Source organism: Antechinus flavipes, chromosome 6 (assembly GCF_016432865.1).
Source record: "Antechinus flavipes isolate AdamAnt ecotype Samford, QLD, Australia chromosome 6, AdamAnt_v2, whole genome shotgun sequence".
Lineage (NCBI taxonomy): Eukaryota > Metazoa > Chordata > Mammalia > Dasyuromorphia > Dasyuridae > Antechinus > Antechinus flavipes.
In genome coordinates, this window is record NC_067403.1 from 15998145 (window position 1) to 16574860 (window position 576716).

General features: G+C 40.2%; 9 protein-coding genes, 2 long non-coding RNA genes and 1 pseudogene across 15 annotated transcripts; 9 read left to right on the forward strand and 3 right to left on the reverse strand.

The window, feature by feature from the left end:
• Positions 1 to 32990: 32990 nt before the first annotated feature.
• On the forward strand, positions 32991 to 238650 carry LOC127540922 (sodium-dependent phosphate transport protein 2B-like). Of its 5 annotated transcripts, none has more exons than XR_007948315.1 (14): positions 32991 to 33108; positions 38246 to 38354; positions 38456 to 38590; positions 43142 to 43270; positions 44660 to 44803; positions 45492 to 45603; positions 47753 to 47948; positions 49429 to 49524; positions 50002 to 50122; positions 51125 to 51292; positions 51903 to 52019; positions 52139 to 52263; positions 56040 to 58754; positions 238105 to 238650. XR_007948315.1 is itself a non-coding variant. In XM_051965905.1 (13 exons), the coding sequence occupies exons 2-13, from the start codon at positions 38249 to 38251 to the stop codon at positions 56673 to 56675; spliced, it is 2085 nt and encodes a 694-aa protein (XP_051821865.1). In that variant the 5' UTR covers positions 32991 to 33108; positions 38246 to 38248; the 3' UTR covers positions 56676 to 59503. The 5 variants fall into 5 exon arrangements, 1 of the variants encoding a protein (XP_051821865.1); XR_007948317.1 differs by lacking the exon at positions 238105 to 238650 and adding an exon at positions 236688 to 236741 and having other exon boundaries at positions 56040 to 57305; XR_007948316.1 differs by lacking the exon at positions 238105 to 238650 and adding an exon at positions 194197 to 194694 and having other exon boundaries at positions 56040 to 57963.
• LOC127540923 (sodium-dependent phosphate transport protein 2B-like) lies at positions 74254 to 84317 on the forward strand. Its single transcript, XM_051965906.1, has 12 exons — positions 74254 to 74408; positions 74496 to 74645; positions 75163 to 75291; positions 76164 to 76307; positions 76809 to 76920; positions 77766 to 77961; positions 78688 to 78783; positions 79247 to 79367; positions 79669 to 79836; positions 80876 to 80992; positions 81118 to 81242; positions 83469 to 84317. The coding sequence occupies exons 1-12, from the start codon at positions 74297 to 74299 to the stop codon at positions 83991 to 83993; spliced, it is 1995 nt and encodes a 664-aa protein (XP_051821866.1). The 5' UTR covers positions 74254 to 74296; the 3' UTR covers positions 83994 to 84317.
• On the forward strand, positions 94745 to 108929 carry LOC127540924 (sodium-dependent phosphate transport protein 2B-like). The gene is made up of 11 exons (XM_051965907.1): positions 94745 to 94755; positions 99283 to 99407; positions 100565 to 100708; positions 101214 to 101325; positions 102193 to 102388; positions 103058 to 103153; positions 103633 to 103753; positions 104004 to 104171; positions 105353 to 105469; positions 105595 to 105719; positions 107930 to 108929. The coding sequence occupies exons 1-11, from the start codon at positions 94745 to 94747 to the stop codon at positions 108695 to 108697; spliced, it is 1983 nt and encodes a 660-aa protein (XP_051821867.1). The 3' UTR covers positions 108698 to 108929.
• LOC127540756 (sodium-dependent phosphate transport protein 2B-like) lies at positions 118371 to 131918 on the forward strand. Its single transcript, XM_051965595.1, has 13 exons — positions 118371 to 118482; positions 118575 to 118724; positions 119281 to 119409; positions 120585 to 120728; positions 121232 to 121343; positions 122207 to 122402; positions 123068 to 123163; positions 123643 to 123763; positions 124076 to 124243; positions 125423 to 125539; positions 125665 to 125789; positions 128895 to 129414; positions 131908 to 131918. The coding sequence occupies exons 1-13, from the start codon at positions 118371 to 118373 to the stop codon at positions 131916 to 131918; spliced, it is 2001 nt and encodes a 666-aa protein (XP_051821555.1).
• Positions 131918 to 133504, forward strand: LOC127540758 (sodium-dependent phosphate transport protein 2B-like; annotated as a pseudogene).
• On the forward strand, positions 134380 to 137280 carry LOC127540759 (sodium-dependent phosphate transport protein 2B-like). Its single transcript, XM_051965596.1, has 3 exons — positions 134380 to 134686; positions 134781 to 134938; positions 136840 to 137280. Exons 1-3 carry the CDS (start codon positions 134515 to 134517, stop codon positions 137278 to 137280), a joined length of 771 nt encoding a protein of 256 aa, XP_051821556.1. The 5' UTR covers positions 134380 to 134514.
• LOC127540928 (uncharacterized) lies at positions 149959 to 151070 on the reverse strand. The gene is made up of 2 exons (XR_007948321.1): positions 150825 to 151070; positions 149959 to 150231 (listed from the first exon to the last, which is right to left on the reverse strand). It is a non-coding gene; the product is annotated as an uncharacterized LOC127540928 (long non-coding RNA).
• LOC127540760 (sodium-dependent phosphate transport protein 2B-like) lies at positions 159248 to 193314 on the forward strand. The gene is made up of 11 exons (XM_051965597.1): positions 159248 to 159287; positions 160301 to 160429; positions 160686 to 160829; positions 163654 to 163765; positions 178984 to 179179; positions 179933 to 180028; positions 180278 to 180398; positions 187068 to 187235; positions 188385 to 188501; positions 188594 to 188715; positions 192340 to 193314. Exons 1-11 carry the CDS (start codon positions 159248 to 159250, stop codon positions 192916 to 192918), a joined length of 1824 nt encoding a protein of 607 aa, XP_051821557.1. The 3' UTR covers positions 192919 to 193314.
• Positions 202722 to 204395, reverse strand: LOC127540927 (uncharacterized). The gene is made up of 2 exons (XR_007948320.1): positions 203587 to 204395; positions 202722 to 202995 (listed from the first exon to the last, which is right to left on the reverse strand). It is a non-coding gene; the product is annotated as an uncharacterized LOC127540927 (long non-coding RNA).
• On the forward strand, positions 211594 to 236593 carry LOC127540761 (sodium-dependent phosphate transport protein 2B-like). Its single transcript, XM_051965598.1, has 11 exons — positions 211594 to 211630; positions 213207 to 213335; positions 213600 to 213743; positions 214825 to 214936; positions 221837 to 222032; positions 222750 to 222859; positions 223103 to 223215; positions 230833 to 231000; positions 232158 to 232274; positions 232367 to 232491; positions 235535 to 236593. Exons 1-11 carry the CDS (start codon positions 211594 to 211596, stop codon positions 236081 to 236083), a joined length of 1800 nt encoding a protein of 599 aa, XP_051821558.1. The 3' UTR covers positions 236084 to 236593.
• Positions 238651 to 254656: 16006 nt separating the features above from the next.
• Positions 254657 to 365575, reverse strand: SEL1L3 (SEL1L family member 3). The gene is made up of 24 exons (XM_051967383.1): positions 365229 to 365575; positions 349576 to 350143; positions 334838 to 334964; positions 331706 to 331827; positions 331299 to 331414; positions 327622 to 327680; positions 322824 to 322956; positions 317650 to 317782; positions 314620 to 314760; positions 305195 to 305406; positions 303527 to 303706; positions 298512 to 298631; positions 296092 to 296232; positions 291518 to 291580; positions 277093 to 277269; positions 275839 to 275966; positions 274949 to 275032; positions 267382 to 267472; positions 267191 to 267275; positions 266401 to 266510; positions 261674 to 261801; positions 260942 to 261044; positions 260780 to 260852; positions 254657 to 255877 (listed from the first exon to the last, which is right to left on the reverse strand). The coding sequence occupies exons 1-24, from the start codon at positions 365361 to 365363 to the stop codon at positions 255750 to 255752; spliced, it is 3357 nt and encodes a 1118-aa protein (XP_051823343.1). The 5' UTR covers positions 365364 to 365575; the 3' UTR covers positions 254657 to 255749.
• A 50209-nt stretch (positions 365576 to 415784) lies between these two features.
• SMIM20 (small integral membrane protein 20) lies at positions 415785 to 424576 on the forward strand. Its single transcript, XM_051964537.1, has 3 exons — positions 415785 to 415977; positions 422914 to 422970; positions 423739 to 424576. The coding sequence occupies exons 1-3, from the start codon at positions 415869 to 415871 to the stop codon at positions 423774 to 423776; spliced, it is 204 nt and encodes a 67-aa protein (XP_051820497.1). The 5' UTR covers positions 415785 to 415868; the 3' UTR covers positions 423777 to 424576.
• The last annotated feature ends 152140 nt before the right edge of the window (positions 424577 to 576716 follow it).

Genomic DNA, 576716 nt, shown 5'->3' on the forward strand with positions numbered 1-576716 from the left:
TCCATCTGATAGATATGAGGTAGTACCTCAGAGTAGTTTTGTTTTGCATTTCTCTAATAGTTTTTTAAGAGCATTTTCATATGACTAGAGAGCTTTAATTTCTTCATCTAAATACTGCCTGTTTATGTCCTTCTGCCATTTATCAATTGGGCAATAATATGTATTCTTATACATTTGACTCAATTCTCTATATTTTTAGAAATGAAGCCTTTATCGGAGATACTGACTAAAAAATTGTTTCCTAGCTTTCTGTTTCCCTTCTAATCTTTGTTACATTGGTTTTGCTTGTGCAAAAATTATTTAAATTAATGTAATCAAAATTATTTGTCTTGCATTTTGTAATATTCTTTCTCCTGTTTGGTCATAAATTCTTCCCTTCTCCATAGATCTGACAGAAACTATTCCTTGCTTTTCTAATTTGCTTATGATATTACTTTTTATGTCTAAATCATGTATTCATTTTGAGCTTACCTTGGTATAGGGTGTGAAATGTTGATAATATCCAGTTTCTGCCAAACTGCTCTACAATTTCCCCAGCAATTTTTGTCAAATAGTGAGTTCTTATCCCAAAAGTTGGAGTCTTTGTGTTTATCAAACATTAGATTACTATAGTCCCTGGCTACTGTATCTTGTGAACCTAACCTATTTCACAGATCCACCCATTTCTTAGTTAGCACCAATTAGTTTGATTACTATCACTTTTTAATATAATTTTACATTTTGGTTTAGTTAGGCCACCGTCCTTTGCATCCCCCTTTAATTTTATTAATATTCTTGATCTTTTGTTCTTGTAGATGAATGTTGTTATTATTTTTCTAGTTCTATAAATAATGTTTGGCAGTTTGGTATGACACTGAATGAATAAATATTTAAGTAGAATTGTCATTTTATCATGTTATTTTATTGTATTTGCTTGGCAATGGATATTTTTTTCAATTATTTTGATATGACTTTATTTGTGTGAAAAGCATTCTGTAATTGTGTTCATGTAGTTCCTGGGTTTGTCTTGACAAATAGATTCCCAAATCTTTTATGTTATCTATCATTATTTTACATAGACTTTCTCTATCTCTTGTTGCTGGGCTTTGCTGGTTAATATATAGAAATGCTGATGATTTATGTGATTTTATTTTCTATCTTGCAAGTTTGCTAAAGTTATTAATTGTTTAAGTAGTTTTTAATTGATTCTCTAAATATACCATGATATCAGCTGCAATGAATGATAGTTTTATTTCTTCATTGCCTGCTCTAATTTTTTCAATTTCTTTATTTTCTCATTGATAAAGCCAACATTTCTAGTACTATATTGAATAATAGTTGTGATAATGGTTACCTTTGCTTCATCCCTGATTTTTTTGGAAAGGCTTCTAGCTAATCCTCATTATATATAATGCTTGCTTATGGTTTTAGATAGATACTGTTTATCATTTTAAGAAAAAACTCTATTTATTCTTATACTTGCTAGTGTTTTTAATAGGAACGAGTGCTTTTTATTCAGAGTCTGTTAGGATTTCTTTCCTGAAACAAAGGGGTGTTCATGGTGGTGGATATCAAAAGTGAGGACCCCTTTGTTTTCATTATTTAGTAATTTTTAATAGCAACTTAGTTGAAGTTCCATAACCAACCACAAAGACTCCTCTTTGCCACATGTCTATTGGACTTGAACCAATGACTAAATGTTTTCATATGCTTCAAAGTTTACCTGGGAATTGCATCATCTGTGTACATTTTGTATGTTCATGAGGAAGAATCCTATTGGCCAATTCCAGGCTCCATTTTCATTGTATTATACTGAGTGAGTCATTGAAATCTCCTGAGCCTCAGGCTCATCTATGAAATAGAGGGTTAGAGTAAATGATCTGAAAGCTTCTTTTCAACTCTAAATCCTATGATCTCAAAGTGAGGTGAACTCCAGCTCTTAAATTGTTTGATTCTTTACATATGGGTTGGGTCATTGGAGTGGCTAGTATTGTCACACCTTCTAGGATACCTTGTGGGTTGCTGTTCTTACTATTATAAGTCATAAACCCCACCATCAGCCAGCAGACAAAATTAGCTCTTAGCAAAGATTTTATTAATATGACATACTAAAAATAGCAACTATAAACATTGCATCCTTGTAGTTTTTGCATTCTTGACCGAGACCATTGTTCCTAAGTGAAATGCCCTTCCCATGTTTTTCCACTCATCTTAATCTTACCAAATCAAAGATAATTCATGTCAAAGAAAAGCCTTAAGTGTTACACAAATATAAAATATAATTACTTTTATTTATTCATTCATACATAATATTTTTCAAGGTTACTACTTCCTGTCTCTCTCTCTCTCTTTCTCTGTCTCTGTCTCTGCCTCTGTCTCTCTCTCTTTGTCTCTGTCTCTGTCTCTATCTCTCTTTCTATATATATGTTTTGTTTACATTGCTGTTACTTTTCAATGACCTCCCAAATTTCCTCCCCATATAATTTTATCTTGTAGCAAAAAATGCAATTACACTAGGATTGTAAATGCAACACACTAGGATTGTCTGATAACATGTACCTCATTCCATCCCTCTAGCTCACAACCTTTCTGCCAAGAAGTTCAAGGCTTTACCATTAGTCTGCTAAAATAATTAATATTTGGTCACTGCATTGATTGGGATTTTGAAGTCTTTCAATGTAATTTCTCTCTATACCATTAGTGTTTAGTGTATTAGTTGTTTTCCTGGTTATATACTTTGTTCTGCATAAGTTCTTATGAGGTCTTCTCAACCCTTTCTGAATTATTTGTACTTATCATTTCTTTTGGGATAATCATATTCCATTACATTGCTATTCCACAATCTGTTCAGTTAGCTTTTTCAAGTCTTTACTATGACAGAGTACATTTCATTTCTAGGCCAAGGAACCCGAGGCTAGAGCTAGAAGGCTCTGAAAATGGGCCGGGCTGATTCCACGTCATTGCCAGTCAGGTTCCAGGTTTTGCATTGAGCTGTAGCTAGCTTGTTAAATTTTCAGTGTGTGTTTATACCTTGGCAAGCAGAAAGTCTTGATTTATTGTTTTGTTGATTGTCTAGACTTTAAAAAAGGGAGGGAGAAAAATGCTAATAATGCCAATTAGATTTAAAAGCATGTCTTAGGTACATTTTCTTCTTCTTCTTAGAGAGCCAATTGTTAAACATTTACCAGGAGGTTTATGGGAAAAGAATTCATTCAGATGGTACAAAGTTGGGAGAGATATTTCATATCCTCAGAGACAGAATCAGGATGCAAAGAGGCAATGGCATTTTAAGACAAACAACTTGAAATCACCCAGGGATAAATGTAAAGTTTTTCTCTTGGGTTCAGAAAACCAGTTGAAAAAATATAAGATGGCAAAGATGTGGCTACAAAGCATTTGCTGTGGAAAAGATCTAAGGACTCTAGGAACTGCAAATGCAGTATGATTAAGCTGTTTGACATGTGAGTCAAAAAGGCTAATGTGACCTTGGACTGCAGTGATTAATGGATTACAGGCATTGCTCATTTTATTGTGCTTTGCAGATATTATTTATTATTATTACCAACAAACTGAAGGTTTGTGGCAATCCTATGTTGAGCAAGTCTGCCGGTGCCATTTTTCCAATAACATGTGCTCACATTGTATCTCTATGTCACAGTTTGGTAATTCTTGCAATATTTCAAACTTTTCCAGCATATTATATCTAGTATGGTGATCTGTGATCAGTGATCTTTGATATTACTATTTTAATCATTTTGGGATGTCCCAAACTGAGCCTAAATAAGACTGAACTTAATTGATAAATGTTTGTAATCATACTGCTCCATTAACTTACCTGTTCCTCACTTCATTCCCTCTCTATTTCCTGAGACATGACAGTATTGACATATATTATTTAAACTTAATTGATAAAGCACTTTGAAATTGATTTAGACTTTGAAAGAAGTTCTACTATGGATAAAATGCCATCGAACAACATCAGAGAAATCTTTCATGAAAGTAAGAGTCACTCAAAATGGCAAACTTCATTGTGGTCTTCTTTAATGAAATTGCCACAGCCATACCACCCTTCAGCAATCATCATCCTGAGCAGTCAGCAGCACACATTGTCACTGAGGCAAGACCTTCCACAAAAAGATTAGGACTCGCTGAAAGCTCAGATGATGGTTAGCATATTTTTAGCAATAAAATTTTTAAAATTAAGGTATGTACATTTTTTAGACAATATCATTGCACATTTAATAGATTACCTTATAGTATAAACGTAACTTTTATATGCACTAGGAAACAAAAAAAATGTGTGACTTGCTTTATTGCAAGATTTATTTTATTGTGATGAGCTGGAACTGAATCCCCATCTCTAAAGTATGCTTGTATTTCCAATCAAGACAGATTAGAATCTTGCACTCTGTTCTGCTCAGATCAGCTATACAGTATTGTGTCCCAATACCATATTTTAGGGTAAACATTGACAAGCTAGACAGTATCCCTAAAAAAGTTACCAAGATAATGTAGATCGTGGGTGGGGAGGAAGGAGAACAAAACCAATACAAACCCATGCTATTCAAGGATGCTAGAAGACTTCAAATATTTGAACTGTTATTCAGAATAATGGTTTATATTCTGTAGAAATAGAAGAGGGTTTACATTTGCACTCTTTAGCCCCAGAAGTCAGATCTAGGATAGATGAGAAGTCATAAAATGGCAGATTCTAAGTTATCTTAAGGGGAAAAGAAGCATTTTTTTTAGTTCCAAATTTCCTTTTTCCCTCCCACCCTCTCCCTCACCCACTGAGAAGGCAAGCAACATGATATCAATTATATGTGTGAAATCATGCAAAACAAATTCCCGTATTAGCTATATTTTTTTAAAGCAGAAAAAATAAAGCAAAAAAATTAAGCTTCAATTTGTATTCACTCAGCTCTTTCTTTTTTCATCATGAGTTCTTTGGAATTCTGTTGGATCATTGTATTGATCAGAATAGCTGAGCCTTTCCCAGGTGGCGTTCCTGTGCACAATTAAGGAGAGCCAGAGCCATTTCAATTTAAGGTAAGGTCCTTTAGAAGAAATCTAGCCCATAAACTTCAAAATCTTGGGAGGTTTCAGAGATCAAAATTTACATTCCATTTGGCAGAGTACCAGCAGATAAATATATGATATCCTATGTAGACATGGGGAAGAGAAGGGAAAGAATAAAGAAAAGAAAAAATAGGAAAGGAGAAGAGAGGACAAGAAAAAGGAAAAGAGAGGACAAGGAAAAGGAATGGAGAGGAAAAGGAAAGGGGGAAAAAAGGGCTGTGTTTCCCAACTGGCTAGTTCCAGTTGGGTTTCCAGTGGGGCAGCTTCTACTACTTCTCACAGAAGTTGTTGTTTGTCCTTTGTTTTCCAAGGACCATGACATCAGGAAGGTGAAGCAATGACATGGAAGTTTGGGCCCTGATTGGTTCAGAGTGAATGTATATGGAAATTATTTCTATTTTGTCCAGAAATCCTGAGGGTCTTCCCCAGACACACATACCCATATGCATTCATCTATCTATCTGTCTGTCTGTCTATCTATCTATCTGATTAGATAAAAAGGCCATTATCTGTCTTATTTCTTACTTTGCCTTAATGACTGATTGGGTGTTGCCTCAGTCAAAACTATTAAAGACCTTAGCTTACAAAGACCAAAGTCTCCCACTGCAATCAGGATCATCTGCAGTCATCTTGATTTGCACCTTGTCAGTGGACTCAGATGGCTCTGGAGGAGAAAGTGAGGCTGGTAACCTTGCACAGCCCTCCTTCACTCAAATTCAATTAATTTGCATGTCATAAACCTCTTCGAGAACAAAGGACAAATCACTATAATAATCCTATGCACAATGAGCTCCCAATTTTCCTTACTTCCCTTTGCATCAGTTCATATAGGTCTTGCCATGTTTTATTTTTAGTAATAACATTTTATTTTTCCAAATACACACAAAGATAGTTTCCAAAACTTGCCTTTGCAAAAGCTTGTTTTCCATTTTTTTCTCCCCTAAACAGCAAGCAATCTGATATGGGTTAAACATGTGCAATTCTTCTAAACATATTTCCACATTTGTCATGCTGCACACACACACACACACACACACACACACACAAATCAGATCAAAAGGGAAAAAAAGGAAGAAAAAAACCCCAAGCAAACAAATAACTGCCAAAAAATAAAAAAGGTGAAAATATTATTCTTTGATCTACATTCAGTCTCCATAGTTCTTTGTCTCGATGTGGATGAACTTTCCATCACAAATATATTGGAATTTCTTGGCATCTTTTTACAATTACAATTTTGAGTTCCAAATTCTCCTCTCTACCCCTCTCTTGAGAAGGCAAGCATTTTGATATTAATTATATATGAGCAGTCATGCAAAACATATTTGCATATTAGTCATATTGTGATAGAAGATACAGACAAAAAAACAAGAAAAACCATTTGCATTTAGATTCAGTCAGTTCTTTTTCTGGAGGTGGAAAACATTTTTCATCATAGCTTCTTCAGAATTATTTTAGATCTAATGACAAATGTTGAAGGGGATGTGGGAAAACTGGGACACTGATACATTGTTGGTGGAACTGCGAATGGATCCAACCATTCTGGAGCGCAATTCGGAACTAAGTGGCAAAATCAATATTATAGGATAATCAATTCTGATGGACATGGCTCTTTCCAACAATGAGATGACTGAGGCCAGTTCCAATGATCTCATGATAAAGAGAGAGCCATCTACAGCCAGAGAGAGAACTATGGGAACTGAGTATGGATCACAACTTAACATTCTCACTCTTTTTTTTGTTGTTCAACAACATTTTGTTTTCTTACTCATTCTCTTTCCTTTTTGATCTGATTTTTTTTGTGCGGCAAGAAAATTGTATAAATACATTTATACATATTGGATTTAACATATATTTTAACATGTATAACATATATTGGATTGCTTGCCATCTAGGGGAGGAGATGGGGGGAAAGAGGGGAAAATCTGAAACACAAGGGTATGCTAGGGTCAATGTTGAAAAATTATTCATGCATGTTTTGAAAATAAAAAGCTTTAAAAATAAAAAAAAGAATTATCTTAGATCTTTGGATTGCTGAGAATATTTAGGTTATTCCCAAGTGATCATTGTACAATTTTGCTGTTACTGCGAATAATGTTTTCCTGGTTCTGCTCATTTAATTTTGTATCAGTTCATGTAAGTCTTTCTGAGTTTTTCTGGAAGCATGCTGCTTATTATTTCTTATGGCACAATAGTATTTCATCACAATCATATACCACTGTTTGTTTAACAATGTTCCAATTGATGAGTATCTCCTCAATTTCCAATTCTTTGTCACCACAAAAAGAGATGCTATAAATGGTTTTGCACATAAAGATACTTTCCCCTTTTTTTCTTTAAAAAATTTTTAAAATTTCTTTGGGATATAGACCTAGTAGTGCTATTCCTGGCCAAAGGTATATACAGTTTTATAGCCCTTTGGCATGGTTCTAAATTGCTTTCCAGAATGATTGGGTCAATTTACAACTCCATCAAAACTTCATTAGTGTTCCAATTTTCCCACGTCCTTTCAAACATTTATCATTTTCCTTTTTTTGTTATATTAGCCAGTCTGATGAGTGTGGGGTGGTACCTCAGAGTTGTTTTAATTTGCATTCCTTCAATCAATAGTGACTTAGAGTATTTTCCCCCATATGACTATAGATAGTCATTTCTTCTTCTGAAAACTGCCTATTTGCATACTTTGACCATGGATCTTTTATGAAGTTGATTTAGTTGTAGACTCAGCATATATTAGAAAAGTGAGGCCTTTATCATAGAAACTGCTTACAAATGTTTGATATTACTTCATTGTCTATGGTACCTTTAGCATAAAATAGTTTCCCTGATTATCTCTTTTAATTAGGTCTATTTTTGCTTTTGCTTTGTCTGAGACCATGACTACTACCACTGCACACTCCCTTCCCTCTCCTCCCCCCCCCGCCCTTAAACTTCAGTTAAAGCACAGCTCTTTATTTTAACTTTGTGTGTGTGTTTGTGTTTCAAGTGTCTCTCTTTAAAACAACATATTGTTAGATTCTGGTTTCTAATCCATTCTGCTATTTCATTTTTATGAATGAGCTCATCTCATTGACATTCACTGTTATACTCACTAACTATGTATTTTTCTTCATCTCATTTTCTTCTGTTTCTTCCTCTCCTTTTTTTTACCTTGTCCCTTCTCAAAAGTCTTTTGTTGTTGTTGTTGTTCTAACCATTACCTTTTTAATTTGCTCTTTTATTATCATCCCCCTCTCTTAAACTTTCTCTTGTCAAATTCCCCACCTATTTCCTATCAGGTAAATTATATTTCTCTAAATTATATTTCTATATACTATTAAGTGTGTGTGTGTGTGTGTGTGTGTGTGTGTGTATTTTTTTTCTATTCTTCCCTCCTGGAGCCAATTCTAGAGTGAGATTCAAATATAATTCTACTCTACCTCCTTTAATTTCCCCCTATATTATAAAAGTTCTTCCTTATTCAGCTCTTTTATGTGAAAAAATACATTTCACCTCTCCCTTCTCCCAGTGCATTCCTTTTTCTCATTTTTGGGAGATCATTCTAACGTAATAGATCCACACCCATGCCCTCTGTCTAGTAAACTCTTTCTAACTATCCTAATAATGATTAGGTTCTTAGAACTTACAATTATCATTTTCCCATTTAGGAATGGAAAGAGTTTAACTTTATTGAATCCTTTATCATTTCTCTTTCCTGTGACCTTTTTATTCTTCCCTTGAATCTTGTATTTGAAAATCAAATTTTCTATTGAGCTCTGGTCTTTTCATCAGGAAAAAACTTAAAAGTCCTCTATTTCTTCACGTATCATTTTTCCCCCTGAAGGCTTATATTTAATTTTTCTAAGAGGTATTTCTTGACGTAATCTTAACTCATTTTGTCCTCCAGAATATTTCAAGTCTTTCTCTTCTTTAACATGGAAGCCACTAAATTTTGTGTGACCCTTACTGTGGATCCACAATATTTGAATTGTTTTTTTTTTTTTTTTCTGGCTGCTTTCAGTATTTTTTCTTTGACCTGGGAATTGTGAAATTTGGCTGTAATATTCCTGGGACTTTCCATTTGGGGATCTCTTTCATGAGATAATTAACGGAGTCTTTCAATTCCTATTTCACTCTCTGGCTTCAAGATAACAAGGCAATTTTCCTTGATAATATCTTGAAATATGATGTATAGACTCTTCCTTTGATCATGGCCTTCATGATCAGGTAGTTCTATAATTCTTAAATTGTTTCTCCTCAATCTATTGTCCAGCTTTTTTTTTTCTGATGAGATAGTTCACATTTTCTTTTATTTGTTAATTCTTTTGACTTTATTTTATTGCTTCTTGGTGTTTCATGGAGTCACTAGTTTCTACTTCTTTAATTCCCATTTTTAAGGAATTTTTTTTCATTAGTGAGATTTTGTACCTCTTTTTCCATTTCACCAATTCTAAGGAGTTTGTCTCTTTAGTAGATTTTTATGCCTCTTTTACCATTTGACCAATTCTGTCTTTTAAGGTGTTATTTTTCTGGAGTATGTACCTCTTTTTTCAAGCTGCTAATTCTGTTTTCATAATTTTCTTGCATCATACACATCCTCCCTCCCTAAATTTTTCCTGCTCTCTTATCTTTTCCTTTAATTCTTCTAAAATTTTTGCTTAGGCTTAGTTTCAATTAGCATTTTTATTTGAGATTTTTTTGATAACTGTTTTCACATTTTTGTCTTTTTTCAGAGTTTATTCTTGGTTTTCTTTGTCACCCTTATAGCTTTTTATTGTCAATTTTTTTTATTATTGTTGTTGTTTGTTTTTCCAGCATATTTTTTTTTACTTTGAATTTTGTGAAAAGTTGGATCTTGCTCATTTGAGGTGTGGAGATACTGTCCCAAGCTTCAGGCATTTTTTTGGCTGCTATTTTCAGAGCTAGTTTTTTTTTTTGGGGGGGGTGGAGATGGGGCTATATGAAAAGTGTGGTGCTTCCAATGTGCTCTGATCCTTAGAGAGGTATTTTCCTGGTCTGCATTCTGTTCTTTATTTAGATAGGGCCTCTGCTACCCCAACAGCCTCCAGCACTAAAGCTTTCTTTTCCTTGGAATTGTGACCATAGCCCCTATGCTCTTGTAAGCAATTCCTACTCCTCTCTGCTCTGGAACTCTGATTCAGAACCCATATGGACAACATAGTAGCCAATCAGCATATGCTGTATTCAGTGCCAACAAAGGGTCCCTTGCCATTTTTTTTTGACTGCTTATCCATGTGTGGGCTCCAGACAGACCTCCCAGACTTCACCTACTCTTAAGTTTTCTTAGACTGGGAAAATCTTAATCTGATCTTTGGTTGGCTCTATCACTCCAAAACTTGATTTGAAGTGTATTTAAAAATTTTTAACTCAGGAAGACAAATCTTCCCGACTACAGGCCCAGCTTTCTATCCATGAAGCCATCTAGCTATTATGACTAATAGTAATCAATTTTGAGATTCAGGAATTATTTACTATTGATTTGATGCTTTTTAAAATATCCAATTTAGACTTCTATGGTGATATTATTGAAACATATTTCCTCAAAGTGTTATATGTTGCTCTACCAGGTTGGTGATAAGTTTAATTGTTTATTCTTTCATTGTATTTATTGAGCAACCACTATGTACAAAGTATTGTAGTAGATATTATACAATGTATACTATTATATAGTACAAAGCTCTTGCCCTTAAGAGCTTACAATCTATTATTAGGTGTGTCTATAAATACTTGTAATACCTGTCATAATGATGGATGCCATATTGATGTCACAAATGAAGTGTCATAGAACAGCAGGGAAAGAATGGGTCATTTATGTTGAGGAGGACAAAGGATTATATTGTAAAAGGTAACATTTAAATTGAACTTTGAAAGGGAAAAAAATTAACAGGAGAAGATACTAATAATAATGATGATTATAACTATTATAACTTATATAGTTCTTACTCTGTGTGCTACATAGTGACTGCACTGTTCTAAGTGCTTTAGAATTATTATCTCAACAACCCTGGGAGATAGGTTCTATTATTATTCTCATTTTATAGATGAAGAAACCAAAGTAAATAGAGGTGAAATCACTTGCCTAGAAATAAAAGGGAGAAAGAAATTCTAGGGTAGGAGATATTGATTTGGAAATCAATCTACTATGAAGGTGACAGTTGAAGTTCTGAGAGTGAGATCTCCAAGAGAGACAGTGAAGACTGAGGAGAAAATAGGAACAATGAAGAATTTTGGAAAACATTTGTATTTAGGATACTGGAGGGAAAAGGAGAGGCAGAAAAGGACACAGACAAGCTGTCAAAGAAATAGCATGAGCAAGACAGGGCCATGCTGAGGAAGCCAAGGGAGAAGAGAATTTCAGGAAAGAGGAGGTAGTAGACAATTAAATCCTGTAGAGAGTGTAGGAGGATGGAAACCAGGAAAAGATGAGAAATGATTTGGATTATAAAAGCTTGATTTCCCATCTCTATGATAGTCTGTATCTAAACTGCAGTTCCTTTGAGAATGAACAAGTAAGTGAATATCTAAGTTGTGAAGTTGAAAGTTGTTGTCTTCTAGGATTTAATTCAATCTATTAGATCTGAATATTATTATGCTATGGTCAGAGAAGGAGGAAGAGCTCTCCATATAGGCAACAACACCATCATTGTAGTCAGTGTGACACAGACCAGCCCCTCTGAACTACTTCTCTTAATTGCTCAAGCAATTGACCATCTGATTGATTATATTCCCCTTAGGATTCCATGATCAGATAACAATGAAAGGTGGTTCTTCATATCTCCCTACCTGCCTCGTTGTCCCAATGTGAACCAAACAGTTGATGTAATTACAAAGGTGATTATAGAAAAAGGTAAACATTGCAAAAAACACCCTCCTAAAGTAGCACTGTATTCTCTTTTTTCCAATAATTTTTTTGTTTTTATTAAAGCTTTTTATTTTCAAAACATTTGCATGGATAATTTTTTAACATTGATCCTTTTCTTAATTAAAGTTTTTAATTTACAAAATATATGCAATATCTGTTCCAAATTTTCCCCTCCTCCCCACCTCCCCACTCCCTCCTCTAGCTGGCAGGTAGTCCAATACATGTTAAATATGTTGAAATATATGTTAAATCCAATAAATGTATACATAGTTATATAGTTATCTTGCTGTACAAGAAAAATCAGATCAAGAAGTGAAAAAAACTGAGAAAGAAAACAAAATGCAAGCAAACAATAATAGAAAGAGTGAGAACACTATATTGTGATCCTCACTCAGCTCTCACAGTCCTCTCTCTGAGTATATATGGCTCTCTTCATCACCAAACAAGTGGAACTGATTTAAATCATTTCATTGTTGAAGAGAGCCATATCCATCAGAATTGATCATCTTATAGTCTTGTTGCCGTTTATCATTGATCCTTGCAAAACCTTGTGTTCCAAATTCTCCCCTTCCTCCTACCCACTTCCCTATATAGCAAGTAATCCAATATATGCTAAACATGTCAAAATATATGTTAAATCCAATATATACATATTTATACAATTATCGTGGAGCACAAGAAAAATCAGGCCAAAAAGGAAAAAAATGAGAAAGAAAACAAAATTCAAGTAAACAACAACAAAAGAGTGAGGATGCTATGTTGTGATCCATACTCAGTTCCTGTTTCTTTGGGTGTAGATGTCTCTCTTCATCATCAGGTCACTATCAGATGATCTGAATCATCTCATTGTTGAAAAGAGCCATATCCATCAGAATTGATCATCGTATAATCTTCTTGTGGCCATTAGACTCTCTTCTATACACACTGGGTCCCTGTGGAGCATGGGTTCTAATTTAGAGCAAAAACATGGGAAGGCACCTATGTAGGAAACATATGGAACTGAGATGCATCTTAGCACTCCTAGCCCTGCAAGACTTTTTTTCCTCTCATTGAGCCGTCTCTGCCAAGCTTTCTCCAGGCACCGTCAAGCATGAGTTGCTCCCTTGCTCAGCTAACTGAATCCAACTAATTGTTGGGATCCATTGGATATCCTGGCTCTGGTTGCACACTCAAGTCTGGCTTAGTTGCCAGCTAAAAAAGACTTCCTCACTCTATGGTGCCTTACAGCTAAAAGCTGGCTCCTCATGCAGCTTCCTCAGTAGAGATAGTTCATTTGATGACTGTGTGGGTTTAAAACAAAAAAAGTCAAACGAATCAGAAAGTTCTCTCTGCTCTAGAGCCACTTGCAAAGTTGGTTCTAGGTGCTGAATAAAAGCCACATAGAGAAAGGGTTCCTTCCATCATGCATGTTCAAAAGTAAGACCCTCTCAAGTTTCTATGCACTTGCCTGCAATGCTGGTCGAGACCTGGCAGGGAGCAAGGGAAGGAGAGAAACATGCATTTATTAAGTGCCTACTATGTTCCAGGCTCTATACTAAGCAATATTGTCTTGTTTGATCCTCACAATAACACCTTGATGGGAGTGTTATTATTATTCACATTTTACAGTCGGGAAAACTGAGGCTGGCAGAGATTAAGTGATTTACCCAGTATCACTGTCTGAAAGTCTCTGAAGCTGCATTTGAATTCAAATTTTCCTGACTCCACTCCCAGTCCTTGAGGTACTAGCCACCTAATTGCTTATACTAGTCCTGTCACAGAGAGTCATTGAGGATGAGCTATTTGTATGATGTAGAGTATAAGTGGAGGAACCTTCCAATATAGCCATGCTAACTACTATTGAGCTAAAAATTGTTTTAGACTACAATTTTTTAGAGCAGGAACAGGAAATTCCTATCCATTGCTCATATCTGCCTTTCAACTTAATTTTATTTGGTTCAGCGGACAAGTACAAAGAAGTAAACCCATTTTTGTAAAGAATGAATGCATCATATCTCTAAAAGCCATCAAAATCCTAAAAGGCCACAAATGATGGTCAACAAGAACACCTTGTATTTGTCCAGTAAATTATAGTTTGCAAAAAAAAAAATTCACATATACGATCTCATTTGATTTTCACCAAAACCCTCTCTGTAATTCAGAGCAAATATTGCTATCACTATTTTGCAAGTGAGAAAACTAAGACCCAGTTATGTAACAGGTTATGTTACATAGACCCAAGACCCAGTTATGTCCAAAGGCACCTGCCTAGTCAGTGGTAAAGTTCACTTGGGAAGAACTTGGGTCTCTTGTTTTCTAGCTTGCTATTCATTTTCATTTCACTGTGAAGTTTTATTAAGTCATCTTTTCCTCTATAAAATAAGATGTGATACTTGCTATTTTTCTAGAAGATAAATTTAAGGTTTTCCTACTGAAAACCAGGAAGAGAAAGAAAGTTTTGAGATTCCTGAACCTACAAATTTATGAAAATTTTGGATAGGAATGGAAAATCTTTGTTATAAAAATAATTAGGCAGCATATAATACTTTAATTTTTTTTAAAAGAGTAAGCTTAGTAACCATTAGGCCTTTATTATTATTCCTGGATCCCCTACTCTTCTTTATGTGTATACTTTTATTTGCCTGTGTACTTTTGTATATATGTCCAAGTGTGTGTGTGTGTGCGTGCATTTTTTTACCCTCCCTTTATGTTCTTTTCCTGTGGTTTTCTCTCTCAATCTCTTCTCTTTCCTTCCCTCTCTCCTCTTCCTCTCTCTCTCTCTCTCTCTCTCTCTCTCTCTCTCTCTCTCTCTCTCTGTCTCCACATATCTTTATCCTCCCTTAATGTTCTTTTCCTTCGGTTTTCTCTCTCTAGTATTTCTTTATATCTTCTATCTACCTCTTCTTCTCATGTTTTTTTCCCTCTCCAATTTACTTCCCTTCTGTTCTTCATCTCTCTTTTACTAGTAAGTGTATGTATACAATTATAATATAAAGTCTGACTGTGTTTTTTATATTTCTTGCTTAATGACCTTCTGATGCATGTATATACATCAACTGCTTGCTCTAATAGTGGAGGAGGTTGGGGAGCGATGGTGTGTAACAAAATATTTTGGAAGGATATGTGTGGACATTCTATAACTGGTTTGGGCTGCTCACAAGTTGAAGAGACTATTTGATTAACTCTGGAACCATTCAAAAAGACTTCCTTTGGTGACTTTTGCTCACAGTCTCCAGTGGGAACTACTGTGGCCACATGGTCCAAAGAATGGGCCTCAGTCCTTGGGTTTTCCATTTATTCTTGGCTAGCTCTAAGAGATCTTCATGACACAATAGGTTTGAGAGGTCACCACGAGGGTGTTTTGATGATTTGGTATTCCAAACTGAGCGTTAGCTAGTATCAGTGTCCCATAGAGCAAGGAGTGATCCTCACCTAGTAGCAAAAGCTCAAACAAGGGACTCAGCTGGCACTAATCTTGCCTTTGGATGTGAATGAGGTGAGACAAACATTATGTGCCCAAGTTCAGTGGAGTCTATTGTTCCCCCAGAGATGGAGGTGGTAAGGGAGAGCATACTCCTGAAATGTTCGGGGTTGTGTTGGGAAATGTTTTTATTTTGCTCTTGCTATGCTTTCCAAATAAATAATTCTTTGTAGACATTATTTTATGTCAAGTGTAATGGAACTGGGTGCCAGTCACAAATCCTTAACAATTGTGGGAACACAGCTAATGGGAGTCAAGCCTGTGGCAGTAGACAAGGGATGCTCTCAAATCCTCAGGGCAGCCTAAAACCCTGCAGTGGGAATGCTTAGCTCTAGGATGGAGGGCTAGAGAACTCATGCAACTCCTAAAAAGACTTGTAAAATTTCTATTTTAAAATTTAAAACCAGGGAAGCATTTTTATTTCTCTCTGCAACCAAACCAAACCAAACCAAGACATTACTTTTTACTGCTTTTTAAGGATAAGGCCTTTGTTTCATTCTATTTCCTAGGATCTGATGATTCTCAATCACAATAGAAAAAGGTTTCTTACTCCTCTCCTGTAAATAAGTCACTTTTATACAGTGTTGTATTTTTTAGAGCTTGCAAAGTACTTTCTTCATAACAGTGCTATGTGTTAGTGTAGCATGATTATCCCCATTTTCCCTAAGATTGAGTGACTTGCCTCAAGTAATAGAGCTAATAAGCGATGGAGCTGTAATTTGTACTCAGTTTTCCTCAGTTGAAGTTCAATGCCTTTTCCATTATACCATGTGAATACAGCATACAACAGACTTATAAACTAAGGGTAACTAGGTAGCACGAAAGTGACTAGATAGATAGTGTGCTCTGCTTAGAATTAAGAAGATTCATTTTCCTGAGTTCAAATATGGCCTCAGACACTTAGCTGTATGACTTGGGGAAAGTCTCTTAATCCTGTTAACCTCACTTTTCTCATCTGTAAAATGAGCTTAAGAAGGAAATGGAAAACCCATATCTTTGTCAAGAAAATCCCAAATGGGTTCACAGAGAGATAGACACTACTGAAAAATGACTAAACAAACAACAAACAAAGACTCATAAATGAGGTGAACTAAAGTTGATTATTTACCAAAATGTTTCTTTGATTTTCAAAAGGCTCATTCCTTGGAATTCTCTTAAATAATGACTTCCTCAAGTTCTTAAAAATATCTACTGCCAAATTTACATTGAGTGATCACTCAAAAGATGAGGCACAGATCTGGGTGAATTGGGGAAAGAGATATAGAGATATACAAGACATCTGGTCTTTAGAAAGTTGGCAATCTTGATCAGGAAATAAGATAGGAAAGTGCCAATGAGGAATTGAATTAAGAAGAATAAATTTGATCAGCCCATACTTCTCCAGGAAAGGATCTCTCCTGTGTGAAGTGGTGAACATAATTCACTTGCTTTACATAGTTCATAGCTTAGTGTCTTGTAAATATTATTTCTTGTTGACCCAGATTCTCCAAGTATGTACATTGTTCCCTGAGAATAGGAAGCTGGATTTGTTCTAGTAGGCCATTAAGGTTTGGCTCTGTGCTTGAAATAAGTAAAATGGTTATCAAGTTTATTTTACTTTGGTACATGAGAGCCAAAAGAATGGTCCAGATAATAAGTTCACCTGACTTCTAAGTGACTAATTTGAGGAATATTTGTGTATTTTTAATGGTTGATAGCTTTTAGTTTTGGGGTCATGAAATCAAACTCCCATAATCCTTTCTGATCAAAGTGCACTTTACAAGTTACCTCCTGTTAAATTCACTATCATCAGATGGTGCCATGTATTTCTAACCCTTTGTCCTTCAGGATAGAACCAAACAGTGGACACCCCAACCAGTCAGGCATTTTGCACTGTACATTATATATAATCATAAGCAATGATATTGTACGATTAATATACCTATGGAAACAAATGCAGTTTAGGTTTAATTAGTCACTCAGTAAAACTTTCTTAAGTGCCTACTATGTTTCAGGCACTATGGGAATACTAAAAGAGACAAAAGACAATCCCTGTCCTCAATGAATTTATAATTTAATTGGGGAGACAATGTGCAAATAAATATCCATGAAGCAAAGTAGAAAGAAAAAATAATAGAAGGAAGGCATTAGAATTAAGACTGGTTAGAGAGGGCTTCCTATAGAAGGTAGGATTTTTAGATGGACTTAAAGAAAAGGATTTAAAGGAAGACACTTAAAGGAGGTTAATAGTTAGCGTGGAGGAGGGAGAATATTTCAGCCAGAGAAAGAGCTGGGAACCTAGAGATCAAGAATCTTCCTTGTGGAGAGATCAGTGTCCTTGGAAAACAGAACACATACTGGGGAGTAAAGTGGAAGAAGACTGAAAATGTAGGAGGGAATTAGAGGGTAAAGATCGTTGAATGCCACAGAATTTTGTATTTGCTCAAATATCTACTCTCCTATTTATTATCTCTATCAAGCTCAGGCAAGTCACTTAACATATTTTCCCTTCTGTTTCCTCAGTGAGGGAACTGGACTGTGATTCTAAGAGTTCTTTCAACTCAAATCTATGATCCCATGGCATTAGGAGCTATCGTTTGTTGGTTGTAGGTACTCCTTTCACCATCACAGACAAGATCCTCTCTGCAATTTGGTTTTTGAGGATTGTTATGGTTGAAATATCTATCATCCAGTGGCTGACTTAGTTACAAGTCTGTGCTGAAGTTTTTCTAACCTCATAGTGCCCACTAGAACTCTGTGTTCAAGATCTCAGGGTCACCATCATACTGTGGTGAGAAATTGGAATAGGATGGCAGTCAAATTTATTCAATCAAAATTAAATATTGAAATAATTTCTTAAACACCATATAGATACCATAATCCCACGGGCTAATCAAAATAATAAAATCCGACAATAATCTTCTGGGCTACTCAGTTCCCCTGGAAATAAAGGATCGTCAGGTTGTTTAGTTAAACTAAGTGATTTATAATGCCCCTTGCATTTCCCAAAATGCAAAAAATCTTTTTAAACATTAATTTCAGATAACCTGAAAATATAAGAGGCAGGTCCACAGACAAAAGTCAGTATAGATATATAGACAGTCATGGTCATAGACAGAAATTATGGCCTTTAGAGAGGTGGGAGAGATGATGGTGTTTTTGAGGGATTTGGGGAGCATGGGGGCAACATCTCTTGGGGTATCTGGGATATCACAGAAGTTTGCTAGATGGGAAGGACTTTGAAGGCAGGGACTGTATTTCATCCTTCTGTGTACAGAGGACACCCTGTTTCTAACTCCCAGCAACAGCCTGGTGAGTATGGATGGACTGCATTTTCAGTAAACCTCAGTCTAACTTAATGGAAACTAGTACAGTATTGTGGAACAGGAAGGAACCTGAGTTTGGAGCCCAATTCTGCCACTTTAAATTTAAAAACTAAAAAAAAAGAGAGATATTATTTTAATCTCTTTAGGCCCGGTCTTGCTCTTCTGTACAATGAGGAAACATGAGTAGACAGTTTCTAAGGTCCAAATCTGCTTTTCTTTTATAACCCAGCAGAATTTTGAAGCTGGGTAGAAGTGTAGCCTGATGAAGGGTTGGAGAGGGTGTGTTATAGCTAAGGGGATTGGTATGTGCAATGATCCAGAAACAGGAGAAGTCTTCTTCCTGAAGTGAGGTGTTACTGAAATGTGATTATGTTTGCCCCATTGTCTCTCTTTAACTAGCGTTTCCCGACATGTCACGGTCAAATCCTCAGCACCCCCTCACTCCAGTGTTCTAGAACATGAAACAACACAAAAGTTAAAGATTGTCAGGTTTCAGCAGACCTTTCTCAGGGGTTATAAAGCCACCAGCAAAAAAGGAAAGAGATTACAATTTTATGGGCTTGTTTTGAACACAATGGGCCTGTGTTTCTTGGTTTACCCAGAAGCTCCAGTCTGTAGCCAGTAGCAACCCTCCAGTGCAGGGTACCAGTAAATCAGATCCTTCTCCCATGCCAGTCAAAGGCATATTTTCTGTCCCTCCTTTTCCTGTGCCTGACAAAAGTGCTAAGTGCTGAGACCCTGCCCAATTTAACGACCCAGCACACAGTATTTATCCAGAAACTGAGCCCAGCACGGAGGGTTCGGACAAAAATGAACAAAATACCTGCCCTCGAGGAGTTTAAATGCTATTGGAAATGAGGGCTTGTTACCTGTATGCCTGTATACACATGATTTTGAAGGGGAGAGGAATAGGAAAGGCTTCATACAGTTAGTATTTGAGCTGAGCTTTGAAGGAAGCTAAGGATTCTGGGAGGAGAGGGAGCTAAGGCATTCCAGATATGCAGAATAGGAGACAGAAGATTAAATGTTTCCTCAACTGTAAAATGGGAATAATAATAGCACCTATTTTGTAGTATTGTGATGATCAAATGAAATAATATAAAGCTCTTAGCCCCATTATATAGAGATATATAGTATATATCAATCCTATATATGTAGTATCTATCTATGTGGTATAATATAGATACTATTTTTCTGTATATAGTAGATAGTTATATAAATGATACATAAATATAATAAATATTTATCAATATGTATAGTATTTGTAAATAAATAAATATAAAAGACCAGTTTGACTGATTTAGAGCATGCATAAAGAGGAGTAACACAAAATAAAACCAGAAAGAGAGATGGGGCCACAACTGTGGAGGGCTTTGAATAATAGATTGAGGAGTTTGTATTTTATCCTAGAGGCAATTAGGGGACACTGAAGATTTTTAAGTAGAGGAATGAAATGGTCAAGATCTTTATTTTATAAATATCAATTTGGCCATAATGTAGAAGTGGAGGGGGAAAATTGGAGGCAGGGAGACAAATGAACAGATTATTAATGATACCAAAGATTGGGGAAGTAGAATCAACAAGACTTAGCAAGTGATTAGTTGTCAGGGTTAAGGGCAATATTGTGGATGACTATAAGGTGGTAAACCTGGGTAGCTGGGATCGGTATTAGTACTATCAAAAGAAATGGGCAAGTTTGGAGGAGGAATGGGTTTGGGAGAAAATATTATATTTCTTTCTGGACATGTTGAGTTTGAGATGCCTTTGGGGTATCCAAGGGGATATGTCCATTAGGTATTAGGCAATATACAGGCCTGTAGTTAAAACTTTCTTTCAGTTATAATAAGAAATTGTCTTTTTCTTTTGCTTCATCAATGGCCAATTCACCAATTTTCTCAAAATAATCTGTAAGGCTGGTACTACAAGTATGTAATATCTCCAAAGAAGAGAAAATTGAGACTTAAGAGATTGTGGTATATAACCAGAAATTGGTATACTCTTTGGGAAATAATGGTTCAGTTTATAGATGCTTTCGAGCTTTTCTCTTCCCTCTTTACTTGATTAGACTACCCTGTTAGGCACTGAGCTCTCTGTTACTATAGATGTTCAAGCAGAAGCTGGCTAATTATTTGTGGGGATGTCATAGAGATGATTTATACTTTCAGGAAAGGGTTGACCCAGATGAATCCTGAAGTCCCTCCCACTTCTATAATTCTATGACATCTGCAGCCTGCAACTTTTAGAACCTTCAATCTCTTTGTAAAAAGAAAGCTAAGATTCATAATAAATAGTAGTATTAGGTCCAGAGAGAGCTGTTCCTACTGAGTTTGGACTCCCTACTTGGGGTTATGTTTCCTAGAAGTAAACTCTGATGAACACCATGCTCTGGAATGACTTTGGAATCAAAAAATCCTTAAATGGTAGGAGTTCAAGCTGAAAGAGAACATCTGACCTAACCTTTCATTTTACAGCTGAGGAGCCTGAGAGTGATGGGGTATCTTGTCCAGGGTCACACAGGTAGCAAGGGGGTAGAGTAGTGCAGTGGAAAGAGAACTAGGATTGGAGTAAGGAAGGTGTGGTTTAAATTTTGCCTCAGGCATTTATTAGCTAGATCACATCAAAAGAGAATTCGGCTTGATCTCTTAAGATCATTGCCAGCTTTAAATCTATAATCTTCTGAACCTAGACTCTTTTGAATTTAAATTGCCCTCCTCTTTATCCAATATTCACAGATAGTTCTCAACTCTACAGTGTCAAAAACATAGCCCCACATCCCTCTGTAGTGCTGCCCAAATGAGATTAAAATATATTGAGGAAATATTGGACAACATAGTAAAGAAAATAATAGGTGATAGGTAGTGTTAACATGTGGTTTTTAAGGAGAAATCCCATTCAAAATAACTGTATACAACATACAATATTTGGGAGTCTATCTGCCAAGACAAAGCCAGGAACTAGATTAACACAATTATAAAGCACTTTTCACACAATCAAGTTAGATTCAATCAATTAGAAGAATATTAAGTGTTCAAGGAAAGGCTGAGCATATAAAGATGATAATATTCCCTAAACTAATCTATTTATTTAGTGCTATACCAATCAAACTCCCAAGAAACTATCTTACTTAGAAAAAAATTTTAAAAATTCATCTGGAAGAAAAAATGGTAAAAAATTTCAAGGGAATTAATGGGAAAAAAAAGATGCAAAGGAAGGTGCCCTAGCTTTATCAGATCTAAAACTATAGTATAAAGCAATGGTTATCAAAACTATTTGATACTGGCTAAGAAACAGAGTAGTAGATCAGTGAAATAGGTTAAGTTCACAAGATGTAACAATCAATGACTATATTAATCATGTGCTTGATAAATGCAAAGACTTTCCAGGATATTTGACAAAAATTGCTGGGAAACTGGAAAACAATATGACAGAAACTAGGCAATGAATACCTAATGACCAAAATAAAGTCAAAATGGGTTCATGATTTAGCTATAAAGGTGATATTATAAGCAAATTAGGAGAACTTAGGATAGTCTACTTATCAGGTCTGTAGAGAAGGGAGGAATTTATAACCAAAGAACAATGAGAGAATATTATGAAATGTTAAATTGATAATTTTGATTATGTTAAATTAAAAAGATTTTGTACAAACAAAACCAATGCAGCCAGAATTAGAAGGAAAGCAGAAAGCTTCTTTTTAATTTTTTTATCTAAAATTTTTTATTTTAATATCCAGTGTTTTTGATAAAGACCTCATTTATAAAATATATAGAGAATTGACTCAAATTGTATAAGAATACAAGTTATTCCCCAATTGATAAATAGTCAAAGCATATGAAGAGAAAATTTTCAGATGAAGAAATCTATATCATATGAAAAAATGCTGTAAATCACTATTGTTCAGAGAAATGCAAATTACAACAACTCTTACTTACTATTACATACTTCTCAGATTGGCCAAGATGACAGGAAAAGATAATAACGAATGTTGGAGGCGATGTGGGAAAACTGGAATACATTGTTGGTGGAACTGTGAACCGAATCCAACCATTCTGGGGAGCAATTTGGAACCAAGCCCAAATGACTATCAAATTGTGCATATTCTTTGATTCAGCAATATCTCTACTGGGTCTGTATCCCTAAGAGATCATAAAAAAGCAGAGAAGGACCCATATGTACAAAAATGTGGCAGCCCTTTTTTGTAGTGTCAAAGAACTGGAAATTGAGTGGCCCATCATCAGTTAGAGAATGCTGATTACTTTATGGTATTTGAATGTGATGGAATATTATTGTTCTAAAAGAAACAATCAGCAGGATGATTTCAGAAAGGCCTGGAGCAACTTACATGAACTGATGCTGAGTGAAGTGAGCAGAACTAAGAGAACATTGTACAAAGCAACAAGATGGTGCTTTTCAACAATGAGGTGATTTAAGGCAATTCCAATAGACTTGAGTTGGAGAGAGCCATCTGCATCTAGGAAGAGACCGTGGAGACTGAATGTGGATCAAAACATAGGATTTTCACCTTTAGGAATGTTGTTTGCTTGTTTTTTTTTTTTTTTTCTTTTTGTTATTTTATTTTATTTTTTGGTGGAGAGAGGTGGGCAAAAGGGTAGGGAGAAGTACCCTATAAATCTTGAAGTCTAAACAAATATCAATCTTTAGTATTAATCCCCTCTGAACCTGATCAACCACCAGACAGCTTTGTGGTCTCCAAATATGCTACTTCTGACTATAAAAGGGAGAAAAAAGACTGTCACTCAGGGATTAAATGCACAAAGAGATATGTATAGTTATATACACACATGCACGTGTGTGTATAGGCATTCTGGATATCCCTGCTGTGTCTCCTTCTATAATTAAATTAATTTATCTCATGACTGGACTAATTATAATATATTAGAGAGCCCAGAAACCTTCATGAATGTGACTCATTGTTGAGAAACGTTCTGGCAATTTTTACAGGCATGTAGATTGAAGTACAAAATATTGGAAACAAGAGTACTACACTTAGATGTAGAGGACCTGGCCTCTGATACTACCTGGATGAAGATGAATCAATCTCTGCTTCTCTGGGTTTCATTCCTCCTCTCCAAAATGGCAGTTAGAGGTTTGGACTCCAAATCTCTGGTCCTGGGCTCCCATGGAGGCTCAAGGGACTTGCCTTCGGGTAGCACAAGAAGGAAAATCCAGACTTTGTAGCGATCCTGCTGCTGTGCAGGGAAGCTGGTTTGGAATGAATCATCCAGTCCTCTACATAAATGACTTGGCTCCCTTTGTGACCTCCAACCTGCTTCTATTCAATCAGTCAGCAATACTGGGTACTTGCATTGTGCTGAGCTCTAAGAAAATGGGAGGTAGTAAAGAGATAAGGAAGGTAGATAAGAAATAGTCTTTGGCTTTTAAGAATTTATAGCTGAATGAAAGACACTAACTAGATTGTGTATATGCATTTAACCTGGGGTATGTGTATAGGGGTGTGTATGTTAAGTGTGTGTGTGTGTGTGTGTGTGTGTGTGTGTAAGGGGAAGGAAGAAAAGGAAGCAGCAGGGAGGCAGAAAAGGAGGGAGGGAAGGGAAAAAAAAAGGGAGAAAGTAAGAACCCCTGGAGAAAAATTAGTGGAGAAAATGAGGTTACTTTCAGTGAAGGAATAGAAAAGCTTAGTTTTTTTAAAGTCAAAATTCATAGCAGAATTTTTGTAGAAAGTAAACTCATTGAGGGAAGGCTTTTTTTACTTTCACTTTTTGTTTTCCCAATGTCTAATACAGAACTTTGCACATAGCTGGGGCTTAGTAACTCTTTGTTGAATTGAAACCAATTAATGGTAACATGTATAAACCTGGAGAACACTTTCATTTCTTTGTTGGGGCTTGTGCTAATTTTTAAGAGATCCAAAGTATGGATGGATCCTTCCTTCCTTTATTCATTCAACTAATCTCTGTCAAGCATCTACTGTGTGCTAACCTACCATGAGCCCTGTAAGTAACTGAGGCATCAGACAAAGCAGGGTTACATCACTACTGGAATTTTAGAATTTCAGAGCTGGGAGAACCATTCATTACAAGTCATCTGGCCCTTGCAAGAATCTCTTCTTTAACAGCCTTGAAAGGTGTTCATCTAGCCTTTGCTTGAGTATTTTTGGTAACGGGAAACTCACCGCTTTATAAAGCAGACCATTTCTTTTGTGTATACCTTTAGTTGTTAGAAAATTCATCTTTATACTGAACCAGTTTCTCCCTATAGCTTAGATTCATTGATTCTATTGTTTTCTAGAAGAGTACATTAAAAATTCCATTTTTTCCTAGATGCTAGCCTTTCCAATAGGTACACAACAGCTAGTTTGAGGAATAGGTAAATTGCTAGCCTTGGATCCAGGACTTCTTGAGTTCAAATCCTGTCTCAAATACTGACTTAGCTGTATGATCCCGGATTAATGCTTTACAGTTATTACATTATTATCTCACGGATGCTCACCATATGGGAGGAAGATGGAAGGTAAAGGACTTGCCAGAATGAAACAGATAGTGTCTGAAACTGAATTTGAACTTGGTTCTTCCTAGCTCCAATGCAGAACTCCATGTACTGTGCAAACTAGGTGCCCTCCTCTGTAGGTTACTTTCCATTTCAGCTCATGGCCCTCTTGTTGGAAGATAGGATATATCTATCATTTTTCACTCCTGGGTTTTCCTTTGCTCCACAATGGAGAGTTTTGCATCAGCTACTTTTCTCCAGAAAAGCTTGGATGGAAAAGTCTAGTGCCGTGCTTCTGAATTTATCTACTTTATTTTGTTTTTACTTTTTATTTATTTTTATTTTGTTTTTAATTTATTTAAGCGTTTCCTTAATTTGAGTGAGACTTTACAACTGGGGAAAGAAAGCAGACCCTGTGTCTCCGGCAATCCCAGGAGTCCCTCACCAAGGACTCTGTTTCCTGTCAAGGCAGATGGCCTCCATGGAGAATATTCTCTTTTCCCTCTCAGAGTCTCCGATAATCCCGTTTCATTTATGCCCTATTCTGTCTGGGAATAAAGCGGTAAATAAATTAACGAAAACTAAAAAAGGTCTCAGAAGGACAAGAGAATAGACACTGATATGGTGATCAAGCCCTAAGACCAGCTAACAAAATGTTTCCATTCTCTAGGGGCAGCTGGATAGTGCAGTGGATAGAGCTCAGTCAGTCCACAGACATTTCTTGAGCTGTAACTATAACCAGAGTTCTGGGGTCTGAGAACTTCCTTTTAAAATATTTTGGTAATAGAATTTTAGTGTAATTGATTATATCTTTGAATTCTATTCATTTTATATTTTTCATTTGAAAACATTGTCCTGAGAAGGGCTCCCTCGGCTTCACCAGAATGCCAAAGGGGACTTAAGTCATTAAAAAAAAGCTCCAGATTTGCAAAGGGTGCAAAGGGTGAAGGAGACACAAAGTCTGTGGGACCTTACACAAGTCCCACATTCATATATGAAGTATGCATCTTATTTCATTGACTCCGTTCTCCTAGTGGATTCTCATTAGTCTTTAAGATTTGTAGAAGATTGCGTTTTTATACCATAGGTACATTTAGAGCCTAGCCTTCCAGCCTGTCCCAAGCCAGAAGTTCCTGGAATTAATTTCCCAAGAAATGACTTACCTGTAAGTAAACTACTATTTTCATTGGCCAGATCCAGACTCTGAACTGCCTTGTGGGTAATATAGTACATGAAATTGCCAAAGTTTTCTGCTAGGATCCAATAAATACTGGGCTGGATCTCTGTGCTCCTGAGAGTGACAAAGAACCTACAATCCTAGGGGCCTCAGAGGTCATTTTACAGATGAGACTGACCCCGGAGAAGCTGCATGACGCGTCCAGTCCCATAGGCAGCAAGTGTGCCCTTTACTTGGGGGCTCTCTAAGGACCCAACAACAGGAGCAATGGGGGGGCAGTGCAGGAGATGAATTTAGGCTTGATACCCCGAATTTCCTAACGCTTTGGCAGAATGTAACTGGCTGCCTGAGGTGAGAGGACATCATCCAAGCAGAGTTAGAAACGCTGGCTGGAGCTTTCCTTGCAGATGGGGATAGGGCTGGATGGCTTCTAGAGTGCCTTCCTTCCTGAAACCCTGGGATTCTGGGACTTCTAAGTTCCCTGCCAGCTCCAAATCTGCTCTCACACTACCCTTCCATCATTAAAATGCACCTGCCAGCTAAGGGAATCTGCTCTCCTGGGTTATTTCCAGGGTGTTTTCCTTTCCAGGTAACTTGTGTTCCAGCCCTAAGAAGTAATTTCTATAGGAGGAGCTTAAGTTCCCTGAGACCTCTCAGGGAGTCTGGGAGTCCCCTCCTAGTCTTGCAGAGCCAAGCCCAGAAAGAAGCTAGAACGAGGGAAGCCCCACACTTGCTGGCTGTCTTCTGGGCCCACACTTAAATCCACTTTGTCCCTCTTTTAAGTAATAAGTGAAGAATTTGATTGAGCAGAGTCACACAATCTGATTTCAGACCTCTTGCTGAGAACCCTAAATCCCCGTGGTTAAAGATTTTTTAAAGCAAAAACAAAAAGCCACATATTTCACACTTTCACCCTCCCAAGTATTGAAATGGTTGGAGCTTTTTTTTTTTTTTTCCCCTTAAAAAATGGCAATTTCCGGGAGGTAGAAGCTTCAGGGGAGAAAATGTACAGAGTTTTTTTGTTTTTGTTTTTGTTTTTTCTTTTAAACTTTTCCTTTTGACATCAGAGGGAAAAAGCAGAGATGGGGAAGTCTGGTGTTTCTGGGCCTCAGGCCTAGAGTGTCAGTGCACTCTTGCTGAAAGGAGCCCCTCAGCTGGAGAAGTGGCAGGGACCATGGAGCAGAATGATCAAGTACCACTTTGATGCCATAGCCTCCTATCCAGACTCTCTAAGTTGTAAAATCCTTCAAAGACCTCATACATGACTAAAAGTCCCCCCTAAGAACCTAAGACCGAGCTTCCAGCCTTTGCTTGCTTTTGGGGCTGCTTCTACTTTCAGAAAGCTGTAATGGAGCCTGGAAATCCTATTACACAGAGGGAGGAAGGGCTGCAGGGGAGGATGCCGGGTCTGCCAGTGAGGAGGAGAGGGACATGGGAATGGGACCTGTCGATCTTACCTGCGGGTCTCATTTCCTACTGGCATTTCCAGCGGAGCTTTTGGATGTGGGGAGGGAGCTCGGAGCAGAGCTGGGTGGAGAGGAGCAGTGGGCACTGTGTGGCAGAGTGGATGGGCCCTGGGCCGGGAGCTCCAAGCCAGCCTTCTATGCTTATCAGGGTGTCTTGTCCCAGGCCCAGTTACCAAGCGCAGGAGGCCAGATTTGAAGTCAGGCCTCCCCGGGTTCAGGTCCTGCCCCGAGCTCTGCCCACTGCACTCCCCGGCTGCCCCTGGACAACAGCTGCCCGTGGGGAACAGACCCTGCTCCTCGGGGGCGAATGAAGGAAGTATCTGTTTTCAGCAATCGCTGAACATTAAGTCCCTCCTAAAGCCCCGGTTAGGGGAGCTCCTGCTTGGCTTACGCCGGCCGGGGGAGACGCCCCGCGAGTCAAGAAGTAAGCAGAGGGGCAAAGTTCCTTCTTGGTAAGGACAGGCATTTATTAAACACCTCCTGTGTGCCAGGTACTCTGCTAAGCGCTTTACAAATTTTATTTAAAATCCCCACACAGCCCTGGGCGGCGGGTGCTGTTACTTCCCCATTTTACACAGGAGAAAATATAACCATATAAATACTGCAAGGTCCATGGGGTGGAGGGAGAAGCGGGGGAAGAGGGGACCAGGGAGGCTTCATATTGAAAGCGGTGCCGGAGCAAAGCTTTGAAGGAAATTGGGGATTGATTCCGTGTGTCAGAGGGAGCAGAGAGTCCATTTCCAGGGCGGGAAACGGCCCGTGCAAAGGCGAGGAGCTGGGAGGCTCGAGTCCCCTTGGGCCGGAGCTGGGGTGCGCAAGATAAGGACGTGATGGGTGCGCTCCTCTTGCGCCTTGTGCGCGTCTGAAGGTTGTGTGAGGAGAAAGGATCCCGGGCAAAAAGCAAAATCAAATGCAGCATGCTTCTGCCGGGCTGGAGCCGGGGCTTCCCTTATCCTTGGGTGGTGGGGTGGTTTGAACTTGAACTTGGACGGCTGGGACAGCCTTTGAATCTTCATCTTTTTCTTCACTGTGTGACTCTGGGCAAGTCACTGCCCTGAACCCTCAGAAAGAAAGGGATAAGATTCAAACCAACCTTTGCCTTCCATCCAATGGCCTTGAGTGAGCTTCTGTGCTCGAGTCAAAGTGGGAAATGGCTGTGGGGGAAATCACGCGCGGGGCAGCAAATCCCAGTAGGAACTTCTTGGAGGCTGGGACTAACTGGTCCGCTTGGGTCTGCGGAGCCCTAGTGCCCAGGGCGAGGCAGAGGCTTTGAGAAAGGGGGCAAGCATTTATTAAACACCTTCTGTATGCCAGGCACTGTGCTAAGCACTTTGCAAACATCATCTGATTTATCATTCTCACCACAACCCTAGGTGGTGGGTGCTATTATCCCATTTTACAGATGAGAAAATCAAAGCAGACAGGTTAAGTGACTTGCTCAGGGTCACACACCCAGTAAGTGTGAGCAGACAGGTTTTCCTCTGCTAGCTCCTTCTGTGTAATTAATGGTTGCGTATTGTCCCTCTGACTTTGGCCTTCACCCTCCACCTTTGATGCCCTTCTCCCGTGGATGAGTTCTTTTCAGGATTTCTATCTTAAGGAAGGTTCCAGGCCAGATATTATTCACTCTCAGAATGGTCCCACCGTCAATCAATGTACCCCAACACCCCATCCGCCTCCTTCCTGCGCCCTGCTCTCTTCAGTTCTTTCCCCCACTGGAATGGAAGCTCCTTGGGGTAAAAGCTATCTTTTTTTTTTTTTTTTGGAGGGGCCTTAGTATTTTTATCCCCAGGGTTTAGCGGAGCATCCAACGGAGAAGTGCTTAATAAATTACTCTTGACTTGATTAATGACTAGGAAAAAGTGTTACCTCATAATCAAAATGAGAATGTAATCTTCAAGAGAAGGGCTTTTCCTTTTGTCTTTTGTGTTCCACAAGCCTAAAAGACTAAGGGCTGTGATGAATGGCGATTGATGAATTGACCCATAAAGTCAACCGAGCTCCCCCACCCCCACCACATACACACAACCACCAATTTTTCTTTGCTGTTAAAGTTTCAAGGATAAGGCCTAATTCCAAGGCAACATATCCTCCAATTGAACACTAAGAGGATTCAGATTCTCTCTTTAATTTTATACCAAGACGATTCCTACCTATCTACCTACCTACCTATGTATCTCTATCTATCTATCTATCTATCTATCTATCTATCTATCTATCTATCTATCTATCTATCTATCTATCTATCTATCTATCTATCTATCCATCTATCCAATACTCCAGGTCTATTCCTGGCCTGGCAATGGTTTGGAAGCTCCAGCAAGCACCTGCAGCGCCGCGGAGTGTGTGGCTTCTCCCTGGGTAAGCATCCGCTCCTGGCTGGGGGTAAACACCCTTTGTTTGGAAAGGCTTTGTGCGGGGATGTCTCCCCAGCTTGCCTTTTTGATCCGATTCTCCCGCCTTTGCTTTTAAGTTGGCCCATAAATGCCGATCTCCAGAGATTAAGCGCGAAGGAGCGTGGGGAGCCGTGTTTTCCCGGCGGCTTCTGGAGAAGAAACTTTCCGGAGCGCAGAAGCAGCCTCGGGGTGTCCCCCGTCCCCTCCCCTCTCCCCCTCCCCCTTCACCCCCGCGGCCAGAGTCTCTGGAGTTGGGGGTGGCCGGGCCTGGCTTCTCGGCTCCTGTCTCGGGGGAATGGCCCGCACGAGAGAGAACCCCTGGGTGCAAGAGCCCAGAGCGCGAGAGCAGCCGGGCGGCCGTCCCGCGGCCCGAGTCCCCGCGCGCCCGGCAGGGGAGGCCGGGGCCTCTGAGGGGTGGGAAGCGCAGTGGGCGCCGCGGGCGGGCGCCGGCCCGAGCTTTGCGCAACCCCTCCCTCTATATAAGGGCGGCCCGGGCAGGGCCTCGGGTCATTGCTCCCAGGTCCTCAGCCGGGACAGCAGGCGCACAGGTGAGTGTGGGTGGGCGGGCCGGAGCCGGGCCAGGGGCCGCCTCCCCATCCCTCCCGAGCTGGCTCCTGCGCCTCGGCTCCGGCAGCTCCGGCAGGGCGGGGAAGGGGCCGGGCCCACGGGGCATCCCGAGCAGCTGAGGGGGAGCTGCCGGGAAACTCCTCACCGCCGCCCAAACTTTCGGCTCCTTACTCATCTCGGCTTTGGACACTGAAGAAGTCCGGGCTCCCAGACCCCCGGAAGGGTTTCTGACGCGCCCCAGCCCCCGCCCCTCCCCTCGAGATTTCAGAGGGTTACCCGCCAGGAAAGGAGGGACCACCGAGGGCTGGCTGCCCGCTCCCCCGGGAGGGGGGTTTGCTCCGAGGTGGAGAGCGGAGGGACCCGGAGCTGGCACTTAGCAGCTGCGGGACAGAGATGGGGGGTCAGAGGCGGGCTTGGGGGAGGCAGGTTTTATGGGGGAACGTGCCCACGGGAAGGGTTGATCCACCTGGCTGTCAGAGCAGCAGCTTCTGGGAGCGCAGGAGGTGAGGGCAGCAGGCTCATTTATGCCACAGGGAAAGTGATCCAAAGTTTTAAGGCAGTTGATGGCAAGGATGGCCAGAGGGAGCAGAAGTTAGGAGTAGAAAGACTGTGGAGGCAAGAGGATCTGCTACTTCCCACCTGCTCCCGGGACTCCTCCCTAAGCAGCCTCAGTTCTCTCATCTATAAAATAATATTAATCTAGGTGATTTTTAAGGTTCCTCTCTTTAAATCCTGGGTATTCTTTGCTTAACACTAGTGCTGGAGTGGAACTCTGGGATAAATTCTGAATAACATCCCCGATTGAGTGAGCCTCAGCTTCCTTCTCTGTAAAATGGGGGATAAGGTTGTGATGAAAATATTTTGCCAATTCTGTAAGATCTAAAGAGATCATAAACTCAAGAGCAGGAAGGGCTTTTTGTCCAGACCGGACCTTTCGGAGAAACTGCCAGGGAAGTTCGGTAAGCTGGCGCACAAGCTGCCGCCCGGCTAGTGTAGACTGAAGAATTTGAGTTCCTTACCAGTGTTCTTTCTGCTGTGGCTTTACCTGTTTGCATCTCATCTCCCGTTTAAAAGAAAAACCAAAAGCAGTTCCGCTCCTGATCTTTGGCAGGTCGATCCATTTGGTGGCGTCTCGGGTTAGCTGTGTGTTTGTCCATTGTCTGAGCCCTTCCAGAAATGCTCTTCTCTCCCTCCCCTCCCCCACGTTTAGTCACTTCTCTCTTAGGTTTCTTTAGCGAAGTCGAGGTGACCAAGAACACCATTCTATTGTTTCACATCAATAGATTGTTATCTCCTTCACTGTGCCAACTATACGCTGAATGAAGATTTTTTTTTTTAAGTTTAGTATTTGGGGCAAAGAAAGGTGGGTTTTGCCATGTTGTTTGAAAATCGAAAATAATGGAATTTTTCTTTGCTCTCTTACTTCATTGTAATATGTGCTTAGTAGTGTTACTATGAAGCTGTCATTGCTTTAAAAAGCCAACAATACGCCATTCATTTAATTTAATGGCGAGAGAGCTGTAGCTCTGAACCCCTGTATATTGCTGAAATTTGAAATGCTATATGATTTTCTTTTTTCTTTTTTTTTTTCTTTTTTTTTTTTTTTTTTGCCAAACGAAAAAAAAATAAAAAAAAAATCAGATGAAATTAGAGACCTTTGACCTATAATTTAGGAGGGAAGATTTGAAAAAAAGTGTATCGTACTTGTGATTCAGTGAAAAGTCTTGGTGATTTTTCTATTTCATCTGCATCTTCCTCTCTGATACCTATGTTATCATAATTCATTCTCTCTATGTCTGGCTCATTTTGTTTGAACAATCATATGTTGCTCTTTCTCCTAGAGGGAGCGATGCCCTCACTGTTGGTCAGGCTAGAATCAATCATGGAACCCCATTCTCTGATCTTCCAGAGAGACCTGCTCTTTCTCTATTTTATGATAGAAAAGTTCCATGGGAATCTACATCAAATCATATGTGTAAAATGCTATAAATGTTAACAATTATGAGTCTGTCTACCTTTCCTCATGACTTAAGTAGGGTAAAGATTTTTCTTTCTCTTTGACAAACATAAAAACTGACTCAGAAGGAAGATACTTGCCTAGGGCCACGTGGCTAGCCAGTAAGGGTTGGATCTGGGCCCAGGTCTTTTAACAATTGTCCAGAACAGTTTTCAGCAGGAGAACAAGAATAGTTAGAATTCAAATCATTATGAAACTTAGTCTTGCTCCTCTCCTTTCCTGGCAGACCTATTTCTTGGAACTGTAAACCAGTTTTGAATTAGAGCTGGAAAGGACTCCAGTGGTCAAGTGTAATCCTGTCATTTTACAGCTGACAAGCCTGAGACCCAGGGGTGGTAAGTGATTCTCCCAAGATGATCAACAGAAGAATTAGGGTCTCCTGTCTCCAGAAGTTACATTCTTTCCGCTGTTCCCACACTGCTTCTTCTTTCCTTTTTCTCTCTATTCAGTGCTTAGTGAGAAAAGTTGCCAGTTATGGAGTGACTGAAAAGGGCTGAGGAAAGGTGGGGATTACTTCCTGCCCAACTTGGGGTTTACCTGGCCATTTTAGAATGAAGGCAGGTCTGTGCCTTGGGAAAGTAAGAGAAACAAGAGTGTGAGAAATCCTGAGGGAGGGGAACATGTCAGAAGAATCAGCATTTATTAAAGAGGAAATCTCATTGTACTGAAAATACCCAGCAAGATTTACCCTATTTTTCTGACACTTCTGGATTGTTCCAAAAAGTCCAGTCTGGGTCATTTAGCATCCCATCCATCCCACAGTGTAGACAATTTGCTAATCAATCAATCAATCAGTCATTATTTATTAAAGATTCACCTACTAAATAGGAGGTAACTAGGTGGTTCAGTGGATAGAGCACCTAGCCTGTTACCAGGAAGATCTGAGTTCAAGACTGGACTCAGGCACTTGCCAGATGAGTGACTTTGGGTACATCACTTATGCTCTCTTTGCCTTAATCCCCTGGAGAAGGAAATGGCAAATCACTCCAGTATCTTTGCCAAGAAAAAACCCATGACTAGTATTGGTGTTCTGTGATTTCACAAGGTCAGAGAGAGTTGGAAATGACTGACCAACTGGAAAATAACAAAACACTTCCTAGAAAGTTTACAGGCAAGGTTCCTAGTTTGCCTTAATTATTCAAAAGGTTGGAAATGCAACAACACACACTATTAACGCTTTCCTGGAATTTCAAGCATTCTAACTGACTAGTACCATTCACACCAAACATTTACCACCTCCCCCATCGCAGCCACACCTCATGGTTGCCATCTTTGAACTCTTTTAGCTTTTCCCTGAAATGAAGCTAATTCTACCCTGAAACACAGTTGGGGAGTTTAAGAGATTCCCTCATCCCTACATCCCTTGTGTTCATATTCTTGCTGTTAGATGGCAGCCCTGAGCCCTGGGCTATCCTGAGACTGACTCAATAACTCCTAAATAACTGGGATTTTATTCTAGCTTTCCCATTCAAGTTTTATCTGAGCCAAGCAGAGAATAAATGTAGTAACTGGAACTTCCAACATGGTTGGATTCTGCAACCCTCACTTGGATTGGATGAATGGATTTCTGTATGTCTATCTGGAAAAGAGTTTTGATTGGTTAGGTGCCAGTATCCTTCCCTTCCCTTCAGGTGCCCTACTTTATCACCTGGCTCTCTCTTCCACAGGAGCTTCTTTGGCTCTGGGGGTGGAGAATGCCAGAAAAGGTGAAAGGGAGTGGCTTAAAAAACCAAAGCAAATGTTTGCTAGGTAGCTTAACCTGCTCTTCTGGCTCATGAGTATTCAATGGCCAGGTCCCATCGGTACTGAAGCCTGCCTAAATCTCAACCTACTTAGCAGTGCATGGGATTCCTGCATGGTGTTCTGGGGTTTCTCTGGAACTACTTCAAGCAAAAGCTAAAATGTTGCTGAAATAAATTCCACTGGGCTCTTTCTTCTGAACACTGGAAAAGCATTTTGGCATCCTAAAAAAAGAGAGTGACCTTGAATTTCTGCTCTTTTTGCCAGTTGCCCCAGTTAAATCACTGACCAAATTCATGAGTGAAAAAGGCCATGAAGATGAAATCTCTCGCAAAGCTAGACTTACTCTGACCTTATTTTCAGGGGGAAAAGGGAGAAGTTGGTTAAATGTTGTTTTTCACTAAATGGATAACCAAGTGGGAAGGAAAGTGAAATCTCCCCAACTGATCATCTCCCACTTACTGATAGAAAAGGGTAGCAAATATTTTGTTCTTCTTTTAAACCATCAATGACTAACAAGTGACTTGGTTAGGTGCCATTTGTTCATTCTTCAGAAAAAAAAATTTTTGAGACATTTCCCTCAGCATTTGTATCAGAAAGAAATCTTTTGTTGAGCAGCTTCTATTTTCTCCCAAGTTCTTTGTTTTGTTCTTTTCCTGGCTAGGAAAGTCCTCTCCAGAAGCAATAGTAGAAGACTCTAAATTTTGAGTTGGTTTTTAATAGGAAGTTAATAGGAAGTATGCTCCCTGAGGTGATGGTGGCTCCAGAGCTGGACAGATCACTGTGATGCGAAGGTCCCTGGTTTTTTGTTTGTTAGTTTTGTTTTGTTTTGCCATATAGCATTCTGATGCTATTTATTACTGGTCTTATACAAGAAGAATTTAGAGGTAGAAGGGATCTTCTAGTCTAATCTCCCAACTTTATAGTTAAGGAAATGGATGCCCAAAGCCTGGGCACTGGGAATGAAACCAGGTCTCTAGATTGTCAACTCAATTCATTGACTAATTGCTTCTCTACTTGAAAGGGGAGATGGGTGGGAACTCTGATTGAAGTAGTCAGGCTGGCTGTATTTAATGCCTTCAAACTTTTGTGAGGCACCAAAGATGTGATTGTGCTGTGCCAGGCCAGAGGGGCAGTGTGGTGGGCCCAAGGGGACAGAGCCAGGCTTGGAGTCAGGAACATTTGGATTCCTGGCCTGCCTCAGACTCACTCTAAGTTTGTGACTCTGGACAAATCACTTAGCCTTTCAGCATCCTAGACTGAGTTAGACGGAAATGGATTGTCATGGAGGGAAGAGTCCCCCTTACTAGGATGAAATCAAAACAGTGTCTAGAATAGTCTCTAAATAAGACAGTATCCTGTGGCAATCACTGAGTAGGATTAGTGAAATGTATACACTCGTGGTTTCTGTAAAGAATATGCAAACTGTAGGTGTGAGCACAATGTGCTCAGGGATCAGATCAGAGATTGCTTCCAGGAGAGGCTTAGTTCAGGAGAAAGCAGCTGAGATGGGCTTAGAGTGATGGGGAGATTACCTGGAGATGGAGCTCGGGAAAGAGCTGATGAGGAAAGCCTTGGTGATGTGGGAAGGCTCAGTTGGATAGAAGGTTGAGCATCCAAGGGAGCATACATCAGGAAAGTAGCTGCTTTTCTAGCTTCTGATGGGTTGAAAATCACAGTTCTGAATGGGATTGTTCTATTTTTTCCCCCTTAACCTGGTTTAACCTACCAAGTAGCCAGTGAACTTATAGAATGTAAAGGGATCCCACCTTCCTTGGCATTTGTGTTTTAAAATATCCTGTGGTATAGACGGGAGTGAATGAATGAGTGAGTGAATGAATGAATGAACCCAGAAACCATGGGAATGAACCAGCTGAGAAAATCTAAAGTACAGCTTCTCACCAAGGCTCCTGGTGAATGAATTATACACCAGTAGTGATTAATATGAACAGAAGAGGTGGGAGACTGGGGGACAGAACATTATTGTATCATTTTAGAAAGGGCTGTGGGAGGGCCAGAATCATGCTGATGGAAGTGGAAGGGAAAGGGATAGGATGGTCATGAGGAACACGTGAGAGATAACTTGAGAGGACTTGATGACTGATTAGCTATAAAATAAGGAAAGGGAGGAGGAAAACTCATTTATGTTCAGTTTTGGGAGAGTGTAGGGAGGGAGAGAGAATGCTGACAGAGGGAGTTAAGTTGAAGATGGCTGCATGGTTACAGGGAGAGACGCCGAGTCCAATTGTAGATCTGTTGAGTCCAGTCATTTATATCTGAATGAAAAAGTGTAAGTTATTGTAACTGCAGGACATTCAGATAAAAATATACAGCAGGTCATTGAAGGCAGGAAGCTATAGACCATGATATATAAATTTGTCAGCTACCAATTATTAAGCACCTACCTACTATATGTCTGGCACTTTGGAAGTCTCCCAAAATTAACACACTGAGCTGAAACTCCATCTCTCTCTCTTTCTCTTTCTCCCATCTGTTTCTCTCTCTCCTTTTCTCTCTTTCTTTCTGTTTCTGTCTCTGTCTCTCTTTGTCTTTGTCTCTTTCTTTCTCTGTCTCTCTGTGTGCCCTGTCTCTCTCTCTTCTCTTATTTTCTCTTGAACTGGTTCCTTGGTCACACACATCCTGGGAATACTAGGTTCACATTGCAACCCCTTTGATTGTCAGATATAAATAAAAGGATCTTTCCTTGGATTCACCTGAAGAATAAATACGACACGACAAGTTAGGGCCATTGCCTGAGACATTCATTCCAGGAAACAATAAGAGAAAAGGGTACATGGATTGTTAATAGCAAAACATTCAAAATGCCAGGATTATCCCCAAGGTCTTGTGTCCTAACAAGGAAGTAAGAAAAGAAAACTCTGATTTAACATCAGCTGTGCAAGAGATTAATGTCATTATCCTCATTATCCCTATCTCAAATAGTATTTCATGGGTTATGTCAAGCAGGCTCTGCATTGTTTAGTTGCTCAAAATCCATGTTCCCTGCACACTTACAACACAAGTCCCAAGAGCTGGTGATTTTAGACTTTGAGCCAAAAGAGGAGCATGTTTACATAAGAAAGGAACAAATGAATGTATAGTCAACGTTTCTCCCACTTTGCGATTTAGTTGGGATGTAGCTTCTGACCCATGGATGGCATAATGTGTCAGTAGTAGTGCCCTTCATCTCTGGGATAGTGGATAATCAGGAAGTCTTTAAAGGAGGCTGGAGAGCTTACTTTTCATAGATGAACATGATTCAGTTTAAGGAATCTGGAAATAGCATGGAAGGAGAAGACCAAAAATAGTGTCCGGTAGGGAGAGTGAAGCTAGGAATTAAAGGAGATGAAAGTAATTGATAAGTTTGAAGTAGATAATGTGTGGAGGAGGAGTTCTTACCGAAGAGAAAGTTGACATTTATTGAGCTGGTGACTAGGACAGGTGATCTGGATAGTTTAGGCCAATGAGGAGGGGGAGAGAATGAATCTCAGAAGAAGGGACATGACTTGAAGAGGCTGGATGTGTGGTTGGGAAAGTCAAGATTGAAGGTGAAAAAGTGATCCCATGATGTCACACTTAGAAGAAAGAAATTGTGTTTTTTTTTTTTTTTAAATGAAATTTAGAACCATTGACTGATTTTGCTTTTTGTCGGTGCTATTGTTGTATACTTCATCTTTCTGGGGTTGTTGATATAAAATCCAGTTTAAATTTTTAAAATTTCATTATTCACAGACCATGGCTCCTTGGCCTGAATTGGGTAACTCCCACTCTGATCCTAAAAAGTTCATTGAAGAGGCTACCATCCAACAATCCACTGAAAAAGATAAAGGAAGCTCCAGCAGTAAGTACCATTCTCTCATTCATCTTGAAGTAACACGATGCTGCCATTTTCCACTCCTTCCCAAGAAAAATGGGTTTTTACCTTTTTTTTTTTTTTGGTAGATAATGCCCATTCTCCTGTAAGCAAAATAGAACTTCTGCCATCTTACTCGACTATTGCATTGATTGAAGAACCAGCAGCTAAGCAAGACCCATGGGACATGCCTAACGTGGAAGATACTGAGATCAAGTGGTCAGGTAACCTCATTCAGGAGAATATATGACCTATTGCTACTTCTGTGGTTTGCTTTATTTCTGGTAATCATTTCCTTCTTCAGCATTACATAAGGAAGGGTGTGTGTGTGTGTGTGTGTGTGTGTGTGTGTGTGTGTGTGAGAGAGAGAGAGAGAGAGAGAGAGAGAGAAATGGAGAGAGGGAGAGAGAGAATATAGGTCTCTGTGTGTTTCTCTTTGTGGAAAGGGGTAGCACCTTGTCATTTCCAGGTAATGCAATATAGTGGAAAGAGCCCTGAATTTGTAGTTTAAAAATCAGGTTTGTGTTGCTTTTGACACTTCCTAAAGGAGTGACCTTGGATTTAGAAATCTTATATTTGGACTCTCTACCTCACAAGGTTGTTGTGAAAACATGGAGTTCATCTTAAAGCCCTGCGGAAATGCTGGCTGGTATCATTTTTCTGCTTTCTCCAAGCTTGTAGTTAGAGCTGTATTTCTGCCACTTCTACAGGAGTTGAAGACTTTAAGGCCTTGTGAACGTTTCTTATTATAGGATATCTCTCAATGTGGATTATTATTGGGCTGCTTGAACTCAATTTATGCCTTCGTTCAGGACTCCATTGTATTATTCCCTATGACATCTCTGGGTTCCCATTCTTCCTTGAACAATGGCCAGTGGGAACCATTGGATTCTCCTTACCTCCTTTATCCAAATCCCATGAATGTGCTTCCCACAGACATTAAGATTCATACTGTTCTATAGTATACTAACATATGATGGGGAAGACTTGGCGTTATAGCAGACCATATTTTTTTTTTAATTTTTATTTAATGATTACTTTATATTGACAACATTATCCCTTGCACTCGTTTCTTTTCCGATTTTTTCCCCTTCCTCCCTCCACTCCCTCCCCTAGATGGCAAGCAGTCCTTTATATGTTGGATATGTTGCAGTATATCCTAGATACAATATATGTTTGCAGAACCGAACAGTTCTCTTGTTGCATAGGGAGAATTGGATTCAGAAGGTATAAATAACCTGGGAAGAAAAACAAAGATGCAGATAGTTCACATTTGTTTCCCAGTGTTCTTTCTTTGGGTGTAGCTGGCGTTATAGCAAACCATATTTAAAAAGTTCATCTTAATAAGAACCAAGAGAAGGACATTTCTGTCTCATTGATTCATTTTTAAAATGGAGGTAATCTATTTTTGGTTAATCTGATTTCCTTGCTGTAGCAAACTCAGTATAGGAATTTCCTCTGCTGATACAGATTGGCAATTCACCTCTAACTTACAGTTTTAGAAAGTTGCCTGGGGGTACTGAGAGGAAAATGCTTTGTCCACTATCATTCAATTGGTATTGGGAGAACAGGATTTGTACTGAGGTCTTAGTGCCTCCAAGGGCTACCTCACCCTGCCTCTTTATGCTAGACTGCATTCATAGAAGAAGGCTGTCCGATTCATGGTAAGTGTTTTCATTGGTCAGAGCGCACCTGAAGTGGAATGTCCAGTCCTGCGGGGCTGCAGTGAAGCAGTTCGGGGACTTGGATGGGATAGAAAGAGATAAGAAGGCTTCTCCCAGAGGGCAGGCGGGCTGGTGGTATTGCAGTGAAGGAGCAAGGAAGGCTTAGAGGAAAAGAAATGTTTGGATCTATGCAGGGATGTCCTGTGGAAGAAGGTGAATTGGTCTTGTGAGAAATTATATGGAGGTTCCAGAAGAAAGATGAGGCAGCTAATTAAAACCAAGAAATGTCCAGAAGTGGAATGAGCTCCCATTAGAGCAAATATACAATCAGATCTGAATGACTGGGGGTGTGGGGTAAGAAAGTCTTGGAAAGAATTAGAAGGGAAGACTAGATGATGGGAGATTTCTTCCTACAATTACATTATGATTCATTTCCTAAATATTTTTTAGAGGCCTACTATGTTCAAGAAAGAAGTATAGATTTGGGGATATACAAAAATGGTCAATAGCTTGGATCCTGCATAAGACAGAATTCCCTCTCTTCCCATTGGTCGTCAGTGCTTCTGGTTCTGGCCATCTGGGCCTCCTTGGCTTAGCTTTAGGAGCCAGCAGCGGCCTGTGCCAGTGCTGGGTCACATTTTGTCATTGGCTGTCTGCCACTACACTGTTACACTCCTGGGCACCCTTGGTGGCTTAAAGATGAATTTCATCATCACCATCATCAACACTAAATACAATTAATTAAGTGTATCTGTGCTTATGACTGTGTGCTCAGGCTGCTCCAGAGCAAGTGAGAATGAGGTGAATCTTATCCTGGGGACCATGGCAGCTCCACAAAGTCAGTAGGGAAGAGGCAAGACAGTGGGCAAATGCATAACGTGGGAGTGTCAGATGGGCCGACCTTCTGGTGAATGGTGGGAACCCAGAGCTCCGTCTTGCACTCTGGGACGAGCTCGTGAATTTCTGGGGATCATCATTTCCGAAGCAGGGAGTGAGGAATATACAGACATCCCTGAGAGATAGTACAAGTTCGGTTTCAGATCATCCCAGTAAAGTGAATTTGCAATAAAGTGAATTACATGAGGTTTCTCAGTACATATAAAAATTCTATTTACACTATACTGCAGTCTATTAAGTGTGCAATAGCATTATATTTAAATAAAACTGTATACTTAATTAAAGGCAATTGTATTATGTTTAAAAAATATAAATGTAATTTGAAATATTTTATTGCTTAAAAATGCTAACCACCACTAAGCCTTAAGTCATAATATTTTTGCTGATGGAGCCTCCACACTGATGGCCGCTGATTGATCAAGATGGTGCTTGCTGAAGGGTGGGATGGAAATTTTTTAATATAAGTCAATGTAAAGATTGCCCTATCTGTTGACTCCTTTTCCCTTGAACAGTTAGAGCCTATGGTAAGATTAGTAAATGGCCGGATTTCCGTTTTGTTGTATCTCAGGGAAAGAGGGAGGCCCAAGTAGAGGGAGAGAATGAGAAAGGGAGAAAGAACTGCGGGGAGATGGAATAGTCAGAACACACACAATATTCATTAAGTTCCCCATTTTATGTGGGCTCCTTTTGTGAGGCCCCCCAAACAATTACAATCATGACATCATAATGACATATATAATAATAATGAAAAAGTTTGCAGTTTTGTGAGAATTACACCACTCTATGACCACATGCTGTGGGAAAAATGGTGCTGATGGACTTAAATCATGTCTGCAAAGCCCAATAAAATGAGGTACGCCTGTAAGCTCCGTCACTCCTTCTCCCTCCATGCGCACACAAGGTGTACCCTAGATGGCTCACGGATAGAACCCTAGAAGCTAGATCTGGAGTCACAAACACCCACATCTGAATAGACCTCAGACACTTCCTAGCTCGGTCAGTCAGGTGCTCGCAGCCTCAGTTTCCTTAGCTGTAAAATGAATAATAGCAGCACTTGTCTCACAAGGTTCATGTGAGGATGAAAAGAGAAGGAAAATGTGAAATGTTCTGCCAGTTTCAAAGCACACTGGGCACTTTGGCTCTTCCAGTACTTCTTCCTTTTCTCCTTCCATTCTCTTCCTCTCATGGTCCTGTGCAGCATTTCCCATTTGGGCATATTTTTCATCCCATTAGATCACAGCGTGTGAGGGCGAGGAACACATCTGGGTTGTCTCTACAGGTCCCCAGCCCTGGGACGGTGCTTTCTGCCCAGCTGGCTCATAAAAAAGTGGTTATTGGTTAAATAAATGAATGAATGATTATCTCCCCTGGTGCTGAACTGGGTCTGTGGAAGACAAGTGTGGCTTATGGACAAGGAAGGAAGGCAGAAAGTGGATACTGGGAGCAGGGATACTGGATGAAAGGGGCCATCCAGCATGGAGCCTGGGGCCAGGGAGAAGGGGCAGGTGCTCTGAATCTCCATGAGGTGGGCTGGGCTGTGGGGAGGGGCTGGGGCGGGACTAACAGCCCCTCAGGGCTAATCCTCTAGGCTGGCCAGCCTCATTAGGAAGATTTGGGGCCAAAAGAGTTTTTATAAAAGCAAGACTGTCATTTTTACTGTGAAGCCCAAGACCCCAGTGAGCCCTAATGCCCTCTACGTGCTCTGGCTGGTCATTATCTGGGACTCTCTACCTGGAACTGACTGGTCCTATTTTATGCTCCACTTAGCAAGCCAATGGGTCAGCCTGGTTTGCTTATGGCTCCCCCTCATTTCTTTCAGACCTCAATTTCTCTGATGTCCAAAAGCTTCTCCACAAATGTGGCTTTTTTAATGAAAAGAGGGCCACATTTAGGGACCATTTACCGGGGGGTTCAAATAAATGGCTGCTACTTCAAATGCAGTTTCCAATGCATCCCTGAAGCTGGCAACCCCAGCCTGCCTTCTCCTGGCTAGAAAGAGATGGGACATGATTGCACAAGATGCCAGATCATCTGTGTGTGTGAGTGTGTGTGAGTGTGTGTGTGTGTGTGTGTGTGTTTGTGTGTGCATCTGCATGGGGGCGAGCTATACACACCTGCATAAACTAAATAAGGCAATATTTGCATAGCCCTTAGCACAGGTCCTGGCACACAGTAGGTATTTAATAAAGGCTTATTCACTTCCTCTTTTTGCAGAGAGAGGCACCACAGAGAAAGTAACTGCTGTCTTCAGAGGGTTCGGAAAAGTGATTCTCCTCCTGGTATTTCTCTACTTCTTTGTATGTTCCTTGGACGTTCTCAGCAGCGCTTTCCAGTTGGTTGGAGGTACGAGAAATGACATCAGATAGTCAGAGGTTTATGGGTAGCTTTTTTTCTTTTAATCGATTTGGTTCAGCATATAGCCAATCAAGAAGCAATATCCCTTTTTAAAAACTATTCTTTGAGAGATCTCACCTTTTCATCCATTCAAAAGAAGAGGATGCTTCTTGATTCTTACTTTTCCCCCTTCTCTCCTGACCCTTCTCCAGCACCTGACCTATTCTATTTAGCCTCTATCTAGTCTTTGGAAACAAGACACTGTAGGATTGGGTTTCAGAAATTTTTATGAGAAGAATGTGTGATGGGTCCATTTCTGTGCGTGTGTGTGTGTGTGTGCGCGCACGCACAAACATGCATTGATCTGCATTTGTGTGAGGAGGACCCTTTGTGCTTTGATCCCTCTTTCTCAAACATAAGCTCTAGTTTCAGAGACTGGGATCTGGCTAAGAGCCGTGTGTTTGTTTTGTGTTTTGTTGGACTGGGCGAAGTGAAACAGGTCAGATTTACACTAAGGAAGTGAAGAAGAGGGTTCGGGTAACTTTGCCCAAGCCTTCCCCATTTACTCTTCTCCATTCTCTCCACAAACTCTTCCAGTTGTATCTCAAAACAGTTTGTGCCTGTGTGCATCCATGTCGATGTGTGTTTATGTGTGTGTGAGCATGTTTAACCCCCAGCCTGGACTCCTGAGCTTTCCATAATGTTGACCTGAGTTGGCATGGTGGACCGACCGTCTTGTGGGTTTGGTTCCAACCACTGAGACTACTAACTTTGTCAGCAAGCTGCCTCAGAGCTCTAATAAAGGTGCTTGGGAAAGGGCAGAGTTGGGTGGAAAAATTTTAAAGGAAGAGAGTGTCCCTCAACTCCAACAGAAGGAGGAGGAGGGACCTTTCTAATTCTCCCAGAGCCCAGGAACATGGAACTCTGTGTGAAGAACATGGAATTCTGTGTGAGGAACATGGAAGTCTGTGTGAGGAACATGGAACTCTCTGTGTAAGGAGCATGGAACTCTGTAGGAGGAACATGGAACTCTATGTGAGGAACAGACAGGGGATTTGTTCTCTTTCCAGCAGAGATTCTAACTGGAGTGAGAAGGTGGTGAGATTCAAGGCAAATGATGAAAATACCTGGCACTTTTCTGGCATTGTGAAATTTGTGTAGAAGACTCAGGTGCCTTGTTTATGTCACAGAATGAGACAGAAGCAGGATCTGACTCACGGCTTCCTAAAACCCCATTGGACCCTGGCTGCCCCCTGCCACGTTGCCCACCTCGGCAGCCAGAGATTCCTTCTCACTCCTCCTCCCTACACAGTGGCCTCTAGCCTTTGGATTGCACTCACAACAGACTCAACCAACAATTATATATGTTATTTTTTTTTTAAATCATTATCATTGCAGGAAAAATGGCTGGGGAGATTTTCCGAGATGGTTCAGTATTGAGCAATCCCATTGCTGGCCTGGTGATCGGTGTCCTGGTGACCATCATGGTGCAGAGTTCCAGCACATCCTCGTCCATCATTGTCAGCATGGTGTCCTCTTCGTGTGAGTTACCTCTCCTATACACACACACACACGCACACACACACACACACACACACACTCACACTGAGAGAGACAGAGACAAAAAAAAGAGGGGGGAGAGAGAGAGAGACAGAGAGGGAGAGAGTGAGAGAGAGAGAGAGACAGAGAGAGAGAGACAGAGAGAGACAGAGAGACAGAGCGAGAGACAGAGAGAAAGAGAGAGAGACAGAGAGAGAGACACAGAGAGAGCCTCATTAGTTAGGAAAACCCAGATCCATTTAAAGAGTCTTATTCAAAATTTTAGAATTATGTATTTATTCATACTGTTGGCTGATCTTTAATTTCTATCTTCCTACTTTTCTGTCCTTCCAATCTTGGGACAAAACTTGTTACAGACACATTGGAGCAGTGACCACACTTCCCACTTCCCACTTACCAGTGGCCTCCAAATTTTTTGTCCTTTCCTGCCCTAGTTACAGTCCTAGGCACTTGGTTGTAGCTGTAGTGAGTTGTTCTCCACACAGATCTTCAGGCAAAGGTTGAATGACTGGTCGAGGATCTTGTAGAAAGGATTCCTATTCCTCATCATAATTGGACTCCACCTTCCCAACTTTTTTTAAAATACTGATTCCTTAACTTGTTTGAGCTTTATTTTTTTCCTGTGAAGTTCCTTATTTTTTCTTCCTCATTTACCTTTTTCCTTTGACAGTGCTGACAGTAAAGGCAGCAATTCCCATTATCATGGGAGCCAATATTGGGACTTCAATCACCAATACTGTCGTGGCTCTCATGCAGGCTGCAGACAGGGATGAATTTCGAAGGTAGGAAGTTTGTCTCGCTTGTTTGCTGGCCTGTTCTCTCCTTCACTGCCATAACCACCTTTGATTAATAAAGTAGAGAATCTTCACGCAGTTCCACAGATCTCTCCCCAGCTCTTACAATCGACCTTCTTCTAGTGCAGATTGTGGGTTGAACAGTTCAAAAGACTCAGCTTGGTCATAAATGATTATTGGTAGACGATGATTTCATTTTTGGTACAATGCATTATCTTTTATATTTTTTCTTCCAGATTCATTAAAAAAAGAAAAACACGTCTAGAAATAGGATCTAGAAAGAGATAAAAGATGGTCAGGGCTGATACTAGTCCTGAATAACACAAAGGGAATCTGTGTTTCCATTGTGAAGGGAATATCATCAGAATTTCATTTTCTGAACTGGTTTTCAGGTGTTACTGACTCCCAGGAAGAGATCAGAGAAAATTAGACTTTCAAGAACTTGTAGCAAGTGATGATCACATCATTTCTGCCTTTCTCCTTTCATGCAATCAGGGCCAGAGAGGGAAACCACAGTAGGACTTTGTGTTGAGAAACTTATAATAAGAAATATGATAAGAGAATATAATACTAATTATTATAATAATATAATAAGTAATATAATGAGAAATCTGACAATAAATGGCATCCCTTGCCCTTTAGCCAATAGAAGCAAGTCCTAACTGGACATTTCCTAGCCGTCCTGTGCCAATGGGCCCATCCACATTTAGCTCTCACTGCTGCTTGTAAATGCAATTTGGCCTCAGTCTGTGAATCACCAGCACTGCAAGACCTAGTAGTGATCCTGCAGGGTAAATGTCCAGTAAATCATTAAGTAAATATGATCACAACTGCTTTGTCTATTCCAATAGACATAAGTTGATCACAGGGGGCACACTTTTAACTGAAATAAAGTGCATTTTTGTGATGTGCCCCTTTATAGTAGGAAGCTTCCATATAGCTCCCATGCTTCATCATAGTAGTTTGTGAATGGCATGAATATTTATTAAACACTTAATATGTATCAGGCATTGTGCTAGCAATTCATTTTACACACGTGTCTCATTTGATTCTTGCAACAAAACTGTGAGAAATTCTCTTATTATCCCCTTTTTTATAGATGAGTAAACCAAGGCAGACATGAGTTAAGTTGGTCATTGTTGCATAGCTAGAAAGTATCTAGGGCTGGATTCCAAGTCAGGTCTTCCTGACTCCAGCCCAGCATACTATATTCATTGTCACTTAGCAACTCTCTTTATAATAGTTATGTGTTGGAATCTTTACAAACTGCTAACTCATTAGAGTTGATAGATTATTGATCTGATCTTACAAGAAGATGTTTTGGGCCAGAACCTGAAACAAGGTACTAAGTAGAACTAATTGATACAATGTTTGTGTTCATACCTTTACTCATTGGAGTTCATAAGTATGGGAGATTCACAAAGTTAACTGTGTAACTTTGTGAATTCACATCTCTCTTGAGTTATCACCTTGTTTCAAGTTGAGTTAACACTAGGATTCCAACAGTTATGTGTTCTGTAATATGTAAAATTCCATATAATAATAGCCAGGATTTATGTAGAGGTTTACAATCTATAAAGCATTTTATAAACATTATCTGGTTTGATCCTCAAAACAACCCTGAGACAGGTGCTATTGTTATCCACTTTTAGAGATGAGATATAGAATTTGGGTCAGGAAGTTTAAGTGACTTGGCCAGGATCATCCAGCCTGCTGGTTTCTGAGGTTGGAAGGAACTCCTGCATCCCTGATTCCAGATACAGTATCCTATTGATCCCGGCACCATGGCAAAGTCACTCAGCTGGTACTGTGGAGATTGTGTGTGGATAGCATAGCTTTCTCTCGCCCGGCTCTGCCCAGTTTGGGGGAACAACTGGATCAGTAGTTCTACTGATGAGAGGAAGTTTCCAATATGAAGCTAATTGGGCAATTCCAGCAGTGTTCTGGGTCACTGCAAGTGTTAAATGACTTATTCTGTCCATGGTCCTATCAGCAGAAGGAGACCTGAAACAGATCTTTCTGATTTCCTAAGCAGGTCTTTCATACCATCCCTTCTCATTCTGCACACAGTAGGCTTTTAATGAGTGACAAGACAGTACCATCACATTAATTGCTTTGGGTTTTCTCCTTGCTCTAGGGCTTTTGCAGGAGCGACCGTCCACGATTTCTTTAACTGGTTGTCAGTCCTGGTGCTGCTGCCCGTGGAAGTGATCACAAACTACCTCTATTACCTCACTGATGCCATCGTGAAAAGCTTTAATATCAAGAGTGGAGAAAATGCCCCTAAACTCCTGAAAGTCATCACAGATCCCTTCACAAAACTCATTATCCAGGTGGGCATCAAGACTCCCCCTGATTTTAAATTTAAGGTGAACTATTAGACATGAATACCAAAAGAAAATTTTTTTTAAAAAGCCTATATATACCAGAAATATTCATGGTGCCACTCTTCTCAGAGCAAAGAAAAATTAGAAAGTGAGGGGATGCTCATCAATTGGGGAATGACTCAATAAACTGTGGTATGAGTTTGTTATGGAATATTATTATCTTATGGGAAATGATGAGCAGGATGCTCTCAGGAAAAAAAAAAACAACAACCTTGGATGTCCTCCATGAACTCAAGCCAAGTGAAATGTATTGTATACAGAGTCATAGCAGTGTTCTGAGATGACCAGCTGTAAATGACTTGGCTATTTTCAGCAGTACAATCATCCACGACTGCTCTGAAGGATGTATGATGAAAAAATCCTATCCATACCCAGAAAAGGAACTGATTGTGTTTGAATACAGATTGAAGCATTGAAGCATTCTCTCTCTCTCTCTCTCTCTCTCTCTCTCTCTCTCTCTTTCTCTCTTTCTCTCTCTCTTTCTCTCTGTTCCTCTCTCCCTTTCTCCCTCTCTCCCTCTCTCCCTCTCTCCCTCCCCTTAACTTTTCTTGAGAGTTTTTATTTTCATTAGGGATGGAAATGGTTTGCATAACGTCACATGTGGTTTCCTAATTATTGGTGGGGATAAGAGAGAAAACCTACAACTCAAAAATCTTAAAAATAAATGTAAAAAATCTTTGTTTTGCATGTAAATGGGGGAGATATTAAATATATAAAATTATAAAAAAAATTAAATTTAAGGTGAAATAGAGCTTGTGATAACCTAGATTCCCTTAGAAGCAGAGCTCAAAATTTCCTCCCTCAATCTGTAGTGCTATTTAGATATTTCTTTCCCTTGCCATGACTCCCACATTTTATTTGAGGGAGTGAAGCTAAGGAGCTTGCTTGGCCTTCCACATTGGCAGTTGTATTCTTCAGCACCCCCATTCTGCCATTTGGGGCCCGATGACTATTTTGTTGGGCAATGTGTTATCTTTTACCCTTTCGATCAATATGATGTGCCTGTCTCCAGCAAAACCATTTTGCTTCTTCCTATGCTTTGCTATTCTTCTGATCAAAGTGGAGCTCTTTCTCAAGAGATGCCTCATGACCAAAAAGCATTTATTAATCCCCTACTATGGACCAGGCACTGGGGCATATGATGACCATATGGGAGGTCCTTCAAGGCTTCAAGGAGCTGGTGGTACTGGGCCCCCTAGAAAAGGGCAAAAGGCCTGATCTAGTCAAGCTTAGATGAGGCAAAGTCACCTGTGCAGGTGGAAGTGAGGTCCTCGGGGAAACGAGACCAATCTATGTCTCTCTTTCACACACATCCTGGTTTTCTTTTCTGTACACTGGAGCCCTTAGGAAAGTAATTAACTTTTCACTCACAAATCTCAGGTGAGGAACAGGCTAACTCTTTTCCTCATGTTTGTTACTTTCTCAGCTGGATGAAGAAGTCATAAATGAAATTGCCATAGGAAATGAGGCAGCCAAAAACAAGAGCCTGATAAAGACTTGGTGTACAACATTTAAAAATGAGGTAAGAATCAGAAAATGATTCAGAGGATATAGACTGTAGAGTAAGAATTCTTGGTTTCCCCTGTGACATCGAGGGACTACAAATGCTACTGGATTTCTATGAATTTAGTGCCCTATAACAAAGCTCTAGTCACCCTGCCTTAGTTCTACCTCAGATTATGGGACAGAAGACTGCTCCAATACAGAGCTAAAACAATTGATGCTCAGGTCCCCATTTCAGGGTAACAGTGCTCAGTCTGAGGGCAGCTCCGCTGGCCTCCAGAAGTAACCCAGATTCTGGAGTTTAGCTGTTCTATGGTCCATGGACCAAGCACAAAGGCTAAAGGTCTTTTCTAAGGATTATGGGGAAGGTGGGAGAAAGAGGGGGAAAGTGGGGATTCATTGGCCAGTGGGGCATGTCTTCATTGCAGCAAAATCCAATTTCCCAAAATACCATTTTCTATAAAAAGTTTTTTTCCCCCTGTATTATGTCTTTTAGACGTTAAGCAACGTTACCGTTCCCTCACCAGAAAATTGTACCTCTCCCAGCTTCTGCTGGACCAATGGGAACATGACCTGGACCCTCATGAACATGACATATGAAGAGAACATTGCAAAGTGTGAGTAGGAAACCTGCAAAGTCTGCTGAGTGAAGGAGGCCTTTCTAACCCCACTCTCCATTCGGCTCTCTCATCTAATGGGATCCTCCTCATCTAATTATATTGTGGAGAGAGCCCTGGACCTAGTAGTCTATAGTAACCTCCTATCTCTCCCAACTAAGTGTCTATAATTTACTACCAGGAGCTAAGTCAGAAATTGAAGCTCAAACATCAGTTCTAACAACATTCTCATAATGGTCTAGTGCTCTGGAGAGATTCAGGCATATCTGGTCTAAATCCAGCTTCTGAGATTGAGTAACCCTGAGTAAGTCACCCACTTGCTGTCTGCCTGACTTTCCTTACTTACATCCCAGAGTTGTTTTGAGGAATACATATAATATTTGTAAAGCTCTTTACAAACTTTTAAACCCAAATCAATGTTATTGTTGTTATCATTACATTTGTATAGTACAAATATACTACAAAACATTTCATTATATTTTTTGTATGTCAAGCCGAAGTGATCAGTATGTAATTCAAAGTCAGAGAAATCTCTTCTTGGGAAGGGAGACCTGCCCCTTGCAACAGAGATAGCAAAGAGCTGAGTCAATATTCAAACCCAGGACTTTCAACTGTAAACCAGTATTCCTTCTGATTGTGCTACCGGGTATACAGCGACTTAAGTGTCAGTACAGCTTCCCACACTCTATCTTCCCATCCAGTGCACAGAAACTTAACTGGCAGTTAACCCCACACCCTCACATTTCAAGGTTTTCTAGGAAGCAAAATGATTTCTTGTAAAAACACTGGGAATCCTTACTGTAAAGTAGAGTCTCGGGGCTAAATGGTATTTGTATTTAAACTAATATCTTTTGTGATCCTTTTTTGGGGGATCATATAAACCTCTGATGAATTACAATTACTTTCTGTAAGACCCAGTGCTGTGTAGAATGCCCTGTATCCAGGTTAAGTGATGAAAAGGAAGCTAAAGATGATGACAAGTGGTTTCTCTGGTTCCCGCAGGCAAACACGCATTTGTGGATGTCAATCTCTCTGATCTGGGCATCGGACTCATTCTTCTGGCCCTCTCCTTGCTGGTCCTGTGCACTTGTTTGATCCTGATTGTCAAGGTCCTGAACTCTGTGCTCAAGGGGCAAGTTGCTGCAGTGATTAAGAAGACCATCAATACAGGTAGAACTTCCACCCTCCTTGGGTCTTTCTGTGGGCAAAGTCCTTGTGAAAAAAGACACCTGCTAGCTCTCCTCCCATTGTGCTCCCTGAGGTCCACATCTGGCCCGTGGGTCTGGAGACCAGAGCTCCAGAGGACTGTTGCCTCCACTTGGGGTCTCTCCTTTCCCATCAGAAATCTTGGCAACCTGTGTGGTCTCTTTGGTTCTGGATTTGCATTATCAAACCAGTCTTGGGGAGCCCCCAAACCTCTGGACAACTCTTTAAGGATATGAGTTACAGAGACTCTGCCAGCCTGCATAGGAAAGTGAGTTCCCTCACTTTAGGGATTTGTATAATAATCTACTATTTGCTAGATATTGTGCTTGGAGCTTTTTACAAGTATTTTCTTGTTTGAGCAAAGAAGAGCCTAAAAGGAGTTTTTAAGATGTTGGCAGGAAGGAAACTCCTTGCTGACTGCTTTTAATTGCCTTAGGAACTATCAGGTTTTGAAATGAGTTTAGTTACATGATCATTTTCAAATTGCCCTTAGAGTGAGTGATCTATTGCTTTGAATATGAAATACTGGCCAGGACAATTGTAAAAACTGCCTTTTTCCTCTTCTCTTCCTCAGATTTCCCCTTCCCCTTTGCCTGGCTGACGGGCTACCTCGCCATTCTTGTTGGAGCCGGAATGACCTTTATTGTGCAAAGTAGCTCTGTGTTCACATCTGCCATCACTCCTCTGGTTGGTGAGTCCTCTCCTTCCTTCCCCTTTCACATGTCCCATGTCTCCATTTTTATAGTTGATCTTGCCATGCTCAATTATTCCCAGTCAGGACTGAACCTGTGTCTTTTTTCTCTTTCTTAGGCATTGGAGTGATCAGCCTGGAGAGAGCGTACCCCCTGACCCTGGGCTCCAACATCGGCACCACCACCACAGCCATCCTGGCTGCGCTGGCCAGCCCTGGAAGCACTTTACACAATTCACTCCAGGTCAGAACAGTTATGACTTACTACCTCTTTCCTTTAAGCTCTGTTTTCCTAGCTTACCACTAAATCCTTCCAATTAACACTCTGGTTTCTTTCCCCAAAGGTCAGAATGGTGAATTGTGGGATAGAAAACTGGCTGTAGCCGTTGTTCTTAGAAGCTGAATTTCTTTAGTAGTGACCAATATCTAAATAAAAAAGAGATAGAGAGCAAAGTTAAGTGTAAAAGGGGTAATTTTGATTACATTAAATCAAAAAGTTTTGTGCAAATGAAATAAATGTAGCCAATATCAGAAGGAAAGCAGAAAATTGGGAAAACATTTTTATAGAGAAATTTCTCAGATAAAGTTCTCATATTTCAAATATATAAAGAACATTGTGAAATCTTTAAGAATAAGAATCATTCCCCAATTGATAAATGGTCAAAGGAGATGAAAAGGCAGTATTTTTCATTAGAAGAAATGAAAATAATCTAAAGTTGCATTTAAAAATGAGCTAAATCACTATGGATTAGAGAAATGTAAATTAAAACTTGCTAGTTATCTGGTATAGATCCAAGCTTTGTGTTTAAGGGAGGGAGAAGTGATAGTTTCATGGTGGGGGGAGAGAGGGATTCTGAAGATCAGTTTGGTCAAAGGTCTAAAGGAAAATTATTCTGAGACAAGAAAGGATGGGAATAAAGATCCCAGAAATATGTCAAATGAAGAAGCATCTTCACAAAACGAGTTTCAGTGGAATGTATGATAATGGAAGGGCTAGTGATAACAGTCATCATTATAATGGGATTTTTAAACACTGTTTCCTTTAAGCAAAAGGAAGAAATGCTGGAAAAAGTCAAGGGGCTTGTACCAAGAGAGCATGATACATGGCAACAACAAGATTATGTGAGATCAACACTGAGGGATATGGCTCTTCTTGACAATTAAGTGGTTCGAGGGAATTCTTATAGACTCGTGATGGAGAGAGTCATCCACATCCACAGAGAGAACTATGGAAACTGAATTTGGATCACAGTTTGGTCAAAGGTCTAAAGGAAAATTATTCTGAGACAAGAAAGGATGGGAATAAAGATCCCAGAAATATGTCAAATGAAGACGCATCTTCACAAAACCAGTTTCAGTGGAATGTATGATAATGGAAGGGCCAGTGATAAGAGTCATCATTATAATGGGATTTTTAAACACTGTTTCCTTTAAGCAAAAGGAAGAAAGTTCTAGTGGGCCCTGACAGCTGAACCAAGGATTTTTAAAAAACCCTTCCTATATTGGGAAGGCAATAGGCATTAGAATTATGGGTAGGATGTCATTAGAGTTTTGATTTAGGAAACATGTGTCTATAGGATGTATTCAAGCTAAGAAACCAGCCAGGAGAAAGCTTCTGGAATAGCCTAGGGAAATAGATCTAGAGATAAAAGAACTTTCAGAAACCATCTAGTCCAGTATCGCCACATTTGATAGATAAGAAAATTGAGATTAAATGATTTTCCTAAGGTCAACAAATAGTATGGTTTTTCTTTTCTTTTTTTCAATAATATTTTATTTTTTAAAATACATGCAAAAATAGTTTTCATCATTCACCTTTGCAAAACCTTGTGTTCCAAATTTTTCTCCCTTCCTTCCCTTCTCTCCCCTCCCCAAGACTGTGAGCAATCCAATATAAGTTAAATGTGAAATTCTTCTAAGCATAGTTCCATGTTTCTCATGCTGTGCAAGAAAAATCAGATCATAAAAAGGAAAACACCATGAGAAAGGAAAAAAAAAAACAGATGAGCAAATAAACAGCAACAACAACAAAAAAGGTGAAAATACTATGCTGTGATCCAAATTCAGTTTCTATAGTTCTCTCTGTGGATGTGGATGGCTCTCTCCATCACGAGTCTATAAGAATTCCCTCGAACCACTTAATTGTCAAGAAGAGCCATATCCCTCAGTGTTGATCATCACATAATCTTGTTGTTGCCATGTACCATGCTCTCTTGGTTCTACTCACTTGACTCAGCAGCGGTTCATGGGAGGCTTTCCAGGCTTTTCTGAAATCAGTCTGCTCATCATTCCTTACAGAACAATAATATTCCATAACATTCATATACCATAACTTATTCAACCAATGGGCATCCATTCAGTTTCCAGTTCCTTGTCCCAAAAAAGAGCTGCTACAAATGTTTTGCACATGTGGATCCTTTCCCCTCTTTTATGATCTCTTTGGGATACAGACCTTGTAGAAATCCTACTGGATCAAAGGGTATACAACACTTTGATAGCTCTTTGGGCATAGTTCCAAAATCCTCTTTAGGATGATTAGATCAGTTTACAACTTCACCAATAGTGTATTAGTATCCCAGTTTTCCTACCTCCCCTTCCACATTTATTATGACCTTACCAATTATCATTGTCATTATCACTGTGGTCAATCTGAGAGGTGTGAAGTGGTACATCAGAGTACACAATAGTATTTACCAGAGGAAAGGCAGCATTATTTTGCAGCTCACAAAAAATGAAAATTTCATGATGTCATTAGGAATGGATAGGAGGGGATGAACACAAGAGATCCTGAAGAAGGACTCAGAGAGTGATGCCATGAAAGCCAAGGGGAAAGAGGGGTCAAGGTTGAGCTTTGCAGCCCAGACACAGCAGGCTGGAGGTGCCCTTAGCAGTCTCCAGGGTAAATATTGCCTCACTCTCCTTCTCCTTTCCTGGCAAGGGAGGCCAGTGGCACCTGCTGGTGTGCAGGCAGGCCAGGGGATGTCTGGGTAGGAGAAAGGTGACAAGGGAGTGAAGGGGGAGGGGGAGGAGAGAGTCAAAACATCATAAGACAATGGAATTCATTTTGTAAAAGAATGAATTCCAAAACTGATTTTGAAAACAATTACAATAAAAGTCTCATTGGTTCTGGAATGCAATTTTTTTTTTATTAAATCCATTGCTTTTTAACTCATTGGTACTTAATTTGATTTGGAGCAACATTTTAATTATCTAAATTGTTTTTGAAATCACTGTTTGGAACTCAGAGAAAGTGGTTTAAATTGTCAATTTTGATTTGTTTTTAGTTGGGACTCAAGCTCTTCCTCGCATTTTGGTCCTTGCTGCATGACCCTTTGCAAAAAGGCCCATTTTCATAGGCTTTAAGGTTGGAAGGATCTTTGAGATCATCTGGGTCTCCTTTTGTAGACAGGACAAGAGTTTGCTGAAGGCAGGACTTCAGAAGAGCAGAATGAAAGCTGATTGTGGGCAGGAGCTTTTCCTCTGCATGACGCTTTGCATCCAGAAGGCATTTAATCAATGCCTGTTGACTTAGAGTGTAGCTAGATCTTCAGATGCCCATTTGGATGGCTTGTTCTTTCTACAAGACCACAATAGGACTCTTACTTGTAGGGTGAATGAAAGGTTCCAAAGCTCTTGACACCATGATCTCATTGGATCCACAGTAACCCAGGGAATGAAGGCTCCATTGCTGACTTCAGATGACCATAGTTAGGGTGAGAGAGGTTTCCACCCCAAGTCTCCCTGGCTCTGGGTCCGATGCTCTCTGGGTCACAACCCTCATAACATCCAGCCATATTCTTGCAAAACTGAATAGAGTAGCCCAGCTGACTGCTGTTCTCCATCCTGGCTCTTAAATCAATGAGCCCACAGTGAAAATAGTCATGGATAATTTCTGTGGCGTCTCTGATCTTTCCCATCCCTTCTCCCCATCACCTGCCTCCTGATTTCCTTTCCTCCTCTATGATTGGCTTCCAGTGTGTCTCCAGGAGCTTTCATCTTGTTTACTCTGTTTGATTTCAGATTGCCCTGTGCCATTTCTTCTTCAATGTCTCTGGGATCCTTCTGTGGTACCCAATCCCATTCACGCGCCTGCCAATCCGTCTTGCCAGGGGCCTGGGGAATATCACGGCCACCTACCGTTGGTTTGCCATCTTCTACCTCATCTTCTTCTTTTTATTGATTCCATTGGCCGTGTTCGGCCTCTCCCTGGCAGGTTGGCCCGTCTTGGTGGGTGTAGGGAGCCCCATCATAGTGGTGCTGTTTATGTTCCTGATAATGAGGGTCATTCAAGCTCACTGCCCTCAAATTCTCCCTAAAAAGTTGCAAACCTGGGACTTCTTGCCCTTGTGGATGCGCTCCCTCAAGCCTTGGGATGGGCTGGTGTCTCTCATCACAGGCAATTGTTGCCAGCTACCATGCTGCTGCTGTTGCCGTGTCTGCTGCCGGGTGTGCTGCCTGCTGTGTGGATGCCCCCGGTGCTGCCGCTGCAGTAAGTGCTGTGACCTGCTGGAAGATGAAGAAAAGGTCAACGAAATCCCCATCAAGGTTCCCGAGGTCTATGAGAACACGGCAGTCATAGTGGAGGAGACCCAGCCCGTGTCCAAGACTCAGGAGCCTCAAGACGTAAAGACCGTCTCTAACTGCACAGCTTTATAGTAGGACAGGGCTTTGAGAGGAGGAGAAAAGATGGATTATTTCTTGTTCTACATGCCCTTCTTTCCCCCCAAATGTGGGAAGGGTAGGGGGGTAGATGGTTAGCTATCTATTGGAAAATGGAACCACGGACATTTGCTACCCCTACCCTTCACCCCAGAATCCAACACATTGGCAGGTAGGGCTGGCTCAGCATTGGCAGAAATTGTGATCAAAGCTCCGTCCTTCCCAGGGCCCCAGTTATCCCTCACATGATTTCTGGCTCCCTAAGAGCCCTGGGACAAGAACCACAAGATGAATTCTGACTGGGCCAGTTATTTACTCTCTCTCTAGAAACTAGGGCTACTGACCAACAGGACTTGTTTTAAAGACCTGAAAACTTTTTTTTAGAAGGAAGAAGCTTAAGGAAAGATTTCATTGCTCAAGAAAACCTAGTTAGACTTTTATTTTTAAATAAGTGAGTTTGGTTTCTGAGAAGACCTGACTGTAAGTAGGAAATCAGTCCTTCTATGGCCCCACAAGGCTGGCAGGTAGGGCAGATCTGGCTGGAGAAGCTTCCAGCTAGTGACTTATCCCTCGGCCCAGGCTTACAAAGCCTCATCATCATCCCTGGGGACTTGCAGCAAGGGGAAGGTTGAGGATTGAGTTTGAGCTCCAGCAAGCTATGTGGACCCCCGTCCCTGCTCATGAGAGAGTGCTGCTGGTCAGCAGCATGTGCCGGGATGGCTTCTAGAAGGGCTGGGCCACCCTCCTGGCTGATGGCCATCCTCCAGGGTATGGCCACCATCCTCCGGGCTAATGGCTGCCACCCTCCAGGCTAAAGACCAGCCATTCTTTGGGCTGATGGCCATCCTCCAGGCTGATGGCCATCCTTCAGTCTCATGGCCATATGGCCCAGTTCCAAAGACCAGTTCCAGAGAGGCGGCTCAGTGTATGTCCCCGTGCCCCCCATTTCCTGATCTTCCCCCCTCATAGTCTCCACAGCTTCTCCTGGGCAGTCTACACAAGTTGGCCAGAGCCAGGCAATTTCCAGAAAATCAAAAAGCTACTTCTGAGGGATGGTGATTTAGTGAAAAAGCACACAGAGTTCCACATGTGCTTCTAGATCTCTTGCCCTTGGAGGGAAATTAAGGGTGTAGTGTCCCCAGGACAGTTAGCACAGCAGCTTAGGCTGCGGCCACGGGCCGTCCACAACTGGGAGTGTTCCAGAAATCCAGATTCGTCGAGGGCAATGCTGAGAGCTGATGCTAACTCCCAGATGGTCTGAGTGCCTCATGCTATGTATGGGAAGGTTGGGCAGGAGATGGTGAAGTCTTTAGGAGCAGGGGAGAGCAGCAACTCCATCCATCCTGGGGGCCTGTCGGCCGCTCATCCTGGCCGTAGGAGAGGACCTCAAGATTCTGAGCTAAACTTTGCTTCCTGTCGGCCTCAATTGGGGGTTTGTGAGTCAGGCCATGAAGTTCAGTTTGCCCTCACTCCGAGGGGGAGCAGAATAAACTGAGCTGGCCGCAGGATCAGACCGAAGGTCCTTCCCATCTTGGACCTTCCCTGAGACCCAGAGTGCCTTGGGATCTGTGTCTTGTCTGAGCAGAGGGATTAGCTGGGTGGAGCGGCCCCCTAGCTCATTAGAATGTGGATGGTCCTTGAAGGATTAGGAAGTGACTGGGCTTGCTGGGAGCCCTTCTTTCTGGGTCTTTGCCTCTCTGTGCCCCTTTCACAGGAAGCCAAACCTGCCAGGCCTGCTGAGGGGAGCTTGAGTGGCTGGTGGCCATGTTCTGGGCAAAATGTGGATGTTGAAAGCATGACCCTCCTCAGACAGCTGTAGCTAGGATTTTCTGCATCCTAGAAGGGTGGCAGTCTGCCTGGACACGAAGCACCTTATCCTCCGGTAGCTTTAGGATGACCTGTTAAAGACTAATCTGGAACTGGAAATTTTCCTCCACCTGCCAGGGATGAGCTCTGTCCCGACCCTTAAACTCCTGCCTCTTAAAAGAGGCTCATTGGTGAGCCTGTGATTGGACAGAGTCCACATTCCCAGAGGTCATCCAGGAGTTTGGGCTGCCCAGCCAGCCTTGGTCCCCAGTCCCCTCCTGATATACAAGCTCGTGCATGTGGGTGGGGTGAGGGAGCCTGTGTATTCTGGCAATCCCGGGGTTCTCTCTTTGCCTTTTGTGGGTCCTTCTAAGGGACAACAATCTGCACTTACCTCTCCTCCAGCCATGTTTGTTCCCTCCAACACATCTCCAATATACTCATTTCATCTCACTTAAGTAGGCTTTTCCAACAATTTCCCAGCTCCAAAAGGTGAAAGTTGAGGGAAATTTAGGTTGCCAGAGTATAATAGGAAAGGGAAGTACAAGTTGAAGAAGCACAAGTAGCCCATTCCTCACGTCCTATGTCCCCCCATTTGGGGACATATGGATCCTTACCCTGATATCCACTATATGCATAACCCTTCATAAACAGATACCGATATAGTCTCTATGTATAGTCACTTCATTAATAGTTTTTTCATGAATTAGATTGAATATAACCTGTATGATTCTGGTTTTATATTGTTCACCTTTGAAAATAAGAATGTATTTATCTATGAAATACATACATATAAGTATACATATAAAAAGCCAACATAAGCAAAAACATTTGTATATTTTGTAATATCTTTTAAACTTGTCTACTGCACACTGTAAATACATACGTTATGTATCTTGTAGTCCCACTTGCATTCAGTATGCTTTTTTCTCATGTGGATTATTCATGTGATCTGTGTACATGGTATGATTTTCATATTTTTGGAAAGAACAAAACAATAAAATATATTCAAACCCAAAGGGGATGCATTTTTGAAGGATTGGGAATAAATTTCTTTGATTTACTTCTTCATTTTCTCCATATCCTTAATAACTCTTCAACATGCTTTTTGTTCATATGAGATCTTACTCTTTCCCCCCAACCCCGATTAGCAAAAATAAGTTTCAGATCAGATCTCTTGCCCAGATTGTCATCAAGAATTTTAAGACTAAAGTTAAAGTCTACCCTGTGAGATATTTATTTATTTATTTTTAATTCTAGTTCTTGGGTCTGTAAGCTTGAAATGAATTTATATAATTACTGTAGAAGATTATTTCTTATATCTTTCTTGCTAATTGAACATTTCCAGGTTAAGGAGTTAGGTCAGAAAGTGCCATCAGCACAGAGCCAGAAAGCATGGGGATGCCATTTAATTAAGCAGTACCCTGACAAAGCATCATATGACCAATTTCAAAATGGCGGCATGATCTGACAGATAATGGGCCAGAAGCTGCCAAGGGCTGGAATGCAAATGAAAACCAAGCCTTTTGGAAACTCTTCTAATTATCCTGTTCTTCTGGCTGGTAATTAATACAGTAGAACACTTTATTAAGTATCAACTTTGCCATCAGAAGATCATAGTTTGTGAATAAGTCACGTTCCCCACCACGTCAGCCTGAGCGGCTGGCTCTTGGATATTAGGGACATACCTTATGCTGTCAGGACCAAAAATATTAAGCCCTCTCATTCGACTGGGCTTGATCAAAGAGGCTCCGAGGTTCTCCAGTGTTGGTTCTGTTGTGCTTGAGATTGGAGCACTTTTTCTCCTCCCTGGCAGAGGGCATCTCTCCTTTCCCCAACTCCATTCTTCTGTGGCCCACTCAGCCATGGGGTGTAGAAAGTGTTGAACTTGAACCTGGGAAACACTCCGTATTTCCCCTCCTCTCTTCCCAGGCTTATCTTAAGAAATGAGGAAGGGCTTCCCCAAGTCTTTAAAATGCTATGTCAGTAATGATTGGCAAATGTTATGTATCTAGGGTCTCTCCTCCCAGAGGCTTAGTGAGATGGGGCACAGAGTAGTCAGGTGGGGTTAGCAATACTCAGCCATGTGAGGGAAGGACAGAGACTTTAGGAGGAGATGACCTGAGGAAGTACAGGAACTTCGAGAGGGGAGCTCTAAGGACTCTTTTAAAATTGGCTGGAGATTGTGAAAGCCAAGGAGATAGACCTGGTCATCAGAGAATGCTGGGTTGGCTAACATGGCTACTCCTTTGAGAGTCTACCTTTTTCTCAGCTTGTCCTGGATACAAGACCTTTAAGTCCAGGCTGTCTGAACAAAGGCTGGGAAAGGCCACCCTCTTATATCAGGAGCCACGTTGGCCCTGTCTTACTTTTAAGTGTGTTTCCTCAGAGGTGGTTTGGGACTTCAGAACCAAGTTTTCAGGTCACCAGCAGTTGTGGTACCAGGGCGGACAGGATGATACCTTTCCAAAGTAACTAGGCAAAGGTTTGTCCCTGAGCAATTTGTAGCTTCAAGAAAGACACCAAACTTGTCAAAGGACACACGGGACAGCAGAAAAAGGGAAGATTTCAAAGAAGGGAAGGGAAAAATCTGTAGCTCAGAATAGGGAGAAGTCAGGGAGGTTTTTGTAGGACTCCCTTGAAAAGGCTAGATAATCTGATTAGTTAGAAACACCTGGGAGTTAGAGGGGACCAATAGGCTTTTAAAACCAATCTCACAGGCTTTGAGTCACATGGAGCAAAAGCCAGGGTGATGAGATTAGAGAATTGCTCCCTCTAATCTTGAATGGGAAGAGTGAGGGAGACACTGGGGAGATACAAAGGGGATTGTGATGAATGATTTCTTTGTTATTTACCTGCAGTTCAAATTCCTCCAGTGCCCCAAACCACAAAGAGCTGCTTGTCCAAGGTGCTGTGGGCCAGGCCTCTTGGTCGATATTATTGACAACCTCCATGCAGAATTTGTCTGTAGTGTACTCAGAGCAGTTTATATGAGTGTGTCAGCTTTCTCTGGGGTCCTGAATCTCACCTTAAAGAAGTAAGAAATATGAGACATAGCACATTCCCAAAGAACTAAAGTGCAAAGTAGAGGACAAAGAGTGCATCCTAAAGAATTCCTTTGAGGAGTTCTGATCTTACCCCAAACATTCACCAAAAACCTTGGAAATAATAGCTGGTCTTGGGGCAGCTAGTGTACTGGGGATGGAGTAGCTTGTGTCAAGAGTATCTGAGTCAAATCTGCCTTCAGATACTTACTGGCAAGTCATTTAACCCCAATACCCTCAAAAATTTATTATTATTATTATTTTTTTATTAAAGCTTTTTATTTACAAAGCATATGCATGGATAATTTTTCAACACTGACCCTTGCAAAACCTTCTGTTCCAAATTTTCCCCTCCTTTCCCTCATTCCCTCCCCTAGATGGCAGGTAGTCCAATACATGTTAAATATGTTAAAATATATGTTAAATCCAATATATGTATACACATATATACAATTATCTTGCTGCACAAAAAAAATCAGATCAAGAAAGAAGGAAAAAAAAAAGACAAAGAAAACAAAATGCAAGCAAATAACAACAGAGGGTGACAATGCTACATTGTGATCCATACTCAGTTCCCACAGTCCTCTCTGGATTAGATGGCTCTCTTCATCACTGAACAAGTGGCACTGGTTTGAATCATCTCATTGTTGAAGAGAGCCACGTCCATCAGAATTGATCATCGTATAATATTGATGTTGCTGTGCACAATGATCTCCTGGTTCCACTCATTTCACTCAGCATGAAATCATCCTGTTGGTTGTTTCTTATAAAACAATAATATTCCATAATATTCATATCTTGTAACTTATTCAGGTATTCTCCAGTTGATGGAGTTTCCAATTTCTAGCCACCACAAAAAGGGCTGCCATAAACATTTTTGCACATGTGGGTCCCTTTCCCTCCTTTAAGAGCTCTTTGGGATATAAGCCCAGTAGAAACCCTGCTGGGTCAAAGGGTATGCACAGTTTGATAACTTTGCCTCAAAAATTGTTTAATAAAAGTCTATTTTCTTAAGAACAATAATCTTACAGAGATCATATGGCTTCAGAGAACAGACTCCTGTAAAATTTTCAAGAAAACAAATTTTCAGCTCATCTCAATGATAGTAGAACTGGACATGACAAGTGTGAATGGGCTGAAATATATTACCAACAAAGAAATGTTCCATTGAGATCCACACAAATTTCAAGAGATCTAGAGGAAGTCTCTTAACAAGTTGAAGGAATGAGGGAGTTATGGGAGGACATAGAAAAGAGCTGGACAAAATGAAAATGCATGGATGAGATCCAGTCTTCTCCCCTGGAGGAAGTACCTACAGCAATGTGATCACATCCATTGAAATAAAAATATTAGCCATCAAAACAACAATAAGAGATCATCTAGTACTACCCTTTGGTTTTCCAGAAGAAATTGAACAATAGAGATATGAAGTTACTTGTATACTTACAATATAGTCAGGTCGAGAATCTTCAGTCTCTTTCTTTCTAGGGACAGCTCTTTATACAACCTATCTGCAATTCTGGATTCTTAAAAATTAAATATACAGCCTTGATTTTTGCTTGATTGGGCTTAATTACCGTTAAGGTCCCTTATACTGCTAAATCCTAGCTAGAACATTATAGTTTTCACAGTGGTTCCTATTTATTACCTCATTTGGTAATCACAATTGGTCTTTGAAAAAAGTACTACAGGCTTGATCAGCCACATATCCCGGGTGGGGAAGATAAAATTCAAAGAAGTTAGGTGACTATGGTCATGAAACTATTGTCAGTAGAGGATTTGAATCCACTTCTTGAATCTGAGTTCATTGCTCTATCCTTCCAAGTTTTCCATCTCAATTTCCCTCCCAATTCTGGGATTCTGTGCTTTCAACTGAATTCAATCAACAAACAGTTATTAAGTGGCTACTCTACAAGGACAAAAAAGAAATTACTTTCATTATCTTGAGAGTAGACAAGAAGATAGAAAATATGAGGTTATTTGGTGGTAAGCACTATCATGAGGGGAAGAACTCTTTAGTTCTTCCTATAGAAGCCTCTATAGGAATTGCCATTTGAACTGAGCTTTGAAGGAAACTTTAATGTTGTCAAGAAGTTTCAATTACTATGGCTCTTGGTGATCCCATATGGGCTTTTCTCGGCAAAGATACTAGAATGGTTTGACATTTCCTTCTCCAGATTCTTTTACACATGAGGAAACTGAGGCAAATGAGATTAAGTGATTTGACTACAATCATACAGCTGGTCATTATCTGAGGCTGGATTTGCACTCAGTTCTTCCTGGCATCAGTCCCAGCAGGGTATCTGCTTAGCTGCCTGGTTGCCTGCTTAGCTACTTAGCTGCCTAGTTGAACCAGGGATACTAAAATGGAGGTACCAGCCGCCTAGTCCCACTTAATAAGTGTTTGTTGTTTGATAGATGGATTCCTCCTCCTCAATATACTAATCTGAACTGGTCTTCTCTTTAGTTTCCTTCCTCCTTCACCTCCCCCCACTCCCACCTCTAAATACTCAATCCAATTCTAGACTCTGGGGTTCAATTTTTATTGTTTTTCTGTTTTTTGAATTGGTTGAATAGGATGCCTCTTTCACTTCAGGAAATTCATATTCTTCATGATTTTTCTCAACCACAGGTTGACTAACAATCCATTCTCATTTATCATAGCTCCCCCTTTGGCAAGTTGTTCCTAATATGCCAAACAACTTTCTTCAAGTTAGAGAAATGGGTTGGCATTGGATCTTGGGTACAGAGCCTCTTCCTGTGTGGAAAGACAAACTGGAATTCAAATGGAGTTATCTGACTTCAAATCCAAATAACTCTGGCTTTCACTGACTGGCCAATAATAGGTCTCCACCCAAACCTCCCTTACTCATTGTTTGGGTGTTGATGGCTCTTAGTGAGTGTAAATAGCTATTGATTCTGTTCTGGTCAGAAACTCTGAGCATCTTCCCCTCCCAGATTGATTGTTTTGGGAAGTCAAACTAAGCTATCTTTTTGCCTCAGTTCTTTCCTAGTCTGTAATCACTGAATGGCAACCTGTGGTTGCCTCAAACACACTTGGGAAAGACCTTAGCTTAAAAACATCAGGGTTACCCACGGCTTCCCGGGCCCTTTCAGCCATGTTGCCTTATGCCTTGTCCCTGGACGTTAAAGACTTTGGAGAAGAATGAGGCTGATGACTTTGTGCAGTCCTGTTTCACTTAAATGCAAATCTGCTTGCAAGTCAAAATGTCACCCTCTTTATGTCACTGGTCTTTTTCAAGAAGGAAGGACAAATAAATGTTCCGTATTCAGTGGGTTGAAATTATATGTATGGGGACTAGAAAGGATCTAAATCCTTATTGTTCCTCTCTTTCATTTATTCCCTTCCCTTCCTATTTCCCTATTGAGTAAGAGAAATTTCTATACTTAGCTGAGTGTGTACTTTGAACCTCTTTGAACCAATTCTGGTGAGAATGAGATTCAAGAATAGCCTGCCACTCCTCCCTATTTTTCTCTTCATTCTAAAAGCTCTTCCTTATGTGCCTCTTTTAGGTGAGATAATTTCCCCCATTCTACCTCTCCCTTTCCCCTTCTCCCAATGTATCCCTCTTTCTCATTCCTCTTTTTTATTTGAGATCATCCCAGCATAATCAACACAATCCCCCCCCACACACACACACCCCTTTTTTGTCTATGTACATTCCTTCTAATTGTTCTCATAATGACAAAGTTTTTAGGAGTTACATGTATCATCTTCCCATGTAGCAATGTAACAATTTAACTTTATTGAGTCCCTTATGATTGTTTTTTGTGTGTGTGTGTGTGTGTGTTTAACTTTTTGTGTTTGTGTTGAATCTTGTGTTTGAATGTAAAAGTTTAGTTTTAGTCTTTTCATCAGTAATCCTTGAAAGCATTCTATTTCATTAAATGATCATTGCTTCCCCTCTTCATCTTCCTCCAAACAATTATTCTCATGTTTGCTGGCTAGGTTATGCTATAAGTGTGTGTATGTGTGTGTGTGTGTGTGTGTGTGTGTGTTTGTATGTGTACATACATACATATATACATACATTTATTCTTCCCTCTTTGAACCAATACTGATGAGTGTGGTTCAAGTATCTTATCCACATTTACCTCCCCATTGTAAAAACTTTTCCTCATTCACTTCCTTAATGAAGAAATTTTCCCAGCCTGCTTCTCCCATCTCCTCATGCATTCCTCTTCCTCACACCTTCATATTTTTTTAGCTCAACACAATCAATTCATACCCATGTCCTCTATGTATATTTTTTCTAACTGCCAAAATTATAAATTCTTAGGAGCTACATGTATCATCTTCCCATGTAACAATGTAAAAACTTTAACTTTATTTAGTCCCTTTTGATTTCTTTTTCATGTTTATTTTTTTATGTTCCTTTTGAGTCTTGTATTTGAATATCAGAGTCTCTAGTTTTGGTCTTTATCAAGAATCCCTATGTGAAATATCTAATTGGAAAAAACAACTGACCTGGAAAATGGATTAAGGAGAAAAAATTTAGGAATTATTGAACACCAGAAAACCACGATCAATCAGATATTTCACATTCTTTTACTTTTTTTCATTCTTTTAACTTTGTTTTATTATTTCTTGATGTCTTATGAAGTCATTACATTCCACTTACCCAATTGTTTTCAGTGAGCTTTTATACTTGTTTTTCCATTTGGCCAATCCTATTTATTAAGGAGTTCTTTTTTTTCCCATTTCTTTGGTACCTCCATTTTGTCTATTCTGTTTTTTATGCTTTCTTTTTTAAAAATTAGTTTGATATTTTCCCCCTAATTACCTATTAAAACAATTCTAGACATTCTTTTTAAAAATCTGAGTTCAAAATTTTCTGTCTTTCCTTCTCTTACCCCTTTACTGAGAAAGCAAGCATTTTGAAAGAGATTATATATGTTCAATCATGCAAAACATATTTCCATGTTTGTCATATTGTTAAACATAATAAACATAAAACTAAGCAAACCAAGAAAAATGAAGAAAAAATATGCTTCAATCAACATTCAGATACCATCAATTCCTTCTCTGGAGATGGGTAGTATTTTTCAACATAAGTCCTTTGAAATTGTTGTGGATCATTTTCTTGCTGGAATAACCAAGTCATTCACAGTTGATCATTATACAATATTGTTTTTCATGTTAATGTTCTCAAAGTTCTACTTAATTTATTTTGCATCAGTTAATATAAGTCTTTTGGAGCTTGTCATTTCATATAGCATAATAGCATTCCATCACAATCATATACAACTTGTTCAGATATTTCCCAACTGATGTACATCTCCTCTCTTTCCAATTCTTTGCCATCATAAAAAGACTCTTTTACCATCTCTAGGCTAAGAGCTCTGGGAAATGCTGCTATTGCTATCAAGACCAGCCCCAAAGCCCACTACTAATGTTGCCTCTGTTATGTTACATATGGCCTTTAATTTGGTTTCAGTCTTTTCCTTCTCTCCAAATTGATTTTAGATTGGAAAGATGTCTTGTGGGGATCTTTTATTGGCTTTACCACACCAAAATTTGATTCAAGATGTTAAAATTGTTTGGAGGGAAATATTGGGAGAGCCTGTCTGGGTGGCTACCTCTACTCTGCTATCTTAGCTCCTTTCTAAGAGTTGCTATGAAATGGTTACATTTTATAAATGTCATAAAAATGGTTACAAAATGATATCCAAAGATAAGCTATTATTGTGTGTCATTTTTTACCATATACAGAATGTCCCAAAAGTCTTAGTGTAGTTTCAAATTTTAATATCTTAAAATCAAAAGTGACCAGTAAAGCTAAAATCACACTAAGACTTTTGGGACAACCTATATTTTATGCCCAGGAAAGAGCAATTTCACGAGTGTTTGCTCATATCGGTACAAAAATGGCAATAAGCTTTGGGATTCCAAAGCCTTTTCAAGATGATGAGAACATCTTTCTATCTTTAGTCCTTAAAGGCACCCAATCTACCATTAAATCCATGGTAGAATCATTAATATCAAATCCCATGGGTAGTAAGTTATTTTATGAGACTTACAGCAAAGTATTGGTAATGGGGCAATGTATCAAACTAAATAGTTGCAGAAGCTTGAAAATATCATTCTATGTTCATGGGTACCATAAAATGGTTTTACTTGAAGGTTTATTCCACAGTCCTTTCCAGTCCTGTCATTTTCTCTGAGACAGAATTTTTTTCAAGTGAGTGAGTACATGGGAAGAGAATAAGCTCTTAACAGCTTTGTGATCTTGGATCAGAAAATAATTTGAATGGGGTGACTTTGCCCTGGCCCACTGAATGTACAGGGCACTACATTCAGAGGCTATGAAACCATTTGCAATTCTCTAGCCCACAGAAACAACAGAGCTTAGCATCTCCTTAGAAAGGATCATTAGTCAAAATAGAAAGCTATAAAATGGTGGGTTCTGCTTTCAGTGACATCCTTATACTTGGTGTTCCAGGAATTTCAGCCTCCACATCATAGCATAGTATTCTCAGTTCCCAGACAATACTCCCTACCTGCTACAAAAATTATATGTTATATATTGTATCTAGGATATACTGCAACATATCTAACATATATATAGGACTGCTTGCCATCTAGGGGAGGGGGTGGAGGGAGGGAGGGGAAAAATCGGAACAGAAGCGAGTGCAAGGGATAATGTTGTAAAAAAATTACCCTGGCATGGATTTTGTCAATATAAAGTTATTATAAAATAAAATAAAATATTTAAAAAAGGGAAAAAATAAGAAAGAAAACAAAGTGCAAGCAAAGAACATCAAAAAAAAAATTATATGTTAGGACTCTGCCTTTGATAAATCACTCTTCTCTGTAGACTTGTTCCCTAATCTATTAAATGAGGAATCGGGATAGACTCTAAATTTCTTTGCAGTTGTAACATTCTAGAGTGAATATTATTTACACATAAATATGTATGTATAATAGTCATGTGGCCCAAGGTCCCACAAGGAGTTAATAGCAAAGAATTAGAAACGGGTTTTCCTGACTTCTAGCTCACTGTTCTGTTCACACCCCAAGCTTTCACCCTTATTCTTTGAACTTATTTCAGAGAACAACTGCTTATTCTTAGGTCTGGCTAATGTTCAACTAAAAATAAAGATTTTTATTTGAAACTTTTTAAAAAGATAAGTGCCAACGGAAAGCTGCATTTTTGACAGGATCCTCTAATTAAAGTTAAGATAACACATAGTTTATTACTCTAGTCTCTGGGTTCACAGAAAGATATTATACTAAATAATGAAATACTGTCAAATTCTAATTCTTAGGGACCTTTGGCACATAACTCAGCAGTATTCATCTTGTTTCCATTTGTCTACTCTTACTCCTAAAGAAGTAGGGCTAAAAAGAAAATGTAACCTTCAGAAGAGGAAATAGGACTTGATCAATCAATTAGGATGTATAGCTTGTAACCTTGTCCTGGCTCTCTAATATCTCATAGACAAATCAGTGAGGCAAGAAATCAATCTTGAAAAAACAGTTTTTAAAAGGCAAGAGCATGTATAATTATTTGCTAAATTTTGTAGCATTGAAGATGGAGATTGGTGTGGGAAGAAGTATGAGTTAAGGTCAATAACATTGGGCCCAAGTTCTGTGACACTAGGTATATGAAAGTGGGCCAGTCACAACATCTTTTTTGTGTGTTTTTCTTTCCTATTTCGACAATTTTGAAAATTGAAAAGATAGAAAAACTAAAACCAAATATGAAATTTACACACTGTGGAAATACTAAGTAAGCCATCTATCAAGAAAAAAAAATTTCCCCCAGGTAAAAGATGCAATTCTCAGAATCTAATTTTCATAGGACTGATAGGAGTACCTTGGAATGATTGTTAGCTGGAAAGGTTAGTCAATAGAAATAAAGATTTTGCTAATCACCTGGCCTAGAAATAAGGTTAAAAAACCCCATTTTCACGAGGAAAAGTGCTTAAGAAGGGATTTCTGAGTTGATTGGAGCCATCTTCACTCCCCATTGCTGGTAGTTTGGCCATCATCATCAGTTCTCTCCAGCTTGGACTCTGCCTCTGGATTTCTGGACTCTGATAGAAGCGCTTAACCTTACCAAGCCAGAACCCAGTTGGTTTTTATGTCAGTTCCTAGACATCTCCAAGCTGTCACTATGCTCAGCTTTATCACCCTTCTTCCTTGCTCCAATTTATGTTTTGTGTCTTCTAATTGGAACATAAGCTTTTGGAAGACAGTGATTATATTTCTGTTTCTTTGTTTATATTTATACCCTGAATGTTTAGCACAGAGTCTGGCACATAGTAAGAACTTGATAAATGTTTTATTTAGCTGTATAGGAAAATAACTCTTTCCCTGAATCACCATTTACTCTCAAGAACAGGTTTTTTATTCTTCTCTGACCTATTCCATACTTCCTTTGGACTTAAAAAAGTGAAAAGAACTGGAAAAGTCCTGTTCATCCTCACCTAAGAGTCTCTGTCCCTTCTGAAAGTGAAGATAAGTGACCCAAGTTTGATAGGGGAAGACAGTAGTGAGCAGAGAAGCAGCCTTACTTAGTAGAGGCTCTAGGAATTGGGAGTAAGATCTAGAATATCTTCACCAAAAGTTCTACAAAAGTTTGCCACTTTAACTTGAAAAATACTTATTTGTTAAGTGGGCCTGGAGAGGGATAAAGCTTGTTAATTATTGTAGAGGGATATTAGCCCTAATCCCAAGGCAGAAACAAAGTTAACATTTCCTGTTTTTTGCCCACTTTTACTCTGCCAATAATATTGTTGTTTGTACAGTCATGTCCAACTCTTTATAATTCCATGTGGGGTTTTCTTGGTAAAGATCCTAGAGTGGTTTGCCATTTCCTCCTCCAGCTCATTTTATAGATAAAGAACTGATGAAATCAGGATCCCAACTATTATGTGTCTGAGATAAAGAACTGATGAAATCAGGATCCCAACTATTATGTGTCTGAGATTAGATTTGAACTCAGGAAGATAAGTCTTCCTCATTCCAAGCCTATCATTATATCCAGTGCACTACCTAGATTTTCCTTTGTACCTTGTTAGAGATTCATGTCTGGGGGAGGTAGAGATGGAGGGAGGGGACACACACACACACACACACACACATACACACACACACACACAGAGAGAGACAGACAGAGACAGAGAGACACACAGAGAGAAAGATAGAGACAGAGATACAGAGAGAAAGTTCAGGAAAAGCTTCAAGTAAAAGGCCATTTTGATTTGAGTTTTGAAGGACTTTCATGAATAGAAAATAGCATATCCACAATCCTTAGTTAACTTAGTTAACACACAGTGCTGAAAGAATGATAATTGATTAATAAATGGGGAAAAAAATGTTTCCCATCTGAAAAGGATGGTGTTTAAAGAATAAAGGTTGTTAATTGATTAGTTGATTAGTTCACTTCACATACTCATCATTTCTCCTCAATTTCTTTCTGAAATTGTTGTTGAAGTGTTAAGACAAGTACTAGATAATTACTAGAAGTCAAGTCTTCCAATAGAACAATAATAGGACTCAATCAAATTCTCTCCTCAATCTCAAAGTATGATCTACAATTTGCTGGATAGGTTCTCTTCACTAATTGAGCCAATGTCACCACTGTCCATTTGAATGTTGGAGTCTATATTTCCTGGTCTGGAGTAACAATCTGGAAACACAGTGGGTGCAGATCAGCCCCAATGAAGTCTCTCTGGTTTATCACTGGGGATTCCCTCCAGGATTGGAAGATGATAGATTGGTCCTGCAACTCCTTGAGGAGAAGGGAATCCTCCCTTGGCCATAAGAGTTTGGTTCTTTCAGACTTGTGGCCTGAAATAAAAGAGGAATTGGCCTGTTAGTCATAGATAGTGCCAGCAGTCCCAGCAGCAGCTCAGATCTGGGAAGTTGGTGGGTAGGGAATTAGTACATATAAAAGAAATCCCCTAGAAGCTAGGAAGATACTTCTGTTGCAACTCTTGATTCCCTCTCCAACTCCTTTCTCCCACATAGAATTTTATTTTTTCCAAAGACAATTTTCAACATTCACTTTTATAAGATTTTGTGCTACACATTTTTCTCCCTCCCTCCCCTCCAATATGACAAGCAATCTGATATAGTTTGCTATCTAGGTCCAGCATTTCTTTTCCTAGTCTGTTTTTGTTTTGTTTGTTCGGAAGGCTATTTTGGGGACTAGACCTATGAACTCATCAATATAGGGAATTGAGGAGGAAGGTCTTGCCAACCAATGCTAGTTGACACCTCCTCAACTTGGATAGTTAGAGAATGATCTAGGCCACTAGGAAGTTCAATGATGTGCCCTGAGTTAAAAAGATACCAAAGTGAAGGGTGAACCAAGTAATCAGCCAAAAGTCTTGAATTGATTGATTGAAACCCACATAAAGACCAATGGATCCTCATTACAAATAAACCTTTTAATCTACTGGACTCCCCTGATCTGCTTCTCTCTAGTTGGCATTTATTTCTGCAAAATGAACTAGAACCGGAGGAAAACGTTCACTTGGCAATGCGCTGATTGTTGGTGTGAGGTTCTCCGAAGTGAGAACATGAGCCTGAGGAGTAAACACTCTTGGCTTTTCTTTGGATGGCTTTTGTCGAGGCCCCTAATTAGCCAGCCTTCCCACCCATTCCTTTTCGAATCGGCCAATAAAAAGTGGCCCTCCAAGTGGATTAGGCCAGAGCAGCAGAAGAAGCTTCCTTGGAGTCGCTTTTCCTTCTTCCGAAGGAACGTTCCTGGACCTCCGTGGAGACTCGGGAAGCCCCGAAGCGCACCGAGGTCTCCACAGCTCTCAGTGGCCTGAATCGGGCTCACGGCTCCTCTGGTCCGGCTAAGTATTGGAAAGAGAAGGGACTCTAGTGTCCGAGAACGAGGGCGTGAGAGCCCGTAGGCCCCGTTCCTGGGCTGCCGGTCCGCGCTGCCCGCCCTGCCCTTCCCTGCGCCGTCCAGCCCGCGAAGCCCACTCCCTTCCCAACGCACATCGGGACCGCTTTAAGCACCGTGGACAGAGATCCCGCCGACCGCAGGTAAGCTTGGGCTGGGAGGCCTGGGCCCGAGCGGCCGGATTTGGCGCTCTCCTTTCACCGACCCCAGCCTGCCTCGGCCATACCCGCTGGCCTTTGGCCGGGGAAAAAGGAAAGGAGCGATTACTACAGGAGACCTGGGGGTGTAGGACAAAGCTTTTCTTTCTTTAACAATTATCCCAAAGTTTCTTCTACTTTTTTTCTTCTCTATTAAGCTCTATCTCTTGGAAAGGTCCAGCAGGCTGAGGATTTAGGTGATATCCTCGCATTTCTGGGGAGCACAAAAGGTTTAAAAAATTTTAGCCCAGTCGTTTTCTGTTATATCTGACGCCTTTTTCACCTCATTTGTGAGTTTTGTGGAAGAATCTTACAGAGTGGTGAAGCATTTTCCTTTCCAGCTCAATTTACCGATGAGGAAACTGAGGCAAACAGGATTAAGTGACTTGCCCAGGGTCACAAAGCTAGTGTTTGAGCTACATTTGAATTCAGGAAGTTGGCTTCCTGACTCCAGGCCTAGCATTCAATCCACTGTGTCACCTGCCTACCTTCTTTTTTAATCACTAGATTTCTTTTTTCTCCCTGAGGCAATTGGGGTTTTCACTAATCAAGTTTCACTAATCAGTTTTCACTAATTAGATTTCACTAATCACTAAATTTCAGCTTTTGATTCTTAGATCTTGAGATTAAAGAAGTTCAGGCTATTAAACACCTAAATAATTCTCTCTGCAGTCTATTAGGCAGACTGTGCCCACACCCAGATCCACAAGGATTTCAAAAAGTTATCCTGAGTGGGGCTCAGAGTGCTTGTGGAGAAGGGATGGTTGGCTATTCGCTCTCCCTGGAAGGAGGGTTTTTTCTGAATTGAAGAATGGAAGAATGGCAGCCAGGAGGCTCAGTGGATAGAGCACCAGCCCTGAAGTCAAGACCACCTGTGTTCAAATCTGACCTCTGACACTTAACACTTCCTATCTGTGTGACCCTAGGCCTAGTCCCAATTGCCTCTGAGAGAAAAAAAATGGAGAGTCATAGAGCTGTCACTTTTCAGTAGCTATGGGGCAATGATGGGGGCCAGAAGTCAGGTTTGTGGGGAGGCAGTTTTTATAGGAGAATACGCACATGGGAAGGGTTGATACCTTTGGCTGTTAGAAGGATGCAGAAGCTCCAGGCTTCTGGAGGTGAGGGCAGTAGGCTAATTTGTGCCAACAGAGAAAGTGATCCAAAATTTTAAGGCAGTGTTGATGGCAAGGATGGCCAGAGGGAGCAGAAGTTAGGAGTAGGAATGGGGTTGGCTGTGGAGGCAGAAGATCTGCTGTTTCCCATCTGAAAGACATTGGGCCTCCTTGAGCAGCCTCAAAGTTCCTTCTTCTGTAAAATGATAATTGAATGAGACACCTACAATTTAGAGATTAATGAGGAAGAGTAGAGAAATCCAGGAGGGCAATGACTAAGACCAGGATTAGCGATTTATTATGAAGTTGGGGCAGGAGGAGAGAAAGAATGAATCTATGGAGAAGGGATAGGATATAATAACAAGCCAGATGTATGGATGAAAATAAAAGTTTGAAATTTACAAAATGGCCCCATGAGTTCACCCTTTGTTTGTTTGTTTTTAATGAGTTCTAGAACTTATTATATTTTTGTTTTGTTGGTGCTTTGTTGTGTGACTAATTATCCCGAGTTCAATGGTGATGTAAAATGTAGTTGATGCATATTTTGTTTAAAATTTCATTATTCAGACTATGGCAACTCCACCTCTATCTCAGTTGGAAAACACCCCCTCTGATCCTAAGAAGAATACTGAAGATTCAATATATCTGGAAAACATACAGGAAGATAAAGGAAGCCCCAGCAGTAAGTTCTCTCATGACATTGCCATCTTCCACTCCTCTCCTGGGGAAATGGACCTTATTCTTCATGGTTTTTTACTTTCTTTGGCAGATGATGCCCGTTCTCCTATAAGTAAGATAGAACGTCTGTCATCTTTTTGTGAAATTTCATTGATGGAAGGGCCAGAGACTGAAGACCCAGTGGTGGAGCAAGAGCTGCAGAATGTTCCCGAATTTAGGGACTCGGGGATCAAGTGGTCAGGTAACGCCAGCTCCCCTTCTGTTATTGTTCAGTTCTTCCTGCAGTTTTCCCCTCAGAGAGAGTAGAATGCTTTGCCATTTTCTTCTGTTGTGACCCTGTTTATAGATAAGGAAATGAGGCAAGAATTGACTTGCTCAGGGTCATACAACTAGTAAGTCTCTGAAATCTGATTTGAACTCAGGAAGATAAGGCAGGTATTATTGTTGGGCTATAGAGAAGAGCTGGGGCAGAACTAATAGCAGCTAAGGGCTGAACCTTCCTGGGCTGGCTAGCATCATTGGGAACAATTGGGGGCCAAAAGATTCTCTTTACAAAAGGAAAACCCTAGCCTGCCTTCTCCTGGTAAGAGAGATGGGACAGGATTCCAGAAAATGCCAGACCGTGTGTGTGTGTGTGTGTGTGTGTGTGTGTGTACACACACAATAACTAAAGTAATATTTGTATAGCCCTTAGCACAGGGACTGGCATATAGTAGGTGTTTAATAAAAGCTTATTCCCTTCCTCTTTGTTTTTGCAGAGAGAGACACCACAGGGAAAATAATTGCTGTCTTCAGAGGGTTCGGAAAAGGGATCCTCCTCCTGGGATTTCTCTACTTCTTTGTATGCTCCTTGGATGTTCTCGGCAGCGCTTTCCAGCTGGTTGGAGGTATGAGAAGCAATATCAGAATGGATCAAAAGTTTCTGGGATGGGTTTTGTCACTTTAGAGTTGATTTTGTTTCAGCATATAGCCAAACACCTGGCCAACTCAACCCAAGTAATCTCCCCTTTCTTAAACTATTCCTAGCCAAGATGTCTCATCTTTTCATCCACTGCAGAGACATGCATGCTCCTCCATTCTTTCTCCCCTTCTCTCTTCTCTCTTTCCTATTTACACTCTAGTCTTTGGAAGAAAGGCAGTTTAGGGATTAGGGATCAAAAATTTTTGTGAAGGAATCTGATGATAGATAAGAACCTTAGGTCATCAGATTAAAGTTTTGCGTTGAGGGGGATCCTCTGTATCCCTCTATTGATGTCTGAAACTTTGGTTTCAGAGACTAGCATCTGTGTTAGATGCATATGTGGATGTTAGATGTTGTGTTGTTAACAGAGGTGGTTTCAGGTTTCAAGGAAAGTGCAAATCAAATTTGCACCAGGAAAGCAAAGAGAAAAATAGAGGTCATTCTTAACCAAATCGGCCTGCCTTAAACCTTCCTTATCCCACTCTTCCCTATATTCTCTCCACAGATTCTTCCTATTCAATATAAAAGCAACCTGTGCTTGAATGTTTGAATGCAAAAACCCTCTCTCTCTCCTCTAATAAGCCATACCAGGAAAGGGAATACACATTTATAGATCATTTATGTGTCAAACACTGCTCTAAGCAAATTCAGCCCTCACTGCCCTCTGCCACATTGCTTTCTCAGTAGCCAGTGACTCTTCTTCACTCCTCCTTCCCACACAGTGGCTTCTAACTTGGTCTGTGCCCAGCAGTCCCAAAATAACCATATATAATTTTAAATTTTCCATTATCTTTGCAGGAAAAATGGCTGGGAAGATTTTCCATGATGGTTCAGTGTTGAACAACCCCGTGGCTGGCTTGATGATTGGCGTGCTGGTGACAGTGCTGGTGCAGAGTTCCAGCACATCTACGTCCATCGTTGTCAGCCTAGTATCCTCTTCATGTGAGTCAGCAGGTTTCCCTCTCCCCCAATGCCCCAGTGCCTGTGCCAACCTGGATCTCTTGAAAGAATTTCATTCCAAATTTTAGAATCGTGAAATTGTTCCCTATGTGCCCTGCAGTCGTCATCTCCCTAATTTTCCATCCTCCCAATTTTGGGACGGAGCTGTTCTTACAGCCATTATCAGAGCAATTCCCACATATCTCAACATTGCTGCCAGTGGTCTAGCTTTCTTGCTATGGGGAAAGCTCCAGTTGCCCTGCACCACTTAATGTTGTGGGCACCTGGTTGCAGCTATAGTGACTTGTTCTTCACCACACAGATCTTCAGGCAAAGATTGGATGACTGACTGGTTGGAAACTTTGTAGAAAGAATTCCTCTTCTTGGTCATGGTTGGACCTCATAGCTTTCCTAACTTTTTATTAAGCTGATCCCTTAGTTTGTTGAAGCTTTTTTCCTGTGAATTTCCCTAATTTTTTTTCATTTCCCTTTTTCCTTTGACAGTGTTGACAGTAAAGGCAGCCATTCCCATTATCATGGGAGCCAATATTGGGACTTCAGTGACCAATACTATCGTGGCCCTCATGGAGGCTGGAGACAGAAATGAATTCCGAAGGTAGGAAGCTTTTTTACTTGTTTGCTAGTCATATTTTTTTTATCACTACAGTAACTATATTTAATAAAGTTTACTCTGCTCTAGATACTGATCTAGCTCTTCCAATGGTTCTTTTAGAGTGTGGAATAACTATGTACTCAGAGCAGTTGAAATAATTCAGCTGAGTCATAATCTTAAATTGATAATGATTTCATTTTGCTGCAATACTACAATGCTAGGATTAGGAAGAATAGTTAAAATCTGGCCTCAGACACTATGTTTGATGGAATACTATTATGCCATAAGAAAGGATGTGGGGGGGGGAGGAGCGGTAATTTCAGAGTTAAAAAAAAAACCTATGGCAAGGTCCTCATTAATTAATCCAAAGTGAAATAAGAACTGGGAGTTCATTGTGTACAGTTACAACAATGCTGTAAGGATAATTAATCGTGAAAGACTTTGCTACTGTGATCAATACAATGATTCAAGACAATGTTCCCTTTGGACAGTTCCAGAGGACTCATGATGAAAAATGCTGTCCATGGCCAGAAAATGAACTGGTGAATCTGAGTACAGATCAAAGTATTTTTCCCACTCCCCTTCCCCCATATGGTGGGGAAATTACCACTGTGGGAACCCATCAGTGTTGAAGCTGTTTGGGCAACTCTACAAATGGGTTGGGAAAGTATTAAGTGACTTGCTCATGGACCTATCACTAGGAGACTTGAAACAGATTTTCCTAACTTTCAAACAAATCTTTCTCATGTCCACACGATGCTTTCTCTTTGTACACATAGTAGGCTGTTAATGAGAAAAAGAAGATAATGTCACCACATAAATTGCTTTTGGTTTTCTCCCTACTTTAGGGCTTTTGCTGGAGCAACTGTCCATGACTTCTTTAACTGGTTGTCAGTGCTGGTGCTGCTGCCCATGGAGGTGATCACAGGCTATCTCTATTACCTCTCCGATGCTATCGTCAAAACCTTTAATATCAAGAGTGGGGAAAATGCCCCTGAACTCCTGAAAGTCATCACAAATCCCTTCACAAAACTCATTGTCCAGGTGGGCATCAAGAGTTACTTTGATTTTAAATTGAGGCTGAAATGTTATCAGTGGTGGACTGGGTTCCCTTGGAAGCAGAGCTCTAAGTTTCTTCCCCCAATCTCTAGTGCTAGTTAGACATTACTTTGCTTGCTGTGATTCCCCCATTTTATTTGAGGGAGTGGAGCTAAGGACCTTGCTTAGCCCTCCGCATTGGCAGTTGTGTTCTTCAGTACCCACTTTCATTTGGGGTCCAATGACTGTTTTGTTGGCCGACATGTGATCTTTTACCCTTTCGATCAGTGTGATGTGCCTGTCTCCAGGAAAACCATTTTGCTTCTTCCTATGCTTTGCTATTCTTCTGGCCAAAGTGGAGCTCTTTCCCAAGGAATGCCTCATGACCAAAAAGCATTTATTAATCCCCTACTGGGGACCAGGCACTGGGGCATATGATGACCAAATGGGAGCCCCTTCAAGACTTCAAGGAGCTGGTGGTATTGGGCCCCCTAGAATAGGGCAAAAAGGTCTATCTGTCCTGATGCCTGTCAAGCTAAGATGAGGCAAAGTCACCTGTGCAAGTGGAAATGAGGTCCTCGGGAACTGAGAGCAATCTGTGTCTCCCTTTTACACACATCCTGGTTTTCTCTTCTGTACACTGGAGCCCCTAGGAGAGTAAGTAACTTTTCAGTCACAAATTATAGCTGAGGAACAGGCTAACTCTTTTCCTCATGTCTGTTGCTTTTCCAGCTGGATAAAAAAGTCATAAGTGAAATTGCTACAGGAAATGAGGCAGCACAAAACAGGAGCCTGATAAAGACTTGGTGTAAAACATTAAAATATGTGGTAAGTATCAGAAAATTATTCAATGGAAATAGGTGGAGGAGTAAGAATCCTCAATTTCCCCTATGATATTGAAGGAGTACAAATGCTATTGGTTTTCTATAAATTTAGTGCCCTTTAGCAAAGCTCTAGTCACTGCCTTAGTTCCACCTCAGACTTTAAGGGGCAGAATGCTACTATAAGACAGAGCTAAAATAATTGATGCTCAGGTCCGCATTCCAGGGTAACAGTGCTCAGTCTGAGGGCAGCTCAGCTGGCCTCCAGAAGTAGCCCCGATTCTGGAGTTTTAGTACATGGCCCAAAGACCAAACACAAAGGCTTTTTTCTAAGTCTTTTCTAAGGATTATGGGGAAGGTGGGAGAGAGAAGAGGGAGAAAGTAGGGTTTCATTGGCCAGTGGGGCATGTCTTCAGTGTAGTAAAATCCAACAGTAACAAGCTTTTCCACCCCTTTATTGTGTCTTTTAGACATTAAGCAACGTTACCGTTCCCTCACCAGAAAATTGTACCTCTCCCAGCTTCTGCTGGACCAATGGGAACACGACCTGGACCCTCATGAACATAACCTATAAACAGAACATTGCAAAATGTGAGTAGCAAATCTTCTGACACTTAACCCTCATACCCTCACATTTTATGCCTTTTTAGGTATCACACATGGCTTTTATAAAATCTGTTTGGGATCCTTGCTCTAAAGCAAGGTCCCAGGGCTTAATGGTATTTGTATTTAATTTAAATATCTTCTGAGATATATTTGGGTGGACTGTATAAACCTCTGAATGACAACCACTTTCTGTAAGAGCTAGTGCTGTGTAGAACTCTCTGTATCTGGGTTGAGTGATGCAGAGGAAGAGAAAGATGATGATGGTTGGCTGCTCTGGTTCCCACAGGCAAACACACATTTGTGGATGTCAATCTCTCAGATGTGAGCATTGGGCTCATTCTTCTGACCCTCTCCTTGCTGGTCCTGTGCATCTGTTTGATCCTGATTGTCAAGGTTCTGAACTCTATGCTCAAGGGACAAATTGCTGCAATGATTAAGAAGACCATCAATACAGGTAGAACTTCCCCCCTCCTGGGCCTTTCTCTGGTCCTCCACTTTTCTGTATCTAAGTTTGAATATTCTATGATCTGATAAAACAAATTTCTAAATAAAAAAATCATCCATAAGGTCAGTGTAAATACCAATGGGCTCTAGAAATGTCACTGTCCTCAGTAGTTGGCCAGGGAAGATAGTCCCAAGCTGCTCCATCTCCCTCCTGCCTTATACACAAATACAGAAGAAAAATGAGCAAGGAAAAGGAAACAAGTTAGCAGAGCATGGCTCTCATGGCCATCTCTATACACAGTGGGCCTAGAGTCAGGACTATGAATTCAACTTCCACGAGGAAGTCACTTTATTTCTGTTTTCCTCAGTTTCCTCAACTGTTAGGATAAGGATAGAATCTATCTCCCAGAATTTTTTTGGGCAAGGATCAAATAGAGATTTGTCAAATCTGTAGCCTTATAATACCTGGTCCATAGTAAGAGTTTGACAAATGTAGATATCCTTTGTCTCTCTCTTAACACAAACAAAATATTGAAAGCCCTTAGCCTGCAGAAAACAATTAGTCCTGATTGAACCCCTTCCCGAACTAGGTTGTCACGAATTAAAACACTGATGAAGGTTGAAGACTTCTTCCAGTCTCCCTTCTACTCCCCTCATTAATCAATACAATTGAGGCACAGACCTGGGCATTTTGGGTAGATCTGGGAGCCAGCTGTGGGAACTATGGAAGAAAGAGAAAAGCATTTTTCTAGCTTGCTGGTTACTGGGCTCAGCACTTTTTATGAACATCCGATTTCTTCCAAGAAGAGCATGAACATAGTTTTTCGGATGCTGGCTGGGAATTCCCAAGGCACCCTCCTCTTCCCCAGGAACCTCCTGCTGACGGCTGTTTAGTTACCCTTTGAACTGTGTCTGCTAGAAGATTTAGAAGGAGTTTTTAGTAAAAGGACTGTTTCAGGATTGCTCTTTAGAGGGATCTGTTGCATCAAATATGAAATGCTAGCCAGGACAAGTGGACAAACGGAGCCTTTTCTTCTGCTTTTCCCCAGATTTTCCTTTTCCTTTTGCCTGGCTGACGGGCTACCTCGCCATTCTTGTTGGAGCTGGAATTACGTTTCTCGTGCAGAGCAGCTCTGTGTTCACGTCTGCCATCACTCCTCTAGTTGGTGAGTCCTCCCTTCCTCCCCCATTTCCCCTTTCACATGTCCCATGTCTCTATTTGTACAGTTGGTCTTGCCATGCTGAGTCATTCCCAGCTAGGACTGAACCTGTGTCTTTCCCCCCCTCTTAGGCATCGGAGTGATCAGCCTGGAGAGAGCGTACCCCCTGACCCTGGGCTCCAACATCGGCACCACCACCACGGCCATCCTGGCTGCTCTGGCCAGTTCTGGAAGCACTTTGGAAGATTCCCTTCAGGTCAGAATGCCCAGTTGGGACCTTCTGCTCTTTCCTCAGCTTACCACTCCTTCCTTCCAATAAGCACCCCGGTGTCTTTCTTGAAAGATGCTCCATATCCCAAAGAGACGCTGGTTACTGCCGAGGTCTCAGCTGCCTCCGAATGATCACCTGGAGGCTAGAGAACCGTCCTTAGCTCTTATTCTCAGAAGCTGAATTTTCTAAGTAATGACCAGAGATCTTCAGCTTGTGTCTTAATAAACAAATGAGGATGGTGAAGTTTCATCGCCCATCTCGTCGTCCCCTGTCCCCCACATAGAATGGTATGGATAACTTCCCCCCTTTGCCCACCTATGAGTCAGAAAAGGTGGAAAGAATGTCTGACTTTGTTTGAAGATGTGAGTTTGAATCTCAGCTGTTACTTGCTAGGTGACTGGCACAGATCCAAGCTTTGTGTGCAGGGGAGGGAGAGGTGACCTTTGCTTTCATTAGGGCAGAGAAGCTTTGAGGGATTCTGAGGATCTGTTTGGGCAGAAAGCTGGAGGGAAAGCATTCTGAAAGGAGGAAGTTGGAGAACAAAGGCGTGGGAATATGGCAAGTGAACGAGCATCTTTGAAAATTCCAGTCAACCTGGAGTGCTGATGATGGCAGGGATGTGATAATATGAACGAGGATGGGATTGTTAGATGCTACATTGTTAGAAGCAGCTGCACATGATGGTAAAACAAAAAAAAAAAAAAAAGCAGGCGAGAGGGATCAGGTTCTAGAGGGCCCTGAAAGCTGAACCAAGGATTTTGGTTTTATCCTTCCTGCATTAGGAATGCAACAGGTATCGGATTTAAAGGTAGGACTGCACTGGAAGTGTGATTTAGGAAAAGTGTACATGCAGGATGTATTTGAGCCAAGGACCAGCCAAGATGGGCTTCATTTTGCAGGTCACAAAAAATGAAAAGCTGGTGACATCATTAGGAAGAGATAGGAGGGAATAAACACAAGAGATCTTGCAGAAGGACTCAGGGAGTGATCCCATGAAAACCAATGGGAGAGAGGGGTCAAGGTGGAGCTTTGCAGCCCAGACATGGCAGCATGAAGATGCCCTTAGCATTCTCCAGGGTGAATATTGCCTCACTAAGTAGCTCTTTCCTTTTTTCTCTTGGAAAGGGAGGCCAGTGCACCTGCTGGTGGGGAGGCAGGCGAGGGCATGTCTGGGTAGGAGAAAGGTGACAAGGGAGTGGAAGGAGGGCAGGGGGTGTAGAGTCAAAGCATCATAAGACAATGGAATTCATTTTGTAAAAGAATGAATTCCAAAACTGATTTTGAAAACAATTACAATAAAAGTCTCATTGGTTCTGGAATGCAATATTTTTTTTTATTAAATTCATTGCTTTTTAACTCACTGGTAGTTAATTCGATTTGGAGCAATGTGTTAATTATCTAAATTGTTTTTGAAATCACTCTTTTGGAACTCAGCAAAAGTGGCTTAAATTGTCAACTTTGTTTCATTTATAGTCAGGGACTCAAAAGTTTTCCTTGCATTTTGGTCCTTAGTGCATGGCCCTTTGCAAAAAGGCCCATTTTCATAGGATTTAAGGGTTAGAAGGATCTTTGAGATCATCTGGTTCTTTTGTAGATAGACAAGGGTTTTGCTGCAGGTCAAGGTACGAGTTTAGAAGAGCAGAATGTAAGCTGATTGTGGGCAGGAGCTTTCCCTTTGCATGGGGCTTTGCATCCAGGAGGCACTTAATCAATTCCTGTTGACTTAGCTTGTAGCTTCAGACTCCCATTTAGATGGCTTGTTCTTTGCACAAGACCACAATAGGACTCTTGCCTGTAGGGCGTGTGAAAGGTTCCAAAGCTCTTGACACAATGATCACATTGGATGTCCACAGTAACCCAGGAAATGAAGGCTCCATTGATGACTTCAGATGAGCATAGTTAGGGTGAGAGAGGCTTCCACCCCAACTCTTCCTGACTTTGGGTCCGATGCTCTCTGGGTCACAGATTCCATAACATCCAGCCATATTCTTGCAAAACTGAATAAGACTGTTCCAGCTGACTGCTGCTCTCCCTCCTGCTCCTAAATCGATGAGCCCACAATGACAATATTCATGGATAATTTCTGTGGCGCCTCTAATCTTTCCCATCCATTCTCCCCACCCCCTGCCTCCTGATTTCCCTTCCCTCTCCCCAATTGGCTCCCAGTATGTCTCCATGAGATTTCATCATGTTTACTCCTTTTGATTTCAGATTGCCCTGTGCCATTTCTTCTTCAACTTGTCTGGAGTTCTTCTGTGGTACCCAGTCCCGTTCATGCGCCTGCCGATCCGTCTTGCCAGGGGCCTGGGGAATATCACGGCCACCTACCGTTGGTTCGCCGTCTTCTACCTGATCATCTGCTTTTTCCTAGCCCCAGTGACAGTGCTTGGGCTTTCCCTGGCAGGTTGGACTGTGCTGGTGGGCGTAGGGGCACCCATCCTATTTCTGTTGCTGGTGATCTTTGTGATTTGTGTCCTCCAAGCCCGCTGCCCCCACGTTCTCCCTGACATGCTGAAAACCTGGGAGTTCTTGCCCTTGTGGATGCGCTCCCTTAAGCCCTGGGATGGGCTGGTGTCCCTCCTGACATGCAGCTGCTGCCGATCCAACTGGTCCCAGATGTTCAGCTGCTGCTGGTCATGCTGCAGGCTGACCAGATGCTGCAGGACATGCAGGAAATGTCCAGAATTGGATGAAGATCAGGAAAAGAGAAATAAAATCCCCCTCCGGAGCCTCTGAGGGACATAAGGAAACTGCAGTAACAAATATGGAATTCCAAGCCAGGCATCCAGACACAGGAGTAAAGCTAAAAAAACCAGGAAGCATGGGGGGGAACCCTTGAGTTATCCTGGCAGCTCAGAAGCCTTTGTTTCGGCTCTACATGAGGAAGACCACTTTTTACATTCATTTTACCAAGTACATACCTTTTTTCCCCTTTGATTCCCACTCATTCCCTCCCACCTAATTCCAGCTAACTGGTCTTTCCCAACAATTTCCCATTTCCAAAGAATATGTAGGAAAGGGGCTCCTGGGCTGAGGAAGAACAAGCAGCCCATTCCTAAAATCCCATGTCAGCCTATTTGAGATCATATGGAGTCTTATCCTGATCTTTCACTCTATAATTCTCCTAAACAGATGTATAGTTAGCAAATTGTATAGTTTTTCATAAGGTAAATAACCTGTATGATTCTGGTTTTATATTGCTCACTTTTGGAAAGAAATATTTAATTATAAAATATCTTTATCTAAACCTGTAGTCAATATAAACAAGAACATCTGTAGTATGTATTGCCAATTTTTTCATGTTTACAATAATTTTATTAAAAAAAATTCAGCAATCACTACCATTCATTCTTTTTGCTTAGTAGAATCTGCCACATAGGAAATGTCCTTAGCCAACTCTTTTTCTTTCTTTTTTGTTTACATGTATAATACTTCCAAATATATTTTCGTATTTGTAACAGTACAGTACAGTAAAAATCAGACACAGAAAAAAAAATATGAAAAAGAAAAGGTAAAGTGATAAATAAAAATGTGGAAATACTATGCTTCAATCCACATTCCGTGTCCATGGTTGTTTGTCTAGATATGGATGACATTTATTTCATTTGTTTAGGTGTTCTTGTAATTGAAATATTTTGAATAAATACGTTTTTCTAAAAAAAAATTTCAACAATATGAGAAACATCTATGTTGTAAGATAGAATAAAAATGTGTTCTTTTTTATTAATCATCTTTATTGACGAAATTGTATCATACATATTCTAAATATATATATTTCAAGCTTCTGGATTACAAAAATAATGTATGTTATAAAAACTTATTACACAAAGTGTAAAAATTAAATCTCAACCTATCTGATGGTCAAAAGGAGATAAATTATATCACAACTTTATATACAAAAATATTCAAGTATTTAAATAATTATGTCTCAATATTGCACCATGAATATATTCTTAAATAATTGATAAACATATATGGAACCTCTTATAGGATAAAATATCAATGAAAAAGTATTAACTTTACTAATAAAATTTAAAGAAAACTACCAATCAAATTCTGGCTAAACAATATGAAATACCTATTTTGTTACAGTGTCTTTTCAATTTTGTCCCAACTCTCCATGACTCCATGTGGGATTTTCTTGGCAGAGATATTGGAGTGGTTTTCCATTTTCTTCAGTTCATTTTTTGTAGTATCTTTTAAACTTGTCCATAACCATACTATAAATACAGAAACTAAGTACCTCATTGATCTCCTTTACACTTTGTATGTCTTTTCCCATTTGGATTGTTCACGTGATCTGTGTATGTGGTGCACATATTTTCGGAAAGACAGATTATTCTTGAACTAATTCAAAAAGACTGGATCGAAGAGGTTATTTGACTTTTTTCCCCTTAGACTTCCATGATCACATAACTCTGAAGGACTGTAATTTTTGGCATACATTAGTTTAATTTAATGCAGTTTTGAAGGTGCACAGACATCGACATTTAGAGGAAATAGGAAGTTCTTTTCCTTAGTAGGAAAAATGTCATGCGATCAAGAAAGAGGCGAGTAACACATTTTAAATCCAAAAAGGAGTTGAAGTAAGAGAATTATCAAGCTCTTCTCATGAGGAATAGCACTCCTAAATTGTTAGAGGGGAGAGGAACTGGCTGTATTTGTTGGTTGACCTGTATAATCCTTGCTCCTAGGGAGCTGAGGCTGGTGGATGCTTGGAGCCCTGAAGTTCTAAAGTGTTACAAAGCTAATGAGCCCATCAGGTGTCTCCATTAAGCCTGGTATCAATAGGATGAGCCTCCAGAAGTGGGAAACCACTAGGCTGCCCAAGGTGGGCCAACAGGCTCAAGTGAACAGTGAGTGGCTGTTATACTTCCAATATGAGTGAGATAGGATAACTCACTGGCATGGAGGAAGGAAGACAGGAAAGGACAAAAGAAAAAAGGAACTTCACAGATGATATAGTACTAATCTTCCTTTTTTTTTCACTTACTATTTTGATCAGGACTTATCTTTTATTATAGATGAACACAGGAATTCAGACATCTCTATTTCAGTCAACAGATGTCCAAAGCTGGAGAGATTAAACTCTGACATATCTTTACTTTTTAAAGTTTATTTATTTTTAATACACATTGTTTTATGAATTATGTTGAGAGAAAAAAAAGAAGAAAAAAGGGAGAGACAGAGATAGAAGGAAGGAAGGGTCTTTACAGATGATCCAGTCTACTCCTAAAAGAAAGAAAAAAGAAACATGGAAGGAAGGAAAGAAAGGAAGGAAGGAGGAGCTTCATAGATCTTGTCCAGTCCTCTGATTTTATAGATGAAGGAACTCAGCACCACAGATGAAAAAACTTCATGAGGTCCCATGGTATGTAGCAGCTAAAATCAGAATTCTGTTCTGCCTTTTAGTCTAGTGTCTTTCTCCAACAATATCCTACCTAGAATTATGATTCTTTTGTTTGTTTTGGGTATTTTGGGGGAAATAGGGGGCAACTGAATTGCCCTTGACTTCCTCAGCATGGCCCGTGTCCTACTTCTCGGACACCTATTTGGTTTCCTCTTCTGTCTCTCCTTTTTTTCCTTTAGCATTCTAGATAAGGTTTGAACTCATGTTCTCTTCACTGTACTTTGTCACCTTGCTTCCCCTTAAATTAGCCATTCTTAATTTTTTTTTATGGACCTTTTGGGCAATCTATGGATTCTTGCTCCCAATAATATTTGTAAATATATACAATAGAACACATAGGATTCCAAAAGAAATCAATTACATTGAAAGGCAGTAAGCCAATAATTTATTTTGTTTTTAAAATTCACAGACCCAAAGTAAGATCTGCTGGAGAAAAATTAGTGGAGAAACATCAGGCTACTTTCAGTGAAAAAATAGAAAAGTTTTTTTTTTTTTAAGTCAAGTTCATAGCAGAATTTCAGTAGAATGTAAGCTCATTGAAGGAAGGTCTTTTTAACTTTCATTTCATTTTACTTTCATTTCTTTTCACTTTCCATTTTACTTTCATTTTCCCAGTGTTTAATAGAGTGCTTTGCACACAGTTGGTGCTTAGTAACTCTTTGTTGAATTGAAATCAATTAAAGGTAACCTATATAAACTTGTGAGAACGCTTTCATTTCTTTGTTGGAGCAGGTGCTAAATCTGAAGAGATCCAGGGTATGGATGAATCCTTCCTTTCTTTATTCATTCAACTAATAGTTGTCAAGCACCTACAATATGCTAACCTACTGTGAGCCCTGTAAGTTACTGAGGCATCAGACAAAGCAGGGTTACATCACTACTAGAGTCATAGAATTTCAGAACTGAGATGAACACCATAAATCATCTAGTCCCTGCAAGAATCCCCTTTTAAAAAATATGAAGTATGCCCAAAGGGCTATAAAATCATGTATATATCGTTTGACTTATCAACACTACTACTAGGCATGAATCCTGAATGAAAGTTTTTAAGAAAGAAAAAGACCCCATAGATCTTACAAAAATATTTTTATCAGCTTGTAAAGGGCAGGAACTTTGGCGAAATAGACTTAAGGCTCAGTTTGATTGATTTAATCCTACAAGGTGTCAACTTGTAGAACTATACTAAGTACATGTAAACTAGATAACTCCACTGAGTTAACACCTGGCTTGTAGTATACTTCTCCAAAGTTTTGGCTCTCATTTTTGGCGTTCTCACCTCCCTGAGATGTCAGGGACTGCATGACTACCTATGTTCAAAAATAAAAGAGGGGGAGATATAGAGAGCGGAATCTTTTGAGAAAAACCTGGAAAGTCATCCACAAATTCAAGCAAAGTGAAATGCACTGAAGTAATAGAAAATTTCTAGGATGATCAGATGTGAATGACGTTGTCATTCCCAGCCTACAAATGATTCACAACTACTCTGAAGGATTTATGTTAAAAAATATATCTGTACCCAGAAAAAGAAGTGATTGTGTCTGAAGAGCGATTGAAGCATATTCTCTCTCTATCTCTCAAACTTTATTTTTGTTGAGCATTTTTTCCAGATGGGGGAGAAATGTATGTTTTCTCTCACAACATGACTTTTATGGAAATGTTTTGCATAATTTCTTATACTTTCTTAATGGGGATCAGGGATGAGGATAAAGGAGAGAATCTAGAATTCAAAGTTTTAAAAACAAATGTGAAAAATTATTTTAAATGTTAATTGGAAAAAAATAAAAATATTAAATAACTTTTAAAACTATATTAAATGTGTGTATGACAAAATAAAATAAAATTAAGAACATCCTTGCTCCTCCAGAAAAGTATCCCTTTTTTAACCTCTCTAAAAGTTGCTCTTTAAGCCTTTGATTGAATACTTGTGATAATGGGAAAATCATTATTTTATAAAGCAGGCCATTTTTTGGTGCATACTTATAATTGTTACAAAAAGCATTTTAAAGGGCTGCTAGGGTGCACATCGGAGAGAGCACCAGCTCTGAAGTTAAGCAGACCTGAGTTCAAATCTAGCCTCAGACACGTAACACTCCCTAGCTGTTTGAATCTGAGCAAGTCACTTAACCCTAATTGCCTCAGCAAGAAAAAGAAAATTTATTTTTATACTAAAGCAAAGACTTTCTCCTTATAGCTTAGATTTGCTGATTCTATTGTTTTCTAGAAGAATATTTGAAAAGGTTACATTCTCCCCTTGATGCTAGTCTTTCCAATAGGTACACAAGAGCTGGGTTGAGGAATAAGAATGCTAGACTTGGATTCAGGAATTCCTGAGTTCAAATCCTTTCTTAGATACTTACTTAGCTATATGACCCTAGGCTGGTCACTTAACCCATTTCAGCCTCAGTTTCTTTATTTGTAAAGTTTATATAATATGAGCAACTATTACTTGAGGTTGTTGGGAGAATTAAATGAGATTATACATGTCTGAAAGTGCTTCAGAAATCTTACAGGGCTACATAAATTGAGGGTAATAATAATAATAATAATCTCTTTGGGTCTCATTTTTCCTAACTATAAATAGGAATAATTATACCCACGGTACCTACCTCAATGGGTCATTATGAAGTCAAATCAGAGAATGCATGAAAAGTGCTTTGAGGAAAATTCAGTTCCACATTTAGGAAACACACCTACTACTTGGTGCAGAAGGCGAGGAAATGCTTAGATAAGACAGACATCTCATAATCATGTGCAGACCTAGCAGAACTGACAACTTTGCCCTATTTTCCAAAATTTATTATAAAAATGAGAGGCAGGGTGACATAAAAGCCGATGAGTTGGCCAGGAAATCCTAAGTTCAACTGCTGCTTTTGATCCATCTTGACTGCATTACTTGATGAATCAGCTAAGTTTCTAAGAACCAAAGTTTCAGAGAAGTTGCTGACCCAGATTGATTCCTCAATGGGAGCTCCCATACCAAAGAAATCATAATCCCTACTTCTCTTAGAAGACACTCCTTTCAAGGAAGGTCATTTTCGAGTTATTTATAAGTGGCCCTTTTTCATCTCTGTCATTTGACATTTTACTGAACCTTCAATAAAAGCTGAGGTGGAGAGAGATGGGCCTGAACAACTCAAGCAAATAAAGACAATGAAGGCCTGCATGGATCTCTCTGCATGCATGAAAGGGGCATTTCATAGATGGCAAATATGGTCACATTGTCACAAAACTGATAGAGAGCCATTAGTGATAATAGAAATCCTCTAGTCCAAATTCTTCCTTTTTACTGATTAGGAAACTGAGACTCAGGGATTAAGTGACTTCTCCTAATTTGACAGCTAGGTGGTGTAATGGATAAGGCATCATGCTTGGAATCCAAATCCTACCTAAGATATTTTTTAGTTATGTAAATCTGGGCAAATCTCTTAGTCTAAGTTTCCTTGTGTGTAAAATGAGAATAATAATAGCATCCACCAATGAGATAATGTTTGTAAAGTGGTTATCAGTTTCTGGAACATAGTAAATGCTGTATACCTGTTAGCTGTAACTGTTCCCCAAAGTCACAAAGTCAGGATCAAGTGCTCTAACTTTAGATCCAGTGTTCATTCTACCATTTCACAGGAAACCTCAAAGTTCATATGACCCGTCCACCGGGCCATCAAAGTGCGGGTCCCGAGACTGGAATTTGTCTGTAAGGCTATGCCTGAAACGTAATGGGGTTAGAAATGAGGAGGGAGACCAGTTGGGGTGAAAACAAAGTCTCAGTTTAATGAGTGAAGAGGGTCTAGTTAAATACATTTCTGAATGGGGGGTAGCAAAGTAAAGAATGTCACACCAGATGTGTGGCGGACATCCTGGAGCCTAATTGTTATCTTGCACCTGGGCTGATAGGGCCAATTTTCTGGGACACACATCATCTTGTCTCAGGAGTTTAGGGTGTATAGTTTGTTTACGATAAGGTTGTAGCTTCAGAATTTATGTGCAGGCGATTACATTCTTCTTTAGCTCTTTGATTCCAAGGACATGGTCTCTGGCATGTCCCCCAAGGACATGGTCTCTGGCATGTCCCCCCCTTTTTTTATTTATGCACGGGTGGGAGGCCTGACTTAGGCTATGTGACCGGCCTCCGGTTGTGGGGAGCGAGCGTTGATACACAACCAATGTTACAATGTCTTAGTATCGCCAATCATTGGAAAGGAGGATGCCAATCATTGGTGCATGCCACCAAATGCTGTCTTAGGTCATCGGGGTCAGCCATACCAACTCGGGGGTACGCCATGCCGAACCCTGTCTTAAGTGGGTGGCCTGACCTCTCGAGGTTGCCCGTCATGGCACTTGCGTGGTCTTACTGCCATGGCTCCAAAATTAAAAAAATAATAAGTCAACCTCAAAGCATCCACCATCTGGGGTTACACTAATCCCGTCATTGGCTAGACCACTGCCTGCTGAAAGGGGGGGCATAGCCTAGACCTGACCCGTCGGTACCAAGGCTCTTCTAACAACTGGTCATTAAATCTCAGTGAGCCTTCGATGGGCTCTTTGATGTTGAGGTTTTAACAAAATAAGGGATTCTAAGACTAAAGCATCCAAATTCAATCTGAACTAGTGAGATAGGGGGTGGGGCAAAAGTGCTTAAGGCAAAGTGAATAGAAGCTGGGCGTTCCCATTCTTTCAGGTATTTTGAAAAAATATATACCAGTTTCTCCAATGTTCTACCTCTTCCTTCCCCCCCCCCTTTTTTTTTTTCATGGAAAGGAATTATCGAATGACCATTGCCCATATAAATCCCAAGAGTGAATCAAAATCCCTATACATAACAGACTAGTACAGTAGCATTTCCTAAAAATCCCTCAAACATAACAGCAATAATTACACAGTTTTAACAAATCCCATCCCAAATCTTAAGCACACAGTAATAGATGATCCAGGCAAGGTTTAACAGTCAGTCATCAACCATTCCCAAAGTCTCTTATGTCAGTCCAGAGTACACTCGATGCAGAGTCCAGTCCATGGTCTCATGTACAAACTGCTGCTTCAGGCTGTGAAGTGATAGGAGGCTCTCATTCCTTGCAGAGTGGATGTGTGCCGTGGTGACAATCAAAGCTGATCAAAGCTGAACCAGGTTCCAGAAGCAGGCCAATATCTATAATTTGACCAAAATCTAGAGCAAAAACACAAATCTAGCATATAGATTAGATCAGTCTCAGATAGAAAGACACAGTTCATCAGGTTGCTGCAAAACATGAGGAGGCCAAAGTGAATTGTTCCCTATGTGAAGAAATGAGTTTGCTTTACAGGCCAAGCAAACGGGTGCAGTCTTACAAACCATTATTAATTGTCCTCTTATGTAGAAACCTTAAAGAAATAAAACACAAATATCCAGTAACAGACAGATGACCAGGCAAAATACTCATTTGCCCAAGCATTTAGGATACAATGATTACATATAACCAGACTGAAAATAGCAAGGCATAACATAATTGAATTGCATTAACAGTTTCTATTGACCATTGCTCTGATCAGAGAGATCAGTTACAGAAGGAAAAATGCAAGAACATAATCGAATTTTAACTGCTTATCAATTGTCCCAGTAATTGTCACAGGGTGGAGCTGTAAAACTCCCAAATAGCATTAACTAATTAATTCTAAGCCCAAAAATTTTTTTACCTCCAATAACAGATGTCATTAATCAAATTTCTGATAACTCTTAAACAATTATTTATCATAACCTTGTAGTAATAACAGAAAGAAATTTTGTCTCAGTAAGTTCACAACTTTAGAACAATTATCATATCTGGGTAGATGTTACATAAGTGAACATTATACATACAAATCATTTTCCTTTTAAAATACCCAATACATAGAAAAATAATCCCAAATTGCATATTGTCCATAACAGAAACATTTTCAAAAGGACAAAGAAAAAACTATTATGTTCAGAGGTCCTTTAAATAACCTCAGGATGACCCAATACAATCAATTTAAACTTATACAAAAGACCCAATTCCACATAAAAGAATTCAAGAAGGTTTTTTTTTTTTTAACATAGCAATTAAACTTTTAGAAATGCTCGGACCAAAGTATGGATCATATTTATGACCATATTCCTCAACCAAGAAAATATTTATGTATCAAGAAACAAATATTCAATCAATTTAACCTAAAAGTATGTCCTTAAAAATCAGTTTGCTGAACTGGCTGTAATCAGATAAGAAAAAAAAAAAGCGGCAGGAACATACTCAGGGGGGTGAGGGGAGGAGAGGATTCCACATGGCCACCCTTCCCCCACTCCTGCCCCCTGGAAAAAAAAAAAACTTCCCTCAGGTTCCCATTCAAATTACCTAATGGGGATTCTTTTCAAGATTTAACCCATCAGTTTCCCAATATCAGGTTTCTTCCCAAATCTATCCATTTCCAACTTTCTCTTTCTCCCTGGCTACATATTTGAACAATCTCCTTAAAGAACTTTCCTATCAGATGCTCCTTTGGTAAAGTAGCAGAAGGCAGTGGGAGTGGGTGGCTCCCTCCCCCATCTCTTTACCTACTCTCAAAAGATTTTCACCTTCCTTAAATCATGCAAACCTCTAATTGCCCCTACTAATCAGTCTTTCCTAAATCACCTGCATTCCTCTTTCCTTTTCCCTTCAAAAACCTGTAAGATACATAGTATAGTGAATAATCCAAACCCACACATGTCCAGCAGAGGTTTTAAAGTATAACTTATGTTAACAAATAACTCAATATATTTCAGAAGGTAACAAACTGAATCAAACTAATACAGCTGTTTTTTAAAGTTTTTTTTTTCTTCTTTTACCACATTCCTACTAACAGATATTAGCATCTTATCTCCAAAGCTTTTTATTTCCCAGGCCAGGGTAAGCTTGAATTTTATTGCTCTTTACTCTAGTAAGCTTTGTTTCAAGGGAGAAAAACCTTTTCTGTCCGTTTAAAATAGCTAAATCTCATGTACTTACAAAGTTAGTACAACAGGTTAAAAGTTTTAAAATCACAAGCAAATTTTCAAACAACCAATTCCCAAATTTCTTAATCATTGTTCTTAAACTTGACAAAGCTTTTAAATCAGCAAAAACAGGTTAGGGGCTGTATTTTAACTTTCCGAAATTCCAAATCCCTATCAGTCCTTTCTCTCACTTTTCTCCCTTTGTCTCACAGGCTGCTGCAGTCAGCCAGAGACAGAGAGAGGGAGAGAGAAAGATTTTTCAAGCTTCTAGATATTTGCTAAGCCTGCACACAGAGGCTGAATCCTTATCTCTTACAAGTTTGGTACCTTTTAACACAGACACACACAGACAGACATGGAGCTCCGTTTTAGTAAGCATAGTTGCAACGATGTTCTTAAAAATTTTTCCAACCAATAAAACAGACAAATCACACAGAACATAGAACACACATCACACAGACTACACAGTTACAACATTAAACAAACATATAACACATAATATTCTTCAAGGGTCTCACCGTTTTGGGTAATTAATTATCGGGGCAGTAAGAAAGGGCAAGGTGTGAGGAGGTGGAATATACCCTACAGCCTCGCTTTCTGAGGCACTAAGGGCATTCTGAGTTTTTACAGGGAGTTTAGGTTGGGGGGGCGGGGAAGACGGGGTATGCGAGATTGCTCTCTGTGGGGGGAGTCCCTACTTTGGGAAGCGGGGGGTAGATAGACTTGACAGGGGGGGGGAGATCTCAAAGATCCCTGACGGGGAATTTTTACTCCTCTTTCTCTAAGGCCACTCTTAAAGGCCTGTTCTTTAGATAAACTAGTCCCCATGAATGCGGCAGATTATGTACTCACTTTTCAGTTGCGTGGCTCTCTGTAGAGCGATCTGCGTGGCTCTCTGTGGAGCGAGCGATCTGCGGGGCTCTCTGTGGAGCGAGTGTGCGGGGCTCTCTGCGGTAGAGCGACTTCTTAGGGGTCCGGCCGGACGAGCTTCTTCTTACCTCTTCTTAATCTGCCGGGCAAATGTCCAGTCTTGGGGCCCCACGTTTGGGCGCCAATTGACCCGTCCACCGGGCCATCAAAGTGCGGGTCCCGAGACTGGAATTTGTCTGAAAGGCTATGCCTGAAACGTAATGGGGTTAGAAATGAGGAGGGAGACCAGTTGGGGTGAAAACAAAGTCTCAGTTTAATGAGTGAAGAGGGTCTAGTTAAATACATTTCTGAATGGGGGGTAGCAAAGTAAAGAATGTCACACCAGATGTGTGGCGGACATCCTGGAGCCTAATTGTTATCTTGCACCTGGGCTGATAGGGCCAATTTTCTGGGACACACATCATCTTGTCTCAGGAGTTTAGGGTGTATAGTTTGTTTACGATAAGGTTGTAGCTTCAGAATTTATGTGCAGGCGATTACATTCTTCTTTAGCTCTTTGATTCCAAGGACATGGTCTCTGGCATGTCCCCCAAGGACATGGTCTCTGGCATTCATATTTCCTTTTACTCTGCCAATAATATTGTTTCTGTACAGTCATGCCCACCACTTTATAACTCGATCTGGGATTTCCTTGGTAAAGATCCTAGAATGGTTTGCCATTTCCTTCTCCAGCTCATTTTATAGATAAGGAACTGAGGAACTCAGAATCCTAAGCTATTATGTGTCTGAGGTTAGATTTGAGCTCGGAAAGATAATCTTCCTTACTCCAAGCCTACATTATATGCGGTGCACCACCTAGATTTTCCTAATAATAGTATTTGTACCTTGTTAGAGATTCATGTCTGGGAGAGATAGAGAGGGAGGGAGGGGAGAGAGAGAGAGAGAGAGAGAGAGAGAGAGAGAGAGAGAGAGAGAGAGAGAGAGAGAGAGAGAGAGAGAGAGAGAGAAAATTCAAGAAAAGCTTCCAGTAAAAGACCATTTTGAACTGAGCTTTCAAAGACTTTGTACAAGAATAAAAAACAGCACATCTATATTCCTTAGTTTAACTTAATTAGCATACAGTACTAAAAGAATGATAATTGATTGATAAATGAAGAAAAATGATTTCCCATCTGAAAAGGATGGTGTTTAAAGGAAAGGTTGTTGATTGATTAGTTAGTTGACACTTCACCTCACATACTCATCCTTCCTTCCCCTCAATTTCTGTCTGAAATTTTTGCTGAATTGTTAAGACAAGTATTAGATAATTACTAGAAGTCAAGTCTTCCAATAGAACAATAATAGGACTCAATCAAATTCTCTCCTCAATCTCAAACTATGATCTACAATTTGCTGGATAGGTTCTTTTCACTAATTGAGCCAATGTCACCACTGTCCATTTGAACGTTGGAGTCTATATTTCCTGGTCTGGAGTAACAATCTGGAAAGACAGTGGGTGCAGATCTGGCCCAATGAAGTCTCTCTGGTTTATCACTGGGGATTCCCTCCAGGATTGGAAGATGATAGATTGGTCCTGCAACTCCTTGAAGAGAAGGGAATCCTCTCCTGGCCATGAGAGTTTGGTCCTTTCAGACTTGTGGCTTGAAGTAAAAGAGGAATTGGCCTGTTAGTCATAGATAATGCCAGCAATCCCAGCAGCAGCTCTGAGCTGGGAAGTCGGTGGGTAGGGAATTAGTACGTATAAAAGAAGTCCCCTAGAAGCTAGGAAGATATTTCTGTTGCAACTCTTGATTCCCTCTCCAACCCTCTTCTCCCCCATAGTATTTTATTTTTTTCAACGACATGTAGAAATAATTTTCGACATTCACTTTTATAAGATTTTGTGCTACACATTTCTCTCCCTCCCCCTTCTCCAAAATGACAAGCAATCTGATATAGTTTGCTATCTAGGGCCAGCATTTCTTTTCCTAGTCTGTTTTTGTTTTGTTTGTTCGGAAAGCTATTTTGGGGACTAGACCTGTGAACTCATCAATAAAGGGAATTGAGGATGAAGGACTTGCCAACCAATGCTAGTTGACACCTCCTCAACTTGGATAGTTAGAGAATGGTCTAGGCCACAAGGAAGTTCAATGATGTGCCCTGAGTTAAAAAGATACCAAAGTGAAGGGTGAACCAAGTAATCAGCCAAAAGTTTTCAAATGATAGATTGAAATCCACATAAAGACCAATGGAACCTCATTACAAATAAACTTTTAAATCTACTGGACCCTACTGATCTGCTTCTCTCCAGTTTGCATTTATTTCTGCAAAATGAATCAGAACCGGAGGAAAACGTTCACTTGGCAATGCGCTGATTGTTGGTCTGAAGTTCTCCGAGGTGAGAACACGAGCCTGAGGCGGTAAACAGTCTTGGCTTTTGTCCAGAGGGCCCTAATTAGCCAGCTCTCCCACCCATTCCTTTCCGAATCGGGCTATAAAAAGTGGCCCTCCAAGTGGATCAGGCCAGAGCAGCAGAAGAAGCTCCCTTGGAGTCGCTTTTCCTTCTTCCGAAGGAACGTTCCTGGACCTCCGTGGAGAGTCGGGAGGCCACGAAGCGCACCGAGGTCTCCACAGCTCTCAGTGGCCTGATCGGGCTCACGACTCCGCTGGTCGGGCTAAGCATTGGAAAGAGAAGGGACCCTGGTGTCCGAGAACGAGAACGAGAGCGTGAGAGCCCGTGGGCCCCTTCCCTGGGTTGCCGGTCCACACTGCCCGCCCTACCCTGCGCGAAGCCCGCTCCCTTCCCAGCGCACATCGGATCCGCTTTAAGCACCGTGGACAGAGATCCCACCGACCGCAGGTAAGCTTGGGCTGGGAGGCCTGAGCCCGAGCGGCCGGATTTGGCGCTCTCCTTCCGCTGACCCCAGCCAGCCTCGACCATACCTGCAGGCCTTTGGCCGGGCAGAAAGGATAGGACCGATTACTACGGGAGACCGGGGGTGTAGGACCAAGCTTTTCTTTCTTTAACAGTTATCCCAAACGTTCTTTCTGCTTTTTTTCTTCTCTATTAAGCTCTATCTCTTGGAAAGGTCCTGCAGGCCGAGGATGTAGGGGGTATCTTCGCATTTCTGGGGAATACAAAGGAAGGTTTAAAAATTTTAGCTCAGTCGTTTCCTGTCATATCTGATCCTTTTTTCCATCCCATTTGTGGATCTTGTGGAAAAACACTTCAGGGCGGGGTACTATTTCTTTTTTCTAGCTCAATTTACTGATGAGGAAACTGAGACAAACAGGATTAAGTGACTTGCCTAGAGTCACAAAGCTAGTGTCTGAGCTACATTTGAATTCAGGAAGTTGGCTTCCTGACTCCAGGCTTAATATTCAATCCACTAGGTCACTTACCTACCTCCTTTTTTAAATCTCTAGCTTTCTTTTTTCCCCCTGAGGCAATTGGGGTTTTCACTAATCAATTTTCACTAATCAGTTTTCACTAATTAGATTTCACTAATCGCTAAATTTCAGCTTTTGATTCTTAGTTCTTGACATTGGGCCTGACTCCTGGCCCACATCATTACCCCATAGCTACTGAAAAGTGACAGCTCTATGACTCTCCATTTTTTCCCTCACTGAGGCAATTGGGACTGAGGCTAGGGTCACACAAATAGGAAGTGTTAAGTGTCAGAGGTCAGATTTGAACACAGGTGGTCTTGACTTCAGGGCTAGTGCTCTCTCCACTGAGCCTCCTGGCTGCCATTCTCATTAATTGTTGTTTTTTAATGAGTTCTAGAACTTATTTTTTGGTTTTGGTTTTGTTGGTGCTATTGTTGTGTGACTAATTATCCCGAGTTCAATAGTGATGTAAAATCTAGTTGATGCATATTTTGTTTTAAATTTCATTATTCAGACTATGGCAACTCCACCTCTATCTCAGTTGGAAAACTCCCCCTTTGATCCTAAGAAAAGCACTGAAGATTCACTATATCTGGACAAAATACAGGAAGATAAAGGAAGCCCCAGCAGTAAGTACTATTCTCTCATGGCATTGCCATCTTCCACTCCTCTCCTGGGGAAATGGACCTTATTCCTGATGGTTTTTTACTTTCTTTGGCAGATGATGCCCGTTCTCCTATAAGTAAGATAGAACGTCTGTCATCTTTTTGTGAAATTGCATTGATGGAAGGGCCAGAGACTGAAGACCCAGTGGTGGAGCAAGAGCTGCAGAATGTTCCCGAATTTAGGGACTCGGGGATCAAGTGGTCAGGTAACGCCAGCTCCCCTTCTGTTATTGTTCAGTTCTCTCTGCAGTTTTCCCCTCAGAGAGACTAGAATGCTTTGCCCTTTTCTTCTGTTGTGACCCTGTTTATAGATAAGGAAATGAGGCAAGAATTGATTTGCCCAGGGTCATACAACTAGTAAGCATCTGAGATTTGATTTGAACTCAGGAAGATGAGGCAGGTACCATTGTTGGGCTATAGAGAAGAGCTGGGGCAGGACTAACGGCAGCTAAGGGCTGAACCTTCCAGGGCTGAACTTTCCAGGGAACATTTGGGGGCCAAAAAATTCTTTACCTAAGCAAAACTCCAGCCTGCCTTCTCCCGGCTAGAAACAGATCAGACACAATTCCAGAAAATGCCAGATCCTGTGTGTGTGTGTGTGTGTGTGTGTGTGTGCACCTGCACAAGAGCAAGCTATACATACATGCATACAATAAATAAAGCAACATTTGTATAGCCCTTAGCACAGGGGATGGCACATAGAAGGTGTTTAATAAAGGCTTATTCACTTGCTCTTTGTTTTGCAGAGAGAGACACCACAGGGAAAATAATTGCTGTCTTCAGAGGGTTCGGAAAAGGGATCCTCCTCCTGGGATTTCTCTACTTCTTTGTATGTTCCTTGGATGTTCTCGGCAGTGCTTTCCAGCTGGTTGGAGGTATGCGAAGCAATATCAGAAGGGATCAAAAGCTTCTGGATGGGTTTTGTCGCTTTAGAATTGATTTTGTTTCAGCGTCTAGCCAACCAACTGGCCAACTCAACCCAAGTAATCTCCCCTTTCTTAAACTATTCCTAGCCAAGATGTTTCATCTTTTCATCCACTCCAGAGACATGCATACTCCTCAATTCTTTCTTCCCTTCTCTCCTCTCTCTTCCCTATTTACACTCTAGTCTTTGGAAGAGAGACAGTTTAGGGATTAGGGATCAAAAATTTTTGTGAAGAAATCTGATGATAGATAAGAACCTTAGGTCATCAGATTAAAGTTTTGTGTTGAGGAGGACCCTCTGTATCCCTCTATTGATGTCTGAAACTTTGGCTTCAGAGACTAGCATCTGTGTTAGATGCATATGTGGATGTTAGATGTTGTGTTGGAAACAGAAGTGGTTTCAAAGGGGTAAAGTGAGAAGTTAAATTTGCACCAGGAAAGCAAAGAGGAAAAAGGAGGTCATTCTTGTCCAAATCGGCCTGCCTTGGAGCTTCCTTATCCCACTCTTCCCTACATTCTCTCCACAGATTTTCCCATTTAATCTAAAAACAAAAGGTGCTTGTTTGTTTGAATGAAAAAACCCTGGTGTTTGTGCATGTTTGTGCATGTGTGTGTGTTTGTGTGTAATCTCTAACCTGGCTTAGTAAGTTCTCTAAATTGTTGTCATTAGTGGATCGATGTGCAATTTGTGTTTTATTATTCCAACAATCTAAACAATTGACTTTATTCTCTATCCCATGGGTAGGCTGTATTACTTCTGTGTTCTGGGATAGGAAGGGAGCATAAGGGAAATGCAAGACCCATTTCAAATCTCAGGAAGTTTACTGGGAGGACATAACATGCCTCCCCCCTTCAAAAGAAAAAGGACTTCAGATCTTATAATACATATGGTTTAAATGAGTCATATTGGGAAAGCGAATAAGCATTTATAGATCATTTGTATGTCAAACAAATTCAGTCCTCACTGTCCTCTGCCACATTGCCTTTCTCAGCAGCCAATGACTGTTCTTTACTCCTCCTTCCCACACAGTGGCCTCTGCCTTTGGTCTGTTGCTCAGCAGTCCCACAATGGCCATTCATAATTTTAAATTTTCCATTGTCTTTGCAGGAAAAATGGCTGGGAAGATTTTCCATGAGGGTTCAGTGTTGAACAACCCTGTGGCTGGCTTGATGATTGGCGTGCTTGTGACAGTCCTGGTCCAGAGTTCCAGCACATCTACGTCCATCGTTGTCAGCCTGGTATCCTCTTCATGTGAGTCATCAGGTTCCTTCTCCCCCAATGCCCCAGTGTCTGTGTCAACCTGGATCTCTTGAGAGAACTTCATTCCAAGTTTTAGAATCGTGAAATTGTTCCTTATGTGTCCTGGGGTCATCATCTCTCTGATTTTTCCATCCTTCCAATCTTGGGATGGAGCTGTTGCTACAGCTACCATCAGAGCAATGCCCACACAGCCCAATATTGCTGCCAGTGGTCTAGCTTCCTTGCTATGGGGAAAGCTCTAGTTGCCCTGCCCCACTTAGAGTTGTGGGCACCTGGTTGCAGCTGTAGTGACTTGTTCTTCCCCACTCAGATCTTCAGACAAAGCTTGGATGACTGACTGGTTGGAAACCTTGTAGAAAGGATTCCTCTTCTTGGTCATGGTTGGACTTCATAGCTTTCCTAACTTTTTATTAAGCTGATCCCTTAGTTTGTTGAAGCTTTTTTCCTGTGAATTTCCCTAATTTTTTTTTTTTCATTTCCCTTTTTCCTTTGACAGTGTTGACAGTAAAGGCAGCCATTCCCATTATCATGGGAGCCAATATTGGGACTTCAGTGACCAATACTATCGTGGCCTTCATGCAGGCTGGAGACAGAAATGAATTCCGAAGGTAGGAAGCTTTTTTACTTGTTTGCTAGTCATATTTTTTTCATCACTACAGTAACTATATTTAATAAAGTTTACTTTGCTCTAGATACTGATCTAGCTCTTCCAATGGTTCTTTTAGAGTGTGGAATAACTATGTACTCAGAGCGGTTCAAATAATTCAGCTGAGTCATAAATAATCTTAAATTGATAATGATCTCATTTTGCTGCAATACTACAATGCTAGGACTAGGAAGAATAATTAAAATCTCGCCTCAGACACTATGTTTGATGGAATACTATTATGCCATAAGAAAGGATGGGAGGTGGGTAATTTCAATGTGAAAAAAAAAAAAACACAACAAAAACAAAACCTATGGAAAGTCCTTCGTGAGTTAATCTAAAGTGAAATAAGAACTGAGAGATCATTGTGTACAGTTACAACAATGCCATAAGGATAATTAATCATGAAAGACTTTGCTAGTGTGATCAGTACCATGATTCAAGACAATGCCCCTTTGGACAGTTCCAGAGGACTCATGATGAAAAATGTTGTCCATGGCCAGAAAATGAACTGGTAAACTCTGAGTACAGATCAAAGTCTATTTTTTTCCACTTCCCCCCATTTGATGGGGAAATTACCACTGTGGGAACCCACCAGTGTTGAAGCTGTTTGGGCAACTCTACAAGTGGGTTGGGTCACTGAAAGTATTAAGTGACTTTCTCATGGACCTATCACTAGGAGACCCGAAACAGATCTTCCTAACTTTCAAGCAAGTCTTTCTCATTATATCCACACCATGCTTTCTCATTGTGCACATAGTAGGGTCTTAATGAGAGTGAGAAGACAATACCATCACATTAATTGCTTTGGGTTTTCTCCCTATTTTAGGGCTTTTGCTGGAGCGACCGTCCATGATTTCTTTAACTGGTTGTCAGTGCTGGTGCTGCTGCCCATGGAGGTGATCACAGGCTACCTCTACCACCTCACCGATGCCATCGTGAAAACCTTTAATATCAAGAGTGGGGAAAATGCCCCTAAACTCCTGAAAGTCATCACAGATCCCTTCACGAAACTCATTGTCCAGGTGGGCATCAAGACTTCCTCCGATTTTTAAATTGAGGCTGAAAGTGTACCAGTGGTGGACTGGGTTCCCTTGGAAGCAGAATTCGAAGTCTCTTCCTCCAATCTGTAGTGCTAGTTAGACATTCCTTTCCTTGCTGTGACTTCATTTTATTTGAGGGAATGTAAGGAGCTAAGGAGCTTGGTTGGCCCTCCACGTTGGCAGATGTGTTCTTCAGCATGCCCTTTCTGCCATTGGGGCCTGATGACTGTTTTGTTGGCCGATGTGTTATCTTTTGCTATTCTTCTGGCCAAAGTGGAGCTTTTCCTCAAGGGAGGCCTCCTGACCAAAAAGCATTTATTAATCCCCTACCAAGGAACAGGCACTGGGAGATATGATGACCAAATGGAAGCCCCTTCAAGGCTTCAAGGAGCTGGTAGAACTGGGTCCCCTAGAATAGGGGAAAAGGGTCTATCTGGCCTGATGCTGGTCAAGCTAAGATGAGGCAAAGACACCTGTGCAAGTGGAAGTGAGGTCCTCGGGGAAACGCGACCAATCTGTGTCTCCCTTTTACACACATCCTGGTTTTCTATTCCATATACAGGAGCCCCTAGGAGAGTAATTAGCTTTTCAGTCACAAATTATTGGTGAGGAACAGGCTAACTCTTTTCCTCATTTCTGTTGCTTTTCCAGCTGGATAAAAAAATCATAAATGAAATTGCTACAGGAAATGAAGTAGCCCAAAACAGGAGCTTGATAAAGACTTGGTGCAAAACATTAAAATATGTGGTAAGTATCAGGAAATTATTCAAAGGCAATAGGTGGAGGAGTGAGAATCCTTGGTTTCCCTTGTGATGCTGAAGGACTGCAAATGCTATTGCTTTTCTATAAATTTAGCACCGTATGCCAAAGCTCTAGTTACCCTGGGTTAGTTCTACCTCAGATTCTCTGAGGCAGAATGCTACTCTAAGACAGAGCTAAAACAATTGATGTTCAGGTCCCCATTTCAGGCTAACAGCGCTCAGTCTGAGGCAGCTCAGCTGTCCTCCAGAAGTAGCCCCGATTCTGAGTTTTAGTACATGGTCCATGGACCAAGCACAAAAACTGAAGGTTTTTTCTAAGGATTGTGGGGAAGGTGGGGGAGAGAAGAGGGAGAAAGTGGGGATTCATTGGCCAGTGGGGCATGTCTTCAGTGCAGTAAAATCCAATTTCTCAAAATACCATTTTCAGTAACAAGGTTTTTTTTTTTCCTTTATTGTGTCTTTTAGACGTTAAGCAACGTCACCGTTCCCTCACCAGAAAATTGTACCTCTCCCAGCTTCTGCTGGACCAATGGGAACACGACCTGGACCCTCATGAACACAACCTATAAACAGAACATTGCAAAGTGTGAGTAGGAAATCTTCTGGCAGTTAACCCTCATACCCTCACCTTTTAAGCCTTTTTAGGAATCAAAAATGGCTTTTATAAAATCTGTTTGGCACCTTTGCTCTAAAGCAAGGTCCCAGGACTGCATGCTATATGTATTTAATTTAAATATCTCCCGAAGAGCTAATGCCATGTAGAACGCTCTGTATCTGGGTTATGTGATGAAGAGGAATGGAAAGATATTGACAGGTGGCTGCTCTGGTTCCCGCAGGCAAACACGCATTTGTGGATGTCAGTCTCTCTGATCTGAGCATTGGGCTCATTCTTCTGGCCCTCTCCTTGCTGGTCCTGTGCACCTGTTTGATCCTGATTGTCAAGGTCCTGAACTCTATGCTCAAGGGACAAATTGCTGCAGTGATTAAGAAGACCATCAATACAGGTAGAATTTCTCCCCTCCCTGGGCCTTTCACTGGTCCTCCACTTTTCTGTGTTTAAGCTTGAAGATTCTATGATCTGATAAAAAATAGAAAAAATTTGTAAACAAAAAAAACCATCCATATATTGTTTCTGATAAGGACATTGTAAATACTAAAGGGTTGTAGATATTTCACTGTTCTAAACACTTGGCCAGGGAAGATACTCCCAAACTGCTCCATCGCCCACCTGTTTTATACAGAAACAGAAGAAAAATGTCAAGGAAAAGGAAACTAGTGGGCAGAGAATGCCTCTCGTGGCCATCTCTGCTCAGCAAAAACAATCAGTTATTCTCATTAAAATCCTAAAAATAATCAAAGTAATTAATAAAATTATGGAAGAGTTATTATTAGCGAAGAAGATATGGGCTGACTATACAAGATAACACAGTGGTTAGAATGCTCGGCTTAGAGTCAGGAATATGAATTCAAAACCCACAGGGAAATTAATTTACTTCAGTTTACCTCACTTTCCTCAATTGTTAGGATGAAGATAGAATCTACCTCCACAATTTTTTTTTTTGGTATAGATCAAATAGAGATTTGTCAAATCTGTAGCCTTATAATATCTGGTCCATAGTTGGAGTTTGGCAAATGCAGAAATCCTTCATCTCTCTCTTAATGCAAACAAAATATTGAGAGCCCCTAGCCTGCAGAAAACAATTAGTCCTGATTGAACCCCTTCCCAAGCTGGGTTGTCATGAGTTAAGACACTGATGAAGGTTGAAGACTTCTTCTAATCTCCCTTCTACTCCCCTTATTAATCAACACAATTGAGGCACAGACCTGGGCATTTGGGTGGATCTGGGTGCCAGCTGTGGCAACAATGGAGGAACGAAAAGCATTTTTCTAGTGTGGTAGGCACTAGGCTCAGCACTTTTTATGAACATCCGATTTCTTCCAAGAAGAGCATGAACATAGTTTTTCGGATGCTGGCTGAGAACTCCCAAGACCTCCTCCTCTTCCCCGGGTACCTCCTGCTGACGGCTTTTTAGTTACCTTTTGAACTGTGTCTGCTAGAAGATTTAGAAGGAGTTTTTAGTAAAAGGACTATTTCAGGATTGTTCTTTAGAGGGATCTATTGCATCAGATATGAAATGTTGGCCAGGACAAGTGGGCAAACGGAGCCTTTTCTTCTTTCCCCCAGATTTTCCTTTTCCTTTTGCCTGGCTGACGGGCTACCTCGCCATTCTTGTTGGAGCTGGGATGACCTTTATTGTGCAGAGCAGCTCTGTGTTCACGTCTGCCATCACTCCTCTGGTTGGTGAGTCCTCCCTTCCTCCCCCATTTCCCCTTTCACATGTCCCATGTCTCCATTTGTACAGTTGGTCTTGCCATGCTGAGTCATTCCCAGCCAGGATTGAACCTGTGTCTTTCCCCCCCTCTTAGGCATCGGAGTGATCAGCCTGGAGAGAGCGTACCCCCTGACCCTGGGCTCCAACATCGGCACCACCACCACGGCCATCCTGGCTGCTCTGGCCAGCTCTGGAAGCACTTTGGAAGATTCCCTTCAGGTCAGAATGCCCAGTTGGGACCTTCTGCTCTTTCCTCAGCTTACCACTCCTTCCTTCCAATAAGCACCCCGGTGTCTTTCTTGAAAGATGCTCTTTATCCCAAAGGGATGCTGGTTACTGCCAAGGTCTGAGCTGCCTCTGAACAGTGACTTGGGGGCTAGAGAACCATCCTTAGCTCTTGTTCTCAGAAGCTGAATTTCCTAAGTAATGACCAGAGATCTTCAGCTTGTGTCTTAATAAACAGATGAGGATGGTGAAGTTTCATCACCCATCTCCTCGTCCCCTGTCCCCCACATAGAATAGTATGGATAACTTTCCCCCTTTGTCCACCTACGAGTCAGAAAAGGTGGAAATAACATTTGACTTTGTTTGAAGATGTGAGTTTTAATCTCAGCTCTGTTACTTGCTAGGTGACTGGTACAGATCCAAGCTTTGTGAGCAGGGGAGGGAGAGGCAACCTTTGATTTCATGGGGGCAGAGAAGCTTTGAGGGTTTCTGAGGATCCGTTTGGTCAGAAAGTTGGAGGGAAAGCATTCTGAGAGGAGGACGTGGGGAACAAGGTCCCGGGAATATGGCAAGTGAACAAGCATCCAGTGAACCTGGAGTGGAGTGGAATGGCAGGGATGTGATAATATGAATGATGAGGATGGGATTGTTAGAAGCAGCTGAAGGTGATGCTTAAAAGGCAGGTGAGGATCAGATTCTAGAGGGCCCTGAAAGCTGAACCAAGGATTTTGGTTTTATCCTTCCTCCATTAGGAATGCAACAGGTGTCGGATTTAAAATTAGGACTGCACTGGAGGTTTGATTTAGGAAAAGTGGACACGGAGGATGCATTTGATGGAGGATGCATAGATTTGGAGATGGAAGAGCTTTCAGAAATGATCCCGTCTAACCTCTTGGAAATTGCATTAAAGTGACTTGCTCACCATCATCCAAATTGTATTTACCAGAGGAAAGGCAGCATTATTTTACAAGTCACCAAAAAATCGAAATCTGGTGATGTCATTAGGAATGGATAGGAGGGGATGAACACAAGAGATCCTGCAGAAGGACACAGGGAGTGATCCCATGAAAACCAAGGGGAAAGAGGGGCCAAAGTGGAGTTTTGCAGCCCAGACATGGCAGGATGGAGGAGCCCTTAGCATTCTCCAGGGTGAATATTGCCTCACCAGGTAGCTGTCTCCCCTTCTCCCCTCCACTCCTGGCAAGGGAGGCCAGTGGCACCTGCTGGTGTGCAGGCAGGCCAGGGAATGTCTGGGTAGGAGAAAGGTAACAAAGAAGTGAGGGGAGGGGAAGGGGAGGAGTAGAGTCAAAGCATCATAAGACAGTAGAGTTCGTTTTGTAAAAGAATGAAATCCAAATCTGATTTTGAAAATAATTAGAAGAAAAGTCTCATTGGTTCTGGAATGCAAATTTTTTTTTATTAAATTCATTGCTTTTTAACTCACTGGTAGCTAATCCGTTTTAATTATCTAAATTGTTTTTGAAATCACCCTTTTGGAACTGGGCAAAAGTGGTTTAAATTTTTAGTTTAGTTTGATTTGTAAGTTGGGACTCAAGCCCTTCTTGCATTTTGGTCCTTGCTGCATGACCCTTTGCAAAAGGCCCATTTTCAGAGGTTTTAGGACTTCCAAGAGTAGAATGTAAGCTGAGATGGGGCGGAACTTTTTCTTTACATGGTGCTTTGTATCCAGGAGGCACTTAATCAATTCCTGTTGACTTAGCTTGTAGCTTTAGACTCGCATTTAGATGACTTGTTCTTTCCACAAGACCACAATAGGACCCTTACCTGTAGGGTGCATGAAAGGTTCCAAAGCTCTTGACACCATGATCTCATTGGATGTCCACAGTAACCCAGGGAACGAAGGCTCTATTGATGACTTCAGATGACCATAGTTAGGGTGAGAGAGGCTTCCACCTCAAGTCTTCCTGGCTTCGGGTCCAATGCTCTCTGGGTCATAGCCCCCATAACATCCAGCCATATTCTTGCAAAACTGAATAAACTGGTCCAGCTGACTGCTGCTGTCCCTCCTGGCTCCTAAATCAATGAGCCCACAGTGACAATAGTCATGGATAATTTCTGTGGGGCCTCTGATCTTTCCCATCCCTTCTCCCCACCCCCTGCCTCCTGATTTCCCTTCCCTCTCCCCGATTGGCTCCCAGTATGTCTCCATGAGATTTCATCATGTTTACTCCTTTTGATTTCAGATTGCCCTGTGCCATTTCTTCTTCAACTTGTCTGGAGTTCTTCTGTGGTACCCAGTCCCGTTCATGCGCCTGCCGATCCGTCTTGCCAGGGGCCTGGGGAATATCACGGCCACCTACCGTTGGTTCGCCATCTTCTATCTGATCATCTGCTTTTTCCTAGCCCCAGTGACAGTGCTTGGGCTTTCCCTGGCAGGTTGGACTGTGCTGGTGGGCATAGGGGCACCCATCCTATTTCTGTTGCTGGTGATCTTGGTGATTTGTGTCCTCCAAGCTCGCTGCCCTCAAGTTCTCCCTGACACGCTGAAAACCTGGGACTTCTTGCCCTTGTGGATGCGCTCCCTTAAGCCCTGGGATGGGCTGGTGTCCCTCCTGACATGCAGCTGCTGCCGATCCAACTGGTCCCAGATGTTCAGCTGCTGCTGCTATTGCATCGCTGGCTGCTGGTCATGCTGCAGGCTGACCAGATGCTGCAGGAGATGCAGGGAATATCCAGAAATGGATGAAGATCAGGAAAACTCAAGTAAAATCCCCCTCCGGGTCCATGAGAGACACGAGGAAACCACAGAAACAACTATGGAATTCCAAGCCAGGGATCCGGACACAGGAGGAAAGCTAAGAAGACCAGGAAGGATGGGGGAACCCTTGCATTATTCTGGCAGCTCAGAAGTCTTCGATTTGCCTCTTTATAAGGGAGACCGCTCTTTACATTCAGTATGCCAAATACATGCCTTTCTTCTCCCTGATTCCTACTCATTCCCTCCCATCTAATTCCAGCTAACTGGTCTCTCCCAACAATTTCCCATTTCCAAAGAATATGTAGGAAAGAGCCTTATCCTATCTTTCACTGTATGTAACTCTTCCTAAACAGATGTATAGTCAGAGAATTGTATAGTTTTTCATAAGGTAGATAATAAATAACCTGTATGATTCTGGTTTTATATTGCTCACCTTTGGAAAGAAATATTTAATTATAAAATATCTTTATCTAAATCTATAGTCAATATAAGCAAGTGCATCTGTATTATATATTGTAAAGTTTTTCATGTTTGCAGTAATTTTATTAAAAGTTTTTTTCACCAATCACTGCCATTCATTCATTTTGCTTAGTAGAATGTGCCACTTAGGAAAAATCCTTAGCCAACTCCTTTTTTCTTTCTTTTTTATTTACATGTATAATACTTCCAAATATATCTCCATATTTGTAACATTATACAGTAAAAATCAGACACAGAAAAAAAAATCATGAAAAAGAAAAAGCAAAGAGACAAACAAAAATGTGAAAATACTATACTTCTATCCACATTTAGTATCTATGGTTGTTTCTCTAGATATGGATGGCATTTACTTACTCTTTTTTTTAAGATCTTTTTCTTGTAATCGAAATAATTTGAAAAAATGAGTTTTTCTAGAAATAATTTTTTAAGGATCCTTTTTCATAAGGATCCTGTGTTGTAGGATAGAGTAAAATGTGTGGGTTTTTAAAAAAATCAATCATCTTTATTGATAAAATTACATAGTACATATTTTAAATATATATTTTAAGCTTTGGGATTACAAAAATAATGTATGTTATGAAAACTTATTACATGAAATGAAACTCCAGAAAACTTTAAAATATCTGATGGTCAAAAGGAGATAAATATACACATTATTCAAGCATTAAAGAAAATAGCTACCTCAATATTGTACCATGTATATAATCTTAAACAATTGATAAACATATATGGAACCTCTTATAGGACAGACCACCAATGAAAAAGTATTATAAACAACTTTACTAATAAAATTTGAAGAAAACTCCCAATTCAATTGTGGGGTAAACAATATAAAACACCCATTTTGTTGCTGTGACTTTTTCAGTTGTGTCCCAACTCTCCATGACTCCATTTGGAATTTTCTTGTCAGAGATATTGGAGTGGTTTGCCATTTCTTTCTCCAATTCATTTTTTATGCTATCTTTTAAACTTGTCCAGAATCACACTATAAATACAGAAACTAAGTACCTCATCGATTTCCTTTACACTTTGTATGTCTTTTTCCATTTGGATTATTCATGTGATCTGTATACATGGTGTGCTTTTACATATTTTCTGAAAGACAGATTGTTCTTGAACTAATTCAAAAAGACTGGATCAAAGAGATCATTTGACTATTTTTTTCCCCTTAAGAGTTCCGTGATCACATAACTCTGAAGGACTGTAATTTTTGGCATGTTATCTCAATGTGGTATTTATGTAGTTTTAAAGGTGCACAGATATTGACATTTAAAGGAAATCAGAAGTTCTCTTCCTCAGTATGAAAAATAATGTCATGCGATCAAGAAAGAGGCGAGTAAGACATATTTAGATCCAAAAAGGAGTTGAAGAGAGATAATTATCAAGCTCTTCTCATGAGGAATAGCACTCCTAGATTGTTAGAGGGGAGAGGAACTGGCTGTATTTGTTGGTTGACTTGTGTAATCCTTGCTCCTAGGGAGCTGAGGCTGGTGGATGCTTGGAGCCCTGAAGTTCTAAGGTGTTACAAAGCTAATGAGCCCCTCAGGTGTCTCCATTAAGTCTGGCATCAATAGGATGAGCCTCTAGAAGTGGGAAACCACCAGGCTGCCCAAGGAGGGCTAACAGGCTCAGGTAAACAGTGAGTGGCTGTTACACTTCCAATATGAGTGAGATAGGATAACTCACTGGCATGGAGGAAGGAAGACAGGAAAGGAAAAAAGAAGAAAGGAACTTCAGAGATGATATAGTATCTTCCTTTTTTTTTTTTTTCATTTACTATTTTGATCAGGACTTACTCTTTATTATAGATGAACACAGGAATTCAAACATTTCCATTTCAGCCAAAGCTGGAGTGATAAAACTTTGACATAGCTTTACTTTTAAAAGTTTATTTATTTTTAATACACATTGTTTTATGACTTATGTTGAGAGAAAAAAAGAAGAAGAAAAAGAAAGGGAGAGACCAAGACAGAAGGAAGGAAGGGGCTTTACAGATGATCCAGTCTACTCCTAAAAGAAAGAAAAAAAAAAGAGAGAGAGAGACATGGAAGGAAGGAAGGAAAGGAAAGGAAAAGAAAGGAAGGGAGGGAGGGGCTTCATAGAACTTGTCCAGTCCTCTGATTTTATAGATGAAGAAACTGAGCACCACAGATGAAAAAATGCATGAGGTCCCATGGTATGTAGCAGAACTAAAATCCGAATTCTGTTCTTCTGCCTTCTAGTCTGGTCTAGTGTCTTTCTCCAAAAATATCCTACCTAGAATTGTGATTCATTTTTGTTTGTTTGTTTTGGGGGGGCAATAGGGGGTAAGTGAATTGCCCTTGCCTTCCTCAGCATGGCCCTTGTCCTACTTCTTGGATACCTACTTAGTTTCCTCTTCTGTCTCTCCTTTTTTCCCTTTAGCATTCTAAGAATTATCTGAGATAAGATTTGAACTCATGTCCTCTTGACTGTACTTTGCCACCTCGCTTCCACTTAGAGTAGCCATTCTTAATCTTTTTGTGTTTTATGGACTTTTTGGGCAATCTATGGGTTCTTTCTCTGAATAATATTTGTAAATATATTAAAAAAACACATAGGATTACAAAAGAAATCAATTCCATTAAAAGGCAGTGAGCCAATAATTTATTTTGTTTTAAAAATGCACAGACCCAGAGTAAGAACCACTGGAGAAAAATTTAGTAGTGAAACATGAGCCTACTTTCAGGGAAGGAATAGAAAAGCTTTTTTTTTTTTAAGTCAAAATTCATAGCAGAATTTCAGTAGAATGTAAGCTCATTTAGGGAAGGCCTTTTTTACTTTCATTTCATTTTACTTTCAGTTACTTTCATTTTTCATCTCCCCAGTGTCTAATAGAGGGCTTTGCACATAGTTGGTGCTTAGTAACTCTTTGTTGAATTGAAGTTCATATGGTAATTGAAGTAAATTAAAGGTAACATATAACCTGTGACAACACTGTCATTTCTTTGTTGGGGCCAGTGCTAAATCTGAAGAGATCCAAGGTATGGATGGATCCTTCCTTTCTTTATTCATTCAACTAATATTTGTCAAGCACCTACAATGTGCTAACCTACTGTGAGCACTGTGAGTAACTGAGTCATCAGACAACGCAGGGTTACATCACTATTAGAATCATAGAATATCAGGTCTTGGGTAAGTCCCTGCAAGAATCCCCTTTTAAAAACTATGAAGTATTCAAAAAGGGCTATAAAATCATGTATATATCCTTTGACCTAACAATAATCACTACTAGGCATGAATCCTGAACGAAATTTTTTAAGAAAGAAAAAGGATCCCTAGGTCCTACAAAAATATGTTTTATCTGCTTGTAAAGGGCAGGAACTTTGGAGAAATATACTTAAAGCTCATTATGATTGGTTTAATCCTACAAGGTGTCAACTTGTAGAATTATACTAAGTACATGTAAACTAGATAACTCTACTGAGTTAACACCTTGTTTCAAGTATACTCCAAACTTTTGGCTCTCATTTTTGGGGTTCTCACCTCCCTGAGATGTCAGGGAGGGCGTGCCTTCCTATTTTCAAAAACAAAAGAAAAGGGGAGATGTAGAGAGCCAGAACTTTGGAGAAGTATAATCGAAACAAGGTGTTAATGAAGTGGAATTGATAAGACAATGGGTATCTAGTTTATTTAACCCTAATGGCCTCAGCCAGAAAAATGAAATTTATTTTTATACTAAACCAAAGCGTTTCTCTCTTTAGCTTAAATTTACTGATCTTATTGTTTTCTAGCAGAGTACATTAAAAGGCAACACATTCCTCTAGATGCTAGTCTTTCCAATAGGTACACAAGAGCTGGGTTGAGGAATAAGAATGCTAGACTTGGATTCAGGAATTCCTGAGTTCAAATACTGTCTTAGATACTTACTTAGCTATGTGACCCTAGGTTGGTCACTTGACCTATTTCAGCCTCAGTGTCTTCATTTGTATAGTAGACATAACAAGAGCAACCATTACTTGAGATTGTTGGGAGAATCAAATGAGATCATACATGTCTGTAAAGTGCTTCAGAAATCTTATAGGGCTACATCAATTGAGGCTAATAATAATAATAATCTCTCTGGGTCTCATTTTTCCTAACTATAAATAGGGATAATTATACCCATGCTAACTACCTCGATGCTTCATTATGAAGTCAAATTAGAGAATGCATGAAAAATACTTTGAGGGAAATTCAGTTCCACATTTAGGAAACACACCTACTGCTTGGTGCAGAAGGAGAGGAAATGCTTAGATAAGATAGACATTTCATAATCATGTGCAGATCTGGCAGAACTGACAACTTTACCCTATTTTCCAAAATTTATTATAAAAATGAGAAGCAGGGTGACATAAAAGCCAATGAGTTGGCCAGGAAATTCTGAGTTTAACTGTTGCTTTTGACCCATCCTGACTGCATTACTTGATGAATCAGCTAAGTTTCTAAGATCCAAAGTTTCAGAGAAGTTGCTGACCCAGATTGATTCCTCAATAGGAGCTCCCATACCAAAGAAATCATAATCCCTACTTCTCTTAGAAGACACTCCTTTCAAGGAAGGTCATTTTCGAGTTATTTATAAGTGGACCTTTTTCATCTCTGTCATTTGACATTTTACTGAACCTTCAATAAAAGCTGAGGTGGAGAGAGATGGGCCTGAACAGCTCAAGCAAATAAAGACAATGAAGGCCTGCATGGTACTCCCTGCATGCATAAAAGGGGCATTTCATAGGTGGCAGCTATGGTCACAATGTCACAAAACTGATGGAGAGCCCATTTCCAAAATATATAGAGAATTGGCTCTAATCTATGAGAAATCAAACCATTCTCCAATTGATAAATGGTCAAAGGATATGAACAGACAATTCTCAGACGTAGACATTGAAACTATTTATAGACATATAAAAATATGCTCCAAATCATTATTAATCAGAGAAATGCAAATTAAGGCAACTCTGAGATACCACTACACACATGTCAGATTGGCTAGAATGACAGGGAAAGATAATGGGGAATGTTGGAGGGGATGTGGGAAAACAGGGACACTGATACATTGTTGGTGGAATTGTGAACACATCCAGCCATTCTGGAGAGCAATTTGGAACTATGCTCAAAAAGTTATCAAACTGTGCATCCCCTTTGATTCAGCAATGTTTCTACTGGGCTTATACCCCAAAGAGATACTAAAGAAAGGAAAGGGACCTGTATGTGCCAAAATGTTTGTGGCAGCCCTGTTTGTAGTGGCTAAAAACTGGAAAATAAAAGGATGTCCATCAATTGGAGAATGGTTGAGTAAATTGTGGTATATGAATGTTATGGAATATTATTGTTCTGTAAGGAATGATCAGCAGGATGAATACAGAGAGGACTGGCGAGACTTACATGAACTGATGCTGAGTGAAATAAGCAGAACCAGGAGATCATTATATACCTCAACAACGATATGTTTGAGGATGTATTCTGATGGAAGTGGATCTCTTCGATAAAGAGAGCCTTAATTGATCAAAGATGGACAGAAGCAGCTACACCCAGAGAAAGAACACTGGGAAATGAATATAAACTGCTTGCATTTTTGTTTTTCTTCCCGGGTTATTTTTACCTTCTGAATTCAATTCTCCCTGTGCAACAAGAAAACTGTTCGGTTCTGCACACATATATTGTATCTAGGATATACTGCAACCCATTCAACATGTAAAGGACTGCTTGCCATCTGGGGGAAGGGGTGGAGGGAGGGAGGGGAAAAATCGGAACAGAAGTGAATGCAAGGGATAATGCTGTAAAAATTTACCCTGGCATGCGTTCTATCAATAAAAACTTATTTTAAAAAAAACTGATGGAGAGCCATTAGTGATATCAGAAATCCTCTAGTCCAAATTCTTCCTTTTTTACCGATTAGGAAACTGAGACTCAGGGATTAAGTGACCTCCTAATTTGACAGCTAGGTGGTGTAATGGATAAGGCATCATGCTTGGAATCCAAATCCTACCTAAGATATTTTTTAGTTATGTAAATCTGGGCAAATCTCTTAGTCTAAGTTTCCTTGTGTGTAAAATGAGAATAATAATAGCATCCACCAATGAGATAATGTTTGTAAAGTGGTTATCAGTTTCTGGAACATAGTAAATGCTGTATACCTGTTAGCTGTAACTGTTCCCCAAAGTCACAAAGTTAGGATCAAGTGCTCTAACTTTAGATCCAGTGTTCATTCTACCATTTCACAGGGAACCTCAAAGTTCATATTTCCTTTTACTCTGCCAATAATATTGTTTCTGTACAGTCATGCCCAACACTTTATAACTCGATCTGGGGTTTCCTTGGTAAAGATCCTAGAATGGTTTGCCATTTCCTTCTCCAGCTCATTTTATAGATAAGGAACTGAGGAAATCAGAATCCTAAGCTATTATGTGTCTGAGGTTAGATTTGAGCTCGGAAAGATAATCTTCCTTACTCCAAGCCTACATTATATATGGTGCACCACCTAGATTTTCCTAATAATAGTATTTGTACCTTGTTAGAGATTCATGTCTGGGAGAGATAGAGATGGAGGGAGGGGAGAGAGAGAGAGAAGCTTTTCAAGAAAAGCTTCCAGTAAAAGACCATTTTGAACTGAGCTTTCAAAGACTTTGTACAAGAATAAAAAACAGCACATCTATATTCCTTAGTTTAACTTAGTTAACATACAGTACTAAAAGAATGATAATTGATTGATAAATGAAGAAAAATGATTTCCCATCTGAAAAGGATGGTGTTTAAAGGAAAGGTTGTTGATTGATTAGTTAGTTGACACTTCACCTCACATACTCATCCTTCCTTCCCCTCAATTTCTGTCTGAAATTTTTGCTGAATTGTTAAGACAAGTATTAGATAATTACTAGAAGTCAAGTCTTCCAATAGAACAATAATAGGACTCAATCAAATTCTCTCCTCAATCTCAAACTATGATCTACAATTTGCTGGATAGGTTCTTTTCACTAATTGAGCCAATGTCACCACTGTCCATTTGATCGTTGGAGTCTATATTTCCTGGTCTGGAGTAACAATCTGGAAAGACAGTGGGTGCAGATCTGGCCCAATGAAGTCTCTCTGGTTTATCACTGGGGATTCCCTCCAGGATTGGAAGATGATAGATTGGTCCTGCAACTCCTTGAAGAGAAGGGAATCCTCTCCTGGCCATGAGAGTTTGGTCCTTTCAGACTTGTGGCCTGAAGTAAAAGAGGAATTGGCCTGTTAGTCATAGATAATGCCAGCAATCCCAGCAGCAGCTCTGAGCTGGGAAGTCGGTGGGTAGGGAATTAGTACATATAAAAGAAGTCCCCTAGAAGCTAGGAAGATATTTCTGTTGCAACTCTTGATTCCCTCTCCAACCCTCTTCTCCCCCATAGTATTTTATTTTTTTCAACGACATGTAGAAATAATTTTCGACATTCACTTTTATAAGATTTTGTGCTACACATTTCTCTCCCTCCCCCTTCTCCAAAATGACAAGCAATCTGATATAGTTTGCTATCTAGGTCCAGCATTTCTTTTCCTAGTCTGTTTTTGTTTTGTTTGTTCGGAAAGCTATTTTGGGGACTAGACCTGTGAACTCATCAATAAAGGGAATTGAGGATGAAGGACTTGCCAACCAATGCTAGTTGACACCTCCTCAACTTGGATAGTTAGAGAATGGTCTAGGCCACAAGGAAGTTCAATGATGTGCCCTGAGTTAAAAAGATACCAAAGTGAAGGGTGAACCAAGTAATCAGCCAAAAGTTTTCAAATGATAGATTGAAATCCACATAAAGACCAATGGAACCTCATTACAAATAAACTTTTAAATCTACTGGACCCTACTGATCTGCTTCTCTCCAGTTTGCATTTATTTCTGCAAAATGAATCAGAACCGGAGGAAAACGTTCACTTGGCAATGCGCTGATTGTTGGTCTGAAGTTCTCCGAGGTGAGAACACGAGCCTGAGGCGGTAAACAGTCTTGGCTTTTGTCCAGAGGGCCCTAATTAGCCAGCTCTCCCACCCATTCCTTTCCGAATCGGGCTATAAAAAGTGGCCCTCCAAGTGGATCAGGCCAGAGCAGCAGAAGAAGCTCCCTTGGAGTCGCTTTTCCTTCTTCCGAAGGAACGTTCCTGGACCTCCGTGGAGAGTCGGGAGGCCACGAAGCGCACCGAGGTCTCCACAGCTCTCAGTGGCCTGATCGGGCTCACGACTCCGCTGGTCGGGCTAAGCATTGGAAAGAGAAGGGACCCTGGTGTCCGAGAACGAGAACGAGAGCGTGAGAGCCCGTGGGCCCCTTCCCTGGGTTGCCGGTCCACACTGCCCGCCCTACCCTGCGCGAAGCCCGCTCCCTTCCCAGCGCACATCGGATCCGCTTTAAGCACCGTGGACAGAGATCCCACCGACCGCAGGTAAGCTTGGGCTGGGAGGCCTGAGCCCGAACGGGCCGGATTTGGCGCTCTCCTTCCGCTGACCCCAGCCAGCCTCGACCATACCTGCAGGCCTTTGGCCGGGCAGAAAGGATAGGACCGATTACTACGGGAGACCGGGGGTGTAGGACCAAGCTTTTCTTTCTTTAACAGTTATCCCAAACGTTCTTTCTGCTTTTTTTCTTCTCTATTAAGCTCTATCTCTTGGAAAGGTCCTGCAGGCCGAGGATGTAGGGGGTATCTTCGCATTTCTGGGGAATACAAAGGAAGGTTTAAAAATTTTAGCTCAGTCGTTTCCTGTCATATCTGATCCTTTTTTTCCATCCCATTTGTGGATCTTGTGGAAAAACACTTCAGGGCGGGGTACTATTTCTTTTTTCTAGCTCAATTTACTGATGAGGAAACTGAGACAAACAGGATTAAGTGACTTGCCTAGAGTCACAAAGCTAGTGTCTGAGCTACATTTGAATTCAGGAAGTTGGCTTCCTGACTCCAGGCTTAATATTCAATCCACTAGGTCACTTACCTACCTCCTTTTTTAAATCACTAGCTTTCTTTTTTTCCCCTGAGGCAATTGGGGTTTTCACTAATCAATTTTCACTAATCAGTTTTCACTAATTAGATTTCACTAATCGCTAAATTTCAGCTTTTGATTCTTAGGTCTTGACATTGGGCCTGACTCCTGGCCCACATCATTACCCCATAGCTACTGAAAAGTGACAGCTCTATGACTCTCCATTTTTTCCCTCACTGAGGCAATTGGGACTGAGGCTAGGGTCACACAAATAGGAAGTGTTAAGTGTCAGAGGTCAGATTTGAACACAGGTGGTCTTGACTTCAGGGCTAGTGCTCTATCCACTGAGCCTCCTGGCTGCCATTCTCACTAATTGTTGTTTTTTAATGAGTTCTAAAACTTATTTTTTGGTTTTGGTTTTGTTGGTGCTATTGTTGTGTGAATAATTATCCCGAGTTCAATAGTGATGTAAAATCTAGTTGATGCATATTTTGTTTTAAATTTCATTATTCAGACTATGGCAACTCCACCTCTATCTCAGTTGGAAAACTCCCCCTTTGATCCTAAGAAAAGCACTGAAGATTCACTATATCTGGACAAAATACAGGAAGATAAAGGAAGCCCCAGCAGTAAGTACTGTTCTCTCATGGCATTGCCATCTTCCACTCCTCTCCTGGGGAAATGGACCTTATTCCTGATGGTTTTTTACTTTCTTTGGCAGATGATGCCCGTTCTCCTATAAGTAAGATAGAACGTCTGTCATCTTTTTGTGAAATTGCGTTGATGGAAGGGCCAGAGACTGAAGACTCAGTGATAGAGCAAGAGCTGCAGAATGTTCCCGAATTTAGGGACTCGGGGATCAAGTGGTCAGGTAACGCCAGCTCCCCTTCTGTTATTGTTCAGTTCTCTCTGCAGTTTTCCCCTCAGAGAGACTAGAATGCTTTGCCCTTTTCTTCTGTTGTGACCCTGTTTATAGATAAGGAAATGAGGCAAGAATTGATTTGCCCAGGGTCATACAACTAGTAAGCATCTGAGATTTGATTTGAACTCAGGAAGATGAGGCAGGTACCATTGTTGGGCTATAGAGAAGAGCTGGGGCAGGACTAACGGCAGCTAAGGGCTGAACCTTCCAGGGCTGAACCTTCCAGGGCTGGCTAGCGTCATTGGGAACATTTGGGGGCCAAAAGATTCTTTACCTAAGCAAAACCCCAGCCTGCCTTCTCCCGGCTAGAAACAGATCAGACACAATTCCAGAAAATGCCAGATCCTATGTGTGTGTGTGTGTGTGTGTGTGTGCACCTGCACAAGAGCAAGCTATACATACATGCATACAATAAATAAAGCAATATTTGTATAGCCCTTAGCACAGGGGATGGCACATAGAAGGTGTTTAATAAAGGCTTATTCACTTGCTCTTTGTTTTGCAGAGAGAGACACCACAGGGAAAATAATTGCTGTCTTCAGAGGGTTCGGAAAAGGGATCCTCCTCCTGGGATTTCTCTACTTCTTTGTATGTTCTTTGGATGTTCTCGGCAGCGCTTTCCAGCTGGTTGGAGGTATGCGAAGCAATATCAGAAGGGATCAAAAGCTTCTGGATGGGTTTTGTCGCTTCAGAGTTGATTTTGTTTCAGCGTCTAGCCAATCAACTGGCCAACTCAACCCAAGTAATCTCCCCTTTCTTAAACTATTCCTAGCCAAGATGTTTCATCTTTTCATCCACTCCAGAGACATGCATACTCCTCCATTCTTTCTTCCCTTCTCTCCTCTCTCTTCCCTATTTACACTCTAGTCTTTGGAAGAGAGACAGTTTAGGGATTAGGGATCAAAAATTTTTGTGAAGGAATCTGATGGTAGATAAGAACCTTAGGTCATCAGATTAAAGTTTTGTGTTGAGGGGGACCCTCTGTATCCCTCTATTGATGTCTGAAACTTTGGCTTCAGAGACTAGCATCTGTGTTAGATGCATATGTGGATGTTAGATGTTGTGTTGGAAACAGAAGTGGTTTCAAATGGGTAAAGTGAGAAGTTAAATTTGCACCAGGAAAGCAAAGAGGAAAAAGGAGGTCATTCTTGTCCAAATCGGCCTGCCTTGGAGCTTCCTTATCCCACTCTTCCCTACATTCTCTCCACAGATTTTCCCATTTAATCTAAAAACAAAAGGTGCTTGTTTGTTTGAATGAAAAAACCGTGCTGTTTGTGCATGTTTGTGCATGTGTGTGTGTGTGTGTGTGTGTGTGTGTTTGTGTGTAATCTCTAACCTGGCTTAGTATGTTCTCTAAATTGTTGTCATTAGTGGGTCGATGTGCAATTTGTGTTTTATTATTCCAACAATCTAAACAATTGACTTTATTCTCTATTCCATGGGTAGGCTGTATTACTTCTGTGTTCTGGGATAGGAAGGGAGCATAAGGGAAATGCAAGACCCATTTCAAATCTCAGGAAGTTTACTGGGAGGACATAACATGCCTCCCCCCTTCAAAAGAAAAAGGACTTCAGATCTTATAATACATATGGTTTAAATGAGCCATATTGGGAAAGCGAATAAGCATTTATAGATCATTTGTATGTCAAACAAATTCAGTCCTCACTGTCCTCTGCCACATTGCCTTTCTCAGCAGCCAATGACTGTTCTTTACTCCTCCTTCCCACACAGTGGCCTCTGCCTTTGGTCTGTTGCTCAGCAGTCCCACAATGGCCATTCATAATTTTAAATTTTCCATTGTCTTTGCAGGAAAAATGGCTGGGAAGATTTTCCATGAGGGTTCAGTGTTGAACAACCCTGTGGCTGGCTTGATGATTGGCGTGCTTGTGACAGTCCTGGTCCAGAGTTCCAGCACATCTACGTCCATCGTTGTCAGCCTGGTATCCTCTTCATGTGAGTCATCAGGTTCCTTCTCCCCCAATGCCCCAGTGTCTGTGTCAACCTGGATCTCTTGAGAGAACTTCATTCCAAGTTTTAGAATCGTGAAATTGTTCCTTATGTGTCCTGGGGTCATCATCTCTCTGATTTTTCCATCCTTCCAATCTTGGGATGGAGCTGTTGCTACCGCTACCATCAGAGCAATGCCCACACAGCCCAATATTGCTGCCAGTGGTCTAGCTTCCTTGCTATGGGGAAAGCTCTAGTTGCCCTGCCCCACTTAGAGTTGTGGGCACCTGGTTGCAGCTGTAGTGACTTGTTCTTCCCCACTCAGATCTTCAGACAAAGCTTGGATGACTGACTGGTTGGAAACCTTGTAGAAAGGATTCCTCTTCTTGGTCATGGTTGGACTTCATAGCTTTCCTAACTTTTTATTAAGCTGATCCCTTAGTTTGTTGAAGCTTTTTTCCTGTGAATTTCCCTAATTTTTTTTTTCATTTCCCTTTTTCCTTTGACAGTGTTGACAGTAAAGGCAGCCATTCCCATTATCATGGGAGCCAATATTGGGACTTCAGTGACCAATACTATCGTGGCCTTCATGCAGGCTGGAGACAGAAATGAATTCCGAAGGTAGGAAGCTTTTTTACTTGTTTGCTAGTCATATTTTTTCATCACTACAGTAACTATATTTAATAAAGTTTACTTTGCTCTAGATACTGATCTAGCTCTTCCAATGGTTCTTTTAGAGTGTGGAATAACTATGTACTCAGAGCAGTTCAAATAATTCAGCTGAGTCATAAATAATCTTAAATTGATAATGATCTCATTTTGCTGCAATACTACAATGCTAGGACTAGGAAGAATAATTAAAATCTGGCCTCAGACACTATGTTTGATGGAATACTATTATGCCATAAGAAAGGATGGGAGGTGGGTAATTTCAATGTGAAAAAAAAAACACAACAAAAACAAAACCTATGGAAAGTCCTTCGTGAGTTAATCTAAAGTGAAATAAGAACTGAGAGATCATTGTGTACAGTTACAACAATGCCATAAGGATAATTAACCATGAAAGACTTTGCTAGTGTGATCAGTACCATGATTCAAGACAATGCCCCTTTGGACAGTTCCAGAGGACTCATGATGAAAAATGTTGTCCATGGCCAGAAAATGAACTGGTAAACTCTGAGTACAGATCAAAGTCTATTTTTTTCCACTTCCCCCCATTTGATGGGGAAATTACCACTATGGGAACCCACCAGTGTTGAAGCTGTTTGGGCAACTCTACAAGTGGGTTGGGTCACTGAAAGTATTAAGTGACTTGCTCATGGACCTATCACTAGGAGACCCGAAACAGATCTTCCTAACTTTCAAGCAAGTCTTTCTCATTATATCCACACCATGCTTTCTCATTGTGCACATAGTAGGGTCTTAATGAGAGTGAGAAGACAATACCATCACATTAATTGCTTTGGGTTTTCTCCCTATTTTAGGGCTTTTGCTGGAGCGACCGTCCACGATTTCTTTAACTGGTTGTCAGTGCTGGTGCTGCTGCCCATGGAGGTGATCACAGGCTACCTCTACCACCTCACCGATGCCATCGTGAAAACCTTTAATATCAAGAGTGGGGAAAATGCCCCTAAACTCCTGAAAGTCATCACAGATCCCTTCACGAAACTCATTGTCCAGGTGGGCATCAAGACTTCCTCCGATTTTTAAATTGAGGCTGAAAGTGTACCAGTGGTGGACTGGGTTCCCTTGGAAGCAGAATTCAAAGTCTCTTTCTCCAATCTGTAGTGCTAGTTAGACATTCCTTTCCTTGCTGTGACTTCATTTTATTTGAGGGAATGTAAGGAGCTAAGGAGCTTGCTTGGCCCTCCATGTTGGCAGATGTGTTCTTCAGCATGCCCTGGCATTGGGGCCTGATGACTGTTTTGTTGGCCGATGTGTTATCTTTTGCTATTCTTCTGGCCAAAGTGGAGCTTTTCCCCAAGGGAGGCCTCCTGACCAAAAAGCATTTATTAATCCCCTACCAAGGAACAGGCACTGGGAGATATGATGACCAAATGGAAGCCCCTTCAAGGCTTCAAGGAGCTGGTAGAACTGGGTCCCCTAGAATAGGGGAAAAGGGTCTATCTGGCCTGATGCTGGTCAAGCTAAGATGAGGCAAAGTCACCTGTGCAAGTGGAAGTGAGGTCCTCGGGGAAACGAGACCGATCTGTGTCTCCCTTTTACACACATCCTGGTTTTCTCTTCTATATACAGGAGCCCCTAGGAGAGTAATTAGCTTTTCAGTCACAAATTATTGGTGAGGAACAGGCTAACTCTTTTCCTCATTTCTGTTGCTTTTCCAGCTGGATAAAAAAATCATAAATGAAATTGCTACAGGAAATGAAGTAGCCCAAAACAGGAGCTTGATAAAGACTTGGTGCAAAACATTAAAATATGTGGTAAGTATCAGAAAATTATTCAAAGGCAATAGGTGGAGGAGTGAGAATCCTTAGTTTCCCTTGTGATGCTGAAGGACTGCAAATGCTATTGCTTTTCTATAAATTTAGCACCGTATGCCAAAGCTCTAGTCACCCTGGATTAGTTCTACCTCAGACTCTCTGAGGCAGAATGCTACTCTAAGACAGAGCTAAAACAATTGATGCTCAGGTCCCCATTTCAGGCTAACAGCGCTCAGTCTGAGGCAGCTCAACTGGCCTCCAGAAGTAGCCCCTATTCTGAGTTTTAGTACATGGTCCATGGACCAAGCACAAAAACTGAAGGTTTTTTCTAAGGATTGTGGGGAAGGTGGGGAAGAGAAGAGGGAGAAAGTGGGGATTCATTGGCCAGTGGGGCATGTCTTCAGTGCAGTAAAATCCAATTTCTCAAAATACCATTTTCAGTAACAAGGTTTTTTTTTTTCCTTTATTGTGTCTTTTAGACGTTAAGCAACGTCACCGTTCCCTCACCAGAAAATTGTACCTCTCCCAGCTTCTGCTGGACCAATGGGAACACGACCTGGACCCTCATGAACACAACCTATAAACAGAACATTGCAAAGTGTGAGTAGGAAATCTTCTGGCAGTTAACCCTCATACCCTCATCTTATAAGCCTTTTTAGGAATCAAAAATGGCTTTTATAAAATCTGTTTGGCACCTTTGCTCTAAAGCAAGGTCCCAGGACTACATGCTATATGTATTTAATTTAAATATCTCCCGAGATCTTTTTTCGGCTGGGGGGCGGGGGATGTATTAACCTCTGAATAACAAACACTTTCTGTAAGAGCTAATGCCATGTAGAACGCTCTGTATCTGGGTTACGTGATGAAGAGGAATGGAAAGATATTGACAGGTGGCTGCTCTGGTTCCCGCAGGCAAACACGCATTTGTGGATGTCAGTCTCTCTGATCTGAGCATTGGGCTCATTCTTCTGGCCCTCTCCTTGCTGGTGCTGTGCACCTGTTTGATCCTGATTGTCAAGGTCCTGAACTCTATGCTCAAGGGACAAATTGCTGCAGTGATTAAGAAGACCATCAATACAGGTAGAATTTCTCCCCTCCCTGGGCCTTTCACTGGTCCTCCACTTTTCTGTGTTTAAGCTTGAAGATTCTATGATCTGATAAAAAATAGAAAAAATTTGTAAACAAAAAAAACCATCCATATATTGTTTCTGATAAGGACATTGTAAATACTAAAGGGTTGTAGATATTTCACTGTTCTAAACACTTGGCCAGGGAAGATACTCCCAAACTGCTCCATCGCCCACCTGTTTTATACAGACACAGAAGAAAAATGTCAAGGAAAAGGAAACTAGTGGGCAGAGAATGCCTCTCGTGGCCATCTCTGCTCAGCAAAAACAATCAGTTATTCTCATTAAAATCCTAAAAATAATCAAAGTAATTAATAAAATTATGGAAGAGTTATTATTAGCGAAGAAGATATAGGCTGACTATACAAGATAACACAGTGGTTAGAATGCTCGGCTTAGAGTCAGGAATATGAATTCAAAACCCACAGGGAAATTAATTTACTTCAGTTTACCTCACTTTCCTCAATTGTTAGGATGAAGATAGAATCTACCTCCACAATTTTTTTTTGGTATAGATCAAATAGAGATTTGTCAAATCTGTAGCCTTATAATATCTGGTCCATAGTTGGAGTTTGGCAAATGCAGAAATCCTTCATCTCTCTCTTAATGCAAACAAAATATTGAGAGCCCCTAGCCTGCAGAAAACAATTAGTCCTGATTGAACCCCTTCCCAAGCTGGGTTGTCATGAGTTAAGACACTGATGAAGGTTGAAGACTTCTTCTAATCTCCCTTCTACTCCCCTTATTAATCAACACAATTGAGGCACAGACCTGGGCATTTGGGTGGATCTGGGTGCCAGCTGTGGCAACAATGGAGGAAAGAAAAGCATTTTTCTAGTGTGGTAGGCACTAGGCTCAGCACTTTTTACGAACATCCGATTTTTTCCAAGAAGAGCATGAACATAGTTTTTCGGATGCTGGCTGAGAACTCCCAAGACATCCTCCTCTTCCCCGGGTACCTCCTGCTGACGGCTTTTTAGTTACCTTTTGAACTGTGTCTGCTAGAAGATTTAGAAGGAGTTTTTAGTAAAAGGACTATTTCAGGATTGTTCTTTAGAGGGATCTATTGCATCAGATATGAAATGTTGGCCAGGACAAGTGGGCAAACGGAGCCTTTTCTTCTTTCCCCCAGATTTTCCTTTTCCTTTTGCCTGGCTGACGGGCTACCTCGCCATTCTTGTTGGAGCTGGGATGACCTTTATTGTGCAGAGCAGCTCTGTGTTCACGTCTGCCATCACTCCTCTGGTTGGTGAGTCCTCCCTTCCTCCCCCATTTCCCCTTTCACATATCCCATGTCTCCATTTGTACAGTTGGTCTTGCCATGCTGAGTCATTCCCAGCCAGGACTGAACCTTTGTCTTCCCCTTCTTCTTAGGCATCGGAGTGATCAGCCTGGAGAGAGCGTACCCCCTGACCCTGGGCTCTAACATCGGCACCACCACCACAGCCATCCTGGCTGCTCTGGCCAGCCCTGGAAGCACTTTGGAAGATTCCCTCCAGGTCAGAATGCCCAGTTGGGACCTTCTGCTCTTTCCTCAGCTTACCACTCCTTCCTTCCAATAAGCACCCCAGTGTCATTCTTGAAAGATGTCCAAAGGGACATTGGTTACTGCCGAGGTCTCAGCTGCCTCCGAATGGTGACTTGGGGGCTAGAGAACCGTCCCTTTCCTAAGTACTGACCAGAGATCTTCAGCTTGTGTCTTAATAAAAAAAATGGGGATAGTGAAGTTTCATCCCCCATCTCTTCCTCATCCCCTGTCCTCTACATAAAATGGTATGGATAACTTCCCCCCTTTGCCCACCTATGAGTCAGAAAAGGAGAAAATAATTCTGACTTTGAAGATTTGAATTTGAATCTCAGCTGTTACTTGCTAGGTGACTGGTCTAGATCCAAGCTTTGTGTGCAGGGGAAGAGAGGCGACCTTTTGTTTCATGTAGGCAGAGAAGCTTTGAGTGATTCTGAGGATCCGTTTGGGCAGAAAGCTGGAGGAAAAGCATTCTGAAAGTGTAGGGTTCCAGCCACTGCAGGGGATCCTGGGAGCTGAGTAGGAGGAACAGGATTGGCGTCAAAGGAATATAGGAGTCATGGGGTAATTTGAGTGAGGAACTGATGGAAGTGATGTTTCCACTTCTCTCAGACTCCTTCAGGCATTATTTTTATACTCTATCATGATCACATGCTTTTCTTTCGGTCAACATAGTCTCCAGACATGTGTCCCACTTATTGACCTTTATATGTTACTATATTTGACATTTAATATTTGAGTAAGTTTTTTATGGTTAAGTGTTAATTATTGATTATATTGCACGAAGCCAATAATGAAAGGTAAATGCTATACAAGGTTAAATGTCAGTGAATTTTGTTATTTTACTTATGTCCTCTGTCAATTCTATGGATGGTTTGATTCCTCTGTTTCCCTGACTGGGAGCCATACATAGGCATTTAGGGCAATTCTAGTTATACTTTAGCCATCTTTTGGTTCCTAGATATACTGATCTTTTCTGAGTCTAAAGAGGTAAACACCATTATTTCCTGGACCTTTGGATTCTCTCCCATAGTGACAATGCTTTCCATAGTGTTCTCTCCTTTATCATTTGTCTCAGTGAGAGATTAGTTTTATCAGGACAGAAATATGCATGCGGAATCAGTTCTAGTTAACTTGCCCAAATTCCCCTTGGCACCAGATTTTTTTTAGATAATGTTTAGTGCTGTAATCAAGCTAATCATAAATAACATAAGAAATAGTCATCCACTAATCAGAAACATAGAAGGAAATGTTGGTCCTGCATGAATGCTGTGCACATCTGATCTCAGTGGTGGGCTTTGCCAATCCGCATAGAGATTGTGGCTCCCAACATGAGAGGAGGAAGTTGGGGAATAAAGGTCCTGGGAATATGGCAAGTAAATGAGCATCTTTGGAGATTCCAGTGAACGTGGAGTAGTGATAATATGAATGATGTGGATGGGATTGTTAGATACTAGATGGTTAGAAGCAACTGGAGATGATGCTTAAAAAGGCAGGTGAGGATCAGGTTCTAGAGGGCCCTGAAAGCTGAACCAAGAATTTTGGTTTTATCCTTCCTGCATCAGGAAGGCAACAGGTATTGAATTTAAAGGTAAGACCGCAGTGGAGGTGCATTTGATGGAGGATGCAGAGATCTGGAGATGGAAGAGCTTTCAGAAACGAGCCTGTCCAGCCTCCCCTCATTTTGTAAATAAGAAAATTTGAGATTAAGTGACTTGCCCACCATCACCCAAATTGTATTTACCAGAGGAAAAGCAGCATTATTTTGCAGATCACAAAAAAACAAAAATCTGGTGATGTCATTAGGAATGGATAGGAGGGGATGAACACAAGAGATCCTGCAGAAGGACTCAGGGAGTGATCCCATGAAAACCAAGGGGAAAGGGGTCAAGGTAGAACTTTGCAGCCCAGACATGCAGGATGGAGGAGCCCTTAGCATTCTCCAGGGTGAATATTGCCTTACTAGGTAGCTGTCTCCCCTTCTCCCCTCCTCTCCTGGCAAGGGAGGCCAGCGGCACCTGCTGGTGTGCAGGCAGGCCAGGGAATGTCTGGGTAGGAGAAGGTGACAAAAGAAGAGGGAGGGTAACAAAAGAGTAGAATCAAAACATCATAACACAGTGGAATTCATTTTGTAAAAGAATGAAATCCAAAACTGATTTTGAAAACAATTAGAAGAAAAGTCTCCTTGGTTCTGAAATGCAATATTTTTTTTTTTTATTAAATTCATTGCTTTTTAACTCACTGGTAATTAATTCAATTTAATTATCTAAATTGTTTTTGAAATCACTCTTTTGGAACTCAACAAAAGTGACTGAAATTGTCAACTTGATTTGATTTGTAAGCTGGGACTCAAGCTCTTCCTTGCATTTTGGTTTTAGCTGCATGGCCCTTTGCAAAAGGCCCATTTCCAGAGGTCTTAAAGGTTGGAAGGGTCTTTGAGTTCATCTGGTTCTCCTTTTGTAGATAGCACAAGGGTTTTGCTGAAGGTCAAAGTCATGTATGTAGGACTTCCAAGAGCAGAATGTAAGCTGATTTGAGGCAGGAGCTTTTTCTTTACATGGTGCTTTGCATCCAAGAAGCACTTAATCAATGCTTGTTGACTTAGATTGTAGCTAGATCTTCAGACTTGTTCTTTCCACAAGACCACAATAGGACTCTTACCTGTAGGGTGCATGAAAGGTTCCAAAGCTCTTGACACTATGATCTCATTGGATGTCCACAGTAACCCAGGGAATGAAGGCTCTATTGATGACTTCAGATGACCATGGTTAGGGTGAGAGAGGCTTCCACCTCAAGTCTTCCTGGCTTCGGGTCCAATACTCTCTGGGTCACAGCCCCCATAACATCCAGCCATATTCTTGCAAAACTGAATAAACTGGTCCAGCTGACTGCTGCTGTCCCTCCTGGCTCCTAAATCAATGAGCCCACAGTGACAATAGTCATGGATAATTTCTGTGGGGCCTCTGATCTTTCCCATCCCTTCTCCCCACCCCCTGCCTCCTGATTTCCCTTCCCTCTCCCTTATTGGCTCCCAGTATGTCTCCATGGATTTCATCGTGTTTACTCCTTTTGATTTCAGATTGCCCTGTGCCATTTCTTCTTCAACTTGTCTGGAGTTCTTCTGTGGTACCCAGTCCCGTTCATGCGCCTGCCGATCCGTCTTGCCAGGGGCCTGGGGAATATCACGGCCACCTACCGTTGGTTCGCCATCTTCTACCTGATCATCTGCTTTTTCCTAGCCCCAGTGACAGTGCTTGGCCTTTCTCTGGCAGGTTGGACTGTGCTGGTGGGCATAGGGGCACCCATCCTATTTCTGTTGGTGGTGATCTTGGTGATTTGTGTCCTCCAAGCTCACTGCCCTCAAGTTCTCCCTGACACGCTGAAAACCTGGGACTTCTTGCCCTTGTGGATGCGCTCCCTTAAGCCCTGGGATGGGCTGGTGTCCCTCCTGACATGCAGCTGCTGCCGATTCAACTGGTCCCAGATGTTCAGCTGCTGCTGCTATTGCATCGCTGGCTGCTGGTCATGCTGCAGGCTGACCAGATGCTGCAGGAGATGCAAGGAATATCCAGAAATGGATGAAGATCAGGAAAACTCAAGTAAAATCCCCCTCCGGGTCCATGAGAGACACGAGGAAACCACAGAAACAACTATGGAATTCCAAGCCAGGGATCCGGACACAGGAGGAAAGCTAAGAAGACCAGGAAGGATGGGGGAACCCTTGCATTATTCTGGCAGCTCAGAAGTCTTCGATTTGCCTCTTTATAAGGGAGACCACTCTTTACATTCAGTATGCCAAATACATGCCTTTCTTCTCCCTGATTCCTACTCATTCCCTCCCATCTAATTCCAGCTAACTGGTCTCTCCCAACAATTTCCCATTTCCAAAGAATATGTAGAAAAGAGGCACCTGGACTGAGGAAGAACAAGTAGCCTGTTCTTCAAATCCCATGTCACCCCATTTGAGTTCATACAGTGTCTTATCCTGATCTTCCGCTGTATATAAATCTCCCTTAACAGATGTATAGTCAGCGAATTGTACAGTTTTTTACTGAATAACCTGTATGATTCTGATTTTGTATTGTTAACCTTTGGAAAGAAATATTTAATTATAAAATATCTTTATCTAAATCTGTAGTCAATATAAGCAAGAACACCTGTATTATATATTATAAATTTTTTCATGTTTACAGTAATTTTATTAAAAAATTTTTTTCAGCAATCACTGCCATCATTCTTTTTGTTTAGTAGAATGTGTCACATGGGAAAAGTCCTTAGCCAACTCTTTCTTTCTTTCTTTCTTTTTTGTTTACATTATAATACTGCCAAATATATTTTTATATTTGTAACATTGTACAAAAAATATCACACAGAGAGAAAAAACCATGAAAAGGAAAAGGCAAAGAAACAAACAAAAATGTGAAAATAATATGAAAAAATTCAATCCAAATACAGTGTCCATGGTTGTTTCTCTGGATATGGATGACATTTACTTACTCCACTTTTTTTAGGCTTCCTTCTTGTAATCGAGCTATTTTGAATAAATAAAAATTTCTAGAAAAATTTTCAAGATTATGAGAAACACCTGTGTTATAGTATAGAATAAAACTGTGTTCTTTTTTTTATCATTCATCTTTATTGATAAAATTATATAGTATATATTCTAAATATACACTTCAAGCTTTTGGATTCCAAAAATAATATATGTTATGAAAATTTATTACATGAAATGAAACTCCAGAAAACTTTAAAATTATATTTCAAACACAATGTGTCTGATGATCAAGAGGAGATAAAGTAAATCACAACTTTATATACACAAATATTCAAGCATTTAAAAAATAGCTGCCTCAATATTGCACCATGTATATATTCTTAAACAATTGATAAACATGTGGAACCTTTTATAGGACAGACAACCAATAAAAAAATTACAAAAAACTTTACTAATAAAGTTTGAACAAAACTACCAATAAAGGAATGAAGCTTGCAAATTATTGTAGAGACGTATTAAAGCAGAAACAAAGTCCATGTTTTCTGGATAACCATTTACAATGAGTTTTTGCTTTGTGTGTATGTGTGACAGAGAACCTATGTGCAAGAAGAAAAATAGTGGTAGAAGATCTAATATCTTGCCTCAAAATAAAATAGCTGGCTACTTTACTTTTCATATGATTGGCTTATTGTGACTAGTAATAATTACAAGATTCATGGATTATTTACTATTTGATGCTTTTTTCCCCCTGAGGCAATTGGGGTTAAGTGACTTGCCCTGGATCACATAGCTAAGAAGTGTTAAGTGTTTGAGAGCACTTAACCTGACTTCAAATCCAGGTCCTTCTGACTTCAGGGCTGGGGCTCTATCCACCATGCCACACAGTTGCCCCTTGATGCTCTTTTTTATATCTACTTTAGATGCTTGTGATGAAGTTCTTGAAACACATTTCCTCAAAGTGATATATACTGTCCTTCTAGGTGGGGATTAGTTCGATCATTCATTTAGTCTTCATTATAATTACTGAGCAGCTCCTATGTACAAAGATCTCTGCTATGTGTTTTGCAGTATATCAAAGGCTGTTACCATTAAGGAACTTACAATCTAGTGTGGGAGGTTATAAATATAGTGTGAGAGATCTATAGATATCTGTACAGGTGTTCAGGGAAGTCAAGTACCTCTGTTGTGAGGATACTGAACTCTTTTCAGGTCTGTTTTTGACCTTTGGAGCAGTAGATGGGTGTCCCAGTAGCTAGACCTCTGGCCTCAGACACTTTCTAGTTGAATAGTCATTTGGGCGAATCATTTAACCATTTTTGTCTTAGTAAAATCTGTGAGATGAGCTGGACCGGGAAATGGAAAGCTACTCCAATGTCTTTGCCAAGAAAACCCCAAATGGGCTCGTAAAGAGTTGGACAACTGAATGACAATAAATTCCGTGTTTGGTGTCCATCGGATTCATCTAACTCATCTGTGGCTCCAAGAAGCTCCAGCCTGCTCAGTGACCACGCCCCAGTAGACCATTTAAGCAAATGGGTTAAACTAAGTTGAGGGTATCTGAGGGATCTTTCTTTTTTCTTTTTTTCTCCATCTCAAGGCTTTTGGTGATGGAGAAGGAGGAGCTGGTGCTACTGCCCATGGAGGTGATCAAAGGCTACCTTTACCACCTCACCAATATCATTGTAAAAACCTTTAATATCAAGAGTGGGGAAAATGCCCCTGAACTCCTGAAAGTCATCACAAATCCTTTCACAAAACTCATTGTCCAGGTGGGCATCAAGCCTCACCCTGATTTTAAATTCAGGCTGAAATGGTACCAGTAGTGGACTAGGTTCCCATGGAAACAGAGTTTCAAGTTTCTTCCCCCAATCTGAAGCGCTACTTAGACATTTCTTTCCTTGGTGTGACTCCATTTTATTTGAGGGAGCTAAGGAGCTTGCTTGGCCCTCCACATTGGCAGGTGTGTTCTTCAATACCCCCTTTCTGCCATTTGGGGCCCAATGCCTGTTTTGTTGGCCGATGTGTTATCTTTACCCTTTCGATCAGTGTGATGTGCCTGTCTCCAGCAAAACCATTTTGATTCCTCATATGTTTTGCTATTCTTCTGGCCAAAGTGGAGCCCTTTCTCAAGGGATGCCTTTTGACCAAAAAGCATTTATTAATTCCCTACTGTGGACCAGGCACTGGGGGATATGATGATCAAATGGGAGTACCTTCAAGGCTTCAAGGAGCTGGTGGAACTGGGTCCCCTAGAATAGGGCAAAAAGATCTATCTGGCCTGATCTTGGTCAAGCATATGAGGCAAAATCAGCCATGGAAGTAGAAAGGAGGTCCTTGGGATATGAGATCAATCTGTGTCTCCCTTTTACACACATCCGGGTTTTCTCTTCTGTACAGTGGAGCCCCTAGGAGAGTAACTAATTAGCTTTTCAGTCACAAATTATTGGTGAGGAACAGGCTAACTCTTTTCCTCATTTCTGTTGCTTTTCCAGCTGGATAAAAAAATCATAAATGTAATTGCTACAGGAAATAAGGCAGCAAAAAAACAAAGAGCCTGATAAAGACTTGGTGTAAAACATTAAAATATGTGGTAAGTATCAGAAAGTTATTCAAAGGAAATAGGTGGAGGAGAGAGAATCCTTGATTTCCCCCTGTGATGTTGAGGGACTGCAAGTGCTATTGGTTTTCTACAAATTTAGTGCCATATACCAAAGCTCTAGTCACCCTGCCTTAGTTCTATCTCAGACTCTATGGGGCAGAATGCTACTCTAAGACAGAGCTAAAACAATTGATGCTCAGGTCCTCATTCCAGGGTAACAGTGCTCAGTCTGAGGGCAGCTGAGCTGGCCTCCAGAAGTAACTGAGGTTTTGGAGTTTTAGTACATGGTCCGTGGACCAAGCACAAAGACTGAAGGTCTTTTCTAAGGATTGTGGGGAAGGTGGGGGAGAGAAGAGGGAGAAAGTGGGGATTCATTGGCCAGTGGGGCATGTCTTCAGTGCAGTAAAATCCAGTTTTCCAAAATACCATTTTCAGTTACAAGGTTTTTTTCTTTATTGTGTTTTTTAGACATTAAGCAACATTACTGTTCCCTCACCAGAACAGCTTCTCTCCCAGCTTCTGCTGGACCAATGGGAACATGACCTGGACCCTCATGAACATAACCTATAAACAGAACATTGCAAAGTGTGAGTAGGAAATCTTCTGGCAGTTAACCCTCATACCCTCACCTTTTAAGCCTTTTTAGGAATCAAAAATGGCTTTTTATAAAATCTTTTGGGACCCTTGCTCTAAAGCAAGGTCCTAGGGCTAAATGTTATTTGTATTTAACTTATCTCTTCAGATATTTCTTGGGAGAATTTTATAAACCTCTGAAATACAACCACTTTCTGTAAGACCTAGTGTTGTGTAGAACGGTCTATATCTGAGTTAAGTGATGAAGAGGAAGAGAAATATGATGACAGGTGGCTGCTCTGGGAACTCCTGTGATCTCTTTGGTTCTGAATTTGTATTAGCACATCGGTCTTAGAGGGTCCCCACAGCTCTGGACATCTCTAAATTTATGAATTAGAGAAAAATCTTCCATCTTGCATTGGGAAAGGGAGTTTTTTTCAATCTAAAGAGTTCCCATAGCAAAGAAATCACAGCACACATTCCTTCCCCTGTCCCCTAGAAAACATAGAGCAAATGTAGAAATCCTTCCCTTCTCTCTCCCAACCCAACCGAAAAATGAAGCGCTCCTAGCCTGCAGAAAACAATTAGTCCTGATTGAACCTTTTTCCTAACTAGGTTGTCACGAATTAAGACACTGATGAAGGTTGAAGACTTCTTCCAATCTCCCTTCTACTCCCCTCATTAAGAAACACAATTGAGGTGCAGACCTGGGCTTTTTGGGTGGATCTGGGAGCCAGCTGTGGGAACAATGGAGGAAAGAGAAAAGCAGTTTTCTAGCGTGCTGGGCACTGGGCTCAGCACTTTTTACGAACATCCGATTTCTTCCAAGAAGACCATGAACATAGTTTTTGGGATGCTGGCTGGGAACTCCCAAGACACCCTCCTCTTTCCCAGGAACCTCCAGCTGATGGCTTTTTAGTTACCCTTTGAACTGTGTCTGCTAGAAGTTTTAGAATGATTGAGTAAATTTAGTAAATTTTAGTAAAAGGACTGTTTCAGGATTGCCCTTTAGAGGGATCTGTTGCATCAGATATGAAATGCTGGTTAGGACAAGTGGACAAATGGGGCCTTTTCTTCTTTCCCCCAGATTTTCCTTTTCCTTTTGCCTGGCTGACGGGCTACCTCGCCATTCTTGTTGGAGCTGGGATTACATTTCTTGTGCAGAGCAGCTCTGTGTTCACGTCTGCCATCACTCCTCTGGTTGGTGAGTCTTCCCTTCCTCCCCTATTTCCCCTTTAATATATCCCATGTCTCCATTTGTACAGTTGGTCTTGCCATGCTCAGTCATTCCCAGCAAGGACTGAACCTGTGTCTTTCCCCCATCCCTTTGGGCATCGGAGTGATCAGCCTGGAGATAGCATACCCCCTGACCCTGGGCTCCAACATCGGCACCACCACCACAGCCATCCTAGCTGTGATGGCCAGCCCTGGAAGCACTTTGGATGATTCTCTCCAGGTCAGAATGCCCAGTTGGGACCTTCTGCTCTTTCTTCAGTTTACCACTTCTTCCTTCCAATAAGCACCCCAGTGTCTTTCTTGAAAGATGCTCCGTATCTCAAAGGGACTCTAGTCACTCCCGAGGTCTCAGCTGCCTCTGAATGGTGACCTCTGGGGGCTAGAGAACTGTCCCTTTCCTAAGTAATGACCAAAGATCTTCAGCTTGTGTCTTAATTAAAAAACAAGGATGGTGAAGTTTCATCCCCCATCTCCTCCTCATCCCCTGTCCCCCACATAGAATGGTATGGATAATTTCCCCCCTTTGTCCATCTATGAGTCAGAAAAGGTGGAAATAAGTCTGACTTTGAAGATGTGAGTTTGAATCTCAGCTGTTACTTGTTAGGTGACTGGTACAGATCCAAGCTTTGTGTGCAGGGAAGGGAGAGGCAAAATTTGGTTTCATTGGGGCAGAGAAGCTTTGAGTGATTCTGAGGATCTGTTTGGACAGAAAGCTGGAGGAAAAGCATAGAGAGGAAGAAGTTGGGGAAGAAGGTCCCAGGAATATGGCAAGTGTGTGATAATATGAATGAGCATGGGATTGTTAGATGCTAGATGGTTAGAAGCAGCTGGAGGTGATGCTTAAAAAGGCAGGGGAGGTTCAGGTTCTAGAGGGCCCTGAAAGCTGAACCAAGGATTTTGGTTTTATCCTTCACGCATCAAGAAGGCAACAGGTATTGGATCAAAAAGTAGGAAGGCACTGGAGGTTTGATTTTAGGAAAAGTGTATTGCCTCACCAGGTGGCTGTCTCCCCTTCTCCCTCCTCTCCTGGCAAGGGAGGCCAGTGGCACCTGCTGGTGTGCAGGTAGATATCTGGGTAGGAGAAAGACGACTAAGGAGTGGGGGGGGGCAAGGCAGGGGGAGGAGTAGAGTCAAAGCATCATAAGACAATGGAATTCATTTTGTAAAAGAATGAATTCCCAAACTGATTTTGAAAACAATTACAATAAAAGTCTCATTGGTTCTGGAATGCAATATTTTTTTTATTAAATTCATTGCTTTTTAACTCACTGGTACTTAATTCAATTTGGAGCAATGTGTTAATTATCTAAATTGTTTTTTAAATCACTCTTTTGGAACTCAGCAAAAGTGTCTTAAATTTTCAACTTTGTTTCATTTGTAAGCTGGGACTCAAGCTCTTCATTGCATTTTGGTCCTTGCTGCATGGCCCTTTGCAAAAAGGCCCATTTTCATAGGATTTAAGGGTTAGAAGGATCTTTGAGATCATCTGGTTCTTCTTTTGTAGATAGACAAGGGTTTTGCTGCAGGTCAAGGTACGAGTTTAGAAGAGCAGAATGTAAGCTGATTGTGGGCAGGAGCTTTCCCTTTGCATGGGGCTTTGCATCCAGGAGGCACTTAATCAATTCCTGTTGACTTAGCTTGTAGCTTCAGACTCCCATTTAGATGGCTTGTTCTTTGCACAAGACCACAATAGGACTCTTGCCTGTAGGGCATGTGAAAGGTTCCAAAGCTCTTGACACAATGATCACATTGGATGTCCACAGTAACCCAGGAAATGAAGGCTCCATTGATGACTTCAGATGAGCATAGTTAGGGTGAGAGAGGCTTCCACCCCAACTCTTCCTGACTTTGGGTCCGATGCTCTCTGGGTCACAGATTCCATAACATCCAGCCATATTCTTGCAAAACTGAATAAGACTGGCTCAGCTGACTGCTGCTCTCCCTCCTGCTCCTAAATCGATGAGCCCACAATGACAATATTCATGGATAATTTCTGTGGCGCCTCTAATCTTTCCCATCCATTCTCCCCACCACCTGCTTCCTGATTTCCCTTCCCTCTGCCCAATTGGCTCCCAGTATGTCTCCATGAGATTTCATCATATTTATTCCCTTTGATTTCAGATTGCCCTGTGCCATTTCTTCTTCAACTTGTCTGGAGTTCTTCTGTGGTACCCAGTCCCGTTCATGCGCCTGCCGATACGTCTTGCCAGGGGTCTGGGACATATCACGGCCACCTACCGTTGGTTCGCCGTCTTCTACCTGATCATCTGCTTTTTCCTAGCCCCAGTGACAGTGCTTAGGCTTTCCCTGGCAGGTTGGACTGTGCTGGTGGGCGTAGGGGCACCCATCCTATTTCTGTTGGTGGTGATCTTGGTGATTTGTGTCCTCCAAGCCCGCTGCCCCCATGTTCTCCCTGACACACTGAAAACCTGGGACTTCTTGCCCTTGTGGATGCACTCTCTTAAGCCCTGGGATGGGCTGGTGTCCCTCCTGACATGCAGCTGCTGCCGATCCAACTGGTCCCAGATGTTCAGCTGCTGCTGCTATTGCATCGTTGGCTGATGGTCATGTTGCAGGCTGACCAGATGCTGCAGAGATGCAGGAAATGTCCAGAATTGGATGAAGAACAGGAAAAGGCAAGTAAAATCCCCCTCTTGGTCCGTGAGGGACATTAGGAAACTGGAGGAACAACTATGGAATTTCATAGGAAGAAAGCTAAGAAGACCAGGAAGGGTGGGGGAATCCTTGTATTATTCTGGCAGCTCAGAAGTCTTCACTTTGTCTCTTTATAAGGGAGACCACTTTTTACATTCATTTAACCAAGTACATACCTTTTTTCCCCTCTGATTCCCTCTGATTCCCTCCAACCTAATTCCAGCTAACTGGTCTTTTCCAACAATTTCTCATTTCCAAAGAGTATGTAGGAAAGGGGTACCTGGACTGAGGAAGAACAAGAACAAGAACCTCAAATCCCATGTCAGCCTATTTGAGGTCATATGAAGTCTTATCCTATCTTCCACTGTATATAAGTCTTCCTTATACACAGATGTATAGTCAGTGAATTATATACTTTTTCATTGGATAGTAAATAACCTGTATGATTCTGGTTTTATATTGCTCACCTTTGGAAAAAATATTTAATTTTAAAATATCTTTATCTAAATCTATAGTCAATATAAGCAAGTGTATCTGTATATATTGTAAATTTTTTTCATGTTTACAGTAATTTTATTTTAAAAAATTCAGCTTTCATTACCATTCATTCTTTTTTTTTTTACATCAAAGAGCAAGTTTATTATAAAGAGAATGGCTGAATAGACTTTGAGAATGTAAAAAATAAGAGTTAAAAAATTTATTTCTTAATTAATTATAACTTTTTATTGACAGAGCCCATGCCTGGGTAATGTTTGACAACATTATCCCTTGCACTCACTTCTGTTCCGACTTTTCCCCTCCCTCCCTCCATTCCCTCCCCCAGATGGCAAGCAGTCCTATACATGTTAAATATGTCACAGTATATCCTAGATACAATTTATGTGTGCAGAACCAAACAGTTCTGTTGTTGCACAGGAAGAATCGGATTCAGAAGACTACCATTCATTCTTTTTGCTTATTAGAGTCTGCCTCATAGGAAAAGTCCTTAGACAACTCTTTTTCTTTCTTTCTTTCTTTTTTGTTTACATGTTAATACTTCCAAATATATTTTTATATTTGTAACATTGTACAATAAAAATCGAAGAGAAAAAAACCATGAAAAAGAAAAGGCAAAGAGACAAACAAAAATGTGGAAATACTATGCTTCAATCCACATTCAGTGTCCATGGTTGTTTCTCTGGATATGGATGACTTTTACTTACTCCGATTTTTTTAGGCCCCCTTTTAGTCGAAATATTTTGAATAAATAAGCTTTTCTAGGAATAACTTTTCAAGCATATGAGTAACACCTGTGTTGTAGGATAGAGTAAAAATGTGTTCTTTTTTATCAGTCATCTTTACTGATAAAATTATATAGTGCATATTCTAAAAATATATATTTCAACGATTACAAAAATAATGTATGTTATGAAAACTTGTTACACAAAATGAAACGCCAGAAAACTTTAAAATTCAACCTCAAACACAATATATCTAATGGTCAAGAGGAGATAAATCACAACTTTATATACAAAAATATTCAAGCATTTAAAAAACTAGCTGCCTCAATATTGTACCATGTATATATTCTTAAACAATTGATAAACATACATGGAACCTCTTATAAGACAGACCACAAATGAAAAAGTATTATATACAACTTTTCTAATAAAATTTGAAGAAAACTACCAATGTGGAGTGAACAATGTAAAACACTCATTTTGTTCCCAACTCTCCATGATTCCATTTGGGATTTTCTTGGCAGAGATATTGGAATAGTTTGCCATTTCCTTCTCCAGTTCATTTTTTGTACTATCTTTTAAACCTGTCCATAACCACACTATAAATACAGAAACCAAGTACTTCATTGATCTCCACTGTGTATGCCTTTTTCCATTTGGATTATCCATGTGATCTGTGTACATGCTGTGCTTTTATGTATTTTTGGAAAGACAGAAACCAAGATATTTAAACCTAAAGTGCATGAACTTTTGAAAGCTCAGGAATGAGTTGCTTTTAATACTTTCACAATTTCTCATCCTTAACAATTCAATCAAGATGCGTCCACCCATCACCTCTCTCCCCAGTTAGCAAAAATAAGTATCAGATCAGGTGTCCTGCCTTGAATCTTATCAAGAATCTAAAAGCTAGAGCATGGGATCCATTACCTTTCAAGATCCTTAAGGTTCTTGTTCCATTGTTTTCACTTCCATCCCACTATTCAATGACCTCATTTGCTGTTTCCTTGGCAAAGATAGCAAAATGGTTTACTCCTTCTCCTTCTCCAGCTGATTTTATGGATGAGGAAACAAAATGAGGCAATCTGGGCCAGAACGCTGTACTTAAATCAAGGATTCTTACAAGGTGCTAACTCAGTGGAATTGATGAGACAATGGTTATCTAGTTTAGCATGGTGATTAATAGTTCTCTAAATTCAATATGATTGATTTAATCTTACAACAAATAATGGTTTCCTAGTGATATAATGATTGGTTTATACTCAGTGTAGAGCATATAAGCTGGGACAAACTCATCCAGGGTCAGAGCCAGATTCATTTATCCCATCTCCCACCACCGTGGTGGCAGGCTCTCCTCCTTTGCTTCTCCACTGAAACCAAGACTCAGGAGGTTTCAAGAAAGCTAGCTGAGCCCCAGGCAAAGAAACTAGATTGTGAATGAGATAATAAAGGATTTGGACTTTAACATCTGATTATTCTTGTGGTAATTATTCAATTGAAATAAAGGCTGCTCTAAGAACTCCAGAAAACAAACCAAGAACATTTCAGCAAACCACATTAGGTGACTTGTCCAAGATTGCACATCTAGAGTCTGAGGCTGCATTTGAACTCACTGAGTCTTCCTGACTCCAGAACCAGTACTCTATCCAGTATGCCCACCTAGCTGCCCTTTCTTAAAGTAGGAGAGACCAATAAAGCATATCAGTTTTTTTCTTATTCCAGTTCCTGGGTCTCTAAGTCTAAAATAATCTAAATAATTGTAGAAGGTACCATTTCCTGTATCTTTTCTAATTGAACAGTTCCGAATTAAAGAGTCAGGCCAGAGAGCTGCCATCAGTGTGAAAAGTGAAAGCATGGGGATGCTACCTAATTAGTCGGTACCCTGAGAAACATCATATGACCCATTTCAAAATGGAGGTGGAGTCTGACAGATAATGGATCAGAAGATGCAAATGAAAACCTAGCCCCTTGGAAACTCTCCTAATTGGCTTGCATGAGCAGGCAGCTCTTTTGCAATCCCCATTAATTAACATAGTGGAGCGTGTTATTAAACATCAACTTTGCATTAGAAGATAATAGTTTGTGAATAAGTCACACTTGCGCACCTAGCTTGGCTGGCTGGCTCTTATACAGCAGTAGGGGCGTACATTATGAGTGTCAGGACCTAAATTATGCTTTATCATTTGGCTGGGGTTAATCAAAGAAGCTCAAAGGGTCTCTGATAGCAGCTCTGTATTGAGATTAGAGGATTCTTCATACTCCCTTGGACATAGAATGGCACAGTGGACAGAGTCAGGAAAACTTATCTTCTTTAGTTCAAATCTACCTTCAGACACTATGTGAACACTTAACCCTGTTTGCCATTATAAAATGAGATGGGAAGGGAAAGCACTCCAGTATCTCTACCAAGAAAACTCCCAATTAGTGTCATGAAGAGTGGAACACAAATGAAAACAAGTGAACAATGTTCTTCCTTGACAAAGGCATCTTTCCAAGGAAGCATTTCCTCATAGCTACTTAACAGTGGAGTGGTTGAAAGTGCTGAACTTGGAACCAGGAAACAACCCAAATAAGAAGGGGCTTCCCAAGCCTTTAAAACATGATGTAAATAACTCTGGAAATGCTACAAAACCAAGGCACTCTCCTGGTGACACAGGGCACGTAGAGTTGTGGTTGTTGTTCATCAAATGAGATCATTTTAAAGCCCTTTGAACAATGCCTGACACAGTGTTATTAAATGTTTGCTATTATTATCGTTCATCTTCACAAGGAGGAAAGAAAAAAAATAAACATTTATTAAGTACCTACAACTCTGGCAGGTAGGTGCTATTATTATCCTTATTTTACAACTGGGAAAACTGAGGCAGATAGTGGCTAAGTGACTTTCTTAAGGTCAAATAGCTTGTGTCTGAGGCTATATTTGAACTTGGGTCTTTCTGACTCCATGTCAAGCCCTGGTATCCTCCCTCTAACTCTTCTCATTTGGTTCAAGAAACAATTTTTGTGAACTTAAAAAAATCTTTCAATTAATAAGCAATCACTTTGTCCCATTTCCACCTCATTCCTCTCTCCTGTGTGCTCTGTTTGTTTCCCTCTCTCTGTCTCTCTGTCTGTCTGTCTGTCTCTTACACACACACACACACACACACACACACACACACACACACACAATAAAAGCCTTGGAAAAAATATGAATAGGCAAGCCAAACCCATTCTATCACTAATCATGTCCAACGACATTCATGTCTCAATCTGCATCCTAAGGTTATCAGTTTCTCTGTCAAGAATTGAGTGCCCTGCTTCACCTTCAGTCCTGTCTTCATCCGTTGTTCAATAAACATCTAATTACTTAATAAATACATTCTCCTATTCTTATTAGATAACAAATCAAATAGTTCTTGACTTTGAGGAGCTTACTTTAAAAATTTTTTATTAAAGCTTTTTATTTTTCAAAACATATGCATGAATAATTCTTTGACATTAACCCTTGCAAAATCTTTTGTTCCAATTTCCCCCCTTCCCCCATGCCCTTCCCTAGATGGCAAGTAGTCCAATATATGTTTTTTTTTTTTTTTTGGTATTAAATTTTTTTTATTATAGCTTTTTATTTACAAAACATATGCATGGATAATTTTTCAACAATGACCCTTGCAAAACCTTCTGTTCCAACTTCCCCTCCTTTCTCCCACCCCCTTCCCTAGATGGCAAGTAGTCCCATACATGTTAAAGTATATGATAAATACATATATATATATATATATATATACACACATACACACATTTATACAGTTAATTTGCTGCACAAGAAACACCACAGTCCAACATATGTTAAACATGGCAGAAATATATGTTCATTCCAATATATTCATATTTATTTATACAGTTATCGTGCTGCACAAGAAAATCAAACTGGATAAAAAATGAGAAAGAAAATAAAATGCAAGCAAACACAACAAAAAGAGTGAAAATGCTATGTTGTGAACCACACTCAGTTCCCACAGTGCTCTCTCTGTGGATATAGATGGCTCTGTTCATCACAAGATCATTGAAACTTGTTGAAAGAGTCACATCCATCAGAATTGATCATCATATAATCTTGTTGTTGCCATGTACAATGATCTCCTGGTTCTGCTCATTTTACTCAGCATCAGTTCATGTAGGTCTCTCCAAGCCTTTCTGAAATCATCCTGCTGATCATTCCTTACGGAACAATAAATAATATTCATATACCATAATTTATTCAGCCATTCCCCAGTTGATGGGCATCCACTCAGTTTCCAGTTTCTTGCCACTATGAAAAGGGCTGCCACAAACATTTCTGCACATGTGGGTACCTTTCCTGACGAGCTTACTTATACTAACAAGATGCAGCAGGGACATAAGTAAAGACAATTTAAATACGAATAACATATGGTAATTTAAAGAGGGAAAGAAGGAAATAAGCATTTATATGGCACTTACTATGTGTCAGACACTGTACTAAGCACAATATATGTCTCATTTGGTTCTCACAATAACCCTGGCAGGTACCTGTTTTTGCTATCCCCACTTTATAATTAAGGAAACAGGCAAAATAGAAGTTAGATTATTTGCTTAGGGGCACCCAGGGCTCTATCCACTGCAGCTATCAGCTGTCTCCAAGTGAGACAGTTAATAATTAGAATAGGAGAGAAGGAAAGGGAGCTGGTCAGGAAAGTATTTATACAAGAGTTGTTACTTTCCTTTGCTTTGAAAGGAAGCCAGAGATTCTACAAAGGAAAACTGGGGAGAGAGTATATCACAGACTTAGAAGATCATGTATATCAAAGCAGGGGGATATTGAATGCCATGTATGGCCAATAATTAACAAATCAGTTCAACTGAATCAGACAGTAAGCAGAGGGGTGGATTATGAAATAACTAGCTAAGGAAAGCAAATTCTTGAAAGGCATCAAAATTGAGAATTCATAATTAATATCAATTCAAAAGGGCTCCTTTGAAGATTTTTAAGTGGTGTGGGAGTATCAAATTAAATGCTTTAACAACAAAAAAAAAGCATTTTAGTAGCTTTTTAAAATCACCTACATTTCCCATTGCATCCATCATCCTCTCCCAACCAGTCAATGAACATTAAAGTGAAAAAAATCTGCTATTTATTATATTCAGCATTCTATACCCAAAGTTCCTCATCTCTACAAAGACTTGGGGGAAGTGTTTTCCTGTCTAGATTCTGTGTAGCCAAGTTATTTACTAGAATGATGCACTTTTGCATTTTGATTATTTTGTTGCTGTTCTTCCCATTTACATTGTTGCAATCGTCAGATATATTATTTCCTTATTTTAATTTATTTTACACCAATTCATCCAGGTTTTCCAATGCCTCTCTGTATTCATCATTTTCTTTGCTCTGATATCAACATATTATTCCTTAAATGCTTTTCAACAAATCCTGCACAACATGATCTTGTTTTTTTTTTTCTTCCCTGAACTGTTTAGTTGATTTTGTGACTATAAAGGTCAGCTGTAGAAAATTATCTATAAAAAGCTATCTAAAGATGGTGGAGTAAGGGCAGAGACTCACTTGAGCTATCCAAAATTTCTCTCCAGATGATGTTAAAATAATGCCTGAAAATGAATTCTGAAGTGACAGATCCAATAATAGGGCAGGCTGAAACAATTTTGTAGCCAAAGACTATTTAGGATGGCAGGAAAAATTTGTCTTACTGGGGTAAGAGGAGAGCACAGACCAGAACAAGCCATTCCAGGCCAGCAGCAGGCTTCAGAAGTGATTGAAGTAGCAATAGCAGTTTTCCAGACAAGGTGGGGTCAGACAAGTATCTAGAAGGAGATAGCAGCAGTTTCTTCACTGGCCTTCGGAGAGGAGAGGAGAGGAGAGGAGAGGAGAGGAGAGAGAGAGAGAATGAATGAGAAAAACTTCAAGGCTTATAATGACCTGGCTAATGTCTGGGCTAACTCTCTAGGGGGAGAAGTGAAGGAGGCAGGTAAGCTGCCACAAGGCTTGACAAAGATGTATCCTGGATTCCGGAGTCTGGAGTCTCCAGCCTTTCTCCTCCTAGTGCCACCAAGTGATCTTGACCTCTCTCCCTCAGCCCTCCAAACCTTGCCTACAATTACCTCACCACCCATTCAGCAAGCGACCAACCTAGGGTCACATAGCTAAGTAAGTATCTAAGACAGGATTTGAACTCAGGAATTCCTGAATCCAAGTCTCGCATTCTTATTCCTTAAACCAGCTGTTGCACTTATTGGAAAGACTAGCAGCAAGGGGAGAACGGAGCCTTTTAATGTACTCTTCTAGAAAACAATAGGATCGGTAAATCTAAGCTATAGGGGAAAGGACTTTGGTTTAGTAAAAAAAGTGAAATTTCTCTTTCTCTGAGGATTAATTGACTTGCTCAGGGTCCCACAGCTAGGAAATGTTAAGTGTCTAAGGCCAGATTTGAACTCAGGTCCTCCTGACTTCAGGGCTGGTGCTCTATCCACTGCGCCACCTAACTGACCCTCAAAAATGAATTTTCTAACAATTAAAGGTGTGCACAAAAGAAATGGCCTGCTTTATACAATAGTGACTTTCCCTTTATCACAAGTATTCAATCAAAGGCTCAAAGAGCAACTTTCAAAGATGTTAAAGAAGGGCTACTTTTCTGGAGGAAGAAGGATGTTCTTGGTTTTATTTTTGTCATAGGTACCTTTAATATGATTTTAAAATTAATTTAATATTTTTTTCAGTTACATTGAAAACGATTTTTTACATTTGTTTTTAAAAATCTGGAGGAGAAAGCGAGGCTGGTTACTTTGCCCGGCCCACCCTCTCTCCGATGCGATTCACTTGGGTGTCACGCGCCACCTTGCTGAGGTCGTCGTGGTCCTTTTAGAGAAAGAAGGACAAAGAGTAACAGTCCTAGGCCTGGGCAGAGCTGGAGTTGGGGGTGGCCGGGCCTGGCTTCTCGGCTCCTGTCTCGGGGGAATGGCCCGCACGAGAGAGAACCCCCGGGTCCGAGAGCCCAGAGCGCGAGAGCAGCCGGGCGGCCGTCCCGCGGCCCGAGCCCCCGCGCGCCCGGCAGGGGAGGCCGGGGCCGCTGAGGGGTGGGAAGCGCAGGGGGCGCCGCGGGCGGGCGCCGGCCCGAGCTTTGCGCAACCCCTCCCTCTATATAAGGGCGGCCCGGGCAGGGCCGCAGGTCATTGCTCCCAGGTCCTCAGCCGGGACAGCAGGCGCACAGGTGAGTGTGGGTGGGCGGGCCGGAGCCGGGCCCGGGGCCGCCTCCCCATCCCTCCCGAGCTGGCTCCTGAGCCCCTGATCCGGCAGGTCCGGCTGTGGGGAAGGGCCGGGCCCACGGGGCATCCCGAGCAGCTACGGTTCGGAAGGGAGGGCAGCCGGGAAGCTCGTCACCGCGGCCCAAACTTTCGGCTCCTTACTCATTTCGGATCTGGGCACTGAAGAAGTCCGGGCTCCCAGACCCCCGGAAGGGTTTCTGACGGACTGTGCCCGCGCCCCAGGGCCCCCGAGATTTCAGAGGGTTACCCGCCAGAAAAGGAGGGACCTCCGAGGGCTGGCTGCCCGCTTCCCCGGGAGGGGGGTTTGCTCCGAGGTGGAGAGCAGAGAGACCCGGAGCTGGCACTTGTCAGCAGCTGCGGGACAGAGATGGGGGGCCAGGAGGCGGGCTTGGGGGAGGCAGGTTTTGTGGGGTAACGTGACCGTGGGAAGGGTTGGTCCGCCTGGATGTCAGAGCAGCAGCTTCTGGGAGCACAGGAGGTTGTGGGTACAGGAGGTGAGGAGGTGAACACAGATGTGAAACTGCCAGAAAAATTAGATAAGCTGCTGCACAGGTAGTGTAGTCTGAACCCATTGTGATTCCTTTTCCAGTATTCTTTTATTTGTTGAAGGTGCTTCTCCTAGAAGAAGAAACTTCCTAATTGCTGCTGGAACAAGAGTGACGGAGCTCTGCTCTTGGATCTGCAACAGTTGGGTAGAATTGGAAGAAAAAAAACCTGCTGTTTCTGTATTTTATAATAAAAAAAGAACCTGCCTCAATTCACATGTATAAAGTGCTGTAAATTTTAACAATTATGTGTCTACTTTTCCTCAAGATCTAAAGAGGATAAAGAGGATAAAGATGTCTTCTTTTTCCATGAAAACATGGCTACTGACTGGAAGGAAAGAGACTCGCCAAGGACCATGTGGCCAGTGGGGGTTGGAGCTGGGCTTTTGACAATTATCCAGAATAATTTTGGGAGAACAACAAGAATAGTTAGAATTCAGAGAGGAAGAAAAGGTAGCAACTTGCCAGAGCTGTCTACAAAATCCCTCCAAACACCTTTAAATAATGCCATAAAATAATCCCTGGAGCAGGAGACTCCACAAAAGGTTGGGGTGAGGCAATGTTCCAGCTCAAGATAACTTAGAAAAGTCAGCCGAAAAGGGTGAGAGTGAAGAACAGTCCAGCTCAGCAAACCAGGAGTGGGCCTTGCCAGCCACTGAATCGGCAGCAACAGTAGTAGCAGCCTATTCCTGAGCTCTCAATCCACAGCCATCAAAGTGGTTAGGAGGAGATTGCAGGGGTCTCTTTGCTAGTCCTAAAGCAGGACTCTGAGGCTTTGTCCATACTCAGATTCCGGTCCCAGTCCTAGGTCGCAGTCAAGGAGGAGATCTCACACACTAGCATCTACAGCCATAGTGAAGATGGGACCCTTCTCACAGTTTCAGAGTAGAAAAGAGTGCTTGGGGTCACGCATAGATCAAAATACAGGCTAAGAGGGGAGTAAACACACCTCTCTTTAGATCATACCACCTTGGAAGAACTGAAAACTTACAAGTCCCTGGAGTATCTTTGAAAACAGTTCCACAAAACCCTTGAAGCTTGGGACAGTATACCCTCCACCCTGGGAACAGAGCCCCACTTTAACAGGGCTAAAGGTCAAGTTAATAGGCTAGGAAAATGAGCAAATAGAAAAATATTCTGACCATAAGAAGTTACTATGATGACAAGAAAGAGCAAAACGTACACTCAGAAGAAAATAAAAAAGTCAAAGCCTTTATATCGAAAGCCTCCAAGAAAAATATAATTTGGTCTTAGGCCATGGAAGAGCTCAAAAAGGATTTTGAAAATAATGTAAGAGGGATAGAAGCAAACTTGAGAAATGAGATTGATTCAAGAAAATCATGAAAAACAATTCAACAGTTTGGTAAAGGGCACACACACAAAAAAATCAAGAAAAATAATACATTAAAAAAAGATTAGATCTAATGATAAAAGAGGTACAAAAAAATGAGAAGAGTGCCTTAAAAAGCAGGGTTGGATCAAATAAAGGAGGTACAAAAACTCACTGAAAAAAAATCCTTAAAAATCAAAATTGAGCAAATAGAACCTATTGACTTTATGAGAAAGCAAGAAACAATAAAACAAAATGGCAAGAATAAAAAAAGATAATATGTAATCTCATTGGAAAAACAACAGACCTGAAAAATAAATCTGGGTGAGATAATTTAAAAATTATTGAACAACTTAAAATTCATGGTTAAAAAAGAGTGTAGTCATCATCTTTGAATATATTATCAAGGGAAAATACCTTGATATTCTAGAACCAGAAAGTAAATAGAAATTGAAAGAATCCACTGATCACTTCGTGAAAGAGATCCCAAAATGAAAACTCCCAGAAATAGTGTAGCCAAATTCCAGAGCTCCCAAGTCAAGGAGGAAATATTGCAAGCAGCCAGAAGGAAACCATTTAAACATCATGGAATCATAGGACTAAATTTATGGATTTAGGATAGGACAAGATTTAGCAGTTTCTACATTAAAGGATTGGAGGACTTGGAATAAAATATGTCAGAGAGCAATGGAGCTAGGATTACAATTAAGAATCCCCAAAATGCAAAATTGAATATCCGTCAGGGTGGAAGGGGAGGGAGGAGAAATGGGCATTCAGTGAAACAGAAGGTGTTCAATATTTTTGAAGAAAAGGTTACAGTTGAATCGAGAATTTGATTTTCAAATGCAAGATTCAAGAGAAGCACAAAAATATCAACAGGAAAGGAAATTGTAAAGAACTTATTAATGTTAAACTGCTTATATTTCAAAATGGGAAGATGATATTTGTAACTCAAGAACTTTTTCATTATTAGGACAGTTAGAAGGACTCATCCATACATCTTGTGATGATGAGAGCCAGATGCACCCAGAGAGAGGACTGTGGGAACTGAGTCTGGATCACAACCTAATATTTTCACTCGTTTTGTTATGGTTTGCTTGAATTTTATTTTCTCTCTCTCTTTTTTTACTTTTTGATCTGATTTTTCTTGTGCAGCAAGATAATTGTATAAATATATGTGCCTATATTGAATTTAACATATATTTTGTGGTGAGCTTTTTCTTCTCAAAACGCAGCCAGGTGATAAAAGTTCAGATCTTTTATTATCTCCAATATATCCCGGTTAGCTTAGAGGTCTATTTCTCTGCTTGGTTCCAAGAGCTCCCTCCGAATGTCGCCAAATCCAAAGGTTCTGTCCTTCAGCCTCTGCCTCTGCTTTCTTCTGCCTCCAACCAGCACAGAGATGGAATGAATCTCTTGTTTCCTTCACTTGGGGCTCGGCTAGCTTTCTGGTGAGTCTTTCAGACCAGCTTGGTCTCAGTGGGGGGCGTGCAGGAGCCCAGCCACCTACCACAGTGATGTGAGATGAAGATGAATCTGGTTGTCCACTGAACTCTCGACTTGTAGCTTCTTCCTCTGAAAATTCTTCTTCTGCCACCAGCCAGCCAAGTGGAAAATATTCTGCCTTGCCTCGGAGAGTGGGCTTCTGGCATAATTCCGCTGAAATCTCGACTTGTAGCTTCTTCACTCTGAAAAACTTCTTTGACTGGCCCATTGAAGCTCTATTTATGCTCCTTCAAGAGAGGGATTATGGCTCTCTGGCCCAAAGAGCTTCAAGGGAGGTGTGAACTCATAAAGTTACAAAGTTTACTTTGTGAAACTCCCATACTTGTGAACTCCAATGAGTAAAGGTGTGAACACAAGCCTTGTATTAATTAGTTCTACTTAGTACCTTGTTTCAGGTTCTGGCCCAAAACATCTTCTTGTAAGATTAGATCAACTCTAATTAGTTAGCAGTTTGTAAAGATTCCAACATATTTTATCATGTTTAACATATATTGGATTACATGCCATCTAGGGTAGGGGATGAATTGAAGCGGGGGAATTGGAACAGAAGGTTTTTTCAAGAGTTAATGTTAAAAAATTATACTTGCATATGGTTTAAAAATAAAAGTCAATAAAAAAGTTTAAAAAGTAATAGCAAAAAAAGAATGTTAAAAATTGTTTTTACATGTAATAGGGAAAATATTAAATAAAAAATTTTAAATCCACCAACAAATCTTGCTCATCTCCTTTACTGGCAGAACTTTTCTCTGGAACTGCAAATCACTTCTGAGTTAAGAGCTGGTAAAAATCCCAGAAGTCAAGTCTAATCCCCTCCTTTTACAGTTGACAAGCCTGATATTGATCGTGATTAAGTGATTCTCTCAAGATGAGCCTGATGATCAACATAAGAGGGAAGATTTGAATTAGGGTATCCTGTCTTCCACAGGTATGTTCTTTTCATTGTCTCCACACTGCTTCCTCTTTCTTTCTGGTCCTCTATTCATGCCTATGGAAGAAGTTTCAAGTTATAAAGTGTCTTAAAGGGAGTGGGCTAGGGGAAAGTGTGGATTACTGTCTTCCTGACTTGGGACTCACCTGGCCATTTTAGGAATGAAGACAGCTCTGTGCCTTGGGAAGGTAAGGGAGACAAGAGTGTGAGAAATACTGAGGGAGGGGAACATGTCAGAAAAACCAGGATTTATTAAAGGGCAGATCTCCTAGCACTGAAAATGTTTACCCTATTCTTCTGACACTTCTGACCATGCCAAAGAGTATTCTACACCATAGTGGAAGCAATTTGCTGGCCTCTGAATCAATCAGTCATCATTTATGTATAACTCACCAACTAAGTGCCTTAGGTCCTGGAGATAGAAAATATTAAAACCAAGGAAAGAGGAGAACTATTAGAAGATGAACAAAGATGATATTTATCTATTTAAAGAGTTTAGGAGCAAGATCATTAGTTTGCCTTAAAAAAAATTAGGAATGAGAGAGCATATATTGTTACTTCTTTTCTAGGATTTCTAGCAATCTAAATTGGCCATTAATAACTTGCAACACTAATACCCAAACATTCCTCCTTTCCCATCCCAGTCACACCTCATAGCTCCATCTTTGAACTCTTGTCTCTTCTTGAAGGGGAAGATAATTCTGTCCTGAAGCAGTTGTAGAGTTTGAGATTCCCTCATCCCTGTATCCCCTGCACTCATCTTCTTGCTGGTAGATGACAATCCTGAGCAGCTTGAGCTACCTTAAAACTAGCTCAGCAATCTCTGGGTAACTGGGATTTTAGTTATCTGTTGGAGCTAGATGGAAGTGGGGTAGATTTAGAAACTGGAGGTTCTAAAACAGTTGGATTCCACAAAAGTCTGTTGGATTGAGTGAAGGGTTTCTGAACATTGGCCTGGAAAAGGGTATTGATTGGTTTGGTGGCAACATCCTTCACTTACCTTTTATTCTGAAGATGCCAGGTTTCCTACTTATCACTTATTTATAAGTAGCCTATAATTGATAAGTTTAAAGTAGAGATTAAGCTCAAAAAGGAATAGAGAACCATCAGAGGAAGAGCCAACACTGAGCAAAAAGACATTTTCTAAGCTGGTGATGAATATAAAAGGGTTTGGATAGTAGAATGAGACATTTAAATTTAGAAGGCAATGAGAAAGAGATGAAAGAAATCTAGTAAAACAATGACCAAGACCAGGATTAGTGATTTAATTATGAACTTGGGATTGGGAATGTAGGGGAGGAAAAGTGAATCCAGAAAGAAAAGGAATGATTTGATAATAAGTTGCATATGTAAGGTTTGGAAAGTAAAGTGAAAGTTTAAAATTTTACCCTAAGATGCCAGTAGAAGATAGAAATATGTATATTTTAAAATAGCTTTAGAATAAATGACTTTTTTTGTTGATGCTATTGTTGTGTATCTGAACTTCCTGTGTTCCATATTGGTATAAAATTCAACTGATGTTCATTTTTTGTAATTATTCATTCATTTCACATAGATCGTTAGTTTTACTAGTTTATAATTGGGCAAAGTGACTAGTAATTATTGGTCATGCATTTACCCTTTTCATTTCTGATACTAGTCATCTGATTCTCTTTTTAAAAAAGTTAAATTACCCAGTGGTTAATCAATTTTATTGTTTTTCCATAAAATCAATTACTAGTTTTATTATTTTATTTTTAAAACTTTCAGTTTAATTAATCTTTCCTTTGATTTTCAGGATTTCCACTTCATTTCTTAATTGGGTATGTGGAATGTCTTCTTTTTCCTAGTAGTTTTAACTATGCCCAATTCATTGATCTGCTCTTTTTTTTTTTAAAAAAAAAAAAATTAACATATGCATTTAGAGAGATAAATCTTCCCCTAAATACTGCTTTGGCTGCATCCCACAAATTTTGGAATGTTATTTTGTTGTTGTCACTCTTGTTTTTTTCTTTTGAAAACTTGGGATATTTATTGAAAGGGAAGAGTTCCAAATATTGCTGATGAAAAGCCTAGAGCTTCATTGATGCTTCAAAATGTAAACACAGGATTCAGCAGAAGGCAGCCCAAGCTCTCAGGTGGAAGTTTGTCTAAATCCACCACTAGAGCTAAAAGCCTATCAGTGAGCCACTCAGAAACACCATCATGCCAACATAAAGACATAAGCATATGGTGGAAGATGAACCACAACAAATGGAAAGGGATGGATTCTGCTGCTCCCAAGGGCTTTCGCCTGGGCTGATGGGAGACCTCAATCTAAGGATAAAGCCTGGGGAGATAGACAAAATCTTTAGAGAAGGGAGAAGAGTTTTCTTAACTTTTATGGGCACAGCCAATCCAACAAGCATTTATTAAGTTGCTGCTGTGTATGTGCCAGATCATTTCTTTCACTCTGAAACTGTCTAAAGCAGGGGTCCTCAAACTTTTTAAATAGGGGGCCAGTTCACTGTCCCTCAGAGTGTTGGAGGGCTGGACTATAGTAAAAACAAAAAGTTTGTTTTGTGGGCCTTTAAATAAAGAAACTTCATAGCCCTGGGTGAGGGGGATAATCGTCCTCAGCTGCTGCATCTGGCCCGCGACCCATAGTTTGAGGACCCCTGGAAAGTCTTGAAGAAATTGTACCCTGATGCTATCCTTCTATGAACAATGAAAACCTACTCAGTTCTTCCTTTCCCCCTTCCCTCCATCATCCTTCCCTTCACCAGAAGCTCAAAGTCTCACTCTACAGCTACCCACCCCTTCCACTGTGCCTTCTGGCTCCCTAAGTAACAAACTTAATTTCACCTTAAATGTTTCCCTTTCCCATTGTGAGATCTACCTCTTTTCCCCTTGATGACAAAGCTTCCCTGGCCTTTCTTTTAATCACTGGCTGCACTTTCACTCATTCAACCCTTTCACTAATTAAGGTGGGAAAGTCAGAATACTCCTTGCTTTCCATTGTCACTTCCAGGCTTTCCTTCCCTGTCACTCAGTAACTTCTCTGAGATTTATTTGGTCCATATCTACCACTCCATCCACAATCCAGTAGCTGTTATCCACAGACCTCTAGGACTCCCTTGTTTCCTTAATGAGTTCAGGGTCTGGCTCACAGGCTTTGTCTTCTCCCAACTCCTGCCCTCATATTAAGGGATTTCAACATACATGATGATAGTCTCTCCAACACCCTAACCTTATAGATTTCCTCAGTTTACTCATTTCAAACGATCTGCTACTCTACCACACGTAAAGGTCATAGCTTTGATCTTGCCCTCATCCACAAATAAAGCACTTCCACATTCAAGAACTCTGCAGTGCCATCATTCTCTCTCTCCCTTTGCCTTGAAGTCAAACTCATCACAACCCCCAATCTCCCCACCCCTCAGTTCTTTCCTAAGTGATCACTCATGCACTAGCTACCCTCTACTTCCTTCTCCATCTTGGCCTCTGATGAACTAAACTTGAATTTGAACTTGAAAAACTCAACTGTCCTCTCCTCTCATGATCAGCCAAGCACCTGCCTTGGACCATTCCCGCCATCTGCTTCCTTCATTCTTTCACATATGCTGTTTGCGTAAAGCTGGAGAAAAAACTAGGAAATGATGATTGTCACCCTTTAATGAAATTATTGGTTATTTCTGTGATTAGTTGTTTTATTCATTCATTAGAAGTAGATTATTTAGCTTTCTATTAGCTTGTAATCTGTCCTTCCATGGCCCTATATTAAACGGAGGTTTTATTGCATTATGGTCCGAAAAGGGTGCATTTATTTTTTCTGTTTTTCTACATTATGCCCCAATACATGGTTAATTTTTGTCTAGCTGACAAAAAAGGCTTATCCCTGTCAAGTCCCATTCTAAATTTTCTCCTGAGTTCTTATCAGATTTAGCTTTTTTAGGATTCTAATTTATTTCCTTGACTTTTTTATTATTTAATTTTATATTTAGTTTTATTCAGCTCAGAAGCAGGAAATTAGAGGTATAGTCGAGTTTTTCTATTTCCTCCTGTAATTCATTTAACTTTTTCTTTAAGAATTTGGATGCTATGCCATTTGATACATATAAATTTATACTTCATTGTCTATGGTTCCTTTAAAAAAAAAGCAAAATGTAGTTGCTTATCCCTTTTAAATATATTTGGTTTGGCTTTGGCTTTGACTGAGATCATAATTGCTATCCCTGCCATTTTTACTTCAACTGAACCATAATAGATTCAGCTTCAAAACCATATTTTAACACCGTGTCTCTCTGTTTTGAGTGTTTGCTGTATACTACACATTGATGGGTTCTGATTTCTAGTTTTCATTCTGCTATTCACCTCTGATTTATGGGTGAGTTCATCCCATTCACATTCACAGTTAACGATTGCTGACTGCTTTTCTTTCTATCTTATATTCTTCTGTTTATGCTTCTCTCTTTTTATTCTCTCCCTTCTCTAAAGTCTGTTTTGCTTCAGACCACTGATTTCATCTGTCTTCACTTTTATCACCTTTCTCTTTCCTTTTTTCCTTTTCCTCCTGCTTTCTTGTTGGGTAAGATAGATGTCTATTGCCAAATGTGTGTGTGTGTGTGTGTGTGTGTGTGTGTGTGTGCGTGTTTCCCTTTTAAAATAATTTAAATGTGAGATTTAAGCATTGCCTGTGCTTCTTCACTATTTTCTCTTCACTGTGAAAACTCTTCCTTGGCTGTCTCTCTGATGTGAGGTAATTTACCCCACTCTTGCTTTTCCTTCCCCTTTCTCCCAACGTATCCCACTTTCTTGTCTATCCTTTTTTTTTAATACCATGTCAACATAATAGACTCAACTCTGTCTTCCTTTCTATGCAGAATCCTTCGAACTGCCCTAATAATGATAAAATTCTTAGATGATATATGTATCATCTTCCCCTATAGAAATGTATATAGGTTAACTTTTTGAGTTCCTTATGATTTCTCTCTTATGTTTACCTTTTTACGTGTCTCCTGAGTCTTGTATTTGAAAGTCAAATTTTTTTCCAAGACAATCCCAATAAACTTTGAATAGAAAACACCATCTACATCCAGAAAAAGAACCTTGGAGATTGAATATAAATCAATACATGCTATCTTCACTTTTTTTTGTTTGTTTTTTTCCCCTCTCCTAACACGATTCATAAAGAAATGTATATTTTAAAATTAATATACGTGTATAAGCAGAAAAAAAACAATTAAAAAGAAGGAACATCTAGATGTGCTCTATTAGACAAGAAACAAATACAGAAATACTTTGTCTCCACTTATTATAAATCTATATCAACAAATTATCATCAATTTAAAAAAAATTAGCTCTAGCCTCATCCGAAATATTTTCAAGTCTTCTATTTTATTAAATATATATTTTTCCCTTGAAGTATTATACTCAATATCTCTGCATAGATTATTCTTAGTTGGAATCCCAGGTCTTTTGTCTTCCAAAATATCATATTCTAAGCCCTTTGCTCCTTTAATGTAATAGCTACTAAATCTTGTGTGATCCTAACTATGGTTCCTGGGAGTTTGGGAATTTAAGTACAATAGTCTTAGGAGTTTTCATTTGGGAATATCTTTCAGATGGGTTTTAATTTTGTTTGTTAGTCTCTGCTCTTTTTGCACTTTATTTTTAACATTCATTTTTTAAAAATAAGTTCCAAATTCTCTTCCTCTCTGTCCTCCTCCATCCTTGACAAGCAAGGAATTTGATGTAAATTATATATGTACAGTCACCAAACATATTTCCAAATTAGCCATGTTGCAAAAGAAAACAGATTTTAAAACGCACAAGAAAAATGTTTTAAAATATATATTAAAGATTTTTATTTTTAAAACACATGCATGGATAATTTTTTCAACATTACCCTTTGCAAAACCTTGTGTTCCAATTCCCCCTCTCCCTCCACCCCCTCTCGCAGATGATGAGTAAAACAATATATGTTAAACATGGTAAAAATATATGTTAAATCCAATATAGGCATACATATTAATACAATTATCTCGCTGCACAAGAAAAATCAAAAAGGAAAAAAATGCAAAAGAAAATAAAATGCAAGCAAACAACAAAAAGAATGAAAATGCCATTTTGTGATCCACACTCAGTTCCCACAGTCTGGGTAGTAGATGACTCTCTTCTTCACAAGATCATTGGAACTGGCCTAAATCATCTCATTATTGGAAAGAGCCACATCCATCAGAGTTCATCATTGTATAATCTTGTTGCCGTGTACAACAATCTCCTGGTTCTGCTCATTTAACTTAGCATCAGTTCATGTAAGTCTCTCCAGGCCTCTCTATATTCATCCTGCTGATCGTTTCTTACAGAATAATAATATTCCATAACATTCATACACCATCACTTATTCAGACAGAACAATAATATTCCCTAACATTCATACACCATAACTTATTCAGCCATTCTCCAATTAATGGGCATCCACTCAGTTTCCAGTTTCTTGCCACTACAAAAATGGCTTCCACAAATATTTTTGCACATGTGGCTCACATTCTCTCCTTTAAGATCTCTTTGGGATATAAGCCCAGTAGAAACATTGCTGTTTCAAAAGGTATGCACAGTTTGATAGCCTGTACCATTGCAGGGCTAGAGGATTTCTTAGCTAAGACCTTTCTTTCTTCTTCTGTCTCTCAGTAAGGATTGTTGTTGATCTTGAATTCAATTTTTGCCTTGGTCTAAAACTCTGAGGTAACATTCTTCATAGCTTTCTATCTCCTTTTTCCAGTTGTCTCTAGTTTCCCATTCTTTCTTGGACAATGATCAATGAGAATTCTTCCTCCTATATCCAAATCCCATGTAATTTCATTCTTAGACAGTTCATACTGTTTTACAGTATAATTAATTAGTCTTGATGAAGACTTGAAAACATTATAATAGTCTATGTAAAAGAGTTGATCTTAACAGAAACCAAAGGTATAGTATTTCTGCCTCCTTAACTTATTTTAAAATGAAGTTAATGTTTTTATTTTTGGTTCAAATCTGATTTCAGAGGTACAGCAAACTCTTGGTATAGATATTTCCTCTGTTGATACAAATTAACAATTCATCTATGACTTATTATTTTAGAGAGATATCTGGGATACTGAGAGGAAAATGTGGAAAAGCAGAATTTGAACTGAGATTTTAGTGATAGCAAAGTGAGCCTTCTCCTTGTTACATTACCCTGCTTCTTCTCTTTCTGCTTCCTTTTAAAATTTATTATTTATTTTTACAGCATTCTTTTTAAATGTTGATTTCCAGATTTTCTTATTCCTTTCTGTTCCCTTCCTGACCCACTGGGAAGGCAAGTAATATATCAAATATACTTCAGAAATCATGCAAAACACATTTCTATATTATCCATATTTCCAAAAAACCCAAGACAAATAAAGTGCAAAAAAAATATACTTCAAGTTGCACTCAGAGTTCATCAAATCTTTCTCTGGAGGTGGACTACATTTTTTCATCATTACTCCTTTGAGTTATCTTGGATCATTGTAATCATCAGAGTAGCCAAGTCATGGATCATCATTACAATATTGCTGTTACTATACACAATTATCTCTCAGTCCTTCTCATTTCACATTGCATCAGCTTATATAGGTCTTGCCGTGCATATTTTTCTTAATGCCTCTCCTGCTACCCTGCACTATCTGTTTTTGAAATCTGGTAACACTCCACTGACACTAATACATTGTTGGTGGAGTTGTAAATTGACCAAACCATTCTGGAAAGCAATTTGGAACTGTGCCCAAAGGGCTATAAAACTGTGCGTATAAATTGATCTAACAATACCATTACTAGTTCTGTATCCCAAAGATTTTTTTTAAGGGAAAAAGATGTGTTCCATATTTTTTTCTTCACTTTCCTCCCCATTCCCCAAGACAGCAAGCAGTCTGATCTAAATTATACATGTACAATCATGTTAAATATATTTGTCATGTTATGAAAGAAAAATCAGAACAAAAAAGAAAAACACAAGGAAAAAAAAACAAAAAAAGAAAATATTATGCTTCAATCTGCATTTAGGCTCCACAGTTATTTCCTGGACAAGGGTAGAATTTTCCATTGTGAATCTTTTGGAATTGTCTTGGATCCTTGTTATTAACTGAGAAGAGCTAAGTCAATCACAGCTGATCATCACGCAATGTTGCCATTACTCTGCACAATGATCTCCTGGTTTTGTTCACTTTACTCAGCGTCAGTTCATACATGTCTTTCCAGGTTTTTCTGAAACCTGTCTGCTCATCATTTCTCAGAGCAAAATCATATTCCATTCCATTCATATATCACAATTTGTTCAGCCATTCCCCAGGTGATGTGCATCCCTTCAATTTCCAATTCTGTCCCACTACAAAAAGAACTGCGATTACTATTTTTGCATACGTGACTCCTTTTCCCTTTTTAGTGATCTCTTTGAGATACAGATCTAGTCGTGGTATATGGCCAGTTTTATAGCCTTTGGGGCATACTTCCAAATTGTAGTGGCTTAAAGATGAATTTCATTATCACCATCACCACCATCAAATATGATTGATTAATTGTATCTGTGCTTATGACTGTGTGCTCCGGATGCTCCAAAGCAAATGAGAGTGAGATGAATCTTATCCTGGGGACCATGGAAGCTCCACAAATTCAGTAGGGAAAGGCAAGACAGTGGACAAATGCATAGCTTGGGAGTGTCAGAGGGGCCCATCTTCTGGCAAATGGTCAGAACCCAAGAGCTCCATCTTGCACTCTGGGATGAGCTCATGAATTTCTGGGGATCATCATATCTGATGGAATCACAAATACCTGGGTTTGAATAGACCTCGGACACTTCTTAGCTCAGTCAATCAGGTGCTTTCAGCCTCAGTTTCCTTAGCTGTAAAATGAATAATAGCAGCACTTGTCTCCCATGGTTCATGTGAGGATGAAAAGAGAAGGAAGATGTGAAATGTTCTGCCAATTTCAAAGCATACTGGGCACTTTGGCTCTTCCAGTACTTCTTCCTTCTCTCCTTCCATTCTCTTCCTCTCATATTCCTGCGCAGCGTTTCCAATTTGGGCATATTTTTCATTCCGTTTTTCATCACACAATGTGTGAGGGCGAGGAACATGTCTGGGTTGTCTCTACAGGTCCCCAGCCCCTGGGACCGTGCTTTCTGCCCAGCTGGCTCATAAAAAAGTGGTTAGTGGTTAAATAAATGAATGAATGATTATCTCCCTTGGCTGCTGAACTGGGTCTGTGGAAGACAAGTGTGGCATATGGACAAGGAAGGAAGGCAGAAAGGTGGAAACTGAAAGCAGGGATACTGGATGAAAGGGGCCATCCAGCATGGACCCTGGGGCCAGGGAGAAGGGGCAGGTGCTCTGAATCTCCATGAGGTGGGCTGGGCTGTGGGGAGGGGCTGGGGCGGGACTAACAGCCCCTACAGGCTAATCCTCTAGGCTGGCCAGCCTCATTAGGAAGATTTAGGGCCAAAAGAGTCTTTACAAAAGCAAAACTGTCATTTTTACTGTGAAGCCCAAGACCCCAGTGAGCCCTAATTCCCCCTGGAGAGCACTAAGTGCTCTGGCTGGTCATCTGAGACTCCTCTACCTGAAACTGACTGGTCCTATTTTCTGCTCCACTTAGCGAGCCAATGGTTCAGCCTGGTTTGCTTATGGCTCCTCATCCCCTCCAGACCTCAATTTTTTTTGGTGCCAAAAAGCTTCTCCACCAATGTGACTTTTTTAAAGAAAGGGGTGGGGCAAATTTGGAGACCACTTCAAGTTAATGGCTGCTTCTTCAAATGCAGTTTCTGATGCATTCCCTCAAGCTGGCAATCCCAGCCTGCCTTCTCCTGGCTAGAAAGGGATGGGACATGATTGCACAAGATGCCAGATCTTCTCTGTGTGTGAGTGTATGAGTGGGAGAGAGAGAGAAAAAGAGAGAGAGAGAGAGAGAGAGAGAGAGAGAGAGAGAGAGAGAGAGAGAGAGAGTGAGTGTATGTGTGTGTATGTGTACCTGCCTAGGGGAAGCCATACACACATGCCTACAATAAATGAGGCAATATTTGTATAATATTTAGCCCAGGGACTGCTGTTTAATAACACAGCTGTTTAATAACAATAAATGCTTTTTCCCCTTCCCAATCTTTTTTCCCCAGAGACAGAAGCTACAGAGAAAATAATAAGTATCTGTAAAGGGATCTTAAAATTGATTTTACTACTGCTATTTCTCTACCTATTTGTATGTTCCTTGGACATTCTCAGCAGCGCTTTCCAGCTGGTTGGAGGTATGAGAAGCAACATCAGAAAGGTTTAATTGATCTGGTTCAGCATATAGCCAATCAACAAAAAATCTCCCTTCTTTTAAATTATGAGGGGTTTCACCTTTTCATCCATTCCAGAAACATGGATGTCTCTTGATTCATACTTTCCCTCCTTCCCTTATCTCCCCTCCCCAGCACCATTGCTTATTTATTTATTTATTTTACAATTTATATTATTTATTTTGTTTTTAAAAATAAATATGCTTCTGTATCTTTGTAGGGAAAGCTGCTGGGATGTTTTTCCATAGTGGTTCAATAATTTACAACCCCGTAGCTGGCCTGATGATCGGTGTCCTGGTGACGGTCATGGTGCAAAGTTCCAGTACTTCTACATCCATCCTTGTCAGCATGGTGTCCTCTTCACGTGAGTTAGCCCTGATCCCTCCGTCCTCCAGCCTTGTTAGTTAGGCGAGCCTGGGTGCATTCAAAGGATTTCTTTCCAAATTATAGACTCATGCCTTTATTCAGACCCTGCTCTGGCTTTTAATCTTTGTCTTCCTGATTTTTTCATGGTTCCATCAGGTTGAATCTGTCTCTGATACCCATCCTATGTCCGTACTTATTCTCATAGTAGAGTTAGAAAATTTGGCCCTAGCACAGTAGGGCTGCATGTCCTTGGCTGAAATCTTTAATACTCCTAGCTGGAATTGAAGAGTGCTAATCTTAGAGCAGATCTGTTTTAAGAGAAGACAGGTCAGTGAAGACTCCTTTCTCTTCTTTTTTTCCCCAGTCTGATATTTAACTCAGATGAGTCTGAGCCAATATCTTCGATGTGCAGTTTGAGTGCATTTATTTTTCTAACAGAGATAATTCAGACCAGATCCTTTTAAATCACTTCTTTGTTTTTTCAAATGGACTTGAATTGGAGCAAATCTCTCCAGATCCCAGGACTGGCTCATCCCCTGCCCCCATTTTTTTTTGGGGGGGATGAACACATGCCAATTTTCTTTCTAGTTCAATGGACAGATGTGGACAGATGTGAGGTCATAAAGTAAGCTTCTCTGGAGTATGTCTATGCAGGAGAGAGGACGATGAATAATTCCCCTAGAACACAGAATTCTAAGTTGCTGAAATAAAAAGAGGCAATCTGGGGAGAGAGCTGTTGCCTCAGCCACCATTAAAGAGTGATTACCTCTCTCCCTCCCCTCAAGCATTGCTACCAGTGGTCTAATTTTCTTGTTATGGGAAAAGCCCCAGTTGCTCTGCCTTGGTTATACTTTGGGGCACTTGGTCTCAGGTGTTCCTTGCACACAGGAGATCTTCAGGTAAAGACTGGATAATTGACTGGTTGGGGGCCTTGTTGAAAGTATTCCTATTGGACTTCTGGCCAAGATGGCGGAGAGGAGGCACACAGCTTTGTAAGCTCCGTCTTTTCTCTCACTATCCATTTCATTACAAGCCTCTGAATTAATGCTTTACCAAAAAAAACTCTACAAATAGTTACCAAGAGAAGACATCCTTGAAACTCGCCAAGAAAGGTCTGTTTTTGCTCGAGGGTGGGGACAGTTTTAGATCGGGCGCAGGCTGAGGGCAGTGGCAGTGAGAGCATGGGAGCAGTCTGGAGAGGGGGTGGGGTTAGATCACAGCTGTCTCTGCGGGGAGAGCTTTGCTACAGGATTGGATACTTTGCCCTGGCAGCAAATCAGCAGCCCAGCAGAGAAGCTAAAAACACCAGAGGTGAAGATACAAGCCCAAACAGGTCTCTCGGGACCTGGCCTCCCCCCCCCCCCCACCCCAGTGACTCAGCATGTTCTGGGATCTCAGAGCGCAGGCGCAGCACAGTCGGGCTAGTGCCTCACTGCTGCCCCTGCAGTCTGTAGAGGAAGCTCAGTAACACCACCCAGCCCCTCGCTCCAAAAAAGCAGACTCCAGTTAGGGTTTTTTTCTTTGCTAGTTTGTCTTTGATTCTTTGACAAAATGAGCAAAAAATCGAAGAGGACTTTAACCCTTTCCAGCTTCTATACGGATAGAGAGCAGACTCTAAATCCTGAGGAGACTAAAAACAGATTGTCTCCAGGTGAATCCCCAAAGAAGGAGATCATCTGTTCTTCAGCACAGATGAATCTCATGGAGGAAATTAAAAAGACTCTCACAAGAGAGCTAGAAGAAAAATGCGAAAAGGAGAGGGAGGCTTGGCAAAAAAGTCTGGAGAAGTCATCCCACTCATTTAAAGAGAGAGTGGATAAAGAAATAAAATCCTTGAAAAATAGGATTAGTGAATTGGAAACAGAAAACAGCTCTCTAAAAAACAAAATTGGCGAAATGCAAAAAAATTCCATAGAACAAAAGAACTCAATTGGACAATTAGAAAAAGATTTTTAAAAAGTGAGTGAAGAAAATACTTCACTGAAAATCAGAATTGAACAAGTGGAATTGAATGACTCGAGGAGACAAGAAGAATCAGTCAAGCAAATCCAAAAAAATCAAACAATGGAAAAGAATGTGAAATACCTTCTGGGGAAAACAACAGACCTGGAAAACAGATCTAGGAGAGACAATCTGAGGATCATCGGACTCCCAGAAAAGTATGATGAAAAAAAGAGCCTGGACACTATTTTCCAGGAAATTATCAAAGAGAACTGCCCAGAAGTCATAGAAACAGAGGGTAAAATAGACATTGAAAGAATTCATCGATCACCTACTGAAAGGGATCCTAAAATCAAAACACCAAGAAATATAGTGGCCAAATGCCAGAACCCTCAGACGAAGGAAAAAATACTGCAAGCGGCTAGAAAAACCCAATTCAAGTATCGAGGAGCCACAATAAGAATTACCCAGGATCTAGCAGCATCCACATTAAAGGAATGAAGGGCCTGGAATATAATATTCCGAAAGGCTAAGGAACTTGGTATGCAACCATTAAAGAGTGATCACCTCTCTCCCTCCCCTCAAGCATTGCTATCAGCGGTCCAATTTTCTTGTTATGGGAAAAGCCCCAGTTGCTCTGCCATGGTTATAGTTTAGGGCACTTGGTCTCAGGTGTTCCTTGCACACAGGAGATCTTCAGGTAAAGACTGGATAATTGACTGGTTGGGGGCCTTATAGAAAGTATTCCTATTCTTGGTCCTGGTTGACTCTATAACCTTCCCATATTTTAATATATATATACTCTTTGACTTGTTTAAGCATTTTTTTCCCCGTGAATTTCCATATTCTTTCTTCTTCATTTACTTTTTTCCCTTTGACAGTGTTGTCAGTAAAAGCAGCAATTCCAATTGTCATGGGAGCCAATGTTGGGACTTCAATCACCAATACAATGGTGGCCTTCCTGCAGGCTGGAGACAGAGAAAATTTTCGAAGGTAGGAAGCTTGTTTCGCTTGTTTGCTAGCCATGTTCTCTCCATCACTGTCATGACCATCTTTGATTTAAAGGAGAAAATCTTCACATGGCTCCACAGATCTCTTCTCCCTTTTCCAATGGACCTTGTTCAAGTGCAGATTAATTCAGCTTAGTCATAAATCATTATCAGTTGACAATGGTTTTATTTTTAGTACAATGCATTCTCTTTTAACATTTCGTTCTTCTAGACTCATAAAAAGCAAAACATATTCTAGGACTCTGTTCTGGTCTGGAAATAGGTAACAGGTCATTGTGGGTGGTAATAGTGCTGAATAACAAAGGGAATCTTTGTTTCTCTTGTGAAGGGAATATCATCAATATTTACTTTTCTGAACTGGTTTTCAGGTGGTGCTAACTCATACATATATACAAGGGAATCAGAGTAAGTTAGAAAACTTGTAAAAAGTAACGATCACATCATTTTTGCCTTTCATCCTTAGAATCAGGAATTGGCCTCAGTTAAACTGAGACCTGTTAAAGATCTTAGCTTAAAATGGCTTAAAAAAAACCAGACTATCTCCAGGCATCCTGATCTATAGCTGACCATAGGACCCAGGCTCTGGAGGGGAAAGTGAGGCAGGTGATCTGGTATGGCCTTCCCTCACTTCAATCCACTTCACTTGCATGTCATGGCATCATCTCCCTGATATCATGGTCTTTTTTGAGAACAAAGAACAACCAACAATTGTAATTAGGAACGACATGGAGACAGAGTCTGGATATTTACATCATTCACAACCCATGTAAAATTATCAACTTAAAAACTCAAGCAGTGGGAGGGTATTGCACCTAGTTTTCAGCTCATCATCTGCTTGCATTTGCTTTGCCAGGGCCAGACCAAATAATTTCCCAAATCTTATTTCGCCCCTGGACTGGTCTTATGTGAATTTAGGAAAGGTTCGGATTCGCTCCTATAAATGACTCTTTCTTACCCAGTTTAAGCAAAAGTAAAATTTAATTGTACAATAATACATGGAATAGATTGCCTACAATAACAACCAACACAGTAAATAATACATAAAAGACAAAGAAAAAAGAAGAAATATGATTAAGACATAGACCATCACCATTCGAAGAAGTACTTCTCTAAGTTGCAATTCTTAAGTTGCAGCTTGGTTGGGGACCTCGAATGAACAGCCGTTGAGTTCTGAACGGGAGAGATTCCAGATAGGTGAGGTTCCGACTATAATTAAAACTGGCCTGAATTTATAGTGCTTGAAAAACAAAGTCAGCTCAGGGCCAACTTGCTTACATATAGAAAGTTAGGTATAGGAGAAGGAAATGCCAGATGGGCTTCCAAGATATGACTTGATAAATGTAGATGTCCGGGAGGGGGCCAACTCTCCCTGACATCCATTGTGTCCCACAGAGTGGCTAGTTCCTGGGATTGTGGAAGTGAAGCAAAACACATGTGGCATGTTCCCGGTCTCATAGGGTTAAAGAAAGATTAGGTTCCCAGGGAGAGAGTCACGTTCTTGAAATGGTTTGAAATGAACTTACTAATAAGAAGGCATTTCTTATTCATTTGGCCTTAAGTTCATGAGAAGCATAAGAGGACATGACTAGGGGGGTGAAATTAGAATAAATGTCTTTCATTTTAGAATACATATAACAGTTACATAGACACAGGGATAATAAAAAGATTGACAGTACTAATATGGGAATAGCTAAACTATTAAAATATGAGGTAGCACTTTTAGATTTAAATAAGAAATCATACCAATGATGATTAGTATTAGAAGTAACTAAATGTGAGGCCTTGAGCAGCTGTCCTGCAACTATATGAGTCTGAATTTGATGTTCATTCAAGGCGCGCTGATTAGACTGTAATAGTCGCTTCAGGACATGAGATTGATTCAGAATATTAATTAAAGGTTGTAAAGACAAAGAAGTATGGGGGAGAGGTAACAATGTGGGTACCCAAGTCAAATTCTGTATCACATCAATGTCAGGGGAAAAATAGAAATCATCACCCTGCCAGTGTAAGAAAGAAACATTAGTTAGACATCCAGAATAAGGAGGAATCTGAGAGACAGAGGCTAGATCAGTAGCATTATTAGACACAACACATATGTATTGGGCAGAAACTTCATACAGCATAGAAAAATTGTTTAAAGGATATAGAGTTAGATCACAAAGATTAGAAGAATGTGGGAGAAGGCAGGGCTCCACCTGCCGAGTCATCATCCCACATACTCTGCCCTTATCAGTCAGTACACAGTCAGCGAAGGTGTGAGTTACATTATTATGATCTATATAATTACTTTGCATATGAGATAGTACAAAATAATCATGTAGTATAAAAGGAATAACATGAAATTGGCACATAACAGTCCAAACATGTACTTGGTAACATACAATCGTTCCGGTGCACCAGTAAGGGATACACTGTGTATTTTCAGGTTTAAGCTTTTTCCACATGTCAGCATGTAGGGAAAATATTTGATCCCATATATAAGTGTCTCCTTCTTGTAGGAGATGTTGTGCATTCTCCTTTTGGATCAAGGTATACATATTTTGGAGAGAACATTTAGTCCAACTGAATATTTGGTAACATTGTTAGCCAAGCGTAAATTGGCTAAAGTACTATCATCGAATACATGTAGAAATTGGCCTTGGTAATTTAAAGTATTTTGGTGTGGTAAGATCATTGTGGGTAACCATTGTGCATTAACAGTTAAAGCTCGAGATACACCCTGTCCAGCACTGCACAGTCTGCTGGCCAAGGTCTCAAGATCTACGGAATAAACTATACCCAAACCAGTTCCTGCCCTACCAAGCAAAGTATCATGCCAAGCTCTTCTTTTTCTGTGGCATAAGGACAAGGGAGGAAAAGTAACATTATAGTGGAATACTATTTTGCGTTGTGAAATGGAAGTATTGGTACAAGTTTTAGGAACTCTTACAATGGATGGAGGATGTTTTTCAGGTTCTTTATCCCATACCATTTTCATAAAATTCCAATATGATTCTCCAGTCCTTCCTTTAGAAATATAAATTATAGATCCATTTTGACACATAAAATATTGATTGTAATGTGTTGGGAAGGAATAATTGAAATATGTACTTTGAGTAACAGTAATATTACATGACATCATAGCAGATGCAACAGTACTTTATGTGTAGGAAAAGTAGTAAAATTGAGATAAGAAAAACAACATAATAGTGTTATGTTAGCCTTAGGTGTAACTGTAATAGTCCCATTGGTTTGATTAGATCTAAAGATTCTAAACACAGGTCTCAAGGTCACCCAAAAGGAAGATCCATCAGGTAAAGTCCAGGTTCCTATTTGACACAGGAGTGTATTGGGACACATAAATCCATCTTGAAACCTCTGAGTTTTGTTATTCCAATATAAGGGTATCGAAGTGTTGTATGGAGAGTCAGGTAGGTCATCAGCAGTCCAATCCCTGGGCGAATGTTTGCGAGGATGCATCAACATTCCTGAGGTCCATGCCCATGCAGTCCACCAGCCAATAACAACTAGAAGATACTTAATTTCATAAAAACATTTGTGTTAATGGAACATGATACCATTTATCATCACCTGGATAGACAACAATAACAGTATTTGTATTCCCTTGGGCAATTAATTCAGCTTGTCTAGGTTTATCACTTGGGTGTTTTTTCATCCACACTTTAGTTCCTGGTATTATTTTTTCAGGGGTCCAATAAATGTCATTGGAACTGCCAAATCCTTGCTCTCCTTTGTCTGTAACATCAGGGGATTGATTCATTTGAATCCATTGACCCTTCAAATAAGGCAATATTACTAATTGACATATTCTTTCTCCTGCTTTACAAGAGTAAGTTTCGCTGATATGTGAATTATGTAAACATACTTTAATTTCTCCCCTGTAATCATTATCAATAACACCACCTAAAACATGTACTTGATGCTTTAAAGCTAGACCAGAGCTGGAAAATAATTGTCCATAATGTCCAGGGGGTAATTTAATACCAAATTCAGTATGACATAATTGTTGGCCTTGAGGAGAAATATTCACATCATGAATTACATATAAATCATATCCTGCTAATCCTAACGAAGCTCGTCAAGTTTGCCTAGCATTCTTATTTAGAATCCACCATTGAATAGTGGGAAGAGATGATACCTTTCTTATTTGTAAATTAGGAGTCATCATCCTGGAGAGAGGAGCACCTTCTCCATCAGCTAGAGGTCTATTATTTAGTTGTTTTAGAGCTTCAAATAGATTTTCTTTCCATTTTCTCAAATCATTATTATCACTTAATTTCTTTAATTTTTCCTTCAATAATCCATTCATTCTTTCTATAAGTCCTGCTGCTTGAGGATAATAAGGAATATGATAAATCCATTCAATATTATTATAATTACAATATAGTTCAATTTCTTTTCCTTTAAAATGAGTGCCATTATCACTCTGGATTTGCATGGGGGTGCCATAATACAATGAAACAATGTCTAAAGTTTTACAAATGTTCTTTTGTGTAGCTTTCTTATATGGACAAGCAATAAGTATCCCAGAGTAGGTATCCACACAAGTACAGGCATATTGGCATCCTTAATTCATAGGCAATGGGCCTATATAATCAATTTGCCAGATTTGAGCAGGTAGTGTTCCCCGAGCCAGTTCTCCAGTCACCCTCCTGGGTGCTGACTAAAGAGCTGACACTGGGGACACTCTTGAGATATTTGTTTAAATAAGTCAAAAGGAAGATTAATTCCCCTATCTAATGCCCACCCGTAAGAAGCAAGTGTGCCAAGATGTCCTGCAGCAGTGTAGATCCATTTGCCTAACATTAGGTCATCATCCTTAGTGGGGATCACTTGCAGTGCCTTTCCTTGTATTTTGGATAGTTCATCTGCTCGCGCATTATACTCACATTCCACGGAATCCGTCTTTACATGAGCATCTACATGAAACACAGACACATTAGTATTCTGATACCAATTCCATATTTGTAACCACAATTTCTTGCCCCAGACCTCCTTATCCCTTATTTTCCAATCGTGCTCTTTCCACATGGGCATCCAGACCATTAGTCCATTAGCCGCAGCCCATGAGTCAGTAAACAAATGACACTGATTTCCTTTTTCACTCTGTATTGCTTGATAAGCAGCCATTAATTCAGCCTACTGGCTACTTTGGCCTTCTCCTGTAGCCTCCAGAACAGTATTTTTTACTGGATTATATGCTATTGCTTTCCAGTATCTTTTGGAGCCTGTATACTTGGCTGAACCGTCAGTAAACCAGGCATGGTCTTTTTGCTCTTTGGTTAAAGAATCATAACCTTGATTCCAAGATACTGAGGACTGCTCATATAATCTGGGTGTTTTCACATATTGTTTGGAAGTTCTAAAACCTTCTCATGCAGAGCAGACACTCCCTGCCTCATAGTTTTTACTCTATTTTGTAAATACCACTTCCATTTAATTATGGAAGATTCTTGAGCATGCCCAATTTTGTGGGAAGCAGGTGTCCCCAAAATCCAGCTCATTATGGGTATAGCTGGCCTTAAAATTACTTCATGATTTAAAGTTAAACGCTCAGTTTCCACCAATGCCCAATATGCTACTAATAATTGTTGTTCAAAAGGAGTATAATTTTGTCCTGCAGGGGGCAATTTTTGGGACCAAAACCCTAGGGGAACATTCTTCGCCCGCTGTCTTTGCCATAAATTCCAATCTGCATATCCATTTAAAACAGATATCTGTAATTCTACAGGCCCTTCCTTCACAGGCCATAAATCTAGGGCAGTCTGGATAGCGGCTTTAGCTTCCTCAAAGGCCTGTATCTCCTTATCCCCATTCAAATTCATATTTCTTTCTGGTGACCTTATACAAAGGTTGCAAGATCTGGCTTAAATAGGGAATATGATTCCTCCAAAATCCAAATAAACCTATAAATTTTTGTGCTTCTTTCTTATCCCGGGGAGGAGAAAAGTCCAAAATTTTCTGCCTGGCCTTTGGTAATATTTCTCTGTGGCTTTTATTCCAAATTATCCCAAAAAACTTTACACTCTGGTCAGGTCCTTGTATCTTATCAGGATTGATTTCCCATCCTTTCCCTTTCATATGTTCTATAAGCTGCGCCAGTCGTTGTTCAGTGCTCTGAACAGTAGTGGCTTGTATCATAATATCATCAATATAATGGGTTAATCTCACATCAGACCAATTAAGTTCATCCAAGTGTTCAGCCACTATCCGATGACAGATAGTGGGACTATGTAGATAACCTCGGGGAAGTCTAGTAAAGGTATACTGCCTGCCCTGCCAGGTAAATGCAAATTGGTCCCACTGCTTAGGTTCTATAGAAATAGTAAAAAATGCATTAGCTAAGTCTATTACTGCATACCAAGAACCAGGATATGGCTGCACAGCTTCTATTAGAGTAATAGTATCTGGGACAGCTGCATATAAGGGAGGGGTGACTCTATTCAACTGTCTATAATCTACTGTCATTCTCCAGGATCCATCAGATTTTCTTACAGGCCAAACTGGATTAATCCAGGCAGTAGTTGTAGGGATTAACACTCCAGCCTGCACATATTCCTTTATAGTTTGAGTAATCTCTTCTGTCCCTCCTGGTATCCTATATTGCTTTTGACTAACAATTCTTGAGGGAACAGGGACAGAGACTGGAGGCATTAATAATTTTCCAACTACTACAGCTATTTGCAAAGTCTTTATAGCAAATCGATATTGTCCATCAGGTAAATGTAATGTCATCCCTTTTAATATATCAATTCCCATTATATACTCAGGAATGGGTACAATTAGTACTCTGTATTCCTTTTTAGGGAATGTTCCAATCTTCATATTCAAAGATACTTGTCTAGCCCTAACTTCGAGTCCACCCAGCCCTGAAATAGTTATTGGAATTCCATTTCTAAATTAAGTAGGATTCCCATAAATCAATGTGGCCTCCGCCCCCATGTCCACCAAAGCATGGGTTTTAGTAGTAGATCCATTTTTCCAAAATATTACTAAAGGCACATGAGGTCTATGATCAGTATGTAAACTATGGACACGTAAGGCTTGACCTTTACCCTATTCCCCTTTTAGATGATCTAGAGAAGGATAAAGGGAGATAGGTGGTGCAGCAGAAGTCACATTTAAAGCAGATACTTGTCCTTTATTCCCCACCTTCTTTTTATATAGCTAATACATATCAGAGGTAGTAATCCCATTTATCTCTTCTCTTTTTACTCCTGCCTTTAAAAGAGCAGAAAACATTTCCTTTCTAGACATTCTATTGTTAGAATTAGACCCAGTCTTCGGTTTATTCCATTCTCTGGGAGCAGATTTGCCTACATCTTTAAATTCTCCCAGATCTCCCAATTGAGATAACTTATCTATCACTTGTCCCAGAGATTCCCTGGTGGCTGCCACTAGGAGAGTCAAGATTAATTGTTTATAGGCAGGAGGGGCTGATTTTATGATGGGAGCTCTATGTAAGGCTATTACTGGGGTGTCAGTGTATGAGTCAGCATCTCCCACTAAGACTGCAGTTTTCATGACTTCCTCTTTCAGTCTTTGAATTCCATCTCTCAAAGTATACCAAGGGCGAGCAGCATTAGGCCACATGGAGGTGTCAGGATACTGATTCCTCAAAGCCGAAGCAACTAATCCTAAAAGAGTGGTATTGCTACCATTCTGATTAAGCCCAATTTGACTCTGATCTCTAATGGCCTGTTGCACAAAAGGATTTGAAGTTAAACTAACAAATTTTAAACAATCCTGAGGATCCAGCCAAATTCCACCAGCTCCTCCATCACTTAATCTAACTAGCCATGAGATAGCTGGTTCCCCTGTTCTCTGAGAAAATCTACTAAGTAAATCACTAACTTTCCTCTGTTAAAAATCCTCAGTAATCTCAGTGACTTTGGGCTGGTTATTGCCTTCTCTTTCAGCCCTTCGTCTAATGATGGGTCTAGCCTCTTCCTCTGCATGAGGAATTTTGCCTCTATTATTTCTTCCCTTCTTTCATCATCCTCATCCCATATATCTCCATCCCATTTGTCAGGATCCCAATCCATTTTTGCAGAGGCTATTACAGCATGCACTTTCTTTTTACTAACTTTCCCTCTCCTGTTCCTATATTTATATTGAGCTATTCGTACAGCCGCTTTTTTGGCAATGCTCTGGTAATTACGAGCTTGATCTCCCAAAATAAAATTTTGGCATTGTAACATTGACATTCGTCCCTGTAATTCAGACATTTCTTTTTCCATCTGAATTCTTTCCTCTTCTTTCTTTTCTAATTCTTGACACACCTTTCTATATGCTGTTAACAGAGCCCATCCTCTCCAACAGATACCATTCATTTACTTCCCTTTCTCTATTGGAATGTTAGTTAAACATTCAGCTAAGTGAGCCGGTTTACCGTTTCTAATACGAGCATTCCAATCCTCGCACATTCCAGAGATCTGTGCCCAGACCTTTGCTAAGGGAGAAAAGGACATGTCCTCCCAACCCGGAACTTCAACGGGTGTGGGGGAATCGCGATTTCTCTTAAAGAAAGGCATTTATAGCGAATCCTGCCGACTACGCCAATTTTTGTTATGTGAATTTAGGAAAGGTTCGGATTCGCTCCTATAAATGACGCTTTCTTACTCAGTTTAAGCAAAAGTAAAATTTAATTATACAATACATGGAATAGACTGCCTACAATAACAACCAACACAGTAAATAATACATAAAAGACAAAGAAAAAGAAGAAATATGATTAAGACATAGACCATCACCGTTCGAAGAAGTACTTCTCTAAGTTGCAATTCTTAAGTTGCAGCTTGGCTGAGGACCTCGAATGAATAGCCGTTGAGTTCCAAATGGGAGAGATTCCAGATAGGTGAGGTTCCGACTATGATTAAAACTGGCCTGAATATATAGTGCTTGAAAAACAAAGTCAGCACAGGGCCAACTTGCTTACATATAGAAAGTTAGGTATAGGAGAAGGAAATGCCAGATGGGCTTCCAAGATATGACTTGATAAATGTAGATGTCCGGGAGGGGGCCAACCCTCCCTGACATCCATTGTGTCCCACGGAGTGGCTAGTTCCTGGGATTGTGGAAGTGAAGCAAAATACATGTGGCATGTTCCCAGTCTCATAGGGTTAAAGAAAGGTTAGGTTCCCAGGGAGAGAGTCATGTTCTTGAAATGGTTTGAAATGAACTTACCAATAAGAAGGCATTTCTTATTAAACTGGACATTTCTCACCCTGCAATAGACTCACGTTGTGAGTCTATTAATTGGAATCAAGAAAATTTCTATGAGATGCCTTGTATTAGTATGTCACTTCCATATAACTCCCACATTTTATCAAAAATAAATGGAAGTTAATGCCTCTATCAGATATCAAGAAAATAATAAAACAAGACATATAATGAAATGGAGGTATAGTTAAGATGTTGGACTGAAGGGTTAAAATGGCCAAATTTTCCCTGAAAACTCTTCTACAAACTAGCCATAGAAAACATATCAAATTGTATCTAGTAGAAAAGCTGACAAAATCATAATGAGTCATTGTTCCAGGCTAGGAAAGCTTGAAATAAAAAAGAGAATGAGAGTTCTATGACAGTACGGTGGGAGCTGGCTGGGAGAATGAAGCATCACTGACTGTAGGCCTTCTAGGTGATAGCAATACTAGGAGCTGTCATAACCCAGGCATGGTAAATGGAATGAGCATCTTATCAGAAAGAGAGTCTAGGGGACCCCTTTGCTAGCACTGGGCACAGCATCTAGTTGAATTGGGAGTTTTGTCTCCCATTACCCAATTCCAGGTTTCAATTCAAGGACAGAAAGGAATAATCTCAGTCATTATACCTGGGACCAGAATGCAGACTAAGCGACATGACCAGATTTCTCTCCGTCATACCACTTTGGAAACCTACAAACCCTAGATAGAGCTTTAGAAATCCCTCTGTCCCCCTGTCATCCCTCTCCCATTGAAGTCTGCAGAGCCTAATTTTAAGGTCCAAGGTGAAGAAACAGGCTGAAAAAATAAGCAAATAACAACTAAAAAATGTGACTATCAAAAAGTAATGTTATAGGTGAGGACTCTGGGAAGATGGCAGAGTGGGTCAGTAAATTTCAAGCTCTTCAGATATCTCGCATAAACAGAACTAATACACAATTTAGGGTGAACATACTCCAATTGGGAATGGTTTCAATAGGCAATACTACATATATATTATGAAGTATAGCACTCTCCAAAATTTATAAAATAAAAGGGAAGGAGGGATGGGGGAAAAGGAGATGCAAGGGGTGGGGTGAGAAGATAAGGAGGATCTATGGGTGGGGGGAGACAAAGTTATAGAAAGGCAAGGTAAGGAGCAGAATTAAAGTAGAACAGTTAGAGAAAGAAGAGATATACACAAATACTACAACAAGGATCAGGCATAGACTTTATTAGAAAAAAAGTATGGCTAATAATCATTGATTTTAGACAAAGTCAGACTTACAGATTCAAGCAAGAGAGTAATCTACATTATATGTCAGCCAGATTAATATTGTTTTTGATGCATGTTTATGTATGGGTAAATGCATATGTGTGTGTGTGTGTGTGTGTGTGTGTATGTTTCTGAGTATATATGTAGATATGCATGCATGTTGTTCTATGTATGTGCAAATATAGATATATGTATAAGTGTGTGGGTCTGTGGATAACTATGAATATATGTGTGTGTGTTTGGGAATGTGAGTGTGTTCTTGTGTGTATATATATATAATATATCTGTGCTTAACTATAAGTTATATAAATATAACTGTGCTTGGGGGAAGTGGGAGGGATGAGAGAGGAAAAAAAAAGTAAAAAAAATGCATGCAGAGAACAAAAGAATATCTACAAGGAAACAAAGAAAAGATAGACACTCTACTATTACACATACATTTTGTGTGTGTGTGTGTATAAAATTTTTTAAAAAACTTTTATTGTGGCAGGGTAGCTCAAAAGACTTAAAAGAAGGCAATCATTTGAAAAAAAATTACAAGTAATGCCTTAAAATGCAAATTAAACAGAAGCCCAACAAGAATTTATAGAAGCATTAAAGCAATTTTTAAAAGTGAAAAATAATTTCAAAAACCAATTAAAGGAGGCACAGTAAAAATTGGGAAATGAAAAGAAGAGCAATACAAGAAAATATGGAAAGAGAATGATTTGGTTAAAAGGTTTATAAAAACCTCACTGAAAAAAATGTTTTTAAAAATGAGAATGGATCAGATGAAAGCTGATGCCTTTATGAGATATCAAGAAAATAATAAAACATGGAACATAAAGATAAGGAATATTATTGTTCTATAAAAATGATGAACAACTGATTTTAGAAAGATCTAGAAAGATTTACATGTACTGATGCTAAGTGAAACAAACAGAATCAGGAATACATTATACACAATAACATTGAACACAAAAACAGTTAAGCACAGATACACACACACATACACACACATAGATGTGTGTGTGTGTGTGTGTGTGTGTGTGTGTGTATACATACAGGAACACACCCATATCCCCAATGATCAACTATGAAAGACTTGGTTCTTCTTAGTGGTTCAGTGATCCAAGACAATCCTAATAGACTTTGGATAGAAAATGCCATCTGAATGCAGAAAAAGAAGTATGGAGATTGAATGTAAATCAACACAAGCTATGTTCATGTCTTTTTTTCTGTTTTTTTTCCCCTCTCCCAAGGTTTTCCCCATTTGTTCTGATTTTTCTCTCCCCACATGATTCATAAAGCATTATGCATTAAAAATAAATGAGAAAAAATAAGAAAGCAGTAAAACAAACAAAAGAATGAAAAAATAGAAGAAAATGAAATGTCTCAAAGGAAAAACACTTGTGTTGTTTGAGGAAAGATAATTTAAGATAAATAATTTTGTAAAATTAGCAAAAGTGACCAACAGACTCACAATTTCTAGTAAATTGAGGTCAGAATGGGGATATATGATTAAGACATAAAGGGTAATATCGTAAGCAAATTAAAGGAGCATATAAAATTTTGCTTGTCAGATCAATGCATAAGGGGAGAATTTATGGTCAAAAAAGAGATGAGATAGGATCATGGAATGTATAATAAATACTTTTGATTTTTCCCCCACAAACACTACCAGAATTAGAAGGAAAGCAGGAAACTGTTGACAGAAAGTTTCTTTGATACAGATTTCATTTCTCAAATATATAGGGCATTGAGCCACATTTATAAAAATAAGCTATTCCCCAAATGATAAATGATCATAAGATAGGAATATGCAGATTTCAGAACAAGAAATCAAAGCTATCGATAATCTTGTGAAAATGTTTTAAGTCATTATTGATTAGAGATATACAAATGGAAACAATTCTCACTCATGGGAGAGATGCATATGACAGAAAAGTAAAATTGAAGTTAATGAAAGGGATTTGGAAAAGCAGGGATACTAATGGTACACCTGTGAACTGCTCTATTCTGAAGAGCAATTTGTAAGTACACCCCAAAGATTATAAAAATTATGTATTCTCTTTGACCTAAACTCCAGAGATAAAAGAAAAAGGAAGAGTACTTATACATAAAAAACTAAAGTAGCTCTTTTTGTGGTGGTAAAGAATTGAAAAATTGAGTAGATGCCTATCAGTTGGGGAATAGTTGAATAATTATGGCGTTTGAAAGTAATAGAATATTATTGTTCTATAAAAATTGGATGGAGGCTGATTTTAGAAAGGCCTGGAAAGAGTTATATGAACTGATGCTGATCGAAACAAGCAGAATCGGGAAAATATTGTACATCAACTATGAAAGACTTGGCTCTAATCAGTGGTTCAGTGTTCCAAGCATCCCAATAAACTTTGGATGGAAAATGTTATCCACATCTAGAAAAAGAACTATGGAGATTGAATGTAAATCATCATATTCCATATTCACTTTTTTTGTCTTTTTCTCTTTTTTTTCTCTCTCATTGTTTTTCCCTTTTGTTCTGATCTTTCACCCCCAATATGATTCGTAAGGAAATATGTAAAAACAAAAGATAGTACATGTGTAACCCTTTCCCCCAAATATTGTTTTTACCTGTACCTCGGGGAAAATAAAAATAAAAAAAAAAACTAATGTGCCATTGGTAGAATTGTGAATTGACCCAACTGTTCTGAAGAACAGTTTGCAACTATGCAAAAAGGACTATAAAAATTGCATACCCTTTGACCCAGCAACGATGCTTCTATATACCTAAATCTCAAAGAGAATACAGAAAAAAGGGAAAAGACTCATAAGATACAAAAATATTTATAGTAGCTCTTTTTAGTGTGCCAATAATTGGAAACTGAAGGGATGCCCATCTGTTGGGAATCAGCTGAACAAGTTGTGACATGTGATTATAATGGAATACTTTTGGAGTATAAAAAATCAGGAAACAATTTCAGAAAAATCTGGGAAGACATATGAATCTATGTAAAATGAAGTGAAAAGAATCAACAAAATGTACATAGTAGCAACAATATTGTCATGATGAGTAACTGTGAAAGACTTAGTTATTCTGGTCAATTTTGTGATTCATGATGATCAGCAGGCTGAGTTCAGAAAGGCCTGGAGAGTTACATGAACTGAAAGTGAAGTTTCTAGAACCAAGAAAACATTGTACATAGCAAAAAGATTATGTAATGATCAATGGTGATGGACCTGGCTCTTTTCAACAATGAGCTGATTGGAGCCAGTTCTAACAGACTTGGGATAGAGAGAGCCTATGAGGACTGAACATAATATTTTCATCTTTGTTGTTGTTGATGATGTTTGCTGGCTTGTTTTTTCTTTCTCATTTTTCCCATTTTTGATCTGATTTTTCTTGTGCAGCATAATAAATGTGGAAATAAGTTTAGAAGAACTGCAGATGTTTAACCTATCTGTACTGTATCACTTGCTGTCTAAGTGGGGAGGGAGGGAGAAAAATTTGGAACACAAGGTTTTGCAAGGGTGAATGTTGAAACCTATTTTTGCATGTATTTTGAAAAATAAAAAGCTATTATAAAAGAAACCACATATTATAAAACAACCACAAAACAAATTATGATTCATAACAATTCTAAAAGATTCATGATGAAAAAATGCAATCCACCTTTAGAGCGAGCACTGTTGTATTCTAAGAACAAATTGAAGAATATTTCCTTCCTTTTTTTCTTCTTTGTTGTTGCTGTTACACAATATGGCAAATGTAGAAATACATTTTGCATGACTGCATATGCATAATGGTTACTATTATTTCTTGTCTTCTTAATTCATGAGGTAGAGGAAAGAGAAAAAAGAATTTGGAAATAAAAATTTTATTATTTTATTTATTTATTTTTATTATTATTATATCTTTTTATTTACAAAACATAAGCATGGGTAATTTTTCAACATTGGCCCTTGCAAAACCTTCTGTTCCAACTTTTCTCATCCTTGCCCCTACCCCTCCCCTAGATGGCAGGTAGACCAATACATGTTAAATATGTTAAGGTATATGTTAAATACAATATATGTATACATATTTGTACAATTATCTTGCTACACAAGAAAAATCAGATCTAGAAAGAAAGAAAAAAAAACCTGAGAAGGAAAACAAAAATGGAAACAAACAATAACAGAAAGAGTGGAAAGTCTATGTTGTGGTCCACATTCATTTCCCATAGTTCTCTCTCTGGGCGTAGATGATTTTCTTCTTTACTGAACAATTGGAACTGGTTTGAATCATCTCATTGTTGAAGAGAGCCACATCCATCAGGGTTGATCATCGTATAATCTTGTTGCAGGGTATAATGATCTCCTGGTTCTGCTTAGGAAATGAAAATTTTTTTTAAATAGTTAAACCAGTAGTATTGGGTGAAACATGAAACTGAATTAAACTTCAAAATGTAAACCAAAATGATCATGAAAGAGTAGAAGGAACAAGCATTTATTAAGCACCTACTATGGTGCTTAATTTGCAAGTGTTATCTCATTAGAGCCCCCAACAGTCCTGTGAGACTGTGATTATTATTCTAATCTTTTACAGCTGAGGAAACTGAAGTTAATTGACTTGAGATAGTCCCAGAAACAGGAGGTGTCTAAGACTATGTTTAAACTCAGATCTTCTTAACTCTAGATCGAGAACCCTCTACCGCATCACTCTTTCTATAATAGCTATATGACATTCTAGAGTAACTGTCTTGTCCTTTTCTCTTTCTTTGGGTTTTCTCCTTGCTCCAGGGCTTTTGCAGGAGCTACTGTCCACGACTTCTTTAACTGGCTGTCGGTGCTGGTGCTGCTGCCCCTGGAGGAGGCCACAGGCTACCTCCTCAGTATCACTCGTATCATTATTGACTACGTTTTTATCATCCGTGAAGAAGATGCTCCAGAACTGCTGAAAGTCATCACCAAACCCTTAACAAACCTCATCATCCAGGTGGGCATCAAGATTCCCTGATTTTAAGTCTGAGTCAGTAAGAGGGTAAAAAATCAGTAAATGTGATAAACCTGGTTCTCTTGGAAGTGGAGTTAACAGTTGTCTCCTTTCCTAAGCTGTTGGTCCTAATAGGGTGCTTCTCACCCTTGTGTCTTTCTCATTTCATTGTGTACGTGAATGGATCTAAGAAGCAAGCACTAGGTTGCTTCAGGCACCAAGTTTTGTTTCTTATCATCATTCTGGCCAAAGGAGAGACTCAACTGGTCTGCTATTTTGTACCCGATGATTCTGTTTTTTTTTTTTTTTATCTTGACCCAACAGTATTGGCTTTCAGTAGGTCAATATTTGGGTAGATAGACCCTGAAATTAGGTCAAACTATTTTCCAAGGTATGCCTCCTGCCAGCAGCAATCAACCAAAAAGCATTTATTAAATCCTTACCATGGGCCAGGTACTAAAGGAAATGAAGACAAAATAAAAGATGCCCACTGATAAGCTGGTGGTATACTGGGCCCTCTAGAATGGGGCAAAATAGTCTATCGGGCTAAGATGAGGAAAGATCACGTGTAAGTGTGGTCTTCTGAAAATAAGACCTTTTTTTTTTTTTTTTTTTTTTTTTTTTTTTTTTTTTTTTTTTTTTTTTTTTTGGTTTTCTTATATATTGGAGCCTCTAGAAGAGTAACTAATTTTTCAGTCACAAATCATAGCTGAGGAACAGGCTAACTCTTTTTTTCATATCTGTTGTTTTTCTTAGCTCGATAAAAAAGTCATACTTGAAATTGCTACAGGACATGTGCAAGCAGAAATCAAAAGCATGGTAAAGATTTGGTGTAAAACTTCAAAATATGTGGTAAGTATCAGAAAATAATTCAAAGGACATAGGTGGGGCCTGAGAATCTTCTGTTCCTTCTGTGATGTTGAGGGATTGTAAATGCTATTGGTGTTCTATAAATTTAGGGAAAGTGAGGTAAAGAAGAGGGTAAAAGTGGGGATGCAATGGCCAGTGGGGACGTGTCTTCAGTGCTGTAAATTGTATCTTCACATAGAAAACCACCCTTATTAAGAGGTATTCTTTTTCTTTCTGTGTGGTGTCATGTAGTCTTTAAGCAACATTACTGTAGCCTCCCGAGAAAATTGTTCCTCTCCCACTTTATGCTGGACCGAAGGGAACTTGACCTGGACACTCTACAACATAACACATAAAGAGAACATTGAAAAATGTGAGTAGAAAATTGATTGTAAATGAATCTTTCCTGAATTTATAACTTCATGCTCCTTTTTTGGTAGAAGGACAAGTGCAGGACAAGAGAAGTCTTGAGTAAATAAGTCCGGTGAAATAGAGCTATAGGAGGCCGGGGAAGATTTAACAGTCATCAGCATAGTTCAGACTGCTCACTCTCTGTATTTACTCCTCTTCCTCCATCAGTGATTGATAGCAAGATAGTCCTTGATGTGACAACTGACTGCCAGACCAAAAAGACAGCTCTGTAAAAGGAGTATTGAAAGTAGTATCCTTGGGGAGGAGAAGGTGGCTAGGACTACTCTAAGGAATGACTAATCTTCTATTTAACTGATGCAAATGAACACTTAATGTACGGGTGATACAGGAGGCAGGGCAAAGAACTCAAAAAAAAAATCCTCATTACATTTGTCTGCTCTTCTCTGTACACTGGTCCAGACTGGCCTCTGAGGCATTTGGAAGTTCTGACCCAAGTCTAAAACAAATCAGACAGCTCTTAGGAATATAGGTTGGAGGCAGAGAAAAGTCAGCTTTCACATGGACTTCTTATGTACACTCGATTCATTTAGACAATGGCCTCTGAGACCCAGGCCATCTTTGTTCATATGGATCCCAAATATTTGCAGGACATTGTTCTGACTTTCTGACAATCCTGCCGTTCAAAGGGCCCTGAGAATTCATCTATCCAATACTTTAGCTCCTTGCATGGGTGTATTAACTTGCTTGCCTCGAGGGAAATGTTATTATCCCCATTTTATAAAACATGGTTCTCAAAATGCAGTCCAGAAAGTCCTGGGGGTCTTTGAAATCCTTTCGGAGGGTCTACAAATTTATTTTGAATGTGGTAAATATCTCTAAACATAAACAAAAGTCTTTGGGCAGCTCCTCCATTGTTTTTAATGGCATGAAGATACTGAGCACAGAAGCTTGACAATCACTGTTATAAAAGCAAAATGAGATCCATAAGGTCACCTCACTAGTTAATGGCAGACTAGTTGCTAGGATGTTCTTTGCATCATACCCCACTGGCTCCTAGATACCATTCCTAGCTTGAGTGACATGTATGAAGACTAGTGCAGTTCCTTCTAGTATCAAATTCTGACATTCACTGGCTTTTCTTCTCCCAGGGAGTTAGCTCTCCATTGCTGAATTTATTTTAGACTCTGAATAGGGGATATTTTAGGGAGTTTCATTAACTCTTTGGTCTTGCTAGGATAAAATCCATAAAATTTCCCTCATTCCAAGTTTAATCAATTGCTTAAGCATATTTTGGGACATTCTATTTCATGGAAATGGGGGAGATTTATTAAAGACTGTAACTGAGTCTTGGTCCTTAGGGTACAAAAGATTTTTTCTTGAGAGGCAGGATCAGTAAACATATCCATGTGCATGATAGAAATAGAAAAAGACCGATTTGAATTTCAGATTCCATAATACAGTGGAAAGAGCCTGAATTTTAAAAGTCAGAGGAACCTAAATTCAATTTTCAACTCTGTTGCCTGGTGTACATGTGACTGTGGGCAAGTCTCTTAAACTCTTCCTGGGTCTTGATTTTCTTATCTGTAAAATGAGTGGGCTGGAGGTGGCCTCTCTTGTCTCTTCCAGCAATAAAATTCTGCTTCTATAGGTTCAAGAGTTAAATTTAAAAATATTCTGCTATGTACTAAAATGTCTAGTTTACTGCTAGGGAGTAATTTAGGAATTGGGGCTCAAACATAGGTCCATCAATTTGAACAGTGTTCTCCTCATAGTGGATGGTGCTCTGGGCCCAGAATTTTGAATTAGTGTCGGAATTTTTTGCATAAATATAAATTTATATGTAAAATTATATAATTATATATAATATAATATATAAAATACAAATTTATACATAAATATAAATTTTGAAAGTAAAATAATTGTCCTTTTCTGTCATATTAGCCAATCTAATAGATATGCGGTGGCACCATTTAAGAATGGTTTTAATTTGCATTGTTCTAATCAATAGTGATTTGGAGCATTTTTTCATATGACTATAGGTAGATTTGATTTCTTTATCCAAAAGTGGCCTGTTTATATCCTTTTGACCATTTATCAATTGGGGAAAGTTCTTTATGTATTTTAGAACTGAGTTATTTATCAGAAACACTGGCTGTAAAACTTTTTTTTCTCCAACTTTCTACTTCCCTTTTAATCTTGCCTACATTGGTTTGTGCAAAAGCTTTTTAATTTAATGTAATCAAAGTTGTCCATTTTGCATGTCATAATGTTCTCTAGTCCTTTTTTGGACATAAATTCTTCCCTTATAAATCTTAAGTTTTTTATATATTTGGGAAATGAAGCCTGTTTCAAAGATTTTTACTTTAAATGTTCTGCCCCCCCCCCCCATTTCTATTTTTCTTCTAATTTTGGTTGCATTAGTTTTGCTTGTGCAAAACCTTTTAAATTTAATATAATCAAATTTATCCATTTGACATTAATTTTCTCTATTTTTCATTGGTTTGAAATTCTTCCTTTCTCCATAGATTGAAGAGGTAAACTATTCCTTCTCTCCTGATTTGCTTATAGTATCACCCTTGATGTCTAAATCATGTACCTATTTAACCATATCTTGGTTTATGGTGTGAGAGAATGCTTTATATACCTAGTTTCTGCCATAATATTTTCCCAGTTTTTCCATCAGTTTTTCTCAAATAATGCGTTTTTATCCCAGAAACTAGGGTTTATAGATTGTGACCTGTATGAAAACTAGCTGTTCAAACACTAGATTACTCTGGATGTTTATTATGGTGTATCATGTACCTAATTTATTCCACTTATCTGCCATTTTATTTATTAGCTGTTACCAGATTATTTTGATGATTAGTGCTATATAATATAGTAAATATTTAGTATTGATAGGCCATATTCCTTCATATATTTTTATTCATTTTCTTGATATTTTTTACCTTTTTTCCCCAGATGAATTTTGTTGTTTTTTTTTCCTTAGCTCTATAAAATACTTTTTCAGAGTTTGGTATGACATTGGATAAACAAATTAATTTAGGTAGAATTGTTATTTTAATTATATTGACTCAGCTCACCAATCCATACATCCATCCCTTTCTGAAATATGTGAAGAAGTACCTAGAAGAGTAGTTTTAAGTTGCATTTCCTAATCAATAGTGATTTAGAGCATATTTTAAGACTACAGATGATTTTAAATTCTTCATTCTAAAATTGTCTGCTATATTCTTTGACCATTTCTCAATTGGGTAATGGCTTGCATTCTTATAAATTTGACTGAGTTCTTTATATATTTTAGAAATGAGTTATTTATCAGAAACACTGGTTGTAAAAAAATTTTTTTTCTCCAGCTTTCTGTTTCCCTTTTAATCTTGGCTATGTTGGTCTTGTTTTGTGCAAAACGTTTTTAATTTAATGTAATCAAAGTTGTCCATCTGACATTTCATAATGTTCTCTAGTGCTTCTTTGGCCATAAATCCTTCTCTTATCCAAAAATCTGATTTTAAACTATCCCTTACTCTTCTAATTTGCTTATCATATCTGAGAATGTAAGACATTTAATATATCTGCCTTTCTATACTTCATTGTGAGGTTTTTAATGCCCAATATATTTTCAATTTTTGTGAAGGTGCCATGTACCACGGTGAAAAAATTATTAGGTACCTATTTGATCTTATTTTGGTATGGAATGAAAGATGCAGGTCTATGCTAAGTTTCTGATATATTATTTTCCAGTTTTCCCATAAATTTTTGTGAAATAGGGAGTTCTTATCCCAGAAGATGGGATTTGGGGATTTATCAAACACTAGATTACTATAATCATTGATTATTGCATCATGTATATCTAACCTATTCCTCTGATCCATCAATCTATTTCTTAGCCAGTACCATATGGTTTTGAAGACTGTTACTTTTTTAATAGTTTTAGGTCTGGGACTGCTAGGCCATGTCCTTTGCATTTTTTCCCTTTAATTCCCTTGATACTTTGTATTTTTGCATCTTGTAATTGTCATCATATAGTTCCTGGACTTGTCTTGGCAGGTAGACTCCCACTTATTATTTCCAGTACAATATTGAATAATAATATTGATAATAGGGTATTCTTGCTTTACCCCTGATTTTATTGTGAAAACTTCTAGCTTATCTACATTACAGATAATTCTTGATGGTGGTATTAGATAGATACCACTTATTGTTTTAAGGAATAAATGGAGTTTTCCATTTTTCCAGATAGCTTATATAATATTAGAATTAGCTATTCTTTAAATGTTTGATAGAATTAACACATGAAACTACCTGATCCTCTTAGGGAATGAATTCATGACTTGTTCCATTTTATGATTTATCATGCTGCACAAGAAAAATCAGATCAAAAAGGAAAAAAATGAGAAAGAAAATAAAATGCAAGTGAACACAACAAAAAAGTGAAAATATTATTCTGTGATCCACATTCACTCCCACAATCCTCTCTCTGGGTGCAGAAGGTCCTCTTGATCACAAGACCATTGGAACTGGCCTGAATCACCTTGCTGTTGAAAAGAGCCATGTCCATCAGAATTGATCATCATATAATCTTGTTGCTATGTACAATGTGTCCTTAGTTCTACTCACTTCACTCAGCATCAGTCCATGTAAATCTTTCCAAGCCTTTCTGAAACTATTCTGCTGCTCATTTCTTACAGAACAATAATATTCCATAATTTATTCAGCCATTCCCCAACTGATGGGCATCCTCTCAGGTTCCAGTCCCTTGCTCTTAATTGATTTTGTAAATCCTCTTTTGGGTGTTTGCGAGAATTCTTTTTGGACGTGAGATGAATTGACATTTTTCTTTGAGCTTTTGTTTGTAGTCCTCTTCTGTGTGTATTTTAATGTTCCCTGTCACCACGACAACTTTTATGATGCCTTATAGTTAGCTTCATTATTTTGTTTTTTACTTACTTTTCCCCAATCCATTTCACTGGTTGGACTCTGCTTCTGGGGTGGAGAGACCACTGTCCCAAGCTTCTTGTGCCAGGGCTTGAAGACTCTATTTGTTTGCCTAGGACTGCTCTGGAGTTTCAGAGCATTCTCCTAGTGCTGTGCCAGGACCCACAGTGAATAGTGGATAACTCACTGATCTGTCAATGACCTGTGTTGGGGCTCAGCAACTCTTTCTGGCTTGTTTGACCTGCCCTGGCTTGTGCTCCCCTTTTACCTGAGTGAGACCTTCAAATTTGCCTTGAGCACAAAAATTGTTTCATCCCATCTTTTTGTTGTTGTTTTTTGCCATTTCAGTGTTATTTCATAGTTGTTTGGAGAAGAATTTGGGAGAGTTAAGGTGATATTTTGTGTTTCATTTTGCTATCTTGACCCCACGAGGTCAAGGGTATTTTTGTACTTTATAGATCTCAAAGCACTATATAAATGTTAACCTATTTACTTGAATTGCCATATTTTCAAGAAACATTTGACTCATAGTATAGAGGAGGCCCCGAATGAACCAATGATAAAGCCCCTCCACCCCAATGAACTGACATAATTTGTAATTCTCAACCTTAAGTCAACTCTCAGTAAGCTCTTAAAGCTAAGTCATCTACAAGACAGGTGACAAGATGGTCTGCACCAGACTGATAAATTATGCAGCTGGGACCTTTCAGATAAGCAAAGACATGCTACTTTCATGATCTAGCAGTTCCCAAAGAAGGGATGGGGTCTGCACCTCTTGCTCCCCCTCTTTTATTGTCTCTTCCCATGTCTTCTTCCATTTGGGGGGAGGATTGTCCTTTTTCTCCTCTCCTGTAACCTCCCCTTTTCACCATAATCCTAAAATACCTGATTGCATTGTTGGGTTCCTTTGTACACTGTGTAGAGAATACCCAACAAATATTCTCCTATGTCTTCTAAGAAAATAAGTTATTGGAGTAGTGAGTAAAAGTTGGTGATTGTTATTGTTATTCTATTACATAGCATTTTCAGTTTACAAACTATTTTATTATTTGTATATTATCTGTATTCAGTATACAAAGCACTCTTATCATATATTGTATTTCCAATACAAGTAAACTAAACTGGCAAATAAATAATATAAACTCAGGCAATGGATATTCCTGGGAAGGGGCAAAGGCCATCTTTGATGCAAAGATCATAAAATGTTAGAGCAGGAAACCTGACATTCAGATAGGGGAAGAAATAACACCAGAGCGCAGAAACAAGATTCCAACCCAGAATTCAATCTTCCAATCCACTGCTCTTTCCACTATGTTATAATGGATATACAGAAACCTAGCTGTCATTTAACTCCCACATCTTCACTTCTCAAGGCATTTTAGGGAATCAAAATTGCCTTCTTACAAAATGGTGAGGAACTCTTACTCTAAATCCAAGTTTCAGGGTTAAATGTTATTTGAATGTAATTTCTTACTACTTCCATTAGTAAGATTTCTCTTGAATCTATCATCTTTTGCTGAATTAGAATCATTTTATATAAGGCACAGTGCTTTATATGACACCATGTACCCAGTTCAGGTGAGGAGGAGGAGGAGGAAGAAAAAGATAATTGGGTTATGAGGAAATGCTTAGGGAGAGAAACACAGCTAAGCCCTGGAAAAGAAAATGGCAACTTCAAGGAAGGTTCTCATGAATCTGAACTTTTCTTGATAAGTGGTGGTTCTGGTTCCTGCAGGTAAACATTTATTTGTGAATATCCAACTGTCAGATTCAGGCATTGGACTCGTCCTTCTTTTCCATTCCTTGCTGGTCCTGTGCATCTGTTTGCTATTGATTGTGAAGATCCTGAACTCTATGTTCAAGGGACATGTTGCAGCAGTGATTCAGAAGACTATCAATAAAGGTAATCACTTCAGTCTCCCTGGGCCTTTCTATGGGCACAGCCCTTTTTCACCTGCTGCTTCTCCTCCCATGGTGTCCCTGAGGTTCACGTGGAGCCCATCTATCTAGAGGCAAGAACTCTAGATGACTCGGTCCCTGCTTGGATTTTCTTCTGATTGACAGCTAGAAATGCATATCATTGTCTTTATTTTGAATTTGTATTATTGTGCTAGAAATATTCCTGAGCCCAACACAAGGCTCATGGCGGTGATGCTATGTCCTGAATAAGAAAGAGCTGACCTGGAGAGTCTGGTGTAGCTGTCCAGAGAGACTGAGGAAAAAAGGAATTAGCCTTTACCATATTTCTCACACTGAGACTCTGCAAGACAATTCCCTTTGGGAGGCTAAAATAGTAATGAAGAGAGGAAGCACGATACGGTAGATAAAAAGCTGACCTACAAGGCAGGAAAATCTTGAGTTCAAGTCCTATTTTTGATCTATACTGACTGTGTGACCAAGTCCCTCAATCTTTTAAGCATTCTAGACACTTCTTTAGGACCATGTGACAGACAATTTGCCGACTTGCACTGGTGAGAGTTTCCCCACCTGAGAGTCCCCTACCACAAAGAAATCACAGCACACATCCCTTTCCCTATCCTCTAGTAAACCAGAGAGCTCTAAAGTTGGCAGATTCCTTACAGACATCAACTCCTTCAGTCCTGTGAGGCGGCCACATGAACACTAGTATTCCCATTTGAAAGATGTTCGATGATTTTCCATGCTTATGGGAGCCAAGGAGGATTGGCCCTTAGGTCATTCTCACGCCCAAGTCCATCGTTCTTGGTCAGACACTCATTAGCTGTGTAATGTCGGACAAATCATTGACGCATATGAACCTTGGAGTACAATAGAAAAATAGAGCTCTATCACCTAGCTGCCCCATAAAAGTCATTTTTAGAACATTGGCTGCGAGCTCCTGAGGACTCCTCTCCCAGAAACCTCCTTCCAGATAGCTTGAGAACTGTTTCTGCTAGAAGTTTTAGAATGGGTTGGTAATAAAAGGACTGTTTCTGGATGGATACTGGAGTGATCTATTGCATGAGACAGGAAATTCTCCTGTTGACCAGAATGATTACACAAACGATGCCGTTTTTGTCTCCTCTTCCCCCAGATTTCCCCTTCCCCTTTACCTGGCTGGCAGGCTACTTGGCCATCCTTGCTGGAGCTGGGCTGACCTTTCTTGTGCAGAGCAGCTCTGTGTTCACTTCGATAATCACTCCTCTGGTCGGTGAGTTTTTTTCTTTTCTCTCCATTCACATGCTGTTGCTTCCATTTTTGCACGTGGTTCTGCCACGCTCATTCGTTCCTTTTTTCCCTTAGGCATCGGAGCGATCAGCCTGGAGAGAGCGTACCCCCTGACCTTGGGCGCCAACCTCGGCACCACCACGGCCATCCTGGCTGCACTGGCCAGCTCTGGAAGCACTTTGGATGATGCCCTCCAGGTCAGAATGCCCAGTTGGGACCTTCTGCTCTTTCCTCATCTTACCACTCCATCCTTCCAATAAGCACCCAGGTGTGCTTCTTGAAAGATGCTCTATATCCCAAAGAGACGCTGGTCACTCCTGAGGTCTCAGCTGAATGGTGACCTGGGTGCTTGAGAACCATCCCTACCTCTTGTTCTCAGAAGCTGAATTTCCTAAGTAATGAACAGATATCTTCAGCTTGTGTCTCCAATAAACAAATGAGAATGATGAAGTATAGAGAGCCAGAACTTTGGAGAAGTATACTTGAAACAAGGTGTTAGCTCAGTGGAATTGCTAAGACAATGGTTATCTAAACTAGATAATCTAGATAAACTAGATGTCAATTATCTAGTTTAGCATGGTGATTAATAGTTCTCTAAATTCAGTAAGATTGATGTAATCCTACAAGAAGGTGTTAACTCAGTGGAATTAAGATAATGATTCTCTAGTTTACATGTACTTAGTATTTATTATAGTTCTACAAGTTAACACCTTGTTTCAAGTATACTTCTCCAAAGTTCTGGCTCCCTACAGAGAAGTTTCATCGCCCATCTCCTATGCGTCCCCTGTCCCCCACATAAAATGGTACAGATAACTTCCCTTCTTTTGCCCACCTATGAGTCAGAAAAGGTGGAAATAGCATCTGACTCTGTTTGAAGATGTGAGTTTGAATCTCAGTTCTGTTACTTGATAGGTGACTGGTATAGATCCAAGCTTTGTGTGCAGGAGAGATAGAGGCCACCTTTGGTTTCATGGGGGAGAGATGCTTTGAGGGATTCTGAGAATCCGTTTGGTCAGAAAGCTGGAGGGAAAGCAAGGAGGAAGTTGGGGAACAAGGTTCTGGGAATATGGCAAATGAAGGAGCATCTGTAATGGCCTGAGGCTTGAGTTAATGCCCTGAGGTCCCAAGCACATGAGGCTAAATAGTAATTGGACCATATTCTATTAATATATAAGCTTGGAGAAAGAATGGCCCCCGCCCACTTTTTGTGCAAGTCCTGATGTATTGTATAGGAAATGACGATTTTGGTGGGTGGAGGCAGGGGAGTGGAAAAGGAAGGAGAAGGAGAGACTGCTTGCATTGCCTTTGTGACGAGCTTTCAGCTCAGATCCCTCTCTGTTAGCTGGCTTCCTGTCGCAGCGGCCCATATTGCTATCGCAATCTTTCTTGCCCATATTGCTATCGCAATCCTTATTCACTTCTTCACTTCAATAAAGATTGAAGATTTTCCCCTTAACCTGAATTCCTGACTCCGGCTGATTTTAAATACGCGGTCATTACAAGCATCTATGAAGATTCCAGTGAACCTGGAGTGGTGATGATGGCAGGGCTGTGATAATATGAATGATGAGGATGGGATTGTTAGAAGCAGCTGGAGATGATGCTTAAAAGGCAGGTGAGGATCAGGTTCTAGAAAGCTGAACCAAAGATTTTGGTTTTATCCTTCATGCATCAGGAAAGCAACGGGTATCGGATTTAAAGTTAGGACTGCACTGGAGGTTTGATTTAGGAAAAGTGGACATGGAGAATGCATTTGATGGAGGATGCATAGATCTGGAGATGGAAGAGCTTTCAGAAATGATCCTGTCCAACCTCCCCTCATTTTGTAAATAAGAAAATTTGAGATTAAGTGACTTGCCCACCATCACCCAAATTGTATTTACCAGAGGAAAAGCAGCATTATTTTGCAGGTCACAGAAAATGAAAATCTGGTGATGTCATTAGGAATGGATAGGAGGGGATGAACACAAGAGAACCTGCTGAAGTTCGACTCAGGGAGTGATCCCATGACAACCAATGGGAGAGAGGGGTCAAGGGGGAGTTTTGCAGCCCAGACATGGCAGGATGGAGGAGCCCTTAGCATTCCCCAGGGTAAATATTGCCTCAGTAGGTAACTGTCTCCCCTTCTCCCCTCCTCTCCTGGTAAGGGAGGCCAGTGGCACCTCCTGGTGTGCAGGCAGGCCAGGGAATGTCTGGGTAGGAGAAAGGTGACAAGGGAGTGGGGGGAGGGCAGGGGGAGGAAAGAGTCAAAGCATCATAAGACAATGGAATTCATTTTGTAAAAGAATGAATTCCAAAACTGATTTTGAAAACAATTACAATAAAAGTCTCTTGGTTCTGGAATGCAATTTTTTTTTTATTTATTAAATTCATTGCTTTTTAACTCACTGGTAGTTAATTCGATTTGGAGCAATGTGTTAATTATCTAAATTGTTTTTGAAATCACTCTTTTGGAACTCAGCAAAAGTGGCTTAAATTCTCAACTTGGTTTGGTTTGTAAGCTGGGACTCAAGCTATTCCTTGCATTTTGGTCCTCACTTCATGGCCCTTTGCAAAAAGGCCCATTTTCATAGGATTTTATTTATTTATTTTTCCATGGATGTGATAGTTTATTTTTTCCTCAGAACATTACATAACTGTTAGCAATTGCTAAAATTTTGATATAAGTGAGCTTCCATGTGTGTATACACTATCAGGGGTATATAATTCCCTTTCAGCTCTATAAAGTGTCTACCTGGGCAGAAGTACAAGTAACAAAACAAAATATTGACAACCACATTTACATTCTCACTAAAGTTCTCAAGGGGACAGAGGGCGAGTAGGAATTCTATATATTTGGAAATGGATAGAAAGTCATTTAATGACAAATAAATAAATAAATAAAATGGATATGAAGGAATTTACAATAGGTATGTCCAGAATGGACCATGAATTTTGCTTATGTATCTGAAAATAAATTATTGCACAGAAATAGTTCACCAAGGGAGAAAAATACCATAATAGCAACAATAATGGAGACGATACACACATCATGACATTTTTCACTGAGCAAACCAAGAAGTATTCCTACTGACCCCTTCTGTCATCCACCCACAGCACTTAATAGTATTGACTAGAGTTTATTGTTAAATTCTCCCTTTAAAATATTTCATAGGATTTGAGGTTTGGAAGGACCTTTGAGATCATCTGGTTCTCCTTTTATAGCTAGGACAAGGGTTTTGCTGAAGATCAAGGTCATGAGGTAGGACTTCAGAAGAGCAGAATGTAAGCTGATTGTGGGCAGGAGCTTTCCCTTTGCATGGGGCTTTGCATCCAGGAGACACTTAATCAATGCCTGTTGACTTAGCTTGTAGCTTCAGACTCCCATTTAGATGGCTTGTTCTTTGCACAAGACCACAATCCCACTCTTACTTGTAGGGTGCATAAAGGTTCCAAAGCTCTTGACACCATGATCTCATTGGACGTCCACAGTACCAGGGAATGAAGGCTCCATTGCTGACTTCAGATGAGCAAAGTGAGGCTGAGAGAGGCTTCCACCCCAAGTCTCCCTGGCTCTGAGTCCGATGCTGTCTGGGTCACAGCCCCCATAACAGCCAGTCATATTCTTGTAAAACTGAATAAAACTGGCCCAGCTGACTGCTGCTCTCCCTCCTGGCTCTTAAATAGATGAGCCCACAGTGACAATAGTCATGGATAATTTCTGTGGCGCCTCTGATCTTTCCATCCCTTTTCCCCACCACCTGCCTCCTGATTTCTCTTCCCTCTCCGGCTCCCAATGTGTCTCCATGAGCTTTCATCTTGTTTACTCCGTTTCATTTCAGATTGCCCTGTGCCATTTCTTCTTCAACTTGACTGGAGTTCTTCTGTGGTACCCAATCCCATTCATGCGCCTGCCGCTACGTCTTGCCAGGGGCCTGGGGAAGATCACGGCCACCTACCCTTGGTTCGCCATGTTCTACATGATTGTCAGCTTTATTGTCATCCCCCTGGTTGTGTTTGGCCTCTCGATGGCAGGTCGGACTGTGCTGTTGAGTGTCACGATCCTCGTCGTCCTGGCGCTGCTATTCACAACGTACTTTTGGACCATGGAGGCCCACTACATGTTACCCCTGTGGATGCGTTCCCTAGAGCCCTGGGACGAGATCGTAATGCTCCTCGGAGAACAATGCCGCCAGCAACGCTGCTGCTATTTTTTTGGTGTTTGCTGCAAAGTGGTGTTCCTGCCCTGGAAATGGGGACTAAAGAGGCAGTGGGGAAATATTAAGTTAGTGTCCTCCAAGGCCTCTAGGAGTTTCAATGACACTGGATCCATAACGAAAGAGGAGAAAAGTCCAGACTTGAAGGTCTCCAGCAGCAAAGTGTCCTTAGAGAGGTCAGGGGATGAGATGGGAAGTGAATAGATGGATTATTTCTTGTTCTATTACGTCCTTTCTCCCCTGAATGTGGGAAGGGTAGAGGCTGATGATTAATTATTCAATGGAAAAATGAACCATGGACATTTGCTACCCCTATTCTCCACCCCAGAATCCAACATTGGCAGGTAGGACTGGCTCAGCATTAGGAGAAACTGTGATCAAACCCTCATCCTTCCCAGGGCCCTAGTAATCCCTCACATGATTTCTGGCTCCCTAAGAGCCCTGGGACAAGAACCACAGGGACTGTACAAGATGAATCCTGACTGGGCCAATTACTTACTCTCTCTCCAGAAACACTGGGGCAACAGGACTTGAAACATTTTTAGAATGAAAGGATTCTTTTTCTTAAATAAATATAGTTAGACTTATTTTTAAAAATAAGTGAGTTTAGTTTCTGAGAAGACCTGACTGTAAATAGATAATCGGTCCTTCTATGTCCCCAAAAGGCTGACAGGCAGGGCAAATCTGGCTGGAAAAGATGCCAGCTAGTGACTTAGCCCCTCAGCCCAGGCTTACAAAGCCTCCTCTCCATCCCTGGGGACTTGCAGCAAGGGGAAGGTTGAGGATTTGAGTTTGAGCTCCAGCAAGCTATGTGGACCCCCTTCCCTGCTCAGGAGAAAGTGCTGCTGGTCAGCAGCATGTACCGGGATGGCTTCTGGAAAGGCTAGGGAAGTAGCTGGGCTGCCCTCTGGGCTGATGGCCGACCTCTGGGCTCAAGACCACCACCCTCCAGGCTCATGACCAGCCAGCCTCTGGGCTGATGGCCACCCTTCAGGCTCATGGCCATGTACCCCAGTACCAAGACCAGTTCCAGAGAGGTGGCTCAGTGCATGTCCCCGTGCCCCCCATTTCCTGATCTTCCCCCCTCATAGTCTCCACAGCTTCTCAGAGAGGTGGCTCAGTGTATGTCCCCGTGCCCCCCATTTCCTGATCTTCCCCCCTCATAGTCTGCACAGCTTCTCCTGAGCAGTCTACACAAGCTGGCCAGGTCCAGGCAATTTCCAGAACATCGAAAAGCTACTTCTGAGGGATGGCGATTTAGTGAAGAAGCACACAGAGTTGCACGTGTGCTTCTGGATCTCTTGCCCTTGGAGGGAAATTAAGGGCGTAGTGTCCCCAGGACAATTAGCACAGCAGCTTAGGCTACGGCCACGGGCCATCCACAACTGAGAGTGTTCCAGAAATCCGGATTCATCGAGGGCAATGCTGAGAGCTGATGCTAATTCCCAGATGGTCTGAGTGCCTCATGCTATGTATGGGGAGGTTGGGCAGGAGATGGCGAAGTCTTTAGGAGCAGGGGAGAGCAGCAACTCCATCCATCCTGGGGGCCTGCCGGCCGCTCATCCTGGCCGTAGGAGAGGACCACGAGATTCTGAGCTAAACTTTGCTTCCTGTCGGCCTCAGTTAGGGGCTTGTGAGTCAGGCCATGAAGCTCGGTTCGCCCTCACTCGGAGGGGGAGCAGAATAAACTGAGCTGGCCGCAGGATCAGACCGAAGGTCCTTCCCATCTTGGACCTTCCCTGAGACCCAGAGTGCCTTGGGATCTGTGTCTTGTCTGAGCAGAGGGATTAGCTGGTGGAGCGGCCCCCTAGCTCATTAGAATGTGGATGGTTCTTGAAGGATTCGGAAGTGACCGGGCTTGCTGGGAGCCCTTCTTTCTGGGTCTTTGCCTCTCTGTGCCCCTTTCACAGGAAGCCAACCCTGCCAGGCCTGCTGAGGGGAGCTTGAGTGGCAGGTGGCCATATCCTAGGCAAAATGTGCATGTTGAAAACATGACCCTCCTCAGACAGCTGTAGCTAGGATTTTCTGCATCCTCGAAGGGGGACAGTCTACCTGGACATGAAGCACCTTGTACTCTTGTAGCTTTAGGATGACCTACTAAAGACCAGTCTGGAACTGGAAATTTTCCTCCACCTGCCAGGGATGAGCTCTGTCCAGACCCTTAAACTCCTGCCTCTTAAAAGAGGCTCATTGGTGAGCCTGTGATTGGACAGAGTCCACATTCCCAGAGGTCACCCAGGAGTTTGGGTTGCCCAGCCAGCCTTGGCCCCCAATCCCCTCCTGATGTACGAGTTCGTGCATGTGGGTGGGGTGAGAGAGCCTGTGTATTCTGGCTGTCCCGGGCTCCTCTCTTTGCCTTTTTTTGTGGGTCCTTCTAAGGGACAACAATCTGCACTTGTCTCTTTGCCAGCCATGTTTGTTCCCTCCAACACTCCTCCAATAAACTCATTTCATCTCACTTAAGTAGGCTTTTCCAACAATTTCCCAGCTCCAAAAGGTGATGATCTTGTTTTTGTTTTGTTTTTTTCCCCCTGAACTGTTTAATTGATTTTGTGACTATAAAGGCCAGCTGTAGAAATTTATCTATAAAAAGCTATCCTAAAGATGATGGAGTAAGGGCAGAGACTCACTTGAGCTATCCAAAATTTCTCTCCAGATGACGTTAAAATACTGCCTGAAAATGAATTCTGGAGTGACAGAACCAATAAAAGGGCAGGCTGAAACAATTTTGTAGCCAAAGACTATTTAGGATGGCAGGAAAGGTTTGTCTTGCTGGGGTAAGAGTAGAGCACAGACCAGAACAAGCCATTCCAGGGCAGCAGCAGGCTTCGGGGGTGACCGAAGTAGCAAGAGCAGTTTTCCAGACAAGGTGGGGTCAGACAAGTATCTAGAAGGAGATAGCAGCAGTTTCTTCACTGGCCTTCGGAGCAGGATGCTGCCCATACAGCCTTCCAGGTCACAGTCCCACAGTCACAGGAGGAGTCCTAGCAGGCTTGGGGATCCTGATTACAGTTCCAAGGTGAAAAGAATGCTTAAGCAATGCCCACAACTCTGCTTAGGTCATACCATCTTGGAAGAACTGAAAACTGACAACTGCCCCAAACTAGCTCTGAACAGAAGTGCACAATAACCCTAACGCTTAGGACAGTGCCTCCTCCATCCCAGAGCAGAACACAATTTTAACATAATGTTAAAAGTCAAGAAATAGGCTTAAGAGGAGCAAATAATAAATTAAAAAAAAAACTCCATAGGAAGTTACTGTGGTGACAGGGAAGATCAAAACACATATGAGTTATGATGGGATGATGTTTAAAAAAATAGAAGAATAAAAAAAAGGAAAGAGGAATAAAAAAAAAAAAGGATGCACCTGGGAGAAGGAGTAAAGGCAACATGGCATGCAGCAAATTATCCCATCTAAAAGAGTTATGGAAGAGTTTTTACCATGAAGGGAACAAGATGGGGAAAAGAGGAGGGAGAATTAGCAGGCAATACTTGAACCTTATTCTCATCAAAGGGAAGAAGAAAGAGAGAGAGAGAGAGAGAGAGAGAGAGAGAGAGAGAGAGAGAGAGAGAGAGAGAGAGAGAGAGAGAGAGAGAGAGAGAGAATGAATGAGAAAAACTTCAAGGCTTATAATGACCTGGCTAATGTCTGGGCTAACTCTCTGGAGGGCCTTAGGATCAGTCAAAGTCAGGATCAATCAAAGTCCTTGGTCTCTAGGGGGAGAAGTGAAGGAGGCAGGTAAGCTGCCACAAGGCTTGACAAAGATGTATCCTGGATTCCGGAGTCCGGAGTCTCCAGCCTCTCTCCTCCTAGTGCCACCAAGTGACCTTGACCTCTCTCCCTCAGCCCTCCAAACCTTGCCTACAATTACCTCACCACCCATTCAGCAAGTGACCAACCTAGGGTCACATAGCTAAGTAAGTATCTAAGACAGGATTTGAACTCAGGAATTCCTGAATCCAAGTCTCACATTCTTATTCCTTAAACCAGCTGTTGCACCTATTGGAAAGACTAGCAGCAAGGGGAGAACGTAGCCTTTTAATGTACTCTTCTAGAAAACAATAGGATCAGTAAATCTAAGCTATAGGGGAAAGGACTTTGGTTTAGTAAAAAAAGTGAAATTTCTCTTTCTCTGAGGATTAATTGACTTGCTCAGGGTCCCACAGCTAGGAAATGTTAAGTGTCTAAGGCCAGATTTGAACTCAGGTCCTCCTGACTTCAGGGCTGGTGCTCTATCCACTGAGCCACCTAACTGACCCTCAAAAATGAATTTTTTAAAATTTTTAAAAAATTTTTATTTAATAATTACTTTATATTGACACTCGTTTCTGTTCCGATTTTTTTCCCTCCCTCCCTCCACCCCCTCCCCTAGATGGCAAGAAGTCCTTTATATGTTGGATACATTGCAGTATATCCTAGATACAATATATGTTTGCAGAACAGAACAGTTCTCTTGTTGCATAGGGAGAATTGGATTCAGAAGGTATAAATAACCCAGGAAGAAAAACAAAAATGCAGATAGTTCACATTCGTTTCCCAGTGTTCTTTCTTTGGGTGTAGCTGCTTTTGTCCGTCATTTATCAATTGAAACTCAGGTCTCTTTGTCAAAGAAATCCACTTCCATCAAAATATGTCCTCATACAATATCGTTGTCGAAGTGTATAATGATCTCCTGGTCCTGCTCATTTCACTCAGCATCAGTTCATGTAAGTCTCGACAGTCCTCTCTGTATTCATCCTGCTGGTCATTTCTTACAGAACAATAATATTCCATAACATTCATATACCACAATTTACCCAGCCATTCTCCAATTGATGGGCATCCATTCATTTTCCAGTTTCTAGCCACTACAAACAGGGCTGCTACAAACATTTTGGCACATACAGGTCCCTTTCCCTTCTTTAGTATTTCTTTGGGATATAAGCCCAATAGAAACACTGCTGGATCAAAGGGTATGCACAATTTGATAATTTTTGAGGCATAATTCCAGATTACTCTCCAGAATGGTTGGATTCGTTCACAACTCCACCAACAATGCATTAGTGTCCCAGTTTTCCCGCATCCCCTCCAACATTCATCATTATTTTTTCCTGTCATCTTAGCCAGTCTGACAGGTGTGTAGTGGTATCTCAGAGTTGTCTTAATTTGCATTTCTCTGATCAATAATGATTTGGAACACTCTTTCATATGAGTGGTAATAGTTTCAATTTCATCCTCTGAAAATTGTCTGTTCATATCCTTTGACCATTTATCAATTGGAGAATGGCTTGATTTCTCCACACAAATAAAGTCAGACTAAATAATTGGAAAAATATTAAGTGCTCTTGGATCGGCCGAGCGAACATAATAAAGATGACAATACTCCCTAAACTCATCTATTTATTTAGTGCTATACCAATCAGACTTCCAAGAAAATATTTTATTGATCTAGAAAAAATAACAACAAAATTCATATGGAACAATAAAAAGTCGAGAATCTCAAGGGAATTAATGAAAAAAAAAATCAAATGAAGGTGGCCTAGCTGTACCTGATCTAAAATTATATTATAAAGCAGCAGTCACCAAAACCATTTGGTATTGGCTAAGAAATAGATTAGTGGATCAGTGGAAAAGGCTAGGCTCACAAGACAGAATAGTCAACTATAGCAATCTAGTGTTTGACAAACCCAAAGCCCCTAACTTCTGGGAAAAGAATTCAATATTTGATAAAAACTGCTGGGATAATTGGAAATTAGTGTGGCAGAAATTAGGCATGGACCCACACTTAACACCATATACCAAGATAAGATCAAAATGGGTCTATGACCTAGGCATAAAGAACGAGATTATAAATAAATTAGAGGAACATAGAATAGTTTATCTCTCAGACTTGTGGAGGAGAAAGAAATTTGTGACCAAAGATGAACTAGAGACCATTACTGATCACAGAATAGAAAAATGAATTTTCTAACAATTAAAGGTGTGCACAAAAGAAATGGCCTGCTTTATACAATAGTGACTTTCCCATTATCACAAGTATTCAATCAAAGACTCAAAGAGCAACTTTCAAAGATGTTAAAGAAGGGCTACTTTTCTGGAGGAAGAAGGATGTTCTTGGTTTTATTTTTGTCATAGGCACCTTTAATATGGTTTTAAAATTAATTTAATTTTTTTTCCAGTTACATTGAAAACGATTTTTTACATTTGTTTTTAAAAATCTGGAGGAGAAAGCGAGGCTGGTTACTTTGCCCGGCCCACCCTCTCTCCGATGCGATTCACTTGGGTGTCACGCGCCACCTTGCTGAGGTCGTCGTGGTCCTCTTAGAGAAGGAAGGACAAAGAGTAACAGTCCTAGGCCTGGGCAGAGCTGGAGTTGGGGGTGGCCGGGCCTGGCTTCTCGGCTCCTCTCTCGGGGGAATGGCCCGCACGAGAGAGAACCCCCGGGTCCGAGAGCCCAGAGCGCGAGAGCAGCCGGGCGGCCGTCCCGCGGCCCGAGCCCCCGCGCGCCCGGCAGGGGAGGGCGGGGCCGCTGAGGGGTGGGAAGCGCAGGGGGCGCCGCGGGCGGGCGCCGGCCCGAGCTTTGCGCAACCCCTCCCTCTATATAAGGGCGGCCCGGGCAGGGCCGCGGCTCATTGCTCCCAGGTCCTCAGCCGGGACAGCAGGCGCACAGGTGAGTGTGGGTGGGCGGGCCCGAGCCGGGCCCGGGGCCGCCTCCCCATCCCTCCCGAGCTGGCTCCTGAGCCCCTGATCCGGCAGCTCCGGCTGTGGGGAAGGGGCCGGGCCCACGGGGCATCCCGAGCAGCTGCGGGGAAAGGGGGGCGGCCAAGAAGCTCCTCACCGCTGCCCAAACTTTCGGCTCCTTACTCATCACGGCTCTGGGCACTGAAGAAGTCCGGGCTCCCAGACCTCCCGAAAGGTTTCTGACGGACTGTGCCCGCGCCCCAGGGCCCCCGAGATTTCAGAGGGTTACCCGCCAGGAAAGGAGGGACCTCCGAGGGCTGGCTGCCCGCTTCCCCGGGAGGAGGGTTTGCTCCGAGGTGGAGAGCAGAGAGACCCGGAGCTGGCACTTGTCAGCAGCTGCGGGACAGAGATGGGGGGGCCAGGAGGCGGGCTTGGGGGAGGCAGGTTTTATGGGGGAACGTGACCGTGGGAAGGGTTGATCCGCCTGGATGTCAGAGCAGCAGCTTCTGGGAGCACAGGAGGTTGTGGGCACAGGAGGTGAGGAGGTGAGCAAAGATGTAGAAACTGCCAGAAAAATTAGATAAGCTGCTGCACAGGTAGTGTAGTCTGAACCCATTGTGATTCCTTTTCCAGTATTCTTTTATTTGCTGAAGGTGCTTCTCCTAGAAGAAATTTCCTAACTGCTGCTGGAACAAGATGATGGAGCTCTGCTCTTGGATCTGCAACAGTTGGGTAGAATTGGAGAGAAAAAACCTGCTGTTTCTGTATTTTATAATAAAAAAAGTACCTGCCTCAATTCATGTGTATAAAATGCTGTAAATTTTAACAATTATGTGTCTACTTTTCCTCAAGTTCTAAAGAGGATAAAGAGAATAAAGATGTCTTCTTTTTACATGAAAACATGGCTACTGACTGGAAGGAAAGAGACTCGCCAAGGACCATGTGGCCAGTGGGGGTTGGAGCTGGGCTTTTGACAATTATCCAGAATAATTTTAGGAGAACAACAACAATAGTTAGAATTCAGAAGAAAAGGTAGCAACTTGCCAGAGCTGTCTACAAAATCCCTCCAAACACCTTTAAATAATGCCATAAAATAATCCCTAGAGCAAGAGAATCCACAAAAGGTTGGGGTGAGGCAATGTTCCAGCTCAAGATAACTTAAGAAAAGTCAGCCGAAAAGGGTGAGAGTGAAGAACAGTCCAGCTCAGCAAACCAGGAGTGGGCCTTGCCAGCCACTGAATCGGCAGCAACAGTAGTAGCAGCATATTCCTGAGCTGTCAATCCACAGCCATCAAAGTGGTTAGGAGGAGATTGCAGGGGTCTCTTTGCTAGTCCTAAAGCAGGACTCTGAGGCTTTGTCCATATTCAGATCTGGGTTGCAGTCCCAGGGCAAGGAGGAGATCTCACACACTAGCATCTACAGCCATAGTGAAGTTGGGACCCTTCTCACAGTTTCAGAGTAGAAAAGAGTGCTTGGGGTCATGCATAGATCAAAATACAGGCTAAGAGGGGAGTAAACACACCTCTCTTTAGATCATACCACCTTGGAAGAACTGAAAACTTACAAGTCCCTGGAGTATCTTTGAAAACAGTTCCACAAAACCCTTGAAGCTTGGGACAGTATACCCTCCACCCTGGGAACAGAGATCCACTTTAACAGGGCTAAAGGTCAAGTTAATAGGCTAGGAAAATGAGCAAATAGAAAAATATTCTGACCATAAGAAGTTACTATGATGACAAGAAAGAGCAAAACGTACACTCAGAAGAAAATAAAAAAGTCAAAGCCTTTATATCAAAAGGCTCCAAGAAAAATATAATTTGGTCTTAGGCCATGGAAGAGCTCAAAAAGGATTTTGAAAATAATGTAAGAGGGATAGAAGCAAACTTGGGAAGAGAAATGAGATTGATTCAAGAAAATCATGAAAAACAATTCAACAGTTTGGTAAAGGGCACACACATACACAAAAAAAAAATCAAGAAAAATAATACATTAAAAAACAGACTAGATCTAATGGTAAAAGAGGTACAAAAAAAATGAGAAGTGTGCCTTAAAAAGCAGGGTTGGGTCAAATAAAGGAAGTACAAAAATTCACTGAAAAAAATCCTTAAAAATCAAAATTGAGCGAATAGAACTTATAGACTTTATGAGAAAGCAAGAAACAATAAAACAAAATTGCAAGAATAAAAAAAGATAATATGTAATCTCATTGGAAAAACAACAGACCTGAAAAATAAATCTGGGTGAGATAATTTAAAAATTATTGAACAACTTGAAATTCATGGTAAAAAAAAGAGCCTAGTCTTCATCTTTGAATATATTATCAAGGGAAAATATCTTGATATTCTAGAACCAGAAAGTAAATAGAAATTGAAAAAATCCACTGATCACTTCCTGAAAGAGATCCCAAAATGAAAACTCCCAGAAATAGTACAGCCAAATTCCAGAGCTCCTGAGTCAAGGAGAAAATATTGCAAGCAGCCAGAAAGAAACCATTCAAATATCATGAAGTCAAAGTCAGGATAGCACAGGATTTAGCAATTTCTACATTAAAGGATTGGAGGGCTTGGAATACAATATCCCAGAGAGCAATGGAGCTAGGATTACAATTAAGAATCCCCAAAATGCAAAATTGAATATCCATCAAGGTGGAAGGGGAGGGAGGAGAAATGGGCATTCCGTGAAACAGAGGGCATTCAATATTTTTGAAGAAAAGATTACAGTTGAATAGAAAATTTGATTTTCAAATGCAAGATTCAAGAGAAGCACAAAAATATCAACAGGAAAGGGAATTGTAAAGAACTTATTAATGTTAAACTGTTTATATTCCAAAATGGGAAGATGATATTTGTAACGCAAGAACTTGTTCATTATTAGGACAGTTAGAAGGACTCATCTATCCATCTTGTGATGATGAGAGCCATCTGCACCCAGAAAGAGGACTGTGGGAACTGAGTCTGGATCACAACATAGTATTTTCACTCTTTTTGTTATGATTTACTTGAATTTTATTTTCTCTCTCTTTTTACTTTTTGATCTGATTTTTCTTGTGCAGCAAGATAATTGTATAAATATATGTGCCTATATTGGATTTAACATATATTTTATCACGTTTAACATATATTGGATTACATGCCATCTAGGGGAGAGGATGAGTTGAAGCGGAGGAATTGGAACAGAAGGTTTTTTCAAGAGTTAATGTTAAAAAATTATACTTGCATATGGTTTAAAAATAAAAAAACTTCAATCAAAAAGTTTAAAAATAGCAAAAAAAGAATGTTAAAAATTGTTTTTGCACGTAATAGGGAAAATAAATATTAAATAAAAAATTTTAAATCCACCAACAAATCTTGCTCATCTCCTTTATTGGCAGAACTTTTCTCTGGAACTGCACATCAGTTCTGAGTTAAGAGCTGGTAAAAATCCCAGAAGTCAAGTCTAATCCCCTCCTTTTACAGTTGACAAGCCTGATATTGATCGTGATTAAGTGATTCTCTCAAGATGAGCCTGATGATCAACATAAGAGGGAAGATTTTAAATTAGGGTCTCCTGTCTTCCACAGATATGTTCTTTCCATTGTCTCCACACTGCTTCCTTTTTCTTTCTGGTTCTCTATTCATGCCTATGGAAGAAGTTTCAAGTTATAAAGTGTCTTAAAGAGAGTGGGCTAGGGGAAAGTGTGGATTACTGTCTTCCTGACTTGGGACTCACCTGGCCATTTTAGGAATGAAGACAGCTCTGTGCCTTGGGAAGGTAAGGGAGACAAGAGTGTGAGAAATACTGAGGGAGGGGAACATGTCAGAACAACCAGGATTTATTAAAGGGCAGATCTCCTAGCACTGGAAATGTTTCCCTATTCTTCTGACACTTCTGACCATACCAAAGAGTATTCTACGCCATAGTGGAAGCAATTTGCTAGCCTCTGAATTAATCAGTCATCATTTATGTATAACTCACCAACTAAGTGCCTTAGGTCCTGGAGATAGAAAATATTAAAACCAAGGAAAGAGGAGAACTATTAGAAGATGAACAAAGATAACAATTGTCTATTTAAAGAGTTTAGGAGCAAGATCATTAGTTTGCCTTAAAAAAATTAGGAATGAGACAGCACATACTGTTACTTCTTTTCTAAGATTTCTAGCAATCTAAGTTGGCCATTAATAACTTGCAACACTAATACCCAAACATTCCTCCTTTCCCATCCCAGGCACACCTCATAGCTCCATCTTTGAACTCTTGTCTCTTCTTGAAGGGGAAGATAATTCTGTCCTGAAGCAGTTGTAGAGTTTGAGATTCCCTCATCCCTGTATCCCCTGCACTCATCCTCTTGCTGGTAGATGACAATCTTGAGTAGCTTGAGCTACTTTAAAACTAGCTCAGCAATCTTTGGGTAACTGGGATTTTAGTTATCTGTTGGAGCTAAATGGAAGTGGGGTATATTTAGAAACTGGAGGTTCTAAAGCAGTTGGATTCCACAAAAGTCTGTTGGATTGAGTGAAGGGTTTCTGAACATTGGCCTGGAAAAGGGTATTGATTGGTTTGGTGGCAACATCCTTCACTTACCTTTTGTTCTGAAGATGCCAGGTGTCCTACTTATCACTTATTTATAAGTAGCTTATATTTGATAAATTTAAAGTAGAGATTAATCTTGAAAAGGGACAGAGAACCATCAGAGGAAGAGCCAACACTGAGCAAAAAGACATTTTCTAAGCTGGTGATGAATATAAAAGGGTTTGGATAGTGGAATGAGACATTTAAATTTAGAAGGCAATGAGAAAGAGATGAAAGAAATCCAGTAAAACAATGACCAAGACCAGGATTAGTGATTTAATTATGAACTTGGGATTGGGAATGTAGGGGAGGAAAAGTGAATCCAGAAAGAAAAGGAATGATTTGATAATAAGTTGCATATGTAAGGTTTGGAAAGTAAAGTGAAAATTTAAAAATTTAACCTAAGATACCACACATAGAAGATAGAAATATGTATATTTTAAAATAGCTTTAGAGTAAATGTTTTTTTTGTTGTTGTTGTTGTTGGTGGTGCTATTGGTGTGTATCTGAACTTCCTGTGTTCCATATTGGTATAAAATTCAGCTGATGGGCATTTTTTTGTAATTATTTATTCATTTCACGTAGATCGTTAGTTTTACTAGTTTATAATTGGGCAAAGTGACTAGTAATTATTGGTCATGCATTTACCCTTTTCATTTCTGATACTAGTAATCTGATTCTCTTTTTTAAAAAATCAAATTACTCAGTGGTTAATCAATTTTATTGTTTTTCTGTAAAATCAATTACTAGTTTTATTATTTTATTTTTAAAACTTTCAGTTTAATTAATCTTTCCTTTGATTTTCAGGATTTCCTCTTCATTTCTTAATTGGGTATGTGGAATGTGTTCTTTTTCCTAGTAGTTTTAACTATGCCCAATTCATTGTTCTGCTCTTTTATAAAAAAAAATTAACATATGCATTTAGAGAGATAAATTTTTTCCTAAATACTGCTTTGGCTGCATCCCACAAATTTTGGAATGTTATTTTGTTTTTGTCACTCTCGTTTTTTTCTTTTGAAAACTTGGGATATTTATTGAAAGGGAAGAGTTCCAAATATTGCTGATGAAAAGCCTAGAGCTTCACTGATGCTTCAAAGTGTAAACACAGGATTCAGCAGAAGGCAGCCCAAGCTCCCAGGTGGAAGTTTGTCTAAATCCACCTCGAGAGCTAAAAGCCTATCAGTGAGCCACTCAGAAACACCATCATGCCAACATAAAGACATAAGCATATGGTGGAAGATGACCCACAACCGATGGAAAGGGATGGATTCTGCTGCTCCCAAGGGCTTTCGCCTGGGCTGATGGGAGACCTCAATCTAAGGATAAAGCCTGGGGAGATAGACAAAATCTTTAGAGAAGGAAGAAGAGTTTTCTTAACTTTTATGGGCACAGCCAATCCAACAAGCATTTATTAAGTTCCTGCTGTGTATATGCCAGATCATTTCTTTCACTCTGAAACTGTCTAAAGCAGGGGTCCTCAAACTTTTTAAATAGGGGGCCAGTTCACTGTCCCTCAGACTGTTGGAGGGCCAGACTACAATGAAAACAAAAACTTTGTTTTGTGGGCCTTTAAATAAAGAAACTTCATAACCCTGGGTGAGGGGGATAATCGTCCTCAGCTGCCGCATCTGGCCCGCGACCCATAGTTTGAGGACCCCTGGAAAGTCTTGAAGAAATTGTACCCTGATGCTATCCTTCTATGAACAATGAAAACCTACTCAGTTCTTCCTTTCCCCCTTCCCTCCATCATCCTTCCCTTCACCAGAAGCTCAAAGTCTCACTCTAAAGCTACCCACCCCTTCCACTGTGCCTTCTGGCTCCCTAAGTAACAAACTTAATTTCACCTTAAATTTTTCCCTTTCCCATTGTGAGATCTACCTCTTTTCCCCTTGATGACAAAGCTTCCCTGGCCTTTCTTTTAATCACTGGCTGCACTTTCACTCATTCAACCCTTTCACTAATTAAGGTGGGAAAGTCAGAATACTCCTTGCTTTCCATTGTCACTTCCAGGCTTTCCTTCCCTGTCACTCAATAACTTCTCTGAGGTTTATTTGGTCCATATCTACCACTCCATCCACAATCCAGTAGCTGTTATCCACAGACCTCTAGGACTCCCTTGTTTCCTTAATGAGTTCAGGGTCTGGCTCACAGTCTTTATACTCTCCCAACTCCTGCCCTCATATTAAGGGATTTCAACATACATGATGATAGTCTCTCCAACACCCTAACCTTATAGATTTCCTCAGTTTACTCATTTCAAACGATCTGCTACTCTACCACACGTAAAGGTCATAGCTTTGATCTTGCCCTCATCCACAAATAAAGCACTTCCACATTCAAGAACTCTGCAATGCCATCATTCTCTCTCTCCCTTTGCCTTGAAGTCAAACTCATCACAACCCCCAATCTCCCCACCCCTCAGTTCTTTCCTAGGTGATCACTCATGCACTAGCTACCCTCTACTTCCTTCTCCATCTTGGCCTCTGATGAACTAAACTTGAATTTGAACTTGAAAAACTCAACTGTCCTCTCCTCTCATGATCAGCCAAGCACCTGCCTTGGACCATTCCCGCCATCTGCTTCCTTCATTCTTTCACATATGCTGTTTGCGTAAAGCTGGAGGAAATCAGGAAATGATGATTGTCACTCTTTAATGAAATTATTGGTTATTTCTGTGATTGGTTGTTTTATTCATTCATTAGAAGTAGATTATTTAGCTTTCTATTAGCTTGTAATCTGTCCTTCTATGGCCCTATATTAAACAGAGGTTTTATTGCATTATGGACCGAAAAGGGTGCATTTATTTTTTCTGCTTTTCTACATTATGCCCCAATACATGGTTAATTTTTGTCTAGCTGACAAAAAAGGCTTATCCCTATCCAGTCCCATTCTAAATTTTCTCCTGAGTTCTTATCATGTTTAGCTTTTTTAGGATTCTAATTTATTTCCTTGACTTTTTTATTATTTAATTTTATATATAGATTTATTCAGCTCAGAAGCAGGAAATTAGAGGTATAGTAGAGTTTTTCTATTTCCTCCTGTAATTCATTTAACTTTTTCTTTAAGAATTTGGATGCTATGCCATTTGATGCATATAAATTTATACTTCATTGTCTATGGTTCCTTTAAAAAAAAAAGCAAAATGTAGTTGCTTATCCCTTTTAAATATATTTGGTTTGGCTTTGGCTTTGACTGAGATCATGATTGCTATCCCTGCCATTTTTACTTCAACTGAAACATAATAGATTCAGCTTCAAACCCATATTTTAACACTGTGTCTCTCTGTTTTGAGTGTTTGCTGTATACTACACATTGATGGGTTCTGATTTCTAGTTTTCATTCTGCTATTCACCTCTGATTTATGGGTGAGTTCATCCCATTCACATTCACAGTTAACGGTTGCTGAATGCTTTTCTTTCTATCTTATATTCTTCTGTTTATGCTTCTCTCTTTTTATTCTCTCCCTTTTCTAAAGTCTGTTTTGCTTCAGATCACTGCTTTCATCTGTCTTCCCTTTTATCACCTTCCTCTTTCCTTTTTTCCTTTCCCTCCTGCTTTCTTGTTGGGTAAGGTAGATGTCTATTGCCAATTGTGTGTGTGTGTGTGTGTGTGTGTGTGTGTGTGTGTGTGTGTGTTTCCCTTTTAAAATAATTTAAATGTGAGATTCAAGCATTGCCTGTGCTTCTTCACTATTTTCTCTTCACTGTGAAAACTCTTCCTTGGCTGTCTCTCTGATGTGAGGTAATTTCCCCCACTCTTGCTTTTCCTTCCCCTTTCTCCCAACGTATCCCACTTTCTTGTCTATCCTTTTTTTTTTTTATACCATATCAACATAATAGACTCAACTCTGTCTTCCTTTCTATGCAGAATCCTTCGAACTGCCCTAATAATGATAAAATTCTTAGATGATATATGTATTATCTTCCCCTATAGAAATGTGTATAGGTTAACCTTTTTGAGTTCCTTATAATTTCTCTTTTATGTTTACCTTCTTATGTGTCTTCTGAGTCTTGTATTTGAAAGTCAAATTTTTTCCCAAGACAATCCCAATAAACTTTGGATAGAAAACACCATCTACATCCAGAAAAAGAACTATGGAGATTGAATATAAATCAACACATGCTATGTTCACTTTTTTTGTTTGTTTTGTTTTTTTTTTCCCTCTCCTAACACGATTCATAAAGAAATGTATATTTTAAAATTAACATGCGTGTATAAGCAGAAAAAAAATTAAAAAGAAGGAACATGTAGATGTGCTCTATTAGACAAGAAACAAATACAGAAATACTTTGTCTCCACTTATTATAAATCTGTATCAACAAATTATCATCAATTTTTAAAAAATTAGCTCTGGCCTCATCAGAAATATTTTCAAGTCTTCTATTTTATTAAATATCTATTTTTCCCTTGAAGTATTATACTCAATATCTCTGCATAGATTATTCTAAGTTGGAATCCCAGATCTTTTGTCTTCCAGAATATCATATTCTATGCCCTTTGCTCCTTTAATGTAATAGCTACTAAATCTTGTGTGATCCTAACTATGGTTCCTGGGAGTTTGGGAATTTAAGTACAATAGTCTTAGGAGTTTTCATTTGGGAATATCTTTCAGATGGGTTTTAATTTTGTTTGTTAGTCTCTGCTCTTTTTGCACTTTATTTTTAACATTCATTTTTAAAAAATGAGTTCCAAATTCTCTTCCTCTCTGTCCTCCTCCATCCTTGACAAGAAAGGAATTTGATGTAAATTATATATGTACAGTCACCAAACATGTTTCCAAATTAGCCATGTTGCCAAAGAAAACAGATTTTAAAACCCGCAAAAAAACGTTTTAAAATGTATATTAAAGATTTTTATTTTTAAAACACATGCATGGATAATTTTTTCAACATTACCCTTTGCAAAACCTTGTGTTCCAATTCCCCCTCTCCCTCCAGCCCCTCTCGCAGATGATGAGTAAAACAATATATGTTAAACAGGGTAAAAATATATGTCAAATCCAATATAGGCATATATATTAATACAATTATCTTGCTGCACAAGAAAAATCAAAAAGGAAAAAAATGCAAAAGAAAATAAAATGCAAGCAAACAACATAAAGAATGAAAATGCCATTTTGTGATCCACACTCAGTTCCCACAGTCTGGGTAGTAGATGACTCTCTTCATCACAAGATCATTGGAACTGGCCTAAATCATCTCATTATTGGAAAGAGCCACATCCATCAGAGTTCATCATTGTATAATCTTGTTGCCGAGTACAACAATCTCCTGGTTCTGCTCATTTAACTCAGCATCAGTTCATGTAAATCTCTCCAGGCCTCTCTATATTCATCCTGCTGATCGTTTCTTACAGAATAATAATATTCCATAACATTCATACACCATCACTTATTCAGACAGAACAATAATATTCCCTAACATTCATACACCATAACTTATTTAGCCATTCTCCAATTACTGGGCATCCATTCAGTTTCCAGTTTCTTACCACTACAAAAAGGGCTGCCACAAACATTTTTGCACATGTGGCTCACATTCTCTCCTTTAAGATCTCTTTGGGATATAAGCCCAGTAGAAACATTGCCGTTTCAAAGGGTATGCACAGTTTGATAGCCTGTACCATTGCAGGGCTAGAGGATTTCTTAGCTAAGACCTTTCTTTCTTCTTCTATCTCTCAGTAAGGATTGTTGTTGATCTTGAATTCAATTTTTGCCTTGGTCTAAAACTCTGAGGTAACACTCTTCGTAGCTTTCTATTTCCTTTTTCCAGTTGTCTCTAGTTTCCCATTCTTTCTTGGACAATGATCAATGAGAACCATTGGATTCTTCCTCCTTTATCCAAATCCCATGTAATTTCATTCTTAGACAGTTCATATTGTTTTACAGTATATTTAACTAGTCTTGATGAAGACTTGAAAACATTATAATAGTCTATGTAAAAGAGTTGATCTTAACAGAAACCAAAGGTATAGTATTTCTGTCTCATTAACTTATTTTAAAGTGAAGTTATTGTTTTTATTTTTGGTTCAAATCTGATTTCAGAGGTACAGCAAACTCTTGGTATAGATATTTCCTCTGTTGATACAAATTAACAATTCATCTATGACTTATTATTTTAGAGAGATATCTGGGATACTGAGAGGAAAATGTGGAAAGGCAGAATTTGAACTGAGATTTTAGTGATAGCAAAGTGAGCCTTCTCCGTGTTACATTACCCTGCTTCTTCCCTTTCTGCTTCCTTTTAAAATTTATTATTTATTTTTACAGCATTCTTTTTAAATGTTGATTTCCAGATTTTCTTATTCCTTTCTGTTCCCTTTCTGACCCACTGGGAAGGCAAGTAATATATCAAATATACTTCTGAAATCATGCAAACACATTTCTATGTTATCCATATTTCCAAAAAACCCAAGACAAAGTGCAAAAAAATTATACTTCAAGTTGCACTCAGATTTCATCAAATCTTTCTCTGGAGGTGGACTACATTTTTTCATCATTACTCCTTTGAGTTATCTTGGATCATTGTAATCATCAGAGTAGCAAAGTCATGGATCATCATTACAATATTGCTGTTATTATACACAATTATCTCTCAGTCCTTCTCATTTCACATTGCATCAGCTTATATAGGTCTTGCCGTGCATATTTTTCTTAATGCCTCTCCTGCTACCCTTCACCATCCATTTTTGAAATCTGGTAACACTCCACTGACACTAATACATTGTTGGTGGAGTTGTAAATTGACCAAACCATTCTGGAAAGCAATTTGGAACTATGCCCAAAGGGCTATAAAACTGTGAGGATAATTTGATCCAACTATACCATTACTAGTTCTGTATCCCAAAGATTTTTTTTAATGGAAAAAGATATGTTTTTTTCCGCTTTTCCACTCCACTTAAGAGTTTATTTCTTTCCAATTGCATGTAAATATAATTTTAAACATTCACTTTGATAAGATTGTGTGTTCCATATTTTTTCCCTCACTTTCCTCCCCATTCCCCAAGACAGCAAGCAGTCTGATCTAAATTATACATGTACAATCATGTTAAATATATTTGTCATGTTATGAAAAAAAAATCAGAACAAAAAAGAAAAACACAAGGAAAAAAAAAAGAAAATATTATGCTTCAATCTGCGTTCAGGCTCCACAGTTCTTTCCTGGACAAGGGTAGAATTTTCCATTGTGAATCTTTTGGAATTGTCTTGGATCCCTGTTATTAACTGAGAAGAATTAAGTCAATCACAGCTGATCATCACGCAATGTTGCCATTACTCTGCACAATGATCTCCTGGTTTTGTTCACTTCACTCAGCGTCAGTTCATACATGTCTTTCCAGGTTTTTCTGAAACCTGTCTGCTCATCATTTCTCAAAGCAAAATCATATTCCATTCCATTCATATATCACAATTTGTTCAGACATTCCCCAGGTGATGTTCCTCCCTTCAAATTCCAATTCTGTCCCACTACAAAAAGAACTGCGATTACTATTTTTGCATACGTGACTCCTTTTCCCTTTTTAGTGATCTCTTTGAGATACAGATCTAGTCGTGGTATATGGCCAGTTTTATAGCCTTTGGGGCATACTTCCAAATTGTAGTGGCTTAAAGATGAATTTCATTATCACCATCACCAACATCAAATATGATTGATTAATTGTATCTGTGGTTATGACTGTGTGCTCAGGATGCTCCAAAGCAAATGAGAGTGAGATGAATCTTATTCTGGGGACCGTGGCAGCTCCACAAATTCAGTAGGGAAAGGCAAGACAGTGGACAAATGCATAGCTTGGGAGTGTCAGAGGGGCCCATCTTCTGGCAAATGGTCAGAACCCAAGAGCTCCGTCTTGCACTCTGGGATGAGCTCATGAATTTCTGGGGAACATCATATCTGATGGAATCACAAATACCTGAGTTTGAATAGACCTCGGACACTTCTTAGTTCAGTCAATTAGGTGCTCGCAGCCTCAGTTTCCTTAGCTGTAAAATGAATAATAGCAGCACTTGTCTCCCATGGTTCATGTGAGGATGAAAAGAGAAGGAAGATGTGAAATGTCTTGCCAGTTTCAAAGCACACTGGGCACTTTGGCTCTTCCAGTACTTCTTCCTTCTCTCCTTCCATTCTCTTCCTCTCATGGTCCTGCGCAGTGTTTCCCATTTGGGCATATTTTTCATCCCATTAGATCACAACGTGTGAGGGCGAAGAACATGTCTGGGTTGTCTCTACAAGTCCCCAGCCCCTGGGATGGTGTTTTATGTCCAGCTGGCTCATAAAAAAATGATTATTGGTTAAATAAATGAATGAATGATTATCTCCCCTGGCTGCTGAACTGGGTCTGTGGAAGGCAAGTGTGGCTTATGGACAAGGAAGGAAGACAGAAAGGTGGAAACTGAAAGCAGGGATACTGGATGAAAGGGGCCATCCAGCATGGAGCCTGGGGCCAGGGAGAAGGGGCAGGTGCTCTGAATCTCCATGAGGTGGGCTGGGCTCTGGGGAGGGGCTGGGGTGGGATTAACAGCCCCTAACGACTAATCCTTTAGGCGGGCCAGCCTCATTAGGAAGATTTAGGGCCAAAAGAGTCTTTACAAAAGCAAAACTGTCATTTTTATTGTGAAGCCCAAGACCCCAGTGAGCCCCAATGCCCCCTGGAGAGCACTAAGTGCTCTGGCTGGTCATCTGGGATTCCTCTACCTGGAACTGACTGGTCCTATTTTCTGCTCCACTTAGCAAGCCAATGGTTCAGCCTGGTTTGCTTATGGCTCCTCTTCCCCTCCAGACCTCAATTTTTTTTGGTGCTAAAAAGCTTTTCCACCAATGTGACTTTTTAAAATAAAGGGGTGGGGCAAATTTGGAGACCACTTCAAGTTAATGGCTGCTTCTTCAAATGCAGTTTCTGATGCAACTCTCAAGCTGGCAATCCCAGCCTGCCTTCTCCTGGCTAGAAAGAGATGGGACATGATTGCACAAGATGCCAGATCCTCTCTGTGTGTGAGTGTATGAGTGTGTGTGTGTGTGTGTGTGTGTGTGTGTGTGTGTGTGTGTGTGAGAGAGAGAGAGAGAGAGAGAGAGAGAGAGAGAGAGAGAGACAGACAGAGAGAGAGAGAGAGAGAGAGAGAGAGAGAGAGAGTATGTGGGTGTATATGTGTACCTAATGGGAAGCCATACACACATGCCTACAATAAATGAGGCAATATTTGTATAATGTTTAGCCCAGGACTGCTGTTTAATAACATAGTAAGTATTCAATAAATGCTTTTTCCTCTTCCCAATCTTTTTTCCCCAGAGACAGAAGGTACAGAGAAAATAAATACTACCTGTAAAGGGATCTTAAAATTGATTTTACTACTGCTATTACTCTACCTATTTGTATGTTCCTTGGACATTCTCATCAGCGCTTTCCAGCTGGTTGCAGGTATGAGAAGCAACATCAGAAAGGTTTAATTGATCTGGTTCAGCATATAGCCAATCAACAAGAAATCTCCCTTCTTTTAAATTATGAGGGGTCTCACCTTTTCATCCATTCCAGAAACATGGATGTCTCTTGATTCATACTTTCCCTCCTTCCCTCATCTCCCCTCCCCAGCACTAGTGCTTATTTATTTATTTATTTATTTATTTTACAATTTATATTATTTATTGTGTTTTTAAAAATAAATACGCTTTGGTATCTATGTAGGGAAAGCTGCTGGGATGCTTTTCCATGGTGGTTCAATAATTTACAACCCCGTAGCTGGCCTGATGATCGGTATCCTGCTGACGGTCATGGTGCAAAGTTCCAGTACTTCTACATCCATCATTGTCATCATGGTGTCCTCTTCACGTGAGTTAGCCCTGATCCCTCCGTCCTCCAACCTTGTTAGTTAGGCGAGCCTGGGTGCATTCAAAGCATTTCATTCCAAATTATAGACTCATGCCATTATTCAGACCCTGCTCTGGCTTTTAATCTTTGTCTTCCTGATTTTTTCATGGTTCCATCAGGTTGAATCTGTCTCTGATACCCATCCTATGTCCCATACTTATTCTCATAGTAGAGTTAGAAAATTTGGCCCTAGCACAGTAGGGCTGCATGTCCTTGGCTGAAATCTTTAATACTCCTTGCTGGAATTGAAGAGTGCCAATCTTAGAGCAGATCTGTTTTAAGAGAAGGCAGGTCAGTGAAGACTCCTTTCTCTTCTTTTTTCCCCAGTCTGATATTTAACTCAGATGAGTCTGAGTCAATGTCTTGGATGTACAGTTTGAGTGCATTTCTTGATAATTCAGACCAGATCCTTTTAAATCACTTCTTTGTTTTTTCAAATGGGCTTCAATTGGAGCAGATCTCTCCAGATCCCAAGACTGGCTCATCCCCTGCCCCCATTTTTTTTGGGGGGGATGAACACATGCCAATTTTTTCTCTAGTTCAAGGGACAGATGTGGACAGATGTGAGGTCACAAAGTAAGCTTCTCTGGAGTATGTCTATGCAGGAGAGAAGACTAGAACACAAAATTATAAGTTGCTGAAATAAAAAGAGGCAATCTGGGGAGAGAGCTGTTGCCTCAGCCACTATTAAAGAGTGATCACCTCTCTCCCTCCCCTCAAGCATTGCTATTAGTGGTCTAATTTTCTTGTTATGGGAAAAGCCCCAGTTGCTCTGCCATGGTTATAGTTTGGGGCACTTGGTCTCAGGTGTTCCTTGCACACAGGAGATCTTCAGGTAAAGACTGGATAACTGACTGGTTGGGGGCCTCGTTGAAAGTATTCCTATTCTTGGTCCTGGTTGACTCCATAACCTTCCTGTATCTTAATATATATTAATTTAATTAATTAATTATATATATATATACTCTTTGACTTGTTTAAGCATTTTTCCCTTGAATTTCCATATTCTTTCTTCTTCATTTACTTTTTTCCCATTTGACAGTGTTGTCAGTAAAAGCAGCAATTCCAATTGTCATGGGAGCCAATGTTGGGACTTCAATTACCAATACAATGGTGGCCTTCATGCAGGCTGGAGACAGAGATAATTTTCAAAGGTAGGAAGCTTGTCTCACTTGTTTGCTAGCCATGTTCTCTCCATCAATGTCATGACCATCTTTGATTTAAAGGAGAAAATCTTCACATGGCTCCACAGATCTCTTCTCCCTGTTCCAATGGACCTTGTTCAAGTGCAGATTAATTAAGCTTAGTCATTTCATTATCAGTTGACAATGGTTTTATTTTTAGTACAATGCATTCTCTTTTAACATTTCGTTCTTCTAGACTCATAAAAAGCAAAACATATTCTAGGACTCTGGTCTGGTCTGGAAATAGGTAACAGGTCATTGGGGTGGTAATAGTGCTGAATAACAAAGGGAATCTTTGTTTCTCTTGTGAAGGGAATATCATCAATATTTACTTTTCTGAACTGGTTTTCAGGTGGTGCTAACTCATACATATATACAAGGGAATCAGAGTAAGTTAGAAAACTTGTAAGAAGTAACGATCACATCATTTTTGCCTTTCATCTTTAGAATCAGGAATTGGCCTTAGTTAAACTGAGACCTGTTGAAGATCTTAGCTTAAAACAGCTTAAAAAAAACCGGACTATCTCCAGGCATCCTGATCTATATCTGACCACAGGACCCAGGCTCTGGAGGGGAAAGTGAGGCAGGTGATCTTGTATGGCCTTCCCTCACTTCAATCCACTTCACTTGCATGTCATGGCATCATCTCCCTGATATCATGGTCTTTTTTGAGAACAAAGAACAACCAACAATTATAATTAGGAATGACATGGAGACAGAGTCTGGATATCTACATCATTCACAACCCATGTAAAATTATCAACTTAAAAACTCAAGCAGTGGGAGGGTATTGCACCTAGTTTTCAGCTCATCATCTGCTTGCATTTGCTTTGCCAGGGCCAGACCAAATAATTTCCCAAATCTTATTTTGCCCCTGGACTGAACATTTCTCACCCTGCTTAATTGGAATTAATTGGAATCAAGAAAATTTCTATGAGATGCCTTGCATTAGTATGTCACTTCCATATAGCTCCCATATTTTATCAAAATCAAATGGAAGTTAATGCCTCTCTCAGATATCAAAAAAATAATAAAACAAGGCATATAATGAAATGGAGGTATAGTTAAGATGTTGGACTGAAGGGTTAAAATGGCCAAATTTTCCCTGAAAACTTTTCTACAAACTAGCCATAGAAAACACATCAAATTGTATCTAGTAGAAAAGCTGACAAAATCATAATGAGTCATTGTTCCAGGCTAGGAAAGCTTGAAATAAAAAAGAGAATGGAAGATCTATGACACTGCGGTGGGAGTTGGCTGGGAGAATGAGGCATCACTGACTGTAGGCCTTCTAGGTGATAGCAATACTAGGAGCTGTCATAACCCAGGCATGGTAAAAGGAATGAGCATCTGATCAGAAAGAGAGTCTAGGGGACCCCTTTGCTAGCACTGGGTACAGCATCTAGTTCCATTGGGAGTTTTGTCTCCCATTACCCAATTCCAGGTTTCAATTCAAGGACAGAAAGGAATAATCTCAGTCACTATACCTGGGACCAGAATGCAGACTAAGCGACATGACCAGATTTCTCTCTGTCATATCACTTTGGAAACCTACAAACCCTAAATAGAGCTTTAGAAATCGCTCTGTCCCCCTGTCATCCCTCTCCCATTGAAGTCAGCAGAGCCTAATTCTAAGGTCCAAGGTGAAGAAACAGGCTGAAAAAATAAGCAAATAATAACTTAAAAATGTGACTATCAAAAACTAATGTTATAGGTGAGGACTCTGGGAAGATGGGAGAGTGGGTCAGTAAATTTCAAGCTCTTCAGATATCTCCCATAAACAGAACTAATACACACTTTAGGGTGAACATACTCCAATTGGGAATGGTTTAAATAGGTAATACTACATATATATTATGAAGTATCGTACCTTCCAAAATTTATAAAATAAAAGGGAAGGAGGGATGGATAAAAGGCGATGCAAGGGGTGGGGTGAGAAGATAAGGAGGATCTATGGGTGGGGGGAGACAAAGTTATAGAAAGGCAAGGTAAAGAGCAGAATTAAAGTAGAACAGTTGGAGAAAGAAGAGATATACATAAATACTACAACAAGGATCAGGCATAGACTTTATTAGAAAAAAAGTATGACTAATAATCATTGATTTTAGACAAAGTCAGACTTACAGATTCAAGCAAGAGAGTAATCTACATTATATGTCAGCCATATTAATATTGTTTTTGATGCATGTTTATGTATGGGTAAATGCATGTGTGTGTGTGTGTGTGTATGTTTCTGAGCATATATGTAGATATGCATGCATCTTGTTCTATGTATGTGCAAATATAGATATATGTATAAGTGTGTGGGTCTGTGGATAACTGTGAATATATGTGTGTGTGTTTGGGAATGTGAGTGTGTTCTTGTGTATATATATATATACTTAACTTATAAGTATAACTATAAGTTAACTTAACTTAACTTAACTATAAGTTGTGCTTAACTATAAGTTGTATAAATATAACTGTGCTTGGGGGAATTGGGAGGGATGAGAGAGGAAAAAAAAAGTAAAAAAATGCATGCAGAGAACAAAAGAATACAAGGAAACAAAGAAAAGATAGACACTCTACTATTACACATACATTTTGTGTGTGTGTGCGTGTCTGTATATAAAATTTTTAAAAAAACTTTTACTGTGGCAGGGTAGCTCAAAAGACTTAAAAGAAGGCAATCATTTGAAAAAAATTTACAAGTAATGCCTTAAAAATGCGAATGAAACAGAAGCCCAACAAGAATTTATAGAAGCATTAAAGCAATTTTTAAAAGTGAAAAATAATTTCAAAAACCAATTAAAGGAGGCACAGTAAAAATTGGGAAATGAAAAGAAGAGCAATACAAGAAAATATGGAAAGAGAATGATTTGGTTAAAAGGTTTATAAAAACCTCACTGAAAAAAATGTTTTTAAAAATGAGAATGGATCAGATGAAAGCTGATGCCTTTATGAGATATCAAGAAAATAATAAAACATGGAACATAAAGATAATGGAATATTATTGTTCTATAAAAATGATGAACAACTGATTTTAGAAAGATCTAGAAAGATTTACATGTACTGATGCTAAGTGAAACAAGCAGAATCAGGAATACATTGTACACAATAACATTGAACACAAAAACAGTTAAGCACAGATATATTATATATATATGTATATATATGTGTATATATATATATACATATATATATATATATACACACACACACATACACACATATATGTGTGTGTGCGTGTGTATACATACAGGAACACACCCATATCCCCAATGATCAACTATGAAAGACCTGGTTCTTCTTAGTGGTTCAGTGATCCAAGACAATCCTAATAGACTTTGGATAGAAAATGCCATCTGTATGCAGAAAAAGAAGTATGGAGATTGAATGTAAATCAACACAAGCTATGTTCATGTCTTTTTTCTGTTTTTTTTCCCCTCTCCCAAGGTTTTCCCCATTTGTTCTAATTTTTCTCTCCCCACATGATTCATAAAGCATTATGCATTAAAAATAAATGAGAAAAAATAAGAAAGCAGTAAAACAAACAAAAGAATGAAAAAATAGAAGAAAATGAAATGTCTCAAAGGAAAAACACTTGTGTTGTTTGAGGAAAGATAATTTAAGATAAATAATTTTGTAAAATTAGCAAAAGTGACCAACAGACTCACAATTTCTAGTAAATTGAGGTCAGAATGGGGATATATGATTTAGACATAAAAGGTAATATCATAAGCAAATTAAGGGAGCACATAAAAATTTGCTTGTCAGATCTATGCATAAGGGAAGAATTTATGATCAAAAAAGAAATGAGATAGGATCATGGAATGTATAATAAATACTTTTGATTTTCCCCCCACAAACACTACCTGAATTAGAAGGAAAGCAGGAAACTGTTGACAGAAAGTTTCTTTGATACAGATTTTATTTCTCAAATATATAGGGTATTGAGCCACATTTATAAAAATAAGCTATTCCCCAAATGATAAACGATCATAAGATAGGAACATGCAGATTTCAGAACAAGAAATCAAAGCTATCGATAATCTTGTGAAAATGTTTTAAGTTATTATTGATTAGAGATATACAAATGGAAAGAATTCTCACTCATGGGAGAGATGCATATGACAGAAAAGTAAAATTGAAGTTATTGAAAGGGATTTGGAATAGCAGGGATACTAATGGTACAGCTGTGAAATGCTCTAACTATTCTGAAGAATAATTTATAAGTACACCCCAAAGATTATAAAAATTATGTATTCTCTTTGACCTAAACTCCAGAGATAAAAGAAAAAGGAAGAGTACTTATACATAAAAAACTAAAGTAGCTCTTTTTGTGGTGGTAAAGAATTGAAAAATTGAGTAGATGCCTATCAGTTGGGGAATAGTTGAATAATTATGGCATATGAAAGTAATGGAATATTATTGTTCTATAAAAATTGGATGGAGGCTGATTTTAGAAAGGCCTGGAAAGAGTTATATGAACTGATGCTGATCGAAACAAGCAGAATCGGGAAAACATTGTACATCAATTATGAAAAACTTGGTTCTAATCAGTGGTTCAGTGTTCCAAGGATCCCAATAAACTTTGGATGGAAAATGCTATCCACATCTAGAAAAAGAACTGTGGAGATTGAATGTAAATCATCATATTCTATATTCACTTTTTTTTCTCTTTTTCTCTTTTTTTTTTCTCATTGTTTTTCCCTTTTGTTCTGATCTTTCTCCCCCAATATGACTCGTAAGGTAATATATAAAAACAAAAGATAGTACATGTATAACCCTTTCCCCCAAATATTGTTTTTACCTGTACCTGGGGAAAATAAAAATTAAAAAAAAAAAACCTAATGTGCCATTGGTAGAATTGTGAATTGACCTAACTGTTCTGAAGAACAGTTTGCAACTATGCAAAAAGGACTATAAAAATCGCATACCCTTTGACCAAGCAACGATGCCTCTATATACCTAAATCTCAAAGAGAATACAGAAAAAAGGAAAAAGACTCATAAGATACAAAAATATTTATAGTAGCTCTTTTTAGTGTGCCAATAATTGGAAACTGAAGGGATGCCCATCCGTTGGGAATCAGCTGAACAAGTTGTGACATGTGATTATAATGGAATACTTTTGGAATATAAAAAATCAGGAGACAATTTCAGAAAAATCTGGGAAGACATATGAATCGATGTAAAATGAAGTGAAAAGAATCAACAAAATGTACATAGTAGCAAACAATATTGTCATGATTAGTAACTGTGAAAGACTTAGTTATTCTGGCCTGGAGAGTTACATGAACTGAAAGTGAAGTGACTAGAACCAAGAAAACATTGTACGTAGCAAAAAGATTATGTGATGATCAATGCTGATGGACCTGGCTCTTTTCAACAATGAGCTGATTGGGGCCAGTTCTAATAGACTTGTGATGGAGAGACCCTAGGAGTATTGAACATAATATTTTCATCTTTGTTGTTGTTGATGATGTTTGCTGGCTTGTTTTTTCTTTCTCATTTTTCCCATTTTTGATCTGATTTTTCTTGTACAGCATGATAAATGTGGAAATAAGTTTAGAAGAACTGCACATGTTTAACCTATCTGTACTGGATCACTTGCTGTCTAAGTGGGGAGGGAGAAAAATTTGGAACCCAAGGTTTTGCAAGGGTGAATGTTGAAAACTATTTTTGCATGTATTTTGAAAAATAAAAAGCTATTGTAAAAGAAATCACATATTGTAAAACAACCACAAAACAAATTATGATTCATAACAATTCTAAAAGATTCATGATGAAATAATGCAATCCACCTTTAGAGAGAGCACTGTTGTATTCTAAGAACAAATTGAAGAATATTTCCTTCCTCCTTCTTTGTTGTTGCTGTTACACAATATGGCAAATGTAGAAATACATTTTGCATGACTGCATATGCATAATGGTTACTATTGTTCCTTGTCTTTTTAATTCATGAGGTAGAAGAAAGAGAAAAAAGAATTTGGAAATAAAAATTTTATTATTTATTTTTATTATTATTATATCTTTTTATTTACAAAACATAAGCATGGGTAATTTTTCAACATTGGCCCTTGCAAAACCTTCTGTTCCAACTTTTCTCCTCCTTCCCCCCACCCCTCCCCTAGATGGCAGGTAGACCAATACATGTTAAATATGTTAAGGTATATGTTAAATACAATATATGTATACATATTTGTACAATTATCTTGCTACACAAGAAAAATCAGATCTAGAAAGAAAGAAAAAATCTGAGAAGGAAAAAAAATGCAAACAAACAATAACAGAAAGAGTGGAAAGTCTATGTTGTGGTCCACATTCATTTCCCATAGTTCTCTCTCTGGGCATAGATTTCTTCTTTACTGAACAATTGGAACTGGTTTGAATCATCTCATTGTTGCAGAGAGCCACATCCATCAGGGTTGATCATCGTATAATCTTGTTGCAGGGTATAATGATCTCCTGGTTCTGCTTAGGAAATGAATTTTTTTTTAAATAGTTAAAATAATAGTATTGAGTGAAACATGAAACTGAATTAAACTTCAAAATGTAAACCAAAATGAGCATGAAAGAGTAGAAGGAACAAGCATTTATTAAGCACCTACTATGGTGCTTAATTTGCAAGTGTTATCTCATTAGAGCCCCTAACAGTCCTGTGAGACTGTGATTATTATTCTAATCTTTTACAGCTGAGGAAACTGAAGTTAATTGACTTGAGATAGTCCCAGAACCAGGAGGTGTCTAAGACTATGTTTAAACTCAGATCTTCTTAACTCTAGATGGAGAACCCTCTACCGCATCACTCTTTCTATAATAGCTATATGACATTCTAGAGTAACTGTCTTGTCCTTTTCTCTTTCTTTGGGTTTTTTCCTTGTTCCAGGGCTTTTGCAGGAGCTACTGTCCACGACTTCTTTAACTGGCTGTCGGTGCTGGTGCTGCTGCCCCTGGAGGTGGTCACAGGTTACCTCCTCAGTATCACTCATATCATTATTGACTACTTTAATATCAACAGTGGAGAAGATGCTCCAGAACTGCTGAAAATCCTCACCAAACCCTTAACAAAACTCATCATCCAGGTGGGCATCAAGATTCCCTGATTTTAAGTCTGAGTAAGAGGGTAAAAAATCAGTAAATGTGATAAACCTGGTTCTCTTAGAAGTGGAGTTAACAGTTGTCTCCTTTCCTAAGCTGTTGGTCCTAATAGGGTGCTTCTCACCCTTGTGTCTTTCTCATTTCATTGTGTACGTGAATGGATCTAAGAAGCAACCACTAGGTTGCTTCAGGCACTGAGTTTTGTTTCTTACCATCATTCTGGCCAAAGGAGAGACTCAACTGGTCTGCTGTTTTGTACCCGATGATTCTGTTTTTTTTTTTATCTTGACCCAACAGTATTGGCTTTCAGTAGGCCAATATTTGGGTAGATAGACCCTCAAATCAGGTCAAACTATTTTCCAAGGTATGCCTCCTGCCAGCCAGCAATCAACCAAAAAGCATTTATTAAATCCTTACCATGGGCCAGGTACTAAAGGAAACGAAGACAAAATAAAAGATCCCCACTGATAAGCTGGTGGTATACTGGGCCCTCTAGAATGTGGCAAAAGAGTCTATAGGACTAAGATGAGGAAAGATCACGTGTAAGTGTGGTCTTCTGAAAATAAGACCTGGTTTTTTGGGTTTTTTTTTTTTGGTTTTCTTATATATTGGAGCCTCTAGAAGAGTAACTAATTTTTCAGTCACAAATCATAGCTGAGGAACAGGCTAACTCTGTTTTTCATATCTGTTGTTTTTCTTAGTTGGACAAAAAAGTCATATTTGAAATTGCTACAGGAAATGTGGAAGCAAAAATCAAAAGCCTGGTAAAGATTTGGTGTAAAACTTCAAAATATGTGGTAAGTATCAGAAAATGATTCAAAGGACATAGGTGGGGCCTGAGAATCTTCTGTTCCTTCTGTGATGTTGAGGGATTGTAAATGCTATTGGTGTTCTATAAATTTAGGGAAAGTGAGGTAAAGAAGAGGGTAAAAGTGGGGATGCAATGGCCAGTGGGGATGTGTCTTCAGTGCTGTAAATTATATCTTCACATAGAAAACCACCCTTATTAAGAGGTATTATTTTTCCTTCTGTGTGGTGTCATGTAGTCTTTAACCAACATTACTGTAGCCTTCCCAGAAAATTGTTCCTCTACCACTTTATGCTGGACCGAAGGGAACTTGACCTGGACACTCTACAACACAACACATAAAGAGAACATTGAAAAATGTGAGTAGAAAATTGATTGGAAATTTATCTTTCTTGAATTTATAACTTCATGCTCCTTTTTTGCTAGAAGGACAAGTGCAGGACAAGAGAAGTCTTGAGTAAATAAGTTGGGTGAATTAGAGCTATAGGAGGCCAGGGAAGATTTAACAGTCATCAGCATAGTTCAGACTGCTCACTCTCTGTATTTACTCCTCTTCCTCCATCAGTGATTGATAGCAAGATAGTCCTTGATGTGACAACTCACTGCCAGACCAAAAAGACAGCTCTGTAAAAGGAGTATTGAAAGTAGTATCCTTGGGGAGGAGAAGGTGGCTAGGACTACTCTAAGGAATAACTAATCTTCTATTTAACTTATGCAAATGAACACTTAATGTACGGGTGATACAGGAGGCAGGGCAAAGAACTCAAAAAAAATCCTCATTACATTTGTCTGCTCTTCTCTGTACACTGGTCCAGACTGGCCTCTGAGGCATTTGGAAGTTCTGACCCAAGTCTAAAACAAGTCAGACAGCTCTTAGGAATATAGGTTGGAGGCAGAGAAAAGTCAGCTTTCACATGGAGTTCTTATGTACACTCGAGTCATTTAGGCAATGGCCTCTGAGACCCAGGCCATCTTTGTTCATATGGATCCCAAATATTTGCAGGACATTGTTCTGACTTTCTGACAATCCTGACATTCAAAGGGCCCTGAGAGTTCATCTACCCAATACTTTAACTCCTTGCATGGGTGTATTAACTTGCTTGCCTCGAGGGAAATGTTATTATCCCCATTTTATAAAACATGGTTCTCAAAATGCAATCCAGAAAGTCCTGGGGGTCTTTGAAATCCTTTTGGAGCATCTACAAATTTATTTTGAATGTGGTAAATATCTCTAAATAGAACCCACAGAAACAAAAAGTCTTTGGGCAGTTCCTCCATTGTTTTTAATGGCATGAAGATACTGAGCACAGAAGCTTGAGAATCACTGTTATAAAAGCAAAATGAGATCCATAAGGTCACCTCACTAGTTAATGGCAGACTAGTTGCTAGGATGTTCTTTGCATCATACCCCACTGGCTCCTAGATACCATTCCTAGCTTGAGTGACATGTATGAAGACTAGTGCGCTTCCTTCTACTATTAAATTCTGACATTCACTGGCTTTTCTTCTCCCAGGGAGTTAGCTCTCCATTGCTGAATTTATTTTAGACTCTGAATAGGGGATACTCTAGGGAGTTTCATTAACTCTTTGGTCTTGCTAGGATAAAATCCATAAAAATTTCCTTCATTCCAAGTTTAATCAATTGCTTAAGCATATTTTGGGACACTCCATTTCATGGAAATGGAGGAGATTTATTAAAGACTGTAACTGAGTCTTGGTCCTTAGGGTACAAAAGATTTTTTCTTGAGAGGCAGGATCAGGAAGCATATCCATGTGCATGATAGAAATAGAAAAAGACCGATTTGAATTTCAGATTCCATATTACAATGAAAAGAGCCTGAATTTTAAAAGTCAGAGGAACCTAAATTCAATTTTCAACTTTGTTGTCTGATGTACATGTGACTGTGAGGAAGTCTCTTAAACTCTTCCTGGGTCTTGATTTTCTTATCTGTAAAATGAGTGGGCTGGAGGTGGCCTCTCTTGTCTCTTCCAGCAATAAAATTCTGCTTCTATAGGTTCAAGAGTTAAATTTAAAAATATGCTTCTATGTACTAAAATGTCTAGTTTACTGCTAGGGAATAATTTAGGAATTGGGGCTCAAACATAGGTCCATCAATTTGAACAATGTTCTCCTCGTAGTGGATGGTGCTCTGGACTCAGAATTTTGCATTAGTGTCCCAATTTTTTGCATAAATATAAATATAAATTTATATGTAAAATTATATAATTATATATAATATAATATATAAAATACAAATTTATACATAAATATAAAATTTGAAAGTAAAATAATTTTCCTTTTCTGTCATATTAGCCAATCTAATAGATATGCGGTGGCACCTCAAGAATGGTTTTGATTTGCATTGTTCTAATCAATAGTGATATCGAGCATTTTTTCATATGACTATAGGTAGATTTGATTTCTTTATCCAAAAGTGGCCTGTTTATATCCTTTTAACCATTTATCAATTGGGGAAAGTTCTTTATGTAATTTAGAACTGAGTTATTTATCAGAAACACTAGTTGTAAAAATGTTTTTTTCTCCAACTTTCTATTTCCCTTTTATTCTTGGCTACATTGGTATGTGCAAAAGCTTTTTAATTTAATGTAATCAAAGTTGTCCATTTTGCATTTCATAATGTTCTCTGGTGCTTTTTTGGACATAAATTCTTCCCTTATAAATCTAAGTTTTTTATATATTTGGGAAATGAAGCCTGTTTCAAAGATTTTTACTTTAAATGTTCTGCCCCCCCCCCATTTCTATTTTTCTTCTAATTTTGGTTGCATTAGTTTTGCTTGTGCAAAACCTTTTAAATTTAATATAATCAAATTTATCCATTTGACATTAATTTTCTCTATTTTTCATTGGTTTGACATTCTTCTTTCTCCATAGATTGAAGAGGTAAACTATTCCTTCTCTCCTGATTTGCTTATAGTATCACCCTTGATGTCTAAATCATGTACCTATTTAACCATATCTTGGTTTATGGTGTGAGAGAATGCTTTATATACCTAGTTTCTGCCATACTATTTTCCCAGTTTTTCCATCAGTTTTTCTCAAATAATGCATTTTTATCCCAGAAACTATGGTTTATAGATTGTGACCTGTATGAAAACTAGCTGTTCAAACACTAGATTACTCTGGTCATTTATTATGGTGTATCATGTACCTAATTTATTTCACTTATCTGCCATTTTATTTATTAGCTGTTACCAGATTGTTTTGATGATTAGTGCTATATAATATAGTAAATATTTAGTATTGATAGGCCAAATTCCTTCATATATTTTCATTCATTTTCTTGATATTTTTTACCTTTTTTTCCCCAGATGAATTTTGTTGTTTTTTTTTTTCCTTAGCTCTATAAAATACTTTTTCAGAGTTTGGTATGACATTGGATAAACAAATTAATTTAGGTAGAATTGTTATTTTAATTATATTGACTCAGCTCACCAATCCATACATCCATCCCTTTCTGAAATGTGTGAAGAAGTACCTAGAAGAGTAGTTTTAAGCTGCATTTCCTAATCAATAGTGATTTAGAGCATATTTTATGACTACGGATGATTTTAATTTCTTCATTCTAAAATTGTCTGCTATATTCTTTGACCATTTCTCAATTGGGTAATGACTTGTATTCTTATAAATTTGACTCAGTTCTTTATATATTTTAGAAATGGGTTATTTATCAGAAACACTGGTTGTAAAAAAATTTTTTTCCTCCAGCTTTCTGTTTCCCTTTTAATCTTGGCTATGTTGGTCTTGTTTTGTGCAAAACCTTTTTAATTTAATGTAATCAAAGTTGTCCATCTGGCATTTCATAATGTTCTCTAGTGCTTCTTTGGCCATAAATTCTTCCCTTCTCCAAAAATCTGATAGCAAACTATCCCTTACTCTTCTAATTTGCTTATCATATCTGAGAATGTAAGACATTTAATATATCTGCCTTTCTATACTTCATTGTGAGGTTTTTAATGCCCAATATATTTTCAATTTTTGTGAAGGTGCCATGTACCACGGAGAAAAAATTATTATGTACCTATTTGATCTTATTATGGAATGAAAGATGCAGATCTATGCTAAGTTTCTGATATATTATTTTCCAGTTTTCCCATAAATTTTTGTGAAATAGGGAGTTCTTATCCCAGAAGATGGAGTTTGGGGATTTATCAAACCCTAGATTACTATAATCATTGATTATTGTGTCATGTATATCTAATCTATTCCACTGATCCATCACTCTATTTCTTAGCCAGTACCATATGGTTTTGAAGACTGTTGCTTTTTAATAGTTTTAGGTCTGGGACTGCTAGGACACTGTCCTTTGCATTTTTTCCCCCATTAATTCCCTTGATACTTTATTTGTGTTTTTGCATCTTGTAATTGTCATCATATAGTTCCTGGACTTGTCTTGGCAGGTAGACTCCCACTTAATATTTCCAGTACAATACTGAATAATAATATTGATAATGGAGTATCCTTGCTTTATCCCTGATTTTATTGTGAAAACTTCTAGCTTATCTACATTACAGATAATTCTTGATGGTGGCATTAGATAGATACCACTTAATGTTTCATGGAATAAGTGGAGTTTTCCATTTTTCCAGATAATTTATATAATATTAGAATTAGCTGTTCTTTAAATGTTTGATAGAATTAACACATGAAACTATCTGATCCTCTTAGGGAATGAATTGATGACTTGTTCGATTTTATGATTTATCATGCTGCACAAGAAAAATCAGATCAAAAAGGAAAAAAAATGAGAAAGAAAACAAAATGCAAGTGAACACAACAAAAAAAGTGAAAATATTATTCTGTGATCCACATTCACTCCCACAATTCTCTCTCTGGGTGCAGAAGGTCCTCTTCATCACAAGACCATCGGAACTGGCCTAAATCACCTTGCTGTTGAAAAGAGCCATGTCCATCAGAATTGATCATCATATAATCTTGTTGCTATGTACAATCTTTCCTTGGTTCTACTCACTTCACTCAGCATCAGTCCATGTAAATCTTTCCAAGCCTTTCTGAAACTATCCTGCTGAGCATTTCTTACAGAACAATAATATTCCATAATTTATTCAGCCATCCCCCAACTAATGGGCATCCTCTCAGGTTCCAGTCCCTTGCTCTTAATTGATTTTGTAAATCCTCTTTTGGGTGTTTGCGAGAATTCTTTTTGGACGTGAGATGAATTGACATTTTTCTTTGAGCTTTTGTTAGTAGTCCTCTTCTGTGTGTATTTTAATGTTCCCTGTCACCACGACAACTTTTATGATGCTTTATAGTTAGCTTCATTATTTTGTTTTTTACTTACTTTTCCCCAATCCATTTCACTGGTTGGACTCTGCTTCTGGGGTGGAGAGACCACTGTCCCAAGCTTCTTGTGCCAGGGCTTGAAGACTCTTCTTGTTTGCCTAGTACTGCTCTGGAGTTTCAGAGCATTCTCCTAGGACCCACAGTGAATAGTGGACAACTCACTGATCTGTCAATGACCTGTGTTGGGGCTCAGCAACTCTTTCTGGCTTGTTTGACCTGCCTGGCCTGTGCTCCCTTTTTACTTGAGTGAGACCTTCAAAGTTGCCTTGGGCTGAAAAATTATTTCATCCCATCTTTTTGTTGTGTTTTTTTTTGCCATTCCAGAATTCATTTTGAGGTGTTATTTCATAGTTATTTAGAGAAGAATTTGGGAGAGAGAAGGTGATTTTGTGCTTCATTTTGCTATCTTGACTCCCAGAGATCAAGGGTATTTCTGTACTTTGTCGATCTCAAAGCATTATATAAATGTTAACCTATTTACTTGAACTGTCGTATTTTCAAAAAAACATTTGACTCAATGTATAGAGGCCCCGAATAAGCCAATGATAAAGCCCCTCCACCCCAATGAATTGACATAATTTGTAATTCTCAACCTAAAGTCAACTCTCAGTACGCTCTTAAAGCTAAGTCATCTACAAGACAGATGACAAGACAGATTGGCTAAGATGACAGGAAAAAATAATGATGAATGTTGGAGGGGATGCGGGAAAACTGGGATACTGATGCATCGTTGTTGGAGTTGTGAACGAATCCAACCATTCTGGAGAGCAATCTGGAATTATGCCCAAAAAGTTATCAAACTGTGCATACCCTTTGATCCAGCAGTGCTACTACTAGGCTTATACCCCAAAGAGATACTAAAGAAGGGAAAGGGACCTGTATGTGCCAAAATGTTTGTGGCAGCCCTGTTTGTAGTGGCTAGAAGCTGGAAAATGAAAGGATGTCCATCCATTGGAGAATGGCTGGGTAAATTGTGGTATATGAATGTTATGGAATATTATTGTTCTGTAAGAAATGACCAGCAGGATAAATACAGAGAAGACTGGCGAGACTTACATGAGCTGATGCTAAGTGAAATGAGCAGAACCAGGAGATCATTATACACTTCAACAACGATATTGTATGAGGATTTATTCTGATGGAAGTGGATTTCTTTGACAAAGAGACCTAACTCAGTTTCAATTGATAAATGATGGACAGAAGCAGCTACACCCAAAGAAAGAATACTGGGAAATGAATGTGAACTATTTGCATGTTTGTTTTTCTTCCCGGGTTATTTATACCTTCTGAATCCAATTCTTCCTGTGCAACAAGAGAACTGTTCAGTTCTGCAAACATATATTGTATCTAGGATATACTGCAACATATCTAACATATATAGGACTGCTTGCCATCTAGGGGAGGGGGTGGAGGAAGGGAGGGGAAAAATCGGAACAAAAACGAGTGCAAGGGATAATGATGTAAAAAAAAATTACCCTGGCATAGATTCTGTCGATATAAAGTTATTATTAAATAAAATAAAATAAAATATTTTTTTAAAAAGACAGATGACAAGATAGTCTGCACCAGACTGATAAATTATGCAGCTGAGACCTTTCAGATAAGCAAAGACATCCTACTTTCATGATCTAGCAGTTCCCAAAGAAGGGACGGGATCTGTACCTCCTCCTCCCTCTTGCTTCCCCTCTTTTATTGTCTCTTCCCATGTCTTCTTTTATTTGGGGGAGGATTGTCCTTTTTCTCCTCTCCTGTAACCTCCCCTTTTCACCATAATCCTAAAATACCTGATTGCATTGTTGAGTCCCTTTATATACTGTGTAGAGAATACCCAACAAGTGTTGTCCTATGTCTTCTAAGAAAATAAGTTATTGGAGTAGTGAGTAAAAGTAGGTGATTGTTATTGTTATTCTATTACATAGCATTTTCAGTTTACAAACTATTTTATTATTTGTATATTATCTGTATTCAGTATACAAAGCACTCTTATCATATATTGTATTTCCAATACAAGTTAACTAAACTGGCAAATAATATAAATTCAGGCAATGGATATTCCTGGGAAGGGGCAAATGCCATCTATGATGCAAAGATCATAAAATGTTAGAGCAGGAAACGTGACATTCAGATAGGGGAAGAAACCTGCCCCTGTCAACAGAAATAACACCAGAGCGCAGAAACAAGATTCCACCCCAGAATTCAATCTTCCAATCCACTGCTCTTTCCACTACGTTATAATGGGTATACAGAAACCTAGTTGTCATTTAACTCCCACACCCTCACTTCTCAAGGCATGTTAGGGAATCAAAATTGCCTTCTTACAAAAGAGTGGGGAACTCTTACTCTAAATCTGAGTTTCAGGGTTGAATGGTATTTGAATTTATTTTCTTACTACTTCCATTAGTAAGATTTCTCTTGAATCTATCATCTTTTTCTGAATTAGAATCATTTTATATAAGGCACAGTGCTTTATATGACACCATGTACCCAGTTCAAGTAAGGAGGAGGAGGAGGAGGAAGAAAAAGATAATTGGGTTATGAGGAAATGCTTAGGGAGAGAAACACAGCTAAACCCTGGAAAAGAAAATGGCAACTTCAAGGAAGGTTCTCATGAGTCTGAACTTTTCTTGATAAGTGGTGGTTCTTGTTCCTGCAGGTAAACATTTATTTGTGAATGTCCAACTGTCAGATTCAGGCATTGGACTCATCCTTCTTTTCCTCTCCTTGCTGGTCCTGTGCATCTGTTTGATATTGATTGTCAAGATCCTGAACTCTATGCTCAAGGGACAAGTTGCTGCAGTGATTCAGAAGACTATCAATACAGGTAATCACTTCAGTCTCCCTGGGCCTTTCTATGGACAGAGCCCTTTTTCACCTGCTGCTTCTCCTCCCATGGTGTCCCTGAGGTTCACGTGGAGCCCATCTATCTGAAGGCAAGAACGCTAGCTGACACAGTCCCTGCTTGGATTTTCTTCTGATTGACAGCTAGAAATGCATATCATTGTCTTTATTTTGAATTTGTATTATTGTGGTAGAAATGTTCCTGAGCCCAACACAATGCTCATGGCGGTGATGCTATGTCCTGAATAAGAAAGAGCTGATCTGGAGAGTCTGGTGTAGCTGTCCAGAGAGACTGAGGAAAAAAGGAATTAGCCTTTACCATATTTCTCACACTGAGACTCTGCAAGACAATTCCCTTTGGGAAGCTAAAATAGTAATGAAGAGAGGAAGCATGATACGGTGGATTAAATGCTGACCTACAAGGCAGGAAAATCTTGAGTTCAAGTCCTACTTTTGACCCATACTGACTGTGTGACCAAGTCCCTCAATCTTTTAAGCATTCTAGACAGTTCTTTAGACCACGTGACAGAGAATTTGCCGACTTACACTGGTGAGAGTTTCCCCACCTGAGAGTCCCCTACCACAAAGAAATCACAGCACACATCCCTTTCCCTATCCTCTAGTAAACCAGAGAGCTCTAAAGTTGGCAGATTCCTTACAGACATTAACTCCTTCAATCCTGTGAGGCGGCCACATGAACACTAGTATTCCCATTTGAAAGATGTTTGATGATTTTCCATGCTTATGCGAGCCAAGGAGGATTGGCCCTCAGGTTATTCTCACGCCCAAGTCTGTCGTTCTTGGTCAGACACTCATTAGCTGTGTAATGTCAGACAAATCATTGACGCATATGAACCTTGGAGTACAATAGAAAAATAGAGCTCTATCCACTGTATCACCTAGCTGCCCCATAAAAGTCATTTTTAGAACATTGGCTGCAAGCTCCTGAGGACTCCTCTCCCAGAAACCTCCTTCCCGATAGCTTGAGAACTGTTTCTGCTAGAAGTTTTAGAATGGGTTGGTAATAAAAGGACTGTTTCTGGATGGATATTGGAGTGATCTATTGCATGAGACAGGAAATTCTCCTGTTGACCAGAATGATTACACAAATGATGCCTTTTTTGTCTCCTCTTCCCCCAGATTTCCCCTTCCCCTTTACCTGGCTGGCAGGCTACCTGGCCATCCTTGTTGGAGCTGGGCTGACGTTTGTTGTGCAGAGCAGCTCTGTGTTCACTTCGACAATCACTCCTCTGATCGGTGAGTTTTTTCCTTTTCTCTCCATTCACATGCTGTTGCTTCCATTTTTGCGCATGGTTCTGCCATGCTCATTCATTCCTTTTTTCCCTTAGGCATCGGAGTGATCAGCCTGGAGAGAGCGTACCCCCTGACCCTCGGCGCCAACATCGGCACCACCACCACGGCCATCTTGGCTGCACTGGCCAGCCCTGGAAGCACTTTGGAAGATTCCCTCCAGGTCAGAATGCCCAGTTGGGACCTTCTGCTCTTTCCTCATCTTACCACTCCATCCTTCCAATAAGCCCCGGTGTCCTTGTTGAAAGATGCTCTATATCCCAAAGGGATGCTGGTCACTCCTGAGGTCTCAGCTGCCTCTGAATGGTGACCTGGGAGCTTGAGAACCATCCCTAGCTCTTGTTCTCAGAAGCTGTATGTCCTAAGTAATGAACAGATATCTTCAGCTTGTGTCTGCAATAAACAAATGAGAATGATGACGTATAGAGAGCCAGAACTTTGGAGAAGTATACTTGAAACAAGATGCTAACTCAGTGGAATTGATAAGACAATGTTTCTCTAAACTAGATAATCTAGATAAACTAGATATCAATTATTTGGCTCTTTACAGAGAAGCTTTATTGCCCATCTCCTACACATCCCCTGTCCCCCCCATAAAATGGTACAGATAACTTCCCTTCTTTTGCCCACCTATGAGTCAGAAAAGGTAGAAATCACGTCTGACTTTGTTTGAAGATGTGAGTTTGGATCTCAGCTCTGTTACTTGATAAGTGACTGGTATAGATCCAAGCTTTGTGTGCAGGGGAGATAGAGGCAACCTTTGATTTCATGGGGGGCAGAGAAGTTTTGAGGGATTCAGAGGATCCGCTTGGTCAGAAAGCTGGAGGGAAAGCATTCTGAGAGGAGAAAGTGGGGAATAAGGTCCTGGGAATATGGCAAATGAAGGAGAATCTATGAAGATTCCAGTGAACCTGGAGTGGTAATGATGGCAGGGATGTGATAATATGAATGATGAGGATGGGATTGTTAGAAGCAGCTGGAGGTGATGCTTAAAAGGCAGGTGAGGGTAAGGTTCTAGAAAGCTGAACCAAAGATTTTGGTTTTATCCTTCATGCATCAGGAAAGCAACGGGTATCGGATTTAAAGTTAGGACTGCACTGGAGGTTTGATTTAGGAAAAGTGGACATGGAGAATGCATTTGATGGAGGATGCATAGATCTGGAGATGGAAGAGCTTTCAGAAATGATCCTGTCCAATCTCCCCTCATTTTGTAAATAAGAAAATTTGAGATTAAGTGACTTGCCCACCATCACCCAAATTGTATTTACCAGAGGAAAAGCAGCATTATTTTGCAGGTCACAGAAAATGAAAATCTGGTGATGTCATTAGGAATGGATAGGAGGGGATGAACACAAGAGAACCTGCTGAAGTTCGACTCAGGGAGTGATCCCATGACAACCAATGGGAGAGAAGGGTTAAGGGGGAGTTTTGCAGCTCAGACATGGCAGGATGGAGGAGCCTTTAGCATTCCCCAGGGTAAATATTGCCTCCTAGGTAACTGTCTCCCCTTCTCCCCTCCTCTCCTGGTAAGGGAGGCCAGTGGCACCTGCTGGTGTGCAGGCAGGCCAGGGGATGTCTGGGTAGGAGAAAGGTGACAAGGGAGTGGGGGGAGGGCAGAGGGAGGAAAGAGTCAAAGCATCATAAGACAATGGAATTCATTTTGTAAAAGAATGAATTCCAAAACTGATTTTGAAAACAATTACAATAAAAGTCTCATTGGTTCTGGAATGCAATTTTTTTTTATTAAATTCATTGCTTTTTAACTCACTGGTAGTTAATTCGATTTGGAGCAATGTGTTAATTATCTAAATTGTTTTTGAAATCACTCTTTTGGAACTCAGCAAAAGTGGCTTAAATTCTCAACTTTGTTAAGCTGGGACTCAAGCTATTCCTTGCATTTTGGTCCTCACTGCATGGCCCTTTGCAAAAAGGCCCATTTTCATAGGATTTTATTTATTTATTTTTCCATGGATGCGATATTTTTTCCTCAGAACATTACAAAACTGTTAGCAATTGCTAAAATTTTGATATAAGTGAGCCTCCGTGTGTGTATACACTATCAGGGTTGTATAATTCCCTTTCAGCTCTGTAAAGTGTCTACCTGGGCAGAAGTACAAGTAACAAAACAAAATATTGACAACCACATTTACATTCTCACTAAAGTTCTCAAGGGGACAGAGGGCGAGTAGGAATTCTATATATTTGGAAATGGATAGAAAGTCATTTAATGACAAATGAATAAATAAATAAAATGGATATGAAGGAATTTACAATAGGTATGTCCAGAATGGACCATGAATTTTGCTTAATGTATCTGAAAATAAATTATTGCACAGAAATAGTTCACAGAGGGAGAAAAATACCATAATAGCAACAATAATGGAGGGGATACACACATCATGACATTTTTCACTGAGCAAACCACAGGTCTAGAACCAAGAAGTATTCCTACTGACCCCTTCTGTCATCCACCCACAGCACTTAATAGTATTGACTAGAGTTTATTGTTAAATTCTGCCTTTAAAATATTTCATAGGATTTGAGGTTTGGAAGGACCTTTGAGATTATCTGGTTCTCCTTTTATAGCTAGGACAAGGGTTTTGTTGAAGATCAAGGTCATGAGCTAGGACTTCAGAAGAGCAGAATGTAAGCTGATTGTGGGCAGGAGCTTTCCCTTTGCATGGGGCTTTGCATCCAGGAGACACTTAATCAATGCTTGTTGACTTAGCTTGTAGCTTCAGACACCCATTTAGATGGCTTGTTCTTTCCACAAGACCACAATCCCACTCTTACTTGTAGGGTGCATAAAGGTTCCAAAGCTCTTGACACCATGATCTCATTGGACGTCCACAGTAAACCAGGGAATGAAGGCTCCATTGCTGACTTCAGATGAGCAAAGTGAGGCTGAGAGAGGCTTCCACCCCAAATCTCCCTAGCTCTGAGTCTGATGCTGTCTGGGTCACAGCCCCCATAACAGCCAGTCATATTCTTGTAAAACTGAATAAAACTAGCCCAGCTGACTGCTGCTCTCCCTCCTGGCTCTTAAATAGATGAGCCCACAGTAACAATAGTCATGGATAATTTCTGTGGCGCCTCTGATCTTTCCCATCCCTTTTCCCCACCACCTGCCTCCTGATTTCTCTTCCCTCTCTGGCTCCCAATGTGTCTCCATGAGCTTTCAAATTGTTTACTCCATTTCATTTCAGATTGCCCTGTGCCATTTCTTCTTCAACTTGTCTGGAGTTCTTCTGTGGTACCCAATCCCATTCATGCGCCTGCCGATACGTCTTGCCAGGGGCTTGGGGAATATCACGGCCACCTACCGTTGGTTCGCCATGTTCTACATGATTATCTGCTTTATTATCTTCCCCCTGGTTGTGTTTGGCCTCTCGGTGGCTGGTTGGACTGTGCTGGTGAGTGTCTCGGCCCCTGTTGTCCTGGCACTGCTAATCATAACGTGCCTGTGGACCTTTGAGGCTCACTACGTGTTACCCCTGTGGATGCGTTCCCTAGAGCCCTGGGACGAGATCGTAACATTCCTCACAGAAAAATGCTGCCCCCAACGCTGCTGTTATTTTTTTGGTGTTTGCTGCAAAGTGGTGTTCCTGCCCTGGAAATGGAGACTAAAGAGGCAGTGGGGAAATATTAAGTTAGTGTCCTCCAAGGCCTCTAGGAATTTCAATGACACTGGATCCATAACGAAAGAGGAGAAAAGTCCAGACTTGAAGGTCTCCAGCAGCAAAGTGTCCTTATAGAGGTCAGGGGATGAGATGGGAAGTGAAAAGATGGATTATTTCTTGTTCTATTACGTCCTTTCTCCCCTGAGTGTGGGAAGGGTAGAGGCAGATGACTGATTATTCAATGGAAAAATGAACCATGGACATTTGCTACCCCTACCCTCCACCCCAGAATCCAATGCTTTGCAGGTAGGACTGGCTCAGCATTGGGAGAAACTGTGATCAAACCCTCATCCTTCCCAGGGCCCTAGTAATCCCTCACATGATTTCTGGCTCCCTAAGAGCCCTGGGACAAGAACCACAGGGACTGTACAAGATGAATCCTGACTGGGCCAATTACTTACTCTCTCTCCAGAAACACTGGGGCAACAGGACTTGAAACATTTTTAGAATGAAAGAATTCTTTTTCTTAAATAAATATAGTTAGACTTATTTTTAAAAATAAGTGAGTTTGGTTTCTGAGAAGACCTGACTGTAAATAGATAATAGGTCCTTCTGTGGCCCCACAAGGCTGACAGGCAGGGCAAATCTGGCTGGAAAAGATGCCAGCTAGTGACTTAGCCCCTCAGCCCAGCCTTACAAAGCCTCCTCTCCATCCCTGGGGACTTGCAGCAAGGGGAAGGTTGAGGATTTGAGTTTGAGCTCCAGCAAGCTATGTGGACCCCCGTCTCTGCTCAGGAGAAAGTGCTACTGGTCAGCAGCATGTACCGGGATGGCTTCTGGAAAGGCTAGGGAAGTAGCTGGGCTGCCCTCTGGGCTGATGGCTGACCTCTGGGCTCAAGGCCACCACTCTCCAGGCTTATGGCCAGCCAACCTCTGGGCTGATGGCCACCCTTTGGGCTGATGGCCATGCACCCCAGTACCAAGACCAGTTCCAGAGAGGTGGCTCAGTGTATGTCCCCGTGCCCCCTGTTTCCCACTCTTCCACCTTCATAGTCTCCATAGCTTCTCCTGAGCAGTCTATACAAGCTGGCCAGAGCCAAGCAATTTCCAGAACATCGAAAAGCTACTTCTGAGGGATGGTGATTTAGTGAAGAAGCACACAGAGTTGCACGTGTGCTTCTGGATCTCTTGCCCTTGGAGGGAAATTAAGGGCGTAGTGTCCCCAGGACAGTTAGCACAGCAGCTTAGGCTGCGGCCACGGGCCATCCACAACTGAGAGTGTTCCAGAAATCCGGATTCATCGAGGGCAATGCTGAGAGCTGATGCTAATTTCCAGATGGTCTGAGTGCCTCATGCTATGTATGGGGAGGTTGTGCAGGAGATGACGAAGTCTTTAGGAGCAGGGGAGAGCAGCAACTTCATCCATCCTGGGGGCCTGCCGGCTGCTCATCCTGGCCGTAGGAGAGGACCACGAGATTCTGAGCTAAACTTTGCTTCCTGTCGGCCTCAGGGGCTTGTGAGTCAGTCCATGAAGCTCGGTTCACCCTCACTCGGAGGGGGAGCAGAATAAACTGAGCTGGCCGCAGGATCAGACCGAAGGTCCTTCCCATCTTGGACCTTCCCTGAGACCCAGAGTGCCTTGGGATCTGTGTCTTGTCTGAGCAGAGGGATTAGCTGGTGGAGCGGCCCCCTAGCTCATTAGAATGTGGATGGTCCTTGAAGGATTCGGAAGTGACCGGGCTTGCTGGGAGCCCTTCTTTCTGGGTCTTTGCCTCTCTGTGCCCCTTTCGCAGGAAGCCAACCCTGCCAGGCCTGCTGAGGGGAGCTTGAGTGGCTGGTGGCCATATCCTAGGCAAAATGTGGATGTTGAAAGCATGACCCTCTTCAGATAGCTGTAGCTAGAGTTTTTTACATTCTCAAAGGGGGACAGTCTACCTGGTCATGAAGCACCTTGTCATCCTGTAGCTTTAGGATGACCTACTAAAGACCAATCTGGAACTGGAAATTTTCCTCCACCTGCCAGGGATGAGCTCTGTCCAGACCCTTAAACTCCTGCCTCTTAAAAGAGGCTCATTGGTGAGCCTGTGATTGGACAGAGTCCACATTCCCAGAGGTCATCCAGGAGTTTTGGCTGCCCAGCCAGCCTTGGTCCCCAGTCCCCTCCTGATATACAAGCTCGTGCACGTGGGTGGGGTGAGGGAGCCTGTGTATTCTGGCAGTCCCGGGCTCCTCTCTTTGCCTTTTGTGGGTCCTTCTAAGGGACGACAATCTGCACTTGTCTCTTTGCCAGCCATGTTTGTTCCCTCCAACACTCCTCCAATATTCATCCCACTTAAGTAGGCTCTTACAATAATTTCCCAGCTCCAAAGATTTTAGAGGAAAGGAGGCTGAGGAAGAAGAATAACCAACCTGTATTTCATGTCACCTCATTTGGAATCATGGAGCCTCACCCTGATCTTTCACTAATGTATACTGAAGATTCGAATATAATCTCTCTATATAGTCATTGAATTTGAATACCTTTTTCATAAGTTATATAAAAAATAACCTGTATGATTCTGGACAAAGTGTTTAACTCTAAAACATCTAGCTTTGTAGTTATCATCAATAAGAACATTTGTATACTTTGTAATAGCTTTTAACCTTCTCCGTAGCACACTGTAAATACAGAAATTAAGCACCCTTTATACATATCATTTTTTCTAATTGGATTATTCATGTGATCTGTGTACATGGTGTTTCCTCCCAGAATTTTGGAAATAAAGAAACAATTAAATATATTTAAACCTGAAGGAGTACATTTTTGAAGGCTCGGAAATGGGTTATTTTGATAATTTTCTCCTTTTCCTTAAGAATTATTTAAGATGCTGTGTTTTAGGGGCAGTTAGATGGCACAGTAGATAGAGCATTGGTCTTGGAGTCAGACAAATCACAGTTCAAACCTACTTACTCCGACACTTAGACCTTAGTGCGGTGTGAGCCTCAGCGTCTGCCCCAGAAACCTGTGTATTTATTATGTGTGCCTTTCCCTTTCATGTCTCCTCCCAAGGTAGCAAAAGGAAGGGTTACATCAGGTGTCCTGCCCGATCTGTTCAAGAGCCTGAACCCTAGAGTTGGGGTCCATTATCCTACAAGATTCTTTCTTGATATTATTTTTCCTTATTCTAGTTTCTATGTCTAGAAGCTTGAATTAATTTTCATAATTGTTGAAGATAATTTTTTTGTGCATTTCTTTTTAGTCAGACGTTTCCAGGTTAAAGAGATAAAGAACTGATCAATAGAAGTGTTCATAGTATGGAGTGTGTGTGTGTGTGTGTGTGTGTGTGTGTGTGTGTGTGTGTGTATGTGTGAATACTATATTTGTGTCTCATGGTGGCCTTCTCTAGTTCCACATGGGGAAGGAGAGAGGGAGACAGCTTGGAACTTAAAATGTAGCAACAACAAAAAGACTCAGGCCAGAGAGACGCCATCAGCCCAAGCCAGAAAGCATGGAGATGCGACCTCATTAGTCAGCACCCCGATAAGCATCATGTGGCTGATTTCAAAATGGAGGTGGGGTGGACAGATGATGGATCAGAGTACCCAGGCCCTTGGAAACTCTCCTAATTGTCTTATATGAGGCAGGCAGCTCTTGTGAAGTTCACACTAATTAATACAGTAGAACCCATTATTAAGTATCAACTTTGCCATCAGAAGATCATAGTTTGTGAATAAGTCACGTTGCCGGCCACGTCAGCCTGGGCGGTTGGCTCTTGAACAACATCAGGGACATACATTATGCTGTCAGGATCAAAAATATTAAGCCCTCTCATTCGACTGGGCTTGATCAAAGAAACTCCGAGGTTCTCCAGTGTTGACTCTGTTGTGCTTGAGATTGGAGCACTTTTTCTCCTCCCTGGCAGAGGGCATCTCTCCTTTCCCCAACTCCATTCCTCTGTGGCCTACTCGGCCATGGGGTGTAGAAAGTGCTAAACTTGGAGCTGGGAAACACTCATTATTTCTCCTCCTCTCTTCCCAGGCTTATCTTGAGAAAGAAATGAGGAAGGGCTTCCCAAGTCTTTAAAATGCTATGTCAGTAATGATTAGCAAATGTTATGTATCTAAGGTCTCTCCTCCTAGAGGCTTAGTGAGATGGGGCACAGAGTAGTCAGGTGGGGTTAGCAATACTCAGCCATGTGAGGGAAGCACAGAGACTTTAGGAGGAGATGACCTGAGGAAGTACAGGAATTTTGAGAGGGGAGCCCTAAGGACCCTGGAAAATTGGTTGGAGATTATGAAAGCCAAGGAGATAGTCCTGGTCATCAGAGAATGCTGGGTAGGCAACTATGGCTCCTCCTTTTTCTCAGCTTGCCTTGGATACTAGACCTGAGTCCAGGCTGTCTGAACAAAGGCTGGGAAAGGTCACCCTCTTATATCAGGAGCCACCTTAGCTTGTCTTATTTTTAAGTGTGTTTTCCTTTTGTTTCCTCAGAGGTGGTTTGGGACTTGAGAACCAAGTTTTCAGGCCACCAGCAGTTGTGGTACCAGGAAGGGGGTGAGGAGGAGAGGGGGAAGGACAGGATGATACTTTTCCAAAGTAACGGCAAAGACTTGTCCCTGAGCAATAATTTATAGCTTTGAGAAAAACACCAAACTTGTCAGAGGACACATAGGACAGCGGGAAAAGGGAAGATTTCAAAGAAGGGAAGGGAAAGTCTAGAGCTCAGAACAAGGAGAAGTCAGGAAGGTTTTTGAAGGACTGCCTTAAAAGGGCTAGAAAATCTCATTAGTTAGAAATACCTGGAGGTCAGGGGGGACCAATGGGCTTTTAAAATCAACCTCACAGGCTATGATCACTTATACCCTTAAATCTGTAATCTTTTATAGATCATTATAATTTTCAAAGCAGTTCCTGTATGTTGCCTCATTTGATAATCACAATCGGTCCGTGAGGAAGGTCCTATATGTTTGATTAGCTACATTTTACAGAAGGGGAAAAGAAGATTCAGAGAAGTTAGGTGAATATTGTCAGTGGCAGGATCTAAACCCAGTTCACGAATCCAAGTTCATCGCTCTAGCCAACCCAGGTTCAAGGTTCCTCCCACTTCTGTGCTGGCAAATGAATTCTTTTATCAATAAACCTTTATGACCGCCTACTGTATAAAGACAAAAATGAAATCGCTGCCCTCAAGGGGCTTACGTTACCTTGAGGGATATAAAAGGTACAAAATAAAATATTATTTTGAAGAGTGAGGACTATCAAATTGGAGGAGGGTGGGAGAGGGATAAAGAAAAGCCTTTGAGGTGGAGCTTTGAAGGGAAAGAGGGATACTAAAAGGGGAAGGGACCCTAGGCTCTTAGAAACATTTAACAAATGTTTGTTGATTAGGGAGTTGATTGTTCCTCTTTGATATGCTAACCTGGTCACTCTCTAGTTTCCCTCAGCTGTTGCCTGCCCCACCCCTGCATCCCCAATTACTTAATCCAATCCCCAAGTCCTTATGTTTAATTTGACTGCTTTTCTGACTTTTGAAATGGTTGATTCATATTTCTGTTTCCTTCCTAATACTTCATTCAGATTCCTCATGATTTTTTCCCAACTGTAAGAGAGCGTATCACCCCCTTTGGGCAAATTTTTCCTAAGATGCCGAACAGCTTTCTTAAAAGTTCTCTGGAGAGATGGGCTGGCACTGTGTCTGCGTATATAGCTTCTTCCTAGGTAGAAGAATCAGAGGGAAAAGCTGGATTAATCTCAAACTTCCAGGACATAGAGTGTGCAAAAGAATAGAATATTACTTTTCTCTAGGTGCAGGTGAGAAATGTCCAGTTGTCCTTTAAGGCACCTTAATTCTTTAAACATGGTGGTCTTTCCAAGGTAATGATCCTATAGGAATGGATGGGAAGACACCGCTCTTAGGTTTTTTGTTTTTGTTATTGTATTGTTGCTTTAAAAAAAAAAAAAACCAATGGTGTGTGTTCAGGCTGAGAATGATGTGGTCAAAATGATTTTCCCTAGGCACAAGTATAACACTCTAACTTTGCCCCCACTTTAATCATAGTAATAATAATAATAAAAAACTGAAAATTTCTATGTTATTTCAATGTTTTCAAAACATCTTATGTGCATTATTACATTTGATTCTAACCACAATCCAAATGGAAATGCTGTTATTATTCCCACTTTACTGATGAAGAAAGTGAGGCAGTCAGAGGTAAGTTTCTCAGGGCTACTTACCTAATAAGTATGTGAAATAGGATTCAAATTCGGTTTTCCTGATTTCAAGTTCAGCACTCTATCCACCAATTTCTAACTGTTGGAATAATAAAATAATAAATTCCAGTGCCCTGCTTAAAACAAAACATTTTCTTTTTATTTTTTTCTTTATTAAAGCTTTTTTTATTTTTCAAAACATATGCGTGGACAAATCTTCAACATTAGCCCTTGCAAAACCTTGTGTTCCAATCTCCCCCATGCCCTCCCTTTGATGGCAAATAGTCCAATATATGTTAAACATGGTAGAAATATATAAACAAACCATTTTCTTTTTTAATTTATTTTTTATTAAAGCTTTTTATTTACAAACCATATGCATAGGTAATTTTTCAACACTGACCCCTTGCAAAGCCTTCTGTTCCAAATTATCCCTTCCTTAAACCATTTTCATTAGCTTTTTTTTTTTTAAAACTTCTTTTTCTATATGTCCAATTGAGTTTTTAAATGTATTGTTTTGCTCTATGGAATTTTTTACTAATTTTTTTAAACTGAGTTATTTTCTTTTTCCAATTCACAAATCCTACTTTCCTGGGAGTTCTTTACTTTTTCCAATTCATGTTTCAGGAAGTTGTTTTCTTTTTCCACTTTATCAAATTTTTCTTGGAGTTATAAGCCTTTTCTATACTTTCTCTTGTATAGCTTCTCTTTCCTTTTCCCATTTTTCTTCTAGCTCTCTTTTAAGATTATTATTATTATTATTTTTAATATAATTTCTTCTAGGAGTGCCTTGTATGATGGAGACTGCTATTAGTCTCCTTGGGGTTGAAACCCTGCTCTCTTTCTGTATAGAAGCTATCTGATGGTTAGCATTGGCTTGACATTCTTACTCATTAAAAAAAAAAAAAAAACCCTTAGGGTCTGCCTTAAGGGCAAGGGGGTTACCAGCTTCCTCTGCAGAGCAGGGATAGATTGATGGACAGACAGCAGCTGTCCTGCAAACGGGCTGCTAAGAGCAGCTGAGCTACTGAAGTGCTCTGGGAAGACCCCCTCACCAGAAGTGTGTCTGCTCTGAGGAGCAGTAGTTGCGCTGAGGAAGTTCTATTGCTCCGGGCAGAGCCCTCTTGCTATGCAGATTTGTGGCTGCCCTGGGCAGACCTCCCCCGCCACACACACACCCACACCACACACCCACACACCGTGCAGATTAGAGACTGCCCCAGGCTGAGCCGCGCTGCTGTGCAGAAGTGTGACTGCCTCAGGCAAAAGTCCCGTGCTTCAGAATGGGCTGCCAGCTGTGCTGTGGTCTGTGCTAAATCACTTCCGGGTTTGGGTACGTGTAGCCAGTTCCTGTTAGGTTCTAGCGTTTTTTGGAGTACCCTCTACCTTTGGCTTTAACTTCTCTGCTGGACTGCTGCTTTGCAACCAAAGCAGAGCAGCCAACCTGTGTAGTAAATTTTCCAACTGGGAGACCGCCCCTGCCCCATCAGTTCAGTATGCTAGCCTCTCCTACCTCCCTGCTTGTGCTGGTCTGCTCCCCCTGCTCAGGACAAACCTTTTCTGGCGATCTTCCAGATTATCTTCTGCTGGTAAGTTGTTGTACTTCCAATATTCATGGATTTTACCAGTCAAATGCTATTTTTGAGGCTGAATTGAGGGTATGAGAGTAGCTTAAAATGTTGCCTATGTCTTCTCCATCATCTTGGCTCCGCCTCTCCTCCCCTCCCCCCACAACAAACCATTTTCAAAAGAAAAATTTCCATTTCTTAAGTCATCAAAATCTGATGACTTCCTACTTTTCCAGTTGTCATAATTTATTCCCTCCATATACTCTACAATTCAGTTCCTCTCACATGACCCTTACTTTGTGCTTGTCATTGGCCATCCCTCTTCTCTGGAATGCTCTTCTTCTCATATCTATCTCTGGGCTTCCTTTAAAACTCAACTCTTCAAGAGGTCTTTCTCACTTCCCAGACTGCTAGTGCTTCCCCATGCAGACTGCCTCCCGTTTACACTGTATGTATCTTGTATTATGCATGTAATTACTTACCATGTTGTCTCCACGATCAAAATCCTGATTAGAAATGTGAGCTTCAAGCATTTGATTTGATACCCCGCCTCCCACTCAAAAATCCTCAGAGTTCCCTGTTGCCTTGAAATTGATCTCAACATCACAATTTATAAAGCCTTTCAAAAACTTACTTTCCCTAACCAGCCATTTTGTAGTACACCCCTTCACTCCCTCACTCACTATCCGATCCAGTCAAACTGGCTTGTTCATTATTGTCCACATGTGACATTCAATATTCCTCTGTGCTGCCATCAGTGATGCTCTAGATATGTGATATACAATCTATCAAAAAAACCCCTTAGGCAATCTCTGCTTCCTTCAAAGCAAAACTCATAAATACTTTACTGCCTAACCCTGTGCCTTCTCTCCCACCTTTTAACTTTTTTCCTGCTGCAGTGAATAGATCCCTGAGCCCATTTTAGGCTTAATTGTTTTTAAAATTTATTTGGGAGGTATATTAGTGGTATTTGGTTATACTGAGGCTATGGCTACTGAGGAGTATCCAGAGAGTTGAGTAGGGAATTCGGTGGCTTTTAGTATGCTAGTATGCTTTTAGTGTGGATCTGGCCTCACATACCTACCTGCTATGTGGTGGTGGGTGAGTCATTCAACCTGTTTGCCTCAGTTTCCTTGACTGTAAAACAGGGATAATAATAGCATTTACCTCCCAAGATTTTGAAGATCAAATGAGATAATTATAAGTGTTCAGTACAATGCACATTGTAATCAATAGAGAGGTAATAGGGAGTCATTGAACATTTTTAAAGGGAGGCGTCAAAGCAAATGCTTAAAAAAAAACTTTTAGTGGGCTTTTGTTTCATATTACCTACATTTCCCATTGTATTCTCATCTTTTCCCAACCAAAGAACCAATTTGTTATCTTGTGATAACAAGTAAAAAAGGAGGAAAACCAGCTGAGTAAAACTAATGAACTTTTCTTTCTCCGAGGCAATTGGAGTTAAGTGACTTGCCCAGGGTCACATAGCTAGGATCTGTTAAGTGTCTGAGGTCAGATTTGAACTCAGGTGGTCCTGATTTCAGGGCTGGTGCTCTATCCACTGCGCCACCTAGCTGCCTTTGAACTTATTTTTAAAAGGCTTTTATTTATTGTTTCCAAGATTGGTTACAACAATGTTGCAGCTTTCTATTTTGATCTTTTTAGTGCTGTTCTTTCTATGTATATTGTTGCAATCACTGGATATAACGTTTCCTTGTTCTACTCTCTTTTTTCTCTTTTTTTTCCTACTCTCTTTCTTGCAGGTTATTTCTGATTTTTTCATGTTTCTTTATATTCAATCATAGTCATTGTTCTTATAGCAAGATATTTCACAAATACTTTTTTTATGGTCAACAAATAATAAGCAAGATGTGATCTTGTATTTCATGTTCATCTTTTTGTTGGTTGTTTTTTGTTTGGTTTTTTTTTTTTGAGGGGGAAGGGGGCAAGACATTCAGGTTTAAGCAACTTGGCTCACTTTCAGGGTCACACAGCTAGTGTCAAGTGTCTGACCCTGAATTTTAATTCAGGTCTCCTGACTCCATGGTGGCACCTAGCTATCCCCATGAGTATTGTCTGTGTCCAGCAGGGCTCAATAAGCCTTTATTCAGTTGGATTCCTACTTTTACTCTGCCATCTTGGTTTCTTTTGGTGAATTTCCATTTATAATAAAAATGTTAATGAAATGACATATAAATGGAGAAACTGTGTCATCTTTTACTATATGCAGGCTATCACAAAAGTCTTAGTGAAGTTTTAAGTTTTAATGTCTTAAACTTAGACTTCTAGGTCAGTATGTGTTCTATACCCAAGGAAGATTAATTCCATTCACTTTTGCCCATTTTGTACTATAGGGGTGAGCTCTGAGATTCCAAATGCCTTTTCAAGATGAGCACAACTTCTGTCTTTAATTCTTACAGACACACAGTCCACCATTAATATCAGTGGACAAATACCATCAAATTCCCTTAAGAGCAAATTATTATTGTGAGATTTAACAGCAAAGTCTGATATTGAGGGAATCTATTAAACCAAATAGTTGTCAAAGTCTGACAAAATCACTCTACTTTCTTGGTCCTCATTTATAATATGATTATAGTTGAAAAGTTCATCCTATAGTGCTTTCCAATCTTGTCAGTTTCTTGGAGATGGAACGTTTTGGAGAGGGTGATAGACAAAAAGATAAGCTTTTATTGGTCCTATAATTCATCACACCAAGTCCAGAATGAGCCAACAATCACATTTCCCATGATGACATTGATGAGGTCTTGGGTAGCTAGGTGGGCAATGACAGAGAACTTGAATCGCTGTACATGATCTGGAAGTCTAGTTACTCCCCAAGGATGGTTGGTTGGTTGGTTGCCATCTTTTGTTCTCAAAGAGAAACAAAATGTCATCACTTTGCCAAGATGATATCGTTCTCTTAGATTTGAATTAGAATGTGTCTTGATTGTGGCTGATCAGACCAATATCAACTCGGAATGTTCTGCCTCAAGTTGGACCCAAATAGTCTCTGTGAACATTTGGAATGGATTCTCTAGTTTTATGCATCTCATGTTTCTTTTGGGCTAATTCAATTCTGCTTTGCTCCTGGAGCAGAGCACTTTCTTGAGGAGGTCACAACATGCTGGGCAGTTCTGTGTCAGGGTCTCCTATGTCATACAATCAATTCTAAAGCTCTTAAGAGAAACATTGAGAGTGTCCTCGTATCACTTTTTCTGACTATGTTGTAAGCACTTGCCTTGTGTGAGTTCTCCATAAAATCATCTTTTTGGCTAGTACCCATTTGATGTTCATAAAATGTGGCCAGCACAATGGAATTGGGCTCTCTACAGCAGAATTGGAAGGCTTGGTAGGTAAGACTCAGAGAATCAGCCTCAAATGGGCATTTTGTTCAAGTGGACTTTTGATTATAGTCTCACCCCAGATGGAAATCTCTGGAAACGCCATTATACAGTAAGTATCCATTTGGAAAGTCAAGTTGTGATGTCAATTCTGACCCTTATATTTCCCTATAAAAGATCTGCTCATACTGTAGATTTTCACTAACTTCTCTATGAATTTAGCCCTTCAGTTAATAATTTGTTATAGCTCCTTGTTATAATTAACCACACACACATACACACACACACACACACACACACACACACACACACACACACACACACCCTTTTGGGGGTTAGTCTGCTTGTTGCAATAGCTAATGCTTATTAGGACCCTAAACTCCTTTTAGGGTTAGCCCTATAATCCCCTACTTGGCAAGTTTCTTCTGGTTAATTGGGAGTTCCACTAGGGAACTTGTCTTTTCCCTTATTAATTATTAAAACCCCTTTCCTTGCTAATTTCTCTTGAAATTTAGCTCATTCCTAGCAGTATAATAAAATCTTTACCCCTTGATTTGGGAATCTATGTTTTCAAATTCCTTTGAGACAACTCATCATGGCATGATCCCGTAATGTACTTTGGGGGTATCACCTGCACCCCATCATTTTGGTGGGTAACCTCATCATTTTGGTAGGCAATCTCATTTTAGTGACCGTTGTACAGGAAGAATCTGATGGTACCTTGTTACCTCAACATGACAATGCACTACTTAACAAATGGCTGCAAATGCTCGGTATGAGGGTTGAGTGGGGAGAAGAGGGATCAGTTAAAGGTCTTGAGTTGCCAGTGCAGCTCTTCCAACCAAGAATTTATAGCTCCTTTCAAATTGCTGGGTTAATGTGGTGAGAATGGACCAAATCTGATTGCTCCCAGTTTGATGCTTGGGAATTAATGTATTATGAATAGTTGAAGAATGCAAGGCTATGTACTTGAAGTCAGTTAGGAAGCCCACAGCATCAAGGACATCCCTGACTTTGGGTTTCCTGCCAGATAATCTTGCTCCCCTGTGTTAAACTGGCATCCCTAATTCTTTCAGTCCTTTTCTCCTTCTCCTTCCTCCTATCATATATTAGGCCGTGCTATAGGTCTTGGGATCTTAGTTGAAATTGTTATTTAGAGTTCAAATAGTCTTTGTTTTGGCTTGATCAAAAAAAAAAAAAAAGAATCCAGAATTGAAGTTGCTTGTATGAAAAGCCCTTCTTGGAAAGTCAGGGGCCCAGGATTCTAGTCCTGACTATATTATAAGTATACAAGTAATTTTATGTCTCTATTTGTCACTTTCTTGATCTGTAAACCCAAAGAGTGGGACTAGCTGCTCTCTTACAGTATTCCTGAAGGAAGGCTTCAATGAATCCGATCATCTCGTTTCTGTAGATGCTTGCACAAACGGGGCAGATTGAATCCTATCCATGTCTTTTCACTTTGGCCAATCCTTTGTCCTCTCATAACTACACTACTTCGTCAGGGATCCATTCAATTTGTTCAGAAATTTCCTCCAGATGTCTTGATACTGTATGGATCCCAATGGAGCACTTCCTTATCGGTAATATTGGTTCCCAATGAAATCAGGTTAGAGTGAATGAGAGCAGACTTGAACAAACCAGTAAGCTTCCAAGAGGAAGCTCAAGAAGCATGAAAGGGCAATTCTACCAGTGTGCTCAGCGGAAGAAGGATGGGGTCAGGCAATGTGACGATTCCTCACATTGATGCAGACTGGCAGATCTATTTAATTATAATCTTTGGGAGTTTGCTGGGGGGCAACTGAGAAGTTAGATGGTGTGTTGAAGGGAGTAAGTGAATAGGAGAGGAATGCCTTGAAGCTGATTTTATAACTGGCTTTCTATCTCGGGACCATGATGCTCTTTATTGAGAGAAGAAATAGAAGTCCAGGAATTTCCAAACCATTCAATTTACCTCTGAGGAAGGGAAGTTTCTATTTATAAGGGGAAAAATGGAAGGTTTTCAAGACGTTTCTTTAAAGGTGATGGTGAGGAAAGATCATTGACTTAGAAATCAAGACATATGGGTTCCAGGATTGTATCTATCACTTATTAACAGTGTGATCTTGTTAAAGCAATTTGGGCGGGGTGACTTTGCCCTGGGATCCTATCAGAGGGTACCACATTCAGAAGGCTATGAAAGCAATCCTTTAGCTCACAGAAACAATAGAGCTTAGCATCTCCTTAGCAAGGATCGTTAGTCAAAACAGAAAGAAACAGAAAGATGGTGAGTTGAACTGTGTTCTGCCTCCAATTGCATCCTTGTACTAAACGTTCCAGGAGTTGCTGTCTCCAGAAATTTGTCTCTCCCCATCTCCCTTTTCTCTACCTGGCACAAAAATTCCCTGTTTTGGCCTCTACCTTCAATAATTCACTTTTCTCTCAGCCTTGTTCCCTAATCTATTAAATGATGGATGGGGATAGATTCTAAATTTCTTTGCAGTTCTAACGTTCTGCAGCAAATATTACAGACACATAAATATGTATGTATGATACATATGTGACCCGAAGTCTCACAAGGAGTTAATGGCAGAGGACTAGAAACTGGGTTTCCTGACATTTAGGTCGATGCTCTGTTCACACCCCAGGTTTTTACCCCTATTCTTTGGACTTATTTCAGAGAACAACTGTTTATTCTTAGATCTGGCTAATGATCAACTAAAAATAAAGATTTTGATTTGAGACATTTTTGAAAGAGTAGGTTTCAATGGAAAGTATTTCCACAGGATCCTCTAATTAAAAATAAGATAACACATGGCTTATTATGCTAGTCTCTAGGTTCACAGAAAGATATCTCAAAATAATGAAATATTGTCCAGTCCCTCTAATTTTTAGAGACCTTTGATTCATGCTCAAGTTCATCATTTTCCACTTTTCCTATCATATTGTCAAGACAGTCAAAGCAAACTATCTTATTTGGTCAAGGCTTTTTTGGCATATATAGCATGTGACCTTGTTTTTGCCTTCAAATGTTGTATACTAAAGTTAATGAGACAAGATAGTAATCTTGAAAAGAAACACAAGCGAGTCTAATAATTATGTGCTCAATCGTATGGCACTGCAAAGTATCAGTGGAAGGGCATATTGGTAAGAGCAGGAGCATGATTTAAGGTCAATAACTGTGGGCTTTAGCCCTGACTCTGACATTTTGGTTTAATCACTTTTCAGTCTCCTTTCCATTCTCTCATTTCCTAATCTATAAAATTGGAAAAACTTTAAAGTCTTTTGTAGTTCTAACATTCCACAGTGAATATCACCTACACACAAATATGTATAAATGACTCATTTGGGGCTTTATTGGCTCTGATTTTAAGATGATTTCCCATTTCTTTGGAATTGGGGCAAATAGAATTAAGTGACTTGCCCAGGATCACACAGCTAGTAAATATTTAAGGCCAGGTTTTGATCTAGTCCTGACACTCTATCCACGTTGAGCAAGTGAAATCATCCCTCTTGGCCGATTTCCCTTGAACAATTTTGCCAATTGAAAGGCAAAAATAAAAACAAATATGAGACCTACGTATCTGAGATTGCTGATAAAGTGCTCATGGAAAAGGCACTTATTAGGCTAAAGGTTATAGTAATATGTCTCCTGAACCCACAGGAGTACTCTGAAATGATAGCTGGAAATGTTGGATCCCAACATTTTGTGACTATTGGGTAAATGTATATTGACTAGTTATGCCTTAGTGAAAATGAAGATTTTATTAATCACCATGACCTTGAACAAAAAGAACTCTTGGTTTCTGGGTTTTGATAGGAGAGTTAGGGTCAGGATTAGCATGAATTTAGTTAGATTTAGAGGTAAAAAGGGAGTAGGATGTTATTTCCTAGACTGCTCCTTCTTACTTTTAACTTTGGTCTCCTTTCATTAGAATTAAATTTTTTGAGGGGAGGGACTCTCTTGCTTGCTTATATACCCTGAATGTTTCCACATTTCTCCATTTGGGGGTTTCCTTGACTGTGTGCCTCAATATAATGGTAGGTCAATGGTTAGTCCACTGTGCTCTCTCACTGTCTACTGCTGACTTCTGATGATGATTACAGGATTAAGCTTCTAATTGATCTTTCAGCCTCTCTCCATCCCAATCTATTCTCCCTTTTCCTAAAACTATGGCACACGCCTACTCAAAAAAAGTCACAGTCATAAAGAAAACTTTCTAATGGCTCCCTATTGTCCTGAGGATAAAATACATAATCTCCAATTGTCTTTTACCAGCCTTCACAACCTGCTCCCTTCTTAACTTTCTGACTTCATGCTACATGCTCCCAGCCATCTCCACATTCTTGTTGTTCCTTGCACACAACACTTTCCCCTATCTCTGAATCTCTGCCCTGTCTCCCATTCTTCCTCTCTGTGTCTCTTAAGCGTTCTTATATTCTGTGGAGGTTTCAGTTGCAGTACTACCTCCTACAGCAATCTTTTCCTGGTTACCTCAGCTACTGGTGCCCTCTCCTGTCCAAATCACCTCACATTTATTTTTGTAAGAAAAACCCAAATCCGTATACACACACACACACACAAAGATAAACGCATATCTACACTAGAGAGGTTCTCTTCTCTCATAGATTTTAAGTTTCTGGAAGGCAGGAACTTTGACATTTTTATCTTTGTAGCCCTAGTGCCCAGCAGAGTGTCTGACACATAGAAGGTTTTGCCAGCTTTTACGTTTTTTCTCTCCATTATCAGAGTAAATAAGGAGCTAAAAGAACTGATTTCAATTTTAATCATTTTCTTCTGACTAGCCTAGGGAGAAATTGTAAATAGCATTCAAGGCCTGCTGTAAACTGGCAGATCAGATCTTTGCACATGGAATTTGGATAGGAATAGAAGATTGCAGAATATTCTTCCATTTTAATTTGGAAAACAAGTTATTAAAAAAAAAACTAGTCAACAGGGGAAAAGCATATAATTTAGTGACATAAATAAACTATTCAGTCAGAGTAACTCCAACTTCTATAGCCCCTAGACATGTATTTTCTCATTTGACCAATGCAACACCTTCGAGCTAGGCTTAATAGATACTATGTTCATCATATAGATGAAGAAATCTCAGTTTAGGGAGCTAGAGTAAGTTGATAAAGGCCATAAAGCTACTAAGTGATGGAAGCCAGACCCAAACCTCAAGTCCATTGTACAGGGGACCACAAAGGCTACGAATGCAGCACCTTGCTTTCTCACCTGCTCCCTTCCATCTCTTTACTAACCCATTACTTATTAGTCCCTAAATTGAGAATGAGACAGACAAAAGGGTTACAGTGATCCTTGTAAGCTTGTCTCGGGTAGCACAGACAAAGAATTGGCAATATCAGGAGAGGGCTTTGTGATCTGACATTAAAGAGAATAAAAAAAGTGACCAGGATGGTCTAAGGCTCAGTGGTAAGAGGCTAACCCTTTAAAAAGATTCAGCTTTTTAAAACATTTTGTATTCTAAATAAATACATAAATACAAAATAAACAAAAAAGGAAAAACTGGAAATTTATTGTTTCATGTTTTGAATCCTCTCGCGTTCTGTTGTTCACTTGGCAGTATCTGTAGATTTCTTTTTCTATTTTTGTATTTAATTTTTACATAAATAGATTCAGAATGAGATCCTCTCTTTAAAAGTCTTCTACGTGCAAAAAAAAAAAAATTATGGTGGATACTTTGGCATGAGTTCATTCAAGGGGGACAGCGCTCCTTTCCCAGACAAGCTGAAGAAATCATACAGCAAATATAGTTTTCATCCATTCAGGGAACCATGGGACATAAGTGGAAATGCCTGAGGTCGAATACCAGCCCTTCCTTGCCTCAAGAGCTCAAATCATTCACTGAATTTCTCTGACCCTTATTCCTTCCTCCATAAAGTGAGCCCAGTCACCGACTTCCCCTCCCTTCCTTCCCCCAATCCAAGAGGGCTTCATGCTAATTATCCTGAAAGTGATCCTGGCCTTTAAATATGTACAACAATCTGAATACTTACTCTGAATTGGGCAAAGTGTCAAAGGGTCAGTTGTTCTGTCAGGACCCTCAGGGAAAAGGAAGTAGGTCTGAAGAAAGACTCCAGGAGAGCCATGTCAGCCAGGTGAGAGCCGACTTTGTGGATCCCTGACCCAAGTTACCTCTAGAAAACCCTGTACTCCTCTTCTTTCCCCACACCCAGTCCCTCTGTGGCACTAAGCTGGACTCTCCTGAACTTAGTTCTAGTCAGAGACAAGGAAGTGTGGTTTAGTGGAAAGCATCCTGGATTTGGAAAGCGCCAGAGTGCAAATCCCCTCTCACTTAGCTGTATGATCTTGGAAACGTCCTTTCACCTGAAAGACCATTGTTTTTACATATGTTAAGTGAGGTAGTTGTATTAGGTGGTCTTTAAACTCCTTTGCAGTTCTAAAACCATGAGCTTATAAAGGAAGAGGGAGAAGGCGATAATAATCATAGCTAGCATCAATATAGCATTTTTAAAATTTGAAAAGCACTTTACATTTACCCCGCAACAATCTTGTGCAGTAGAGGCTATTATTATCTTTATTTTACAGATATGGAAACTCTTGTCTAGCTAGCATCTGAGGAAGGAATCAAATGCAGGAATTTCTGTTCCCAAGCCTAGAACCTGGAATAGAGTAGGGTTCTTATCCTTGGAGTCCGCTGTCACTCTGATTAAAGTTTCTGTCATCCGGGCCACCTCCAGTCATCTTGATCTTATCTTACCATTGGATCGTGATGGCTCTGGAGGGGAAAGTAAAGCAGGTGACCTTGCACAGCCTTTCCCCACTTAAATCTAATTAACTTGCAGACAGTCTCCTCCCTGACGTCATGGTTTTCTTCGAGAAGAAAGGATAAATGACAACAAACTGTGTGTTCCTTCTCAGAATACTTTTTAAATGCATAAAATAAAAAAATATAGGGTTAAAAAAGGAAGCTGAGTAGTGAAAGCAAAGATGCACTCCCCCACCCCCTCCTCCCATGTTCACAGATCTCCTGAATTCCTAGAGTAGAGTATGTTGGAAAGAGCTGGGCGGACTGGCCAGCTTTGGCCCCAGGGATCAGGGGCTCTAGACTAGAGGAGGTCTCAAGGGTAATTCAGATTTCTGGGCCGATCTTGGAGCTTGACTTTAGAAACCATTCTGCCCTCCCTCAAAAACCATCTGGAGAACAGGCGAGTCCGTTCTTCTTGGGCCAGAATCCGGCATGGTACTGAACCACTTCTGGAGACTGAACACTACCTACCTGGACATTCACAGATGTTCCGGTAAAGTGACAACAGCTGTAACTGAGAAGTCTCTGGCTGGAGATGGGGCAGTGCAGAAAGGAGATTAAATGGGACCAGGTAAGAAAGGCTTACAGCAATAGGGGACATCTGGCCCTAAGCAGAACCATTGAAAATTAGAACTTGGGATGATAGGTCATTTGAAGAGGGGACCCACCTGTTCACTTCCCTACCTCAAAAGTTCATGTCATCAGAAAAAAAATCTGATAAAGATCCCCTTTAACCTCTGCAAAATACATGGACTTTGGAACTTGAGTGATTAAAAAACAAACTATACAGGTGAAAAGGGGAAAAAAATACAATCACTTCACAAGTGGTAAACAGTATAAAAATAATTTTATTTACTACTGTAAATAAAGTAGTGCAAAGAGAGTAGACTGGACCCACAATATTGCATTACTGATTTAGTTATTCTAGCACACACACTCGGAGGCAACACACGTTCTCTTTCAGATGCACACATGTGTACAAACACACACACATGCACGCCCAGACACACACAGCCCTCTCAAAACCCAAGAACCAGGCACAGGGGGACTAGGAGCTAAAGGATTGTTTTCTGCATATTCCATTGGTCTACTTCTATTCTAATGGGTAATTCGCGGTGAAGACTACTCTTAAAGACTAATCATTTCCTAAATGGCATCTGAAGGTTTACAATTGTGAAGAAACCATATCTGGCAATATCATTAAAGCATTTTAAGCACTATGATCCTAGAAAAATTTAAGGAGAAAAATGTAAACCGATTTACAATGACATTTCCTTTTCTGTATTTCACACTGACTCAGACTTGACTCTAATTAAGGCGCCCGAGACAAAGAGGAATTTGGATTGTGCTTCCAGAAGCAGCCTGGCTGTGGAAAAGACTCTTTTTAGAAATCCTACGGACTAAAACATCACCGACCCTGCTTAGAGGCCACAGTTGCCCATTTTTTCAATAAAGGAAAATTTCAAAAGGATGGGACAATATTGATGGAAGAGCCGTTATCAAGTAGCTTGCTTTAAGTGAATTTAGAGAGAGCAAAGGTAAATCATGTCCCCTGAAATAAAGCAATACCATAGTGTGAGTCCAAGGCCCACCACCTGTAGACTGCGAAGAGAATTCTACCATATTTGTCTGATGCCCTTGGAAAAAGCAGCATCTGCTCTGGACACTTCCTTGCAATTTAAATATCTATATCCATATGTCTCCATTTAATATATATATCATATTTATATTTATTTACATAAATATAAGTACCATATAGATATAGATATTTACTCAAGTTCAATATTAACTTCTAGTAGTCAAAACACGTTCAAGGATTTTACATCATCATTCCCCTGCTGCAGCATCCCTAACGTCTACAATCAAATACCCATGGTCCGGTGGCTCCATCGCCCCTCCAGGGAGACCTGGAGAGTCAGCGATTCACCCCCGCTGCTCTAAATTATTTGTGGGAATGGCCTCTTCTTCTTCCAAGGAGCCAACGGCTGGATTCCCAATGGAACTGGCTTCTTCTGAAGGGAGCTGGGAAACGGATGCTGGAGGACCGTTGCCTGTAAAGATGCAGATACACAAACAGACACACATACAAAATGCTGAGCATCTGAAGCAATAAGAGAAAATATATAGCTTGAATAAAAGCTAATGGACTCTACATGAGGACTTGGGTTCCAGTTTTAGTTAAACACTTTGGCCCTTTATCTCTAAGATGGTGCAGGGGTGATTCCTCCGACCAGGAGCTCAGACCCTTTGTTGATCACCGGAGATCAGGAGCTGTTCCTGTCCTCCCTAACTTGCTTGTTCCTCCTGAAGTTGTGCTGGATTTGGAGTCTGAAAACCTAGATTTGAATCCCTAGGGTGATACTCCACTTGTCTGGAAGTTTATGTAAACATAATAAAAAGAGGATTGGAATCCCTTTTGGCACTAGGGGAAAAATGATCCTAAGGAATGCTATTCTTTAGCCCAAAGAATATGGCAAATTCCCATCAAAAGACCTTCAGGTTCAAAAACCCTAATAAAGGGTACGAGAATTAGGACTTTAGTGGGGCAATACGTCAGGAAGGTAAGAAGCAGGTCCTGTGGGACAGTATAGGACATTGGTTAGTCAGAGGAGGGGAAGTAGAGGCAGAAATCCTCACATAAACCTACTGCACGGCTGTGCTTGGAGCTAACAGCGTCTAGTAAGGAAATCTGCTCAGAGTGCAAAACCAGGAGAGCCTTCTTCCTCACGCGACTGCGTGGGTCCCAGCTTTCCCAGGAAGCAACAGCCTCAGAGGCCCCAATTTGTAAGGATGCTCTTTGGGGAAAGAAAGCCTGCTTAAGAGAATGGTTTAGTGACTCAGTTTGATATGGTCTTTTATGGCTAAGCGCACACACACACACACACACACACACACACACATATATTGGATCACATCCTCACAAGACCTCTGTGAAGTAGGCAATAGAAGCCTTTGTATTATTCCCATTTTGTAGCCAAAGAAACTGAGGTTTTTTCAGGCATCTGGATCACTTTTTGCAAGGTCACACAGCTAATAAATGTCGAGCTGGGAAGTCCAAACACATTGCTTGTTGGCCCGAGCCCAGGATTCTTTCTAGGACACCATGCTGTGTTCCCGAAGCTCCCCGGCAGGACTGATGAGAGAAGCTGTCGCACTTCATGCTGTGATTACCAAGACCCTTCTACCTTCCGGGACCGATTGCAATTTTTCTCAAAGAGACTTTTGTCCCAAATCATTTTTCTAAGTTGAGCCCGCTTTTAAAAATGCCGCTGGGCTTTGGGACTCACAGCTTCACCTTTTGATTATTTGCCAAGATGGAGAGGAGCTTCAGTGTCCAGAAAGCAGAATCGTTTTGATCAGGTTTTTTTTTTTTTTTTACTATGGCTGCCTCCCCAATGATGGTGTGAATCGTTGGGGTCTCCAACTGCCTCCCCTTCCTCCAAGTAATGCACCTTCCCCCTCCCTGGTCCCCACCACACAAGCTCCCGGAGGGAAAGGGACTGTGCTCTTTTTGTCCTTGAATCCACAGCACCTCCTATAGTCATCAGTACATAGTAGGTGTTTAATAAAAGTTGTAAAAATAAAAGGAATCTATTTCCCCCTAAGTATCTTCTAGGAAGTGAAAGGAAATAGGCTTGGGAGGAAAGATTATCAATGTCTGGATCATCCTCATTAATCCTGATGAATTACTTCGAAGGATGATGTTCCGAGTTCAAATGTCAACTCCACTCCGCAGATGTCCGGAATTCCCAGAACCAGAAATGATTTCCCCACATCTGAGCTCATGGCTTTTCATGTTCCTCAATCCCATATTATGTCTTACTTGTGTTATATTTATCTCTGTCTAGCCTGTCTTCACTAATTAGATGCCAGGTCAGGGTGGTTAGTGAACAGCACTATGGTAAGGTAGAAGGACAGCTGACCTTGAAGCCAGAGCAATAAGGGTCATTCCTGCTTCCGACCCTACTGGCTGTGTGGCCCTGCCTCAATTGAGCCCTTCAGTGTTTTAGGTGACTCCAAAATGATTAGTTGCTGAGAAGGTTCCAATGTGCATTTGTAGACAGAGTCTTTTAAAAGTCTGTCTTATTTATCTTCCTTATCCAATTAGAAAAATGTTTAGCTAATCTAATTGTTTTTCAAGAATAATGTTTCATCTAGTTAGGAGCTCAGGTGGTTTGATTTTATCTGTGCTTCAGAATGGATCGGTTATTAGTTAGTAAAGTGATTGTTCTGAGATTTCTGAAAATCTTGTGTGTATATATAGACATCACTAATATCATTAACACTAGTTAATCTCTGTGTTTGGTTATTTTGATAAAGATCTTTGTTGCCATAGAAAAACTGCCAGAAGTGGGAAAGTAGGAGACTCTCCTCCCCTGTGAATCACTTCTAGGAGAAGCTAGAGTGTTTGGACCCTAAGGCTCGAATCCAGGTGTAACTGCTCCCTCAGTGGCAGCTCATGCCAAATTGCAAGCAAAGTACCCTTGGAAGAAATAAATAACCTCTCTGGAGTTAGCCTTGCAAACACCAGCTAATAAAATGATGGCTAATTTTATACAAGGTTTCAACTGATAGAAAATAGAACATAATTCTCTATGGGTCACTGGAACCTAAAGCAAAATGGATGGATGTCTCAGTTTAAAAACACAAAAATAAATTTGTGTGTGTGTGTGTGTGTGTGTGTGTGTCTAAAAATGACTTCACAGATTGAAATTCACGTCATTAGGTAATAAAGTCCTCTAACTTCAAACAACCTGCCATTCATATGGTGGCTGGATTTTTATACAATTGTATTTGGGAGGTTTCTTGTTTGTTTTTGGTTTGGGGATAACACCTTGCTAAGTGTCAAAAACTCATCACACTTTCTGCTATGACCCCGGTCCTTAAGAATATATTTCATAATACATTTTCATACTTTTTCCTTTATTATGTCACACTGCTTGATCCCTCTCAAAGAGAGACCCCATGAGTCAGCTTGCTGTACATTAGCCAAGTCTTTTTGCCTTTGATATAGAGTCACCAAAGCTCAGTTTCTTCCTTCTTCCTCTCATGCTTTAGTATATAAAATGGTCAATTCATTGATTTATCCCATAGCTGCAGTTAGTTATTAAGATAACAGATATAAAGTATCAGGGGAGTCAAGAGACTGTCTAGTTCAAATTTCTCATTTTATAGATGAGGAAATTGAGGTTCTGAGAGAAGTTAATTTTCCAAGGTCACATACACACAATAAAGGAACAGAGCAGGATTCAAACATAGATATCTAGATTCCAAATCCAGGATTCTTTTTAAGTTTGCACCTCACCTGAAATCTCACTAAATACTAAAGACATCTCCCATGTACTTTTAGCTCTTTAAAGTATTTGTGGTTGAGAAGAGATTGTAGATTGAAAAGGAAGAGGAGACAGATTTGGGAGAATTCAAAAATTAGGGGGGAAATGTGTAAATAGGTAGATGGTGCAAAATGAAAAGCTGAGCGGAAAAGGAAGAAAAAGGGAAAGAAATGATAAAGTGAAAAAGGAAAAGGTGAGATGAGGATATACTGGAAGTAGAGATAAAGGTATGAAGAAAAGTGGCAGAAACAACTTTTCATAAAAAACAATTCTACTAGCCCATGAATTTTCATGGGTACCAGCTGGCATAAAATCATAAAGACAATTTTCAGCTCCTCTAACTGAATTGCATTTGTAATAATCATAACAATATTTCTCCAGAGTAAAAATGACAACGATAATTTGAAATGGAAAACACTGACAAGATGCAAAATGAATGTGCTATACCTGGTAACAAATTTAGTGACGGAACAGAATTTGCATGAGCTAGATTTATAGGCCAGCTGACGAGAAGCCATCAGACCTAGGAGAGGGTTGGGACGGGCCCTCATTAACTTCCTTAGGGACTGAAAGCCAAATGAGGATTCCATCTGCCCTCCTCACTACAGATTCCTTTCTTACCATCGGGTTTATTCTGTTCACTTTTCATGGAATCCTTGCACTAACATTTATAGAGCCTGCCTCTTCTTCATCTTGTTCTCTGCTAAAATCTGCATAGATGTTTGTGAGTCTTTATCTATTTTTATGTCTTTCCCGATTGACGGTGTCTGTTTTAGATACAATCTAAAAAGAGAGGCTGTGTTTCTGTTTATTTTGGTCTGTACAGAACCCAGTATTATCCCCTGGCTTAGACACACGCTAGATAAATGCTTTCTGATGATGAACGACATCTAATTTATACATCCGTGTGCTTAACATGCATCAATGTGGATGTGATGTGGATGGATGGCCGTCCATTCAACACATATTTATTGAGCGCTTGATGTTTGCGGGATACTGTCCTGGAGGCAGTGAGGGATACAAAGTCATACAAAGTCTATCCCTGCTCTCAAGAAATTCATAATGTAGAATAGAGGTTAAACTTTTTGGTGTCTTTGGCCCTTTTAGCAGTCTATGGACCTCAGTCTCAGAAGAATGTTCTTAAATACACAAAATAAAATACAGCGAATTACAAAAGAAATAAATTATATAGAAACGTAGTTCTCAAAATATATCTTTAAAAGGTTCATGAACCCCAGGTCTAGAAGGAGATTTAAGATGCATGTGTGAATATCCACAATACAATCAGTTATCAGGTGTCACATGAGAGATGCAAAGTAAATCTTAGAGAAATTCTAAGGTGGGTGATCAGGAAAGATAGTCAATTCACTGAAATGAAACTTATATATTTACTATGATAATGGAGAGGACATGGGATCTGAGCTGGGCCTTGAGGGAAAAGAAGTTGTGAGTGCAAATCAGGAAGTATTTTAGGTAGATGCAATTCCCTTTATGTAAAAGGGGAAATGGAGGCAGGAAGGTAAGACCTAACCAAGGAAGAAGAAGAAAAAAAAACACCATACATACACACACCCCTCCTTTTTTTTTTCTGTAATGGCTTTGATTCAGCTAAATCATTACCTGAGAGCGAATGAAAATACTGGACTGCCAATGCGATCGATATGGACACCAGGAAGGTTCCCAGAAAGTAGATCTGCCAAACATCCAGAAGTGGGTATTAGAAGTATGATCACCTGAAAGGGCAGGTGGGGGCAGGGAGAGGCTATGGGAGCTGATACCCACCAGGGTAGAGTGCAAAATTCCATTCCAGATGATTCGCAAATAAAAATATAACAAAGCTAATGAACAAGGACTGAGAGAATCTTCATTACTATGGCTCCAGCATCTACAATAGAAACCAAAAATCACTGATTATTTGACTTAATTTGGTGGTCATCCTGATTACTGACATTTCCAGAGTAGGGTATGATACTTCATTTAATCTCTCCTTCAGTTTTTCTCACCTATAAAATGGAAATTATACTAATACCTAGTTTCCAGAGCTGCTGTGAGGATCAAATGAGATAATCCATATAAAGCCCATTGGAAACTTTCAAGTTTCCCCATCACCTTCCTTATTATTGTTATTAATAAGATTAGCTGTACAAAAACTTCACTCCAAGAAAACTTATCTGATGGGTGTTTTTTTCCCAGCCTCCCATAGATCAGCATGTTCAGGGGCTATTTTCAAAAGAAAGGTTTTCATTTAGCTGTCTGACTTTGTACCAATAACCCAGAATCTTAAACTTTGTGCTGCTGGCAAATAGTAATCAATCATCTGATGTTGGCCGGACAGGGAAATTTGTAAATTCATTAGTTAGCGATAGATCTTGAGCCTTTTTCATTCTTTTGGTTATATATGCCAGTGGGCCTGGACAGTGTAAAATGGATGGCGGACTTTTACCCAGAAGCAAATACTTCCCCTTTAGCTCACACACACACACACAAAGCCATCTTGTCATCAAGTGAGCTTACCTTTCATAGAGTTCCCGAAGGATGGAGATGTTACTAGATTGGAGTGTTTGATCAATCTCTAGATATTCCAAAATGTGGTATGGGATAGTTGCTCCCTCTTCAATGAGAAGGGCCAGGTTAAAAAATCCCTTCAAAAAAAAATCAAAATTAAAAAAAAAATTACTAAACAAATCACAAACAAAATTCATCCATTCCAAACAAACAAATCATGTCCCCACACCCCTCATCAGAATGTAAACTTTTACAACCTCCATATTTTTTTTAGTCCTAGTACCAGATGGTTTTGTCATTTTCATTGATGAGTTGTTTCCGTAAATATATGCATCTGAGAAATTTATTTGCAAAAGAACCAGTAGGCTTTCATAGGGATGCTGAGCTCCATCTGCTCAGAAACTAGTCAACCGGAGGATTTGTCCTTTTCCTTCACTTTCTGAAAACAGAACCAGCTTGAAATGTTGCCTTCATATCAGCAAAAGAGGGAAAGGACCAGAACAAAGGCCGGGACCGTTATTTACCAATTATTCTTTGAGATTCTATCAGCAGGTTGGAAATCGGGTTGTGTTTTCATGTTTTAGAGGAATCATATTCGAATACTGGGCATACTTTTAAGATATAGGAGAATTGTGCTTCGCTTTCCATTAATCACCATGGGAAAATTACTCCTTTAGGTCCTTCCTCTGGAAATGGCTCTACTCTGCTACCTGTTTTCAGGAAGTCTGGGAATGGTTCTAACCAGCTGTATTCTGGAGTCGGTTTGTATGGACTGATAATGGATCATTAAATTTTCATCGTGAACATTCACCCTTCAAAAATAGATAAATACCTCAAATCAGTGATTAGTTAGTGTTTTGTTGATTATCTAGACTTAAGAATATGATGGAAAAAGTTAAAGCAGATTAAGCTAAGAGCCCATTCTTAAACACTTACCTGCCTCACCCCCAATAAATCTTTAGACAGATTTCCTTTGGAGGCTTGAGCTAGGCAAGGAAGAATACCTACTTTCTCATTCAGGAGCATCACAGGGCTAAAGCCTCTAGCAAACTCGATCACAAAGCCCTGAAGTAAAGGCAAAGGGCACAAAAAAGACCTTCCACATTTTCTTCCAGCTCTCTAGCTGCCGTTCCCACTGTGTCCTAACTTAAACATTTTCTTAAGTTGTTTTTATGGCACTGCAAGGACACATGCTTTGCCAGTGGCCCTTGGCCAAGAACTACCAGCTCTAGGTAAGATCTAGGAGAGGATTTGAGAGAATTTTTGTTGTTCGTATCTGGAAGAGTTTAATGTCTGTCCAAAGAGTGAAGGAAGGAATCCAGCTCTTTGTGCTGATCCCTGCATGTGGATGAGAAGGAAAAACTTGGTGATAAGTTGCTAATCAACTCATTTTAAAGTCAAAGGTAGTTTAAGTTTAAATAAAGTTGTTGCTCATTAGAGGAATCTTGACAGGATCACAGACTCAACCTTGGAAGAGCCTTTAGAGGCTGCCTTGTCCCAGTCCTCATATAGAAAGGGGAAACTGAAGACCAGAGAGGTTCACATGGATAGTAACTGTCAGAGGCAGAATCTAAAGCCAGGGCCACTGACTCCAAATCTAGAGCTCGACTCCCTACTGCCCATTCCTTGGGGCCAAGTGCTCATTCTTTCAATATTTCAATGGAGTCATGACCTCACCAGCACAAGTATTTCCTCCAACCCTTTGCATCACAAGCTATTCAAACCTCATTGTGAACAATTGTGGTCCATAATCTTCCCTAAAGAAGCTCAAGTTCCACAGAACTGGAAATTTCTCCCCCTTTTCAAGTTATTCCTCTTTATTCTAGTACTTTTTTCTAATTTATTTCTAATTATATAAATTATATTTCTAATTATATAATTATATAAATTACTTGTAATTTATCCTGTATATAGCAAGTTTGGATATTGTATCCTCCACTGCAGGGAAAAGTCTTTCATCCTTCCTTGTAATCTCAGCATTTAGCTTTGAGCCTGGCACAAAGTAGGCCCTTAATATTTGTCGAATGAATGACAATGGTCTTCTGGACTTTAGATTCCCTCCTCCAATCTACATATCCGAATTTTCTTCAAAAACTGCTCAGAATTTACCACCCCCAATTAAAAATAAAAACAAAAAATCCAACCGGCAAACAATACCATCATCATTACCAACAAACCATCCTTGGCTCCTATCTACATCTAGGATCCAACTGAAATCCTGCAGCCCAGTATTTAAGGTCCTCAATGACCTGACCTCTCCCTACTACCCTTTATCTTCCCTTGCTCATCTACTCAAATCCTTCCTTCCTATCCTTTCCCCTGAACTTTCTTCATTCTTCCTGTTCGGGTAGAATTCCTTCTCTCTTCTCCCCAATTTACTACCCTAAGTTTTAGTCTTCCTTCAAACCCCAGCTCCAATCCTAATTCTTCCCTGAAACTTTTCCCACCTGGCCGAACCCTCAACAACCCTCGGAGCTTCTCCAGCCTTTCCAACCTCGCATTCACTGGCCCTGAGGATGTGCTCAAGAACGAGTGTTGCACAGTTTGAGAAGGCATGGATGAACTTGGAGCTACACCAATGGATGATATCTCTGTATTGATATGAGAGATATCAGATCCATCCTATTATACAAGTAAATCCTGCCTTTGATTATTAGTTTTCTTTTTGGGTAGATGTCAATTCAGTTCAAGAAACATTAAGTTCCTACTTTGTTTCAACCAGCTTGCAAACTTCTGCAAGAAAAGAGATCATTTTTGTAACTCTAGAACTACTGCAATGGCACTTCTGTGTGTGGATGATGATGAGTAAATAATTAAAAAGCACTTATTAATTAATTAATGAGTAAATAATTAATAAGCACCTACAATGTGTCAGACACTATATTAGGTCTGGGGAAGAGAAAGACAAAATGAACTAATTTCTGCTTACGTTCTTTGAGGAGAAAGACCAAAGGAGAGACAGGAGTTGAGGAGAAAGCCAAGTTTCCATCCTAAGGGAATGGCCCTCAACCAAAGAGAAACATTCAGAAGAGGAATGGGTTTGGGGGAAAAGATGGTGAGGTCTGTCTCGAATTTATCAAATGAGTAAAGTCTACAGGACATCCAGCAAGTAGTGATGTGTGACTAGAGCTCAGGAGGAAGACAAGGGATGGATATCTGGATGTGGAGTTGTTGGCTAGTCCCTATGGACCATAGTTTTCTTGGCCAAGATACGGAATAGTTTGCCATTTCCTTCCCCATTGCTGATCCGTGGGAAAAAAAACAGGTTCCTATCTTTCAGGTAGCGTTGGGGCTCGGCAGACAGAGTGCTGTAGTTAATCTGGAAGTCCTGAGTTTGAATCCTGCCTCAAAAACTGACTGGCCTTGTGGCCCAAGTCACTTGTCCTCTCTCGGATTCAGTCTCATCTTTTGTAAAGTGGGAATGATAACACTTGTTGAGGATCAAATGAGATGTGCAGAAAGCGCTTTAAGGGGCCAGCTATAACTATCAATTACTCTCACATTTTCTTCCACTTTTCTGGGGCCCATCAGCAAGATCGGGAGCTTGAGCCACTAAGAACAGCTGGCTTTATAAACCAAAATGGGAAGGAGAATGACAGAACTGAAGATAAGCCAGAGATCTCAGTCCTTGGTCTTCCCCTTTGTCAGTCAGAGCCGGGGGCAGCTGGAGGGAGAGAGGACCCTGCCCTGCTCCTCCCAGAGGGAAGCAGGTGCCTTCCCTCTCCAGCATGGCTGAGCTTGCAGAAACAGCCAACAGGGCCAGGTCACGCCCACAGGGACAGGGACGCACGGGGTCTGCGGCCGACAACCCTCCCCTTATTTTTGAGTTTCAGAACAGAGAGTCTGCAGGCTTTCCTCGCATTCAGTGCCAGCTTGGTGTTTATATATAAATGTGCTCTTACAAGCCGAGGCTCGAGACAGCACCGAATACAGAGACGGTGCAAGTACCCAAGGTCAAAACAGTTTCCATTAGAAAGGAAATTAAATAAACATTTTAGTGACTGCTGAGCAGATGCCCCCAAAACAGCCTCCCAGAGTACTCTGTATTTATTCTCTTGTGCATGGAATATTGTATATGAAGGTCATCTTTGTGTCCTATTAGCCCTCCACTGCACTGTAAGCTCCAAAGGGGCAGAGACCGTGTTTTAGCTAAACGCTGTATCTCCCCCAGGGGTTGCATATGGTTCTGAACAAAAATGGTCCTTGAAATGTATGAAAAGTGGGTGAATGTGACTGAAAGGTTGGGCTGCTTACACTCAACATTTGGCCACAAATCAAGCCCCAGTGATTCTCCCCTTCTCTGTCTCCCTCTCTGTTTCTCTCTGTGGGTATCTCTGTCTGTGTCTCTGTCTTTCTCTCTCTTTGTCTCAGTCTCTCTTCTCCTTCTCTCTCCATCTCTCTGCCTCTATCTCTCCTCTCTCTCTGTCTCCCTTTCCCTTCTTCTCTCTCATCTCTATCTCTCTTTCTCTTTGTTTCTGTCTCTGCCTCTCTGTCTGTCTTTGTCTCTGTCTCTCTCTGTCTCTGGGTATGTCTCTCTCTACCTCTGTCTCATATCTCTGTCTATCTGTCTGTCTCTCTCTCTCTCACAAAACAATACAAGGCACTTTGAAATAACCCAGGGCTGTCCTGCCCCTGCTGAAGGCCTGAGGAGCCTCAACAGGGCTGCTCCTGACATGGCAGCTGTCCTCCTAGGAACAGACCTTTCAGAAACAGGACCCAGTCAAGGGTTTCTTTACCTGGGCGTCTCCATCCAGCGCAGCCTGGGCGTACATCTGCACGGACAGCTCGAGGTCTTTGGACTGGTTCTCGTGGCCATAGTAATAGAGATCTCCCATCTTCAAATAAGCTTTGGGAAAGAAGAGATTTCACTTGGACGACGGCCCCCCTCACTGCCGTTCCTCCAACCTGCCGGGTCCTAACAAGATCTTTCTGCTTTCTAGGGAGGTGCCGCAACAGATATTAGGTGAAGTGAATTGAATTAGAAGAAGGGAAATCTTTGCCCTCTGCATGCCTAGTTAAGGAGTCAAGGTTCTTTCCCACACTCTAATTAAATTAGAGACCTGTGGGTATCTTAGAATTTAGGCTCAAAGCCCAAGTCTGGAAAGATTTCTTTTTGCTACTGAAACTTAGCAACTTTCTCTAGCACATAGTAGGCATTTTACAGACACTATTGACTTAATTTATTGATTTATACCTAAATCTTGCGACTTACATTTGGCTACTCAACTAGGATTATTCTTTACGGGCTCAGAGAAGCCTTTTTTTCTCCCATAGCAAGAAGAGTTTTCCCCAAAATAATTTGTAAAATTTGGGATTCTCTTTTTTTTCCCCCCACCAAAATGGTGAAATAAGGAGAGACCTGTGCAGGTTCTGCAGAATCTGACTTTTAACCCTGATTTTCATCCCGGAGTTCTTTCTCTTTACTAATTTCTTTGGAAATCTCATAAAACAGTTCGCTTTTTTCTTGTTCCTGACATTCTGGCGCTTGTTAATGGCCCAGCTCGGCAACAGTTTGTCTGTACATACCAAAAGCAGGGGCATCGATTTGGAAAACAGAGAGATTATAATATCTCCAAATGCAGTTGACTCCCAGATATCTTCTTGCCAGGTCCTAGAGAGGAAGAAGGTGAAAGAGGGAGTCAATACATCAACCAATGAGGTTTTGTTTATTCCCTTTAACCTTAAATTAAGCATATGTGCGGAAAACGTTTACTTACTGGCCTCTCCTCACAAATATGGGCTAAATTTGTTTGTGACACTTCAATCCCAGTTTCTGCTGCTAAGACAGAATACAGCAGAGCTTCGTGCCTAAAAATAGACAATTAATAATAAATTCCATGGAGTGGCTCTTACAAATATTCTGAGAATTTTATGCTCAAACATAAGAGGGCACAGAATAAGCAGTTTTGAAAAAAAACATGAAATCACAAGGCTTTTTTTTTTTTAATGAATACTGTAGATAAAAATACTGCATGAATTGATTTATTTATTTTTCATCTTAAAAGGCTGAGTTTGGAGATAAGGGTTTCGTGAACTAGCTGGTACAATGGCACCCTCTGCTGGATAAACATCCCATCCAACAAAGGCTTCATTGCTCATATATTGATTCGGGGGATTTTGGGAACCTTCTGCTTTGGAACAAGGTCCATGGGACTCATGATTCAGAACGGTCTCAGTAAAAGCTGAATATTCAAGGTGTTAGGAGTCTGACATTACAACGTCAGCTCCCTGCGAAGAGAGATTGCTTTTGTTCTTTGGAGTGCATCCCTAGAACATAAACGGCCCCCAGTAGATGTTTAATAAGTGCTTCTTGACCAATGGATTGATTTGCCAAACTACGATGTGATCTGAAAGCAAACTCTAGCCAGAGGACCGCTGTGAGTGCCCAATGAGAGCCGTGTAAATGGCTCTGTGATTGCTAAGCTCTATATAAATAGATCTCATTTATTATTAGACCCAACTTTTCCAAAATATTCCAAGTGACTACTCACAGGGCGGAACCAGGAAAGAAAAACCATAGAGATTTAGAAGCCAAATGAGGACAGCAAAATCTGAATTCAGCTATGCTGCAGGTCACTGGCAGTGGGACTGCTGAGTGTGCTGATTATATCAGACTCCATTAGACATAAGGCAGCAGAGCAATTAGCCACGGTGCAGAGCGAGGAGGGACAAGGAGGCTTCCAGCAGGGGCAGTTTTCCAATATATTTTTTTTAAACTGTTGCAAAATCACTCTAGTCACCTGCTCCCCAGAGTATTCGTAGGACCACAGCCGAAATCCATGTCAAGAAATGGCAAAAAATGGGAACTTCAGGAGGGGTAGGCATTAGTTAAATACTGTAAGGAGGTTTCCATTCTATAGTCCATTTCATCCAGAGAGAGAACCATGGAGGCTGAATGTGGATCGAAGCAGGTTATTCTCCCCTTTTTTGTTTTTTTTTTCCTTTTGTTCTGATTTTTCTTTCACAATATGACAAATATGGTTAAAATGATTTTACATATATATATATATATAACCTATATCATATTACTTGTCTTGGGGAGGAAGGAGGTAAGTGAGGGAGAAAAATTTGAAACTCAAAATCTTACAAAAATAATGTTGAAAACTATCTTTATGTGCAATTGGAAAAATAAAATACTCCTGAAGTTTAAAAATTCCATTTCTGGTCTGCTGGACTAACTGTGGATTTGTAGCCAGAAAGCCTGTCACTCTGTGGCCAGCCAGCCCTTCACCCTTGGGGAACCTCTCTATCTCTCCTTTACAAAATGATGGCAGGATGATGAGATGGCAAAGTGGAGTGCTTAACTTCTCTGTGTGTCAAACACCTGCTCTCTCTTCTGTACAAGGCAGTGAGGAAAGCATTATTGAGCATCCTTAGACACTTCCTCTGAAGAGATGCTCCAGGTCTCCCATTAACCCATCACACACTCCCACCAATTCATCCAGGGAGGACTTAGGCTGGGATCAACTGTCACCTGTCATCACGGAAATCCAAACGCTCACTCTTGGATCTCTTACATTGGAATAACTGCTGCCTCTAGGGCCTTTCCCTCTGACTGGACAGTTCCTTTCAGAATCTCCATTTGACTCCTTATCTTTATTCTTCTCCAGTTTACACTCCTGCCTCTCTGGCCCTTCTCGACCAGGCTACCAAGCCGGGTGCCTCCATTCCTTCCCCTTAAGTCCCCCCATTCCCTTTTCAGCTTCCTTTTTGTGCCTTGTCTTCTCCCCATTAGAATGTAAGCTCCTGGAGGGCAGGAACTATCCCAGTTTCCTGCTCTTGTTTGTATTAGTAGGTCTTAATATTGTGAGGACCATCTAGTAAGTGTTTAATAAATGCTAATTGATCTGATCTGGCATGAAAGTTTACAAAGTACTTTACATATGTTAAATCCAATTGAAAGACAAACAAAAACCATCATCCTCCAGAATTTGGATACTCCTAACCCTCCACCCTATTGCTCTACCCATTCAAACAATATTTCGAATACCCCACCAGCATAAAAGTAATGATCTGATAAGCTTTAAAGAGGGAAAATTAGGTTTTACACAAAAGCCCTCAAGATACTTTTCAACTCAAGATTTCCTCATAAAAATAACAATAACAGTGAACTAAATAACTGGATTCTTTTAATAGTTTCCAGCTAAAAATACCAGTTACTTAAGATCATTTATGGAAGAAAAGAAGGATCAGACAGTGAAAGTGTATATATTTATCCTAGAGATAAAACACTTAGAAGGCTGCCATTTAAGAGTGGGCTGCTTTCACACGAAAGAGATTAGACCTGTTCTTTGTGACTCTAGAGGGCAAAACTAGAAACCAGGACGGAAGGTCACTTCTGCCTTGGTAGAAAGAGAAAATTCCAAATAATTAGAGATGTTCAATAGTGCAATGGGTCACTACAGAGGGTAGTGGATTCTCCATCCTAGGAGACTTTACTGGTATAGTAGAAAACAGATTCATGCTCAGGTACAAGTTAAGCTAACTAACTTCTGAGGTCCCTTTCTAATAATAATGATAATATGGTACTTTTATGTTTGTAAAGTACAATAATACATATTTTAACATGTCATCTGGTTCTCATAACAGCCCTGTGAGGTGGGTGTTATTATTATTCCCATTTTACAACTGAAAAAACTGAGGCAGATAGGTTAAGTGACTTGCCTAGTGTCACACAAACAACTAGCATCTGGTATTGGATTCGAACTCAACTCTTCCTGCTGCTCTCTTCCCAATCTGAGAGTCCATGAAGTTTTATAGCTTGGGCACCAAAAATTCCTTTTGACCAGCACTAAGTGGATCACAACAATATCCTTCCCATCCTCCTCAAAATTAGTGTCGAGTGAGGAAATGGAAAAATCCCAGAGACTTTTCCATAGCCACAATTTATGTAGAACTTCTCCCCAAATGCTGCACGCTGTGACGCCAGCACCTTCAATTTTCTCAGAATCAAACAACAATGACAAGGGGGCTGGGCTTAGTCCCTTTTCCAGAGTCACAAGGCAGGACAGAGAGAGAGCCAGGATTAGTGATCCCAATCTTGGAGATCCTCAGCTATTACGTAAGGACTGAGACACTCGGGTGCTCTAAAAATAATCCCTTCTATTTACAAAGTACCGGATGTCCACAACATCCCCGAGGGGGGAGAATGAGCGTCGTCGTCTCTGGTTTTTGTAGCCGGAGAAACTGAAACTCAGCCAAGTTAGGGGACGCTTCCTAAATGGCAAAACTGGGAGGAGAACGCAGGTCTCTTGACTCCGAGGTGAGAGGCTTTTACCACATCGCTTCACTGCAGAAGCAAAAGCCAATGGATTCTCAAAGTCCTGGGAAGCATCCAGGAACAGCCAGAGCAGGACCAGATGAGCCACAGGAGCTGGGAGGAACCTTTGGAGGCACTTGAGACCATACTTTCAACTTTTCGTATGGGGAAAGTGAGGGCCAGAAAGATCACCCAGCTGAGAAGGGGCAGTTGGGAAGTGAAATGAGATCCTTCTACATTGCCTCTACGATGGCCACAGTGGGTTCTCTCTCTGCTTTTCCAGTAACTTACTTTGTTACTGTTTTGCCAAAGAATCCCAGAATCTCAGGGTTAAACAATGCCTTTGCAGCCATTTAGGCCAACCTAAATATATTTACGTGCATACGTTTCTATCCAGGTGTATCTACAGAGGTATCTGCAACTGATCCCACACTGTCTCCAGATGATAAACTCCCATTAATTAAAAAAGAAAAAAAATTAAATGATTTCCTATACCGCCTCCACCCAGGGAAGGAGTTTGGGGAACACAGATGGATATTAGGGAATTAAGCTTTAAATGTCATTATATATATGTGTATGTGTATGTGTATGTGTATATATACATATATTTATATAAATACTCTTGTGTACATCATTTTCACCTAAAATTCAGTGGATCAATTCACCTTGCCTGAAGCCCCCCATAAATCTGGCAGCCTCTTAGGTTGAGTCCTTTAGGACTTTTTTTAGGACAAAAGAAAAGAGAACATAAAGCTCCCTGATAAAACACATGTATAAGGAGGAAGGAGTAAAATTAAACATGACAGCTTGCCCGCTGGCCCTTTCCTGACCAATTTCTCAAGATGTCCCAAGATGGCCTTGGGTGCTCCGGCGTTATTGTCCATACTATGCCAGTAGACCAAAAAGCCTCATATTCCCTTTTTAAACTTTTCCAAATGAATTTTAGAATGACTCAGGAAAGTACAAGCTCATCGAAATGACACACACACACACACACACACACACACACACACCCCTAGAAAATAATGTCCAGAATAAATCTCCCCATCAACGAGGAAAAAAGAACAGGAGGAGGTTGTACTGAAAGTTGGTTTGCTGCAACTACGCACATTCTATTAAAAATGGCCAACTGGGAAAAATCATCCCATCTTAAGGGGGAAAAGAAGATTTTCTATTTTCTGCACGAGGAAGGGAAATGGGTTTGAAAATCTGGAAAATGCAAAAACACATCCCCAAAATATTTTCATATGGTAAGCATTTTCCTTCTGAGATAGATGATAATGTTTCCTTCCTTTTGGCACTGCAAGTCTTGAAATGAGAGCTGAAGCTTATATTTTAAAAACCCATTAGACTCATCAGTGATTTTGCTATGCAACCTAAAAAAAAAAAACATGCAAAGTACTTCCGGGCCTCTGAAAAATCCAAGTGCAGTCAAATTACTGTAAGATCGAGAAAGCGAACAAATGGTGATTTGATGTCAACTATACGGCAGATTTGGAAAAAGTGAAATTCTGCATGATGTCAAGCTGTGTAAATTCAGAAAATGAAAGAAAGGATGCTGTGTTATTAATTAAGAAATAAAAAGAAAAGAAAAGAAAATAGGGATCACAACCAGGACCGCTTTACAAATCTGCATTCCCTTTAAGAGAACCCCAAATATGAAAATTCAGACTTAAAAAGCTGACATGTTTATTTCCTCGCAGACCACTAACTAGTCGACCAACAAGCTGGCTACAGGATATAGGGACAACAAGTAAAATTGGGGTGCTACTGCTCTGGAAATGATAAGCTATGTCAACAGGGGAAAATGGGCTTTGTCTTTAAAAGTTCTTAACAACCAACTTTCTCTTGTACATTTTATATTTAAATGTGTATATTTAAATGTAACCTACGCACATAAGCCTACCAAAGGGATGGAGCAGTTCAATCTTGTGGTTCACTTCCAAATCTATCACACAGACAAGTCTTCACAAGATACTATAGTCTTAAAAAGATCTTGGTGACCGGCCCCTTCTGACTGTGACCTCCAGGAGTCCAAAGGGGAAAATTATCTGTCATTGGAGTTACATTTAATTTCTGAATTACTCCTCTTCCTAGGGCCCAGTAAGGTTCGAGCTGGTCTGAGTTCCTTCAGGGTCTATTTCTATTCTGGTCTACAGGGCTGTGTTAATTTGCATAGCTATTTTAATTTTTACTGAAATGTCTAAATTTAAGCAATAAACCAGCTTAAAATTGTTTTGCTTAGGAGAAAACTGTGATAGAGTTGGGACATGGATGTGAAGGCGGCGGAGATTCATCCAATAATAATATATATTTACACAACGCTTCATAGTCTGACAAAGGGCTTGTAGCATCCATTTGGGGGCAACGTGACAGAGGGAACTTAGAACGAGGGACCCGGGGTTGAATCCTGCATTTATTTTTTGTAGCGTCAGCCTCATTATCTGTAAAATGGAGATTAAAAATATTCCTGTGACGTGTCTCAGGGCTGCTAGGAAGAAGGACTTTACAAGCCTTAAAGAAGCGAACTGATATGAAGCATGGGAACTATTCTATCTTATCTCATTTGAGAGGACATCCCTTCATGTGGAAAACCCAAGAGGGGGCAACCCAGCAGGTTGTGTGTGTGTGAGTGATCAGGGGCCGAGTCTGGCTCCAAGCAGCTCATGATGTTGACAAAGAGGAAAACCTTCTCCCAGGCTCAGCTAGAGCCCTGGGAAATTATCACCTGAGGGTAGACTTCACAGAAGTCTTCCATCTACTCATCTGTGTCCTTCTCGGCCACCGGGATGGGACAGCTTCTCCCCTGGCCGTAGGACAGAGAGGAGAGAGGGACGATACTCAGATCCTCTTCTCTGCCTTCACCTCCATCTGCCTAATGGGAATCTGGAACTGGATGGTCTGTGGACCTCTTAAACTCAATATGTCCAACACTGAACCAGGATCTTTCCCACAGCCTAATTTTTCTTTTATCACTGAGGACATTACCAGCCTCCCAATTACCTAGATTTGTAGGCTTAGTCCCATCATGGACTCCTCACTCCCTGTCGGACCAATCATTCATCACGTTCACTCTACGTTCTAACAACTCTCATATAAGCCCCTTCTTCCTGGATTATTGAGGTAATCAGCTGGTTACACTTTCCCCCTCAAATTCATCTTCTGCTCAGCTCTCAAGTTGGATCATATCCTCCCCTTATTCAATAAACTCCTCTTGTTCCCTAGGATCAAATAAAAAGTCCCAAGGCTTTTCCAAGAGTAATCTAGTCCTTTCCCATCTTTCTAATCTTTTTGTGACTTACTTTTGCATTCCAGGGACACCGCCATCTAGCTGTTCCCCACCCTTTGGACCCCCAATTCTGGAAGGCTTTCCCTCCTCATCTCTACCCCCTTGGCTTCCTTCACTTCCCAGTAGAATCTTGCAAGAAGCCTTTCTTGACACATCTGGACACTGAGGACTCTGGGATTATCCTGTTCGCTGTTGATCCCTTATCCTCATTCTCCTGTAGCTAGGCTTTTGCTACCTAGCTGCCTGCGCATTGTCTCTCCCCTCAGACGGTGAGCTCCTTGAGAGCTCGTTTTGTCTTTCTTTGCACCCCTGGCACTCAGTGCAGTGCCTGGCACAGGATCCGTGCCTCCTGACTCGACTGAAATTCCCTGTATCTCAGGGTAACCTTGATTCAGAACTCCTAGGGCAATAACAATGCGCGGTTATCTACAGGAACAGGACGCGGGAGAGGAAGTGGGGTGAGCCGAAATGTTAATGTAGCCGTGTTCCTTGGTTTGATGAAGGTGAAGTTCTCCCTCAGTAAAAGAGTTCTCTTGTATAATTAAAATTGGAAATACTATTTCTCAATCAAAAGCCAATTAGCCTCTGAAATGCTGCCATCCTTGGGAGTCTATAACTTTCCCACATTCTGCAAGCTTTAAAAAATATGCTTTTTAAAATTGGATAAACTAATTAAAAAACACAAACAAATGCAAGAAGTGCCAACATGGATGTGTAGCTGCTGTTTCAAGCTCACCATGACATGTCCAGGTAGGCGTTGAGAGCTTTCCGAATGACGTGCCCCAAATAACCATTCTTCTCTGCGACGTGTTTTGCCCAACTATAAAAGACAGGGGGATAACAAATATCAAAAACCACCGCAAATTAAATTAGGTGGAAATAATTATCTTTTTTTTGCATATGAGCTCTACAAATCCCATTTGGGGAATATTTTGCCTGTTCGAATTTTCACATAGCAACAAATCACAACTGAATGTCAAGAAGAAAAATGATGAGACATTTTTTAGAGCTTTGTAGTGACTGTTCTCTCTCATAAATGCTTACAAATAAAAATGGTAGAGGACAGGTCCAGATGGCCAATTCTCAATTATTTATGCTAAGGAAATAACAGGAAAGTAGAGGATGCAGAAATTGATAAGGTAAATTTTTACTTTTCATGAATGTCATTTACCTACGATATGCATATCACTGCCCATTTCCATTCCCACATATGAAAATGTCTCTCTAAAGTTGGTGATGTCTTTGTTCACAAAAGTAATTTTTAGAAGTGCTTATTGACTTCCCTTCTAATAAATGAAATTCTTAATATAATCTAAAAACCTCATTTTCACCTGCTATTCCAATCACCTCTTTGTTCAAATGGGCTTGCTTTTTAGGATCTAGCTAAGTTTTATTTTCTCTCACCAGAAAAAAAGGGCCAGCTAACTAATAGACAGGATAATCCGTTGCCAGATAATTAAGAATCAGTGAATTCCAAATAAGGTAAGCTTGAGTAATGGTAATTTCCCAAGGAGAAATGTTAAGAATTCCCAAGACACTATTTCCCAGAACACATCTCCCCATTCCCTGAGTTGCTGTTACTCTGGTAAATGTCTCTTCCACGGAGAACTTTTCATGGTTTCTTACACAACGGCTTTCTCGGGGTCTCTAGGAAAAGTCTCCAAATTGCCAGTCATATAGTACAGGGAGCACCACAAGGTTCCTTCGATATGTCCTCCTTGTGCAGCCTTATGGAAATATTCACCAGCTAATGTCTGCAAAGAAACAGATAAAGATGTCAGGCTGCCTAATACAGAGGTCCCTTTTCCATGTTCTGCTTCCCTCTCTGCTGAGTTGATTTCACAAGTGCCAAGATAGCGAGGCACCTCAAGACTGATTTTATCACAGACTCATAACTTCAAATGCCCTAAAGAAACCAAAGACGGCACAAGGAGCCCTCTGAAGAAGGGCTTCTGTCTGACATGTGACAAGCCACTCCAGCTCGTCCGGGGATCCGGCCAGCCCATAAACAAGCCTGTTCATCACACAGAGAGCACACTAGAAGTCACTTCAGGTGAAAAGCCGCTCAGTTGATTTTCCTAATCCCTCCCTCCAAACACATACATACAATTTTAATTTATTTTAAGAGAGATGAAAACGGGAATATAATTAGCAATATAAGTGTCATGTATTTAAATGTGTAGGAGGGTTATTAAGCATGCATAATGAATAAAAATACATACAGGGTATCCCAAAAGTCTTTGCACACTTTCAAGCTATTAAAGCTTAAAACTTTCTACTAAAGCTTCAAACCGCACCGAGATTTTTGGGCGGCCAATATGTGTTTTTGCTTTTTATGCATGTTTAGTAACCCTCCTACGCATCTAAATACTCTCTGAGGACCTTCTTTTCTATGTCACCATTTAGAACAGGTAAAGTCTCTGGAGCAAAGACCATACGCCTGACCATCTAGACCTCCTCAGGTGCCTCCAGAGGCACTTGGAAGACACTCAACAAATACTTGCTTCTGCTTAGAATTCATGGCCATGACAAAGTTTTTTTTTTTTTTTCCCCTAGACTAACTTGTATGCTTCCCCTTTCTCAAGATAATAAAAATATATTTTATATATTCATATATAATAATTTTTAAAACTATAATTGTCTCCATTTCTACCTGAGCTTTCAGGAAGCTCAGAACAAAACGAAAGGCTCCACTAATCAGATCTGGGTATGGTTATATCTACTTCCACTGGTTCTTTTCCTTGCTTATGATTTTTGTTTTTATTTGTCCTTTTCCATATATGTTTCAATTTTATAGATTTCCCTAAGTCCATTGGGAAGCAGGTTGGTTAAAAAAAAAAGGGGGGGGGGTTTCAGTAATGGCTTCAAAATCTTACTCACTTGGTTCCTTCCAGTGACTCCTGGGAAAATGCCATCTAGATAAAGAACTCCAAGATTGTATGAGGCATCTGGATTCCCCATTTCTTCTGCTTTTAGCCAGTATTTTGCTGCTTTGACATAGTTTCTCCTAAATTTGTGGTAATACCATCCTAGGCCATTCACTGCCTGATGCAATCCCTGCGTTTTGAAACAAACAAAAAAAGATATTATTTTTCCTAGGAAACAAAGTTAAAGTCATAAGAGAATATGGTAATCTGTCCAAATCTTATCCCTCCAGAAGCCTGTACTGTTACTTTTTTAGGGGGCAGATGGGTCATTTATATAGACTTTAAAATATATAGAGACATTCCCAACATCCCTATCCATGTAGGCTTTTATAAAGCAGTTGTGATGGTTTGTCTATCATCTGAACAGGGATGCTGGGGCCCAATGTATCCCTCCCTTTCTGTGCTCTAATGATCCTTAGTTCCTTAGGAGAGCAACATTCTACTGTAGGCAGGGCAGCCCAGAATAGAGAAGCATAAGGAACAGAACTTTTTGAAGAGCCCTGGAGGGATGGAAGGCATTTGGGACCGTGAGGTCTGAACTCTACCCTACCTCAAGGAGCTTTCCGCTTGATCTGTCCACTGATCTGTTTGGTTACTCTGCCATAAACAATGAAATCACCACAGCAGGAAATCACCACGACTTCCTACTTGCAAGTAAAGGCCATCTGTGACAGCGGAGCCTTCCCGGCTTTGACAGCCAGTTTAAAGTCTCAGCAGGGATTGGGCATTTAAGAGAAGAAGGGAGGATGTAGGAGGCAAGAGGAGGTTTTCACAAAAAAGTGACTGAACCTGAAAGGGGCCGATTTTAGGAAGAGTGCTGGAGTAGCTGTCTTCAGCACCTGGGGAGAGGATTGCCTACACTACAATGAGTATTCTTGCTCTGGTTGAATTAAATCCATCCATATTTCTCATATTCTTGTTCTTTTTTGCATCTCTCACTCGCTTCAACAGATCCTCCTCCGGTATCTCTAAAAAACCCCATCTGTTTGAAATGAGAAGCTATTGATCTAAAAGGATTCAGGCAGAACTTCTACTCAAATGGCTTCTTAGCCTTTTGTATGTGTGTGTATGTCATGGATCCACGTGGCAGGCTGGTGAAGTTTATGGGCCCCTCCTCAGAAAACTTTTTAAATGCATATGATAAAACATATAGGGATACAAAGGAAGCCAATGATGTTGAAATACAGTTCTCAAAATCTTTTTCTTAATGTCACCCACTGCTAAAAGGGCTCAAGACCAACCACACAGTAAGCCAAAGCTATTTGTATAAAGCGTCTCTCTGCATTCTGTTCTCCGGTGAAAAAGAAACTCTGCGTACAAGAAGTGTTTCTTGTTTTATTTTTGCGTATCTAGCATCAGTATAATACACTGCCCAGAACAGGCACCTCATAAATACTTATTAGATTGCTTGGATGATGAATTGGAGAAGAGCTGAACCCAGATTTAGCACACCAGGGTCTAAAGTCCTGGTTCTGCCATTTACCAGCTTCAGGCAAATCACTTAAAATTGTCTGAGCCTTGATTCACTCCCCTGTAAAAGGGGTAATAACGGTCCTTGCAAGGTCTGCTTAAAGGTAATTGGTAAACTAGAGGATTCCTCGCGTACTTTCTAAGACTTTAGGATCTCATGTGATATGATAGAATTTTCATTATAAAGTGCTATATAAATATACGTTATCGTTAATATTGCTGGTGATCAATTGATAAGCTAGGTAGATTGTCAAAACGGAATGGACATGAGGCAGCTAAGATGGTGGAATAAAGGTAGCAATCTAGTTGAATTCTCCCAATATTCCCCTCCAAAAAGTTTTAAAACAGTGTGTCAAATTGATTTTAGGAGCAGTGTAGCCAACAAAATGTTGGGATGAGAAATGTTTTCCAGCCCAAGACAACTTAGGTGGTTAGCAAGAAAAGTTTGTGACACAAGGATGGGGGTTAGCCTGGAGTATGTACTGTGACATCAATGGTGGATATTGTGGAAGGCCACAATAGCAGCAGAAGCTGAAGGTTCTTCCAGGTAAGAGGAGTGAACAACTGGTTAGAGAGAGATTACAGAGGACCCTGAGACAGACACCAGGCTCATCAAACTGGGTGCTCTTGGGTAACAGGGGCCCTAATAACAAGATGGAGAGGAGCAATAGTATTTGTGATTACAGGGAAGCATGGGATCTGATCAAAATTCCAGGACTGAAAGGAGCCTTTCCTAGCATTTCTAATTATAGATGGACAGAGCTCCTTCCTGGGTAAAGACCAAAGCACAGACCAGGAGAGCAGTGATCATATTTCTCCCAGGATAAGACCACATTGGAAGCCCCAAAGAGTTTCAAATCCCCAGAAATAGCTCTGAAAACATCAGCACAAAAAAACTAAAGCTTGAGATAGTGCCTCTTCCAATCCCACCCTGGGAACAGAGTTCAACTTTAAAATGAAATTCAAAGTCAAAAATAAGCTGGAAGATTCAACAAACAACCAAAAAATAACCTGACCATAAAAAAACTACTGTGGTGGCAAGAAAGATCATCACCTTAAAATACAGAATTTGCCAAATGGTAAAAAAGACACAAAATTTCAATGAAAAAAAGTTCATCTTAGAAAGAAGAATTAGCTAAATGGGAAAAAGTGATACAAAACTTTACTACTGAAAATGACTCCTTAAAAAGATGGGGAAAAGGGTACAACAGCTCACTGAAGAAAATAATTCCTTAAAAAGCAGAATGGGTCAAGTGAAAGCCAAAGACTTTATGAGACATCAAGAAATAATAAAACAAAGTCAAAAGATTAAAAGATGGAAGAAAATGTGAAATATCTTAATAGAAAAACAACTCCTCCAAAAAGACAGATTGAAGGGAGGTAATTTCAGGATCAGTGGACTACCTGAAAATCATGATCAAATAGAAATCCTAGCTATTAGATTTCAATAAATTACAAAGGAAAATTCTCTTGATATTTTACAGAAGATAAGATAAAAATAATCCATGGATCATTTACTGAAAGAAATTCCCAAGTGAAAATTCCTAGAAATATTATAGCCAAATTTCAGAATTCCCATATCAAAGAGAAAATTTTGTAAATAATCAGAAAGAAAGAATTCAAATGCTATGGAGCCATAATCAGGATCACACAAGAGTTAGCAGCTTCCACACTGAAGTAGAGACCTTAGAATATAATATTCCAGAAGGCAAAGGACCTAGGATTACAACAAAGGATAAATCATCAAGAAAAACTGAATATAATCCTTCAGTGGGGAAAAATGGATATTTAATGAAATAGAGAACTTTCAAGGATTCCTAATGAAAAGACCAGAACTGAATAGAAAATCAGACTTTCAAACAAAAGATTCAAGAGAAACATAAAAAAGCAAACATGAAAGAGAAATCATAAGGGACTTAATGATATTATACTATTTACATTCCTAAATGGGAAGATGTGCATGTAACTAACTAAGAACTTAATTACTATTAGAGCAATTAGAAGGAGTTTACAGAGACAGAAAGCATGAATATGAAGTGATTATGTTGGGATGATCTCAAAAAGAAATGAAAGGGTGAGAAAGAGGGATGCACTGGACAAAGAGGGAAAGAGGAGAAAGAATGAGAAACATTATCTGATATAAAAGCAGCACATAAGGAAGAGTTTTTACAGTGGAGGGGAAAATGGGGAAGGTGGTAGGCAACACTTGGATCTCATTTTCATCTAAATTAATTCAAAGAGGAAAGAATATATACATACAATACAAATATTCATTTGAGTATAAAATTTTATCGTACCCAACAAAGAAGTAGAAGGAAAAGAGGATAAGAAAAATAGGAGAGTAATAAAAAGGAGGGCAGATTAAGGCAGTCAGTGGTCAGAAGAAAATAGATTTTTGAGGAAGGATGTATGTGAGAGATATGGAGATGGAGAAAGATAAATAGAAAAAAAAAAACAGAATGGAGAGAAATGCACAGCAATTTGACCATGAATGTGAATAGGAAATAGATTGTAGAATGGATTAGAAACTAGAATTCAACAATATGTTCATTACAAGAAACACAACTAAAACAAAAAGACATATAGGATTAAAATAAAGGGCTAGAGAAGAATCCCTTATGCTTCATCTGTGATTAAAAAAAAAAAAAGGCAGTGGTAGCAATCATAATCTCAGACAAAACAAAACAAAACAAAAAGCCTAAATCAAACATATAATTGGAGAGATTACACTTTCCTAAAAAGGTACCATTAACAATGAAATGATAGAAAAAATTTTATAGTAAGTTTCTCTGATAAAGGCCTCATTTCTCAAATATCTAGGTAACTGAGTCAAATTTATAAAAATAAGAACCATTTTCCAACTGATAAATGCTCAAAGGGTATAAAGATGTCATTTTCAGAAAAAGAAATCAAAACTATAGCTATACCAAAAAATATCCAAATCACTATGGAGTAGAGAAATACAATTTAAAACAACTCTGAGTTACTACTATCGGATTGACAGAAAAAGGAAAATGGCAAATACCGAAGGGACACTAATGCATTGTCGATAAAGTTGTAAACTGTTCCAATCATTCAGGAGAACAATTTAGAACGATGTCCAAAAGGATATCAAACTGCATGTATCTTATGACCCAGAAATACTAGTACCAGTCTGTATCCCAAAGAAAACAAAGGAAAAGGACTCGCATGTACAAAAATATTTGTTGTTTGTTCTGTGTTGGCAAGGACTTGAAAACTGAGAGCATGCCCATCAATTGGGAACAGCTGAATGAGTCATATTATATGATTGTGATGGAGTACTTTTGCTCTAAGAAGTAAAAAGGGGGATGGTTTCCAAAAAACCTGGAATGACCTATTGAAGTGATGCAGAATGAAGTGAGCAGAATCAGATCATCTCACGCAGTAACAAACAATATCGTAATGATGATCAGCTACTCTGATCAATATAATGAACCAAGATAATTCTGAAGACTCGTGATGAAAAATACCATCCCCCTCCAGAGAGACAAGTGATGAATTCCAAGTACAAATCAAAGTACAATTTTTTCATTTATTTTTCTTGCTTGTTTTTGCAGGAGGAGGCAGGAAGACGTGGTTAACACAGAAATGTTTTTGCATAAATTCAGATATATAATTGTTATCACATTGCTTGCCTTTTCATTAGGTGGGGGAAGGTTAGAGGAAGAGAGGATTTGATATTCAAAATTTTTTATAAAATGTTAAAATAAATAACAAAATTAGAAAAAAAATTTAAATAGAATGGATAATTTTTCATGAAATTTAATTTATCATGAAAAATAGCACAGCAACCTTGGGTTTGCTTCACTTATTTTTACAACAGAATAAGCTTTTGTATAAACTGCATTTCTATCAGCAGAAGACTGAATCCAGTCTCTTCAGATTTCCCATTTATAAATGAAAATAAGGCCATTAACTGATGCTCAAGGACACAGTAAAATCTATCAGCCAATGCATTAGGGATCACAGCCCCCAAATTTGCATAGTTTAAGAAGGTAGCAACTCATGACTTTTAAAAGGCAATAATTGCTATTTTAGTCATCAAATCATTGTAAAAGATTATTAATGAGACAAAAGGCTAGGAAATGAAATAAAATAGTCATGTATCAAGAGTAAAGGAAACAGAGGGCCAACCTATATGTTACAGTAATACCTTTATAATGCTACAGTATCTAACAAAAGGTCTAAGTGTGGACTCTGATGTAGGATTTATAGGAGAATCTACCTGCCAAGATTCCCACCTTTGAATATGTTTAAATAGGTTATGATTACTCCCATGGTGGGTAACTCATCATTAGCAAGAACACAGATTCTTTGTGAGGTAGATGTGTTTATTCCTTCTCCTATAGTTCAGGGAAGCCAAGAGAAGATAAATACTATTCATGTGAGGAGTGGGCCACAGAATCCAGATGTTCAGAGTTCAAGGGAAATGAGAGAAAATCTTTAGTGAGTTAAGAGAGCTATTCCATAGTAAGAAGTTGGTTTCCAGAAGTAGGGTTTTATTTCATTATTGCTAAAAGGTGGGTTCTCTATTGATGAATTTTTTCCAACTATCCTACATTAAATAGAAGCCATGTTCATATAAATGAAATATTAGATTTCTTAAAATATTATATGAAGATATAATTATATTGGTTTTCCAAATGTATTTATCTTTTCTCTCTCTTTCTTTTTCCCTTTTCTTCCTCTCTTTTTCTTCCTTCTCTCTCTTTTTCTTTATTTGTCTGTTTCTTTTTTTCTGATGAGGCAATTAGGATTCAGTGACTTGTATAGGGTCACAAAGCTGATAAATATTAAGTGTCTGAGGTCAGATTTGCCTGACTTCAGGGCTGATATTCTATCCATTGTGACATCTAGCTGCCTCAGTTTTTAAAATTTTAACTCTACTTAAGTTTTATTTGGATGCCTCACTGCAATGTGGAGATTTTGATTCTTGAATGCTGGCCCCTGAAATCCAAGATCTGATAGTTTCTATTAAGGTACAAGAAACTTGATGAAAGGCTTTATATTTGTCATTTGAAGACCAGCCTAGCTAAATTCAGAAATGCTCTTATTGAGAATGATGAGGTTTTTGGCCACAACAACTCTTGAAGACCATGTATTAAGTTGTAGACCTGGTAGAAAAAAAGTTAATGGTATTAACAAAATGACATATCCTTTAAGTAAATAAAGATATATAAGGGACTAGAAAGCACTTGGAACAGACTTGCTTCTAAGTATCAAGTGTCTCTCTGACTAAATATCCCCAAAGGCTTTACTCTTAGAGTGCCCGGTATGAGCTCCACAACTATATTCTTACATATAAAAGTTTATTAAAGCAAAACAGGATGACTGAACATTAAAAAAAAAAAAAAAGAGGAGGATTATATTTGAATGCAGAAAGATAAAGATAGATACACAAAACAAAACCAAAAAAAAAAGAATTAGCAAAATGCTTTTTAAGTGCAGAGAAGAAAACAAGATAGACTTTCATAAGGGGATAAACAAAAAAATCATTATCTGAGATAATTATTACTTTTCCATTATATGGAATACATATAAATATGTAAAACTTAGATACATAATATATAAATATATATACATACATATGTATGCATATAATCCCTAAAAATAAACTATATGCCCCCAATTTTCATTTTCTTGTACAATCTTTTTTTCTTGCTCTTTGAATATTGAAATGTTTTTGATGATTAAGTTCACAATAGAAAAGAAAAGAAAATTATGGAGAATGTTGGTTTGAGACACAAAAATAGATTGCATCCCTTCCCAAACACCACTACTATGTGGGAGAGAGATAATGTTCAGCATTAACCAACAGAACAAAGAAGCAACCCTACGATTCCTAGCTTCGGATTCTGATGGAAGACAAAGACTCACGGACATTGATGTAACCTTGATGCTTCTGACAACTTGCCTGTTTATATTGAATGTAAGTCTATATACAAGTCCTATCTAAGATTTTAGTTTAGAAGCAGCACCCATGGATGGTGTTTATAGCAAGCCCTATTTCTCTATCTATCCATTTGAATCTTAGTTTGAGAACTTCTCTATCGTAGCAGCTTGGTAGAGCTCTCTGGAGTCTTTGGCTTGCATCATTCACCATCAGTGGAGTCCCTGATCTTAATGCCATTTTTGTCCTTATTGAAGGCATCTGATAACATCAGAAAACATCAAACTAAAAAGCGTGGGAGGAGTCAGCATATAGCCCTATTTCTCTGTGACAAGGAAAGCGTGGAGAATCATCCCGACCCTGAGCAAGTGCGCTATCATGAAACTGATGTACAAGACTGAATTTTTCCAGGCAACCCAGATTTTGCCAAGCTCTTCCACAACCCCTTATGACTGATAGTATCAAAGAAAGGCCTTGGTCAGATCTATAAACCTTGTGTGCAGACTTCTGTTCTCCTGGCATTTCTCCTGAAGTTGTTGGAGAGCAAATATCACGTCAGTCATTCCCTGGCCCTTTCTGAGGTCACACTGTCTCTCAGGTGGATGACCATCTTTTTCTTCTTCTTTTTTAAAGAGCATTTTATTTTTCCAAATAAATGCCAAGAGTTTTCAATATTCACCTTTGCATAATCTGGTGTTCCAATTTTTTCTCCCTTTCTCTCCCTCTCCCCTTTCCCCTAGATAGCAAGCAATCCGATATCAAACACATGCAGTTCTTCTAAACACATTTCCATATTCATCAAGCTGCATAAGAAAAATCAGATCAAAAGGGGAAAAACATGAAAAAGAAAAAAAACCAAGCAAACAATAACAAAAAAGGTGAAAATATCACACTTTGATCTACATTCGGTCTCTGAACAAAGATGGTTCTCTCCTTTACAAATCTATTGGAATTGTCTTGAATCATCTCATGGGTGAAAAGAGTCAAGTCCATCACAATCATTTATTGTTATGTACAATGTTCTCCTATCCAGCATCAGTCCGTGCAAGGATGACCATCTTCCCAGCTGAAAGATCAGCTTATTAAAGAGGACTCTGGTGAGAATCTTGCTAGCAATGACTAAGAGAAGGTCTCTCCCTCCTATCCCCATGACTGTCACATGACAAACTATTTCCCATTCTTTTGTGGATGGACAATGGCGGCGTCCTTGAAGTCCTGGGGGATGACTTCCTCTTGCCATAGAACTCAGAAGATTTCAGTCAGTTCTGTGTGAGCAGTGGAACCCCAATCTTGTAGATCTCTGCTGGAATGGAATCAGCGTGAGATGCTTTGCCACAGGAGAGGAATTCAAAACCTCTTCTCCAGGTGGAAGTCTGGCTAGAAAGGGATCGAGCTCAGCCTGAGGTACATGGTCAGCATTTCAGCACTGTTTAACGGTTGGGAACAGCTTGGAAGTGTTCAGACCATCTCTCTGGCAAGGGTGGGTGCCTCAGCCCTGAGTAGTGTAAACCCTCCATAGGTCTCTGGCTCATAAATAGTCTTCAGGGCATCCCAGAAGCACCTGGAGTGTTGTTACAGTAGCAAACTGAATCTCCTCTACCTTCTCCCTGAGCCAAGAGTCCCGCATCTCTCTAACTTCCTTTGCTCTTTCCTTGGAGCCTTTTAGAGGCTGACAAACAGGCCTTCTTGTAAACCCTGCAGACGTCTCTTTGTTGGCTTCTGATTGCCCAGTCTTGGTTCTGGAGGACCAAGGAAAACGAATGCTTATTCCTTATAAGGAAGGAGAAGTGACGGACCAAACATGAAAATGAGACTCATCTGTGACCATCTGTATCAGAATCTGCTTTGTTCGACTCTGCATATTTGTTTCAAGGATTTGTGAGGTTTTGTTTTTTTGAGAGGGAGAAAAAATGCTTAATAATCGAAAAGCATTTTACATTTAGTTCAAAGATTCTGTCACTGCTTGGAACTTAGCCTTGGAAATGCCTTAAGAGCCAGTTTATAAGCTCACGGCGATACAAAATCAAGTCAAATTACATTATACTCACGCTTCATTTTGTACCACAAGCTGCACTGAACACCTTAATCACCAGACCTAGTTCTGTCTGACATTTAGCTATTTCCAAAAATCATATCCCTGCTCAAAAGATTAAGATGAGCTCCTCCTAAGGATGCCCAAAAGAACATGTTATTGATACTGAAGGAAGTTCCAAAGGAAGAGTTTCAGCCCTGCTGTGAATAATGGCAGCATCAGGAATACGACTGTACAGTCTTCCAACGTGGCTATTTTGAAAGAAACAATACTCATTTGACTATAAAATTTTGGCAAATTTGTATAAACAAAATTAATCCTGTAACTGAATAGTCATGTTTCATATTATACTGACATTGACTTGTCAAATTAACTACTATGCAAATGTAGGTGATTATTAAGTATAACTCTATAGAGCTATTATCATGGGGTATTATCTAACCACATAATATAACAAATTAAAAAAAAAAAACTTAAACAGAAGTCATACCCAAATTATAAATCGATCTGTCAAACTTTAGCAGTGTGACAAGTTTTAAAGATCAATTAGTATTTTATTATTATTATGTTAGTAGTAGTGGTACATTAGGGACATATCTAGCCTAAGTAATTTATCTACATTTTCCCCCAATTACTCACTTTGTGGTTGTTGTTCATCTTGTTCTCATCTTTTTCTTTTTAAAACTCTTATTTTATGTTTCTCAATTACACATAAAAACAATTTTTTAACATTTGTTTTTATTAAATTTTGAGTTTCAAATCCTCTCTCTTGCTTTTTCCTCTCCCTCTTCCTTGAAAGGCAAGCAATTTGATATAGATTATACATGTGTAGCTAGGTGGTGCAGTGGATGGAGCACTAGGTCAAGAGTCATGAAGACCCGAGTTTAAATATGGCCTCAGATATTTCTCAGCCATATGACCCTGGGCAAGTTACTTAATCCTATTTGCCTCAGTTTCCTCATCTGTAGAATGGGCTGGGGAAAGAAATGACCAACCACTCCAGTATCTTTGCCAAGAAAACCCCAAATGGGGTCACAAAGAATTGAGCATGACTTAAACAACTGAATAACAACAACACTATGCATAGGCAGACGTAAAGAACATGTTCCCTATTATCCATGTCATGAAAGAAAATGTAGACCAAAAAAAAGAAAAAGAAAAATGTTAAAAGTATGTTTCAAACTCGTGATAGAAAATGCTATCTACATCCAGAGAAAGAACTAATGGAGTCTAAATGCAGATCACAGTATATTATTCACTTTTTGTGTATATGGATTTTTTCCCTTTTGATCTGTTTTTTCTTTCACTATATAACTATTATAGAAATATGTTTTACATGATTGTGTATATATATATATATAAAACCTATATTAAATTGCTTTCTATCTTAGAGAGGAAGAAGGGGAAGGAAGCAGGGAAAAAATTTGAAATTAAAATTTGATAAAGAAATGAATGTTAAAAATTGTCTTTACATGTAACTGGAAAAAACCTATTAAAAATAAAGTAAAATTTGAAAGTATGCTTCAAGCTGTATGTACTCAGATTCTATCCAGTTCTTTCTTTGGAGGTAGATCACATTTTCCCTCATAAATCCTTCAGAATTGTCTGGATCTCTGTATTGCTGAGAACATCAAGGTCATTCACAGTTTTTCATCATATAGTTTTGCTGGTACTGTGCATACTGTTCTCCTGATACTGTTCACTTTGCACTAGTTCATATAAGTCTTTCCAGGTTTTTCTGAAAGTATCCTGCTTATCATTTTTTAAATACCACAATAGTATTTCATTACAACAATATACCACAACTATTCCCTAATTGATGGACGTCTCAATTTCCCTTTTTTTTTTTTGCCTCTACAGAAAGCTGTAATGCACAGGTTCTCAAACTTTTGTTCTCAATATCTTTATCCTATTAAAAATGATTGAAGATCTGTCCAAAGAGTTTTTGTTTATGTGGGTTATAGTTATAGATATTGATCACATTAAAAATAAAAATTAATTATGAATTTGTAGACTCTCTGAAAGGATTTCAGAGATTCCCAGGCTGCTCTGGACCAGACTTTGAGAACCATTGCTATAATGAATACTTTTATACAAAAAAGTCCTTTTTAAAAATCTCACTGGAGTCAGCAAGATGATTTCAGAAGAGCCTGGAGAGACTTACATAAACTGATGGTAAGTGAAGTGAGTAGAACCAAGAGTACATTGTACACAGCAACAAAAAGACTATGTAATGATCAACTATGATGTACATGGCTCTTTTCAACAATGAGATGATTCAGGGCAATTCCAATAGATTTGTGATGGAGAGAGCCTTCTGCATCCAGATAGAGAATGTGGAGACTGAATGTGGTTCACAGCATAGTATTTTCACCTTTTTTATTATTTGCTTGCTTTTTTTCTTTCTCATTTTTTCCTTTTTGATCTGATTTTTCTTGTGCAGCATGATAAATAAGGAAACGTGTATAGAAGAACTGTTCATTACTTGCTGTCTAGGGAAAGCAATGGGGAAAGGGAAGGAAAATTTTGGAACACAAGGTTTTAAAAGGGTGAATGTTGAAAACTTTGCATGTATTTTTAAAATAAAAAACTATTATTTAAATATTTAAAATCTCATTGGGATACAGACCAACAATACATGTGGTTTTGTTGGATCAAAGAATAGGCACAGTTTGATAGCCCTTTGGACATAGTTCCAAATTACTCTCCAGAATGATTGGATCATTCACAATGTAGGAAAGAGACATTTAACTGGATCATTTCCAAAGTATGGAAGGGAACTTCCATATATCTCCCATTTTCACAGTAAAAATAATGAAAAGGATGAATATTTATTAAGCATCTACTGTATACCAGGCATGCTATTATTCATCCTATCAATGAATCTAATTTGATCCTCACAACAATCCTGTGAGATAACTGCTATTATCATCCCCATTTTTTGGTTAGTTGGGGAAACTGAGATAGACACGGTTATATGGTCATGGCACATGATTATTATGTGTAAAGTAGATTTGAAGTCAAATGGGACACTGATATTCCCGATTTATTTAGATGTCCCTAAATTAGTTGTATCTCATGTTAATCATCATGTGCAAATTTCACCACCATGATATTTCATTGATTTCTTGCACTCATGGGGATAGTTAAGAACATACTGACTGAGGAACTAACCCAAGCAGTGATAACACTAGAGACCAAATAACTGGGGTTCCGGGGTTCCGACCACTTTCCGATCACTTTAGCATTCTGAAGGCATATGACAACAACCGAAACAGCAGCCACAGAGCAACAAGAGCAACAAATCCTTTAAGACTTGCCCAGCATTGTATATATGTTAACTCATTTAACAGAGGTACCTACCCATTGTGCATCATCTTAACTGAATCCCCCTGCTTGGCAGCATGGTTGATGACTTTGGCTCTGAGGAGTTTCTTATTATTTTAGATCTATTTAATGTGCATTTAAAACAGAACACATTATGATTAATTTTCCACTCAGAGAGATGGCTAGATCCCTCTAGACACAGAAAATCTACATTTGCATTGTTTTACATAGCCACGTCCTGGTTAGTACAAATCACGAATCCAGTGAAGAAGTTAGATTATTTAAATTCTCACTGAATATTTCCATTGGACTGGAACCAATCGCCTTATTTCCCATAATTATACCTCTGAATAGCATGAATGTGAATAGATACAACAACTTTACAGGAGTCGTTATTTGCACTAATGAGGACCCGGCTGCGTCAGAGAAGCGACCCCCTCTCCCTCATCTCCGGAGGGTCCAAGTCGGTACCTTTCCTGGTTTTGTGAGCGTGACTTCAAAGTGTAGTCACGTTCCTCCTCCCACTGGCTCAGCGGGGATCACAGCTCTTTATGGAGTTGGATAGCCCCTCTGCTTCTCAACTTCCTCCTTCATACTCCAGTAAAACCAAACTACAAGAGCCCAGAAGCTCCTTGTTTTGTCTTTGTTTCCCAAGGGCCCACCCCAGTGTCTGGAATGCAATAACCTTAATAATGCTTATGGAACGGAACCTCCCTAAATCCACACTGGCCATTTGGTGTTCGCTTGGGAAAGGGATAGGAGACAAGAATTAACCTTATTATTCCAGCTTTCATTGTGCTCCTAGAAAAGTTCTAAGCACTCTTTACACAGATCACTATTGTAAGGGAAACACTTTCAATAGACAACAATACATAAAGACGGGATGTATGATAGCACAGCTTGGTCCTGACTTTCAATTATGTGGCAAAAAAATGAAATGCAGACAATATCTCCGAAAGGAGCACAGATTCCTTTCTACGGAGCTTCTTTCAAAACTGCTACTTTGAACATCTCCATTGGGACGAACGGCACCATCAGAACAGATTCATAAGATCCTAGGATTTTGAGCCGACAAAGACCAGTCCAGAGGACGAAAGAAACCAGATGATTAGCCCAAGATCCCCCCGAAGTCCAGCTATGACCCTAGCTGTTCTGACATGAAGATTGGCATATCCCCCCATGCTATTTACTGCATTAAAATCAATAATATGGTCACAGTTGAAGCCTTGTTATCCAAAAAAGTCCTTTCACGTTAAAAGGTTGAATTCGAAAGGATTAAAATGTTGGTTTTTCAAATTCAATAGTCTTTGTGTCCCTTCCATTTTAAGGAGATAAGCTATTTCTTCTCAATGGAACAATGATCACATTTTCATCGCCAAAATAATTTGTTTTGAATTATGTTAATAGAAAGAAAAATTCCATTTCCAATTGTTCCGTCTGTCTTATGGCAGGTTTCTGTGTGTGCTGGAACTAAATCACACCTAACCACTACACTGGGTTCCAACCCCCTCCCTTCTCTTCCCTTTTCCACCTTCAGGATCTTTGTGTGTAGTGAAGCCCTTTACTTCTGCAAACTCGTGAGTGCGTAGGTGCTCGGTGTGGAAATGTTTCACTGTAAATAAGAGGCTTAGGTGTTACCTTGGCAGCAGCTTTTTTCATCAGTTCTAAAGCGAGCCTTCTATTCTTCCGTACTCCTTGACCCTAAACAATAACAAACAACAACAATAAAAATGATGAAGAAAATACACACAGTTAATGCTCTGCAGCAACAAGGCAAACGGGCTTGGCAGCTTTTGGCAGGACGTGCATTTTTAAAAAATGTAAACTTCACACTTTCTAAATTTAAAGCCAATACCAAAAGAATGTCAGCTACAGTATTGTTATTCCGTTATTATTTTCCGGGGTGACTTTGCTGACATGACATTGCCATTCATCACTGTATAAGCTCTATTTCTACCAATGCTGAACTGATGCTATCAGAAGCACTGGCTAAGATTCAATGAGGTTAACAGTCTTCGATGTTTTTCTTCTGAGATTATCTAATTGGTAAACTTGATAAGACTTTAGTGGGGTAGGGGACTGAGGGGAGTGATAATAAAAGCTTAAAATCATTCTCTTAGTTCATTAGAGACTATTAAACTGGAGTGAAAACACTAAAGAATTAGTACTAGTATATAATCAGAATTCTTCGGAAGCAGAGGATGATATTAATTTTTTTTTATGGGAATGAATACTTTTCTTTTTCTTTTTTTAATAACTTTTTATTGACAGAATCCATGCCAGGGTAATTTTTTACAGCATTATCCCTTGCACTCACTTCTGTTCCGATTTTTCTCCTCCCTCCCTTCACCCCCTTCCCCAGATGGCAAGCAGTCCTTTACATGTTAAATAGGTTACAGTATATCCTAGATACAATATATGTGTGCAGAACAGTTCTCTTGTTGCACAGGGAGAATTGGATTCAGAAGGTAGAAATAACCCGGGAAGAAAAATAAAAATGCAAGCAGTTTATATTCATTTCCCAGTGTTCTTTCTTTGGCTGTAGCTGCTTCTGTCCATCCTTGATCAATTGAAACTGAATTAGCTCTCTTTATCAAAGAGATCCACTTCCATTAGAATACAGAGGATGATATTAATTCAAAGTCTTAGGAAAGAAAAGATTTTTGTTGCCATGAGAATGAAACTGGTAACTGGTAAACTTGATAAAAAGACTTAAGTGGGGTAGGGAACTGAGGGGAGTGATAATAAAAGGTTAAAACCATTCTCTGTCTTAGTTCATGAGAGCCTACTCCAATGGAGTGAAAATATCAAATTAGTACTAGTATATATTCAGAATTCTTCAGAATCAGAGGATGATATTAACTCAGTCTTAAAGAAAAAGATCTTTGTTGCCACAAGAGTGAAACAAATGCTTCACAGTTAAAATTGTTATATTCTCCAGTAGAAAAGAGTAGCAAGCACTTAGAAATGGGTTGTTTATAGGAAAGGGGAGGGATTGCGAGGACAGAGGAGACGGTAATTAGGTTTGATGATACAAGTTAAAAGGGAAAGGCACAGGATGATTGTATAAAATATAAACTCATGGACTAACCAGTGGTCATCCACTTGGGGGGTAGAAATAGATTAAAGGGCATTTATGCAGAGAAGACCCTGGATTAGAGTAACATGGTGAATGAAATGCTCTATATAAGTTGATTATTTGTCCATATCATGGTATCTACTTCATGACCTATGGGGGTCACAACAAACTGCTTCCAATTATCTCAAATTAAAAATAGAATTGTCATGAGAACTGAGTTCTTTGCTGGCTAATATAAAGAACCAAAGCAATCAACCTTTGCTCGACAGACATACTTAATAAACACAAGAATGGCTGGGAGGGCAGGAAAAAAATGACCTCACCTCCTTAGTTTTACCCTTTGATCCACCTCACGGCACAGCATTTGTGTGCCAAGCCCCAGAGGATCCTAAGAATATCTAACTCTTAAGTTAAATAGTTATCTGAGACAGAAGGCTTTGATCTCCTCCCAGGAAGGTGGAGAATTGGGAAAAAAACAAAAAAAGAACTCGATCTTAGTCCAAGAACTACACACATGAGTTAAGGCAGCAGATTTTATGAGCTAAGGTCAGATAAGCCCAAGCACAGTAAAAATGACAGACCCAGAGTCACTAAGAGATCAGCAGAGCAGCCTATGCAATGTATACACTGTCTACAAAATCTATACAGTTATCTAGACATACAGTCTACACAATGGAAGACTTGTTCTATTTTCCAAAATTTTCTTGCTATGCTATTTTGTTAAATACCTTTACTTTGAACTGATTATGTCTTGATCAGGGTTTCTTCAACTTTTTCCATTCACGACCCTTTTTGCCCAAGAAATGTTCATACGGGTATACAAGTTTATAAAATAGATATACAAATCAACATTTACTGATAATAAATCATAATTCTGTGGTCCCCACATTCAGTTATGAGACCCCATATGGGGCCACAACCCACAGGTTAAGAAGTTGGGCTCTAGATAACTAGAGGAAAAAATAAACATATCTAATGGGGTTCATGAGCTGTGGATTTTGAGTAAATGTAATTCTCCAGAATACTGTGAACTGGGTAACTATGCTGTTATTCTGGGTAAATATTCTTGTGTGAGAAGGGGGAGTTTCCCAGATGCTGAAGAATTGGGACCATATTGTAAAGATGCTTTGCAAGACATAATGTGTGAAACACATATAAGGTGTGTACATGAATATGCTGTTTCATATTAAACAACAATATGGACAATATTGAATAATATAGGGAAATTTGGAAATATTTACTTTCTTCATAGGAGAATATGTGGGATTTGAAATAATGAACTGAGAACCAAAAGCCACAATGCATATGATTAAGAAACAATCTCTGATCATCGCTTTCTAGCAAACTGCTAACTCAAAGATTATTTTTCAAAACAAGAACACAAAGCTCCATGCATCAATCCAATTCAGATTTAAATCTCCTTCTTTTCTAGTGCTACTGAGCAAGACCTAAGTTCCCCCCAAAAAATATCCTCTGAACATCCCCTCGTTGGGTTCAAATCTGTGCTGGATAAAGAAACAAAATGATGAAAGACAGAGTAAAGATGGAGAATGGAAGTTCATAAGGAGGGAGAACAGAAGAAGGTTCCTTAAGGATGACCGAGGCAACACTTAGTACAATATGGTACGGTGCTGATTTGCTGAGTAGGGGGATGCGATTAGAGCCAGTTTCCTTATCAAGGCTCAAGGCTGACTGTGAATCTGAGCAACATCATAATGTAGGCAGACACCACAAATGTAAGCATTAGGAGGAAAAGACCACCTGGGCTCAAAGAGATCTTCATCATCACGGATGTGTTCTTTGTAGTTGAAAAGAGACCATGGAAACACAAAATACACGTGTATGTTGCTCCATAAGGTAGTGGAAAGAGACAATGACTGTGATTGGTTCAAGCTCTTCTTCTAAAATCTATTGGCTTTGGGCCCCCACCCAAGCAAATTACTTTGCTGCTCAGTTCCCTGGGCATGGAGGGTCTCCAAGATTGTAAAATGCACTGAAGATGACGACCTGCCCTGATAAAGAGTGTTTCCCATCTAGAAGACCCCTAGCCAGGAAATCACGAGCCCCATCCCAATTGATCTTCCCATCAGAAGTAGCTCAGTGCAGGGCTTCTGTCTACCACATGATCAAACAGTCTGTCATTTGATCAGAAGCTAAAGACTTAACTAGGCTGTTTTCACTGGGTCAAGCTAAGATTCATTACAAAGATAAAAAGATGATTAAACTTGGACCCACGAGAGAATGGTAAGGGAGTTGGGATGATTATAACTGGACAAAGAAGGCAGGGAATCTAAATGAATACGTCTCCGCAAGTGACGATGGTGGATATTTTTGTCCGTGGACCGGGGAGGGGAGATAAAGCCAGTGTTTTGATGGGTAGCAATAGCCACGGAGCCCGGCTACACAGCGATGCAGAGATGCTACCCTTTGACTCTTGGTTTTTATGATTACCCAAGCAGTGAAAGATTTAATGTTAAGAGCACCACTTGCATGTGCAGGGGACCTGTACCCCTAAATCCAGGGCAAGTCTTTGAACTCTACTGAACCTCAATTTCTGCATCTGGAAAATGAGCAGGTTGAGCTAGGGATCTCAAAGTCCCTTCCAACTCGAAATCCAATATAATGGCATGGCATGGAATAGCCACGCTGAGACCAACTCTCACCAATGGTTTTCTCTTCCAACTCCTCTCTGCTTGACTCTGGAGGGGTTAATTAAAAGGCTTTAGACTTGGGATTGGGGTCTGAATATCAGCAAATCACACAGGTGTGATTTCTGTATAGATGGGAGGGAGGTGACATGCATAAATGGCAGTCCAATAAGACCAGGTGAAGGGCACCCATCTGAGAATCAGGGACATCTCTTAGAGGATGCAGCGGTGTTTGGAAAAGCATTGAGAGTCAAAGAGCCAAACATAGAAACAGTTATTAAAAAAAATGGGGGGAGTGAGTAGGAGAAATGAGCAATTCTCATTCCACCTTTTATCAGCTATCTCTTTCTCCCTAGAGTGAGTGACGGAAGCAAATCCTAAGCTATTTAATTACCTACTCCCTGTTTGCACATATGCCTCCAGGAAACTGTTCTGCAATTCTGATGGGAGTTGCAGAATTTAGGCACAAATTAAGTTATTCTTACCTTGAATAATACAATGGCATAATCATATATTAATGCCGGGTCTTCCGTCTCCAAAGCACCCTTTGCGTACCACTCTATTGCAGCTTCAGGGTTTTTAGCCACGCCTTGTTGTCCCCAGAATAGCATCTGCGCCAACCGTTGCTGAAATGACAAATAATAATAATTAGGATGATGATTTTTTTAAAATGACCTTCACAAGTCACGGTTGATTTCAGGCTTTTTCTAAAACAGAAAATGCATTCAGGCCAATGGATTTTGTTATCCGCAGCCAGCAAGGTGATTGACATCCTATGTTTTCCACCTGATAACCGTAGCCTTTAATCACTCCATAATTAGAAATATCCTAATAGAAGCTAGGGAGCAAGTCTATCTTTGTGAGAGTGGGTGGAGGGAGAGAAAGATAAACAAAAACTGAGGTATCACAGAAGCACAGAGTTTCAGAGGCAGCAGGAAGGTCAGCAGCATCCAGTCCCACTCTGCAATCTCCCAATTAGGTCTTTACCTGAAATCCTCCAAGAAGGGAGGATTCAGCCTTCCCTCTGGACAGCTTTAACTGTGATGGAGTTTTCCCCAACCTCAAACCTAATTTTGTCTCTGGAGTCAAAGGAACAAGTCGAATCTAATATTCCATTCAACATCCCATAAAATTTAGGAAGACTGATCTCATGACCTTCCTGAGGGGCTGAACTCCCAGAGTTCCTTCAACTAATGCTCAGACAGAATGGACTTGAGATCATGCACCTTTCTGCTCATCTTCCTCTGGATGCTCTCTAGTTTAAGTGACCCAGAACACTGGAATACAAAAATTCAGAAATGGTCTGGCCAGGACAAAGGACCACTGCCCACATTCGGAGGCTTTCTTAGCCCCCTATGATCATATGGTCCAGAAAGGATTGGCCAACAAGAAGTTCCAGCTTGGCCATCGTTTCGATCGAGATTGGCTCAGAGGGAACATAAATAGCAACTGTTCCTGTTTTGGCCAGAAGCCCCAAGGGCCTTCCCTTCCTGAATTTCTTTTTTTTTTTATTAAGTAAAAGTGATTATTCTCTGCCTCATTTCTTTCTTACCTAGCCTTAATCAGCTGCTGTTTAGCCAAACTCACTCATCTTATATTTGCAAAGTTTTTTTTTTCTTTTTAAATCCATGTAATATTTTTCTCTTACCCCTCCTAAATTTCATCTTGCCACACGTTCAAAGTTCTAGCTTATCGGGATCCTTTTGGGTCCCAATGTCATTCGGTGGTGGTATCAACCTCACCCCCCCAACTTATCACCTGCGTACTGGATGAGGCTGCCATGTAATTACAATTATCCGAGTCCCTGACAAAATTAGGCAGCACTGAGTCAGATTCCCCAGAGTGCTCTACTCGAGATCTCCTTTATCAATAACATCTATTTAATACTCGTCTTCTCTTCCTAGACAGTCTGTTCTCTTGTCAAATGATCCTAAGAAAATAAATTTGCTCATTACTTAAAACCTGTCTCCTCATGAGACAACGAGAACTTCTTTTCTGTTATTTTGTCAATAAAACCACCAGGTTCCCCAAGGGATGTGTCTGAGAAAATTTCCAAAATGCCAGGCCTGAGAGAGAGAGAGAGAGAAGAGAGAGAGAGAGAGAGAGAGAGAGAGAGAGAAAGAGAGAGAGAGAGACAGTGAGAGACAGAGAACGAGAGAGACAGAGACAGAGAAAGAGAGAGACACAAGAGAAAGAGAGAGAGAAAGAGAGAAAGACAGAGACAGACAAATAGAGAAAGACAGAGAGAGAAGAGAGACAGAGACAGAAACAAAGACAGAGACAGAGACAGACAGAGAGAGAGAGACAGACAGAGAGAGATACAGAGACAGAGAAAGAGACACAGAGAGACAGAGACAGAGAGAGACAGAGACAGAGAAAGAGACACAGAGAGAGAGACAGAGACAGAGAGAGAGACAGAGAGAAAGAGAGACAGAGACAGAGAGAGAGAGAGACAGAGACAGAGAGAGACAGACAGACAGAGAGAGAAACTAAAATGAAATCCTTAAATGACTTCTTTCCCGAGCCATGAAGAACAGAGACAAATCCCCTTAACACAAGAACTAAGTATATAAAAGTGCCCTAGGAAGCCAGTGAGATCTTTCCTTAAGTCCTCCCATATTACGCTTCCCTCCCTGTTTCTACATTTATGATTCCAGCTCTGCCAAAATGTAGCCGGTGACCTTTGGGCCAATCCCTTAACGTATCTAGATCAGTTTCTTCATGGAAAAAGTGAAGGGGGAGGACAACCATCCTCTTCTAAGTTTCCGACCCTCCACTTGCTCACTGCTACCTTCTTGCAGGAAGATTCCCCATCCTCCTCCTCTGGTCCTTCCTCACTTTTCCCACATTACATGCAACCCGGGGAACATTTAAAACCACTGCGGATGGCGGCCCCCACCTTTACCTGAGCAGCTGCATTGCCTCTTGTCGCTTCATGTTTCAGCCACATAAAGACGTCGCCATCTTCTTTAGTTTGGACCTTTAGCATCTCGTCGTCCTTCAGCCTTATTGTTTCCACGTAAGCCTAAAACATGGCCCAAACCATAATATCAGGGGGGATCAGGGAGATTGCTAGTCCAAAGCTTCTTAAACTGTGAGTTGCCACTTTATTCACTTAACTGAATATGGGGGCTGCGAAATTATGATTTATTATCAGTAGCTATTTGACATGTATATCTATACCCTCATGGTTATGTAAAAATTTCTTGGAAAAAAAGGGGTCACGAGTGGAAAAAGTTTAAGAAGCACCGATTCCAGTCCGACACCCTTATTTTAGAATACATTTCTAATACCTTCAGTGGGGGCAAATGTTAGCGCTTTTTAGAGGGATGATTTAATTTTTTAAATAACTGAACAAAACAATTAAGACACAGAGGTTCTGATAAGTTGGGAGGAGGGGTCTCATTCACATAATGACACCTAAGAATGACGCAGGGACTGCTTCCCGAGAGTGACTCCCATTCTGGCGGCTGCCCAGACCTGTTCGTTTCACGAGCAGGTGGTGGAACAACCAGAGATATCGGATCCAGCCCTGATCTGGGAAGGAGGCCCCAGACAGCATTGAGAATGGCTTTGATTTCCCTTTTGACACTCTCTTAATGAGGGTTAATAAAAACACCTGGCATCTGTGAGCCTACTCTGAGTTCTCTGTACGCCGCGGCCGTCTCTGTTTTCCAGATGTTGACATGTGGAGGGAGGATCCTGTAATATCGGAGGAGGACATTAGGGGCCTGAGGCAGGACTGTGATAGAGCATCGGGGGCCATGGCAGACCCTGAAGCTGCACGGGGAGAGCTGGGACAAATGGCCACTATCAGTTACGCCGTGAGCTTCTGTGGAGATAGCCGTCCAAGCCGCTTCCCCGTGAAGCTCATTGGTCATGTTTGCCCGGGGCTCCCACCGAACATGCGACCACGGGCCAAGCTTCGGGGGACGGCCCAAGTTCTTTGTCCCGTTTCACCGAGCGAGGTTAGGAAATGGAAGCCTGCCGCAGGGATCCTGCCACTAGAGGGGGACGGCTGAACGTCGCCCCCCGAGACCCTGGCTGTGCCCTCTGGGGCTTTATGACCTCAGATTCCCCATCTGGGCACTTTTAAGGACTGAGGTTAAAGCAAAATTGGAGGGTCCTGAGCTAGGACCCCCATGTACCGGAGAGACTTAAAGAAGGGAGGGACCCCAGAGATCATGTTCTGAGCTCCTCATATAGACGAACAAAATGAGGCCCTCAAAAGGTAGAACAAATCAGCAAAACTATGAACTCTTCCTTGGGGGCTCGGGGCTGCCATTGGTGTCCAGCACCCCCCAGGCTCCCCCCTTCACCTGGCTCACAGATCCTTCCTTGGTGATGCAGAGCAGCTTCGAACATTCTCTCTCCCACAGATCTTTTCAGTTTTTCAGGGATCAAAACCTTAATCTAAACCTGCAACCATCAAGGAGCTGTCGGGCGTAAGTGATAACCAAGGGAAGGCTCAGGGACCTGAGCCTCTTCTCAGTGCCCTTGAAACCCTATCCCGCAGGGGGCCATCTCTTTTGCCCGCTAACGCGAGTGGAACTCCCCCAAATCAGGGCTGCGTGCCCAGGGGACAGCAATTAGTGCTAATTAACACTGATGTTAAGTGAGGAAGGGAAAGCGTTTACAAAGAATCCTGTTCAGCTCTGGCCAAGAAAGGGGCCTTGGAGGGAAGCCAGGCCCTGAACCTACCAGGCAAAAGATCCACGGCTGGATAAGGAGTCGGCTGGCACCGGGCGCCGGCTCAGAGTTGGCGCCCACAGCAGGCCAGCCCAGCGGCTGTACCTTTAACCTCCTCCAGCGGAGCCGGGCCAGTTCCCACTAGGTTCTGGCCGTCGGCTCAGCGGGACTCGTGAAAGAAACGGGCAGTGCCGAGGGGAGAAGAAAAGCCAGGATGGAGGAGAATTCTGTGCAGCTGGGAAGTCGCGGCTTCCAGGGGGGCTCGCACAGGTTGTAGCAGCATCTGCCTTCTCTCGAGTTATAAAACTTAATGGGTCGGCCGGCAGGCCCGGGAACCAAGAACCACTCGCAGTGAGAGGGAAGAGCAATTTCATAACCCGGCCTTTAAACACCTACTAACACCGACCCCCTCCGCCGAGCCACGGCTCTAATGCGGCGTATAAATCAGCCGAGGTCTTTGGCTCCCATTAGGCAGCGACGTGAGATCCCACCCTGCCCCCTTCACATCCCCAAGTTATTTCTTGCAATTTAACATTCGAGATATTTTAAAGGGATGGGCAAATAGTCTCTTTAACGACAAGAGCAGAGTGGAAAACACTCAGGTTTCAGAAAGCACTGGACGTCATTATAAAATGAAACATTGGGTGTAATTTAGCCGGTGCATAAAGTGGGTCGGATGCTTTGGGTATTTACTGCTGAATATTAAATGCCAGTTGTTGCACAGTAAAACATCAAGGTTTTAACTCAGGCCATCACACAAGCATGATAATTACTTTCTAGAAGAACAATAGCTTCTGAAGAAACTTATCTTTCTCACCCCAAGCACCCTCTCCCATCCTATCACTTTGTCTATTAGGGACGCACACGATTTGGCCAAATCTAGACAGGAAATAATGTCGCTGACCTTTAATGCCGGGATGATGGGAATTTTAAAAAAATAACATAATGGCCCTGGGGGAAAAAAATCAAGCCACATAAATGTTGCTGTTTACATTTCTCTTAAAGCTAGAATGGCATCCTACGTAGTCATAAAAAAGAGATCCCAAGTGAGATGATTACTGTTAGCGTTTACAGTAAAGTTAGAGATTACTATAAAATTAAACAGATGATAACTCATAAATTAAGGAAAATAGTGAAAAAATGCTACCTCGTCCCGATTCCTTTTTTTTTTTTTTAACTGACACTTCCTTTGTTAACCAAAGGTCTAGCTTCCTACATCCACCGTGTTCATTTTCTGGGTGCCACTGATGAATTAATTGATGTTCAACAAAGGGATATTTAAATGAATGTATTACTTCTACTTAACTTCTCAAGAAGCCATTTATTAGATATTCTGAAGGAAACTTGAGTTCTGATCGGTCTTCCTGACTGTTTAATTTGCAGGTCCAAGCGTGTTATTTTCTATCTATAAGGATAGAATAGATCTCATTTCATCTTCCTGGCTCTGACCCCATGGGGGGAGGAGGAAGGGAGACACACTAAATAAATAGGCTTCCTCTCAGAAGGCCCAAGTATCCCAATTCATTTTTCAGTAGGAAACTCTATCTCTATCTCTGACTTGATCAGCTAACAACCATTTATTATACACCTACGAAGTGCTAAACACCATGCTGGAAATATAAATCCAAAGGATGAAATAATCACTGGACGCCCTTCTCCTAAAGGGACAGTTTCAAGAAGCCTCACAATCGTGTGGGATCATGTATTTCACAACCATGAGGATGGCCGAGTTCTATTTCCTAGACCACGGCCATCGGGACGCCAGCCTTGTTCTGTGCAGGCGAGGAGACTGTCTAGCTAGGTCAGGGTAATGAGCCAGATCCTCAGCAGGCGACGCACCCAGCTAAGAGGGTACAAAGTGGCCCAGTTCCTGCAGTGACCATAAAGTGACTTGGGCGAATCGGCCGTGGCTAGTTTCTGAATGTTCTCTTCCAGCGGGAAGACGGTTCAGAGATTGCAGATTTCATCAGTACGATTAATTTTCCATTTACATCCAGGGTCACTATTAACTATCTGAAAAAAAATAGTCATCAAAATTCTTCACAACTGACTCCTGGTCACCCACTGATTCCTTCATCAGTTCCCATCTTTCTTCCAGGTAAAGTCCTGATACCTTGGACTAGGGATTGATTTTTTTTCCCCCCACAGGAACTGTGATTTCATAAGAGAAAACACCTCCATCAAAACAGATTAACCTAGATCTACAACTGATAATCTTATCAGCTGGATTATTTCCACTTATATAATATACATTTTTTTTTTATTTGGGAAGTGTGGGCCTAGGTCAGTCCTTCTCAATCAATTCTTATTTAGAGATATGAGATTCCCTGCTATAAATTTTGCAACTTCTGGAGAAACATGGATGGATAATAATGATAATAATATAAAAGTTATTAATAATAACCTCTCATCTTCCCATAATATTTTCTAATTTATAAAGTACTTTTCTCACAAAAACCTGTCAAGCAGGAGAAACATGGATAGATGGTAATAATAATAATAATTAATAACCTTTCACCTTTCCATAATATTTTCTCACAAAAAACCTATCAAATAGATAATTCAATGATCCTTCATTGTGTTTATCAGATGAGAAAACCAGAGCTCACATGCTTCTGCTGTTAGTTAAGCATCGGAGCTAGATCTGCTACCTCTAAGTCCAGTGTTCCCACTATATTGGACCAGAACTAATGATGTACGTAAAACCCAGAACGGGGTCTGGAGTTGTTGGGGTTTTTTTAAAGCTGACATCGACTTCTTGTTCCTCACTTAGCCTTCTATTGCCATCCCTCTTTTTTATATTTTATTTTTGCCACCGCTCTCTATGCCATCCACACCCACCATCTAGGGTCCACTCTGGCCCTTAGCCTTGTTTCATTATGATATCTGGAATTATAGCTGTTTTCCTTTTTGCATTAGGGATTGTTCAGGGGCAGAGGGTGGGGGTCTCTCATCAATATAACACATTAAGAGCTGAGTCCCTCTCTTCCAATACCCGTCCTTCCTTCTTCTAGCCCTGACTCACAGACAGAAAGGAGATTGTTCTTTCATTCTTGATAACAGAGAATTGGGATGTGGTGAAAGCCTTTAACAAGCTCTCCTTTCATTCAGCGAGACGCATTCTCTAGGAATTTGGGAATAAATCAGCAACAGATGCCGGCCCTTGAGGTGGTTCCTCTCCCGGCCTGTGCGGACGCCGCAGTAAATCGTCCCTGCTCGTTAACTCCGTACCTGATCTCCCTGCAGAGTGTGCTGATCGAGGGGGGTCTTGGTGGCGATGTTGCTGTAGTAGGCGTAGGACAGTTCCCAGTCCAGCGGGTACTCGTCAAAGCCCTGGTAGTGTTTGTAGCCAAGATTCATGGCTGACAATCTCTCGCTCCCCTGGGCCCCGACCAAGCTATACAGCTTGCCCTGGTTAAAACAAAACAGAGGACCACGAGAATAACAATCATGGAGTCCCTCGCGGGCCAGGGAGGCTGGGAAGGGCTTTTGTTCTTTCTCCAGGGGAAGTCAGGGAGCTGCTCGGCCCAGGTCCCACGCCGGCCCAGGACCAAACAACCAGGCCCCTGGATCTGGCAGGGATGGAACCATCCCAAGCACTTCCTCCTCGGCCTTCTCTTCTCAGAAGCCCTCGGGCTGTTGTGACTTGCCTTAGGTTAGCAGGGCCAGATTCCAAACTCGGCTCCTGTAACAAAGGACTGCAAAGACTTGTCTCTGAAATCACCTTGTTGGTTTGTGGCTCACTCCAAGCCAGAACCCAGGTTCCAGGTCCCAGAGTAGGGCCCGGAACCCTTACCAGGGCTCCTCCCCATGGAACCCCAAACAAACCCCAAACAAAGCCACCGACAAAGCATGGAAAAAAGGGGCAGTGCCTTTGCCCAAGCAGGGAGGCAGCTCCTGGCCCGTGCTAGGCGGTAACCCAGGGATCAAGGATAATCAACAAATTATGGAAATCAGAAAACAATATGCAGAGCAGGCAACATTTCAGAGCGTTTATGAAAACTGAATACAAAACGTCAGCTGGAGCTGCATAGTCAGTTTGCTCACTTTCCTTTTAAACTCTCCGGCACGGTCATCCCTTCCCCAGGGGATGGAGATGACCAGAGGTCCACACTTTTCTCCTTACCTAGAGGACCAGGAGGATGAGACTAAAGTAACCAAAATCAGGCATTTATCAAAGTCTGGCTTGGGAGGGAAGGGGTTGAGATTATCTTTCAAGAAATAATCTGCTCCTCAGAGAACTATGGGAAATGAGTGTGGACAACAACGTTGTCTGCTTGCATTTTTGTTTTCCTTTCAGTTTTTTTTTTTCTTTCTAGATCTGATTTTTCTTGTGTAGCAAGACAACTGTATAAATATGTATATAGAGATATTGTATTTAACATATACTTTATCATGTTTAACAAGTATGGGATTGCCTGCCATCTGGAGAAAGGAGGGGAAAAGTTGGAACACAAGGCTTTGCAAGGGTCAGTGCTGAAAAATCACCCATGCATATATCTTGTAAATAAAAAGCTATGATAATAATAATAATAAAGAAATAATCTGCTCCTAAATGCTCAAGTTGCTGTGCAACGTGGTAGGAGCGCTTCTCTGGATGATGAAGACCAGCTCTTCATCTAAGGCTGCATTTCCAGAAGAGATATCACTTCCTCTTTTAGTCAAACGCTCAGGCACTGGCTCCCGCATAATGGCGTTACCTCATCCATCGGCCTTTTCGCTTCTACCTCAGGAGTTTCAGAGCCCCCCGGGGAGTTAGAAATGGCCGCTTCTACCAGCCAAGACGGACATCAACTATTCCACCTTCCCAACCTCTTCGACAATTTTTTTAAATTACTGCTAAAAGGAAAAAATGTAAAGAGGGTTACTGATACCAGCAAAATCCATGAAATACTCTACCTGTAGGTGATCTATAGGCACATTTAGTCCCGTTTCATAAAAGACTGCAAGGAAGTAGGATGCTTTATGGTATCCACAGCAGCTGGAATCCATCAGGGAGGGAATAATGGAGCTAATTTGATGTAGACCGTCAATACCGGAGAGTCTCTTTACAGCCTTCTCAAATATCCTCCCACCAACTTCTAGCACTGAATCATTTTGGCTTCCTGGCACTGGAAATAACATAATTCAGGGTACACAAAATTAATTACCATGAGGTGGCCAGGATTCTGGAAAGAGGGGGAGAGAGCCAATTAAATTATCTGAGTTATTGTTATGACTGATCCTACAGTGAGTCAAGGTAAACCACCCTCAGGGGAGGTAAATTAAACTCTTCTGGGATGCTAAGACGTCATTTTGCAAATGACTTCTTCCTAGGCTCTGAAAGACTGTCTGGTGCCCTGGGAAAACTGATTCGCCATATATAGCTGAAAAGATCCCCCTGGAGAGCAATTTATTCAGTGTGACTCACCAGCAAATCAGGACCACTGAAACTCTTAAGAGAGGTTACCTCTATTAGATTTTCCTCAGAAAGGTATTTTTTTTTCCTTCTAACATTTCCTCTGTTTTTCTGAAAAAGTTATACGAGTCCCCCAATTCTCTTGCCCCACCCCTTTGAACTGGATACTTTCTTGTCCCCTTTGCTTCCAATTCCTTCCCGGACACGGCCATATATAAGACATTAAGTAGCCAGTTTCCTTTAAAACACCGCTGTGAGCCAGGAGCTGATTATTCAGATTCCTTAAGCTACATATCATCTTCTAAAGCCTTCCTGGGAACCTCTAAATTTATTAGCACTTGGGCAAAACTTGAGGGCTTTATGGTTCCGCCATTCCAGTTACCACCGTCTCCTAATTCTCTAGTCTATTATTTATTATTCATTCATTCGTGTATTTATCGAGAGCCTACTGTGTGCAAGGAAGGCCCCGTGCCAGGCCTTGTATTATAAAAACTTCTTCTGAGTGTTAAATCCCACACATGATTCACTTTTAAAGAGCTGTTTTCAACTAGTTTAAGCTCTTTCTTATCTTCTTGGAAACCGTGATACTCAACAGGAATTTTCCTATGAAGTCCAAAATATTTTTTCATGATTTTATTTTAGATTTTCCACCCAACCACTGAGGAATCAAAATAGAAAGTAGCAAAAGTCATTTGGGAAGATGAACATAAAAGATGTGGTTGAAAATATAAACAAACCGGAGGTGGGCTACGGCCTTGAAACTACCAATATGTCCTTTTCCTCAATCAATTCAAGCCACTGAGCCGTGAAGAGTGAAAACGTTTGGCTCTCGCCGCCTTGCCAGTTGAAGTGGGGAGGAAAATATAATGGTCCTATTCTATGAGAAGGGGTCAGCCACTACCATGATTCAAGAGTTTTCAGTCAATGAGAGAGTGACTCCAAGGTGTGGGATGCAGATCTGGATTTTGGCCTAGCACAATTCAAGTTGCTAGGGAGCATCATGTGTTGGGTGTGAGTATCCTGCAACATGGAAGAAATGAGGGACAATGAAGAACAATAGGAGTAAAAAACGTCTAGGAAAATCTACAATAGAAAAGATGAATTAATCTTGTAGAGTGAACAAGGGATGGCGAGTAGAAAGCCCAGTGACTTACTGGTGTTTTTATCACTTCAGTAGAAAGGGAAGAAGACCCTCTTTAGGAAAATCTACAATAGAAAAGATGAATTAATCTTGCAGAGTGAACAAGGGATGGTAAGTAGAAAGCCTAGTGACTTACTGGTGTTCTCATTACTTCAGAAGAAAGGGAGGAAGACCCTTTTAGGAAAATCTACAATAGAAAAGATGAATTAATCTTGCAGAGTGAACAAGGGATGGCAAGTAGAAAGCCCAGTGTCTCACTGGTGATCTCATTACTTCAGGAGAAAGGGAGGAAGACCCTCAAACATATACATTGGGTAGATTGCTTGCATTGAAATGTAGGAAGTCATGGGTAAAAATCATGCTGGAAGAGATGGCAGGGATAGGCTGCAATCTCCATCACTACAGGAACATGGACCTCAGGAAACAAGGATCCATCGGAACACACTGCAATTAAGAATCTCATTTTACCCAACAAATCTAATCTTCTTATCTCTATTCAATAGAAACTGTACCATTCAAGTGAAGTTTTAAAAATAAATCCCATGCCAACTTATTCATAGATTTACTTTTAAGTATATATATCCTTCTCAGGGACTTCCCGATGGTATTCACAGCAAAGGATTTTTAAACATTAAGATGTCGTTCGCCCGTACCTCACCTGTGTGGCCAAAAACCTGAACAAAACCATCCGTTTGGCTTAAAGCCCCAAAGACTGCAGTTTAGGGGCCTGTTGAGCCTGAAGAAAAGCAGGGGGGATCTAAGGGCTGGTGGGTGAATTCTGTGTGTTCTGTGGGCTCCAGAGGGAAGGACAGGAGCAGGAGCGGGAGGTACACTCTCCAGCTTAGTCTGATATCAAGAAAAGCTTCCTAATGATCAAAGCCCTGGTTGCTTGAGGAGACGGTGAGTCTGTAAAGGGGAGGCCGAACAGCCACGCGGTGAGGTTGTTAGAGTGGGGATGGCTTCATGTTGGCTTAGACTACAGCCCCTTACGCTTCTCAGATTCTATGATTCTGTGAAAGGGAAATAATTCATTAGAACATGACTCCCACGGCCCCTGGCCCCAACTCCAAAAATTGTCATGGTGGTGCAGTCGTTAGCAAGGGATGGACAATAAGGGCCGTGGGGGAAGGGAATTACTCCTAAGACTTGAGCTTCTAGGTCTCAAAATCTCACACACTTGGAAGTCATCTGTTTGATAAAAGATTTTTTTTTGGATTTCTTTTAAATAATTAAAATTCTGAGCTTAAATGAATGCATGAATCAGTCTTTGCTGTGAAAGAACTAAGCATTCAGCAGCGAGAGGGAAGGCAATTTAAAAATTTTAATTCCAAGACAAAACTGCTAGTTTCACACATTCTTTGAAGTCTGAATTTCCAATCATGGCACAAAACCAGCGCCATGATTGCTTTGGTGTCATCGTGAAACTGACAATTTTAAAATCAATTTAATGAAACTGTTAATTTCGTCCATCTGCTTTAACATATGCACTTTCTCTAGCTGGGCTGTAACTAAAAAACACGCCTCGTTTCTGGAGATTAATGGGCTGGGGAAGGAACTAAAAGGGAGCCGTGTTCTTTCTCCTCCAAAACCAGGAGCCCAGAAAACACAACAACCCGTCATCGTGACTTAACCCCGGACGGCTGCGGAGTGGTCGGGCATCCCGGGTTGGCTCCCTCTCCCAGCAGTGCCACCAGGAAGATCACCGACACTTTCTCCCTTTGAAGAGGAGAGAGCTGAGCGAGAGAACAATTAGCTCCTTGCCTCCGGATCACAGAACTGCAGAGCGAGCCAGAGTCAGAACTCGGGAACGGGAAACCAAGCTCATTGTGTGTCAGGAACAGAAAGAGGAAAATCGTTTTTAGTTCAAGCTTCCAAAAGGGCACTGCGAGTAACGCAGATGGCTTGGTTCTTTTATTTTAAGAAAGTGCAAATACAAGTGTCATTTAACCATCAAAGGGATGGATTGTGCACATATGGGTCTGCTGGACAAAATCAAACCCTAGAAAATCAAAGTCGCGGAGGATGATTTGTCGTCTGTGCTCTGGGGTAGGTAATGAGCACTGGGCTGTGAAGCCCCAGCCAATGGTTTCATTATCACCCTGTGAATCAATCCAGAACCGGCAGCTTCCAAGACTGTTGGGGATTATGCATATTCTCCAAGAGGAAGCATCCAAATAGTTGAAAAGCTTCCAAAGAAAGAATGCCCTTGCATGGGAGAAAGCGGCCCCGCTGTGGGAGGTTGACCCCTGCCCCTAGCTCGGCCCAGGACGGGATCTCCCCGAAGGCCTTGGAAGCCGTTCCGACAACAGCAAGTGGTTGTGGATCCTTCGTTTCCCAAAGGGACCAATGGCATCATGGGGAGACATCCTGACTTGCCTCTGATTTAGATCTAAGCAAGGTGCAACTGCACAAAGTCATCAGCCCCTTTCTGAGTTATCCAAGTCCGGCGGTGAGACAAAAATCGCCAGGACCCAGCAGGTGACCTTGGCATCTTTAATGTCCAAAGCAAAGCCCACTGGTTACCCCCAGCCCGGTTTGGTGCACCTGCCAGGAAATTTTGCCAGCTTTTGTGGCTAATGCGCACGCCACAGCCTTGGGGAGCCACAGGTGAAAGTGGGGGGCCTGTGGACACCAAAAGTGGTGGGGCAGCCCTGGAAGGGGTTTGGCAAGAGCACCCGCCAGAGGGGCTAATCCTCCCGCACACCCCACAAAGCCCCTTAGGGCCCTGGAGATATAAGGGAGCAGAGAGAAAGCTCACGCCCTGAATGCCATCTCAGCTGCCTTCCCTGACCTACCACGCGCTGGACTCCGCCACCCTCCAGCCCGGACCCTTTCCTTGACTAAATCTCTGCTCTGGGCTGGACTCCTCTGACTCAGGGGCCTCTTTGCTCTGATCCACCCCGGCCAGCCTCAGCCTTAGGCCCATTTCCTGGCACGGCAGCACACACAGTCTCGTGGTGCTCCCAAACTGCACCCCTACATTTTAAATACGTGCAAATTTTAAATACAGGCCAAGAGAGAGAAGGAAAGTAGAGAGTTCTCTGTCATTTTGGCTATAATTATAGGACTCCCATTTATGAGCATTTAAATTAAAAGCCCATTAGAGAGGGTTCAATCTGCTAAATATCGAGGAGCTAGTTTTAAGGGGAATCTGATGAGGAACTGGACTTCCAGGCTGACCAATCATAATGGCCTGACCCTGAAGGGAGAGACATTTCTAGAAGGAAGCTCCCTGAGTCATGGTACAATTAGGAGGTGGTTAAAGAAGTAGATTTTAGGTCTAGAGTCAGAGTTCAAATCCAGTTTCAGGCACTCACCGGCTATGTGATCCTGGCCAAGTCACTTACCCTGTTTACCTAGGAGCAGCTATGAGAGAGCGAGGCTAGAAGTCAGGAGGAGCCGAGTTCAAATTCAGCCTCAAATTCAAGCTTTTGGGCTGTGGGCTTTTGGGCAAGTTACCTAATCTGTTTGCCTTAATCCCCTGGAGAAGGAAACAGCAAAGCACCCCAGTATCCTCGCCAAGGAAACTCCATGGACAGTCTAGTCCGCAGTCCTAGAATCATACATGACTGAATAACAACCAAAAATCGGAAGCCTTCTGACCTGCCCAGCTCCTTGATTTTTCCTACTTATCCACTTCAAGGGTGAGGTTAATTTATTTAAAATTAAAGCAAATGATCTCCCCTCCACAGTCTTAGACAGCGCTGAGGGAGATACAATAGGAGCAGAAATATTGTCTGGGTGGTAAAGATACAGCCTAACGACCGGACCTGGGATTTCATCGGTATACAGAACTCTGGGAAGATGAGACTCTGCCAGTATAGATTGGGATCTTCTCTACCGCTTGTAAATCTATTATAAATTGAATAGGGCCTTGAAAGGTTAAGTGTTTGCCCAGGATACCAAGTCCATATATGTAGCAGGCAGAAAGGCAGGACTCGAACCCAGAATTCTAACTCCAATGCCATGATACTAAGACTATAGGCGCTCACACACACACGGATACAAAAACTCTGCTTTTAGATAACAGAGCCTATGAGTTTGCAACTGTGTATGTGAATATAAATATACAGAAGCTTCCCTAACCCCTCTTAATTCTAGTACACTCTCTTTTAATTATTTCCTATTTATTCCACATATAGCTTGCTCCATAGGTATTTGTTTGCACCTTGTCTCCCCAGTTAGGCTGTAAGCTTCTTAAGGGGGAAAGTTTATCTTTTGTCTGTTTTTTGTATCCCTAGAGCTTAGCACGGTGCCTTAAATATAGTAAGTACCTAATAAGTATTGATTAAATTGTAAACACACCCACAGGCATATATATATACACACACAGAGAGAGAGAGAGAGAGAAAGGGGGAGAGAGAGAGAGAGAAAAAGGGGAGGGGAGAGGGAGAGAGAGAGAGAGAGGAAGATGGGGGGAGAGAGAAAGAGAGAGGAAGGGGAGAGAGAGAGAGGAAGGGGGGAGAGAGAGAGAGAGAAGAAGGGGGGAGAGAGGAAGGGGAGGAGAGAGAGAGAGAGAGGAGAGAGAGAGAGAGAGAGAGAGAGAGAGAGAGGAGACAGAGAAAGAGAGAGAGAGGAAGGGGGGAGGGAGGGAGAGAGAGAGAGAGAATGAATACCTATATGCATACGTAGCCAGGAAATCATAGGCTCTATGGCCTAAAAGCAGGGCTGTGCCCAACGAGCTTCTCCTGGTTTGTAAGACTTCAGAGAACCCCAGAATTTCTTTGTTGGAAGAGACTTGAGAGCTCCTGCAGCCCAGCCCAAACCTCAACAAGAATCTGCCCCACAAAGTGGCTAACAAGTGGCTTTCAAGCTTCTCTTTGAATCCTTCCCGTCCCGGGGAGCCCTGATGTGACAGCCGCCAGCTCATTCCTCTCTGAGGCAGCCGTCATGAAAGAACCGTTATTCAAATCTACGTTTGCTCTTTGTGACTTCTCCCTCTCTTTGCTCCTAGCTCTGCCCTTGGCAATGACTTCACCAATTCCTGTGGTGATCCATTCAGCAATTCCAACTTTACCTCCGGGGAGGTTTTCTTTATGTCTAGCCCAGATCCCTCATCGTTCAATTTAAGCTTTCGCTTTATTCTCTCTATCAAAGATTGGCGGGCCGGAGGCTGGAACATCAAATTCTCTCCTAAGTTTTCCTTTACAAGTGGCAGGGTTTGGACTCTCTAGCTCACGTTCCACTTTCCATCTGCAGTTCTGCTAGATCTGATCATCACGGTCCCAGCTTGGGTCCTCTCCGAGGTTCTTCCTCTCCCCCCGACCCCACCTTTCTGGCTTCCCCTTCTCTGCAGTCCTTCCTGATTGGATTGTCAGCTTCTTGAGGTCGGGGAGTATCTTTTTTCCCCTGTATCTCTAGTGCTTAACAAAGTGCCTGGCACATGGTAGGCTCCCAACTACTGTTTACTGAACTGATAAAGCAGGTGCTCCTTGGACTGGATTCTTTCTAAGATTCCTCCTTCCCCCTTCGGTGACTAATGGGACATAGATGCCCAATAAGGCTTTCCTCATGCCCAGCGGTGGGAACCGAGCGGAAGCTGCCCAGGGATTGTAGGGACCCACTTCTTCACAATCTGTCTCCCTCCCTCATTAGGACGTGAGCTCCTTAGAAAAGGGACCGCTTTTTCTCTCTCCGTCTTCCCAGTGTTCTGCACGGTACCCGGCACAGAGTAAATAATAAATGCCCGTTGACTGACTAAACAAAGGCTCTCTGTAAGCTGAAAGGTGTTAATGGAAGCTGATGACACGGAGTCGATGAATTCCAAACAAGGAAAGGAATCTAAGAGCGACCCAAACACAATCTCTCGTCGGCTCCGGCCAGCCAATGATCAATTTTACCTCGTGAGATTGGGAAGCTGTGCTAGGTACTTAGGACAGATTGAGGTCAGGAGGAGGGAGGGAACTGGCACCCTGTCACACCGATATGATTTCTGTTCTTTCCACAGGAAACTGGGGTAAAAATACTTTAAAACCTAAATTTATTTATTAGAAACTATAAAATGAGATTTACATGCCATTTATTCCTTCTGGTTACATAACTCGGCACATATCTCATTCCAGCCTCTCTCTCTGTGCTAATGGGAAGGCTCTGGCTCGAGCCAACAGAATGCCCCGGGTCAAGTATAACCTGTCTCTGAGAAAGGTTTCATTTTCTTTTTTGGAAAGGAGAGGGGCTGCTGGCAGGACAGGCCCCCGTGCTTCTCTTCCGGCCCACGCTTCTGCCCCAGGAGAACGACTAGGAAGAAATATAGGTCTGTACGTGCCGAGGGAAGCGAGGCTTGCCGGAGGAAAGGGAGACCTAGCATTTTGAGCAGCACCTATTGGGCTGCTCCTTAGCAGGGAGCTAAGCAGAGCTAATGCCAGAAGAGGCCTGAAGGAGAAGCGAAATGACAAGTCCCAGTTTCTCCATACCTCTCATCCCGAAGGATGCAAACCTGGGATGTTAAAGGGCTCCCGATATGCAGGGACCGGCCAGTCGGGAGCAAATGCTATCTATTTTTGATGTTCACATACATAGGAGTCTCTTAAAAGAGCCAACGAGCCCAGTTTACACTCATCTTTACTTGTCAGACCTCAGGCGCTGACAAAATAATGATGTCAGAGCTCCTGACACTTGGACAAAAATTTAAATTTAGATTAAAAGAAGTCTTTCTGAAGTGGAAAATGAAACATGAAAGGATGCCAATTAGTAGCACTTGCTTAGTTTTTTTAAAAAACGATTTTAAGGTTTTTGAAAGAGTAGAAAAATACTGCTTTCTTTTTGAACCTTTTGTAAGAAATACAATCTCATTTAAATACGGTCAGAAACCGAATTACAGCACCTGAGAGAAACCTTAGTCCATCTAGCCCGATGTCCCATGCAATGCAGGACTGACCCCCTTCTTTGAGATCTCCAACAGATGGTACCTATCCATCGTAATGAAAGCCCCATCTTCCAGCGGTGGGGAGCGCTGCATCCCATCATGCTTTTGGACACTTTTGGTTGTTAGGACAGCCTTTCTTATGTCTGAAAAGTCTCCCAATAACATCTACCTAGCTTTGGTTTTGGGAACGACACAGAACAACATGACCCCTCCTCCTATCTCGCTAGTCCAATCTATCTTATCTTACAGACTGGTAAACTGAGGTCAGAGAAATTCAGTGGCTTGCTAAGGTGATGGGAGTTATAAATGGCTGAGCTGGGTCTCTGATTTCAAATCCAACACTCTTTCCCACTGAACTATGCTGCTTCTTGATCTGATAATAACTTTCACATTTTTTCTTTGCCTTCTTTTCTCCAGACTAATCTTTGCCTATTCCTTCATCCCTCTGGATATTTGATGACTGACTACCAAACCTCTTCCCTTTCTAGTTCTAGTTCTAATTGTCTACTTAATACATAAAATCAAGTCAGCAGATATTTAAAGAGATGATGACAGCCTGTGGAAAGCAGCTTTAAAGATTTCTGGGTTGGGAAGGACTTAAATTACAATTTATGATTTCTAAATTTAGGGTCCAGCTTTGAGTAATGGAGATCTATACATACATATATATATATACATTACACATATATACAGATAGACCTAGATGTATCCATACAGATAGATAGATACGTATAGTATCACTCGCAGATTTACTGAGAGCTACTTGTATACGTGGACAGAATTTAATTCTGAAATGCCCAAGGATATCTAGTTCAAGGAAACACTTAGAAACTTAAGCCAGCAAAGAGAACACACTGAAATGCCCCTAAATGGGAGCTTTCCAAAGCAGTTTCAAAAAGCCAAGACGAAGACTCAATTACCAGATGAAAAATCCTTTTCCTGCAAAATCTGGAACAAATTTAGGTATCTGTCCTTCAGTTCTTTTCCCCAAGGAAGGGCCCGGCATGTTGACAGTTTTCCATATCTACCATTAAGATCTAAATAGTAGTTTTTGTGGTTACCTAGGAAAAAAAAGAGAAACATAAGAAGTTATAATAATAGCTCACTTCAAAAGATTATTTGTGGGGAAACTATTTGTGGTGACAGACATTGTCTCACTGATCCCCACAGCAACTTTGTAACAGAGAGGGAGCAGGAACAAACCTGCTTCATCTATTCATAGATGATTCTTATAACCTTTTCCTGAATTGAATTTCCCCAATTTATAACAGAGGCAAGTGTAGCTCAGAGAGGTGAGCGATTTGGCGTCACGGAGCCGGGATTTGAAGGAGGCCTTCCGAATCCAAAGCAAGTGCTCTTTTCATCACCCTAATCTGCCTTCCTGTTTCATATGTGTGTGTTGAAATAGGAAATTCTCCTCTCTCTGAGCCCCTTCCCTGCCAAGACAAACTTGAAATAAAACCTGGGAGCTGGAAGGAAGAGGGAGAAAGGCGGCCGAGTTCATGTAAACTGCTGGTGATTGACTGTTTGAGGAGAAAGGAATTGGAAAGGGTGCCCCTCGTCACTGGGTCACATCTCTGGAGGCAAGCCGGGGGGAAGGAAGCCAGAGCTAGTGATGACTGTTAAGTGGTTTTGCAAAATGAACAGCTGGTCCCCTCTAGGACCGATGGGGTGACTACCTGCTCGACAGCTCTGTCTGAGGAGCGGAGCAAGAGGAGCCTGAGGAAGGCAGACTCCTTAGAGGGAGGCAGTCAGAGAAATCTGATGGGTCGCTACTCCACCCTGAAAAGTCTCTGCCCAGAGACCCAATGACAAAGGGAGGCCCTGACCGACAGAATCCATTCCCTGAGATTATATTTTACGACCTCCACACATTTCTTTCTGCTTCAGGATATCTTCGCTCCCCTCTCTTTACTATATCCTCTTTTGACAGTATCATATTTTTGGCTGGTTTTGTTATAAGAGGGGCAGTCTGCCTAGAACCTCCTCCTGAGCTGAATTTCCCAAAGTATTGCCTTTTCACACTCCTATAACCCGTCTCTGATCTCCAACTTGGAACATCTGATGCAAAACTCATCTGATTGGCACTTGTGCAAAATTTGCCCCTCAATCTGACGGCGATTGAGGAGTTCAGCTGCAGGGTATATGGGGAGCTGTGTGGGCAGGAATGAATATGTAATCTACTGCAGCTAAGAACAAATATCCCCTAGGAATTTCCTGTTCCAGAAGAAATGCATGTGACTAATCCTAGCATCACTGCATAAGGCCGGAAAGTAGTTAGTGTGCTCTGGACTTCCAGCTAGAACACTAGAGGGACGATTGATTATCCAATTCAATCCAATCCAATCCAATTCAATCCAATCTAATCTAATCCAATCCAATCAATCCCCAGAGCATTTATTAAGCTCTTCTAAAATAGGAGGCAAAACTACAAGACATCGGGAATACAAAGATAAAATGAACATAACTGTCCTGCGGGAGATGGTGGCAATGAGAATATCCAATATTCAGAAAAGTAGATACAGGATAATAAAAGAGGGAGGATGTGAGCAGTTCAAAAAATTCAGGGATGGTTTCTCATTGGCAATAGGATGAACTGAGACTTAAAGAAAGCAAGGGCTTCTCATAGAGGTACAGAGGGAGTATGTTCTACCCAAGGGGCACTGACTGTGCAAAGACAAATCATGAAATAAATAGTGCTGAGTTGGGCACCAGCAAGTGGGCCAATTCATTTGGAACCCAGAAGGGAGTTGGTGGTATTCAGTGGGCCTGAGAGAACTGGTTGGAGTTGGGCTTTATCTAGCAAACTGAAACATTTTTATTTTATCCTCAAGTTCATCAAAAGCCTTTGGAGGTTCTTTAACCTGGGTGACATGGTCAGATTGTGCTTTAAGAACATTATTATGGGCCCTGTGTGGAGGATTGCACATCACAGAGCTGGAAGCTAGAAGCCCAATTCCAAATTTGTTGTGACAATCTACACGAGAGACGATGACAGACTGATGACTTCATGAGGGGGGAGAAGATGGATGCAGGAGAATGTAAGTAGAATGGATAAGATGTTGGGTTTTTGTGCTTTGTTCTCAAAGAGGAACATAACATCAGGGAGCTGAAGCCATGTTGTCCTGATCTATATCTTGTCACTGGAACCAGATGGCTCTGGAGGAAAAAGTGAGGCAGGCAACCTTGCACAGTCCTCCCTCCCTCAAACCCAACTCACTTGCACACAGAAGGAATAAGACAACAACTGACAAGATATGGTCGTTCGAGGGAAGGGAAAGATCTGAGAATGACTTTCAGAGGGCAAAGCTGGTTGAATAAAAGAATGATGCTCTCAAAAAGAAACAGAGAAGTTTGGAGGAGAGGAACATGATGACTATGGCCTAGGAATATAATAAAATAAATTTCTTGCTTTAGAGTTGTCAAGAAATCTGTACAATTTAATTGTAATTTGTTCTATTAAGAATCACAAATTTCTTCATATAGAATTCAATTTCAAGGATTTAAGCAAAAGCTCATAAAAACAAGCTCATAATATAGCATTGGTAAAGGCAAATAATACACAATTCTTAATGGTCTTAGGTCAAAATGCATCAAGGAAAAATATCTAGTAATTATTCTTTTTCTCTAATTAATCCTTATTGTCTAAACTAGCTCAACTAGTTGGGAATAAAACAATATAGCGGTTCAAAACTATCTCAAATTTCATACAGTCAAAATCATGGTACAGTTTTCTGCTCCTCTTTGCTTTTACTTTTTTATATTTCTTTGCTAAATTTTGCTAAGTATCCATCTCCAGATTTTGGAAACCAATTTTTTTTTTTAACTTATATCAAGTCATGGTTGCAATTCTCAATTAGGGTCGAGTTTCAGCCCACTTTGTAGTTCAATGTGGAAGCAAGCATAAGAGCACAGTGCTTAAAAGTAACGTCCCAAAGCTGAATACTTACACATTCTCGGATTGTCATCCCCTTGCCGTATGACGTTTGCATATAGAGACACGATCTCTTTAATCTCAGCACATCTTTCATAGTATAACTCAATCTGATCAGCAAGTTGTTTTTCAAAGAGTGGATTGAAGATCTAAAAAAAAAAAAACAAATCCAAAGATTGAGCGCCAATGCCTTAAGGCCTCGGAGATCCCAAAGAGCCCAGTTCACTCTCTGGAGCATCTCTTCTTGTTTGTTTGTTTTTCCGGTTCTTTTCTTTCTATTTTTTTAAATTTGATAATTACTTTTTACTTTCAAAATACATACAATAATAGTTTTTAACATTCCCTTGCAAAACTTTGTGTTCCCAATTTTTTCTCCCTCCCTTCCTCCTAGACAGCAAATAATCCAATATAGATTAAACATGTTGAGCATCTCTTCTGAAAATGAACCTTTTAATGGAGGTTTTCAGTTTTAGGCAATTTGCAAAATCAATCACTGCCCTTTCCTTTCTCCTCTCTCAACCTAAGCTTTCTTCTCCCATTAGGGGCTTTATTTTTCTGTTATCTGAGACCTAAATTTCAGGATCCCAGTCACCCTCCTGCAAAATTAACTGTAAAAGAAGCACTGGAAAAAAGAAGATTTTTCTATCAATCAAGGGACTGTCAAGACATCTGTACTATTTAATAGTAATTTGTTCTTTTTATTAAAAATCACAAACTTCTTCAAATAGAATTCAATTTCAAGAATTTAAAAAGGCTTCTGGTCTTCCTTCCTGAAACTAAAGAAAGTCACAATGATGGAAGGTTACAGAGCTAGGACTCCCCCATATATAGTAAAAATGACCAAGATGACATGGAGATCCTGTAAGTTTGCAGATGTACTCTATGCCATCTGATCCTTACAGCAGTCATAGATGGGGCAGTGGGTAGAGCACAGGAGACAAAGCTAGTCTCAGAAGCTTCATTAGCATGCTGCGTTGACTCTGGGTGAGTTACTCAGCCTCCTTCAGCCCCCTTTAGCCTCTGTTTTCTCATATATAAAATGAGGATGATAATCATCAGTCCTATCTCACAGGGCTGTTGTAAAAATTAAATGAGATGATACATAAAGCTCTTTGTAAACCTTAAAGTGGAAACAAATGTCAGCTATGATTATTATTGTTATTACACATAAGACAATGGGGGCTCAGAGATCAAGAAACTTGCACAGGATCATAAATGAGTAAATACCAAAGTTAGATTTGAACTCAGGAATTCTATGCTCCAGCATTTTATCTGCTCTATTATACGTTCCTCTCATCCCACCTAGCTGGAGGCAGGAGTCAGAGCTATTAAACCACAGTCCAGATAGTTGGCCAGTTAAATGGCATTTCTTTATGGGAGATGATGTTCCACATGAGCATAATGTTACACTGGCCATGGTACATGACGGCTAATTTCTACAGCCCCAAAATTTAGAAACTCATCAGCTGTTGAGATGGCTTCTAAATAAGGGACTTCAGTACTCTGTAGGTTCCCAAACCCATCTAGGTGCCAGCTTGCAGAAAGTCTCCAAATTACATACACCTAATTTCTGATATATCTTACAGAGAACCTAGAATATTAAGGTTAAAAGTCTGGCTTTATTTGGTAGGCAAGATACATATTTCACAGACAAATGATCATCTGGGTGACAAAAAAAGACCTAATTTTTCCCTATTTGAGATGTCCCATTCTTCCCTTTCTCCACCCTCAATGCTTCAGACCCCTATTGTGGACTTCCTCCCTTCCCCCAGACTCTACCATGAGTTTCTGATTCTCATCTGAATTGCTACTCTAGACAAGCATGGAGTCTAGTGCAGGGCCTGTGAGAAGGTAAGAAATGGGAGTTCTTTGCTCCCTGCCTCCTCCTTCCCCAGCTGTTGCTTCCCAAGGCTCAGAGCTAGCGTGAGACCTAGCCAGCTTCTATGATGTAATGCTCAGGAGGCCCATTGGGTTGCAGTGGTCTGCTGAAATGTAAATAGATAGTACTTTGGTCCTATGCACATTCAAAAAACTGCCATTAACCATCAGCTAAGTGCACCTTTATCTTTCTCTACAGGAATTTAGTGAAAAAGGAAAAGGGGAAAGGGAAGGATAGGAAGGAGCCTTTTTGAAAAACCACAGTCTTCCCCCCTCTTTCCTTTCTAGCAGTTCAATTTGATTCATCAAACATTTATTAAATATCTTCTACATGCAAAAAGTCACACATGATCACCCACAGAAATCCCCGTCCCAGGTGCTGGGGAAAATACAAAGGGAAGTAAAGCAGACACTAGTACAAAGAATATAAAATAAAACATGATAAATGCAAAAGTTCTCCATGAGATCCAAGGAAGGAGAGATTAATTTCCAACTGGGGAACATCAAGGAAGTTCTCGTGAAAGGGCATTTGAGCTATAATAGTAAAATTTCAGCACGTGTAGACAGGGAGGGGGAGAGAGAGAAGGGCATATGGACACAGAGAAGAGTCTAAACAAAGCATGAAGTGCAAAAACAGAGATGCGTATAGGGAATGATCAGCAACCCGGTCTGACTAAAGCTTAGAATCAGTGGCAGAGAAGAGTGTGAACACAGTGCTCGGCAAATACTAAATTTTTAATAAATGCTTGTTGACGGATTGATTTGTAAAATTGGAAAGATTGGTTGGTGGAATACTATGGAAAGCCATTCATGCCAAGGCAAAGAGTCTGGACTTTATTTGACAAAGCAAAAGAGAGGTACTGACCCATTTGGGGCAGATGAGTGACTAGACACAAGCCAAAGAAAGACTAATCTGGTAGTGATACAAAAATGGACTGAAGGGAAGAAGAAAATGGAAGCTGGGATGTGGAGAAATCTATCAAAATAATCCAAGTGGGGAACAGAGATTTATCAAAATATCCAAGCGGGTGATAATAAAGGCACATACTAGGGTGGCAGCAGAAATGAAGAGATAGATTCAAGGGAAATGATGTATGTAAAATCAATAATATTTCATATTGGATTAGATGTACAAGGTGAGAAAAAGGCAAAAGTTAGCAGAGGGATTTAGAATATGGATGACTAGGTGAGTGGCTAGGCCATTGACAGAAACAGGAAAATCCCTGAGGAAAACCTCAAAGGGAACAGTTGCTCACTGGTGTAAGGAAGAAGCTGTGGGATTCTGTTCTCACAATGGATCAGGAATGACTAGAAACTGTGATTGGAAGCAATACATGGTATACTGAAAAGGAAAGTATGATCCGTCTGTGGGGCCCATGGAAAAGAAAGAAACGAGTGGAGAAAAAACCGGACAGGACAGCATGCTACATGTTGGCTAACAAAACCCATTATCCCCTTTGATCCGGTCATTTTATTGCTATGGCCCTATCCAAAGGGTTTCGGAAAAAGAACAAAAAAGATCCTCCTGTATGAAAATATCTGCTTTATTTGTAACAGCAAGAAAAATCCTCAAAAAAAACCAAATAAACCCTAAAAACAACTCTATATTTGGATTGAAAAATGGATAAATAAATGATGGTATATTAATGCAATAGAATATTATAGCATCATAAAAAAAAAAAAAGATAAATATGGAGCCTATCCAGGGAGTATGGCTCACAAGGACAATGGCAAAGTGAGAGCAATAGAACCAACAGCACACACAGGCAACAGTTATATAAAAATGAGAAAAAGAAACCAAAGATAATGGAAGTGTGGATGAATTGGAAAGGGGACACAAATTAAACACATTTGGTTTGTTTTAATTTGCTTTGACTACTTTATTAAAATGAACAGTATAATTTTTATGATTTTCCTACGATTCTGTTCCTTATTCTTTGTATTTATTTGATTATTTTTGTTGATGGCCCAAACTGGAGATTTCACTGGTGGGAAATCAAATTCTAGCATGGCATTTCCCTCTCTGGGCACAGGTCAGTGACATATCTTTATTGTTGTGTAGGGCACTCAAAGCTTTAATGACCTGCCCAGGTTTCCTAGAAGTTGAACCTCAGTCTTCCAACTTCAAGTTACTTTCCATTGAACCACCTTTCTCACCATGCCATGATGTTTCTCTTTTCTAGGTTTATAATTTTTTAAAAATATAAATAAAAAGAGAAAAGATGATGGACAAAACGAGAAGTGTTCCTAAGGAAAACTACAGAAGCTCTGACCCAAAATTTTCCCAGCATTCCTCTCACCCATCCCTCTCAATACCTAATCAGCTCGAGCTCCTATTCCTCAGTGTAGAAAAGAACTAAGACTCTGTTTTCACTGCCAAAGTGGAGAAGAATCGCACACGATCCCACTCCCAAGTTACAATAGGGGATAAGATATTCCTGCATCTGGAATTGTAACTCTGAACCTAATTTCCCATGCAAATATTGTTAGATATGGCAGCCAGTTCTTCTAGTACTATTAATATTATATTTCAGGCATATTACAAGTTAGTACTGATTTGGTTTGGGAACCTAGTCATTATATGTATTTCTGAGTACATATATATATATATGTATAGGTTTGATTTAATTTGCTTGACTTTTTTTTTAAATTTACAGTATAATTTTTATAATTTTCCTATAATTCCATTCCTTAATCTTTACATTTATTTGAATATTTATTTCTGTGGATGTATGCATGCAATATATAGCATATATAAATATAGGTGTGTATGTCTATCTATCTACATGTGTATATTTATAATGTACATTTTTATACACATAACCTTATAGATACATATATAAATTTTTCTCTGTGGAAACATATTTCAACTTCTCAACAACTGCCTTGCAAATGTACTTTTAAAACAATCCATTCTTAAGTCGGGGGCTATCTGCATGTTTTTTTAAAGAGCTTCCCCTGCTAAAGCATCTCTTCCTGATACCTTAAATGATACCTCACAAACCTTAGGTTTCTTTCATTAGTTTAATCAGTGGGTATGCAGCATCTCGCTAAAAGTCTGCTCCATCATTAAGCTAGTGGTTATTAAAACACAGAAAGTAAATTATTTCCATTTTATGAGTATTAAATGAACCAAATCTTGACAGAAATCCATTATCACACTTGCAGAAACCCTCAAAATTAATCATGCTTGGTTACAGAATTATTACTCAATTTGTCTCCAGTAAATCTCCTGTTTACATTGCATCGCGTGTTCCCATGTTACATTACCGGCGAATGACCATTAATCTGTCACCCGGGCCCCAGACCTACCTGTTCGGTCTCCATCACGCTGAGACGATAGTATTTCATGGGACCAAAGAATCCTTCCGTTCCAGGGGCATACCTGCTGCCTCCGAGAATGAAGTAGCCCTCTGTGTCGTTATAATAGAAATCCTCTCGAAAGCTGGAAAAAGAAGACAGAGGTCTGTGTTGTTATAGGACTTAAAATAAGGAATCTAAGTCACTTTCTGGACTCCTTGAGGTTCATTCCCACATGTCCCTAACATCCCCCGTCTCCTCTCGCTCTCTCCAAGGGCAATGAGAACCAGCAGATGGAGCACTAGTTAAGAAATCATTTGTTCTAAAAATCACGATGGGTGACTCTAGGACACATCTTTTCTCTGTTCTGTTTTCATTACCAGTAAAAGTGAAATTGCCCGGTTTTACAGCACGAAGGTCAACAACAGCAATAACGTCGATAACGACAACATCCACAGCAATAAAACCTTCGTATGGAATGGCGGGTCCTATTCTGGGTGAAGAGCTAGGGCCGGAAAGATGAAACAAAAGCTGAAGAGAAGGCATTAGAGGTCACAGAGAGCAGAGTCCACTGACTCCATCAACAGGCAAGGATTAAAAAAATCAAGCAAAAAGCAGAGTCTGAATTTAGGAAGGTGAGATGAAGTTCAAGGTAGATGCAAATTAAATCTGAGTCAGGGCTGCTTAGAAACCAAGCCAACAAAAATTAGAGGAATCAGGAACTCTAGTTCAAATCCTGACCCGGTGACAGCTGTGTAACTATGGGAAAATCATTTAATCCCTCAGCTTCATCATCAGTAAAACAGTTAAGACTGTCTGTCTTGTGGAGCTGTTGTGGGGAAAAGCAGTTTGCTTAAAGCTGGTTCTCAAAGTATGGTCTAGAGAATCCTGCAGTTTTCTCTCCAGGAAATGCTCATTAGCTTCACCTTGACAATACCAAAGGACACCTGGGTGCAGGAGGACTGGAGCCCCCCCCCCCCCCCAGATGGCCTTGCACCTCACAGGTGGAAGCTACTTAACAGCTACCTGTCGAACTGAACTGAATTGGGCCTCTTCTTCTGATGGCCATGAATCTGGCTAACTCGCGGGGAGTTGTGATTTCATCAGGACGGCCATCCTCTTCCCCAATGTAACTGTCAACTTTTCTGCCACAACGGAAAAAAAAATAGCCCTTTGTGGCCAATTTAAACCTTCCCCGAGTGCCTAAGCTACTCTCTTTAGATGAGGTAGGTCCATTAGTTGCCCTTTACCTGCCATCAGGATAATCAAATCAAAGAATCTGAAAGAATTGCTGAAAACTAAGAAGAAAGAGCCAAGCTCCAAGGGACACAAATACATGTGAATCTAAAGACTTGGTCAAGTTTTTAACCCGGACTAACTCTGAGCTCATTTTCACCGACCCACTGAGGGACTGTTGCTCTATGAAGGCTTTAATTACTGACTTCTCCAGACTTCTCCAGCTACAATCGGAAGCTTCTGAATCTCAGATTTAAATTTTTCGTCTGAGTTCTTTATTCTCAAGCACCATTCAAACGTTCCTTGGAGAACTTGCCCTATCTCACTTTTGTGGAAGAGACAATATGAATGTTTTTACCAATAGAAAACAGAGTCCAAAGAGTATTTAAGAGGCTCTTTTAAGATCACATGAGAGCAAGCAAACCTACAATTTGTAATTGTCCGTTTCTTGACCATTGTTTTCTGAAAATGGAGTCTCTGGAAACATGAGAGAGAGAGAGAGAGAAAGAGAGAGAGAGAGAGAGAGAGAGAGAGAGAGAGAGAGAGAGAGAGAGAGAGAGAGAGAGAGAAGATCTTGGGGATGCTAGCTATCTAATATTGATCTCTATATTTGTTTAGCTTGAAAAGAAAAAAAAATACTATTTTCTGCAGAAAAAACAGAACAGGTAACTAGGAAGTTTAACCAGATAGATTTTTAATTAATATTGTATCCCCCCATTATATGTAAAAAACAATTTTTAATATTCATTGTTGGCTTGTTTTTTAAGTTTTGAATTCCAATTCTATCTTTCCTTCCCTTTCTTCCCCCCTCCCTCAGATAGGAAGCAATCTGATACATGAAACTCAACCAGATATGAAAATATCGGGGGGAGGATGAGGAGGGGCAAGAAAGGGAAAAAGGGGAAGAGACATTCTGAATTGGCTTGTAAACATTGAAGGGGCACTGTCATGATTCAAATCCAACTGGATTCCAAATTCAGGATTAGGCCTTTCAGTATAAGAAATCAATGATGTCTAACTGGGATATAGAAAGAAAAGACAATTCTGAAGGGGATTTAGAGAAACTGAAGAAGTAAGTGTATGATATTTAAAGAACTGAAATTAATTAAAACGTAAATAATTATTCAGTAACTGTAATTGATGTCTAATATGATGCCTCTAATAAAACATTTAATTAACAAAAAGAAATCAGAGTAGTCTAATGAGAATCAGGAAGTACAATAAAAGCTTCAACACTTAATTTTCATAACATTTCCCACACAATCAGGCTGCAGAGGCCTAAAGACACTTATCCGGTTCGTTCCCTTTCTCCAAATGGTTACCTATCCTGTTCTTGAAATCTTCTGAGTTAATATCTAAATATTAAAATTCAGAGCTCTTGGGGTCACTGATTTTTTCTCTGGCTCTGGTCTAAATGACCCTTGTTGCAATTTAATTCTACTTTTTTTTCTGCTCCATTCTTGAGCAAGACTAACTGGTTTGTTAACATCCTTCATCTACTTTCATGTAGTTAATAAGGAGCTGCCTCAGCTCTCTCTTCCCATGCTGAATAATACCAGTTCCTTAGGCTTTCTATATAACATAATCCTTTAATCCAGCCATGAAAATAGCACTGTTCTGTGTGCCAGAACCTGAAAGAAATCCGGGTGGGCCTAATGGGGACCAGGAAATGTGGTAATAAACATATAAACTTGATACACACAGCTCATCTCCTCCCGTGTCTCTTTTCGCTTGGTTTTCAAGGGAATAAGGGTTTGTCTTGCATTCTAAGTTGTTCAAACATCTGTTGCAGATTATATATACTTCCTTGGATTCTCAAGGAAATGTGTCGGGAAAGGCGGCAGAGATGCTTGGGATAAGCAAAGGTAGCAGTGGTGGGTGTGAATGCGGCTAGCAAAGGCCACGGAGCAGTGAAATGTCAGCAGTCCTAATGAGTTCTGAAAATCCTTTCCAAGGATGCATTCTGGTTGTTTTTTCTCTTCATTAGACCTTCTCCACATTCCCTCACAAATCTCTTAAGTCTCGAAGCAATCAGGATATTTAACTAGTGCCTTCCCAGTTGTGAATTATACCAGAAGGTTACCCCCATGATTTCAGCATCTGAGACTCTTGGCTCCAAGTCCCAGGATTCTACACAAAAACAAGGCAAGGGGCCAGATTCTTTTTCTATAACTCTTTGGGGAAAAGATTACATAAGGATGACAAACTACACCAATATTTATAACTGTATAAATTTCTAATTCAGATTAGAAACATAAATATGAAGAATGCCTCCCATTTATACAGTGCCTAGCATATCAACTGTTTTCAATAAACAATATTAGGAAGATGATATATTTTACACAATGTTTTTCAAAGAAAACAAATAATTTTAAAGTACTATAAAAGAGAAGCCTAATTTACATGGACATGCAAAAAAGGAATATGGCTCTGGGGCTTGAAAGAAGGGAGAGGAAATTCTGTGGACTTCAAAAAAGAAAGAAAGAAAAATTGGAAGGAAAGAAGGAAGGAAGAAGGAAGGGAGGGAGGAAGGGAGGGAGAGAAGGAAAGGAAAAAAGGGAGGGAGGGAGGAAGGAAAGAAGGAAGGAAGGAAGAGAAGGAGGAAAAGGAAAGAAGGAAGGAAAGAAGGAAGGAAGAAGGAAGGGAGGGAGGAAGGAAAAAAGGAAGAAAGGAAAAAAGGAAGAAAGGAAAAAAGGAAGAAAGGAAAAAAGGAAGAAAGGAAAAAAGGGAGGGAGGAAGGGAGGGAGGAAAGGAAGGAGGAAGGAAGAGAGAAAGAAAGAAAGAGAAGAAAAAGAAAGAGGGAAGGAGAAAGGAAGGAAGAGAGAAAGAAAGAAAAATTGGAAGGAAAGAAGGAAGGAAGAAAAGAGGGAAGGAGGAAGGAAAGAAGGAAGGAAGAGAGAAAGAAAGAAAAGAGGGAAGGAGGAAGGGAGGGAGGAAGGAAAGAAGGAAGGAAGGAAGAGAGAGGGAGAGAGAGGGAAAGAGGGAGGGAGGGAGGAAGGGAGGGAGGAAAGAAAAGAAGGAAAATAGGAATGAAGGAAAGTGGGAAGGAAGGCAAGAAGGAAGAAAGAGGGAAAAAAGAAAGAGGGAAGGAGGAAGTGAAGGAAAAGAAAGGAAGGAAGATAGGAAGAAAGAGAAGAAAAAGAAAGAAAGAAAGGGAGGGAGGAAGGAGAAAGGAAGGAAGGGAGGAAGAGGAGGAAAAGGAAGAAAAGAGGGAAGGAGAAAGTGAAGGAAAAGAAAGGAAGGAAGAGAGGAAGAAAGAAGAAAAAGAAAGAAAGGGAGGGAGGAAAGGAAGGAGGAAGGAAAGAGGAAGAAAAGAGGGAGAGAGGAAGTGAAGAAAAAGAAAGAAAGAAAGAAAGAAAGAAAGAAAAAAAATTGGAAGGAAAGAAGGAAGGAAGGAAGCAAGGAAGCAAGCATAAAGTTTTGTTACTGGTCAGGGAGAAAAAGACCATGAACTAGAGAAACTAAATGAGGAGGAAGGCAAAACTGCTCCATTTCTGTGATAAACGAGTACAGTATAGATATTCCTTGAACCTTACACTGCATCACTTTGAGTAAAAGAAAATGCTGCACTTACATAATTGACTGATTTTGATAACTTTTCAAATCCTTTCCAACACTGGCTGTTACTGTGATCTAAAGGGAGAAAAAGAGATAAGTATTAGTCGTAATTGAATTAAATAGAATTAGTCATATTATGCTAAATGCAATATATATAAAACTAATATTAATATGTTTGGGATTCATCATTTAATTCTATATTTTCTGAATACTTGTTAACACTATACTATCATTATGAATATTTAATACATATAATCCCAAAACGTAACCAAACGATGTAATGCGATGTGTATGTACACACATGCTCAGATGTAAATACATACACATATACAAACCCATCCAAATAAAAACACGTTTGTGTGTATGTGTGTGTATATGTACACACAAAACATAAACACGTTATATTTGTGTATGACCACCATACAATCCCATATACGAACATTGTATATATGTGCATATGGATACATGGAATATAAATATACATATCAACCCACATATATAAGTATGTATATAAATGTGTGTGTATAGATAAATCTGTGTATGGGTGATGTACATGCAGCACATATACACACGTGGATCCCTATGCAATCACAGACATAAATGTTTATATTAAGCAAGAACTGCTTCCTCTTGGATTTCAAGTCCTTCAAAATCATGGCCCCCCAAATGGAAGAAGGGCTTTTTATTTCCTGTGTGAAGCCTCAGCTTCTGGAAGGAAATCGGAACTTCAGATCTCAAAGAGAGCTTGTTAAAATTTAGTCTGCTGCAGTCCTCAGAAAATTTTTTTTGTTCTGTAGACCCTTCATATGCCATTATCCTTTATCACTTTTCTAAATTTTTGAATTCTCCAAGTTCTTTTAAATTTATTTCATACAACCCTTGATTTATGCTGTCTTATCATTCTCTGGCTGCTTCATGAGGGCTCATCTGTCCTCGTTAATGAGAACATAAGCTTCCCATCCATCTAGGTGGGGCAGTGCACAGAACCCTGGTCTGGAGTCAAAAAAGTTCATCTTCCGGAGTTCAAATCTGGTCTCAGACACTTACTAGCTTCCTGACTAGATAAGGCACTTAATCTAGTTTGCCTCAGCTTCCTTATCTGTAAAACAAGCTGGAAAGGAAATGGCAAGTCCTCCAGTATCTTTGCCAAGAAAACTCCAAATGGGGTCACAAGGAGTCCTACGTGAGGGAATAACAACAAGTCTTCCCAAAGGAATGGGAGTTTCTCTTTTCATGTGATTGTATTCCCCACAGTAGCTAGCTGATGGATGAAAGCATAGACTGTGGGCTGACTAAGTGCTTGTTGATGATACTCCAGTGTGATGATACAGGTGATAAGTGTTAAATGGTTCAGTGTCTACAGAATAGAAAACCACTCATAAATCTGGTCAATTTATCCAGTAATTAATTGGTCAGATCAATAAATATAAAAGAATCTATTAGTCAACTAAATTCACAAATTGCTTCACTAAATCTACTGGTCAAAGGATTTGTCAAAATAACTGAATAGAAAAAGCCTAAGGCTACCCATCCATGCAACTGGAAAAAAAAAACAAACAACTTTACAATTATGCTCACATAAAAAAGAGCTCTTTGATCTGTGGTTTTTTTTTTCACTTTTTAAAAAATCGACCCTTATTTTCTTTCTGTCTCCATTTCTTAGACCTGTATTCATTTGGAAGTTCAATATAAAAACACCTTCAGTTAAACGTCTTAACTCATCCGGATTTTAATCTTCTCTGCTCCAATTGACCCCGTGTAATGCAATCATGTTAATCATCCTAAAATACCTTTTCATCACATCACTCCCCTGCTCAAAGACTTTCAATGACTCCCCACTGCCTATTAAATAAAACCTGAATTGCCCAATCAGGAATTGAGTTTCCTTCAATTTTGACCCTTAGATTTCATTTCCTGCTACTTCTCCTATGAATCCTCCCTTCAAGTCAAACTGATTTACTCAATATCTCTTGAATATGGCAGTCTTCCCTGCTCCCATTTATGTTCACAGCTTTTCATCTATTTTGAATGACTTTCTCCATCTATGCAAATCACATTCATCCATTCTCTCTTCTCTCCTTCTAGCAAAACTCGACAGAAATGTCATCCCTTCCATAAAGCCTTCTCTGACATGCTCCAGTCAAACTGATCCCTCTCTTCTCTAAACTCCTCCGGCAATTACTGTCTGTAGCGTTCAGTTGATGTGCCTTTGTGACATCCCTGTTTTGATCATCGGAAGCTAGTTTTGGTCACCTTTGATTTTTAATTTTTGTGGTGGTTCAGTTGTTTCAATCGTGCCCAACTCTTGTGACTCCATTTGGGGTTTTCTTGGAAAAGATAAAGGAGTGATTTGCCATTTCCTTTTCTGGCTCATTTTCCAGACAAAGACCTGAAGCAAACAGGGGTCAGTGACTTGTCCGAGTCACACATCTAGAAAATAAGTGTCTGAGGCTGGATTTGAACTTAGGAAGATGAATCTTCCTGACTTCAGGTCCAGCACTGTATCCACTGGGTCACCTTTCTGACTGCAGGTACCTTGATTCTCACCTACGAGTCTGCAAGTTCCTATATATAGCACAAGGGACAACAAACATCTTGCTTTACAAATAATAGAAGCTCAATCAACCTTGAAGTCAGGAGGACCTGAGTTCAAATCCAGCCTCAGACATTTAATACTTCCTAGCTGTGTGAGCCTGGGCAAGTCACTTAACCCCAGTTGCCTCAGGGAAGAAAAAAAAAAGCTCAATAAGATTGATTTTGAATTATTGAAAGAGCAAAAGCAACAATCCTGGCCTTTCTCTTAGGAGACAAGAGTGATAGTAATTAAAAAACAATAACAAAGAATATAGTCTTACATCGATACACAAAAACAAAATGGCACCACAATTTTTACATCGGAGACTGGAGTGATCAGAGGCATCCTACTTAAACAAAATTCCCCAAGAAATCTTCCAGAAAAAAGCCAAGCTTTAATACTATTTAATTTCAATTAATTAATTAATATTATTTAATATTATTTTCCTTTCCTCTAAGGGAAAAAAATTATAAACCACAACCAAAAGTGAAACCAGGTATCATTCAATACACGATAAAAACAAGTCTCTTCCTAGTTTTGTTTCAAGAAAACCATAACCAATAAGGACGGTTAGTAAAAGACTAACTGGAAAATGGAACATATTGTACACAGTGACAAGCTGGAACTAGTTGCAAAGTCACAGGTTTGCCATAACACAAAAATATGGACCATGAGGACATCACACTATTTGTAATGATTCAGGGCACTAAATGCCTGAACGGTCTTTTCATTATACTTTGTGGCTGTGTCTACGTGTTGTCAAAACAGCCATTTACCTGGACAATGATACATTAGTCAATCCAATCTGGTGGTTGAATTTAAGTATTTTGCTGGCCCTATGTGAAATATAACTGTGGCTGCTGAACTGTAAGGCTGGATCCTCAAGGGAAAGGGACTATGTCTAGACAATTTTGAGTGTATTATTGGTACGATTACTTCCCCATTCATATAATTTAAAAGGGATGCTTTTAAGCGTATTGGTCTGAATGTCTGTGACAGCTCACGATCTTCTCCAACAAACCCATTTCTGAAGATCTTTCTGCTCTCTAAAACAGAGTCCTTCGCCTTATTGAAACATATGCCGAGAATGAAATATGGACAATCTCCCGTCACCCTACCTGTCCCCCGTTAAAAGAGATATCCAGTCGAAACCACTTCTGCAACGGAAGGATAAAGTTGGTTTTCACAGCAAGGTCTTCCCCTTTGACAAGATGCATTTGAATATGCAGGTGACCTAATAAAGAAAAAAGAAACTGAGTTTAAAATGACAGAAAGCCAAGTATAAAAAAGGGACTTTCCGATATTTTTCAAAAAGCGCCTCGACAGGATGACCTCATTTCCTATTGAACAGGAAAATTAGAGCATCTCTTGAGTAATTTGAGCACTCTGGGCAATATCACCGTCTATGAATATTAACTTCTTTGGCCTAGGATTAGCCAATAGGTCGGTGTGTTTGAGAAAGCCTTCTCTTCTGAGAAATCCTCAAAATTCCAGTGGCGCTAGGAGGTCATTGTCTTATACTTACCCTCTTGAGTTAGAAATAGGGACGGTGTGCCGTACATCTCATTTGAATCAACAAAGTACAGAATCCCACAGAGATGTGCTTTGCAATAATGGAGTAAATAAAGCCATACTGAAATGGTAAACCTGTAAGAGCAAAGGGAGAAAAAAGAAAATTGATTTCTTTATCTCACCTCAAAACAGATTATTATAGCTAACGGTTATCAAACAAATTATTTTCTTCCTAATAAAGGGATGATTTTGCCTTCAAATATATCTTGAGAGATGAGCAGCAAAGTCGGGTTTCTCAAGATGAGAAAGCCACATTGAAATATATCACAAAGGAGGAAGGCTTCATTGTACAAATCCAACATATGAGCTGACTATTTTTGAAAAATTCTATTGTTGTGTCTTTCTGAGAATCTTGGGTAGCTGCCATTTCTGTCCTTGATTAAGGTTACAAAATTAAAGAGGAAATTAAAAATGTAGGTGCTAGTAAGAGATAATTTAGTAAAAAGTGATTCTAATCAATAATATGACATCACTATTAGGGGTTTTTAAAATTCATTTTCTTTCCTATAAAGAGTCTTGAAGAAAAAAGTAGTAGGTTGTAATAATGATTGCAGAAATGTAATAATGTGTTCATCATATGATAATTGATGGTGTTATATTGTCAAATATAATCTTTTCATGTATTCCCACGCATTTTTGGTTATTTCGTTTCACATTTCTTTCTGGCTTACCAATATGGAACAAATATTCCAAATGTAAGTTTTTCTAGCAGAATATGAGTTCCATGAAGGTTATTGATGTCTTTTCATTGCTTTTCCAGAGCCTAGCAAGTATTAGTTGCTTGTTGAATTTGAATGGTTATTTTTGTCTTGGACTTTGGCCATCTTGTTTGGAAAAGTAATATTTTACATTTTGTGAGAGAAAAACATCTAATGTAGTCAGAAAGATGAAGTACTATAAAGACTGTATGTGTGTTTTATATATGTGTATGTAAATATATATGTATTTCTTTACAAACATGCAAACATATATATACACATATATACAAATACTTTTAATTATCATATATCTGGAATGAAAAAATATGGGTGAGGAATGGTTCAGTGGCTGAGTTCTTTAAATTCATCACAATATAATTCCTAATTAAAGTTAGGGTTCAGGGAGCTTTAGCTTATTTGAGAGTATAAAGGAGACCTCATTTTATTGTGCTTTGCTTTATTACAAAGTGTAGCTATTGTGTTTTTTACAAATTGAAGTTCTATAGTAAATAAGTCTATTGGTACCATCTTTCCAACATCACGTGCTCACATCATGTCTCTGTGTCAGATTTTGATACTTCTCACAATATTTCAAACTTGTTCATTATTATATTTACTACGGTGATCTATGACTGTTGATCTTTGATGTCATGACTGTAATTGTTTTGAGGCACCGCAAATTACAACATGGAAGGCGGTGAAGGTAATGGATGAATGTTTTGTATGTTCCCACTGCTCCATCAACTGATCAGCTGTCTCTCTCCCTTACTGTGTCTCCCTATTTAATGGGATTTTTAATGGGTAATAATTTTTCAATGGTCTCGAAGTATTCATTCAAGTGAAAAGAAGAGTCTATTCATGTGGCAAACTTCAGTGTTGTCTTATTTTAAGAAATTGCCATGGCCACCCCAACCTTCACCAACCCTCCCATCAGTCTGCAGCCTTTAACACGGAGGCAAGATCCTCCACAACAAAAGACTACAACTTGCTAAATTCTCAGATGATGGCGGGAAACAAAAAGTTCACGTGACTTGCTTTCTTGTGACATTCACTTTATTGGGTTGGTCTGGAATAACCCCAAGGCACGCCGGTACTGCAGTGCTTCGGGATGTTTAGGACTTGACAGTGTGGTCTCAAAAATCAGTGGTAAGATATTCAAACAGATGGAAGCACCCAGCTCCCTCCTGACCACCCAGCTGAGAAAGCTCATGAAGATAAGTTATTACAAGGAAGCTTAGCAATAACATACGCTCACTAAACTGACTTAAGATCTATCTCTATCCCGGCAGCATGGGAAGGATTAAATCACTCTGCTAAATCCATCCAGTCCAAGGAGGCATCCCTCAATCGAGCTAAAAGAAAATGCAGGTTTTACTGGAATCGATGAAGAAAATCAAAAGTTGTCCAACTTTCCAAGTCTCTGACCTAGGAAGGGCAGAGTGGAGGGCAGAAAAAGTGCTGACGAGATAGCTAAATCTGAAATCTTTGCGTGGTATCAGCCCTTGGCCTCAGGCCTGTTTTCCTATTGTTAGTAATCTTGTCAGATGTATAAAACCAAAAAAAAAAAAAAAAAGCAATAATGCAAATGAAAACAACACCAAAATAAATCTGGACTTTGAGTAATTCTAATGACCAATCTTTGGTCCCAGAGAATAGATCATAAAACATTTCTCTTGACAAAAAAGCTAGGAGACTACTTGCAATGAATTATAAACACTGGTCAGATGCAATCATTAAATGGGTGCTTTTATTTAACTATTTTTTTCTTTGGGCATCTAGGTGGTCCAGGGAATAGAGAGCTAGGTCTGAAGTTAAAAGCACTCATCTTTTTAAATTCAAATCTGACCTCGGGCACCTCTCAGCTCTGTGATTCTGGGCAAGTCATTTAACCCCATTTGACAAAGTTTCCTCGTATTTAAAATGAGCTAAAGAAGGAAATGGTAAAGCACTCCGATATCTTTGCCAAGAAAACTTCAAATGAGGTCACAAAGAATTGGACACAACAACTGAACAGATTTTTTTTCTGTTATAATGGCAATAAAGACTTGGATGGGAATAGGGATGGAGGTATCTAGATCTGAAAAAGACTGCTAATTAAAATCACAAAGCACTGATAAAACCCAGTGAAAATGAAATAAAAATCTTTCCCCCTCAATCCAACTAAACTAAAAGATAGCAGAGAGTTGACAATAATTTAGGAAAATTGGGCCTTGAGGGTTTCTGGATCTTTTAGGCCTTGTAGAATAATTTAGGTTACAGAGATATTGACCTTTTAAAGAGTGTATTTAAAAATGCATGTCTTTAGAAAGACTGCTTTAGTCTGAGTATGACCCCCAGGGAGAATCAGCGAACACCAGTGGCCTCTGGTTTATATTTTCTTGACTTACATGGGGTAATCAATACGCTGGCGTCTGGTTGCCTCGAGCTCTCTGTTCTGAAACCTCTGGAACTTTTTCACAATTCCTGTGTTTTCTCCACTGGATGCATAGGGAAAGCTGAGCATATTGACCACATCTGAAAATAGGAAAAAATGTTCATCTTGGTGATCACATAAAAACACACGTTACTCATCAAACGGACTATTTAGAGGAAACATTTTTGAAGACGGTCAGGGGAAAAAAAACCCCAACCAGACTTGACTCGATCATGAATTGAATTGAGATGGAAAACCCCTGAGGTTTGCACAATTCTAACTTGACTCTGGGTAGCTGGCTGGCTGTTCTGAGATCTCCCATGAATTTAAGATCTTCATCCTCTAACACATAAATCCCTTATGCCAGGTCTATCATGACTTTGCAGAGGAGAGAGAATGTGTAATCTCTCTCTGAAGGGCACGGTGCTGTACCCAGGCAGAGATTTCAAGAGAGATCTGCAAGACCTCGGTTTACCCCAACCAACACTTAAATATGGCCAGTCATTTTCCCATGGAAATAGTCATTTCCCATTTCTGAACTAACTCCTGGAATCACACTCTGGTTAGATCTACAGCTAGGAGATAACTTGGTGTTTATTTAATCCAACCCTCTCGTCTTAAAGATGAGAAAGCTGAGGCCCCAAAAGGTCCTCCAGCTAGTTGGCTTTGGATTCAAATTCATATCTTCTGCTACCTCTCCTTTGTTTTCTTAAAATACTCTTTGGGCTTGGTTTGATAAACCCTACCGGGAACACAAAATGTTTCTACTGAAACAGTCAAAGCATCCTATTTAGCAGGACTCCATTTAGGGAAGCGCAAGATGGATCCTCTGTCTGACCGCCAGATGCAAATGTTAGTGCTACAGCCCCTCCTGATGAGACCCCAGGCATCCAAAGTCTGGCTCATCAAAGCAGAACATTTTCAGTCATAGAAAGAAAAGAATCTCTGGTCTGTCCTAACTGGGAAGTCACCAGGGCTCGGTGCAACATCATAGACATATTTAATATTGTTAAATGAGCCAAATTTTTGCAATCAACTTCTGGATAATCCACCTGCTTTGTTAAACAGGTCAGCCCGCTGGGGAGGAGAGAGCTGCATGGTGATCGGTGCTGATGGGACACCCACGGTCTCGCCTTCCCCGTTCAGACACCGCGGTGGGAATGGGTGCTCTCGGCCCAATCCGCTGAAGGGAATTTGGCCAAAGGGTTGGGAACTCACGAGGGATTTCTGGAGAGACTGGACCCCTTTTACCCATCAGGTTCAAGTCAGTTGAACCTTAGTTTGGCATCCATGGGCCTGTATGGTGCAGAAGACAGCCAGATGGCTAAATTGGACCCCTAGGAAACCTTCTGTTAGCTATAGCTGTTGAGTTATCTAATGTGCAGAAGGAACATTTATCAAATGGGAACAGGCTTTTACTACTTTCCAACCTGACTCTAGGAATAGGGGCTCAACAAAGGTTTCCAAATTGGAAAAAAGAAGGAAAAAAGGTAACATGAGTGAGTGTTGATGCGCGTCTCCTGTGCCCTGGGATTAAAAAGACAGTGACTGGGAAAAGGAGTCCTGAAAAAAAAGGTTATGTAGGAAAAAAAAATTAGATGTGAGGGTCAAAACTAATTTTAAAGCCCTCCACAGACTTACTGAGTCCAACAAATCCAAATTCATGACGATTTCCAGACCTTGTGCCTGGAGCTTCAACAACCACATCATTTGGAAACTCAGAGTTATGACAGACAATATCATGGCATCCTTTCCACTGTTTACTTCTAATGGGACTGCGAAGTAATCAGTCAACTTTATCATCCATAGAATTTTACCGCTTGAAGGGACTCTTTAGCTACTCGATGCTAACATTTTTATTTTAAAGATGAGGAAACTGGGGGTTCGAACTGTTGGGTCCCCTGGCTTGTAAGTGACCAAGTCTGGCTTAGAACCCAGATCCCCTGGTTGTCTTTTGCGGTATTCCTCCCACTAGACCGTGGTTTCTTCTTTCCAATTCCTCTCCCAAATCCATTTCCTCTGGAAGGACTTTGTTTTAATAGGTATACTGGGCATGAGGAAAGAAGAATGAAAGAAAGAAGAAAGGAAGGAGGAAGTGAGGAAGGAGGAAAGGAGGGAAGGAGGGAAGGAAGGAAGGAAAAAAGAAAGAAGGAAAAGAAAGAAAGAAAGAAAGAAAGAAAGAAAGAAAGAAAGAAAGAAAGAAAGAAAGAAAGAAAGAAAGAAAGAAAGAAAGAAAGAAAGAAAGAAAGAAAGAAAAAGTGACATGCCTAGGGTAACACAACAAATGTGATTAGAAAATGATGAGTCCCCTTTCACTGGACATCTTCAAGCAAATGCTGAATGACCAATAGGTGCATGGGTTGTAGAGATGATTGTTTTTTCTGGGTACGGATGGGCTGCATTGATGGCCATTGAGAGCTCTTCCAACTCTGCCATTCTGTGATTCTATGAATAAACCAGTACATGGAAGAAAGGATCCGAGCCACTCCACTACTCATTCAGATCACAAGTCCACTAAAAGGAACCATTAGTTACAGAGGACGCTGCTGCTCCTCCATAAGAACAGCATTAACACAAAAGCCTTCCGGAACCTGATCCATCTTACGAAAAGTTGGATTTTCATATAACCAGACATATTTCTTATAATGCAGCACAGCACAAAGAAACCTTGTTATTGTGGCCACATTTTCGGAGGAATATGGAGAAACCAGAAATAGTCTGGGGAGGAGATGGGAAAGGAAACAAAAACCCTAGTAATAGGGCTTGGGAAAAAGAGAAAATTGACGGGATAACCAAATAATGCCCCCTAAGTACACTATTGCAAGCTCTTTAAAAGAAAGTCAAAAGATCCCATGTTTATTGGCCCATAAAGAAGATTTGAAATTTATATCTGGACAGGAAGGTAGGTTAGATATTAAAAGGCCTCAACTCTTAAGTGGGTTAGAGAGAGTAGAATCTTTTTTTTTTTTTTTTAACTAAAAATCTTTTAAAGTACCATGTAGCCCCAGCCTCCTCAGGAAAAAGAACTAGATGATCCTCTGAAATCCCTCTTAGCTCTGTGAATTTGTGTTTTTTATAATATATAGAATCATAGGGCTTCAGAGCTCCTCCCTTCTCTCCTGCATAGTTAGAGTTAAGTCTGTAATTCTGGAATAAAGTGAGGCTGGATTATAGAAAAATTAAAGCACTTGAGATTTAAGAAAAAAAGTTATATAGCAAATGTTTGGGTTTTTTGGAAGCCAACAATCACAAAACTGCTATAATAACGTGTCATTTACCTGCAGAAAGCCACAGCGTGAACTGACATTTTACAGGGACAGTTAAAATCCCATTACTACAAAATCTGCAGGCCCCCTAATTATTTTTACTGCAATGGAGCTTTGTTAAAAATTAATACTTTCCCAGAAATCACACTCTAAGTCTAGAGCTGAAACAGAACAGACACCTCGGAGCTCTGGACCGCATCAGCGCACAAAAAGAATAGGGACAGGCTGAACTCAGTGTGGGATGGGAGGAACTCAAATTTGAAAATGGCTCGATGCTGGGAAGCATGGCTAATATGCTGGATTACAGAACTGAATGTGTTTTTTTTGTAAAGTCTCGAAATGCTAGGACAGCAGGTTGGATTGAATTTAATGCAGATAAATATAATGTCTTCACTACAAGCTTAAAAAAATCACCTCCCAAGTACACCTGGGGAATCATGACTAAACAGTAATTCATCTGAAAAAGATCTGGGTTTTTAGTGAACTGGAAACTCAAAATAAGTCAAAGCGTGGTACACACAAGAAAGCTAACGGGGTCTTGGGCTTTGTTAACAGGAACCAGGAAGAGGAAGTGCAATTATACAATCCTGTCTTAGACTTCATATAGAGTAGGTGGTGGTCCCAAAGAGCATGGAGGTCTGGAATCAGGATGACCTCAATGCAAATCCTGCCTCAGACACTTAGTAGTTGTGTGACTCCGAACTTGCCTCTGTTTGCCGGAGTTTCCTCATTTGTGAAATGAGGGTGATAATAGCACCTGCTTCCCAGGGTAGTTGGAAGGACCAAACAGGATGATAATTGTAAAGTGTTTAGTACAGTGGCACATAGTAGGTGCTACATAAGTGTTAGTTATTTTTTTTTTTCAGTTCTGGTCACATTGCTATTAGCATGTTGATCATTTTGAAAATATTTTAAAAAATGATGAAAGACCTTTGGCCAATCTACATGAGAAGTGGCTAAAAGAACTGAGGATGGTCAGCTTGGAAAAGAGACAAATGAGGGAGGGACCATGATACTGTCTCCAACGATCTGCTGGATGTTGCGTGGAAAAGAGCATGGGACTGTGCTGCTGGACCTCAGAGAACAGGACCAGGGACAGCGGTGGAAGCTGCAGAAAGGCTCCCCAGAAAAAAACACAGTGATATTTAGAGCTACCAAGCATTAAAAAAGAAAAAATGCCTTTGAGAGGTAGCAAGTTCTAATACACTTAGAGGTTTTGCAGCAAAAATTAGCTTTGTAAAGTGGCACTGAATTCAGGATCCTTATGTAGGTATGGGTTGGATGAGATGGTTCTGAGATTCGCTACTTTTGTCCAAATGCCAAATATGCCACAAAGTCACCTATTCCACTGCTGTTGAATATTTTGAGAGTTTCTCTAGGTTTTTCTGTTGCTAATGTTGTATGTGAGGTAGAGTTAAAAAAAAAAAAAAAGCAGAGGGAACTAATCAGTAATTGCCACTTGACAGGTCAGGAGAACTGAAGAGTTCAATTATTTAACTTTCATTTCCGTGCTTACAATGCATAAATACGTTTTTAGAGAAAAGATAGAAATCAGATCAAATGATACGTCGAATTATTCATCGTGGAGTATTTCTTTGAACCCAATTATTAGAAGTATTTCTATGGTCCATCTGATGGAAGACGGAAAAGCTTTTAATACAGAATTATGTCAAATCCTTCTTGTGGACCTTAGAAATCTTCTAGTCTGATCCCTACCTGAAATGTGAAACCATTCTACAAAATCCCTCACAAAGTCATTCAGCTTCTGCTAAACAGAGTGCTTGCTACCTCAAAAGTCAGTGTATTCTATATTTAGACAGCTCTAATTATTAGAAAACTTTTCCTTAATCTGAACTGAAATCTGCATGACTTTCCCAGTTCTGGGGCTAGGCAAAATAATCTTTTTTAAAAATTTTATTATTATATCTTTTTATTTACAAAACATATGCATGGTTTTGCATTGACTCTTGCAAAACTTTCTCTCCAACTCTTCCCCTCCTTCTCCCCGCCCTCTCTCCTAGATGGCAGGCAGTCCAATACATGTTAAATATGTTAAATTATATGTTAAATCCACTATATGTATACATTTTTATACAGTTATCTTGTTGCACAAAAAAAATTTGATCTAGAAAGAAAAAAAATGAGAAGGAAGACAAAAATTAAAGGACAATAGAGAGAGTGGAAATTAGGCAAAATAATCTTAATCCCTCTTCCACATGACAGTCTTCAAATATTTGAAAAAATATCTACCAACTTCCATCTTTTCCTTGATAAGATAAATGATCCCAAAGTTCCTTCAATTCATATAACATCATTTCAAGTCCTTCTATGACAACAATCATACCTGATATATAGACACAGAGAGAGAGAGAGAGAGAGAGAGAGAGAGAGAGAGAGAGAGAGAGAGAATTTTTTTTCCTGAGACAATTGGGGTTAAGTGACTTGCCCAGGGTCACACAGCTAGGAAGTGTTAAGTGTCTGAGACCACATTTGAACTCGGGTCCTCATGATTTCAGGGCTGGTGCTCTACCCACTGCACCACCTAGCTGTTCCCCTATAGCACATTTTAAAAGCACTTAATACTCCTGATTTCATTTGGTCCTCACCAAAACTCTGTGAAGTCAGTACTATAGAGATTATCATCCCTCTGTAACAGGTGAACAGATGCAGAGAGCTGAAATTGCTAATTGCGTCAGATTGAGGATCTGAGCTCGGGTTTCTCTAGCCAGACAAATCCAGGACTTTCTTCTGCTGTTCTGCTCCTTTCACTCACATTGTCTTCCTTAAGAACAGACTCCTCCTCCTAGATGCTCTTGCTTTCCTAGACACTTCTCTACCACATTTCTTTTCCTATCTGACCAGAACCTTCTAGGTTTCCTTTGGAGAACCATCACATATTCCTAAGCCCTCTGATCTTAACTCTATAAACTTGCTCTGTTTATGTCACTTTTCTATGCAAGAAACTTTGTTGACTCTCCATTGCCTCTAGAATATATACTCTTGTGTTTGGGATTTAAGGCCATTTTTTGGCCCATCTTTCTTAAACTGATTACTCCTACACAGTTCATGTTCACATCGTCTCTGCTCCTGAAAAATTGGCTTCCTTGTAGTTCCCTGCACAGTCTTCCATTTCCTGGCTTTTAAGTTTTTAGCTCTCATGTCTGAAATGTACCTTTGCCTTTTACAATTTCTAGCCCACCTTGAAGGATTAAAATCCACCTTCTTCAAAGCTCCTTCCTGATGTCCTGCTCTGAATCACCTTGGATTTATTTTTTAATCTTTTAAAAATAGTTGTAATTATTAGGAAAGTTATCTATATGTTTCTCATTGTTTGGATCACACACACAATCTTGTGCATATACTTTAACTCTTGATTGTTCTTGTTGGGTTTTCCTGTCCTGTCCAACTCTTCATGGCCCCACGAACCCATTGGTTCCTTCTATTTTACACCAGCTTCTGAAGTCTGTGAAGTTGAAGCCGTTGCTTCAATGACACTATTCATTTAATCCCTTACTGTCCCCTTCTTTTGCTTTCAGTTTTTCCCAACATCAGGGCTTATTTTTTTTCTAAGTCCAGTCTTTCTGTTATATGGTCAAAGTATTTAAGCCTCAGCTTCAGTATTTATCCTTCCAATGAATGATATGAATTAATTTCATTAAATATAGACTGATTTAATCTACTTGCTATGCAGAGGACTCTCAAAGTCTCCAGCATCACCATTTGAATGTATTGATTCTGCAATGTTCAGTTTTCCTTGTAGTCTGACTTTCACAGCGATTTACTGCTACTAGAAGTCAAAAGCTATTACATAGCTTTGACTATATGAACCTTTGACGACAAGGTGATGTCTCTGCTTTTTAGTATGCCGTCCAAATTTGTCATCGTCTTCCCTCCAAGTATTAAGCTATTAACTTCATGTGTGCAGTCACTTTCTGTAGTAATCTCTGAGCCCAAGAATTGAAAATCTGACATTGCTTCCATTTCTTCTGCTTCTAATTTGCCAGGAAGAGGTGGGACCAGTTTTCAAGCTCTAAGTCTTGGATTTATTTTTAATATATCACATATTTACTCGTCTAGGAACATATTGTTCCGTCGAAGTGTAATGGGAGTTTCTTGAAGAGATTCTCTTCATTATCACCAGTCCCAGCAGAATGTTGAACAGAGAGTAAGCAATGCTTGTGGACTGACTGAATGTTCCTTCTAAAAGGCCCTGCCCAGATCTGATTGCCAGTGTTAATCTAAAGAGAATACAATGAAAACTCCTTCCTCTGACACATTACTCATCTGTCAATATGGCCTAAGAGTACATTCAATTTTTGGCCTCCCCATCCCGTAGCTGCTTCCCAGCAAGATTGTAGTTCACTGAGACTTCTAGTTCTCCTCTTGTGAGCTGTCTAGACACATCTCCCTATGCTATACTTACGCAGCTAATTTTTAGACTCTAAGTGTAGTACTTTTGATATATCCCTTATTGGAGTTGGCTCAGCGTTCCAGCCTGTTGAGATTAAAAAAAAAAATTCTACCATCTTCTAACCTATTAGCTACGTTGCTTAGCTTTGAGCCATCTGGAAATTTGCTAAGCATTCGTCTAAGTCACTGATAAATGACTTCTACTAATTATATTGGTTATAATGCAAATTTACGAGTATTTATATTCTGCCGGCATCGGCGACAAACAAGGAACAAGCGCTCCATGTAAAAACACTCAGGGCAAAACTCTCTCCTAGAAAGCACTGCACTATTCGATAAAAAGTCAAAGCAGCAAAAACTTTTGTAAGAACAAGTAAGGAATAAAGATGATCAACTCTGAACCATCAGCACCTTCTTATTCCCCAAAGCATAAATAACATTTCTCCTTCATTTAATTAACATTGATTTAATGAGCAAGGAGATTGAAAGTCTATCTCTGTATTACACTAGTAGATAAAGAAATAACAAGGTACTCAGTCGACTTCAAGAGTTGTAGAGGGAGGAGAAAAAGACTTACTTATTTCGTTTTGTGGTTCTCGGGAGTTTGGCTTAAAAGTCGAGGCCAGATGGCTCTGGAGGGTTTGCTATTAATGGTTCTGCTATTTTCAAGTCACCTTGGGAAGCACACTTACACAAGTGATCAACACTGATGTCACAGCAGCCAATTGGCTTTGTTATCCAGACCCAAAGACCTTAATTATAATGGCAGGAAGGCACTTCATTCGGCTACAGATTTCCTAGAAAAAATTAGCTCCTGTGATAAAAATGAATGAAGAGGATGTGCTGACATAGTCTCATCAAGCACGGGTTTTTTGTCTTATAAATCTTCATTTAAGTCTGGATGGAGACAATAAAGGCAATCTTGACACATCACCTCATAAGGAACTCAACAGGAGTGGTTCTTATTAAGCATAGAATGCTACAGTAAGAAATTAGAAATGTGCCAAGACTTAGTGCCCCATCTTCCAAAAATGGGTTCAGGGGCTCTTTACCAGCTCCTGTCATCCCTTGAAGTTTACCATTTTCCCAAAGGTGTCAAAGCATAGATAAGCAATTCAAATGAATCATTTTAGACACCTACTATGTTCAAGGTATCTTCCAGAACTTGGCAATCTGGTTGCTGCTGAGTTCTGAGGATTATGATAAAAATGGGGAGCTTTGAATGTACCACCATGCTTTTGGGTGGACCTTTCGGTCAAAAGGCCTGGGTTTTGTTTTTAATTCTGCGACGGACCAATTCTGTGACTTTGGGAAAGTCACTTGGGATCTCATTTTCCTCCGCTGCAAAACGAGCAATCTGGATCTTATACCACATGTGACAAAAACCTTAAAATGAATCTATAACTTTAAAAAAGGTCACATCATAAAAAAATCTGGAAGAGCACTACTTTTTAGAGCTCTGCCTGGGGGAATACGCTTAACCAAATAAAGGACAGAGGCAATCCTATGAGATAAAATCAATAGTTACGACTACATTGAATCGAAAAACTTTTGTACAAACAAAATGAATACGACTGGGATAAGGGGGAAAATCACTGCCTGCGCAAAAGTGTTTGCATTAAATATTTCTGAAATAGTCTAATGCCCAGGATCCATAGGGAACTGACACAAATATGAGACTAAATGCCATTCCCCAAAAGATAAGCAGTCATAAAATATTAACAGACAGCTCTCAAAAGAATTGGAAACTACTGTTATGATATTATTATAAACCCTATGAAAAATGTGTCCAAATCACGAATAATAATAGAAATGTGAATTCAAACAACTCTGACGTATCACCGGCTAACTGGGAAATTGCTAAGATGAGAAAAATGAAAAAAGCTGGTGTGAAGGAGCTGGAAAAAGACACATACTATTGGGAAGCTGTGAACTGCTCCTCCCACTCTGGAAAGACACATGAAATGTGCTCCTAAAAAATGACGAGAAATGCCTATTTTTTGATGTAGCGGTCTCACTGTTAGGCATTCACCCCATGGAGGAAAAAGACAGAAAGATATGGCCCACAGACATCAAAATATTCATAGCAAGGCTTTTTGTGATAGCAAAGAACTTAAAGCAAAGTAGATTAGAAATTAGCTAAAGAAATTACATGAATATAATGGAATATTATTGTGCTTTAAAAAATGATTCATATGAAGGGTCAGCTAGGTGGTGCAGAGAATAGAGCACCAGTCCTGAAGTCAGGAGGACCTGAGTTCAAATCTGGTCTCAGACACGTAATACTTCCTAGCTGTGTGACCCTGGGCAAGTCACTTACCCCAATTGTCTCAGCCAAAAAACAAAACAAAACAAAACAAAAACAAAAAAAAACACCACCAGTTATATGAACAAATCAAGATTAAAGTAAACAAACATACAAATAATACATGCAATGATTATAACAACATAAATTGAAAAAAAATTACAAGTCAAAGTGCACACTACATAATTATAATGATCAAGCTTGACTCAGAGAAGTACTAAGAAATTGCATCTCCTTCCTTGGTAACTATGGGTGTGGAGTGTCACATATGCTATCAGACATGGCTAGTAAAGGTTACTTCATTTTACTGATAGGCTTTTATTTCCTTTTTTTCATTTGCTATTTGTTATAGGGATGACTTGCTGGGAAAAGGAGGGGATGGCATATATTTGGAAATGAAAGTGATATCAAACCAAAGGATAGCAATAAAAATAAGATAAATAATATCTGGCTCATATGAAACGATTCCGATGGTCTTTTCCAATTCTGATTCTATAAATATATGAGTCACTAGTGTCTAATACAATTGAAGTGTTCTTCCCCTGTAGTGATTCTGCAAAATCAATATGGACTCAGGACCAAGGCTTGTTATTCACATCTCATGGAAAAACAGGCAAATCTTCGGGGGGTTATAGCAAATAACTCTGGCGTGTGCTTCTTGGATTCTCGATACTTGACTCAATCACAAGCCACTAAGCGTGGCTGCAAAATAATACTTTCATTCTCACTCTTTCTGATTGTGCTAAACATGGCGGGCCTGAGTAAACATGCGAGGACCTTCAGAAATAGCAATGGAATTAACTCACAAAAATCAACTTTCCTGGGGTCATGTGGGTAGGCCATATTAAGTGACCAACCCAGTGATGGAACATGATCAAGAACTAATGATAGAAGGAATTTCAGAGGTTAGTTGGTCCACCCTTTAATTTACAAATGATGACAAATGAGATCCAAGGTCCAAGATCACCTGGGTGGTAGTGAGTGGCAGAGCTGGGATTTCAGCTCGTTTTGGGACCTCAAGTTCAATGCCTTGTCCAAGGTCACCAAGGCAGTGATAAGTGGCAGAGTTGAGGCTTCAGCTCAAGTTCTGGAACCCTAAATTCAATGCCTTGTCCAAGGTCACCAAGGCAATAATAAGTGGCAAATCTGGGGCTTCATTCAGCTCAAGTTCTGGAACCCTAAATTCAGTGCCTTGTCCAAGGTCATCTAGGTGATAATAAGTGGCAGAGCTGGGACTTTAGCTGAAGTTCTGGACCCTAACTTCAATACTTTGTCCAAGGTCACCAAGGCAGTAATAAGTGGCAGAGCTGGGGCTTCATTCAGTTCAAGTTCTGGAACTCAAATTCAATGCTTTGTCCAAGGTCATCTAGGTGATAATCAGTGACAGACTGGGACTTCAGCTCAAGTTCTAGAACCCTAAATTCAATGCCTTGTCCAAGGTCACCAAGGCAATAATAAGTGGTAGAGCTGGGACTTCAGCTCAAGTTCTGGAACTCCAAATTCAATGCCTTGTCCAAGGTCATCTAGGTGATAATCAGTGGCAGAGCTGAGACTTCAGCTCAATATCTGGGACCCCAAATTTATGCTCCATGTTTGGCTCTCACCAGCCACACAACTAAGGAATGTTTTTAATTATTCAGGCTTTTTTTTTTTTTTTTTTGGCTAGACACCCCTCCACATGAGGAAAGACAAGGGTTACTTTGGGAATCTTGTGCAAATAATTGTACTATTCGATGGGCCTAGAGAGATGCATCAGGGCCATCTTCTAACATCAACGCTTCCAGCAGAGTGATACGGCAAAAACTGGGATTTGTTGTGGGAGCTGGCTTAGAGTCTCAGCATCTGAGACTATTCTTCCAGGCTTTCAGACAAGCATGGAGTCACAAGGGCTGAGCACAATCTCCGGTGCTGCATCTCTGAGGATACAATTATAAGGGGGGAGGCTTTTCCTTCAAGAAGATGTCGAGACAAATAGCCTAGAAGCACACGGACTCGCGACCCGGCCATCTTCCAAATTAACATAATACTTATATTTAGGTGGGAGAACTCTAATAAAACTCAGCTGCCCCAGGTACAGAGAGACTTTGACTCACCCTGAATATTTCTATAGAGCAAAGGAAAGTAAAATAAATACGAGTGTACGGTAGCCCACAGGCAGAGCAATCACAATGCATCAGACGCTTGACAAAGTATGTATCTCGGGCGCACCATGTTGCTGCTGGAATAAGACGGTGAAAGGGACTGAGCCTGAAAGGAGTCCCTCCGACTGAGAAGAGTTTCTCAGTTCTCTGCCTTCTTTATCCCTTCTTATTGTTTGGAGCTGACTCCTGTTCGCTTCCCAGCCAAACAAGGCTGCCCTACGGTGAACAACATCAGGGCTGGACCTCATCCATTCCCCGGCCATAAGGGAGAACAAAAGTCTTAATGCTTTCTTTCTGAAGATTGTTTTATCTTGTCCTTCGATTTTCTTTTAGGAAGAGTACAAGGGACATGTTTCCTTTTGGAAAGGGGAGGATATGATAATGCTGCTAATGGGGCAGGTTAAGAAGTCCCCTATTTTGGGCCACTTTCTGCATTTGTAAAGGTTTTCCTCTGCATTAAGGTTGTTTATACTGGCTCGCGTCCCGAAGGTAATACGCTAAAGAAAAGCTGGGGTGGAGGGAGGGGGACATCCCACTGAGCTATTTCTGAGCATTGTGAATACGGAATAAAGAACAAGAATTTCACATATTCAGGTTATGTTCAGAAGCTCTGGGAACTCAGTAAGCTCATAAATGACTTCATTTTTAAACTTCCAGCTCTCAATTCATTCATTCTTCAATGAGAAATATATGATTTGCCAAACACGAAATGGAATCATTAAGCCATAACAAAGTAGGAGGTAAGTGAAAGCTGTGCATTGCATATGCCCAGTGCTTCATTCTCCTTAACAAATGGGGTGCCCATGGTGTATGGTATTCCAGGCAGATGCAAGGATGAGGTTCTGATGCTAGGAAGTAGACATATCGATCATCGAAATAAATGTGACCCATTTATTCCAGACATTTAATTACAGACCCAAGAAGGAAATTAGATTTCCTCTCATTGGTATCAATATATTTACAGTCCAGGAAAAGTACAAAGTCCTGGCTATCTATTAAGGAACAAGAGGCTACTTCTCACCCACGTAGAGATGCAATTAAAACAAAATATAAATCTTACACAATGTACTATTTCACTAGGACAACTTTACTCTAACTGGCTATTTAATAAGATCACATGGACTGTTAATTTTTCAAAATGTAAATAGCAATATTTTGGTGATGTCAGTTAAGTTCCCCAGCTTCCCTCTCCAACCTCCTCCCCTTCCCCCAGGGGACCTTCGGAAGGAATCATTTTCGGACAAGTGACAGGAGCATAGGTACGAAGAGGAAGGAGACGATGGTCCGTGTCTAAATCCACAGAGTGGCTGTGGGAATCCCCAGAGTTTGACAGGATATTTGGACTTAGAACTAGATCAGACATCACAGGGCCTATATTTCAACTCCCTCAATCTATAGATGAACAAATTGATGTTCAACTCTTGCCAACTGCAGTCAATAACAGGACTGGAATTTAAGCCCAGATTTTCTGATTCCAGGTATATGTTATAGGAGAAGGGTAAGACTTGGATGAACCTTGATGTCTTTCTAGTCACATCTGGGCAACCAATCAACAAACATTTATTAAGCACATACTGTGTTCCAAGCGCTGTACGAAACTCTGGAGATACTGAGACAAAAGTGAAATAGTCCCTGTCCACAAGGAGTTTACCTCTTATCCAAGTGTCCTTTGACCCCAAGATCTCCACGATCTTCTCAGAATTAGGATATATTGTGAATTTATATTTCTAAAAGGTTAGGGAAGAAAGCTATTCCAAATGGACAATTTTAAGGTACTCCTGTTTGATCTCAGTGCCAACATGGAGACAATCAAGGGAAAGACCATTTGCTGTCTGAGAGCAGAGTTCTCCAACTCTCAGGCTTAGCTTTCTATCACCGACTCACACCCACACACGCTGTGTCTACAGCATCATGATGAGGTAATGCAGTCCGGTATATGCTGGAGCCAGATTGTACCAGCTTTTCAGCCAATATTTAAATTTTCAATTAAATTAAATTGGCAAACTACAAATCAGGGCTTGATTTATTGTTTTGTTGATTTCTGGGCTTAAAAAATGATGGAGAAAATGTTAATAATGCAGTTTAAACTAAAAAATGTGTCTTATGCAGACTTTTTTTTTTTTTTTGGAAGAGCCAATTATTGAAAGTTTACCAGCAAACCATTGCGTACAGCCATACAGAGCACTCTTCCCTTTAATCAGTGCTTGAGTGGATGGGAACAATAGGCTAATTCCTTTCTTTTGTTGGTTTGAATTTTGCTCTAGCTTATTTCTGTGCCATTAAAACCCAGACACTCTTGTTGTCACTTTGCTTAACTTTTTTTTTTTCTTATTAGTCCTTTTCCTTTTTTTTTTTCCTTTTCCTTCAGCCCTATCTCCAAACAAGGGGCCCACAGATGGCAGAAGCAGAGAGATTGAATTGGGGAATGGTCAGGGAGAAGAATTCACCTTCTCTTTCTTTCGTCTTTTTTTTTTTTTTTAATTTCTTCTCCTCAAACTGTACCAATGCCATAAAATGCTCTTCTGTCCTGACACTAGCTATTTGACTAAAACAATGGTCCGCTACCCAGGAAGACGGCCATGATACTTACCATTTTCAAGAGGGCACTGGGGTATCCTGTTTGCTTGCAGGTGCCATATGTAGTCCATGTTCCACCCAAGACACACTTGATGATCTTTGAAAGGGCGTTCAAATGGTGGGACTGATTGCAACAAAGTGAAGTTCTTGGTTATAGCATGTAAGAAGTTCTCCCCCCACCTCTCACTCAGATCTCCACTGTGCTTGTGCGTGATCCAGGCATGGAGAATCACAGCAGAGACCGCGATGGAGTTTCGGATGAAATAATCGTCTCTATAGACCATGATGCTGGGGAATTTCACGTGCACCATCTTAATTCTCCTAGTGTGAAGATGTTTCTCGTTCATCCACCTCTTCTTATACACCGGGATGCTGCTCTTGAATTCGGACGACACGATGGCTTCAAAATTGACCACACAAGGCTGAGAACATAAATACTGAACTGAAACTTCGGAGACGTTGCGAACGTTTCCTTCGATGACGACGACGTGAATAAAATCTTTGTAAGTCACACCGGGCTTGGCTTCTGGGACCAGCGATGTAGTCAGAAGCGTTTGTCTGCCCCAGGTTGGCACAAAGTTCTGAAAGAAAAAAAAATAAATCTTTCAAGGTCAGATCCCACTACATCCCACTGATATCTTCGGCATCTAGTTGGCAAATTCTAGCACAGCGCCAGGTATGCAGTAGGTATTTAATAAATGCTCATTGGTTGATTTGCTCTACAAGGGCATGTGGATTTCCAAGGGGAAAATGTCACTCATCGGATTAAAAAAAAAATCATACAAACTAAGAATTGGCTACATTAAAGTCTTTGTGGGTCCATTCCCTGGCACAGTAGCAGCTGCTAATCAAAATGCTGCTCTCTGAACAATGTGGCAAGAGTCCACAGAGCTGCTTTCCAAAAGGAGAGCTATGACATAACAGGGCTGGCAGCGATTGAAGCGGCTGCTAGGGTTTAAAAAGAGACACCCCAGTTTCAGATGCTGGAAAAACCATTGTCAAGACTTCAAAGAGAGGTGGTCAGAACCTGCCAGGATTCATCAGGGAGAAGGGATCAAAGTGCACCCCAAGGGTAACGTCAACAGGACTGCAAAATAAAGGTCCTGCCTTCTCCTTATAATTTCAAAGTTGTGGATCAGCGGGAGACTTGTATTGTTCTAAAAATACACACACACACACACACACACACACACACAGGCAAGTCCGGACTGAGAATTGCCCTACTCAGCACCAGAAATATTAAATATTTTAGCTTCATCTTTGTTTAGGAAGAAAAACTACCTGGTAGCCTAGAGCCCCTTTGACCAAAGTTTGTTAGGTCTTCAGGTCTAACCATTTCTTTCAAGAAGAAATGTCTGTATTCTTTTATCATCTGGCCACCACACATGCCAAAATTTGAGCCAGTTCCCCCCCAGAATCATAAGCTAAATAAAATTTTAGAACCGCTCTATATAGTTGATCTGGATGAGGAGGAATAGAATCTGACTCACTTGCTTCTCTACAAGATACAATTGGTACAAAGTGGCCAACTGGTGAGAGAGAAACTAAAGGAAACCAAAATAGACATTTTTTGGGGGGGTCAAATCATGAGAAATGGGTGGGAAGGTGTATGGATATATATATATATATATATATATATATATATATATATATTCTGAGGGAAAAAAAGGCAACTCGGTATGCCCTCTAATTTTTACTCTTATGGTGAAAGAATTAATTAAGTTACCATTTTACACACACACACACACATATATATAAATTATAGGTTTAAAGCAGATATAAAATGATCTTATAATTAGTAAGTAGGAAGCTTTAGAGAAAGACTGTTTCAGTCTTGATTTTTAAATCTGGGATTGAATGCTGTTCTCCAAGGAATGGTAATAAAACCAGCAATGATATAATAACAATGAGTTCAACCGACGAGTTGAGTCATCTTTCAAGATATGCAATGGAGTCCTTAAAATGAGAACCTACATAAATAAATAGAACAAAAATAAAAGAAAATGAGAACCAAACTGTTCAGAATGACTACTTAAGTGACTCAAAGCAATGCAAAATTAATGATGTTGGAAGCTGATTTAGACGATGACTTGACTTGTAGCTCATTATTTCCATAGGTGTGATATCTCCAAATGCTTCCTCCAAAAATACTCGTCAATGAGCTCACACGATTGCTTTAGCAAAATAACAATTCATAACAGTTCTAGCACATGCAAATAGTATGTAAAATAGCATCCTGTTTCAGAAGAATAATTTTTAAACCTCCTCTTCATTTTTTAAAAAACGGTCTTGCTCTTCTGTGTGCCATCCTGAGACAGCATCAAATAGCTGTCATCCTTCACCACTTGGCAACCAACTAGACAATACAGCAAAAGCTCAATTAACCGAAATATTGAAGGAAACTGTTCTGCTTTATTAATAATTTCAGTCAAATAGAAAATCCTTTTTGTTGTTTCAATTTGTTTTTACTAAAAAATCTTTCTAAAAATGTACCGCACTGATTTTCTGTTTCTGTAAGTGTGTTGACTTATTCTGAACTTTCATTAATGATGACCCCAGAGTATGGGTCGGAATAGCTGGGGATCATCATCGTCCAGATCCGTGATCCTTGGTCAGTCCCATAGACATAAATGGTGATGATATAAAAGATTAGACTCAACTTGTACTGATCCCAGGATGGAGCCTAGAAATGGTTCCCTTAAGAAATCCCTGGTGTGAGTTTCTTTTCCTTAAACTTGTTACTTTTGAAAGTTGAATGTATAAAAATAGATCTGGTTAGTTTAGAGTTCTGATTATTTTGGTACTGGTGATTCAAGATTATTCAGTATTTAGATCTTTAAAGAACACTGAGAAAATGGTATTCTAAAATACTAGAAGAATACTAAGAATCTAGAAGAAATGAGATTATCTTTAAATATATATGTGAATGTACTTATATATACATATATAAGAATAATTTAGTAGTTTGAGGTTTTTATTTATAAAGGGACCTGGGTAGAGGAATTCTCTACTCTCCAAGAGGTAAAATTTGCCAACCTCATCTCTCCTATTCAGAGTATGGCTAAGTAAACTATTGCTTAGAGGACAGAACCAAACTCCTGATTGGTTTTCTGTGACTGGTGCTGGGATAATTTCTTTGACTTGCACTCAGGTGAGAAGCAATTGTTAAGAGAGGGGCCTCCTCTCTGCACTCACCAGTAAAAGTGAGTCAAGAAAGCTGCTCGCTTGTATTGAATTGCCTTTTTCTTTTCTGGGGAGTAGATGGGGTTTGGGGCAAAAAAGGAGGGGATTTCTTTCATCCCTTCTCCCCCTAGCAGGAAATGATGACTCAATGAAGAAGCATAAGGTAAACTCCATGAGCTTATTCAAATGATCTAAGACAAGAGTTCCTGATACTCTGAACAGATGTGAAGATTGGATGGTGGACCTTCCCATCTTAAGGGACGGCGGTAGCCAATGGCCATGGTGGAGTCTTATCGCTACAAATATACTCTACTTGCCCCACTCAGCCCCACATTCCTGTTTCTGGGCCACAATCTCCTTTGAAGAATAGATGGGATTTTGATTCCTGTTTCTGGGCCACAGTCTCCTTTGAAGAGTAGATGGGATTTTGATTCCTGTTTCTGAGCCACAATCTCCTTTGAAGAATAGATGGGATTTTGATTCCTGTTTTTGGGCCACAATCTCCTTTGAAGAATAGATGGGATTTTGATTCACTACACGACATACCAGCTCTGGAGGTTGTCATGCAAAGAAGCCCAGGTGTGAAAGTTCCTGAGCAATATAAGAGACAGTTAAACCCTCGTTACGCTGTTCATCCTAGTCCCTATTTAAGAGACAAGTGATTATGCTACCTTTGCACGATCAGGATACTGTGGCCGTTAAAGTTATAACTCACCGGGCAGGCAGTGCCTTCCCCGAGAAAAAAAAGAATTACCCACGAAGCTTTGCAGCTAACGAAGCAACAAGAAGACTTTAAAGCATGATGAAGGAAGGGGGGAAAGAGCAGAGTATGCCTTCCTGTTGCAGGAACTTATTCAAATCATGCAGTCTTATAGGAAGTGGGGGTCCCTACATAGCAGCCCCAAAATAGGCTCACCCTCTAGGGGGAAGTGCAAACCACAGGAGAAACTATTCATTTCAGAAAGCGAGCTGGGGGAGAGCTAAGATGTTGGGATGTCACCCCACCAGAAGCTTCAAGTTCAAGTCCTTCTGCAAGGAAAGACTATGAGAGCTTTACGTGTTCTCTGTTTTCTGTTTTGGGGGCTTCTTTTGTTTGTTCTGGGGGGGTGAGGAAAGGGGATATGTAACTTTCCTATGTTCGGATGGCAAACAGAGAGTGCATTATACACATCTGTAGAACTCTAGACACGAACATATTTGGAAATTTCCCAGAGTCAAACTGAGTCAGGATATAATCGGCCCAAAGGAAAAATTATCCCACTGGGTCAATCACTGATCTGGACTTTGTCTATGTGAGCTCAGAGCCTGGGAAATCCTAGGTTACGAGAAACATACTCAAAGAGGATGTCCCCATCTCCCTCCTATTCTGTGCAGAAGCATCTGTATAAAAAGTGCAATGGAGTTACAGGGAACAGAACAGTTCCATTCGAGGCAGTATTTTCCAAAACAAGAAAGGAAGCGGAGTTGGTGGCTGATTGCGAGAAGTAGGGGGTCACTGTTTTCAATGGATAGCTTTTAAGAAATAAAGCCTTTGGGGAGTAAAGGTTTTACAGGTCAGTCCACATTTTCTGTCTATAATTTTTCAGCAGATTGGCAGTTATGAAACAGTGGGTTAATGGATTATGCTAAGGAGATTACCGAGAGAATGGGCAGGAAGTAGCGCACAGGCCGAGGCTCAGAGACCAGCGAGGCTTTCTAGTTCAGTGGGTAGAGCAAAGGCCCGATCAGCCTTGAAGAGACAGAGCAGAGCTTGTCCAGAGAGTGGGCTGGATCTCCTTCCTGTCTTTTAGAACATATGGAGCGTGGAAACCAGGGACACTGTGGGTTGGAACAGGACCGACGCGCTAATAGCCATTGCCTGCAGGATGTACATAACCAGCACCTATCAGTGACACATCACACTCTAAATATTGATTATGCTAAGCTGGTTTCCTGGCATATGTTATGGGAGGCTATTAAACATTTCCTGTTAGGCAAAAAAAAAAAAAAAAAAAAGAATCAATTAACTGAAGAATGGAGTTTCAGGGTAAACGTTGTATTTAAACTTCCTGGACTTGTTCACATGCCAGATTGTTTTAACATAAAAGAAAAACAATTAATTTTTCTGGTTAAATATAGGTCCTTAATATTTCATGCTGGCTCCGGCAAAGGCACATCACACATCGCTGCTACCGGATCCTAAGCAACAAATGGCGTACCAATAACTTTCCGATCACTGGCTTGTTCCTTCACCTTTCATCTCCTGCCCACTGCTTCAGTTCAATCCAGCGTCCTTATTTTTTAATTCATTTCAATTCAATTGAACAGCCATTTATTGAGTGCCTAGTTGGTACAAGGCACTAAATTTTTAAAAGATAAATTTAAGATTGCTTGCCTCCTCAATGAGGGAGGATGGGAAGGAGGGGGGAAGAGAATTTGGAACTCAAAGTTTTTAAAATGAATGTTAAATTTTGTTTTTTGCACGTCATTGGGGAAAAATAAAATAATAAATAAATTTTAAAAAAATAAAAAAAACTTGAGGCAGCTAGGTAGTGCAGGAGAAAGAGCACTAGCTCTGAAATCAGGAGGATCTAACTTCAAATCTGGTCTAAGACACTTAACTATTTCCTAGCTGTGTGATCCTAGGCAAGTCACTTAACCTCAATTGCCTCAGCAAAAAAATAAAAAAGTTTTAAAGAGAAAAAAAAATTTTTAAGAAAGAATAAAAAGAGAAAAAAAAACAAGCCAGCAAGAACTGACCCACCATGTATTATTCCCCACTCAGTTCTTCTCTCCTTTCCATATGGGTCTATATCACCTCTCTGATACTATGTGCAATATTTCCCCATATTTCTGAAAAGAATAGGGGGGTATATTTTCTCAACTCATCCTTTGGTAAAAGTCTGATTATGATAATTACATTAGGTTTTTTTAATTTATTCTTTCCAATTATACTGCTTTGTTCATTGTAAATATTGTTTTCCTGTTCTGCTTATTTCTTCTATCAGTTCCTAAGCCTGTATTCTTCATATTCTTCATTTTTTAGAACACTGTCATGTATATTACATAAGCCATTCCCCAATCAATCAATGAGTTTCTCTTACTTTTATTTCTAGTTCTTTGCTATCACAGAAAAGTACTACTAGAAATCTGGGGGAGTAGATGGACTCTAGCTTTCTGTCTTTGATGTCTTTGGGCATAAGCATATATGTGGGATCTTTAAGTCAAAGGGTACAGACATTTTAGGTACTTCTAAAAATAGCATCAATCCAAACTCTTTTCCAGAATGTTTGGACCAATTCACTATATATTAGTGTACCTGTGTTTCTTATCCTCCAACATTAAGACTTTGATGGTGAGGGTTGGAAAGTAAAAGAAACTTGGTTTAAACACTTTCCACTTAACCTTTGTTCTTTTCCTTCCTCCCAGGGAGCAAGTCTTCTCATAGTTTCTCTGACTATGCAGGGCTCCTCACCCTTCTTCTGCCATTGCTTTTTGCTCTGGAACTTTCCCACTTTTCTTCAATTCTCATTCTCTATCCCACCTCCCCACGACAAACAAAAATCAATTCTGTGTCACATCTCCTCAGGTTGCCCTGAATAATTATTTTATGCTGTTGTTGATAGCGATCTGAGGTTGCCATGCTATAGTTTCCTAGTAACATGGACCCATTTCCACAAACTTTCTGGAGACAGGTTTTTAACCTAACCATTTCACCACCATCAGAATAGCTAACATGACAGAAAAGGAAAACGACTGGAAAAATTGGGATACAAATGCATTATTGATGGAGTTGTGAACTGATCCATCCATTCTGGAGAGGAACTATGCCCAAAGGGTGATAAAACTGGGAATATCCTTTGACCCCAAAACACCAATATTAGGTCTGTATCTCAAAGAAATTTAAAAAAGGGGAGGGAAAAGGATTATTTATACAAGAAAATTCCTAGCAGCTCTTTTCATGTTAACAAAGAATTGGAAATCGAGGAGATGCTCATCAATTAGGGAATGACTGAATAAGTTGTAGCATATAATTGTGATGGAATACTACTGTGCCATGAGAAATGACAAGCAGAGTGGTTGCAGGAAAACTTGTGAAGATTTATATGAACTGATACAAAGTGAAGCGAGCAGAACCAAGAGAATACTGTATATAGTAACAGCAAATTATATGATCATCAGCTGTGAAGGACTTAACTATTCTCAGTAACATGATGAACCAAGACAAGTTTTTAGAACTTACGTTAAAAAATGCTACCCACCTCCAGAGAAAGAACTGATGGAGTCTGATTGTAGGTCAAAGCAGACTTAAAAAAAAAAAAAAAACAACCTTATTTTCTTGGTTGTTTCTTTTGTCTGTGTTTTCTTTACAATGTGAAATTGTTTTAAATATCTGCACATGTATAACCTATATCAAATTGCTTGCCTTCTCAAGGAGGAAAAAGATAAGAGTGAAAGGAAGAGAATTTGGAACTCAAAAAAAAATGTTAAAATTATTACATATAATTGGAAAAAATTAAAATATTTTTAAATTTCATTTTAAAAAAGCTTTTACTTAAAAGTAGAATGACAGTTCAGGAGAAAGATAATTTTGGGCAGATGGGCCTTTCTTAAATCCTACAAATTATACCCAAGAGTCCTATGTTGTCTCTTTGCTTTTTGAGTTTAAAGAACAAAGAACATGAAAGCGCTCTGAAGACATCAACCATTATATCTGTGTCTATAAAAGTTAGTTCGATGGCACTTCATCTATGAAATACTAAATTCGATTTTAAAATGAAGTTTGTTTTTTCATGAGAGGGGAATGCATTCAGCAATCCTGATTATTTTATAGACTTAAAAAAAATCAATTGTACACATGCTTCCATGACAGATAACCCAGGCTGGGGAGGCATAAATGTACTGTTTTTCTGAGTAAGATTCAACATAGAAGTCAAGAGTCTGAAGGATTTATGTTTCTTCTTGATGGGAAAAGGATTAGTCAATAGTGTCTAGTTCTTCCTTTGGGATGACTGAGTTCTATATGCTTTAAAAAAAAAATCAATGAGAAGAAACTCTCCTCAAACAATCATCCCTTGATACCAAGGCTGTTACTGATATTGAGAAGATCATGGAAAAACATTTTTGATGTTTACTATAAACATATAAACACCCACCAGATGACAATGGCAGGAGGTGGGGAGACATGTGGATAATCCAAAATTCATTCATTTTTTTCTTTCTAAGCATGTTATTATATTTACACAGAATGTCTGAAGTGCAAATAAAATTCAAACTCAACAATGAAACCGTATCCTGAAAGTCTTAAGTGTCCAGTGTACTCAGTTTAAAGACTTAGATTAAAATCAGGCTGAACTGTTCTACTCGTTTGCTTATTCAAGCTTTCTCCAAGTCATGGAGGGAAGAGTTTTGGCTTAAAAGCCCTCCCTCGACAGTGTTTGCAGGACTAGAGAGAAAGAAAAATCCTGTTTTTATCCACAGAATACAACATCAAGTAAAGTAGCTGATGCTGTCAGGAGGCAAGATTGGTTGTGAATAAGCTACCCATGGATAACAAGCTGTCTGATGTCAGAGAATTCATTCTATTCAATAAGCATTTATTAAACACCATGTTTCCTTCCAGAAACATAACTACATATTAAAGAATGATACTTTTAGAACAGAATTGATCATTTGTGCTAGTGCTTAAACCCCCAAAATCTATTAGACTAGTGTTTCTCAAAGGGTGGTCTGAGGATCTCTGAAAATCCCCAAGACACATTTATGGGGTCTGCAAGGTCAAAACCATTTTCACAATAATCCCAAGGAATTAACTGCCTATTAATAAACTGTAATAGCCCAACTACATATATGCGTGACCAGATTTTCTTCACGTACCTCAATCAAAACAACATATTCCAAGAGATTTAATGCAGAAGCAGAGATGAGAATCCAACTGTTTTCTATCAAGCCAGACTTAAAAAAGATTTACAAAAATGTGTAAAGCAACACCATTCTTCTTACTATTTTTGTTTTGTTTTGGAAAATAAGGTTATTTTGCATAAAAATGTTATTTATGTTCATTTGTAATGAATTTATCATTTTAAAAAATGAATTCTATTTAGAGGCAGCTAGGTGGCACAGCAAAAGTGGGTAGAGTGCCAGGCCTAAAGTTGGGAAAACTCAGCTTTGTGGATTTAAATCTGTCTTCAGATACTTATTAATGATGCGACTCTGGGCAAGTCACTTAACCCCATTTGCCTCAGTTTCCTCATCTGTAAAACAAACTGGAGAAGGAAACGGCAAACTGCTCTATTATCTTTGTCAAGAAAACCCCAAATTAGGTCAAATTAGGTTGAAATGACTTACCACAACAAAAATAAATATTTTAAACTACATGCTTTAATTTCTAATGCTAAATATCAATAGATATAACCCACATAAACAAAAGCTTTTTGGTGTCCTCATGTCCTCAGCAATTCTCAGGAGCACTCATCAGAAAGGAGTTCTGAGATCAAAAACTTTGAGAATTGCTGCATGAGGACTGTAGCTTACGTGGAAGCAGCCACACAGTCTGGCCATATCCCAAGAAACCCTGCAACACAAAGTGAACACGTAGCTGTCACTACGGTCTGAACTTCTCCGTTCACCTCCGTCACTCCGGTCCAAAGTTCAGGCGGCAGGTGACTGAATAACTCTTTAAGAACCATTTCTTCCATTTTTGGGAAGTTTCAACTAACTCCACCATCCCCAGCAGTTCCATTTTGGTCTAGAAGGACTTGCTCCTTACCAGCACTAGCATCTCCTTCCCACTTCTACTACCACACCATCACCATCATTTTTATAACTAGAATGACACTAAGTCCTTTGTCAGTGAAGAAGAGAAGAAAGCAAATCTATGGAAACTGTGGCATTTTAGCATTTCTACCTGGCCCCAAAAGCCCCTTGATTCCTTCTTCAGAGAAAGAATTCCCTCTACAGAGTAAAGGCCAGTAAGGTGATTTATAAATTATACTGTGGTGGTTAATATGTTAGGGAATTATCCAGCTTCCTTTTCCCCCTTTCTTCTTCTTGCTGTTCTCTGGGAATACCACTGAAGTATTCCACGAATAGGATAAATATGAAGGAAAGGCAGCAAAACTGTTGGTATATGATGGGGAGGCTGAAACTTTTAGCAAAAATAAAAGGGTTTTTGGTTGTTGCCGTTTACTTGTTTGTAAGCCGTTTGGTATGGTGGAAAGATGGCTGGATTTGGAGGTCAAGGGATATCAAGGCTGGATCCTGCCTCTGATATTTAATATTTAATGTACTGGAGGGCAAGTCATTTAATTTCTCTGAACCTCAATTTACCTGATCTGTAAAACAGTGATAGGACTTGTAGTAATTCACAGGGTTGTTGTGAGGATCAAATAATATCATACTGTACTTTGCAAACAAAATACTATGTAAAAGTCAGATATTATTATCTTTGGACTTCGATGATCCATGGTCCCCAGGGATTACATATAATTGCTTATGTTTTTCTTTCCTTTGTTCAACACTGTGCTCGATGCTTAGTAAGTGATCCATAAATTCATGATAGCTAGATTCAGCCTGTGTCCCAAAGAAGATCTATGAGATTTCTTCTCCGACTCCCTTATAGAGGTCGGGTGATACTGGTGTGAATACTGGACATGTCAGATTTTTTTCAATATATTGATCTGTCTTGCTGGATTTTTTCTTTTATTCCTTCTTTTCCCATTATTATTATTTTTTTTTTTTGTAAACAAGGGATGGCTTTCTGGGGAGGGATATGAGGGAGGATACAAAGGGATCAAAACACAGATGGCGTAAAAAACAAACGATATCGATAAAAATCTTTTAAAAAAAGAACGCAGTCTATTGCCACTGACTGAAAACTCCCCAACATCCATCACAGCTCTGATGTGCTGTCCCCCACATCCATCTGCTCTATTAAAACCCTCTTACTTCTTTGTCCTCTTGCTGTCTAACAAGTACAAATATCCACACTGATTATTTCAGCTCTACAGCTGCCTTTGATACTGGTGATCATGACACTTATTTTTCAATTAAAAAAAAAAAAAATCTTTAGACATTCAAGGCCACTGTTGGGAATGGGCAGAGCTGCATTCTAGCAAAGCCATCTCTCACAGATGGTACCGTGGTGGACTCTCAGGCCAGCCAAGGGAGACAGCAGTAAGATTTAACGGGTGAATGTTTAATCAGACAAGACCAGGGTTCGTGTGTTGGAAGGACCACGCGAAGACCACTGTAGCTGCTTCAGGGGATGGCGCCCTCCCCTCTCTGCAGAGGTCACCACCCAGAAGCCTTCCCTGCTCCCTGACACTCACTGGTCCAGGCTTCTCAGAAAGCCGCCGTGACCGTGGTTTGTCTCTTCTTAAAAAATTGTTTGGCACGGTTTCTGTGACTTATCGTTCGGGCCTCGTCACAATTATTCATGCTTTGGCAGTATCCTAGCTACAGTCACAGTTCCCTTCTTGGGCTAACACTGATGGTTGGGAAGTCCAGCTAATATAGAACAAAACATCTCATCCTTCTCTGGGCCCTGGCCACGGAAACTCATGTGGAAGGACGCGTGGTTAAAGGCAGCTTACCATCTAGCCAGCTCACAAATTGAAGGTGATAAAGAAGAGGGCTGGCAGGATAAAATCAAACAAATAAAAGTCACCCAATCACCTGAACTTAAATCTGGACAGGTGTCCAAAGAAACCATCGACACTGATTGTAGTTTTTGTCTTTTCTTCGTCTCCCCAAAGCTCAGCACAGGGCCCGGCACGCCACAAAAATGCCTTTGACCTGGCTTGATCCATTCAGAGATGTGCTCAAAAAGCACATGGGAGCTCAGCAAGTCATGCTGTCAGGCCCTTGGGAATAGGAGGAAAAAAGGGGAAACTCCAAAGACTCCTCAGATATTTGCTTTTATTACCACAGGGTTGCTCCTCTGTAGCTTCCACAACTGGTTCCCTCCCTATTAATTGATTTTAGTTTACTTTAGATGTAACAGTATCTCTTCCCGAGAAGCTTCAGAGCAGCTGATGAAAGCTTAAGTACTATGCTTTTAAGTATGGAGAGAAAAGATTTCTAACGTATAGAACATTCCTTTTATCTAGGATATAAATCAGGAGTTCTTCATTTGGGGTCCAAAGGCCCCTTGGAGGTCTTTGGGTAGGTTTCAGAGGGTCTGAACTTGAATGGCAAAACCCCCAAATTTGGTATTTCCTTCAATGATTTTAAAACCGTTTTCTGAGAAGGGATCCATAGGTTTTACCAGACTACCAAAAAAGGTTAGGAAACGGACCAACTCTTGAGCCTAAAACTCAAGACCTGCCATTGTCTGGTTCTGACCTGCCTCGCTAACTTTTTTTCAAGTTCATTTTTGTCACATATTACAAATTCAAGGCAACCCATTGCTCGTTACTCCCTGAATCCATCACACCCTTCTCCTATACTTGATTCAAATGACCATTCCCTATCCCTAGAACCCCTACTGAAATCCCACTTACCCTTCAAGGCTCAGCTCAAATGTCACTTCCTCCACATCTCCATCCCTGATCCCTCCCACTCCTATCACATAATATTTATATTCTAATGCAGACTTCTCTGTGTATAGACCTTATTTTTCCCCAACTAGACTTGAAGTTCCTTGAGACCAAGGGTCCAGTCTTATTTATTTTTCTATCTCCCAAGTCAAAAAAATTTGTTGAATGCATGAATGGATGAATGGATGGATAAATAGATGTACCTGAACTTCAATCAAGTGAGATTCTTTAATAGCTATCATGGTCTCCATTTTGTACTAATTCAAGAACTCTGTGTCTCCCAAATCCTGCTTGAAAAATAAAAATGTTTTCTCTGATCCCAGGTGATGATTCTATTACTTAAGTCCACTCAGTATTTATAGTCATGGAGGAGTAGAGGTACCCTAGACATCACCAAGTTTATTTTACAACTGAGGAAACCAAGGCAAAGAGAATTGATTTGTTAAAGATCATGGCAGAAATGGAAGTAGAACTCTCTCCATTTCTAAATCCAGTCAGTGCTCTTTTCACTATATCCTGTTGTCTCTGTAATCAGTTTATGAACTCATTTTGTGAGATGTACTTTTTATCTCCATTCTCAGTGTCCTTGGATCATTTCATTATGTTAGATTTTCCCAAGCAGTTTGTAAACTTCCAGGACAGACACGGGGGCCTTTTGTTATTTTATATTCAACGGCAGCACTTAGGACAAGGCTGTCCACACAGCACCCACCCTCTTAAGAGGTGACTGACTAGCCCATACTCTATTACTTTACAGACCCCTTCAGAAGTCCCCCTCCCAAGTCACCAGTTTTGCCTCAATATCACTTTTAAACTCATGATAAGCAGTCTGCAAGGAAACTTGACCTATGACAAAATCCCCTCTTTTCCCAAAAGCCCAGCTAGCTAAGGAACTAGCTTTCAAAGCAACGTCTCAATCTTTAAAAGATTTTACGTCTTTCTCCTGCTTTATTGATAAATTCTTTGCATGACATTAGGAAATGGAGTTCTCAATTCCATCATAGGATGGCAATCCAGAGGTGTATCTGATCGACACATAAATGGACAAGAATCATTGACATTTCTTTCTTCCTATTAAAAAAAACAAGTTCCCTTCCTTCTCTCTTTGCCAAGCCCTTCATCCATGCTCTAGTTATTTTCCACGTTCCAGTGTTTTCTGGAATCTCTTTCTGTTTTGGAGCGCTTTCTCAGCACCTCAGAGCCTTTAGTCTATCCATAAGCATCATTTCTCTTTTTGTGTCCTGCTTTGTTCTTGATTTTTCCCTTTTGCTCACAGAAAACTTCATACTCTTCCCCGAACAGTTCCATTTCTCCAGGTATTACCTTTGGCCTCCAAACCTTTTTTATACCTACCCTCTATACCAGAAGCTACAAAAACCTGGGCTTCTGTTCTTTCCAATCTGGGAATGAGGTGGGAGGGAAGAGGGTCTTCTCTACTTCTAGTCTTCTCCCATTACTTCATTTCTCTTGATGTACAAGTACCTCATGAAAGGAACCATTTATTTAGGTAAGAACTCTGTCATTTGCTAGAGCACAGTTTTATTAATTACACTGTGCTATACAGCCCCGTGGCACAAGTATTAAATAATGACAGTTCTTGGACTAATAAATTTTTTTCTTCATTTAAAATGACAACTTAGGCTGAAAATTCGTACCTATTTCTCTAGCACAGCACATGGTAATTCCAAAGTAAGATGAAAAGCAGTGTAAACTCAACAGGTAGATTTCAAGGTAGAATTAAAATATCACAGTAGTTTCTCATTTACAGAAGGGAAACATCTTGCGTCTGAATCATCCACGATAGCAAGGCACATAGAGGTAAGGAAAGGTTTCTCGTTCTGGGTACCAAATCTCACTCTTTCCAAGCTTTCTAAACAGTCTTTAAACGACTCTAGAAATTAATTTCTTCCCCCTTGCCTCGATAATGACAATACCTGACAAATTATAAGAGATCTGGACATAGAGTGGTCCTGTAACTTTCCTATTACATCAGTTTCATGATTCAGCACTTGCCATTTTGATGATTTATAGTAATATATGGTGAGACAGCACCAGGTTTGAGAGGGATCCGGAAAGGTGAAGGTGTGTTGTGCACAAAGGGTGCCAACCTGCAGATCCCTGCCTATTGAACTCAGGAAAAACGATGGGAATTGAGCCATCATTTTCTCATCCGGGTTTGGAGATCTGAATCCCACTCCTATTTAAAATGAATGAATAGCTTTAAAAGCCAGGTTATTGACTCTGATTGTAGATAACAAACATATGCAAATATATGGAGACAAATTGCAATTACAAGGCAAAGGGCAGAACTGAGTGAAAAGAAAAGCCAGTTAAATATGCTATCTAGAATCGTGCCTCTGGCTGACATCTGAAACTTTGGAGAAAGTGGGAAGGAGTTCAAGAGCGGGGATCATTCCAGGTTGACAGAGGGATGTGTGGGGAGAACACTTAAGGGATCTAGAAGGAGCGTGTGAGCTCAGAATGTAAAGGAGTCGGGTAGAGGAGGAAAAGGCGTCCAGGGTTATTGGTCCGGGCTGGAGGAGACAGGGCAGCCTAAGGGAGCCGAGAGCGGACTGGGCGGTCCGGAGGAGTGGGAAACGCAATAGTGGCTGAAGGGGCATTCTGGGAGGTGGGAAGGGGCGCGTGGGAGACATGCCGCGGGAGGACGTGAGGGAGTTCGGCAGGAAGGAAGGGAGGGAGAAGAGAGAAAGAAACAAAGTCCGCGTCCAGCCCAGCACACTCCGGTACCTGGGCTGCCTTCCCGGTGCCAGGAGCACCTGGTGCGCAGCAGGCGAGGAAAGAAAGAAAACTCAGGGCTTCTGTCCCCGCTCCCCTGGCCAGGCTGCCCCCCGCGGGAGCCGGGAGCCCGCCGGGTCCCCGGCTGCCCACACCACACCCGGGGGAGATCGGCGTCCGGAGGGAGGGGGGGGCAGGGCAGGGCAGGGCAGGGTCCGGGGCAGCTCACCAGGCAGCAGAGCAGCAGAATCGCGGAGGGGCGGCCGCCCAGGCCCGGGGGGCCCCCGCTCGTCCGGCCCCGGGGGCTCTCCTCTTCCTCCTCCTCCTCTTCCTCCCCGTTGTCCGCCGCGGGCCGGGGGGCCATGGCTCTTGCTCCGGGGCCGGGGCGGTCCTGCTCCGTGGCGGGCGGCGGCGGCGGCGGCGGCTGCTGCTGCTCCTCCTGCCCCGCGCAGCCCGGCTCCAGGGGGAGTCGGGGGAGGGGACCTCGAGGGCCGGCCGGATCCGAGCCCGGAACAGGGTCACCTGGTGCAGAGCCCGGCCCCGGGACCGGCCCCCGCCGGAGGCGCCACCTTCTCGCTCCCCGCCCTCCCCGCCTCCTGCCCCGCGCTGGGCCACCTGCCGCCGCGGCGCCGCGGCCGCCGCCGCCACCTCCGCCCCCGCAGCAGCGGCAGCAGCAGCGGCAGCAGCCCGGGCAGCAGCGGCAGCGGCAGGGGCGGCCGAGGCGGCGGCGGCGGCGGCTCCTCCTCCCTCCCGCCCTCTGCCAGCCCCGGGGGCGATCGCCGAGGTGCTGCTCCCCGAGGGCGCCCGCACTCGCCGGCCCCTTGGACTCGGGGCGCCTCCGTGCCGCGCGAGCCTGCCCCCCCACCTCTTTGCTTCCGTCTCTCGTTAGCGAAACACCTGCGGGGGTGGGGGTGGGGGGGGCCGGGAGGCTAGACATCTCGCTTCCTGCCCATCTTCCCCCCTCCCACCTCGTCCACCTGGAAGGACGGGGATCCCCGTCGACTTTCACGCCCTCCTAGCCATTGTAATTCATCTTTTGTCTTTGGGATCGGGTCCCACCCTCTCTGCCAATGAGAGGAGGGCCGCGGGACTCTCCGATTCCAAGGTACACGCGTTCGAGGCAGTGGTGCCATCCCGGTAGCTCGGGAAGCGCCAGGCTATTGGCTCGGAAGGCTGCTCGGGGCTTGATTTGCGTCGCGGGGGAAGTTCACGAGCCCCTCCGTCCCGCTTTGGACAGAAAATAAAATAAGTTAATTAGTTCTCCTCGATTTTACTCACCCCCCCCCTCCCCAATTAAGGGCGTTTTGCCCCCGGAAACACTCCCACCGTTTGAAAGCGAATGTAATCACGTTTCTGGAGTTAAGAGAGTGGCAGGAAGGCGGCTCGAGATCGCCGTCGCCAGCCGGGGCGACAATGCTGGGAGTGCCCCGGCGAAACCCTCGTCCGCACCCCGGGCGAACGCTGCGGCTCGGGATCCGGTCGTTCGGTACTCGACTTGGATCTCAAGCCAGTGAGCTGCTTCGCTGCTGCCATTGCAACTCACAAAGTTAATCCGCCCCCAGAATCGTTAGCAACTGCCACGAGTGGGATCGTGCTTATTAGGACTAATAATAGACTCCAAGTCTGATATAAAACAACTCATTAGCCCTGGGGATTCAAAAATACTGCGGGTCAAGCCCCGACCCCTGCAAAAGGGAGAAAGGCGATTCCTAGCATCACTCTTAAACATTCGCCCCCTCTTCCCCAGGCACTGCCCGCACCTAGGAAGGCTCCTCATATTCTCCATCACTCAGGGGAGGGGAGTGACCACTTGGTAATTCGAGGGCACTTGTGGTCCAAATGGGGGACTCGGGACAAGGGCAGAGATGCTCTTAATCGATTTCATTACAAAAGCTAACTGCTGAGAGTCCATTATTCCACCTCCATGTGATCTTCAGAAATGAGCGTTGGATTTAGAATAGGAAGATGTCTGCTCTAAATCCCAGGCCCTGCCATTCACTACCTGTGTGACTTTGGCTAACCGGATTCCTCTTCTGGCCCTCAGTTCTCTCCCCTATAAAGATGACGTTTGTTGTCCCTTTCTGCTGTAGACCCTGTCAGGAGAAAGCCAATCCATGCAATAACAGCCTACACCGTGCTTTCATGACATTAAAACGCATTTGGAAGTTCTCTGTGTGTGACATGACTGCTTTTGTTCCCTTTTCCTATAGCTGATGCAAGTTTTCTAAGAAGATGAATATGTCTGGTCTTTGGCTCTGTCTTTGTGAATCCACATTTCGTTTCCTCAGAAGTCATTTCCTTCTATCTTTTAGGGCACCAGTGACTTGGTGATTTTAAGTCTCCTTGAGCTAAATGAGTTTGGAAAAGAAATGCTGACCACTATTGGAAGATGAAGTTTCCAAAATCTCATAACTTTTCTTTGCTTTCAACTCAACCATGGCCTTTATCCTTTTAAGTTGTTCTCACCAATTTGACCCATAATTCAATTCAGTTCAATAAGCATTTATGATTGACTCGCTGAATGCCGGGAACTGTGCTAAGCTCTGGGAACACAAAGACAAAAATGAAATAGACCCAGCCCTCAAGGAACTTCCATTCCAATAAATTTTATAAAACCTCTTGCACATTTTATTGGAGGGGAAATGGTCTGCCCATAAATACCTACCTGACTAGCCCTTAAAGATGTCCACAATTCATCATTAGGAAGAAGTTTTCTTAGGGTGTGCTTTTTGTAGTGGCAAGAAACTGGAAACTAAGTTAAAAAAAAAAAAAACAAGGTTTAATGTTAACATTTCTAGGACAGGAGAGGTAACTGTCACAAATACTTTAGCATGAATTTGTTTATCAGATCCTTTTTACCAGGGTAGCTAGATAAAAACAGAACAGAGACATCCAAGGAAGAGAGCCCTTGGGCATTTAGGGACCAACATGGCAGCGTGTGACTGTGAAACAGAGTATCAAGAGAGATGAAGATGGGAGGAGATCAGATAGGATGACCTCTAAGGTTACATTAGAGATCAAGATGCTCTCCAGCAATAGTTCTAATTCCTTCATAAGGACAAATGGTCTGCTATCCACATTTCTGGTGTGAGTGTGTGGATATGCCTTAGCTGGCACTACTCGTGGGTCTAAGAATCTTTTAAAGGTGAGAATCAATTCCTGAGAAAATAGAATGTTCCTGCAATAGAAAGTCAGCGCATCCTGAGATTATATGAGATAGGATTGGTCCATAATGAGAAAAATTTTCTAAGGATGAGGGAGACTTTTCCCCTCTTTCCTCCTTATTTTGTCTCACCCAGAGCTATTTCCCCATTTCTCTCCCTTTCTTTAGAACCCAGTATTCCCCCTATGCAGAATTCTATGGACTTCTCTCCCCTCCTCCATCCTATATCCTCAGGTATTCACAATGAAGATGTATGAACCGTGACACTTGCCTTCGATATCAAAATAGAAGAGAAAATTACTATTAAGCAGCAAACCACATCCAGACAGGAAAACCATTGCTCTGGTTTCTGCCAAAGATCACCTTTGGCCTCTGACTAAATTTCGCAGACTTGTTTCCATTTTTCTAATTTCCATTTCTCATATGATCTTTACCTTCCAGATATCTTTCCGCAGACCTGCTTCCTTTACTTTTCACTTGGCTCAATCACCAGAAATCAACATTCTTTCCCTCCCTTAGCATATTCCATCAAGTTCTAGACTCCAATTCCTACTTTTCCAGACCTCAGTCTCTCCCCTGAGTCTGTCTAGGGAGTCCTAAAAGACTCCCATGAGCGCCAGATGGGTCTGGCTTTGGGAAACATTTTAGTAAAAGAGTGGATAGATTTGGCAGTGGAGGAGCCTTTTAAAAGGGGTCTCCTCATCTTTTTCATGGGAACTAGAAAGAATTTTGATTCATTTGATAGGAAGAAGCCCCAGCCTGTTTTGAAATGAACTCTATTTCTGGGCATGTCAAAAGAAACGCTATTGCTTTGGGTTATTTTTGGATCTTTGCCCTTCCGAATAGGTGCATATTCAGCTCAATTCTCCCCTCCACGCTGGGAGAAAGTAGGCAGCTTTCCTTCCCCTATGCTTCCCCAGGGCTTAGCAGCTTGCCTCCTAGAGTTGGGCCGCCTTTGGGCAGCCGCCAACTAGAAGCACTAACTGCACACACATTTTGTTTGTCTAGTAAGAGACAAGGAGAAGGGTGTGCCCAGCTGGGCCCTTTGCACAGGTAGGGCCAAGACCCGGAGGATATTAGGGAATCCCATTTCCTGATTCGTAACAGTCCCTGTAGACTCTGGACCCCAACAGCAGCCAACCTGTGCCATGTCAGGTTGCAGAAGGTGTACCCAAGAGAGTGCCCACACCCTTCTGCTCACTCTCAAAGGGGGATTGTTTCTGCCAGGCCATGATCGCACCTGTTCCTTTATTTGTCTGTTCCTTTCTTTCAGGCAAAATGAAGCCGGGTTCGGTAACTATAGAATTATCCATATATTGAGGAAATGAGAAAAAATGTGTTTTGAGCCAGAAGGATAGAAGTGTACGTCCATATGTGTAAGCAAGTATATGTATAGGCATTTTGAGAAAAGCATATGTGGATAATAGAAAAGTGTTAAATGTAACATAAGGGTTGGAAAAAAATGGGGATGTGTGGATTTACTCTGGGATAGAGTGAGAGGAGAGAGCAATTGGGCGTTAAGGGAGAGAAAAAAGTGTAAATAATTGAAGAGAAAGAACGCGTGTGTGAGCCAAGGGAGAAAGGGATTCATGAATTCTATCTCCCCGATCCTGACAACATTTTCAATGTAAACTTTGTCTGAAATTGTGAATGCAAAAATGGATTTAAAATTAAAAATAGGGGAAGTGAACTGGAGCTATCTGATGCTAATCAATGTAAAATATCGTGGTATCAGAAGTCCCTCAGTGAGTCATGGGAGATGAGCATAGAAATGTTTGCTGCTAAAAAATCAAAGCAAGGGGCAGCTAGATGGTGTAGTGGGTAGAGTGCTGGCCTTCAAGTCAGGAGGACCTCAGTTCAAATCCAGCCTCAGACACTTAATACTTCCTAGCTGTGTGACCCTGGCAAGTCACTTAAGCCCAATTGCCTCAACAACAACAACAAAACCTCAAGGTAAGCACAGAGAGGAATATCTTAACTCCATTTGTCTCAGTAAAACATGCACGTGGGCACACACACACACACAAACTCAAGATGAGCACAGAGAGGAAGGAGCATCTCATTGAATAGGGTCCCTTGTTTATCTCCTGTCATTTCCCACATGAAAGAGTTTTTTAATTTAAAAGCTCTATAGAAATTTTAGTTTCCTTTGGTAACCCAATCAAAACCCAATCAATGATCATTTTCATTGCAAAAGTGGATTTAAAATTAAAAATAGGGAAAGTGAACTGGAGCTATCTGATGTAAAATATCTGTGGTATCAGAAGCCCCTCAGTGAGTCAGGGAACAGGGAGGAGCTTGGGAGATGAGCACCTATTATCACCTATTATCATGGGAGATGAGTACCTATTATCACAATGCATGTCAAGTCCATTTCCTTTTGCTTTGTCTTCAGCCGTAGCCCTCTGCCTCCTTCGGTCTCTTTCTGACATCAGATGAAGGCCCCGAAGGCCTTGGTAAATGGGTTTCCTTTTCTGCCCACCATGGTTCAGCCCACCTGGCCTTCTTCAGGTCTCTTAAACAGGACAATCCATCTTGTCTGTGTCTGTCTCCAGGATTCCTTGTGTCTAGAACACATTCCTAAATCATTTCTGTTTTTTACAATCCCTTAATTTCATCAAAATGTTCAAGTACCAGTTCCCACAGAAGGCTTTTTCTGATTTCCCCAGCTACCACTGACTCAGGAAACGCTTCATATTTATTATGTGCAGGCTACCTCCCCAGTAGAATGTAAGTCCCTTAAGGGAAGGAACTGGGCCAGTTTTCTCTTCACACGTCTGAACTGCTTGTTAATTGATTGATTAAATGGATGAACGACAGGAATATGTCTTAGTCTCTTACTATGTTTGTGGCAGCGGGCTAAGCACGAGGGATGCGAGCAGAGTCTGTAAAGGGCCTGTTCTCAAAGAGCTTTCCGTCCCATGGGGAGATAGCCTCTCTGGCAGGTTTCGGCTCCGAGACAGAGGCAGGGGTCCCCGGGTTCCTGGGGGGCAATCACAAAGCAGATAGTAACGAAGATTTCTGGCATCAGCAAAAGATTGGCAGGGCAAGCTTAGTCTCCCAACATCCAGGATTAACGGTCACGGCAGAAATGCTGAAAATAAATGGAGCTGGAAACCAGGAGATGGGCTTCTTAGTTGTGCCATCGTCACTAATAATATTAATGATGGCAATAATATTTGCATAGTACTTTAAAGTTTCCACAAACTGGAGAGGACCCGCTTCTCCATTCTATCTCTGCACACAGAGACTTTGTCATCCCCCACAACTGTTTTCTTTCTATGATCACAAACCCTACAAGGCCTTGTCTGACCACAATCTTTTCTCATTCCACACTTCCTCCTGCCTTATGTCCACCATCTTGTTTTGCATCCTCACTCTGCCCTTCATATGACCTTTCATCTCACTATGACCACCATCTTCCAGGTCATCATTCTCTTTATTCCCCTTCTTGGAGGACCAGTTCATCTCCACCCTATATTCTATGTACCCTTGAGACTCTTGCCAGTTTTGTTCCATTCCCCCCAACCCCAGTGCTGGAATTTCTCCTTTGTTCCTTCTATGCTTCTGAACAAAGGGAGAAGAAATCATGAAATCCCAAATAGATGCTCACTGCAGCAAAGGAATCCTTTACATCTCCCTAATCAATTTGCTCTCTGGCTCATCACCTGAAGCTATTTCAGACCTTTTCATCTCTCCTCAAACATCCCACCTCATTTCCTCCCTCATCCCTTTGCTGAGAACTCACTCCTGTTTCACCAAAAAAATGAAGCCATTGCCCGAGTGCTTTCTTTCCCCCCCTTCCTGCTCCCACACACCCACACACCTTCCCTCACTATCTCCTCTTTTACTCCAGGCTCAGATGAGGAGGTGGTTCTCCGAGCCAGGGCCAAGTCCTCTCCATACATCTCTGATCTCATTCCCTCTCAGCTTCTCTGGGAGGCTGCTCTCATTCTTGTCTCCACAGACCAACCTTCAGCCTTCCCATCATCTCACTTGCTACTAGATCTTTGCCATCTGCTTTCTGACCTCATCACTCACATGGATATGTCCTCTCCAGAGTTAAAAATCACCTCCAAATCACCAAACAGAATGGTCTTTGGTCATTCTCAGTCCTTGAGGGTTCAGGTCTTGGATACCTCTGACCAGTCTCTCTGGCTGGATCATCTCTCCTGTTTGCTGACTCTGCTCTCCCCTGCTTCTCCTCCTAGCTACCTGACCATTTTTTCTCTATCTCTTTTGCTTGATCTTCATCCATGTTGCATGAGACTAACTGGGCATCTGTAAAGACTATTATGGGCTCTCTTCTTCCTGTACATTTTCTCATCAATTCCCAGGGGAACAAATCTCTTTATGTAGATGATTTCCCAGGTCTATCTAGTCCTAGTCCTTCTGGTCTAGAATCTCACATTATCAATTCTCATTGCCTTTTGGGAAGTTCAGACTAGCTGTCTTTATTCCCCAAAACTTTCTGCTCTTCCCTGTTGTTTTTCTTACTGTTATGTGTACCACTCTCTTCCTGGCCACCCAGTCTCACCAGTCACCTCCCTGCCATCCTCAGCTCCTCTCTCTTCCACCCACAGAGCAATCTCCTCTCAAATCTTGAAATTTCCACCTTTACAACTATCCTATATCCCCTCACACAGCCCCCTGTGAGGGGGCTTCAGGACCTCATTGCCTCTCAGCTGTTGCTATTGGCCAGTCATGTTCAGCTCTTTGTGGTCCCCATTATTGGCAAAGATAACAGAGTAGTTTGCCATTTCCTTCTCCAGCTCATTTTACAGATGAAGAAACTAAGGAAAACTGGGATGTGACTTGTCCAGGATCCCATAACTAGTGTCTGAGGTCAGATTCGAACTCGGAAGATGAGCCCCGTACTCTGTGCACTATGGGTCCAGCTAGCTATCCACCTCCCAACTGTTCTACTGCAATACCTTTCAGAGGGTATCTCTGCTTCAAGTCTCCCCCCACTGCAGTTCATTTTCCATTTACCTGCCCCAGGGATACTCCTGAAGCAGCCGTCTGCTGTGGTGTTCCTTCTTTATTAAGTTTCCTTGGCTCCCTATTAATAACTGCCAAGATCTAATATAAAAATGCACCAATTATCTTTGAAAGCCCTCATGGAGTGAGGGGCTTATCTATTCTCTGTATCTATATCTGTAGCTTACCTATATATCTATTATCTATAACATCTACCACTTCCTTCTGTGAACTCTTGCTAAATTTTGCCTATATCATTCCCTCTCCATACTCTTTGCCCTTCTAGTGGCTGCCCCCTAAACCTGAATGGCCTCCCTTCTCACCTCCACCTTTTAGATTCCCTGGCTTTTTTCCTGACTTAGTCCAAATCCTACCTTCTTCAGAAGGTGCTCCTGTTGCTGGTGCCTTAATTCTGAGGGAACATCTATGTGTCCTGGAAGGACATGGTTATGGTCCTGTTTCTTCCTTATTACTATGGAAGCTCCTTCAAGGCGAACCCATTACTTTTGCCTTTCTTTGTGTTCCCCTGTACTTAGCCCATCACTTAGTACATGGAAAGAACATATCAACCTGCTCATGGTGAGTTGATTGAATGGACACCCCTTCACTTCGATGGTCTTTCTCTCTCATTTGTTTAGAGGACTAAGGCCTTGCTTCCTGTAAACATCGAGTTGAAATCAAAGCATATCAGGTAATTTATTCAAATTCTCAAGGAAAATTATTATTCAGGACAAAATTGAATTTGAGTGCAGAAGCTCCCAATCAACCAGACCTACCTTTTCTCTTGTCCTATCCCCAAAGGGAAAGAGGGGAGGAGAACATTATGCACATTTGTCCTTGTCTCTTAGAATGTTAGCTCCAGAAGGTCGCAAACCGTGTCTAAGTGTCTTCTGCAGATTCTGAACAGTGCACTGCTTAGCACATTATTGATGCTTATTAAGTATTTTCCCATTAGCTGACCTCTAGAGGTCCCTTCCAGATCTTTGATTCCATGATAATAAAAGGCATAAAAATTAATGCAACTGAGTGAAGCCAGTTCTCGCCCACGAGTCCCTGGTGAATGGGCCTGTTGTCCTGCTGGATCCCAGGGAGCATAGCTAGAGCTTGGCTAACTAGAGAAACGTTTCCCTCATTTATATACATCATACTTATATATGCTGCAAAATGCTGTATTAATATGAGTTATTATAAATATTATCACGATCATTGCCTAGAGGCAGCAAGGTACTTCAACAGAGAGAACAGTGAAGGAAAAGAACTGGATTCAAATGTAACCAGAGAGGGACTAGCAAGTCATCTAACTTCTTTTTCTCCTTAATTTCCTCAACTATAAATAGAGGTAACAACAGTACCTAACCCACAGGGTTGCTGTAAGGATCAAAGGAGAGGATATTTGTAAAGTGCTTAGCATAATGCTGGGCACATAGTAAACACAAGTAAATTCCTGTTCCTACCCCCCCTTCATCTTCCTCTCTGGGCTGAGAGAAAGCCAAGCTTTGTGTTTGCCCATTTTGTACCTGGGAACTGCTAAATAGTGCAATGTGTTTTTATCCCCCATCTTGCTATCCATTTTATTTTTGTTTGTTTGTTTTGGGCAAGGCAATTGGGGTTGACTTGCCCAGAGTCACACAGCTAGCAAATATCAAATGTCTTAGACTAGATTTGAACCTAGGTTCTCTTGATTCCAGTACTCTATCCACTGTTCCATCTGTCAGTCAGTCCTTCTCAATGGATTTTCTACATCTTCCTCTTTCCTGACAGTGTTCCCTACCACCAGACTATTCAGTCCTATCAAAGAGATTGCTTGTTGTAAACCAGAAAACAATAACAGCAAACCAACCCTTGGAAGCAAAGAACTAGAGTTAAAGTGTCTGATTGGAGAACAGAGGAACAGATTGTGCTTCATGAGTGTGGAGAATACGACTGTGCAAGAACTGATGAACACAGAGAAGCATGGGAAGATATATGAACAGATGCAGTGAATTCATTAAAACGGGGAAAATAAGAGAGGCAATTACTGAAGCAATGTGAATAGAAAAAGAAAAGCATTTTTATATAATTACAATGAACAAGCTTAGTCCCAGAGAAGAGCTGAGAAAATGTAACTTGTTCTTTTCATCATAGAAATGGAGAAACCATGGGTGTGAAATATTGTGTTTATAGTCAAACCTGGTTGGCATATTGGTTAGTTTTTCTGATTTGCTTTTCTTCTTTATCAAGACAGTTGGTTTGATGGATAGGGGATGAAAGAAGACTATATTCAGTCAAAATGTGGTGTGGAAATAAAAATAGCAAAAAAAAATAAGATAGAATGGACATGGCATGCATATAATGTGTGTGTATGAACAAAGGGAAGCAATGCACACATTTGTTTGGATTTGGGTGCTAGTCTGGGCTCTGTCATAACTTACTTTGTGATCTTAGCCAAGACCATATAATGTTTGCTTCATCTGTGGAACAATGAAATTGGAGTAGATTAAAGAGTGAATTTGTGTGTGTGTGTGTGTGTGTGTGTGTGTGTGTGAGTGAGAGAGAGAGAGAGAGAGAGAGAGAGAGAGAGAGAGAGAGAGAGACAGAGAGACAGAGAGAGACAGAGAGACAGATACACAGAAAGAGAGAGACAAAGAAGAGGAGAGAGGGAAAGAAGGAGGGAAGGAGGGAAGGACTGAGGTGGGGAGGAGGGAAAAGAAGAGAGACTTTCTGTCTCGAAAGTTCTTAGATTCTAGTCAGAGTGCCAAGGTCTACCAATAGATTCCAGTCATCAGTTTTATGTCCAAGGGTCCTAGTTCTCACATTAGAAAGAATTTCATTAACTAATTCATGCTAAAGTATTAACAAGTGATAAAGAAAATATATTAGTCCTCTCAGGGATGTTTGCTTTTCAATATGAGGTAATGTCTAAACCCCCCAAAATCAATCACTGATGGTTGAATGAAAAGCATCTTTGGTCTACTTGTTAGAGGCATATTTGGGAGCAGGGGCTTCCTAGGAAACTTCGGATCATGTCAAGTGACTTCTCCCCTATCCAGTGCTTTGCTGCCTCAGAAAATGGGAAATGGGGACAGGGCTGGAAGGGTTTCTACCAGTTTCTTGTGCTCCACTGGATGTGAAGGGAAGAACTGACTTCATTATATGCATGCACTATGACTGCTGTTTTAAACTTCAATACTGCTGAACAATTCAGAAATAGATCCATTATAGGTCTAGTTTAGCCCCAGGGTTTTAGCACAGGTCACCAGAAAATGTGAGACAGCACAGTTACTCAAACCTCTGAGAGAAAAAGAAAAATGCTTATCAGCATTTTTTTTTTTGTCATACCAGGGAGCACCTCTCCATTTTTGTAGTGTACTCTGAATAAATAGCTCTTCAAATATAATAAGAATCTGAATTTCTATTCAGTTATTAATTGATAAGAACAGCTCATTTTACTTCTCAGGCTAGAACACCAGATTATAATATAAATAAATTGGGTCATGGTTTAGCAAGATAGATGTAAAAATATTCTATGATTCTCCTTAATCTCTGGTTAAAAAAAAAAAAAGCCCTAAGTTTTGACATCATTGCTCGACAACCAAAGAGAATATGTCACTTCTTAATATCTAGTCTAAATTAGTCCATTGTTCCCACAGACAAAATCAACCGAATTTCTGTAATGGCTTTCTTAAGTTGAAGGGTCCCCTTGTCAATCTGCTTTACTTGATATGAGAAGAAAAGAGGCTGTAGTCTCAACGAACAGCGTGATTTAATTTTTATACATTTTCATATATTCTTTTTCTTGTCAAGAAAGGGAAGCAGAACTGGCAGAGAGGGAGAGCTAAGTAAACAAAAGTCCCATTGACTCTTGAAAACAATCCTCTGCTTAGTGTTTTATGTGGTCAGCCTTTCATTTCCTCAGCTTCTTAGAACACTCTAATTATTAATCTCATTCTATGGCTTTATGAGTTTAAAGCTTCCACTAATATTGGAAGGAAAATTTTACATATGGATGTGGGCCCTAAATCATCTTGATTGAATATTTATTGAGCATCCACCATGTGCTAGAGACTGATTGAATTGGCAGAAAGGGAAAAGAATCAAGCAGGAGGAAATTAAAAAAGAAGAAAGAAAAGGGTACCCAAAGGAAAAAAAAAAAAAGAAAGAAAATAAGACTGTAACTTCAAAACACCTCATTAGCAAAATGGGGCAGTTAAGGGAAGGACTCACCAAGTAATCTGCTTAAACTTTAATTAATTATTCAAGTATATACATTCAGATGACATTCTTCCTCTAAGGAACCAATGTGCTTCGTAAACATATTAAATAATTAACTTTCTCAAATCTGTATGACTTGAAGAAGAAAAATGACTGTATTCTGTCTACTCTACAACCCAGGTGACACATTAGCCAATGCATCATTGCAGTGAGATGCAGGAGCCTTTCTAGATCACTAGAACCCATTAGTCGATGACCTTTTGCAAAGTGTTGGAGTGGGATGAGGGGGAAAGGGGACTGAATTTTAGGAACTTGTATGAAGACCTTCTCATAGAAAATAATTTACTCTCTCTCTTACCAAATAGATCAAATTTGTCAACTTAATTTCTTTTTTTTTTTTAAGGTAAAAATCTCTTTCTCCCAATTAAAAAAACACATATAAAATATAAAAGAATTACTACAGAAGAAAAGAGTAGTGAGACAAAGAAATGGAATAGGTTTAAAGGAGAAAGGAAATAAAACCTTACTAGAAAGAATTTTCAAAAAGAGAGAGAAGTTTAAGCAGAAACCCAATTCAAGGACGTTGATTACGGTAGCAAATGAACTAAGCTTTTGATTTATAAAGACTAAATGTTTATTAATAGGAAATGTCAACTTAGAGTTTTGATCTGAACACATTTTTGGCTTTAAAATTATATGCTCTCAATTCCTCAAGGACCCAACATTCTTTTAAAAAAAATAACCTTGAATCAAATGGTTTTAAAGGCTGCTACAGAAAAGACATAGAAAAGAGACTTTCCAGGTCAGTAAAAGGCCAGAAAATAAAGAAAATTTTGAAGTGGAAAAATAGAACTGAAAGTGACAGCTGCTTAATATAAGGTAGCTGTGATTACTGAGAAAATTAGGGGAGTATTATGTCAAATAGTCTGATTCAGAAGGAAGTAGGAAGGAAAGGGAGGGAATAAGCATTTATGTGTCTATGATGTGCCAGGTATGGTGCTAATCTCTTTACAAATATTCTCTCATTTGATCCTTGAAATAGCTCTGGGAGTAAATATTATTATGATCTTATTTGCAGCTGAGGAAAATGGAGCAGACAGAGTTTAAGTGATTTGCTAGTAAATATCTGAGGCTGGATTTGAACTCAGAAGGACCACTGCTTTAATAATGGAGTAAGCATGTTTTGTCAATGACAGGCACAATTATCTATTACTTCTTAATTTTTGTTGTTGTTGTTGTTGTAGAGGCAATTGGGGTTAAGTGACTTGCCCAGGGTCACACAGTCAGGAAGTTTTAAGTGTCTGAGACAAGATTTGAACCCAGGTCCTCTTGACTTTTGTTCCTGGTGCTCTATCCACTGCCCCACCTAGCTGCCCCCTTTTACTTCTTTTCTAAATAATATTTTATTTTCCCAGTTACATATTAAAAACAATTATTTAAATATTTTAAAAGTTTTGCATTCTAAATTCTATTTTTCTCCTGGTAAATCAGAACCCAGTGAACTTTTAAAAGAAGATACACGTGGTAATTGGATCATATTCATAAAAAAAAAATCTATCTATAACACGTGTGTGTATATACACATACATGTAAATATATAACATATTTACATGTTACAGGTAATAAGGAAACATCTTGATCTGCTGTGGAGATTAGCTAGATGACAGAGGGCCTTTGGGGCTGATTAAGGAAGGGGACACACACACACACAAAGTTTTCCCTTTTGAAAATTAAAAATTATAGTATTTTCCTAAGAGTACACTATAATGAGACTAGAGAAGGGGGGAAGAGTTAGAAAGGGAAAAAATTCTGGGGTTTTGTTGTTATAGTTTTAAAAGGCAAAAAAAGCTCTTTGGCTCCCTGTTCCAGCTGGAAACCCAGAAGCCTCTGATCTATTTGGTTTTGCTGTTAAAAAAAGAAAGAGGAAGAGGAAAGAAAATCCCTTCCTAAATTCTTTCTTAGTGTGGGCTTAGGACTGTGTAGTCCAGGGGACACATTCACTCATTCGTTCTACAGTTAGTGAGACAAGGGTCTGAAAAGTTCAATTCTGCCCTTCAGCTAATGCTTAGGTGACATGGATACCTCAAAGTTACATTCAAGTCATCAGGTTTTCAAAAAATAATTCTTGTGTATTTAGAAAAATATAAAAAGATTTGGACTTTGAAGGAAGAGACTATCCACCTTTGGAGAACAGAAGACTCTTGCTTAGTAATGTTTTATATATAAGCATATGAATATTTATGTAAATATGTATATGATTGTAGATATTTACGTGTGTGTGTGTGTGTGTGTGTGTGTGTGTGTGTGTGATCTGCACTTAATTGTAGCCTTCTTCCTGGAGCAGAGAGAGAGAGAGAGGGAGAAAGGGAGAAATAATAAAATAAAAAGGGCACATCAGAGAACAAAAGAAAATCTACAAGGAAGCAAATGAAAGCTGGACAGCTCAGAACACAATGTGCAGTATTGATTATTCAAGCTTTCTGGAAATGGAAATTTATTGCTTTATATTTAGAATCATCTCTCATGTTCTGCTGTGGCTGTGCACATGACCATTGCTTTTCCTATCCGGTATTTCAGGTTAAAATAAAATTTGTAATAAGTAATTCTTCATTCAGAAGCTTGCATTAGTTTTACTTCTCAAATTAAGCCCAACACTAGTAAAGATTTGCTTCTTGACATTAGGATATGCATATAATATGGTCTCCCTTTTCAGATAACACAGAGCAGAACAGAGGGGGCAACCCTCCTTCTACTCTTTTCTAGTGGATGTAGAAAAATCCACTCCAGGATAAATCTGTACATTTTCCCTGATGATTTTCTCTCCAGGGATCTCATGACAATCTAACCTTCAAACGAAGGGATAGAAAAACAGACTGGTTAATTTGTACTTCAATAGCATTTCCAAATTCTGGCCCACATTTTTGCTTCCAATTATATAGGAGGAACATCTGGCTACCTATCTGTACACAAATTTCAAAAATTAATCAGGTGAATAGTATAAAAGAATTGGCAACATCAAAGTGAAGAACACTCCCTCAAAGAAGAACACTCCATTCAGCTATTGCTGTCTCATTAAATCTTCTAACGCTGTGGTAAAGTAACTGGCCATCAGTCTTATTTTAGAAAAAAGTATCGGGAAGTACGTAGTGACTTTGTTGAGGTCGTATATGTGCAGCCTGCTAAAGTAACTGGAACCTTAGCATCTCTTCAATTCAGGCATTTGAGATCTAATACTCCAGCTAGCCAGCTCTTCCTGTACTCTGAAGAAGATTATTAGACGATTTTGAAGAGCTGCTTCAATTTCATATAAAATTTTATGACTTTTTTTCATTTCCTTTTGAACATTGCCAAACATCAAAATAACAATTTTCTCGTTTAAAAACCATAGCCCCTAAGTTGAGTTACATATAAAAATTATCTATGATGGGAATAAATATTTTAAATCCTCTACCCACAAGTCAGAAAAGACTATTTCCTTTCTTTCTTATCATTTCTAAATTTTAAATGGCAAAATCAGTTTTGCATTTCAAATTTAGATAAGGAAATTCTCTTTCCGAAACCTGAGCTTCAATTCTACTCGTTGAATACAAAACTCTGGGGAAGAGCTATCTGCCCTGTAATCAGGAGTGTAGTGGTATAAATAGCAAAGCTATAAAATCATTTACATACGTGTGATGCACCGAGATAGTTCGAGTATTATAAATTATTTAAGATTTTTAAAAACTCAAATCAGTTCTTGCTCTTAATATTTCACACCCCTACCTACACACAGGTAAACATGCTCATTGTGATTTCAGTTCTAACGAATGTTTCAAGTTAAGTATTTGGAAGGAAAGCAAGAGAAAGAATTGGTGATATGCAGGGAATTGTCTTAATGACCACACCAACTGACTTTTTAGTGCCGGCCTTCCCTTCCGCAAGTGGCAGTTGGCCAAAGTGAGGACGACCTGATTGCTGACCCATTAAAACCATGGCTCCGGCTCACCTGGATTTTCCGTCCCAGGCTCTCTGATTAGTTCACAGATGCTCCTGATGGAGACCCAATCCATGGAATTCAGTTCTCATTTCTCAAAGCCGTCTCATCTCCTTTTTCTGCATTTCTATCATTCTGTGATGTTTCAGTTTTGCGGACCTAATGAGTATAGATCTGAAGATGAACACCGAGGAATCATTTTTCCTTCTTCTCTGGGCTTGTGACTTCATTACATTCACATAGGTAACATCAGGACTGCCAACTGCGTGTTCTTCATTTGCGAGAAATGTGGGGGCATAGGAGCACCCCAGGAAAAGAGCACCTCAGAAACACAGAATAGGAGCTACCTGGAGTTTTTCATCAGTATGGCAATGTGCTCGCTGAAAGACTATTTCAATAAAGGAAGCTAGTTTTGTTGCCAGCCAGGGTCGAGTCGATACAAACAGAACAAGTCATATCCTCTAATGGATCAGAAATCAAGCAATCCAAAGAAAATAGTCGATTGTCATAAAATAGGATTTTAGTGTTGAAAAGGACTTTGGAGATAATGTCATCAAACCCTCTTATTTTTTAGAGGAAGAAATAGAGGGTTTGAGAGTTTCAGTTACTTATTCACTTATACTTAGGAATTTCCTGGTGGTCCATCGTTTTCCATTGTACCACTGACCTCTTCAACTGGTGTCTTTTGGCAGTAGGAAGGGGAGGTTTCCAGTGGGGAACCAGAACTATGATTTCATTATTCTAGGGAACTCTAGATGAGGAAACAATCCAGATTGGCAGCTGCTTTGCCACTTGTGGTCTGAGTTGTCTGGGACTACTGAGAGATTAGGGAACCTGTCCAGTGTCATCCAACCGGCAGTAGGCTTTGAACCTAAATCTCTGAGATGGGTTCTCTATATGCTACTCCACAGTGATCTCAATTGATTAATGAAATCGACTGAGATCAAGTCTTCATCAAAGTTTCTTTTGTTAATAATATTTTAAAACTTTTATACAATATTTTGTTGTGTATACTACATATTTGTTCAAGGGCTACTCTGTGTAAGCTTGTCCATAACTAATTCAAAATGTGAACTGAGCCAAAACTACACAAGGCTAACTCCTTTTTTTGGATGAATAGGCCATTTTATTCAGGAAGGGGTGTAGTTTTCTATTAATTCTGAAATCAGAAACCTTGTCAAACCGTTACAGTTAAATGCACTATCTGAACAGGCTATAGTGAGCAGAGGATTCTGGCCAAAATGGTTCATTGGTATGTAATAGAGACCACAGAAATAGGCTGCTGGATGGAGCGTGTCTCATTCCCACCTATATACAGGCTTCCTCATTATCCAGCCAGGTTTGTGAGATATGCTTATCCGACAGCTGTCAGCTATCAATGGGACACATGTAGCTGAGTAAAGCTACAGACCAAAGACAGCTTAGAAACATGAACGACTTAGCATGAGGTTTAAAAACTCAGACATCAAAGAATTCTACAGAAGTACTTATTGAATAAAACTTTTCTTGGACCTCCTCTTTCCTTCTTTCCTTCCTTCCTTCCTTCTTTCTTCCTTCCTTCCTTCCTTCCTTCCTTCCTTCCTTCCTTCCTTCCTTCCTTCCTTCCTTCCTTCCTTCCTTCCTTCCTTCCTCTTTCTCTTCCTTTCCTCTTCCCTTACATCCTTCCTCCCTCCATCCCTTTTTTCCTTCTTTCCTTCCTTCTCTTCTTCCTTCTTTCCTCTCTCCCTCCCTCTCTCCTTCCCTTCCTTCCTTCCTTCTTTTCTTCTTCCTTTGTGTCCTTCTTTCCTTTCTTCCTTCCCTCCCTCCTTCCCTTTTCCTTCCTTCCTTCCTTCTTTCTTTTCCCCTTCCTTCTTTCCTTCCTTCTTCTCTTAAATCCTTCTTCCTTTCTTCCTTCCTTCCTTCCTTTCTTCCTTCCTTCCTTCCTTCCTTCCTTCCTTCCTTCCTTCCTTCCTTCCTCTTTCTCTTCCTTTCCTCTTCCCTTACATCCTTCCTCCCTCCATCCCTTTTTTCCTTCTTTCCTTCCTTCTCTTCTTCCTTCTTTCCTCTCTCCCTCCCTCTCTCTTTCCCTTCCTTCCTTCCTTCTTTTCTTCTTCCTTTGTGTCCTTCTTTCCTTTCTTCCTTCCCTCCCTCCTTCCCTTTTCCTTCCTTCCTTCCTTCTTTCTTTTCCCCTTCCTTCTTTCCTTCCTTCTTCTCTTAAATCCTTCCTTCCTTTCTTCCTTCCTTCTTCCCTTATATCCTTTCCTTCCTTCCATATTAAACATCTACTATGTGTAACACACTATACAAAGAATGAACAAATTATAAAGATTAATGTGACCAATACCTTCCTTCAAAAAATTTCTAACCTAAGATAGAGAGATAAGACAAATACACAAAAAGAAGTGTTTTTTTTTTCCCCAAGAGCTAAGGTCACATCATCTGGACAAGATTGGTGGCTATGAATATATTATAAGGTCAGGAGTTAAATCACTCAGAGTTCTGAATTAGGTGTGAACAAGGTGAGATATCTATAATGAATCAATGAATCAATCAAAGGAACTTCAATGAGCCGTCACAGGGAGTGTGTTGATATTGCCTGGGAAGATTCAGTCATACCCTGTGGGTCTATTATAAAATAGCAAGGAAGTTCAGAACATAGCATTTGAGTGTCTGGCAACTTAGCAAAAAGAATGATTCCAGCCAAACCCCAAAATAGGAATTGCTTTTTGGGAAAGAGTAGAGCTTTTCTCTCTTCTCTCCCCATCTGTGACTGGTACGAATGTCTGTATCAAGCTAATCACACTGAAGAAAAACCATTTTAGGACTCTTCAGCAGAAAGCTACATCATCTTTAAAGGGATCATCTTAAAGACTCTTGAAAAGGAAATTCAGGGGAACTATTGGTTATTACTTTGGTCACCTGTCATTTAGGTTAAGCCCATTTCTTCCTGAACTCTGTATATATTGATGGAGGAGTGCTTTGGGGAGGATACTTTGTACCAACTGTTCTTACTATGCATCTTTGTAACTTCCTCTTTCTAAAGCTAATGAAATCTGACTAAGTAACACGGAGAGAAGCATTCCAGTGGGGGCTTATTAGCAATAGTACCAGAAAAACACTTTGTAGCACCCTGAGGAGAAAAGTAGTAGCTGGTCTATTGGGATCCAACCTGCCAAAACAAGTTGGAGTAGAGAAAGTAAGCCCAGAACATTGACTACACTGTGGACCTATTTGAATGTTATATTATAGCCAAAAAATTCTGTGTGAATCTCTACATATTACAGGCCGTGCTGATAGCTGAAAAAATAATAGATTAGAAACTTTGGCCAAATAATAAAATATGTGAAGAAATTTTTTTTAGAAATCAATTAAATAGGAAATCACACTTTTATTTTTTTGCTTGTTTGTTTGTTTTCCCCAGTTGCATGTAAAAATAACTTTTTTTGTTACACATGTACATTATTTTTTTAAAAAATCATTTCCTTATGAATCATGTTGGGAAAAGAAAATCAGAACAATAAGGGAGAAAAAAAAGAAAAAGAAAAAAGTGAACATAGCATGTGTTGATTTACATTCAGTCTTTCTGGATGCAGATGGTATTTTCCACCCAAAGTTTTTTTGGGATTGTCTTGGATCACTGAACTGCTGAGAAGTACCAAATCTTTCATATTTGATCATTGCACATTCTTGCTGTTATTGTGTACAGTGTATTCCTGGTTCTGCTTGTTTTTTCTCAGCATCAGTTCATGTAAATCTTCTCAGATCTTTCTAAAATCAGCTTGTTCATCATTTTTTACAGAACACTAATATTCCGTTACTTTAGCATATCATACTTATTCAACCATTCTCCAGTTGGTAGGCCATTTTCCAATTCTTTGACACTACAAAAAGAGCTGCGACAAATGTTTTTGCACATGTGAGTCCTTTTGCCTCCTTTATGATCTCTTTGAGGTACAGCCCAGTAGAGACACCATTAGATCAAAGGGTATATACAATTTGATAGCCCTTTGGGCATAGTTCCAAATTGCTCTCCAGAATGATCGGAGGAAAATGCGCTTTCATATAATATTGATATATTTACAAAGAATTTCTCTCACAACAATCTTGTGAAATAGCAGTGTAAGAATCATTTTATACATTTTTTATTGGGAAATTAAGATTTAAAGAAGTAGTAACTTAGATAGGGTCATACTCCGAATCAAGAACTGCCAAATTCAAATATTCAAATTTCTCCTGATTCCAATTGTATTTCTAACTCATTAGCCGAGAGAAAAAAAAATCCATTATTTTCTGTTTCTCTAAAATTACTCAGCACCAAAAAAAAAAAAAAATCTCACAGCAAACTTTGTTCTCTAAGGTTGTTCTAACCTTCTCTGTTCACTCTTTCCCAAATGGGCAATGTCTGCATTTTGCTGCATATCTTTAAATGTTTTTGCCCCTTTTTTGGAAGTTAACCTTGTTTTTATAGAAGTATGCTATGCAATGCACAAGAGACCAATCCTAGCATTTTGAATATTTAAATGTGACTTTGGGAGGTGAGCCTCCCTTTAATAGAAAAATCTGCTTATCTACAGATGAAAATGGCATCAAAGTTTAGCATCTCCTGTATATAAAAAAAATAATAATACTTCTTGAACTTTAGCTGAAATAAGTGTTATATACAATTTGCATCAAAAATGATTTAAAGAAGGCAATCTATAGGAATGCAGAAATTCATTTTTTGTAAATTTAAAATAAGTCTCACTAAAGGAAGAACTTTTCTCTGATCTGATGGATGATATATAAATGGAGAAAAGATTTTTAAAATTAATCTCTGAACCAGGCTTGATTTTTATATTACTGTGTCATTTTATGTATGGTCCCCAAGTGCCTCATCACTGACAGCCACTCATTAAATCATTTAAATTATCATGTAAAAATAAAGATGCAATTTAAACTACATTGATTCAGTCAGTCACTTAGCAAATATTTATCACTCTCCATGAGGTTCATAATATCATATTAGATGACTGAAATATATGTAAAAGAGCTAATATAAAATCTCCCAAATATCTCAATTGATGAAAATAGTGGGCTGAAACTAACAAGAAAAATTTAATGTAGATAAATGCAAAATCTTGACTTTAAATAGTGCAACTGTACAGGTATAAGATGGAGAAGGCATGACTAGCTAGCCCTTAATTTGGCAGCCAGATAGTAGAGTGGGTAGAGTATTGGATGTGAATTCAAATCTTATCTCAGATACTTCTTAACTGTGGCCCTAGATAAGTCACTTAAGTTCTGAGTTTACCTCAATTTCCCCTCAATTGTGAAAGGGACATAATATCACCTACCTTTCAAGGTTGTTATGAGGATAAAATAACATTATATTTGTAAACAGCTTCACTGGTCTTAAAGTCCTATGAAAATGCTATTTATATTGTCATTTTATTTCATTTTTTATGCTGTTGTTGTTGGTATAGTGAAGGTCTAGGATTATAGTGATATGCAAACTTAGTATGAGTTATCTATGTGACATAGTATTCAAAAAAAGCTAACACGTTCTTGGATTGTGGTAAAAGACACATAAGGTCCATAATGAAGGAGGTAATCGTGCTGATAACATTTGCTTCACTTACCCCGTATCCGAAAGACCATTTCCAGCTCTGTTCTGAATATATTTGATTTGGGTATTGATAGACTGGTGCGTATCCAGAGAACGGTGAATAATATGATGAAAGGACTTGAAATCATGTGATACAGGCTCAATTGAAGAATATAGAAATATTCTGCCTAGAATGGTTGTAGTGGAGGGGCAGTGGAGGAGGAAGATAGGATTTTTGTCTTGAAATAAATGGAAAAGGATTTGGATTTTGTCTGCTTGCCCCATGAGGGCAGGTACAACCATGACTGATTGGCAGGAGATTTTGCAATATAAAGAAAGACTTTCTAAGAGAACTGCCAGTCACTAGAATAGGACAGGTCACTTGGGAAGATAGTGACTTCCCCATTGGAGATTTTCAAGTAGCAACTCAATGATAACTGTGGAGAAGGTTGTAGAGGGCGTTCATGCTTCAAATCAAAATTACAATGACATTGGAAGCTATAATAGCTCTGCAGAGGTGAGTCAGTGCATGGGATGGGATTGCCTTCCTTACCTGACTGCTTTTCTTTCATATAAGGCCTTGTGGGAACTTGAAAGGCCTGTAGACCTGCGGGAGGCATTGAAACTTCTCCCACTGACAAGGTAGCATTACCTGGAGTGACCCTGGCTGTTAGCATAGTGAATCGCTAGTTCAGCCACCACTAGAAGAAAATGATTGAGTGGCAAGAAAAGCAGGTTAGTGTGAGGGGTAAATGCATAAAATAAATAGGATTATAAAAAAGCCAACTATATTGAAATAGTTATTAATTTTTTGATTTATTTATAAATAAATTTTATGAAATAAAATATTTCCTCCCCAGTTTCTTCCTTCCTTCCTTCCTTCCTTCTTTCCTGCTGAGGCAATTGGAGTTAAGTGACTTGCCCAGGATTACACAGCAAGAAAGTGTTAAGTATCTGAAGACAGATTTGAACTCAAGTCCTCCTGACTTCAGGAGGCTCAATCCGCTGCACCACCTAGCTGCCCCACCCCAGTTACTTTCAAAACAACAACAAAAAATTAAGTTTAAAAAATTTTTTGAGTTCTAGGTTCTCTTCCTTATCCCCACCTACAATTAAGAAACTACACGTGAAGTTATGCAAAACATTTCCATAAAAGTTAAGTTGTAAAAGAAAACATAGACCTCCCACCTTAATGAAAATAAAAACCCTCAAGAAAAATTAAGCTTAAAAATAGAGAGAGAAAGAGAGAATGCTCTAATCTGTATTTCAATAGAATCAGTTCCTTCTCCGGGTATGGATAGGATTTTTCATCGTAAGTCCTTCAGAGTAGTCATGGATGATTGTACTAATGAGAATAGCAGAGTCATGTACAGCTGGCCATCCCAGAACATTGCTATTACTTTGCAGATGGTACATTTCACTTTGTTCATGGAGGATTTTCTAGGCTTTTTTTTCCCCTGAGAACATCCTGCTCATCATTTCCCGTAGAACAATAATATTCCATCACATCCCACATTTTATTGAGCCATTCCTCAATTGATGGGAATCCCCCCTCCCAATTTTTTTTAAAGTTTATCAGACCCCAGGTTAAAAACTCCTCTTTTGAGCTATCTAAAACTTGTGTTTTTCTCAGTATTTACCACAATGGACATAGGCAGTAAATGCTTAATAAATGTTTGTTGAATAAGTGAGGTCTTAACTGCTCTGTGAGATTATTATTATTACTACTTATTGTAATGGTAAAGATTTAGAAGTTTCTCTATATATAAACAACTCTATTGGACAGAACAAAGTACTATTTGGTTTTGTTTGTTTTTGTAAATAATCCACATGGACCTCATTCAGATAGTTTACTCTGACCATCTACCTCCTTTACTATTTATAGCTACCAAATGGGGATGAATGATGCTGTCTGGACCACTAGGCTGAATATATCCACCTCAGATTTATGATATTGTATTTTAACTGGACCCTCACTGCAGCATGGCAGTCCTCTTAGCCTTCCTTAGTGGTTCTCTCTCCCATTCTCCAAAATGGCTATTCCAGATTTGTCCTGTAGCCTCCCACAATCCTCACATCCAGAATGTACTGGTTCCTCACCCCACCTCTTGGAGTCCTTAAGAATCTCTTTCAAGACTCAGCTCAAGTGCTACATGAGTCTTTTGCTGGTTCCCTCTCTGCTAATGCTTTCTCTCCTTTGCAGGTAACCTTGCATCTGCTTTGTAAATGACTACAAATATTCATGTTTTCTCTCTGGGTGAAATATCAGCTCTTTAAGAACAGGGACTGTCTTCCTTTTGTCTTTGAATCTCCAGTACATTGCTGTGGGAGGCATTCAGTAAAGACTTACAATTGAGTCAGTTACCAAAATGACAATATTTATTGAGTATTGGTTCTATGTGTCCCCTTTAGGGGTCCATAGTTTAAATCACATCTCTGATTTTATGCGATTTTATTAATGGTTTAAATATGTGATTGTGACAAGTCATTTGGGAACTGTATTTAAAATGACACAATCATATTAAAATCAAACTTGACTTAGAGATAAATATACACATTTCTTTTCTATATATAACATATGCTATCCACATCAGGAAAGCTAATTTCCTTGGGGTACACATCTGTTTTACATTTGTACAAATGTATTTTCTTTTCTTTTTTTAGTACATCTCTTAGAAAGTTTATATATACTTTTTTTTTTTAAACTGAGACAATTGGGGTTAAGTGACTTGCCCAGAGTCACACAACTCGGCAGTGTCAGATTTGAACTTTAGGGCTGGTGTTCTATCCACTGCTGCCCCTAGCTGCCCCTTAAATATACTTTTTATTTCAATATCAAGCATGTTAATAAGTCGCACTATTTTTTAAATAAAGAATTCATTTGGTCTAGTTTCCATATAGAATGCTTAAAAAAAAAAAAAAAGGACAATTTGTTACATGGAAATCTAGGAACCTAAAGGAGTTTCTTTAGTATCAAATGCAGCAACCCTTCTCCATGAAGTGGCTAAAACACAGAGAAAATATGGCTCATTAAGTAGCCTGCTTTCCCTGACTTAGTCCCATACTGCTTATCCAAGGAGAAAGTCAAATTGGTACCCAAATAGCTGCACTCAGTGAGAGATATCCATGGCCCTGCCTTGTTCAAATTCAAATTCATTAGATTGCTTTCCTGTAGCATCTCACTTTTGGGGCTATTGTCTTTCCACGCAATTCAGTGCATAAAGCAGCCCAAGCGAAACTCCAGAGACTGGCTACGTATGTTAATAACACTATGTTTCCTCCTCAGACTTCTGAGTCACTCATGACTCTCTATCTCATTTCCTCGCCCTCCAAAGAACCCTATTTCAGAACTCATTAGGCCCACAAAAATTCTTTTTAGGTAGCAGAATCCGAATTGATCCTGTTCTCCGTGCATCTGTGCCCTCTCGATCCCACATCTCCTGATCCCATATCATTAGCCCAAGCATGTACCTGAAATATATGGAGCCCAAGTTTCCTCCCAAAGGAAGATACTTAGAGAAATTAAACAAAAAGGAAAGAGAAAGAAAAGTGGGCAAACAAGTTTGCTTCGAGGTTTTGCTAAGGATGCTGGGTATATAGTGGATGCGTTAGCCTGAGTTTTTAATTGGTCCAGGCAGAGAATGTGTGATCCCAGACTGCTCTCTATCCTATGGTTTTGAATATTTTGCTTTTAGTTTTAACGACATCCACTCTTCCTTCTTTTGCTCTTATTTGGAAATGTTTTATGCTCTTAAAAATGTCTAACTTCCCAAGCCAGAAGTTCCTAGACAGACATTGAATTGGTTTATTGTATTCTTAAGAACCTTTAGCGTCCTACAGTGAAAATTTATGGACAAAAGGTTTAGATATACCTGTATCTCTCTCTCTCTTGTTTTCAGAGGGAGTTGCTATTATGTAACGAACCTTCCACCTTTACCAAAATAGTCAGACTGATTCTTCCCCTGCTGCTTATAAGGAAATTCTAACGTACTTTCCTGAGCAGCAAAAGAGAAGAAACTCAACTCCTTCTTACTGTGAGGTAGATGGATGTTACCCCTGGAAGTGGGGCTATCCGGGGATGTTGGCAGTTAGATCACCTACTCACAGATGGAAGAAGCAGCTGAAACCACGTCTAGCTTCCTCACCCAAAGTCGCTTCTTGCAACTTTTAGGGCAGTTATTGTCTGGGGTAGTTCTCTGGCAATGATACGCTGTGAAAGGGGGGAAGAGAAAGAGACAGAGACCCAGAGAGGGAGGGAGAGAAAGAAGATGGAGGAGAGAGAGAAATGTCTATATACATAGAAATACACACACACACACATATATATATATATATATATATATATATATATATATATATATATATATATATATATATATATATATAATGACCCTGTATTTAAAATCAGCCAGAGTCAGGAATTCACGTTAAGGGAAAAATCTTCAATCTTTATTCTTTTTGAGGTGAAGGGGGATTGCGATAGCAATATGGGCAGCTACGACAGGAAGCCAGCCAGCAGAGGAGAAGGGGGATTGCAGGTGAAGGGGGGTTGCGATAGCAATGTGAGCAGCTGTGTCAAGATGGCAGCCAGCAGTCTTTCTTTCCACTTCCCTTTTCACTCCCCTGCCTCCACCCACCAAAATCGTCATTTCCTATACAACACATCAGGACCTGCACAAAGAATGGGTGGGGGCCATTCTTTCTCCAGGCTTATATATTAATAGAGTAAGGTCCAATTACTATTTAGCCTCATGTGCTTGGGACCTCAGTGCATCAACTCAAGACTCAGCCCATTACATCTACCTACCTACCTACCTATCCATCTATCTATCTATCTATATGTATATATAGAAAATCTTTTTTCTTGACTACATTTAAGCTCCTTGGGAGTAGGGACTATGCCTTAAATTTTTATGTATTCCCCATAGTGCCTTGCACAAAGTAGGTGTGCAAAAAAAATAGTTGATTGATTTCTTATGAATTGGATGGACAAGGAAACTGGATGGTTGTCCATCAATTGGAGAATGGCTGAATAAATTGTGGTATATGCATGTTATGGAATATCCTTGTTCTATAAGAAATAGGATGATTTCAGAGAGGCCTGGAGAGACTGACATGAACTGATGTGAAGTGAAATGAGCAGAACCAGGAGATCAATATATACTTCAACAACAGTCCTATATGAGGATCAATGAGATGTTTCAAAACAGTTCCAATCGTTTAGTGATGAAGAGAACCATGTACACCCAGAGAGAGAACTGTGGGAACAGAGTGTGGAACAGATCATAGCATTTTTTTATTGTTTTTTTATTTTTTTATTGTTGTTTGCTTGCATTTTATTTTGCTTCTTTTTTGTTGGTTTGATTTGATTTTTCTTGTGCAGCAAGATAATTGTATAAATATGTATATGCATATTGGATTTAACATATCGTTCTACCATGTTTTACATGTATTGGACTATTTGCCATCTGGGGGTGGGTGTGGGAAAAGGGGGGAAGTTGGAACACAGGGTTTTGCCAAGGCTGATGTTGAAGAGTTGTCCACGCATATGTATTGAAAAATAAAAAGCTTTAATTAAAAAAAAGGAAGATTCCAGGAAGCCCCAAATCCTACTACTCAGGCAAGGAGAGAGGGGGCAAAAAGGGATTGCAAGGGGTCTATGGAACATGTGCCACTTTGGGCTTTGAAGGAGAAAAGGAAGAAAAAAAGAATGAAACATAGAATGTGAAACAGGAAAAGCAGAAGAAACTCTTGAGAGAGGTTTTGACCAACTCAAAATTAGAAGAGAATTTAAGCCATTGGAAGAATAACTGGCTAGGTGGTTCAATGGGTAGAGCACAAGGAATGGAGGCAGGAAGACTCATCTGCATGAGTTCAAAGATAGACTTGGCGGAGGGGGTGGGGGAGTAGATGGTGCAGTGGATAGAAAGCCAGTCCTGAAGTCAGGAGGACCTGAATTCAAATCTAGCCTCAGAAATTTAACACATTAGCTGGGTGACCCTAGATAAGTCACTTAACTCCAACTGTTTCATAAAAACAGCAACAACAAAATAAATCTGTCCTCCGACACTTCCTAGCTGTGTGACTTTGGAAAAATCACTCACCCCACTTTGCCTTAGTTTCCTCATCTGTAAAATTAACTGGAGGAGACAATGACAAACCACACCGGTGTCTTTGCCCAGAAAACCCCCAATAGGGTCACAAAGAGTCAGGCAAGATTGAAAACGACTAAACAACAACAAAGAATAACCAAAGGAGAAAAAGGGACATAATAGTACGTATTCAGGAAGACCTGGGTTCAAGTACTACCTCTAACATATACTGGGGGAAGCAGGTAACCTTGTACAACCCTCTCTCACTTACATCCAACCCACTTGTGAGTCAGGGCACCTCTTCCTGATGTCATGGTCCTCTTGGAGAACAAAGGACAAACTACAACCTCTAAGTAATAGTAGCTACCCCACTGGGAGCCCAAGAGGCCAGTTCCAAGTGGGCAACACACAGCTCCTTCCTTTCTCTTGTCTCTCTTTTCTTTTTTGCTCCTTCCTCTTTTCCTCCCTCTGTTCATATAGGGTATCCTCCCCTTACCTGTGGGTGCTCTTCCCAAAGGAACATACATTTTGAAATTGTACAAAGTATCTTGGGCTTTAGGGCTAGATTTCTTTCCTAAGGCCTCTGGTCCTCACAGATTGACCAAAATCCCAATCTAAGACTCATTGGTCATCGTTTGGACCCTGATAACTCAGAGAGCCTGGAAATAGCAATTGCTTCTGTTTTGGTTAGATACCTTCAGGGTCTTCCCCTCACAGATTTTTTTTTACTAGATAAAAGAGGTCTTTCTTTATCTCTTTAATAATTCACCCTTAATCACTGAATGAGTATTATCCCAGTTAACTAGAAATTTGGGAAAGAACTTCATTTAAAAAGGTCAAGGTCTCCCAGAGCATTCTGGGCCATCTCTAGTCACCCTGATCTATATCTTACCACTGCATGCTGACCTAATCTTACCAGTGGACGCTGATCCATATTTTACCACTGGATGCTGATCTATATTTCACTACTGGATGCTGACTTAATCTTACCACCGGATGCGGATCTATATCTTACCCTTGGACGCTGATCTATATCTTTCCACTGGACTCAGCTCCGGAGGAGAGATCCAGAACTGGTGACTTTGCACCAAACCTCCCTCACTGAACTCAATTCATTTGCAAGTCATGGCATCCCCTCTCTGACATCATGGTCCTCTTTGAGAAGGAAGGACAAATAGGTTATATGACCCTGAGCGAATGACCTCAACTCTCAGAAGCCCCATCTCTAATACTGTAAGGTCCAGATTAGCAGCTGATTTGCATCACTAAAAGGAGTTTCCACACCAGGAATCCCTTACACCATTGAAATCACCAATGTGGACTAGAAAGAAAAAAGAAGAAATAGGTCTCTTCCACTAATGGGTCCTAGGAGGTGAGCATGGATAATAGATTCTAGTGACATGGACATTGACTAAGTGTAATTACTCTGATTATCCCTCCTATCACAGTAATCTAACACTAAAATTGCAGGGGAAAAAGATCACAAAATTAAAGATCATTTGAGTTAGTTTCTCTCAGGAAATGTGGACCTTATTTGTCTTGGCATTCCAGGAAAATGTCTTGGGTGCGATTCTGGGCTATGAAGCAGACACAGTTGCATTTCAAAGATGTGCACTGGGATTTCTTAGCTAACAAGGGGGCCATAAGGCTTAATTACTTAGAACCACGTTCTCACCTTGCTCTGTGCCTCTTGGAGTTCTTTGTGAAGTCAGGAGGATTTTTTTTTTTTTGGTGCAGTTCAGCAAAATGAAAATTTAGCTACAAATGTTCCCAAATCACCTGGAGGTCTGTCGATGGAAATTGTGGAGCCTCATTTATTTTTCAAATAGGAGTATGTTCACATTTTCACCTCGACTGTCAGAGACATCAGTATTACTTCAATCATATTCTCTTTTCTTTGATTAATTCAGATGGCTGAGTTGTTCTGTTTTTGTTTGGTTTTTTACAGTTGGTGGATTTCTGCTTCTCTTAGACGTCTTATTCTTAATCAAACAACTAGTAATGTCCTCTGGTATTGTGGCCTTATTTAACACCCCTCTCCAGAAAATCTAACACACTTCCAGCGAGGAGATTTAAATTTCCCCTTTGTCTCCGGGAGAATTACAACATACTGCTTTAGAGAGAGGGGAGCAGAGCCTCCTTCTGCTTCCTTTCCAGCTTTCTGATACAGGTTGGGTTATCCTTGACTGTGCTTAGAAAATGATCAGGCCATTTTTGCCTGCAGTCTTGCTCCCTGCTGATTCACAATGACTGGCAAGCTGGAAAGGTCTTTTACAGGAGAAAGGTAAGAGAGCCTAAACATTTAGGATTGGGCTCTGATTTCATCTTGCCCCTGGTTGGCCCCCAGGCTTATTGGGTTCTACAGCATCATTTCCTGCTCTCCCCTCATTTTGCAAATAAGAAGACCAAAGTCTCCACAGGTTAATTAAGTGACTTATTCTGTCACAAGGACAATAAGAGCTGGAATTTCTTTCTTTTTTGTTTGTTTTAATATGAAGCCTTTTATTTTCCAAATAGATGCATAGCTTTCAACATTCACCCTTGCAAAACCTTATGTTCCAATTTTTTTTCTTCCCTTCCCCCCACTCCCTCTCCTACTTGACAAGTAATCCAATATATGTTAAACATCTACAGTTCTTCTATACATATCTCCACAATTATCAGGATGCACAAGAGAAATCAGATCAAAAAAGGGAAAAATGAGAAAAAAAAAACCAAAATACAAGCAAACAACAACAACAAAAAAAGGTGAAAATACTATGTTCTGATCCATATTCAGTTCCCACAGTCTTTCTCTGGGTGCAGATGGCTCTCTCCATCTCAAAACCATTGGAACTGGCCTGAATCACCTCATTGTTGAAAAGAGCCCCGTCCATCACAATTGATCATCACATAATCTTGCTGTTGTCATGTACAGTGATCTCTTGGTCCTGCTCATTTCACTCAGCATCAGTTCATGTAAGTCTCTCCAGGTCTCTCTGAAATCCTCCTGCTGGTTGGTTCTTACACAACAATAATATTCCATAACCTTCATATCCCATAACTCATTCAGCCATTCTCCAACTGATGGGCATCCACTCAGTTTCCAGTTCCTTGCCACTACAAAAAGGACTGCCACAGACATTTTTGCACATGTGGGTCCTTTTCCCTTTTTAAGGATCTCTTTGGGACACAGACCCAGTGGAGACACTGCTAGATCAAAGTGTGATCACCCATTTGGGCAGAGTTCCATATTAGAGTTGGAATTTCTGACTCCAAATCCAGGGTTCATTCTATTAAATATTTCAAATGATGACAGATCCATAAAATCATGGTACTTCTAAATAATATAAATGATTCCTAAGAGTTCTTATCCTTTCATACTTATCAGGATAGAGATCTGGGGTCTTGAATCAGTGAGTGGCTTTCAAGGCAATTCTTGCTGGCACTTAGTCACTCTTCCCCACTGCAAGCTCTTCAGTGTGAGAGTGAGTTTGAACTCTACTAAGAAGGCAACTGGGAACCACTGAGAGGTTTTGTGTCTAAGAGTGACATATCCAAATGGATGCATGTACAGGAGAAACTGTGCTGGAAGTGATAGAAAGGATAAGTTGAAAGGGGCATGAAACTGGGGGCAGGAGGAAGCATGAGGTGGCTAATGCAGCCACAGGTGAATGTTAATGAAGGCTTGAGCAGTGACATAGGGATCGATAAGAGGGAACAGTTTCAAGATATATTCCAGTGGTAGAATGGACAGGCTTTAACAGCTGATTTTGTTGTCAAAGGTGTCATTAAAGTCAGGAACCTGGCTTTCTGGGGATGCTGCTGACAGAAATAAGGACATCAATACCTCATAATCTGTGCTAGAATAGGTTTATGATTGCATCGTTATGTGGATGATGTGCATCAAAATGTGTATAGTTTATACTTATAGGGGACAGGACGCAGTTGGATATGTATTCTGTACATAGCACTAAAAAGATATTTCATCAACACTATTAAAATTCAGTTTGGGGATATATATAATATATCACTATTTACCTACCTACAGGCTATTTAATGTTCTCTTAACAGAAGGACTTATTGAAAGCATAAAGCAAATAAAGATTCAGATATAATGGATAAATAGCATGGTCAAAGAAAGCAATGTATAATTAATTGTCAATAACTAGTGGGGAAACTAAAAAAGGAAGCCCACTCGAGAGGGATGGGAAGCTATTAAGAATATTTTGAAGATTAAAAGAAAAACAATTCCAAAAAAAGGAGGAAAATTGGGAGTTCTTTAAATCTACTAATGTAAATGCAAAAGGAACCCCTAGACTACTTTGGAATTCAAAAGTTGTATACAAAAGACAGAATCAAGGACAGGGAACAAGGGAAAATATATAATTATAGCATGGTGCTATAAAAAGTGTCAAAAATACCAAAGCTCATGATTTGATTCAATTTAGTTCAACAAGCATTTGTTAAGTGTCAACCTTGTGTCAGGTACTATGCTAGGCAGAGGAGAAATAAAGGCAAAAATGAAACAGTCCCTACCCTCAAGTAACTTACACTCTTCTAAAAAAAAAAAAATCATTAAGTATATTCAAGTGATATCTATCATGGATAATAAAACATGTAAATTTTCTATTCTATATCATTAGATAAAACTTTAAATTTACAAAGCACTTTCCTTCTATTATCTCACTGGAGCTTCACAGGGGACGGTAGTATTGTCATTCCCAACAAGAATCTCAGGCTCAGAGGAATAAATCACCTTGGTCACATGTCTAGAGAAAACCAAATGTTCCATTTTTTTTCAAAATAGAGAAGAGAACGGAGTTCAAAAATCATATGCCAGTGACCTTGACTTCCAGTCCTGGAAAAATTCTGCCATTTGTCCCTGAGTTGATGTTGGACAAATCTCTTTTCAGGATTCAGTTTCCTTATTTGCACAGGATCTCAAAGGTCTTTTCCAACTCTGGAATCTATGATCTGAGGATCTAGAAAAGGAAGAGCCATCATGGCTTCTTCAAAAACAGGTCATTCAAATTCACTTAATTTCTCTTTTTTGGATGTATGATTAGATTGGTAAATTTGAAGAATGCCATAGATGTAGTCTGCTTAAATTTTATCAAAGCATTTGATAAAATTTCTAATTTTTTTTTTTTGGATAAGATGGATAGATATGGGCTAAGTGATAACACAATGAGATGGATTCCTGGCTGGACAATCAGATCCAGTCCTTAATGGTTAAATGTCACTTAGAAATGCCCCAGGAGTTTCAGTCTTGTGTGGTTAAACATTTTGATCGTTCACTTGGGCAGAATTATCAGTGGTATATCTATTAAAAACTACAGATTACATAAAGCTAGAAGTATTGGGAAGGCATTAGATGACAGATTTATATTGTAAACAGACCTTGCCGGGTTTAAATGCCAAACTAAATCTAAGATGAAATTTGATAGGAATAAAATCTGACTCGGGTTCAAACAAAAATTGATCTCACAAATACAAGGTCAGAGAGGAGGAGTTTGGCTACATAACAATTCATCTGAAAAAAATCTGGGAGTTTTTAGTAGACTTCTAAATCAAAATGAATCACATTGTGAGTAGACAAAAAAGTGAATGAAATGTTACGCTGTCTTAGGAGGGGCAAAATGAGGAGATGATATGGAAAGACTGACTCATTCAGCCCCCATTTAGGATGCTGTCTTCATTTCCAGGTGGTACAGGGAGAAAGGTCCTAGAAAAGTGGAAAGTGTGTAAAGGTCATGAACCAGAATGGCAAAAGGCCCTAAAACCACACTATATGAGGTTGGGTTAGGTTAACTAAGGATGTTTCATGTTGGGCAGAGGTGCCATCATAGCTATTTTCAAGTATTTGCCATAAGAAAATAAGATTACATTTGGTAAAATTGAAAGAGTCAAAAAAAAAAAAAAAAAAAAAGAAAGAAAGAAAGAGTCCTGGGATTCTGGATTCAAATCTATGTTTTCAATCAACGTGACACTGGGCAAGTTAACTTCCCTGAGACTGTTCCTCAACTATAGACTATATGGCTTCTTATATCAGAACCTAGACCAGTGGGTAGCAGTTTTAGAGAATCAAATTTAGAATTGATCTAAGCAAAAATTTCCAAACAGAACTATTCCAAAGTAGAATGGATGCTTCCGGAGGTAATGAGTTTCGGATGGCCATTTGTCAGATTTATTGTGGAGAGAATTCTTGTTCAGATATTGTTGAAGTAGATGACCTTTGAAGGTTTTTCTAACTTATAGATTTCTGATTCTGTGGTCCTGAATTTTCAAAGCTTTTAGATTTTTTGGGGGGAAGGGGGGAGGAGAGGACCCATAGCTTTTTTCTGCTGAATTTTAAAAATCTTTTCAGCTTTCATCCTCTTCTTTCCATCCCTCCCAAAAGAAACCTTTATTATTCAGCTCCAGATGTTAAAATCACTTCTCTTATTTCAAGAGGCAAACATCGAACTCTCATGAACATTACTTCATTTTAGACATTTCATTGTTGCCTTCTCAGAAAAACCTACTCAGAAAGGACGCTTTTCTTTAATGTAAGCAAATCTTATGATTGTTGGAATCTTCTAATACTCTGACCTTCTTAGACTCACTAGGAATGATGAACATTATCCAGGGAAACTGCATAATTCTCCACTTAGCCAAAGGCCTGAAACACTAGTGACACATTAACAAATTATCCACTTTGATTGTAAGATATATGGCATACGGTTCATATCAAAATATTAAAACTGCCCAACCTCAGCTTTTGTGCTTTCTCAGTGTCTTTCAAAATTCATAGAAATATTAATCCTTCAGGAGCTATTAGTAATGCATACATAGTAGCATTCTTGAGAAAGCTAATAATTATCTCACTGTGGCAAGTTCAACTTACTGCAGTCTTTCACTGCAGGAACAGAAAAATATTGTGACTTGTCATACTAATGTGGCAGCATAAACTAGGACGTGTAAGCCAACAATAATAAAGATATACAAGTGTAATGTCATTTTCAACCTAATGGATAAGATTAGCAGAAAATGGACACTGTGATAAGAAAGGAATACACTGAGAAGGGCTGAGTTGGAGACACCGGGACAAATCTCCCTTTCTTTATTACACTAGTATAATTATCATTTAGTCAGCACCTGCTGGGTATTGGTACTATTTTTATCAGTAGTCAGAAAAATATGAAATTATTATGTACCAAACAAGTGCACTGGAACTTGGATAATGGAGCTACAGAGCTCTTATGAATCCTTCTGAACCAATTACAGGTAAACTTTTGAAACAATGGGCCAGTGGGTCATATTTTCCAAATTGTGGAGCAGTCTTGGAGGAAGAGTCTTCTACGGGAAAAAAACAAGTTTCTTTTAGGGGAATAAGTATGTATCAGTAACTCTATCAAGATGATTTTGATTCTATATTATTTCTTCACACTTTTGTTGATTTATTATTTAATTGATGTCAATGCAGATCAAAACCTCTTCACGCTTAATGGTAGGTTAGTGTTAGTTGCTGCAATCTGGTGATGAGTTTTGCAGAACTTATCTAGGCTGGTCCTCAGGTGACAGATGTCTAACTCTGGTCCCGTATTGAAAATCTTTTCAGCTTAACAGGATCTGCTGGAGAGGTCAGAGCTCATGTTCTTCTGGAATATCAAACTCTATTGTCACAATAAAATAAAAAAAATCTAATTCTACAGGAAAACAGTTATATAGTAGACTTTTACTGGCTTAGGGATAGTACAAAAACCTTCCCCCAAAAGTTCTACATTTTAAAAAATAAATTATCTGTTAAATGGCAATGTGCAACACTCCCATCCCTAGGTTGTGATTCAGTTCTTCTTATCTCAAGATCTTTTTATTACTATGGAGTAAACTGCAACTGTAACTTAGGATAACATTAGGTAATAAATGGTTAGAATGTTGGACCTGGAATCAGGTCCTCTGCACATTCATCATTTATCATGGATATAGTGTGCTCTTCATTAGTCATCTGGAATCGTGGATGGCTATTGTATTATTTGTTTTGATTCTCTAAGACTGTTTTCTCACTTGTCAAATTGGAATAATAATACAAATAATATCTAACTCATGTTTTCTATGAGGATCAAATGAGATCACGTATGCAAAAACTTAAAAACAATGTTTAAATGCTATAGAGATGTCAGTTATTATAGTTGCATCTTTGTATACCTTGTATGTATTTGTTTAATGAATACTGTTGGAGAACCTCACCCCACCCACAACACACAGACACACACACACACACACACACACACACACACACACACACACACACATCTTTTTTCTTAGATGGTTCAGCAGAAAATGCCTTGTGTGGAACTTCGTCTCCTAGGGCTGTGTTAACTTTTCACAACCTGGGATTTCACTTCATTCCTTCACCTCCCTCTCAACAAAGTGATTCACAAGGAGGCTACACTGTTCAGCCCTTCTGTGCTGAAGGAACAAACTAAAATCTAAGCAGAGGAAAAGCATCCTCAAGCACCGGCAGTTTATTTGCCGTAAAGTAGCTTGTGAAGCATTCCCAGGGAGTTTCCCACAATACAGAGGGCTGTTTCCTAAGATGGGAAATGGTTATGAGACCATGGCCAGTGTAGCCATCTCCCCAAGATTTTGGAGTTTGATTAAGGGCTTCTAATGGCTAGCAGCATCCTCAGGGGTAGGATCTAGAAACTGTTTCATGATGAGATCAGAAGAGAAAGGTATTATTCTTCACTTTCTTTGGATGCCATTAGGGGGATACTTGATAAAATCTCCTGAGAGTTGTACCGGGGAGTCTTAGCTCCTGTCCTAATATGGTCAAATTGACGGAGAGTGTGATAAAAAAAAATTTAATAATGCCATTTCTATAGCACTTTTAAGATCTTCAAAATACTTTCTTAAAAAATAAAGCAACAATAACAAATCACCCCATGAGGTGGGCAGTATAGGAAATATGTTCCAATTTTATATACGGAGAAGGTAAAATAGAGAAAAATTAAATGATTTGCCCAATGAAGGAGTCACATAATTGGCAAGTGGAATAATTGAGGCAAAGGCTCTATATTGCAGCAATAGAGATTTGAAAGCCTCTCTTTTCCCACAGTATGGGGAGTTCCCACTACGCTTCTCAGGAACCAGCTAGGGCTTTGTTCTATGGTAAGGAAAATGGGTGTTCATTTCTAAGACTTCTGGTTGCAGCTCAGAACTAGTGATCCCACATCAGAGAATATCAAGATAAAGTTTGGCATGTTTATTTAGAAGGAGCTTTAACTGCGAATTTAAAGTCAGCTCCTCTTCCATAATGCAATAGCAAGGCTGTGATCATCCAGTCTTTTCTCTCAAATCAAAATTTCAGAACCACTCGCCTACTCCACAGCTGCTTAAAAAAACAAAAATAAAAACAAGCAAACAAAAAAGAATCATCTCAGAAATGTATTTGTAAAAAAAGAAATAACTCTTAAGGGATCTTATCAAATCCAAAAGCATTTATTCAGCACCAGAGTGAAACATAGTGGAAGGAGAGTCATCAGTTCATACAAAACTTCATAGTTTACATTATGAACACATCTTTGTGAAAAGAATTGGTAGGTAATGGACATAGCAGGCTCCAAATTATACCATAAGGAATAAAATAACCACATCTTAACACAGAAGAAAATATTTTATTGACATTGGAGTTATTCATGAGTTAGCTGTCAATGTACATCCAGATTAATAAGACCTAGGATCAGAATTCACACACACACACACACACACACACGAATAATGATGAGAAAAAAGAATATATAATACAATTAAATGATTTCACACTGAATTACTTAAAGAAGTTTTTGAAAATTGGCAATAGATAATAGAATGACATCATCACTGACTATAGTAATTACATCCCTAAGTTTAAACAATGTAAATTAAATGTCACAATAAAGAGACCAAAAGAGCTAAGAAAGGACTATGGTCAATAAACATGTGCCCTACTTTCCAAATAGAGAGAAGTGTTGCCAAAGGCAGTATCAGGTTAAAATATAAACTCATTAGTAGATTCTTATTGATAAATGATTATGAACGATGTTGTCTCATAAAACAGAACAAAGAAATGGAGGTAAAATCAACTTAAAGAAAGTGTGGTAAGATATCCGGCTAAGCAAACTCATCCTATTGGCCTTCAAGGAGAGAGGACTACAAACAGAAGAAAAAGTGAGAGGATTTGCAAAAATCACAATTTATCTCCATTTCTGTTTGAACCCTAGCATCACAGTCCCCATAGTGCTTGTGGAAAAGGTAGAAATGGTACCGAGATGGGCAAGGCAGCTGGAGTAGATCAAGTATGTGTAAAAATGATCCATGCTGGGGGTGATGGAATTGAGGACATTGAGGGATGAAGACGCAATTTAACATCCAGTTTATCACTCAATCCAGCTACTGGTGACTGTTATCTACTAACACATAGGATATTCTCTCCTTTTTTTCTGTAAGATCAATGCTGGTTCACTGTCTTTCTATCCCAGCTCCGGCCCTCATACTAGGCTAATATACATATTGATGTTCTCTCGAATACTTTAACTTCCTGATCTTTCAATTTCCTTGACCTACTTCTCCACCTCAGCTACACAAATGATCATACTCTTGATCTTGTCATCAATCCTCAACATTCCATTTCATGTTTCAAGCCTCTAAAATTTCTTTCTGATCATAATCTTTTTTCATTTCAATTTTCCCTATGTCTTTCAACCCCTAACCCTGTTCTTCATCCTTACCAGAAGGTCCATCTTTCCACCTCTCAATACTCTCAATATTCAGTATAATCATCCCTGCTTTGGTTACGTTATTTCTCCTTCCCAATCTCAACTTCTTTTCTAATTAGTTCAACTCTACATTATTCTCTCCTTCCCAATTTCAACTTCCTTTCTGTACACTATTCTCTATTCTTAAATCCTTTCTCCTCTTGTCCTATCTCTAATAATGCCCTGGTAAACCCCAACCCTCTTCTACTCCAACCAACTGCCTCCTTCACTCTTATTCATGTATTACTTAATGGATACAGTATGGTACAGAAAATGAATACAGAATAATAGAGAGAAGAAAGAATTGATTGGGCCAACCATCAGTGTATATTATCTAATCTCAACTGGTCCTGCATAGTAGTATAATAATTCTTTTCTTCAATTCTCTCTCCCACTCAGCACAGAAACTGTTCCTGACCTCTCATTTCATCTTGAGCTTCCCACAGCACTTCTTTCTCACAATCTCTCAGCTGAGGACCTCTCCTCACACTTCACTTTAAAAAAAAAAAGATTCACTAAGAGCTCCCGTTTTTCACTTTCTCCTCATCTCAGATCTCTGACATCATCCTCTTTATCTTCTTCTCCATTCCAGTATCTGATGAAAAGCTGCCTTTTATTTCCAAAATGAACATTTCTATATGTACCCTTGAACTCATCTTCTCACGCATTGTTCTCATGCTATCAAACCTAGTTTCTCCCTAATTTTTAGTCTCTTCCCTAGCCACTGACTTCTTCCCTGCTGCCTAGAAAAATACCCATTCTGAAAAAGATTTCACTTGATATGACCATGCTTACTAATTATTATTCTATACATGGCCTTCCCTTCTTTGTTAATTTGCTTGAAAATGATGTCTATACATGATGCTTCCACGTCTTCCCTTCTCATTCTCTTCTGGTTTCACCAAAATCTGGCTTCTGATCTGGTCATCTGCCCTCTCCAAAGTTAACAATAATCTCTTGACTACCTACTCTAATTTTCAAAATTTTCGTCCTTCTTGACCTCTCTGCTATAGTTGTCATTGTGGGTCATCTTCTCCTACTGGATGCTCTCTTTTTGGGTTTTTATTATCCTGTTCTTTCTTGGTGTTTTTCTCAACTCTCAAAGCTCTCCATTTCAGCCTTTGTAAAAGTCTTTATCATGAGCACCCATAAGTCCCGACCCCTGCCTTGTGCCTTTTCTTTTCTCTACATACTATCTCTCTTGGTTTAATTACCATCTCTATCGCAGATGACGCCCATATATGTACATGGGAATATGTAGCCAGCCCTAAAATCTCTTCTGAACTGATATTTTCAGCTGTCTGCTGGCTATTTCAAACTAAATAGTAGAAATCACCTCAAATTCCACATGCCCCAAACAGATCTATTAATTTCCCCATCTCTTCTTCTCCCCCAGCTCTCCTTCTTTTGTCTATTACTGCTAAAGGCACTACTGTCCTCCCACTCTCCGAGGTTTGCAACTTCAGTCTCCCCATCCTCACTCCCAGATATCCAATCTGTTGACAAATATTGTCACTTTTGCTTCACAATATTTCTCTTCCACATTTCCTTATGATCTCTTTGCATCGCTGCCTGTACTTATTCATTCTGTATTTATTTATTTACATGTGATCTCTTCTGTTTGTATAAAAGCTTCTTCTGGCAGGTGCTGTGTGTGTGTGTGTGTGTGTGTGTGTGTGTGTGTGTGTGTGTGTGTGTCTTTGGATTCTCAGTATTTACCACAGTGCCTGACACAAACTAAGTGTTTAATAAATGTGTTTCCATAATAAAACAAAATGAGCACAATGGGATCTTACACTTGTTTTCTGAATTTTTGTCATCTTCCCTTCCTTCATGTACCAAAAATATAGAAAAAATTCTCAGATCTTGTTCATAGTGGAAAGAAAAAAAATGTCCCAAGAGAGCATCAGGACCTGCTGACTGATAGATCTATTCTCCCATCTATACATGAATCAAAGATATCCTCAGTGAGGATGATACAAAATAGGCTTTCTAGCACAAGGGATAGTCAAAAATGGACTTGATCATTGATTATAGGGAAAAAATTGATTCTATAGGAAAAAATGATATCTTGCTTGAGCTTTCATAGCAAGGTGTCCTCAGTCCACACATTAAGATTATTCAGAGGGGCAGCTAGATGGTGCAGTGGATGGAATACCAGCCCTGAAGTCAGGAGGACCTCAGTTCAAATCTGACCTCAAATACTTAACTCTTTCTAACCATGAGACCTTAAGCAAATCTTGGTAAACCCAATTGCCTCAGGGGAAAAAAAAGATTATTCAGAATTATTTGGAAGTTGCTACAATAGAAAGAAACCTGTTCAATGGTCCTCTGAAAATAAACTTCAGGAGAGGCATAAAACAGGGAGATGTGTATTCCCCATACATGTTAACCTTGGTGATGGAGGAGATCGACTGCAGAATCTAGTTTAGGGATTCCCTCTGGAGAGTGACATCCTCCAAGTTCTCCTGTTTAAGAATTACAGAGCCTTGGAAGAGGTTGCATTTGTATTTTCACTCGAAGAAGTTTGATTTGTCCATTCATCCAGGAAATACCAAGTGGATGAAAAATTCCTACTGTCCCGATTTTATTTTCATTTATTTATTTATTAAAATAACTTTTTATTGACAGAACCCATGCCAGGGTAATTTTTTACAACATTATCCCTTGCACTCACTTCTGTTCCAATTTTCCCCTTCCTCCCTCTATTCCCTCCCCCAGATGGCAAGCAGTCCTATACATGTTATATTTAACTGTCCCGATTTTAAAATGGATTTAGATAGTCCCACTACAAAGCTCCTCCAATAGGAGGCATGCATAGAATAGACAATACAAGTAGACACTAAACTGGGCCCAGAGTTAAGAAAGTCAAGAGTGGGCTAGATTGCTTTCAGGAAATTGTAAATCTCTTTTAGTGACCCTGAACTTCCTATGAAATGAAAGACCTATTTTTTTTCTATTCTAATATTTTGCCAATGTTTCTATATTCAGTGAGACTTCTGAAGACCTAGAAATGATTACCACAGAGAGATGATGGAGTGGTCCATGCTAAGGGTGAACAGGATGCAACATGTAACCAATAGGGAGCTCCAAAGACATCCTCACAGAATCACACGATTGGAGGACACAGGCTGATCCTATGACAGATGGAAAGGCAGCGCGCCCCTGAGTCAGAGGAGTGATGAACTATCTCAGAAGAAAGCAAGGAAGGCCTTCAGCAGAGCCCATGGCTCTAAACTTTTGGAGAAACAAGGAGAGAAGCAACTGGGGAATACAGGAGTTAGGGAGGCCTGATACTTAGGAGAATCTCTGTATAGTCCTAAGCAAGTCACTTAAGCTCTGGTTTCCTTGATTCCTAATCTACTCAATGGAGATAATAATAGCACCTACCTCACAGGGTCACCGTGAGGATAAAAATGAGATAATGTTTGTAAAGTGCTCTGCAAAATTTAATGTGCTATATAAATGCCAGGTGTCATTAAGAATAGTAGCAGACATGGGCAAATTGTGATCTGCACCGTAGTTGGATCTCCCAAGCTGATGAGATCAGAGATTCATTTGAGTATGGTGGGAAATAGGAAAGATAAACCAGGTTCCCAGAAGCTTATGGTCCAGTTGTCACTAGATTTAATTGGAAATAAATAGGGAATGTCATAAGTGTTTTCTTCAAAAGAATGCAAAGTTTAATTTCACAGACCAAGAAAATCTAAACAATAGGAACCTCACCATTTGTAATGAGGTGGTATCTTCCATACCCATCAGCAGATGAGTATTTAGTAAAATAATCCCAGCTCTGGGGATGCAGAAAGGAAGAATAATGAGAAGTGGACCCTTGGCTGACACGCTAGACAGCAAGTCCATGCCCTGGCTGATCACTGCCAGAAGCAAGTCATTTGATTAATCTTTTTATTTTTTAATTTCTCTTTCCTCTTCTATGCCGTCTCATAGGTCAGCACTAGGGAAGGAAAAAGTGCTTCTGCATCTCAAAAAGAATCCACATTATGATTCTAAAGTGTTATTAAGATAAAATATTATTAAATTCAAGAAACACTTTTGAGGATAAAAACAACCGAGAACTTCTGTGGCCCATTCTGGACCCAAAACCATTAAAACTTTAAAGCTCATACTAGGAAGATCCAAGAACATTCTACTATGGCAGGCAACATCCTACTACTTGACATCCCCCAAGAGATGGCAGAGAGCAAAGGGATCCCCAGAAGGAAGTGGGAGCTGAGTGTGGAAAGCATTTGCCCCTCCATAGGATTGCACTCAATAGAGATTATTCAAAGCTTAACCTCGTATATAAAGTCTCCATTTTTATTTTCAGAGCTATACTTTCTGTTTACTTATGTGATCCTTTGAGTTTCTCAAAAGATCTTAACAGATGTTATATAATCTAACTAATTAGCACTTCCCCGCAGGCTAAGAGCCTGAAAGAAAACTTGACCTAAAAGAAATCAGGTTGTTTGGGTTTTTTTTTTTTTTTTAAATCATTTTAACTTAAAAAAAAAAAAAAAGCAACCCAAAAGCAAAGAATACTACTTTGAATCTTTAGGAAAAATATGTTCACTATCTGGATACTCCATCCATTTGTATCTCTGCTAAGGTGGAAAGGACTCGTGAATATCACCCTGGTTGATAAATTTTCCAAACCAATCTGCAATGTTATGTGAAGTCCCTATAAAGTAGCTCAGGGCAGATATTATTACCATTTTACAGCCACTAAAAGCAGAGAGGATGAAGTGAATCTTTAAGAATATCCCCAAAGTCAGTGGCCAAACAAATAAGTTGCTCAAGGACTTGGAGGCAGAGGGTAAAGGTGGATCTCTTTAGAATAGTCCAGGATACTTAGGTTACTCTAGGAATTGACACATGGAGGTCAGGGGAAAATCCTCAAATTCTCCTCAAAAGCTACTCTAGTTTACTCAGGCCTTCATCTTATTATTAGTTTACACTGAATTCTTTGGTTTCATGAAGAAATGAATATATAATTCAGCTTTAAATTCTGACAGGAGAAACTTGAAATAGATATCAACTGATTTTTTTGCTCTAAGCACATTGGGAAGGAAAATTTCCCTTGAGAAATAATAGATCACAATATACATGCGATACTCATTTTGTTGTTCTTTTTTATACCATTTGCACATCTCCCTGCCTGTCCCTTCTTCCCATATCGGCCCGATGGACACCACCTCCATATTTAGAATTTTGTGAGAGATGTAAGCTTACTAGGTTAATCAGATACTGCCAAGAGACAAAGAAAACTTTGCACTCGGAAGCACACAGGAAGACTCCCCCACTGATTTAATGCAGGTATAAATCTTCAAGTCAGATTATGGCCTAGTAGCTGCAAAGTTACCTACTGCTCAGAGCAAGCCGGAGTCCAGCAACTCGGAGTTTTTAAATGCAGGGCTGGCCCCAGGGGCAAATGATTGAAAAGAAATCAAGTCCATCACGTGGCTCCGGGGGAAAAAGCCTTCCCCTTGCCAAGTCAAGATTGTTTATTTAAGTATTTCCCCGTCCTTGGTCTTCCAGAAGAGCTGATACAGCATGGAATCGAGCCTGAATGCAGAGATGAAGTCACCAAAAAAGACAAATAGCCCCGGAGAGCACCAGGGTTAGTGGACACACTTCCTGCTGCCACCAGCCATAAACTTCTGACTACCCATTGTCCATGTGCTCTTGCACTCAGCATGACCCGCAAATAAAGTGGCTGCAGTTGGATCTAGAGATCAATTCCTCAGTAGAACTGGAAGACAGATCTCAGTGTTCACACGGCTCCCTGCTCCCACGTATGACCCACAGACTCTTGGAGGGAGGGAGGGAAGGAGGGGCAGATGGGTTTAGGAATTAGTGCAGGTGCCATGCTTCCTTCCCCCACAGCAAAGGGCAACTCTGAATTTTCCCTCCAGACTGAATATCTTTCCCATTAATTAGATTTCCACTTCCAAGTTAGTCAGATTCCTGACCATGAAGAAGAGAAAAAACACCACCAGTCCACAAGGCTGTTAACTAAAATTATATAATACAGCCCGGCTGAGTATTTCTTCCTTTGGACAGCCAAACAAACAGTTTGGTAGTCAGGGCTCGGATTATGGACATATAAAATGCTTTTAGCTGTGACAACTTGAATAAGGAACATTTTCCAATCATACGGAAACCCAGGGCTTTGATAGTAAATAAATAAAAATGAAGCAATAATTCTCCTTTTCTAGGTTAGCCAAGGGCTTATTTTTCTTTCTCTTTCTTGTACAATAGTCCCTGAAATAATATGATACTCTAAATGCCACATTAGATCAGTGAAATCAACCCAAGATCTCCTAAAATCAGGCATAGAAATGCTATTTGTTCTCAATATTGAGAGACTCTAGACCAGGAGTTCTTAACCTAACCCCCAAAGAAATCCATAAATTTTAGAATGTCGAGGAACTTGGATTGAAAACAAAACTACGTCCTCATGTTCACTAACTGATAAATATTTAGCATTTCTTCAATTGTGAATTAAAAAATAGATTATTATGCAAAGGATCCACAGGTCATAATATAAATGCCCATCCTGCCCATAATATAAATGAGAAGCCCCTATATATCTGGGAAATATTCAGGCAAACAACAAGATAACAAGTATTATTAAGCCCTAGTATGTGTCAGTCATTGTGATAGGCATTGGGTATACGAGTACAAAGAATAAAATGTTTATTTTCAAGGATTTTATGTTCTATTAGAATGAATAACATGTAGCAGATAACATAGACACATAGAGCTGTGTGAAGAATAAATACAAAATAATTCAAAGTAATTAATGTATAATCAATATATTACTTGTATAATTATATTTTATATAATACATAAAACATACATAATATAATGTGTATTGATTATAAATTTTATAGAATCAAAATATAAGTAAAGAAGATATTAGCAAACAGGTGGGATCAAGAAAGGCTTCCTGTGGTGCTAGATCAAGTCTTGAAAGAGAACAAGGAGCCTGCGAGGGAGAGATGAAGATGGAGCGCCTTGTAGGCTTGTGGAATGCCAGTGCAAAAAGATGGAGATGAGAGAGGCAAAGAGGAGGCCAGCTGGGCTGGATCTTACCATTCAAAAATGGAATAATGCATTCTGAAACTGGAAAGAGTTTCGGACCAGGTTGTGAATGGGCTTTAAACAGCAAATAAAATTGGGCCAGAAATTGAGATCTGAAATCTGCATGGCTATCCTAATATTCAGAGCCACAAATCTCTCTTACATATACATATGTATGTGTACGTACACATACATAGTTTGTGTTAGTGTTGTCCTTGAGAGACATCAGGGTTAGGTGACTTGCTCGGGGTCACACACAGCTAGGGAGTATTAAGTGTCTGAGGTCGTATTTGAACTCAGTTCCTCCTGACTTCAAGACCATGTCATGTCACCTAGCTGCCCCTGCTTAAGAAGAAAGTTGGAACTACCATAAGTGCTTTTTTATAGCATATGGATTCACTAATAACTGTAAATGGAAGTTATAAACAGCGAGCGTGTCAGATGTACTTGTTTTTATTGATATCTTTTGTTTTTATATCACATTCAATTCTGAATTTTTCTCTCCCGACAATCTAGCAAGCTTAGTAGCTGCAGACTGCTTTAGAGACCAATTCCTAAGGCAAACTCTAAATTCTCAGTGTCCAGACCCTCCTTTGCTTCCGTACCTTAGTATACACTCTGACTCTTAGGGGGACTGGAGCAGGAGCAGAAGGGTGGGGGAGAGGGTCCAAATATCAAAAATAGGCTTAGCAAAAGCAACACTCCGTGGACAGTACTGACAGTAATGCACTACTGCACATACGTGGCCCTCTACCTCTGTGATGAAGGATGGGAGAGAATGGCAGCTTTATCACAATGGCCCTATTGGACCATTTCCCTGGAGATGAGTTACGGAGGAGGAGGAGCCAGCCTGGACTGTTGGGACCGTTCCATCACTCGCTGTCTTCTGTTTCTCTTATCTTGCTTTTTATTTTCCATTCTTTTTTTCCCCATCTGTCTACTGACCGGTCCATAGTGTACCCACATACTGTTTAGCTCTACTAGTGATTCTCAGTAAGAATTTTCCCCGCTGATTCGTGGTTAATTTAAATTTGTCCCACCTTATTGTATCCGAGATCTCCAAACTTACCCCAAAGATACTGACTCACTCCTTGTGAATCCTTAATTTTATTATTTAAAAAAAATCAGCCCTGCTGCAGCGTGTCACCTCAGTGGCGCTGCGGTGCCAAGAAAATCCAGTTACCATTTTGCCCAGATCAGAGGGTGGATTAACTTTGATGTCTGTCTGAACCCTGTGTGATATGCCATTAGAGCTCCGACTCCCTCCAAGCACTCACATTTTCCCATACGAGGATAGAGAGGGTGGCTGCTAGGAGCACAGACTGACTTTTCCACAGTGATTGAGATGAAAATCATGTTCTTAGGCATCTGGACTGTAAGAACATTCTGTCATTTGGGTCTGGCTTTCCCCGCATCCCACTGCTCTTAATGCCAAACTTTGCTAAGGTTTCCTTGACATGCATTGTTGCTGTAAAGACTCGACTGTGATTAAGCCATTTTTAGGAGATGGTAATATACTGACCCCAAACTATGTCAGCTACACAAGATAGATAGATGATCAAAGGTGAGAAGGGGATGAGAAAAAATGGTCCAAAGGCAGTGACTCTGTGTGTGCACGTGCGTGTGTGTGTGTGTGTGTGTGTGTGTGTGTGTGTGAGAGAGAGAGAGAGAGAGAGAGAGAGAGAGAGAGAGATATGGAGAGACAGAGAGAGAGAGAGAGAGAGAGAAGAGAGAGAGAGAGAGAGAAGAGAGAGAGAGAGAGATAAAGAGAGAGATAGAGAGAGATAGAGAGAGAGATAAAGAGAGAGATAGAGAGAGAGATAAAGAGAGAGATAGATAGATAGAGAGAGAGAGAGAGAGAGAGAGAGAGAGAGAGAGAGAGAGAAAGAAAGAGAGAGAGAGAGAGAGAAAGAGAGGAAGAAATACAGAAAGAGGACCCAAAGGCAGGGGGTAAAGCATTTTGAAATCTGAAAAATAATTGTGCATTTTGTAGCCTACTGAGCTTTTTGATGACTGGTAAAGGCTTTTTAAATGATGCTTTAATCTGTACCAGTGATAGTGTTAGTTGGCAGGTTTTGCCTATGTTTAAGCCCAGAAATTACAAGTCTTTCACTAAATCACCTATCTGGTCTCCATCCACCTAGTCTCTTCCCTCCACACTCCATTTTCTACATATTCTTAAAGCACAGAGAGATGTCTCATTCTTCTGCTTAAGCAGCTTTGGAGGCTCCCCATTGCTTTCAGATCAAATGCAGACTTCTCCATTTAAAACCCATTTACTCACGACTTCTCAGCTCACATTCCATGCTTGCTCAGCCCTGCTGCATCTCCTCCCTCCAAGCCTTTGGACAGGCTGTTCCCCTTCCTGAAATGCCTTCTCCTCACCTTTGACCCCCTTCACATATCACCACATTCAAGAGGTCTTTCTTGAGTCCTTCCTCCCAAATCGCTGTGCTTATTTATATCTAACTTGCATTTACTTCTCTTTGAATATTTAGTATTCTCTTAGTAGAAGGTAAAGGGCCAGCAAGGACTGTCCCACTCATGTTCTCCTATTCACTTACAAAGCCTGTCAGGGTCCCCCGACTACAGCTCTCGGCCAGATGCAGCAGCTGAGGACGTTTATCCCCCTCATCCAGGGCTATGAAGTTTCTTTATTTAAAGGCCCACAAAACAAAGGTTTTGTTTTTACTATAGTCCTACCCTCCAACAGTCTGAGGGACAGTGAACTGGCCCCCTATTTAAAAAGCTTGAGGACCCCTGCGCTAGAACATAATATGAGCTCAATAGATATTTGATGGTTGATTTATTGATTTGAAGGAGGGCTGCTATGTGTTCATCCTTTCTTACAGTACGTTGGATTCTCTTGGGATGCCAGCTATTGATTACTTCCTGAGAAGGAAAAATGAATGAAGGAAGCATTATTAAGTGCTAGAGATATAAATGGAAAAAGGAAGTCAGTCTTTGCTCTCAATGAACTCACATTCTGAGAGAGACAATATTACGGAAAGTTTCAGCTGCAATTCAGATAGAAAAGTTTGCTAGTCCTTATGGTGCTGTGGCAAAGCAGATAGGGATGGTTCTTTCTTTAAAATGTCATTTACACAGTTGAAATCATATCAGGTTTTTGATGTTAAATATCAGAACTCTGACAGGGCCGAGGACTTGGGTAACAAGAACTTTCTTTCCTGGGTTTTCAATAGATGTGACTAACACCTGTCAGTACTGAGATAATCCCCTTGCTTCCAAAAATATGTCTATTAATCTACAAAGATCTCACATTTGAGGGCTATGCAAAGGTCTAAAAGCTGTGTGGTTCTTAGAGCCCGAGCTACCGCTTTTTATGCAGTTCTACTGCTGGTACCACAGAAGCAGTTCCGGGCTATCCAGGCCTGCGCTCAGGTCGCTGTTTTTCCCTTTGTTTCATGGGTTGTTATGGTTGAAAAATTCGTTACTTACTGGTTAGCCTACTAGCTACTGACGGATGTCTGTTCCTAGCGAGCCTGATCCTTAGCAAGGAGGAGCCTTCTGCTGTTGCCAGGACTATTGCCAACGCCTTTGCTGCCGTATTTTATGTGTCCTTGGAAAAGCCTTTAATAGCTGAGGGTCACCTCCGCACAGCATCAACACATTGGAATGAAATGCTGCCAATATACATGTGTATAAATATGCATTGCACACATAAACACACTAACATGTGTGTCTGTCTGTCTGTCTGTCTATCTGTCTATCTAATCTTTAAAGCCTCCTCCAATGCTTCCTTGTGGTCAGAAGATGGGTCCTTGAAGCTTATGCTAGCTAACAACCAAACTCAAGCAGGTTCTCCCTAGAACCAATCTAGGGTCATATGATTATTGCAATCTGTGGAGAGGTAGAGCTCATGTCTTTGAATTGTGCATACATTTATGTAATTTTATTTTTATATAACATATGTACATACACACACACACACACACATACACAGTTTTGCCATTAAATTCTGAGTAAACAGTTGATCAATCCACAAACACTAAAGAGCCTGTCAGGTACTAAGCATTGGGTAAGTGCTGGGGATACAAAAGGCCCCAAGAAGCTTACACTCTCACTGAGGAGACAAAGAGGTTGAAAGGGAGCAGGAGAGGGGAACTGGGACAGGCAGAAAAGGAGGGAGATGGAGATGGCTCAGCTCAGCTTTGCGGCCCCCAACACCTCACTGGGCATTTTCTACCGCCGGTGCTTCACAAATGCCAGAATACCGGAGCGGGGCTCCCTGGGGCGGAGCACTGGGCGGGAGCGCCACCCTGGCCCCGTCTCCTTGGAGCTTCCTTGTGTGTAAGGGGGGAGAGCTGGCCCAGACTGCCGCCTCTCCCTCCGGAACCCTGTGATGCAAGGAGGGGACAAGGTGATGCCTTCTCGGGTCCGACCCATCACAACAGCTTCCAAGGCTCAGCTCACGGGCCCCCACGCGGCCTCTGTTTGGTGGCCCCCACGCGGCCTATTTAGTGGAGAGTCCCCTCCCCCCTGTGGTCTGCTTGGTAGCCCTCCGCTTCCCCACGTGGCCTCTGTCCTAAGGAGGATTTCCTTTCCCCTGGTCTTTCCCTTTTCCTCCACGTGGCCTGTCTCCTGTGGCTCTGAGCGTCCACACTCTTCCGTGTCCCCCCCACCCCTCATCCAGGGCCCGACTCTTGCCCATGGCCTGTCGAAGGGAAAGATGGCGTCCCTATCACGGGACGCCACGGGACGCCACAAGCGGGCGGCTCTTTCAGAGCCCACCCAGACACGTGACTTGCTCTAGTTTCCCCCGCTCCTCCCGCGGACTTCCGTTGCCCTTCCTCCGACCCTACACTCCTCACGTGCCCCAGGCCAGCGAGATTAAAGTCCCGTGCAAGGTGAGGAGGAGAAAGGGGTGGGGGCTTGCCCAGCTGTCCCCGCCCCCAACTCCTCTGTCCGCGCTCCCTGCTTTCCGCCCCTTGCCCCGGAAGTGAAAGCCTTTCCCCGCCCTCACTTCCGGCGCCTCGCGCGAGTGCCGGGCGCTACCTGGGGTTCAGAGGCTGCGATTCGTGCGAGACACCCCGAGCTTGGGTCATGACTCGCAACCTGCGCACGGCGATGATTTTCGGCGGCTTCGCCGTCATCCTGGGCGCCGTCTTCTACCCTATCTATTTCCGGCCCCTGATGAGGACCGAGGAGTACAGTGAGTGTGACCTCTGACCCGGGCGGTCAGTCCCCGCCGCTGTCCCCCTGTGCTCCCGGGTCCCTCGGACCCGACTCGTTCCCCCTCTCGCCCAAGTTGGGTGCAAGCTTAGCCCGTCCCTCATCGCAAGTCCCCAAAAGGACCCCGTCCCATCAGTGCCTCAGTCTCACACCCGGTACCACGCCGAGGGGGCTGGGGCCCTGGGGGAGGGGGTGACACGAGACGGAGCGTCCTGACTGGAAACCGCTCGGGGGTGGTTGTGGCTGACGTCATCCGAGTGCAAAGGACTGTGGTTATGCCAAGGCCAGGCGGCCACATGCCGGGCCCAAGCCGGGGACTCCGCTCCCAGTCTAAGATATTGAGGGGCAATGATTACAGAAGGCCCCCGGGGGGGGCGGCACTCAGCCTGCCGACCTGGGGCTCCGAGCCTCATCTAGTAGGGCAGCTGCCGTGCCGAGCCACCTTAATCCCGACAAGCTAGGGGAGCCTCCCTAAGGAGAGGCCGGGGTGGAACGGGTGCTGACTCCTCCGGAACGGTTGTAAGCGCGCCAGGCTCGGCAGAGGGGAAGGTCCCCAGCCGCCAGGGTCCGGGAAGGCCTTTTGGAAGAGAAACCTCCACAGACGGGCGGGGGGTTCTGTGTAGGAGTCGGGGCCGTCTCCAGAGACCGAGCCAGGGCTACAGTGTGGGCTGTAGGAGATCCCTTTAAGTGATGTCATCCGTCCGGCTGTACTAGCGCTGTATTCGTCGGACGGTGGTTAGCGGCAAACGGAGATTGTAGGCCTCAAAGAGATCGGGAAACACCGACGGATCCCTGCCAGCAAGTGCCCAGCTCCCCGTCCCGAAGACATCTCTCATGGCAAATTAATGGGAACTTGGGAAGTGAGGGACTTTAGAATGGCAAGAAGGCATAAGAAATCAGACCCGGGGGTTCCAAACTTGTACTGGGGTGGTGTAATAATCATGGAAGAATGTGTTCTTTTAAAAGTAGATATTTTTATAGAGCTTTATGGAATATTCGGTTGCTGCCCCCTTCCTGTGTGCTTTAGACTAGGGCAGGAGATCTTGGGGTCCAGAACTTTAAAAAAACCTTATTTCTTGCATTTCAGTTTAATTAGCTTTGTAATCCTATGTGTTTTATGCATTTAAAAATATTGTGAGAAGGGGGTCCTGGGCTTCAGCTGATTGTGTGCAAAGGGTCGGGACATAAAATAGGTTCAGAGTCCCGGAGCAGGCCTCCTGCCCAAAGCGAATTACTGAAAAACTAACAGAGGGCGCCGGAGCGGAAGTTAGGCCCCCTCCAAGCTCAGCTTGGTACCCGCCGTGGCTGCCCCCCATTTCATCCCTTCCAGCAGCCCAAGGTTCAGGGCACACAAAGAGCCGCGGAGCCTCTGCTCTGTGGGACCAGGTCTGAGGCTCTCCTTCCCGCTGCCTTCCGGGCCACACTGTCAGGAAGGACTCCCCTTAACTGATCTGTGCAGGCATCCCCTCCAGGCGGGACCCAGCACAGCTGCTCGGGGCCTCACACACCGGCCCCCACCACACACCCTGGCACAGCTGGCGCCTTCGAGGCTTCGCTCCAGGTGCCCTCGAGGGCAGCACTGCCCAGGCTCTCCCCCACCCACAGGCCCGCGGTGAGCGCCCAGCACCCACTGGGGCCTGGCCGCCTGCCTCCATCTCCGGCCTTGTAGCTTCTGGGAGGGCCGCACCTTGGCGTTAGGTCCCCAGTGAGTCTGCCGTCTTGCCCAGGAATCTTCCTCACTTGAGGTGCTCGGTCTGTGGGTCGAGACCTGGGACAGTTTGATTCCCTGTCACCCCAGGAGCTGCACAGAAGCCTTGGCTCTGACCGCCAGATGTGGGGTTCTCGTATTGTTGGGGCCCCTCAGGAGCTTCAGCCCACAGGGAGAGTGTCCCTTGTGTGGGTAGACCGCTATGCTGGAGTTGGGCTAACCGCAGCGGGCACTGGGGAGGCAAGCGAGTTATCCGGGTGTCCCCGCATGGCACAGGTGAGGGCAGCTGCCGTGCCCTTTCTGTAGTTGTCCACAGAGGGGAGAATCCTTCCTAACATGATGTGATGGACTTGGAACACGGTGGGAGGAGTGTTACACAAACACTGTTATTTAGGCAGATAACACATGGTAGGTTTATTTCAGACATGAAAATTGAAAGCTAAGAAATTACTTTAAAATTTTTTTTCAAAGCATTCAGTGGGTTCTTACATTAATGAAACTCACCAGTCTCCCTCTTCCCCCTTTCTTCCCTTCCCCCTCCCCCCCCCCCCCCCCCCCAATTCTTCTCATGCTCTTTGACCTTTGAGGATTAAAAATCTCCAGTTCAGTCTGCAAGGCCCACCTCTGCCTGTGCACCAGGGGGCAGAGTCTGCCGGTTGTAAGACCCTGCTGAGCAAGCCTAGGGAACCTGGCCTTTGGAATCCTTTTGCTGCAAAGGATTCCTTAGCTCTCAGCCATTCACTTTTTTCCTGTCTTGCCCAGGTTCAGAGAGCTTGCTCCTGTCTCCCCTGAGAGTAGAGCTGTAGCCATGGAGAGCTGAAACTTGAAGAGGGAATGGCTGTTTTCTTGTTAGCATAACAATTTCTTATCATCCTTATTTGTTCCTGTCACTCCCCTGCTCAGATATCTTCCATAGCTCCCAATTGCCTCTGGGATGGGATTCAGACTCCTCCATTGAACATTTCTGGCCCTCCACAAGATGTTCCTATTTCTCTTTTCAGCCTTATTTTATACTGTTCCCTTTTCTGCAAACTTTATATTCCGGTCATACTGGACTACTAGCTGTTCGCAAAATTTGACAGTACACTTGCTGCTTCAGTGCCACCCGTAGGTCGCCCCTCACTAGAATGTACTCCATTAAGTTTCTCTCAGAATCCATGTTTTCTTTGTGTTCTCGGGCCGCCTGCCGGGATCTCCTCAGGTGTCAGTGGTGGATCACAAACCTCCTTGCAATGGGGACTGTTTTGTCTTTTTATTCTAAGTTTCTAGCATAGTGCCTTGCATACAGTGGCTACTTAATAAAGGTTTGTTGATTAATTGGTGTAGATTGGGACAAAAAGAATGATAGAATATCACAGTTGGAGGGAAGTTTAGAACTCATCCTAGTCCTACCTGTACCTACAGAGAAAGCTCCCTGAGCTGCTTTCCTGTTCTTTTATAACTAGAACTAGATAATTCTAATTTCTAGGAAACTTAGCTTTTCATAGATGGAGAGCAAACACACATAGATACATCTCTATATCTCTGTGTAAGAGAGAGAGAGAGACAGGGACAGAGAGCGCGCACTCACACTTAAAATCCTCTCGCTGCAGCTTCTCCACAGAGGCTTAACATACTGACACACAGCTAAGTGGTTAATGGTTAAGTCTGGCCCCGTTCCTGCCGCCATCCTGACCCCTCTACCTCGCCCCACCTTCTAATGTGGCAGTCTTTCCTACAGATGACATTAGCTAATTATGGATGTCATAATATGTTTATAAACACACTGTAAATTTATATTGAACTTGCATTCATAGAATACAAAATATCCTACTCGGATATTTTCCACATAATCTCATCTCCCATCCTGTACTTGGGCAGTTTTCTGAACTCAGCCATTTGAATTCAAGTACTTTGCCCATAGACTCTCCTTTTATTCCTCTTAAATTTCGTCTTCTCAGATTAACCAAAGGTTCTAGCCTTTTTTTGGCTCCTTCTCTCAGTTCATTAGCCATGCCCACCAGCTTTCTGTCATGTACAAATTGGACAAGCATGCCATTTATGAATTAATCTAAATTATGGATGAAAGTGGTAAATAGCCCAGGTCCAAGGACATCCTTCCCCTCAGAAATCTCTTCAGGTTAATTTCATTCCATTAATGACCTTTTATTTGGCCTGAGTTTACTTAATCATCTTGACCACTTCTTTCAATATGGTTGACCTGGATAGCGTGAGAGATTGTCGAACGTTCCCCTAAATTAGGATTCCTGTGTTTACAACATTCTCCTGCTCTCTCAGTCTAGGAACTCTGACAGAAGAAAGATGTACCGTTACACCCAACTTAAAGATAAGAAAACTGAGGTGATTTGTCTAATGTCGCGCATGTAGTAAGTGGCAGAATCCAGTGCTCTTTCCACAATAATATATAGCTTTTCTCATTGCACATTCCCAAGTAAGAATGTTGTCTCTTGCTTGGATTTTGCTCAATATTGTGAATTTATATAAAACTTAAGGCTTCAAAAACATGAATGGATTAAAGAACCTTGTGATGTAGATAGGATACTAATATTCAGTGATTGCTTGGCAGAAAACAGGTTTGGCAAAGTATTTAAATCGGTAACCCAAGCAAAGCCACAGAGATAATCAGCATTAAAACAAGAATTAAGAGATTATACCCTGTTTAAAAGAAATCCTTAGCTGTTTTCAAACTTCATTAACAGTTAGTGAAAAACCGGGAAGACAAAGATTCCCTTCTTGGTAATATCTCTGAGGCATTACAGTGGTTTAAGGAATAATTAGATATTCTGGCATCACCACCAAAAGCCAGCTTCCTTTAGTGTTTCTCAAAACAGGCTCATTGGGATAATAGTTGTCTTTAAGAAACTTTGTTTTGCCTTCTATCACCTGACTTATCTCTCTCCCCCATCCCCCCAAGGGTTTGCTACCAAGATAGCTGATTTCCTTAAAAATGATCTGCTTAGTAATAATAGCAGCTTGTGTTTATATATCATTTTGCAGCTTATAGAATTTGTTAACAATTTGGTGTAATGGAAGTAGCCCTGGTTTGGGAGTCAGAAACCCTGAATTTGTATGATTTTGAGTATTCAGTTAATCTCTTTGTATCTTAATTTCCTTACCTGTAAAATAAGAGATTGTTCTATGTGATTTTAAAGGCCCTAAAATTTCCAGATTCAGTGGTTCTCATGACAATCTTATGAGGTAAACCTTTCAAATATGGTCCCCATTTGACAGATGAAAAAACTGAGCCTAAAAGCTTTAAAGTGGCTCACTTAAGATTATACTGTTAGTAAGCAAAAGGTCTAGAATTTGAAGTGAGGCCTCCTGACTCTTGGTTCTGTAATGGAATCTCTGATTCATTATCATTGGGCAATCTTTCCCACCATTCTCTTGTTAGCAGAGAAAACAGGGAGAAGAGTAGACATGCTTTCGTCCTAGATTAGGCGAACTGTGGTGGTCATTGCTCTTTTCTCTTGATTTGTTTCAAGGTGACCATTCTTTGAGAACTTTATTGCAAAGAAGGCTTTGGTTCTACAGGAATATCAATGGAAAGGATGCTCTTTTGTACAGCACTCGGCTCGGAAAACTACAAGTTAATGGACTCCTGACAATTTATTGTAATTATATAGAGTTACTGCCTTTAGGAAATATTATTCAAACATATTTTAATCTCATATAAATTCAGTTATATTCCAGTTCCCACTGGAAGAATCCAGAATTCCCACCCCAAAAGGGAACCTTAGAGTCAATTAGTCCAACCCCTTAACCTCAATATCAAATTTACAGTCTTGCTTGCTCTCCATCACTTGGAAACACATTATAAAACACCTCATCAAGGCAGTTAATTCCTTTTGGGAATAATTCTTGGTGTAACTTTTTTATTTGAGCTGAAATACTTCACTTTTAGACAAACACTTGGACCTGAGTCTAAAGCCTTCTCCCTGACAACTCTTTATATAGTTGAAGACAAGTCATTTCTCACCTATCCCTCCTCCTGTTTTCTCTCTGTTAGTTTTTAAGGAAATATAATACAGTGACTTTATTTTTTCTTATTAAGTCATCATTGTCTCACGTCTTCAAATTGGGTGTCTGTTCCCAGAGGAACCCGACCCCTCCCCCTTCCCCCCCTTATCCTGCCATTTTCCTGTTTGTGAATACAAAATTGAGTGTTCTTTTATCAACCAAATAAGTAAGTAGGATCACTCAATTGTGGGCAGTTATTCCTTGGGGTGGGAGTTGTAAAAGCAATAAGCTTTTAATATAAATTCTTGCTTATTTGTTGGATCATGCCATTTATATCTTTATAGGAAGCCAGAGAATCGAGTAAAGAAAATGATCCACCAGTAAAATAGTAGAAGAACTAAATGTGGATTCAAGGAAACGCTGTCAGTCTGATTAAAACAAAGGTTTTATTGCAAAGTTTAATTATTATAATTTTCTAGTAAATGTCCTTTGGCTACAAGTCTGTCTCTTAAAATACCACCATTTGTTTGGCAAGATTCTTAAAATAATAAGTCTCTGTTTTCACAAGACTTGGTTTTATTCTAAACCACTTAGAGAGATGTCAGAATGCTAGAAGCCTACAGACATAAAATGCCCAATTTCTCTTGGCCTTTGCATGTTCAGGACAGCTCCAGAGAGACTGGCATAGCTTCTGTAGCTTTAAATGCTATTACTAATTGGCACAACACCTGCAATCAATTAGGGAAGCTTCAATTACCCAAACCAAAGCCGCCCACCCAAAGATTAATTTTCTGCTCTATTTCCTATCAAAAACATAGCATATTTTCTCTCTTGTTCTTCCATGAAGTGCAGTGCAGATATTTAAGTTGCATCGTATTGTTAATTGTATTTGTTCCTTCAGTTCAGCAGCATTTTCCTTTTGATATCACGCCCACGAGTTCTTTCAAAATTAGTCTCTTTTTGTTTTTGTTGCCTTTCAGAAATGCTGAGAGTACAGAGAATAAAACATTAGAAAAACTATCCTTTGAAGGATTCTCCCCCCCCCCCCCCTTTTGGTTGAATGATATAAAAGCCTCTATGTTTTGCCTTAAGGGATCCAATTGCTACCACCTGAAAACCACAAATGATGACGGCTCAATGGCATCCCTGAATTTTGTTATCTACAACTGCCCCATGACTGTGGCTCTTGAAATCTCAGCTTTTTTCACCCCTGTCACTAAAAGTCATATTTTGGTTTGTATTTCTTAGAATTGGAACAAGCTATAAATCGGGCTGGTATTGTCCAAGCAGATGTGCAGCCACCAGGTAAACTCATAAAACTTTTCATTTGCGGTTTGGATTCTTACTATTTGGGAAAGACATCTTTGCTACCTCGTGGACCATATATACTAATTATTCTGGATTTATTTCTTCATAATATATTCATAATAATTACATAATTGCCAAGAAAAGCTTAAAGTTGGGCATTTTGAATAATTTAACCTAGATACTTTGCTTGTTTGCCTCATTCCTGTTTTGAATATTTAAAATGGGCATTAAAAATACAGCAAAGTAGATAAGGTAAGTATGCAGTTGAATATGAAACATGAGGAAGTGTTTTGCAGGTTTTATCAAATGCCTATTTAGACGCCAGTCCCATGGGGAAATACTGTTTACTTGTAGACTATTTTAATTGATAGCATATTCTTTGTACAAAAAGCAAAGGATGTCTTTATAGTCAAAGAGTTAAGCTACTTTAAGGAAATTTGAATTGTGTGAGACCAAATGATTTCTAGTTCTATGAATGGCTTATTAACTAAAAGTTTAGTAATTTGTGGCAGAGTTCCTTCTCTCACTAGGCCAGATAGCTTTCCTCCTGTTGTGAGGAGATTGTGAAGCCATTTAAGTGTGCCCTCAAGGCTGGCACAGCATTCTAACTGTCTCAGATTCCTGGACTCCAGCAGAGTGCCGGGGCAGTTTGAAACTGCATGGAATTGCACAACTGAATTTTGAATGTCATTTTGTTCACTTGGAGTTGGAGGTCTGAAACTGAAACCCATCTTGTTGAATACTTTCAAATTATTTTTTTCATAGGATTAAAAGTGTGGTCTGATCCGTTTGGAAGGAAGTGAAAAGGCTTGTGTCTGATCTGAATGGGAAAACAAACATCATCATCGCTTCTGTTCTCTTAACAAATATAGGTCATCTCTGTGGAGTGATAACTGGAGAAGACAGAATTTTATAATGGAGTAAATGCTAGTAGTTCCCATAAATATTAATTCTGAGAATTAATATTAAATTTTTCTGAAGTTTCAAAACACCACCGATGCAAGTTACTCTGTTAGGAAGTTGGGGGTGGGGGGATGTATGTGTGAATTTGTTAACTAAATCTCTCCATTTTGGGTAAAGAACAGATCTACTTATTATTAGTCGGTCTCTACAACCCAGGAGTTATGATTGAAATATGGAAAGTACAACACACTTGGGAAGATCTTTCTACTCCCTTGTGTATTACCATTTCCCAGACAAGCTACTAAAATGAAGATTTCAGTAAGCTGCCTTGTGAGATGTGGAAATGTTGGAACCAAGAAAACCTTTTGGACTCTGCCATGTGCGGCTTATTAATAGGCACATAGTCCATCTTACATCTTATTGAAGACGCCTTTGTTTTTGAATGTAAATATGAAATAATGTGAGTTTGGGATCTTTAATAAGAATACATGGATGTGGATTTCAACTTTCCCACTTACAAGTTTTGTGAAACTCTAGATCTCAGTTTTTCCTCTTATAAAAATAGGTAAATTGGACAAGATAATCCAATCCCTTCCAGTTTTAACATTGTATGATTAAGTTACTTTGCATATGTGGTGGAAATAAATGTAGGATTAATACAAGTGTAAATGTGTACATTAAAACCATTTGTTTAACTTTGCTATTGTGTGAGCAGCTCTGTTTGAATATTTCCTTTTGTAAACAGATTAAATCATACCAGGAAGTCATACTTGGATTAATAAGTGGTATGACTGGAGTCTGCAAATATTTGTATTCAAGTGAACATTAAAAAGGTAAATCATAAATGTCCCAAAGGTCCACCGTTGGCATCTATCACGTCCTGTGGTGTACTGCAAAATAGGTATCCAGAAGTTCTATATACTCCACAAGATAATAGAATTCCTTATCGCCTTTGGGCACCTGCATGCAAATTCAGTAACATAATGGGCCGAATGCCCAGGTGGCTCAGTTTAGGACAGTAGAGATTAAGGGATGGAGCACAGAAAGCCCACAGATAGCACGACTGTTTCCTTTAGTTCCTTCTAGATCACGGCTCACCCTTAACCTCTGGCTATTGGGAGTCCACAAAGCTCTGAATTCTCCATGACTGTACAGCAATAGATGCAGAGACAAATAAATGACCTCAGCCCTCTCTATTTTAGAGTTAGAGTAGGGGACCCCAACTAACCCAATGGGTCTGACAGTTGCCATAGAAGTAGGCCCCCCTTTCATACAGCTGAAGGCCCATCCTTGCTTGGACTTGATTAGCCCTACCTCCCCAGTTCTAGGCTTCTTGCTAATGAGCCACCTAGATGCTTCTAAGTAAAGGAGCTTGCTCCATTTTCATTAGCTTGGATCCTCTACTTTCAGTTTATTTATTTTTTAAATTTTAATTAGCATATCTTCAGACCCAGTCCCTGAGCTTCCCATGCCCTGGGATAACTGCCTATTCCATGTTTTTAAATGATTCCTCTCTGAAGGAATTGTCTGCTGATGTTTTCTGCCTGTCCCTGACCTTCCCCACCCTCTTCTGCTTTTCTGTGACCTCAATACCTTTGAATTCCCTGATTCTTGATCCTCAGTCTGGTTTCCTACATATCTACTTTCTGCATACTCGTCAGGAAAACCAAAGTTAGCAATAAGTCAGCGCAGAGGGCTCTGCAGGGGGTGCTTTATAAAGGCTCGCAGGTTTGAGTTCTTTCTGGCTTTTGGATGTTTAGTAATACTTAATGAGTTAAGTCTTGTTTTAGAGGAAAACCTCCAACCCTGGACAGTAGGAGTGGAATGGAGTTTTGTTTTAATGTCACCTGCATGTCCCGCTGCATCTCTCCTGGAAAAGCTGTTCCTTATAGAAAAGAATTTTAAAAGAAAAAAGGAAGATAAATTGAGCAAAATTAGTCAATATAATAAGAGTGCCTTGAATTAAATGCAGCGTTGTACACCTGTAGACTCCCGTCTCTACAGAAAAGCAGGTGATTTCATGTCTCTTGGCCGGGGACAAGTTTGGTTATATTTTCACAACATTTGTCTGTGTCATTTCCATTGTTTCCATGTTGTAATTATTTTGTGTATCATTTTCCTGATTTTGCTTACTTCACTTTGTACATTTGTCTTTGTATTTGTCATGTTCAAACAGCACACTGATATTTCAGTACATTCACGTACCACGTTTTTGTTTAGCCATTCTTCAATTGATGGGCAACTTCTCTGTTCTCGGTGCATAAAAAGTACTGCTATAAATATTTTTGCTGTATATGATGCTTTTCTTTTTGTCACTGACCTCCTTGGGGTATTTGCTAGCAGCAAAATCTCTGGGTCAAAAAAAATTTGTGATTTGCAGGAGTGGAATTTTTCCATTTTGCTTAGGATACATAAATACCTTGTTCCATCCTTGATCTCTGTTCCATCCATCTTGTCGCCTAATCTGTCACCAAATGTAGCTCTTGACCAGAATCCCAGTCTGATGACACCTTAGAGAAAATTTTCTCATTGATTTTAAGTATTTAATCCTATTTTATACAGGCGAGGAAATAGATGCAAAGCAGGCTTGATTTAGGCCCTTTGAATGCCCTGATTTATGGTTTTAGTCTCAATCACTGGCCTGATCTGGCTCCTACAAATGGAAGATGAAAGTTACTGTTCTGGCCAGATTCCAAACGGAAGTTACCACCGTTTGTTCCCCAGGAGAGCTAAGATCAATGCCCAATAATTCGCGAGTTCAACAAATATTTAAACAAAGTATAGTGATTGAATTTTTCTGGAGATATCCTGAAGCTAGTCTGGCCTCCAGATAAAGTAACAACAAAATATGTCTCTAGCATTCTTACAATGATATCCCTGCGACTAAGATACTGCTAGGTCTAATGATCATGGATAACATTTATATGGCACTATGTCCCAAACTCTGTGTTAAGAGCGGGAGGAAAAAAAATGCATGTGTACATAAAATTGATGGCACCTCTCTGCGGAGGCAAAGCCTTGGAAACTGAAGAGGGTTATCCATTAATTAGGGAATGACTGAAGAATTTATGGTGTATAAATATGAAAGAATACTATTGTACTGGAAGAAATGAAGGGAATAGTTCAGAGAAACCTGGAAAAGGCTTGTATGAAATGAGCAGAATAGGAAAAGAATTAAAATAGTGACAGTATTGTATAAGTTTGGAAAGATGCAAGAACTATCAACCCAAAGACTGACTACAGTTCCAGAGGACTCATGATGAAACAGACTACCCACTTCCTGATGGTTGATGGACTCAATTACTGAAATGAGTGTATTTTTGGTATAAGGGTTTTGTTTTTCTTGCTTTCCCAAAAAGATGGTAAGCAAGAGGGAAAAGACGATCTTTTCTTTTAAAAAAATAAAAGCAATATTCCTACTCATTCACTGGGCCCAACTGGACCTTGGAGAAGGGGAAGTACAGAGGAAACACATCTTGATAATCAGTATACTGCAGAAACGTTTCCTAAATTGACTTCATTCTGCCTACCTGAAAATTTGTAAAGCAGCATTGCCCACTTCATATAATGAATCAAACTTAAATTATCTTTTACATCAGCCAAAAAATTCTATAGTGTTAGGCCTTAAAGTTTTTCCACTTGGAGCCCCTTTTTGTTCAAGAGATTTTTACATGATTCCTAGTATGTAGATATATAAACTAGGTGTACAAATCAAACATTTACTGAAGATCGTAATTTCTCCCCACATTCAGTTACACATGCTCATGTTGGGTTGCCACCTACAATTTAAGGTTTGTATAGAATATGTGCAGCTGTTAGCAGGTCTCCTGATTCTGAGACAGGATCTTCAGAAAGGATTTATTAACATCTTTTGTTTTCATACCATTGATTTCTGGGTAGAATACAGTCCACTACTTTTTCTCATCTCCATCCCCACTCTTTGAAAATAAGTTGAGCAGAACCAAATGACAATATTGACCTTGCCTGGCTCTCTACCATTTTGCCCTGGCTTCCTCCCACTGCTAAAAGGATAGAGGCAAGTTTGATTCTCTGATCTGAGCAGATTAGTCAGCTTCCTTTGAGTGTCCTTTCCATTTACATTATTGTAGTTGCATAAATTCTTCTGGTTTTAATTAATTCGCTGGGCATGAGTTCATGTAAATCTCCCCGTGTTGTTCTGAATTCCTCGTTCCATCTTGCACAATCGTTCCCTTTCTTGCTAGTTTGTTCATCTGTTCCCTAGTCGGTGGGCGCTCGCTTTGTTTCCAGATCTTAGCTCTTCTAAAAAGTGCTGCAGTGAACATCTTTCTGTGTCTGTGCCTTTGGACTATATGCCCAGGAATGGTTCTAGACTGTGACTGACTGCTTTGCTTTTCTCACCTAGGTCCCACTTTGTGTTATCAAGGGGACAATGCAGTTACTTGGGTCTGGTAAATCACGCTGTTACCTTCAGAGTCTATTTGAGTGTATAGGTCTGCTCACCCCTGCACTAAATTCCTCCAAATTGCCTTGCTTTTTGATCTGTTACTGTTTTTCCCGTCTCCTTTCGAGAGGTAAGATGGCCAGATGGGTAATGCTGGGCCTGGTATGGGGAAGGTCCCGATTCTACCTCACACTGCTTCTCTGTGGCAGCTCCCCCACCCATTTAGCATGGAGCCAGCATGGAGTCTCCCTTCCCTCTTGTTAATAATTGCCCCCATCCACAGGCCTGGATAAGGCCCAGGAGATAAAGCTCATAAAGCACTCTGCAAACCTTAATGCTGTAGATAAAGTTAGTTACTGTTGGTCCTACTTGCCTTCATTGTGCCCACCTGTCCCAGCTGGTTTTCCTGTTTCACCTCCGCCCTCTTAGCAGTCAGATAAACAAATTTGTTAGAATTTTATGTGAAATTGGGCCTCACTTTTAATTTATTTAGTTTAAGGGATTCTAAGGGAATTTGAAAAAAAAAACTTTTATCACAATAAATCAATATAATTGGTTAGGGTTTTGTTTTGTTTTTTGGTACTTCATCTATTTAGATATAAATCTATGCATTTTATGCATTTAATAGTATAATTCTAAGAAGTGGGACAGCTCGGTGATGTTGTAGATGGAGTGCTGGGCATGGAGTCGGGAAGGCTCATCTTCCTGTGTCACTCTGAGCAAACTCAATTTGCCTCAGTTGGCTCATCTGTAAAATGAGCTGGAGAAGGAAATAACAAAGCCCTCCAGCATCTCTGCCAAGAAAACCCCAACTGGGGCCAGACTGTTGAAAAAAAAAAATAACTAAAGAACAGCAGCCAGAACAATAGGAAGAGATTGATAGCTTTCACCAGATAAGGAAATTGAATCCCAGAGAAAGGAAGTAGCCAGTAAGTGTGAAATTTGAAACTAGAACTTCTTTCCAGTCCAATACTATGCCTCCTACATATAGGCCAGAGTAAGCATGAAGACTAAAATTAGAATGTGATAGAAATTGGTTGAATTGTCTGGGGCTGTTTTTTTTCCTTCAGAAAGGAATCATCTCTAGCAGCTTTGTGTTAATCTTCAAACTGACCTTTTATTTATGCTCTCCCCCTCTCTCTTGCAGTTTCTAATAAATACCTTTCAAAAGACCAGCTATTTTAGGGGGAGCAATTTACTTAAAGCAGATGTGGAATCAATTTGGGCAAATGTGCTTCACCAGCTTCTGTACTTTCTCACGGAACTAAACATCCCCCCAAAAGCACCTGAGCCACTTCCGCCTCATATACTCAAAGCCCCGTAAGCTGTATCCAGGGGAAGCCTGGATAAAGGCGTATAGCTAGCTGTCCTTACAGGTTTGTTGGTGAGTGACACACTCCCTTAAGAACGCCACAATGAAAAGAACTAATGTCCAGTTTTCAAATGGCTAGAAAAGAGTTGCTTTGGTAATGTGTTTTTGAATAAATAAAATTATTTTCTGAAGAATCAGTTTATTTTTAATGTACTTTTTCTGTTTAACAGCTGGCACTGATGTCTATAGGTAGGGGAAAATTCATAGAAATGCTCAATGGGACGTTATATTTGTGTGATAGTCGAATTGGAACTTAGTTTTAATGGTTCCTGCCCTCCGCAAGATGGGTTTTCAACTTTGGAGGAAGCCACTGATGTGAAAGACTAGTTCCAAAACCTGGTTTCTGCTCCTCCTATTGACTATGGCTACTCCTTAACCAGTTTTTGTGGGCTATAAACTGTGAGCCAGAGCCATGCTTACTACTCTTAAAGCCATGAAGTACAGTCTCCTACATTTCAACTTTCTCCATTGTGGTTTTGCTAGATTGTGGGCCAGCATGGGAAATAAAATAGGAAACTTTTTGGGAGTTTTGCCAAAGCCACAGACAATACGGAAAAATTTGGAAATTCAGAAATGAATAAAATGTATGTATAGTATTGTATAATATCAACATATTTTATCTTTTAATACTATAATAATTAAGACTTGTTCTCTAGTATGAAGAGAGGGTCAAAATGGTTTACATGGATTTTCCAGATCACAAGGGTATCACACTCACAGTCCCCTAGCAATGTGGAAGGATAATTGTATCATTTAGATACATTCTAGGTATCAAATCGCTTAACATAGTAAAAGCACAGAATCGATCATTAAGAAATTTGTTTTCATGCCAACTCTGGTAATATATATGAACTTGGTCAAATTATTTAAATTCTCAGGGTCTTATTTTCTTCCTTAGTAAAAACATGGATTAGATTAGTTAATCTCTAAAAAGGTCCCTTTTGACTCATTTGTTTTATCAAGCATAGCTTCAGAGTTTTCGTATTAATATTTATGTTTCCCTAAAGTTTAATTTCAAACCCAGGCTCCTGCTAATTACTTGTCCATATCTGAACATGTCTAATAATAACCATGGGTTCTTCTTGTTAGAAACTGAGCGGCTGCCCATCAGTTGGGGAATGGCTGAATAAGTTATGGTAAATAAGTGTTATGGAATATTATTGTTCTATAAGGAATGAGCAAGAGGATGATTTTAGAAAGTCCTGGAGAGACTTATGGGAACTGATGCTGAGTGAAATGAGCAGAACCAGAAGCTCATTATACATGCAACAACAAGACTATACGATAATCTGTGGCTCTTCAACATTGAGATGATTCAAACCAATTCCAATTGTTCAGTGATGAAGAGAGCCATCTACACCCAGAGAGAGGACCATGGGAACAAAGTATGGATCACAACTTAGCATTTTTACCCTTTTTGTTGTTGTTTACTGACATTTTGTTTTCTTTCTCATTTTTTTTTCCTTTTTGATCTGATTTTTCTTATGCAGCATAATTGTGGAAATATATATAGAAGAATTGCACATGTTTAACATATATTGAATTACTTGCCTCTGAGGGGAGAGGGGGAAGGGAGGGAAAATTTTAGAACACAAGATTTTGTAAGGATGAAAATTATCCATGTGTATATTTTGAAAATAAGAAGCTTTAGTTAAATAAAAAAATAATCATGGGTTCTTAGTATGAGGAGCTGTATGGGATGCAAGTATGGCATTTTTTTCCCTTCAGAAACTTATATTATGTTCTAAAGCACCTGTCACATACGACAAAGAAATATTTTGCAGTCAGTTTTGGTTCTGCTTTTCTTATTTTTCTTCCTCGTTTAGGTTGATTGACACGTTTCATATCTAATCAAGCAAATATTTGTGCTTTGGGGATACAAAGAACACATAGTCCCTATGGGCAAGAATTTATCATCTAGTTATCGAGACAAGGCATAAAACACACGAAGAGTTAAAAGAGGCAAGACTAGACAGGACGATGGAAAATGTCCCCCATGATTAATTCATTAAAATTAACAGTCACCGAGTGTAAGGCCCAGTGCTAGGTACAAGGATATAAAGAAGCCTAAAAACATGATCTTTGCCGTCACAAGAATTTACAATGTTGTTTGTAGCTACAAGACTTACATAAAAATTCCAAGATGAATAGTTCTATCTTTGTTCCATCATCACCTTGAAATTCGACATACCAGAAACAAAAAGAAATACCTGAATTTATCACCTTTGTCCCCAAACCAGTTTCCCTTCTGGATTTTTAAATTTGCATTTGTGGTAATATTATTCTCTTAGTCACTTAAGCTAAACGCTTCATAATTATCCTTGTGTCCATCTTTCCCATTCATATCTGATCTTACAGCCTTTCATATTTCTATATACTTAGCAAAATTTTAAGGCTATTTTGATCATTTGTGTATCAGACTCATTGTCTTTATTAAATGAAAATCTTAAGGCAAGAGTTCATGCCCGTCAGTTTTGTGTTTTGTTTGTGCCAGTATGCAGGGACGAGAGAGATTCCTCATATGTCCTTTAGCTTTGAAATCACAGTTCCAATCTAATCCCATTTATATCATGTTTTAAAGTTTATTTTAAAAAAATTGTGAAAATGTATTATCATAATCTCCACATGATAAGTAATTTGAGATCAGAAAGGTGAAATTATAATAAATGTAAGACTCTGAATTTGAACTGAGGCTATTTCAAGACCAGCCTGAGCTTTGTACTATGCATGCTGCATCTGTTATGTTATCAGCCCAGACAGGACTGGAGCCATTCAAATGCTGCTTAGGGAAGAAGGCAATATATGGATCTCAGATTTTCACTTGACTTTTTATATATTTACAAAAAAAAATGGACTTAACAAACACATCAAAATTAGACTTCTAAATTTTTTTTTAAAGCAATTGTCAAAACTTTTTTGATGTGATAACTTTCGATTACTATTCTGGGCTGAGAGTAAGACCTTTGCATTCTCTTCCCCCGTAGTTTCTGTATTGTTTGGGAGAGGAACAAGTGCTATGCATATTTTCCTTTAAAACAGGATGTTCTTGGGCAACTCCAGTTATTTTAGTTTTTTTGCTGAGGCAATTGGGGTTAAGTGACTTGCCCAGGGTCCCATAGCTAGGAAGTGTTAAGTGTGTGAGGCCAGATTTGAACTCAGGTCCTCTGACTTTAGGACTGGTGCTCAGTTATTTTATTTTTAAATGAAATGCTCTCATTTTCAGAATTTTCTACCCTTTGTTTCAGTCCAAAATTAAGCATTAAAGAAGTGGCTGTACCATTTTTGTTTTTCTGCTGCCCTAAAGACCATGGCACCTTTCCATCTGACTTGTCACTGAGACCTTCCATGAGGGTCTTCTCAGCTGAGCTTCCTGAAGGAGTATTTTCTGTTTGTGCTCAATGCTCTGATGCTTTGCCCATACAAAGTGCTTAATAAATGCTTTTTTCACTCATTCATTCAAACTCTGCTTGGAGGATTGACTGACTCATACTTGATTAAGATAGCGTCAAAGAGAGTTTCAGAAAAACCTGAGAAAACTCATATAAACCTATCCAAAGTGAAGTGAGCAGAACCAAGACAATTTGTAGAGTAACAACACGGCTGTAAAAATAAGCAACTTGGAAAGGTTTTTAAAGTCTGATCCAGGGATGACTAGTTTTGACATCAGAAAGCCAGGGATGAAGCATGCTGCTCACCACCTGACAGAGAGAGAATGGATTGCAAAGAAGGCAGATATTTTTAGACATAACTGATGCAGAAAGTAGTTTTGCTTGACTGTGCATATTTGTTAAACGATTTTTGTTTTTCCTTTTTCTTTTTCAGAAAGAAGGAAGGAGATAGAAGAGATAAAAAAATAAGTTTTTGTTTATTGGGGAAAAAAAATTAACTAGTTGCTTAGGAGCCCTATATGGCCTAACACTTGAGACCTACCTATCTGCAAAAAATGATATATTTTCTTTTTCTTTTCAAATTTAGGTAATATTGATTTTTTTTTTGTACTGAAACCACACAAACATGAGCAATTAATATATATTTATTTGTCTTTAATTCTCAAAAGATTATTTTTGTTTTGACAGGAAAACCTATTTGTTTTTATCCTCAGCAACTAGCCCAGTGACTGTTATATAGAAGTGCTTAATAAATGTGTTATCAGTAGACTTGTCTCTGTAGCACAACAATGTAAAAATTCTAAATTACATGTGTATGTGTGTGTGTATATGTGTGTATCTAATCTCTTAGCATATTCAGTGGTTGTTGGTTCCATATACATAAACATTTTGCAGACAACACATTGTTCTTCCAGAAAATCCTCCCTTAGCATTTCATTACAGAGAGGTATAGGGTTCTCCTCCTCCTCCTCCTTATTTTCCTCCTTTTTCTCCTCTTATTTCTCTTCCTTCTTTTCTCCTCTTCTCCTCCTCCTTTTCTTCCTCCTCTTCTCTCTCCTCCTCCTTCTTCTCTTCCTGCTTTTTTTGGAAATTAATAGTATTTTACTATTTTCCAATTACATGTAAAGATAGTTTTCATTTTTGTAAAATTTTGAGCTCTAAATTTTTCTCCTTCCTTCCTTTCCTTTCCCCTTCTCCAAGACAGTGAGCAGTCTGATATATTATTCATGTAAATTGCGTTAAATATATTTGATGGGATTTTTTTTAGGAAAAAAGACAAAATGAAATCAGGAACAAAAGGAGAAAAAGACCTTAGATTTTTTGGATATGGAGGCAATTGGGGTTAAATGACTTGCCCAGAGTCACAAAGCTAGTAAATGTCTGAGGCCAGATTTAGAACCGAGTCCTTCTGGACTAAGGCCAGTGCTTTCTCCATTTAGCTACTTAGCTGCCCCAGGAGATGCTAGATTATTTAAAAGGGAGAAAGACGTGATGGCTTTCTCGTATATATTTACATAGTTTATTACATATTATTTCTTTTATGTATATTATATATTATTTCTTTTATATATGTATGTGTTTATATTTTAGAGCAGGGAGAAGTGGATTCCAATGAAGGTATTCTCTCTGCCAACATACTCTTCAACTTGTATAGTCTCAGGAGTTATTGGGGGGCCCTGAGAGATTAAATGATTTTCCCAGGGTCTTGAAGACAATATGGGTTAGAGGCAGATTTTAAACACACATCAGAGGCCACTGCTCTCCCACTGAGCCATGCTGTTTAAGAAAGAGACAGATAGATGAATGACATGTACAATAAAATGTGTGTGAAGACTGAGGATGAGTTGTCTATCCCCTTCATAACTGTGACTGTTCAGGGAACTAGAAGGGGTAACCTCTAACTTCCTAGGGATGCCTGTTCCACTTGAGATGGCTAATTATTATGTCCATCAATCTGAATCCCCACAATTTCTCCTCGTTGTTTGATCTGCCTTTTAGGACTACTTGTCTAAAATCTTTCCCACATAATAGCCCTTCCAACACTCGAAAAAGAGCTACCTTCTTAAAGTTTTTCCTCATCCAAGTTAAACCTCCTGACTTTGTCTAAATCTTCCAATGTCCTGGTTTTCAGCCTCATCAGGATTCTGATCACCCCCGCTTTGGATGTGTTTCAGCTTATTAATGGCCTTCCTTCCTCAGATTTGTCCCCAGAATTGAACATGATATTCCAGAACGGTATGATTAGCAGGATTATCGCTTTTCTCACAATCTGGCCTAAGACTGCATTCACTTTTCCTGGCTGCAGTGTCCCACTGTTGATCCTAGCCTGCGCAAGCAGAACCAGCAAGCCAGAAAGGTTAAAGACAAGGGTAAGAGGAAGAAATCCAGCCAAGTGGTGGAAGAGTTTGTCCACAAATGACATACTGGGGTTGGGCAGGAGAGGGGACTGGCTGGACCAGGGAGGTCCAAAGAGTACAACTGGATGTTCCAGGTGGAGGTGAGAAGCGCATCAGTACGATCTGGTGGCAGAAGTCCAAGCGAGCAGACTGCTGGCCTCCGAAAGCCCTGGCAGATCGATAAGGGCACCTGCATGGTGTCGTGGTAGGTGGAAAACTAGGTTAACATCAGTGAGGTCAGTATTGCTGTTCTGGGCAATTATTTATGAATTCTTTATGCCCCAGTATGTTATCAATTTTTATAAAGGTGTCGTATGATGCTGAAAAATACAAACCAATTAAGGTCCCTATTCACTGCTTAAAGTCTATTTTGTTTAGGTTTCCCCCCCCCCCCCCCGCCCTAATTTGTGAAGTTATTTATATAAAGGGGGAGAGAAAGGAGTTGATCCCTGACCCACTGATTTCCCTTAGCACAGGATGTAATCACAGATAATTAGGTGCTAAACTAAGTGTAAGATGGATGTAATCATACTTCATAAAGGGATAACACAGTTGTTAACATATTAATACCTCATTACCTATGATTATCTCCCAGGCTGGAGGAAATCAGTTGGTAAGAGTCCAACTCCCACCTTTGCAACTATAATAAAAATATGGACTTTTCTGGAACTCTCTGATACAAGGCACCGGAGAAGGCATTCAAAGGACTAATGCTTAAGTTTTCCCAGGTATCCAGAACTGGGAATATGGATAAACACATACCTAAAACACTAGAAATGGCAAATATTTGACTGAGGGGGAGAATTATGAGAGGGAGTTGCTCTCTCAATAATCTCTCTTATCCCCAAATCATGATTCAATCATAGAATAGCTACAGGATGCAGAGAAGGGGCAGGGAGAAAAATTGGCCATATCTTCATAGCCTTTAAAAGACGGTCAAGCCTTCTGAGTTTCAGGCAGTTGAGATATATCCCACAGAGAGCAGAGACAGGTCCTTTCTTTAGAGAAACACAGAGAGGCAATGTTCTAGGCAGAAAATGGCTTCTGGGTGGACAACAGAGAAGAGAGTCTGTTAAGGACCATGCCTAAGTGAAGGAGCAGGTCAGTTCTCCAAGAGCCTCCACAGCTGTGAATCATAACACTTGAGGGACTTGTGGGGCGGCCTTCACAGATGTTCCTTGTAGATTGGGAATGAAATAAATTGGAGGCAGAAGGAAGAGGAGAGAGGCCAGAGAATACAATTGCCTTTTGAGTCTCCTTGTATCATCATCCTTCTCTCACATGAAGAGATTCATTCTACAGGTTTGAGTTGGACCTCCAGCAGCCACTGGCAGGTGGCTCCCATATCACAACAAGAGTTGGCTAAAATTCAAGAGAAAACTAGCTGTGGGGGAGAATGGCCAAGCTGCAGAGAGGAGCAGAGCCAGACCTACCAAGCTACTAAGCAGATCACACTCCTCTCTCCCTAGGATTTTATTAAGGCAAACTGAGGTACAGAACTGAGCAGGTGAGGAAATGGATGCAATTGGTTTCAGAGCTGGCAGGAACGGTGGGGACGAACACAGGGTTGGTTGGAAATTGGGAATGAGCAGCTAGCAACAATCTCCTCTTCCTTCCCTCCCGAGACTCAGAATGTTTCTTGTTTAAGGTTAGAGATGCTGGACCAGACTTCTTTGGATAACAAACCAGACATCCCTGAAGGATGGCTTGGTGCTGTAAAGGTACTAGATCAAATTTCCTGGTGTCCACCTGTATTCCTTGAGAATACCAGATTTCCTTGAGGCAAAAATAGAACAGTGACTAGCCAGAGAACTCAACTTCTAAGCTTAGCTCATAGACAAAAAAAAAAAAAAAAAAAAAAAAAAAAAGTGACCTGAGCAATCACAAAATAGTTTAGTCATACACAATAGGATCAATCAGAATAAAATCAATTATAGGATGATACAGAATCAATTTGATTACTTTATAGCAGAGACCCTAAACTCAGTATAAGTTCCTTAGAAACCTATGAGAAATGATGGCAGGAACCTATGGTAACAAGACATGAATTTCCTTGGCCACATGTGAGATAAATATCTGTATATTTACATTTATGTACTTACGTATATCTATACTTATAAATACAGATATACACATGCATATATATATATAGAGAGAGAGAGAGAGCACATGTATGTGTATGTACACATATATTTCACTGTTATACTCTGTAGATACTATGGATTTTGTTGTTGCTTTGTGTTTTTTTTGGGGGATAGGAAAGTGAGTCTCGGGTTTATTGGGAAACTTGTAGCTTTTTTTTTTTAAACAATGTAATTGCTTTGAGTTAATTGTTTCTATTAAGTGACTGGTGGTACCTCGAGTGATGATGGGATTATTTCCTTATACTATTGATCCAAGCCTCTATTCTGATTTGCATTCCTTGATATCAATCACTACTTTTAGTTCCCATAAGAATTTTTAACTTGGGGAATCTATGGACTCCCAGGGGGTGCCTGGATAGATTTCAGAGGATTTCCCACCTGGGGATAGGGGTGGGGGAAGAAAATAACATCTGTATTTCCAGAAACATCAATTTCCCCTTATAATCATTTGTATGTTTTTCATTTAAAAAGATTATTCCGAGAAGGGGTCCGTAGAGTTTACAAGACTACCAAAAGACCCTTCCTTGTGTCCTTGTTTGACCCGATGATTAATGCTACACCATCATTTAATCACTTAATACCAATTAATTTTTAGAAAGGACATTTATGGGGTAGATACGGCAAAAACAGAAATATAAATGATCCTGAGGCATACTTTATCCTAGATAACCGTGGTCCCTAGATAAGGTGGACGCAAACTGAAGCGGTCACCATGAAGCATCCTCCTCCCAAGTTCACTTTTGGACACTGGGAAAACTTCTGGAGGAGCAGCGACCATAGGACTTGGTCTCACTGGACTTCTATTCTCTGTCTTTCAAAGTCCAAAAGACCATCACCACACCCAAGAGCAGGGGAAGCAAGCGCAAAAAGAAGCAAAGGATCTCTTCTTCGGCCGAGGTTCTGGAGGGGGAGCAAAAATGTTCTCCCCCTTTTTTTATATACACTGTCTCCCTTTAATCCCAGCCAGGAGGGAGAGGCCCGCGTGCGGGGGGCTCGTTCACGAATCCTCGGGGCCGGTCACAGCCCAGTGGGAAACTCGGGAAATGACCGCGGAGTACTAGGAGGCCGCAGTCCACGCGGGGAGGCCGGCCTCGGCCCCACGCCTGCTGGAGCTCCCACCCACCCCCGCCCTCGCCGCCTGAGCCTCTCCCCCGGTGCCCCATTCCTTCAGGTTCTCTCTTTCCTTTTCTTGCGGTCCGTTCCCACTTCTTGCTCTGAGCCACAAATGAGCACGTTTCCCATCAGCCTCTTCCCGGGGCAGAACTCTGCTCAACAGCGCCCCCTACCCCGGAAGCAGCCCTCTGGCCAATGGCGGCGCTCCACTACCCTTCTTAGCCCTGGTGGGCCACAGCCCGGTTAACGCCAGGGGCGTGTGCTCCGCGCCTTCCCTGGCCCGCCATCCTCGAGGCTGAGGAGTCGGGCGGTGATGGAGCAGGGTGCGTCCTGGGTCCTTGGGACTTGGCCGCCCAAAGGCCTCCTCCCAGACTGTGAAAGTCCGGGGAATCGGCCTGCATCCGAATGCAGCTCTTCTGACTCCGGGCCCTTTCCAGGGGTTTGTCCTTCCTTCGTGGAGATGGCCAGGACCTCAGCGAGGGGAGGCCGGGACTCTCTCTTTTCCCTCTGGCTAAATAGGTGCCAGAGGCAGGATGCTGGAGCTGGGGTTCAAACCCCGCCTTTAATGCTCATTACCTAGGTTTTGCCCCCCCGACCTCAGTTTCCCTATCTGCAAAATGGGTTGGATTAGATGGCCTCCTAGGTCGGTCAATAATCCCATGATCCTGTGATCTGATGGTCTTCCCGATTCCAAGACTGGCCCGCTCGGCTGCTGCACTCTATGGAACTCGGAGCAGCGCGAGAGCTGAGAGCCCGTCTCGCGTTTCTGTGCTACCTGGCGCAGCTCTAGAGGAGCACGAGCGGAGTCCTGAGTGGCCATACTTTGTCAGAGTTTAGAAGAAGGCGCCCTAACTCGGACACAAATGAACCAACAGCTGCACGCGTTAACAAACACCAGTTGGGGCTGAAGGCTGAAGGAGGTCCAGCTTGGGGCCGCCCCCATAGGCTTTCCCAGCTGCAAGGGGGCCGGGGCAGACAACAATTCACTGTAGAAGCCAACTTAAAATCTGTGGAAAAGTCCAGGCCTTTTCTACATATACCCAGTTCCATTCGCAGGCCCTCGCTCCCTCCCACAAAGCCTTGCCCTGCAATTACATGTAGGCGAGTTTTATGACTCTGGCTTTGTACTCACATCAATCAGTGCTCAAAAGCTTTGAGGACAGAGAATAGAACTTTAGGTGAGCTCAGGGCAGAAAAAAGCTTCTGGGAATCCCCTGCAATTTATTTTGTTCTTTTCATAGAGTGTATTTCCTCCGAGGTGTTTCAGGCACTTCACTCCATGAGTCTCCTCAAATACCTCAGAGAAGAACACAAATAAATCATCCTCCGCAAACATTTATTGAGTGTCTAACGTGTGGGATTGGGAACGTTTGTTGCAGGTTCTGGCGTGGATGGGGCTGGATGAGGAAGAAGGGAAACAGAAGCAATCCTGCCCGGCAGCCAGGCCGACCACAGCCAGGAGGCTGAGAGTAATAAGACTGATGTAAGTAATAAGATGACTAAGAAAGAATTGCCAGTCTGGGATAATGGTCACATAAAGGGGCCAGTGAGAGAACATGAAAGAAGGAAGGAAATAAGCATTTATATAGCACCCACTATGGGTCAAACACTGTACTGTGCTCATTTCTGTATAAATCCCTCACATTTGATCCTCCTATTCTGTTATTGTTCCCTTTTTACATTTGAGGAAATGGAGGCCGAGATTATGTGATTTACCCAGGACAATACAGCAAGTCTGAAGCCCAGCTTGACTCAGATATGAAAAATATCTGTACTCAGCTGTGGTTTTAGCCTGTGCTCCCAAAAATCCTATCAGGGGACAAATCTGTCCTCAAGATTTAGGGTGAGAATAAGAGAAAGTGCTCCCAAACTCTTCTCTCCCTCTCTTTTAAAAATAAAAATCCTTATTTTATTTAAAAAGAAGACGGCACACATATGCATAATTTACTAATTTTAAAAGACATTCATGAGATCTCACACTATATGTTCATTTTCTTATCCTCCCTCTGCATTTGTCTAGGTTCCAGGAAAGGGATGGGTGGCTGAATTTTCAACTCTAAAAGTTTAATTATCTAATAAGAAAATATACACAATAGGGTTTAGTTATCTTTTGAATGCTCTGTTTCCATTAGACTTTGGTAGCACTAGTGAAATCCTAAAATGAAATCAGTAACTTAAAATGGCAGCCTTCTTTCAACATTCATTTTTTAAATAAGATTTGGAGTTTCAAATTTTTTATTCCTTCCATCCCTCTTATCCCTCCTTCCCAAGAAAGCAAGCAAGCTGATATAGGTTATACATGTGCAATCATGTCAAAAATGTTTCCACATTAGTCATCTTGTGAAAGAAGAAACGGCACAAAAGGGAAAAATAAAAAAGTGCTAATACTATGCTTTGATCTACATTCAGACTCCATATTTTTTCCTCTGGATGTGGATAACATTTTCCATCATAAGTCATAGATTTGTCTTGGATCTTTGTATTGCTGAGAAGGCCTAAGTCAGTCATAGTCGATCATCATACAATGTTGCTGTTACTGTGAATGCTCTCCTGGTTCTGCTCACTTCACTCAGCATCAGTTCATGTAAATCTGTCCAGGTTTTTCTGAAATCAATCTGCACATTATTTCTTATAGAACAATAGTATTCCATTACATTCATATACCACAATTTATTCAACCATTCTCCAGTTGATAAGGAATGCTACCACAAAAAGAGTTGCTAGAAATATTTTTATACATATAGGTTCTTTCCTCTTTTTAATGATTTTTTTGGGAGGATACAGACTTAGTAGGGGGTTCTGAATTGCTCTTCAAAATGGTTGGATCACTTCACAACTCCACCAACAATATATCGGTGTCCCAATTTTTCCACATTCCTTCCAGCATTTTCGTCTTTTTCTGTCATATTAACCAATGTGATAGGTATGAGATGGTACTTCAGGGCTGTTTGAATTTGTATTTCTTTAATCAAAGGTGATTTGGATCACTTTTTCAAATGCCTTTAGAGATAGCCTTGATTTCATCTGAAAACTGTCTGTTCATATCCTTTGGCCATTTATCAATTGGGGAATGACTTGTATTCTTACAAATTTGATTCAGTTCTCTATATATTCGAGAAATGAGAATTTTTTCAGAAATACTTGCTGTAAAATTGTTTCCCATTTTTCTGCTTTTCTTCTAATCTTGGTTGCATTGGCTTTGTTTGTGCAGAAGCCTTTTAATGTAATCAAAAGTATCCATTCTGCATTTCATAATGTTCTCTATCTCTTGTTTGGTCATGAATTCCTCCCTTCCCCATCAATCCAACATGTAAACTATTTCTTGCTCTCCTAATTTGCTTATGGTACCATCCTTTATGTCTAAATCATATATCCATTTTGGCCTTATCTTGGTATATAGTGTGAAATATTGGTCTGTGTCAAGTTTCGGCCACACAATTTTCCGGTTTTCCCAGAAGTTTTTATCCAATAGTGACTTCTTATTCCAGAAATTGGAGTTTTTTAGGTTTATCAACTATAATTAGTTGCTACCATGTCTCATGTACCTAATCTATTCTATTGATCCATCATTTTATTTCTTAGCCAGTACCAAATAATTTTGAAGATTGTTGCTTTATAATATAAACTTGGTAGTGTTAGGCCACTTTCCTCAGCAATTTTTTTCATTAATTCCCTTGATTTTTATTTCTACAAAATACTTTTATGGTAATTTGGTATGGTGCTGAATAAATATATTAATTTAGAATTGTAGTTTTTATTATATTAGCTCCACCTACCCATGAACGATTGATATTTTTCTAATTGTTTAGACCTGATCTTGTTTGCATGAAAAGCATTTTGTAATTATGTTGTTAGAGTTCCTGGGTTTGTCTTAGCAAGTAGATTCCCAAATATTTTATATTATCAATAATTATTTTAAATGGAATTTCTCTATCTCTTTTTGCTGAGCTTTATCGATAATATATAGAAATTTTGATGATTTATGTGGGTTTATTTTATATCCTGCAACTTTGTTAAAGTTGTTAATTATTTCAGGTAGTTTTTTCAGTTGATTCTCTAAGTATACAATGATATCACCTGTAAAAAGTGATAGTTTTGTTTCTTCATTGTCCAGTCTAATTCCTTTAATTTCTTTTTCTTCTCTTATTGCTAAAGTTAACATTTCTAGTACAATATTGAATAATAATAGTGATGATAATGGATTTCCTTGTTTCACCCCTGATCTAATTGGAAAGCTTCTACTTTATTCCCATTACATATAATGCTTGCCATTGGATACTGCTTGCATTTTAAGGAAATCCATTTATTCCTATGCTCTCTATGTGTTTTTAAAAAAAGCAGAGTTAAGTGACTTGTCCAAGGTCATACAGCTAGTAAACATCAAGTGTCTGAAGCTAGATGTGAATTCAGGTCCTAACTCCACGATCAGTACTCTATCCACTGCGCCACCTAGCTGCAATCCCGCCCCCCCATGTTCTTAATAGAAATAGTTATTATATTTTTCAAAAGCTTTTTCTGCATCTATTGAGATAATTATATCAATTCTATTGGTTTTATATTGATATTGTCAATTATGATCATAGTTTTCCTAATATTAAACAATCCCTGTATTCTTGGTATAAATCCCACCTGGTCATAGTAAATATACATATATATATATATAATCACACACACACACACACATAGTGTTTACCTATGATAAATTGCTGTAATTTCTTTGCTAATATTTTAAATTAATTTTATTAATTTTTTACAACAATATTCATTAGAGAAATTGGTCTAAATTTTTCTATATCTATTTTGGCTTTTTCTGGTTAAGGTATCAGCACAATATTTGTGTCATAAAATTTGGTAGAACTTTCCTATTTCCCCAAATAGTTTATATAGTTTTAGAATGAATTGCTCTCTAAACGTTTGGTAGAATTTACTTGTAAATCCATTTGACCTTGAAGATTTTTTCTTAGAAAGTTCACTCTTTTCTTGTTCAATTTTTTTTTTCCTAAAATGGGGTTATTTAAATTTTCATTTCCTCTTCTGTTAACCTGGTCAATTTATATTTTGTAAATATTCTTCCATTTAATTTACGCTGTCAGATTTATTGGCCTAAGTTGGGCAGCATAGCTTCTAATTATGGCTTTAATTCCTCTTCATAGGTGGTGAATTAACCCTTTTCATTTTTGATACTGATAATTTGGTTTTCCTCTAACTTTTTAAAAAGTCAAATTAGCCAAAGGTTTATATGTTTTATTATTCCCTCCCCACACCTAAAATCAGCTCTTAGTTTCATTTGTTAGTTCACTAGTTTTCTTAGTTTGAATTTTATTAATGTCTCCTTTGGATTTGCAGAATTTCTAATTTGGTATTTATTTAGGCATTCTTTAATTGCATGCCCAATTCATTGATCTGCTCTTTCTCTATTTTATTCATGTAAGCATTTAGAGATAGAAAAATTTTTGTAACTACTGATTTGGCTGCATCTCATAAATTTCAGTATAGTATCTCGTCATTTTCTTTAATGAAATTATTGATTGGTTGATTTTGATCTGCTCATTCATTAGAATTCGATCATTTAGTTTCCAAATAATTTTTAACCTACATTTTCATGGCCCTTTATTGTAATTTTAATTGTACCATAATCTGAAAAGAATGCCCTTAATATTTCTGCCTTTCTACATTTTGTTGTAAGGCTTTTTTTTTTTTTTTTCCTGAGGCAAGTGGGATTAAGTGAGTCACCTAGGGTCACACAGCTAGTATTGTAAGGCTTTTTATGCCCTAATACATAATCAGTTTTTGTGTACATGCCATGTACCACTGAAAAAAAGATATATTCCTTTCTTTCCTCATTCAGTTTTCTCCAGAGATCTATCATATGTAATGTTTAAAAAAATTCTATTCACCTCCTTAACTTCTATTTTACTTATTTTGCAGTTAGATTTATCTAGTTCTGAAAGGAGGAGGTTGAAGTCCCCCACTAGTATAGTTTTATTGTCTCTGTTCCTGTAATTCACTTAACTTCTCCTCTAAGAATTTTGATCTTATATCACATGATACATATATGTTTAATGTTGCTATTACTTCATTGTCTATGTTCCTTTAGCAAGATGTAGTTTATTTCCTTGTCTCTTTTCATTAGATTGATTTTTGCTTTTACTTTGAAATCAGGATTGATATCCCTGCCTTTTTTTTTTTAACTTTAGCTGAAGCATAATATATTCAGTTCCAATCTTTTACCTTTATTCTGGATGTGTCTCTCTGCTTCAAATATGTTTCTTGTAAACAATGTATCTTAGGTTTTGAATCCATTCTAATATTGACCTCCATTTTATAGGAGAATACATTTCATTCACATATGCAGTTATGATTACTAACTGTATATTTCTCTCCATCCTATTTTTCTCCCTCCTTTCAATTTGTCCCTCCACAAGTGTTTTATTTCTGATCACTACCTCCTTCAATCTGCCTTCCCTTCTATTAGTCCCCTCCATTCTTTTTTTCCCTCTCTTTCCCATTCTACTTCCCTATAGGGTAAGATAGATTTTTCTACCCAACTGAGTATGCATTTTAGTCCTTCTTTGAACCAAATCCAGTGAGAGTAAGGTTCAAAAAACATTCCCTTCCTCTTTTCTTTTCTTCTACTGTAATAAGTCTTTCATGCTACTTCATTTGATATAACTGACCCCATTCTGCCTCTCCTCCTTTCCTCTTCTCCTAGTACAATCCTTTTTTTCACCCCTTATTTAAATTTTTTTTAATCACCACATCAAAGTCAATCTATATCCGTATCCTCTAAGTATACTTCTAGCTATCCTAATAGAGATAAAATTTTTAAGAGTTACAAATATCATCTTCCCATGTATGGATATAAACAGTTTAACTTTACTGAATGAACTCTATGATTTTTGTTGTTGTTGTCTTGATTTTTTTCCTTCTGTTTACCTTTTTATGCTTCTCTTGAGTCTTGTATTTAAAGATCAAATATTTTGTTCAGCTCTAGTCTTTTCATCAGGAAAGTCTGAAAGTCCCCTATTTCCTTGAATATTCATTTTTCGCCTGAAAGATTATGCTCAATTTTGCAGCGCAGTTGATTCTCAGTTGCAATCTATGCAGTTTTCATATTCTAAGCTATCTTATCCTTTAATATAGACGTTGCTAAGAATTACTAAGTATTAAGAACTGTGGCCCCTTGATATTTGAATTATTTCTTTCTGGCTACTTGCAGTTTTCTCCTTGACCTGATAATTCTAGAAATCTGGCTACAATATTCCTTGGAGTTTTCAAGTTAGGATCTCTTTCAGGAGGTGATCAGTGGATTCTTCAAATGATTATTTTACTCTCTGGTTGTGGCATATCAGGGCAGTTTTGCTTGATAATTTCTTGGAATATGTTGTCTAGGCTCTTTTTTTATTTGATCATGACTTTCAGGCAGTTCATTAATTCTTACATTCTCTCTCCTAGTTTTCCAGGTTAGTTGTTTTCCCCGTGAGGTATTTTTGAAAATATGTTGGGTGTAGTTTTCTCTCTACTATTGTATAACAGTAAAAAAAGGACATGTCTCAACAGAAACTTCTTGCTTATTATGCTACACTGACACTGCCTCCCAACAGTATATTTAATATATCTGGTAAGACCCCCTGCTCTTCTAAAGATAGACACAAACCGAACTAGCTTCCTGTGCTTGCGTTCCCATAGAGTACCTATCAGGAGCCATATAGTTCTTACAAATATAACAAGGACAGAGAAGTCAAGATCATCTTAAAATCTTTGATCAGATACCAAGCTATCATTTCTAACTGTATCACAATGATACTTCTCTTCATACTGGCTTAGCAGAAGCATTGCAGCTACTCCAATAATCAGCAGTGACAATGGGCTATTTTTAAAAATTAAATTCAGTAATTTATTAAGCATCTATTGTATGCAGTGAGCGGGGCTGATGATAGAAATATAAAGATTAAGACAAAACTCTCCTTGCCCTCAAAGAGCTCACTGGCTACTGGGATGATAGCTGTGGTAGTAGAAGAGACAACCTGTATACAAATGAGTTTGCTAAAAGGAAAATCGATGGCAGAAAGAGTGCCCCCTAAAGACACCATTATTGGCTGCTGACCACAGAATTGCTCATGCTTATCCCTACATCTGTTTACTCACTACTCATGTTGACAGCTCCTACGCTGGCAAGGGAGGGGTGCCTACTGAGGCTCCATGTGGCTATATTTATTGACAAGTGACTTTTAATGGGAGAGAGGTGGGGAAAGCCTGGAAACAAGAGGCTTGGGGATCGACAGATGGTACAGCTACAGAATTAGTAAGTCTAGTGTGAGGGAAATTTTCACAGCATCATCAGCCTGGGACAGACTTTAATGAGGGCTTATGCCTTTTAACAACAGATGACTTTCCTTTGAAAGAGCTGAAAAGTCTGATGTAAATATTATCTAAGTAGTTCTCCCCTAGGAGTAGGGAAGACCCCTCTCCGTGAAAGGTCTGGTAATTTTGTGTAAGGGATTCTTCTCTGAGACCTTGGGGTTTAAACTTAGGTGACTATCTCCAAATGTTTCCTCATTAATTCCCCATAATGTGACAAAGTAGAATATGCGATCCCAAGTAATTTACCCTTATTTCTTTAAAAAGGGGGTTAATATAGGCCTCAGATTTCACAGTGAAAGAAAGATACATGTATGGAAGACTATGTAACTTTTGAGTTGTCTGGGATTTTGAAATGCAAACATTGCAAATCTATCTGAACATTATTTGTAAAATGTTTTTTGACAAGGTTACTAGACTGGTGAATTGAGAATAGTGCAGACATAATGTACCTAGATTTCAGCAAGGCCTCTGACAGAATCCCTCATTGCATATCCTCCCGGAGTGGATGGAAGTTCAATTGAACTGAGCAAACATTTACTCTGTGTTTATCACAGTAAGACGTTGTTTGAGGCACTGGGGAGACAGGGACTAAAACCAAACAATCTCTGCCCTCAGGAGCTTATATTCTATTGAGAAAAAAGTGAACTGGATCATAGTGATGAAGAATAAAGAAAAATCCTGTGATTAATGAGTCAGGTCCATGTCATCCAAGGAGAATGGTCTCCCAAGGTTGTCACAGTGATGACATGTAGTCAAAGAAAAGGGAGCAATGGACACGATTCTCAAGGATTTCCAAGTAATTATTTCTTGTTTAACATCTACATGTAAAATGTTACAGCTCAGCATTGAATTGTTTACATGAAGGAAGATAATCCACAGGCCTTTTGTACTGTTAACGAGACAGGATATAATATATAATCTCAAGAACCCTCAGATGTTAGACCTTAACCGTTGCATAATTCCAAACAAATGACATTAGTAACTTGTGGTTTCATTTTCAGAACAAGCAGTTTTGGGCTCCTGTTTATCAACTTGATCTCTCCCTGTCTTTATTTCTCTGTGCCTCTGTCTGTCTTTCTCTTCCTTCTTCCCTTCTTCCTAGAATAAACAAAATTGAGCTCACTTGATACTTGAGATCCTCATTTCTTAGTTTCTACAAGAATATAAAAGACTAGTTTCAAGATTCTTAAATTGGGGTCTTAGACTTTCTTCTAAAAACTATTTTGATAACTATATTTCAATATGGTTGGTTTCCTGTCTGGTCTTAAGTATTTTATTCTGTGCCTTTAAAAACATTTTTCCTGAGAAGTGGTCCATAGATTTTAACAGAATGTCAGAGGCATCCATGACCTAAAAAAGGTTAAGAAGCTCTGTAATAGACAGATTCAGAACTGATTAAATAACTGTACTTAAAACTCCAAGATTAATGAGTCACTGTCAGCTTGGATGAATATCTATAATGGAGTCCTTTAGGGAGCTTTCCTTTGCCCAGCATGCTTCACGATTGTTCAATGAATTGATTGATACTCATAAAACTTATTCAGCATTCCATCATCCAAATCATCCCCCTCTCTCCCCTGCGTAATATCTAGTCCCTCCTCATGTCTAGCCCTCATATTTCTCATTTTCTGCCCAAGATCATCTGAGGTACAATCTGCTTCATCAAGCCTTCTCTGATTCTCCATTTGGTAATATTCCCTCAGTCCTTAAAATATCTTGTATTTAATTATCTTGTATATGTCTTGTCCTTCCAGTAATGTAAGAATGTACAGAATGTAAATTCCCTGAGGGCAGGTACTTTTTGTTTTGTTTTGTGTTTATATCCTCAGCACTTAGAATATTATATTGCATATAACAGGTGTTTAATAAACATTTACTGAATTAAATTTAAGAACAGCTGAACAGCCTCTTCTTAGCCCTATAAATATCAACCATTTCTTTGTAATCGAATTTTTAAAAAAAATCTGACAGACTGGCTATAAACCTGGAAATCAGCAATGCATAAAGAAGCTCGGGGAATATCACTGAATTTTATGTGCATCCAAAATTCTCTAATCCGTCCCTACTCCCTAGTCTAGGTCCCTGTTTTCTCCTAAAGAGAGCAATGGTAACATTAGTGCTCTGGGCAGGTTTGCTAAATAACTCTAAGAATGACTAAATGCTTCTATTTCTTGGTCTGTTCTGATCCTTTGAAAGTGTGCCAGCTGTTTCTTTTCATCTCAGTCACAATTTTCCTCATGGGCGTTCTTGTTCCCCTGCATTATTGGGAACAGGTGTTACAATAATTGGGAAAAATGTAAGTAAAGTTCACAAGGTTCAGGGGCCCCCAAATCACCCTCTGGGTGGTCTCCCTACAATGCCTTGTAGGATAAAGGTCATAGAAGGTTTCTAAATAAAGGCCAGATATGGCTTTCTGAACACAAATTCTCTTTATCCCCCTCTGAAAGAAATCCTCCTTAATCAAAAGAAAGAATCTGATGGCTAAAGAAGGCTGGAATGAGCTTTTTCTGAAGGTACATGGGGAATAATTCAAAATAGATTTCTTTATAGGGATAGAAGGAATGTAGTTATTTGTGATCCAATGTCCAGGCAATGCTACACTCATAGAAGCAAAGAACAGGGGTAGATGAGAACTCCCATTTACTCTGCCCTCGTCATCCCTCCATCACCCATACTTGGAGGACTCTATCCACTTCTGGGTACTATACATCTGGAAGGTCATTGGAGAACTTGATAGGATCCAAGGCAGATGAACTGGAGGTTGGTGGGACTGGAGGCTGTACCATACAAGGACTGGTTGAAAAAAACCAGTCGTTTGGCTTGGAGAAGGGATGACACAAATACTGCCTAAATGGATGACAAAATAAAATTCAACTTGTTGTTTCCATCCCCGGTGCCTCCCTATCCCCAGGGCAGAAGTTGGAAGGAGACAAATTCCAGCTTGATAGCCTGAAAATTTTCCTAACGCATATCCAGAAGTAGACGGAGCTACTTGGAGTTTCCCATGAGAGTGAACTATGACCGTTTGCCAGCTTTATTGTAGAGGGATTTTCTGTTTGGACCTGTTAACTCTAAACTTCCTTCCTAATCTGAATTTCTGTGATTTGTGTTTCCTAGACAAAACTGAAAACCACATTTTTCAGTAACTAATTAGAACCATTCATTTCCAGTCAATAATACTCATGGGCAGATGAACATATTGAAGGAAATGTTGGTACCTGTTTATAAAAAGAGTGATCATATTGCAAAAGGGAAGTGAAATGATCGGCCGCAGATTTATTCTTAAAGAATGAATTGTGTTATAAAAATTGGAATTTGCTCTATGTTTTCCATAAATGGTGGTTCGGTTCCCAGATGAACTCACATTAACCTGTAATGCAGCTGAAATATTATATATGTATGTATGCATATACTTGCCATGAAAAAATCCAAGAAATAATGTTATTGGTATTAATATTTTGGTAATTGTATTTTTCCATGGCAAATGTATAGTATTTCAGCCAAATTATGGATCAGATAGGCTTTTGTGGGTTAGCCCGGAAATAAACCCACCATTTGGAATATTTCATTTATATTCTAGGTTGAAGAGGGTTTTTTTGTGAATTAGCCTGGGAACAGAAACACCATTTATAATATTGTTTTTCTGAGGAAATGCAACCTACAGAAAGAAGGGTATGTGGAAGCACTGGGAACTCCAGCTTTTTCTTCAGAGTTATTTTCCAAAGCTATAGCTGCTGGGGAGTTGGGACTAAAGGGATGAAGGGGACCGAAGAAGCTAAAAGTGATGGCAAGTTGGAGTCCCCCAGAAACTGGTTCGGTGGCAACCTGCGGGAGGCGATTGTGAAGTAAGGTCATTGGATTCCTGATCACCCCCCTCCATCCCATTTCCTCAGTCCTCCCCTTCACCACTCGGAATCCTAGGCCTGCTTCCAACCCCTCCTCCCCAGACCTAAGGATGTTATTACAAATATGAAAGCACAGATCTACATAAATACTGCAGAACTCAGAGTAGGGGAGAGTTCAGCGCGGGCTGAGGTTGGCCAGGAAGGCACCAGGAGCCTGTTTGAATCTGAACCGCAGCCATTCAACCTTTTTTTTCTGGGATTTACATTAATGCCATTTTTCAGCTGAATGATGTAGTCAAAGCTAGTCAGGTTCAACTCTAGGAAAGAGTACAAAATGGATTAAGTTATCCATAGCCGCTGTCCCATCCTCCCATCCACTGTCCCCTCCTGCATTGGAGTCTTTTCTTTGGCAGATTTCCAGGGTCTCTCTGGCTACCACAGTGTTTCCTTATCCAGAATTGCCAGATTTGAACTTTGGACCTGTGCCCCCATCACTGGCAAAGTCCACTTTTTCCATGAAGCTCTCCTTGATTACTGTTTTGGGGTTTGCAGATAGATCTTTTTCCTCTTCCTTACTCATTCTATCATTTTTTATAAAACTCTGGACAATTAATTCTTTTGCCCCATGTAGTTTCATTTATGATTTCCTGAAACAGAGTTTTGGAAAACCAGGCTTTGATAAAGCCCATTAAGAATCAAATGGAGATACCTGATCATGCCTTAAACTCAGTCTGACTCTGACCTACAAAGGTCCCAGCACAGGGATCACTGGACCATTATTTGGGGTTTGACATCTTAGGGTGAGTGTAAATGGCGATTGTTTCTGTTTGGCTGGAAAACCGAGGGTCTTCCCCGGGCAGATGGATGGTTTGGGGAAGCCCAACGAGGTCCCCTCGTACTTGGGTTCTTACCTAGCCTTAAATCTTAGCTTCAGACAAACAGAATTGGGACATTCGCTTAAAAAGCCCAGGGTCTCCCACTGTTCTCCTGCCACTGGATTCAAAGGACCATGGAGGAGGTGGGGTTGACTTTGAGGGCTCTGTGGGTCACTGGCAAGTGGAGACATCCTTTGTCTTCTTCGAGAATAAAGGACAACTTTTGGTCTAGCTTGTCATCTTTTCCTCCTGTAAGTTAGTATATTTATTGCTATAGTTACTGGGAGCTCTGTTCAGATTAGCTTTCAAGAGGTGATGATGGTAGGAGCCAAAGACTCGGAGTGAAGCCACCTGGGTTTTAGTGCCAGTTCTCCCATTAACTGTGTGACTTTGGGGGATTTACCTGAGGCTCAGTTTCCTTGGCTGTAAAATGACTCCATAATACATTCCCTGCTGATCTCACAGGGTTGTTGTAGGAGTCGAAGGAGATCACAGATATGATAGTACTTTATGACTGTAAAAGATGGGGTGGAAATAAGGCTGTATCAGAGTACTGGATTTCATTGCCAGCTTTGCCATCCACATGTGAGTAACCAAGGACATACATCATTTAACCTCTCTCTGCCTCCTCTCTCAATATTCAGAACAAAGGGCTTGGATTAGAGCTTTCCTAGCCAGAGATCGATAATTGAGTCTAGGCCCTAGATATTATTTGGCACTTATTTCATATCCCTCCTAACATCCCTTGCATTATTGAACTTTTTGGATGTCTGTCTAACCAGTTGTACACATCTTGAGGGCAGTGTCCATATTCCATTCTTCTCTGGTTCTATGTGTGGAATTGGAAGCTTTCAGAACTTAATAAGTATTTGTCGAATTATCCTCTTCCTTTCTCTCCCTTTAGTTTCATACTCTCAGAAGTTGTCAGACAAAATAAAGTGACTCAATAAACTAAAGTGATAGCGTCTTTAAGGGCCGCCCCCTCGCAAAGGATTCCTCAAGACACACTTATAATCCAAAAGCCTGAACCCTTAATGGTGGAGGTTTAAGCATAACTTCCCCTCTCATCCCCAAGATGAAGAGTGTAGAGCATTTTGCAGATCGTTAAGCACTATATGACTATTATTGTTCTTCTTATGGCTCCCCACACCCTTCAAGTCACATTGCATGGCAGTTGTCTACATGTGGAAATGACCTTGAGCATCGTTACAGATTATACACAGGAGCTGGAGATGCTGGTTAATATGAAATGAAGAGTTCATTGGGGCTGTCCCAAGTGGCTCTTTGGGGTTCCCAAGTTTCAGAGAGAATGTATAGAGCTGGTGGTTGGTAAGGAGAATAATATCTCTCAGTCATAGAAATAAGATAGAGTTTCTTCCCTGTTAAGTTTACAGTCTTCCCTAACATTGAGCCAACAGACTGTGAAAGGCAATGATTTACATGAAATAATTTGATGAGCTTTACTCTGCTTTCAGAAATGTTTATTCTTCGATCTTAACTTGGCTTCCCAAACACTTCTATCAGAGACTTGCTCATTCTGGGTCCCAAATACAATAAAAACAAACAAAAAACCCCAAACCTGCCATAAATGATTATTTTTAGATTATAAGATCAGATTTGGAACTGAAAGGGATATTAGAGCTTGTTGAGTCCTTAGCAAGTCTTTTGAGGAAACTGAGGCCCCCAAAGACTTGCCAATGATTGTATAGCTAGGGAGTATATGAAATAGGATTCAAATCCAAGACTTTTACTCAAGTCCAACACTCTGCCCACTATTCTATGCCGCTTCAGGGCACACGTGTGTACACACACACCAAGGGAAACTCCTAAATTCTGGTTTCTATGGGCTTGCTCTGGGTAAATAAAGAACTATGTATATACTTGGGATCTATTCTTTTTCCAAGTTGTGAGGGACCTCCAAGGCTCTCTGATTCAACCCTCTATTTGAAATATGATTTCCTCTCTTTAACATCCTCAACAAGTGATTATTTAGTCTCTACTTAATGGTCTCTTGACAAGGAGCTCAAATCTTCCCGAGATAACCCATTTAATTTTTGACCATTCTAATTCCTATTATGGTAGATGTGTTGCCCAGGTAGAATTTTTTTTAATGTTCACATGGATTGTCTAAATGAGGCTTGGGGAGAGGTGTGAATTCATGTCTCTGGGATTTTGACCAATCAGGGAAACTGGCTCTTGACTGAAGGGGAGCTGTGAGCAGGCAATGAGTCTGGCTACTCAGTTCTCTTGTGAGAAAGGGCATGAGACTAGAATTATATTAGCTGGGATTTTTTTTTTAAGGTTCAAACCATTTTTTAGTCTCTTCCTTAAAGTGAAAGGAATAACATCAAGTTTATGATCACAGGCTTAATTCATTCCTATGAAATAATAGTTATACACACATACACACAAGCACATACACACACACATACACACAGTCACAAATTTTGGATAGGGAATAAGCCCATTTGTTCAAGCAGATAACAGATGAAAGTCAGTAAAGTTCTATAGATTAATGTGTACCAGAAAGCCAACAGAATGAATGAGCTCTCCAAGTGGCAGTGAGGTAGCTCAAACATGAAGGAAGTCTTGATCTTATGCAAAAGTCTCTTAACTCAAAGTCTCTAGGGAGGCAAGCTAGAAATCAGGAGCATGTTGAGGAGTGGGTTTTCCTTACATGTCTGCTTTCCAAAGTCTTTTCTTTCTCTCCATAGACTCTTTACCTGAAGAGAGTCTGGAATCATACATCTGTCTGCCTCTCTCTGCCTCTGCCTCTGCCTCTGCCTCTGTCTCCCTGTCTGAATGTTTCTCTGTCTCTCTCCTTCTCTGTCTCTGTGTCTCTGTTTCTGTCTGCCTCTCTCTGTCTCTCTCTGTCTGTCTGTCTCTCTGACTCTCTCTTTCATTCTATCTCTCTTTGTCAACAAGAATGAGGAACGTCTTTCTTCCCCAAAGTATGCTTTTGGGCAATAGTTTGCTCAAGTGAAGCTGTCATACCAACTCTACCCATAATGTAGACACACGGCATTTAGTCATCATTCTCTCCACCAATGAGGAAAATCTTATGAAAATGATCTCTTTAAAATCCAAGTTACATTTGAAAGTTTTTCATTGGATTGAATCAAAATCTTTCGCTATAATTTCAATTTCTTGTATTATTAATTTAAGAATTAGTGTAATTAGTTTTAAAAAACAAAAGAAAATGTGGACCTCACTCTTCTCTCTCTTAGCTAATTCCTTTAAAGGCAGTGTGGGAACTCTCCCAAATCTTGGTAAATTCTGTCCCAAGACTCCCTTTTAGAATCTTCCTGTCATGCTAGGATACAATCTACCAGCGCCATATCCTGCCTTAATATGGGGACGTTTCAGTGGCAGGCTGGGTTCTCTTTGGCTAGTCAAGGCTTCCTGGCTGGAGAACAGAAAGCATGGTAGGTGAAAAGCCAACTTCTTGGCTGCTGGTTCACAAAGCCTTCTTGAATTAGTCAGCTCCAAGGCCTTCTGTGCTCCCCTGAGCAGCCCTGTGGAGCAGAGAAGACATCTGTCCCTTCCACCTATCTGTCACTCTGGGGACAGTAAAAGGAAGACCTGGTTATAAAGCAGGTGGGCCAACTTTCCTGCTCATTTCTTAGCAAGTATTATGATCCTCTTGTTTCTGTTTGAGACCAGTGGAGACATGAAGGAGGCTTTATCCATCCTCATGATTAAAGAAATAGAATTCCCAAAGTGCGCTTTTGGGAAATAGTTTGCTCAACTGACGGCCCCAGCTTGCTCAGCATGAAATGGGAGCAGAGATTATCCGAACACTCCATCTGTGGTCCTTGAGGGGCTCTGGGCTCTGTGCCTGATTGCTGGAACCCAGGAGTCTTGCGTTTAAGCAAGGAGGAAAACAGTTCCCCTCTGGCTTTTCTCTAGTTAGAAGGGAAGGCTCCTGGCTGGGCCCTGGCTCCAGAGACCGGCTCTTGGGATTCAGCCAGGTGCAGTGTGTAACATTGCCCCAGCCCAGCTTCCCTTCTTTGCGGGTTTTTCAGGGTTTTTCAAAGTATTTCCATTCACAACCATAGCTCTGACCTTTGAAGAGCAAAGAAACTTCGAGCTAGCGTTTAGCTGGTTTCTCTTGGCTCCAGGGGATGATTGGTTGTGAACTGAGCCTTCTGCAGGGGTCTCCTGACCCAAGATTTCATGTTCCTTTTTTTAGATTTCTTAGCCCATGTTCTCCTTTGCTTAATCTTTGATTCCATTTTCTTCCTCATGCTGATGTTACAAGCAGGGATAAAAATGGCCGGTGGCAGCTGCATCTGATTAACCTACCACTGTTTTCTTATCTTCCTTTCTAAATTTAATCGCCAAAGGCGAGAAAAGCAAGCCTGCCATGATTGTTTGGGAGAGCATCTCTAGGCAAGCCCTTTGTGAATGGTAGCAACAAGTCTGGGGTGGAGGAGCTTTGCTTCAGCCGAGGGCTCCTCCTGTGTACGACAGAGCAGGAACAAGTAGTTGAGTCAGGAGAACATGGTGGGAGAAGCTGAAACCAGCTTCAGCAGGAAGGACCAAGGTAAGAGATGTCCCTCAGCCAGTTTGGAGGCTTTAGCTTCTCCCTGGAGGAGTCTGAGTCTCACCCACGAAATATTTATTAAGTGCTACATCTGTGAGAAGCATTTTGCAAACCTTTTCTCCCTTTCACTCAGGCCCCAAGCCAGAGGGTCCATGGGAACAAGAACTTCACCTGACATTTACTCTTGGCTTCATAGGAGGTATCTGCCTCAGGGGAGATCATGAAACAGCTGCCTCTGTCCAAAGGCTTAGGAGGGGAACCCAATTTTGAGAAAGAAGGGTGTGGGCCCCTGGGTGTCCGTATGCCTGATGGGAGGTTGGGACCGAAGCATTTGGGCTGCTCTGAGGACTGTCAGTCAACCAACAAGCAATTAGTAAGCACCTACTGTATACCGGGCATTGTGGTAGGTTTAAGGCTTCAGAGACAATAAGGGAACAGCCCTGGCCCTCAAAGAGCTCCTGTTCCATGGAGGGAAACAACCCAGCTTCCCATCTGTGTCTCTCAAAGACTGAAAAAGTTGCCTGCCCTGCTCCTTTGGCTCATCCTTCTCCTTGAGCTGTATTGCTATTTTTCTAATTAGTTTGGGGGTTAGTGTGGATTATTAAAATCATGGCTCAGCCCTACGCTCCCATTTCCACGCTTTGAGAACATTTGTCTATGGCTTTCTTAAGCCATATACAGATCGTTATGTTATTCATATATATATTCATGTCATAAACATGAATAAAAAGTAGCATATGGTAGTACAGAGGGAACAAGTCTTATCTCTGACACAAACTGGGCAAGAACTGAGAGCAGTGCCCTAGGGAACTCTGACTATAAATGACAGAGGAGGTAACCACCGGAATTGGGAAATGGGCTTTCCTTTCCTTGGAGTTCCCCATACCAATAAGATGAAAGGTCAGTTCTCAATCCCCAAATAATTACAAAAAAGCAACATCAATGAACCCAGAAAGTACATTCCCCAGCCTATTCCAGCTTCCCCAGTCCCCCCAAATTAGTCCCCCCAAATCACAGGCAAAGTTCAGTTTCTTTTTAATTATTCTGTTTCAAATCCCACATCTTATTATGTGTATGACTTTGATGGAGCCTCTTAACCTTTTTTGAGCCTCAATCCCATTATGTGTAAAATATAGAGACTAGTCTCTAAGGTCCCTTCCCAGTCTAAGTCTACGACAGTACAGGCACTTAATACCTAAAGCACTGTGCTAAAAGCTGAGGTGAATACCAAAATATACAGGATGTCTTCCCTTTTTTCAACAAGTTTCCAGTTGAACAGGCCTGGAAATGTATGTTCATAAATTATTATATTGCTTGATCAATATCTCTATTAGGTCTTCATCTCTTAGAGGTCAAGGAAAAAGGGCCCCATGTATATAAAACTATTTAGAGCAAGTCTTTCTGCAGTGGCAAAGAATTGGAAATGAGGGGATGCCCAGGAACGACTAACAAGTTGTGATATAGGATTGGGATGGAATATTGTTATTGCTGGGATCGTGAAGAGTTGGACAGGACCCCACTTGGAGTTTTCTTGGCAAAGATATTGGAGGGGTTTGCCTTTTCCTTTTCCAGCTCATTTTATAGATGAGGAAATTGAGGCAAGAAGAGTTAAATGGCTTGCCCAGAGTCACACAGCAAATAAGTGTCTAAGGTCAGATTTGAATTCAAGAAGATGAGCCTTTCTGACTGTAGGCCCACTTATAGAACACTGGTTCTATCTACTAGACCACCTAGTAGCCCCTGTGATGGAAGACTATTGTGCTATAAGAACTGATAAAGGGGATGATGTCATAAAAACCTGGAAAGAGTTATATGTAATGATGTAAAGTGAAATGAGCAGAACTAGAGAAATTATACACAGTGCCAGCAATATTGTAATGGTAATCGACTGTCAAAAGACTTGGCAAATGATCCACAATAATTCCAAAGGACTCATGATAAAAATGCTAGTTATCCCTTCTACATCACAGGAGTTAGAAATCTGGGATCTGGAAAATCCATGCAAAATTTTTTGACTCTCCCTTCATATCAGAAAAGAAATCTGAATTATTATGGTATTAAAAGATAAAATATATATTATTACCATACATATTTTAATGCATTTCTGACTTTCTAAATTGTTTTTATGTCATTGGCTGGTCTTCATATATTTTGGGGGTTTTGCACAACCCCCAAAAGTTCTCACTTAATTTCTTATGCCAATCCATGGTATACCAAAATCGTGATGGATAAAGTTGTGATGTGGAAGGGATAAATAGTATCCAACTTCAGACAGAGCTGGTGAACTCTGAGTGCAGATTGAAGCATATTTTTTCACTTTCTTTTTCTTGCTTTCCCTCCCCAACACGGCTAATATGAAAATATGTTTTGCATGACTTTACAAGTAAGATGGGTATTATATTATATGCCTTGTCAATTGATAGGGAAGAGGTTAGAGGAAGGAAGAGAACTTGAAACTGAAAAAATGAGTGTTAAAATAAATAGACAAACACATTGCAAAGGAGGATGTGAAAGTGTAAATAGATGTATAAACAATGTTAGTAAAGGTCTAAGGAAAGAAAGTAACAATTTCTGGTTGAAGGATCAGGAAAGCCTATGAGGCACTCAAGAGAGTCCTTGAGAGAGAGTTAGAATTTTAACTGGTCAGATTGTAAGACGGGAAACAAAGGAAGTCACAGGACATGTCTGGGGCATGGCAAATAATCTGGCGCCTGAAAATTGAAGAGGTTGGGGCTAGATCTAGAATGTCTAGCTAAATATTTTGAACTTTATTTGGTAGTCAATTGGAAATTACTAAAGGTTTTTAATTAAGAAATTGAAGTAAGAGGCAATGTCTTAAACCTTGTGTTCTCTCTCCTCTGTTACTCTACAGTTCAGAGACACTGACTTTCTTGTTCTTAAAACAAAACATTCCATGTCCCTAGTCCAAGCATTTTCCCTGGTTGTCCCTAAAATGCCTAGGATGCTCACCCTTCTTCATGCAAGATTTACAAAGTGCTTTCCTCACCAGAATGAACGAATGAAACATCATTTATGAAGTACTTATCATATGCTTGGCCCTGGTGGTATAAACAGAAAAGTAAGACCATCCCGGCATTCAACAACTATAGAAAGTTTCAGATGCAAGTCAGAGGGCAAGGTCCCACGATCTTTCCAAACAGTGGCAAAGTATGGGGAAGTCAAATTATTTCACATTATTTCCACTGATAAAATCACATCAAGTTATGATGCTGAAACTTTGGACAGTACCCAGGACTTGGGTGGCTCTGGCTGCAGCCCCAGCAGAAACCTTTGCAGACCTTGTCTGCAGAGGAATTGGATTCTAGATGGATGCTGGCTGTGGGAGCTGGTCTGGAAGCAGGATAGGGAATCCTCCCAGGACTCTTGGGCTTCTCTGCCTTCAGGGGAAGTTCACCAGCCCTCGGTATCTGTAGCAATAAGGAGGATGAATCCTTCTTCCCAGTGATTGGAGCACAACCCTACCAAGCTGGAAGAAAGGATTTTTACCTGCATTTAACTGAAGCACAGGGCTAAGAAGTGAACCCCAGTCTCCTGGCACACAGGCCAATTCTTTCTCACTGTATACAGTGCTGCCTTTCATCTCCCTTTTAAGTCAGCTACCCAGTTGGGGGTACACCGCCTCTGATTTTTCATACCCATCTCTCCTCTCAAGTGATCGTCATCTTAACATTTCCAGAGTACTCTGTCTTCTTTTCTCTTTATATTCTATTTACTGCAATTATTACTTTGTATTGTAATTTTATACATTTCCCATGTTCCTTAAAAGATTATAAAGTTTTTGAGGACAGGAAGTAAGGTTTTTATTTTTTATATTCTTACTGCTCAACACAGTGTCTTGTATGTGTATTTAGTCATTCATTCATCTCTCTATCCACCTGTCCATCTGCTTATCTACCCATCCGTCTCTATTCATTTTGGTGGGATTATTTGTTTTTTAAGACAGGATTTCATTGGTATAGCGAACTTTATAAACTTCTGACTCTTCTTCAACTTACAGACTTTTAAAGTTGTCTGGATACAAAGACAGAGGTTAAGTCACTTCTCCAGGGTTATACAATCAGTTTGTGACTGAGATAGGACTAAAAACTGGGCCACCCTGATTTTGGGGCCATGTGTTGGACCAGACTGCCTCTATCCACAATCCTATGCTACCTGTTTTGGAAAGGAACTTGATGAATATTTGCTGAATTTAACTGACCCACAGCCCCCCAGGCACAGGGAGGGCAAAAAAGAGACCCTCCAGTGTGGAGATGCCCTGAGCGCAGCTGATGATACTAACAGACTGAGGTTCGGTTCTTAGCCCTGATCATTCACTTTGCTATGGTTTAAAGTCTGTACTGCTGCAAGGAACAAAGTGGCTGCTACCAAGGAGCGAGAGTTTGTGGCTCTTTATAGCCTTCTCGCATCCAACCCGGAGGCTGCTTTGAGTGATGAAGATGGCTAAGGTTCTGCCATCTTTTCCTTCTCTCTAGATGAGCACTTGAGCACCCGACCACTTCTGCTGCTTCCTAGACAGAAGGTGGAATTTGTCCACTGACACCCTGGGTGATTCAAAGCCATTTAACCAAGGAATGATTTTAAATTGTAGGCACGCTTGTCTCCCCCAGACCCATAAAGCAGCTGCCTTGGAACTCGCAATGGGACACACTGAACTATCTTCCCTTCCCCTCCAGCCCCCCATCTTGGGGTGGGTGGAAAACTGGGGGAAAGGGAGAAAAGGTGCATTGTTTCTCACTTGCCATAGTAGGGCTTTTTTTTAAAGGCCGGAGAATTGCACTGTCCATAGGACCAATGCACAGGAGTTAATGGTGGGGAGAGCTTGAAGGATTTCCTTCCCATGCTCCCTAACTCCTCTCTGAATAGAACATACAGTGCCCCATAAACTTTTCAGCATGTGAATATTTTTTAAATTAAAATGGGAGGGATTGCGACTGCTTCTGAGGAGTCTGTGGGGCTTCTGTAACAATCCTGATAGAGCCATTAAAGACAGTATAGCCGGTTTGGCAGAACAGCCAGTACCCAGACTCCTATTAGAACAAGTCTTTATTGTCAGATTCCATTCATCCATCCATCTTCTTGACAACCCCAACCACTGACGTGCAGAGACCTTTCTGGGAGGTTTAGAAATAGGGTAAGCCCTAGGCATCGCTTTAAAGCTGGCAAAGTCTATGTGGGGCCCTAGCCCTCTCTGTATTCCTTTTTCTCCCTCCCTTGGGATAACACTCCCCCTTTTGCTTTAAGATATTTGGTAACTTGGTACTCTCTGTTCTATTCTTCTTCCTTCTCTCTGGTGATTAATTATTGTCCTTTATACCTAAGTGTAAATTAATTACTAATTTATTATCTCCTTCAGGGGTATTTGAATTTTAAATCTCATCTGGGATAATCAGTCAGGTAACTGATCCGATAGAGTGCTGGGCTTGGAATTAGGAAAACCTGAGGTCAAAATAATTTCAGATATTTACTTAACTAGGTGACCCTGGAACACATCTTTTTGCCTTGGTTTCTCCATCTAAAAAGTGGAGATCATAATTTCAACTTTTTTCCCAAAGCTTTCATAGATAGTTCCTTAGATAAAGATCTTATTTCTCAACTATCTAAAGAATTTTGTCAAACTTGTATGAATGTCTTTTTTCCCAATTGATAAATGATCAAAAGATCCTTCAACGAAGAATTCAGAATTACATATAGTTATATGAAAAAGAGCTCTAAATCATTATTGATTAGAGAAATGCAAATTAAAGCAGCTTTGAGACATTATCTTATGCCTATCAGATTGGCTAAAATGATAGATGACCTCAATTGAGGAATGGCTAAAAAAAATTGTAGTATCTTATTATGATAGAATACTATTGTGCTATAAGAAATGGTGAAAAAGCCTAGAAAGACTTTCATGAAATGATGAAAAGTGAAATGAGCAATATCAATAGAATGTTATACATATTGACAGAAACACCATCCTAAGAACAACTTTGGCTAATTCATCTTGAATAAATATTCAGTTAATATTCAATCAATAAATATTCAATATGAATAATATCATAAATATTCAAATCATCTCCAAAGGACCAATGAAGAAAAATGTTATCCACCTCCAGAGAAAAAACTAATAAATAGAAGTCTGAATAGTATAGTTTAACATAGATCAATGGATAGATAGATAGGTAAATATAGATATATCTACAAAATTTGTGTTTAACTGAAGCCTTCTGTAGGGCAGGGTGGAAAAGAAGGGAGAAAAAAAGTGTACAGCAGAGAACAAAAGAAAACTTAAAAAGAAGAATAGAAAAGCAGGATAGCTTTAAAAACAAAGTATAGTATTTATTACATAGGTTTTTAAATTTTTATTTTAGTAAACAGTCTCACTTTATATTGAATCTTCTATGTACATGGAAATGTTCTTTTTTGGGGGGGAGAGTTGGTCTTTTTGTGTTTAAGTTCAAAATGAATAAACACTTTTTTTTTAAAGATGGGGACATAGATGGGATATGGAAGAAACAAAGGAAATCAGTAAATAGAGTTAAAGAGGGAGAACATCCTGGGCATGGGGAGAACAAGGGAAAATGATAGAAACTGAGAGATGGAAGATCTTGTTTGTGTAACAACCAGGCAGCCAATGGCATTAAATCAGAGGAGTATGTGAGGTGGAGGAAGAGTGGAAAGGTAAGAGGGGACTAGTTTATGGAGAGTTTTGAATGCCAAATGGAGCATTTTGTATTGACCTAGAGGTGATGAGGAGCCCCTGGGGCTTACTGAGTATGGGAGTGACATGATAGGGTCTGGCTGAGGAGACTGAAGAACAGGTTTTTTACATAATAAGCTGTACTAGTCATCACAAATAGATTCAGGCAGCGCAACTAACTTGATAGAATTCCCTTGATTTCAGTTCAACAAGAATTTAAAGTGTTGACTTTATCTCAGCATGGTGGGTAACAGAAGTGATTCCCCAGTCTCAGGGAACTTAAAATCTAGTTAGGGACAGAAAACATGGATGGACAGAAGTCCTACGATGAAGTTGAAATAGTTGAGAAAGGTCCAGGCTGCTGAAATGTGCAGTAAATGCTTTAAGAATTATATACTGTAGTGAAAAGAGATCTCACTTTCATATCAGAGGACCTGATTCAAATCCAGAGTCTTTGCTTATTGGTTCCATGACTTTGGGTAATCGCATAGCTCAGCTATAGGAGGGATTAGCTGATCTCTAAGGTTCTTTAAACTTCTAAGTTCTATTAGCAAGAGATCATTTCAGGTCAAAGAAAATTTCATGGAGAATATGACACAAGGATGGATAAACATAGTGTTTTTATGGGACAATGAGGAAATTTCTGTGGCTGGGACACAGAGTCATGTGGGGGAATAAGTGAAAGAAGGGATGTGGTAGTTAGGTAGCCAGATTATAGAATGTTTGGAAAATAAAACTATTTGTTTCGAGCTTTATCCTGTGGCCAGTGGTGGGCTATTGCCAGTCTAGGAACGGGGTAGGAACATGATGAAAATAGTGCTTGGGGAAGGCTGGTTTGGTGGTGGCAGGCGGGGTGAATTGTGGCTCAGGAGGACCAATTAGATGGCTTTGGGATGAAAATGGAAGGAACAGAGACAAGATTTATTTGGAAGGAATAAAGGGGAGGGGTTGGCAGCTGATGAGACATGAAGCAGGAAGGAGAGGGAGGGAGAGATCATAGAAAACTCCAAAACTTCAAACGAGGGGTATAGGTAGAATGGTGAGATCACTAGCAGAAGTAGAAAAGATGGGAGGGAGAAAAAGCTTTCTGCCTGTGGATGATGAATATGGCGTGCATAAGTTTAAAAAGATAAAAGGTAAAAACTCATCTTTAGGCAGATTTAGACTTTTAATAGTTTAAAACAGCACTATTTTGGAATACCTTATATAGCATCTTAAGGTCTTTCTTATTCATGACATAAAAAGTCCAGATAGTTACATTATCATTTTACAGATCAAGAAGTTAAACAACTTGGTCAATGTCACACAACTAATAAGGGTTAGAAACAGTATACAAGCCCAGCTTCCTCCCGCTTCCAAGTCTAGAAGTTTTTCCACCGTATTCCTTTGCTATCAGTTTGTTAACAAGAGCTCCAACTGAAAATGACTTCCAGAAAGCTGTTTTCCTTTTCTGTCCCGTTAGTCAATCTAATAGATATGAAATAGTCCCTCAGAATTATTTTAATTCACCTTTCTCCAGTCAAGAGTGACTTGGGGCATTTTTTCATGTGGCCATAGATAGCTTCAATCATTTCATTTGAAATTTATTCATACGTTTTGATCATTTATCAACTTATAGAAAGCTGGAGATACGTATGGGATAACAGCTCAGATAAGAGGTCGTTCTGGAGACGGAGCAAATGAGAGACATCGATTCCTCAAATATGTGTACAATGGCTTCTACAAATAAGGTACCAGCACGGCAGGCTACCATTTAGAGATAATAATTGAAGTCCCAAGAATAGATTGGCCCTCCGAGGCAAAGACAATGGCATAGAACCAAAGACTGAGCTTTGGGGGACAAATTAGTAGTGGAAGAAAGAATAGGAAACAGTAAAGGAGATGCAGTGGTCAGAGAGGTGGAAATAAATGAAAATGGTATGATATCACAGAAACAAAGAGGGAGAGTTTATTTAAAAATATTGATTGGTGCTCATTTGACTTTTTGAATGTTTTTATTGGTACTTTCTATTTCTTATATTAACCATAATTATCCCTAATATCCCTTCCTTCTCCCCAGACAGCCGTCCCATATGACAAATAGTATTTTTAGAGACTTAAAAATAAGTCAGCACAACTGATAGATAAAACACATACGATATGTAACATTCGTGGACCTTCTGCCATCATGAAGAAGTAGATTAGGAGTGTTTTCTCATTTTTCTCCCTCCAAATCCCGTTTGATATTTATAATTTTGTTAATTTACTATTTTTGGCATATAGTTGTTCTTTCCACCTACATTATTGTAGTTATTATGTATATTGTTTTCTTGACTCTGTTTACTTCAACCTGGATCAGTTCATGTAGATCTTTCAGATATTCAGATGATTTTTATTTTACAGCACAGTAATGGTCCATTGCATTCTTGTACCACAATTTGTTCAGCCATTCCTCGGATGATGGGCAACTACTTTGTTTCTAATTCTTAGCCATCACAAAAAGTTCCGCTGTAAAAATCTTGTAGTATATGGAGATCATTTTTATTGATGCCTTCCCTTGGATTCTGCTTGGCTTCTGAAATGAGAAACAAGACCAATGGATGAGAATCTCAACTAGATTACCACCTAGTTCAGGCCCTTGTCACTTCTTGCTAGATTATTTCATTTACCTCCTCTCTTCCCCTCTGCTTCTGGTCTTTGCTGTCTCTAGTTAATTCAGCTGCCAAAATAATCTTTTTAGAGCTTTTGTCTAATGGCGCCATTTCCTTCCTTAAGGATCACCAGTGGCTCCCTCTTTCCTCTAGATAAAGCAGAAACTTTCTGGCCCTCCACAGCTTGGTTCCAGCCTATTTTTCCAGACTTCTTACCTCACTCCCTTTCGTGCATTTTATGTTTCAGCCAAATGAGCTCTTCTACCTATTTTTTCCCAAACCCAACATTCCATATCTCAGCTGTAAGAAGAATATCTTTCTTCCTTACATATGCTTTTAAAGCATCTTTACCTCAAAATTCAACTCAGGTATCACCTCCTAGGTAAAGTCCATTTTGATCTTTTTAATTATTAATGCCCTCTTTTTCCTCAAACTGTCTTGGGCCTGTATATATGCTCCAACATAATGTAAGGTTTTTGAAGGCAGGGAATTGTTTTTATTTCCTAAGAATCTAGCACAGTATCTCATATGTAGTAGGTTTTTAACAAATGCTTGTTAAATTGAGCTGAGGGATATTTAAGAAGAACTTTTTAATAATTAGGGTTTTCCAGGAGGAGAGGTGGATTTTCTTAGGTGGTAATGAGGTCCCTGTTACTAGAAGAGGTAAACAAATATATAATAACAGTTTGTCTGAGTTAACCTTCGGTTGACTTGAAAATATCTAAGTAACTTGTCAACTCTTGAGATTCTATGATTCTTAACTTGGACTGGAGGTGTTCTCCCTTATTCATTCTAGATTGTGTTTTCTCATGAAAATATCCCCCACAAAGTTCTGGCACCTCCTCAGAACTTAAGTCTTTGGCCAATATTCCATCATAGATTGTCGTTCTTTGCTACAATACAGTATAGCCTTATTTTTGCTAACACTAGCTTAATGGAAAGCTATTTAATACGTTTGTGCCCAGTCTCCCCACTGGATTGTGAACTCTTCTAGGCGAGGGACCATGTCTCCTAAGAAAGCTGGTGAGTCCAGAAATGGTGGAAGGAAGATGCTCCTTGTATTCATCCTAGTCAGGCCATGTCCAGACACCTGTGTTCCTTACTAAGCTCTCAATATATGCCAAACTGGGCCGAGTGCTGGAGAGACAAGAACCAAAATGGGCCTCGCCCTCCGATAGTTTACATTCTAATGGATTAGACTACCTGAACAGGTATAAGCGTGTGTCTATGTATATACACAGATACATGGCTTTATGTATAAGTCTACACCTATTCCCATACATACATGTGTAAAACATGCATGCAAACATAATAGTATATGTGTGTTTTATATACGTGTGCGTGCATACATTTGGGTTTCATATATGTGTCTGTGAAATCATCCTTGCCTTCAAGGAGCTTATATTGTAATGGAAAGTTTAAGAAAGATATCATTCAACTGGAGAGTGTCCAGAGAAGGATGACCAGGATGCTCAATTACCTTGTGATGCTATCATGTGAGGATAGACTGAAGGAGCTGGAGCTGTTTAGTTAAATCACAATAATAGTGTTTTATATTTATGTACATATGTATTTATATAGCTCTTAAATTCTGCATCTCTTTGGAGCCTTATAACAATCCTATAAAGTATGTGTTATTTTTATTCTCATTTGACAGATGAGGAAATTGAGGCTGAAAGATTCAGCAACTTGCCTACTTGTTTGTTACAAAGCTAGGAAGGTCCTAGGCAGGATTTGAATTTGCCTCCTCATCCATTATCCTTTCTGCTGGCTCCAGCTGCCTCCATGCAGCCAGTTAAATAGCAAAGCCAGAGCTCCAAACTAGGCTCTCTGGTTGCAAATGGAGGGTTTTTTCCTCTGTTCCAATCTATTCCTGATGATTTCCTGGGGAAAAAAATTCACATGATTGCCATGAGAAAGGTAATGTGGAAGAGAGAATTCTACTCTATCTGACCCCAAAGCTCTAAGGAAAATCAGAAATCCCTCTTCTCTTTCCACCCCTTCCTCCTCCTCCTTTACACACTCCCAGAATCACAACTGTCCACATATATTCAAACAAATTATTTCTTATAATTATGAAAAAAAATTATGCTTAAAGTTTAGTGAAAATATATAGAAGAAGACAAGACTTCTGATAATGCTGCAAAAAGAGATGTCCAGTTGGGAACCTTCAGAACTAAATCTGTTATCAGGGCACTGAGGCAGCCAGATGAGGTAGTGAGGTAGAGTGCTGGTCCTGGACCGGATCCAAATCCAGCTACAGGCACTTATCAACTGTATAACCCTATGTGACCTCTGTTTGACTTAGTTTCCTCAGCTGTAAAATGGGGATAATAATAGCCCCTATCTCCCATGGTGGTTATAAGAAGCAAATGAGAAAATAATCAAAAAGCACTTAGAACAATGCTTGGCACTTAGTACATGATATTTAATATGCATTCCCTTCCTTTTCCTTCAAGTTAAAAAAAAAGTAATATGTTTTTCAATTCAAAAAAATGGGAGAAAAAAAACCCACAGTCTCCTAGCTGCCCTCAAAACATAGAAGTTCAAAATAAAGTTGCTGTGATATTTCTGAAACCCTGGGCCCATATTCTCTCCCATCTGGCTCCTGATCTTGCTTTCCTTTCTTCCTTATTTCTTTTTCGATGGAAGCCTTACTTTCCACAACCTGAACAGGAATTCACTGGCATCTGTCCTGTGCTCAGAACGTGGATCTCTTTTCTGAAGGATGAAAACAGTAGCAGGTTTGAAAACCATCAAAGCCAGGATAGGCCATAAGAAAATTTTATGGTACTGCGTCTGTAGCTCAAAAACAGGTTGGGATGCTCATTGTTTGCCCCAGAATATTGATGTAGATATCGTATTTAATGAACCTTAAAGCTACCATCAGCTTCTTCTTCACCAAGAGAAAACATTTAAAGAAATTCTACATTTTCAAAATAAACCAAAGCTTCATTTTTTGGGGGAGGAGGTGGATTGTTATTTGGAACGGTTACTTTCAAAAGCAGATGGATTTATGGCTCATGAGTCAGAGTCATTGCAGCAAAATCCCAGGTACCCTCCAGAGAGTTTTCCAATCCAAAACTTGTCCTAACCCCTGGCTTTTCTACAATTCCCCCTGGATGAAAAGTCTTGGTTTTAGATGCCCATAATGTCAAATTTACTGGAGGCCTTGAGGCAGCAAGATCATTTCCTGCTGTTATTTATGAGATCTGCTTGCTGGACTTGAGAACTTGCTTTTTCCTTTTTTGAAAAAAAATAAATGTTTATGGATATGTTTTGTATTTAACATCATTTCAAATTTTCCCAGTATCTTTCCTCTTCCCACCGGCTCCAGATCTATCTCCTGTAACAAAGAATGTGTTTTTAGAAGAAGAAAAAAAAAAAAAAACCCAGCAGCAAGATGAGAATGAACTCAGCAAATCTGATCAATCTAGATAAAAAGCCTAAAGAGAGATGCAGTATTCCTCACCCAGAGACCTTCCGCCCTTGCTAAGGAGATGGTGGGACGGTGATGGCTTTCCTGGGGCTCCTTCTTCACGATACTACACTCACTTTCCTTTTGCTTATGATTGTTGTCCTCTGTGGAAGGTTTATTTTTCCCAGGTTGCTAGGAATGGCGATTTCCCAATTTGTTCCAAGGGGCATTCTGTGAAGTTTTGTTTGGTTTTGTTTTGAAATGTAACTGGGGCTGGAGGCCTGGAGTCCAAGGCATTGATCAAATCCTTGCTGAGTTCAGTTCTCCCTCTGACCACTAGATAGGGCCAGTCAGCCTTCAGTGCCTAGGGATCCAGAAGCCTTTGCTATACTGCCCCAGAAATGGAATGGAAAAAAAGAGCATCCTTCCCTTTTTCATTTCAAGAAAGATTTGAATGACTAGTGACTAAAAACCTGAAATAACCTTGCCTTCATCTCTTACCACCACTGAAACCTTTCTCTCATTCAGTCTGTCTGTGTGTTGTGGGGCCAAAGAAAATAAAATCTATGTAGTTGTGCTCTTATGGGGGATAGAGGCAATGTAGCCGTGTCATTACCTCTGATATATGGGAGAGGTTTGGACCTGGACCAATAACTTACCCTCTCACTGCCTCCAGGCAACTCCAAGACTGCCCGATGTAGACAGTTACTTCATTGGTGGAGGGAATTTCCACACTGAGAGTTTTTTTTTCCTTATTACTGGGCATAGAACTTTTACTGGGCCTCAGAGATAGATAAGAAACATAAACCAAAAAGAAAACAAAAAGCAAAAACCAGAAACCTCTCATCTTTAACCACATTAAAGTGTGTGGTGAAATTATTGTTAATTTTTATGCTACTGCACCTACACATCAAAACAAATGAACTTGCATGTATTTTTCTTCATTAAGATGGCTTTTCTCTCACTATTAATAAAATGAATACTGAGCAATTTGGGGCAAAAAACCCCAGATGATCAGAATAGAGAGATTTTTAGGAAGCAGAATTCTATTTTGAAGTGATCATATTGGTTAGATCAATGTAGATTATAATAATCAATGAATAAAATTAAAAATAAGGACTTGATATAAGTTATTAAAAGACTCTAAAACCAAAAATGTCATCTCTTCGATAGTCTCTAGAATACTAAAGACATAGGATTTGAAGCATCCTTCAAAATAAATGAAAACAGATCCAGAACGTCTGAGCTAGAAGTTAATTCCTGCCTCTGAGTGTACACAGGGTTGGAGTGGAAAGTAAAGCCAGCTTATGTGATCATGGAGGGCAAATGAAGACCAGGCAGTGTGGGCTTGATGGAAACTCTGAATCCCCAATTCTGTGGTTTTCAGATTTAGAATCTATGATATCAATGTAAGGATGTAGCAGAAGAGGAAGAGTGGGAGGTGTTTAGGGCTGAGAATGGAAATTGTCAGAAGGAGGGCATCCATTACCCAGAACCCTGCCAGCCATTGTAAGACTGCTGGGAAATACTGAAGAACTCTGGGCAACCAAATTTTACCTTGGTCTTCCAGAAACTTTCATAACTGATGGAGTTTATTATTTTTTTTAAAATGTCTTAACCAAAAAAAAAAAATCACTATATGATCAATTTGAGTTGTTTTCAGGGATGTGACTTTGGGGAGGAGGACCAACTTTTGTCCTTTGTTCTCCCTCTTTTATTGGAATAGGAATACTTGCTTATTCTTCCCTGTTCTCTTTCATATATGGATCTAGCCCATCCTATTGAATCTGGCGGATTCCACTTATTCCATGAAGTCTCCCCCAAACAATTTAATCCACTGTAATCTCTTTTCTCTGAAGTTTTTTTTTGGGCTTATAATTGAAGTCATGTGACTTATCTGTTTTTTTGAGGAGATCAGGATTAAGTGGCTTGCCCAAGTTCACAGAGCTAGTAATGTCTGAAGCTGGATTTGAACTCCTGATTCTGGCCTTGTGCTTTAGCTGTTTCATATTATTTATTTTTAATTGTCATATACATATGTCACTGGAGTAGCTAGATGGCTAGGAAAGTCAGAGAGAGGTAAAAAAAGAAAGAAAAAAGAGATGAGAAGAAAAGACAATGAATAAAACAAAAAATCCACTAAAAATAAGAAAGTCCAGAAGGGAACAAAGTGATTTCATTATTTCCTAGTTAGAAGTTATAGTTTTATGTATGATTATTAAGTTTATAATAAAAAAATAAAATTTCATTTAAAAAAATGAACACTTTGAGGGTGGGGATCCTGTCTTAATTTTTCATGCATTTTCCATAGCACCTGGAGTAGGACTGTGTACATCGTAGCTACTCATAGACACAAATGTCACTTGCTTAGAGATTCATTCATTGTGTGTGTGTGTGTATGTATGTATACATACATGTATATATGTGAGTACATAAATATATTCATGTTTAGCTGAAGTCTATATGGAAGAGTTGAGATGAAAGGATGGAAAAATACAGTAAAAAGTGCACAGCAGAAAATAAAAGAAAATCTACAAGGAAGCAAAGAAAGATGGACAATTAAGAATACAATGTCTTCTATTACTATATATGCTGTCTTGAAATGGAAATTGTTACATATTTTGAATCTTCTCTAATGTTCTGCTGGGCACATGACAATGTTTTTATTTTCCTTTTTCTGTTCTTTTTCTATTTCATTTTTGATTATGTTTCATTTAAGTTTGATTCTATTTTCTATTTAAGTTTTAAATAAGTTTGTGGGAAAACATCTTCACAGTTAAAGATTCTGATAAAGGCCTCATTTCCAAAATGTATAGAGAATTGACTCAAATTTATAAGAAATTAAGCCATTCTCCAATGGATAAATGGTCAAAGGATATGAACAGACAATTTTCAGAGGATGGAATTGAAACTATTACCACTCATATGAAAGTGTTCCTAATTACTATTGATCAGAGAAATGCAAATTAAGACAACTCTGAGATACCACTATATACCTGTTAGATTCGCTAAGATGACAGGAAAAAAAATAATGATGAATGTTGGAGGGGATGCGGGAAAACTGGGACACAGATGCATTGTTGGTGGAGTTGTGAACGAATCCAACCATTCTGGAGAGCAATTTGGAACTATGCTCAAAAAGTTATCAAACTGTGCATACCCTTTGATCCAGCAGTGTTACTTCTGGGCTTCTACCCCAAAGAAATACTAAAGAATGAAAAGGAACCTGTATGTGCCAAAATGTTTGTGGCAGCCCAGTTTGTAGTGGCTAGAAACTGAAAATTGAATGGATACCCATCAATTGGAGAATGGCTGGGTGAATTGTGGTATATGAGTGTTATGGAATATTATTGTTCTGTAAGAAATGACCAGCAGGATGAATACAGAGAGGCTTGGAGAGACTTACATGAACTGATGCTAAGTGAAATGAGCAGAACCAGGAGATCATTATACACTTCAACAACGATACTGTATGAGGATGTATTCTGATGGAAGTGGATTTCTTTGACAAAGAGACTTAACTCAGTTTCAATTGATAAATGGTGGACAGAAGCAGCTACACCCAAAGAAAGAACACTGGGAAACGAATGTGAACTATCTGCATTTTTGTTTTTCTTCCCGGGTTATTTATACCTTCTGAATCCAATTCTCCCTGTGCAACAAGAGAACTGTTTGGTTCTGCAAACATATATTGTATCTAGGATATACTGCAACATATTTAACATATATAGGACTGCTTGCCATCTAGGGGAGGGGGTGGAGAGAAGGAGGGGAAAAATCGGAACAGAAGCGAGTACAAGGGATAATGTTGTAAAAAAAATTACCCTGGCATGGGTTCTGTCAATAAAAAGTTATTATTTTTTTTTAAAAAAGTTTTAAATAAGTTTGTAAAGAAGAAAAAAAAGAATTAACTTAAATAAGGAATAATTAGAAAAAGTAGAGATTGATTCATTATTTTGTTAGATGAAGAAATTACATTCCCTGCTAAAGGAGAAATACCCCTAGATAAATATATTCTATATTAGGTGGCTAACAACCATTAACACCTCAATGTAAGTGAGTTTATTTAGTTGATTGGTTAATAATCTAGCAAGGCTTCAAAAGCAAAGCTTAGAGAGATACAGGATTCTTGGCTCAGTGAGAAAATAGATAAAATTCAGTTTTATGCTGATAGTAACAATCCAAAGTGCTTTTATGATGCCCTGAAATATATTTATGGACTCAAAGACTACTCAGCGTTGATGAATCCACATTGATCAGCGATAGGGATATGATCTGGGAGAGAGAGGCTGAATATTTCCATAATATTCTCAAAAACTGCCATCAATCAGTACAGAAGCCACAGATCCTATAATTCATATTGAAGTCAATCTCTCTCTAGCTGAACTTCCAGGGCTTGAATGCCATCAGGCTCCTCTCATGGAGCAAAGCACCTGGTGCTGATCCTAATACAGCTGAGATTTACAAGACAGCGTTTTCTGGCAAGATAAAGTACCAGCCACTGAAGTGCGTTCTTGAACTGACCCATCAAGCCCTCAGACTCTACTGTAGGGAGGGCAACTACATTGGCTTGGCCATGTAACTCAAATGACAAACTCAAATCTGTATAAATAAATTGTACGCGATAACAAGGAAATATTTATATGGAAATATGGATTTTACATAAACATGTTATATGTTATAAAATATATGTAACTATTATAATATAATTATATATCATATAAATAGAAATATAAAAGGGAGAAATAGCCGTATCCATAGGAACTAGACAAGGAGCCATCTAATATCTCCTTGAACATCATCACCTCCACTGGGAAGGCACAGACTGCTTCTCAAGGCAATCTGATCTACTTTTGAAAAGCTCCAGTTGTTAGGAAGTGATTCTGACAGCAGCCTAAATTTCCTCTTCTCAGCTTTTCCACATTGTTTCTGGTTCTATTCTCTGAAGTCAAAGAGAACAAGCCTAATCTTCCTTCCGTGAGACAAGGTGATAAATACTAAAATCCAACCACCATGTTCCTTTTGTCCAAGCTAAATGTGCCAGGTCCTTGTACCTATCCTCAAATGCCATGAATTTAAAAGCTTTCAGGATCCTGGTTTCCCTCTGGACACGCTACAAATAATCCATGTGCTTCTTAAATCATGGTGTCTGATACTGGATAGAATGACAAGGGCAGGCATATTATGGTTATCACTCCCTATTGCTAGAAACAGTATTCTTAACTCAGCCCAAGATTACAGGTTTTTTTTTTTTTTTTGACTCCCACATCATACTGCTGATTCATTGAGTTTGCAATCCACTAAGACTCTTAGATCCTTTTCAGAACAATGACTTTCTATCCATGCTTCTCACTTTTACATTTGTAAAGTTGATTTTTGTATGGAAGTATAAGGCATCACATTTATCCCTATTCATTTTATCTTATTAGATTCAACCTAGTATTTGAGCCTGTCAAGAAACTTTTGGATCCTGACTCTGTCATCCAGGGTGTTAGCTATCACACCCTGTACATGGGTGCTACTGCAAGTTTCATGAGGCTTACCAGTCAATGTTGGCAAGCTCTGCCGGAGAAACAGGAAGGAGAAGTGTCGGAGGAAGGGAGGCTTCCAGCTGGGATACAGCCCTGGGAAGGGAAATTGCCTCAATCATGTATGTTCCCTTCAGATATGGCTTTTTCCCACCAGAGTTTCTTATTGGTGTTTTGTCTCATCTCCAGAGGTGTGGAAATTTGGGGCAGTCGGTCAGTCAATAAATATTATTATAAATATTATTTATAAATATTTATTAAGCACTTACCGTGTGCCAGACATTATACTAATCACTGGGGATACAGAAAGGGCAAAGGATAGTCCCTGTGATCAAGGAGCTCACAATCTAATGGGGAAATCAACAAGGAAATAAATCTGTACAAATAAATTGTACGGGATCAATAGGAAACACCTATAGATAAATATAAATTTTATATAAAATATATTTATATCACATAAACTATATTATGTATGATTATATATAGTCATACATAATATAAATGGGAATATAAAAAGGATGAAAGAGCAATATAAATAGGAACCAGAAAGAAAGCACTAGAAATAAGAGGGATTGGGAAAGAGTTGCTGTAGAAGGTGGGGTTTTAGGTGAAACTTGAAGAAAGCCAGGAAGTGGAGATGACAAGGGATGGGGGACATTCCTGGACAGTCAGTAAAAATTCCAGCAGTTGGGCGTTGGAGATTGTTGTTCAAGGAATAACAAGGAATCAGTGTCCATGTCCACAGATGGGATCACAATGACCTGGGATTTTCTTACAGTAGTAAGTGAGGGATGGAAGTTGAGGGGGAAGTGTATAAGGTATATGTAGATTGGAGAGATGGAGGAAGTGGCTCTGGGTTATAAAGCATTTTAATATCAAAAGAGGATTTTAGATTTGATCCTGAAAGTGATTTGGAATCAATAGATTTGTGGGGGAGGATGGAAGTAATATGGCTTGACCTGTGTCGTAGAACACTTTGACAGCTGAGTCAAGGATGGGTGGAGTAAGGAGAGAGTTGTGGGTGGCAGGCAGGTGCACTTGCAATGGCAGGCTATTGAGTAGTCCAAATGGGAGGCAATGAGGTGTCGGTGCCAAAGGAGAGAATGGGGCGTATGTGAGAGGTATAATAGAGGTAATAGTGACTTGCTTTGGCAACAGATGATTGGATATAAAGGGAGAGTCTAGAATGATATCAAAGTTAGAAACCTAGGGAACTGGGAGGATGGTGTGCTCTCAATGGCAGTATGGAGCGTTTTTTGGGGAAAGATGAGTTCCGTGGTAGAGAAAGCAATGAACTCTAAGTCAAAGAGATATAAGTTAGACTCTTGTATCAAATGGCCACATGGCTTTCGGCAGGTTGGCAAAACTCTCTGAGCTTATCTATGAAACCAAGATGATGGATCTGATGATCCTTTCTGGCTCTGTAATCGTGATCTTATGGTCCAAAAGACAACAGGAGCCCTTGGAGTTTCTTGAGGATAATCAGATCCATACTTTATGGAACATTTTACCATCTGGGTTAATTGGATCAGGAGTCTTGGGGAAATAGGATGAATTCAATGGCTGATGTGCCCACACGGCTGCCCGAACTGGAGGCATACTGCCCAGCTCCCACTGCACAGTTCCAGGAAAAACTGACATCCTGTAAGACAGAATAATGATCAAGAAAACCAGAGAGAAGCAGTAGTAATGTAGAAGAAGTACATTACTTGTTCTACCTTATATCATCCCCATAACTCCCGGGGCAATAGGAAAGGGAATTGCCGGCAAAGCCCCACTGATATTAGATAAATAAGCCAAGTCCTCCAGCACAACCAGAAAAGGACCAGAAATACCCCGAGATTCAGAAGCAGCAAGAGCAGAAAGGCTTCCCGGATGATCCAGCCAGGTCAGAGAGCCTAACATAGTGAAAGAGAAATACTCAAGTAACCAAAAAGAAGTGATTCAAATACCAGAGGATCATAGAAAGGGTCACAGATCTGGAGGCTTCTTACAGTTGTAAGTGAGAAGGAAATCTCAGAATGCAATATTCAAAAAGGCAAAAGAAAAAGGCTTACCACCAAGATTAATTTACCTCCAAAAGTTGGATACCATCCTATAAGAGGAAAAATAAAAAAAAACCTTTAGTGGAACTTGGGACTTTCAATTATTTCTGATGAAAAGACTTGAGCTGTGTAAGTTTGAAAGAGAAGAGCTAAGAGAAATTGAGAAAAGGAATATTATTTAATTGACTAAAAGAAACTATATGATATAATGCTAACATTTTAATGGGGGAGATGGAACAAGTATTTCAAACTCTTCAAAGGATGTGAAATAAGGAAAAGAGTAAGCTGGGGCAGGATTGATTCTGTTCTAAAGATTTGAAGGGGGGAAACAGAAGAGAGTATAAGATATATAAAGGATGAAAGGAGGAGGAAAGAACTAGAAGTTGCTATTTCTACTAATTGGGACATGTGAGGAGAAAATATAATAATGGAGGAAGAGATGGAAGCAGTATTTGAATCTCAATTGCCTTATATTATTATTCTCTTGTGAATATATAACAATGATAGCTAACATTTATGTATTATTATTCTCTCGTGAACATATAACAACAATAGCTATATCATTTGCTATGTACCTTTTACGATCATCTTCTCATTTGACGCTTACAATAACCCTGGGAGGTAGATGCTGTTATCCCCATTTTATGGGTAGGGAAACTGAGGTAAATAGAGGTGAAGTTCCTCATGTCACACAGCTAGTGAGTGTCTGAAGCTATATTTGAACTCAGGTTTCTCTGATCCTACTCATTGTGTCCCATATATTATTTCCCAAACTATATTCTAACTCCCTTAGGAGCAGCATTTTTGTGTTTTACTGCTCTGTATTCTCTCCGGAGCCTAAAACAGGATATTACTTGTAGTTCTATAAATATCTGTCACTTGAATGATTTGAAGTGGGATTATAGATTGGGGAGGTCCCTTGATTCATTTTCTTTGGGTCATAGTCCCTACTGCTCTCTCTGGCCAATTATATCAAAGTCCAGAGTGGTGATCTCTACCGGGGCCAGTTGGAGGGCATGAAAACCAATCTTGAGGGGATGTCAGGGGAAAAAATACTCTAAACTGCCGGTCCTTCCTTCGATGGATCTGGAACATCACCTCTGTATCCCAATATAGCACCTGGCCCCTCTGACGTGCATTACTGATACTCTGAAGTCTTTGGCTGCAGAAACCTAGGTTTGTGGTAGAATTGATTCAGAAACAGGCAGCATAGTTGCTGTTTATTTACATAGTATTTGGTCCATCCTTTAAGTTTCTGCACAGAGAATGAAGATTATCATTCAGAGTAGTGAAAGAAGTGAACTTTTAGGAAGCAAGGCCCAAATTAATGGAACCCATTAGTTAAATTATCTAGGCAAATAGCCGATCATTTCCAATGAGTACAGTTAGGACTTTGAGAGTGTGCAGTAAGAGGGCTGCTAACTCAGACACAAGGAGGTGCTGGTACCAAAGACAATTAATACACAGTGTTATTGTTACAAATCATCAGTCTTGCTTGGGAGCATAAAACATACAGGAAGATTTTCAAGGCTTCTGCCTCTAGATTTCCTTTTTTTGCTTTTCTCTTCTGCATCCTAGCCTCCGAAAAGCTCCAAATCCATTCTAACTACAAGCTTTGGCAAATGTAGATATCTGTCAGAGGGCTGAGATGCAATGTTGTTATTTTTCACTCCTGTCTGCCTCCGGGGCCATCTGTGATCTCCTCCCTGCTAAGGGAATAGGTGGGCTAGTTAGTGAGCTTGCCTAACAAAGCAGAAAGGGCACAGGAGGACTCAGAACCTTGCCCAGTTAGAGCTTTTTCCTCTCTTGCAGGTTGGAGGAGAATTGGCGCAGAGATTCTGCGGGCATCTTGGCTACCCAGCTCTGGAAGGTGTCTGCCCCTTCTGTCAGGAAGTCGAATGGCTTCCCAACATCCTGGGCTGCTCTGATTCTTTGTTTGCAGTAATTTCTTTCTTAGATCTAATTGAAACCTATTATATACTTCAGTATAAGTTTCTTTAATTGCTCTTCTGTCAGACCCTTCAGCTATTTGAGCACATTCATCAAATTAATTCTATGCTTTCTCTTCAGACTTAATAGTCTAAATTTATCCACTTTTGTTCCCTTATTTTAATTTCCCACTCCATCCCAACTCCTTTCTAAAGTACGGATTCAATTCTAATGAACACCGCTCTTCTCAACAATGAGGTGATTCAGGTCAGTTCCAATAGATTTGTGATGGAGAGAGAAGAGGACTATGGGAACTGAGTATGGATCAAAGTGTAATATTTTCACCTTTGTTGTTGTTTGCTTGCTTGTTTTTTTTCTCATTTTTTCCCCTGTTTGATCTAATTTTTCTTGTGCAGCATGATAAATGTGGAAATGTGTTTAGAAGAATTATATATGTTTAATCTATATTGAATTATCTGCTATCTAGAGGAGAAAGATTGGGGGAAGGGAGGGAGAAAAATTTGGAACACAAGGTTCTGCAAGGGCAAATGTTGAAAACTATCTTTGAAAATAAATTGAAAATAAAATTATTATTATTATTATTATTATTTGCAGAGGCAATTGAGGTTAAGTGACTTGCCCAGAATCACACAGCTAGGAAATGTTAAGTGTCTGAGACCAGATTTGAACTCAGGTCCTCCTGACATCAGTACTCTATCCACTGCATCACCTAGCTGCCCCACTATTATTTTTTCAAATAAATAAAAGATCCATATTTAAATGGGGGCCATTGAAGGTCTGGGGTTTACTGTAATTCTGAAAAATAAAAGAGAATACTGTCCATTGTAGGCCCCTGCCAGGGAAGAGATACTTCTGGGAAGTTGGAGAGTTGGGGTGTTAACTCTTCCTTCAAATTGCTCCCTGTAGGGAGCCACCTGGTACAATGATTTGCTGCCCAGCAGATGACAGGACTGTGTCCCTGCCTTGGAGGGTTCGCAGCTTGAGAGGAGCAGAGACACATGGTACAGAACGGCCCCACGCCTCAATCCCATGGCGGTGTCGTAAAGCTTGAATGCTTCACGGGGCAGGACAAATCAGGAATAACCCGGTGTGGCCTGGTGTCAAGCAGAGAGAGAGAAAAAAACACATAACATGCCTACAGAGACCAAGGGATGGGAAGGATTGGGGGAAAAGCCCAAGAAGTGTAGTCCTCCTCAATATGGACTGAATTCTCTCCCTAGTGGAGCATCCCAATCATAAATAGCCCTGTGTACAACAGCAAAAAGAATCACACACAGATGAGAATGGGTTCCAACCGCATTTCCAATAGCCACCGTGTGATCTTTACTAATTCACTTAATTTTTCTGGTCCTCAATTTCCTCAGTTACTGGAACAAAACCAAATGGTCTCTAAGGTTTTTTCTAGCTCTGAAGTTCCAGGATTCTAGAACTTGTTGTGGATGAATGAGAACTAGTTAGAAACTTAAATCCCCATTGGCTGTTTCAGCTAGCCCACTTGCTTGTACATATTGGAGTGAGATCTGTCAGGGTTGTCAGACCATTAGCACTGTGGGAAAGCACTTTACAAATATTAACTCATTTGATCTTCTCAACCATTCTATGTGATAGTTGTGATTATCATTTCATTTTACAGTTGAGGAAACTGAGGTAGACAGAGAATAAATATCTGAGTCCAGATTTAAACTCAGGCCTTCCTGACTCTAAGCCTTGCATTCTATCCACTGTGCTACCTAGCTACTTCTAAGAACTTTTTTCAGCCAACTTAATATTTTGTTTTTCTCCAAATTTTAACATTTTAAAAAATTATTTTTGAATTTCCAGTTTTCAGTTCTCTCCCTTCCTCTTTACCCATCCTTCTCCCTATTGAGAAGACAGGCAATTTGATATAGATTATACATGTACACTCATGCAAAATATACAGTATTTTCATATTAATCATGTTATGAAAGAAAACAAAAACCAAAAAAAAAAAAAAACAAGAAAAATAGAAGGGGGAAAATATACTTCAATCTGCATTCAGACTTTCTATGTTCTTTCTCTGGAGGTAGGTAATATTTTTCATCATAAATCCTTTGGAATTGTCTTGGATCGTTGTATTGCTGAGAATAGCGAAATCATTCATAGTTGGTCATCTTACCCTATTGCTATTACTTTATACAAAGTTCTCTTTGTTCTGCTCATTTTACTTTTCTTCAGTTCACATAAATCTTTCCAAGTTTTTTCTGAGAGCATCCTGGTCATCAATACTTACAGCATAATAGTATTCTGTCTTAATCATGTGAAACATCTTGTTCAGCCATTTCCCAATTGATGAACATCACTTTAATTTCCAATTATTAGCCACTACTAAAAGTGCTTCTAATAACTTAAAAAAATCTGTCTCCTATCTTTAACCATTTCAAAATCTGAAAATTTTACTTCTGGATCTGTTTCTCAGTGATCTTGAGGGGAGAAGGAGAGGAGATCTCTTTTTTATTCTTATTCCCCCCCATCTTTAAAATGGCCATGATAACATTTCTTGGACAGAAAAATGTAAGAAAAACAGCTGGGAAGTGCTTTACATATGCAAAGCCTAAGGAGTAATAAAAGCCTTTTAGAAAGAATTCTCACTCTGATTCACTTTGGAGAAGTCCATCCAGAATTCAGCTCATTTATCCTGAAGAGCTTATTTTGTAGTGCCAGAGGATAAGAACAGATCACAGAGCAACATTGACTGCTTTGGGAATTCTTCAAACCTAGAGTCAGAAAATCTGCAGTTTCCCCTCGAGTCTCAAAATTTTAGAGATTTATCCTGAATTTGACTAGAGACTAGAGAGAGCAACATCTTAATATTTCATCTATCTTTAGCAGCAAGTGTTCTCCAAATGGATGGATATAGGGGAAACATTCCTGCTGTATCACAGAGAAAGAGAAAGAGACATACAGAGAGAGACACACACACACACACAGAGACAGAGAGACATAGATACACAGAGAGACAGAGACAGAGATACACTCACAAGCACAAAACATAATTTACAGGTTAAAAATCAGGTCCTAAGGTGTGAGCTCCTGAAGTGATACATTTGGGTCCCTCCTCTCAAGCCAGAAGACCAACAGTATGGATCAGTGAATTTTCATGCATAAAGACTCTAGCCCATATGTGAACGAAGGAGAATCTTCAGTGCTCCTCTATAGTTTACCTCCTTGATAAATCACCTCTCAAGAGGAACAGATCATCCGAAGATATTTTACTTTTTAGGTTCTGGCAGAATTTTCACTCCCTTTCACTGTCCCCAAATAGAAAATGGAAGCATGGCCAAGGATTTAGAGCTGGAAGAGAGATTAGAGAGTATTTGGTCCAATTTTTTTTTTTTTTAATAGATGAGGGACCTGAGACCCAGGGAAATTAAATGCAATGCCCAAGATAATACAGGGAATAAGTCAAAGAGCTGGGGTTTGACCCTGAATGCCTTGGCTTTGGATCTAGCTCTTTTTACTATGCTGTTGACTTTGGCAAAGTAGGGAAGGGGAACAATATGCCAGTCAGAAAGCAGACATTTATAAAGCACTTATGGGTTCCCAGGATTTGTGCTCAATCCCAGCCATTCAAACAAAGGCAAAAACCCCAGCCTTTCCCTCCTAAAGGAGCTCGCATTCTAATTGGGAAGACAACATTCAAACATAGATATATATATACATATTAAATATACATGTTGTCCCAAGAGTGGCAAAAATCTTTCAGAAAAAAAGAAATGGTTGTTATGTGGCTTTAGGCTATTGAGACAAGACAGGCCCAGAGCTGAGCAGACCCAGCCTCCTGGTGAGGAGCCAAGTTGGGTGATGGGAGATTTGTCCCAGTTCAGTTAGAGCTTGTTCAGCCACGCGTCCCTGGGCAGGGTGCATGGGGTCTGTTCTTAGAGAACGATTTCTGCCCTTCTTGTAACTGAGTAAGTCAGGGCTGTGTGGAGTGGGAGGAAGAGCCCTTGGAAGCTGGGTCTGGTTCTAGCTAGCCGTGTGGTCTCCAACAACCAGCTGGAGCTCCCTGTAACGAGTCTGGGTAGCTTAGATGCCCTCTGAAGTCTCTGGGCAGCCAGACGGCACCATGGTGAACAGACGGCTGGCTCTGGAGTGACCTTGGAGCTGAAACGATTCAACAGCAACAAAGTCTCTTGTAGTTTCCAACTTAACTGCGATCTTTATATAATGTAACTGTTTATAATTGAAAGAGTATCAGATTTAGTTATAAGGTCTGGATTCTAATTCTGGCTCTGCAATTCACTAGATATAGGACCATAGCAAGTCCCTTCCAGACTTCATGTTCCTCACTTGTTAAATAGGGGAAATATTACCCACCTCAAAGGTTGTTGTGAGAAAAACACTGGGAAAACTTTCCAGTATTATGTAAAATAAGAGTGTTCGACAAGATGACTTCAGCAGCTTCTTCTGATTTCCAGTTTTCCTGTGGTCTTCCTTTCTATAATATAAATATTTAAGTTAATGGTAATATATTTATCCTTGGTTTATTGGATGTCTTTATGTTTGCTTCAATTTCCCGACTTCCAACCCCAGGCCAGACAGCAACACACAATCAATCAATCAACAGCTGTGCACTGGGGACCTAAATACAAAGAAACAACCCATAATAGTATCAACTTTACATTCTAACAAGGGAGATCATTAGACACAAAAAATATATTTTGTTGTTGTTCTTCAGCTGTTTTTGTTTGTGTCTGTCTGACTCTTCATAGCCCCATTTGGGGTCTTGGCAAAGATCCTGGAGTGGTTTGCCATTTCCTTCTCAGGATCATTTTACAGATGAGGAAACTGAGACAAAATGTTTGAGACCAGATTTGAATTCAAGGAGCTGAGGCTTCCCGGCTCTGGTCCTGATATTCTATCCATTGAGACACCTAGATGCTATATAGACAATAGATTTATGTATGCATATGTATGTTTATGTGTGTAAAAATATAAGCAGCACAAATAATAAGTTAATACAAGTATATACAAAGTATATATATATACACATATATATGTGTGTGTACACACACACACACACACACACACACACATACACACACATACATACACACTAAGATCCAGAAATCTTGGTTCAAATCTTGACTTTGTTATTAACTACCTATGCGACTTGAGGTCTAGCTGAGTGTTCTCAGTTTCCTTAGAGATAGTATTCCAATATCCTGATGCTGCCCGTAATTCTAGAGATGTCACCAAGTCCTTCCCTCCTACAATTCTTTCCACAGGGAAATGCTGCATAAACTCTGAGGTGATGCCTTTTCTGAGCTCTTCCACCCTCCCTGAGAAAATCCCCTTCTTCCTTTTTTGCTTATTCTCTAGGACATTTTTCATATGGGCATAAGCAACAATCTTTTCTCCATCTAATTTGTCTGATAATTTTTAAAATTAACTTAAGGATCTTCAAGTACCATTTGCATTCCTACTTACAGTATAGACTTGGTTAATTAGGATAATGAAGATCAATCAACCAATAAGGGTTTATTGAGCACCAACTTTGCTCTTAATAATGAAGTCAAAGATTATTTCTTAAGCACAAAGTGTGTGCTGCTTACCATGCTAAGTACTGGGCAGATAAGAGAGACAACAACAGCAATAGTCCCTGCCCTCAAGGAGGTCAGTCTAATAAGGGGGAGACAATATGAAAACAGCCCAGGGTCAATTGGAGATAATCACCGGAGGGAAAGCTCTAGTATTAAAGGAAACCAGGAGGCAGAGATGAGGGGAAAGAGAATGCCAGGAGTCTGGAGATGAAATGTCATGTGGTAGGATCAGCAAGGAAGCCTGTGGCTCTGCATCCCAGGGTATATATAGGGATTAAGGTATAAGAAGACCATAAAGGAAGGAAGGAGTCAGGTGATGAATAATACTTTACACTGATATAGTATGTGGGAGGGATTAAGGTATAAGAAGACCATAAAAGTAGGAAGGAGTCAGGTGATGAACAGTAGTTTACACTGATATAGTATATGGGAGGGATTAAAGTATAAGATTAGAAAGGGGGCAGCTAGTTGGCACAGTGGATAGAGCACCAGCCCTGAATTCAGGAGGACCTGGGTTCAAATTTGGCCTCAGACACTTAGCACTTCCTAGCTGTGTTATCTTGGGCAAGTCACTTAATCCCAGTTGCCTGAGAGGGGAGAAGATTAGAAAGGAGGGAGTCAGTTTGGGAATAATATTTTATACTGATAAAGAGTTTACAGTTACAAAGTATTTTGGAATTGAATAAATAAGACAAGCTTGTGAGTTTTATTCCCCTTTAACAGATGAAGTAACTGATATTCAGAAAGGTAACATGACTCATCGAGGTGCTATAGCTAGTAAGCTGCAGAGTGGTTATTTGAAATAAAGCTTTTCCAATTCCAAGTCCGGGGTTTCTTCCACGACTCCGTGTCGCCCAGAACCGTCCACGGTTCTGGAGATATAAAAAGTATCCGTAGCATCCCGTGCCTTCATGGTATTAAGGAACATAGAAACTTTTTGAGGAGGCAAAGCTTACGTGCGTGGAATGATTAATGAACAATCGTGTGTCTCAGACTCCGGGAGAGCATAGTGAGAAGAGTTGGATTTGAAATCAGAGGATGTGGTTTGAATCCTCATTCTGCTTGCTGGGTAATTATGGGAAAATTGCTTCCTCTCTCCAAGCCTCAGTTTGCGCATCAGTAAAATGAAGTGGTTGGACTTAAATGACCTAGAAGATCTCTGCCAGCTGAAAACTCCTCCATTATAATCAAATATAATCTCCTGAGCGCTTACTAAATGCCTAGTAGAGCCAACTTGATGGCATGGAAGGTGGTAATCCTGTACTTGGAGTCAGAAAGAGCTGACTTTGAATCCTATCGGAGCCAGTTACTGGTGTGTGACTCTTGGCAAGAAATTTAACCTGTCCCAGTTTTGCTTTCCTCATTTGTAAAATGCAGACAAGTTCATATCTGAGAAGGACATTGTAACCTTAAAGCACCATAGAAATGCTGGTTATTTAGGTAAGAGGAGAAGAGCAGGAGTAGGAGGAGGGTAGAAGGCATTATGCTGGATCTTGCGGATCCAAAGACAAGAAAGCCCAGAAAAATATCTCATTTTATTAAATTAGAATTTAAAATATAAGTACGTTAGTTTCAAGAGTGCAAATCACCAGGGGAATCAGGGAAGGCTTCCTGGAGTACACAAGCTAAGCCTTGAAGAAAACTAGGAATTCTAAAAAGCAGGTGAAGAAGAAGGATATTCCATTTATGGAAAATAGATCTCTGCCTAAAATTATGAATGTGGTCATTGAAATTCCAAGTTTGGGCAATAGCAAGGGGCTACTTTGGCTGGAATCTAGGCTTTTTTAATGGTAATGGCATGAAATCAATCTGGAAAAATGGGGTAGAGCCAGACTTTAAATGCTAAACTCATATGTTTGTGTTCTACCTACAAATAAGAAGGAGCTATTGAAAGGTCTTGAACTGGGGAGTGCCATAATTTAGTAAAATTATCTCATCAGGTTGGTGGAGGATGAATTAGAGAGATTGAAATCTAGAAATTCAATCAAGAAGTTCTTGAAATCGGCCATCTAATTGGACCTGGCCATCTTCAGCAATGAGATGAACCAAATCAGTTCCAATGGAGCAGTAATGAACTGAACCGGCTACACCCAGCGAAAGAACTCTGGGAGATGACTGAACCACTACATAGAATTCCCAATCCCTCTATTTTTGTCCACCTGCATTTTTGATTTCCTTCACAGGCTAATTGTACACTATTTCAGAATCCAATTCTTTTTGTACAGCAAAATAACTGTTAGGACATGTATACTTATTTTGTATTTAATTTATACTTTAACATATTTAACATGTATTGGTCAACCTGCCATCTAGGGGAGGGGATGGGGGGAGGAAGGGGAAAAATTGGAGCAAAAGGTTTGGCAATCGTCAATGCTGTAAAATTATCAATGCATATAATTTGTAAATAAAAAGCTATTTTAAAAAAAGAAATAGGACATCTAAAAAGTTATTAGAAGATGAACTAGGGTGGTAGAAATGTGATTAGAGAGAAAGGTTTCCATGCAAGAACAATTGTGGCAGTATAAGGGGAGGAAATAGTAACTAATTGGATTATAAAGGATGAGTGAGAGTGAAAAGTTGAGAACTGACAGCACGGTTGATAACCTGGATGCTTGGAAGAATAGTAGTGCTGGAGACAGAAATAGGAATATTGCAAGGAAGTGTGGGTTTAGTGGAGACGATATAACAAGTTCTGTTTTCAACATGTTGCCTTTGAGTCTGGCTGGGGGACATCTGGTTGGAAGTGTCCAACAGACAGTTGGTGATTCAAGACAGAAACTCTCCAGAGAGAGACTCGCGCTTTATGACTCCAAGATTCTAGGAGGAAAGACGTAGGTTGTTCTGAATGCACATAAAATATGAGCTTATCTAGCACAGTTATTACATTTGAGATATAATGGAAAGAATACTAACCCTGGAGGCCAGAGAGTTGTATTCTGCTCCCTACATGACCACTTGCTTTGTGACTTTCCATGAATCAATAACCTTTCAGAACCTCCGATCTCCTTTGACGGGATGGGAATAATCATCTGCCCTGCTTACCTCAGAATGCTGTTGAGAAGAGTAAATGAGATAATGTGTGGGGAAATGGCTTGAAAGCTGGAAGAAATGGTCCAATCTAGGGGGTGGCAGTAGTAAAGCAAAGCCCCCAAAGGGATTAAATCAGCGCTTTCCCCTTTGGCCTGCCTTTTCCCCAACCCTTGCTCCATTGAAATGGAATGTTCCTGTCTTATTTTGCCGAGGGCTTGGGATCTGCGAGGACCTTGTTTCTATTCATTTTACAGGAGAATTGCACAGAAGAGTCCAGATGGTGTAATGAATAGAGGTGTCAGGAAGACCTTCCTTCAAAGTCTTGCCCCTGACACATATTGGCTGTGGGATTACTGGCGAGACATTTAACTCCTCGGTGCCCAGGCAGATCTCTAAGAGTATAAACTAGTGTCAGGCTGTGGATCTGAAACTGCAGAGGGGCTTGAAGTATCAGTTCTCCACATCAGTTAAATCACAGACCTGGAAAAACACCCAAAGCCCCATAAATGGTTGAAAGCACAGCCCTGGGGGAAGCAGAAGGAAAGGCCTTACTCCCAATCCAGGTGCTTTACCTGGGACAAAGCAGTGAGAGGATGTCCTTTATTAAGCATCGGAATTAAAGTCCCATGGGCAAAAACTTACTGAATTATGTTGGGCCAGTGTAGCCCTTCTCTGGGCTACAGGTTCCCCATGCGTTCCTTACGTCCTGTTGGGGAGGCAGGAGAGAGGCAGGGGAGGAAGAAGGTTAGATGGGAAGGTCCCTAATGTCCCCTTCAGCTCTGACAACCTGGGAATGAGGAAAACTGGGAGAACAACTCTGTCCTGTGGAAGAAGACTGGGAATCAGTTAACACAGATACAATTACTGGGGCTCAAGAAAAGAAGGGAGACAGACAGAGATAGAGAGATGAGAGAGGGAGAAAAGGAGAGAAAGAGACGAGAGAAGGAGAGAAAGAGAGAGAGAGGGAGAGAGAGAGAGAGAGAGAGAGAGAGAGAGAGAGAGAGAGAGAGAGAGAGAGAGAGAGAGAGAGAGATGGGAGTGAGGGGACAAGGAGGAGGAGAGGAAGGGAGAGAAAGACCTAGGAAAAGGAAGAGACAGCAAGTACTAGACAAGATACTAAAATGAAATATCTCAGAGCTCCCTGGGTGTTTACAATAATCTCATTTGCTCAAGAAAAGAAAGCAAAGGTGAGAGAGATGGAGTAACACAGAGTGAGGAAATTCAATCATTAGTGTAATTATTATTATAATTATTGTAAACACTATACATATAGAGTATATACAATACAATGACTTACAACAATTCCTCAGAGAGATACATACAGACGGATGCACATCCAGAGTCAGGATAATGGAGCATGGGAAGTGGGTGAAAGGAATGGTGATAGATTTGGAGTCCAGGCACCTGGGTGCAAATTTTGGGTCATGTGGGTGCATGATCCTGTCTGAGTCACTTCACTTTCATATATCTAAATTTGCTCCCTGTAAAATAAGAGGGTCAGACAAAGTGGACTCTGAGATCTCTTCCGCATCTAGATCTGTGATTCTTTGATCCTAGATTCTGTGGTCTATTATACAAATGGGTAGAAGAGAGAAACTTGAGAAGGTGTCTCTAATATCAATGGACAGTAGAAATATCTCCCACTTTTATCTGACACTCTATAATTGACAAAGCTCTTTGCTCCTATGGGATGAGTAGCATAAATATGATTATTCCCATTTTATAGATGAAGAAGCCAAGGGTGAGGAGGCAAGGGGAAGGGACTAAGTATTTATATAGCACCTACTATGTGCCAGGCATTTCACTAAGTGCTCTTTATAAATAGCTCATTTAATTTTCACAATCTCCCTTAGGGGAAGGTGCTATAATTATCCTCATTTTACTGTTGAGGAAACTGAGACAAATAGATTAAGTGACTTCCCCAGCATCACACAGCTCCAGATCCAGGGCTCTCTATTTACTAGATCACCAGCTGTCTCAAGCCAAGACTCAGAAAGATCAGGGGCTTTGCCCAGTGTCACACAGCAGGTAAATAACAGCCAAGATTTGAACCTGAAACTTTCTGCCTCCTCCTCTGCTGCTCTTTCCACTGAGCCCCATTGCCTTGAAACTGGTACATGTAGGTTTTTTTGAAAGGTTTAAGAGCTCTGATTAATGCACTAACCAGCCAGACTCCAAAAGACTGAGGATGAAGAAATCCACCCATCTCTTGACAGATATAAAGGAATAAAAATGCAGAATGAGACGTATTTTTAGACATGGCCGATATGAGGGTTTGTTTGGCGTGAATATGCATATTAGTTGCAGCAGTTTTGTTTTTTGTTTTTTCTTTTCTCCAAGAGCAGAGGTGAGAAAAGAAAATAAATGCTTGTTAATTGGGGGAAAAATGGTACAAGGAAATAATTTTGTTCTTTTTAAAGATACATCCTATGAGAATTTCTCCCACCCCCAAATCAGTTCTTTTGTTCCTCATCAGCGATGGCTGGTGAAAGCAGAGTTGCTACTGGTATAGAACTGAAGCACTGGCAATTCGTAGGCTTAGGGATCCAGAGCCAGAAGGGACCATATGGGCCAGCAAGCCCAGTCTGCCCCGATTTCTCTGGTTTCTTAATTTCTCCTTGTATGTACAGACAGAACCAGAACCACAACCAGTAATTCTGATCCCTGGGATAAACGCCACAAATAGAGCCTCAATCAACTTTGTAATACAAATCAATTGATTGGGGGAATGGGTGGAGAGATAGCAAGAGTGAGATAGCGAGAGCGAGAGCGAGAGCGAGAGCGAGAGCGAGAGCGAGAGCGAGAGAGAGAGAGAGAGAGAGAAGAGAAGAGAAGAGAAGAGAAGAGAGGAGAGAGAGAGAGAGAGAGAAGAGAAGAGAAGAGAAGAGAGGAGAGAGAGAAACATACATAGAGAGAGAGATACATAGATAGATAGATATATCTATATTTATCTAAATATCTATCTGTCTATCTATCTTGGGCCATTTGGAGAGATGTAAGCTGAAGACTGTCCTCATGGGGAGAGACTAAGAGGTCATTGCTGGGGAGGTAGTAAGATGGCAGCTTGTCATGAAGGATTCCACCTGGTCTTGGCCACTGGTGGTGGGATAAAGGGGAAGGAACAGTCGTCTGAAAACAGACTCTAACTAGGTGATATTCCTATCTGTTCAAGTAGTACGAGCAAAGCTTTCTAAATTGGGTAAATGGGACAAAGCTCCATTACCTGGCAGAGAATGACAGAGACATGGGTAAGCTCCAGGGCTCACCATTGTAAGGTGACAAAAGTAAAGGGGACCCCGAGAAAGCCCCCCTAGGATTAAGAATTCCCAGTCATGAACATTGGAAATAGGCAGGAGTAGCTTCCACCAGACTGGGTGTGACAGCTCCAGGGCTGGGACTCCTGGTGTAGGTACTAGAGCTATAAAGACCATGAACCCATCCCTGTCCTCTGGGAGCTTATATTCCACTGGGGGACCCCGGGGGAGAACATAGAACAATGGGCTTTCCCCACAAGGATTAGGCCTTGGGCTTGACAGCTCTGTGAATGCTCCATAGGAGGGCCCAGTGGGTCAATACAATCCCTTTACTTTCATAAATAAATACGTATAAAATGTGTTCAGAATAAATACAGACCAGGGCCATGTGCTAGCTATAGTGTGTTGGAATCAACTCAAATAAGACACGGAGAGTCAATTGTTAAATTTTCCCCATGAGTCAGTTTCCCATTTCCACCATGGAAATTGGCAAATGTTACAAATCTTGGCTTGATTTTTCATTTTGTTGATTTTCTAGATTTAATAAAGTGTTGGAGAAAGTGTGAATAATGCAGATTAAAATTAAATTCTACATACCCCCCCCAGCCTATTGTTAAACATTGATCAGTACCTCCCCTCCATGCTAGCTTTATGTGCTTTGTCTTTATGTCCCTTTTGCTCACAATAGGAGTCGGGTCCCTACAGTTTGGGCTGCCCCCAAACTCTGATTTCTCTCTTGGATCGCTTTGCTCTGAATCCTTCGAATCTTTGCTCAGTATTCAACCTTCACTTCAGGCTCTCAGAATGGGGTGCAGAGAAATGGTTGTCAGAGTCTGCCAAGAAGGGTATTTTTAACTGAATTACCAAAAAAAAAAAAAAAGAGAGAGAAAGGAAAAATTCTGCTCCAGGTGCAGAAACATCCCTCACTAATTGCCGCTTGTTCTCCCGGGCTTTGGTTCATAGCTGGTACAAATCAGCATCATCTTCCATCTCACACTCGACACTCCCAGAAGCCACGGTGACTTTCCTTCCAGCAGTCGGGGGCAAAGGGAACTTTCTTCTCCTCTTCCATGTATGATTAGCTGCAACTGGGACTCATGCAAATGGCACATTTTCCTCTCAAGAAGATCATCCAGGAAGGAAAAACTGAGAAGCGAGAGAGCTCTTGGCAGGCCAAAAATAAAGCGAGTTCAAATTACGGTATGAATGCTTCTCAGATTCACTTGGATCCCCTGAATTTCTTTTCCTGAAACTAATGACTGAGCAGATAAAAGGGGGAAAAAGAAAGTTTTAAAAATCATTATTATGAATGGCAATTGGCAGGAAGGCTGACATCTGGCCAAACACTGGTTTATACCCATTGAATTTGGGTTGGCAGAGCTGTTTTAAAATCCAGTTGAATTTCATTAAAATCAGTTGCCAAAAAAAAAAAAAAAATCAAATTTCAGCGGCCTGTCCAGCAATTGCTACCGTCCAAGGGCATCGCTGTTAACCTGGGTCACTGGCTGTCCTCTTGCCACCGGGGTGACCACATGGCTGCCTGACTGGGCTGCCAGGTTAAGGGAAGTGGGAGCTGGAGAAGAAGCTAAAGGGCTTCCCTTTAGCAGGGCACCGTGGAGGAGGGAGGAGAGAAGAGGAAAAAAAAAAATAAAACCCCCCAAACACACTAAGAAACACTTGGCAATTTGTTTTTTTAATATTTTTGCTCACTGCGGATACCAGTAAAGCTGCATATGTTGGCTTTCGACTAACAAAAACAGAGGAGAAGCCAATCTGGAAAGCTGGATTTGTTTCCACGCACAATTAGGTTTATTTGTTTAGGTTTTATTTTATTTGTTTTCAGATGACTCAGATAGGAGTATCACAGGCCTTTCAAAGTGCAGAGTTCTTCTGTGTATTTTGGGTATCGGGCTTAGCCAACTGAAGAAGGACTTGGCTGCTCCTGCCTATTTTCCTATCCAGGGGTTTTTCAAACTTTCAAGTGGAACTGGAGGAATGCATTTCCAAGTGAGGCTATTTTTCTTAGCAAAACCTCTCCTTGCTGTTTGTCGAGGGGCACGGGCATAAAAAAGCAAACAAATAAATGGAAAACCCCGAAACAAAACAAAAATAGGGAAAAAACCAACCCGCTCTGCTAGAGTCAGTCAGTCCCCGAACCCATATTCTAAGCAAGGCAATCCAAGAGAGAAGGAAGAGTTTGGGGGTAAATTGAAACTGGAGGGTCCGGACCCCTCTTCTGGGGGAGGGGGGATCAGAAAGACAAAGCCCACAAAGTAACTGCAGTAACTTTTTTCTGATGATTTGTCCTGGCTGCTAGCTTTCATTCTTCTCTTCTCTTACCTTCTTTCCTTTTCAGGCTACTGAGTCCAGAGATGGGATTTTTCTTTCAGTCTGCCTATAAATTTTAGAACATTTTAGGAAACTGTTCCTTTAGAGCTTGGATTGGGAGAGTGGGGCTTCCTACAGACTCACCGAGATCTTTACTCTTTGAGCCCCTGCCAAAAATTCAGATCCGGTCTTTATAAGAAATGTGCACACATGGGGAGATGGACAATTTGACCGCTTGATCGGGGCCAGGATTTGGACATCGTAAGAGGGTGGGGCTTTTTCTGGTCTTCCTGTCCCTTTTGGGTCAACTGGAAAAAGCCAATGTTCCATGAACCCATCAACACTCACTCAGCTCCCACGGAGAGATTCCCTTTCAGGAGCCCGACTTCAGTGACCAAGTCCCGGTTCTGTGATTCAGAGGACAGAGTTAGCTTGAAAGGGTCCTGGTGGTTTTCAAATATTCGAGATCTATTTGTGGAGAGGCCAGCAAAATGTCTGAAGTCCTTTAAATCTGCTGCTGGGGGCGGTAGGGGTATTTTGATAGCTCTTGCATTTAACTCTCCCAAAACTCAAAGTTTATAGGCCATTGGGCTGTCAGAATTCACTCTTGGGCTTTCCTCTGACAACAAGGGTGAGAGTTCAATTGGTCATAATTGGTTTTGGGTACCTTATTTTTAGGAGAAAAGAATAAGTGGCAATAAAATAAGCCCCTATGTGGACTTTATTCAAAATACTACCTTCCAAGTGATATCCTGGAATCAATAAATATCTAGGTCAACTATCTATTTCTGTTTTATTAGAGTCTAGAACCTAAAAAATGGCTCACAACCATCACCACGAGGCAAACTACAAGATACTTTGATACCATAGGAAGATGTGCTCATTGGCTGTTCACTAGATTGCCTTTACTGAGGCAGGAAAGTAGACTTAACACATTTTAGTAATTTTAGAAAGTGAAGTCAGAAGACCAATACCGTACATATGGCTTATGACCATTTAAAGAAAATATCAACACATCTGTGTTTTGCTGTATACAAAATAAAAGGTCAAAAATGATCAGGAAGGCAAAATGTGGATCCCACTTGGTTCAAGTAAATAAACACATCTTATGGGCTGCCATCAGTGACTGAACTTTCAGAAGTTATAAGCTCACCTTATACTCCTTGATGGTCTCTCAGGGTTTAATTTGTTTCAGCTGGCATATTCATTTTTCTTAATTTATTTTTATGTACATATTCATATATTTGAATACTCGCACTTATCAAAGGAAGTTAAAAGGAATTGATATTTAAAGAGAAATATCTACTATAAAAGTTGACGCAAAAAGAATTTCTGCTTTACTTTGAGTTAAATAGTTCAATTAACCAGAATATATAATTTTCCTGTTCATTCTGGTTAATTGAGTTTTGAAAAGAGCACCCTACAGTTTGACTCTTCCTAGCTGGATAATCTTTTTGTTGTTTAATCATTTTAATTGTTTCTGACTCTTTGTAACCCCATTTGAAGTTTTCTTGGCAAAGATATCGACAAAGATACCATTTCCTTTTCCAGTTTATTTTACAGAAGAGAAAATGAAGGCAAACAGGGTAAATGACTTGCCCAAAATCACATAGTTAGTAAGTGTTTGGGGTAGGATTTGAATTCGAGTTTTCTCATCTCCAGATCCTGTTCTATTCACTGAACCACTTAGCTGCCCTTGTATGATCTTGGACAAGTTATTTTCTCCCTGTTAAACCTCCTTTTCTTCATCTATAAAGGGAGGCTAATAATTCTTTCACTACCCCAAAAAATACAGCAGAAATCTAATCACTGTATCTATCATATATAAAGCACAGTGCTAGGTACTACAAAACATCTAAAGTTTTATTCAAACATTGTCTCTCTTCTCATGGAGCTCACCTTCTACTAGATCAGATGCCTTGTTATTTTACTTATTAGTGCATTCAAGAGCTTTTTACCAGGGACATGCTGGGAAGTTTAACAAACAGCTCTCCAAAAAAAGTCTGAAAACACAATTTTAAGTTTAATTTGAATTATTAATATTTTTATCTACCACTGTCTTAAAATTAGACAATAAATCCAGCCCTGATTTCTTTCAAACACGTGAAAGGAAAATTTAATAATGAATTCTAGTAAGAGTGTATAGGCTCAAACCTTAAGCTGTGGTTGTAACATCTTCACATATTATTATGAGCAAATTGGTTTGTAAGTCCTAAAAGTCCCATATAAGGCAAGAAGGTTGTATAAGTGAGTTCAGCCAGTGAAGATGCCCAATTTGGATTCGAAAACTGCAATTGATTGGAAAGCAAACACTCTTCCAACACTGTACAATTCTGTTCCCTCCAAATCTGGAGTTTTTCTCACTCTCCATCATCAAAGATTATTTCTCTCATTTTTTGTAGATTAGATGAAAATCTTACTCCAATCTTTGCTTAATTATTATAGTAAAACATTATTATAAATTGGAGAAACTGAAGGTAGTAGCACCCCATCACAGGGCCATCACAGTCTAAGTCTCATCTTCCTCTTTGGCAAAGGGGCTGGTTGGACAAGACACTGAAAGTCTCTTCTAATTCTGAGATCTTATATCCTACATCCCAAAAAAGATGCAGCCTTAGGCTAAAATCATTAAAAGAAAACCAAAGTGAACCTTGGTCTTTACTAGTTTGGAGAGCAAAGCGATCGGCTCTTTGTCCATTGTAAAATGAATGGCCCACGAGAGTGTCAAGAAGCCAGGAGACTTCACTGATAGTTAAATGTTACTGATGGCCAACTCAGAAAATTAAATTTCCAGTTTGGGCCATGATTGTGAGAGGCAGAAAAAGACAAAGATTGAAGCCAACAGGGAAAGCAGTGAGAATGGAAAGCAAGACTAAGAGAAGATAAGGAGGAGTCAGATGCAAAGTTAATTTGCCACTGGATGTCAGCACCCCAAGTTTCTGCTCCTAGGTTCAGCTCCCCAGTTAATAATAGTGGTTCTTTGTGGAATTGAGGAGAGGCTCCCAGGAGAGGGCGGCATAAACATGTGCAAAGACTCATGAGCTGGACCTGGTCAGGCAGAAGCCTCATGGCTAGAGCTGGTGAAGAAGCTTGGAGGATGACCGGGTGACGGATTGGGAAGGGCTCTTAAAGGTCTCCGGATCTGGTCCCCAATTTTAGATGAGGGAACGGAAGCAGGAGCTCTTGGGAGAACTTGCCTGGTCACTGTTCCCCCTGCCGATAAGGGTCAGGAGTGGACTTAACCCCAGGTTTCCCGGACTCCAAGGCCAGGTCTCCTCAGATATCAATTGTTGACGGGCAAGGTGAATCCCAAGCACCTAAGGGAAAAGCAGTATATCGCCTTATTCAGCTCAGGCAGAATTCCTTACATCTTGCCTTTGTTAGCCTTTGCTGTTCAAGTCCACAGCGTCAGTTCTGTCCTTGGTTAAGACTTCCCGAGAAGGCCAGATTCTGATGGAAACTCAGCCCATTTTCCCTTTGGAACTCGTGAAGTCTATTATCATCGGGGCCCAAATTATTTTATTTTTGCTTTCTCTGGCCAGGCTTCTGGCTCTCCTGTCCAGCCCCCACAGGATCTTCGGATCTTGAAGTTGGACAAGGTCCATGTGGGCAAACCTCCCTCTCGGTGAAAGAAACCATTTGTCAGCCTCTCTAATGGCCTCTGTTTGAAGACCTCCGGTGACTGGCAGTTCCTGCACATATGGAGTAATCATGTCTCCTTCCAGGGAGTTAGGAGACAATCTAACCCCACCCCCCAAATTTCTGTTTGATACAAACAGGGATGACCTTTGGTAAAATCCTGAAGCAGAGCCAGTGCTATCTCTGGTGGTCCCCACACGTTCCCCCATTCTTTTTTTGCACACTTTCTTCCCTGGTCTAGTGTCACACCAGAGTTACAGATTTAGCATGTCACTCCACCAAAGAACACACATTTTAAAAGGAGATTCTTGTCCTGGAGTTTCCTAATCCATATGAATGACTCGTGGCCACGATGGCAAAGGGCTCATGGGACCAGAAGGCCTAAGGGACACCCAGCCAGCCCCTGAATGGAAGCCATGAGAAGACAGGGACTGAAGATTGGAGATCATCTGCAATCCTCTTTTCTTTTATATTTCTGAGCCCATTTGTCCTCTGTTCGGTTCTGAGGAGGGATGATGCAAGGGAGGACCTGGAGCATGTGACTGCATGGGGGATTGTGAAGGTAGAGGAGCATGAAGGTGGATGGAGGAGACCCCTGGAGCCTGGGAATCCCCTCATCAACTTGGACAGGATGTCGAGAAGGATCCCAGGATGCTAGAGTGAAGACTGGGTGGGGGGATCTTAAGACCATTTAGTCCAACCCTTTCCTTTTACAGATGAGGAAGCGGAGGACCAGAAAGGTTGGTCTTGGTCTTCACTGGTTTAGAAAGCAAAGTGGTCGTCCCTTGTCCACTGGGAGGTGGTTCACAAGAGTGTGAGGAATCTGGTAGAGTTCACCAATTGTTAAATGTTGCCAATGGTCAGCTCAGAAAAGTGGATGTCCGCTTGGGCCTTTGGCCATGGCTATGGAGGCCCAAAAGTAGCAGAGCCTCCAGATCCTAAGGCGCCTTTTCCTTCCCTGGAAGGATTCTCTGAAATTTTTTATGTCACCCCCCTATAGTGCTAGTGTCAGATGGGGTCTGTCCTATTTTGGAGTAGGGGGGCCTTAGAGAAATGGCCACTGCCCTCAGCTGGGACACTGGGGGTCACATCTCCCTATGTTGGGGACCAGCTGGAGGTCCATGACGTGGGCTGTGTCCCTAGGGGCAGCATAGCCTATTGGTCAGCCACCAGATGGAGCAGGCAGTCACCGGCACCCCGTTCCCATCCTTGGGCCTGGGTGAGGGCTCCCCAAGCATTTATTCAGCTCCTATTGTGCACCAGGCCCCCTGTAGGAGCATCTGGGACTGAAGGGCAAAGAATCAAGAGATTTCTCCTCTGGTCCAGGAGTCCCGAACTGTTGTGGGCTCCCCACGCCGGCTTCCCTTTCTCCAAATGGCTGGGTCATGATCACTCAGCCCAACTGCTGTTTTTCTTGCTGAAAAGACAAGTGCATTGTACAATTAGAGCGTTTATTATCACAAGAGGTGACTCCTCCCCCTCCCCTGCGCCCGGACCCCTGAGGCTCTCCCCGGCCTGAGTCAGCCAAAAGAGGGGGTTTTGTCCATAGCAACAAGGGGACCTTTGCCAAGACGGCGCTAAAGGGGGGGGGGCGTTTCCCCGGGGAGCCATCGACCCGGGAAGTTGTTTCTGCCTCCATCCATTTGTCCAAAGTGCGGACTGGGGCCTGCCTGTGGAAGGGGGGGCTGGGCTCCCGGCATGTTGCTGCCCTCCCCCCTCCCCCGTGTCCTCCTTGTTATCATTCGCTCAGCCAGCCCCGCATTTTTAGAGAGTTACAACAAACTCCTGTCTTCATGAGAAAGCAATTAGGCCGGGGGGACCGGCAGATGTTGCTCTCCGCGGGCAGGTTAGAAGTTCAGCTGAGCCGGAGGAAGGGCCCACGCCTGGGCCGGGAGGGGAAGGGAAGGGAAGGGGGGGGGGGGGCTCCTCTTCGGTCTCGTTGGCCCCTTGCGGGTCCCTGCGGGGCCCACGTGGAGCTGCACGCGCGCCTTCTCCCCCGTCAGTCTCCAGGGCCAGAAAGCGGCCAGAACTCGGGCTCACCCGCAGGCGCCCCGGGCCGCGCAAAAACAGCCGCTTGGCGGGACTTTCCAGCTGAGGGATCGCTCCCCAGGCCCGGGGGCTCGGGAAGCCGGGGGCCGTTGGGAAGCAAGATCACGTTCTATTTCCACCCCGCACCCCCCAGAGAAAAGACTAAAGGAAGCTTGCCATGCGCCCAAGTCAAGGGCTTAACTCCAGAGGGCTGGGGAAGGATTGGGGGGCCGAGATGGGGGACACAGCTTTGCCGTCGGGGCTGGGGAAGGGTTGAGAGCCCGAGATGGGGGACACAAAGAACTTTGCTGTGGGGCTGGAGAGCCGGAGGTGGGGGACACAAAGAACTTTGCTGTGGGGCTGGAGAGCCCGAGGTGGGGGACACCGAGCTTTGCTGTCAGGGCTGGGGAAGGGCTGAGAGCCCAAATTGGGAACACAGCTTTGCCGTCGGGGCTGGGGAAGGGCTGAGAGCCGAGATGGGGGATACAAAATGTGGGGCTGGAGAGCCCGAGGTGGGAGACACAGAGCTTTGCCGTAGCGGCTGGGGAAGGGCTGAGAGCCCGAATTGGGAACACAGCTTTGCCATCGGGGCTGGGGAAGGGCTGAGAGCCGAGATGGGGGATACAAAATGTGGGGCTGGAGAGCCCGAGGTGGGAGACACAGAGCTTTGCCGTCGCGGCTGGGGAAGGGCTGAGAGCCCGAATTGGGAACACAGCTTTGCCGTCGGGGCTGGGGAAGGGCTGAGAGCCCGAGATGGGGGACACAGAGCTTTGCTGTCGGGGCTGGGGAAGGGCTGAGAGCCCAGACGGGGCACGCAGAGCTTTGCTGAGGACGGTGAGCTCGCTTTGCTTTTTAGCAAAACCTCAGCAGAGTGGCCCCGGGAGGGCAGGGGGAGCCGGCTTACAGGAAGCTTGGGTAGCTCAGAGAAGAACGACAGCTGCTGGCAGCGGGCAGAGGGGAAGAGAGAGGAGGAAGTGAATCTGAAGCGTAATCAGAGGCCCTGACCACACCGGAGACCCGATCTCGCCGGCTCGGTCACGGAGGAAGGACACCCGGGAGCCTCCAGAGGACCTGGGATGGGGTGACCTTGGATCCTTATCACAGACGCTCAGGCCGGGGTCTTCTCTGAACATCACAGGGACAGTCCCTCCCTTCTTATCCACACCCACGAGCGTCAATGAGGAGACCCATAAGCTGCACTTTGCAGGTTTTAAAGTCCCTATTCCTTGACTCATCAGAGGAGGTACTTTCCTTACTAACACGGATCATGATTCCTCCACTCCTCAGGGCACTGTCTTCAGGAGTTCCCTTGGTCTTCCAACCTTGGAAGGTTTCCTTGGTGGCCATCCTCCTGGGGGGCCATCCTCCCTGACAGCCATCCTCCTTGGTGGCCATCCTTCTGGGCAGCCACACTTCTAGATGACCACACTTCTGGATGGCCATACATCTGGGCGGCCATCCTTCTGGGAGGCCATCTTCCTAGGCAGCCACACTTCTGGATGGCCATCCTTTTGGCGATGAAGCTTCCAGCACTTTGCTCAGCTGGTTCTCAGACCACAGACTCCATATCTCTTGTTGTGCACATGAAGGCATTCTAGTTTGGAAATTCAAAGTCCCTTGGATGGCCTTTGAGAGCCAGAGTTCACCCCTACACCTCTCTGCAGCCTCTGAGGATACGTATACCAGAGACTGGGACCATGGTGGAATAGGTACAAGTAAGCATTGGAGAGAATGAGTCGTCGCAGCAAAGGCAGCATTGGATCGGTGGCAAGAAGTCCCGGGTTTAAATCTCATTTCAACCCCTTACTGTCTCCATCACTGCTTTTAAGTCACTAACTTTTCTGCCTCTGTTTCCTTATCTGTAAAACAAAGGGGCTGAACTAGATGATTTCTAAAGCCTCTCCCGGTTCTAAAAGACATGCAAAAGCTGGCAAAGCTCTTTGCAAATAGAATCTTATTTGATCCTCATCACAGAGGATCTTTCTACAACAGAGGAAACTGAGGCAGAAAGCTGAAGCGATTTGTTCAGGGTCTCCCAGCTAGCAAGTATCAGAGGCTAGATTTGCACCCAGTCTTCCTGACTCTATGTTGAGGATTCTCTCCATTGTGCTGTGCTGCTATCATTCTTACAGAGCAATAGAAACCAATCCTTGGATATAGATGTACACAGACACATCCATTTTGTAGTTTCCTCTGCTGCTTTCCTGGCACTAATCGTTACCTTCCCTAAGAGAGTCAGCCAAGTGGATGTTGCCAAAGTTTCAGGCAAGGAGCAGCATCCTCAGTACCTAGGGCCTGGCTCAGAAATGTTCCCCAGAGCCATGTTCCAGCACTATAAAGCAAACAAACAAAACACTCTTCCCACTGTAGAAGTGCAATCTCATACTCATTTGGAGATGTATTTTTTTTCTTTTTTCTTTCTTTTTTTTCTTTTTTTGCTTCTAAAGCTTTGCTGACTGATTATCCCAGTGCATGAAAAGACATTAGCAAGCCACTTAACTTCTCTGGGACTCAGTTTCCTTATCTGCAAAACAGGGGAAAGACTAGAAAGCTTCTAATACTATGGTGATCCTCTGACCGGTGGTCCCAGGAGGAGGCCACCAGCTCAGTGTAGACATAAAGCCCCTGACCAGGCCTTGGGGAATGGTTTACAACAATAACAATAACCCAACAAAGCCAAATCATGTGGTCTGAGCCTTCAAATTTCCCCTGGGTCAAGGTCTCAATACCCTGGGACAGCTAGCTTTAGAAACCCCTTCACCACTGTCCCGGTATCAGCCACCACAGTGGCTCCCTCATTATTCTCAAGCACCTTTCTCCATATCCAAGTTGCAAGCAGCTTGCCAGGATAAAAAAAAAAAAAAATTCTTTAACTGGCTTTCAATTCAATCAGTAAACATTTATTAACTATGAAGCTAACCAACTTGGGGTTAGCTTGGAGAGAGTAAACCACAGCAAGAGATATGGGGTCTGCGGTCTGAGGACCAGCTGAGCAAAGTGCTGGAAGCCTCATTGTCAGTAATATGGCTGCTCAGAAGTGTGGCCCTCCAGAAGTGTGGCCATCCAGAAGTGTGACCATCCAGAAGTGTGGTCATCTAGAAGTATGGCTGCCCAGAAGAGTGGCTACCCAGAAGGATGGCCTCCCAGGAGGATGATGCAGAAGTAAGGCTGCCCAAAAGTATGGCCATCTAGAAGTGTGGTCATCTAGAAGTAGAACCGCCCAGAAGGATGGCTATCCAGAATTATAGCCGTCCAGAAGTGTGGTCATCTAGCAGTATGGCTGCCCAGAAGGATGGCCATCCAGAATTATGGCCATCCAGATGTGTGGCCATCCAGAAGTATGGCTGCCCAGAAGGATAGTCATCCAGAATTATGACCATCCAGAAGTGTGGTCATCTAGAAGTATGACCGCCCAGAAGGATGGCCATCCAGAATTATGGCCGTCCAGACGTGTGGTCATCTAGAAGTATGGCTGCCCAGAAGGATGGTCCTCAAGACACAGACTTGGAAGACCCAGGGAACTCATGAAGATGGTCAACTGTGGAGTGGAAGAATTGTGATCTGTATTAGTAGGGAAAGTATCATTGCTAATGAAGTCAAGAAATAAAGATTCTGTTCTCTTCATTTACAGTTTAATGATTGTCTTTCGACAAAAAGACAAATGTCTCTTTAGACATTTTCAAAGGTTTTTTTGGTAGGACACTCAGTGAGAACCACAAAGCCCAACTGAGAGGGTGTGTCCAACACCATCAGAGGAATTAGGGGTTCACTACTTTTTAGGGGACTGTAGGAGAAGAAGGGATAATCAAGTCTTAAAAAATGTTTGCCATAGAAAAGCCTTCTTTGGAATCACTAAATCCCTAGCAATAAAAATATAATTTTTTAAGCAGTCAGCAGCATCAGCTCTGTGTGTATATTTGTGAGTGTATGTATCATACCCACACACATATACATAAATTATACACATTCACATATATATGAATTTGTTCAGTCATTTTTCCAGTCATGTCCAACTCTTGAGAACCTCATTTGGGGTTTTCTTTGCAGAGACACTGGAGCAGTTTGCTCTTTCCTTCTGTAGCTCATTTTCAGATGAGGAAACGGAAGCAAATGGGATTAAGTAATTTATTTGCCCAGGTCACCCAGTTAGGAAGTACCTGAGCATGGATTTGAATACAGGAGCATGAGTCTTCCTTATTTCTGGTCCGTTTTCCAAATACTGTGCCACTTATACACACATATACATAAAATCGACGTGCACTACATATATAATACACCATACAGTGTGCATGTTACACACATGAGTGTGCTTTATATAGTATATGTACTTATCTGGATTTATATTATCTCCCACAGAAGAATGTAAGCTTCCTGAAGACAGAAACGGTTTTGTTTTTGTCTCTGAATCCCTAATACCTAGATGTCTCTAATACATATTTAGTCTTAACAAATGCTTGTTAAATGAATGTTGAATGATATATACTGGTTTTATGACCACAGACAAATCATTTAATCTCTCAGTGCCCCAAGCAACTTTCTAGCGTTATAAATGGCAGAGGAGCTGCCAATCTGTATTAGTGGATGAGGGAGTTTCTACCCTGGGAGATCTCAGTGCTGATGAAATAACAGGCCCGGACTTATTCGCACACATTATTTATGGTTCCTTTTGGGTCCATCCATTTCCCTCGGTTCTTCTCTTTTCCTCTCAGAACACAGAGGTACAATTAGACGCTCCACAGCCAGATGAAACCATCGTGGTTGTTGAGCCACGGAGGCTGCAGGTTTCAGAATGAGTCCGGGCTTTGCGGAGGGTGCTATTTTTGGGGCTGAAGAGCTGGTATGAGTCAGAGAAATGCTCATTTTCAGAACTACCAGAAGGGTGTGTACCACCAGAAAGGGTGTCCTGATTATCCCTCCTGCTGCTGAGTTGGGCCAGATGCCCTCAACCTCATGACTGCAGGGTCTAATAAGCTGCCATCTGTGTTTTTTGCTGAACTAGGACTGGAAAACAAGGACTGGTTAACAATCTTTCGCGTGCCTTTTTGACAGGTACAGCTCTTAGAAATACTGTGTGGGTTCAAGACGAGGTTATACCTTTTAATTTACTTTATGATCCCATAGTTAGGGGTTCAAAAAGTCACAGGCAAATTGATGATCTGACCTGAGAGGAGATGGAGAAAGAATTTAGATTTAGAGCCACAAGATCTGAGTGTCTCTTGTTGGCTGTAGGATGTGGACAACTCATTTAACCCCCAGCTTCTACTTCCATGAAATAAGGGAATTGGGCTAAGACAAATCCAAAATCCCTTCTAACTCGAATTTTGTGATCTTCAGATTTCTCCCCCCGCTCCCAATATCTTTCTTGGCTGCTTAGTCCCTATAGAAGCTCCTTCCTCAGAAACTTCAAAAGTTTGAGTTTTTGAGCATTTGATAAAGTGCAAATATACTTGGCAGGGGAAACACCTGGGGCTACTCAGTGGTCCCCCAGGGTCTTGACTTGTATACATACACACTCACACTCACACTCACACCCACAGACACACACACACACACACACACACATCCCAAAGTGAGTCAGGATAGTAAAAAAGCAAACATACCTTCTGTCAGCTGAATAAATACGGCTGCCACATATGTGTATTACTATTTTTCAAATGCATGTTGATCCTGTCAGGAGGAGTAAAATACAAATCCCGAGTTCTCAGAGGCCTTTTCTCCACCAAGCGACACTGGGACACGTGTCATGGCGTCTGGGCCAAAGGGGGTCCTCACAGTGGAAGAGGCTGGAGACCATCGAGCTAGCTATGCAGCGCAAGGCAGGGGAGCAGAAGGAGAGGGGCCCTCAAAGGAAGGAGGAATGCTACCCAACATTCAGCTTCGCCTCAGGCAAACCGTGCAGCCTGCAGATCTTGTCCAGAACCAAGCACCCGGCTCTTCTTTGAAGACAAATTATAACAAATGGAGTTGCTCCGGGGGTGCTTTCCCTAGCTGTTAGCCATGCTCCAAAAGGAAATGTCTGTCTCCCCATCAACCAGAACAAATCCAGAAGGAAGGGACCGGAGCCAAGAAATGGGCATTTTTAGTTCATCATCCAGCATCCCAGGACTTGGGGGAACATATTGCCAGAGAAAGTCCTCCACCCTCACCAGGATTAACTGCTACTCAACACCCTCTGTGGATGGATGGGCAGTAAAGTGGTTGCGGGTCTCAGTGGACAGACAGACCCTGCAGGCCCTCCGCCATGAGTCACAGGTCACACAGTGGAAATGCTGACTTGGTCCTGTTGTTATGTGCCCTCCACCCCCACCCCTCGCCTTGTTTTGGCCAGAAACCCCGAGTCTCCCTCTCCTACCCCCAGATTGGCTTTATTGTGGACTACATGGAAGAGGCCATTTTCTGCCTCATTTCTTACCTAGCCTTAATCACTGATCGATTGGATATTATCCGAGACCTTGGCTTAAAAAGGCCGAGGTCACTCCCTGCATCTGGGGCCATCTCAAGTCACTCTTGCTCCTGGGCCCAGAAAGCTCTGGAGAACACAGAATGACTTCGGACGGCCCTCACTGCGATCCCATTCACTTGGGGGCCCCGGCCTGATCCCATGGTCCTTTTAGAGAACAACCCCCCCCCTTGCGCATCTATAAGGGTGGAACTGGGTCCCTCTTTGTTCTGAAATGTTTTCTTTAATCAGGAGAGGCTGCCCGGCCTTGGGTCTGGAGCTCGGGCCTGGGAAACCAGAAGGCCTGGATCCAGTCCTGTTTCTGGCACCTGCCCTCTCTGCTCGGTGGTGGCCAAGTGCGAGCTCGGCTAGGTCTGGGAAGAGGGAAGAACTCTGAGTGTGACCTGCCAGTAAACTCTGCGTTTATCTGCTCGTCATCAAGTGGTCGGGCACCAGGTGGCAGATTTTCTTGGCCCCAGAGATTCTGCCTGCTCGGGTAGGGAGCTTTGGGGTCTGCCAGGACAGAGGGAGTTCCTCACGGGTAAAGTCTCTCTCTTTTTGAAGTCCTCTAGACACCAGACTTTTATTTTTAGTCTTACAAGTCCGAGGATATAGATGGGAAAATTGAGGCTATAACCAGTTGGATGACTTAGAGAAATCCCACCCAGTAAATCTCTCCTTTTATTTGGGGGCTCCTTGGAGGTAGGGACTGTCTCCTGCCTTTCTGTATATCTCCAGTGCTTACTTAGTGCTGTGGCTGACACAGTAGGCACTTAATAAATGCTGATTCACTGACTGGTAAGAGAATGGCCATGAGAATTTACTATTTTCCTTTCACCACTCAGGTGTTGAGGCGTTTGGGAAGGCTGGAGTCCGAGAGGCTGAATCAGATCTCACCACTGATCCCTTCTATGAGTTTCATGAATTGGATTATGGGCATTTGCTATGAGACAACTTCTTTCATCTCTCCTGGAATCTCCCCATTCATAGATTTAGAAAAAAAAATAGGGCATCTAGTTTTCTTGCTTTAGAACTTTAATTTCATTTGCATCGGGGAACTCCCACTGTGGGGATTCCCTTCACCCTGGAAGATCACCAAATCTTCCATAACTTACTCTTTCAGAATCGCCTGTGGTAACGAGATGCTAACCAGTCTGCCCAGAGCTCCACACTTAGTATGTGTCACAGGTAGGACTTGTCTCGATTTCCTGATTCCAAATTTGGGCCATTGTATGCTGCAGCAAGCAGATCTGTGTCAGTACTTAAAAAAAAAAAAATACTCATCACCCAGCCCATTTTTTCCCAGGGAGCTCTATTCTCGCAGTCATTTTTTTCCCTATGTCCTTCTCAGCACTGAGAATCAATTGATGGAAAGCTGGAATATCAAAGCAAGAGCCTTAGATAGTGAAAGGAAAAGGAGTCCTCCAGTCTCCTGGGAAGCTCCTTGCACATAGTAGGGAATTGCTGAACTGAAGCAGATCCTCCAGAGAGGAAGAGAACTAATACTTGATCTGAGGAGCTGGTGGGAATAACCTCCAGTTGTTAAAATTATAGATCTGTTGGTCAAAGTTTTAACAAAGATGTATTAATGTCAGGTTCTGATCTCCATCTATAAATATCAGTCTCTTCAAATAGATCTTAGCTCCATGAGACCTTCCAATAATATCCTGCTTTCGTCCTGCTCATTTCCCAACACCACCTAATGCATTGGCTCCCAATCAAGCCCAACAAATTCTGGTTAATTAATTAACATAAAAAGAGAGCAAAATGGTTCCCTGGGGACTTTCCCTCCTGGGTGAGTACTCTATACAGCCAGACCTGGAGGGACCTATTTATACAAGTGAAAGCTAGTTAAAAGGGGCCTGAGGGGAGCTTTGAAAGAGTAAAAGAGGTCACCGGTGGAGGACTTGCAGCCTGAGAGGGCAATGAAATGGGAGAGCTGGGCTGCAGCGGAGTAAAGGTGGGTTGTGCTGGAAGCAGCTCCCACTGGGCCAAGAAAGGAATGGGTCCTGGCCTGAGGATGGCCAAGGAAATCCAAGCAGGGAACCCTAAGTGATGACATGCTTTTCTCTGTACTAAATAGGGCCGGTTTCTCTTGCCTTTAGGGTTATGAAGCATCCATGGCAGTGCACTTTTCCAAGATAGTCCCTGTCAGACTTCTGTAATTAAGAGTTTCTGGTCACCTCCTCCTTCACTCTTGTGTCAGAACAGGGTGCTCCATTTCCCCTGTTCCTGTAATTAAATAAAAAGTTACAACTGGGAGGAACTTTTAGATCATCTTGTCCAACTTTTACTTTAGGATGGAGGAAACTGGGGTCCAGAGATATTAAGTGATAGGGAAAGACAGAACTCAAAGCCAAGACTTCTGACTTCAAATCCAGAAGCCTTCTTTCTGAGAGAGCAGAGGGAGAGACCCATAGTCTGAGACAGAGACTTTCAAATGTCATCTTGGTTTTCTTTCCCTTTTATCAGCGTCAACGGACAGTTGTTGTTGTTGTTATTTTTAAAGTATTTATTCTGTAAAATTAAAAAAAAAAACTGTTCTTAGTGTTGTATCAGACACTAGGGTGGAATGAAGGAAAACAAAAGTATAGAATCATAAAACATAGATCTTGAAGAAGCTTCAGAGACGGATCATGAAGTTCCATTTCCTCACTGTGGAGATAAAGGAAATGAGGTGCAGAGAGGTAAAATGATGAGCCTGAAGTCACAAAACTAGAGCGAGCCACATAGCCTGCTGAAAAGAGCACAGAAATGAAAGTTCAGCGAGCTTGACCTACATTCTGTCACTCTGTAGGAGCTCAATAGTTATTGTTGGTAATGATCCTGTAGCTGTTAGAAGTTCTGAGGCTCTTTATCCCAATTCCCACTCTCAGTGGCGTCTCAGTTCCTGAAACAAGGTGATTTTCTCTTCCTCGAGATTCCAGGGGAGCTCCTAAGGAGCCGGAGCTGATTTTCGAATGCCATCAGCTTGAGCCCCCACTGGTGTACTACATCCTAAGAATATCAGTGCAGAATCATTCGAGTCTGTCAGAGTTAGAGAAAAGAGATAGTTGCTAAAGTAGTATATAACAATAATTTCTGTAAATCGTCCTCTCCTTCCCCCTTAGAAGTCTATACCATTTCAGGAGTACATGTAGATCCTGTGGAAAGTTGACTCAAACTCAGAGAGAACACATCTCAAAGAAATGACAGCTCCTGTAATTCTACAAATGCTGTTACAAATCCTTTCTTTCTATTTGTGGGGTACTCAGGATGTTCCCCTTAGGCACAGTATATAGTTTCTTTCATGGGTTTCTTCTATCAACGTGAATTTATATTCAATCCCTGATTCCCCAAATAGACACTGATATCAGATGATCTGGGTCTGCTTCCCATTGGTTAGAGGGAGAACTAAAAAAGCAGTAGTTTGCTCTGACCTGTCACAACCTTTCTTCTCTGCCACATGTTACGTATTTCCTTTAATGGAGCTGAGATTTTATCTTAGCTTGATCTTACTAAATTAAAACAATCTCTCATCTAATCTTTGTATTTATCGACCTATACCATCTTACTGGGAAGTCCATAGAAAAGCAGATTTCCCGAGGAGCCGGCCAAGCTCTTGTGGCAGACAGCTATACACCTGAACCATTCACGGCCATCTATTCTGGGTAGCCAGGAAGGGTTTGGAACAAGCTCATCATCTCAGGAGGGGAGAAAGAGATTTCTCAGCATCTTTTAAGTGAATTCAACATCTTATAGAAGCACCTGAATTGCCCAAAGCAGCAAAACACGCTGGAGAACGGACACTCCTCCTTTCATTTCTTTGCTCTTTCCCTTTCCCACTCTCCTTATCAATCTTCTCTAAATCTCTACCACTTTGGGCATCTGAGAGAAGGTCTCTGTAACAGTGTAGGTTCTTGAGAGAAGTAACAATGTAGTCACTGATTCAATCAATATTTACTGAATTTCTTCTTATCAGAGCTAACTTTCCCCTGAGGAGAAAATAAAAGTGAATGGTACCCAATCCCTTGCTTCGTAATCACCCTTTATTTAAGTCCCTGTGGCTTATACTTCTTTGTATTCCCCCATGGTTCCTCTACATTGGGTCATATGTAACTATAACTCTTTTCTGTCTCTTGCTTTCTTTGTATCATGTGACACATTAATCCAGGGTGCTTAGAAAACATAAGATTTGTGATTTAGAGTTAAAAATAAATCATCCTGCCCAACCCCCTAGTTAGAGATGAGAAAACTAAGCCCAGAGAAATTAAGTGCTTTGATCCTGCCAGTCATGAGGGATTATGGAAAATAATGTCAAAATTTGGTTGCCCAGAAAAGTTCATTATTATTGTACGCCGGTCTCATGACAGCACGCTTGCCTGGTGCCGGATCATGGGTGACGCTCTGGAGTTCTCCCACTCACCGATGGGGTTCAACAAGGCCGTGTGCTTGCTCCCATGCCTGTCAGCCTACTGTCAAGCTCCTTCCTTGAGGGCAAATATGGCACCAAGGTCAGAGGCTACACTGTTGGTAAATTCTCCAACCTCCAAGTCAAAACTAAAGGGGATTTTTTATGTGCTGCTTATTGGGCACTTGGCGCAGCCTCCAGAGATTGGATAGACTCTACACTAACTTGGAGCTAACAATTAATACCAAGAAAACACAGAATATCCATTGGAACCATCAGTTACAGCAAATGGAGGAGCTGTGAATGCTGGGAATAAGGTCTCTCCTCTTGGCAGTCACTTTCCCGGGATGTCCACATTGATGATGAGGTGTACTTTGGGGGGCTTCCAGAGAAAGTGTGGGAGAGGAGAGGGATCAGACTGACTCCTAGACTGGAGGTCTCCTTGTCTCCATTGTTGTAAGCCTGGAAACCAAGGACTATGTGCCAGCTCCTTGCCAGGAAGCGAAGAGGCTTCCGTGTGGATTGTCTTAAGAAGATTGTGAAGATCACTTGGCAGGAGGAGACCCCAGACATTGGTCCTTTCTGAAACTAGACTGCCCGGCGTCCCAACTCTGTGGCAAGAGCACAACTCCGTGGGCTGGACACACTGTTCAATGCCAAATGGACGCTTGCTAAAAAGACTATTTTATGGAGAGCTCACACAGGGCAGGGGCACACAAGGTGGTCAGAAAGGCAATATAAGGACACTCAAGAGCTCTCTTATATACTAGTAGAGAAGTGCCCAGCATAGCGTGCCCTCAGAAGAGAAGGGGCTGGGCTCCATGAGCAAAACAGAATTGAATTAACTCAGAAGAAATGCGAGACACACAAAGTTAGAGGATCCCCAAACGTTCACAGGGATTGTTTGTGGCAGAGCCCTGTGAGCCCACATCGGTCTGATCAGCCACAGTCGGACACGCGGTAACGCGACTCTCTCATAGTCATGACATTTTGGTCCTTCAAGAACGAAGGACAACTCAAGGGCTCATACATAGTGAGTGGGGGAACTGGAGTTTGAACCCGAGATTTTTAATACTATATCCAGGGTTCTTGCTGTTGCAGTGCAGTGCCTTCCAATTATGGAGTTTAAGTCTGGAAAAGAATTTTAAAGCTCATCACGTCCAATCCCTTCATTTCTCAGGTCAGAAATCTGAAGTCCTCCGGGAGGGTAGGAATTTTCCCAATGATACCTGCCAGCTGCTGTTGTAGGTGCTCTGGGAGCATTTAAGTTATAAATGCTCTAAGGGTGGATAATGGAGCCTGGGAGGTCGCTTGGAGGAAGGAGAAGCAGAGTGGGAGAGCTTTGGGAGATGAAGGTAGGTGTGGTTGTGTTGGAGATAAATTTGATGTCCTGAGGAGAGTGGGATGCATTTTGATTGATTGATCATAAACTCCTCAGAGCCAAGCCAGGTTCTGTAAGTATAAATCATGATCCCCAAGGTCTGAAGCCCCCATTTTGAAGACCACTGAATTTGAGGGTAGTATAAGAAATGCCCCCCAAAATAAAGATAGAAAAGCACATTGGTGAAATATTGAGAAATGCACACAAGGAAATAGAACTTCATAAAGGGTCACCAAGAGGCAAGTTTTGTTACTATTATATTAAATTTAATATGTAATTAAGACTGTAATAGAAAATCAGAGTTTCACATGTAATCCTTTTTTTCCCCAATACTGAAATGTTCAAGTTGTTGTTAATTAAGTTCATGATTAAAAAAGAAAATTTAAACAAGAGAAAGAAATAGTATTAGATTTTAAAAAACACTTTGTCAAGATCACATAGCTCCCCAAATAAGCTTAAAATGTTTTCTGGAGTCTAGAGCTCCCCTCCACTTTCACTGGTAGGTAGGATCCCCAAATCCATCTTCCTTCAGAGTCTGAGAGTCATCCTATAAAGCAGGAGGGTAATTTCCTCATATTGTAACTCAACAAAACCCCATTAGTGAGCTTCCTCCCTTTATTATCTGCCAGTTAACATCAATTAGCCAGTCAGGCTTAATTAGCTTTTAGAAAGTTATTTACTAACATGATAGAGTTGTTATAATTAATATTCAAAAGATGTTCCCAGAAATCTATGATGGAACCTAGAAAAAAAAGGTTTGAATTAAAAAGAAAAGAAAAGAAATCTATGATATACTATTCTACCAGAACATAGAGGGTTCAAGAGGAAAATAGAACTTGTTCCCATTTATTCACACTCTTGATTAATTGATTCATTTGAAATGTTTTCACCTGACAAAGACAGCTGAGTCAGTTACTTTAAATGTAGAATGAGGATTTGGTTGGCTGCCTCTATCAATCAATTCCTACCCTTACACAAATAAGACTCAGAAGTAAATACAGTAGAGTAACCTGATGTTTCACAAACCCAAGAATGTAAGGGTAGGGGCATCTTCTTCAGCTACAAAACAATTTGGCAGAAAATAGGTAAAAACCTATTTTTACTAGGGGTATGTCCCACAGGCTATATAAATCCATAAAATCATTTGCTAAGACACCTGTAGATGATGAGGAGCTAAAAGCCAAGTCCAGCAATCTCCTAGGGCTTGAATTCTATAAGTTAATAATTTCGTGTAACCTGGGAATGGAGTTATAAATATTCAAATGACCCTGGGGAGAAAAAAGGTTCCCCACCCCTCATTTAGACCAATCTTTTCTCTCATATTTCACAATAATCTACAAATGAAAGATGACCTAGTTAGAAAAAGATCACATCTTTTTTTGGTAAGTTGAGGAAAATGGAAAGAGAAAGACTTGGCAAGCTGAGAGTACCAGATTTAGTATGTAGTATGGGACTTGCCCTTTAGCACCTGTTATTTATCCTTCCTTCTTGTCTTGACTAAGTTTGTGAATTGGATTGGAGGCAGGACTGCACAAAGTTATCAGGCTCATCCTCTCTTCCAGGATCATTGAAATCTAGTGGCAAGCTATAGTCACAATGACTGGTGATGACCCAGGATGTGGAGGGGGACGTTGGCCCTTCTAAATTAAGATATTTCCCAGGTCTCCATTTGTCTGAGATAACACATTTATTCAATGACCAAAGGCTAGCTGAGAACTGAGGCAAAAGATGACTTAATTAACCCCCACAGAAGAACCAATCTAGAAGGGAAAGACCCTCAAAGTTTCTGGAGAACAGAAAACAATTGCTATCACACTCATTCCAGGCCATCAAAAGCCAAAGAATGGATGGGAGTCTTGGGCTGGGAGCTATTATTGACCATACAATGAAAGCCAATGATTTGGGTAGAAAGGTTAATCCAGTTGCTTCATCTGAAATACAGTGGGCTTTTTAAAAGCCCATTTTTTCAGAAATTAATTTTTTTGACTAGTTAAGAGAATATTCTCAGCTTCATTTCTTGCCTAATTTTAATCACTGAATGGGTGTTGTCTCAAATTGAGACCTTTTGAAGACCTTAGCTTAAAAAGGCCAAAGTCTCCCATCTGGGGCCATCTCCAGCCTCCTGATCTCTCTCTGGCCACTGGACCCAGAGGGCTCCGGAGGGGAAAGTGAATCAGGTGACCTTGCCTAGCCCACGCCCTCACTTCAACCCAATTCACTTCCAAATCATGACATCCTCTTCCTGAAGTCATGGTGCTCTTCAAAAATGAAGGGCAAACTAACAAAATGGAAACTGCATAGGAAAAAAAAGTGATTTATCCCAGCTTTTTGAAAAACATGATAATAATTAAAAACCCAAATAAACAATAAAGACTAAATAAAGGGTTTTTTAAAAATGATTCCCCCAAATATCTTACAACTTAAGTGTATATCTCCGGGAAGCCAAACTACAACCAGAGGCAAGCTGGGAGGAGCACAGACAGGATTAGCTCATCCAAGTAAGTGAGTCTTTTGTTCTTAAATGGATCTTTGGTTATCTTTAAGTGGGCCTTTATTGCTTGGGCCTTTGTTGAATTCCTTGTAAAGACAAAAATTACCATGACCACAGATGCTGTGTCCAATTAGAATAAAATTTGATATCAACCTCCAAGGCTATTTTTCTTCTATAAAAGAACCCACTTGTATCTCACTTCTTTGCTAACTCCTTTTAAGATTAGCTCCCTTGGTAAACACCACAACGATGGGTTCATTAGAAATTTGCCCCACTTTATGGTCTTTCCCCTTGTTAATGACTAAGATTCCCTTTTGAAAATTAGCCTGCGACCAGCAGCATAATGAAATCTTTGCCTCTTGATTTAGAGATGGTCTAAACCTACAAATTCTTTGAAAACACCTCACCCTATTGTCCTGAAATCTCATTATATTTTTTGGTTCAACTCCTGCATCCCAACATTTGATGGCCCACATAGGAAGACTTATAGAACCCAATATATTTTTGGGGCTCAAAACTTCTGCACCCCTGTACCGCACTAAGCATATGATGCCCCAAACAGAGAAAGGAACCCCATGTGGTAAGAAAAGAATGATGAGCAGAATAGTTTCGGAAAGGACCAGGGGAGACTTAGATGAACTGATAAAAAGTGAAGTCAGCAGAACCAGGGAAAGACTGTACATAGAAAAACAGCAGTATTGTATGATAATCAACTGTCAGTGATTTAACTATTCTAATCAATTTAAAAATCTAACTCAATTCTAAAGGAATTGTTATTAAAAATATTATTCACTTCCAGAAAGAAAACTGATAGAATCTGAATGAAGATTAAAAATATATATTTTTTTCCTTTTCTGTATTTTTCTTGCTTTTATTTTTCCTTTTTGCTACATGGCTAATATGGAAATATGTTTTTCATGATTTCACATGTATAATTGATATCACATTTCTTGCCTTCTCAGTGGGAGAAGGAGGGACAACAAGGAGGTGGAGAATTTGGAACTCAAAAATGAATGTTTCAAAAAAAAACCCACAACAATAAGACTAGTTGACTTTTATGAAAGTGTAGTTTTGTGTGTGTGTGTGTGTGTGTGAAAGAGAGAGAGAGAGAGAGAGAGAGAGAGAGAGAGAGAGAGAGAGAGATTGACTTTCTTGGAGTAGTGTTCAGATTTAGAAATCTAGTTTCTGAATTAGGAAGTGGGAGACCTAGTTTTTAGTTTGAACTCTACCACTAACTAGCTGTAGAGATCTCGAGCAATCATTTAACTCCTTTTGATCTTATTTTCCTCATTTGTACATGAAAGACATTAGGCTCTTTCAGTTTTTTCCAGCCCAAACTATGGGCAAAATACATAATGTGTGTCCTTTTCCTGGACTAGAGAAGGAGGGGATAATAGGAAGGGAAGGTGGAGTTAAAGTGCTTTCTGAGGCTTAGATGACAGAAACAGAAGAAAGGGGGAAAAGGAGAAGATAGGGTAGGAAAGAGCAATAAAATTTCAAGCTCTCTTAGGTCTAGGGACTTTTTTTTTTTAAATCTTTGCCTTTGAATCCTCAGCAACTAACTCTGTTCTAATCATAAAGTAGCCTCTTAACAAAGCACACTGAACTGAACTGAATAAAGCAAGATACAGGGAAAAGGAGGAAAAAAAGCATTTGATCTTTATAGGTTTTCAAAAGGAAGGACTTTCTACAGTAAAAATTTTTCCAACAGTACAAATTCTTCACTTCCACACACAACCAATTGAAAAACACTGCACCAGATGATCTTTTATGGACTTCCCAGGTTTAAAAATCAATGTTTTGGTGATTCTAAGTAGAGTCAGAAATCATTCCTGAAAGAAGGAAATTTTGTTCCGTTCTGTCCACAGTATATCCATCAATTTCATTTGACAGGTGAAGACCTTTGAAAGTCCCCCCATGGCTGAGTGACTCACATAAGGTCGCAAAGGTAGTAAGTGGTTTGCTCTGTCAGCAGCATTCTGCTCAAAAGTTGAACTTTAGCTGTCCGGAGATCTGGCTTTAGCAAAGCAATCCGGAGCATGGAGCCCTAATTAAGGCATGAATCCCAATAAGGCCAACTTAGGCCCCATGAAGTCTGGGCTCCGGACTCCGACCCATTTGGAAAATGGTTTAATTTCATTTGCTTTTTTTATTTGATTATTAAGTGTAGCTTGCACAGAGAAGGAGGGAATGCCTGTCTTTATTAGCTGATTCCTCTTCCTTTCTGGCTTGCATGTCTCCCTGGTGAGTAATGGGGAGGCTGCCTTTCTGGAACACCAGGGAAAAGTTCCAACAAATTGCAAAAGCATGTTCCTTCCTTGAAAAAAATCTTTTTGTACTTCTACTTTTGCTGATGGTTTTTTTTTTCTTTTAAAGCAAAGTTTATGAAAGACTTCCATAAAAGACCTGAATATGTCTTCCCTTTCTTTGTTCTCTCTGTTGAACTTTCGTCCCCCTCTTCTGCTTGTATTCAATTGAAAGGAACAGCAAAACCCCAAATCAGATGGCGTGTGATCCCCTAAGTTTACTGGTTTTTTTAATCAGTGGAATTCTAAACATTTCATCCAGAATAAAATGGTAATGTTAATATTCTCCCCGTAGAGATGTGGGGAAATAGAGGTCCATAACATCGTAGATGCTATCAAATGCATACCTGTCTTCACTTAACTGATTTTCTTTGTTACATGGCAGTGTTCACGGGATAACAAAATCATAAAATCATAGATCTAGTCTAGAGTTGGCACAAATCTCAAAAGCCACATAATTCATCCCATTCATTTTATAGTCGAGGAAATGTTTTATTTGGGGTACATTATAGGAAATGACTATTTTGGGAAAAAGACATTAAAAAAACAGCACACACAAAATGAGTCTATTCCTTCCACACAGTCTTTCAAATATTTAAAGGAAACTACTTCTCACAGAGGGAAAAGAGTAATAAAATTAAGAAGATCTGAATTCAGATTCTACCTTGAATACTCACTAGCTGTGTGATCATGAATGGGAGCCTTAATTTCCTCCACAGTAAAGAGAAGGGTTAGGGGGAAAGTGATTATTACCTATAATGCCCACTTCACATGTAATGGAGTTCCTATCTTGTAAAGCTCAAAAGAGATTTTAGCTGGATTTCCAGCCAGATTGGAAACATTTTGGAGACTCCCCCCAATTGGTGGAGAGAATAATAAGTTTATTTGTTATTTTTGTTGTGGTTTTTCTTTCAATCTGGAAGAGGATGGTGAATCAGGAAGGATCATGCAAATGAATTGGATTTAAATGAGAAGGGTCTGGGAAGATCACCAGTCTTACTTTCTCCTCCAGAGCCAATGGGTCCAGTGGCCAGATAGAGATCAGGATGGCTATGATATAGATAGTAAGGTTTAGGATGCTCATGGTGGGATTGATGTGAACAATAATTGCTATTCAGCCCATGTAGGCGATGGATAAATAGACTAGGATTTTTCGTAAGTGGGTTTGGTTAAGTCCTCCTCATCCACCTAGGATACTTATTGTATGCTCACAGGAGTGGTGAAGTTGGTCTGGACCTTTGGAAAGGAAAGGAATTGTTTTAGAGATACACATGGTGCTTGATTCTCTTGAGGATCAACTCTAAAGAAGAGAAAAAGAAAGATTCTCTTGCAGACATGGAGGAAAACCTAATTCCTAGACTTGCCCCTGATTTTCAGCTTGTCTTCTTAGAGACTTTGGGAGATTTCACTTCACAGGAGATCAGGGTAATTCACTTGGTTTGAGCTGAGAGAAACTCACTCCCATCTAAAGAACTCATTCATTTTTATGAACTTTCTGGCATATTTCAATTTGTGCTTCTCGCAGTTCTATGGATAAATGGGTTTACTTGTGAAAATTTTTTTTATATAACTCAAGGTGTGAAGAGGTATGTATAAACTCACCCTTAAGAGAGAGAGGCCAGTAAATCAGCTCATTTTTTGAACTGATTGATCCCCAACATTTAAAGATACAAATACATTGAATTCTAGTTTGATGCCCTTTCCACAGAGTAGAAGAGAAGGGCCGGTCTCATGACTAGGTCCCCTCAAAGCATCCCACGATCGCGTGGGAGGCGGGTAGCCGGAATTCCACAGAGATCTCCCTTGAGCCAAGGTCTATATATGTAGATATCCCATATGGAACTACATGACCTACTTGGCTCATTATACACTATGATAGAAATGTCACGTTTTTAAAAAGATAGTGCAAGTTCTTCAGTTATTTCAGCAACTGTAAAAATCTCCAAGAAACAGGGAAGATTTGGAAGTAAGAATCAGAGTTGCTAAGGAGCAACAAAGGAGGTCCGGAGAGAATGGCTCCCTTGCCTTAGGACCAAAGAGTGAAGTCAGTCATCTGGCAGGCTGAGAAGTGGGGAAGAGTTCAGACCTGCTAAGGAGAGGTGGCCGTTGTGGTCAGACCACGGTCTGTTTGGATTGGCAAAGGGGAAAGACCACCGTCCTCTACCACCGATCTGGGATTAGTCCTTGGAGTGGGGGGAATCAGAGCTTTAACCCCCAATTCCAATGTGAAGCTTCTTCCCCCTCCAATTGTGCTCCATCTGCCTCCCCCATGTGTTACTCAGCAGATTGTCTTCTTGCAGCCTTTTCAGGGGGCTAGCCAGACTGTACCTAATTAGGGGGAGTAGTTCCCAGTAGTCTCCCTCCTGCCCCCAACTGAATTTGCCCTCGACACCAGAATTCCGAGTTACGGCTCTGCTAGTCCCAGCAACAACGAACATCTGTCCTAGTTGAAATGTAGGGCAAGGCTCGGTGCGAGGAAATTCGGTCTAGAAATCAGCAGACAGGAAGGGGTTTTTGCCTTGGTGGGCTGCTGACTCAATGCCTTCTTTAACTGTCCAACTTCCCCTCTACATTAGCTAGGATTTCTGTACGCATCTTCAGCCACGATTGTGGGCGTATTGGTTTTGTCACCTATTCTGCTACTTCTAGGGAAATTAGGGAAGACTTTTCAGAATCCTCAGACTCCCGATTCTTTGTTTCTACTTCGGTGACATCCCTAGCCTCCTTACATAGGATCCAAAGAGCTTCATTTTCTTTTCTTTTAACTCCTTGCTCTTAAGATAAACTTGTTTTTCCCATGTATATGAAAAATCACTTAAAGAGTTTGCTTTTTTGAGGGGATTACATTTCAACAGGGATTTAGCCACCCAACTCTAGGAATGGAACTCTTACTGGGAATTTTCACAACATGAGAGCAGGTTGCAGAGGTGTTCTGGGTATGGCAGAAAAGCCTGTCTTTGTTTCTGAACTTATAAAGGAACAAAGTGATTATTTCAAGCTTTTTATTTGTCTCCCACTCCATCTTTTGACATTGTATACTCCCTTGGCCCATGGACCATGTCTTCTTTTTAAATAATCCAATTCTCTTTTCTCCCGATGGATAATTTACAAATTCACTTTTATATTTGGAAAGGCCTTTTCCTGAAATGGGAACATAAATTTGCCAAGCACCAGCCTCCACGGCCAGCCACATGCATTTTCCAGACTTCCAGGCCATTCAATTTTTTGGCCTTGTAGCCATCCATCTGCAGTCTCATCAGAGTCACTGTTAGTTAGTGATCTATGGCCTAATTTTTTACTTAACCTTAGTCTCCGAATGGGTGTTGCTCTAGACAAACTGAAACCTGTTAAAACTTAAAAGGTCATGGTCTCCCGCTGCATCCAGGGCTTTCTTATTCCGATGCACATCTGGCCACTGGACCCAGTTGGCTCTGGAGGAGAAAATAGGGCAGGTGACCTTGCCCAGCCCTCCCTCACTTTAATCCGATTCACTTCCATGTCACGGCATCCCCTTCCTGATGTCATGGTCCTCTTTGAGAATGAAGAACAAATAATAACAATAACGATTCCAGATGTACATTTTCCCTTGTGTGAGGGCAGGGACTGTTTCATTTCTGTCATTGAATCTCTAGCATTTGGCCAAGTAGTATAGTGCTTATCAGTCGATTGGTCCTTTTGTGCAATATGGCTTAACTCTTTAGTCATTAGCAAGAGTCCTAGAGGTCAGACTCTTCTTGTCCCTTTTTTCTCTCCAAGCATTTCCCAGATAATATTGATCCCACCAATAGCCTCACATCATTAATGCATTACAGCCAGCCTCAAATGCGGTTTTGGTAAATCCTTAGTGTAATGTTCCTTGGCCACTTATTACTGTCATAAGTTATTTATAACGGTGGACATTATGGTGTTGTTGACTAGCTCCTCAGACTGAATTTTAGATGGACAGCGTAGGATGGGGATGCTCGGATTTGGTTACTTCATTCTAAAAGTTAGAGATTACAGTGGTTTACATTTGGGATGTTTGAGCAAAGTCTTGGATTCCCTCCCTTACACACTCACCTCAAAGAGCGCCCTGGCCATTCTCTCTGAAGTAAGAGTGATCACTTCTTAACCCTCCCTTACACACTCACCTGAAAGAGAGCCTTGGCCCTTCTCTCTGAAGTAAGAGTTACTCATTGGGTTATTATTTACTGATCACTTCTTAACCCTCCCTTACACACTCACCTCAAAGAGAGCCCTGGCCATTCTCTCTGAAGTAAGAGTTACACACTGAGATACTATTTACTGATCACTTTTTAACCCTCCCTTACACACTCACCTCAAAGAGAGCCCTGGCCATTCTCTCTGAAGTAAGAGTTACTCACTGAGATACTATTTACTGATCATTTCTTAACCCTCCCTTACACACTCATCTGAAAGAAAGCCCTGGCCCTTCTCTCTGAAGTAAGAATTACTCACCTATTGTCTCTCAAGGAGAGAGACTAGGGCATTGCTCCCTGTTCACGTGCATGTCATACTATCACCTCCCTGATGTCAGAAGGAAGGACAACGAATACAACATGACGCCCCCCATTCTGCCTCTCTTCCTTTGGCTTGCCTCCTCTCTTCCTCCCCTCCCCCCCCCCCCATTTGGCTGGCTGGTCTAGCTGCCAGCTCCTTTCCTCTCCTTCTTAGCAGCCATTCCCCTTCCTGCTAACCCTCTTCTCCCTCCCTCCCTTTCTTTCCCTTCCTTCTCCGTCCTCTTTCCCGCTTCTCTTTGGAAAGTGGCCATGGACTATCCAGAGTAATCAGAATCTGGCTCCCACTGTCTCCCAGCTCAAGGCTTAATGATAAATCAGGGCTTCCAGTCCCCCAAACAAAGTTGCACAAAGGGCCCCTCCCTGCATTCCAGAATTTGTAGAAACACAAAATCCTAGGACATTAGAGCTGGAAATGCTTTATTGATCATCCAGACCAAGGCTCTCATTTTCTTTTCTCAACAATATCCAAGTGGGCACCCTGAGGAGAGGTGGTGGAAAGGAAGGAGAAATGGCTCTCCCTCTTTTGGGGTCAGCCCTCACGGGCTGTGGAGCTTGTATGGGTGGTAGTTGAGCTTCTGCTTTGAAGTCAGTGGGGCTCCTAATCATTGAGCCCTCCCACCCCCTTCCTCTAGTTAACTCATTTTTTCCTTTCTTTTTGCCTAGCTTTCTTAAAGAGGCAAGCCCACCTAGAACCCAAATGAATTCAGAAGTGATTATTTTTGTTTTTACGCTCAGAAGTCTGGCTCCTCAGGGTTTTTTCTCCTGTCACTTACTTGAATACAAAATAAAATTTTCATTTGCATGTGATTTAATTCATCCAGGTTTTTTTGTTTTTTTTTTTAAACATACCCATCTGACACACAACAGTGAATTTTCACCTTCTATTAACTTTAAGTTGGGAGGGAGAGCCAGTAAAGAAGGGCTTATTAAGTGGAAAGAAGATGTCATTTCAAATGTCACACTGGAGATGCATGAACCAGATTCCTTCTGATTATTCATCCAAAATAACCGGCCCCGTTTATGAGTTTTTCAAAGGAAGATAAACTGAAAGCGAGGCTGGTTTCCACAGTACAAAGGGAGACTCCCTTGCTCCCTGCCTGCCGCTCTGGGCCCTTCAGACGCATGCTCCTCTTTATGCATGCTGATTGCTTTTCATATTTGGGGCTATTTACTTTCCCAAGCATTGCCACACAGCTAGCACACGCTGCAAAACATGGTGAAGAGGGAGTGTTTATGGACCTCGACACTAATGAGTTCCATTTATGGAGCATGTGTGTAGCAGCTGAGCTGGGTCGGCTAAGACAGCACATTAATAATTCTGGGGACCTTGCAGCCTGGCAGAACACACCAGCCCTGTGAAGCAGCAGGAGTGATGATGGCCTGGGGGAAAACTCCAGGGAAATTTGAGGCTCCCCAGGATGGACCCAAACTGCTCATGAAAGAGAGCTTAAAAACAAACAAGACGGCTTGGGATAGGGGTGGCCAGAATAGTTGGGGGAAGGGGGAGACACTCCATCAGAGCAGCGTGGGTACTTAAAACAAGATGGAGGACGTTGCAGAATTGCCCTTAAAACGGTAGGAATCAAAACACGACACTGGACGTGGTCGAGAATAATAATGCCTATATGAGACATAAGTCTGGTCATCAAATATCTAATAAACAAAAGTAGACTGAGCCAGCCCAAGCACAGCATACACAGAGAACCAAATGTATATGTACTCGCATGTGTAGACATAATTACTTACAGCTGTGCAGAAAGACGTACCCATTTAGGGATTTTCTGGTTTGAGTGTTTAGAACTAATAGGAGATGTAGATCTAGACATTGACCTAAGAAATGACTATTCTGGGCAAGGCATATATTCCCCACTCTTGATCTCCAGGCAGACTTATTTACTCAACTGAACTCATGATGCAGACCTGGGGTTCTAAGGAAGGAATTGCTATGCTGCTACCACTCATACTTTCTGAGAATCTAGAAGTAGTCCTGCTATGAGGAGATATACTCCTACTACTGACCCCTGTGACTTCTAAGCTCCCACTGGTGTGCTTGCCATTTACATAAACGTAGTCGCAGATAATTATGTCTTTTACTCATATAGTGAATGATTAGACGTCATTGTAGTCAGTCAAGAAAATGCAAAAGCAGGAATAATCACATAACCAAGTTACCTCCACCAATGTGCAAAGTGTCTGTGGGGAAAAATGAATACATACTTATACACCCCTGGGAGGAGACACAGGAGTGGAAAAGTTCACGTATTCAGGAAATATCCTGTTCCTTTCAGGATAATTTATACTTTACAAAGTTGTTTTTCTTTTAAGTTGTCCTGATCTTCACTGTTCTGTTGTTAGGCTAAATGACTTTTTTTCTTCTGTTAAGCTAACTAAACAGTGACAAGCTCTTAGTTCATAGCCACCCTTAACAGGGCATTGAAAAAAAGTATTTCTGCTCTTTTGATAACGGTTGCTTTAAGCTGGAGAAATGCCCAGGTTTTCAAATCTGCAAATAGGACTTTCTGCTTTGTCCAGTTGTTACATCAAAACAGATGCAAAGTTTGTCTTTCCTTCTCTGCTTCTCTTCCTCAAAACAAGAGCCCAGTGGAAGGTAACCAAACATCCCTCAGAAGCTCCCCCTCTCTGTTTTGCCATGGTAGCAGAAAGCAATAAGCTCCTACAATTCTGTCAGCAGTCAGCTCTCTTTCCATCAACCCAGCAGCTGAAGGGCTTGTTCAGGTCATTCAGACTTTCTTAAGCCAAGCAGCAAAGCAGTGCTCCTCTTCTAATCAGCAGGCTCCTATTAAAGTAACTAAAGAGTCAGCTGTCTCAGCTGGAAATCTTCACTGTCTGTTGTCCCCTGCTTCTTGTAATTCCTTCTATGCTCAAAGTCCTCTCCTGATTTTCCTTCTGTCTTTCTTTTCCTGTAGCTTCCTCTCAAAGCTTTTTCTCCAACTTCAATATTCCAATGCTTCAAATCACATTGTCAGAGATTCATGTTTAACTTGAGATTCATAAAATCCCTCCTTTCTGTCAGATTTAGATCCAATAGAATATTCTTGTAGTACTCTATCAGTTATGATTAATAATCTTGTCAGTTAGGGCCTTTAAAACTTTAAAAACAGTTGCATGTAAGGGAGCTGATGAGCCATAATAGCCTTTAGCTATTATTATCTCAGGATCCCCTCTGCTTTTAAATAGATATTCTCAGAACATTAATCAAAGTTCTTTATCCAGTTCCCAGAATGGTCCTCAACACTTTATCTAGACTCTTTCTTTGAGGTTTTTATCAGCTTTTCTTAAACAGATATTCCTTTTCTGCCCTCCTTGTGGAATCCAACACATGTGCATGCTACATAAGATTTGATTTTTGAAGGTAGCTTGGCATTGTAGAAAGAATACTGTTTTGGAGTTTCTGCAGTTTAAATGCAAGCTACAATGCTTCCTATTTGTGTGATAGGCAAAGTTCTGAAGCTCTCTGGGTCTCAGTTTGCCCTTCTGTCAAGTGAAGGGAATGGATTACATGGTCCTTAAGTTTTCTTCTAGCTTTCACTGTATGTTCCTATAAAGAAAGGAAAGATACATTGTGGGCAAGGAGGAAATAGAAAGGATTGATTTGGTAGGTTTGGGGGGTTTTGCCTTTCTTTATACTCCTAGTAATTAGCACAGTGTGTAGCACATAGTCAGTGCCTATTAAATGCTTGTGGACTTGATTCAGACATTTGTCACCTGGTGAAGCCCTGGAAAAAATGAATTAATTTCTCTGTGCCTTATATTTTCCTTTCTTTCTTTCTTTCTTTCTTTCTTTCTTTCTTTCTTTCTTTCTTTCTTTCTTTCTTTCTTTCTTTCTTTCTTTCTTTCTTTCTTTCTTTCTTTCTTTCTTTCTTTCTTTCTTTCTTTCTGCTGAGGCAATTGGATTTAAGTGACTTGCCCAGGGTCACATAGCTAGGAAGTGTTAAGTGTCTGAGACCAGATGTGAATTCAGGTCCTCCTGACTTCAGGGCTGGTGCTCTATCCCCTTCCCCATCTAGCTGCCCCACAACCAGCATTATTAAACACCTGTATAAACCAAGATCCATGATAGATGAGGCAGTTGAGTATAAAGAATATAGTAGTACCTTAGTACTTGTTGTTAATTGGTACCCGAAGGCACAAGTGGCAAAAACGAGTCTCAAATGAGTCTTTCCCATAATGAGCACATCTCTATGTCTGGTCTTGCTCACAGGAGGATTTTGGAACTAGCCCAAATCCTGATCATGGGTGAGGAGTGATGACAGTCAAACAGGAGTCCCTTTATTTCAAATTCTCTCAGCCTTATGTACCCTAGTACCTTTATATAACTTAGCACATTGCGCATATGGGACCCATAAACAACTTGCTATTGTGTGCCGACATCTCCTTACCACTTAGTATTACTCTGCTTTAATCGCAACACAGGTGGTCATGTCCCCTGACTTCTCAGGATGGCTGAGAGCCTTGGGGGAGGTGGGGAGCCGAACCAGATACATCAGCAGGTTCACTGGCTGGGCTGGAGGGTCTTAAACCTCACCCAGGGTCCCCGCTATCTGTGATCCTCTACATCTCCAGGTTGAAGCTCAATTATGTCTCTCCACCCAATTCCCCAGAGAGACAAGTGAGGCTTCCAGCTGTGGAAAAAAAAAAAGTAAGTCCTGGGTTCCTTCCTTCTTGATCCAACTCACTTTTTAAGAGGAACCATGATCTTTATACTTATCCCCAACCATTCAAGCTTCCTTGGGGGTGCCTAGGGCTCTGACCACCAGGAGCTCAGGGTTGCCAGGAGTAGCTGCAGGAGCTGCCCTCCACCTGACCACTATGATGTGCACGCCTTCAGCCTCCTGGGCTCCAACCTGCCACTTGTGCACCCACGCCTTCCCCCGGAGTGGGGCTGGGCAGGCCACGGGGCCAACCTCACACCCTCCTACTCAACACGGTGAGAGCCAAGCAAGCCTCAAGTCTGAAGGATGTTTTTCTTGTTGAAATACCTCAAATTTGAAGAGTTTTAAAGCAGATGAGTGGCAGGTGCCATTCTATTCTTATTCTGAAAGAAATGATGAATTGATATAGAGAAGCATAGAAAGAGCTACATGAACTGTTACAGAGTGTTGTAAGCAGAGCCCAGGAAACAATATGCACAATGACTGCAACAATGTAAATACAAAGAACAATTACAAACACACACATAAAATCAACTGTGACTGTTGCAGAATTACCAAGACAAACATGGCTCTAGGAAGAAATAGAAGAAGTTCCCACAGCATCCCACTCCATCCCTTTGCAGAAGGCAGGAAATTGATATTTTCACACTCTTTCAATGAATCAATTAAGTATGTTTGATTTTACTTCTTTTTTTGTTTGTTTTTGAAAATCATTTTTGTTACATGGGATTGCTCTCTAGGAGATGGAAGGAAGGAAATACTGGGGGAGGGACACGTTATTTTTAAATGACATCAGTAAAAACATATATATATATACATATATATGTATATATATATATTAAGAGGCTGCTGCAACAGTAGGCAAAATGTGATGAAGGCTTTGGAATTAAGGTAGTAGCTGCATTTTTTTTTCTTTTTTTAAAGAGGGCAGATCTGAGAGATATTGAGGAGATGGAAACCAGATTTCATAACTGAGTAAATATGTATGTGAGTAAGAATAAGTTGTAGAGAATGTTATAGAGGTTGTAAAATCTGGGTGATTAAATGAATGGTGTGCCCTCAACAGAATTAAGGAAGTTCAGAGAGGTTTGAAAGCAATGACATGTTGGGTTTGCAACAGTTCTGGACACATGGCAGATGGTAATACCCAGCAGGCACTTGGGGATGTGAACCGGAACTCCAGAAACATAGTAGGTCTGGAAAGATCATAGTCAGAATATGGTTCCTCATCCTTGATTGCATTTTGTGGTCCTATTTTTCACCTTTTTGAAGATAAACAATAGAGTCCACTTTGGATGCATCATTGTGGAGTGTGTGGAACAGCTGAAAGAACATGGTGTGCTAGAGTCAGTGATATGGGGTTCAAATCCCATCTTAACTCATCAGAGAAAACTTTAGTCTGTCACAAATTTCCTTATCTGTAAAAATCAACTAGTTGGCTTGAATGTTCCTGGGGTCTCTTAGGGTCTGTGGGTTCTCCTGGACTTCCCAGGAGGGAGGTTATGAAAGGTCTTACCAAGCAAGAATAGCCTCACTTCCAGGCTTGGAAATAAACTCCATGTCTGTCGCCAAGGACCAAGCAGGCTAAACTCAGAAAGGCTCATCAGCAGAAGCTGGGCCACCAATGCTTTTTTTAGGGTTTTTTTTTTTTTTTTTAGGACATTGGGATATATACTTATTCTTGTTTGCTTGTCACAGCAGCTCATTAAGTCATTTACTAAGGCTTGGAAGGACTGAATCAGCGCTGCATGAAGAACACCTCCACTTATGGGATCACTAGTCTCAGAGTATGGCAAGATGACTCAGAATATGAAGGTGATTTCAGCCATTTTTCAGTGTTTCCTACACTTTGGGACCTCTTTTAGGGATTTCCTTGGCAATGATGCTGAAGTGGCTTTCCATTGTTTTTCCAGCTTGTTTTACAGAGGAAGAAACTGAGGCAAACAGGGATGTGATTTGCTCAGGATTACATAGCTAGTGTCTAAGGCTAGATTTGAACTTCAGCCAGTGCTGAAGAGCTACCACGTGGCCCAGGCAACAGTCACTTCAGACACAGAAAAGCACTCCTTTCTGGTCAAGGACTGCCTTGATATATTTCTGCTAATGGAGGCTGGCCAGACCCTCAAGTCTCATTTTCTTTGCTATTTGTTTTTATACCTCACCCTGATTTGAGATGCTGATCACCTCTGCCACTAGTCTCTTGAGTACCAGGGCACTGACCAGGGTCATTAACTAAAGCAATTCAAATTCACTTTATCAGACAGTCAACATGCAAACAAATCCAAAGCCTACTTTAGCAAATCTAACAAGGGACAGATTAAACAAGCAGTGTTTCTTCCCACAAGTGTTACACTCATTGCTAGAGCTATCCCTTTCTGCCAAAAGTTCAGCAACTCTAAGAAGTTCTTAATTTTCCTTAATGACAGTTTTGTTCTTCAAGAAAGTAGGGGAAGAAAGAGAATGTAGAGGAGGGAAAGGGACCCCCATGTGCAAAAATATTTGTGGCAGCCCCTTTTGTAGTGGCAAGAAATTGGAAACTGAGTGGATGCCCATCAGTTGGAGAATGGCTGAATAAATTGTGGCATATCAATATGGTATATGGTAGATGGTATGGAATATTATTGTTCTATAAGAAACGATCAGTAGGATGATTTCAGAAAGGCCTGGAGAGACTTATATGAACTGATGCTGAGTGAAATGAGCAAGATCAGGAGGAGATCATTATACACAGCAAGAGCAATATAATATGATGATCAATTCTGATAGACATGGCTCTTCTCAACAATGAGGTGATACCAGTTCGAATGATCTTGTGATGAAGAGAGCCCTCTGCACCCAGAGAGAGACTGTGGGGACTGAGTATGAATCACAACATAGTATGTTATTTTGTTGTTCACTTGCTTTTTGTTTTCTTTTTCACTTTTTCTTTTTCGATCTGATTTTTCTTGTGCAGCAAGATAATTGTGGAAATAAGTATACAAGAATTGGACATGTTTAACATATATTGAATTACTTGCCATCTAGGGGAAGGGGTGGGGAAAGGGAGAGAAAATTTTAGAACACAAGATTTTGTAAGTGTGCATGTTGAAAATTATCTGTGTATATATTTTGAAAATAAAAAGCTGAAGAAGAAGAAGATGATGATGATGATGATGATGATGATGATGGGGGAAGATATGAAGAGAATATCTACATTGGATCTGGTTCTGACTAATAAGAAGGAATTGGTTGCTAAAGTAGAAATGGATGTTAACCTTAGTATAAATGACCAGACTACCTTAGAATTGATGAGAAAGCAGAGAAAAGCTGGTTCTGACAATAGGAAGGAACTGGTTGCTGAAGGAGAAATGGATGTTAACTTAGAATTGATGAGAGAGCAGAGAAAAGCCAGGGGTAGTCTGAAATGCTTTGTAGATTTTGAAAGAGTAGATTTCACAGAACTCAGAGAAAGGAAACAGAGAGTCTCATGACCTAAAATTCCACAGAGGAAGCTGATTCAAGAAAGGTCATGAAGCTCTTGACACAGTAGAATGCTGATCCTGCAGTCAGGAAGGTATGAATTCAAATCTTGCCTTAGACTTTTCCCTGTGTCTGGATAACCTTGGGCAACAGTACTTAAACTCCCTGAATTTCCTCAGTTGTAAAATGGAGTGAATAAAAATGTCTGTCTTCCAGGGTTGTTGTGAAGACCAAATTAAACAATATCTGTAAAACAATTAGCAATAGTAGCTGGCACATAGTAAACATTATATATATATATATATAGGAGTTAGGATGATGAAAACTATGATAACGAAGAAAATGATGATGATGATGACAATAAAAATCCCCAATGATAGAAAACAATGAGGAAGAAGAAAAAAAGAGGCTGTTAAAGAACTGATATACATACAAAATGAACTCCTCTATCTACCCACATTTTTAAAAGGCTGATATAGAAGATGGAAAATAATGAAAGAAGGAGGAATTTAAAAAATAATGCACTCTCTGACAAGGATAGTATTAAGGATACAAAGATGAATTTTTAAAAAAATTAACTAATATAGAGGATTTTTTTTATGGGTTTCCATGAGCAAATTCATCACTCTGTATATTGTTGAGAGTCATGGAACACAAGCTTTTCCAAAGAATTGAAGTAGAGGATCAGCCAACAAACAATGGACAGAGATATGGTGAATGTGAGCTGGCTATAACACATTACAAACAAGGAATTGTGAAAGACAAGTGATATTAAGGATGTCAGCAGAGAAATGTATGACAAAAAAAAAAAAAAAAAAAGATGAGCTAGTCACATACTGAGGCCAAGGGATAACTGATGGCCACCTTGGGCAATCCATTCTTGATATGGAGGCCAGAAAATTTGAGAAAGTTCCTCAGTATCTGGTGGAATTCCTGAAGTGACTCATGGAGAATCATATGGATCGGTTCCAACTTTATCATCAAAGGACATTCACATCAATGAGATCAATGATTTATTGAAATGTTAGAGCATTAGACCCGGAGCTAAGAAGAGCATCAAAGGACAGATAAGAATACTGCTCTTATAATGCAATTAACAGATAATAGAAAAGAAAAAATATGAAATGCTTAGTTTTTATTTTGATTCTGTTTTCTCTATGAAAGAGAATAATCTCTGGGCTTCAAAGACTAAAACAAAAATAGGTAACTGCGAATTGAAATCCAAGATAAGTGAGGATATGGTAATAGAGTCCCTACCTTTCCTGCTCTCAGTATTTGTAATTCACTAGATCCTAAATGAACTACATCCCAAGGGAGTAGAATAATTTATAGCTGTTATTGCTGAGCTCTTGCCAGTGACCTTGAAAAATTATGGAGAATTGAAGTACATACTGCCATAGATCTGGAGAAGAACAAATGTCCCAATTTTCAAAGGGGGAGCAGGGTATAGAGTAGAATTTGCAAAGTATAGGTCAGTAAGCTCAATTTTATGAGTCAGTCAGTAAGCATTTATGAAGCTCTTCCCCATATTCCTAGAATTATGCTATACACTGGGTAAACAAAAAAAATAAAAAACAAAACAAAACAATTCTTATTCTCCAGGAACTCAGTCTAATGGGAGAGAAAACAAATAAAAGCAAGATATACAAATAAGCTATATTCAAAATAAATTGGGGAAAATTAACAGAGGAGTTAAGAAAGACTTGTTATAAAAGGTGAAATTTTAGTTAGGACTTGAAGGAAGCTGGGAAGTGGGAATGAGAAGAGAAAACATTCCAGGAATGGGGAACAGTCAGAGAAAATGTCTGGAACCTAGAGATGGAAGATCTTTTACAAAGATCAACAAAGTCATTGTCACTGGATTAAAGAACAACTGAGGGAAGGGAATAAGGTGTGAGACTGGAAAGGGGAAGGGGAGGAATTCATCATGGAAGTCTTTGAATAACAACAAAGAGTTTTGAATTTGATCCTAGACATGACAGGGATCCAAAAGAGTTTCTCCAATATGGAATTGACATGGTTGGACTGGACATGGTTGACAAAGGAAAATCCAGCAGGATGGATTGGAATGAGGAAGGACGTGGCAGGCAGGGCACCCAATAGGCTATTACACCAGTCCATAAATGAAGCAATCAGGGGCTGAAGTAGGGTTATAAATATAAGAAGTATAAAAAGAGAAAAAGTATATTTAAAAGAAGTTGCAAAGGTGAAATCTACTGACTTTGGCCACAGATTAGATATGGGTGGTGAGAGAAAATGAAAGTATGGGAGGATGATGGTGACCTTCACAGTAATAGGAAAGAGAGGAGGAAGGGAGGGGGAAAAGGTAATGAGTTAAATTTTGGACTCGAGTTCAAGATATCTATTGGACATCCACTTTGAGATATTTGAAAGGCTGTTGGAGATGCAAGACTTCAGGCAACAGAGGTTAGAACAAGATAAGTAAATCTGAGAAATACTCATCATAGAGATGATAATTAAATCCGAGGGAGCTGATGAGTTGGCCAAGTGAAAAAGTATCGAACTAGAAAGGAAAACGACTTGGAACAAAGTTCTGTGAAACATCAGTGGCTAGTCATGACTTGGATCTTCATCCAGCAAAGGAGGCTGACTAATTGACCAAACAGAATCACAGGTTGCACCCCAATCTCAAGTGTGTTGTAAAGCCTGTTAGTACTAGTAGTAGGTTGTTAATTTTTTAAATGAAATTCTAAAATGTATTATTAATTTTTTTGCCATGGATTAATAAAAAGAAAGTGATGATCCCTAAAAGCTGTCATGATTTCACCAATAACGGAATGCCAGAATAACCTCATTCCATTTTTTTCTGCAAGTTGCCAGGATATATTTTGAGAATTCCTAGATTTCAATGAAACATTTCTAGGATTAGGTTGGTTTCAAATGGGTTGGACGTGGGGTCTCAAAGAACAGTCATAAAGGGATCCGGGTAAATTTGGAGAAAACTCTCTATTGGATTTCTCCAGGGCTATGTTCTTAGCCTGCTACAATTTAGGACTTTTATTAATGACTTAGTTGGGGTTATGAATGACAAGATTGTTGAAGTTTCAAATGATAGAAATCTGAGAGAGGAATTAGATGGCAGAGTCAGAATCCAGAAAGATCTACACAGACTAGCGTAGTGGGCCATAACTAATAAAATGAAATTTAATGCAGATAAATTAAATTCCTATACTTAATTTTAAAAAATCAACTGCTTAAGTTCACTTTTAGGGAGATGTTACTAGACAATTTGTGTGGAACAGATATGATTTTAATGAATCCAAGTTGAGTGTGGCAGTCAAAAAAGCTAACAAAATCTTAGGCTGTAATCATATTAATTGTTTATGATTAATAAAAGAAGTGATGATCCTGCTTTATTCTTCTTTTATCAGACCACATATGGGGAAGTATGTTTGCTTCTGAGTGACAAATTTTGGGAAAGACTGACAAACTGGAGCATATCTGAGGGCTACCAGGCTGGTGAGATGTTTGATAACCATGTGCTATATAGATGAATTGATGGAATTGAGGATGTCCAAAGATGCAATGATAGATGTCTTTTTGTATTTGAAAGGCTACTGTTCTAATTAACCTCAGATTGCAGACTAGGTAGAGTTGCAGTGAGTCAAATGGCATCTTGATATAGAGAAATACTTCCTAAATTAGAGTTTCCTAAATTAGCTATCTTGGAAGTCATGGCTTCTCTCTTATGGGAGGTCTTTAATTTGATAACCATTTGTCAGAAACATTGGGAGGGGATCTTGTTTCTGGCATGAATTGTTTTAGGAGACCTTCAAAGTTCCTCTCAATTCTTGGATTGACTGTATTGCCCTGGGATCGACAAAAATGACATAGGAAATGTCTTTTTAGAATTCCTTCTTATCTGCCCTATCCCACTTTGTCTTGGAATTCCATAGTCAAAACAACTGAAGACTAGGGAATCCGGGTTAAGATTCCATCTCTCTGACTTACTACCGGTATAATTATGGGAAAAGTCACTTACCTGCCTTTACCTCAGTTTTTTCATCTGTAAAATCAAGGAAACTGGATATGATAATCTCTGTGATTCTTGCCAGTTCTACGTCTTTGAATCTGTAGAAATTGTCTACCATACTATAGATAAGTCCTGGGGGTTAGCCTGAAGAACATTCGGGGACTTGTCCAATGTCACTAGAACGGTAAGCGTTAGAGAGACTAGGGACAACTACATTCAAGCACAGTCCTCTGACATGAACCTGCTAGCTCTCTTTTTCCAGATTGGTAGTCTGAGTTGTGGTAGAGAAGACTGGTTCTAATATCATTTATAGGACAGACTTTATTTTCATTTAATTTAATTCCCTTTCATTGGAGCATGAACTGGGATGGCTCAAATTTGTTTCTTTCAACAAATTGCCTTGAAAAACTCAGTTTTAAGAGAAGATGAATCTGCCATGAGTGAGATTCAACATAGCTGATCAAGCCAATCAAATCAATTTATTATTTGTTACATAAAATATCAGAACAAAAGTAAGACAGACCCCTGCCATCAAGGAGCTTCCAATTTACTAAGGGGATTCAACATATATATCCATACAGAGAGAGAGAGAGAGAGAGAGAGAGAGAGAGAGAGAGAGAAAGTACACAAAATACTGTGAATATTGAATAATGAGGGATGGGGGGAGAGGCAGAGGAAAAAAAAAGAGTATCAAGAAGGGCTCTTAAAAGAGGAAGCACATGAGTTGAGCCTTATAGGAAGTTTGAGATTACAAGCAGCATAGGGGAAAGTTTCAGCAATGGGGGCGGCTGGAGCAAAGGCACAGGAGCTGGTATATTGTATGGGGAGTAGCAGGCCCCTTTGGCTGGGAAAGTGGAGTTTGGGCAGGTTAGGTAATGTCCAATCAGCCTTGACATAGCATGACCTTGGGGGCATTTCATAATTCTTTCTGGGCTGCTGCCTGTGAACTAGCTAAGTATTAATATGATCTGTATAGAACTTTTTTTTTTCTTAATAGACTAAGAAAGTGAAACTCTTTTTCTTTCTTTCTTTTGCCTTTCCTTTCTTTCATCCTTTCTTCTTTTAGTCCTTTCTTTCTTTCTTTCTCCCCTGTCATCTTAACCATGAACTTCATCTACTGGGAAAGGGCATTGTTATTGGAGAATGGATGTACAGAAAGGCACAAAAGAACCTGGTATGGGAAAGGAGGAGAGGACAAGGGGAGGTTAGTGCAGGAGAATTACATTTGCTTGTGTTTATTATATTAACTGTTCCTTGAACTTATTCTTAACCCTAAAGTACCATGGTAATCTTCTCTCCAAGAAAACAGTCTTATGCTCCATGGTCCACCTAGCTCGGGGCACTGGCCCCCCCTTGGGTCCATGAGCAGGGGAGCTCTAGTCAGCAGAAAACGTGGCTTTGCAGCCTGTCTACTGTTTGGAGAGAAGATTGCCAAGGTGAAAGAAAACAACCAAGTGGCTAGGAGCCTGCTCTTCCAATCCTAAATGACTGAATTGGCAGCTGCAGCATTTAAGATAAACAGTGCAGTCCTTTCACAGGGAAGGGCTCGAATAAATCCTCCAGGAATTCCACCCAGTGCAGTCTGGGGAGAGCCTCAGACCTGGCTGGAGCCTTCAATGGGAAAGCATTTATGGTTGATTAAAAGTCAATCTAATTACCCCGGAGTGATTTAAGGATGGAGTTGACACAAACATGGAGGCTTGAAATGGGATGGGGAGGCAGATCTCAAAGCCCTTGGTTTGACAGGGGTGTGCTCTGTGGCTGCTGTTCATCTAGTTTTCTATGAGGTTTAGATGATCTGCAGGTTTGCACAGTTGTGTCCCTGTGGACTAGCTAAGTATTAATATTATCTGCAGAGTATTTGTGTTTTTAATAGACTAAGAAAATGAAACTTCCTCCCTTCCTTCTTTCCTTTCCTTTCCTTTCCTTTCCTTCCTTCCTTCCTTCCTTCCTTCCTTCCTTCCTTCCTTCCTTCCTTCCTTCCTTCCTTCCTTCTTCCTTCCTTCTTCCTTCCTTCCTTCCTTCCTTCCTTCCTTCCTTCCTTCCTTCTTCCTTCCTTCCTTCCTTCCTCCCTCCCTTCCTTCCTTCCTTCCTCCCTTCCTTCTTCCTTCCTTCCTTCCTTCCTTCCTTCCTTCCTTCTTCCTTCCTTCCTTCCTTCTTCCTTCCTTTCTTCTTCCCTCCCTTCCTCCCTCCCTCCCTCCTCCCTTCCTTCCTTCCTTCCTCCCTTCCTTCCTCTCTCCCTCCCTCCCTCCCTTCCTTCCTTCCTTCTTCCTTCTTCCTTCCTTCCTTCCTTCCTTCCTTCCTTCCTTCCTTCCTTCCTTCCTTCCTTCCTTCCTTCCTTCCTCCCTCCCTCCCTCCCTTCCTTCCTTCCTTCCTTCCTTCCTTCCTTCCTTCCTTCCTTCCTTCCTTCCTTCCTTCCTTCCTTCCTTCCTTCTTCCCTCCCTTCCTTCCTTCCTTCCTTCCTTCCTTCCTTCCTTCCTTCTTCCCTCCCTTCTCCCCCTCCCTCCCCCCTCCCTCCCTTCCGTCCTTTTTCCTCCCTCCCTCCCTTCCTCCCTCCCTCCCTCCCTCCTTCCCTCCTTCCTTCCTTCCTTCCTTCCTTCCTTCCTTCCTTCCTTCCTTCCTTCCTTCCTTCCTTCCTTCCTTCCTTCCTTCCTTCCTTCCTTCCTTCCTTCCTTATATGTTCATGGAACAGTAGATAAAATAAAGACAAGCAAATGTAATTCTCCTGCACTAACCTCCCCTTGTCCTCTCCTCCTTCCCCATACCAGGTTCTTTTGTATCCTTCTGTACCCCCATCCTCCAATAACAATGTCCTTTTCTTAGTAGTTAAAGTTCATTAGAGCACCATTACTCCAAGAAGCCAGGATTGATGGGGCCTTCCCCCACCACAGATCCGTGAATCCTTTAGAAGGGTCCTCCTTTTATAGTCCTTGAAAATCAAGGCTCCAGGAAGGTAAGCCAATTGCTAGTATCACAGAAGAGTCTGAGGCAGGCTTTGAACTCCTGTCTGTTCTAAGCCCATGGCTCCTTCTTTTGTGTCATAGATACTTGTTGATATCACCCTGTCCTCTGACATTTGAATGGCCTTTTAGAATATCTTCATAAAAATTTTTCAAAAGTGATAAATGGGAAATAAGTTTTGGAGAATTGCATGTTTAGGATTTTTTGCCGTCTAAAGGAAGGGGGAGGGAAGAAGGGAGGTAGGTAGGAAAATTTGGACCACAAGGCTTAGCAAGGGTGAATGATGAAAATTATCTTTGAATGAAAAAATAAAAAAAGCTATTATTTAAAATAAGTTTGTAAAAGAACTGTGGGTAAGTCACTGATTCTACTGATAATTTTTGAAAGGAAAAAAGGAAATCTGATTAGATGCTCCTTGATAAAGGAACAAACAAACAACTCATTGAATTTTTCCAGTTCTCTTGGCTAATCAGAGACAGAAAGAGAACCCCCACCCACAGACTTTTTGATTTGTGTTTTCCTTCTGAAGAGGCTGTAGAAATTTGGCCACCTTTAAACAGTCAGGGAGTCAGAGGTGTGCTTGAAGCAGCCTCCTTCCCTTGGACTGTGCATTGTGAGAGTGATGTATCCCCAGGGGATGCTGGGAAGCCAGTCAAGTTTGGGGGGTATTGCCAACCACCTCATGCCCCAAGTGCCCACTGCCTTCACTTACTTATCAAGTCACTTTCCATGAATTTATCGTGTCTACCATGTGTAAGAGTCAACACACATACAACACACACAACACATATACATACAACACACACAAATGAATATACAAATGAAACAGATCCTGACCCAGAGCAGACATTCTGCAGAGGGGGAAAGATATTTCTAGATATTAAAAGAAGGTGCAAAATACATTCTAAGTAAGTTCTGAGAATGGGTAGGGAAAGGCTCATCAATAAGCAGCCCTATCGGGAGCAGCTCTGTGTGGGAAGTAGCATCTGAGCTGGGTCTCCAAGGGACCCTGAGACTGATTTGAAGAAACTGAGGTAAGGAGGAAGCACCTGGGGTTAGTCTGTGCAAAAGAAGAGGGGGAGAGACCTTGAATGTCATGAGCAGTTGTCCCTTCCACAGAGAGTGTTTTGGGGATGCAGCATCCCCACAATCTGAAAAATCCACCTAAATTTTTTTGACCCTGACTTCATATCAGAGGAGTCCGAATTACTAGGGTATTAAACAATAAACTATGCTGATATTATACAACGCTATCTGTCTTTTTCATGTATTTCTGAGTTCTTAAACTTTTTCTGTGTCATCTGCTGACCTTTGTATGTCATTTGAAGCTTCCACAAAACTTCCCTTAAATTTCCATTTAATTCTTAAACCAGATCACAACATCTCAAAACTGGGATGGGGAGAGTCACACTATGGAAGGGATAAGAATATAAGGAACTGGACTACAAAATGCAATAAGAGCTAACATTTATTTAGCACTGTGTGCGAGGCACTGTGCTGAGTGCTTTAAAATTATTATCTCACTTGATCATTACAACACAGGGAGAATGATTTAAAATTAGCCCGGAAAGATAGTTTGGAGTCAGATTGAGAAAGATGTTCCGTGCCCAACAGAAGGATTTACGGTTTGTTCCAGCGGACATGGGGACCTCCTGACGCTTCTTGAACAGTTCTGTGATGTTGTCGGACTTTGCTTTAGGGAATATCTCTTTAATGGTTTCGTGGAAGATAAATTTGATGTTGGAAAGATTGGAAGCAGAAATGCCATTTAGGAAGTTACTAGGATAGTCCAAGAAGGAGGTGATAAAGGAAGAAATAGGGTGATTGTGGACTGATATAAAAGGACATATACAAGAAATATGGTGGTGAGAGATTTGACAAAACTCGACAACTGACCCTATAGGGATTAAGGGAAAGTGGAGAGCTGAAGGTGACTCTTGGAGTATTAAATAAGGTGATCAGAAGGAAAGTGGTATCCTTGACAGAGAGAGAGAGAAAAGAGGGACAAAAGATTTGGGAAGAAAGATAACAAGATCTCTTTGGGACATGTTGAATTTGAGAAGTCTATGAGACAGGTAGAAATGCCCATCAAAATCTTCCAGTAAAATTCTAAAAATCATAATAATCCCAAAGCCCAATAACAAAATCTCTCCTCTCTCCTTTTAGAGAATTGGGGTAACTCTCAGGTAGAACACTATATACATTATCTGATGCTTATTTGAGGCTAATTTTTCTTTGTTACAAAAGAAGGTTCAAGCAGGAGAATGATTTATATTGTAACGACACTAAAAATAGATATTCTGAAAGATTTCAAAACTCTGCTCAACTCAATGAAGGGTGATTGATATACCTTTTGATAGAGAAATGATGGATTCAAGATGTAGAATGAGATATATTTTTAGACATAGCCATTGTGGGATCCATTCTGCTCGACGGTAAATACTTTGTTACAAGGTCACTAATAGGAAAAATAAAATTTAATTTAACATTTTATCAAAGGAAAAAGGGGTTCAGTTCCAGGAGAAAGGACAGGAAGTTGGAGGGAGAGATACCTAGAAATAACTATGATACAAAAATAAAAAAAAACATCCATCATATTTATTTAAAAATTCTTCTTAAATGTATTCTAAGACCTTAGAGTGAAGAGACTGTTCTTTAATCTCGCCTCTGTTACTCACTGTGTCAAGTCAATTAACCTCTCTGGTCCCTTTTCTCATCTTTGAAATGAGGGTTGTATATTAGATTTTCTTTTCTATGAAAGATTCTGAAACTCCTTCGTTTTTCGAAAATGATTGATCGCAGCTTACACTGTTGATCTTTCCAGGGGCATTTGCATTTCATGAGGCCTTAGAAAGCTTTAAATCAAAGCAATGAAATTCCCAGCAAAACATCAGGCATTTATCCCACAGGTGGGGGAGCTTTGCGGCCCCAGAGATCATGTGCCCATTAAGTGAATGAGTAGTTTGGCCATGTGGGAGGACTCGGCTCCGAGGGCCAAGATTCGAGTTCTAGTTGTAACTGTGGTCCACATTAGCTAGGTGATCTTGAGATCGTGGATTTAATTAGATCTGAAAGGAACCTCCCAAACCACCAAGTGGAATTGCCTTATTTGCTCAGATAAGGAAGACTACACTTGACCAGGGTCACACAGCTAGAAAGTATCTAGGATGGATTGTCAATCTAAGTTTCCCTAATGGGGACCAGTCCCCAAGCATCCTCATCTCTAAATGGAGATACTACCACTCACGCCTTCTCCCCTGGGTTGTTGGGAGGAATGGGCTTTATAAAATACGAAGGGCTAAGTAATCATCATGATGGAGTGGGGGTTTCCAGAAAGGACAAGGCTGCGCAGAGCATTACAGAGAAGTGAGCTCCAAGGGCAGGGAAGAGGAGGGCTGTCTCCAAAATGGACAGAAAGATACCAGATGGACTTTCTTATTTTCCTTAGGCAGCTCAGCACACTTAGCAGAAATGAGAGTGCTTTCAGTCCCCTTTCACTGACTGGAGGATTTTAACTTTTAGCATTGTGACAATGGGAAGAGAGATGGCAAATCTACTTTCATCCCCATACTGCTTGAAAAGAAGCTTGTTTTCACAGATCTGAAACTAGAGAACCTGGGATTGAATCCTGAGTCCCATTCACTGATTATGGGAATTCACCCCTCCCAGCCTCAGTTTATTCATCATAAGAATGGGTTAGATTTCTCCTTGCTTTGATAGGATTGTATATACATGTCTAGCACACACACACACACACACACACACACACACACACACACACACACAACCTTGAAGGCTTTCTTGCTTCTGAAAGCAACCCCTCTTTGTTGCTGTGTATAGCGGGTTACCACCACTACTATTAATTCTGATTTATTACTTGTCGGGTAATTCTGATTCATTACCGAGAGCAGCCACTTGGCTTTCATCTCAAAATATTCAGAAACATTCCCAATCCCTCCATTTGATTTTTGAGATACAGGCAAAGTCCAATACAAAACTGAGTCAGATACTTTCCGTACCAGGGGCAACTTGACAGGCTCTGGTATCTACCTTGATTTGCCTCAGATCTTAGAATAATTGAGGCGGGGGTTCCCATTGGGTAGATTGGATTTGCTGATATATCATCAAGGCAGTAAACGTGTCATATCTCCTCCCTGTGTTTTGCTGGAAAGTGAAGCAGAGAACAAACTTTCTCTCCATCTTCAGTCAATTAATTGCTCAGTGTGTCCTGTATGCTGGATGCAATTTGTGGTTCCGGGGTCCAAACAGGGTCTTTTCCTTCAAGGAAGAGTTTGTACTTATGTGTGTACACTATCTAGGGAAGGAAAATATGTACAGTTTAAGTAGATGGAAAATATTTAGAAGGTAATTTCAGTAGAGGAGGACATTAACAGCTAAGAGAAGGAGGAAAGATCTGGTTGACTTCAGAAGTAACTTTTGGATTCTAAAAAGCAGAAAAGGATGGGGAGTTTATTCCTGATACAGGGGATAGGAGGAGGGACAGATGTGAAAGAATGTAAGAGTGAGAGTCTCCATTTATTTCTGTTTCTCTTCTCTCCTTTTCCTTTTTTGATCCAATGTATCTTCCGATGAGTTCAAAGAATCAGAGAACTGGAAAGTAGCCCCTCAGAGGATGGTTGGAGCTTCCCTGAATGAAGGCATCCATCTCTGTAAAGAATAGTGAGTTCTTTAGGTCCTTGGTAAAAGCCAAGTACTCTAAATTGTTTATGCTGGTGCCTTCGGAGGTTTTCTCTTTGAAAACAACCCATTTTGACTTTGGTGGATAGGAGGAATATCAGGTATTTGGGAGAAATGAAAGGGAAGAGCCTTGGTGGAGGGCTGGAGATCTGGTACCCATTGGAAACAGAGGAGAAAGATGAGATCAAATACTAGAAATATTATCAGGGATTCTCCTTAAGATATCTTAGCTCCAGCAGAAAAGTAAAGTTGGGTGGTTAGGAACTGAAAGAGAGATAATGAAACCCGAGGAAAAAAAATTGGGGGTTACTGGCCAAGGAAGGGAGATTGAGTTTGAAAGAAGGATGCTGAACAAAGAAAAAGGGAGAAAGATTCACAGAATTTTAGTCATTTGAGCTGGACTGGACTCACTTTAGGGTGAACTTGGGCAAATATCTTTCCCCATCATAAATCTCAACTTCAAAGTGAGAGACTTTCTTGGAGGTAGGTTTTGCATGACTGCACATGTGTGACCTATATCCAATTGGTTGCTTTCTCAATAAGAAAGAGGGGTAGGGAAGGGAGAGAAGGAAAGAACTGGGAACTCAACATTTTGAAAGGGCAGATGTTGAAAAGTGTTTTTGCATGTAATTGGGGGAAAATATTAAACCAAGGAAAATAGTGAGAGAGCTGAACTAGTGAACCTCTAAGCTTTTCAGATGTTAGCATTGTTTCTTTGAGTTAAGGGAGAATGAAAGTGAAGTTGTCTGTGTAGGTGGGGGGGTAGCTGTAGGGAATTGTTGAGAAAGTTGTGGAGAGAGAAAGGGTAGAGAGAAAGATGAAGAGATCAAGGAGAAAGCAAAAGTGACGGGTTTGTACTTAATGTGTATACACAAGGTTGGACATCCCCAAACTAGGATTTTGCCACATTCAATTTCATGGCAAATTTTGCCACATTCACACTGAATTAGATATTTTGGAGCAAAAACCAAACAGAGGGATTTTTGTGAACAGAATATTTGAAAATTCTTTGGCCTTTTTACAGCCTTACAAGAGCTTGAAGTAATTTACCACATTGAGCCATTCAACATAAATTTCAGATGATACACCCATCAGCAGTTTAGCAGAACTATGACTAACCCTAATTTTATGTAACTAGGTTCCTGGGGCTTCTGGCTACTGACAAAAGGGGCCCAACTCTGTCCCTTGGGGCGCCAGTTGCCAGAAGTTGGCCCCCAAATTTTCAGATTAAGAAGGTGACAGAAGTTTCAGGGTGGGCCCATGGTTAAGAGCCTAAAAAATGTTGATGCAATCATTGAGAAATAGAGCAGGAAGTGGTGGTTTGGAAAAGTAGTTGTCTGTTTTCCCTCAATATGATTATAGCCTCATGACACAATCTGAAAACATGAAAGAAATTGACTGGAATGGAGACCAGGCGTGAGGAAGAAATGCCTCCTTTGGGGACCCTGGACTTGCTAATTGATCTCAATTTCTCATAGCTGTCAGTTGGCCAACCAGTTAGTTAAAGGTACCTCAGTGCTTTGGCTTGAAATAGAATTTGTCCCGGTTCCAGAGTAGAAACTCAATGATCGTTGATGATGATGAAAGCCGACACGATCCATGCCCTCCTCTGCCTGGTTGGGGAGTTGAAGATTTAAGAAAGCTAACACTGTAAACAAATACAAATTAATGCTCCTTAAACTGCTCCTCTGACTTGGGCCCTCATTATATAGGAAAAAAATACTTTGGCGGAGAGAAACTTTGTGAGGCTAGAAGTTCTCTTTTAGCTTGGGCTTAAATTGGGTAAGATACCAGGGTATTCGTCTTGGTACCGGTGGGCTCAGGGTTAGGGATTGAGAATTTCCCTTTCAGTCACCTCAGGAAAGCAGAAGATCCCATCTCCCCTCTCTCCCTTATTTTACTTTGAACAGTAGTCTCTTGCACCACTCTCTGGTTCTTCATTTGGATTAAAAAGTTGGACAATTTAGTATTTGTACTGAATCATAGAGACATTTAGGGAAGGTAGTAAGCAAGGAGTAGCTCCTAGTGATGGGAATTTTACTACACTTCCCTATTTCAATGGATTCTTTTATCAATATCCTTGGGACATATTCCCACAACTATCAAGGTCATGTGCCTGTTTATAACATTTGCACGATTCTAAACTGTTTTCTAGGTGGTATACTCAATAAAATGCCAGGTCTGGAGTCAGGAAGAATCATCTTTCCAAGTTCACATTCAGCCTCAGATACTTCCTAGCTGTGTGACCCTGAGAAAGTAATTTACCCTGTTTGCCTCAGTTCTCATCTTGAGCTTAAAAAAGAAATGGTAAAACACTCCAGTATCTTTGCCAAAAAAACCCAAATTGGCTCATGAAAAGGTGAACACAATCAAAAAACGACTAAACAACAACAAAATTGCTTTCTGGAATAATTGTACCAATTCATAACTCCAGTAAAAAATGCATCTGTATGTCTGACTTTCTACAACCTTTTTGACGTCGACTGTTTCCATCTTTTCCATCTTTATCAATTTTCTGGGTATAACATGAAATCCCAGAGTAATTGTGATTTGTATTTCTCGTAATATGAATGTATTGGAGTACTCTCTCATATATATTAAGCAGAGGTCTTTCTCAGGTTTCAGTTTGGCTGAGGCAACACCCATTCAGTGATTTAAGGGTAAGTAATAAATGAGGCAGAAAAGCTAATTTGCCTATTCAAAAAGATAAAATCAAAATCAACTGGGAGTGAAAGATCCTCAGGATTTCTGTACAGAACAGAAACAATCGCTATTTACACTCACTCTGAGGTATCAATCACCAAAATGATGACCAAGTGAGATTTGGGCTGGGACCTATTATTGGTATTTGTTGGAATCCTTACTAACTAATTAATACAAGGCTTGTGTTCACACCTTTACTCGTTGGAGTTCAATGAGTGGATACCTCCCTTGAAGCTCTTTGGGCCAGAGACCACTATGGGAGAAAACCCATAATCCCTCTCTCTGGAAGGAGCATAAATAGGCCAATGGGCCAGTCGAAGAAGTTCTTCAGAGTGAAGACGCTACAAGTCGGGATTTCAGCAGAATTACGCCAGAAGCCCTCTTTTCAAGGCAAGACAGATTCAACTTGGTACTGGCTCTGGAGGCTGAAGAAAGCAGAGGCAGAAGCAAAGGACAAAGCGGCAAGAGCTCTTGGAACCAAGCAGAGAGTTAGGCCTCTAAGCTAACCGGGCTATATTGGAGATAATAAAAGATCTGAACTTTGATCACCTGGCTGCGCTTTGAGAAGAAAAAGCTCACCACAGGTATTGATATTGATATTGACCTGTCAGTGAGAACCAGAGCTATCTGGGTTTAACTGTGACTGGGTTTAATGTGACTATTCACATGGCTCCATTCAAATCTCAGTGGGCCTGGTTCTCCAGAATTCTACTTCAAAACTTTCTATGGAGGGCATCTGTCATCCGAGTTTACAATGTTAGCATCATCCTCAATTCCTCATCATCCATATATATGAAACAGTCGACAAATCTTTTCCTTTCTACCTCCTCATCTCTATTATGCACCTTCTCAGCACTCACAGAGTGAGTGCTCTGCCAATAATATTCTTTTTTTTATTAAAGTTTTTTATTTTCAAAACATATACATGGATAATTTTTCAACATTGACCCTTGCAAATTTTCCTCCCTTCTCTCCACCTCTCCTCCTAGATGGCAACTAATCCAGTATATGTTAAACATGGTAAAATAGATGTTAAATCCAATATATTGCATACATATTTATACAATTATCTTTCTGCACAAGAAAAAAATCAGATCAAAAAGAAAAAAAAAGTGAGAAAGAAAATAAAATGTAAGCAAACAACAACAAAAAGAGTGAGAATGCTATGTTGTGATCCACACTCAGTTCCTATAGTCCTCTCTCTCTGTGTAGATGCCTTACTTCATCACAAGATCATACCAATAATATTCTGCCTCAAATCTCTATAAAAATTTTATAGGAGGGCATGAATATAAATCAAAAAAGAAGAGAAGACAAATTTTGATATGGCTGCTAGAGGATGAAATGCATCTACTGTGATCACCATTCCAATGACTTCAGGAGAACTGATCTCACTAGTTTCAAGGATTTTAAAATATGGTCTTAATCTAAAGGGATACTGCTAACCAGAAAAGAAATCTTATCCGGAGGATTAGCCTTATGAAGAGTGAGTTATTTAGAATGAAACTGTCAAACTTGCAAGTGGTCCACAGCACTTCCAAACCAGATTAAAGAAATAATGAAATATAGACATACAATAAATACATAATGATCATATGTGGTTTTCTAAATCAATATGCAACTACTGCTGCATGATTTCATGGGCCCTATTTATTTTCTTTCTTTCTCTCTCTTTTTTTTTCTTTCATTCTTCTGAGGCAATTGGAATTAAGTGACTTGCCCAGGATCACACAGCTAGGAAGTGTTAAGTGTCTGAGGCCAGATTTGAACGCAGGTACTCCTGACTTCAGAGCTGGTGCTCTATCCACTGTACCACCTAATTGCCCCCATGGGCTCCATTTCTATTAGAGTTTGACACTGCTGGTTTAGAGGAAAGAATTAAAGGAATCCAGAAGGCTACACAAATTAACCTTCCATTATGGGCAAAGAGTATTCTTTTTAAGAAGAGTTTTCAAACCATGGAATATAAAGGTATAAGATCCTCTTAGGGAGGGGTATGAAGCAGTAGTCAAAGTTATTGGATATTTTAAGTATGACTTCTACATAAATATATTTTTTCAATAAATAAAAATTCACATCAAAGTAAATAAAATGAATATTATGCAGAGATTAATATACAATGTTAAATTTGAGTAAGAACCATATGTTGAGTATTGAATCTAGTCTTGACTGCAAGTATTATCATCCTGAGCATTTGTAAATTCACGACATATACAACAAAAAAGTTGTCATGATGCTTAGAAATACCTTACCATATAATCTATTTCTGTGTCATTAATTTTTTAAAGTAAAGTGAAGTAAATTTGTTTTAAAACTACAACTTTAAGAAATTGCTACAACTACTTTAAACTACAACTTAAAAAAATTGAAACAATGAGAATAATTATAGAAAACTGTTTGAATTTTCAACTTCGGTATGATTTTATCTTTAAAATGTTATTTCTAATTTTTTAAAGCATAAAATAATATCCTTTATTATAAAAATATGATTGGATTGAAGAAAAAATCTATTGGAGCAACTGAAACATATACAAGCAAAGCTTATAGAAACAGATTAACAAGTGGAAATATATAAAAACAGTGTAAAAAGTTCCAATCCCGAAAATACAACACATTGTATTTATAATTGGGATTGACAAGTACTGTTGTGAGGGAGAGGATAGATCATTGAATTTGCTTTGTGGGAATGAAAATGACATGTGGAATACATTGGCAATATTAGAGAATTTTTCAAAAGAAAATGAGATTCTTTTAGCAAGCAAAAAACCAAATTTTTTTCTTAATTAATGTCTGTTACATCAAACAGATTGCTCAAAAAGCCTAAAAATTATGTTCACAGAATTACCAAGTATAAAAAGCCTCAGATTATATATATATATATGTATACACACACACACACACACACACACACACAAACACATATATATATAAAACAACTATAGCTATTGATATGGTCAAATAATATGTGGTGAATAATATAAAAATTGTTTTTGAATGATTCCTCTTGTAGATAATGTGATGAGAAGGCAACTTGGTTGTACATCTGAAGACCTTTGTGATAATTAATTGAAAAATGTTTTCATTGTGCATTGCAGGAGGATGAAGCAACTTGCATAGTTAAAGATAGTCATGCAAATCTATTGGTGATATTGCCACATCAAAACATTTTTTAATAAAATTGATAAAAGAAGAATTATATTAGACTCTGACATTATGGAATTCAAAATTAAATATTTGTTTAAACTTTAGTTAACAATGTGGGACATATCACGTGCTTTCCAGACAGTCATTTGTAAGAAGAATTATGAGAGAGGAATGACATCATTTTTCAAATTGTTACAAGAGTAGACAAATTTACCGAAACAAACATAAGAACAAAAACAAAAACAAAATTCTAAGTCATTAAAAGAAAAACTGTTGGCAAAATTGTGTGATCATGAGAGGGAAGGATATTGAATTTGGAGCACACAAAATACTGTTGTCCTCATGCTGATGGACTTGGAAAGATAATTGAGCTGAAAGAATACATTGATGGTTTTTTTTTTTTTTTTTTTTTTTTAGTGGATATAATGAAGATGAATTACACTTGCATCCCTCTGGTCATCCTCCTCATTCTCCTCCTATTGGAATCCCTTGGATTGTCTTCCAAGGATGACAGACAGACTGATTAAAGCACAAAGGATCCAAATACTAGTAAGCATATCTCTTACAAAACTCTATTACTCAGTTCTGATTTTGTCAACTGGAAATTTATTTGAAAACATTCATTTTATTCAAGGGAATTATATTCCAGGGGAAGACAGCATATGAAAATGAAATGAGTATTATAAATAGTAACAGTAATATTGTAATGATGTAAAGTTTTAGCTTGTTTGATTAATATAATGATCCAAGGCAATTCTAAAAGACTCATGATGAAAAAAGCTCCAGAACAGAGAGCTGAATGCAAGTTAAAGTATAAATTTTTCACTTTATTTTTCTTACTTTTCTATTTGCAAAAGACTAACATGGGAATATGTTTTGCATGATTTTACATGTATAATTGATATCACATTGTTTTCTCAATGGGGAAGGAGCTGGAGGGAGGAAGAAAATTCAAAATGTAAAATTTTTTAGATGAATACTAAAGTAAATAGATAATAAATTCATTTAAAAAACAAGAATAACAAAAACCAGTTCTTCCTGTCACTTCCCAGCCATTTCTAAACCATACTGCCTTTGGACTCTGCCTTGAGATGCTGGGCTTGGATAGGTAGATATTCACCTTATCTTGTTCAAAAGTAATCTCTATATGACACCTGCCATTTCCAAACAATGATCCCATATATGTATTTCTCACTCTTTCTGGCTCCATTATGTCATCTTCCCCCAGTGGAATACAACCTCCTCCAGGCAGAAGCTATTTTGTTTTCTTGCAATTGTGTCCTGGGGCTTAGCACAGGGACTGGTACATAATATACAAGGCCTTAATAAATAATGTGTCATTCATTCATTCATTCAACAAAGCAAATTTATAAGAAAAAAAAATTTCCCCAAAAGTGTGTTTTTGGTAGATACATTTTTAAAAAGTTGAATACGCTAAATATATAAATGTAAGGTCCTCACATTAATATTCTGATGGAGAAAGATAAAGTGACTATATGAAATTTAGAACTATGATAAGAAATTTATAAAATCATATGTTTGTGTTTTCTACTTTGAATATTATTTGTTCTGCAAGTGAAATGAAAGATAAAAACATATTAATCATTTGAATGATCTACTGAAGTAATTTTCTTTTTAAATTCTCTGAGTGAATGGATAAGTAATTCATTTGCCATTTGATAAATATGTTACTTTTGTAGTGAGTAGACTTACTAGCATTCGAATCTGAAAATTCTATTGGGTTTTAGCTATGGTGAATTGTTTAGGGGTATAGCAAGCAAAATTATAATTTTCCTGCTATTATTTCTATTATGAACATGAAATGGGTTTTTTTTTATTGTTGTTATTGTTGCTATCTTAAAGATAAAATGTTGATCTTTATTAGGGACTGAAAAAGATTTATGAGTAAGAGTGTCATTAGTATTAGTAGTATTAGTAAAGGATTCTGTAGGGAAAGAAGCAAGCCTACCTATCACAATAATTTTATTACAATGGTTGTCCATTATAAATATATAAATATAAATGTCATAAATATGAAAATTGCAAAAAAAACTTATCAATGACTAAAATTGGTTCATTACATGTATTATTGTGTGCTTAAGACATTTGGTGGTGTTATAAAATTGTCAATAAATTCTAAATATTTGCATGGATTGCATACTTTGTGTGTAGGAATATATTTTTGTTTTAAAAAAAAGGAAGAACATGAAATTTAGAAATCACTGCTATAGCTGATTAGAGTTAAGGCTAAAAATTCAGGTAATTACTATCCCTCAGATTCTTGGTTTTTAATTCAATACAATTAAAAAAGCACGACTTTCTGGTGAAATATAAGAGCCATTAAGAAAGAAGTAAATGTTTTTTGCATAATAAACTCAGAGTTTATTAGGTTCTTTCTGATTTGGTGTTTGGTTGCACCATTTTGTAATTGGCGCTAGAGCTATTGGCTGGGAGATGAGATGAGGCGGCAGGCAAAGCTGAGATTAGCAGGGAGAGTAGTATATTTTTTACAGCCAGATCAGAACAAGAGGGAAGAGCAGTGGGGCCAGAGTAGGAGAAATCACGGAGATAGAGGGAGGACAAAACATAAGACCTGGACACCGAAGGCAACCAGTTTTACGTGTGGCTGGCCATAAGAGGAGAGAGAGAGCCTATTGTTACCTCGAGGTGGAGTCGCTCTAAGCACTTGAAAGCAATGACTATAATTTCTTTTAACCAGACTCTATAATTCAGACTTCTCAAAGTTCAAGCCAGAGTTCAAGTCCAATCGCTCTTGGTTTAGATCTTTTGCCCCCAAGGCCTACCCAACCACAGATTCTATCCTGAACTGAAGGTGTTTATGATTGCTTCTGTTGCATTGAAGGTCAGGGTGGAGTCCATGATGATTAACCCTAAGATCTAGTCCCTGTGCCCTGTACTTTCTGTCTTTCCAAGTGATTACCAATGGGAATTCTTAAAGGGCCCCTTTTGGCAAGTTATAACTTTTTTTTTGGGGGGGGGGATAATGATTTGCCCATCTGTAAAATGGGAGTAATACCTGTTTGCCTCTTTAAAGATTAATTAGAGTCTTTATGTCAGGCCCTTTGAAGATGAAAAGGATTGGGTGAATGCTGAGTATGATTATGATTTTATTGCCTTTACATAAAATCTGGGTCTAAGGTTAATAGCTTTGGCTGTGTTTACTGTCTTAGTCAAATAGAAGCAGAAAGAGCAGTTATCTGATAAAAGTAAGACAAGCTCTGAAACTTCCAGAGTTGAACTGGAAAATTCACCTGAATTATGGAGAAACCTTAGTGTATCCATGATTTCACCAGTACATTCGATGTAGATCACAACACATCTTCAGAACACATCTTCTCATCCTTTGTGATTTTTCTCCATGTTTCTTTATAAATGCTACAGAGGATCTGCCTCAAGAAGCCAGAGGGCTTACGTTCAATTATTATATAATTATAAAACCCAAGCATGACCCAAAAAAGAGATGAGAAAATTCACCTTTTTATCTTCATTGGAGAATGGCTGCTATGGGTATGAAATATGGCGCTCATACTGTCAGTATCAATTGATGTGTTGGTTAGTTTTATTGAATGGGTGTATTCAATTCAGGGAATAGTAAATATAATTCAGGTGATCATTATAGATACTACTACAGGCCCTTGGACAGCAAGGAGATCAAATCAATGAAGTCTTTTTTTTTTTTGGCTGAGGCAATTGAGGATAAATGACTTGCCCAGGGTCACACAGCCAAGAAGTGTTAAGTGTCTGAGACCAGATTTGAACTCAGGTCCTCCTGACTTCAGGGCTCTATCCACTGCACCACCTGGCTGACTCAAATCAGTGAATACTTAAATAAATGGCTATTCACTGGATGGTCAAATGTTGAAGCTTTGATCACATAATATGATGAGACTTATTTGGAAATAAAACCCTGACATTGGGAAACATTGAAAGCAAAAGGAAAAGAGGATGGTAGAGGATGCGACAGAGAGATAGTGTCAAGGAAAGAATGAAGATGAACTTGGATAGACTTTGAGAGACAGTGGAGATAGAGTGACCTTGTATACTATGGTCCATGGGATCACGAAGAGTTGGACATGACTGAATAAACAGAAGCAACAGCAGAGTTTTATTGAATTATTTCCCCTCTATCTTTTCCCTACCTTTTCTATTACAAAGATTAGTTTGTTTGGTAAGACTTGAGGGAAGAAACATATTTGGAAATGAAGATAATGTAAAAACAAAAGACATCAATACAAATTACAATTTGTTTTTAAGGAGAAAATTCATCTCTCTTCTTTCAGGGGCTGTGGAATACTGCATGCATGTACTTTCTAACATAGTTGATGGATTGTTTGGTTTTGCCAAACTTCTTTTTTCATCCTGTTTCTTTTAAATTCTGTTATGAAAAAAAAGACTGTTGGCATGGGGGAAGGAGATATTTGGAAATTAAATTCATGAAATAACAAAAGACATCAGTAAAAATAAGATTTAAAATAAATGTTTGGCAAATGAATAAAGTACGTGAATATTACACCTATCATGGATGTTTTTTCTGTATGTAATTGGCCAATTGTTCTTTACCCCACATAATCTACTTGTGTCTGCCAGTTTCTCACATAATATATTATATCGGGCCCAAAAAGAATCCTTTTGTTTTATTGCATATGAAAAATTCTGACAGATCTGTTCAATTTGGGGTGTTTGGTTTTCTCTTTCTAAGTTCACCTTCAAATGCTAATTGTAATACAAGCTCTCTTTTCCCTTAATTGCTTTTTTCTTTTTTATGAGGAAAGATGGCCTTCTTCCTCCAAGTTTTTTTTTTTTTTTAAGCAACTTGTATTCTAAGATGATGTGATCCTTTTTGATCTCTCTAGTCTTTTTATAGACTACTTCCTTCCAAGTATTCTACAATCTAGTGATCCTGGATTATTTTATAATTCATCAAGTGTAAGACTTCCTCCAGTTCTGTGCCTTTGCACTCTGAGCCTGGAGTGATTTTTCTACTTGTCTCTACTTCCTATCTTCCTTCAAGATTCAAATCCTCTCTTTTGTAGTTAACTTTTCCCAGTTCTCCATCACTGCTTCCCTCTCTTAGACTACCTTTCAGTTGTATTACATATGTCTTACAAATACAAAGCTGTTTACATGTTGTCTCCTGCATTAGACTGTGAGCTCCGATATATAATATTTATGTCTATATACATATAGGTATATGTATATATATACATATGTGTGTGTGTATATCACACACACACACACACACACACACACACACACACTTTACTAACAGACATTTCCTAGTAGAAATGAAGAGTTCTCAAGAGAATCACAAAATACTCCCAGTCACATGAAAGAATAATCTAAATCACTAAAACTAACTGAAATGCTCATCCTAACTTCTCGGAAGTTTCACCTCCTGTTAGAATTCTTACAAGGTGCTAAGTCACTGGAATTGATAGAGACAATAATTACCTAATTTAGCATGGTTCTTAACAGTTCTCTAGTTCAGAGTTCGCACCTTTAAGAGAGTTCACACATTTGAGTTCACATCTTTAAGAGAGTTTATATAAAGAGGAGCCCACTAAAGGACAAGCCCACTAGAGACTTTGGGAGATTGACAAATCAGAAGCCCATAGTCCCACTCTCGGAGGAAGAGTCAAGTTTCATTCTATTTTCCACCTTTGTGCTGTCTGGAGGCTTTGGGATTCGAAGAGAGTTAGAGGCTAAAGCCGGAAGGGACAAAGAACTAGCATCAAGAGCTCTTGGAACTAAGGAGAGAGATAGGCCTCTAAGAAAGCTAACCAGGCTATTCTGAAGGAGAAAATAAAGGATCTGGACTGCATTTAAGGTGGTTATTACTCTGAACTGAAACTAAAGCTGCTCCCAGAAACCCTCCAAGAAACCTGCTCCCAGAGAACGATTATATTTTAGAGAGAAGAACATTACAACCTCCTACCCCATAAGTTGGCAAAGATGATAAAAATGAAAATCATTATTAGGGAGGGGTGGGATTATTGCATTAATACATTGTTGATGGAGCTATGAAGTGATATGACCGCTTTGAAAATTGATTTGGAATTATTCAAATAAACATTTTCAAATGTCCATATCCATTGAACCAGAGAATCCTTTATTGGGTTTGTACCACCAGCGAAGCCATTGATAAGAAGAAAGTTCCTACTGAGGCAGCTAGATGACTTAGTACCCAGAGGACTGGGCCCATACTTAGTGGTTCAAATCTGGTCTCAGACCCTGGAGAATCCAGTTAATCTCTATTTGTCTTAATCCATTGGAGAAAGAAATGGTAACACAGTCCAGTGTCTTTGCCAAGAAAACCCCATAATGGGATCATGGAGTCTGATATGACTGGAAATGACAAGGCAAAAACAATAACCCATATACACCAAAATATTTCTAATAGCACTTTTCATGATAGCAAAAAATTGGAACTAAAGTAGATCCCCAGAGATTGGAGAAAGACAAAACAAGTTGTGGTATATGAATATACTGAAATATTCCTGTGCTGTAAGAAATAATGTATGTGACATAGAGAAGCATGGAAAGTACAGCTGATACAGAATGAAGTGAGCAGAATCAAGAAAGCAATATACAATAACAACAATAATATAAAAGGAAAGAACAATCACAAACACGCTCCATCGAAAGGTAATGTAGTACTCCAAGACATATAGCAGTAAAATTTAATAATTCAATTCAGAAATGAGTTCTATAAGCCTTCAAAAGAAAGAGCTTCAAATACAAAGGAAAGGATATTTGAATAATGCAAGATGATTCCGCAATCACTGGAAAAAGAAAGAGGGAATAGAATAATATATACTGAAGAGCAAGGGAGCTCAGGATGAAGCCCAGGGTGATCTGTCCTGTAAATCTGTACAACACAAAAGATGAATGTTCAATAATAAAGAAGACCTTGAAACCTTTTTAGAAAGAAAAGCAAACCTGAAGAGACTGTTTGCCCCTTGAACGCCCCAAATAATAGAAATAGAGGAGGAGTGAATAAATGTAACAGCAGGGTTGGTACAGAGACCAGTAGTAGATGCCTTTTTAAATAGACACAAGTAAACAGGAGTGAAGGCAGAAATTTGGTGGGGGTGACAGGGAAGAGATAGACGGGGGATATTATGGACAGAATCTGGCAACACCCTTACTACAGATGAATGCTTGTGTGTGTGTGTGTGTGTGTGTGTGTGTGACTATATTGACAAGGTACGTAAAAGATGGGGAGCAAAGTAAAGGGTAGAGAGGACTGAGTGATGTACCAAAGTCAAATGAGGGGCTGGTAGTAAGGGAAAGGTGACCTCTGTGGTTCCAGAATGAGAAGGAGCTAGAGGATAGTGGGGGAGGAGTGAGGGGAAAGACTGAAAAGCAAGGGGAAAGGAAGAAGACCTTACTGTGAAGGGAGGAGAAGATTGTTTCTCCTAGGGAAGATAAGCAATGAAGGGAGATGACAAATCTTTCTCTGGATGGGGTCTGAGGGATTTGGTGCTTGGAAAATCAATTTGTCTAGGGGAGGAGGACCGGTATGGAACTTCCAGGAAAAACTATCATGCAAAGGAGTAGGAGGGTAGGGACACAGAGATTTCTAGGTAAGTGTAGGAGGGAAAGGACCTACGGGATCACTAGTGGGATGAATAATCAGAGAGATGTTGGGGGAGGGCTCCAAGCGGTAGATGGCAGAATGGATAGATCACAAGGCTTGGAGTCAGGAAGACTTATATTCAAATATGATCCCAGGCACGTACTAGCTGTGTGACCCTGGGCAAGTCACTTGACTCTCCTTGCCTCAGTTTCCTCATTTGTAAACATGAGCATACTAAGAGAATTTATCTCTCAGAGTGTTTGTGAGGATGTGCAAATCAAATGAGAGAATAATTATAACGATCTTAACAAGTGCTATATACCCGTTAGCTGCTATTATCATTTTGTTGTTGTCACTGCTACTGTCGATATTAATTGGCGTTGCTCTGGAAATGAGACATAGTGGAAAAGGGGAATCCATGTAGTGAACATGGAAGACAGTGGCAGAAAATGCCTGGAGAGGAAACCCAAGAATAGCTCATTTGGAAGCTTTAATAGCATAAAGAATACAGAGCAAAAAGAAAGACCAGATTGTAGGGGTCATGAGTCACATAATGAGGTTCTAGAATAAATAGAAAGAGAAGATGAATAATGAAGACAGTGAAAAATCCCCCTTTTTTGGAAAGGGGAGCAAAAAAAATCAAATAAAAATAACATAGCTAACATAAGAGCCAGGATTGGCTGAAGAGGACAGGAAGTGGGAATATCAAATGAGGAAAGGGGTTGAGGGGTGAGGGGAAGAGTGCCAGTGGGAACAGAGCCACTTAAAAAAAAAGATTAAAGTAAAGTAACTGAAGGAACAGAAGATTGTTTTTACAACAGAAAAGGGAACTTGAAACTGAAAAGTTTTTGCACAGACAACATTAATGCATCTAGAATGAGAAGGGAAGTGGTCAAATAGGGGGAAAATCTTTGTAATAAATTTCTCTGATAGGGACTTAGTATCCAAGACATGTAAACAGTGTGTATGTGTGTGGTGTGTGTGAGAGAAAGAAGGAAGGGAGGAAGGAGGGAGTCTAATAGCCTTTCCCCAATTGATAAATGGTCAAAGCATATGAATCAACAATTCTCAAAAAAAGAGCATTTGCAATTGCATAAAAAAAATATTCTAAATCACTAATACTTAGAGAATTACAAAACAAACCAATCCAGAGCCTTCATCTCATATTTCTACAAATGGACAAAGATGGCAGAAAACTGGACACTGTCAATAGTAGAAGGGTTGGGGAATACATAATGCACCGTTGGTGGTGTGTACCTTTCCACTATGGAATGGTACAACCATTAAAAAAAATAAAATAAAACAACACAATTTGGAGTTATTCAAATAAAGTGACTAAAATGCTCATACCCTTTAAATCAGACTTCTTTCCTGAGCTTATATCCCAAGGAAGTCATCAAGAAGAACAAAGCCCTCATTTATTCCAAAACATTTGTAGCAGCACTTTTTTTGTGTGTGATGGCTAATAATTGAAAACAAAGTAGATGCCCACCAAGAGAGGAGTTAAACAAATTGTGGTACATGAATGTAGCAGAATGTTACTGTACAAAAGAAATGCATGGCAAGGTCTACATGAATGAAGAATGGAGTAATCAGTGCCCCGAAAACAATATACACAATAATTACAAACAATGCACCAAAGAGTAATGTAATAAAATTATCAAGATCAAAAGGGATTAAAGTGAGGAGATATAAGAAGACACCCCCAATCTAGTCTTTGTGGCTGTGGAATTGTCCATATCACCCAGTTTTGGATTTTTTCAATGTATCTATCAATTCCTGGAAAAGGAAAGGGATTCATTTCCTAGCTATGCTCAATTCCTATAGAACATACAGTCAAAGTTTTAAATCTAAAGCCCTCCTTGAGCTCCAGTCCCAGGTGCCCTCGTTTCTTAGGGTTTCCACGCCAGGCTAACTGGCTGCATCAACCACCGTGGGATCCTGGCCACAAAGTCCACATTTATCACGTGCATTACTTTTTACAGCACAGTAATATTCCAGTATATTCATACACCACAATTTGTTTTGTTATTCAATGGAAATCACCAGCCAACACCTGAAACTGGGAAGTTCAAAGCGACCAAAACAGAAACAAAAACCTCCAGCGCCATTTTACAAAGCTTCCATGAAACAAAGGGAGAAGAGAGGAAAGAAGTCTTCTCCCTCAATGGCTCAGTTTATGGCACTTATGCTATAAACTAACAGTGATCTTGACCCTCTGGAAATACCAGGAAAAAGCATGAGCCAGTAAGACACAGACTGTCTCAGTCTGGTCACTTTTAAAGACATGGCCTGTTCCATATACAGAACCACTCAAAGGCTATCCCACCTGTGGCAGGGCACAGAGAGGGCCTTCATGTTAAGCAATCTGTACCTCCAAAACCATTAGGATGCCTCCGTATCAGAGAATTTGGGTATGTCCAGGAAATACTCAGTTATGGTAGATGATGTTTTTTATTTTGATGTAATATTAACCTTCTCATAATTGCATTTAAAGTATATTTTGACAGGTAAAGAAATTATAGTTAAAATAGTAAAATGTATCTTAAAAATTATTTTAAAATTCTTCCATCAGTTGAAAGTGTTAAAGAGCAAGTTCTCCAGGTTAAGAACCACTGCTCCATTTATTATGCCATTCCTGACTACTACTAGGCCATGAGCAAGCATGTTCCTCTGAAATATTCTTTGTGGCTTTGGGGCTCCTGAAGAGCAACTGTACCAACTCCTTTCTTTACTTCCAAAGCAAACCTGTAAGTCATTTTTTTTCCCTTTAGTTTTAACTTATTTCTGTCTTCTGGTATTATTTATTGTCAGAAATTCACCATAGATATGATTTAATTCTCTGGTAGCAGATCAACTCATAGCTAATGAGCAAAAATCTCCACATTTAAATCGACGTACATTTAACATGTACATTCTATTGTTCTTAATTATAAATGAATTAAATTAATAAGTTAATCTTTATATTTTTAAAATTTATAGTCAGTTGATTAACCGTGTGATTCTGTACGCCCTCTGATCTGCTGGTATTTTATCTAAGTCTTTTGCCCACCGAAGCCTTTGGCACAGGGCTGCTCCTAGACAATGTCGGCGGCTAGGGAAAGTTTGTCACCAGTTTTCCTCCTTTCTGTTCATCCTTTTGTGGCTTGTCAGCGCAACCGCCTTTTTCTTGCTCTTGCCCCTCTTAGGCAATGCCTTCACATAATCACAGTTTTCTGTCAATGGGAAAAGACGTTTGATAAATTCATCCATATTAAAGTGTTAATATATTACTTTCCCCTGGCATATTTGTATTTTTTCCAGAAGATCCATACAGCTGATGGATCTTCTGTCCAAACTCATTTTTATAGATGAGAAATGAGTTCATGAATGAACAGTCACTTCCTATATTCCAGATGCTCTATGCTAAGCTATGAATCTGCAAATAGAAGCAAGGAAGACTTGGAGGACAATTTTGGTCAAGAGAAAGCAGTTCATCAATTAGAGCTCACGTGGGGGCTCTGAATTCCAGGGGGAGGATGAGGAGGCTGGCCAGAATGTCGATGTCACGGAACTGCGGCCCAAAGACGTGAAGTGGCTTGGACACAGGCATTAGGTGAGAGACACAGAATTCAAAGTCAAGCCTTCAATTTCTAACTTCTTCGCCTTGATTTAGGGATGAAAGCACTGTAGCCAAATCTGAAATAAATTAATTGCCCAAGGTGTAATAAAAAGTGCGTTTCCTGACTTTAAATTTATGACTATGAAAACACCATTGTGATGGGAGTTCAGGCAGCAGCAGGCATTTTTGTTTCGGGCAAGGGCCTTCTCTTCATACCTCCTGGGGTACCTGCAGACCCTCCCTCTCTTTCTGCCTCTGATTCCGGCTCCACAATACACTCACATCGGACCAAAATTTCTTTGCTCTCCTCATCGCCTCGCCTATTCCCTTCCTTCCTACCACATGCGTGCTCTTACATTACTATCTCCTTATTTGGGGGCCGTTGTGACTCATTTTTTTTCTCTGATCTCCAAGGATTGCATAAGGCACTCAGTTTCCATTTATAAGAGGTTCAGAAAATGTGTTGGGACTTTCAAGAGCAGTTTTAAAAGAGTTAAGCATTTCTTGGTTGGGAAGACTTGAAGTGCCTCCAACTTCGGGGCCAAAATAAGACCTCTTTATTCCTACAAATAGAGTGAAGTGAAATTACCTGGACAAACCCACTCATCAGCCAGTCTTCTCTTACCCTGTCTATATTCCTTTGGCTTGGATGGCTTGAAGTCATTCCTACCTCAGAACTGAGCTGCCCTTGATGAGACTCAATTTATAGGTTCTCCCATATATAAGTTTTAGTTTATTCATCTCATTACTCTATCTGGTATAGATAAAATATCACATGAGGTAAATAATGCCATTTTTGTTTTAGGATCATACATCTAGAACAGAAAAAATATCTTAATTTTTAGGCCATTTAGTCTAATATTCTTATTTTACAGATAAGAAAACTGAGGCATTGAGTGTTTAAGTAATATCCAGGGACACAAGATTTGTTAGCTATAATGTTGTTTTTTTCTCATCAAAAAGAAACTTTCTGCCTTTAATAGATAAAGGTGAAGGATTATACTTTATTCTTTATTTGATGACTACTTTTTTTTTTTTTTTTAAGGAAGCAGGGATTACTGTATTTTCTATAGATAGAGAGATTGAAAATATAGAGGATTTGATTGAATGTGTTATTTAAACTAGCTGAACCCCATTTTCCTCATCTGAAAAATAAGTGAGCAGAATAATAGTAAGGTTCCTTCTGGCAGCCATTAAAAACCTACTTTTTATGAATATCCAGTTAGAGACATCTAGCCTTCTTCTTCCTCTTCCTTCCTGCCATTGTTAAGGATGGTATAGAGGATCCGTGGTTCAGGCGAGTGTTGAACTCACTCACCTACAACATCCCTTGCAAATCTAAAATTCTGTAAGTGATCTGCTTACTCATTAGCATTAAATCTGCAGAATAGTCTGAGAAGAGAATACTCAAGCCAGTTCATTGTGATTCTTAGTAACTCTGAAAGAAAATATTTGGGGAGTGTGACAGAGAGATGGGAATGATTAGTTTAAATGAGCTTTGTCAGTGGATTTTTAACTAGGAAGCTTCCTCTGCCCCTTTCTTTCATGGATAATTGCAAGTCAGTTCTCAAAGACCTTGCCACCATGGAGACTTGTCCAAGAATAAACAAATGTTTAAAAGGGAAGACAAAGAACTCCACTTACACCCAGAATATGATATCAGCAGAAACGTTTCCAAAGAAATATTTAACACGCCTTCTGGGGAAGACACCAAGTGCCTTTTAAAGTCTCTGAGTGTTTTGCAAATTGCATAACTCATGGAGCGAACACAAGCATAAAACAGAAAATAATAACCTTCGTCCTGGAGCAGATGAAAACTCCCGGTTGGAATAACCACTGACTAATTTGAGTGACACATATCCAAAGGAACCTTCTCTATTTCGTTTTTTCCTCTTGGTCCGGCGTGTACACTTACCTTTGATGGAAAAATGTGAACTGGCAAAATATTATAGAAACTCCCACATATTCTCTGGTCTAATCTCTAAAAAAGCAGCTGATATCTTCTGAAACACTGACGCCGTCTTTTTTTTTTTTTCCTGTCTACTTATTTTGCAAGTTTCAAAGGAAAATTGCTTCCTTGAACTCTACTAAAATACCCAATGACAAATCATACCGTGTACCGAGTTCGCCTAGTGAGGGTACGTGATCTTTAAATATCAAACATTTACTAGAAATCTTTTAATAAAACACATTGTTTCTATTCGAGTTACTTATTTTGAATTTGCAAAAAAAAATTACTCAATCTGAAAGATGTCAGCAGACTAAAAGCAAACCTAAGAAGGTTCTCCCAACCTCATTATTGCTACGGATACAATTTCTAGAGAATTATCTACCTTTTACTTGGTTAAGTGGAAAATGTCCCCTTAGCTGATCCAGCCCATCTGCCTTCTGATACGGTAACTACCCAGGCCAGGGAATGCTTAAATCTCGGGGTCACCCAGACATTTTGAGTAAATGGAGGCAACAAGGCTATTGAAAATGAAAGAAAAAAGAGACAGCCAAACAGGCAGAGACAGAGAGAAAGAGAGAGAGAGACAGAGACATTGAGGCAGACAAATAAACTTTGGTGGAGATGGAGAACAGAGGCAGAGAGAAAATGAGAGATTCCTAATAAATCTTTTATTAGTTGCTAGTACATGCTTCAGGTTTTCCAAAAGCCTCCCAGAGAAGAATAGATTTGGCCTGAGTAATAAAACCACATGCAGTCGATTCTCTACTGTAGAGTTCCCACCAAGGGCTGTATTTTGAGGCACAAGAGGGAGATAAGACAAGAAATTCTTTCCCAATTGAGAAATGTAGGAATTTCCCAGTGGGCCGTCCGGATGGGCCGATTTTTCGGTAAGCCACGAGTGGGCCAGGTGGCTTTCAGGGCCCAGTGGAAAGAGATGGGCACAGAGCCCACGGGAGGCTGCGGGCACCCGTGCTCCCAGCCCAGTGAATCACTGGCTCGTAATATATCAAGGATGGGCCCAAGCTGCCGAGCTCCCACAGAAGTCCGCGTAGGGTTTTGTACGATTATTTGTAGACGTGCTATAGAGTAGGAAAGTACAGCAGCGAGGGCACAGCAGGTTCTTGGAAGGTAGCCCCTCCATATTTTTATAGCTATGGGAATTGAAACCTAGAAAGGTAAAAGGAATTGCCCAGAATCACACGCAAATAATCTTTATATCTCTACTTTCCCCCATCCCATCACTATCTCCAATTTGAAATGAAATGCTCTTTGCTAACTTAAAAAAAAATATTGTGTGTGTGTCAGCTGCTAAATGCAGTTACTTAGTCTTTTACCAAACAAAGGAAACGTGGATTCACACGACCAGCTTCCTACTTTTACACTTTTCCCTGTAATGCGCAGGAACAGATGCACCTTCTGGCCCAAACCTCAGTGTTTTGGAGATTTTACAGATCTAGGCCTGGCTTCTCCAAGAGAAAAAAAAAAATGAGGAGAGGGGAAGGTGGGAGCAAAAGAAAATAAATAATGGAATTAATGGGGAAATAAATACAATTAAAAAACTAAATGAATCTGAGCTGAGTAAATCTTTCACTTGGGGAAAACTCATCTACCTGCTAATCAACAGCTTTTAAAAAAAATCTAACACCTTCTATGTGCTCAGCCCTATCTTAATTGTTATTTTGGACTGGTGTTTGTCCTTCATTCTCAAAGAGGAATATGGAATCAGGGAGGTGACGCCATGATGTGCAACCGAATTGGATTTCAGGGAGGGAGGGCTGTGCAAAGTCACTTGCCTCACTTTCCTCCCCAGATTATCTGCATCCAATATAGATTAAGATGACTGAAGATGGTCCTGGATGCAATGGGAGAGCTTGGCCTTTTTAAGCTAAGATTTTATATCAATCAATTAGCATTTATTGAGCTCCTACTGTGTGCAGGGACTGTGCTAAGAACCAGGCAGTAGTCAATAGACATTTATTAAGTACTTAATGTGTGCAGGTATCAGTATTAGGGGTAAAAATGTAACCAAAGTCCACAGTTAGAGGGGTTCTCTCCTCCTTGGTAGCGATGACCACCCCTCACTTGCATGACGGGCTGAAGAAAGCTGATGAGAAGGGGAAAGAAAAGAGATCTAGTCTCTTCAGTTTCTTAAAAATTCTTCCCAGTTTTTCCCTCAGTAATCTGAAGAAAAGCTGGCAATGTTCATTCTCTCTCAAAGCTGGAAGCCAGAAATGCCTGAAGTAATTGTTGAACCTGAAGAGACTTGAAGAGAGTCTCTAATGAAATCCGAAGGGAGTAGGGCTCCAACTCCTGGGCCCTTGCCAAATCTTGCCCCCACCCAGGTTTAGGGCATTGCTCTCCACCAGTGGGGGAAAACCCCATACCCGTGGCTTTGGGGACTCCAGTTACACAAAGAAAGGCAAAAAGTAGTCCCTCTTCTCAAGGAGTTTATTGTCTAATGGAATAATAACATGGAAACAACCATGTTCGAATGAGGTATATGATGGTAAATGGGGGGAAAGAGAGCTAGGGTTAAGGAGGATTAAAAAAGGCTTTTGCAACTATTATCTCACTTGATCCTCACAACAACCCTGGAGGCACATTATTATCCCCACTTTACAATTGAGGAAACTGAGGCAAACAGAAGTTAAGTGATTTTCCAGGACTACATAAAAATAATTGTCAAGTCTTCCTGACTGCTGGCCCAGTGCTCTCTCTACTGTGCTAGAGTTAAAATAGATGGTTTCAATATTCTCTTTTGATTTAAAATATATGATTCTATGAAAATAGGAAGCATTTAGAAAATAATAGTGATAAATTATAAGCAAATGGAGCGTTTATAGAAGGGATAGAGAATTGTTCAATAGAATCAACAAATCAGAAGCATTTATTAAGTGCCTACTGTACCGTCTAAATGCTAGAAGTCCCTGACCTCTAGGAATTCTAATGGGAAGGCAATATGCACCCAACTATGTACAAATAAGATATATAATGGAAAAACCGATGTAATCATGGAGTGTTTGCGCTAACGTTATAAAGGATAGTCATTGGACATCATAGAAAAGGTGGGAGCTGATTTAAGCTCTAATATATGGACAGGATTTTGATCCGGAAAAAGAGGGCTGACACATTAGGGGGGGATAAGGTCAGAACAACATGCATATAAGGAAGGTGACCCTTCCAGATTGAGTAGAAGGGGTGTGTGTGTGTGTGTGTGTGTGTGTGTGTGTGTGTGTGTATTAGGAGGCAGTGGGAAACAAAGTTAGACTGGGAGGGTGGAGTCATATTAACAAAAACTACAGTACAAGTTGTCAGACCTGTTTGTTTCCCTGTATGGACTCACATACATTTTAGACCCATACCCTGTAAAAGAAGAGTTACTATAATTCTAGTGAACTCAAGCTATTGTAAAAATCTCCTTCAGAAAATAAGCATTTTTTAAAAAAAAATCTCAGCCCTCTGGGAGTGGTTTAGGGATGTTCCTGTTCTAGGGGAAAAAAAGGAAAAAAAAAAAAAAACACCTGCAAAGCTCCCTTCAAACCTTATGAGTCTAAAGACTTAATAGAATACTGTCTTATTAAAGCTATTGGGTAACTAAGAAGTCATCCTAACTCATTTAAAAAGCCTTTTAAAGTTCCTTCTCTTTGAACTTAAGGACATTATTAAACTTATCAGCCCCCTTCTTTTGAGCTCAAAGCTCTTAATATGTCCAGTATTATTATTGTGTCCAATTTAAAGATGAGTAAACTGAGATGGAGACCAATTAGGTACTCATCTAAGTCAATGATGTTCCTAAGATAAGAATCCGGGCCATCCAAATGCCTATCATCCGATTTAAACAAAAGATCTTTTTCATTGGGTTGGATTTTTAAAGTGCATTACAAATTGAACAGAAGATTCTGCATTTGAGGGGGCTAGGAAGTAAAATCAAATGTAATATTAAAGGCTAAGGGTGAGGAATCAATCAGCTGTTCTCAAAAGCCAAGTGGTTCTTCATTCTTAGGATTTACAGAAGCCAATTATCCCCAGAAAACTTCCTTCCCAGGATTGAAGGAAGAAAATCCCCCACTCTAGTCCACTTCAAGTCTCACGTCTTTAATGAAGATGAAGGGAAGAATGACTGTCTAGATGTTAGCAGATCATGAATATGTGAACAGAGTTTGTCTTTCACCATGTTACAATCTCATAATTTTATTTTATTTTATTTTATTTTTATTTTAATATCTTTTTATTGATAGAACGCATGCCAGGGTAATTTTTTTACAGCATTATCCCTTGCATTCATTTCTGTTCCGATTTTTCCCCTCCCTCCCTCCACCCCTTCCCCCAGATGGCAAGAGTCCTTTACATGTTGAATGGGTTACAGTATATCCTGGATACAATACATGTGTGCAGAACCGAACAGTTTTCTTGTTGCACAGGGAGAATTGAATTCAGAAGGTATAAATAACCCGGGAAGAAAAACAAAATTGCAAGCAGTTTATATTCATTTCCCAGTGTTCTTTCTCTGGGTGTAGCTGCTTCTGTCCATCCTTGATCAATTGAAACTGAATTAGCTCTCTTTATCGAAGAGATCCACTTCCATCAGAATACATCCTCAAACAGTATCGTTGTTGAGGTATATAATGATCTCCTGGTTCTGCTCATTTCACTCAGCATCAGTTCATGTAAGTCTCGCCAGTCCTCTCTGTATTCATCCTGCTGGTCATTCCTTACAGAACAATAATGTTCCATAACGTTCATATACCACAATTTACCCAGCCATTCTCCAATTGATGGACATCCTTTCATTTTCCAGCTTCTGGCCACTACAAACAGGGCTGCCACAAACATTTTGGCACATACAGGTCCCTTTCCTTTCTTTAGTATCTTTTTGGGGTATAAGCCCAGTAGAAACACTGCTGGATCAAAGGGTATGCACAGTTTGATAACTTTTTGAGCATAGTTCCAAATCGCTCTCCAGAATGGCTGGATGTGTTCACAATTCCACCAACAATGTATCAGTGTCCCTGTTTTCCCACATCCCCTCCAACATTCCCCATTATCTTTCCCTGTCATTCTAGCCAATCTGACAGGTGTGTAGTGGTATCTCAGAGTTGTCTTAATTTGCATTTCTCTGATTAATAATGATTTGGAGCATATTTTCATATGTCTATAAATAGTTTCAATTTCTTCGGATGAGAATTGTCTGTTTATATCCTTTGACCATTTATCAATTGGAGAATGGTTTGATTTCTTATAGATTAGAGTCAATTCTCTATATATTTTGGAAATGAGGCCTTTATCAGAACCTTTGATTGTAAAAATGTTTTCCCAGTTTATTGTTTCCCTTCTAATCTTGTTTGCATTTGTTTTGTTTGTACAAAAACTTTTCAATTTGATATAATCAAAATTTTCTATGTTGTGGTCAATAGTGATCTCTAGTTCTACTTTGGTCATAAATTCCTCCCTGTTCCACAGGTCTGCGAGGTAAACTATCCTATGCTCTTCCAATTTATTTATAATCTCATTCTTTATGCCTAGGTCATGGACCCATTTTGACCTTATCTTGGTGTATGGTGTTAAGTGTGGGTCCATGCCTAGTTTCTGCCATACTGATTTCCAAATTTCCCAGCAATTTTTGTCAAATAATGCATTCTTATCCCAGAAACTGGTGCTTTTGGGTTTGTCAAACATTATATTATTAAAGTTATTGGCTGTTTTGTCCTTTGAACCTAACCTATTTCATTGATCAACTAGTCTATTTCTTAGCCAATACCAGATGGTTTTAGTAACTGCTGCTTTTTAATATAATTTTAGATCTGGTACAGCTAGGCTACCTTCATTTGATTTTTTTTTCATTAATTCCCTTGAACAATCTCATAATTTTAGAGACTGGAAAACTTCAGAGGTCTCTGAGTCCAATCTCCTTTCTTTATAGACTTGCCCAATGTTAAATGGGTAAGTGAGTAGCAAAGCCATGATTTATACATCTGGAATTCCTTCCATTACACTGTGTTGCCTTCAATCAAAACATTCAGTCTGAGACATAGAATAAGAACTTAGACATGGGTCCTCATCTCAATTTATATGATCTGTTCCATCTCTTCTATGCCTTCTTTTGGCATGCAAGAAAACCAAAATTAGAGCAAAAGGGTAGACATGATAAGTAAAAAGCAGCACAGATAGAAATTATGAAGATTGTTTTATTTCCTAAATAAAATTTTGATGTTTTTTATTTCGGCATCATTTACATTTCCCAATATATCTTTTTCTCTTCCAAGATGCCCTTATAACATAAATAAGGGATATCCCTGATTTATATATTTACATATATAATTATAAGGGATGGCCCTTATAATAAAGAATAAAAATGAGAAAAAAATTTCAGCAAAATTGATCAGCATTTAAAAAAAAATCTGACTTTAAATGGAGTATTTCACACCTGAACCCTCACCAACTTCTGCAAAACAGATGGTGTCTTTCATATATTTTTTATAGGGTTCAAATTGCACACGATAATTTAGTTTTTATAGTTTTGTCATTGTTTTGCCATTTACATTATTGTAAGTTATTTTTAAATGTTTTCCTGGTTCTACTTCACTTAGTATCAGTTCACACAAGTCTTCAAATGTTTTTCTGTCTTCATTATATTTGTTTCTTAAATTGTAGCAATCTTCCAATACATTCACATGTCATGATATTTTTAGCCATTCCCCACTCAACAAATGTCTACTTTTTTCCCAGTTGTTTGTCACCTCAAGAGTCACTAGAAGTTTTTTGTGCATCTGAGGGCCTCTCCTTTTTTAACAAAGCAAAATTTTCAAATATTACGTTTTATCAATGTACACATATTCATTGCCAAGAAATTCTACTTTTTGTGTTACAGAGAGATATTTCAGTGATCAGTCAACGAAGTATAAAAGAAGTCATTCCCCTTCCCAAAGAGAAGACACAAATCCATTCATTCAGGATCAAAATTTTTTAACTTTGCTCTTTACTGGCTTTTTCTGGCTCAACTCCAATTCCATCTGGTTCTTCTAGCCTGTGCCATTCACCTGGAATGGAAAAAAGAGCTCCCTTCCCTACAAAGTAGAGGATCAATAGCAGATATAAAAATTAATTGAACCAAGTTGAGACCTAACCTAATATGAAGCATAGCAGCAATAATATTGAAATTTTTGAATAAAAAGACCAATAAGAGGATTTGTCTCTGAGTGACTAAAATGATGAAATCTCTTGGTGAAGAGCTCCTTTGAAGTAAAAAGTTGAAGTGAATAATTTAATCCACTGAATGGGACGGGAGAATCTACTCTTACTTTTTGGGGGCAAGGCAATGATCCTCAGGCCTGATGAAGTCATATTCTTGATCACTAACCTTACTCAACTAGGCTAACGGGGCCTGAATTAGCATGGTATCTTTTTTAGACCTAAGTCTGGCAACATGTGCTTTCCTATCCCAATACCTTATTGTTGATTGACCTCCTCAAGTGACCTGGGTTCATTCAAGAGTGATCCTGAGAAGTGGAGAGCAAAGCTTCTTAAACAGTGGGTTGTGACTCCATAAGGGATCACATAACTGGGCATGGGGGTCGTGAAAAATTTGGCAACAGTAAAAAATATCACATAGTCAGCCAAGATTTAATTCTTCATGTAAAAATAAACAAGTGTGTCCATTCATTAATATGCAAATTTGTTTTCATCTTTATATATATATATATATATATATATATATATATATATATATATATACATAAATTGTTTTGAAATACATTTAAGATTATCAGCAAATCTTTGATTTGTATACCTATTTTATATGCCTATATACCCAAGGTCTCATAAAAATGTCTTGGGCAAAAAGGGATCATGAATGGAGAAAGTTTAAGAAGCCCTGGGCTAGAAAACCTTTGGGAAACATTCATAATCATGGAGCATCCCAAGAAAATAGAGGAAAGGAATTGTTTACTCTTGGGGACATAGATCCTTTCTCAATTTGGCCTTTCAGGCCTTCACTCTTTGGTTTTTGCTCATCAGTTTATTCACCCCCCCCCCCCCCCCCAAGGCAATTGGGGTTAAGTGATTTAATGCCCAGGAGTCACACAGCCAGGAAGTGTTAAGTGTCTGAAGTCAAATTTGAACTCAGGTCCTCCCGACTTCAGGAGTGGTACTCTATCCACTGGGCCACTCTAAATACGGGGGCCATATTAGTGAACCATGCTCAGAGCTCGTTTCTTGGCCAGTGGTTGGTTTCAAACTACCAAGCATAAAAACCAGTCCCTACTGATATTTCCAAAATTCTGTGGGGAAATTTGTATGTCAAAAAAAAAAAAAAAGAAAAAAAGGGATTTTCCCCCCTGTCAAGTGAGGAAAAAACCCGGAACCTTCACAAATGAAAATAACAAACTCTCAATGATTTTCTTCATTCTGTCATGTGAAATAGAAGTAATCATCCCAAACTCTCTGTGATTACCAGTAGGTGGCACTGATATTTCTACATTGATGAAGAATTTGTTAGACACCCAAAGCTTGCCTGGTTAACACAAACCTTTTTGCTACTTGCTGCTCTTTGCCCCCTTCCCATTTTCTTCATCTGTTGGCTACTTTGATATCTCCTGCAAGTGCAGGACCCACACTCCTTGCTGGCAAAGGAACTCTAGGTTTACTTCCTCTGGAACACTGAGTGCATCCGTCTGAGCAGATGTAGTTGGAGTTTGGGCTAAATCCATTTTCAGGTGACTGGGAGATATCATCCTCCTGTCCCCTCATCCCCCACCAAAAAAACAGAGCAAAATTTGGGGGCTGTTGTACAACTTCACCAGAAGCTACATAACAGCCCGCCATACTTTTGTTTTTATGTCGTTCCATTCAGTTCTCAGATTTGATCCTGACAGCTCTGTCAAGCAGGTAGATTGAGAAACATTACCTCCATTTTCTAGATGAGACAATTCAGCCAGAACAAAACTGGGGACTTGGTCAAGGTCACATCACTAGTTAGAGGCAGATCTGAACTAGAAACCAGCTCTTTTAATTTTTTGTCCTGTACTCTTTTTCACACTACCATAGTGTCTTTGGCTTAATGATATATATACATACATACATATATACATACATATATATATATATATATATATATATATATATATATATATATATATATGTATGTATTTGCTGAGGCAATTGGAGTTAAGTGACTTGCCCATGCTTAATGATATTTTAATAACGTTGTCATTAAATAACCCTTCCAAGTGCTTTCTTCTGAACTCATTTCCCAGTAGCATGCTGCAATAGAAAGAATATCAGGCTGGAAATATGGATATTTGGGTTCAGGGCTAAGCTCTTCCTCTAACTAACTCTGCAGTCTCAGGAAGTTACTCTATGTTCTTCACTTTGCTCAGAAGGGAAATAATTGGGTTAAAAAATAAGATATTAAAAGAACTTTCCATCTTGAAAAATCCACGATTTGAAGCAGAGATGCACTCGTCAGATAAGAGTTGGGCTTTTGGTTGGGTTTTGCCTGAGTAAGATATTCCTCAGACTTCTGGCTTGGTAATCAATCCATGAATAAATTACGAGGTCATCAAAGATGTGTGAGTGAAGAGGAGGAAGGGGAAATGTTGGTGAAGATTTAGAAAATGAAGTGGTGATCACAAACCGCCAACATGGTTTCCTCAAGAACAGATCCTGCCAGACCAAGCTCGTTTCCTTTTCTGACAGGCTTACCAGACACTCAGGGAATACTGTAGCTATAGTTTACCTAACTTTGGCAAAACATTTGACAAAGTTTTTCAGGCTATTACTAAGGAAAAGATGGAGGGATGTGGGCTAGATGACAGTACATTTAGGAATGTCTGAATGGCTGGACCCAAAGAGTTCTTCATCAACTTGGAAATTCGTTTTTTTTTTTTTCCATTTCTCCAAGAGTCTCTGCTCGGTTCTGTATTATTTAACATTTTAGTCAATGATTTTGATCAACCGAAATTTAGCACGCTCCCGACTTTGCAGGTAACACAAAGCTAAGAGAGATTGGTGACACAATGGATCTTGACAGCTCAACACATTGGGTTGAAGCGAATAGGATGAAATGGAATGGAAATAAAATGCTCTCTTACACTTGGGTACAATAAATTAACTTCCCCGCTAGTTTAAGTGAAAAGGATCCCAGGATTTTAGAGTACTTTAGGCTTGATGAGCCTACAGTGTGTTATGGAAGCCAACATAGCTAATCGGTGATTACGCTGCAATTAGAGAAGTCCAAGAGTCCCCATGTGTTCTGCACTCACCAGATGACATCTGGACCAATTTGTTGCATTCTGGGTGTTGAATTTTAGGAAGGATTGATGAGTTCTTGAGTGCCCAGGAGGGTAATCAGGGTGGCAAAGGGCCATGAGCTGATGTTATTTGAAGGAGGAAGAAAGGATGTTTAGCCCAGAGAAGGGATTCTTTGACCCAAGGACAGGGGAGGTTGGTAGCTGTCTTTAAGTATTTGAAGACCTTTCTTATGGAAAAGGGAAGAAACATGTTCTGCTTGGCTTCAGAGGGGAGGGCAGGGAGTGATGGGTGGAAGTTGCAGAGATGCAGATTTAGGTTTGATGTAAGGGAAAACTTCCTAATAATTAGGTCTCTCCAAAAGCAGAGTAGTATCTTCACCCCACCAGAGGGATTTTGACAAAGACTGAATGACCAGTTTTAGACGAGGGGATGCTTTTTCATTGGACTCAGCTCATCTGCCAGCTGCCCCAGGAAGCTTTTCCTGACCCCCAGCTTGCTGAGATTTTCTCCTTCCTCAAAGGATCATTTTTCCACCAATAGAATGTGAGCCCCTTAAGGACTTGGGATGCTTTTTAATTGTTTTCCCTGTATCTATCCCTAGTACCTGAATGTCTTACACACAGCAAATGCTTTATAAATGCTTGCTAATATCATGGGGGGTCAGGTCCCTATGCAGATCTTATCAACTTGCTTGACTGATGCAACCTTTTTACATGGAGGATACTGGAGAAGTGGCTTCTGGGAGAATCTTTTTTTCTGTTGAGGCAATTGGGGTTAAGTGACTTGCCCAGGCTCACACAGCTGAGGCCAGATTTGAACTCAGGTCCTCCTGATATCAGGGCTGGTGCTCTATCCATTGCACCATCTAGCTGCTCTGGGAGAATCTTGATGAGTCTAAGTGAAGTGTCTTGGCCATATTATGCAGCTTGGGTGGACATTCCGTGACTGGTTCTGTTTGGGAGGAACCCATAGCCAGAACTATCAGCATCATCAGTAAGACCCGAGCCAATTTCAGCCTCCATGTTGCCTCGCTCTCAAATGGAATGAAACATAGCCGGCCTGAAAGAGGGGTTAGTACACATGTGCAACTTTGCTTTGACTGAATCAGATTAGTTTCTGAGATTCTACATGAGGAAAAAAATGAGAAAACACTTCTGATTTGTCAAAGGCATCAGCAACAGCTTGGCTTAAATGGTTGCCAGGAGTGGAAGGGACTTTCTTTGATGTTCTCCCCAAAGTCTTTTCCTTCGATTCTGACTTCCTGTTCCCTGGATGAGTCAGGTTAGAAGTTAAGAGAAAGAATCTGCCCCGGATTCCCAAGTGCTTGATTGCACGTATGTTGAGGAAGATGTCTCACACAGGGTTAACGAGATCATAGGATTAGAGAATTAGAACGGAAAGGGATCTTTGAAGTCATCGAGTTCAACACCCACATTTCACACCCTTCTTACTCAGAAAGGAAAGCTCCGTTGCCACTTTTATCACCAGACCATAAATTTCTCAAGTCCAGGGATTATGTCAACATCAGTGGGGTCAAACTCAAGTAGAAAAGGGCTCACTAATCTACAAAAGGATCAGGGGGGGCCACATGTTGACCAAGTTTTTAAATGCTTTGCTAGTTGTGTTTTATTGCATTTTTATTTATTTTGTTAATAATTCCCAATTACAGTTTAATCTGGTTCTAGATAGAAGAGGCAGATCTGACCGGCTGGGAATGTGTTTGACACCTCTGCCTTACAACGCATCTGCCACATATCCTACGGCAGAGATGGCCCAATTAACCAATAAACGTTCATCAAACAGACACTATACAAGAGACTTTGATGAGCACCGAGGGGACCCCCTAAATCCTAGGCCACCAACTGGCCAGCTTGGTTTGCTTCTCAGGTGTAGAACTTATTCCTTCCTTTTGTTAGAAGTTCAGCGGCTACTTAATGGGGACTTCGGAAAGCCCTCCCTCGCTTGCCGGTCAGGGCAACACCTCCCAGATGTCAAGGTCAGCTTGGAGAACAAAGGGCAAGCAACAACAAGCAGTAATAAGTGACATTTGTACCGTACTTTGAAGATTCCTACTTTCCTGGCATAAAACACCCACAAAATTGATGGGATCAGGAAAAGAAGGGCTTAAGCTCCCAACATCACCTCTGGGTTGTCTGCATATAAACAGTCACAGGCGCTCCAGGGATTTTCTGATGTTTAGCCGCAGTCAGTCATGATAGGAAATTCAGGCAGGGGAGCTTGATTCCCGTGAGTCCTGGTTGAATGTCGTTTTCCTCATGTGGCTAATCTCCTTTTGTGTTCTGTGGAACCATCTGGGATTGTCTCTTTTTACCCCAACGCCAAACGCTAACTACAGGGGACCGTTCTGAGACGAGCAGAGCCAGGAATGCCGTCTAGGATCTCTTCTGACCCTCGTTACAACCGTAGCAGGGCTTTGTATGTCGCTACGCCCACTTCACAGATGGCCCTTCTCAGTTTAGTGATTTCTTACTGGTGTCAGAGTTGGGATCTGGCCTTTACCTTTTTCATATTGAGCTGTTTTCCGTTATGGCCGGCTCATTTGAGATTTTCTTGGTAAGGACATGGAGTGGCTTACTCTTTCCTTTCCCACTCATTTTACAGGTGAGCAAACTGAGGCAAGCAGGGTTATATGACTTGCCCAGGCTCACACAGCTGAGGCCAGATTTGAACTCAGGTCCTCCTGATATCAGGGCTGGTGCTCTATCCATTGCACCATCTAGCTGCTCTGGGAGAATCTTGATGAGTCTAAGTGAAGTGTCTTGGCCATATTATGCAGCTTGGGTGGACATTCCGTGACTGGTTCTGTTTGGGAGGAACCCATAGCCAGAACTATCAGCATCATCAGTAAGACCCGAGCCAATTTCAGCCTCCATGTTGCCTCGCTCTCAAATGGAATGAAACATAGCCGGCCTGAAAGAGGGGTTAGTACACATGTGCAACTTTGCTTTGACTGAATCAGATTAGTTTCTGAGATTCTACATGAGGAAAAAAATGAGAAAACACTTCTGATTTGTCAAAGGCATCAGCAACAGCTTGGCTTAAATGGTTGCCAGGAGTGGAAGGGACTTTCTTTGATGTTCTCCCCAAAGTCTTTTCCTTCGATTCTGACTTCCTGTTCCCTGGATGAGTCAGGTTAGAAGTTAAGAGAAAGAATCTGCCCCGGATTCCCAAGTGCTTGATTGCACATATGTTGAGGAAGATGTCTCACACAGGGTTAACGAGATCATAGGATTAGAGAATTAGAACGGAAAGGGATCTTTGAAGTCATCGAGTTCAACACCCACATTTCACACCCTTCTTACTCAAAAAGGAAAGCTCCGTTGCCACTTTTATTACCAGACCATAAATTTCTCAAGTCCAGGGATTATGTCAACATCAGTGGGGTCAAACTCAAGTAGAAAAGGGCTCACTAATCTACAAAAGGATCAGGGGGGGCCACATGTTGACCAAGTTTTTAAATGCTTTGCTAGTTGTGTTTTATTGCATTTTTATTTATTTTGTTAATAATTCCCAATTACAGTTTAATCTGGTTCTAGATAGAAGAGGCAGATCTGACCGGCTGGGAATGTGTTTGACACCTCTGCCTTACAACGCATCTGCCACATATCCTACGGCAGAGATGGCCCAATTAACCAATAAACGTTCATCAAAAGACACTATACAAGAGACTTTGATGAGCACCGAGGGGACCCCCTAAATCCTAGGCCACCAACTGGCCAGCTTGGTTTGCTTCTCAGGTGTAGAACTTATTCCCTCCTTTTGTTAGAAGTTCAGCAGCTACTTAATGGGGACTTCAGAAAGCCCTCCCTCGCTTGCCGGTCAGGGCAACACCTCCCAGATGTCAAGGTCAGCTTGGAGAACAAAGGGCAAGCAACAACAAGCAGTAATAAGTGACATTTGTACCATACTTTGAAGATTCCTATTTTCCTGGCATAAAACACCCACAAAATTGATGGGATCAGGAAAAGAAGGGCTTAAGCTCCCAACATCACCTCTGGGTTGTCTGCACATAAACAGTCACAGGCGCTCCAGGGATTTTCTGATGTTTAGCCGCAGTCAGTCATGATAGGAAATTCAGGCAGGGGAGCTTGATTCCCGTGAGTCCTGGTTGAATGTCGTTTTCCTCATGTGGCTAATCTCCTTTTGTGTTCTGTGGAACCATCTGGGATTGTCTCTTTTTACCCCAACGCCAAACGCTAACTACAGGGGACCGTTCTGAGACGAGCAAAGCCAGGAACGCCGTCTAGCATCTCTTCTGACCCTCGTTACAACCGTAGCAGGGCTTTGTATGTCGCTACGCCCACTTCACAGATGGCCCTCCTCAGTTTAGTGATTTCTTACTGGTGTCAGAGTAGGGATCTGGCCTTTACCTTTTTCATATTGAGCTGTTTTCCGTTATGGCCGGCTCATTTGAGATTTTCTTGGTAAGGACATGGAGTGGCTTGCTCTTTCCTTTCCCACTCATTTTACAGGTGAGCAAACTGAGGCAAGCAGGGTTATATGACTTGCCCAGGGTCACACAGCAAGTAAGCATCTGAGACCAGATTTGAACTCAGGAGCCTAGCACTCTGTGTGCCGTGGTACCACCCCGCTGTCCCTTGTTTTCACACACTTCTCAGTACTTTAGCATCCTGTTTGCCAAGGATAGCAGCATTGACGGGCTGATCACAATTCGGAATCACTCTGGTGTGTGTGGGGGGGATTTCAACTTTCTCGAGATGAATTTCTCTGATTGTGGCCCATCTGCTCCTTCAGTGAGAGCTCCAAGCGGGTGTCCAGCTTGGCAGGGTCTGTCAGGGTCTGTGCTTGGGGAGAGGGATAGCCTTTGAGAACTCAATCACCACCATGGAGAGGTTGGAACACAGAACTTCCTAGAGTGTGTCAGCAGCAGTAAGTCTTTCTTAAGGGTCTGCTATCTCACAGGCGCTGGGCTGAGCCCGGAGGGCACCTTAGGGTCCGTGCAACAATTGCTATGGACCAAACTGCTACGTCCATAGCAAACAACTGCTCTGGACACTGCTCCAGACAGAAGAAAAGAAGGGGAGGCCCTGCCCGCCATTAAAGGGGACTCAGAGAGATGTCTTGGCCGGAGCTGAGTGTCCTGTGTGAGGGACAGCGAGGAGGCCCCGTTATTGGACCAAAGATTAGAGGCGTCGGGATTTATTCCCCCTATGGGGAAAGGAGCGGGATGATTCCATCTTTGGTAATCTGAATTAATTAATCAACAGATACTTTCTCTCCTCCCCCACAATGATTCTGCTTTCGTTCTCACTCTGGAAAAATCTTTCGTTCTCCTTCTTCTTCCTTTGCCTCTGTGCATAATGTGTAAAAGACTGCCCATGCTCACCACGCACCTTTCCAGTGACCTCTGGCTGATACTCATCTTCAGTTCTTCAGAGACCATAGTGTTCTGTGTTTTACACTCAGGCAGCAAGGCTCGATGAGTATTGGAGTTTTTAAAATTGGATCTTTGTTTCAAGGAGAAGCTGGGGAAAAAACCTCCCGATTTCCCAAAAATAAACCAGCCTCCTCTCCTATCATTGTTCATTTCTGAGCCCGAGGTGCTGGCCATTTTCAGTGTCTGAGATTTTATCTATATCTGTATGTATGTCTGTATGTACACACGTACATAATAACAATCATCACAACAGCTAGCACTTATATAACGCTTACTATATGAAAGGCATTGGGTGTGTGTCTATATAAGCATATATATTTACAATCTGTATGTGTAGACACACATATATGTATATAGGTTGTATTTATTCATGCATACATATATATGCATTTATTTATATATTTATATTTTACTTATATATTTATTCATGCATATATACGTATACAAAATTGGACAGAAAAACCTATATAATTGATCTCTCAGTTTATATTGACATACATATATATACACATGCATTTAAAATACACAGATATGGATAGTTTATCTGTCCATATACTTCTGTGTATGTGTGTGAGTGTATAAACACACATGGGCAAATAAATTGTATGTTTTCTGTCCAAACTCATATGATACATATGTGTTCAGAAAAGCTACATAGCTTATTTGTCAGTATGTAAATATAAATGGGCTGCATAGGTTTTCCCATCCAATTTTGCATTATACAAGGATGTATACGTATGCATTTGTGTATATATAAAATCTATACTAGAAATGGCTCACTCCCTGGGCCACACACACATAGATGTATACATGTATATATATACATAGATATAATATATACACATATTATATATATACACACACATATATGTGTGTGTGTGTGTGTATACATGCATTAAATATACACAAGTATACATGTGTGAAGGAATATATTTGTGTCCATGTCTGATGTGTATGAAAAGTGCAGATATACATAAGTATCCCACACATGTGTTTTGCAGATAAGTCATATAGGTATCTATATGCTATCCCTCAGCCCCTTCGTTTCCCTCGGTACCTAAAGAAGCTTAGCTTGTCGGAGTGCTTGTGGAGCTCCTGCAGTCTCCAGACTGGTTTAATCAGCAGGGTCATGTACATCATCTGGGACCTCATCATCTGCAGAGAATCTCTCCAAGCTCGGCCCTTGTTAATGCTTCTTTCCAGAGAGAACCCTTTGAGGAAGGACAGTTGTACTGGAAACCATTTCAGTGACACATTGAATTGAACGAACCTTTATTGAGCACCTACTATGCACAGACTGTGTGGCTAGACATTAGGAGAGGTGCGCAGATAACTGATGCAATCCCTCCTCTCCTAGAGCTTGCATTTCAGGGTTTTCCTGTATGGCAAAGATTTGACATACATACAAATAACGAGAATCCAGAATAGTGCAGACCAAGAGCTGAAGACCTGACAGGCAGAATGAAGTGGAAAGATCCCTGTTCAAACCAGAAGAAAGGGACCGTTCCAGTCCTTCCTTGTATCATTGTTGTGTGACTTTGAGTGAGTCTATCGTCCTCCCTAAAAACAACTTTCTCTCATCTATGAAATGGGGATGGCAATTACCTCATTATCAGCAGCATCATGAAGATCAAGCAAGGTAATATTTGTAGCATAAAACAAACATTTCTGAAAAGGAGACATCAGGGAAAGCTTGAAAGAGTTGACATTTGGATTAGGTCTGGGAGGTATCTAATTTATAGATTTATATATGTCTGTCTTATTTTTCATCTTCCGGATTCCTTATTTGCCTTGATGGTCCAACTCAGGGGACCTTCTCTCCTAGTTCTCTTCCACCTAGAGTCTTCTTGGAGCATTTGGTCCAGATATTTCTTTTGCTTTCATTGCTTGTTCATTCTCTCTCTCTCTCTCTCTCTCTCTCTCTTTCTCTTTCTCTCTCTCTCCTTCCCTCCTTCCCTTCCTCCCTCTCCCCCCCTCTCTCTTTCTTCTTTCTTCTTCTTCTTCTTCTTCTTTCTTCTTCTTCTTCTTCTTCTTCTTCTTCTTCTTCTTCTTCTTCTTCTTCTTCTTCTTCTTCTCTTCTTCTTCTTCTCTCTCTCTCTCTTTCTCTCTCATCTAGCTCTCTTTGTCACTCTCTCTCTGTGTCTTTGTTTTTGTCTCTCTCTGTCTCTCTTTGTTTTTATCTCTCTTTTTCTCTCTTTGTCTCTGTCTCTCTCTCCCCGTTTCTCTCTCTAGTGTTACTCTTGTTCTTATATATGTCATGATCTCCTCCTCTCCCAGCCTC

Coding starts and splice junctions, on each gene's coding strand:
- LOC127540756 (XM_051965595.1), top strand. CDS start 118,371: ATGGCAACTCCACCTCTATCTCAGTTGGAAAACTCCCCCTTTGATCCT. Junction 121,344..122,206: donor GACAGAAATGAATTCCGAAG/GTAGGAAGCTTT, acceptor TCCCTATTTTAG/GGCTTTTGCTGGAGCGACCG. Junction 123,764..124,075: donor TAAACAGAACATTGCAAAGT/GTGAGTAGGAAA, acceptor TGGTTCCCGCAG/GCAAACACGCATTTGTGGAT.
- SMIM20 (XM_051964537.1), top strand. CDS start 415,869: ATGACTCGCAACCTGCGCACGGCGATGATTTTCGGCGGCTTCGCCGTC. Junction 415,978..422,913: donor GATGAGGACCGAGGAGTACA/GTGAGTGTGACC, acceptor TGTATTTCTTAG/AATTGGAACAAGCTATAAAT. Junction 422,971..423,738: donor AGCAGATGTGCAGCCACCAG/GTAAACTCATAA, acceptor TTTTTTTCATAG/GATTAAAAGTGTGGTCTGAT.
- SEL1L3 (XM_051967383.1), bottom strand. CDS start 365,363: ATGGCCCCCCGGCCCGCGGCGGACAACGGGGAGGAAGAGGAGGAGGAG. Junction 267,473..274,948: donor GCCTACCTGGACATGTCATG/GTGAGCTTGAAA, acceptor GTCTATTTTTAG/GCACGAAGCTCTGCTGTATT. Junction 261,802..266,400: donor CGCTGGATGGAGACGCCCAG/GTAAAGAAACCC, acceptor TTTTTTTTGAAG/GGATTTTTTAACCTGGCCCT.
- LOC127540760 (XM_051965597.1), top strand. CDS start 159,248: ATGTGTGAGGGCGAGGAACATGTCTGGGTTGTCTCTACAG. Junction 160,430..160,685: donor CGCTTTCCAGCTGGTTGGAG/GTATGAGAAGCA, acceptor GTATCTTTGTAG/GGAAAGCTGCTGGGATGTTT. Junction 160,830..163,653: donor CAGCATGGTGTCCTCTTCAC/GTGAGTTAGCCC, acceptor TCCCTTTGACAG/TGTTGTCAGTAAAAGCAGCA.
- LOC127540759 (XM_051965596.1), top strand. CDS start 134,515: ATGAAATGCTGGTTAGGACAAGTGGACAAATGGGGCCTTTTCTTCTTT. Junction 134,687..134,780: donor TGCCATCACTCCTCTGGTTG/GTGAGTCTTCCC, acceptor ATTCCCAGCAAG/GACTGAACCTGTGTCTTTCC. Junction 134,939..136,839: donor CTTTGGATGATTCTCTCCAG/GTCAGAATGCCC, acceptor CTTTGATTTCAG/ATTGCCCTGTGCCATTTCTT.
- LOC127540922 (XM_051965905.1), top strand. CDS start 38,249: ATGGCTCCTTGGCCTGAATTGGGTAACTCCCACTCTGATCCTAAAAAG. Junction 43,271..44,659: donor CGCTTTCCAGTTGGTTGGAG/GTACGAGAAATG, acceptor TTATCATTGCAG/GAAAAATGGCTGGGGAGATT. Junction 44,804..45,491: donor CAGCATGGTGTCCTCTTCGT/GTGAGTTACCTC, acceptor TTCCTTTGACAG/TGCTGACAGTAAAGGCAGCA.
- LOC127540923 (XM_051965906.1), top strand. CDS start 74,297: ATGGCAACTCCACCTCTATCTCAGTTGGAAAACACCCCCTCTGATCCT. Junction 74,409..74,495: donor AGATAAAGGAAGCCCCAGCA/GTAAGTTCTCTC, acceptor TTTCTTTGGCAG/ATGATGCCCGTTCTCCTATA. Junction 76,308..76,808: donor CAGCCTAGTATCCTCTTCAT/GTGAGTCAGCAG, acceptor TTCCTTTGACAG/TGTTGACAGTAAAGGCAGCC.
- LOC127540761 (XM_051965598.1), top strand. CDS start 211,594: ATGACTGTGTGCTCAGGATGCTCCAAAGCAAATGAGA. Junction 213,744..214,824: donor CATCATGGTGTCCTCTTCAC/GTGAGTTAGCCC, acceptor CCCATTTGACAG/TGTTGTCAGTAAAAGCAGCA. Junction 222,033..222,749: donor TAACAAAACTCATCATCCAG/GTGGGCATCAAG, acceptor TGTTTTTCTTAG/TTGGACAAAAAAGTCATATT.
- LOC127540924 (XM_051965907.1), top strand. Junction 99,408..100,564: donor TGCTTTCCAGCTGGTTGGAG/GTATGCGAAGCA, acceptor TTGTCTTTGCAG/GAAAAATGGCTGGGAAGATT. Junction 105,720..107,929: donor CTTTGGAAGATTCCCTTCAG/GTCAGAATGCCC, acceptor TTTTGATTTCAG/ATTGCCCTGTGCCATTTCTT.